The sequence below is a fragment of the Moschus berezovskii genome, chromosome Y (assembly GCF_049115385.1).
Source record: "Moschus berezovskii isolate FMDL1 chromosome Y, NW_MosBer_1.0, whole genome shotgun sequence".
In the NCBI taxonomy this organism is placed as follows: Eukaryota; Metazoa; Chordata; class Mammalia; order Artiodactyla; family Moschidae; genus Moschus; species Moschus berezovskii.
This window is the reverse complement of record NC_142489.1, coordinates 21409177-21985892: the sequence shown is the minus strand read 5'-3', so window position 1 is coordinate 21985892 and position 576716 is coordinate 21409177.

The following is a 576716-nucleotide window of genomic DNA, read 5'->3' as shown; positions in this document are numbered from 1 at the left end:
TCTTCACAGTCCAACACTCACATCCGTATATTACCACGGGAAAAACCATAGCCTTGAATAGACGGACCTTGGTTGGCAAAGTAATGTCTCTGCTTTTTAATATACTATCTATGTTGGTCATAACTTTCCTTCCAAGGAGTAAGCGTCTTTTAATTTCATGGCTGAAGTCAGCATCTGCAGTGATTTTGGAGCCCCAAAAAATAAAGTCTGACACTGTTTCCACTGTTTTTCCATCTATTTCCCATGAAGTGATGGGACCAGATGCCATGATCTTTGTTTTCTAAATGTTGAGCTTCAAGCCAACGTTTTCACTCTCCTTTTTCACTTTCATCAAGAGGCTTTTGAGTTCCTCTTCATTTTCCGTCATAAGGGTGGTGTCATCTGCATATTAGAGGTTATTGATGTTTCTCCCAGCAATCTTGATCCAGCTTGTGCTTCTCCGGGCCAGTGTTCCTCATGATGTACTCTGAATATAAGTTAAATAAGCAAGGTGACAATATACAGCCTTGACATACTCCTTTTCCTATTTGGAAACATTCTGTTGTTCCATGTACAGTTTTGACTGTTGCTTCCTGTCCTACATACAGATTTCTCAAGAGGCAGGTCAAGTGATCTGGTATTCCCTTCTCTTTCGGAATGTTCCACAGTTTATTGTGATCCCCACAGTCAAAGGCTGTGGCATAGTCAATGAAGCATAAATAGATGTTTTTCTGGAACTCTCTTGCTTTCTCCATGATCCAGCGTATGTTGGCAATTTGATCTCTTGTGCCTCTGCCTTTTCTAAAACCTGCTTGAACATTTGGGAGTTCACGGTTCACATATTGCTGAAGCCTGGCTTGGAGAATTTTGAGCATGACTTTACTAGCGTGTGAGATGAGTGCAATTGTGCGGTATTTTGAGCATTCTTTGGTATTCCCTTTCTTTAGGATTGGAATGAAGACTAACCTTTTCCAGCCCCGTGGCCACTGCTGAGTTTTCCAAAATTGCTGGCATATTGAGTGCAGCTCTTTCACAGAATCGTCTTTCAAGTTTTGAAGTAGCTCAAGTGGAATTCCATCACCTCCACAAGCTTTGTTCGTAGTGATGCTTCCTAAGGCCCACTTGACTTCACATTCCAAGATGTCTGGCTCTAGGTCAGTGATCACGTTTTCGTGACTATCTTGGTCATGAAGATCTTTTTTGTACAGTTGTTCTATGTATTCTTGCCACCTCTTCTTAATATCTTCTTCTTCTATTCGGTCCATACCATTTCTGTCCTTTATCGAGCCCATCTTTGCATGAAATATTCCCTTGGAATCTAATTTTCTTGAAGAGTTCTCTTGTTTTTCCTATTTTGTTTTTTTCCTCTATTTCTTTGCATTGATCACTGAGGAAGGCTTTCTTATCTCTCCTTGCTATTCTTTGGACGTCTGCATTCAGATGCTTATATCTTTCCTTTTCTCTTTTGTTTTTCGCTTCTCTTCTTTTCACAGCTTTTGTAAGGCTTCCTCACACAGCCATTTCGCTTTTTTGCATTTCTTTTCCATGAGGATGGTTTTGGTCCCTGTCTCCTGTACAATGTCATGAACCTCCGTCCAGAGTTCATCAGGCACTCTATCTATCAGATCTAGTCCCTTAAATCTATTTCTCATTTCCACTGTATAATCATAAGGGATTTGATTTAGGTTATATCTGAATGGTCTAGTGATTTTCCCTATTTTCTTCATTTTAAGTCTGAATTTGGCAATAAGGCGTTCATGATGTGAGCCACAGTCAGCTCCTGGTGTTGTTTTTGCTAACTGTATAGACCTTCTCCATATTTCACTGCAGAGAATATAATCAATCTGATTTCGGTATTGACCATCTGGTGATCTCCATGTGTAGAGTGTTCTCTTGTGTTGTTGGACGAGGGTGTTTGCTATGACCAGTGCATTCTCTTGACAAAACTCTATTAGCCTTTGCCCTGCTTCATTCCGTGCTCCAAGGCCAAATTTGCCTGTTATTCCAGGTGTTTCTTGACTTCCTCCTTTTACATTCCAGTCCCCTATGATGAAAAGGACATCTTTTTCAGGTGTTAGTTCTAAAAGATCTTGTAGGTCTTCATAGAACTCTTGAACTTCGGCTTCTTCAGCGTTACTGGTTGGGGCATAGGCATGGATTACTGTAATATTGAATGGTTTGCCTCGGAAACGAACAGAAATCATTCTGTCATTTTTAAAATTGCATCCAAGAACTGCATTTCAGACTCTTTTGTTGACTATGATGGCTACTCCATTTCTTCTAAGGGATTCCTGCCCACAGTGGTAAATATAATGGTCATCTGAGTTAAATTCATCCATTCCAGTCCTTTTTAGTTCACTGATTCCTAGATTGTCTATCTTCACTCTTGCCATCTCCTGTTTGACCACTTCCAATTTGCCTTGGTTCATGGGCCTAACATTCCAGGTTCCTATGCAATACTGCTCTTTACAGCACCGGACCTTGCTTCTATAACCAGTCACATTCACAACTGGGTATTGGTTTTGCTTTTGCTCCACCCCTTCTTTCCTTCTAGAGTTATATCTGCACTGATCTCAAGTAACACACTGGACACCTACCTACCAGGGGAATTCCTCATTCAGTATTGTATCATTTTGCCATTTGATACTGTTCATGGGGCCTAATAAGTGTGATTAATCAAGTCAGCCTCAGCGGGCATAGCCAAAGCAAGCAAAGCAAGCGTAGCAACAAAATTATTCTCAGAATGTCAGGGTATTTCCTGTTCAAAAGCTAGATTTTCAGCGTGATTATTAAGAGTTTTTATCTGTCTCCGAGTATGGAGATCATTAGGTCAATGACGTGAAGTGTGGCATTTCTTGGAAATTTTTAAAGCCGCCATGGCTTATACTGGAATGTCCTCCTTCCGGGGATTTCACCTTTTCCTCTCTATCTTAGCTCCTTTGGAGTGGATCTTCCGAAGCGGGAGCCAAATGACTTCGTTGGTCCATCTGGGAAATACAATCATGCCCCTTTCTCGCTATTAATTTTCCACATCCGTTGTTTAGTCATCCATCTTGATACAAAACAGGCAGAGAAAGAAAAGTGTCCTTCAGTTCCTAGAAATGGTTTTCTGCTTTTGTCACAATATCTCCTTGTGGTAAGTTTAAAAAATTTAAAACAAACAGCTGTATTAGTGATAGTTATACGATTAGAGAATACATGGCATTGGATTCTAGATAGCATATTAAAAAGCATAGACATTACTTTGCCAACAAAGGTCCGTTAAATCAAGGCTGTGTTTTTTTCAGTGGTCATGTATGGGTGTGAGAGTTGGACTGTGAAGAAAGCTGATAGCTGAAAAATTGATGCTTTTGAACTGTGATTTTGAAGAAAAGGCTTGAGAGTCTTTTGGATGGCAAGGATATCCAAGCAGTCCATCCTAAAGGAGATCAGTCCTGGGTGTTCATTGGAAGAACTGTTGCTGAAGATGAAACTACAATATTTGGCCACCTCATGCGAAGAGTTGATTCACTGGAAAAGACTCTGGTGCTGGGAGGGATTGTAGGCAGGAGGAGAAGGGGATGACAGAGAATGAGATGGCTGGATGGCATCACCAACTCAATGGACATGGGTTTGAGTGAACCAGTGTACCCCTTTACAACATCGAAGGCAGACACCTGGAGGCTTTTTAGTAGTTGTATTTTTTTCTGTGTGTTTTTTAGGACAATCAGTTTGTTTTTTTTTTTTTCCAATAGCGCTTATCCCCACAAAGAAAACACCCTTCATTCCCCTTTTTAAAGGAAGTAAACATTGCGTCAGCTAAAGTTTGAATTTTCTGAGTTTCTGACCCTAAGTTATAAGAAGATCATTCCTAATCGCACGAGTGAGAGTGATGGTTCTCTGACATTCCTGATTTTCATTCTCCATATACAAAGAGTTTTTCAAATTGCATTTTGGCCTCCTTTTCGACAGTACCACAGGAGAGAACAACTCCCAGTCTATCTAAAGAATAAAATAAAATTTCCAATATAAGATGCCATAATGTTTAGAAGTTCTTTAGCAAACGGAGAAGGAGGGCTGTACATAGTTACAGCCTTTTTCATTTGTTGTATGTGAGAAAAATCAACGCCTTTGTATTGAGGCATTAGTTACCCTTGAGCATTACCGTTTCTTAACACAGAATAGAGAAAAAGATCATCAGCCTCAGAGACTCGAGTTTGCAAATCCAGTAAATCAGAAAGCCTTTGTCGTAAAAAAGAATGAGTGGAGGGTCTGTTTTCATAAATATGAGTGCATTTTAGGAGCTTATCATTGTCATATATCTATCTATATCTATATTTCTATATCTATATATATATTTGGCTTTAGTGTCAAAGAGAGGATCAGAAGTATCAACATCAGATTCATCTTGTCCTTGAATTGGGGGACCTTCGGTTTTGTGTCCATTACAAGAGGAGGAGGAGCGCTTGGGACAGCCAGAACAGGGATGTTGGGAAAGTTTTGAAAGATTGTATGTTGCTCTAATTGGGCTTTATGTAAAGTCTCATCATCTAATTTATATTCGTATAATGAGCACTAGCTTGTTGACGAATATGGAGGTTGCAGTTAGAATTGCCTTGAAATGAAACTGCTTTAATTAGGGTCCAAAAGCGTCAGAAATTTGTTGGACTATTTACTCCCCATCTTGTGGTTCGTTCAACATTTCCTTTAACCCGGTTTCAAATTTCTAAATCCAAACTGCCTTCACCAGGGAAACACGGATTCTATTCAGCCACTGTTTGGAGATGAGCCTTCATCTGCTGATGTGAAACCAAATGTCGTTGAACCTTAAATAAATGATGAAGTAAAGTAGAAATGTGGTGGAGATTTCCAGCCGTTTTTTTCATAATCCCGCACTTACTGACCTTCCCAGGACCTAACAGTCACTCCGTCTGCTTGCCAAGGGTGTTCACCATGTCCCTGTTCGGGCACCAGTTGTCACGGTCAGTGTAGACTGGGATCTGGGGACTGGAGTTGATGAGAAGGAAGCAGGGGACCCAAGTGTTGAGTGAAACAGGGTACTTTATTTGAAGAAACACGTGCATATATATCTTCAGTAAAATGATTACTCAGTCATTACAAACAATGAAATTTCACCAGTTGCAACAAAATGGATAGTCCTTTCCGTACAAAGTCACTGAAGAGAGTCACCGAAGGGAGTCACTGAAGTGAATCCAAGTAGGTGACTTTTCCCATGATCTCAGTCCTGAGAATTGTGTGCAGCTCTGATCGTTCCTGTTTTGCAGGAACTGATTAGGAACAGAGAGTTCTTGAGAAACAGCACACAAAGAAGACAACATATTGGATCCCTTAAAATTGAATGCATCCTCACAGACCCAGATATCCTGGAATGCAAAATCAAGTAGGCCTTAGGAAACATCAGCAAGAAAAGCTGTTGAAAGTAGTGAATATCCAGTTGAGTTATGTGTAATTCTAACAGACGATGCTGTGAAAATGCTTCAATTTGCAGGCAAACTTGGAAAACTCAGCAGTGGCCAAAGAACTGGAAAATATCAGTTCATTCCAATCCCAAAAAAGCTAATGCAAAAGACTGTTTGAACTAATGCACAATAGCACTCAACTCACACAGTCAAAAAATAATGCCTGAATTCTCCAAGGAAGGTTTCAACAAATGAAGAATTTCCAGAGGTTCAAGCTGGATTAGGAAAGGCAGAGCAACCAGAGACTAAATTGCCAACACCCATTGTTTGATTGAAAAAGCAAGACAGTTCCAGAAAAACATCTATTTTTGCTTTAATGACTATGCCATAGTCATTGACTTGTGGAAAATGAAAAACTGGAACATTCTTCAAGAGATGGGAATCCTAGGCCACCTGACCTGCTTCCTGAGAAATCTGTATGCAGGTCAAGGAGCAACAGTACCATGGACTTGGAAAAATAAACTGGTTCCAGAGTTGGGGAAAGTGGTACCTCAAGGCTCTATATTGTCACCAGTTTATTCAAACGCAGACTACATCATGTGAAATGCCAGGCAGGATGAAGCACAAGCTGGAATCAAGTTTGCTGGGAGAATTGTCAATAATCCCATATATGCAGGTGATACCACTCTCATGGCAGAAAGTGAAGAGAAAGTAAAAAGCCTCTTGATGAAAGTGAAAGAGAAGATTTGAATAGGTGGTTTAAAACTGACCATTCAATAAATGAAGATCATGGCATCTGGTCCCACCATTTTATGGCAAATAGATCGGGAAACAGTGGAAACAGTGAGAGGCTTTGTTTCCTTGGGCTCCAAAATCACTGTAGATGATGACTGCAGCGCTGAAATTAAAAGACACTTGCTCCTTGGAAGAAAATCTGTGACAAATATAGACATTATTGAAAATCCACAGAAAATATTTTGCCAACAAATGGCCATCTAGTCAAATCTATGGTGTTTCCAGGAGTCATGTATGGCTGTGAATTTTGGACCATAAAGCTGAGAACTGGAAGAACTGATATTTTTGAACTATAGTATTTAAGAAGACTCATTAGAGTCCAGCACTGCGTGGAGATTAAACCAGTCAATCCTAAAGGAAATTGGTCATGAGTATTCAATGCAAGGACGGATGCTGAAACTGAAAACTCAATATTTTGTACACTTTTGTGAACAACTGACACTGTAAAAGACCCTGATCCTGGACGAGATTGAAGACAGGAGAACTGGATGACAGAGAATAAGATGGTTGGACAGCATCATAATTTTCCAAAGAATAGCAAGAGAGATACTGAATCACCACATGATGGACATGTGTTTGAGCAAGCTCTGGGAGTTTTAGATGACCAGTGAAGACTGGCATGCTGTAGTCCATGGGGTCACAAAGTGTCAGATAAATGAGGGACGGAAATGAAGTGAACTGATTTGTGGTGGGCTGTTTGCATGAAGTGACCCTGGGTCAGCGGGAGTATTGATGCCCATGGCAGCAGTTCAGGCTTAGGGACTAGGGAATAGCCGTCCTGATGAAGACGTCCCATTGCTCATGCCCAAAATCCTGACATGAATTCTTTCCTTTCTTTTTGTATTATCCTTGGTTGTGGATAGCAAAGGAACAATGTGGGTCTGTCTGCACATGAGTGATGGTTCTCACAATCTCCTTGGAGTAGAATATCTGATATTGTCATGGTAATCTTTAAGGAGATATGCACCATGAGACATTCACAGGTACCCTTGATTTGAAGTGGGCAACCATGGATGTTCCCAAATCCAACCTTTAGCCGCATTTCTGGTATGCCAACTTCTCAGGTTAGCAGGGATCTTGAACTATAGGCAGATCTACCACATTCTGATGAGGGAAGCTGAAAGAGAGTGTTGACATTTAACAAGTTAGTGAGTCCTGGCCTGGAATCAAGTCCTCTTGGAGCATTTGGGAGAGGAATGCTGCTTTTTGCACAATGGAGGCATGAGCTGTGGGTCCAGGGAAGGCAGACTCCTCAGGGTGTAATCCGTGTGGGAGCTATGGGCATGAGTGGGCAGAAATAAAGTGTAGTGGTGACAAAAAGGGAGGCCACTGGACCTTTTTGACCTCACATTCAGTGCCTTGTTTCAGCAGAGGTCCTTTGGATCTGCGTGCACCTTCTTCATGATATTGTTTCAGACACAGGCATGTCACATTTTCTTTGCCCTTTTGGAGGTCCAGACATCAGATTGGTCTTTCCCAGCTACACGGAGACAATCTTTAGGGGGGAAATGGAAACAGTTGCAAACAGACTATTACACAGTTGGGAGGAGCAGGATCACCTTGATCAGAAGGTCTTGGGCTTGATTGGGCACTGGGCCTGCCTCAAGAGCCCAGTATCAACTAGGAATGGTTTTGAGAGGTGTAGGCTGAGATTCGTAGTTTCAAGTCAGTGCAGTCCCAATCCACTTGCTATTTCTTGTGTCATTCCTTGAAGGAAAACACGTGAAATGGAATCATGCCAAAATGATTGCCACTGTGAAACAGTCAATGTGATGAGAGAATACATGACATGAGCACCCATCAATCAGCTGTTCACCACGAGCACTTCAAGCCCACTGAACGTCTTTCCAAGTCAGTCCTTCTCACGAGTAAATCCCCAAATTTATAATCTTCCAGAATAAAGTGTGGAGATAGAACAGGACACTAACTTGAATGACAAGTTAGTGAAAGAAAACAACCAGAATATATAGAGGTACTTACCAAAGTCCATTACCCTGGAAAACAAAGCTATGACAATTTGCATATTATCATATGCAAATGTGAAAATTTCCTTTTAGGGTTGTATGTATGTATGTGTGTGTGCCTACCAGCAGAAATGTGCATATGAGCTGTCAGAACTGGCCTGACTGAGAGAAGAAAAATGAATACCGAAAAAATGAACAAACTTATGTAAACTACATTAACTGTGGGAAAGCCAAAGCACTGATGCCAGGGAATCAAGCCCAGGGATGTCATAGAGAAAGGATGACATGCTGCTGGACCCTGGATCACTAAGCAGAAAGGAACGGCAGGAAGAAAATATTCAGGGCCATACAGGGAGATGAAAAGGAGCAAGAAACAGAATGGGCAAGATTACCAAGCTCAGAGATGGGGTATGCACAGCCCCTACAAAGAGTTTTCTGTCCTTCCCCAGTACAGCAGTATTCTTTCTCCCACAGGACCAGGCACATGAGCACATCTTGCCGTTTTCGTAAGGTTTTAGAGACTGACGGCACTATAGCATAAGCAGCTGCTACCTGCAGAGTATGCCGGTTTGAAACATCCTTCTTTAAGGTCTTGGCAGAACGCCTGAGTTATCAGGACTCTGCAAAGCATGGCTTAGGATGATCCTCTAGCTACTCGCAGCCCCACAGCCCTAGGGTGACGGGGTAGGGTGGCATGTCTTCTCACCAGGAAGCAGGATGATAACAGAACCACTTTGAAATGGCCTCTGTACAGGAAATGAACAGACTTCAATTCCTCTGACAATGATGAGTCAGGTCCCTTAGGTGGATGCTGACCATAGCATCTCTTATTTAGAGATGCTTTATCTGTAAATCTCTTTATATCGAGAGAATTTCATCTCTAAAAATGGAGTTCTCTGTATGTCACATCACCTATCCAGTTGCCAAATTGACTACTAGAAATATGGAATTCCTATTTTTCACATAGGCAAATCAGTGTCAATATTCATATCTGAAATATTAATTCTCTACACTTCACGTATGAATATTGCTGAAGATTTTCCCTCATGACATATAGAATTATCTGTATTTCACAGCTGATATGCAGGATGTTTTTTTTCCTACAAGGAATGTGGAGTACTCTCTCTTGAACATGACCATCTGGTTGCGGATTTTCCTACATAAACAATGGCAATCTCTGCGTTTCACTTCTTTACCATGAGGTACCAGGGGACTTGACCAGTTGTAGGAAAATCTTCAGGGATTTCTAGAATTAATAATGAAAAAAACAAAAGATGTCCATTTCATCATACAGTTCTGGAACGTAAAAGCAGGAAGTCAAAGATACATGGAGTAACAGGCATATTTGGCTGTGGTGTTCAAAAAGAGGTGGGGCAAACAACAGCAATGCTTTGGCAAATAGACAGGGTAAAAATGTAAAGAGTGACAGTTTTCTAGGGCTCTAATATGACTGGGAACAGTGATTACAGCCATGAATATAAAAGACACCTTCTCCTGGGAAGAAATGTTCGGAGAAGCCTAGACACAGGTACTGAAATAAGAGACATCTCTTTGCCAACAAAGGTCCACATAGTCAGGACGATGGTTTTACCAGTACACATGTACGGATGTGCTAGTATCACTAGAAAGAAGACTGAGTGCCAAAGAATTGAGGCTTTGCAACTGTGGTGATGAACATGGCTCTTGAGAGAACCTTGGACAGGAAGGAGACCAACCCCCTCAATTCTAAAAGAAACTAACCCTAAATATTCATTGGAAAGGCTGATGCTGATGCTGAAGTTCTAATACTTTGGCTACCTGGTATGAAGAAGTGATTCAGGGGAAAAAAACATGAGGTTCTTCCTTGTCTTTAAAGAAAGAAAAAGAAAATCATTGGCTTGATATGGGTAGATGGAGGGCAGGAGAAGATTGGGGCGACAGAGGGTGAGATGGTTGGACAGCATCACTTGACTCAATGAACATGAGTCTCAGCAAAGTGTTGGAGGCAGTAAAGGATAGGGAGGCCTGGAGTGATACAGTCCACAGTGCTACAAAGAGTTGGACATGACTGAGTGACTGAATGTCAACAACTTTATTTCACATATATCAATCAAGATGATATTTTTGAACCTGGAACTTGGAATTTTCTATATGTCCATAGAAAAATTAGATATTCCTACATGAAATAAGGAATTTTCTCTGTTTCATTAATGAAATCTGCATGCAGAACTTCCCTCTGAAACTATAAGAGTTTCAATATTTCATGCATCAAAATCAGAATAAAAATACACTGACAAGAAATATGGATAGGAAAAATGATGAAATATTTTACATTTCAAATATGAAAATGTGGGGGTACATTTTCTAATACCAGAACACCTGACCTGCCTCTTGAGAAACCTGTATGCAGGTCAGGAAGCAACTGTTAGAACTGGACATGGAACAACAGACTGGTTCTAAATAGGAAAAGGAGTATGTCAAAGTTCTATATTGTCACCCTGCTTATTTAACTTATATGCAGAGTACATCATGAGGAACGCTGGGCTGGAAGAAGCACAAGCTGGAATCAAGATTGCCGGGAGAAATATCAATAACCTCAGATATGCAGATGACACCACCCTTATGGCAGAGAGTGAAGAGGAACTCAAAAGCCTCTTGATGAAAGTGAAAGAGGAGAGTGAAAAGGTTGGCTTGAAGCTCAATATTCAGAAAACAAAGATCATGGCAACTGGTCCCATCACTTCGTGTGAAATAGATGGGAAAACTGTGGAATCAGTGTCAGACTTTATTTTTTGGGGCTCCAAAATTTCTGTAGATGTTGATTGCAGCCATGAAATTAAAAGACACTTACTCCTTGGAAGGAAATTTATGACCAACCTAGATAGCAGAGTAAAAAGCAGAGACATTACTTTGCCAACCAAAGTCTATCTAGTCAAGGCTATGGTTTTTCCAGTGGTCATGTATGGATGTGAGAGTTGGACTACGAAGAAAGCTGATCGCCAAAGAATTGATGCTTTTGAACTGTGGTGTTGGAGAAGATTCTACTGAGTCCCTTGGACTGCAAGGAGATCCAAACAGTCCATTCTAAAGGAGATCAATCCTGAGTGTTCATTGTAGGGACTGATACAAAAGCTGAAATTCCAATACTTTGGCCACCTCATGCGAAGTGTTGACTCACTGGAAAAGACTCTGATGCTGGGAAATATTAGGGGCAGGAGGAGAATGGAACGACAGAGTGTGAGATGGCTGGAAGTTATCATCGACTTGATGGACATGAGTTTGAGTGAACTCTGGGAGTTGGTGATGGACAGGGAGGCCTGGTGTGCTGTGATTCATGAGGTCACAAAGAGTCAGACACGACTGAGCAATCGAACTGAACTGATGGATGCACTATCGATTTTACGTTTCATATATTGAAATCTAGTATTACATGAAAGACGAAATTCTCAGTTTCACATATGAAACTCTACATGCAGATTTTATTCCATGAAATATGAAATTCCATATTTCACATATGAAAATCTGGGGATATCTGTATATCATATGAAAGTATGCACACAGAATATTTGGCATGAAATATGAAAATATTGACATGCAATTATCTTAATGTATTTCAGTTCAGTTAGGTTCAGTTCAGTCTCTCAGTCATGTCCGACTCTTTGCGACACATGAATCACAGCAGGCCAGGCTTCCCTGTCCATCACCACCTCCCAGAGTTCAATCACAAAGTGTAATTATAATGTAATTTTCATATTTCTCATTTGAAAATCAATGTGTGGCTTTCATTCATGAATACAGAATATTGCGGATTTCATATTTGAAAAAAGACATTCATTTTACTATAAGAAATACAGAAACTTCTATCTGATTTGAGAAAATATGATTTTCATGCTGAGCTATAAAATTGTCCATATTCCACAGTAAAGTTCTTCCAACATGAAATATGGAATTCAATATATTTCTCTTTGAAAATATGAGGATAGATTTGCTCATATGAATACATAGCCTCTGTTATTAATATTTGAAAACGTGTGTCAGAATTTTCACACATAAAACTGGAATTGTCTGTGATACAGAAATTAAGATCTGGGACAAGCAATCAAATATAGGATCAACTTATTTGTTGTATCACTGTCTGGTCCCTGATTTCCTTATTGAAATTTACATTTCTCTGGATTGCTCTTATAAAAGTCCTTGTGAAGATTTCACAACATGAAATACGTAATATTTATTTATTTTTTATTTCACTTAATTTAATTAGAGCCTGATTACTTTATATTTAAAAAAAAATACATAAAGCAGTAAAAAAAAGAAATATGTAATCAACTATGTTTCACACCTGAAAATCTGGGTGCCATATTTCTACATGAAAATATGTACATTGCTATAGTGACAATTGGATTTCTAGATTTTGGATTTCCCACATGCACTATGGAAATCTGTATATTTCACATACGAAAAAGTGGATGTATTTTTCCCTGTATGAAATATGGAATCATCCCTATTTCTCATTTGAAAATTTGAGCGAAAGATTTCTCACATGGAATAAGGAATCTCTGTAATTCATTCAGGAAAATATGGGTGCAGATAGTCTCATGTGCATTTTGGAATCCTCTAAATCTCACGTATAAAATCAAGGCACATATTTTACTACATGAAATATAGTATTCTTTATATTTCATATTTCACCATTTAGGTGTAGCTATCTCTAGCTGATATATGGGATTCTCCATATCCCACAATTTAGATCTGCAAGCAGATTTACCTGCGTGCACTATGGAATACTCTATATTTCACATTTGAAATCTGTCCACACATTATCTACATGATATATAACATACACTCTATATCACATAGAAAAATATCTGCTGAAATTTTCCTAGATGAAGACTGAAATTTATGTACATCACATATGAAAAACCATTTCCGCATGAAATGTAGGATTCTGTACATTTCAGACACCAAAATCAGTGCAGGCATAGTCCTACATAAAATATGGAATTCTGTATATTTCACATCTGAAAAAATAATGGTGACAATTTTACTCAATTAAATATCAAACTGTATATGTTACATATGAAAATCTTGATGCTGATTTTAGTATACAATACAGTGAATTTTCTGGCATTTCACAATATAAGCATCCAGATGCGACTTTTCTTACCCGAAACGTGGATTTCTCTATATATCATATATGAAAATCTGGGTGGTAATTTTCTTAGATGAAACATGGCATTAATTATATTTCACATATGAGAAACTTGGCTTTATTTTTCTCTCTTTTTTATACGTTTTATCATATTCTTTATTTTTTATTTTCATTTTTAATTTTAGTTCATTTCAGTCGTTCAGTCATGTCCCACCCTGCGACCCGATGAATCACAGCACACCAGGCCTCCCTGTCCAACACCAATTCCCAGAATTCACACAAACTCACGTCCATCGAGTCGGTGATGCTATCCAGCCATCTCATTCTCTGTCATCCCTGTCTCCTCCTGTCCCCAGTGCCTCCCAACATCAGAGTCTTTTCCAGTGAGTCAACTCATCGCATGAGGTGGCCAAAGTATTGCAGTTTCAGCTTTAGCCTCAGTCCTTCCAATGAACACCCAGGATTGATCTTCTTTAGAATGGACTGGTTGGATCTCCTTGCAGTATAAGAGACTCTCAAAAGTCTTCTCCAGCACCACAGTTCAAAAGCATAAATTCTTCGACAATCAGCTTTCTTCACAGTCCAACTCTCACATCCATACATGACCACTAGTTCCTTTTATATTACTGTATTGATTTTGCCATATAATGACATGAATCTGCCCTGGGTCTACATGTGTTCCCCATTTTGAACCCTGTCATACATGCCTCCCCAAGTCATCCCTCTCGGTCATCCCAGTGCACCACCCCCGAGCATCCTGTATCATGCTATTTTTCTTACCCAAAGTGTAGAGTTCCCTACATATCATATACGAAAATCTGGGTGGTGATTTTCTTAAATGAAATACGGAATTATCTATATTTCACATATGAAAACCTTGGCATTGGTTTTCTTAAGATACAGAGAATCGTTAGGGAATTGAAATCATCTCTATTTTACAGAGAAAATCTGGCCATCACTCTTTCTTCAAGAGATATGGAATTCTTGGTATTTCTCAAAGATATATCAACAGAACCAATTTTCACCCTGAAATACGGAATTCTCTGTATTTCCTGTGTCAAAATCTTGGTTAATCCTCCTTCATGGAAGTAGGGCTTCTCTATATTTCACAGTTGAAGATCAGAAATTAGATTTTCCTGTAAGAAATATGGAAATCTCTATATTTCATAAGAATCGCTGGGTCTTCAGCTACTGAAACACCTGCCTCCCCTATTTGCACTTTGACACTGTTGCTCATGAAAACAGATTCCATGTATTCTATGCTTGTGTTGATCAGAGATGGGCATCTGGCTCACTGTGGCCAGAGTGCTCCTGAGGAAATGCCTTTAGCCTTCATTTGATTGGTTCTTGAAGTGTTTGGAAGGTCAGCGTGTAGAAGCCAGGCCCTTCCCACCAACATACTACACATGGGTGATGACATAAGGATCTGCCTGTGTGCCTCACCTTCCCTTCTGGAAGTGTTGGCAAGTAATCAATTGGTGGGGAGTGACTGAAGCCAGTGGGCCCGCTGTGCCAGTCAGTTGCTTTGATTCCAGGTCCACCTCTTTCACAAACCTGAAACATGGCCAGGGCCACAAGGAGAGGAAGACCAGAAGAAGTCTGGAGTGCCCCTGAGAGCTTTAATCTTCTTACTTGTGAGACTGGTTTTCAGGCCGCATGGGCCATGTGAACTGCTGGCTTGGTGGGGCCATCAGGGACGTTACAGGGAGCGGGGGCAGGGGACACCAGGCAAGGAGGGCACCCTCTTCAGATTGGAGGTGGTGGAGGAAGGCAAAACTTTGCAGGAAGGAGAGATGGCGGGGTTCTGGCAAGACCTCCAACCGCTGGTGGAAGACATGATGGAGGAGGTGAAGCTGCTGTCAGTTGTGGAGGAACAGGAGCTGCTGTCCTTTCAAGAGTGTGAGGAGAACCTAAAGGAGCAGGACCAGGAACACCCAAGACATGAAGCTCCGAGGAATTAGCCCACTCTGCCCCCACTTCGGGTGCTGGAGACATTGGCTTTCCCACCGGTAGAGCTGAGCTGTGGGGGTGAAAATTACCGCAGGGCCTACTTTCCGCTCAGGTCTAAGAACCTTCAGAGGAAAAGGGTCGCTTGTCTGGAAGAAGTGGCATCATCCAGGGCATTCCTGGCTCCTTTGGCAAAGTCATATCCTTACTACCGCTTCTTAGGGTCGGTTGTTCAGGAGGAGAGAAGGAGCAGGAGCAGGAGGAGGAATGTGTGTGAGTGCACAGGGAAACACATGGGGTGGAGGGAAGTGGGGACTGGGAGGAGTGCTGTGCTCCAACGTCAAGTGCCAGCAAAGCCAAGCCAGATCTCCACTGTGTGTGTCTGATCCATGACTCTGGGTGACTCCTTTCGGCCTGCATCTGAATGGAAGTGGTACCCTGGAGCTGGAACTCTGTGTGACTAGAGACAGTGTGCCAGAACATCATTCTCAAAGCCTTATTATTGTAATTGTAGATTATCTGGGAAACCAACAGAGACATTCAGAGTCCAATAACCCATCCTGTTCATTTAGAGCCCCTGTATTTGTCCCAGTTAGTGCAGTGTAAAAGTAGGACATTGTCCACTCACCTAAGGTGGAGCCGAAAGGAGCTACTCTTTTCATCCCTAGTTAGGGCCACACCACTCCAGACATATCCGAATGCCGTATGGTGAAGACAGGGAGAAGGTGAGAGTCCTAGGGATCTCTTGCCAAACACACTAACTCTCTCTCACACACACACGTGTGCACAAACAGAGGATACACAGGCCTGCAGACAAGGCATGCTACAGGGACTACAGACACTGATGTTTTAAGTAGTGACATGCCACTACGCAGCACACACAGACCAGGCAGATCAGAAACCATAAGACACAGAACGTCCCTCAGTGGAAGTAGAGAAGGAACCTGGAGGACCATGGGGAACATAGAACTATGAGCGTATTTGATGGTATGCCAGGGGATGGACATGTCAGTGGCGTGGTCTAGCAAGCAGGAATGCCCACATCCTTTGATGATGCCTGTTTCATCTACTTGCTTTTGTACTTGTACTGGCTCCTTGACCTAAAGCAGTTTATGAAACACCCCCAGATGTATCTCATGATCAGTGACCAAGATAAAGACTTCCTTATGGACATGTTTAATTTGAAGGTGAATGAGGAAGGCTGAAGACAGGTGGAAGAGGGTGCTGGGCAGGGAAGGTGGGAGAAGGGGCGTATCATATTATCTGTGCATGTGCAGCGTGAGTGTTTGGAGAAGAGAAGCAGAACGCTTTGATGCCTTCCTGGCATGCAAGCCGAGGACCCTAGAAGCTTGCACCTTTTCCCTCCTCCTGGTCCTGGCATATGCAGGAACTAGTCCATCCCCAGTCCAACTGCAACCTGATATTTTCCTTTTGTGACAGACCTTACTTCTGGAATGCAGTCATCATGAAGGAGTACTACCATGACATCACTGGTATGATGTGGCTCCCAGTCATTGTGGGTGGGTGGTGGAAAGAGTGGATGCTCCTCCTGTGTGAACCTTCCCTGTCCCACTTGTCCACTCTCAGGGTATAGGGTATATCATTTCACTCCAGTCCACTTTTTCTGGGATTATGGATGGGGAGCTCCTAGCCTCAGTCTGGACACCAGCAGCCTTTACTTCCTCAACTGGTTGTCAAACCACAACTGACCAGGATTGATCAGGATTGCAGAGGTGGTATCCCTCTGGGCCTTCTGCAGAATTGGAGATGGATATTGGAGTTCTTGTCTACACATGAGAGGGTTCGGGGCCTCTTCAGACGTGTTCTGACATTTTTTATGTTGCCAGCAGTAAATCTTCGATGACTGTTGATCGATCCCCTGCAGTACTACCCCTGGGAGGAAAGCCCTACCATAATGGTACCTGAGAGGAAAACAGGTTTTGAGGGAAACAGGAGGTGGTCCCTGAAGTCCCAGACTTGTAGAGTCTGGGACACTCTCCTTTCCCAAATGGGGAAGCTAGGCTCATGCAGGATGGCTGCCGAGCCTGGATTCGGATCATGAAGGTAGATAGTGACAGTCCGAGTTGGGGGTCTTGGGGACTTCCTGTGTCCAAATCTCACTCAAAGTATCTGTAGGTATAACATGTGAATCCTAGGTGATCCTGATGCAGGCAGGGAGAATTAAGCACCTTTGTCAGAATCAGTATTCCCCAGGTCCTGCCAACCTACGGCCTCCTGCCGCTCATTGAGTTTGAGATTACCTTGGCTCTTCTCTGCTGCCCCTCCTCCTGGGAAAGCCTAGCTGTCAGAAGCGGTTCCTCTCTGGTGTACCATTAAATTTTGTTTTGTTCTGTTTTAATTAATTTATTTAAGTGGAGGCTAAATATTTTACAATATTGTAGTGCTTATTTCCATACATTAACGGATATCTGCCACGGGTGCACATGTGTCCCACATCCTGAACCCCCCTCCCACCTTCTTCCCCATTCCACCCACAAGCATTGTCCCAGTGCACCGGTGCAGGGAACCCTGTCTCATGAATCAAACAGAGACTGGAAAGCTGTTTCACATATGGTAATATCCATGTTTCAAAATTATCATCTCCCTCAGAATGCAAAAGTCTGTCCTTTACCTATGAGTCCCTTTTGCTCTCTCACACATAGGGTCATTGTTATCACCTTTCTAAATTCCATTTATAGGCATTACTATACTGTAGTGAAAGGCAGAGACATTACTTTTCCAACCAAGGTCTGTCTAGTCAAGGCTATGGTTTTTCCCATGGTCATGTATGGATGTGAGAGTTGGACTGTGAAGAAAGCTGATCGCCGAAGAACTGATGCTTTTGAACTGTGCTACTGGAGAAGACTCTTGAGACTCCCTTGGACTGCAAGGAAATCCAACCAGTCCATTCTAAAAGAGATCAATCCTGGATATTCATTGGAAGGACTTATGCTAAAGCTGAAACTCCAATACTTTGGCCACCTCATGTGACGAGTTGACGCACTGGAAAAGAGTCTGATGCTGGGAGGGATTGAGGGTAGGAGGAGACGGGGATGACAGAGAATGAGATGGCTGGATGGCATCACCGACTCGATGGACATGGGTTTGAGTGAACGCCGGGAGTTGGTGATGGACAGGGAGGCCGGGCGTGCTGTGGTTCATTGGGTCGCAAATATCTGGACATGACTAAGAGACTGAACTGAACTGAACTAATACTGTAGTGGTGTTTTTCATTCTGACTTACTTCACTGTATAATAGGTTCTGGTTTCATCCACCTCATTAGACCTGATTCAAATGTTTTTAACAGCCAAATAATATTCCATTGTGTATATGTACCAAGTTTCCTTACCCATTCATGTACCGATGGACATCTAGGTTGGTTCCATATCCTAGCTATTGTAAACAGTGCTGCATTGAACATTGGGGTGAACATGTCTCTTTCAATTCTGATTTCCTCGGTGTGTATTATGCCCAGAGGTGGGATTTCTGAGTCATATGGCAGGTTTATTTCCAGGGTTTTAAGGAATCACCACATCATTCTCCATACTGGTTGTACTAGTTTGCATTCCCTCCAACAGTGTAAGAGGGTTCCCCTTTCTCCGTACCCTCTCCAGCATTTATCGTTTGTAGACTTTTTGATAGCAGGCATTGTGACTGGTGTGAGATGGTACCTCATTGTGGTTCAGATTTGCATTTCTCTGGTAATGAGGTATACTCAGTATCTTTTCATGTGTTTTTTAGGTGTCTGTAATGTCTTCTTAGGAGAACAATCTGTTTAGCTCTTTGGCCCACTTTTTGAATGTGTCGTTAATTTTTCTAGAATTGAGCCGAATGTGTTGCATGTATATTTTTAAAGTTAATTCTTTGCCAGTTGTTCAGTTTCCTATATTTTCTCCCATTCAATTTCTTCATTGTGCAAAAGCTTTTAAATTTACTTCATTCCTATTTATTTTTCTTTTATTTGCATTACTTTGGGAGGTTGTTGATAGACTATCCTGCTGTGATTTATATCAGAAAATGTTTGGCCTTCGTGTTCCTCTAGCAGTTTTGGAGTTTCTCGTCTTACATGTAGATCTTTAATACATTCTGTGTTTATTTATTTATTTTTTAATTTATTTTATTGGAGGCAAATTACCTTACAGTAATATATTGGTTGATTTTGCCATACCTTAACACGAATCCGCCTCGGATGTACATGTGTTCCCTTTCTGGAACCCCCCTCCTACCTCCCTCTTCACCATATCCTCCCTCCAGGTCAACCCCGTGCACCAGCCCCAAGCATACTGTATCATGCGTCAAACCTGGACTGGTGATTCATTTCACGTATGATAATATACATGCTACAATGCCGTTCTCCCCAAACATCCCATCTTCACCCTCTCCCACAGAGTCCCAAAGACAGATCTATACATCTGTGTCTCTTTTGCTGTCTCGTATACAGGGTTAAGGTTACCATCTTTCTAAATTCCATATATATGCATTAGTATACTGTATTGATATTTTTCTTTCTGGCTTACTTCACTCTGTATAATAGGCTCCAGTTTCATCCACCTCATTAAAACTGATTCCAATGCATTCTTTTTGATGGCTGAAAAATACTCCATTGTGTATATGTACCAAAGCTTTCTTATCCATTCGTCTGCAGATGGACATCTAGGTTGCTTCCATGTCCTGGCTATTATAAACAGTGCTGCAATGAACATTGGAGTACATGTGTCTCTTTCAATTCTGGTTTCCTCAGTGTGTATGCCCAGGAGTGCGATCGCTATATCATAGGGCAGTTCTACTTCCAGATTTTTAAAGGAATCTCCACACCTTTCTCCATAGTGGCTGTACTAATTTGCATTTCCACCAACAGTGAAAGAGGGTTCCCTTTTCTCCACACCCTCTCCAGCATATATTGCTTGTAGACTTTTGGATAGCAGCCATTCTGACTGGTGTGAAATGGTATCTCATTGTGGTTTTGATGTGCATTTCTCTGATTATAAGGGATGTTGAGCATTTTTTCATATGTTTGTTAGCGATCTTTATGTCTTCTTTGGAGAAAGGATCTGTTTAGTTCTCTGGACCATTTCTTGATTGGGTCATTTATTTTTCTGGAACTGAGCTTCAGGAGCTGCTTGTATATTTTGGAGATTAATCCTTTATCAGTTGCTTCATTTTGATTATTTTCTCCCATTCTGAAGGCTGTCTTTTCACCTTGCTTATAGTTTCCTTTGCTGTGCAGAAGCTTTTGATTTTAATTAGGTCCCATTTGTTTATTTTTACTTTTATTTCCAATATTCTGGGAGGTGGGTCTTGGAGGATCCTGCTGTGATTTATGTCGGAGAGTGTTTTGCCTACGTTCTCCTCTAGGAGTTTTATAGAATCTGGTCTTACATTTAGCTCTCTAAACCATTTTGAGTTTATTTTAGTTTATGGTGTTAGGGAGTGTTCTAGTTTCATTCTTTCACAAGTGGCTGACCACTTTTCCCAGCACCACTTGTTAAAGAGACTGTCTTTTCTCCATTTTATATTCTTGCCTCCTTTGTTGAAGATAAGGTGTCCATAGGTGTGTGGATTTATCTATGGGCTTTCTATTTTGTTCCATTGATCTATATTTCTGTCTTTATGCCAGTACCATACTGTCTTGATGACTGTGGCTTTATAGTAGAGCCTGAAATCCTGCAGGTTAATTCCTCCAGTTCCATTCTTCTTCTTCAAGATTGCTTTGGCTATTCGAGGTTTTTTGTATTTCCATACAAATTGTGAGATTATTTTTTCTAGTTCTGTGAAAAATACCGTTCGTAGCTTGATAAGGATTCCATTGAATGTATAAATTACTTTGGTTAGTGTACTCATTTTCAAAATATTTATTCTTCCAATCCACAAACACGGGTATATTTCTCTATTAGTGTCCTCTTTGATTACTTTCAGTAGTGTTTTATAGTTTTCTATGTACAAGTTTTTTGTTTCCTTAGGTGGATATATTCCTAAGTATTTAATTGTTTTCGTTGCAACAGTGAATGGAATAGTTTTCTTAATTTATCTTTCCATTTTCTCATTATTAGTGTATAGAATTGCAAGGGATTTCAGTGTGTTGATTTTATACCATGCAACTTTACTGTATTCATTGATTAACTCTAGCAGTTTTCTGGTAGAATCTTTAGGGTTTTCTGTGTAGCGGATCATGTCATCAACTAACAGTGAAAGTTTTATTTCTTCTTTTCCAATTTGTATTCTAATTGCCAACATCCGCTGGATCATGGAGAAAGCAAGAGAGTTTCAGAAAAACATCTATTTCTGCTTCATTGACTATGCCAAAGCCTTTGACTGTGTGGATCACAATAAACTGTGGAACATTCTGAAAGAGATGGGAATCCCAGACCACCTGACCTGCCTCTTGAGAAACCTGTATGCAGGTCAGGAAGCAACAGTTAGAACCGGTCATGGAACAACAGACTGGTTCCAAATAGGAAAAGGAGTGCGTCAAGGTTGTATATTGTCACCTTGCTTATTTAACTTATATGCAGAGTACATCATGAGGAACGCTGGGCTGGAAGAAGCACAAGCTGGAATCAAGATTGCTGGGAGAAATATCAATAACCTCAGATATGCAGATGACACCACCCTTATGGCAGAAAGTGAAGAGGAACTCAAAAGCCTCTTGATGAAAGTGAAAGAGGAGAGTGAAAAGGTTGGCTTGAAGCTCAACATTCAGAAAACAAAGATCATGGCATCTGGTCCCATCACTTCATGGGAAATAGATGGAAAAACAGTGGAAACAGTGTCAGACTTTGTTTTTTTGGGCTCCAAAATCACTGCAGATGCTGATTGCAGCCATGAAATTAAAAGACGCTTGCTCCTTGGAAGGAAAGTTATGACCAACCTTGATAGTATATTAAAAAGCAGAGACATTACTTTGCCGACCAAGGTCCGTCTAGTCAAGGCAATGGTTTTTCCCGTGGTCATGTATGGATGTGAGAGTTGGACTGTGAAGAAAGCTGATCGCCGAAGAATCGATGCTTTTGAACTGTGGTGTTGGAGAAGACTCTTGAGAGTCCCTTATACTGCAAGGAGATCCAACCAGTCCATTCTAAAGGAGATCAATCCTGGATGTTCATTGGAGGGACTGATGCTAAAGCTGAAACTTCAATACTTTGGCCACCTCATGAGACGAGTTGACTCACTGGAAAAGACTCTGATGCTGGGAAAGGTTGGGGGCGGGAGGAGAAGGGGACGACGGCGAATGAGATGGCTGGATGGCATCACCGACTCTGTGGACATGAGTTTGAGTGTACTCCGGGAGTTGGTGATGGACAGGGAGGCCTGGCGTGCTGTGATTCATGGGGTCGCGGAGAGTCGGACACGACTGAGCGACTGAACTGAACTGAACTGAACTGATGTCTTTTTCTGCTCTGATTGCTGTAGCCAAAACTTCCAGAACTATGTTGAACAGTAGTGGTGAGAGTGGGCACTCTGTCTTGTTCCTGACTTTCGGGGAAATGCTTTCAGTTTTTCACCATTGAGGATAATGTTTGCTCTGGGTTTGTCATATATAGCTTTTATTATGTTGAGATATGTCCCTTCTATTCCCACAAAAAACAGTTTGTTTTTTGTATTTTCTCAAAGGCTTTCTCTGCATCTATTGAGATAATTATATGTTTTTTATTTTTCAGTTTGTTAATGTGGTGTATTACGTTGATTGATTTTCGGATATTGAAGAATCCTTGCATTCCTGGGATAAAGCCCACTTGGTCATGATGTATGATCTTCTTAATATTTTGTTGTATTCTGATTGCAAGAATTTTGTTAAGGATGTTTGCATCTATGTTCATCAGTGATATTGGCCTGTAGTTTTCTTCTTTGTGGGATCTTTACCAGGTTTTGGAATTAGGGTGATGGTGGCCTCATAGAATGAGTTTGGAAGTTTCCCTTCTTCAGCAATTTTCTGGAAGAGTTTGAGTAGAATATGTGTTAGCTCTTCTCTAATATTTTGGTAGAATTCAGCTGTGAAGCCGTCTGGACCTGGGCTTTTATTTGCTGGAAGTTTTCTGATTACTTCCTCTAGTTCGGTGCTTGTGATGAGTCTCTACAGATTTTCTATTTCTTCCTGGTTCAGTTTTGGCAAGGTGTACATTTCTAGGAATTTGTCCATTTCTTCCAAGTTATTCATTTTATTGCCATATAATTGCTATTAGTATTCTCTAATAATTCTTTGTATTTCTGTGTTGTCGGTTGTGATCTCTCCATTTTCATTTCTAATTTTACTGATTTGGTTCTTCATCCTTTGTTTCTTGATGAGTCTGGCTAGTGGTTTGTCAATTTTATTTACCTTCTCAAAGAACCAGCTTTTGGCTTTGTTGATTTTGGCTATGGTCTCTTTTGTTTCTTTTGCATTTATCTCTGCCCTAAGTTTTACTATTTCTTTCCTTCTATTAACGCTGAGGTTCTTAAATTCTTCCTCTTCTAGTTTCTTTAGATGTAGAGTTAGGTTATTTAGTTGACTTTCTTCTTGTTTCTTGAGGTGTGCCTGTATTTCTATGAACTTCCCCCTGAGCACTGCTTTTAAAGTGTCCCAGAGGTTTTGGGTTGTTTTGTTTTCATTTTCATTCATTTTTATGCATATTTTGATTTCTCTTTTGATTTCTTCTATGATTTGTTCATTATTCAGCAGCGTGTTGTTCAGCATCCATATGTTGGCAATTTTAATAGTTTTTCTCCTGTAATTGAGATCTAATCTTACTGCATTGTGGTCAGAAAAGATGCTTGGAATGATTTCAATTTTTTTTGAATTTACCCAGGCTAGAGTTATGGCCCAGGATGTGATCTATCCTGGAAACGGTTCCATGTGCGCTTGAGAAAAAGGTGAAATTCATTGTTTTGGGGTAAAATGTCCTATAGAGATCTATTAGGACTAACTGGTCTATTGTATCATTTAAAGTTTGTGTTTCCTTGTTAATTTTCTGTTTAGTTGATCTATTCATAGGTGTAAGTGGGGTATTAAAGTGTCCCACTATTATTGTGTTAGTGTTAATTTCCCCTTTCATACTTGTTAGTAAATGTCTTACATATTGCGGTGCTCCTATGTTGGGTGCATAAATATTTTTAATTGTTATAACTTCTTCTTGGATTGATCCTTTGATCCATATGTAGTTTCCTTCTTTGTCTCTTTTCACAGCCTTTGTTTTAAAATCTATTTTATCTGATATGAGTATTGCTACTCCTGCTTTTTTTGGTCTCTATTTGCGTGGAATAGCTTTTCTCAGTCCTTCACTTTCAGTCTGTATGTGTCCCTCGATTTGAGGTGGGTCTCTTGTAGACAAAATATATGGGGATCTTGTCTTTGTATCCATTCAACCAGCCTTTGTCTTTTGGTTGGGGCATTCAACCGATTAAAGTTTAAGGTGATTATTGATAAGTATGATCCCGTTGCCATTTTCTTTATTGTTTTGGGTTCAAGTATATATACCCTTTCTGTGTTTCCTGTCTAGAGAAGATCGTTTAGTATTTGTTGGAGAGCTGGTTTGGTGATGCTGAATTATCTCAGCTTTTGCTTGTCTGTAAAGCTTTTGACCTCTCCTTCATATTTGAATGAGATCCTTCCTGGGTATAGTAATCTGGGCTGTAGGTTACTTTCTTTCATCACCTTAAGTATGTCTTGCCATTCCTTCCTGGCCTGAAGAGTTTCTGCTGAAAGATCAGCTGTTATCCTTATGGGAATTCCCTTGAGTGTTATTTGTTGTTTTTCCCTTGCTGCTTTTAATATTCATTCTTTGCATTGATCTTTGTTAATTAGATTAATATATGCCTTGGCATTTTTCCCATTGGGTTTATCCTCTCTGGGTTTCTTCAACTTGGGTGATTATTTCCTTCCCCATTTTAGGGAAGTTTTCAACTATTATTTCCTCAAGTATCTCCTTATGGTCATTCTTTTTTGTCTTCTTCTTCTGAGAGTCATATGATTCGAATGTTCGGGCGTTTAACATTGTCCCAGAGGTCTCTGAGATTGTCCTCATTTCTTTTAATTTGCTTTTCTTTATTCCTCTGTTTAATTTATTTCTACCACTCTATCTTCTATCTCACTTTTCCTCTCTTCTGCCTTCTTTATTCTATTGTGGTTCCCTCCAGAGTTTTTTTTTTTTTTTTGTCTCATATATCACATTATTCATTGTATATTGACTCTTTTTATTTCTTCTAGATCCTTGTTAAACCTTTCTTCCATCTTCTCGATTCTTGTCTCCAGGTTTTTTACCTGTAACTCCAATTTGTTTTCAAGATTTTGGATCATTTTCATTATCATTATTGGTAATTCTTTATCAGGTAGATTCCCTATCTCTTCCTCTTTTATTTGAGTTGGTGAGCATTTATCCTGATCCTTTACTTGCTGGGCATTTCTCTGCCTCTTCATGGTGCTTATATTGCTGTGTTTGGGGTAGCTTTTCCATCTTCTGGTAGTTTGTGGATTTCTCTTTTTTGTGGAGTTTCCTCGCTGTGGGTGGCATTGGACAGGTGGCTTTTCAAGGTTCCCTGGTTAGCAACGCTTACATTGCTGTTCTGGTGGGTGAAGCTGTATTTCTTCTCTCTGGAGTGCAATGAAGTGTCCAGTAATGATTTATTAGATGTCGATGGGTTTGGAGTCATTTTGAGCAAACTGTATATTGAACTCAGGGCTATTTTCCTGTGTTGCTGGAGATTTTTTTTTTTTTTTTTTGTATCTCTTGCTCTGGAACTTGTTGACACTTGGGTAGTGCTTGGTTTCAGTGTAGGTATGGAGGCGTTCGATGAGCTCCTATGGATTAATATTCCCTGAAGTCAGGAGTTCTCTGCTGTTCTCAGGATTTGGACTTAAGCCTCCTGCCTCTAGTTTTCAGTCTTATTCTTGCAGTAGCCTCAAGACTTCTCCATCTGCCACTTCCAAGGCAGTTCCCTCTGTTTTAGCTTCTTCAGTTTGCTGGTCTCTTCAATGTCTGATTTCCGATATGACACAAGGGGGCGGTGGTGAACACATTTTTGGCTCACTTATTCAGTCATGCTGTGGGGAGGGAGGAACGCTGCAAACAAATATCACTGACGTCTGTGGAGAGTGCTTGCAGTGTCTCAGCCACACTGTGTTTGTCCCCACTCACAGTGTGTGTGCTTTCCCTGTTTATACTGGTTAGGCTCTAGGTTGCTCTGCCAGGAAGAGTCTGAAGACTTCCCTGGGTTGTATGCATTTCCCAGGTCTAAGCCCCTCAGGTTCAGGTACTTGGGCACTCCTCAAAGGCTCAGACTTGGTTGGACCTGCGTTTTGTGCCCTTCTCTGAGCAGCTCAGGTGACCAGATATTTGGCGAGCGTGGTCACTGTGACTTATCTCCTCCCCAGTCCCTGCCCCTGTGTTTTCTGAGTGTAAAACCAGCGTACCTTCTCAGGTGGATGTCGACTGGCCTGAATCCCAGGAAGTCTTGTTTAGCAATGAAGCCTGCCTGCAGTTTGGTATCAGATGCCTCTCTGAGGGGGCGATTGCCCCCTTCTGGCTCTGGCTGCCCTACCCTGCTTGTCTTGGCAGGGATAGACCATCCACACCTGGCTAGCTCTGCTCAGTCCTTTGTTCAGTGAGCATGTCTGCTGCTCCTGCTGCTAAGTCACTTCAGTCGTGTCCGACTCTGTGTGACCCCATAGACAGAAGCCCACCAGGCTCCCCCATCCCTGGGATTCTCCAGGCATGTCTAGCAGTGTCTTAAGTTAGGGCTTTTCGCCTTTTCACAGGGTATGTATCCCACAGTCTGCTTTGGTATTTAAAGTTAGTTCCCTGAGATTGCCTTCGGGGCATTCAGGCCCAATCTTTACCCTAAGCAATGCAACCTGTGCCACCCTGCCCAGCCCCTCTTTTCTAGTGGGGATGCGGGCGTCCGCGCTGCTTCTCCACTGGGAGTTACCATTGGAAATATACTCTGTGGGTTTAAATTATTTACTTATTTTTCCTCCCGGTTATGTTGCCCTCTGAGCTTCCAAGTCTTGCCACAGACTTGCCAGTGAGTGTTTCCTCGTGTATGGAAACTTTTCTCTCTCTCTCTCTCTCTTTTTTTTTTTTTAAGTCTACCTTCCCCGGACAGATCTCCATCCCTACCTCTTCTGTCTCTCTTTTTATATTTTATTTTACTTCCTACCTCCTTTTGAAGACAATGAGCTGCTTTTCTGGGTTCCTGATATCTCTGCCAACATTTAGAAGTTGTCTTGTGGAATTTACTCAGCGTCCAAATGTTCTTTTGATGAATTGCGGGGGGTTGGGGGAGTGGTCTCCCCATCCTATTCCTCTGCCATCTTCCTCCCTCTGCTGTTTTAACACATTTTAAAGGAGTGGTTCCAGAACGTCGATCTCTCATCTGTAAAAGAGAAAAAAGCTCCTTTCACCAGGAGGTGTCCCTCCCTACTCTAGAAGTGGGTGGAGACAGATTTTCCAACAAAGCTTTCCTTCCGTGTTTGAACTTAGTCTGTTCCTTACCAGCAAAGCCGTGTTACTGGTCCCTCCCGGTTATACCACTGAGGCAGGGTGGAGATACACCAGGGGTAGACCTGATGACATCGCAGACTGTTTTCTAGTTACTTATCAACAAGACCTTTGTTTGATTTTCACTTTAGTCAGATACCACCCAGAGTGTAACACAGTAGCTTTCAGAATGTTTCCCAAACTAGGACTACTAGGGGAGGCATCCATCTAATGTGTACCTGTGCACATTCCTGAGTAGTCATGACCACAATAGAAGCAGTGAGTCATAAAGGAATGATCAAGAACCAAGATGTCCCATCTGAGTTTCACCACGCTAGTATGTTTGAAATCAAGAGGTGGTAGAGGGTTGGCCAGCAAGGGAAAAGTGAATTTTCTCTTCCAGTTACTAGGGCCAACACTTCCAGTTCATTTCCACAGATTCTACAAAACAACTATCTATATAATAGAAACTGAAGCCACTGAGGAGCTTTGTCTGGTTTGTTAAGAGCTAGCACTACCAAAGGAAGAAGTCCATTGCTCTTCCAATGCACATATATCTATCAATCAGAGACGCAGCATGACAAAGCTTCATTTCCAGGTCGCTAGCCCCTGAGCCAGGCAGCGAAGTGGGTTGGTGCTGAAGCTAGAGTTCCAAATCATTTCCAAATGTGTTGCTGTAAATTTTGGGCCCTAACAAGGCTAGGTGTTTACATACATGGGGGCTAAGTAAAAGTACACAGCAACAGCATGGCTCTCAAGTCCCTTGAAGGTGGATAATCTGACAGATTAGGTTAGTAGTTATACATCCTGGTGCGATTATGAAATGGTCAAAGAGATCATGAAAAGCTGACCTAGAAAGGAATGTTCAGTCCACACACTTCACCAATTTCTAGCCACTCCCTTCACAGGGATGTTGTGTGCCTCTTGGTATTGGCAGTTCTGTATAAACCCCTGAGAAGGCACCCCTTTTGGGGACTACTTTCAGTCATTATGAGGCACTGAGAAACCACAGAGCAGGGCTCAAGGTTCATTTATGCAAGTTGTCATTCATTTACACATTCACACTGAAGAGTTAGAAAAGTAAAGCAGAAAATATGTATATTGTGAAAGCAGAGAGGCTAGAGCTCTGGAATGTTACTACCTTGTCCTGAAGATCCTGTTTGAGATGATCGATTATGGTGAAAGTTCAGCCACCTAAAAATGACTGGAATTAAGAGTTGAGTTTAAGGAAGTTACTGGATACAAAATTAACCTAAAGAAATCTCTTTCCTTCTTATATACTAACAGCAAAAAGACAAAAATTTAAATTTAAGAAGCAGTCCCACTCACCACAACAACAAGTGGAATGAAATTCCTGGGAATATGTCTACTTCAGTTCAGTTTAGTCGCTCAGTCGTGTCCGACTCTCCGTGACCCCATGAATCACAGCACGCCAGGCCTCACTGTCCATCACCAACTCCCGGGATAATACTGGTGTGCAGCAAAGAATAAGGCAGAAATGAAATGAATCAAAATAACACAAAGAAGTGGAGAGATATACTGTTATCTTGCAGTGGAATAATCAATATTGGGGAATGCCTATACTACAAAAAGGAGTTTACAGGTTCAATGTAATTCCTATGCAATTTCTAATAGCATCTTTCACAAAAGTAGAAAAAAAAAAAAACAGTTTACACTTCTCAGCAGACAAATCCATAAATGAGCTTGATTTCAGCTTTGGTCAAACCTCGTCATTCTTTCTACAGCCATTAGTAATTTTCCTCTGCTCTTCCTTAGTAGCATACTGAACACATTCTGAACTGAAGGACTCAACTTTCAGTGTCATCGGTGTTTTTTTTTTTTTTTTTTTTGCCTTTTTACACATTCATGAGGGAATTAGGGCAAGTGCACTGAAGTGGTTTGCCAGGCCATTCATCAGCGGATAGCTGGAGTCACTCCTTCAGTTCAGTTCAGTTCAGTTCAGTCGCTCAGTCGTGTCTGACTCTCCGCGACCCCATGAATCACAGCATGCCAGGCCACCCTGTCCATCACCAACTCCTAGAGTTCACTCAAACTCATGTCCACAGAGTCGGTGATGCCATCCAGCCATCTCATTCTCCGTCGTCCCCTTCTCCTCCCGCCCCCAACATTTCCCAGCACCAGTCTTTTCCAGTGAGTCAACTCGTCGCATGAGGTGGCCAAAGTATTGCAGTAAAAGATAACCTCAAGATGGATGAAAGACCCAAATATAATCCCAGCGAGTTTAAATCTATAACATTAGAAGAAAGTATAAGTACCCTCTTTGACATAAATTATATCAACATATCTTTGTTTTTTATCTTTGACCTACCTCCTATTTTAATCAAAATGAAGCAAAATCAACCAAATAAATGCAAGCTAATTAAACATAAATGGCTTGCACAGCAAAACGACAAGTAAGACAGAAAATGATTCACACTATGGGAGAAAATATTTTGCAATGAAGGAAATTAAAAGAGGTTAAATTCCAAAATATGAAGCAGCTCATGTTGCCCAATAACAGAAAAACAAACAACGGAATTAAAAAAAAAATGGACAGAAAACGAAATACACATTTCTCTCAAGAAGATATAGAGATGGCCAATATGTATGAGGAGATGCTCAAAATCACTAACTGTTAGAGACAAGAAGATAAAAACTTCAATGAGATATCAACTCTCATTGGCCCTAATGGCAAGTATCTAAAAATCTACCAAAAAAATAAATCCTAGACAAGGTGTGAAGAAAAGAGAATCCTTCTCTCCTCCTGTTTGGTATATATGTTGAAGGAGTCACTATGGAGAACAATATGGAGGTTCCTTTAAAAAATAATAATGAAAACTACCTTATGATCCACAATCCCACTACTGGTCATATACCTGAAGAAAATCTAAACTCCAAAAGATACATATCCCCAAATTGATGACGGCAATAATTAAAATAGCTAGCACCTGGAATAAGCAAGTGTCCACCAACGGAGAAATATATAAAGACAATTTGGCACACGATCACCGAAGAATTGATGCGTTTGAACTGTGGTGCTGGAGAAGACTCTTGAGAGTCCCTGGGACTGCAAGGAGATCCAACCAGTCCATTCTAAAGGAGATCAATCCTGGGTGTTCATTGAAAGAACTGATGCTAAAGCTGAAACTCTGATACTTTGGCCACCTCATGCGACGAGTTGACTCACTGGAAAAGAGTCTGAAGCTAGGAGGGATTGGGGGGGTGGGAGGATATGGGGACAACAGAGAATGAGATGGATGGATGGTATCACCAACTCGATGGACATGAGTTTGAGTGAACTCTGGGAGCTGGTGATGGACAGGGAGGCCTGTCGTTCTGTGATTCATGGGGTCGGAAAGAGTCAGACACGACTGAGCGACTGAACTGAACTAAACTGATATATTAGACTATCACTCAGTCTTTTATTTTTTATTTTATTCAATTATTTATTTTTATTGGAGGCTAATTACTTTACAATATTGGTTTTGCCATACATTGACATAAATCCGTCCCTGGTGTACATGTGTTCCCTTTTTTGAACCCCCGCTCCCTCCTCTCCTTATCCTCCCTCCGGATCATCCCCATGCACCAGTCCCAAGAATCCTGTATCATGTGTCGAACCTGGACTGGTGATTCGTTTCACATATGATAATATACAAGTTTCAATGCTATTCTCCCAAAACATCCCACCCTCACCCTCTACCACAGAGTCCAGTCTTAAAGAGGAAAGAAATCAGGTCAATTGTAGAAATGTGTCTGGATTCAGAAAAGGTTATATCAGTTCAGTTCAGCTCAGTCTCTCAGTCGTGTCTGACTCTTTGCGACCCCAAGAACCACAGCAAACCAGGCCTCCCTCTCCATCATCAACTCCCGGAATTTATGAAAACTCATCTCCATTGAGTCGGTGATGCCACCCAGCCATCTCATCATCTGTCATCTCCTTCTCCTCCTGTCTCCAACCTTCCTAGAATCAGGGTCTTTTCCAGAGATTCAACTCTTCGCATGAGGTAGCCAAAGTATTGGAGTTTCAGCTTCAACATCAGTCCTTCCAATGAATACCCAGACTGATCTCATTTACGATAGACAGGCTGGATCTCCTAGCAGTCCAAGGGACTCTCAAGAGTCTTCTCAAATACCACAGTTCAAAAGTATCACTTCTTCTGTGCTCAGCTTTCTTCACAGTCCAACTCTCACAGGCATACATGACTACTGGAAAAACCACTGTCTTGACTAGATGGACATTTGTTGGCAAAGTAATGTCTTTGTTTTTTTAATGTGTTATCTAGGTTGGTGATGTATTTCCTTCCAAGGAGTAAGTGTCTTTTAATTTCATGGCTACAGTCACCATCTGCAGTGATTTTGGAGCCTCCTCCCAAAATAAAGTCTGACACTGTTTCTACATTTCCCCCATCTATTTGCTATGAAGTGATGGGACCAGGTGTCATGATCTTAGTTTTCTGAATGTTGAGCTTTAAGCCAACATTTTCACTCTCCTCTTTCACTTTCGCCAAGAGGCTTTTGAGTTCCTCTTCAATTTCTGCCATAAGGCTGGTGTCATCTGCATACCTGAGGTTATTGATATTTCTCCCAGCAATTTTGATACCAGGTTGGGCTTCTTCTGCCCAGCGTTTCTCATGATGCACTCTGCATATAAGTTAAATAATCAGGGTGAGAATATACAACCTTGATGTACTCCTTTTCTTATTGGGTACTAGTCTGTTGTTTCATGTCCGGTTCTAACTGTTGCTTCCTGACCTGCATATAGGTTTCTCAAAAGGTAGGTCAGGTGGCCTGGTATTCCCATTTCTTTCAGAATTTTCCACAGTTTATAGTGATCCAAATAGCCAAAGGCTTATGGAGAGTCAATAAAGCAGAAATAGACTTTTTTCTGGAACTCTCTTGCTTTTTCAATGATCCATCAGACGTTGGTAATTTGATCTCTGCTTCCTCTGCCTTTTCTAAAACTAACTTGGACATCTGGATGGTCACGGTTCCCATATGGCTGCAGCCTGGCTTTGAGAATTTCATTACTAGCATGTGAGATGAGTGCAATTGTGTGGTAGTTTGAGCATTCTTTGGCATTGGAATGAAAACTGACTTTTTCCAGTCCTGTATCCATTGCAAAGTTGTCCATATTTTGTGACAGGTTGAGTGCAGCACTTTCACAGCATCATCTTTCAGGATTAGAAATAGCTCAATTGGAATTCCATCACTTCCACTAGCTTTGTTCGTCGTGATGCTTTCTAAGGCCCACTTGACTTCACATTCCAGGATGTCTAACTCCAGGTCAGTGATCACACCATCTTGATTATCTTGGTTGTGAAGATATTTTTTGTGCAGTTTTTCTGTGTATTCTTGCCACCTCTTCTTAGTATCTTCTGCTTCTCTTAGGTCCATACCATTTCTGTCCTTTATTGCTCCCATCTTGCATGAAATGTTCCCTTGGTATCTCTAATTTTCTTGAAGAGATCGCTTATCTTTCCCATTCTGTTGTTTTCCACTATTTTTTTACATTGATGGCTGAGGAAGGCTTTCTCATCTCTCCTTGCTATTCTTTGAACCTCTGCATTCAAATGGGAATATCTTCCCTTTTCTCCTTTGCTTTTCACTTCTCTTCACAGCTATTTGTAAAGCTTCCTCAGACAGCCATTTTGCTTTTTTTCATTTCTTTTACAAGGGGATGGTCTTGATCCATGTCTCCTATACAATGTCACGAACCTCCATCCATATTTCATCCTGCAGTCTATCTATTAGATCTAGTCCCTTAAATCTATTTCTCATTTCTACTGTATAATCACAAAGAACTAAAATGCAAAAAGGAAAACAAATATTACAGATTAACACATATATGGACTCTAAGAAACTGATAGAGATGATCTTATTTGAGAAGCAATGATAGGGACACAGATATAGAGAAGAAATATAAGGATGCACGGAGGAAACGGTTTGTGGTGGAAGCTATTGGGAGATCGTAACTGACACACATGTGCTTATGATGCCTATATGAAACACAGGGAAATCTACCTAATGCACTGTGTTGACCTAAATTGGGAGGAAGTCTAAAATTGAAGGTTTAGATATATGGTTATGGTTCCATCACTAAGGCATTTCTGAGTCTTTTCTACCCCACAGAATGCAATATGCAAGCATTGTGGTTTAGAGTAGAAATTAGCAAAGTATTCTTAATCAGTTATACTCCAATAAAATTAACTGTTCAATGTATATTAATGATTTTACCAAAATAGTATAAGTCTTGGTGGATCTCACGTCAATTTGGAAGTCAAAATAAGAAATCTAAATGTCAGTATCTTACTGAAAATTTCAATTGTCATCCAACTATATAATACACTTATTAAGAAAATAGTAAAATCAAGCTGAATGTTTTGTACATATATTAGTGTATATGTGCATGTATAAAGACTAAAGGTTTTTTTTTCCCCCAAAGAAAATCTACTTTAAAAGTGGTGGCAACAGAACTACTATCAGTAACCTGGATATAATCGATACAGGTTACCTTTGGGTCTATTTGTTATGTTTTAATTTTTTATGTACTTAATTCTATTCAAAATCTTTCATACATGTATTCTATGTCTCACAAAGTATTTTACTGGATACTTTAGAAAATCTGGACAAAAGCTTTTGTGCAATAACATAGTATTCTCTCTAATTTACATTTGAGAACTTGGCACAGATATTCCCAAATGAAATATGGAATGCTCAATATTAGGCATTTGAAACTCTACGCATAGATTTTCCTACGAGAAATAGGGACCTTTGTATATTTCACAAAGAAAAAAGGATTGCATAATTTTCTGTTGAAACCTTTGTTTCTCTATATACTCACATTGAAAATCAGAATGAATACTTTCTGAAATATAATATGAAATTTTATACATTTTACATATGGTAACCTGAAAAAAGAAATTCAAACATGAAATATCAAGTTTCTATATTTCATATATGGATACTAGAATGTTGATTTAAATATATGATATATAGAATTCTCTAATGCCATATATTGAATTCTGGTCCTACCTATTCTGAAATGTGTATTTCATCTTTAATTCCATATATCATGTTGAAAACCTGTGCTCAAAATTTATGCCTGTAATATAGAAAAATAAATATCATATATTCATTTATCAAACGAAAATAATCAAATTTCATGGAGGGAAATCTGTTCCGAGATTTTCATATATGAAATTCAGAGATTTCCCAATTTCATAAAGGAAAATGCAAATCCAGATTTTGATATGTAAAGTAAAGAATTCAGTATTATGAGTAGGAAAATCTTTGACAAACTTACACATGTGAAATCAAGAGAAATTAATATTGTGCGTAAAAATTCTTCACACAGAATTTTACAGGTGAAATACAGATTTCCATATATTATGTTTGTGTATATATTCATTTCCATATATTATGTGTAAAATAATAAGCTCTTGGAGTTTCATATGCTAAATTCATATGCTGAATACAGAGAATGGCATTTTGATTTTAGAAATCTGTGCACATATTTTCCCTATGGAAAATATATTATTTCATCTTTTATTAAAAGTATACACTGTGACATTGCCATTTAAAATATAGAATTCAACATTTCATCTGAGAGAATCTATGCCCAGATGTTCACATGTGAAATATAGGAAAGTCAATATTTCATACTGTGAAATATATAAAATTCCAAGTTTATGTGGGAAAATCTGTACCTACATTCTTATGTGAAATATAGAGATTTCAGACAGAAAATTCTCCTCTGTACAAATTTTCATTGAGATATAGAGAATCCCATATTTCATCCAGGGAAACCAGGATTTATGTTTTCATATGTCATATATAGCGAATTCCATATTTCATTTAGGATCATCTGCACTCTAATCTGCTAATGTTCAACATAGATTGTTCCATATTTTAGACAGAAAAATAGACAGCAATATTTTTCCAATGTGAAATATAGCGGATTCCACATTTCATGTAGAAAATCTGCACTCAAATGTTCAGATATGAAATACAGCAATTTCTACATTTCATTTTGGAACATCCGCATCTATTTCCAAATACAACATACAGAGGCTTTCATGTACTTCACATAGAAACACCATTGTCCAGATTTTCTTATACAATATATAAAGGATTTCATATTTCATGTTTGGAAATTCAAAACATTATCACATATAAAATTCTAGAATTTTCATATTTCACATATGAAAAGCTTTCTGTAGATTTTCTTATACATTTAGGAAAATTATAAATATTTTATAAGTAAATAGCCAGCCAGATTTGAATACACAAAACAGAAATATCCATATTTAGTCTATTAAGAACTGAACACAAATTCTCAATAAGACAAATAGAAATTTTCATAATACATCTCAATAAAGTGCTCGCGGATTTTCACATGTATGATCACTTGAAATGTATTATAAGTAGAAATATTTGCACCCATACATCCCTCTATGAAATATAGAGAAACCCAAGTTTTTCTGAGAAAATCTGCATTCAACTTTTCAAATATGAAATGCAGAGAATTTCGTATTCTCACACTTATACATGTGTAATATTGAGAAATCCATATTTCACATGGAAAATATCACCTGGACGTTCATGTATGAACTATAGATAATTCCACATTTTCTGTTGGAAAATCTGCAGCTAGATATTCATATGTGAAATACAGGGAATTCCATACTTCAGTATGGAAATTCTGGGGCTACATTTTCAATGTTAAATACATTGGAATCCCACTTTCATTTGAGAAAATGTGTGAATAGGTTTTCATATGTGAAATGTACATAAATAGGGACCCATACGATCATATATGCATGTATCATATCATAATTCCACGCCCTATATCAGAAAAATGAGCTCAAAATTTCCTATGTGATGTGAAGGGAATTTTATGTTTCTGAACCAGATTTTTGATAGGTGAAACACAGTAGAGAATTCCATTTTTCATGTAAACACTAGTAGATCTTAATATTCATAAGTACTATCTAGAGAAATACATAAGGGTAATTTCCACTCAGATTACATACATAAATGATATCTAGAGAATTCCATATGGAAAAATTACCACCCACAATTTGATATGCAAACCATAGAGAATTCCATATTTCATGTAGGAAAATCTGTGATAAGATTTTTATATGAGAAATATACCAAATCTATATTGTATGTAGGGATATCTACTCCAAGTGTTGATATGTGAAATAAGGAGTACCATAAGTATCCTATAGAAAAATCACCCCTCTGATGCTCATACGTGAAATAGAAAGAAAGGCGTATTTCACTTCGGAATATCTTCATCCTAAATTGATACATGAAGCCTAGAGAATACTGCATGAAAATAATCTGTGTCAAGAATTTCATATGTGAAAAAATGATTCCATATTGGATATAAGAATATTTTCAAATATGAGTTTGTATTTCAAGTTAATCTTAAAAATCCATGTTTGGATTTTATTTGCATAATATAGAGAAACCCACATTCACTTAAGAAAAAATATCTATCCCAGATTTTCCTATGTGAAATAATGAAATTTCCCAATTTCATGTAGGAGAATCAACATACAGATTTTCACAGGTAAACTAAAGAATTCAGTAAGTCATGGAGGAAAATCTTTGATAAGATTTTCATATGTGAAATATAGAGAATTCAATTTTGAATGTACAAAATTCTGCACAGAGAATTTTAAAGGAGACATACAGATTCCATATGTCATGTTCGATAATAAACTCTTGGATTATCATATGTTAAACACAAATAATTCTGTACTGCATGTGGAAACTCTGCACAAACTTCCCTGTGGAAAATATACAGTATTTTATATTGCAGCGAAATATCCTATTCAACATTTCTTCTGAGAAAATTCTGTCGAGATGCGCACAAGTGAAATGTAGGGAATTAAACATTTCATATATAGGTTAACTGGATCGCATACAATCATCTATGTAATAAGGAAAATTCCAAATTTCATATACGAAAAAAGGTGGGAAAATGTTCAGATGTGAAAGTATAGAGAAATCACTTTTTTATATAGGATCATCTCTACCATTTCATAATTGAAAATAGAAAATTCCATGTTTTATGGGAATCTTATGGACGGAGAATCCTGAAAATCACAATCCAAGGTCACAAAGAGTCTAGCACGAATGCAGCAACTGAGTATGAATAATTCATGTAGGCAAAGAAACTAGATTAGTATAGTAAATTCAGAGAATTCCATATTTAATTAGGAAAATCTGTGTCCAGATATTCATGCATGAAATATATCTAATTCAGTTCATGATATAGGAAAACCTTATAGTTTATAAGTGACCGATAGAGGGTTGCAAGTGTCATGCAGGGAAATTGCACACCTGGATTTAGCCACTTGCACATTTCTTGGAGAATTTACATCCATATTTGCTCATGTGAAATAGAATATGAAATTTTCTCTATATTCCAGAGTCCAGATTTTTGTATGATAGATTGCAGAATTCCATAATTCATGGGAGAGAATTGACATGCAGATTTTCATATGTAAAATGGCGACTTCGGTACTATATTTAGAATCTTTTAGAAGATTCACATATGCAGGCAATACACTCATTCAGCTGAAATTGAACCTGAAGTATGCAGAATTTCACGGGTTATGGAAGAATATCTTGGCCCAGATTTTCCTATGGGCAATACAGAGAATTCTCTATTTCATGTAGGAAAATCAGTGATCATAGCTTACATTTGAAATACAGAATATTCTGTTTATATGTGGGAAAATAGACACCCATATGGGAAAGAAAGAAAATTCCATACTTCATGTGGAGTAATCAGTGCTTCGATTTTTCTATGTAAGAATAGAAAATTCCAAAATTCCTCATGGAAAATCAGTGCCCAATGTTTAATATGTGAAGCATACAAAATTCCATATTTCATGAAGGATATTGATGATGAGATTTTCATGTTTCCTAAAGTTATTTATTGTGATATATTGCATAAAATATATACTGAATAGTGGAAATATGTCCTTAGATGTTTAGATATGAAATATAGACAATCCCATATTTTTTGGATGATTACCTGGGCACAGATTTTCACATGTGGAAGAGAAAATTTCTTTGCAATCATAGAACTTTTGGCTAGAGTTTTGTCTAGATTTTTATACACTAAATACAGGAAATTCCATATTTTATGCATTAAATTCTATCCATACATTCACACATGAAATATTTTAAATTCAGTAATTCATTTAAAAAACCTCCAACACGATTTCATATACAAAATCTGGAAAGTGACATTTTTCATGTAAGAAAATCTCTGGTATTCATACTTATATCATATTGAGAATTCCATATTTCATGTAGAATAGAAAAATCTACCATCTGATAAACCTATGTAAAATAAGGAGGATCACGTAACTCATGGAGAAATTTTGGTGTGTAGAATTGATATATGAAGCAAAGTTAATTGTATAGTAAATTCAAGAGGAAAACCTGGACCCATATTTTCATGCATGAAATATAGATAGGAAATATTTAACATGAAAATAAGTCAAGATTTCATATGTAAAACAGATCATTCCATATGTTATACAGAAAATCTGGGTATGTTTTAAATTTATGAAATATAAAAAATTCCCAATTACATGGGAGAAAGTCTGTACCTGCATTCTTATGTGAATTATAGAGAATTCATATGTAAAATTGTCCTGTGAAAAAGTTTTCATACAAATAATAAAAATACCACATTTCATCTAAGAAAAACAGTGCTTAGGTTTTTCCTATATGAAATATAGAGAATTTCAAATGTCATTTAGGATGATCTGCACCCTAATCTGCTAATAGCAAATAGACAGTGTTCCATATTTTAGATAGACACTGATATTTTCACATGTGAAATTTAAAGGATTCCACATTTCATGTAGAAAACAGCACCCAGATGTTCAGAAATGAAATATACAAATCCCAAATTTCATTTTGGAACATCTGCATGTCAAACTCCAAATGTAACATAAAGAGGCTTTCATGTCTTCACATAAGAAAAACGTTGCCCAGATTTTCATATACAAAATGTACAAACTCCATGGTTCATGTTTGGAAGTCTGAAGCTATTTTAACATATATAATGTTAGAATTTTTATATTTCATATACTAAAAACCGTAAGTAGATTTCATATAAATTCAGTAAAATGACAAATATTTTATATAGAAATGTTTTATATTTTATATAGAATCCCAGTTTGCATATAAAAAACAGGGAAATTTGCATATTTTACTCTATATATCATGCTAAAAAACCTGTGCCCAGGTTTACATATATTGAATGTAGGGAATTTCATGTTTCATAAAGGAGAAGGTGTGTGCAGATTTTCGTAGGCAAAACATAGAGAACCCTACTGTAAGATAATTTGTTTACAGGATTCCTGTGTTAAACACAGAGAATTCCATATTTCTTACAGGGAAATCAGAGTCCAGGCTTTCATATGAAGAGTAGAAAACTTTTCATGTTTCATGTAAGATAAGATAAGCCAAAATTTTTTATGTGAAATACACAGCATCCTATATTTCAGGTAGATGGTTGCCATCTGGATTTTCATAAAAGAAAAGGAGAGAATTCCATTTTTCCTGTAAAAACTGGAGCACATATATTCATATATGATATACAGAAAATCTGAAATTTCATGTAAGAAATTTGTGTCCAGAGGTTCCAATGTGAAATAGAGTTTATTCTGTTTCATATGAGAAAATATGCACTCAGGTTTCCATATTAACAATATAGGAAATTTCATATTTCATGCTTGAAAGACTAAGTGATTTCTTTATGTTTAAAATATCAAATACTCCTATCTTACACATGAAAATTTGGGTTTAGGACTGCATATAAATTTTTTACTTTCCAAATATATTTATGAAAATGTACCCACATTTTCCTATGAATGATAACGCAATCCATATTTCATCTATCAAAAAGTCATGTCAAAAATCTTTATTCAGATGTCCATATATGAAACACAGATAATTCCATATATTAAATTGAAAAATTATACTCATATACTCATATGTAAAATATACACAATTATATACTTTATGTAGCAAATTCTATCTGCAGAATTTCATATATATAATATAGGTTGATCCATATTTCAACACACCTAGGATGAATATATTAATTATATGTAATGTCATTTTTCATGTCAGAAAATCAAGTCAGTTCTCATATGTTAATTACAGAGAATACAAGGTTCCCTGTTGGAACATCTATGTACAAATTTTCATATGTGAAATGTGGAGATTCGTATACTGCTGTAGAATAATCAGTGCAAGTACTAAATATGTGTTCATAGAGAACTCCGTATCTCATAGAAGAGAACAAGCACATTGATTACCATACAAAAATTTGGAGAAATAAATGACTCATGTATAAACATGTACACACAGAATCATACATGAACTAATAGAGAGAGTTCTAATTATCACTTAGGAATAGGTGTGTTCAGCTTTTCATGGGCAAAATAAATGACAAAACCTATTTCATGGGGGAAAATCTAAAGTTTTCATACATGATTTTTCTATCTTCATGTAGGAAAATCAGTGCAGAGTTCATTAAACATTTACAAAATTTCCGATTATCTTGTGAAATATACGCACCCAGATTTTAAAATATAAAATTGCAAAATTCCATGTTTCACTTCAAATTTTAATGTTTCAAATCACCATCAATGTTTTCACACAGGAACTATAAGGAATTCTTTATTTTCATTTAGGAAAACACATGTGCAGGTCTTCATGTCAGCAAGAAAGAGAAATCTATGTTTCGTATAGAAATATCCTGGGGTTGATTTCCATTTTATGTGAAACATAAAAACTTCCAAAATGTATTCACAAAAATCAAGACCAATATAGTTTCATATGGGAAATTCAGAGATTTTATATTTCATGTAGAAAATTCCATATTTTAAGAAAAAATATTAGGACTTGATTTTATATTGGTAACATATAAAATTCTATATCTCATGTGTGAAAAGCTAGAAAAACAGTGGAAACAGTGTCAGACTTTATTTTGTTGGGCTCCAAAATCACTGCAGATGCTGATTGCAGCCATGAAATTAAAAGACGCTTGCTCCTTGGAAGGAAACTTATGACCAACCTTGATAATATATTAAAAAGCGGAGACATTACTTTGCCAACCAAGGTCCGTCTAGTCAAGGCTATGGTTTTTCCCGTGGTCATGTATGGATGTGAGAGTTGGACTGTGAAGAAAGCTGATCGCCGAAGAATCGATGCTTTTGAACTGTGGTGTTGGAGAAGACTCTTGAGAGTCCCTTATACTGCAAGGAGATCCAACCAGTCCATTCTAAAGGAGATCGATCCTGGGTGTTCATTGGAGGGACTAATGCTAAAGCTGAAACTGCAATACTTTGGCCACGTCATGTGACGAGTTGACTCACTGGAAAAGACTCTGATGCTGGGAAAGTTTGGGGTCGGAAGAAGACGGGGACGACAGAGAATGAGATGGCTGGATGGCATCACTGACTCTGTGGACATGAGTTTGAGTGTACTCCGGTAGTTGGTGATGGACAGGGAGGCCTGGCGTGCTGTGATTCATGGGGTCGTGGAGAGTCGGACACGACTGAGCGACTGAACTGACTGACTGACTGAATGACATTTTCACATGTGAAATACAGAGATTTCACGTTAATTGTAAGAATATCTTCCCCCAGTTTTCAAATGTGAAGCATACAAAATTCAATATTTCATGCAAGCAACACCCCCCCCCTTTTTATTTTGTCCCAGTTCTTTTTTATTTCTTTTTTTCACTCCCTCTTCAATCAAGTCAAGCACCTCTTCCACCTCTGCTAATTATCCTGGAAGGTTCCTAACCAGGTGGGCAGGTTTGGAAGTGCTCACTATGGATAGCTGAGAAATGAAGAACAGTGTTCTGTATTCTCACATCACCTTGGACAGAGTCACAGTGTTATTCACGTTGGCATGATTCTATCCTCTGTGCTTTCTTTCCAAAAACCACAGACAAATAGCATAGGGCTTTGTGCTCAGCTGACTTGGAAAAACCCCAACTCTGCCTGCACCTCTCAATATCATTATTTGTCAACACCATGCCCTCATCACATATACGTCATGTGCAGTTGAGATATCACACAAATTTGGGGCCAGGTGGGTGACAATAAAGTCAAACAAATGTAACTGATTCTAAACATGATAACGAGTAAAATTAAGATACCTGAGATATGGAGAGGGTGTGGTGGATAGAAAATGAAGCAGTTGAGAATAAGTAATGGTCTCAATCACAGAGGAGAGAATTTGTTTCTCTTCCAGGAAATCATGTCCAATTTTGTGAGCCCATGGACTAGAGCCTGTCAGGCTTCCTTTCACTATCTCCCATAATTTGTTCAGATTCATGTCTATAGAGTTGGTGAAGTTATCTAACTGTCCCAACATCTGCTGCCCACCTCTCCTTTGACCTTCAATATCTTCCACCATCTGAGCCTTTTCTAATGAGTCAGTTCTTTGCATTAGGTGGGCAAAGGAAGAAAGAACACTAAAAGACAACTAACTTTTAAGAGGAAAGATCTTCAAACAATTTAGGATAGAGATGTAGTAAAAGTTTTTGACAAAATGGAAGACCCATTCATAATAAACCCTGTATATAACTTGTGGGAACAGCCAGAACCATCTGGAAACTAATAAAGTCCACATATGGATAAACTCACTGCAAACTTGATTCTCAATGGTGAAAACCTGCAAATGTGACCCCTAATTCATGACTAAGACAAAAATACCCACTCTCACCATTGGTATTCAGCATAGACTTTGGATTCCTCATTATATCAATCAGAATAGAAGAAATACAATTTCAAACAAACGGGAAAAGGAATAAAACTGCCACTGTTTACACGTACTATGCTACTATGCCTGGAGATCCAAAGATGCCACCAGAAAATTACTAGAGGTAATCAATAAGTTTAGGGGAGTTGCTAGATATAAAATTAATACTCAGAAATCCCTTGTATTCCTACACACTCACAACAAAATATCAAAAATAGAATTGAAGGAAACAATCCCATTCACCATGGAAAAAAGAAGAGTAAAATTCCTGGTAATAAACCTACCGAGGCAGGGGAAAGACTGGTGTGCAGAAAATAATAAAGCATGGAAGAAACAAAGCAAAGCTGACACAAAGAGATGGACAGATATACTATTCACATGCACTGGAAGAAACAATATTGTGAAAATGGCTGCACTATAAACAGCAGCTTAAAGTTTCAATGCAGGTGCTATCAAGATACCAATGGCATTTTTAACAGAACTAGAACAAAATCTTTTTGGAACTAGTATGGAAATGCGAAAGACCTTGAATAGCCATGCAAGCTTGAGAAAGAAAACAGAGCTGAAGGAATCAAGTTTCCTGACATAAGTCAATACTACAAAGCTACAGTAATCAGTACAGCATGGAATGGGCCCAAAGCAGAAATACAAGCCATTGGGATGGATAGAAACCCTGATCATCGCTTGCCCAAGTGGTTATCTAATCTCTGACAAATGAGACAACAATATACAATGGAGACAACATAATCCCTTTTATAAGTGATGTTGGAAAATCTGGACAGCTAAAAGTAAAAGAATGAGATTAGGACACTGGCTTGTTGTGATGCCGTGGAGTGTGGCATTCCAAGCTTCCCTGTCCCACACCATCTCCTGAAGGTTACCCAAGTTCATGTTCATTGCATCACTGATGCAACCCAATCATCTCATCCTTCGTGCCCTCTTCTCCTTTTGCCTTCAATCTTTCCCAGCATCAGGGTCTTTTCCAATGAGTTGTCTCTTCACATAAGGTGGGCAAATTATTAGAGCATAAACTTCAGTAGCAATCCTTCCAATGGGTATTTCAGGGTGATTTTTTAAGATTGACTGATTTCTTCTCTTTGCTGTCCAAGAGACTCTCAAGAGTCTTCTCCAGCACCCTGGTTGAAAAGTATTAGTTCTTCAGTTGTTCTGCCTCCTTTATGGTCCCTCACACAACAGTATATGACTACGGGAAAGACCATAGCTTTGACTGTAATGGACCTTTGCCAGCAAAGTGATTTCTTTCATTGTAACACTTTATCTAATTCTGTCATACATTTTCTGTAAAGAAGCATTTATTTTCTAATTTCATGGCTGCAGACACTCTGCCTTGATGTCAGAGCCCAAGAAGGGGAAACCTGACATTGTTTTTTCCTTTTACCCCTTCTCTTTGCGTTGAAGTGATGGGACCGGAGGTTGTGATCTGAATTTTTATACCATTGAGTTTTATGCCTGCTCTGGCGGGACAAATGGTAAAGCGTCTGCTTGCAAGGCGGGGGAGCAGAGTTAGACCATTGGTTAGGAAAATTCCCTGGAGAAGAAAATGTCAAACCACTCCAATACTCTTGCCTTGTAAATTCCATGGACAGAAGAGCCTGTTAGGCTATAATCCATGGGCCTATTAGGCTATAATCTCAAAGAGTGGGACACGACTAAATTACTTCACTTTCACTTTGCACTCTTCAAAAGCTTTTGCTTACTTCACTCTGTACAATGGGGGTTTTTAAGATGGGGAACACATGTACACCTGGGGCAGATTCATGTCAATTGGCAAACCAAATACAATAATATAAATAATTAGTCTCCAATTAAAATAAATAAATTTTAAAAAAGAAAATAAAGAAATGAGTAATAAAGGAAACCACCCTGTCACCACTGCCCAAAAAAAAAAAAAAAAAGCTTTTTTACTCCTTCACCTTCATTAAGAGGTTCTTTAGTTCATCTTCTTTTTCTATCATTAGGAGAAGGCAATGGCAAGCCACTCCAGTACTCTTGCTTGGAGACTCCCATGGATGGAGGAGCCTGGCGGGCTGCAGTCCATGGGGTTGCTAAGTTTCGGACACAATTGAGTGACCTCACTTTCACTTTTCACTTTCACACATTGGAGAAGGAAATGGCAACCCACTCCAATGTTCTTGCCTGGAGAATCCCAGGGATGGGGGAGCCTGGTGGGCTTCCATCTATGGGGTCACACAAAGTCGGACACGACTGAAGTGACTTAGCAGTAGTAGCAGTAGCAGCAGAGTGATAGTCACACACATATTTGAGGTTGGTGACATTGTCCCCAGTAATCTTGATTCAGCTTGTAAGTTATCCAGCCTGGCATTTCTCATGCTTTGCTATGCATATAAGTTAAATAAATGAGGGGACAACCAACAACATTATCATACTCCTTTCTCAACCCCGAGCTAGTCAGTCATTGCATACTTGACCCTATTGCTTCGGGACCTGCCTACAGGTCAAGTACGAAGGAGACAGGTAAAATGTTCTGCTATTCCCATCTCTTTAAGAGTTTTCCGCAATTTATATGTTGCCCAGACTATGGTTTTACAGTGGTCAATGAAAAACAGGCAGAGATTTTCTGGAATTCATTTGGTATTTCTATGATCCAGTAATCGGTGATCATTTGATCTGTGGTTCCTCTGATGTTTCTAATCCCAGCTCAAACTTCTGGAAGTTCTCAGTTCATGTAATGTTGAAGACTAGCTTGAAGGAATTTGAGCATAACTTTACTAGCATGGGAGATGTGTGAAACTGAGTCGTGGTTTGAACTTTGTTTAGTACTGTCCTTATTGCAAATCTGGATAAGGATTAACCTTTTCCAGTCCCCTGATCATTGCTATGTTTTCCACATATGCACCATTTTGATTGCAGCACATTGAGAGCATTTAAGATTTCAACAGTTCTGCTGGAAATCCATCACCTCCACTAGTTCTGTGGTCAGAAATGCTTTGTAAGACTTGACTTCACATTTCAGAATGAGTGTCTGTGGGTGAATGCTCACACCTTGTGGTTATCTGGGTTATTATGGTCTTTTTTTTTTCCTACAGTTTTTCTTTGTATTCTTTCTATCCTGCCTTGATCTCTTCTGCTTCTTTGTCCTTTATGTTTCTGTCCTTTATTGTGTCCATCTTTGGAGGAAAAGATCTTTTGATCTTTTCAATTGTCTTGAATAGATCACTTGTATTTCCCTATCTGCTTGCTTTCTTCTATTTATCCCCGTTGTTTATTGAAGATACCCTCTTGTCTCTTCAATTTCTCTGGAATTATGCATTTAGTTGGGCTAACTTTATATTTTTCAGTTGTTTTTTGCTTCTCATCTTTCCACAGCTATATATAAACCCTCCTCAGAAAATCAATTTGTCTTTGAGATTTTCCTTTTTTTTAGGATGGTTTTGTTCACTGCTCCCTTTACAACATTTTGAAGCTCCTTCTGTAGTTCTTGGGGAGCTGTTTACTAGATTTAAGCCCTTAAAACTGGTTGTGATTTCCGCTGCATTTTCCAGAGGCAATTTGATTTTTGTTGTACCTGGTTAGCCTAGCGGTTCCAACCCAATCAACTCTTTCTTTATTTTAAACCTGAACTTTGTCATGAGAATCTGACGATCTGAGCCACAATCAACTCCAGGTCTTGTTTTTGCTGACTCTATACAGCTTCTCCATCTTGATTGCTACCGAGAATAATCAAGCTGATAATCCTTACAGACCTTTTGGTGAGATTCATGTGTGAAGTCGGTTCTTGTGACATAGTTAAAGAATGTTTGCTCTGACCAGTGCATTCTCTGGGTGTAATTCTATTTGTCTTTGCCCTACTTCATTTTGTACTCCAAGGTCAAAGTTGCTCCAGTTTGGTCCATGTATTTATTGACTTCATTTGTTTGAATTGTACTCCCCTATGGTGATGGGGACATCTTTCATTTGGTCTTAGTTCTAGGATTTCTTGCAGTCTTCATAGAACTGATCAATTTCAATTTCTTTGGATCAGCTTTTGGGACCTACACTTGGATTACAGTGATGTTGAATGTTTTGCCTTGGAAACGAACTGAGATCATTCTGTCGCTTTTGAGGCTGCTCCCAAATACTGCATTTAAGACTCTTTGGTTGATTATGATTACTACTCCTTTACTCCTATGAGACTCTTGCCCACTGTAATAGAAAAAATAGTCATCTGAATTAAATTCACCCATTCCTCTCCATTTTAGTTCCATGAATCCTAGTTGATGTTTACTCTTTCTTTCTCCCATTTGACCCCATCCAATTTACCTTGATTTATGGGCCTATCTTTCCGTGTTCTTATGCATTATTGTTCTTTGCACATCAGATTTTACTTTCATCATCAGACATATCCATAACTGAGCTTCATTTCCTCTTTCATCTCACCACTTTATGTTTCCTACAGCCATTAGAAATCGCCCTCTGCTCTTCCCCAGTAGCATTTTGGACAGCTTCTGCACCGGGAGAGACACCTTTCAGGGTAATATATTTTTGCCTTTTTATAGAGTTAATTCATGGCTGTATTGGAGTGTTTGACATTCACTTCTTCAGTGGATCACCTTTAGTCACTCCTTAACATCATGCAAGAAGATAAACTCAGGCTGGATAAATACCTAAATATAAGGTCAGTCACTCTAAATCTATATTATTAGAGGAAATCATAGGTAGAACACATTTTGACATAAAATGGAGAATGATATATATATATATATTTCTTTTTAAATCTAGCTCCTAAAGCAATGAAGATAAAGTTAAGAATAACAAGTAGGACTTAATTAAACTTAATAACTTTCACACAGCAACACCATAAGCAAGACAGAAAACAATTTTCATTGTGGGAGAAAATATTTGTAAATGAAGGAAATGGAAACAGATTAAATTCCAAAATAAGCAAATAGCACACGTGGCTGAATAGCAGAGAAACTAACAACCCCATTGGAAAAAAGTGGACCGAGAGGAAATAGACGTTACTCCCAAGAAGACTAACAGTTTTTCAATATCATAAGAGAATATACTCAACATCACTATTAGAAAAAGGGAAACAAAACCTTCAATGAGGTAGCACCTAACACTGGCCTGAGTGACCCTTATCAACAACAACAACAGCAACAAAAATCTACAAATAAATAAATTCTTCAGAGGGTGTGGAGAAAATGTAACCCTCCCAAGTGGCTTGAATGGAAAGAATCCAGCAGTAATGCAGGAGACTTGGATTCAATCCCGTGGTTATGAAAATTCCCCTGGAGAAGGGAATTGCCCTGAATATTTTAATTCAGATTTTGAATTCAGGAACTCAGATTCCTCAGAAAAAGCATTCTGGACTAGAGAATTCCAGTCTGACACAAAGATTTGAACATGGCATCGTGACATTCACTTTCATTTTCTTTCCAGTCCTGCTGGAAGGAATATACATTGATACAGCCACTATGTATGCAGATCAGTATGAAGAGTCTTTAAAAATCTAACAATAAAGAAACTATATGATCTAGCAATTCCACTGCTGGGATTGTTGTGATTTACCTAAAGAACATCATAATAACAAAAGATGCATAACAACAGTATTGATGGCTCCAGGATTTACAACAGCAGAACTCTGAAGCAACAGAAATGTCCATTTACAAAGAAATGAATAAAGATAATTTGGTATATATATAAAATAGAACATTACACAATCAAAAAAGGAATGAAATCGTGTCATTTGTAGAGAGGTGGACGGATTGAAAAAGAGTCCTATATAATGAAATAAAATAGAAAAAGGAAAACAAATATCACTTATTAACATATATATAAACTGTTAATAGATTATATATAACATATTTTATCACATATATTATAAATAACATAACTTTATATAACATAGACTGTTTATCTAACATAAACTTTTAATATATTGTATAATATATATATTTATATTTCATAGCGTATATTTTATATATAACATAACTTTATATAAATATACATATATATGTATATGTATAAACTGTATCAGTTCAGTTCAGGCGCTCAGTCATGTCCGACTCTTTGCGACACCATGAACCACAGCACACCAGGCCTCCTTGTCCATCACCAACTCCCGGAGTTCACCCAAACCCATGTGCATTGAGTTAATGATATCATCCAACCATCTCATACTCTGTCATCCCCTTCTCCTCCTGCCCTCAATCTTTCCCAGGATCAGAGTCTTTTCAAATCAGCTAGCTATTCATATCAAGTGGCCAAAGTATTGAAGTTTCAGCTTCAACATCAATCCTTCCAATGAACACCCAGGACTGATCTCCTTTAGGAAGGACTGGTTGGATCTCATTGCAGTCCAAGGGACTCTCAAGTGTTTTCTCCAACACCACAATTAAAAAGCATCAGTTTTTCTGCACTCAACTTTCTTTATAGTCCAACTCTCACATCCATACATGATCACTGGAAAAACCACAGCCTTGACTAAGGGACTTTTTTAAGCAAAGTAATGTCTCTGCTTTTTAATATGCTGTGTAGTTTAGTCATAACATCCTTCCAAGGAGTAAGTGTCTTTTAATTTCACGGCTGCAATCACCATCCGCAGTAATTTTGGAGCCTAGAAAATTAAAGTCAGCCACAATTTCCACTGTTTTCCCATCTATTTGCCTTGAAGTGACGGAACTGGATTCCGTGATCTTAGTTTTCTGAATGTTGAGCTTTAAACTTTAAGGTGGCTTAAAAAGTTGATGACCATTATATCTACTACTGTGGGCAGGAATCCCTTAGAAGTAATGGAGTAGCCATCATGGTCAACAAAAGAGTCCGAAATGCAGTACTTGGATGCAATCTTAAAAACGACAGAATGATTCCTGTTTGTTTCCAAGGCAAACCATTCAATATTACAGTAATCCAGGCCTATGCCCCAACCAGTAATGCTGAAGAAGACGAAGTTAATCGGTTCTATGAAAACCTACAAGACCTTTTAGAACTAACACCCAAAAAAGATGTCCTTTTCATTATCGGGGACTGGAATGCAAAAGTAGGAAGTCAGGAAACACCTGGAGTAACAGGCAAAGTTGGCCTTGGAGCACGGAATGAAGCAGGGCAAAGGCTAATAGAGTTTTGTCAAGAGAATGCACTGGTCATAGCAAACACCCTCCTCCAACAACACAAGAGAAGACTCTACACATGGACATCACCAGATGGTCAACACCGAAATCAGATTGATTATATTCTTTGCAATCAAAGATGGAGAAGCTGTATACAGTTAGCGAAAACAAGACCAGGAGCTGACTGTGGCTCAGATCATGAACTCCTTATTGCAAAATTCAGATTTAAATTGAAGACAGTAGGGAAAACCACTAGACCATTCAGATATGACCTCAATCAAATCCCTTATGATTATACAGTGGAAGTGAGAAATAGATTTAAGGGACTAGATCTGATTGATAGAGTGCCTGATGAACTCTGGACAGAGGTTCGTGACATTGTACAGGAGACAGGGACCAAGAACATCCCCATGGAATAGAAATGCAAAAGAGCGAATTGGCTGTCTGAGGAGGCCTTACAAATAGCTGTGAAAAGAAGAGAGGTGAAAAGCAAAGGAGAAAAGGAAGGATATAAGCATCTGAATTCAGAGTTCCAAATAATAGCTAGGAGAGATAAGAAAGACTTCCTCAGTGATCAATGAAAAGAAATAGAAAAAAAAAAAATAGGAATAACAAGACACCTCTTCAAGAAAATTAGAGATTTCATGGGAACATTTCATGCAAAGATGGGCTCGATAAAGGACAGAAATGGTATGGACCTAACTGAAGCAGAAGTTATTAAGAAGAGATGACAGGAATACACAGAAGAACTGTACAAAAAAGATCTTCATGACCAAGATAGTCACGATAACGTGATCACTGACCTAGAGCCAGACATCTTGGAATGGGAAGTCAAGTGGGCCTTAGAAAGCATCACTACGAACAAAGCTAGTGAAGGTGATGGAATTCCAGTTGAGCTATTTCAAGTCTTGAAAGATGATGCTGTGAAAGTGCTGCACTCAATATGACAGCAGATACGGAAAACTCAGCAGTGGCCACAGGACTGGAAGAGGTCAGTCTTCATTCCAATCCCCAAGAAAGGGAATGCCAAAGAATGCTCAAACTACCACACAATTGCACTCATCTCACACGCTAGTAAAGACATGCTCAAAATTCTCCAAGCCAGGCTTCAGCAATATGTGAACCGTGAACTCCCAGAGGTTCAAGCAGGTTTTAGAAAAGGCAGAGGCACCAGAGATCAAATTGCCAACATCCGCTGTATCATGGAGAAAGCAAGAGAGTTTCAGAAAAACATCTATTTCTGCTTCATTGACTATGCCAAAGCCTTTGACTATGTCGATCACAATAAACTGTGGAACATTCTGAAAGGGATGGGAATCCCAGACCACCTGAACTGCCTCTTGAGAAATCTGTAAGCAGGTCAGGAAGCAACAGTTAGAACTGGATATCGAACAACAGACTGTCTCCAAATAGGAAAAGGTGTACATCAAGGTTGTATATTGTCACCTTGCTTATTTAACTTATATGCAGAGTACATCATGAGGAATGCTGGGCTGGAAGAATCACAAGCTGGAATCAAGATTGCTGGGAGAAATAACCTCAGATATGCAGATGACACTACCCTTATGGCAGAAAGTGAAGAGGAACTCAAAAGCCTCTTGATGAAAGTGAAAGAGGAGAGTGAAAAGGTTGGCTTGAAACTCAACATTCAGAAAACGAAGATCATGGCATCTGGTCCCATCACTTCATGGGAAATAGACGGGGGAACAGTGGAAACAGTGTCAGACTTTATTTTTGGGGGCTCCAAAATCACTGCAGATGCTGATTGCAGCCATGAAATTAAAAGATGCTTGCTCCTTGGAAGGAAAATTATGACCAACCTTGATAGTATATTAAAAAGCAGAGACATTACTTTGCCAAGCAAGGTCCGTCTAATCAAGGCAATGGTTTTTCCCGTGGTCATGTATGGATGTGAGAGTTAGATTGTGAAGAAAGCTGATGCTTTTGAACTGTGGTGTTGGAGAAGACTCTTGAGAGTCCCTTATACTGCAAGGAGATCCAACCAGTCCATTCTGAAGGAGATCAATCCTGGATGTTCATTGGAGGGACTGATGCTAAAGCTGAAACTGCAATACTTTGGCCACCTCATGCGACGAGTTGACTCACTGGAAAAGACTCTGATGCTGGGCAAGGTTTGGGGCGGTAGGAGAAGGGGACAACGGAGAATGAGATGGCTGGATGGCATCACCGACTCTGTGGACATGAATTTGAGTGACCTCCGGGAGTTGGTGATGGCCAGGGAGGCCTGGCATGCTGTGATTCATGGGGTCGCGGAGAGTCGGACATGACTGAGCGACTGAACTGAACTGAACTGAACTGAACTGAACTGAAAGAGTTATTATGACTCTTTCACTTTCATCAAGAGGCTCTTTACGTCTTCACTTTCTGGCGTCATCTGCATATCTGAGGTTACTGATATTTCTCCTCCAATCATGATTCCAGCTTGTACTTCCTCCAGCCCACGGTTTCTCATGATGTACTCTGCATGTAAAGAAAACAAACTGTATAGATGATCTCATAAGAGAAGCAAAAGTAGGGACACATTTATAGAGAAGAAACTTATGGATATCAAGGATAAACTGAATGCTGGTGAAAGGATTTGGGAGATTGCAACTGACAGTTGTACACTATTGATGCATATATATATATACAGCACAGGGAACATCACTGTGGGGATGTGAATCAGAAAGAAGTCTCAAAATGAGAGGATAGATGTATGATTTTTCAATTACTTAATGGTGTCCGAGTCTTTGGAAACATTGGATTGCAGCATGCTATAATTTTGCTGTAGAGTGGAAACTAAGAAAAGAGTCTTAAGCAATTATGCTCCAATAAAAATTTAAATTTCAAAGTATATTCAACTAAAAAAAGGCATACCTCTTACTGCTTCTCATGTTACTTATGAATTCAAAAAAAGAACTCAAAATATGTATACCTGAGTGACAAATTGACTATAAAGCCCTGAAAACTGAATTTTATTTGATAATGCACTTATCATGAAAATAGTATGAATAAAAATAAATGTGAAGTACAGAAATTAGTGTATATGTATATGTCAAAAGGTTGAAAGATTTTTTGAAAAGAAAAAATACCTTTTAAATAAGTGGCAACAGAACTATTATCAGTCACCTGGATTTAGTTATTCAATTGATTCTTTAAAATGTATGTTTTATTTGTCACACACAGTCTTTTACTAACCTGTTATGGATGAATATTAAACGTCTTTTCCCCATTTATTTAAAATATATGAGTTTTTCATTGACAAGAAAAGTATATTTCCAAAATGTTTAAACAGTTTTATATATATATATATATATAAATACATATATAACGTTATATATATATATAATGTTAAATATATATATAATATATATATGTTATATATATATATAATGATAAATATATATATAATGTTATATATATATATATATATATATAATGTTAAATTATGTTGTCATGATTGTTACAGGTTCTTGAAAATTAGTTTTTTTTAAGTTGGACTGTAAAGAATGCTGAGTGCCAATGAGTCAATGCTTTTGAACTGTTTTTGTTGGAGAAGACTCTTGCGAGTCCCTTGGACTGCAAGAAGATCCAACTAGTCCATCCTAAAGGAGATCAGTCTTGAAGGTTCATTGAAAGGACTGATGTTGAAGCTGAAATTCCAATACTTTGGCACCTGATGTGAAGAACTGACTCATTTGAGAAGACCCTGATGCTGGGAAAGATGGATAGCAGGAGGAGAATGGGATGTCAGAGGATGAGATGATTGTATGACATCACCTACATATGGACATGAGTTAAAGTAAACTCCAGGAGCTGGGGACAGACAGGGAGGCCTGGCGTGCTGCAGTCTATGGGGACACAAATAGTCCGACACGACTGAGCGACTGAACTGAACTGAACACAAGGTAATCTGAGTGCCAGTTTTCCTACATAATGTATGGGATCTTCTGAATTTCATAGAAGAAATTCCAAGTGCAAAATTTTTCTACATAAATTGTAATTCTCTGTAAGTCATAATTAGATATGTGGGTTAAATTTTCCTATATGAAATAATGGGACTGTATACTTCACATATGAAAATATGTATGTAGTTTTCCTGAAGGAATGTGGAATTCTCTGTATTTCACAGATGAAAATTTTGGCACATAGTTTTCAAAACGAAAATTCTGTATATATCACAAGAATATCTGTGTACCTATTTTCCTATATGCAATATGGAATTTTATGTATTTCACATAAAAAATAATGTGGGCTTTTCTACATGAAATTTGTAATTTTGCATATTTGACATATGAACATCTGACCGTAGATGTCATTACACCAAATACTGTATTCTATTTCATGTATGCAAACCAGAGCACTCACATTTCTACACTTATATGGAATTCTCTATATATCACATATGAAAATCCTGGCACTTATCTAACTCAGTGAAATATGTAATTACCTATATTTCGTATAGGTAAACCTGGGTTAGGATTTCCATGCAGATATTGAAATCTCTATTTCACAGTGAAAATCTGTGCAATGATAGTCCTTCATGAAATATGGAATTCTCTATTATTGACATGTGAAAATCTAGGCACTGAGCTTTTTCCCCTGAAATATGATTTTTTAAAATATTTCACATTGAATATCTAGATGTAGAATTAACCCCTTGAAAATTAGATTACCCATATTTTACATATGAAAAATATGATTGATTTTCCCACATGAAATATATATTCTCTAGATTTCATATATGAATATTTTGGTGTAGATTATCCTACATGAAATAAAGAATTCTCCACATTTCACATATGAACATCTAGTTGCCAATTTTATGTGAAAGATGGAATTCTCTGTATTTCACATTTGAAAATCTGAACGGACAGTTTTCCTAGGGGTAATGTGGAAGTCACTATTTTTTACATGTACATCTAAATGTAGATTTTCCTACATGAAAAAAGGAAGTCTCTGTATTTCAATTCTTTACCATCTAAGTGACTAGGAAAATTAACAGTCCTACGAGACCTGCTGGCATTATCACCCAGAAAAGATATCCTTATCATCACAGGGGAGCTGAATGAAAAAGCAAGAAGTCAAGAGACACCTGGAGTAACAGGCAAGTTTGGCACTGGAGTACAAAATGAGGCAGGACAAGGCTAAAAGTTTTGGCAAATAGAAATGGTAAAAGTGGAAACAGTGACAGACAATTTTCTTGGGCTCCAAAATCACTGGGGACAGTGACTACACTTATGAAAATAAAAGACCCTTGATCCTGGGAAGAAAAGCTATGGCAAACCTTGGGGTAATGGATTGAAAAGCAGAGATATCACTAGCTGACCTTTGTCCACATAGTGAAAGCTATGGTGTTACAGGAGTTGCGTGTGGCTGTGACATTTCAGCTATAAAGAAGGATGAATGCCAAAGAAATGAGTCTTTGGAACTGTGGTGCTGAAGATGACTCTTCAGAGTCCACTGGTCAGAATGGAGATCAATCCAAGATGCTAACCTGAATATTCATTCGAATGGATGATGTTGAAACTCCAATATTTTGGGGACTTGATGTGAAGAGCTGACCCATTGGAAAAGCCACTGATGCTTGGAAAGATTGAGTATGGAAGAAGAGGGTGATGGAGGATAAGATGGTTGAATGGCATAACTGACTCAGTGAATGAGTTTGAACACACTGTGGGTCACAGTGAAGGACAGGGAAGCCCGGAGATCTCAATCCATGATGTCACAAACAGTTGTGATTGACATCGAGGAATAGATGGCTCTACCTAATATATGGAATTCCCTATATTTCACATATTTCAATCAGCAGGCAGATTTTCTTCTTCAGCATGCCACATGTGGAGAAAATTAATGCCCTGATATTCAAAAGTGAAAGAGAGGTAACTGCATAACCTAACGCAGGAAAATTTGCACCCAGACATTCAAATGTGGAGTATAAATAATGACATGTTTAAGTCATAAAATATATGCTCAGATTTAGACATCGAAAATGTGGAGAATTTCATCTTTCATGGGGCAAAATCAATGTCCATATTTTCTCGTGTTAATTATAGAGTCTCACATTTTATGTAGGAAAACCTGCACCCAGATATTCATATGGAGAGTTCCATATTACATGTATGAAAACTGGCATCCAGATTCCCATACGTGAAATATAAAGATTTCCATATTTTCTGTGGAAAAATCCAAATCACGAAATTCAATTATTAAGAGAGAATTAAAAATCATATAGAAATATTGACAGTCCGTGTTTCAGATATGAAATATAGATTATTCCATATCTCATATAGAGAAGTCTTCAACCAGATTTTCATTATTGAAACATAGAGAATTCCAAATAATTTTAGAACAATCCGTGACAAAATGTTCATATACAAAAAATAGTAGATTCTATATTTGGCAATTTGGGCCATATTATACGTTCTGAATCATAGAAAATTCATACTTTATGTTTGAAAAATCTGTCCACAAATTTTCATATGTGATATACTGACATTCATATTTCACATAAGAAAATTTGTTCCCAATTGTGAAAGAGACAGATTTTTATATTGCATGTTGGAAAGCATCCATTCAAATTTTCTTCACTAAAATAAAAATTTTATGTTTCAAGCAGGACAGATTTTCATATGTAAAATATAAAATTCCATTATTTCTTAAGGAAAATTAATGCCAATTTGTTCAAATGTTACATGTAGAGAATTCCATACTTCATGAAGAAAAATCAACAGAGATTTTCAAATGAGAAATATGAAAAATTACACATTTCATGCTAGAAAAAGTAGACTGTATTTTGATGTGTGAAATAGAGAAATTTTTCTGTCATGGTAGAAAATTTGCATCCAGAATTTCAAAAGTGAAATATAAAGAATTCCACATTTCATACAGAAAGACCTGTATCCATATTTAATATGTGAAATATAGATTTATATAGAGATGAAATATATAATTTATATTTCTGTATTTTCACTTGGAAAATCTGTCCCCAGATATTCATAAGTGAATTACAGAGAATTTCATATTCCATGTCCTAAAGTCTGCACTTACATTTTCATATGTAAAACTGAGAATCTCATCTCTCAAGTGGGAATATCTGGTGTCATATTTCAATACATGAAATATAGAAATTTCCATATTACACCATAATCATATGTGAGATATAGATAATTGATATCTCCTAGAAGAAAATTTTCTCTCAGACTTTCATGTGTGAAATGTACAATATCTCATATTGCATATCAAATTTTTATAGAGATTACATAATTCTCATAGGAAAATTTAGGCCCAGATATTCATATGTGAAATGTAGAATTCCATATTTCATATCAGAATATGTATGCCTAGAATTCAATATAGGACACATAAAAAATTTAATCCACGTACTCAAATCTTCATTCATATGTTCATATGTAAAATATAGAGATCTCATTTTTCATGTATGACTATCTCACTTCAGAATATCATAAGTAAAATGAACACCGTTCTGTGTTTCATGATTCAAACTACTCATTCAGATTTTCATAGGCAAATAAGGGTAATTAATATTTAAATAGAAAAATATGCACAAGTTTTCACTGTGAAATATAGAGAGATTCATGTTTCCTTTATAAAAATGTATGTCTAGGCTTTCAAATGTTAAGTATTGAGCAGTCTATATTTTTTATGGGAAAATCTGTACTCAGGTTTCCAAATGTAAAATAAAGAGTATGCCATATTTATGTAACAAATTTTTTGTCCAGATTTTCATACACCGAATAATAAAGAGCATTTGCCTCTTGGAGGAAGCTGCCATCTGACCCATCACAGAGCCACCGAGCAGATGACCCACAAACTGCAAAACGATTATACCAAAGAAATTCTCGCACTGTTACTAAAGTTCTAAGACCCACAGAAGATTTACAAAGCTGGGTATCTATAAAAGGGACGGAAAACCTCCAGGGAATTTGACTCTGCAGGCCAGTGGGATTTAATGACAGAACTTCCACAGGACTGGGGATACAGACTCTTGGAGGACACAAACAAAACCTTGTGTGCACCAGGAGCCAGAAGAAAGGAGCAGTGTTCCCACAAATGACTGAGTTGGACTTCCCTGTTAGAGTCCAGGAGTCTCTGGTGGAAGCATATGTCAACACTTTGGCCTCAGACCCAACCACCTGGAGGGAACACAGCCTCCCCCATCAACAGAAAATTGGATTAAATATTACTGAGTGTGGCTCCACCAATCAGAATAAGACGCAGATTCCCCCAGTCACTGTCTCCCATCAGGAAGCTTCCATAACTCTCTTTTCCCTATCCATAAGAGGGCAGACAGAAAGAAAACCACAAACAGAGAAAACTAAACAAACTGATCACATGGACTACAGCCTTGTCTAAATCAATGAAACTACGAGCCATGCTGTGTAGGGTTTCCCAAGATGGACGGGTCACGGTGGAGAGTTCAGACAAAATGTAGTCCACTGAAGAAGGCAATGGCAAACCACTTCAGTATTCTTACCTTCGGAACCCCACGAACAGTATGAAAAGGCAAACAGACATGACACTGAGAGATGAACTCCCCACGTCAGTACGTGCCCAATATGCTCCTGCAGAAGAGTGGAGAAGTAACTCCAGAAAGAATGAAGAGTCAGGGCAAAAGGGAAAACAGTGCCCAGTTGTGGATGTGACTGGTTATGGAAGTAATGTCCGATACCATAAAGAACAGTATTGCATAGGAACTGGAATGTTAGGTCCATGATCACAGTAAACTGGATGTGATCAAATAGGAGATGGCAAGAGTGAACACTGACATTTTAGGAATCAGTGAACTAAAGTGGAATATAATAGGTGAATTTAATTCAGATGATCATTACATCTACTATTGTGGGAAAGAATCCCTTAGAAGAAATGGAGTATCCCTTATAGTCAACTAAAGAGTCCAAAATGCAGTTCTTGGGTTCAGTCTCAAAAACGACAATGATCTCGGTTCATTTCCCTGCAGCCAATATGAAAATCAATGTATAGGGAATGGAATTTTGAGTTCTTTATATTACATAAAGGAATTTCTCTGTGCACATTTTCCTACACGATATATGTAATCCCCTGTTTGTCACCTCTGAAAATATGGACATTCATTCGTCCTCCATTCAATATTAAATTATCTATCAGTTCTGTTCAGTTCAGTCACTCAGTCCTGTCTGACTGTTTGAGAACCCATGGGCTGCGGCAGGCCAGACCTCCATGTCCATCACCAATTTCCACAGTTCATGCCAACTCATGTCCAATGAGTCTGTGACGCTGTGCAACCATCTCATCTTCTGTCATTCCCGTCTCCTCCCGCCTTCAATCGCTCCTAGCCTCAGGGACCTTTCTAGTTAGTCAGTTTTTTGCATCAGATGGCCAAATTATTGGAGTTTCCACTTCAGCCTGAGTCCTTCCAATGTGTATTCAGAACTGATTTCCTTTAGAATGGGCCACTTGGATCTGCTTGCTTTCCCAGGGACTCTCAAGAATCTTCTCCAACAGGACAGTTCAAAAGCATCCAATCTTCCACGCTCAGCTTTCTTTCAAGAACAACATTCACATCCCTACATGACTACCGAGGAAACCATAGTTTTACTAGATGGACATTTGCTGGCAAAGTAATCTTCCTGTTTTTCACACGTGTCTAAGTTGTTCATAACTTTTCCGACAAGAAGCCAGCATCTTTGAACTTTCTGGCTGTAGCCACCATTTGCAGTGATTTTTGTCGTGAATTCCACAAGATCCACACAAGGAATACAATTCTGAGTCAGGATCTTCTTTGTCCCAGTGGAGCTTCCGCTTGTGAAAGACCGTGTGTTTCAGCTCACAGTAGGCCCTTTAGGGGGTCCAAGGATTGTGGCTTAAAAGCCCCACACCAGTGGGTGACTCCTCAAAACCTCAACACCTTCCTCCCAGTACAAACACACACAACAACACAGCAAAAATTCTGAGCATGTTCATGTCTCTTAAGTTCATTCCAGATTTGTGGAACCACTGTCCTCTGTAATCATCAGCCATTCTTTCCAATTTCAAGTCCTGAACAGGGGCACTGTGGAAATATATTAACCAGTCTCCTGCTGTCTGTGGATGCTTTGTGCCTCCTCTTCGGGTTACCCCAAATTTCATCTACTGCTGTCTTCTTGTTGGCATCGTCAGTGGGCTGGATACACACACACACACACACACACACACACACACAGAGGCACAGGTGTTCCAGTAGTGAAAATGTTTCTAGGCCCTGTATCCTGCCCTTTTGGTATCCTTTTCCATTTCTTCCCACAACCCTTCAGTATTGACCTGAACCAGTCTTAAGCCATTACATCCTTTGCCTGTGCAGTGGTGGTGAAAGGCCACATGGTGAGTGGAAATTGAGAGAAGACCCCAACATCAGCCAAGATGTAATGGTGCACCCTAATACCAAAACCAGACAAGGATGCCACAAAGAAAGAAATCTACAGGCCAATATCAGTGATGTACACAGATGCAAAATCTTCAACAAATTTCTAGCAAACAGAATCCAAGAGCATATTAAAAAGATTACACATCATGACCAAGGGGGATTTAAAGCAGTGATGTAAGGATTTTTCAATATTTGCATATCAACCAATGGATTACACCACGTTAACACATTGAGACATAAAAACAAAACAAACAAAAGGCATACGATTTTCTCAATAAATGCAGAGGAAGCCTTTGACCAAATTCAACATCAATTTATGATCAAATCCTCCAGACAGCATGCATAGAATGCACATACCTGGATATAATAAAAGCCATATATGATAAAATCACAGCAAACAGTATCCTCAATGGTGAATAATTGAAAGCATTTCTCAAAGTCAGGAATAAGACGTGTGCCCACTCTCACCACTACTATTCAACATAATTGCTTAAGTTTTAGCCACAGCAATCAGAGAAGAAAAATATATAAAAGAATGATTGAGAAAGAGCAAATAAGCCTCTCCCTGTTTGCAAAGAACATGATCCTCTATATAAAATAAATAAATAAAGACAACAGCAGAAAATTACTAGAGCTAATCAATGAATATTGTATCGTGGCAGGATATAATAATAGCATACAGAAATTCCTTGCATTCCTATACATTAACAATGAGAAAACAGAAAGAAATTAAGGAATCAATTCCATTCACCATTGCAGAGAATAGATTAATATACTCAGGAATATAACTACCTAAAGAAACAAAGATCTCTACATAGAGAACTATAAAACACTGAAAAAAATCAAAGATAACACAAGTATATGGAGAAATATACCATTTTCATGGATTCAAAGCATCAGTATAGTAAAAATGAGTACAATACCCAAAGCAATCTATGGATTCACGCAATCCCTATCAAGTTACCAACGGTATTTTAAAAAAAAATAATTGGAAAAATAACTTCACCATTTGTATGGGGAAACAAACAAACAGTAAACCTTGACTAGCCAAAGCAAGCTTGAGAAAGAAGAATGGACCTGGAGAAATCTACCTGTCTGACTTCAGACTATACCACAAAGCTACAGTCATCATGACAGTATGCTACTGGACAAAGACAAAAATATAGATCAATAGAATAAAGCAGAAAGCCAAGACATAAATTGAGACAACTATGGATTCTTTGACAAAGGTAGCAAGAGTAAACAATCAAGAAACGACAATCTCTTTACCAAATGGTACTGGGAAAACTGGTCAACCACTTTGTAAAAGAGTGAAATTTGAACACTTTCTAACACCACACTAAAAAATAAACTCAGAATGGATTAAGGCTCTAAATATAAGACGAGAAACTCCTAAACTCCTAGAGGAAATCGAAGGCAAAATACTTTCTGACATAAATCACTGCAGGATAGTCTATGAACAACTTATTTTATTCATGTTTGTTAAGAAAACTTTTTTTTGGTTCCTTATCATTCCCTTACATTCATTTCTATATACTGCATTACAAGTTTGAGAATTATTTTGGTTTCTATCATTTTTCCAGTATTTATAGTAGTTTATATAGATACAGACAGCATATTAAAAATCAGAGACATTAATTTGCCAAACAATGTCTGTCTAGTCAAGGCTATGGTTTTTCCAGTGGTCATGTATGGATGTGAGAGTTAGACTGTGATGAAAGCTGATCACCAAATAATTGATGCTTTTGAACTGTGGTACTGGAGAAGACTCTTGAGAGACCTTTGGACTGCAAGGAGATCCAACCAGTCCATTCTAAAGGAGATCAGTCTTGGGTGTTCACTGGAAGGACTGATGCTAAAGCTGAAAGTCCGATACTTTGGCCACCTCATGCGAAGATATGACTCACTGGAAAAGACTCTGATGCTGGGAGGGATTGGGGGCAGGATGAAAAGGGGACAACAGAGAATGAGATGGCTGGATTGCATCACCGACTCGATAGATATGAGTTTGTGTGAACTCCGGGAATTGGTGTTGGACAGGGAGGCCTGGCATGCTGTTATCCATGGGGTCACAGAGAGTCGGATACTACTGAGCGACTGAACTGAACTGACAGTAGTTTGAATTCTATTCTAGGTTTTTAATCTTTGACTTTTGAAACTTTTTATTAATCAATGTTTATACCTTTAGGAATTCTATCTTTAGAATCTACTTTTACTTATGGATTTATTTCCTGAGTTGATTGCATGCTGGCCTTTTTACTCTCCCTTTTCTTCTCCTAGAAACCTCTATCTCCCACCTCAATTTGCTCTGCTCCAAAGAACTCTGTGAATCCTTTTGATTTTTTTGGCTATGGAAAATTGCTTCGCAATAAACCTTGGAATTTATCTTCTGTCTGAGGATGTAGAATTCTTGATGCTTCTGTAACTCAGGGACCAAACCCAGAGGCCACGAGGTGAATTCCCAATGTTTAGGTCATTGTTGAACTCCTGACACCAAGGAACATTAAAAGAGAAGCACATTTAAAAGTTTCCATGCCTGCATGGAAATCAAGCCCCGAGTTGAAGCCAGCAATTTCTGTGCAAGTCAACCCGCACCTATTCTCCAGCAAAGCAGAAACACAAAAATAAATAATATAAAAGTGCTACCTGAAGGCATACCAAAGCCACAGACCCCGCAAATCACCTTGCAGGACAATTCATTGCACTTCATAGAGAAGTGACCCAGCGCTTCCTGATAGACCACAGGCACAAGATCCCCCAAACATTAAACCTTGGAAACTTACTGGTCCAATCCAACGCACAAAATCAGCTCCAACAGTAAATTGGATCCATATCCCTCCAGCCTGCAGAAAGGGGACGCAAACCGCAGCAATCTAAACAAAATGAAAAGGGAGAGAATTATGCAACTGCTGAAGGTACATGATAAAAACACACCAAAACTAACAAAAGAAGAGGGAATAGGAAGTCTTCCTGAAAAATAATTCAGAATAATGAGAGTAAAGATGTATAACATCTGCTAGTAAATACCTGGAGGCCCTACTGAGAAGAAATAAGCACGTTTACCATAGATCTAGAAGAAGTAAAGAAGAATCAATTGATAATAATCAATGCAATTAGTGAGATTAACAACACCTGTTAATCTGGAATGAACCAACAGTAGAAAAACTGAGACTGAGAAACAACTAATTAGAAGGAGGAAGAAAGGAGAAGGCAATCGCACCCCACTCCAGTACTCTTGCTGGGAAAATCCCATGGACAGAGGAGCCTTGTAGGCTTCAGTCCGTGGGGTCGCGAAGAGTCGGAAACAACTGAGCGAATTCACTTTCAATTTTCACTTTCATGCATTGGAGAAGGAAATAACAACCCACTCCATTTTTCTTGCCTGGAGAATCCCAGCTACGGAGGAGCCTGGTAGGCTGCCGTCTATGGGGTCGCACAGAGTTGGAAACGACTCAAGCGACTTAGCAGAAGCAGCAGCAGAAAGGAGGAAATAAACAAAACACATTGGGGTGTGTAAGAGAAAAAAATATATATATGAAAGATCTTAGAATTTTGGGACAATATTAAATGTGTTACCATGAGAATGTCCTAAAGGACAAGACCAAAAAAATAAGAAAAGAAAAAAAAGGGGGGGGGGAAGGGGTGCATGAGAAAATTATTGAAGAGATAAAAGTTGAGAACCTCCCTTAAATGGTGAAGGAAATAGCTCCCTGAGTCCCAACACACCAGACTGTTCCAAACAGGATCAACCCAAAGTAAAACACCCCACAACAAATATTTTAATCAAACACTGCAAATTTAAATACAAAAAACAAATATTAAAAGCAGCAAGAGGAAAGACATAAATATCATACAAGTGGATCCCCATAAAGCTGCTCTTTCAATAGAAACTCTTCAGGCCAGCAGAGGATGGTAGAACATTCTCAAAATGTTGAATGAGCCAAACCTAACACCAACAAGGATCCCATTCAGATATGAAGGAGAAACCAAATGGTTTAAGCAAAACTTTGAGCATTCATTAACATGAAACTGCCAAACTCTTAATGACGCCGTTAAACTGGGACACTGAGTTCATATGTCATCAGATTTGGAAAACTCATCAGTGGCCATGAGGGTGGAAAAGGTCAGTTTTCATTCCAACAACAAAGAATGGTAATGCCAAAAAATGTTCAAACAAGCATGCACTGTTGCTTCTTTCACATGCTAGCTGTGTAAAACTCAAAATTCTTCGAAAGAACATAAACCAAGAACTTCCAGCTGTGAAAGCTAGACTTTGAAACAATGATGAACCAGAGAACAATTAGGAAACATTCATTGGATCCTAGAGGAAACAAGATAATTTCAGAAAATTGTTTACTTCTGTTTCACTGAATTCACTAAAGACATTGGCTGTGTGTATCAAAGCAAACTGTGAACAGTTTGAAAGAGACTGGAGTCACAGATATTCTTACTGTCACCTGAGAAATGTGTATGCAGCACAAGATGCAAGAGTTGGAACAAGGCATGGAACAATTGACCATTTTAAACCTGGGAAGATGAGGAAGAAGACTGAACATTATCACTCTGCTTATGTGAGATATATGCAGACTATACTATTCAAAATGTCAGGATGGATGAATAATAAACTGGAATCACGGTTTCTGGGATAAATTTCAACTCCCTTAGATATGTAGATGGGAACACTGTAAAAAGAGAAAGTGAAAAGGAACTAAAGAGTGTCTTGATGAGTATGAGTGAGGAGAGTAGAAACCTTGCTGAGAACTCAACATTCAAAAGACCAACACAGGGTGCCTGGTTCCATTACTACTTGGCAGAAAGAAGGTGGAACCGTGAAATCAGTGGCAGACTTAATTTTCTTGGGCTCCAAAATCACTGTGAATGGTGACTGCAGGCATGAAATTAACAGACACTTGCTTCTTAAAGGAAAATCTATGACAAACCTAAATCTTGTGTGAAAAAGAATTGACATGAGCTTATTAACAAAAACCTCCTCAGTCACAAACCTCTGCATAGATGTGAGAATTGTAATCTAAAGAAGGCTGAGAGCTGAAGAACTGATGCCTTCAAACTGAGGTGCTGGAGAAAACTCTTAGGAGTCCCTTGGACTGCAAGGAGATCAAATCAATCAATCTTCAAGGAAACCAAACCTGAATATACTTTTGAAGCACTAATGCTGAAGCTGAAACTCGAGGATTTTGCCAATCTGACAATAAGAGCCAACGTTGGAAAATACCATTACACTGGGAAAGATGGAGGACAGGAGGAGAAGGGGGTGACATAGGGTGAGAAAGTTGGACGGCATCACCTGTTCAATGGTCATGTGTTAGAGCAAACTATGGGAAACAGTGAAAGAGAGGGAGGCCTGGTGTGCTGAAGTCCAGGGAGTGACAAAAGAGTTGGACATGACTGAATGACTGAACAACATCAATCAAAATATCTCAAAATACTTCTTAAAATCACTCTAAATGTTATTTAGTAAAATAAATAGCAACAACAACAAAACCCACACTTTAAGGTGGTAAACTAGAAGATGGGAAAATTGATTTTTTTTTCTCTTAATATGACAAAGATAGACTGTCAAAGAGACAAATCTTACAATTGAATACATTCTCAACATTACACTGTAAGGAACATTTTATGCAAACAATAAGTAATAGAGTGTCATAGTTACTGTACTAATAGTAGACAAAACAGACTTTAAATAAAAAATGGTATGAAACAAATGGCATTAAGTATATTGAGCTTCGTCATACAGTCGTATATGATTCTGCCACCCCATGCATTGCAGCATCCTAGGCCTCCCTGTCCAAAACCAACTCCCGGTGTTTTCTCAAACTCCTGTCCATTAAGTTGGTAATGCCATCCAACCATACATCCCCTGTTGCCCACTTCTCCTCTTGCTTTCAAACTTTCCCAGCAACAAGTTCTTCCAAATGAGTCAGTTCTTCACATCAGGTGGCCAAATATTGGAGTCGCAGCTTCAGCATCAGTCATTCCAATGATTATATTAATTATATATTTTCTATTTTTTGGAATATTGCATCTTTTTTTTTTAATCAGAGGCTAATTATTTTACATTAATACATTGGTTGGTTTTGCATACATGAACATGAATCTGCCCTGGGTGTATATGTGTTCCCCTTCTTGAATCACCCTCCCATCTCCCTCCTCCCCATATACTCCCTCCAGGTCATCCCCGTGCACCAGCCCCTAGCACCTTGTATCATGCGTCGAACTTGGACTGGTGATTCGTTTCACATATGACAATATACATGCTTCAATGCCATTCTCCCCATCTTCACCCTCTCCCACAGAGTCCCATAGACTGTTCTATATACCTATGTCTCTCTTGCTATCTCGCATACAGGGTTAAGGTTACCATCTTTCTAAATTCCATATATATTCATTAGTATACTGTATTGATGTTTTTCTTTCTGACTTACTTCACTCTGCATAATAGGCTCCAGTTTCATCCACCTTATTAGAACTGATTCAAATGCATTCTTTTTGATGGCTGAAAAATACTCCATTGTGTACATATACCAAAGCTTTCTTTTCCGTTCATCTGCAGATGGACATCTAGGTTGCTTCCATGTCCTGGCTATTATAAACAGTGTTGCAATGAACATTGGAGTACATGTGTCTCCTTCAATTCTGGTTTCCTTGGTGTGTATGCCCAGGAGTGCAATTGCTGGATCATATGGCAGTTCTATTTCCAGTTTTTAATGGAATCTCCACACTGTTCTCCATAGTGTCTCTACTAGTTTGCATTCCCACCAACAGTGTTAGAGAGTTCCCTTTTCTCCAAACCCTCTCCAGCATTTATTGCATGTAGATTTTTGGATAGCAGCTATTCTGACTCTTGTGAAATGGTATCTCATTGTGGTTTTGATTTGCATTTCTCTGATTACGAGGAATGTTGAGCATTGTTTCATGTGTTTGTTAGCCATCTGTATGTCTTCTTTGGAGAAATGGCTGTTTAGTTTGTTGGCCCATTTTTTGATTGGGTCGTTTATTTTTCTGGAATTGAGCTGCGGGAGCTGCTTTTATATTTTGGAGATTAATTCTTTGTCAGTTGTTTCATTTGCTATTATTTTCTCCCATTCTGAAGGCTGTTTTTTCACCTTGCTTATAGTTTCCTTTGCTCTGCAGAATCTTTTAATTTTAATTAGGTACCATTTGCTTATTTTTGCTTTTATTTCCAATTTTCTGGGAGATGGGTCTTGGAGGATCCTGTTGTGATTTATGTCGGAAAGTGTTTTGCGTATGTTCTGCTCTAGGAGATTTATAGTTTCTGGTCTTACATTTAGATCTCTAATCCATTTTGAGTTTATTTCAGTGTTAGGAATTATTATTTATTTCAGTGTTAGGAATTATTCTAGTTTCATTCTTTTACAAGTGGCTGACCAGTTTTCCCAACACCACTTATTAAAGAGACTATCTTTTCTCCATTTTATATTCTTGCCTCCTTTGTCAAAGATAAGGTATCCATAGGTGCGTGGATTTATCTCTGGGCTTTCTATTTTGTTCCATTGATCTATATTTCTGTCTTTATGCCAGTACCATACTGTCTTGATGACTGTGGATTTGCAGTAGAGCCTGAAGTCCAGCAGGTTAATTCCCGCAGTTCCATTCTTCTTCCTCAAGATGCTTTGGCTATTTTAGGTTTTTTGTATTTCCATACAAATTGTGAGGTTATTTGTTCTAGTTCTGTGAAAAATATCGTTGGTAGCTTGATAGCGATTACATCGAATGTATAAATTACTTTGGGTAGTATATTCATTTTCACAATATTTAATCTTCCAATCCACGAACACTGTATATTCACAGTATCATCTTTGATTAATTTCACAAGTGTTTTACAGTTTTCTACGTACAAGTCTTTTTTTCTTTAGGTAGATATATTCCTACATATTTAATTATTTTCACTGCAACAGTGAATGGAATAGTTTCCTTAATTTCTCTTTCTATTTTCTCATTATCAGTGTATACGAATGCAAGAGATTTCTGTCTGTTGATTTTATATCCTGCAACTTTTCTGTATTCATTGATTATCTCTAGTAGTTTTCTGGTGGAGTCTTTAGGGTATTCTCTGTAGAGGATCATGTCATCAGGGAACAGTGAAAGTTATACTTCTTCTTTTACAATTTGTATTCCTTTGATGTCGTTTTCTGCTGTGATTGCTGTGGCCCAAACTTCCAGAACTAAGTTGAATAGTAGCGGTGAGAGTGGGCACCCTTGTCTTCTTCCTGACTTTAGGAGAAATGCTTTCAGTTTTTCACCATTGAGGATAATGTTTGCTGTGGGTTTGTCATATATAGCTTTTATTATGTTGATGTATGTCCCTTCTATTCCCATTTCCTGGAGGGTTTTTATCATAAATGGATGTTGAATTTTGTCGAAGGCTTTGTCTGCGTCTATTGAGATATTAATATGGTTTTTAATAATTTTTTTATTTTTTATTTATTTATTTATTTTATTTTTTCAAAAACAATTTTAGGAAAATTTACTTAAAAACAACCTTATCGTAAAATGGAGTAACTTTGGTTTTACTAGCAGCAAGCAAAGTACAGAAACAAAAAATGATTTCAGGAGCATTAAGTTCTACATTAGGTCACAGAGTCTAATCTGAAATCACACCCATAACATCATTTTTCAGGATATCTGGGAAATAGTTATTTCCCAGGATGTCTGAACCATAGCTACTCTATTTTGACTTTTAATTGTAAAAAAAAAAAAAAAAAATTAATAGCCAAAGCAGATTTCACCATTAATGACGTGTTTTTGTAGGTATGCAAGAACTGGAACTCATAAAACCTTTTTCTGAAAAGGTCTAACTATCTGAAGGCCTATTCTACCAGTTTTTGTTTTTGTTTTTTCAGAGCACAGAGTGTCTCATTCCTGATTTTCACCCTGAACTTCTTTCAGGGGGTGTTGAAGGTCATAAGCTTGTAATGGTCATGATGTAATCTTTGTAGAGGCAGCTGGCAAGGACCAACTTCCAGTCAGCAGGGTCCCTTCATAGCCACATATCTGACCATGTGACACCATATCATGGCCATTGTGTCCCGCAGTGCTGGGAAGGCTCATTCCCAGGTCTAGGGATGTGATGGGCCACTCAGTGTGCTAAAATTGGATCAGGCCTTGCAAGTAGCAAAAGTCTTTGGACCACTGTCTTACTAGCCACCTGGTCCAGGAAAATATTTCCTCTTGTCGCTTTTTCACGTACCCAGAGTCACATTATTACAATTATTGATCTCATTTGGAACTGTCAGTTCAGCATTATATCACAGGCTCAGTGAAACAAGTGATATAGAAAATAATATAGCCATAGCTAGCAGTTATTAGTAAAATAAGAATTATAAGTCAAGAACTTTCATTAGATAAAGCCTGGTATACCACAAGTCACCTGACTTCATTCGTTAAATGATTATAGTCTGGTGTTAATCTCGTGGTTGTACATTATGGAGCATCCGACCTTTATCTGAAGATTGGTTCAGATAAGCCTTAAAACTAACCTAGAGTGTCCTTTTAATAACTTAATTAAATCTTTTAACAGTATCACATAACAAGGAACTGTCTCAACAGTGAGTCTTAGTAAACACTAGACATTAACAAAACTAGAAACTTAATTTAACAATTTACAAAACTTAATATTCCATGATTTTTCATTATGGAGGCCCTGTAGCCAGGGAGGCTTTAAACCATCAAATAAAAAATGAGGTTTGTCAGGGAGCTGGGAAAAGCCAAGCAGCCATCTTGGTTTTCCCATAGCCCTAACTCTGATTTCCAGCTATTGTTTTTAATTTTCCAATTTAGAAGCAGACTGTTGCAATAGTTTCAGAACATTAGGATGGCATAAGTATAACAGAGTTTTTGTATAAGCAGAATGAGCTTTGACATGTCTACAAACCCGACATTTCATTTAATTTCTAAAACTAACATAGGATCAGGCCTATGGTAGAAAAACATTTGATTTATATGCAGAGGGCTAAGAAGTCAAGAAAATATTATAAATGATCATACGAATCAGATCCAGCATCTTGGGCAAGCTGTCTACCTCTGATGTCGTCGTCTTTGCATCCTGGTGTAATGTAGTTTCTTCTGAAAAAACTCCTTCCCTCCAGGTTAGAGACAGTCCTTTAAATTATGTCCTTTTTTTTTTTTTTTAAGTCATGGTTCCAGGTCACGAGACATCTGATCTTCATCCAAAGATAGATCACTGAGATAAGCTTCAGAAACAAACTTAGGGTGTTCATTAAGAATTCAATTAAATTTTACATTAATATCATATAACAGCAAGGAACTGTCCAAAAAAAGAGTCTTACTACCTCCATTGGTAGACCGCCATTAACAAACTGGGATTTAAGATTTATTGAAACATCCTATTCTCCCTAAAATCACCCTCATTTTACCAACTATAACCAAATTAAGACTTGTTTAAAAAAATAGATCTGTTGTCAATAAACAAGACCTGATTTTTTAATATAACCATAGACCTTTTTTTATTCTTTTTTATGCTGAGACTTTTATGGAGTCTCAAACTTAACTTACTATTATTTTTTTTAATGGGAGGCTTATTATTTTACAATATTATATTGGTTGGTTTTGCCATACGTTGACATGAATCCGACCTGGGTGTACATGAGTTCCCCCTGCTGAACTCCCATCCCACCTCCCTCCACCCTTTATCCTTCCTCTTGGTCATCCCCGCACACCAGCCCTGAGCATCCTGTAACATGCCTTGACCCTGAACTGGTGATTCGTTTCATATATGACAACATACATGTTTCAATGCGATTCTCCCAAATCATCCCTCCCTCACCCTCTCCCACAGAGTCCCAAAGACTCTTCTATACATCTGCGTCTCTATTGCTGTCTCGTATACAGGGTTATCATTTGCATCTTTCTGAACCCCATATATATGCCTTAGTATACTGTATTGGTGTTTTTCTTTCTGGCTTACTTCACTCTGTTAATAGTCTCCAGTTTCATCCACCTCATTAGAACTGATTCAAATGCATTCTTTTTAATGTCTGAGTAATAGTCAATTGTGTATATGTACAGCTTATCCACAGCTTTCTGATCCAGTCGTCTGCAGATGGACATCAATGTTGTTTCCATGTCCTGGCTATTATAAACAGTGCTGCAATGAACATTGGAGTACATGTATCTCTTTTAATTCTGGTTTGCTCACTGTGTATGCCCTGGAGTGTGATTGCTGGATCATATGTCATATTTCCAGTTTTTTGAGGAATCTCCACACTGTTCTCCATAGTGGCTGTACTAGTTTGCATTCCCTCCAACAGTGTAAGAGGGATCCGTTCTCGCCACACACTCTACAGCATTTATTGCATGTAAACTTTTGGATAGCAGCCATTCTGACTGGTGTGAAATGGTATCTCATTGTGGTTTTGATTTGCATTTCTGTGATTATGAGGGAGGTTGAGCATTTTTTCATGTGTTTGTTAGCCATCTGTATGTCTTCTATGATTTGTTAATTATTCAGCAGTGCGTTGTTCAGCCTCCATAAGTTGGAATTTTTAATACTTTTTCTCCTGTAATTGAGATTTAATCTTATTGCATTGTGGTCAGAAAAGATGCTTGGTATGATTTCAATTTTTTTGAATTTACCCAGGCTAGATTTATGGCCCACGATGTGATCTATCCTGGACAAGGTTCCATGTGCGCTTGAGAAAAAGGTGAAATTCATTGTTTTGGGGTGAAATGTCCTATAGAGATCTATTAGGACTAACTGGTCTATTGTATCATTTAAAGTTTGTGTTTCCTTGTTAATTTTCTGTTTAGCTGATCTATCCATAGGTGTGAGTGGGATATTAAAGTCTCCCACTATTATTGCATTGTTGTTTATTTCCCCTTGCATACTTGTTAGTAATTGTCTTACATATTGTGGTGCCCCTAAGTTGGGTGCATAAATTTTTATAATTGTTATATCTTCTTGGATTGATCCTTTGATCACTATGTAGTTTCCTTCTTTGTCTCTTTTCACAGCCTTTGTTTTAGTCTATTTTATCTGATATGAGTATTGCTACTCCTGCTTTCTTTTGGTTTCTATTTGTGTGGAATATCTTTTTCCAGCCCTCACTTTCAGTCTGTATGTGTCCCTCGTTTTGAGGTGGGTCTCTTGCAGACAACATATATGGGGGTCTTGCTTTTGTATCCATTAACCGGCCTTTGTCTTTTGGTTGAGGCACTCAACCCATTTACGTTTAAATAATTATTGATAAGTATGATCCTGTTGCCATTTTCTTTATTGTTATGGGTTCAAGGTTATACACCCTTTCTGTGTTTCCTATCTAGAGAAGATCCTTTAGCATTTGTTGGAGAGCTGTTTTGGTGATGCTGAATTCTCTCATCTTTTGCTTGTCTATAAAGCTTTTGATTTTTCCTTCATATTTGAATGAGATCCTTGCTGGGTGCAGTAATCTGGGCTCACATTAAGAATGTCTTGCCATTCCCTCCTTGCCTGAAGAGATTCTGTTAAAAGATCTGCTGTTATCCTTATGGGAATCCCCTTGTGTGTTATTTGTTGCTTTTCCCTTGCTACTTTTAATATTTGTTCTTTGTGTCTGATCTTTATTAATTTGATTAATATGTGTCTTGGAGTATTTCGCCTTGGGCTTATCCTGTTAGGGACTCTCTGGGTTTCTTGGACTTGGGTGATTCTTTCCTTCCCCATTTAAGGGAAATTTTCAACTATTATCTCCTCAAGTATTCTCTCATGGTCTTTGATTTTGTCTTCTTCTGCTGGGACTCCTATGATTCGAATGATGGGGCGTTTCACATTGTCCCAGGGGTATCTAATATTGTCCTCATTTCTTTTAATTCGTTTTTCATTTTCTGTCAATTCATTTCTACAATTATAACTTCTACTTCGCTTATCCTGTCGTCTGCCTTCTTTATTCTACTGAGTGTTCCCTGGAGAGTGTTTCTGATCTCGTCTATTGCATTATTCATTGTATATTGACTCCTTTTTATTTAAACATTTCCTGCATCTTCTCAATCCTTTTCTCCGGGTTCTTTATCTGTAACTCCATTTTGCTTTCCAGATTTTGAATCATTTTCACCATTAAAATTCGAAAGTCTTTATTAGGTAGGTTCCCTATATCTTCCTCTTTTGTTTGTATTGGTGGACATTTATCCTGTTCCTTTACTTGCTGGGTATTTCTATACCTCTTCATTTGCTTATATTGCTGTGCTTGGGGTGGCCTTTCTGTCCTCTGGCAGCTTGTGGAGTTGTCTTTATTATGTAGTTACCTCATTGTGTGTGGGGTTGGATGGGTGACTTGTCAAGTTTCCCTGGTTTGGGAATCTTGTGTCAGTGTTCTAGTCGGTGGAGCTGGATTTCTCTCTGGAGTGCAATAAAGTGTGCAGTAATGAGTTTGAGCAGAGAAGGCAATGGCAAGCCACTCCAGTACTCTTGCCTAGAAAATCGCATGGACAGAGGAGCCTGGTGGGCTGCAGTCCATGGGGTGGCTACTAGTCGGACACGACAGAGCGACTGCATTTTCACTTTTCACTTTCACACATTGGAGAAGGAAATGCAACCCACTCCAGTGTTCTTGCCTGGAGAATCCCAGGGACGGCGGAGCCTGGTTGGAGGCCATCTATGGGGTCGCACAGAGTCGGACATGACTGAAGTAACTTAGCAGCTGCAGCAGCAATGAGTTTGAGATGTCAGTGTGTTTGGAGTGGCTTTGGGCAGCCTGTATATTGAAGCTCAGGGCTGTTCTCTTGTGTTGTTTGAGAATTTGCGTGGTATGTCTTTCACTGAAACTTGTTGACCCTTGGGTGGTGCCTGGTTTCAGTGTACGTATGGAGGCATTTGATGGGGACCTATCAATTAATGTTCCCTGGAACAGGAGATCTCTGGTGTTTTCAGGATTTGTACTTAAGCCTCTGCCTCTGGTTTTCGGTCTTATTCTTGCAGTAGGCTCAAGACTTCTCTCTCTGTTACTTGCAAGGCAGTTCCTTCTTTTAAAGCTCTTCTGTTTGCTTGACTCTTCAGTGTCTAATTCCCGTCCTGACACCTCGGGACGGTGGTGGACACTTATTTTCCAGCTCACCTGTTCAGTCCTACTGTGGGGAGGGAGGAAAGCTGCTAAAAAATATCACTGGCATCTGTGAGGAGTGCTCTCAGTGTCTCAGGTACACTTGGATTGCTCCCCCTTGTGGCATGTGTGTTTTCCCTGTCTATGATGCTCAGGATCTAGGTTACTCTGCCAGGAGCTGTCCATGGCCGGCGCTGGGTTGCATGCACTTCCCAGGTCTGATTGGCTTAGTTTCAGGTCCTTGGGTACTCCACAAAGGCATAGACTTGGTTGGGCCTGCAGTTTGTACCTTCCCCGGTCCGAGCAGCTCAGGTGACCAGGCGTTTGGCGAGCACTGTCACTGTGATCTATTGCCTCCCCTGTTCCTGCCTCTCGGTTTTCTGGGTGTACAACTGGCACACCTTCTCAGGTGGATATCGACCGACACGAACCCAAGAAGTCTTTGTTAGCAATGAAGCCTGCCTGCAGCTTGATATGGGAAGTCTATCTGGGGCTGCCGCTGACCCTTCCAGTGCTGTCCGCCCTCCCTGCCAGAACCGGCGGGGGATGGGGGATGGTCCGACTGCAGCCTGCTTGCTCTGCTCAGTACTTTGTTCTGTGAGTGGGGCTGTTGGAGTCTTAGGTTGGGGTTTTTTACCTTTTCACAGGCTTTTCACCTTTTAGCTGCACAGTCTGCTTAGCTATATCCTGTTAGCGCCCTCAGATTGCCCTCGGGGCGTTCAGGCCCTGTCCTCTCTCTAAGCATTGCCACCGTGCCTCCCTGCCCAGCCCCTGCCTGCTAGTGGTTGCGGGCGTCTGCACCTCCTCTCCATTGAGAATTTCCTCTGGGAGCTTAGTCTGTGGGTTTTAATTATTTATTTCTTTTTCTCCCGGTTATGTGGCCTCTGAGATTCCAAAGCTCACCACAGACTCGTCCGTGAGTGTTTCCACGTGTTTGGAAAATTCTCTCTCTCTCTTTTTTTTTTTCTTAGGCCTCCCTTCCTAGAACAGAGCTCCTTCCCTCCCTCTTTGTCTCTCTTTTTATCTTTTATACTATTTCCCACCTCCTTTCAAAGACTATGGGCTGTTTTTTCCGGGTGCCTGGTGTTCTCTGCAGGTATTCAGAAGTTGTTTTGTGGGATATACTCAGCATTCAGTTGTTCTTTTGCTGATTTTTTTGGGAGAGAAAGTGGTCACCCCATCCTATTTTTCTGCCCTCTTCTACTCCTTCTAATTTTATATTTTCATATTGTCTTTATATTATTGATATATTGGTATATCACACACACACTCATAATTTCACATCATCAAAGCGTTACAGTTATCTAATATTTGAATCATTTAGGCTAACATGAAGTGTAAAACAAGCAAAACATAAGCAAGGATTATAGTCCAAGAGTAAACATCCAGCAATAAATATCCAAATCATTCAAGAAAAAGATAAGACCCCTAAGGGAAGAGTAAACCTAAATGACAATACAAACCAGTGACTCAACACAGACGTGCAGAGCATTCCAATCCAAAAGAACAGAAAAATACACATCTATCTCAACTGCACATGGAATAATCTCCAGAACATTCCTGATAATTGGGTTTATATTAAGCCATAGAATTTCAATTAATTATGTAAATCATACCAAATATGGTATCTGGCATCCAACCATGTAAATTGAAATCAACAATGGGAGGAAAATTTGAGAAATGTAATGTGTGGAAAATTAAACATCACATTCTCAAGGGCTCAATGAGGCAAAGAATAACTCACAGGGGAAATAAGATCATATTCTGAGGTGCTTCAAAATGAAACACAAGGTAGCAGATCATCAGAATGGAAACCCACATTTATTTAAGCTTACATAAAATGAAAGCTCTGCCATCCTGGGAAGAAGCTAATGCCTTCTTCAGAAGCCGAAAACAAAAATCTTAATTCACAGCAAAGAGAAAGAGGAAATCAGCAAATATTAGTATGGGTATAAGATAATATAGATAGTAAAACAATAGAGAAAATTGAAGAAAAATCAAAATTAGTAAGAAGAATATTAGGTAAACTACACAAACAAAAAGAGAAGATTTAAGTACTGACATGAGTATGAATAAGGTGTCATTTCTATTAAACATACTAAATAAAGAGGAATTTTAGGTATTTAGGACAGGTATTTCTGTCAACAAAAGTCTCAAGATACGTAAAGCAGTCAAATTGCTAGAATAACAAAGAGACTAAAACAATTTTAAAAACTGGAAATAAATGAACAGATTCATTAAAAAAAAGAGGTAGAATTGGTTACCACACTGTTTGTAAATAAGCCCAGAGAACTGGACTTTTTTTATGCTGTACTATACTGATTTTATCCTGTACTATACTGATTTTATCCTGGATGTTCATTGGAGGGACTGATGCTAAAGCTGAAACTGCAATACTTGTGGCCACCTCATGCGACGAGTTGACTCACTGGAAAAGACTCTGATGCTGGGCAAGGTTGGGAGGGGGAGGAGAAGGGAACGACGGAGAATGAGATGGCTGGATGGCATCACCTACTCTGTGGACATGAGTTTGAGTGTACTCCGGGAGTTGGTGATGGACAGGGAGGCCTGGCGTGCTGTGATTCATGGGGTCGCGGAGAGTCGGACACGACAGAGCGACTGAACTGAACTGAACTGATACTGATTTTTTCTGAGCATATCATTCGTTGTAAATGAAAGAAGCACGTGTACAATACATGTACACACACACATATATATTATATTATACTATTATATCATATATAATATATATTAATGATATATAATATATATTATTATACATTATTAGCATAATTGTTTACATATATTATAGTGCATATTGTATTGTAATGTGTGTACATATATATATATATTTAAGCAACCCTTATTTGGTGATATTTCATGTGTTAAGTCACTACACTCCTGTCTGACACTCTGCATCACACAGACTGTCGCCCATCATGTAGTCTCAATCCACTGAATTCTCAAGGTGAGGAAATAGGACTTGGTTTTCACGCTTAGTTCCAGGAGATCTTCCCAACACTTGGATGGAACCTGCATCTCTTATGACTTCTGCGTTAGAAGGCAGGATACTTACTACTAGTGCAACCTAGACAGCCATATATATATATCTAAACATATACATGCATATGTATATGTGGAAAGTTTACATATATTATCTTGCTGTATATAGGTAGCAGTATATATTCTAAAGGAGATCAATCCTGGGTGTTTGTTGGAAGGACTGATGCTAAAACTGAAACTCCAATACTTTGGCCACCTCATGCGATGAGCTGACTCACTGGAAAAGAGTCTAATGCTAGGAGGGATTGGGGGTGGGAGGAGACGGGGACGACAGAGAATGAGATGGCTGGATGGCATCACTGACTCGATGGACATGAGTTTGAGGGAACTCCGGCAGTTGGTGATGGACAAGGAGACCTGGCATGCTGTGATTCATGGGGTCGAAAAGAGTCGGACACAACTGAGCGAATGAGCAGAACTGAACTGATGCATTTTGCAGGAGGTATACAATTTCAGGTATGTCCTCGCAATTAAGGACTTGTATCAAGAGAGTTGGATTGTGAAGAATGCTGATCGCCGAAGAATTGATGCTTTTGAACTGTGGTGTTGGAGAAGACATTTGAGAGTCCCTTGGACTGCTAGGAGATCCAACCAGTCCATTCTAAAGGAGATCAATCCTGGATATTCATAGGAAGGACTGATGCTAAAGCTGAAACTCTAATATTTTGGTCACCTCAAGCAACGAGTTGACTCACTGGAAAAGTCTCTGATGCTGGGAGAGATTGGGGGTGGGAGGAAACGAGGGCGACAGAGAATGAGATGGCTGGATGGCCTCACCAACTCGATGGACAAGAGTTTGAGTGAACTCCGGGAGTTGGTGATGAACACAAAGGCCTGGCATGCTCTGATTCATGTTGTCGCAAAGAGTCAGACACGAGTGAGCGACTGAATTGAACTGAACTGTACTGAACTGATCAAGTCCTTAGTTACTGCAGCTGCCACCAGTGTTGCCTGAAGGACTGATTCCAGACTGAAAGAATAGATACTAGCCCTACTTAAGGTGTTTATCAAAGGAATTATTTCAAGGAGCCCAGATTTTTGCATATTCCCAGAAGTAAAAAGTATCTCAATCCATTCACTTGTGGTGTCCAGTGTTTCTTCATTAACCATAATATTTGGACATTCTCCATACCTGATCATTGTACCAAAACTTTTGTAAAATCTGGCTCCATCTATCCTTGTTCAGAGCAGTCTTTTTGCAGTACTTGAGAAGTTACTCCTCATGATAAAATCCTTCTTAGGTTGAAAGTCCTGCTGAAGAAAACATAATTCTCCACTTTTAGGCTATGCATTTTTCCCAGTCAGTAGCACACATTCTCGGAGCACACACAAGCCACTCCAGCATTCTTGCCTAGAAGATCCCATGGATGGAGAAGCCTGGTAGGCTGCATCCCATGGGGTTGCTAAGGGTCAGATACGACTGAGCGACTTCCCTTTCACTTTTCACTTTTCACTTTCACACATTGGAGAAGGAAATGACAACCCACTCCAGTGTTCTTGCCTGGAGAATCCCAGGGACAGGGGAGCCTGGTGGGCTTCTGTCCTTGGGGTCACACAGAGTCGGACACGACTAAAGTGACTTAGCAGCAGCAGAAGCACACATTCTAGTATTGCGATATAAGGGATTATTGTGCAGTACCTCAGTTTTAACCTATGGCTACTAATTCCTACTTACTATAGTTCTGAAAGTCAAAGGTCTGCTATTACTTATTAAAACTTGAGGGAATTCATAAAATGGTGACATCATTTTATGAAAACATATCACATTTGTTTGCTTTATTTTAGGAACCCCTTCTTTACGTTTATGACAAATTAGTGAAGTGAAGGGACACTTAAGTGTAGAGTCTGAACTTATTTTGGCTAACTTAGTTCTGCATTTTAAGTTTGTTTGTTTGTTTTTGCTAAGTCTATATTTACTAAAGCAGTCTTGGGTACATATTTTACTTGACATGCCCTGGATATTTTATTTGTCACTTTCACAAGTTGGCCAAGGACTGATTTTCTTTCTTCAATTGAAACAAAATGATTAAAATTTGGAGCATAATTAACTTACAATGTTGTGTTAATTTCTGCGGCCCAGGGAAATAAATCAGTTATTAGTAAATATAACTGAGCCTCCCTTTTGAGCGGTCCTCCCATCTCCCTCTTGTACCTCCTCTCCTACCCCACAACCCACTCCACTAGAACTCTCCATAGCACTAGTTATCTACTACGTACTTGGTATTTTACATATCTCTGTGCAATTTGTCAATGCATTCCATTCTCTCCTTCCCACACTGTGTCCACAAGTCTGTTTTCTATGACTGCATCTCTTCCTACCCTTCAAATGGGTTCTTCAGTACCTGTTTTCTAAATTCCACTTATATATATATTAATATGCAATGTTGGTCTTTCTGTGTTTTAATTCCTTCACTGTGTAATAGGCTCTAGATTCATCTGCAACCCTGCAAATAATCCAACTTTCTCCCTTTTTATGGGTGAGTAATTTTTCACCCTATATATGGACTATAGCTTCTTTATCCATTCTTCGTTTGATGAACACTTAGGTTGCTTCCCTTCATTTGCTACTCTAAATGGTTTTACAATGGTTACTGGCATACACATGTATTTTTTGTTTAAGGTTTCCTTTTAGTGTATGGCAAACAGTGTGATTATTGGGTTATAGGCAGGGGGTTTCTCTTTTCTCCATACCTTCTCCTTCATATATTAGTATGCAATCATATAAATATATATATACACGTATATATTTACTTCTTTATTTGGCTGCAACAAACTTCCATCGCTGCATGTGGAATCTAATTCCAGGACCAGGGATCAAACCTGGGACCTCTGCATTGGGATCATGGTGTCTTAGCCCCTGGACCAGCAGGGCTGTTACAGATTTTTTTTTTTTTTTAATGATGGCCATTTGGAATGGTGCAAGGTGATACATCATTGTAGTTTTGATTTGTGTGGTTTTGTTAATTGAGGTAGTTTTTACTATGTTCAATTGTTGGAGAGTTTCTATCACAAATGATTGTTGGAATATATGAAAGATTTTTTAGCATCTATTGAGGTGATCATATGGTTTCAATCCTTCAATAGGGGATTGGAATGCAAAAGCAGGAAGTCAAGATACATTTGGAGTGACAGATACATTTGGCCTTGGAGTACAGAATGAAACAGGGCAGTGGCCAATAGAGTTTGGCCAAGAGAATGCATTGGTCATAGCAAACAGGCAAACAGCTTCTTCCAACATCACAAGAGAAGACTCTACACATGGACATCACCAGACAGTCAGCACTGAAATCAGATTGATTAAATTCTTTGCAGCCAAAGATGGAGAAGGTCTATACAGTCAGCATAAACAAGACCAGGAGCTGACTGTGGCTCAGATCTTGAAATCCTTATTGACAAATTCAGACTTAAATTGAAGAAAGTAGGGAAAACCTCTCGGCCATTCAGGTATGACCTAAATCACCTCCGTTATGTATATACAGTGGAATTGAGAAATAGATTTAAGGGACTAGATCTGATAGAATGTCGGATGAACTATCCCCATGGAAAAGAAATGCAAAGAAAGCAAAATGGTTGTCTGATGAGGCCTTACAAATAGCTGTGAAAAGAAGAGAAGCGAAAAGCAAATGAGAAAATGAAAGGTATAAGCATCTGAATACACAGTTCCAAAGAATAGCAAGGAGAGATAAGAAAGCCTTCCTCAGCGATCAATGCAAAGAAAGAGAGGAAAGCAATAGAATGGGAAAGATTAGAAATCTCTTGAAGCAAATTAGAGAATCCATGGGAAGATTTCATGCAAAGATGGGGTCAATAAAGGACAGAAATGGTATGGTCCTAAAAGAAGCAGAAGATATTATGAAGAGGTGGCAAGAATACACAAAACTGTACGAAAAAAGTCTTTATGACCCAGATAATTACAATGGTGTGATCACTCACCTAGAGCCAGACATCCTGGAATGTGAAGTCAAGTGGGTCTTAGAAAGGATCACTATGAACAAAGCTAGCTGAGGTGATGAATTCCAGTTGAGCTATTGCAAATAATGCAATTTGATGTTTTGAAAGTGCTGCACTCCATATGCCAGGAAACTTGGAAAACTTAGCAGTGGCCACAGGACTGGAAAAAGTCAGTTTTCATCCCAATCCCAAAGAAAAGCAATGCCATAGAATGCTCAAACAACCTCACAATTGCACGAAACTCCCACGCTAGTAAAGTAATCCTCAAAATTCTCCAGACCAGGCTTCAGCAAAATGTGAACTGTGAACTTCCAAATGTGCAAGCTGCTTATAAAAAGGCAGAGGAACCAGAGATCAAATTTCCAACATCCGCTTGATCATCAAAGGAGCAAGGGAGTTCCAGAAAAATATCTGTTTCTGCTTTATTGACTATGCCAAAGCCTTTGACTGTGTGGATCAAAATATACTGTGGAACATTCTGAAAGAGATGGGAATACCAGACCTTGTTATGCCCTGAGTCCGGTCCCCCTTAACTGGTAGAATAAGACACTCGCAGCAATGCAAAAGCAAGAATGGGGTTTATTTCTAGCTTGAGCTAGGGCTCATGCCTCCTCCAGCGCAGTGGAGTGGGACAAGAGCCCTGAGCCCAGGTCACAGCGGTTTTTATAATCTCAGGTTACGTAAGCACCTATTTCATTTCAAAAGATCAAGCTGGCAGAAGCTCATTGGCCAGTTTATACGCACGGGGGGTTTTTCTGTGGGATTTCCCTTTTTACTCTGATTGGCTCTACTTTTGGCGCCGGCGGGACTCTCCTAGGGAGGAGTTTCCTAATTTTGGCGCCGGTGGGATCTTCTTAGGGAGGAGTTTCTGTGGACTTGGCCTCCACCCTCTCTCCAGGAAATCAAAACTTAGGCCTAAGCAAGGTCTCAGGCCTATCCTGGCTACTCAGATGTTAGGACTCCTAACATCTCCCCCCTTTTCTGTTGTTCAAACGGAGGAATCTTCCTCCGTGGGTAGAGTTTGATCCAGGGATCCTTATGCAGCCTTACTCAAAAACAATTTTAGGAATCTTTACTTAAAAACAACCTTATCTAAAATGGAGTAACTTTAGTTCTATGAGCAGCAAGCAAAGTATAGAAGCAAAAATACATTACAGGAACATTAAGTTCTACATTAGGTTACAGCGTCTAATCTGAAATCACACCCATAATATCATTTTTCAGGATATCTGGGAAATAGTTATTTCCCAGGATGTCTGAGGCATAGCTACTCTATTTTGACTTTTAATAGTAAAATTTTTTTAATAGCCAAAGCAGATGTCACCATTAATGACGTCAATGTTTTTCTAGGTATGAGAAGATGCAAGAATTGGAACTCATAAAACCTTTCTCTGAAAAGATCTGACTATCTGAAGGTCTGTTCTTCCAGTTTTTTCAGAGCACAGAGTGCCTCATTCCTGATTTTCACCCTGAATTTCTTTCAGGGGGTGTTGAATGTCAGCAGCTTGCAATGGTCATGACATAATCTTTGTAGAGGCAGCTGGCAATTACCAACTTATAGTCAGCAGGGTCTCTTCATAGCCACATATCCGTCCATGTGACACCATTTCATGGCCATTGAGTCCCGCGTTGCTGGGAAGGCTCATTCCCAGGTCTAGGGAAGCGATGGGCCACTCAGTGTGCTAAAACTGGACCAGGCCTTGCAAGTAGCAAAAGTCTCTTGACCACTGTCTCACTAGCCTCCTGGTCCAGGAAAATATTCCCTCTTGTTGCTTTTTCTCATACCCAGAGTCACACTATTACAATTATTGATCTCATATGGAACTGCATATCAGCATTATATCACAGGCTCAGTGAAAAAAGTGACATAGAAAATAATATAGCCATAACTAGCAGTTAAGAGTAAAATAAGAATTATAAGTCAAGAACTTTTCTTAGATAAAGCCTGGTATACCCCAAGTCACCTGACTTCATTTGTTAAATGACTATAGCCTGGTGTTAATCTCCTGGTTGTACATTATGGAGTATCTGACCTTTATCTGAAGATTGGTTACTGAGATAAGCCTTAGAAACTAACCTAGAGTGTCCTTTTTAATAACTTAATTAAATCTTTTAGCAGTATCACGTAACAAAGAACTGTTTCAGCAGTGAGTCTTAGTAAACACTAGACATTAACAAAACTAGAAACTTAATTTAACAACTTACAAAACTTAATATTCCGTGATTTTTCATTATGGAGGCCCTGTAGCCAGGGAGGCTTTAACCCATCCAATAAAAAAAATGAGGTTTGTCAGGGAGCTGGAAAAAGCCAAGCAGCCCTCTTGGATTTCCCATAGCCCTGACTCTGATTTCCAGCTATTGTTTTTAATTTTCCAATTTAGAAGCAGACTGTTGCCATGGTTTAAGGACATTAGGATGGCACAATTCTAACAGAGTTTTTGTATAAGCAGAATGAGCTTTTACATGTCTACAAACCCGACAATTGGATTAATTTCTAAAACTAGCATAGGATCAGGCCTATGGTAGAAAAGCATTTGATTTATATGCAGAGGGCTAAGAAGTCAAGAAAACATTATAAATAATCATACGAATCAGGTCCAGCATCTTGGGCAAGCTGTCTACCTCTGATGTCGTCGTCTTCTCATCCTGGTGTAGTGTAGTTTCTTCTGAAAAAAGTCCTTCCATCCAGGTTGGAGACAGTCCCTTAAATTATGTCTTTTTCTAGTCCTGGTTGCAGGTCATGACGCATCTGATCTTCATCCAAAGATAGATCACTGAGACAAGCTTCAGAAACAAACCTAGGGTGCTCTTCAAGAACGCAACCAAATCCTATATTAATATCACATAACAGCAAAGATCCACTCAGGAAATGAGTCTTAGTAGATACAGAGTTCCGTTAAGAAACTGGGATTTAACACTCATTGAAACATCATTTTCTCCCTAAAATTACTCTCATTTTTACCAAATATAACCAAATTAAGACTTGTTTACAAAATAAATCTGTTCTCAATAAACTTGACCTGATTATTTATATAACCATAGACTTTTCTTTCTTTTCTTTTTTTTTTTTTTTTTTTTGCTGAAACTTTTCTGGAGTCTCAAACTTAACTTTAAGACCTTTCAGGGTTAGAGAAAGTCATCTCAAAGGCTTATCACAGATTTTGCCTAACAGATGTGAGTGAATTCCTCCCTTTCTTAAGGTCTCCCAAACTGAGATTTCTGTACCTGTTAGTGAGATAACCTTCTTAGTTTATCTGATAAAGTTACTGGAAGCCTAAGAGTTTCCAGTCTCTGAAGGGGTCAGACAGAGAAAAATGTTAAATGCTTCAATTTGTCTATTAAACACCATTTTACCAAATTACTGTTAAGTCATAATTAGTTTGAGGGGAAGGTTTCCTAAAATCTGGAAAACACAGATTCAAACCAGTAATTTTTCAGAAACCATAAAAGTTATAAGCATATTTGCCAGTTCATTCGGTCCTTTTGTTAACCTTTGTACAGTCATCAGGTTTCTCACTAGAATCTTTTAATTTCTTACCCAGTTCAGAAACTTGTATTTATCCAAAAGTCCTTTTTATAAATCTTCTTGAAGAGGAAGCATTTTCACAAGAAACTTGGTTAGTGCTGTGACAACACTTTAAGATAGTAATCAGAATTACGGCACCATTTTACCTGAATATATCAGAATTTATATATAAATTGTTTCTAGGATATCTGTATTAGTAACATTTACCATACAATATACCTGAGACTTATTATTCACTTGACAGTACTTCCCATGTAATTTAACATGGAAGTTGAACACAATTAGTGTAATATCTCCCTTTGGGATGTTTCAGGGGCCCTCTGAAGCATCCCAAAGTCAGCTAGAAGCCAAAAGTGCTTCATCAGATTGATTAAGGAAGTTTTGTCAACAAATATCAGAAAGGTTTAGAACACTCAGTCAGATGGGATTATAGGTCACTAAAGCAATAGCTATTCACTCAGCCATAGTAACAATATAGGATTTCAGAGGCAAATATAGAACAGACCATTTAAGAGGCAAATAATCTTAAATCTATTGTCAAATGCAGTTTAACATCTCAAGAAAACGTTTGTTTATACACAAAACTCTTTCCTTGGGGTCCACTTTCCACAAAACCATTTTATCACTCTCTGTACCCATTTGTTCTCCCATCCTGAAACAGCCAACTGTAAGTCAGACCTATTACCTTTTTCTTTCATAAATGTAACTTCATTATTCATACCTTCTTTACTGAACACACACATCTTACTTCCCTTAAGCAACCAAGAATTGACCTTTATATTAGCATTCTATAGATTGGTGAACATAAACATCAGTGATAACTTAAAAAATTTTAGCAAACATCTCAGGATGTCATCAAACATTATTTGTTAATAGTCTAAAATCTTTAGTTTTTCTGTAAGTTAGTATTCAGTAGTGAATGTTTCAGAATCTTATTTTATTTGGAAATGACCTAGCTATTCAATAAACTTTTGGTACTTAATTTAGCACAACCTTAGAAATTCAGGTTACCAAAATCTAGAGAAACTGTTTTAGACAGACATTTTAATCTTAATAGAGTTTATCTAAAAGCTCTTGTCTCATTTACATTTCTTAGAAGTTTTTTTTTTCACTCAAGGTAATTTCTTTGTCGACAAACTTGTAACAGATATATTTAATTTATGTTGAACCTAGGTGCAATGAAAATATTCTACTTAATGTTAATTACTCTAAGACATGTTTATATTAGATAGATCAACAAACATTAATATCAGGTATTTAATACTGAATATTTTCCACTTTACTTGAACCTGAAATTTATTAATTTAGAATTATCTGATTTGTAAGCGCTTACCCTTTAAGCCAATTAAATAGAGCTCATTTACAAATTAACTTCAAAAATATTACTCAGAGACAAAGACATACCAAGACAGACACAGTGCGAGTCTTTAGTCATGACTTAGACATTACAATATAAAATTTACTAGTTTATAAAACAGTTGGACCAATTTTATAGGGGGTTGGTGGAGGGACCCCATAAACAATAAAAGGGCATAAGGAAGGAGAGTCACCCAGTCCCCGCCAGTCTCTATTGCCAATCTTGCCAATGTTTCTTTTAGGGTCCGATTCATCCTTTTTACTTGACCCAAGCTCTGGGGATTGTATTCGCAGCATAATTATCATTTAATCTCCATACCCAAAACCAATCCCTGAACAACTTTATCTTAGCCAAATTCCTTGGTCTCTGGGCAGCTGCTCGGAGGCCTGCCATAAGAGTCTGGCTGTACACTCGGAGATGCTCCCTACCTTCTGCGCGCTCAAAGTCCCACTGGGGCCGGGTCAATGGAAATTCCTCATCAGTTAGGTTTGGCTGCAGGGTGGGCCTCCTGTCCACACTCCGGACATGTTTCCGAGCTTCCAATAGAATCTGCTCCCGTTCTTCCATGGTGAAGAGCACCTGTAACAGCTACTGACAGCCATTCCAGGTGGGATTATGGGTGAAAAGGATGGAAACAAAAGGCTTTATCCATGCTGGTGGGTTTTCCACCAGATCTTGCCAGACCAGGATATAGGGCATCTGGTCCGGGTGGCTGGCCGGGCCGGGCGGGAGAACCTTCCCCCAACAGCCCGGATGGTGGGCAGGCTGAAGGTTCCCTCTCTCGGCCACCAGACATTAAAAGTGGGCCACTCCAAGGAGCAGAGCGTCACCAGCTTATTCCTCTTCACTAGCAGAGACAAGTCTCGCGCCCTAGATTTAAAGTCAGCGAAATGACCCATCATGAGGGAGAGCAGGGTAGAGCTTCCTTGACCCAGGACCACAAAACAGATTATGGCAGAAAACAGACACAGGAGAGAGACAGAGACAATGTCGGCACACACGATAACACGACAAACAGAGGACAGACAAACGTCCACCGAAAACACACTACTAGGTCTCTGAGACCTCTGAGGCTTCCTGCAGTTTACTGAAGGGCGTCCACTGCCCACCAGATTCCGGATCGGGAGAGACCTCCTCTCTCCCGCAGAGCCAGCTGCCTTCCAGCGCTAATGCTGGGCCTCGGCCTTATGCCGGCTACGGCGATCAATTCGCCCCTGACCTTGCAGATCCAGCTGCCTTCCAATGCGAATGCTGGCCCTCGGCCTTACGCTGGCTACGGCGACCAATTCGCCCCTGAACAGACCTTGCAGATCCAGCTGCCTTCCAGCGCGAATGCTGGTCCTCGGCCTTACGCTGGCTACGGTGATCGCCCCTGAACAGACCTTGCACCGGTGCTATAATCAGCCCTCCTCCAGGTTGATGAACCCCTTCTGCCGGGAGAGCGTTATTCTCCCCAGTCAGAGGGATCCCGGACGAGCCCCCAAATGTTATGCCCTGAGTCCGGTCCCCCTTAACTGGTAGAATAAGACACTCGCAGCAATGCAAAACCAAGAATGGGGTTTATTTCTAGCTCGAGCTAGGGCTCATGCCTCCTCCAGCGCAGTGTAGTGGGATAAGAGCCCTGAGCCCAGGTCACAGCGGTTTTTATAATCTCAGGTTCTGTAAGCACCTATTTCTGTTCAAAAGATCAAGCTGGCAGAAGCTCATTGGCCAGTTTATATGCGCGGGGGATTTTTCTGGGGGATTTCCCTTTTTACTCTGATTGGCTCGACTTTTGGCGCCGGCGGGACTCTTCTAGGGAGGAGTTTCTTAATTTTGGCGCCAGCGGGATCTTCTTAGGGAGGTGTTTCTATGGACTTGGCCTCCACCCCCTCTCCAGGAAATCAAAACTTAGGCCTAAGCAAGGTCTCAGGCCGATCCTGGCTACTCAGATGTTAGGGCTCCTAACAACCTGTCTGTTGAAAAACCTATATGCAAGTCAAGAAAAAACAGTCAGAACTGGACATGGAAGAATAGACTGGTTCCAAATAGGAAAAGTAGTGTGTCAAGGCTGTATATTGTCACCCTGCTTATTTAACTTATATATGAGCACGTATGAGAAATGCAGGGCTGGAAGAAGCACAAGCTGGAATCAAGATTGACAGGAGAAATATCAACAATCTCAGATATGCAGATGACAGCACCCTTATGGCAGAATGTGAAGAAGAACTAAAAAGCCTCTTGATGCAAGTGAAAGAGGACAGTGAAAATGTTGGCTTAAAGCTCAACATTCAGAAAGAAAATATCACAGTATCTGGTCCCATCACTCTGTGGGAAATAGATGGGGAAACAATGGAAACTGTGTCAGGCTTTGTTTTTGGGGGCTCCATAATCACTGAAGGTTGTGATTGCAGTCATGAAATTAAAAGACGCTTACTTCTTGGAAGGAAAATTTTAACCAAAGTAGACATCATATTAAAAAGTAGAGACATTACTTTGCCAACCAAGGTCCGTCTAATCAAGGCTATGCTTTTTCCCGTGGTCATGTATGGATGTGAGAGTTGGACTGTGAAGAAAACTGATCACCGAAGAATTGATGATTTTGAACTGTGGTGTTGGAGACACCTCCTGAGAGTCCCTTGGAGTGCAAGGAGATCCATCCAGTCCATTCTAAAGGAGATCTGTCCTGGGTGTTCATTGGAAGGACTGATGCTGAAGCTGAAACTTCAATACTTTGGCCACCTGCTGGGAAGAGATGACTCTTAGAAAAATACCCTGATACTGTGAGGGATTGGAGTCCAGGGGATAAGGGGAGACAGAGAATGAGATGGCTGGATGGCATTATCAACTCCATGGACTTGAGTTGGGTGAACTCCGAGCAACGTGATGAACAGGGAAGCCTAGCAGGCTCTCATTCATAGCGTCGCAATGAGTCGGATATGACTGAGAGACTGAAGTGAACTGTACTGACCTATTGATATGCAGCTTCTGAAGATGTTTCTGTATCTGTCATATACCCCCACTTAGTAATTCTGTTCAGTCTTTTTAAGGTAGTGGTGGATTTTTTTGCTTGTATTTTGCTAAGGATATTTGCCTCTGTTCATCTATGTGATATAGGTCTAACTTTCCTTTTCTCTGTTATGTTGGTGTTGGCATTGGAGTGATAGTGACCTTGTAGGAGAGTTTGTGGGGTTTTCTTCCACTCTAGAATTTTAGAAGTGTTTCAGAAGTCCATGTGTTAGCAGTTTTCTGACTGGTTTGTAAAATTTCCATGTTAAGCCATCTGCCTTAATTTTATCAATTGGAAAATTTTTATCACAGTTTCAATATTAGTGCTTACCATTATTGGGTTAATATTCTCTGTTTCTTCTTCATTGAATTTCTGAGCATTTATCTATGGATTCAAGACCCTGAATTTTGCTGTAGTCTCTTACGATTCTTTGTTATTTCTGTGGTATCCGTTATAATGTCATCCTTTGTCATGTCAAATTTGATTGATTTAAGTGTTTTTCTCTTTTTTCTTGATAAGTCTGGACAATGATTTATCTATTTTGTCTATCCTCTCCAAGAGACCCCTTTTAAAGATATTGATTTTGGCTTTTTTTTTTTTTTATCATGTATTTTCTTTAATTTCAGCTCTGATTTTTTTTTATCGTTTTTGTCCCTTGTATTCACTTTGGGGAATTTTGTCTGCTTTTTCTTCTTTCTCTAAATGCTTTAGATTTAATATTATGCTAATTACTTGAGATGTGTAGTATTTACCAACTTCACTCTCTTACTGCTTTAGCATGCTCCACAACGTTCAGATAATCATGCTTTTAATATTATTTTCTTCTAAATTTTTTTTAAATTTTCTCTCTGATTTCATCAGTGATCTCTTGGCCATGTAGAGGTGTATTTGTTAGCCTACATGGATTCGTGATTTTTACAGTCTCTGTCCCCATATCTGGTATGTAAAACATAGCATTGTAGGTTTTTAAAAAAGTGATACTATTACCATTACCTTAAAATTACTGAGGCTTGTTTTGAGAGTCAGTTTGTAATATATTCTGGAGATATTTCATTTTCGCTTTAGAAAAATACATATTTTTCTCTGTTTAGTTGAAATGTCCTATACGTACCATTTAATTTTGTCAGGTCTCTTTTGCCATTGAACGGTTGTGTTTCTTTTTAAACTTCATTTTTTTAATTGGAGGATAATTGCTTCCTAAAGTTGTGTTGGCTTCAACAGTACAACAGTGTGTATTAGCCTATAGGAGACCAATGTCCATTTTTATTAATGTCCGTTGTTAATTATTTTTTGTTACTTATTCGTTTTTCTAGGCCCTTCAAAAATGTTTCTCATCTTTTCTCCATTCTATCTCAGGAATACTTTTCTCACCTTTACTATCGTTACTTCCAAGTATTTTGTAGGGAGCCTACCCGTTTTTTCTTTCATTGTGTTTTGAGCTTTTACCACATTCCTTTGCCCACAACATATTTATCTGTCTTCATATTTCCCTACTTTCTGTGTTAATGGTCATTCCTTCTCAGACTGCTGGGTTATAGTTATTGCTCCTCGTCTCCACTCCAAGTCGATAAAGTTGGCTGAGTGACTACTTTGGACTTTGGAGTGGGAGAGACTGGAAACTATGTTCTTGAGTCTGCAGCTGAGATTTCTTTCACTAATGGTGGGACCATGTCTGTTCATGTCATTTGCATGTGTCTATGGGATTAGTGTTCATTGGAAGGACTGATGCTAAAGCTGAAACTCCAATACTTTGGCTACCTCATGCGATGAGTTGACTCACTGGAAAAAACTCTGATGCTGGGAAAGGTTGGGGGCGGGAGGAGAAGGGGACGACCGAGAATGAGATGGCTGGATGGCATCACCGACTCTGTGGACATGAGTTTTTGTGAACTCCGAGAGTTAGTGATGGACAGGGAGGCCTGGCGTGCTGTGATCCATGGGGTCGCGGAGAGTCAGACACGACTGAGCGACTGAACGGAACTGTACTGATGGGATTAGTCTGACATTAGCCAGTGTATCTGCTGATGATTTGGTTTGTATTTCTGTCTTGCTTGTTGTGTGGTGTGAGGCATCAGCCCTGGGTTGCACAGGTCATTGTTTGAAGTGCATCTTAGATCAAGAAGGAGGCCTTCATGGAAACTGTCACCAGTTAATATTCACTATAGACAGGAATTCCCTGGTGTCCCATGATCCTGTTTTCCATGCTGACACCTGAGAAGATCAGGCCCATCTTATGCTCAGAGAAACACGATATCATAGGAAGAGATTGAGGAGATTTTAAAAAGTAACACAGGTAAATGGCAAAAAGAAAAAAAAATAAATAAAAGGAGCACAAGCAATAAACACAACAGAGAAAACAATAGATTCATAAAGGGAACCAATCGAAAAAATCTCAAGCCAAAAAACAACACCAGAGCAGAATGTCAACTGAAGAATAAAGAAAGCAAATCTGACAAGATCAGATACAGCCCCCACAGAATAACAGAAAATCACAATTAATGTAGAAATGCATACCTTTTAAAAAGGAAGTGATGCAACAGCAACTAAAGGCATGGAAAATAGGTAGCCAAAGTAAAAGTTGAAACAGCTATACAAGAAATAAAAAATATGGTTGAAATAACCTTAAAAGGCCAAAGCAATGTGTAATAACAAAGAAGGCTACAACTGGGCAAAATAGTGCACCAACAACACAACAATGCAATGCATCAAAAGAATAATGCATATTTCCTTGTGTCTCATCTGTCAGTGTCCTAGTCCCCAAGATGAGTCAGAGGACAACTATACCTCTTTAGGAAGCTATCCAACGATGGAGGAAACTGGACTCTGGATCTCTCTAAGGACAGCTCATACTTAAAACTGCTATAATTCCTGTGCGTTCTTACAGCTGCCTGAGTCTGGTCATTTTCTTTTGCTTGAGCTCTTATCATCTTTTGATCTATTCTGTAGATACAGGGTCTATGTGATTAATAGTGTGTATTTAATCTGTGGCATGCTCAACCGGTTGGAAGATTTTCAGTCCTGTTCCTTATTGTCTCTGTCCCTGGGTCTAAGATGTAATTTTCATCTTTCCTTCACCTGTGGTCACCAAAGAAGTCTTCCCCGAGACACTTGTGGAGCACTGGGGTCTGCCTTGTTGAGCACAGGAGTGGTACAGCTGCTTGGAATGCTGGAACCCTGGTGGTACCAATTATGAATAGGAGTCAGCAGCCATGGGAATAAGAGATTTGGAATGAGTGGTACTTCTGGCTGGTCTTTCTCTATTGCCTTGCAGTCGGTGTTAACAGGTAGGAAGAGGAGGGTCTACAAAAGTGTCTCTACCTCCTGAGTGTGATCAGCAGTAAGGTCCTGCCTCTTTGGCAGTTTGGGAATACTCAAAATGCATTCCCTGCTACATATCTACTCGTACCTACTCCATTAGGCCATCTCCACATAGTCAAGAGAAGTCCTCTCCCAGGATGGCTCTCTAAATCCAGTGTTCCAGCTGCCAGACCCCATGCACACTGGTTGAGCTGCATTGTAGTTTGGGCCTATAGGGCCACGACACACATTGTCTGTGTGACTCTTGCTCTATACAATTTATATTTCATTAGCTGTTCCTCCTTGCTTCCTTTCAGCCCAAGTAATGTACACTTTAGTGAAACATCTTGCCTCGTTCTGGAAATCTCTTCCCTGCTTCTCCATCTCCCACCCCAAGGTGCAGGTTTTGTCTTGCTTCCTCTTACCTTCCTTCTTCCATCTTATTTCCTTTCCACCCCGGTATGTCTGAAACCCACAAGGGACACTCTGGTGACTCGGGTCTTCTGCTAGTATTTATCGGATGCTCTGGGAGAACTGTTGTCAGTGTAGAAGTAGTATTTGTGATCCATTCGTTGAGAGAGTTGCATTTCACGTCCACCTAAATTTTTGTCTTCTTCGAACTTCTGTTTTTCCTGGCAAGCTCTATTTTTTTTTTTTTTTATCCTTGAAAGCAAAACATGAAACATTAGTTAACATGAATTACTCTGTTTGGTGGGAGTTAGCATACATACACACATAACTGGTACTACTTTGATTTCCAAATGCAATTAAGTGCATTTTATTGTTGTTACTGCTTTTCTTTCCCCCTTAGAAATTTCTCTTAATGAAGAATTTTCATCAGCATGAAGAAATTCAGAACTTTCCACTTAAAATATAATAGCATAATTGAGCTCAAAAAGTCAGCACTTGAATATATCTAGCTTTTTTTTTTTTTTTAACATTCCTGACATTTTCCCACAGCACAGATGTCTAATTTTGGATCTCAAAGCTTAACTCCATTCAGTGGGTGTCAAAGGTCAGAGACTGCCCTGACCATAACTTAAATCTTGTAAAATAAGAAGGCAAACACAAGAAATTACCAGTTCCTACTTGAATACTTGCAAAAGAGAGAAAACCACAATAGCAACAATGACCAAAATATAAAATTAAAATACAAAACAAACAAAACAAAATGTGTAGTTAGTGATTTAATTATAAGAGGTACACATTAATTGATGTTTGGATCATAGAAAAAGAAAGGGGATACCATGCAATCATATATATCTGCTTATTTGTCTCTGTTCATGACTAGGACACTGTGAATCACACACAAACCAAAACAAAGGAAAAATAATTGTGGAAAATTCCTAGCGATAAGAATACCAGTACTTCTTACCTGTCTGCTGGGAAATGTGCGTGCTAGTAAAAGTGCAACAGTTAGAACTGGACAGGGGACAATAAACTGGCTCAAAATCGGGAAAGGACTATGTCAAAGCTATGTATTGTTACCCTACTTATTTAACTTCTGTTTCTGAGAACATCATGAAAAATAAAATCCTAGATGAAGCTCAAGCTGGAAACAAAATTTATGTGGGAGATACGAATAACCTTAGTTATCCCAGTGACAACACACAAATGACAGAAGAACAATAGGAACCAAGGAGCCTCCTGATGAAGGTATTTTCTATTTCAAGCATAGACATCTGAAAAGAGATAGTCCTACATAAAAGATGAAATTCTAAGTTTCACATATGAAAATCTAGATGCAGGTTTCAGTAGGTGAAATACAGAATTCTCTATTATTCACATATACAAATCTGGGGACAGTTTTTCCAATTTGAATCATGGAATTCTCTATACATCACACATGAAAGTATGGACACAGAATTTTCTGCATAAAATCTGGAATTTTTCACGTTAGAGCTAGGAAAATCTGGATGCAGATTCTTTTGAAGGAGATATGAAAATGTCCATTTCACATATCAAAACATGGTCACAGGTTTTCTAACATGAAATATGAGATTATTTTCATATTTCTCATTTGAAAATCTTTGTGTTGTCTTTCCTTCATAAAATACTGAATACTGTCTATTTAATATGTGAAAAACTTGCACTAATTTTCCTACTGACATATAGAATTTGTCTACAGATTTTCATGCTTGAGCTATGAAATTATCTGTATTTCCATCAAGAAATTTTGAATGAAGGTCTTCTGATAGGAGATTTGGAATTCTGTATATTTCATATTTGAAAATTTGGGGAGAAAGCTTCTCATATGAAATCTCAATTATTCACGTATGAAAACATTTCCCAGATTTATAAACTTAAAATAGAGGATTTTCAATGGTTCAGAAATTAAGACCTGTGCTAAAGAGTCAAACATTGAACAGCTATATTTCATGTATTTCCCTAATACCATAAAGAGTTCTCTGTATTTCTTAGATGAAAGCCTGGGTGAATATTTCCCTACATGAAAGAGGGAATTAATATATTTTACACATGTAAAATCAAAGCCCTTATGATTATACAGTGGAAGTTGTAAACAGAATCCGGGGATTATGTCTGATCGAGAGCCTGAAGACTTATGGGTGGAGATTTGTGGCATTGTACAGGAAACAGTGATCAAGACCATCCCCATGAAAAAGAAATGCAAAAAGCAAAGTGACGTGGCCTTACAAAGAGCTGAGAAGAGGAGGCAAGCTAAACGAAAAGGAGAAAAGGAAAACTATATACATTTGAATGCCGAGTCCCAAAGAATAGCAAAGAGAGATAAAACTTTCCTCGGTTATCAATGCCAATAGAGGAAATAAAGAGAATGGGAAAGACTTCAGATCCCTCCTCTAAATCAGAGATACCAAGGGAAAATTGCATTCAAAGAGGAGCACATTAAAGGACAGAAATGGTACAGATGTAACAGAAGCAGAAGCTATTTAGAAGAGGTGGCAAGAATACACAGATGAATGATACACAAAAGTTCTTCATGACCCAGTTAAGCACAATGCTGTGATCACTCACCTAGAGTCAGACATCATGGAATGTGAAGTCAAGTGGGATTTAGGAAGCATAACTACAAGCAAAGCTTGTGGAGGTGATGGAATTCAGTTGAGCTATTTCAAATTCTAAAAGATGATACTAGGAATGTGCTGCCATCCATATGCTAGCAAATTTGGAAGACTCAATTGTGGCCAGAGTACTGGAAAAGGTCAGTTGTCATTCCAACTGCAAAAAAGGCAATCTAAACAATGTTCATGCTACGGCTTAGTTGCACATATTTCACACTCTCGCAAAGTACTGCTCAAAATTCCCCAACCAGGCTTCAACAGAATGTGAACCATGAGCTTCCACATGTTCAAGCTGGATTTAAAAAGGACAGACGAGCCCGAAATCAAACTGCAAACACCTGTTGGGGAATGGAAAAAGCAAGAAAACACCAGGAAAGCATCTACTCCTATTTGACGATGCCAAAGACTTTGATTGGGTAGATCATAGCAAAATGGGAAATTCGACAAAAGATGGCACTACTAGACCATGTTATATACCTCCTGAGTAAACTGTATGGAGGTCTAGAAGCAACAGTTAGAACAGGACATGGAAGAACAGAATGGTTAGGAGTTGGGAAAGGAGCACGTCAAAGCTGTATATTGTCACCCTCTTTATTGAACTTGCATGTAGAGTTAATCATACAAAAGGCCACGCTGGATGCAACAGTGTTTGCAATCAAGGTTTCTGGAGAAATATCAATAACCTCAGATATGCAGAAGACACGATTCGCATGGCAGAACTTCAAAAGAACTAAAGAGTCTCTTGAGGAAAGTGAAAGAGAATGAAAAAGATGACTTAAAACACCACATCCAAAATGAGAATCATGGCATCTGGTCTCATTACTTCATGTCATAAAGATGGGGAAAGAATGGAAACAGTGAGGAACTTAATTGGGGGAGGGGGCTCCAAAATCACTGCAGATGGTGACTCTGGTCATGAAATCAAAATACACATTTTCCTTAGAAGAAAAGTTATGACCAGGCTAGACAGCATATTATAAAGCAGACAAAGTTCGGTCTAGTCAAATCTACGTACAGAGTCAAGTAGAAGTGAGAATTCGACTAGAAAGAAAGTTGACCTCCAAAGAATCAATGTTATTGAAATGTGGTGTTGGAGAAAACTCTTGAGAGTCCCTTTGACTGCAAGGAGATCAAAGCAGTCAATTCTAAGGGAAATCAGTCCTGAATACTGATTGGAATGACTGATTCTGAAACTGGAACTTGAATATATTGGCCACCTGATGTGAAGGACTGACTCACTGGAAAAGATCCTGATGTTGAGAAAGATTGAAAGCTGGAGGAGAGAGCGAAGACAGAAGATGAAATGCTCGGATGGAATCACTGACTCGATGGGCATAGGTTTGAGCAGGCTCTATGAGTTGCTGATGAACGGGGAAGCTTGGCAGGCTACAATCCATGGGGTCAGAAAAAGTTGGACAGGACTGAGTGACTTAACAGAATTTACCGTACTTACTTAGGTTCTCAGGGAAAGGAAAGTGGTAAAGAACACTCTTACCCATCAACTGATAATCCTCAAAGATTCCTAATGCTCCCTAAGTGTTTTCACTGTTTCCTCAGAGATTCAGCTGGGATGAACATTCTATTAAATGGGTAATATCTCCTAGGAAACAATGGAAGGGGCATAATTTAGAGAAAGGGATAGAAGAAAGTAAGCACATCAGGAAGGCAGCATGACCTGGTCAAAAACATACAGAACTCTCCTTTAATCCTTCCCACTGATTTCCTTCTAAATCCCAAGGATAAGACCTGACCAATCCTGAGGACTGGTCGTTGCAAAGGGCAGTGACCAAGGCATTGCTGCCTATTGCTTTAGTGATGACACAAAGCAAGCACATCATGGTAATCACACCTCCGTTAACCACGACAATAGGCGGCAGTAGCCTTTGGGGAGATTAGAGGATCACAAGGTCTCCCACGATGTGTTGGAGCCACCTGGGCCTTTCCCACAGAGAGTTTTCCAGGTGTGTTGAAGTCCCTTTTTAAAAGTTCTCATCTATGGCCCCCAGTCTTACTGCCAGTCCTCTGGACTTGTGAGAACCCCAAAAGACCACGATTCTAGTTTGCAAGGTGCACAACTGATAAAAATAAATAAATAATACCAGTCCAAACTGAAGGGCCTACGGATAATCACATGTTCCTCTGCTCTAAAAAGGGCCATTAGAGCAGCAAAACCACAGCTCCAGGCAAGTACTTTGTTAACACCTGCAGCCTTTAAAGGCACATACCCCAGTTATTGACAAAGAGTGTAGATTGTAAGTCCTCTACCAACTTGAGAAATTGGGCTAACAAGACCTCTGAACCTCCCGTCTTAGCCAAGCCTAAAGGAGAGATTGTGTGCACATCAGGCCAAGGTATGTTCAACTGGGAATATTTGGAGGGAACAGTACCAGGTATAGGAGATTATACAGAAGGCTTGCACCCAAATGAAGTCATATAGAAATACTTTTGTACAGTTTCACAGAGAAAATGTTCATCTCCCAGATGACCCAGCTGATAGGATTCAAGTCACTAATAACATTCAACGTAGCCACATGTCAGTGCAGATTCCCACTATGTAACTTCAGAAGCTTCTGTACTGGCCTGTCTGCAGCCTCTGGTTTCCATTCCTAAATTATGTTCATTCAATCAGCAGAGAGTTTGAAATACAGACAATGGGTAGTCACCCCTGGACGATGAAGAAGACTGTAAGAACAAAGAATCTTTCCTGGGCAAGGGACAAAAGACACTACTGGTTGGTGATAAGATGGGGGAAGTTGGAGAGGAGATTTAAGGGCAGATTTCAGAGTTAGCATCTGGCCTTTTGGGTGGTGGCAGCTGCGCCAGACTTGGCTTCAGGCCTTTGGGAGATATTTCCAACGGTAATAAATTAATGTGGTCTCTGTCCTCAACGAGCTTTTATAATCTTAAAGCCTCAGCCTATGATACTATAGAAAGTACAATGCCATAGCTTAGAAATGCAGGAGATAGTAATTTAGGGGAGGTTCTGGGAGACTTGCAAGGGATGTGGTCTATCAGACATGTTCTAACACTTAGCATAATTAATAAGGCTCGAGCCAGGACTCAATTTTATGCATATAGACTGTTCTCTTAGGCATATTTCAATTTTGAGATCATATACCCTCATATCAGGGATTTCACTTTCTTGGTGAGTACTTCTCGACTCATAAAAATGGAAGATAGCAATAGCTTGGAAGTCACATCTTTGTATTAGGACTTTTCTATCAATTTTCCAACTCTACCAATTGTGCTGGGTAACTTTCTGCCACTTCTAAACATGGCCAACTTTAGAGTACCTCCTCCTCCCGTACCTGAGGCACTGCAATAAGTGTAAAAACAGACAACCTACAAAAGAACGTTTACAGCTCATGAGTATTTGCTAATTTTCTTTTCAGTTGAAGTGTCCATAGGTGTGAGTGGGATATAAAAGCCCCCATTATAATTGTTTTACTGTTAATTTCCCCTTTTCTACTTGATTTCATTTACCTTACATTTTGAGGGTCTGCTAAATAGCACAATGGTCTAGTTACACCTAATTGCTATATATAGGCATTACACTCATTAGTAATGGATACACCTTTCCTCAAGTGCACATGGAACAGCCTCCTGGAAAGATCAAATCCCAGTCCATAAACCAACCATTGCTAAATTCAAAGAAAAAAAAAGAAAGAAAAGAAAAGTGAAAGAATTTTGAGCATCTATTCCAATCACAATGAAGTAACAATAGGTGTCAAACACAGAAGAAAAATTAAATAAATCTCCAAGCATATGGAGGTTAAATAACAGACATCTGAATAAGCAACAGATCACAGAAAAAATCAAAAAGGAAATCAAATTTAAATTCAATCAAAGGAAAATAAAAACATATGTACACCTGGGGGCAGATTCATGTTAAGGTATGGCAAAACCAATACAATAATGTAAACTAATTATCCTCTGTAAAATAAATAAAATTACAAAAAGAAAATTAAAACACGACAACCCAAAACTTTGGGTTTCAGTAACAAGCAATGTTAAGAAGGAGTTTCACAGCATATAAATCTGCCTCAAGGAAGAAGATGAACATAAAAGAAAGAGGCTACCTTTACATCTAAAGCAAACACAAAAAGAAGAAAAGAACCCCCAAGTTAGTAGAATGAATAGAATCATAAAAATCAGAGCAGAAATAAGTGAAAAAGAAACAATAGTGACTATGGCAAAGATCAATAAAATGAAAATCTGGTTCTTTTAGAATATAAATCAAAGACAAAGCATTAGCCAGAGTGATCAAGGAAAAAATTTAAAAAAAAAGAGGGGGTGCTGGGGTGGTGGAGAAAAATCCAAATAATAAAATTACAGATGAAAATAGAGTAATCACAACAGAAAACACAGACATATCAAAGGTCATAAGAGATTATTGTGAGAAATTATAAGTCACATAAATGGACAACGTTAAAGAAATGGAAAAAAAAAATCTTAGAAAAGAATAACTGTCCATAAATGGACGAGCAAGTAGAAAATCTTATAGATGAAACAAAATCACGGAAATAAAACCTGTAATCAAGAATCTTTCAATGATCAAAAGACCAGGACCAGACGGTTTCACAGGTGAATCCTACATTTTTATTTTTTTTTTGGAATTTACCAAAAAATGGTTTATGGAAGAACAAAGCCTTAACCAACTCAAACTCTTCCAGAAAATTGCAGAGGCTGATAAACTCCCCAACTCATTCTCCGAGGCCACCATCACCCTAATACCGAAACCAGACAAAGATGCAAAAAAGAAAGAAAAGTACAGGCTAATGTTACTAAACATATTGGTAAACATAGGTGCAGAAATTTTCCTGCAACTTCTAGCAAACAGAATCCAAAAACATATCAAAAAGGTCATACATCATTACCTTAGAAGCACGTGGACATCATCCCAGGGATGCAAGGATTCCTTAATATTTGCAAATCAATCTGATACACCATATTAAACGGAAAGATTAAAAACAATATGATTATCTCAATAGATGCAGAGAAATTCTTTCACAAAAGTCAACACCTCCTTATGATAACTCTCCAGAAAACAAGTGTTAAGAGGAACATATCTCAACACAATAAAAGCCATATATGAGAAACCCACGACAAACAGTATCTCCAATGGTGAAAAATTGAAAGGATTTCCTATAAAATCAGGAGCAAGCCAAGGTGCTCACTCTCACCACAACAATTCAACATTGATTTGGAAGTCCTAGACACAACAGTCAGAGAAGAAAATGAAATAAAAAGTAATCCAGGTTGGTTAAAAAAAAAAAAAAAAGTAACTCTCACTATTTGCAGACGACATGATCCTCTACATAGAAAGCCCTAAAGACACCACAAGAATATTACTAGAGCTAATTGATGAATATCAAAATGTTGCAGGTTATAAATTATTACCCAGAAGCCCCTTGCACTGCTATACATGAACAATGAGAAAATAGAGAATAAATCCTGTTCAGCGTTGCAATGAAAGAATAGCATGCTGCTGCTGCTGCTGCTGCTGCTAAGTCACGTCAGTCGTGTCCGACTCTGTGTGACCCCATAGACGGAAGCCCACCAGGCTCCCCCGTCCCTGGGATTCTCCAGGCAAGAACACTGGAGTGGGTTGCCATTTCCTTCTCCGAAAGAATAGCATACTTAGCGATAAATTTACATAAAGAAACAAAAAGACTTATATGCATATATAGAAAACTATAAAACAATGATAAAAGAAAGATGAGACAGATAGAAAATTATACCAGGTTGATGGACTTGAAGAAATAATATAGTGAAAATGAGTACACAAACCGAAGCAATCTATAGGTTCAATGCAACTCTTATCAAGTAAGCAATAGTATTCTTCACAAAACTAGAACAAATATTTTCACAGTATTTATACTTTCAAAGTAAATATAGAAACACAGGGAAACCTCTAAAAGCAGAAGCAATCCTGAGAAAGAAGAATGAAATGGAGTAATCAACCTGCCTGACTTCAGACTATACTACAAAATTACAGTTATCAAGACAGTAGCACAAAGACAGAGATCTAGATCAGTGGAACAAAATAGAAAGCCTAGACATAAGTCCACACATCCATGGGCATCTTAATTTTGACAAAGGAGGAAATAATATACAATGGAAAAATGATAATCTCTTTAACAAGTGGTGCTGAGGGAAAAATCATCAGCAAATTCTAAAAGAATGAAACCATAACCCTTCCTAACAACATATGCAAAACTAAACTCAAAATGGATTAAAGATCTAAATATAAGACTAGAAACTATAAAACTCTTAGAGGAAAATGTAGGCAGGACACACTTTGACGTAAATCACAGCAAGATGCTCTCTGACCCACCTCCCAGAGAAACGGAAATAAAACTCAAGCAAACATATGTGACCTAATTGAAGTTAAAATCTTTTGTACAATGAAGGAACCTAAAAGAAATGTGAAAAGGCACCCTTTGAAACGGAGAAAATAACAGTAAATGAAGCCAAGCTCCTGAGAAGTGTTGGAGATAAAGAAAGACCATGGAAAAGTAGACCATTAGACGTCTGATTGACATAATAGTGTGGAAGAAGCTCTGATGAGAAATTGGCAATCCTTGTACATATCTTATTTGTTGTAGATATCAAGAAATCCATTTTTCTCCCACTGAGGTCTCATCAAGTCTCTCCCCTCATCACATACACTGCTTACAGGTGATGAACCAGCTTCCTATGATATTTAAACCACAAATTTCAACTTCTTCCTTATTTGACTGACAGGATTACTTATGATTTCGTTTGATATCCGCTTTTACTATCGTGATCAGTAGGAGACTATAAGCAATGTGAAAAGGCACCCTATAAAACAGAGAAAATAACAGGAAACGAAGTCACTGACAAATAATTAATCCTTACACTACAAAAGCAGCTCGTGAACCTCAATGCCTAAATAACAAATGACTGAAAAAAGAAATGGGTCAATAAAGCAGAAATACATGTTTTTTTGGAACTATCTTGTTTTTTCCATGAAACAGGGGACATTGACAATTTGATCTCTGGTCCCTCTGCCTTTTCTAAAACCAGCTTGAACATCTGGGACTTCACTGTTCACGTATTGCTGAAGAGTGGCTTGGAGTATTTTGAGCATGATTTTACTAGAGTGTGAGATGAGTGCAACTGAGCGGTTGTTTGAGCATTCTTTGCCATTGCCTTTCTTTGGGACTGGAATGAAAACGGACCTTTGCCAGTCCTGTGGCCACTGCTGAGTTTTCCAAATTTGCTGGCATATTGAGGGCAGCACTGTCACAGCATCATTTTTCAGGATTTGCAATAGCTCAACTGGAATTCCATCACCTCCACTAGCTTTGTTCCTAGTGATGATTTCTAAGGCCCATTTGACTTCACAGTCCAAGACGTCTGGCTCTAGATGAGTGATCACACCATAATGATTATCTTGGTTGGGAAGATCTTTTTTTTGGACAGTTCTGTGTTCTTGCCACTTCTCCATTTCTCCTGCTTCTATTAAGCCCATAGCATTTCTGTCCTTTATCGAGTCCATCTTTGCATGAAATGTTCCTTTGGTATCTCTAATTTTCTTGAAGATATCTCTAGTCTTTTCTATTCTGTTGTTTTTCTCTATTTCTTTGCATTGGTCGCTGAGCAAGGTTTTCTTATCTCTCCTTGCTATTCTTTGGAACTCTGCATTCAGATGCTTATATGTTTCCTTTTCTCCTTTGCTCTTCACTTCTCCTCTTTTCACAGCTATTTGTAACGCCTCACCAGACAGTGATTTAGCTTTTCTGCATTTCTTTTCAGTGGGGACGATCTTGATCCCTCTCTCCTGTACAATGTCACGAACTTCCCTCTATAGTTCGTCAGGCTCTCTATCAATCATATCTAGTCCCTAAAATCTATTTCTCACTTCTTCTGTATAATCATAAGGGATTTGACTTAGGTCATATCTGAATGGTCTAGTGGTTTTCCCTATTTTCTTCAATTTAAGTCTGAATTTGGTAATAAGGCATTCATGATGTGAGCCACAGTCAGCTCCTGGTCTTGTTTTTGCTAACTGTATAGAGCTTCTCCATCTTTTGCTGCAAAGAATATAATCAATCTGATTTCAGTGTTCACCATCTGGTGATGTCCACGTGTAGAGTCTTCTCTTATGTTGTTGAAAGAGGGTTTTTGCTATGACCAGTGCGTTCTCTTGGCAAAACTGCACAACAGACCATGCAGAAGTGATGCTGGCTGTGTGATGGACCACGCAGAAGCATGACCAAGGGGAACTACCCCTCTCCCGAGCTCTGGGTTGTGGCTGAGAGGAGCAACCCCATGTCCAAATGGTGGCGACTATGCAGGCGCAGGAGGGCCGAGATGAGCTATTCCATATTCAAGGTCAGGACGTGTGGTAGTTAAGAGATACACCTTGTCCAAGGTAAGGAGCAGTGGCTGTGCTTTGCTGGAGCAACCGTAAAGAGATACCCCATATCCAAGGTAAGAGAAACCCAAGTAAGATGGTAGGTATTGCGAGAGGGCATCAGCAGGCAGACACACTGAAAATATAATCACAGAAAACCTGTCGATATGATCTCACAGATCACAGCCTTGTCTAACTCAGTGTGGTTCACTGCAGAAGGGAATGGCAAACCACTTCAGTATACTTGCCTTGAGAACCCCATGAACAGTATGAAAAGGCACAATGATAGGATACTGAATGAGGAATTCCCCAGGTTGGTAGGTGCCCAGCATGCTACTGGAGATCAGTGGAGAAATAAATCCAGAAAGACTGAAGGGATGAATCCAAAGCAAAAACAAAACCGTCTTGTGGATGTGACTAGTGATAGAAGCAAGATCCAGTGCTGTAAACAGCAATATTGCTTAGATACCTGGAATGTTAGGTCCATGAATCATGACAAATTGGAAGTGGTCAAACAGGAGATAGCAAGTGTGAGCATCGACATTCTGGGAATCAGTGAACTCAAATGGACTGGAATGGTTAAATTTAACTCAAATGACCATTATATCTACTACTGTGGGTTAGGAATCCCTTAAAAGAAATGAAGTAGCTATCATGGTCAACAAAAGAGTCTGAAATGGAATACTTGGATGCAATCTCATAAACGACAGAATGATCTCTGTTTGTTTCCAAGGCAAACCATTCAATATTAAAGTAATCCAAGCCTATGCCCCAACAAGTAACACTGAAGAAGCCAAAGTTGAACGGTTCTATGAAGACCTATAAGACCTTTTAAAACACCCAAAAAAAGATGTCCTTTTCATTAGAGGGGGCTGGAATGCAAAAGTAGGAAGTCAAGAAACACCTGGAGTAACAGACATAGTTAAACACAGACACTTTCTGATGAATAGCCATAGATAGGGCCTTGCCATTGGCTTCTCCACAAGCATGACAGATAACTTTAATATTGCTCATCGTTAAGACACTCATCAAAGAGATTCACAGCTAGATTTTTATATCTCTAGAATAATATATAAAAGAAATTTATCTGTCAAAACTGAACATGATCAGAAACAGTTACACTAGAGCTACTGCTGCTAAGTCACTTTAGTCGTGTCCGACTCTGTGTGACCCCATAGATGGCAAACTACCAGGTAACTCCATCCCAGGGATTTTCCAGGCAAGAACACTGGAGTGGGTTACCATTTCCTTTTCCAATGTATGAAAGTGAAGAGCGAAATGAAACTCGCTCAGTCATGTCGACTCTTCGCGACCGCATGGCTTACAGACTACCAGGCACCTCTGTCGATGGGATTTTCCAGGCAAGAGTACTGCAGTGGGTTGTCATTGCCTTCTCCTACTGCTGATGAGAACAATACAATGGAAATATGGAAAATGATGATACTGATAATAGTGGCTTGCACAGAGTATCAGGTTGCTTGGTGTAGTACCTTGTCCAACCTTAGGGAAATGTAAGAATAAGAGTAGCTTGTGAATGTACTACAATTTCATCAAGTGGAGAGTTCCTGAGGAAACCTCGTACTAATAACTTTCTGGACTTGAACAAACAACTTCCCTTATATGTGTATGTCTTCTAAATACTTAAGATATTTTCAGATTAGCAGCCGCCAAACTCTAAATTGTAACAATTTCTTCCTCAGATTATGTTGCGTAGAGTAGATAAAATGTAAACTGTTTGAGGTGGAACTATGGAATGAACGTGGGCCTGCAAAGCTCTGTCTTCTAATTTTTATTTTTCTCATAATCTTCATAATCAAACCATTTCCTTGGAACTGTTAAGCTCTTTCATATTTAGGTATTTTCAATACCAACCACTTGGTTATTTTGGTTCTTAGCACACTTTCTTCCCATATGTAGTGGTCCAAAGATCAGAGGTAGCCTCTATTTTGGGGGTACGGTAAGTAAAAAGACCAATTTTTAAAGAGAGATGAAGCGTGGCAAGCTGGGGAGACTGTGTCCAGACTATCTGTCTTTTACAGTGCCCCACTCAGGTGTCTTTCATTAGGTACCCTTCAAGTTCTACAAGCCTTGACCGCTAATCTCTTTAAAAAGTTCCCTAGTCTGAAAATAATTTCCTTTGGTCACATGAAAGCCTCCTCGTGTGAGAGGAGAAGATCCCATTTCCATGGGTAAAACTTAAACAGTGAGTGACTTGGGAAAAAATCGCTTAATTCAAAGTGAGAAGAAATTTTGAAAAATTTATATACAAAGTGGTGCAATTTGTTCTACACTTAATATTAGATTCTGTACTCCTTCTGATATATCTTTGTTCCCTCTTTCCATTTCTCCTTGAAATCCTCAGTAATAAGTCACTTGAAGAGCAATTATGGACTCTGATTCAAGGGATACTGATGAAAACATTCCCACTACAGAAGAGCAAATACCATTCACCAAGAAAAGGAAAGTGAAAGATATTTTTACTCTAACCACAATTTCTCTAAAGTAGAAATGCCCCTGTCTGTTGTTATTTAGTACTCCTGATGTAGAATTCTGAATTTCGTTTTGTTTGTTTGCTTTTATATGTTCTAATCCTTTTTTATTTGCAGTTTTCTTTTTCCTTTTTTTTACTTTAAAGTAGTGTATTGGTTTTACCAGGTATTGACATGAGTCTCCCATGTTTGTACATGTGTTCCCCATCCTTAAACTCCCTCCTACCTCCCTTCCCATCCCATCCCTCTGGGTCACCTCAGTGCACCAGCCCTGAGTACCCAGTATCATGCATCGAACATGGACTGGAAATTTCTTTCACATGTGATAATTTACATGTTTCAATGTCATTCTCCCATATCATCTCTCCCTCGTCCTCTCCCACAGTGTCCTAAGACTGTTCTTTACATCTGTGTCTCTTTTGCTGTCTCGCATACAGGGTTACCATTACCATTTTTCTAAAGTCCACAAATATGTATTAGTATATGCTATTGGTGTTTTTCTTTCTGGCTTACTTCACTCTCTAAGTAAGGCTCTGGTTTCACCCACTCTTTAGAACTGATTTTAATGGCTGAGTAATATTCTACTACTGGAACAATAGACTGCTTTCAAATACGATAAAGTACATCAAGGCTATATATTGTCAGCCTGCTTTTTTAAGTTCTTCAGAGTACTTCATGAGAAACACTGGTCTGAAAGCAAAATCTTGGATCACGATTCCCGGTAGAAATATCAATAACCTCAGATATGCAGATGACATCACGCTTATGGCAGAAAGTGAAGAGGAACTAAAAAGCCTCTTGATGCAAGTGAAAGAGGAGAGTAAAAAGCTGGCTTAAAGCTCAACATTCAAATAACTAAGATTATGGCATCTGGTCCCATCACTTCATGGGAAATAGATGGGGAAACAGTGGAAGCACTGTCAGGCTTTATTTTTTTGGTTTCCAAAATCACTGTAGATGGTGATTGTAGCATGAAATTAAGACTTTTACTCCTTTAAAGGAAAGTGATGATCATCCTAGACAACATATAAAAAAACAGAGACATTAATTTGACAAAAAAGGTCCGTCCATTCAAAGCTCTGGTTTTATCAATGGTCAGGTATAGATGTGAGAGTTGAACTTGAAGAAAGCTGAACACCAAAGAATTGATGCTTTTGAACTGTGTTGATGGAGAAGATTTTTGAGAGTCTCTTAGATTGCAAGGAGATGCAACCAGTCCATCCTAAAGGAGATCAGTTCTGGGTGTTTATTGAAAGGACTGATGCTGAATCTGGGTCAATATTTTGGGTACGTCCTGTGAAGAGTTGGCTCATTGCAAAACACGCTGATGCTAGGAGAGATTGGGGGTAGGAGGAGAAGGGGATGACAGAGGATGAGATGGATGGATGGCACCACCGACTCGATGGACATGAGTTTGTGTAAACTCTGGGAGTTGGTGATGGACAGGGATGCCTGACGTGCTGAGACTCATGGGGTGCTAGAGTCGGACTGTACTGAGTGACTGAACTGAACTGAAGTGAATATTCCAGTGTGTATGTTCATCACAGCTTTCTTATCCATTCGTCTTCAACGAATGGACATCTAGGTTGCTTTCATACCCTGTCTATGATAAACAGTGATGCAATGGAGATTGGTGTACAGCTGTCTCTTTCAATTCTGGTTTCCTCCGTGTGTATGTCAGGCAGTGTAATCTGGGTCACATGGCAGTCCAATTGCAGTTTTATTTTTTAAGGAATCTCCACACTGTTTTCCATAGTTGCTGTGCTAGCTTGCATTCCACCAACAGTGTAAGAGGCTTCCCTTTTCTCTGCAACCTCTCCAGAATTTATTGCTTGTAGACTTTTGGATAGAACTCAATTTGACTGGTATGGAATGGTACCTTATTGTGGTTTTGATTTGCATCTCTGATAATGAGCATCATCATATGTTTGTTAGCCATCTGTATGTCTTCTTTGGAGAAAAGTCATCTCAGTTCTTTGGCCCAATTTCTGATTGGGTCATTTATTTTTTTGGAATTGAGCTGCAGGAGTTGCTTGTATATGTTTCAGATTAATTTGTTTTCCATTGTTTCGTCTGCCATTTGCCTTGATCATCATTTAAAAATATGCTTTTCAAAGAAGCTGATGATATTTTTTGGCTGATCTAGGGATGAATAGACAAAGTTGGCAGTTTTAACTTGCAAACAATATACTCCTTTCTTGGAGATAATTTTCTTTTCAAATCTAGAATTTATTAAGATTTATATGTTTAAGTTTTGTTTCTTATTTGTTTCATTATTTAGGCTGTATTTTTGAAACAGAGGCCTCTAATCCTGAACAGCGGTGAGTAAATCATAAACAGAAATAGTCATATGATTTGATTGTTTATTTCAACTGGAGAACATATCATATCAAAGAACATCAAACAGGTCAATATGGAATAGTCATCACATAAGAATGTACAAGACAAAGAAAAAAAATCTTCATTAGTAATTTAAAAGAATGTCTCATATACATTAACAGCAAAGAAAAATCAAGGAAAATAGAAAATTGGCATATGCATAGAGTGTGAGATCGAGATGAACAGAACAGAATGAAACATCAGTGTGTCAGAAAAATATCAGGATGCTGGTGGTTAGGAAACCACTGAAACATGTGGAGTTTAAAATCACACAAATGTTGGGCCATGTGGGTAGCAATAAAAACAGCAAAATGTGGCTGAATCTCAACATGATAAGGAGCCGATGTAACATAAGTAGAATCTAGATAGGGTGAGGTGGGATAGAAAATGAAGTAGTAAAAAAAAAAAAAAAAAGCTACTCCTGTCAAGAACAGAAGGAGAACATTTGTTGTTATTCAGTCATTAAGTCAGCTCTGGCTCTTTGCCAACCCATGGACTTTAGCCTGCCAGGCTTCCCTTCACTATCTACCACAATTTGTTCAGATTTACGTCCATAGAATCAGTGATGCTATCTAACCATCCCATCACTGGCTACCCACTTCTCCTTTACCTTCAATCATTCCCAGCGTCAGGACACTATCTAATGGGTCAGCTCTTTGTATCATGTGGCCAAAGGAAGAAAAACAAAGAAACAAACAAACCGAAAGATACCTAAGTATTCCAAGGAGAGGTGTTGAATCTGTTTAGGATATAGATTCAGAAAAAGCTTTTGACAAAATTTAACACCTAGTTATGATTAAACCTGTAGAGGAGGAGGGAATAAAGGGAATCTTCTTTAACATAATAAAGGCCATTTATGAATAAACACACCACAAACAGTGTTCTCTATAGTAAAATTCTGAAACCATGACCCCTAATTCATGAATAAGAAAAAGATGCTTCCTATTCACCATGGTTACTCAACACAGTCTTGGGACACCTAACTACTGCAATCAGAGAATAGGAAGAAGAATGAAAAAAAGTTTCAAATGAAAAGGAAAATAAGAGGTAAAACTGTCACTGTTTGCAGATGATATGATACTATGCACAGAGAATCCTACCATACAACCAGATAATTACTAGCAGTACTCCATGAATTCAGGGAAGTGTCTGGCTATAAAATTAACACACAGCAATCTCTAGAATTCCTATAAACTGACATCAAAAACAAATTAAGAAAGGAATCCCAGTCACCACTGCAAGAAGAATAAAATTCCCCAAAGTAAACCTGGGAAAAGATTTGTGTGCTGAATTGAATAAGACATGGAGGAAATAAATCAAGGGTGACAAAATAAATGGATAAATATAACATTCTCTTTGACTTGGAGAATCAATACTGTGTAAATGGCTGTGCGACAAAAAGCAGTTTACATATTCAAAGCAATTGCTTTGAAATTGCCAATGACATTTTTCACAGAACTAGATAATTTTTTTACAACTTGTTGGGAAATGTGAAAGACCTTGAATAGCCATGCTATCATGAGAAAAATAAACAGAACTGGAGGAATCAGGTTTCCTGCTTTCAGTCTGTTATTCAAAGTTGTAGTCATCCACACAACATGAAACTTGCAAAAAAAAAAAAAAAAAAAAGGAATACAGCCCAATGGAACAGATAGAAGACCCTGAAATAATCTCTTGTCCAAATGCTTACCTAATCTATGACAAAGCAGGCAACAATATACAATGGAGAGAATATATTATCCTTTATAGGTGCTGCTGGAATATCTTGAGAGATAAAGATGAAAGTGCAATTAGGACGCTCCCTTTTGTTGTTTAGTGGGAAGTCAAATCTAACTCCTTGTGATGTCATGGACTGCATCAAGCAAGCCTCAATATGCACCACAATCTCCCGGAGCTTGCCCAAGTTCATATCTATTGCATTGGCAGTGATGCCATCCAACACACTCATTCTTGTCACACGCTTCTCCTTCTACCTTCAGTACTTCTCATTATCAGGGTCTTTTCCAATGAGTTGGCTCTTTGCATTAGATAGACAAAGTATTAGAGCTTCAGCTTCACTAGCAGTTCATCCAATGGCTATTTTGGGCTGATTTCCTTGACGATTGACTAATTTGATCTCCTTGCTGTCCAAGGAACTCTCAAGAATCTTCTCCAATATCACAATTCAAAGGCATCAATTCTTCAGGATTCTGCCACTTTTGTGGTCCTGCTCAATCAACTCTATGTGAATACCGCAAAGACCATAGACTTGACTATACCAAAGTTTGTGAGCGAACTGGTATCTTTTCTTTTTCACACATGTCTCGATTTCTCACAGCTTTTCTGACAAGAAATATTTGTTTTCTAATTTGATGGCCAAAGTTACCATCTGGAGTGATTTTAGAGCCCAAAAAGATAAAATACGTCAATGACTTCCATTTTTCCCTTTCTATTTGCCATGGAGTGATAGGACCGGGTGCCATGATCTTAGTTTTCAGAATGTTTAGCTTTAAGCCAACTTTTTCACTCTCCTCTTTCACTTTCATCAAGAGGCTCTTTTATTTCTTCTTCATTTTCTGTCAAAAGGGTGGTGTCATGTACATATCTGAGGTTAGTGAAATATGTCCCAGCAATCTTGCTTCCATTTTGTGCTTCCTCTAGCCAAGCATTTCACATGATGTACCCTTCATATAAGTTAAATAAGTACGGTGACAACATACAGCCTTGATGTACCCCGTTTCCTATTTGGAAGCAGACTGTTGTTCATGTCCGTTCTAATATGTTGCTTCCTGACCCTCATACAGATTTCTCAAGGGGCAGATCAGGTGGCCTCGTATTCCCATTCCCTTTGGAATTTTCCATAGTTTATTGTTATCCACGCAGTCAGAAGCTTTGGTATAGTCAATAAAGAAGAAATGGATGTTTCTATGGAAGTCTCTTTCTTTTTGATGAACAAGCAGATATTAGCAATTTGATCTCTGATTCCTCTACCTCTTCTAAAACCAGGTTGAACATCTAGAAGTTCATGGTTTACATATTGCTGAAGCTTGGCTAAGAGAATTTTAAACATTGCTTTACAAGCGTGTGAGATGGGTGCATTTGTGTGGTAGTTTCTGCATTCTTTGGCACTGCCTTTCTTTGGAATTGAAATGAATGTTGACCATTTCCATTCCTGTCGCCACTGCTGAGTTTCCAAATTTGCTAAGAGTGATCAACGAAATTTAGTACTTCTATGACTTCTAAAATCCAACAAATGGTGACCATTTCAACTCTTATTCTTCTGATGTGTCTGCCCCAGCTTGAACATCTGGAGTTCCTCAGTTCATGGAATGATGAAGAGAAGCTTAGTGGATTTTGAGCATAACTTTACCTGCTTGGAAGACAAGTGAAGTTGTGCAGTGTTTTTATTATCATTCGTTAGTACTGTCTTTCTTGCGGACTGGGGTAAGAATTTCCTTTTTCTAGTTCTGTGACCACTACTAAGTTATCCACATTTGCTGACATATTGAATGTCACACTTTCATAGCATCAATATTTGGAATTTTATGCAGAACTGACAGAATTCCATCACCTACATTAGCTTTGTTGACAGCAGTGCTTTGTAAGGCCCACTTGACTTCACATTCAAGAATGGCTGGCTCTGTGGGATTCATCACAGTGTCCTGGTTATCTGGGGCAGTAAGATCTTTTTGTCCTAAAATTCTTTGCATGCTTTCCATCTTGTCTTGATCTCTTTTCCTTCTTTTAGGCCTTTCAACTTTCTGTCCTTTACTGAGCCCACCTGTGGATGAAATGTTGCATTTATATATTCAGATTTTTTAAGAGATTTTTTAGTCTTTCTGCTTCTTTTGATTTCTTATATATCTTTGCATTGTGTACTTCAGGAGTGCTTTACATCTCCTTTCTCTTCTTTGGAAATCTGAACTTTGTTTGGGTACCTTTGCCTTTTCCACTTGCTTTCTGCTGCTCTTCTTTCCTCCGCTATTTGTACATCCTCCTCCTTGCTTTTCTTTTTCTTTGGCATTGTTTTGGCACTGTTTGCTGTACAATATTTTGGACCTCCTTCCCTAGTTTTTGAGGTGCTCTGTTTACTAGATATAAACCCTGGAATCTCTTTGGCACCTGAACATCATTTGATTTTCTAGTCCCTGGCTGGCCTAGTAGTTGTGCACCTGACCTTCTGAATTTGGCAGATTGTTACTGGTGATCTGATCCATAGTGGGCTCCAGATTTTTTTTCCCCTGACCTTATACACTTCTCCCTCTAATTATATAGTCAGGCTGATACCATTAGGAACCATTTGGTGATGTCCATGTGTAAAGCCATCTCTTGTGTGGTTGTCAAAGGATCTTTGCTTTGACCACTACATTCTCTTGACAGAGTTTGATTAGTCTTTGTTCTGCTTCATCTTTTATTCCAAGGCCAAACTTGCCTGCTATTCCAGGTATCTCTTGACTTTGCCCTTTTGCATTCCAATCCCTTATGATGATAAGGACATCTTTCACTTGCTATTAACTCAAGGAGGTGTTCTTGGTCTTCACAGAACTGATGAATCTGAACTTCTTCAGGATCAGTATTCAGGGCAGAGACTATCATTACTGTTATTTTGAATGGTTTGCCTTGGAAATGAACTAAGGTCATTCTGTCATTTTTGAGGTTGCACCCAAGTAGTGCGTAATGAAGTGATTCTAAAATTATAGCAGACTGGGGAAGTAGAATCATAGGACAAATTAGAACATTGTCTTAGAGTATAAAAACTTGATTATTGCTTAAAAAATACCCAACGTGGAATCTGGGGAGAATAGAAGAATTTCTATGTGAGGAAGAAGACTCAGTGTGTGAGAGTTTAGCAAGATGAGGACAAAGAGCTTATTTTTTATCCATTTCTGGAATTACTTTTAGGAGTATCTCTTTAAGAAGCTTGTTATGGCATTCAATAAGCAAAGTCATTTGCATTGAAAATATGAAAGAATTTTTTGTTGAAGCGTCCGCTGTTGAGTTTTCTGAGAGTTGGAGTGGTTTCACTGACCAGAGTCAGTGGTATCTATTGACTCCAAGGAACCAAGAATAAATTACTTAAGGGAAGCAATTATCTGTCTTGAGTAGGAATCTTGTGTGAGTATTAGTGATTGTGGCAGCAGTGTGTGTGAGTCCCCAGGAGAAAGGAGCAGTGAGCAGGTGAAATCAATTTACCGCGGGGGGGGGGGGGGGGGGCAGGGGGCGGGCATTAGCCACAGCATAGGAATCTGTGAATGTGCATATATTTTTGAGAACCCATTTTGTTGTGGCATCCCTGAGGACTAGGTGAACAGATGCAATTTCAGCCAATTGGGTGAGACTGGGGTACTATTCTTAACTGGAGAAGCCTGAGGGCAGGAAGAATGGAGCAAACCTCCAGCGACATTGCATTGTTTATAATGAGGGTGTTGCTACTCATAAATGACACTAATACTTTTCATTCTAAAGTTGTTGGCCACAGATGGCTCCACAAAATGCAAGAAGAGAGGATAGTGTGGATACTGGCATCACTGCCTGAAAGGTCTCATTTAAGGGTCTGTGCATGGATGAAAACACATCCTGTGGAAATTTGGAAAGGCTTTTAAAATGAGATGAGTTTTGTGGTTCAGTCACCAAATAATGTACTTGAGGTGATTCTTTGATACACCCCTCACCATAGATAGCAGCATTATTTGGCATTGACTCTCTTTGGGATTGGAATGAAAACTGAATTTTTACAGTCCTGTGGATATGGCTGGGTTTTCCATATCTGCTGGCATACTGAATGTAGAACTTTCACAGCATCATCTTTCAGGATTTGAAATAGCTCAACTGGAATTCCATCGCATCCACTAGCTTTGTTCATAGTGATGCTTACTGACACCCACTTGACTTCAATTTCCAATATCTTTTTTGTACAGTTCTTCTGTGTATTCTTGCCACCTCTTCTTATTATCTTTTACTTCTGATGGGTCTCTACCATTTCTGTCTTTTATTTAGCCCATCTTTGCATGAAATATTTCCTTGGATTCTCTAATTTGCTTGAAGAGATCTCTAGACTTTCCCTCTAATATTTACCTCTCCTTCTTTGCATTGATCGCTGAGGAAGGCTTTTTTATATCTCCCAGCAATTCTTTGCAACTCTACATTCAAATGGGTATACATTTCCTTTTCACCTTTGCTTTTTACTTCCTGTCTTTTCACAACTATTTGTAAACGCTCCTCACATGCATTTAAATTTTTGAAATTTCTTTATCTTGGGGATGGTGTTGATCTCTGTCCTGTACAATGTCACGAACCTACATTCATAGTTCATCAGGCTCTCTGCCTTCCAGAACTAGTCTGTTAAATCTTGCCTTGGGTATCAGGATTCTACAAAGGATGGTTTTGGTTTATTCTCCCACTGCACCTGGCCCCACATGGTTAGGGTGACAAAATAAACCGGGATGTTTCCTCACCTGGAGGAGGAAATGAAAAATGCCATGGCTAGTAGAAGGAAAGAAATTATGAAAAATAGGAGAGAAGCAAATTCAAAAGAAACAAACGAGAACATAGCAGAAATCAACAAATATAAAAGCTGGTTTAATGAGATGAAAAATAAAATTGAAAAAAAAAAAATTATCCACAGTCATCAAGAAACAAAGGAAGAAAAATCAATCAACAAAATTAGAAATGAAACTGGAGAAACTACAGCAAACAATACAGAAATACAAAGGATCATAAGAGACTACTATCAGTATCTATATGCCAATAAAATGTACAACTGTGAAGAAATGACAAACTCTTAGTGCAGTAAAACTTTCCAAAACTGAAGCAGGGGGAAATAGAAACACTTAACAGACATGTCACAAGCACGGAAATAGAAACTGTAGTCATAATTCTTCCAGCAAACAAAAGCCCAGAACCAGGTGGCTTCACAGCTGAATTCTTAAAAAAAAAAAAAAAATGACAAGAGCTAGCACTTATTTTTCATTGACTATGCCAAAGCCTTTGACTCTGTGGATCACAACAAACTGTGGAAAATTCTGAAAGAGATGGGAATACCAGACCACCTGGCCTGCCTCTTGAGAAATCGGTATGCAGGTCAGGAAGCAACAGTTAGAACTGGACATGGAAAAACAGACTGGTTCCAAATAGGAAAAGGAGTACTTCAAGGCTGTATATTGTCACCTTGCTTATTGACGTTATATGCAGAGTACATTCTGAGGAACGCTAACCTGGAAGAAGCACAAACTGGAATCAAGATTGCCGGGAGAAATATCAACAACCTCAGATATGCAGATGACACCACACTTATGGCAGAAAGTGAAGAGGAACACAAAAGCCTCTTGATGAAAGTGAAAGAGAAGAGTGAAAAAGTTGACTTGAACCTCAACATTCAGAAAACGAAGATCATGGCATCTGGTTCCATCACTTCATGGGAAACAGATGGGGAAACAGTGGAAACAGTGTCGGACTTCATTTTTTGGGCTCCAAAATCACTGCGGATGCTGATTGCGGCCATAAAATTAAAAAATGTTTACTCCTTGGGAGCAAAGTTATGACGTACCTAGATAGCATATTAAAAAGTAGGGAGAGTACTTTGCCATCCAAGGTCTGTCTAGTCAAGGCTATGTTTTTTCCAGTGGTCATGTATGGATGTGAGAATTAGACTGTCAAGAAAGCTGATCGCTGAAGAACTGATGCTTTTGAACTGTGGTGTTGGAGAAGACTCTTGAGAGTCCCTTGGACTGTAAGGAGATCCAACTAGTCCATTCTAAAGGAGATCAGTCCTGGGTGGGCTTTGGAAGGACTGATCCTAAAGCTGAAACTCCAGTACTTTGGCCACCTCATGCGAAGAGTTGACTCACTGGAAAATACTCTGATGCTGGGAGGGATTGGGGGCCAAGGAAACGGGGATGACAAAATATGAGATTGCTGAATGGCATCACCCACTTAATGGAGGTGAGTTTGAGTGAACTCAGAGAGTTGGTGATGGACAGGGAGGCCTGGCGTGCTGTGATTCATTGGGTCACAAAGAGTCGAACACGACTGAGCGAATGAACTGAACTGAACTAAACACTTATTCTACTCAAATTCTTCAGGAAATTTGCAGAGTTAGTGAAATTTCCAAACTCATTCTATGAGGCCACGGTCACCCTGACCCCAAAACCAGACAAATATGCCACAAGAAAAGAAAACTACACTCCAATAACACTGATGGACATAGATGCAAAAATCCTTAACGAAATCCTAACAAACAGAATCCAACAGCATTTTAAAAAGATCATACATCATGACCAAGTGGGCTTTATCTCAGGGATCCAAGGATTCTTTAATATCTGCAAGTCAAACAACGTAATACACCACGTTAACAAATTGAATGATAAAACGCATATGATTATCTCAATAGATATAGAGAAGGTCTTCGGCAAAATTCAACATTCATTTATGACAAAAAAAAAAAAAACTCCAGAAAGAAGGAATAGAAGGAACATACCTCAACATAATAAAAGTTACATATGACAAACAAACAGCAAAGATGATCCTCAATGGTGAAAAATTGAAAGCAGTCCCCCTAAAGTCAGGAAGAAGACAAGAATGTCCACTCTCACCGCTACTATTAAACACAGATTTAGAAGTTTTAACCAGGCAATCAGAGAGGAAAAGGAAATAAATGGAATCTCTATTGGAAAAGAAGAATTAAAACTGTGAGTCTTGGCCGATATCATGATCCTCTACATAAAAAACACTAAAGACTCCACCAGAATATGACTAGCGATGATAGTCCCTTGGACAGCAAGGAGATCCAACTATCCATTCTAAAGGAGATCAATCTTGGGTATTCATTGGAAGGACTGATGCTAAAGCTGAAATTCCAATACTTTGGCCAACGCATGCGACCAGTTGACTCAAGGGAAAAGACTCTGATGCTGGGAAGAATTGGGAGCGGGAGGAGAAGGGAAGGACAGAGAATGAGATGGATGGATGGCATCACCGACTCGATGGACATAAGTGTGAGTGAACTCCGGGAGTTGGTGTTGGACAGGGAGGCCTGGAGTGCTGTGATTCACGGGGACACAAAGAGTCAGACACGAGTGAGCAACTGAACTGAACTGAACTAAACTGAAGCAATAAATATAATAAAGTTGCAGGATGTAAAACTAACACCCAGAAATTCCCTGCATACCTATTTACTAACATTAGAAAACAGAAAGACAAATTTAGGAAACATTCTCATTCACCATTGAAATATAAAGAATAAAATACTTAGAAATAAATCTACCTAAAGAAACAAAAGACATATATATATATATATATATATATATATATATATATATATATATATATATATAAACTAAAACAAAACAAAACAACAACAACAACAAAAAAAAAACACTGATGAAAGAAATCAAAGAGGACATAAATAGATGGAGAAATATACCATGTTTATGGATTGGAAGTATCAAAATAGTGAAAATGAGTATACTACCTAAAGCAATCTATAGTTTCAATGCAATCGCTATCAAGCTACCAAAGGTATTTTTCATAGAACTATAAACAAATAATGTCACAATTTGTATGGAAATACCAAAAACCTCGAATAACCAAGGCAATCTTGAGAAGGAAGAATGGACCTGGAGGAATGAACCTGCTTGACTTCAGGCTATACTACAAAGCTGTAATCATCAAGACATTATGGTACTGGCACAAAGATAAAATATAGATCATTGGAACAAATAGAAAGCCCAGGAATGAAGCCACACACCTATGGACAACTTCTCTTTGAAAAGGGAGGCAAGTGTCTACAAAGGAAGAAAAAAAAAAAAAGTCTCTTAAACAAGTGGCGCTAGGAAATCGGGTCATCCAAGTGTAAAAGAATGACACCAGCAAAGAGGTAACACCTCATGCTGGTCAGAATGGATGCTACCTTAAAGTCTACACAGAAGAAATTCTGTAGTGGTATGGAGAAAGGAGAACCCTCTTACACTGTTGGTGGATCAGCAAACTAGTATAGGCACTGTGGAGAACATTGTGGAGATTAGGTAAAAAATTGGGAACAGTACTGCCATATGACCTAGCGATCCCACTGCCTGACATACACACCAAGGAAACCAGAACTGAAAGAGACACGTGTACCCCAATGGTCATCACAGCACTGTTTATAATTGCCAGGATATGGAAGAAACCTAGATGTCCACTGGCAGAAGAATGGATAAGAAATCTTTGGTACATATAGACAAAAGAATATTATTCAGTCATTAAAAGGATTTAATTTGAATCAGTTCTAATGAGGTAGATGAAACTGAAGCCTATTACAGAAACAGAAGTAAATCAGAACAAAAAACACCACTATGCTACACTAATGCATATAACGAAATTTCAAAATATGATATCAATGACACTATAGATGAGATGGCAATAGAGACACAAATGTATAGAACAGTCTTTAGGACTCTGTGGGAGAAGGTGAGAGTGGGTTTATTTGAGAGAATATCATTGAAACATGTATATGGTCATATGTGAAACAGATCACCAGTCCGGGTTCGATACATGAGACAAGGTGCTCAGGGCTGGTGCACTGGGATGACCTAGAGGTTTGGGATGGGAGTGGGGTGGAAGGAATGTTCACATGAAGAACAACTGTAAACACATGGCTGATTCATGTCAATGTATGGAAAACCCACTCAATATTACAATTAGTCCCCAATTAAATAAATAAGTTTTTTTAAATGTACCAAAAAAAAAAAAAAAAAAGCCTGTTGGTCTTCACCAGTGACCCAGTGGCTTAAGAACTTGCCTGTCAATGCAGGGGACATGGGTTTTATTCTTGGTCTGAGGAGACCACACATACTAGCAAAGTAGATAAACCTGTGTGCCCCCAAGTGCTGAACCTGAGAGCCCTAGAGCTTGTGCGCCAGAAGAGAAGACACTGCCATGAGAAGCAAGCTAATTGCAAAGAAGAGTAGTCCCCAATTGCTGCAAGTAGAGAAACTTTCTGCACAGCAATGAAGACTCAGTGCAGCCTTAAATAAATAAATAAATACTAAAAATTATGAATAAATGAAATCTAGATACAAAAATGTCTTCCATGTAATACGAAATTTTTGTATTTATTGATTGTCCAGGTGTTGATTTACCACTTGAAATATGGAATTCCTGTATTTCAAATATGAAAATCAAGGGAAATATTTTCAAACAAAATATAAATTGTCTATATTTCATATATAGGTATCTTGGTGTAGATTTTCCTATATGATTCTCTAAATTTCACATATGAAAATCTAGGTGTCAGTTCTATTTGAAAGTTGGATTTCTCTATAATTCACATTTGAAATGCAGAATGATTATATTTCCTACTGCTAATGTGGAATTCCCTAATTTTGTATGAAAATCTTGGTGTAGATTTTTGTAAATGAAGAATGCAAGTTTCTTTATTTCAATTCTGTATCATCAAAGCTACCAGGGAACTTTAATAGATTTAGGAAAACCTCCAAGATTTTATAAAATTAACACCAAAAAGGGACGTCCATTTCATCATAGCTAACTGTGACGTAAAAACAGGAAGTCAAGCGATACGTGGAGTAACAGGCAAGTTTGGACTTGGGGTACAAAGTGATGCAGAACAAAGGCTAAAGGCAGAATTTTGCAAATAGAAAGGTTAAAAATGAAAGCAGCGACAGACAGTGAATAGGCTCCAAAATGACTGGGGACAGATTGCAGCCATGAAAATATAAGACTCTTGCTCCCAAGAAGAAAAGCTATGACAAACCTAAACACAATGTACTGAGAAGAAGAGACATCACTTTGTCAACAAAGGTCCATATAGGCAAAGCGAGGTTGTTTCCCAGTGGATATGTATGTTTGCCTTTTATGTGTGGCCCTACACAGCATGTCTTAGTTTCACTGAGTGAGACAAGGTGGTGGTCCATGTGATGGATTTGTCAGCTTCCTATGATGGTGGTTTCAGTCTTTCTGTCCTCAAATGCCCTCTCTCTGCACATACCATCTTACTGGGGTTTCTTTTCCTTTGAACGGGGAGTATCTCTTCCCTGCTCCTACAGCAAAACACAACCTCTGCTCCTTACATTGGGTGTGGGATATCTCCTCTTGACTGCTGGCTGCTCCGGTGCCACACAGCCACAACTCGCTGCTCCAAATTTGGAAAACTCCGCAATGGCCAAGGAATGGAAAAGGTCAGTTTTCATTCCAATCGCAAAGAAAAGCAATGCCAAAGAATACTCAAATTACTAAACAAAGAGCTTCATCTCACGTGCTGATAAAATAATGCTCAAAATTCTCCAAGGCAGTCTTCAACAATATGTGAACCGTGAACTTCCAGATATTCAAGCTGGTTTTGGAAAAGGGCAAAGGAATCAGAGATCAAATTGTAAACATCCGCTGGATCTCTGAAAATACAAGAGAGTTCCAGAAAACATCTATTTCTGCTTTATTGACTATGCCAAAGCCTTTGACTCTCTGTATCACAGTAAATTGTGGAAAATTCTTCAAGAGACGGTAATATCTCGATTCAACAAACATGAGTCTGTGCAAAGTTTTGGAGACACGGAAGGTCAGGGAACCCTGGAGTACTGCTGTCCACGGTGTTGCAGAGTTGGATATGACGGATCAACTGAAAAATAGCAACAACTCGGTTTCACATTTGTCAATAAGGAGGAGATTTTCGAACCTGAAATATGGAATTCTGTATATGCCTTTAGAAAAATTACATGCTTCTTTATGAATGATGGCCGTCTCTCTATTTCTTTTATGAAAGTCTGGTTGGATATTTTACTTCTTAAACTACGAGGGATTCAATTACTCAGGCACCCAAATTTTAATGAAAATATGTTTACATATAATATGGAGTATTTCCATTTCTAATGTGAAAGTCAGAGTATGCTTGTCCTTATGTGATATATTTCACATATGATTATGGGCACACTGTCGAATTCTCTGTTTCTTGTGTTGAAGTTTGACAGCAGACAGTCCTTCAGCAAAGAGGAAATTCTCAGTTTCACATATGAAAATCTAGGTGCAGATTTTAAGACATGAATTATGAAAGTCTCTATAATTCATATTTGAAAATCTGGGGACCAAGTTTCCAACATCAGAATTATTGGTGTATCACATATGAAGATTTTGTTGAATGAAATATCCAATTTTTAATATTACAGTTATGAAATTCTGAATGCAGAGTTCTATTCAGGGAATATGAAAGTCTCTATTTCACGTCTTAAAGTACCGTCACCGATTTTCAACTTGAGTAGTGGAATTTTTTATATTTATCATTTGAAAATCTGTGTGCTAACATTCCTTCAAGAAATAGGGAATAGTGTGTGTTTAACATCAAGCATCTATTTCCCGACAATAAATATGGAATTTTATGTATCATATAGAAAAATCGCTTGAGCTATGAATTTCTTTTTATTTCAGCAAAGAGAATTTGAAGAAAGACCTTCTTCCGTGAAATATGGAATACTGTATATTTTGCATTTGAAAAACTTGGGACAAGAATCAAATATGGAATATGAATTCTCAGTTATTCACATAAGAAAATTTGTGTCAGATTTTCATACATAATTTTTGCAATATTCCATGATTCGTTTAGATCTGTGCCAAACAGGCAATGTACATGCGTCTATGTTTCCTGTAAGAAAATGTGGCCACATAATTCCCTGCTTAAATTTAGTATTCTCTATATTAAATTTTGAAAGACTGGGTGAAGATATCCCTACATGATATATGAAAAAAAATCTATATTTACTTTTGAAAATCTGGGTGCCAATATTTCTACAGGAAACAGGTAAATCACTAGAGTAAAATTTGGATTTCAAGGTTGTGATGTTCCCACATAAAATATAAGATCTGCATAGTTCACATATGGAAATCTGGATGCCATTTTTACCTCCGTGAAACACGGAGTTCACTTATGAATTTCTGAATGCAGATTTTACTACATGATGCTCTGAAATTCTGTAAATATGTCATTAGAAAATTTGTGTGTCCGTTTCCTACATTAAATATGAAATTCTCAGTATTTCCAAGACCTAAACCTGAGCACATTTTTTGTTACATGAAATATGTAATTGTTTTTATTTCCCTTTTAAAAATCTGGTTTTAGACTTTCCAGCATGATAGACAGAATATGTGGAACTCATGCATAAAATGTGGGTACTAGAAAATCTTACATAAATTATGGAATGCACATTATTTCATGTATAAAAATCAAGGCACATATTTTCTTGCATGAAGTACGGTATTCTCAAGTGAAAGTTAAGGTTTAATAGAAAAAAAAATTCTGTAAAACAATTATCCCTAAGTTAAAAATAAATAAACTAAGAAAACTGCCCAAAGCATGGTATTCTGTATTTTATATTTCATCATCTAGATGTAGATGTTTCTAACTGAAGTAGGGAATACTGTATAGCTCACATATTTAAATTTGTAAGCAGAGTCTTTGATATGAGGTAATGAATTCTCTATATTTGACGTATGAAAAACTGCTGAGGAATTTTGGACATGGAAAGGTGGGATTTTTGTTCTTTCACACGTGAAAACCAGGATACATACTGTCTTAGAAGCGATGAACTGTACTTATTTCAGATATGAATATTTAGTGTAGTAATTTTACATGAAATTTGCATCTAGTTAAAGCTGTTGTTTATCCAGAAATTATGTATGGATGTGAGAGTTGGACTATAAAGAAAGCTGAGCAGGAAAATTAATGCTTTTGTACTGTGATGTTGGAGAAGTCTCTTGAGAGTCTCTTGGATGGCTAGGAGAAATCCAACCAGACTATCCTAAAGGATATCAGTCCTGAATATTCCTTGCAAGGACTGGGACTAAAGATAAAACTCCAATACTTTGGCCAGCTGATGTGAAGAACTGACTCATTGGAAAAGGCCCTGATGCTGGGAAAGGTACAATGTGGGAGGAGGAGGGGCAACAGAATATAACTGGAGAGCATACCGAATCATTGGACATGAGTTTGAGTAAACTCAGTAAGTTAGTGAAGGATAAGGAGGACTGACATGCTGTAGTTTATGGGGATGCAAAGATTTGAGCATGACTGAGCCACAAAACTGAACTCAACTGAATATGGACCTGTCCATCTGAATAAGAACCAGTTTTCCCCTCAGTTAGTCTCTCCCATCAGGAAGCTTCCACAAACCTCGTATCTTTATCTGTCAGAGGGAAGACAGAATGAAAATCATAACCACAGAAAACTGACCAAACTGATTACCTGGTCCATAGCCTTGTCTAACTCAATGAAATTATGAGCCAGGCATATATGGCCACCGAAGATGGATGGGTCATAATGAAGGGTTCTGACAAAATATGGTCCTTGGAGAAGGGAATGGAAAACCGCTTCAGTATTTCAGCCTTGAGAAACCTATGAGCAGGATGTAATCCAAAATATAGCATACAGAAAGAGGAACTCCCAAGGTGGGTCTTTTACAAATATGCTATGACAGATCAGTGGAGAGGAAACGAAAGAAAGAATGAAGGCAGGGAGCCAGAGTAAAAACAGAACCCAGTTGCAGATGACTGGTGATGAAATGAATTCTGATGCTGTAAAGAGTAATATTGCATAGGAACCTGGAAGGTTAGGTCCACAGCTTTGTGAAGACCTGCAAGAACTTCTAGAACTGACACCCATAAAAGATATCCTTTACATCATAGGGGAATGGAATGCAAAAGTAGGAAATCTAGAGATACCTGGTGTAACAGGCAAATTTGACTTTGGAGGACAAAATATAGCCAGTTAAAAGAAACAGAGCTTTGCCAGGGGAACACAATGCTCACAGAAAGCACTCATTTCCAGCAACACAAGGCAAGACTCTATACATGGACATAACCGGATGGTCATAACTGAAACCAGATTGATTCTTTTCTTTGCAGTCAGCAAAAATAAGACTGGGATCTATTGTGGCTCAGATCATGAACTCCTTATTGCCAAATTCAGATTTAAATTTAAAATAGTAGGGAAACCACTATACTATTCAGGTAGGACCTAAATCATATCCCTTATGATTAGACAGGAAAATGACAAATAGATCCAAGGGATTAGATCTGATAGAGTTCCTGAATACCTACAGACAGAGGTTTGTGAAATTGTACAAAAGGCAGTGATCAAGACCATCCTCAAGAAAAAGAAATGCAAGAAGGCAAAATGGGTGTCTGGATATACCTTACAAATTGCTGAGAAACGAAGAGAAACTAAAACAAAGGAGAAAAGGACAGATATATTCGTGTGTGCAGAGTTCCAAAGAAGAGGAAGGAGAGATAAGAACGTCTTCCTCAGTGAAAGATGCAAAGAAATAGAGGGGGAAATTGGAATGGAAAAGAGGAGATCTCTTCAAGATAATTAAAGATACAAAAGGAAAATTTCATGCCAAGATGGTCAAAATAAAGAACAGACATGGTATAGACCTAATAGAAGCAGAATATATCAAAGAAGTGTCAAGAATACACAGAAAAACTATACAAACAGGATCTTCAATACCCAGATAACCTCGATGGTGAGATCATTCACCTAGACTCAGACATCTTGGAATATGTAGTCAAGTAAGATTGTAGCCATGAAATTAAAAGACACTTACTCCTTGGAAGGAAAGTTATGACCAACCTTGACAGTATATTAAAAAGCAGAGACATTACTTTGTCAACAAAGGTCTGTCTAGTCAAAGCTATGGTTTTTCCCTTGGTTATGAATGGATGTGGGAGTTGGACTGTGAAGAAAGCTGATCGCCGAAGAATTGATGCTTTTGAACTGTGGTGCTGGAGAAGACTCTTGAGAGTCCCTTGGACTGCAAGGAGATCCAACCAGTCCATTGTAAGGGAGATCAATCCTGGGTGTTCATTGGAAGGACTGATGATACAGCTGAAACTGCAATACTTTGGCCACCTTATGGGACGAGTTGACTCACTCGAAAAGACTCTGATGCTAGGAAAGGTTGGGGGCTGGAGGAGAAGAGGACGATAGAGAATGAGATGGTTGGATGGCATTGCCGACTCTTTGAACATGAGTTTGAGTGAACTCCGGGAGTTGGTGATGGACAGGGGGGCCTGGAGTGCTGTTATTCATGGGGTCGCAGAGAGTCAGACACGACTGAGCGACTGAAGTGAACTGAACTGAACTGAATCCTTATGAAGCATCATATGGAGAAAACTAGTGGAGCTGATGGAATTCCAGTTAAGTTATTTCACAGGCTAAAAGATGATTCTGTGAAAGTGCTACTCTCAATATGCCAGCAAATTTGAAAAACTCAGCAATTGCCCCAAGACTGGAAAAGTTCAGTTTTCAGTCCAATCCCAAAGAATGTTCACATTACCACACATTTGCTCCCATGTCAAATGATAGAAAAGTAATGCTCAAAATTCTCCCTTCCAGATTCAACAGTACATGAACAATGAACTTCCACATGTTCAAGCTGGATTTAGACAAGGGTAGGGAAAGAAATATCAAATTGCCAACATCCATGGGAATCATCAGAAAAGCAAGAGATCTCCAAAAACAAGAAAAACCGAAACCTCTACTTCTGCTTCATTGTTATTGCAAAGCCTGTGACTGTGGGGATCACAACAAATTGTTAACTAATAATGATATTAATAAAATGGTGGGAAAACCAGACCACCTGACCTACCTCTTGAGAAATCTATATCCAGGAAAAGAAGCAACAGGATATGGAACGACAGGTTGCTTCCAAATCAGGAAAAGATTGTTCCAAGGCTGCATATTGCCACCCTGCTTAATTAACCTCTATACAGTGTAAAACATGCAAAATGCCAATCTGGATGATTGACAAGCTTGAATTAATCCTGCTGGAAGAAATACAAATAAGCTCTATGAAGTAGATTCACTTCAGTTCAGTTCAGTCGCTCAGTCGTGTCCGACTCTCCGCGACCCCATGAATCACAGCACGCCAGGCCTCCCTGTCCATCACCAACTCCCGGAGTTCACTCAAACTCATGTACAGAGAGTCGGTGATGCCATCCAACCATCTCATTCTCTGTCGTCCCCTTCTCCTCCATCACCAAACTTTCCCAGCATCAGAGTCTTTTCCAGTGAGTCAACTCTTCTCATGAGGTGGCCAAAGTATTGCAGTTTCAGCTTTAGCATCATTCCTTCCAATGACCACCAAGGATTGATCTCCTATAGAATGGACTTGTTGGATCTCCTTGAAGTAAAAGGGACTCTCAAGAATCTTCTCCAACACCACAGTTCAAAAGCATCAATTCTTCGGCGATCAGCTTTCTTCACAGTCCAACACTCACATCCATACATGACCATGGGAAAAACCATAGCCTTGTCTAGACGGATCTTAGTTGGCAAAGTAATGTCTCTGTTTTTTAATATACTGTCAAGGTTGGTCATAACTTTCCTTCCAAGGAGTAAGAGTCTTTTAATTTCATGGCTGCAATCAGCATCTGCAGTGATTTTGGAGCCCAAAACAATAAAGTCTGACATTGCTTCCACTGTTTTCCCATCTATTTCACATGAAGTGATGGGACCAGATGCCATGATCTTTTCTGAATGTTGAGCTTCAAGCCAACCGTTTCACTCTCCTCTTTCACTTTCATCAAGAGGATTTTGTGTTCCTCTTCACTTTCTGCCATAAGGGTGGTGTCATCTGCATATCTCAGGTTATTGATATTTCTCCCAGCAATCTTGACTCCAGCTTGTGCTTCTTCCAGCCCAGCGTTCCTCATGATGTATTCTGCATATAAGTTAAATAAGCAGGGTGATAATATACAGCCTTGACGTACTCCTTTTCCTATTAGAACCAGTATGTTATTCCATGTACAGGTCTGACTGTTGCTTCCTGACCTGCATACAAGTTTCTCAAGAGACAGGTCAGGTGGTCTGGTATTCCCATCTCTTTCAGAATTTTCCACAGTTTATTGTGATCCACACAGTCAAAGGCTTTGACATAGTCAATGAAGCAGAATTAGATGTTTTTCTGGAACTCTCTTGCTTTCTCCATGATCCAACGGATGTTAGCAATCTGATCTCTGGTGCCTCTGGCTTTTCTAAACCTGCTTGAACATCTGGGAATTCACGGTTCACATATTTCTGAAGCCTGGCTTGGAGAATTTTGAGAATGATTGTACTAGCTTGTGAGATGAGTGCAATTGTGCAGTAGTTTGAGCATTTTTTGGCATTGCTTTTCTTTGGGATTGGAATGAAGAGTGACCTTTTCCAGTCCTGTGGGCACTGCTGAGTTTTCCAAGTTTGTTGGCTTATTGAGTGCAGCACTTTCACAGCATCATCTTTCAAGATTTGAAATAGCTCAACTGGAATTCCATCACCTCCACTAGCTTTGTTCGTAGTGATGCTCTCTAAGGCCCACTTTACTTCACATTCTAAGCTGTCTGGCTCCAGGTGAGTGATCACGCCATCGTATTTATCTTCATTCTGAAGATCTTTTTTGTACAGTTCTTCTGTGTATTCTTGCCACTTCCTCTTAATATCTTCTCCTTCTGTTAGGTCTATACCATTTCTGTCCTTTATCAAGTCCATTTTTGCATGAAACATTCCCTTGATACCTCTAATTTTCTTGAAAATGGCTCTTGCTTTTCCTATTCTGTTGTTTTCCTCTTCCTCTCCTTTGCATTGATCACTGAGGAAGGCTTTCATATCTCTCCTTGCTATTCTTTGGAACTCTGCATTCAGATGCTTATACCTTTCCTTTGCTCCTTTGCTTTTCGCTTCTCTTCCTTTCACAGCTATTTGTGAGGCCTCCTCCGACAGGCATTTTACTTTTTTTACATTTCTTTTCCATGGGGATGGTCCCTGTCTCCTGTACAATGTCACGAACCTCCGTCCATAGTTCCTCAGGCACTCTATCTATCAGATCTAGTCCCTTAAATCTATTTCTCACGTCTACTGTATAATCATAAGGGATTTGATTTTGGTCATATCTGATTGGTCTAGAGCTTTTCCCTACTTTCTTCTATTTCTGTCTGAATTTGGAAATAAGGAGTTCATGATCTGAGCCACAGTCACCTCCTGGTCTTGTTTTTGCTAACTGTATAGAGTTAGCCATCTTTGGCTGCAAAGAATATAATCAATCTGATTTCGGTTTTCACCATCTGGTGATGTCCATGTGTAGAGTCTTCTCTTGTTTTGTTGGAAGAGGGTGTTTGCTAAGACCAGTGTGTTCTCTTGACAAAATCTATTAGCTTTTGCCCTGCTTCATTCTGTGCTCCAAAGCCAAATTTGCCTGTTACTCCAGGTGTTTCTTGACTTCCTACTTTTGCATTCCAATCCCCTATAATGAAAAGCACATCTTTTAAGGTTGTTAGTTCTAAAAGGTCTCGTAGGTCTTCATAGAACCATTCAACTTTGGCTTCTTCAGCGTTACGGGTTGGGGCATAGGCATGGATTACTGTAATATTGAATGGTTTGCCTTGGAAACGAACAGAAATCATTCTGTCATTTTTAATATTGCATTCAAGTACTGTGTTTCGGACTCTTTTGTTGACCATGATGGCTCCTCCATTTCTTCTAAGGGATTCCTGCCCACAGTAGTAGATTTAATGGTCATCTGAGTTAAAGTCACCCATTCCAGTCCATTTTAGTTCACTGATTCCTAGAATGTCTATGTTCACTCTTTCCATCTTCTGTTTGACCACTTCCAATATGCCTTGATTCATGGACCTAACATTCCAGGTTCCGATGCAATATTCCTCTTACAGCATCGGACCTTGCTTCTATCACCGGTCACATCCACATCTGGGTATTTGTTTTGCTTTTGCTCCATCCCTTCATTCCTTCTAGAGTTACTTCTCCACTGATCTCCAGTAGCATACTGGGCACCTACTGACCTGGGGATTTCCTCATTCACTATATCCTATTATTTTGCCTTTTCGTACTGTTCTTGGGATTCTCAAGGCAAGTATACTGAAGTGGTTTGCCATTCCCTTCTCCAGTGGACCACATTCGGCTATGGTCCATGTGATCAGATTGACTAGTTTCTGTGATTATGATTTCAGTGTGTCTGCCCTCTGATGTCCCCTCGCAATACCTACCTGGTGGTGCAGACTCAAAGATGCCGGCCCCGGAGCAACCGACCACGCAAAGAGACACGGCCCTGAGGAGCTACCCCACGCCTGAGGCCAGGGTCGGCGGCTGAGAGGAACTAACCCACGTCCAATAGGTGGTGGCTGGGGGGCGGAGGAGGGCCGAGAGGAGCTACTCCACGTTCAGGGTCAGGAGGAGCGGCCTTGAGGGGATACCCCTTGTCCAAGGTAAGGTGCAGCGGCTGCACTTTCTTGGAGCAGCAGAATGTGGGGAAATGGTAACCAGCTCCCCCGACAAGTCTCTTACACTGAAAACTTCTGGGACGTGCTTTGCCGTTCAATTCCTGTCCCTACCGCCTCCTGCTTGGGCCTCCTCTCCTGGAGGGCGGCCGTGTCCCTGGAAGGCAGAGCCGGGGGAAAAGACAGAAGCAGCTAGAGGCCAGGTCTCCACCTGGCTCCCTTCCTGCTGCATCTTAAACGATGGCCACCAATACGAAGTGGGCTCACCAGGTGGAGAATCAAATGTGGCCAGGGACCAGTTTTGAAGGTGCAGCCGGAATAAGGTCACTAGCCTACTAGGGGCAGGCACGGTGCGGAGGCGGGTTTCGGGGAGCACTCTGTCTTCAGGTCCTGTGGTCGCCGCTACTCGCCGGACCTTAGACGTGGGGCCACTCCTTGAGCATGGCCTTCCCCGGGCCGGGCGGGTGAAGGCGACCAGGATCCCCATGCTCTGGCCTTGGCCCGCCCTGAGCTTGGTGCACGAGGCGCCTCGCCACGGTGGCGACCGTAGCCTACCGGGCCTCGCGCTCACCAACCCCCCGCATGTCGGACCGAGCATGCCCCGCCCCAGGCGCAGCCGGCAACCGAAACCACCACCCCGCCGGGCCTTCTGGGAGCCGGGCCGCGTGCTTACACCACAAATAAGATGCATTTTTATGTGTATAAAATGTAACTTTTAGGTTCACTTAGAATATTTTTTATTTAATAAGTTAAAACTCTGTTGGCACACTGTTAAATGCAGAACCTCCTTTTTAAGAGAACTGCCATATTATATTGACGTTTCATATTGTTGGTCTCAGCTTTCACGTCTCCACAATATACCAAGTAGTGGATGCTGTCCAAAAGTGCCCTGTGTGCCTAGACATCTACATTGCCGCCAGGGGTGGGGACGATTCCAGAAGCCTGTCCCCCCGGCAGGCTTCTGAGCTTGTAATCATATTGAATGTATGGAGTGAAATGAAATCAAAATCGTATTTTTGTACAGTTTTGAATTTTCTACTTCGAACCGACCACCTCCCGGCCTCACAGAGAGCTTGCTGCTGCTGCTGCTGCTAAGTCACTTCAGTCGTGTCCGACTCTGTGTGACCCCATAGACGGCAGCCCACCAGGCTTCCCCGTCCCTGGGATTCTCCAGGCAAGAACACTGGAGTGGGTTGCCATTTCCTTCTCCAATGTGTGAAAGTGAAAAGTGAAAGTGAAGTCCCTCAGTCGTGTCCGACTCTTAGTGACCCCACGAACTGCAGCCTACCAGGCTCCTCCATCCATGGGATTTTCTAGGCAAGAGTTGGAGTGGCTTGCCATTGCCTTCTCCCACAGAGAGCTTACAGAGTGCAAATCTGTCTTTACTTGGCTTGGTCATTGCAGTATTTTTGCACATGTGGGGCCCAGTTTTTTTGTTCTGTAGTTTCAAATATATATGTAAACTGAACAATCTGTAAACTTTTTTTAGAATAAATACTCAGCTGTGAAAACGGGCTAAATGAAACTAAGATTTTTTAACTCTTTCAAAAAAGAATAAGGGTGTGGCCCCATGGGGAGGGGGATATATAGGGTTGCTCAGGGCCTCTTGAGCAGCACCTGGTGTACTGCAAGTATCACATTCATGACCTCAAACAGTGCGACAGCAAGATGCAGAAGTAGGGCAATTTCAGCAGAAGTAACTAGACCTCCCCAAACCATGCCCATAAGCAAATCTCCAGATGCACAAGAGCAGCTTCTCAAGGCCGCCTCCAGAGCACTAGTTGTTGGCAAGGGGCATGAGGCCAAGAGTAGCCTGCTGTTTGCTGCCAGCCTGATGTTCTGAAGATCCCCTCTCAGGGCCTGGACCCCAAAACAACATGGACCCGGCCTGGCAGGCATCAACATGGACTCGGCCCGGCAGTGCCCAAATGCCCCATCAAGAGGAGGAATGGGGTGGACGGCTTCCAGGATTAAAGCCCTGAGAAGCCAGACACTGGAGCAGGGACGGAACTCCCCGGCCCAGGAGGCATCGTTCCAGAATCTGGTCGGGGCCCTCCTGGGTCCAGGGGCTGAGCAGGCGCAAATGAGGCACCAGCCCCTGATACACCAGCTTGTGCCACAGGTGTCCGGCCCTTGAATTCGGGCATGACTATGGGGCTGACGGTGAACAGGAAAGGCAACTCCCTGTTCATGGAAATGCTGATGGCCATCGGGACCACCACCCTGCAGACGTTTGTCAGGGGCGTAACAGCCGGCAAAAGGAAGTTCATCAAGGACAGGCGAGACCAGCCCTTTGACAAGAGACTGTGCTTCAGCGTGAAGCAGACTGAGAGCCCCTACAGGTACCAAGATATCATGGTCTGGAAGCAGGACAGCTTCACCCACATCATGCTGTCCATATTGTCACCGTGCTTATTTAAATTGTATGTAATTATCACTTCAGTGGTTCAGTCATGTCAGACTATTTGTGACCCCATGAACTGCAGAACGCCAGACCTGCTTGTCCATTATCAACCCCTTGAGTATACCCAAACTCATGTCCATTGAATCGGTGATACTCTCCAACCACCTCATTCTGTGTCATCCCTTTCTCTTCCTACTCTCAATCTTTCACAGCGTGAGGATCTTTTCCATTGAGTCAGTTGTTTGCATCGGGTGGCCAAAGTATTGGAGTTTCAACTTCAACATCAGTCATTCCAATGAACATCCAGGACTGATCTCCTTTAGGATTGGCTGGTTGGATATCCTTGCAGTCCAATGGACACTCAAGAGTCTCTCCAACACCACGGTTCAAAAGCATCAATGCTTGGCACTCAGTTTTCTTTATAGTCCGAATAACACATCCATACGTGACTACTGGAAAAACGATAGCTTGACTAAACAGAGTTTATTGGCAAATCAGGTCTCTGCTTTTTATTTATGCTGTCTAGGTTGATCATAGCTTTTCTTCCAAAGAGTAAGCATTTTTATTTCATGGCTACAATCACCATCTGCAGTGATTTTGGAGCCTCCCCCTGGGGAAGGAGCCACTCTTTCCCCACCTATTTGGCAGAAGTGATGGGACTGGAGGCCATAATCTGAGTTGATAAAAATTGAAATTTAAGCCAACGTTTTCATTCTCTTCATTATGTTAATCAAGAAACTCTTTAGTTGTTCTTCACTTTCTGTCATAATTGTGGTGTCACCTGCATATCTGGGTTGTTGATATTTCTCCCAGCAATCTTGATTCCAGTTTGTGCTTCCTTCAGCCTAGCGTTTCTCATGATGTACTCTGCATAAAATTCAATAAGGAGGGTGAAAGTACAGCCTTGACATATTCATTTTCCTATTTGGAACCAAGATGTTGTTCCATGTCCAGTACTCTCTATTGATTCCTGACCTGCAAACAAGTTTCTCAAGGGACAAGTTAGGTGGTCTGGGTATTCTGATCTCTTTCAGAATTTTCCATAATTTATTGAGATCCACATAGTCTAAGGTTTTTGCATAGGAAATAAAGAAGAAAAGAATGTTTTTCTGGAACTCTCTTGCTTTTTCGATGATCCAGCAGATGTTAGCTGTTCGATATCTTGTTCCTCTGCTTTTTCTAAAACCACCTTGAACTTCTGGAAGTACACGGTTCACCCATTTTTGAATCCTGGCTTGGAGAATATTGAACATTATTTTCTAGCGTGTGAGATGAGTGGAATTGGGCGGTAGTTTGGAGCATTTTTGGCATTGACTTTCTTTGGAATTGGAATGAAAGCTGATCATTTCCAATCCTGTGGTCACTGCTGAGTTTTCCTAGTTTGCTGACATGTGGAGTGCAACATTTTCACAGCATCATCTCTTAGGATTTGAAATACCTGAACTGAAATTCTGTCACTTCCACTGGCTTTGTTCATAGTGATATTTCCTAAAGCCCACTTGAATTCCCATTCCAGGATGTCTGGCCATAGGTTAGCGTAAGTGATCACATCATTGTGAGTTTTGAGTGAACTCTGGGAGTTTGTGATGGACAAGGAGGCCTGGCGTGCTGTGATTCACGGGGTCACAGAGAGTCGGACACGACTGAGCGACTGAACTGAACTGAAAGATCTTTTCTGAACAGTTCTGAGTATTTGTTGCAGCTCTTCTTAATAGTTTCTGCTTGATTAGGTCCATACCATTTTGGTTCTTTATTGAGCCCTTCTTTGCATGTAATAGTCCCTTGGTATCTCAAATTTACTTAAAGGGACTCTCATCTTTCTCATTCTATTTTTCCTATCTATTTCTTTACATTGATCACTCAGGAAGGCTTTCTTAACTCTCCTTGCTATTCTTTGCACCTCAGCAATCAAATGGATAAATCTTTCCAATTCTTCTTTGCTTTTGGCTTCTCTTTTTTTTTCACAGAACATTGTAAGGTTTACTCAGACAACTGTTTTGCTTTTTTGCTTTTCATTTTCTTGGCGATGGTCTTGGTTCCTGTCTTCTGTAGAATATCACAAACCTCCATCCATAGTTCATATGTAGTGTACAACATGCTAAATGCCAGACTTTAAGAAGCACAGGCATGAATAAAAACTGCTGCAAGAAATATCAACAGCCTCAAATGAAATCACTCTTATGGCAAAAATTAAGTAGATATAAAGAACCTCTTGATGAAAATTAAAGAGGAGAGTGAAAATTTTGAATTAATATTCAACATTCAGAAAACTAAGATCATGACATATGGTCCCATCCCTGTTTAAAATATGGGTGGAGAAACAATGGAAATACTGATAGACTTTATTTTGGGGGGCTCCAAAGTAATTGAAGATTGTGACTGCAGCCATAAAATTAAAAGCGCTTGGTACTTGGATTAATAGCTATGAACTACCTACACAGCCTACTGAAAAGCAGAGACATTGCTTTGCCAGCGAAGGTCCACCTGGTCAAAGTGATGGTTTCTCCTGCAGTAATGTACGGATGTGAAATTTAGACTGTAAAGACAGCTGAGCATGGAAGAATTGATGCCTTTAAAATGAGGCATTGGTGAAGACCCTTGAGAGTCTCTTGGACTGCAAGGAGGCTAAAGGAAATCAGTCCTGAATATACATTGGAAGCACCGATGCTGAAGCACAAACTCCAATAATCTGGACCCCGATGCAAAGAACTGACACATTGGAAAAGACCCTGATCCTGGGAAACATTGAAGGCAATAAGGGAAGAGAATGACAGATGAGGTGGTTAGATGGCGTCACCGACTCGATGGACATGAGTTTGAGTAATCTCTGGGAGTTGGTGATTGACAGGGAAACAAGACAAGCTGCAGTTCATGGGGTCGCAAAAGTTGAACATGACTAAGAGACTGGACTGAATTGAACTTAAATGGAGAATTACCTACATTTTTATGTGCAAATATGGTGATGCTTGTTTTACTCCATGATATACTGCATTTTTTTTTCTTCATTTTAAGAAAATCTGGAAGATATTTTTTTTCTTTTTGTTTGTTTTGTTTTTAATGTGAAATGTAGACTAGTCTACACCTCATAAATGAATCTGTGTGGTGGTTCTCTACTATTAAGTGTGAAGTTCTGGAAATTTCACACATGAAAATCTTAGCACTGCTTTTTGAAGACATGGAAAACCAGTATGAAATTGGAACTATTTCTACTGCACAAGTGAAAATATGGGCACCACTGTTTCTTCATGAAATAGAGAGTTAGTTGTATTTCTGAAAACATATGCCAAAAGAAAGAATGGATTCCATGAAGTGGGAAATGGCTTATATTTACGGTATCAAAACATGGGGGGGAAGACTCCGTCATGGAATTTGGACTTCTGTACACTTCATATTTGAGTTCAGAATGGATATTTTCCTATAAGAAATAAGGAAATCTCTATATTTCATATGAAGCACTGGTTCTTCAGTTGCAGAAACACCTATGTGCCCTGTTTGCCTATGTTTCAATGTACCTTGTACATTTGTGTGTGTCTAGCCACGTAGGCTTGTTTCCTGTGTTTGTGTGTTTTCCTGTGTGGATGTGCATCCAATCACAGCTGGCACAGAGATGAAAATCACAGACCACGTGATATGGACGAGTGGAAAGAGGCACCAGGTATCCACAGACTGGGAGAGATTGGTCCATGCATCTCTGAGGTGGTCCTTCCTGCTCAAGACAGGACTGAGGAATAGATGACCAGTTACAACTCAGTACTGTGCGTTCACAAATCTGGGTTTACATCAAGAGACATGAAGAATCTCATAGTTTCTCCTGTGGTCATGTGTGTTTGTAGCAGGAAGAGGATGTGGAACACTTGAAGAGTCATCCAGTATAACTCCAGTGGTGTGGGGCTTTGAAAACATAGCCTGTGGACCCTTCAGTCTGGGGGAAGTGGGCTGGCCTGTGGAAATGGTGGACATGGCTATAATTGGAAATAAAAGTATGAAGAGGTGAAGGTCCTTTAGAAAAGAGTAGAAACTGAAAGAAGGAGAAACAGAAAGAAAACCTACTGCACTGCAAAAAATTTCCAAATTAGAGGAAGGCCCTGGGAGAGTGCTGCCTCGGATCAGCCAATCAAGTAGCACACTCTCTCTTTATGAGTGATCAACAATAGCATCATGTGAGACGAATGACATGAAAAGGTAAAATCCTTAATTGTGAAACCACACACATCCAAGAAAACACAGGGTGACTTTGGCCCTGTCCAGGTACTTCCTGCCTGTCTGAAAGCTCAGAAAGGTGAAGAAAGTGCAGATGTGGGATGGAGGCATTTCCCCCTTTGGTAGTGTGTGCCCATGAGGGAGCGAAGATGGGAAAGTAGAACAGTGTGAAACCAAGTTTCCCTGTGAGAAGTCCAAAATTACAGTTTGTTTCTGAAGGACCTTTGACAGGAGAATGTTGGGTCCCACAAAAAACAACAACAACAACAACAGATTTCCAAGGGCAAAGGAAGACTAACAAGAATGTTGGAGCAGTGAATTTGCATTTAGAGTCAATAAATACCAGCGATGCCCCAAGTGCTCAATAAAATATTTTGTGCACCTATACCCAGAGACCACACAGAGACAGAGTCAGAACTGCATTTGAGTGATTGAGTGTCTCCTGAAGAGACATGGGTCAACAATGCCCTGTCCGGGAAGAGAGGCTCTGGCTGCTACAGACCTGGTCATGCAGTTTGTGACATAAACTCTCTCAGAGGAGGTCACCTTAGAAGCTAACATAAAGCCGCCTAACACACAATGCACAAGTTGAAGGATGATTATTCCACAGAAAGTTTTGTACATTTAAGGAAGTCCTAGGACTCCTACAGTTTTCTCAACCTGGGGATCTGTCAAAGGGACTGAGAACCCCAGGGAATTTGACTTCGGAGGCCAGTGGGATTTGAATATAAAACTTCCACAGGAGTGAAACAGACTGTTGGAAGGCGCACACAAAACCTTGCGTGCACGAAGAGTCAAGAATAAGGAGCAGTGTCCCCAAAAGAGACTGAGTGAGACTTGCTTGTGAGTGTCCAGGAGTCTCCAGCAGAGTGTGGGATGCAGAGTAGTCACGGGAACTGAATACAAGAGTGCTTGCTCAAATCCTTTTGAAGGAGGTCCCAAGTACTTTCGTTTCCCATATGATAGTTTGGGCTCAGTTCAAACAATGAGACCTGAACGCAGCCACACCCATCAAGAGAAAATTGTATTAAAGATTCACTGAATATGGCCCCACATATCAGAGCAGGACCGAGGCTCACTCAGTCTGTTTCTCCCATCAGGATGTTTTCATAAGGCTCTTATCTTTATCCATCAGAGGGCAGAGAGAATAAAAAGCACAATCACAGAAAGCTAACCAAACTGTTCAAATGGATCACAGCCTTGTCTACCTCAATGAAACTATGAAATATGCCAGGTAGGGCCACCCAGGGTGGATTGGACCTGTTGGAGAATTCTGGCAAAATGTGGTCAACTGGAGAAGGGAATGGAAAACCACTTAAGTATCCTTGCTTAGAAAACCCAATGAACGATATGAAAAGCCAAAAAGATAGGACACTGAAAGATGAAATCTCCAGGTTGGTAGGTGTCCTATCTACTTTTGTAACTCAGTGAGGAAGTAAATCCAGAGAAAATAAAGAGATGGAGCCATAGGAGAAACAACACCGAGTTTTAGATGTGGGTGGTGATAAAAGCAAAGTTTGATGCTCTACAGAATGTTATTTCGTAGGAAGTTACAAAGTTAGGTCCATGATAATGGTAAAATTTAATTGGTCAAACAGGAGATGACAAGTGTGAAGATCAAAATTTCAGCAATCCATTTGTTCATGAATGGAATGGACAAATTTAATTCAAATGACCATTTTATCTTCTAAAGTGGGCAAGAATCCCTAGAGAAGAAATGGAAGAAGCTACCCTCATCAATAAAAAGAGTGGGAATTGCAGTACATGATTGCAATATAAAAATGAAATATCTCTGCTTATTTTCAAGGCTAACCATTCAGTAGTACTGTAATCCAAGTCTATGTCATGACCAGGAATGCTAAAGTGGAAGTTGAGCTGAAGGTCAGGGTGAAGCTGAGGTTGAGTAGGTCTGTGATTACCAGTAGGACATTCTAGGACTTACACCCACAAAATAAGATGCTATTTTCAACATATAGGACTGGAATGGAAAAGTAGGAAATTAAGAACTACCTAAAGTAAGAGACATGTTTGGCCTTCGGGTACAAAATAAACCAGGGCAAAACCTAACAGTTTTGCCAAGACAAGTTACTGTCATTGGATACACCCTTTTCCAAAAACACGAGACATGACTCCTCATATTTACATCATCAGATGAACAATACCGAAATCAAACTGATAATATACTATGAAGTTGAGGATAGTGAATCTCTTTCAGTTCAGTAGCTGAGTCGTGCCCAACTCTTTGCCACCCCATGAACCGAAGCACAAGAGGCCTCCCTGTCAATCACCAACTCCTAGAGTTACTCAAACTCATATCCATTGCGTGGGTGATGCCATCCAACCATCTCATCCTCTATCATCCCCTTCTCCTCCTACCCTCAATCCCTCCCAGCATCAGGATATTGTCTTTCGAGTCAACTCTTCGCATGAGATGGCCAAAATATTAGAGTTTCAGCTTTAGCATCAATACTTTCAAAGATCACAAAACACTGATCTCCTTTAGAATCATTCCTTTAGGACTGGTTGGATTTCCTCCCAGTCCAAGGGACTTTCCAGAGTCTTCTCCAAAACCACAGTTCAAAAGCATCAATTTTTTGGCACTCAACATTCTTCACCATCTAACTCTCATCCACACATGACCACTGGAAAAACAATAGCCTTGACTAGATGGACCTTTGTTGGCAAAGTGATGTCTTTAATATAATATCTTTAATTAATATAATATCTAGGCTAGTCATCACTTTCCTTCTTAGGAGTAAATGTCTTTTACTTTCATGCCGATAATCACCATCTTCAGTGATTTTGGAGCCCGCCAAAGTAAATCGTGACACTGTTTCCACTGTTTCCCCATCCAGATCCATGAAGTGATGGGTCCAGATGCCATGATCTTAGTTCTCTGAAAGTTGAACTTTAAGCCAACTTTTTCACTCTCCTCTTTCACTTTCACCAAGAGGCTTTTCAGTTCCTCTTCACCCTCTGCCATTTGGGAGTTGTCATCTGTATACCTCAGGTTATTGATATTTATCCCAGCAATCTTGATTCCAGCTTCTTCTTCCAGCCAAGCGTTTCTCATTATGTACTCTGAATATAAGTTAAATAAGCAGGGTGAAAATATACAGCTCTGACACACTCCTTTCCTTATTTGGAACCAGTCTGTTTTTCCATGTCCAGTTCTACCTGTTGATTCCTGACCTGTATATAGGTTTCTCAAGAGGTAGGTCAGGTGGTCTGCAATTCCCATCTCTTTCAGAATTTTCCACAATTTATTGTGATCCACACATTCAAAGGCTTTGGCATAGTCAATAATACAGAAATAGATTTGTTTTCTGGAATGCTCTTGCTTGTTTGATGATTGAGCGGATGTTGGCAATGTGATCTCTGGTTCCTCTGTCTTTTCTAAAAGAAGCTTGAACATATGGAAGTTCACAATTCACGTATTGCTGAAGTCTATACAGTCAGTCAATACAATACTGGGAGTTGACTGTGCCTCAGATCAGCAACACACGTTGGAAAAAATCATTCTTATATTGAAGAAAGTAGGGAAAACCCCTTGATCATTCAAGTATAATCTAAATAATATATCTTTTTATTGTAATTGCAAATGCAAATTGATTCAAGGAATTAGATCTGAGAGAGAAGTTTGTGCAGAAGTTTGTGACATTGTACAAAATGAAGAAATGAAGAATATCCCCAGAAGAAAGAAATGCAAACGGAAAAATGGTTACCTGAAGAAGCCTTAAAAGCAGCTGAGGAAAAGGAAACAAAAAGAGAGAGAGAGAGAGAGAGAAGTGGAAGGAAAACAAAAACAGGAATGTTACACCCACCTAAATGCAGAGTTTTGAAGAATAGTTATGGTTTATAAGAAAATCTTTCTCATTGATCTATGCCAAGAAATAGAGGAAAACAATAGAATAAGAAAGGCTAGAGATCTCCTCAAGAAAATTAAATATAGCAGGGGAACATTTTATGCAATAAAGGGCACAATAAAGGACACACATATTAGGGAAGCAAGAAAAGCAGAAATATAAGAAAAGGTGGCAAAAATACACAGAAGAACTACACAAAGAAAATGTTCAATGCTGAAAAGCACAATGGTATCATCACTCACCTAGACCCAGGTATCCTATAATGCATAGTCAAGAAGGCTTTAGGAAACATTAGTGAGAACAAATATGGTGGAGGTGATGGCTATCCAGTAGAGATATTTCAAATCCTAAAATATGATGCTGTGAAAGTACTGCACTCAATATGAAGGCAAATTTGGAGCACGCAGCAGTGGCCACAGGACTGAAAATGATCACTTTTCATCGCATTCCCAAAGAAAGACAATGTCAGAGTCTTTGAATTAACACACAATTGCACTCGTTTCACATTAAGCAAAAAGAAATGCACGGAATTCTCCAAGGAAGTTTTCAACAGTATGTAAAAGAAGAACCTCTAGAGGTTCAAGCTGCATTTACAAAAGGCAGAAGAACCAGAGATCAAAATTTCCGTACCCACTGTATGCTCAAAAAAGCAAGCAATTTCCAGAAAAACATCCCCTGTTTTATTGACTATGTCAAAACATGGCTTGTTGAAAACAAAAAGTGTGGAAAATTCTTCAAGAGATGGGAATATCATACCACCTGGCCTGCCTCCTGAGAAACTTCTATGAAGATAATGAAACAACAGTTATCATGGAAGGGGAACAATGGACTGGTTCCAAAGCTGGGGAAAGTAGCCACTCATGGCTGTATATTGTCACCCTGTTTAGTTTTGTAGACTGCGTCATGTGAAATGCCAAGCTGCATGAAGAACAAGTTAGGATCCAGTTTGCCAGGGGAAATAGCAACAAACACAGATATATGACGACACCACCATTACGACAGAAAAGAGAAACTAAGCAATCTCTTAATGAAAGTGAAATTGGAGAGTGAAAATTTTGGTTTCACCCTGCACATTCAATGACTGAAGTTCATGGCATCTAGTCCCAATTCTTCACGGCAAAGAGATGGGGAAACAGTGGAAACCATGACAGGCTTTCCTATCTTGGACTTCAAAATCACTGTAGATGGTGACTGCGGCCATAAAAGCTATGACATAAATAGACAGCATATTAAAAAGCAGAGATATTACTTTGCTGAAAAAGGTCCATCTAGTCAAAGCTATGGGTTTCCCAGCAGTCAGGTATAGATGTGAGATTTGTACCTTAAAGCTGACTACCAAAGAACTGATACTTTGATAGATCCTATCGGAAAAGACGATTGAGATTTGCACTGCATGTAGAAGAAACAAGTGAATCCTAAGAGAAATTGGTAATGAGTATTCGGACAGATGCTGAAGCTGAAACTTCAGTATTTTGGCCAGTTGATGTGAAGAACAGACACTGTAAAACACTCTGATACTTGGAAAGACTGATGACAGAATGAGAATTGGACGACAAAAAATGAGAAGGTTGGATGGCATCACCATTTTTCAAAGAATAGCAAGAGAGAAATCGCATCACCACTTGATGGAGATGTATTTGAGCAAGCTCTGGGAGCTATAGATGAACAGGTAAGCCTGGCATGCTTCAGTTGATGGGGTCACAAAGTGTAGGATGAATGAGGGACAGAAATAAGTTGAACTGAATGGTGGTGGGCTGTTTGCATCAAGGGATCCTAGGACAGTGGAAGAATTTGATGACCATGAAAGCAGTTCAGAGCTTTCAGGTTTTCAGGCTTAGGGAGAAGGGAATAGCAGTCGTCACAAAGATGTTCACCTTCTTGGACAAAAAGTCTGACATAAATTCCTTTCTTTCTCTGGGATCTCATCCTTGGCTGTGGGTGGCAGAGAGGGAAAATGTCTCTCTGCACTTGAGGGATGGTTCTGAAAGTCTCACTGGAGGACAATCTCTGATTTTGTTACAGTAATCCTGAGTGAAATGTGCACCATGAGACTCACAAGGAGACTGGAATTTAAGCGGGCATCTGGTTGTCCCCCAGCCAAAACTTTAGCTGAATTCATGGTTCATGAACTCTATAAGCTAAAAGCCTGGCAGGGATCCTGAGCTATAGGAAGATCTACCACAGCCTCATGAGGGCAACAGAAAGAAAGCCTTGGCATTTAGCAAGTTAGGGAGGCCTGGCTTGGAATCATGCCCTCTTGGGAGAGGAATGCCACTTTCTGCACAATGAAGCCATGAGTTGTGGGCCCAGGGCAGGCAGGCTCTCCAGGGTGTGATCTGGGTGGGGATTCTGTGTATGTGTGGGTAGAAGTAAATTATGGTGTTGCCAAAAATGGAAGCCACCTGACCTTTTGGGCTTCACGTTCAGTGACTTGTTTCAGCAGAGGTCCTTTGGATCCATATGCACCTTCTTCATGATATTGCTTCAGACACAGTTCTGTCACATTCTCTTTGGCCTTTTGAAAGATCTGACTTGGCCTTTCCCTTCTACCGGGAGATAACCATAGGGGGAGAGGGAGTGAAAATATCTCCAAACAGGCTCTTTCACAATTAGCAGGCACAGGGGCACCTCTCTCAGAAATCTTGGGCCTGAGTGGGTACTGGGCCTGCCATAAGTGCATGACATTGACAAACAATGATTTTGAGAGACCTTGCTGAGTTGGGGTTCTTAAAGTCAGTGCAGTCCGAAGCCCCATGTTATTCTGGTGTGGTTGCTGGAAGGAAAGTGCATGGAATGGAATCATGCCAGTGTGACTGGCTCTGTGAACCAGTCAATACAATGGAGGAATACAGAATAGCACCACTCATTCATCTGTTCACCACAAGCACTTCCAGCCCACCCAACTCTGAGCAGGTCAATCCTCCTCATGACATGTCCCAACATTTTGTAACCTTCCAGAATAAACAGTATAGGTAGAAGAGGACACTAACTTGATTCACAAGTAAATGGAAGAAAACCACCAGAGAAAATGAGAGGTCCTTACCCAAGTCCATTATCCTGGATGAGTAAAGGTGTAGTTCTGCATCTGTGAAAATTTCCTTTTAGTGTTGGGTGTATCTGTGTCTGTATCTATACTCACTGGCCCAAAACTGCATGCGAACTGCCAGAACTGGCCTGGCTGGCAGTTTGAAGCCAGGGAATCAAGCCCAAGGATGTCAGAGTGGAGACAAGAGAGCACTCAGGGCCATTGAGGGAGATGCAAAGTAGCCAAGAAACAGAATGGCCCAGATTACAAAGCAAATAGATGGGGTATGCAGAGCCCCTACAAAGAGCTTTCTGTCTTTCTCAAATGCAGCAGTACTCTTTCAGCCACAGGACCAGGCACATCTTTCTTTTAAGTAAGGTTTGGGACTCTGATGGCTCTGTAGCATAAGCTGATGCTGCCTGTTGAGTAGAATTGCCCAAGAAAGGCAATGCCAAAGAAGCTCAGACTACCACTCGGTTACACTCAACTGACAAATGAGTAAAGTAATGTTGAAAATTCTCCAACCAGACTTCAGCAATACATGAATCATGGACTTCCAGATGTTCAAGCTGGCTTTAGAAAAGGCAGAGGGACTAGAGATCAGATTACCAACATCCTCTGGCTCATCAAAAAAGCAAGAGAGTTCCAGAAAAATATCTATTTCTGCTTTATTGACTATGCCAAAGCCTTTGAGTGTGTGGATCACAATAAATTGTGGAAAATTCTGAACTAGGTGAGAATACCAGACCACCTGACCTACCTCCTGAATATCTGCCTGCAGATCAGGAAGCATCAGTGAAAACTGGACATGGAAAAACAGACTGGTTCCAAGTAGGAAAAGGCTGTATATTGTCACCCTGTTCATTTAACTTATATGCGGAATAAATCATGAGAAACAGTGGGCTGGATGAAGCACAATCTGGAGACAAGATTACCGAGAGAAATATCAATAGTCTCAGATGTGAAGATCATACCACGCTAATCGCTGAAAGTGAAAAAGAACTAAAGAGCCTCTTGATGAAAATGAAAGAGGAGAGTGAAAATTCTGGCTTAAAGTTTATCATTCAGAAAACGAAGATTATGGCCTCTTCTCCCATCACTTCATGACAAATAAATGGGGAAAGAAGCGAAAAAGCAGCTGCCTTTAATTGTTTGGGCTCGAAAATCACTGTAGATGGTGACTGCAGCCATGAAATTAAAAGACATTTCTTCCTTTGAAGGAAACATGACCAATGTAGACAGCATAGTAAAAAGCAGAGACATTACTTTGTCAACAAAGGTCCATCTAATGAAGGCTGTGGTTTCTCCACTAGTCAGGTATGATTATGAGATTTGTAATATAAAGAAAGCTGAGCACTGAAACATTGATGCTTTCCAACTGTGGTGTTGAAGAAAACCCTTCAGAATCTCTTGGACTTCAAGGAGATCCAACCAGTCCATCCTAAAAGAGAGCAGTCCTAAGTATTCTTTGTAAAGACTGATGTTGAAACTGCAGTAATTTGGCCACCTTATGCAAAGAACTGACTCACTAGAGAAGACACTGATGCTGGGAAAGATTGAAGGCAGGAGGAGAATGGGATGACAGAGGATGAGATGATTTGATGGCATCACAGACTCAATGGAGATCAGTTTGAGCCCACTCCTGTAGTTGATGCTATACAGGGAGGTATGGCACACTGAAAGCCATGGGCTCATGAATAGTAGGACACGACTGAGGGCCTGAACTGAACTGAACCTGCAGAATTTGCCAGTTTCCAACATCACTCAAATCTTCACAAAATTTTTAAACATCAGTGCTTTGCAGTGAATGGCTTAGGATGATCCTTCTGCTGCTCCCATCCCCACAGGGCTGAGGTGATAGGGTTAGCTGGCACTTGTTCTCATGTGGAAGCAGGAAGAAAACAGAACCACTTTGAAAGGGCCTCAGTACAGTAAATGAGCTGACTTCAATGCCCCTGCACTGATGAGTCATGTCCCATAGTGCGATGCTGACCTTGATATCCCTTAATTAGAGATTCTTCATCTGTAATTCTCTTTAGAGAGAATTCCATCTCTAAATATGGAATTCTCTCTAGGTCGCATATTGGCGTAGGGCAAAATGTTTCTAAGTGAAGCACAGAACTCAGTGTTTCAAATACAAATGTATGCATGTTTATTCCCTGTATGAAATATGGAATACTCTATATTGCATACGTGAATTTCTCAACCCTCAACCCTCAATTTCCAGAATGAAAATGGCAATCTCACTTGGTCTTAGCCAAAAAGGTGCACAGTTTCGTTTTCAATTGTTTGTGAATCCATTCGGTGAGGGATAACACATTTGTTTACGAAACCTTGGAAGGAATGGCTGATGCAATATGCAGTGGGAGAGTGCATTTCCATCTCCTTTTATAAGCTGCATATTACAGCTGTGAATCTTCCCCTCTCTGCATTGCCTACAGCTGTGCACTAATTAAGGCACCACACAGAATGGTATATTTCATGCTGTCTCCTGTATAGTGCCTAAAGTCATAGGAATGACATTACCAAGAGTGTTCCCAAAGTTTAGAGCACATTAAACAAGACTAATTAATCTAACGGTAGGAATCACACACACACACACACACACACACACACACACAATGATTTCTTAATTAAGTAACAAATCTTACTGGTTGTAGTTCAGACAAAACCCTCCCAAATCAGGCAGCATATGTTACTGCAAATTAACATCTGGATAACTAATATACTTTTACACCTGTTCATTATGCTAATTACTGAATACTGTGAATGTCACCAGAACATTATGCTTAACAACGTGTGTAGCTAACATTGTATATCTTCAATTGGATCTCAATACCTAGTCATTTAATAGATACTTAAGGAACAACAAATAAAGTTGGCTTGGAAGATTTAGGGAGGGTTTCCCTCATTTGAAATAATCATTTAAATGTCAGAATTGAAGTATAGTTCTTACTTCATCCCTGTACTTGACAAACGTTGTGCTGGGAGCCCTTCTGGCTTAACTTTAACCTCTGTGAATACCTTACTCAGTCTCTAGTTAATCCCTTTACCCGCAAATCAGCTCAGACTTTGTAAGTAGGTACTGATCAAGTACCTACAGGGCATTGCATACACCCGGAGGATCTCCTGTTCTATAAAATTTTCTAGTTCATGTCACAAATCAGTAAGTCCAGCAAGAAACCCCGAGAGCTAAGTGTGTCAAACAGGACCACTGGGAAAACATCACTGTAGGAATTACAAGGCTAAAACCCAGTGCTGCTAGGCGAATAGGGCAATTTTTATTGAGAATAGAGTTTGGACATGCATCATATCCAGTCTTTTCTTTCTTAATGTGGTCCATTTCAGACTGGTACAAGTACTGCATGCAATCCAGTTTAATGCAGAAGGCAATTAGTTATATTGAACAAGTGGGAACACACCAAGAGATGTGGAAACAGGTCCTCAACTTGACAATGTAGGCTTTTTCAGTCTGGGTTTTAAGTATACTGAGCATGTCTAGAAGAAGTTCATCATTCTAGATCCCACCAAGGACTTATTCAAATGACAGAAACTGGAAAACTCTCTTATAATAATTTAAAAGAAACTTTCATAAGATAGTTTTTTCTTCTAAAAAAGAAACTTCTAATCCCCTAGATATTTATACATAATTTACCAATAATTGGCTCCAATTTAGCACATCTCTTGCCTGACTCCAAAACCTGCTTTAGTCTTTTAGTCAAAAAATGGCAACTCAGTTCCAATTGTTAAAAAAAAAAAAAAAAAAAGGCACAGATATCATTGACTTTCTTAATTCACAGGCCACATTTCAGTCTTTGGCAAATCTAGCATTTGAACACTTCTCATCATCTTCACTTATACTGAAGGGTTTCAAGCCTTCATTACTGCTAACTTTTTATTTATTGTTTTCCCGTCATTAAATCATGTCTGACTCATTGTGACCCCATGGACTGCAGTACACCAGGCTTCCCTGTCCATCACCAACTCCCAGAGCTTACTCAAAATCATGTCCATCCAATCGGTGATACCATTCCACCTTCTCACCCTCTGTCATCCCCTTCTCCTCCTGCCTTCCATCTTTCCCAGTATCGGGACCTTTTCCAATGAGTTGGCTCTTTGCTTCAGGTGGTCAAAGTATTGGAGCTTCAGATTCAGCATCAGTCCTTCCAGTGAAATTTCCGGACTGATTTCCTTTAGGATTGGCTGGTTTGATCTCCTTGCAGTCCAAGGAACTCTCAAGCGTCTACTCTACCAGCAGAGTTAGAAAGCTTCAGTTCTGTCACAGTATCCTGTCAATACATTTTATTCCACCATTTAGTACCCCTCAATGATTCTCTGTATCATTTTGAGTAAAAATAAAAGTCTTTGCAGGTAAAAAAAAATAATAAGAAGAAGAAGAAGAAGAAAATAAAAAAAATAATGAAAATCTCTTTTCTTCATGTGAAAATCTGTACGCATATTTTTTACATGAAAATGGGAAATTAATGTATTTCACCCATACATAACTGGATGTTAAATTTCCTACATGACATCTGGAATTTTGTGTATTTCACTTAGTAAATGCTGGCCATCGATTTTAGTACACAAAATAAGGATTTTGATTGTTTCACATATGTAAATCGGGGCACTGATTTTCTTCCTTTGAGTATGGAATTCTCTGTATTTCACACATTAAAACCCTATCGCAGATGGAATCCATGAAAAAATGAATTTCCTATATTTCATTTAGCAAAATATGCGCCAAAATTTTCAATTGTCTGTATTTCACAAATGAAAATCTCGCTCTGATTTTCCTACATGAAATATGGATTTCTGTATTTTCTGTATTTGAAACTCTAGGCATGGTGCTTTTTTCCATGGAGTATGAAATCATTCTGTTTCACATCACCTATACAGGTGCCAAATTTCCTACTAGAAATATGGAATTACTTATTTAAAATGGGCAAATCAATGTCTATATTCCTATTTGAAATATCAATTCTCTACAATTTACATATGAATGTTTGCTGAAGATTTTTTTCCTACATTACATATAGAATTTTCTACCTTTCACAGATGAAAATCAGGATAGTTGTTTTTCCTACAAGGAATGAGGAGTTCCTTTTCTTAAGCAAGAACATATGGGTGCAGATTTTCCTGCATGAAAAATGGAAATCTCTGCCTTTCAATTCTTTACCATCTATGCTAACTGGGAACTTGAATGGTTTTAGGAAGACTTGTAAGCTCTTTCTAAAATTAAAGCTGAGAAAAGATGTCCATTTCATCTTAGGGTTCTGGAATGTAAAAACAGAGAATCAAAGGATACCTGGTGCAATGGGCACGTTTGACCTTTGTGTATGAAATGAGGTGGGACAAAGACTAGCAATGTTTTGGCAAATAGAAAGGGTAAAATTGAAAATAGTGACAGACAGTTTTCTTTAGCTCCAAAATCTCTGGGGACAGTGATCACATCCCTGAGAATAAAAGACCCCTTCTCCTGGGAAGAAAATCTATGATAAGCCTAGACATAGACACAATGTACTGAAAAGCGGAGATATCTCTTTAGCAATAAAGGTCCCTTTAGTCAGGGCTATGGTTTTAGCAGAAGACATGTACGGATGTGCTAGCTTCACTATAAAGAAGGCTGAGTTACAAAGCATTGAGGCTTTGCAGCTGAGTGCTAAAGATGGCTCTTGAGAGACCCTTGTCTAGCAAGGAGTTCAACCCCACCAATCCTAAAGGAAAGTAACCTTAACATCCATTGGAAAGACTGATGTTGAAACTGAAATTCCAATACTTTGGCTATCCTGGTGTGAAGAAACAATACATGGGAAAAGATTGAGGTTCTGCCTTGCCACTGAAAAGAAAAAAATATATTATCAGCTCTGATATGGGTAGATGGTGGACAGGAGGAGATTGGGGCCACAGGGGGTGAAATCGTTGGACAGCATCACTTAAGTCGATGAACATGTCTTTCACCAAAGTGTTGGAGACAGTAAAGTATAGAGATGTCGGGAGTGCTGCCATTCATGGTGTTGCAAAGTGTTGGATGTGACTGAGTGACAGAATATCACCAACAACTGTATTTCACATATATCAATGGGAATGAGATTGTCGAACTTGAAACATGGAGATCCTTTTTTGTCCATAGAAAAAGTAGATATTCCTGCATGAAATATGGAATTTTCTCTACTTCATAAATGGATGTCTTGGTACAGAACTTTCCTTGTAAACTATGACAGTTTCAATATTTCATGCACCAAAATCTGAATTAAAATATCTTTTATTTTTGGTAATTTATTTTTTATTGGAGGCAAATTATTTTACAATATTTTGTTGGTTGGTTTTGCCATACATTGACATGAATTCGCCCAAGGTTTACATAAATTCCCCCTCCTGAACCCCCCTCCCACCTCCCTCCTCCCTTTATCCTCCCTCTGGGTCATCCCCGCATGCCAGCTCCGAGCATCCTATAACATGCATTGACCCTGAACTAGTGATTCGTTTGACATATGACAACATACGGGTTTCAATGCCATTCTCCCAAATCATCCCACCCTCACCGTCTCCCACAGAGTCCCAAAGACTGTTCTATACATCTCTGTCTCTTTTGCTGTCTTGTATATAGGGTTATCATTTGCATCTTTCTAAATTCCATATATATGTGTTAGTATACTGTATTGGTGTTTTTCTTTCCGGCTTACTTCACTCTGTATAATAGGCTCCAGTTTCATCCACCTCATTAGAACTGATTCAGATGTATTCTTTTTAATGGCTGAATAATACTCCATTGTGTATATGTACCAATGCTTTCTTATCCATTCATCTGCAGATGGACATCTAGGTTGCTTCCATGTCCTCGCTATTATAAACAGTGCTGCAATGAACTTTGGAGTACATGTGTCTCCTTCAATTCTGGTTTCCTCGGTGTGTATGCCCAGGAGTGCGATTGCTGGATTATATGGCAGTTCTATTTCCAGGTTTTTAAGGAACCTCCACACTGTTCTCCATAATGGCTGTACTAGTTTGCATTCCCACCAACAGTGTAAGAGGGTTCCTTTCTCTCCACATCCTCTCCAGCTTTTATTGCATGTAGACTTTTGGATAGCAGCCATTCTGACTGGTATGAAATGGTATCTCATTGTGGTTTTGATTTGCATCTCTCTGATTATGAGGGATGTTGAGCATTTTTTCATGTGGTTGTTAGCCATCTTTATGTCTTCTTTGGAGAAATGTCTGTTTAGTTCTTTGGCCCATTTTTTGATTGGGTCATTTATTCTTCTGGGATTGAGCTTCAGAAGCTGCTTGTATATTTTGGAGATTAATCCTTTATCGGTTGCTTCATTTGCAATTATGTTCTCCCATTCTGAAGGCTGTCTTTTCACCTTACTTATAGTTTCCTTTGCTGTGCAGAAGCTTTTGATTTTAATTAGGTCCCATTTGTTTATTTTTGCTTTTATTTCCAATATTCTGGGAGGTGGGTCTTGGAGGATCCTGCTGTGATTTATGTCGGAGAGTGTTTTGCCTACGTTCTCCTCTAGGAGTTTTATAGTTTCTGGTCTTACATTTAGCTCTCTAACATATTTTGAGTTTATTTTTGTGTATGGTGTTAGGAAGTGTTCTAGTTTCATTCTTTTACAAGTGGTTGACCAGTTTTCCTAGCACCACTTTTTAAAGAGACTGTCTTTTCTCCATTTTATATTCTTGCCTCCTTTGTCAAAGATGAGGTGTCCATAGGTGCGTGGATTTATCTCTGGGCTTTCTATTTTGTTCCATTGATCTATATTTCTGTCTTTATGCCAGTATCATACTGTCTTGATGACTGTGGCTTTGTAGTAGAGCCTGAAGTCTGGCAGGTTAATTCTCTCAGTTCCATTTTTCTTCCTCAAGATTGCTTTGGCTATTCGAGGTTTGTTGTATTTCCATACAAATTGTGAGATTATTTTTTCTAGTTCTGTGAAAAATATTGTTGGTAGTTTGATAGGGATTGCATTGAATGTATAAATTACTTTGGGTAGTATACACATTTTTACAATATTTATTCTTCCAATCCATGAACATGGTATATTTCTCCATCTATTAGTGTCCTCTTTGATTGCTTTCAGTAGTGTTTTATAGTTTTCTATGTACAAGTCTTTTGTTTCCTTAGGTAGATATATTCCTAAGTATTTAATTCTTTTCGTTGCAACAGTGAATGGAATAGTTTCCTTAATTTCTTTTTCTATTCTCTCATTATTAGTGTATAGGAATGCAAGGGATTTCTGTGTGTTGATTTTATATCCTGCAACGTTGCTCTAATCATTGATTAGCTCTAGTAGTTTTCTGGTAGAGTCTCTAGGGTTTTCTGTGTAGAGGATCATGTCATCATTGAACAGTGAAAGTTTTACTTCTTCTTTTCCAATTTGTATTCCTTTTATGTCTTTTTCTGCTCTGATTGCTGTGGCCAAAACTTCCAGAACTATGTTTAATAGTAGTGGTGAGACTGGACACCCTTGTCTTGTTCCTGACTTTAGGGGAAATGCTTTCAGGTTTTCACCATTGAGGATAATGTTTGCTGTGGGTTTGTTATATATCGCTTTTATTATGTTCAGGTATGTCCCTTCTATTCCCACTTTCTGGAGGGTTTTTATCATAAATGGATGTTAAATTTTGTTGAAGGCTTTCTATGCATCTATTGAGATAATCATATGATTTTTATTTTTCAGTTTGTTAATGTGGTATATTACGTTGATTGATTTGCGGATATTGAAGAATCCTTGCATTCCTGGGATAAAGCCCACTTGGTCATGATGTATGATCTTCTTAATATGTTGTTGGATTCTGATTCCTAGAATTTTGTTAAGGATTTTTGCATCTATGTTCATCAGTGATATTGGCCTGTAGTTTTCTTTTTTTGTGGGGTCTTTACCAGGTTTTGGGATTAGGGTGATGGTGGCCTCATAGAATGCATTTGCAAGTTTCCCTTCCTCAGCAATTTTCTGGAAGAGTTTGAGTAGAATAAGTGTTAGCTCTTCTCTAAATTTTTGGTAGAATTCAGCTGTGAAGCCGTCTGGACCTGAGCTTTTGTTTGCTGGAAGACTCCTGATTACAGCCTCTAGTTCCATGCTTGTGATGGGTCTGTTCAGATTTTCTATTTCTTCCTGGTTCAGTTTTGGAAAGTTGTACTTTTCTAGGAATTTGTCCATTTCTTCCAGGTTATTCATTTTATTGCCATATAATTGCTGATAGTATTCTCTAATAATCCTTTGTATCTCTGTGTTGTCAGTTGTGATCTCTCCATTTTCATTTCTAATTTTATTGATTTGGTTCTTCTCCCTTTCTTTCTTGATGAGTCTGGCTAGTGGTTTGTCAATTTTATTTATCTTCTCAAAGAACCAGCTTTTGGCTTTGTTGATTTTTGCTATGGTCTCTTTTGTTTCTTTTGAATTTATCTCTGCCCTAATTTTTACAATTTCTTTCCTTCTACTGACTCTGGGGTTCTTCACTTCTTCCTTTTTCTAGTTGCTTTAGATGTAGAGTTAGGTTATTTACTCGACTTTTTTTCTTGTTTCTTGATGTGTGCCTGTATTGCTGTGAACTTCCCCCTTAGCACTGCTTTTACAGTGTCCCAGAGGTTTTGGGTTGTTGTGTTTTCATTTTCATTCATTTCTATGCATATTTTGATTTCTCTTTTGATTTCTTCTATGATTTGTTCAATATTCAGCAGCGTGTTGTTCAGCCTCCATATGTTGGCATTTTTAATAGTTTTTCCCCCGTAATTGAGATCTAATCTTACTGCATTGTGGTCAGAAAAGATGCATGGAATGATTTCAACTTTTTTGAATTTATCAAGGCTAGATTTATGGCCCAGAATGTGATCTATCCTGGAAAAGTTTCCGTGTGCGCTTGAGAAAAAGTTGAAATTCATTGTTTTCGGGTGAAATGTCCTATACATATCTATTAGGTCTAACTGGTCTATTGTATCATTTAAAGTTTGTGTTTCCTTCTTAATTTTCTGTTTAGTTGATCTATCCATAGATGTAAGTGGGGTATTAAAATCTCCCACTATTATTGCATTGTTGTTAATTTCCCCTTTCATACTTGTTAGTAATTAATTGTCTTACATATTGAGGTGCTCCTATGTTTGGTGCATAAATATTTATAATTGTTATATCTTCATCTTGGATTGATCCTTTGATCATTATGTAGTTTCCTTCTTTGTCTCTTTCAACAGCCTTTGTTTTAAAGTCTATTTTACCTGATATGAGTATTGCTACTCCTGCTTTCTTTTGGTCTCTATTTGCATGGAGTATCTTTTTCATGCCCTTCACTTTCAGTCTGTATGTGTCCCTCGTTTTGAGGTGGGTCTCTTGCAGACAACATATATGGGGGTTTTGTTTTTGTATCCATTCAGCCAGCCTTTGTCTTTTGGTTGGGGCATTCAACCCATTTACGTTTAAGGTAATTATTGATAGTACAATCCCGTAGCCATTTTCTTTATTGCTTTGGATTCGAGTTTATACACCCTTTCTGTGTTTCCTGTCTAGAAAAGATCCTTTAGCATTTGTTGGAGAGCTGGTTTGGTGATGCTGAATTCTCTCAGCTTTTGCTTGTCTGTAAAGCTTTTGATTTCTCCTTCATATTTGAATGAGATCCTAGGTGGGTACAGTAGTCTGGGCTGTAGGTTATTTTCTTTCATCACTTTAAGTATGCCTTGCCATTCCCTCCTGGCCTGAAGAGTTTCTGTTGAAAGATCGGCTGTTATCCTTATGGGAATCCCCTTGTGTGTTATTTGCTGTTTTCCCCTTTGCTGCTTTTAATATTTGTTCTTTGTGTTTGATATTTGTTAATTTGATTAATATGTGTCTTGGAGTATTTCGCCTGGGTTTATCCTGTTGGGGACTCTCTGGGTTTCTTGGACTTGGGTGATTATTTCTTTCTCTATTTTAGGGAATTTTTCAACTATTATCTCCTCAAGTATTCTTTCATGGTCTTTCTTTTTGTCTTCTTCTTCTGGGATTCCTAAGATTCGAATGTTGGAGCATTTAACATTTTCCCAGAGGTCTCTAATATGTTCTCATTTCTTTTAATTTGTTTTTCTTTTTTCCTCTCTGTTTCATTTATTTCTACAATTCTATCTTCTAGCTCGCTTATCCTGTCTTCTGCTTCTGTTATTCTACTGTTTGTTCCCTGCAGAGTGTTTCTGATCTCATCTATTGCATTATTCATTGTATATTGACTCTTTTTTATTTCCTCTAAGTCCTTATTAAACCTTTCTTGCATCTTCTCAATCCTTTTCTCCAGGTTATGTATCTGTAACTCCATTTTGCTTTCAAGATTTTGAATCATTTTCACCACCAAAATCAGAAATTCTTTATCAGGTAGATTCCCTATGTGTTCCTCTTTTGTTTGTGTTGGTGGGCATTTATCTTATTCTTTTACTTGCTGGGTATTTCTCTGCCTCTTCATCTTGCTTATAATGCTTTGTGTGGCCTTTCCCTCTTCTGGCCGTTTGTGGAGTTCTCTTTATTATGTAGTTTCCTCGCTGTGTGTGGGGTTGGACAGGTGACTTGTAAAGATTCCCTGGTTATGGAAGCTTGTGTCAGTGTTCTGGTGGGTGGAGCTGGATTTGTTCTCTCTGGAGTGCAGTGAAGTGTCCAGTAATGAGTTATGAGTTGTCAGTGGGTTTGGAGTGACTTTGGGCAGCCTGTATATTGAAGCTCAGGGTTAGTTTTCTGAGTTACTGGAGAATTTGCATGGTATGTCTTGTTCTGGAAGTTGTTGATCTTGGGTGGTGCTTGGTTTTAGTGTAGGTGTGGAGACGTTTGATGAGCTCCTATCGATTGATGTTCCCTGGAGTCAGGAGTTCTCTGGTGTTCTCAGGATTCGGGCTTAAGCCTCTTGCCTCTGGTTTTTGGTCTTATTCTTGGAGTACTCTCTAGACGTCTCTATCTGTCATTTCAAGGTGGTTCCCTCTGTTTTAGTTTCTGTTTGCTGGTCTCTTCAGTGTCTAATTTCCGCCCTGATACTAGGGAGCGGGTGGACACTTTTGAAGGCTCAGTTGTTCAGTCCTCTTCTGGGATGGGAGGATCACTGCAGACGAATATCTCTGGCATCTGTGGGGAGTGCTTGCAGCGTCTTGGCCACACTGGGTTTGCCCCCGCTCACAGCACGTATGCTGTCCCAGTCTACACTGCACAGGCTCTAGGTTGCTCTGGCAGGAACTGTCCGAGGCTGGCGCCGGGTTCTACGCATTTCCCAGGTCTGAGCAGCTCAAGTTCAGGTTCTCAGGTACTCCACAAAGGCGCAGACTTGTTTGGGCCTGCGTTTTGTGCCTTCCCTGGCCCGAGCAGCTCAGGGTCCAGGTGTTTGGCAAGCGCGGTCTCTGCGACTTATCGCCTCCCCTGTCCCCGCCACTCTTTTCTGGGTGTACAACCGGCGCAACTTCTCAGGGGATATCGACCGGCCCGAACCCAAGAAGTCCTGATTAGCAACAAGCCTGTCTGCAGTTTGTATCAGATGCCTTTCTGGGGCCGCGGTTGCCCGCTCCATCTCTGGCTGCGCTCCCTGCCTGTCTCAGCGGGGGATGGGGGATGGGCCAGCCGCAACCGGCTCACTCTGCTCAGTCCTTTATTCTGTGAGCGGGGCTGGCCGAGTCTTAGGTTAGAGCTTTCACCTTTTCATGGGGAAGCTATCCCATAGTCTGCTTTGCTCTCCCCAGTTCTCTCAAATTGTTCTCGCGGCATTCAAGCCCAGTGCTCTCTCTAAGCAGTTCAGCCAGCTCCTCCCTGCCCAGCACCCGCTTGCTAATGGCGTATGCAGGCATCTGTGCTGCTTCTCCGCTGGGGGTTACCGTTTGGCGGGTAATCTGTGGGTTTTAAAAAAATCTTAAAAGAAAAAAGAGGGTTATGTATCCCTCTGAGCTTCTAAGGCTCGCCACAGATTAGCCAGTGAGAGTGTTTCCTGGTGTTTGGAAACTTCTCTCTTTTTAAAGCTTCCCTTCCCGGGATGAAGCTCCATCCTTACTTCTTTTGTCTCGCTTTTTATCTTTTATGTTTTTTTCTACCTCCTTTCGAAGACAATGGGCTGCTTTTCTGGGTGCCTGACGTCCTCTGCCAACATTCAGAAGTTGTTTTGTGGACTTTACTCCGCGTTCAAATGTTCTTTTGATGAATTTGTGGGGGAGAGAGTGGCCTCGCTGTCCTATTCCTATGCCATCTTGTTCCTTCTCTCTGAATTAAAATATCTTGACATGGAATATGGCCTTGAAAAATGACATGATATATTTTACATTTCAAATACGAAAATCTAGGGATACATCTTCTTATGTGAAATAACATGTGATTATGGATGCATTACTGAATTTTCTGTTTCATAAATTGAAATCACACCAGATAGTCCTACATGAAAGATAAAATTCTCAGTTTCACATCAGAACCACTACCTGCAGGTTTTAGGACATGAACTATGCAACTCTCTATAATTCACATATGAAAATCTGGGGACAAATTTTTCAATTAAATGTAGGGAATGTTCTGTATATCATATGAAATTATAGACATAGAGTTTTCTGCATGATATAGGAAAATCTTGCTGTAATTTTCAGATTTCTCATTTGAAAATCTGTGTGCTGCTTTCCTTCATGAAATACAGATTGCTGTGCATTTCATATTTGAAAAATGGCATCGATTTTGCTACAAAAAAATGGAATATTCTATTTCATATGAGACAATGTGATTTTCATGTTTGAGCAATAAAATTCTCTATATTTCACCGAAAGAATCTTCTGACAAGATATATGGAATCTGGTATATTTCACACTTTAAAATCTGAGGACAGATTTGCTCATATGAATTTCAACTGCTACTGCTACTGCTAAGTCACTTCAGTCGTGTCCTACTCTGTGTGACCTCATAGATCGAAGCCCACCAGGCTCCCCTATCCTAGGGATTCTCTAGGAAAGAACACTGGAGTGGGTTGCCATTTCCTTCTCCAATGTGTGAAAGTGAAAATTGAAAGTGAAGTCACTCAGTTGTGTCCGCCCCCTAGCAACCCCATGGACTGCAGCCCACCAGGCTCCTCCATCCATGGGATTTTCGAGGCAAGAGTACTGGAGTGGCTTGCCATTGCTATTATTCACACTGGAAAACTCGTGTCAGATATTTCACACATAAAATATGGAATTGTCCATGATTCAGAAGAGCTGACTCATTTGAAAAGAACCTGATGTTGGGAAAGATTGAAGGCAGGAGAAGGGGATGACAGAGAATGAGATGGTTATATGGCTTCATGGCTTAAATGGATATAAGTTTGTTTAAACTCTGAGAGTTGGTGATGGACAGGGAGGCCTGGCTTACTGTGGTCCTTGGGGTCACTAAAAGTCAGAAACGACTGAGCACCTGAACTGAACTGATGATTCAGAATTTAAGATCTTGGATGAGCAGACAAAGAATCGACTTATTTCTTGTCTGACTGTCTGATACCTGATTTCCCTATTTAAATATATAATTCTATGTATTTCACTGATGAAAGTCCACGTGAAGTTTTCCCAAATTGAAATACGGAATAAACTCTATGTGTCACATGAAAGTCTGGGTGCAAATATTTCAACGGGGAAATGTATACATCTCTATACTAACATGTGAATTTCTAGATTTTGGATTCCCCACATGACCTATGGAAATCTGTACATTTCACGTGTAAAAATTTCATGAATTATGGAACCTCAGCAATTAATTCATGAAAATATGGGTGCAGATAGTCTCATGTGAATTTTGGAATCCTCTAAATTTCACATATAAAACCAAGTAACTTATTTTCTGACATGAAATATGGTAGTCTTTAAATTTTTTATTTCACCATTTACATGTAGCTATTTCTAGCTGATACATGGAATTCTCTGTATATCAATATTTAGATCTGCTAGCAGATATACTTCCATGCAATATGGAATTCTCTATATTTCACATATAAAAATGATGAGGATGTTTTGACATGAAATAAGGATTTTTGTTCATTTCACATGAAAAACCAGGGTGCAGATTTTCTGGCAAGACATATGATCTGTATACAGCTCAGATGTTGGTAATTTTATCCTGGTTCCTCTGCCTTTTCTCAAACCATCTTGAAAAAACAGAGGAACGAGAGATCAAATTGCCAACATCTGCTGGATCATTGGAAGAGCAAGAGCATTCCAGAAAGACATCTATTTCTGCTTTATTGACTATGCCAGAGCCTTTCACTTTGTGGATCACAGTTTATTCTGTGGAAAATTCTGAAAGAAATGTAAATACTAGACCACCTGACCTGTTTTTCAGAAACCTATATGCAGTTCATGAAGTAACAGTTAGAAGTGGACATGGAACAACAGAGTAGTTCCAAATAGAAAATAGAGTATTTCAAGGTTATAAATTGTCACCCTGCTTATAAAACTTACATGCAGAGTACATCATGAGAAACGCTGAGCAGGAAGAAGCAAAAGCTGGATTCAAATTGCCAGAAATATCAATAACCTGAGGTTTGCTGATGACACCACCCTTATGGCAGAGAGTGAAGAGGAACTAAAAAGCCTTTTGATGAAAGTGAAAGAGGAGAGTGAAATAGTTATCTTAAGATTAACATTCAGAGAATTAAGATTATGGCTTCGGGTCCCATCACTTCATGGGAAATAGATGGGGAAACAGGGGAAACAGTGTCAGATTTTTTTGGTGGGGCTCTAAAATCACGACAGATGGTGACTGCAGCCATGAAATTAAAAGAATCTTACTGCTTGGAGGGAGATTTATGACCAACCTAGATAGCATATTAAAAAGCAGAGACATGACATTGCTAACAGAGGTCCGTCTATCCAAGGTTATGATTTTTCCAATGGTCACGAATGGATGAGAGATTTGGACTGTGAAAAAAGCTGAGTGTTGAAGAATTGATGCTTTTGAACTGTGGTTTTAGAGAATATTCTTGAGAGTCCCTTCGACTGCAAGGAGATCCAACCAGTCCATCCTAAAGTAGATCAGTCCTGGGTATTCATTTGAAGGACTAATGTTGAAGCTGAAACTCCAATATGTTGCCACTTCATGGGAAGAGTTGACTCATTGGAAAAGACCCTGCTGCTGGCAGGGATTGAGGCCAGGAGGAGAAGGGGCTGACAGAGGATGAGATGGCTGGACAGCATAACTGACTCAATCAACAAGAGTTTGTGTAAACTCCGGGAGCTGGTGATTCACAGGAAGGCCTGGCATGTTTCACGGGGTCACAAAGAGTTGTACATGACTGAGTGACTGATCTGAACTGAACCAATAGTTGATTTGCAAAGGAGACCTTTGAACTGGATGCCTTAGTAAAATTCAGATTTTCTTTTGCCTACAGCCATCATGGGAATGTATTTCAACATATCAATATGACCAGTTAAATATTTCGTAAAGCTGAAATTCCTGTGAATGAAGAACTATTGCTCTTAAAAGTAAATCATAAAGGAGATTTAAAAGAGCACACAGATTGCCATTCATCCATAACCGATAGGTAAAAGACATTGTGTGATAAATACAATGGACATCTCAAAGAAGCAATGCAATAGAATTAAATAAAACAAATTAAAAACAATAGAATATATAAAATGCATAAATACATAGCATGGGTCAACCAGACAGAGTTGATTGTTGATGGTTCTGTCCCACCTCTTTTATGGTAACTTTTCTTTTGGGGAAATTTTTTCTATCTTTAGACGTGCACATATATAGCAAAATATAACATACACTCACTTTAATTTTTATTGATGTTTTCTTAATAAATGTGTTATGAATTTAAATATAGCTTTCTGAGGTTTGCATTGCATTTGACATTAAGGTGTAAACATTTTTAGTTCTACCTTTGACTTCCAAGATAATGTGAGATTCATTAAAAAATATTGATGTTTAAGAAAGGTTCAGTTCAGTTCAGTCGCTCAGTCGTGTCCGACTCTCCGCGACCCCATGAGTTACAGCACGCCAGGCCTCCCTGTCTATCACCAACTTCCGGAGTACAGTCAAACTCATGCCCGCAGAGTCGGTGATGCCATCCAGCCATCTCATTCTCCGTCGTCCCCTTCTCCTCCCGCCTCCAACCTTTCCCAGCATCAGAGTCTTTTCCAGTGAGTCAACTCGTCGCATGAGGTGGCCAAAGTATTGCAGTTTCAGCTTCAGCATCAGTCCTTCCAATGAACACCCAGGACTGATCTCCTTTAGAATGGACTGGTTGGATCTCCTTGCAGTATAAGGGACTCTCAAGAGTCTTCTCCAACACCACAGTTCAAAAGCATCGATTCTTCGGCGATCAGCTTTCTTCACAGACCAACTCTCAATATTGAATTTTTTTTTTGGAATATACTTGCTTTACATTATTTTGTTAGTTTCTCCCCTAAAGCAAAATTAGGGAATGCTGCAGTCCTTCAAGTCGTAAACAACTAAACAAGATAGTGATTAAACAGCAACCACATATCCATCTCCATGTTTTTGACTTCTTTCTAAATCTGGTCACCCCAGTGCATTAAATAGACTTCCCTGTGCTGTACATATAGATCAAAAGTATATATGTTTCTGTTGTTATCTCCCAGTTGCTAACACCACCAGGTATTTCATCCTTGGTAAGTGTATATTTCTTCTCCATTGCTGTGTCCCTATCTATGCTTCTCATAGAGAATCATCTATTCCAGTTTTACTTAAAGCCCAATTGTTTGTGTTAATATATGATATTTCGTTTCCTCTTTTGACTTAGCTTCACTGTATCTGAAACTGTTCCTGTCCTTCTACATGTATGCAACTTACCTGATTTCATTCCATCTTAAGACTCTGGTATGTATGTACCAACTCATTTTATCCATTCCTCTTTAGATGGATATTTCTGTTGCTGCCATGGCCTGCTATTGCAAATATTGTTGCCATCAATATTGAAGTTGTGCATCTTTTGGAATTATGATTTTCCTCATGAAAATTATTGACAATTATTGGAATTTCTTGATCACATTGTAGCTTTATTCTTATTTCTAAAGGAACCCCGTTCTATTCTCCATTTTAATCGATCAATGTGCATTTCTAGCTACAGAACAGGATTGTTCTGTTTACTCCACACCATCTCCACAAATGTCTACACATTTGTTTTGTTCGGAATTTTATATATATATATAAGTATTCAGAAAAATGTGAGTTGATACCCCAATTGAAGATTGTATTTCCATTTCTCTCACAGTTAGTAATGCTGAGCATATTTTCCAATATTATTGGACATCTGTATGTCTTCTTAGGAGAAATGTATATTTTATCATCTATTCATTTGTTCCAATTGGGTTGTTTGTTTTGCTATTATTGAGAACATTAGATGCTTCCATATTTTGGAGATTCTTCTGTTGTCATTATCTTCAGTTGCAAATGTTTTTCCCATAATGAGACTTCATTTTTGTCTTGCTTATTGGTTGGTTGTCCGAAATATTTAAGTTTAATTAGATCTCTTTATTTAATTTTGGTGTTTTTTTTTGTTTTAATTTCCCAAGGAGGTAGGTGAAAAAGAAAAGTTGTTGCTGCATTTCATGTCACAATGTATTCTACCTATTCTTTCCTCAAATATTATTGATTTACAGTTTCTGGCCTTATATGTAGGTTTTTAATCCATCTTGAATTTGTATTTTCTATACTGCTAAGGAGTGACTGAACTGAACTGAACTGAAAGCAGTGACTAAATGTGATCCACTGGAGGAGTGAATGGCTAACCACCGCATTATACTTGCTATGGGACTTCCATGAACTATATAAAAAGGCAGCAAGGTATGACTCCAAAAGATGAGTCTCCCAGGATGGTAGGTGCCAAATATACTGCTTGGGAGGAGCAGAGGGTAATAACTAATATTTCCAGAAATCAATAAGTGGTTTCCCCAAAGTGGAAATAAGCCTCATTGTTTATGTGTCTGGAGATGAAAGTAAATGAAATGCTCAAAAGAAAAGTACTGCAGGGCAACCTGGAATGTTAGATCCATGAACAATTTAAATTGAATGGGGTATAATAAGAGATGGCAACAGCCAACACATTGGAAAAGACCCTGATTCTGGGAAAGATTGAAGGCAACAGGAGAAGGGAAAAACAAGGATGAGATGATTGGATGGCATCATCTATACAATGGATATGAACTCGGACAAACTCCAAGAGGTGGTGAAGGACAGGAAGGACTGGCATGCTGCAATTCATGGCATCCCGAAAGTCAGACACAACTCGGCCACAGAATAACCAGGTGCTGTTCTAATTGTATTCTTTTACTTTTAGCTGTCAAGATTTTCCAGCTTAACTTGTCAAATAGAGTTTCTTCTTTCCACTGCATATTGTTGTCTCCTTTGTCATAGATCAGGTGATCATTTGGGCAAGAGTTTATCTTAGGGTTTACTATCTGTTCCACAGCTTTAATACAAATATTGTGCCAATTGCATGCCATGTTTAAAACTATAGATTTTTATAGACTGAAGTGAGGAAACCTGAGTCCTGCAGCTCAGTTTTTCTATCTTCAGTTTGACTCGTTAATCAGTCTTTGTGTTTCCATCAAGTTGTAAAGTTTTTCTTGTTGTTGTTGTTCTATTTCTGTGGAAAATGTCATTGGTAATTTAATCGTGAAGACATTGCATCTGTAAACTCTTCTTTATAGTGTAGCCATTTTCACATATTGATTTTTATAGTCCAAAGAATAGTATATCTCTCATTCCATTTGTGTCATCTCTGATTTGTCTCATCCATACCTTATTCTTTTCGGGCTACGAGTCTTTTCTCTGGTTAGGTCGGCTGATTCCCAAGGATTTTATTTTTCTTGTTACAATGGTGAATCAGATTGTTTCCTTAATTTTTGGTTTTGGTTTTCTCTGGTCATTTATAGTCATGCAGGAGATTTCTTCCTGTATATTTCTTTTCCCGACAACTTCCGTAAAGTCATTGTCTATTAATTTTCTGGTGCAATCTTAGGAGTCTCTGAAACAGTAACTTCTGTCAGCAAACAGTGCCGGTTTTACCTCTTGATTTTCAGTTTGCTGGTAATTTTTTTTCCTTCACTGATTGCTGTAGCTAGGAGTCCCAAGATTAGTTGAAAAACAGTGATGAGAGTGGCAAATTTTGTCTTTTTCACAATCTTAGGCAACATGCTTTCAGGTTCCACCTCTGAGAAACATCGTAGTGCTGGGTTTATTCATACATAGTCTTTATTAAGTTGAAAATGATCCTTTCTGTTCCCACTTCCTGTACAGCTTTTATCATAAATGAGTCCTTAGTTTTGTCAAAAGTGTTTTCTGTATCTGTATTTTAGATGTGTTCAAGAGCTCTCCTTGGAAACGTTTATTATCTTTCATTGGTTTTTTCTCCTCTGGCCACCTGATGCAAAGTGTTGTCTCATTAGAGAATGCTCTGATACCGGGAAAATTTGAAGGTAAAAAGAGAAGTGGGTAGCAGATGATGAGAGGGTTAGATAGCATCATAAACCCTATGACATGACTCTGAACAAATTCTGGGAGATAGGGAATGTAAGACTGATGGGACACAGTCCATGGGGTGACAAAGGGATGGGCATGAATAACTGACTGAACAACAATACCAAAACATTCTTTCCTGTTATTGACAGTAGTAGTTATTAGTGACTACTTCATTTTCTATCCCACCATACCCTATCTATATCTCAGTTGCACTAATTTCACCACATACCATGCAAAGATTCAGCCATATTTGCTGTCATTATTGTCCCCCAAATGGTCCAAAATTTATGTGATTTCTCAACTACACATGATCCAGTGGTCTCCTAGCCATTCTCCAGCATCTATTTATGTTCCTCAGAAACTCTCTACCTTGCTATAGCAGATAAAATTGTCACTCACTAGCTAAGTCATGCGCTAGAAAGCAAGTTCTTGAAAATAAATACCCTTTCAGGATTCTGTATTCTAACTTTGTCTCAGTCTTCACATTGTTCGTTTGTCCCATTTCTTCAATAACACTGAAGTTTCAGGCTGTGTTCTGTTCTTCTCAGTCTGTCTGTGCAGAGACGGTTCTTCTGTCTTATCTGATTTTCCTTTTATGATTAATGTCTGTGAGATCTTATTTTAAATTCCTCTGAAACTTTTTTTCACTTTACAGTTCATTTTGAGATTTTAAATTTAGATTAACCTGATTGACGAGCTTTGATAGACTGTCCTCTCCATAGGAATAAATTATGACAACCCACATCTATTTTAGCTTGTGATTTACTCGCCTGTATTCAGGCATAAAGGATTGTATATGAATAATCCAATCTGAATGGGTGTGCAAATTGGTCACTGAGTCATGCCCAACTCTGCAACCTCATGGACTGCAGCCCATCAGGCTCATCTACCATGCACTTTTCCAGGCAAAGATACTGGAGTGGGTTGCATTTCCTTCTCCTGGAAAACATGAAGAGTGGAACTAATAAGAAATCAAAATTTTAACTGATAAAATTTAATAAATTCTGAACTTGAAGAGTTAATTCCCTCCAAAGAAAAAAAAGCATATTGATTGCAAGCTAAAATCACCAACTTTTGTTGTCTGTCCCAAAATCAGGTAAAGAAAACATCATCAGCTTCTCTGAAAAGCACATTTTACAATTATTAATATGACTAAGGAATATATATATAAAAGAAATCTCAGAGATCTATATCATAGATAGTAAATAGAGGCAAATAATGGCATTTCTCTTCAAGACAAATTGAGGCTAGAATATGAATCTTTCTCACTTTCTTTTTCTTGGTGAATGTTATTTGGCATTCCTAGTGGTAAATTTTCTTCAAGATCTCTTAAATCCAGGTCCATAGTTGTTTTTCCAGTGAATTATTGATGAGGATTTTCAGGAGAACGGAATGAGGGAAGCAAGATACAGCAGAGTGAAACTAAATCCAATCTCAGTTGGAGGCAAAATGGCACTGGGTGTAGAATTTCTACATCAAATGTGTCAGTACAGTTCAGGTCAGTTCAGTCGCTCAGTCACGTCTGACTCTTTGCGACAGCATGAATCACAGCACGCCAGGCCTCCCGGTCCATCACCAAATCATGTGTAAATATGTATATTTTACAAATGAGCATACAAGTGCACGTTTTCATCTTCATATTTGGAATTCTCGATTTATCAAATATGAAAAACCTGAATGAATGTTTTCTGACAACACATGAAACTTTGCATATTTGGACAAAGAAAGGCTGGTGATTTTTTATCTGAAATACGAACTGTGAATTTCACATGTAGCATTATAGGTTCAGTGTTGAGACCTGAAATAGAGTTTTGTGTGTGTGTGTTTTTCTTAAGTAGGAGAACATGTGGATACATTCTCAAACATGTAATTAGAAAATCTAAATGTTTATAAAGAGGACTGCACAAAGATATTCATACATATTTTATGGAGCTTTGATATTTTGTGTATGAAAATATAACTTCATATTTTCAAGCATGAAGTGTGACATTCCTATATTTTTAATTTGGTAATCTGAGTGCAGAGAGCATATTATTCTAACAAATTATGGAATAAACACTATTTCACATTTGAAAAGTTCAACACAACATTTAATTATATAAGTTTGGAATTTTCTCTGCATGATATATGAACAACGGAGCTGCAATTTTAACATAGAATATTGATTTCTCTACATTTCAAATATGAATAACTGGGTATCAGATTTTCTCCCTGAAATATGGAATACTGTATCTTTCAAATATGAAATTGTGAAGATATCTTATCTTACATGAAATATGCAGACTTTTCAACGTGACACATGAAAAGCTGCACTCTGATTTTCCTACATGAAATATGGAAATCTCTGTATTTAGCGTAAGAAAACCTGGACACAAATACCTTTCATTTCAGTTAGGTTCAGTCACTCAGCTGTGTCCGACTCTTTGCAACCCCATGAACCACAGCACGCCAGGCCTCCCTGTCCATCACCAACTCCCGGAGTTTACTCTAACTCATGTCCATCGAGTCGGTAACGCCATCCAGCCATCTTATTCTCTGTCGCCCCCGTCTACTCCTACCCCCAATCCCTCCTAGCATCAGACTCTTTTCCAGTGAATCAACGCGTTGCATGAGGTGGCCAAAGTAAAAAATAGATAGACTTCTCTATGCTTTGCATGAGAAAATCTGGGGACACATTCTCTACTGAAACATGACATTTTATACATTCAAAATATAAAATTCTGGGCATAGTGTTTTTGTTGAACAAGAAATATAACATCCTTGTTTATAACTAACATGTGAGAATCTGGGCACACCTTATCCTACATGAAAAATGGAATACTCTTTCACATTTAAAACATGGGTGGGATTTTCTTTTCCTCCGTGACCTATAACATTCTCTGTATTTCACATATGAAAATCTAGGCCAAAAAAAAAAAAATTGGTGAAATTTGGAAATGTTTATATTTCCCAGGCAAAACTCTAAAATCAGTCATCCTAAATGCAACTCTGTGTATAGCTTGACATTTTTCTGTATTTTTACATACAAAATTTTATGTTGATATTCACATAAGAAAAGCAAATATATGGTTCTCGTGTATGATGAACATTGTGTAAAAATGTTCCGTCATGAAATGTAGCATTTTTTATATTCCACATAAAAAAAAAAAAATCTTGGTGATGATTTGGAATTTCTACCGTGAAAGGTAGAATCCTTATATTTCACACTTGGAAACCTGGGAGTGACTAGCGGTCTCTGGATAATGGAATTTTCTATGTTCATGTGTGTTAATCTAAGTTCAATAATTCCTATATGAAATATGATATTCTCTCTGTACACATATGAAAATCCTAGTGCAGAATATCATGAAATATGGTTTTCTCTGCATATGACAAATGGCAATGTAATCACAGATTTTCTTAGGTGAAATTGGGAATCATCTGCATTTCATATTGAAAATGGAGTCTCATAATTTCCATAATGAAGTATGGAATACTCTGTATTTCACATGTGAACATCCGCTCGAGGATATTCCGACATGTGATGTGTATTTTTCTATATTTCATATATCAAATCTGGGCAATAATTTTCTAACGAGAAATATGGATTTTTCATTATTACACATGTGAAAATATAACTATCTGGAATACACTACATTTCTTTTTTATTTATTTACTTTTTTTACGTTATATTATTGTATTTGTTTTGCCATACTTTGACTTGAATCTGCCCCTGGTATGCATGTGTTCCCCATCTTGAACTCTCCTCCCACATCCCTCCCCATCTCATTTCTCTGGTTCATCTCAGTGCACCAGCCCCGAGCATCCTGTTTCATGCATCGAACCTGGACTGGCGATTCGTTTCACATATGAAAATATACATGTTTCAATGTCATTCTCCCAAATCATCCCACCCTCGCCCTCTCCCACAGAGTCCAAAAGACTGTTCTATACATCTGTGTCTCTTTTGCTGTCTCCTATACAGGGTTACCACTATAATCTTTCTGAATGCCATATATATGTATTAGTATACTGTAATGATGTTTTTCATTCTGGCTTACTTCACTCTTTATAATAGGATCCAGTTTCATCCACCTCATTAGAACTCATTCAAATGCATTCTTTTTAATGTCTGAGTAATACTTCATAGTGCATATGTACCACAGCTTTCTTATCCATTTATCTGCAGATGGACATCCAGGTTGCCTCCATGTCCTGACTTTTATACACATTGTTGCCATCAACATTGGAGTTCAGTTCAGTTCAGTTCAATTCAGTTCAGTTCAGTGGCTCAGTCATGTCCGACTCTCCGCGACCCCATGAATCACAGCACGCCAGGCCTCCCTGTCCATCACCAACTCCCGGAGTACACTCAAACTCATGTCCACAGAGTCGGTGATGCCATCCAGCCATCTCATTCTCGGTCGTTCCCTTCTCCTCCCGCCCCCAACCTTTCCGAGCATCAGAGTCTTTTCCAGTGAGTCAACTCATCGCATGAGGTGGCCAAAGTATTGCAGTTTCAGCTTCAGCATCAGTCCCTCCAATGAACATCCAGGATTGATCTCCTCTAGAATGGACTGGTTGGATCTCCTTGCAGTATAAGGGACTCTCAAGAGTCTTCTCCAACACCACAGCTCAAAAGCATCGATTCTTCGGCGATCAGCTTTCTTCACAGTCCAACTCTCACATCCATACATGACAACGGGAAAAACCATTGCCTTGACTAGACGGACCTTGGTTGGCAAAGTAATGTCTCTGCTTTTTAAAATACTATCAAGGATGGTCAAAACTTTCCTTCCAAGGAGCAAGCGTCTTTTAATTTCATGGCTGCAATCAGCATCTGCAGTGATTTTGGAGCCCAAAAACAATAAAGTCTGACACTATTTCCACTGTTTTTCCATCTATTTCCCATGAAGTGATGGGACCAGATGCCATGATCTTTGTTTTCTGAATGTTGAGCTTCAAGCCAACCTTTTCACTCTCCTCTTTCACTTTCATCAAGAGGCTTTTGAGTTCCTCTTCACTTTCTGCCATAAGGGTAGTGTCTTCTGCATATCTGAGGTTATTGATATTTCTCCCAGCAATCTTGATTCCAGCTTGTGCTTCTTCCAGCCCAGCGTTCCTCATGATGTACTCTGCATATAAGTTAAATAAACAAGGTGACAATATACAATCTTGACGTACACCTTTTCCTATTTGGAACCAGTCTGGAAAACTCAGCAGTGGCCACAGGACAGGAAGAGGTCAGTCTTTATTTCAATCCCAACGAAAGGCAATGCCAAAGAATGCTCAAACTACCGCATAATTGCACTCATCTCACACGCTAGTAAAGTCATGCTCAAAATTCTCCAAGCCAGGCTTCAGCAGTATGTAAACCGTGAGCTCCCAGATGTTGAAGCAGGTTTTAGAAAAGGCAGAGGCACCAAAGATCAAATTGCCAACATCCGCTGGATCATGAAGAAAGCAAGAGAGTTCCAGAAAAACATCTATTTCTGCTTCATTGACTATGCCAAAGCCTTTGACTGTGTGGATCACAATAAATTTTGGAACATTCTGAAGGAGATGGGAATCCCAGCCCACCTGACCTGCCTCTTGAGAAACCTGTATGCAGGTCAGGAAGCAACAGTTAGAACTGGACATGGAACAACATTGGAGTACATGTGTATATTTCAATTCTGGTTTCCTCGGTGTGAATGCCCAGGAGTGCAATTGTTGGGTCGTATGGAAGTTCTATTTCCAGTTTTTTAAGGAATCTCCACACTGTTCTCCATAGTGGTTGCACTAGTTTGCATTCCCACCAACAGTGTAAGAGGGTTGCCTTTTCTCCACACCCTCTGCAGCATTTTTTGCTTGTAGACCCTTGGATAGCAGCCATTCTGACTGGAGTGAAATGGTACCTCACTGTGGTTTTGATTTGCATTTCTCTGATTATGAGTGATGTTCAGCATTTTTTCATATGTTTGTTATCCATCTGTATGTCTTATTTGGAGAATTGTCTCTTTAGTTCTTTGGCTCATGTTTTGATTAGGCCATTTATTTTTCTGGAATTGAGCTCAGGAGTTGTTTGCATATGTTTCAGATTAATTGTCATTTGCTTCATTTGCTATTATTTTCTCCCATTCTGAAGGTGTCTTTTCACCTTGCTTATAGTTTCCTTTGCTGTGCAGAAGCTACTAATTTTCATTAGGTCCTATTTGTTTATTTTTGCTTTTATTTCCAATATTCTGGGAGGTGGGTCATGGAGGATCCTGATGTGATTTATGTCGTAGTGTGTTTTGCCTATATTCTCCTCTAGGAGTTTTGTAGTTTCTGGTCTTACATTTAGATATTTAATCCATTTTGAGTTTATTTTTGTGTATGGTGTTAGGGAGTGGTCTAGTTTCATTCTTTTACAAGTGATTGACCAGTTTTCCCAGTACCACTTGTTAAGTAGATTATCTTTTCTCCATTAAATATTCTTGCCTCCTTTGTCAAAGATAAGGTGATCCTAGGTGCATAGATTTATCTTTGGGCTTTCTATTTTGTTCCATTGATCTATATTTCTGTCTTTATGCCAGTACCATACTGTCTTGATGACTGTGGCTTTGTAGGAGAGCCTGAAGTCCGGCAGGTTGATTACCCGAGTTCCATTCTTCTTTCTCAAGATTGCTTTGGCTATTCAATGTTTTTTGTATTTCCATACAAACAGTGAAATTATTTGTTCTAGCTCTGTGAAAAATACTGTTGGTAGCTTGATAGGGATTACATTGAACCTATAAATTACTTTGGGTAATATATTCATTTTCACAATATTTATTCTTCCAATCCATGAACAGGGTATATTTCTCCATCTATTAGTGTCCTCTCTGATTTCTATCACCAGGGTTTTTTAGTTTTCTATATATAGGGTTTTTTTGTTTCTTTCCGTTCCGTTCCGTTCAGTCGCTCAGTCGTGTCCGACTCTTTGCGACCCTGTGGACTGTAGCCTACCAGGCTTCTCTGTCCATGGGATTCTCCAGGCAAGAATACTGGAGTGGGTTACCATTTCCTTTAGGTAGATATATTCCTAAGTATTTTATTTTTTCTGTTCCAGTGGTGAATGGAATTATTTCCTTATTTTCTCTATTTTCTCATTATTAGTGTATAGAAATGCAAGAGATTTCTGTGTGTTGATTTTATATCCTGCAACTTTACTGTATTCTTTGATTAGCTGTAGTAATTTTCTGGTAGATTCTTAAGGGTTTTCTGTGTAGAGGATCAGGTCATCTTCAAACAGTGAGTTTTACGTCTTGGGGATTTGATCATAAATGGATGCTGAATTTTGTCAAAGGCTTTCTCTGCATCTATTGAGATAATTATATGGTTTTTATTTTTCATTTTGTTAATGTGGTGTATTACATTGTTTGACTTGCGGATATTGAAGAATCTTTGTGTTTCAAATATGCAAAGTTTCATGTGTTGTCAGGAAACATTCATTCAGATTTTCATACATGATGTATCAAGAATTCTGTATATGAAGATGAAAATCTGCACTAGGAATTTCATATGTAAAATATACACAATTACATATTTGATGTAGAAAATTCTGCACCCAGTGCAATTTTGCCTCCATTTGAGATTAGATTTAGTTTCACTCTGCTGTATCTTGCTTAGCTCATTTCGTTTCTCCTGAAAATCCTCACCAAGAATTCACTTGAAAAACAAGTATGGACCATGATTTAAGGGACCTTGATGAAAAGTTACCACTGGGAATGCCAAATAACATTCACCAAGGAAAAGAAAGTGAGAAAGATTCATATTCGATCCTCATTTTCTCTTGAAGAGAAATGCCATTATTTGCTTTCTTTTTACTTTTCTTTATATATTCTTAGCCATATTAAAAATGGAAAAATATGCTTTTCAGATAAGCTAATGATTTTTATTTAACCTGATTGTGGGATAGACAACAAAAGTTGGTGACTTTAACTTGCAATCAAGATACTCTTTTCTGTTCGGGTGAATTCTTTCTGCAAATTCAGAATTTATAAGCTGAAAAATTATATTGAATAGTTCCAGTATTCTTGCTGCCCTGGAGAAGGAAATGGCAATCAACTCCAATATCTTTGCCTGGAAATGTCCATGGGCAGACGAGTTTGTTGGGCTGCAGTCCATGAGTTTGCAGAGTTGGGCATGATTCAGTGACTAAGATGCACATCAATTCAAGTTGTATTATTAAAATACAATCCTTTACACCTGAATAGAGGTGAGTAGAATCACAGCAAAAATAGAGGCGGGTTGTCATAATTTATTCCTTTTGGAGAGGACAGTCTATTAAAGCTCATCGAAAAGGTCAATCAAAAGTTAAAATCACAAAATGCTTTGTAAAGTGAAAAAGAACTTCCTGAGGAATTTAAAATAAGATCTCACAGATATTAATTAAAAAGAAAAATCAAGGAAAAGAGAAGAACAGTGTTTGCACAGACACTGAAACTGAGAAAAACAGAACACAGACTGAAACTTCAGTGTGACTGAAGAAATGGGACAAAGGAACAATGTGAAGACTGTGACAAAGTTAGAATACAGAATCCGGAAAGGGTATTTATTCTCAAGAACTTGCTTTCTAGCGCATGACTTAGTTAGTGAGTGACAATTTTCTCTGGCTATAGCAAGATAGAGAGTTTCTGAGGAACATAAATGGATGCTGGAGAATGGTTAGGAGACCACTGGATCATGTGTAGTTGAGAAATCACATAAATTTTGGACCATTTTGGGGACAATAATGACAGCAAATATGGCTGAATCTTTGCATGGTATGTGGTGAAATTAGTGCAACTGAGATATAGATAGGGTACGGTGGGAGAGAAAATGAAGTAGTCATGAATAACTACTACTGTCAATAACAGGGAAGAATGTTTTGATATTGTTGTCCAGTCAGTTATTCATGCCCATCCCTTTGTCACCCCATGGACTGTGTCCCATCAGTCTTACATTCCCTATATCCCAGAATTTGTTCAGATTCATGTCCATAGAGTTGGTGATGCTATCTAACCCTCTCATCTTCTGCTACCCACTTCTCTTTTTACTTCAAATTTTCCCAGTTTCAGAGCATTCTCTAATGAGACAACTCTTTGCATCAGGTGGCCAGAAGAGAAAAGAACACTGAAAGATAACAAAACTTTCCAAAGAGAACTCTTGAACACATCTAAAATATAGATGCAGAAAGCACCTTTGACACAATTAAACACTTATTTATGTAAAAGGCTGAACAGGAAGTGGGAACAGAGATGATCATCTTCAAATTAATAAAGGCCATGTATGGATAAACCCAACATTAAAATGCTTCTCCTAGGTGAAAACTGAAAGCATGTTGCCTAAGGTCATGAAAAAGACAAAGTTTTCCACTCTCACCACTGTTATTCAGCATAATCTTGGGACTCCTAGTTAAAGCAATCAGTGAAGGAGAAGAAGAAAAAAAAATTACCAGCAAACTGAAAAAGAAGAGGTAAAGCAGTCACTTTTTTTTTTGACATTAGTTATTGTGTCAGAGAATCCTAAGATGGCAACAGAAAATTAATAACAATGATTTTAGGGAAGTTGTTGGATAAAAAATAAACAGGAAGAAATCTCCTTCATTCCTATAAATAACAAAAGAAAACCAAAAACAAAAAATTAAGGAAATAATCTGATTCACCATTGTAACAGAAAAAATAAAATACTTGGGAATAACCCTGCCTAAACAGAAAAAGGAGTATTGTGCCGGAAAGAATAAGGTATGGATGAGCCAAATAAAAGATGTCACATCCTTTGGAGAGGGTGCAGAGAAAAGGGAGCCCTCTTACACTGTTGCTGGAAATGCAAACTAGTACAGTCACTATGGAGAACAGGCTGGAGAATCCATTAAAAAACTGGAAAAATAGTGCTGCTGTACGACAGAGCAATCCCATTGCTGGGGATACACCGAGGAAACCAGAATTGAGAAAGAGATGTCTACTCCAATGTTCATTGCAGCACTACTTACAACCGCCAGGACTTGGAAGCAACCGAGATAGCCATTGGTAGATGAATGGATAAGAAAGCTTTGGTACATATACACAATGGAATATTACTCAGCTATTAAAAAGAATGCATTTGAACCAGTTCTAATGAGGTGGATGAAACTGGAGCCTATTATGCAGAGTAAACTAAGTCAGAGAGAAAAACACCAATACAGAATATTAACTCATATAGAATTTAGAAAATTGGTAACAATGGCCCTGTATTTGAGACTGCACAAGATTCAGTTCAGTTCCATTCAGTTCAGTTGCTCAGGCGTGTCCGACTCTCCGCCACCCCATGAATCACAGCACCCCAGGCCTCCCTATCCATCACCAACTCCCGGAGTTCACTCAAACTCATGTCCACAGAGTCGGTGATGCCATCCAGCCATCTCTTTCTCTGTCGTCCCCTTCTCCTCCCGCCCCCAACCTTTCCTAGCATCAGAGTCTTTTCCAGTGAGTCAACTCGTCGCATGAGGTGGCCAAAGTATTGCAGTTTCAGCTTTAGCATCACACAGATGTAAAAAACAGGCTTTTTGGCTCGGTGGGAGCAGGCGAGGGTGGGATGATTTGAGAGAATAGCATTGAAATGTGTATGTACCATACATGAAATAGATCACCAGTCCAGGTTTGATGCATGAGACAGGGTGCTCAGGTCTGGTGTACTGAAATGACCCTGAGGGATGGGATGGAGAGGGAAGTTGGAGGGGGTTCAGAATGGGAAACACATGTACACCCATGGTTGATTCATGTCAATGTATGGCTAAAACACTACAATATTTTAAGGTAATCAGCCTCCAAATAAAATAGGTAAATTAATATTTTTAAAAAGGGGACAGAAATGGAATGAGAGCTATACTGTACTTTGGATTGTAAAAATCAATATGTGAAAATGAGCACAATACAAAAGGAGTTTAAAAATTCATTGTCATCCCTAATAAATTACCAATGACATTTTTCACAGAATAGAACCAAAAAAAAAATCTTTACAACTTGATGGAAACACAAATATTTTGAATAACCATGCAAACTTGAGAAAGAAAAACTGAGTTTCAGGCTCCTCACTTCAGTCTATACAAAAATACATATAGTTTTGAACATAGCGTGCAATTAGCACAATATTGGGATAGAAGCCAATGGAAAATATAGAAAACCCTAAACTAATCTCTTGCCCAAATGATCACCTAATCTTTGACAAAGAAGGCAACAATATGCAATGGAAAGAAGATAATATATTTGACAAGGTAAGCTGGAAAATCTGGACAGCTTAAAGTATTAGAATACAGTTAGAAAACGACCTGGTTATTATTCTGTGGCTGAGTCGTGTCTGACTTTTTGGGATGCCATGAACTGCAGCATGACAGTCCTTCCTGTCCCTCACCACCTCTTGGAGTTTTCCCGAGTTCATACCCATTGCATAGGTGATGCCATCCAATCATCTCATCCCTGTTTTCCCCTTCTCCTGCTGCTTTCAATCTTTTCCAGAATCAGGATATATTCCAATGAGTTAGCTGTTGCCATCTCCTGTTATTCGTCATTCAATTTAAATTGTTCATGCATCTAACATTCTAGGTTACCTTGCAATACTGTTCTTTACAGCCTTCTGTTTTAATTTCATTGTTAGACATATAAAATGAGGTTTATTTCCACTTTATGGCAACCACTTACTGCTTTCTGTAAAAGTTAGTTATTAACCTCCGCTCCTCCCAAATAGCATATTAGGCACATAACCCAAAAAAGATGTCCTTTTCATAATAGGGGACTGGAATGCAAAAGTAGGAAGTCAAGTAACACCTAGAGTAACAGCAAATTTGGCCTTGGAGCACGAAATGAAGCAGGGCAAAGTTTAATACAGTATTGCCAAGAGAATGCACTGGTCATTTCAAACACCCTCTTCCAACAACTCAAGAGAAGACTATACACATGGACATCACCAGATGTTCAACACCGAAATCAGATTGATTATATTCTTTGCAGCGAAAGATGGAGAAGCTCTATAAAGTTAGCAAAAACAAGACCAGGAGCTGACTGTGACTCAGATTATGAACTCCTTTAAGTCTGAACTGACAAATTCAGACTTAAATTGAAGAAAGTAGGGCACACCACTAGACTATTCAGATAGGACCTAAATCAAGTCCCTTATAATTATACAGACAAAGTGAGAAATAGATTTAAGGGACTAGATCTGATTGATGGAGAGCATGAGGAACTATGGACGGAGGTTTGTGACACTGTACAGGAGACGAATCAAGATCATCCCCATGAATAAGAAATGTAAAATAGCAAAATGGCTGTCGGAGGAGGGCTTACAAATAGCTGTGAAAAGAAAAGAAGCGAAAAGCAAAGGAGAAAAGGAAAGATATAAGCATCTGAATGCAGACTTCCAAAGAATAGCAAGGAAAGATATGAAAGCCTTCCTCAGTGATCAATGCAAAGAAGAGGAAGAGGAAAACAACAGAATAGGAAAAGCAAGAGACCTTTTCAAGAAAATTAGAGATATCAAGGGAAAGTTTCATGCAAAAATGGGCTTGATAAAGGACAGAAATGGTATGGACCTAAGAGAAGCAGAAGATATTAAGAGGAGGTGGCAAGAATACACAGAAGAACTGTACAAAAAAGATCTTCACAATGAAAATAAACACGATGGCGTGATCACTCATCTGGAGCCAGACATCTTACAATGTGAAGTCAAGCGGGCCTTAGAGAGCATCACTACCAACAAAGCTAGTGGAGGTGATGGAATTCCAATTGAATTATTTCAAATCCTGAAAGATGATGCTGTGAAAGTGCTGCACTCAATATGCCAGCAAATTTAGAAAATTCAGCTGTGGACACAGGACTGGAAAAGGTCAGTTTTCATTCCAATCTCAAAGAAAGAGAATGCCAAAGAATGCTCAAACCACTGCACAATTGCACTCATCTCACACGTTAGTAAAGTCATTCTCAAGATTCTCCAAGTCAGTCTTCAGTAATATGTGAACTGTGAACTTCCAGATGTTCAAGCAGGTTTTAGAAAAGGCAGAGAAACCAGAGATCAAATTGCCAACTTCCGCTGGATCATGGAGAACGAAAGAGAGTTCCAGAAAAAAATCTATTTCTGCTTCATTGATTATGCCAAAGCCTTTGACTGTGGGAATCACAATAAACTGTGTAACATTCTGAAAGAGATTGTTATATGAGACCACCTGATCTGCCTCTTGAGAAACCTGTATGCAGGTCAGGAAGCAACAGTTAGAACTGGACATGGAAAAACAGACTGGTTCCAAATAGGAAAAAGGAGTACATCAATGTTGTATATTGTCACCCTGCTTATTTAACTTATATGCAGAGTACATCATGAGGAACGCTGTGCTGGAATCAAGATTGCTAGGCAAAATATCAATAACCTCAGATATGCAGATACCACCCTTATGCCAGAAAGTGAAGAGGAAATCAAAAGCCTCTTGATGAAAGTGAAATGAGAGTGAAACATTTGGCTTGAAGCTCAACATTCAGAAAACGAAAATCATGGCATCTGGTCCCATCACTTCAAGGGAAGCAGATGGGGAAACAGTGCAAACGATGTCAGACTTTATTTTTTGTTTTCCAAAATCACTGCAGATGCTGATTGCAGCCAGGAAATTAAAAGACGCTTACTCTTTGGAAGGACAGTTATGACCAACCTCGATAGCATATTAAAAAGCAGAGTCATTAGTTTGCTAACAAAGGTCCGTCTAGTCAAGGCTATGGTTTATCCCGTGGTCATGTATGGATGTGAGAGTTGGACTCTGAAGAAAGCTGATCACGGAAGAATTGATGCTTTTGAACAGTGGTGCTGGAGAAGACTCTTGAGAGTCACTTGGACTGCAAGGAGATCCAACCAGTCCATTCTAAAGGAGATCAATCCTGGGTGTTCATTGGAAGGACTGATGCTAAAGCTGAAACTCCAATATTTTGGCCACCTCATGTGAAGAGTTGACTCACTGGAAAAGACTCTGATGCTGGGAGGGACTGGGGGTGGGAGGAGAAGTGGACGACAAAGAATGAGATGGCTGGATGGCATCACCGACTCAATGGACATGAGCTTGAGTGAAGTTTGGAGTTGGTGATGGACAGGGAGGTCTGACGTCCTGTGATTCATGGGGTGGCAAAGAGTCGGAGACAACTGGGTAAATCAACTGAACTGAACCATCCTGATAGACTAATTTTTTGGTGTCACACATTGTTGTTTGTATGCAGTTCATAGAGGTCCCGTAGCAAGTATAATGGGGTGATTTGCATTCCCTCCTCCAGTGGATCACATTTAGTCTCTCCTTAGCAACATAAGATAGGACAAATTCCAGATAGTTTAAAGATCTACATATAAGACCAGAAACTGTAAATCAATAATATTTGAGGAAAGCATAGGTAAGATACATTGTGACATGAAATGCAGCAACATTTTTTTTTTGACCTACCTCATTGGGTAATGAAAATAAAACCAAAAATATATAAAGAGATACAACTAAAATTAGACATTTTGCACAGGAAACAAATAAGCAAGACAGAAATGAAGTCTTATTATGGGAAAAACATTTTCAACTGAAGATAATGACAACAGAAGAGTCTCCAACATATGGGAGCAGCTTATGTGGCTTAATAACAGCAAAATGAACAACCCAATTGGAACAAATGAACAGATGATGAAATAGACATTTCTCCTAAAAGACATACAGATGTCCAATAACATTTGTAAAGATCAGCATCACTAACTGTGAGAGAAAGGGAAATAAAGTCTTCGATGGTTGTATCAACACAAATTTGTCTGAATAACCATTATCAAAGAAAAAAATCCACACAAAAAATGCTGGAGAGGGTGCTGAGTAAGCAGAACAATCCTGTACTGTTGTTAGGAAAGCACATTGATAGATTAAAATGGAGAAGAATATAGGGGATCTTTTAAAAACAAGAATGAAGCTATCATATGATCAAGAAATTCCAATAATTGTCATTAATTTTCATGAGGAAAATCATAATTCCAAATGATGCACAACTTCAATATTGGTAGCAGCAATATTTGCAGTATCAGGACATGGAAGCAACAGAAATATCCATTCATCTAGAGAGGAATGGATAAAATGGGTTGGTACATACATCCCCGAGTCTAAAGATGGAATGAAATCAGGTAAATTGTATAGATATAGAAGGGCAGAGACAGTGTCAGATACAATGAAGCTAAGTCAAAAGAGGAAAATAAATATCACATATTAACACAAATATGTGGGATCTAGGTAAAGCCGTAATAGATGATTCTTTATGAGAAGCATATAGGGACACGGTAATGGAGAAGAAATATACGGTTATCAAGGATGAAATGCCTGGTGGTGGTAGGAATTAGGAGATTACAACAGACACAGATATACTTCTGATCTATACGTGGAGCACAGTTTAGTAGTGTTCAGTCGCTCAGTCATGTCTGACTCCTTGCGACCCCATGAATCACAACACGCCAGGTCTCCCTGTCCATCATCAACACCCGGAGTTCACTCAAACTCATGTCCATCGAGTCGGTGATGCCATCCAGCCATCTCATTCTCTATCTTTCCCGTCTCCTCCCACCCTCAATTCCTCCCAGCATCAGAATATTTTCCAGTGAGTCAACTCGTCGCATGAGGTGGCCAAAGTATTGCAGTTTCAGGTTTAGCATCAGTCCTTCCAATGACCACCAAGGATTGATCTCCTTTAGAATGGACTGGTTGGATCTCCTTGCAATACCAGGGACTCTCAAGAGTCTTCCCCAGCACCACGGTCTTTTCAAATGAGTCAGCATTTCACATCTGATGGCCAAAGTACTAAAGTTTCAGTCCTTAAAATGCACAACCAGGACAGATCTCCTTTAGAATGAACTGGTTGAATTTCCTGGAAGTCCAAGGGACTCTCAATAATCTCCAACACCACAATTCAAAAGCATCAATTTTTCTGCACTCAGGTTTCTTTATTGTCCAACTGTCAGATCCATGCATGACTACTGGAAAAAACATAGCCTTGACTAGGCATACCATGGTTGGCAAAGTAATTCTCTGCTTTTTAAAATTCTGTCTAGATTGGTTATAACTTTCCTTCGAAGAAGTAAGCGTCTTTTAATTTCATGGATGCAGTCACCTTCTTCAGTGATTTTGGAACCTAGAAAACTAAAGTCAGCTTCTGTTTCCACTGTTTCCCCATCTATTTGCCATGAAGTGATGGTACCAGTTTCTGAATGTTGTGCTTTAAGCCAACTCTCCTCTTTCACGTTCATTAAGAGGTTATTAATTCTTCTTCACTTTCTGCCATAAGGGTGGTATCATCTGCATATATGAGGTTATTGATATTTCTCCCTGCAATCTTGATTCCATCTTGTGTTTCCTACAGCCCAGTGTTTCTTATGATGTAGTTTACATATAAGTTAAATAGGCAGGGTGACAATATACAGCTTTGATTTACTTCTTTTCCTATTTGCAACCAATCTGTTGTTCCATGTCCAGTTCTATACATTGCTTCCTGACCTTCAGACAAGTTTCTCCATATGCAGGTCAGGTGGTCTGGTATTCCCATATTTTAAAGAATTTTCCACGTTTCATTGTGATCCACAATTCAAAGGCTTTGGCATAGTCAATAAAGCAGAAAAAGATGATTTCCTGGAATTCTCTTGCTCTTCCAAAAACCGAGTGGATGTTGGCCATTTGATCTCTAGTTCCTCTGCCTTTTCTAATTCCACCTTGAACATCTGGAAGTTCACAGTTCCCATGTTTCTGATGCCTGGCTGTAGTGTGTTAGATGAGTGCAATTTTGTTGTAGTTCAGCATTTTTTTGCAATTGCCTTTCTTTGAGATTGGAGTGAAATCTGACCTTTTCCAGCCCTGTGTCCACTGCTGAGTTTTGAAAGTTTACCGGCATATTGCGTGCATCAATTTCACAGCATCATTTTTCAGGATTTGAAATAGTTCAAATTTAATTCCATCATCTCCAGTATCTTTGTTTTAATGATGCTTCGTAAGGCCCACTTGACTTCACTTTCCAGGATATCTGGCTTTAGGTGAGTAATAGCACCATCGTGATTATCTGGGTCATGAAGTGTTTATTTATTTATTTATTTATTTTACAGTCTTTCTGTGTATTCTTGCCACCTCTTCTTAATATCTTCTGCTTCTGTTAGGGCCCTACCATTTCTGTCTTTTCTTGATACCGTCTTTGCATAAAATATTCCCTAGTTATCTCTAGTTTCTTGAAGGGATCTCTAGTCTTTCCTATTCTATTGTTTTCTACTATTTCTTTTCACTGATCACTGTGGAAGTATTTTCTCTCCTTGTTTTTATTTGGAAGTCTGCATTCAAAAGGGTCTATCTTTCCTTTTTCCATTTGCTTTTTGCTTCCTGTCTTTTCACAGCCAGTTGTAAGGCCTACATATAGAGCCATTTTGCTTTTTTTTTTTTTATTATTTCCTTTTCTTGTAAATGGTCTTGAATTCTGTCTCAAATACACTGTCATAAAACTCTGTCCATAGATCATCGGACAATATTTGTGTCAGATCTAGTCCCTTAAACCTGTTTCTCACTGCCACTGTATAGTCATAAGGGATTTGATTTAAGTCATACCAGAATGTTCTTGTGGTTTTCTCCACTTTCTTCTATTTCAGACTGAAATTGGCAATAAGGAGTTCATGATATGAGCAAAGTCAGCTCCCAGTCTTGTTTCTCTGACTGTATAGTACTTCTGCATCTTTGGCTGCAAGTAATACAAAAGCTTCTTGATGAAAGTGAAAGAGGAGAGTGAAAAGGTTGTCTTGAAGCTCAACATTCAGAAAACAAAGATCATGGCATCTGGTCCCATCACTTCATGGGAAATAGGAAAACAGTGGAAACAGTGTCAGAATTTATTTTTTTTTATGCTCCAAAATCACTGAGGATGCTGATTGCAGTAAGGAAACTAAAAGACACTTAATCCTTGGAAGGAAAGTTAGATATCAAACAAGATAGCACTTTAAAAAGCTGAGACATTACTTTGCCAACCAAAGTCTGTCTAGTCAACGCTATGGTTTTTCCAGTGGTCATGTATGGATGTGGGAGTTGGACTGTGAAGAAAGCTGATCGCCGAAAAATTGATGTTTTTGAAATGTGGTGCTGGAGAAGACTCTTGAGAGTCCCTTGTATTGCAAGGAGATCCAACCAGTCCATTCTAAAGGAGATCAATCCTGGGTGCTCATTGGAAGGACTGATGCTAAAGCTGAAACTGCAATACTTTGGCCACCTCATGCGACCCATTGACTCACTGGAAAAGACTCTGACGCTGGGAAGGATTGGGGGCGGGAGGAGACAGGGACGACAGAGAATGAGATGGCTGGATGGCATCACCGACACGGTGGACATGAGTTTGTTGAACTTCGGGAGTTGGTGATGGACAGTGAGGCTTGGCATGCTGTGGTTCATGTGGTCGCAAAGAGTCAGACACGACTGTGAGACTGAACTGAACTCAACTGAATACAAGCAATCTGATTTCGGCGTCAACCAACTGGTGATGTCAAGTATACAACTATACAAAACAATTCTACAACTTGATAAAACCGCCATATCACCTCACCCATCAAGTACCCAGTTTAGAAAGTCCTGGCTGACCTAGATAAGGAATATTTTGAAGGACCATACTCCTTTCTCCCCTCACTTTAATTCTTGTTATTATGTTAATTTTCCTTTTTATTCTTTGAATTCAGTGACAGAATGGAAAACATCATAACCTGTGGTACTCCACATCAGGACAAAGAAAATGCAGAACTCCAGGGCCATGTTATTTCTTTTCTGTCAAGATTGCTTATGCTTATAGATGTGTTGTGATATTCTCTAGGATCTGAGAGTAAGAGTTTGGTTTTGAAGTGTTTGTTACTGTTTGATAATAAGGTATGTCTCAAAATTATAATAAAAATGACAAGGAATGCCCCACTGTCTCTGTTGCGGAAATGTTGTGAAAACTTAAAGCAAGAAGTAGAGGAAAAGATAAAGCCTCAGGATTGAAGCCAATAGTACCTCAGTAAATGGGCTAGGAATGATTCAAAACAATGGATAATCAAGAAGACTGCATGGTTGTCCTTGAAATAAGCCCAGGAGGATATCCTTTACATGAAATTGGCCAAGTACTTAGTTTTCTCAGGTGATAATAATGACAAAGAAGCGAGCATGCTGCTGGAAGACTATTGTCACTACTATGTGTGACACTAGGGCAATAACAAGTCAATGTGTTCCACGGAGTAGCAATCTGAGAGCCTTATCGTTAATGAGTTGGATAGTTATAATGATCTAAAAAAAAAAAAAATTGGGGGTGGGAGAAGACGGGGACAATAGAGAATGAGATGGCTGGATGTCATCACCGAATCGATGGACATGAGTTTGAGTGAACTCCAGGAGTTGGTGATGGACAGGGAGTCCTGGCATGCTGTGATTCATGGGGTCTCAAAGAGTCGGACATGACTGAGTGACTGAACTGAACTGAACTGAAATGGCCTATTAGTGTGTGTGTGTATGTGTATGTGTGAGTGTGTGTGTGTGATGTCTCTCCACACTTCAAGGCAAAGGATTTTTAAGGAGGGTGGATTGGGTCCCAAGGCTAACATTACTGCCTAAGGAAAGACTGTCAGTTCTGTTTAGTTCAGTTCAGTTTGTCAGTGGTCTGACTTTTTGTGACACCATGAACTGCAGCACACCAGGCCTCTGTGTCCATCAGGTTACTCAAACTCATGTCCATTGAGTCGGTGAAGCCATCCAACAACTTCATCCTGTGTACCCTTATCTCCTGCCTTAAGTCATTCTCAGTATCAAAGTCTTTTCAAATGAGTTAGCTCTTCACATCAGATGGTCAAAGTATTTGACTTTAGCTTCAGTATTCGTCCTTCAATGCACACTCAGGACTGATGTCCGTTAGGATGGACAGGTTGGATCTCCTTGAATCCAAGGGACTCCCAAGCATCCTCACCAACACCACAGTTCAAAAGCATCAATTCTTCTGCACTCAGCTTTCTTTATAGTCCAACTCTCACATCCATACATGACTACCAAAATAACCATAGCTTTGACTAGATGGACCTTTGTTGGCAAAGTATTATCTCTGCTTTTAAAGATGCTGTCTAGGTTAGTCATAACTTTCCTCCCAAGGAGTGTTTTTATTTCTTGGCTGTACATGTCTATAATACCCAGGACATGGATGCAACCTAGATGCCCATCAGCAGATGAATGGATAAGAGACCTGTAGTACATATATACAATGGAGTATCACTCAGCCATTAAAAAGAATACATTTGAACAAATTCTAATGAGGTGGATGAAACTGGAGCCTATTATAGTAAGTCAGAATGAAAACCACTAATACAGTATAATGATGCATATTACAGAATTTAGAAAGATGGTACCAATGACCCTATATGCAAGACAGCAAAAGAGACACGGATGTATAGAACAGTCTTTTGGACTCTGGGAGAAGGTGAGGGTGGGCTGATTTGAGAGAATAACATTGAAACGTGTATATTTTCATATTTGGAAGAGATCAACAGTCCAGGTGTGATGCATGAGACAGGGTGCTTAGGGTTCCTGTACTGGGATGAACTTGAGGGGTCAATGGGAAAGGAGGTGAAGGGGTTTCAGCATTAGGAACACATGTACACCCATGGTTGATTCGTGAAAATAGAGGGCAAAAACCATATACATAATTAGCCTCCAGATAAAATTAAAAAAATTAAATAAATATATTGATAGATTCATGGCTGCAGTCACCATCTGTAGTGAATTTAGAGCCCCCCAAAATAAAGTCATCTACTTTCTCCACTGTTTCCACATCTATTTGCATGAAGATATAGAATCGTATGCCATGATCTTAGTTTTCTGAATGTTTAGCTTTAAGCCAGCGTTTTCACTCTTCTTTATCATTTTCATCAAGAGAATTTTAGATCTTATTCACTTTCTGCCATAAAGGTGCTGTCATCTGCATCTCTGAGGTTATCAATATTTCTCTCAGCAATCTTGATTCCAGCTAGTTCTTCATCCAGTCCAGCATATCTCTTCATGTACTCTGTATATAAGTTAAATAATCACGGTGACAATACAGCGTTGACACGCTCCTTTTCCTACTTTGAACCAGTCTGTTGTTCCATGTCCAGTTCTAACAATTGGTTCCTGAACAGCATACAGATTTCTCAAAAGGCAAGTAGGGGGCCTGGTATTTCCATCTCTTTAACAGTTGACCACAGTTTATTGTGATATACACAAAGGCTGTGGCAGAGTTAATAAAGCTGAAATATGATTATGTTTGTTTATCTTTCTGAAATCACTTTCTGTTTCAATGATCCAGAAGATGTTGACAATTTCATCTCTGGTTCCTCTGCCTTTAATAAAACCAGCTTGAGCATCTGGAAGTTCACAGTTCATGTATTGTTGAAGTCTGGCTTGGAGATTTTTGAGCATTATTTTATTCGCTGGTAAGATGAATGCCATTGTGTGGTAATTTGAACATTCTTTGGCATTGCTTTTCTTTGGAATTGGAATTAAAACTGACATTTTCCAGTCCTATGGCCACTGCTGAATTTTCCAAATTTGCTTTTACGTTGAGTGCAACACTTTCACAGCATCATCTTTTAAGATTTGGAACAGCTCACGTGAAATTCCATCATACCCATTAGCTTGGTACCTAATGAGACTTCCTAAGGGACACTTGAATTCACATTCTAGGATATCAGTGTCTAGGTGAGTGATCACACCATCGTGATTATCTGAATCGTGAAGATCCCTTTGGTACAGATTTTCCTCAGTGTTCTTGCCACCTCTTCTTAATATCGCTGTCATGGTATAAGCTGTAAATATGAGGAAATATATATTCTCATGTAAGGAAAATAGAGATTTCTACTGGTAAAAACAAAGTCCATGAGTAGTGCCAAGACTTAAACAGGACAAGTGAAATACCATTGTGTTAGGAATACAATGTCTCCATGCAAAGAAAAAGGCAATAGAGGCATTCTGTGTGTTTCTCCTTTTTATCCAGAATTCAAGGCCCTAACCAGCCCACACCAGGTACGATTTCTCTGTACACCCCTCCTACAAAGTCAAGTGGTAGAGATGCCCAGGCAGACTAGAATTCTTTGTTGATAAAATTGAAATAGTACATTTAGGAGAAGCCTAAACTCATATTTTGGACAAACTGCAGGAGATAGTATGGGAAAGGGAAATGTAGCATGCTGTAGTACCTAGGGTGGCAAACGGTTATGACAAGGACATTACTTGGATGCTGAGACACAACAAATACCTGATAGTAAAAGCCTTTGAAAAATTCAGTAAAAGCCTTTGAAAAATGACGTGTTTTCCCCCATGCTTAGACCCTGGAGAGCCTTTAGGTTCCCATACCTAGGAAGAAAGGATAACTTACTTCAACCTTTTCTTGGGCTTCATGGAGTCATTTGGGGCCAATGAATTCAGAATGACATGTACCAGTGTCATTTGAAAGTAGCAGCACCATCATGATAAACAATACAATCTTCCTGGAGGTTTGTTGTATTCTACCTGGACACTGGCATCTCTCTAGTAAAAGGCAGTAAGACCCAATTGGCTAAGCGTGTTCATGGTAAGAAGCTCTTACTCCTTAAGAAGGTGACAAAAAGGAGTCTTGCAAATGTATGCTCATTGACAGATTCCGAGGTTGTTTCTGATGATCACCCTTTTAGGATCACTTCATCTGCCCACTGCTCCCTTCTGTTGAGCCTTCCAACTCTAACACCATAATCATTGACCTTTACACGATTCCTCTTCAAGAAACATAAACACATTCCTTACAAATTTATCCTCGTTTTCCTTCAATTAATAGATTTTAATGATTCTGATCAGTGAAAGCTCTTTACTTCTCAGAATACTCAACAGTGGTCTCTTTAACAAATATTCTTTGGCGATTTCAACCCAACGCAGCTAGATTACATGAGTATTATAAAAGCCTTCTCATAGAGACACTATTTAAAGTGCTACAAGCCAAGGAGTCTACAAAATGGGGAAAAAAGCTCCATGCCCTCCCCTGGCTGAAATCTTACACACTGAGACTTCATCCTCATATGCAAATTATTATCCTAGCCTCAAAATTCATGTTGGTTCTCTTTGGCAGTTCTCAATTTTACACTCTAAGATAGTGTTCTTTCTATTTTCTCCTACGAATCATTTCACTATCTGCATCCACCTGCTCACCAAATCATGGAATGACAGTCCAATATAATTGCTTCATGATTCCATTTGATAAGGGAAATGCATAGAACTGGCCAAAAGCTTACCATTTTAGTGCAAGATCATTCTTTCGAAACCCTGAAAAACAATGAGGCATTATAATGGAACAACTTCTACAATTGTGCTCTCCCTTAATATAATACTTAGAAATGCTGGATAGAACAGCCAAATTATTGGGAAAATAGAAACTGATGGACTAGGATAAGGCCCAATCAGCACCATTAAAACTGCCTCTACATTTAGAGCCACTGATTGAAAAATAAGAAGACACGGCTAATTTTATAGCCGAAAGACACTATACAACCAATGCTGTATAAACATGTGCATAGAGTCAGGAAACAAGGGACGATAAGCAGTCAGGTTGGTACTTGAACCCCAAGAAAAGACACATATAAGGAGATGGATATGATGGGCTTGGAGAATCATCACAGCATGACACATTCAGAGTGTATAATGGGTCCCAATGCCTGGGATCTGACATCAGGAAGATGAGTCCACTCAGCTGGTGAAAGCTTGGAATGAAGCTGGTTTGTAATGAACAGTAAGGCTCAAAGAAACTTGAATTCCACTAGTGAAGAACATGTACACATCTATTTGTTTCTGAAACAAGGCAGAAGAATTGGAGTCAATCTGCTCAGAATGATGGCCAGTTCCCAGGACCATCACTATGTGTATCTCATACCCCAAACAACACTCAACACATACTCTAGTTCTTCTTGCTCTATAGGTGCTCCCATCTGGCGTTAATTTTCCATTCCTGGAGAAGGAAACATTAACCCACCAGTATTCTTGCCTGGAGAATCCCATGGACGGAGAAGCCTGGTAGGCTACAGTCCACGGGGTCGCAGAGAGTCAGACACGACTGAGTGACGGAACGGAACGGAACGGAGACAGGGAAGAGAATGAACTCAGGACAAAGAGAATCAGTTCAGACTCAGCCCTCAAGAGTTCTGCTCCCGAAACCTGGGAGAAAAATCCCAACTTCAAGTCGTATTATTGGACACTGAGAAGAATAGCCCCATAATACCTGTCAGTGGAACTACGCCCACTATCTCCAACCCCGTGTCCTACCTATGTGAACACTGCCAGAACACACTGGGGTGTCACAGGACGCGCACTCTTGTCATGTCCAGCCCTCAAACCAAAGTCACAGGGCAAATGTATATTACACAGACTGGCCATATGTAAAGCCACCAGGCTTTACCATAAGAGTCATTGTTTCAATTCACCTTTTTCACAAGGAGAAAGGTAAATTGAGAAGTCTTGCTGTTTGATTCCAATGGAAAAAAAAGAGGAAGAAAAACAAAAAAAGGAATACATCACACATGAAATAGAGAAATCATTTAACAGATACAGTTTGAAGCCTGAGTAACAAGAATGCAAAATCAGATAGAGAAAAATGCAGATGGACAAAGTAAACATTTTAACAAGAAATGAGAAATAATACGGAAAAAAAGCGCTCATGAAGAATAAAATAATGAAATAGAAAACACATTAGATGGAAATAATCGAGAAAAAGTGACACAGAAGAATGCGTTTGTGCCCTGGAAGATTCTATAGTGAAAAACACCGAAGCAGAATTGCAAATAGATGAGCAAATTTACAAATAAAGACCAGTTTAAATAATCTCTTTGACAATATAAAAATAGCAGCATTGCGATATTTGGGGTCTCAGAAAAGAAGAAATAGAAAGCAGTTGATATGATATAGATAAAATTATGGCTGATCAGTTCCAAAACCTGAAGAAAGAAAGAAACTTAGTAATCTAGGGAGATAAAGAACAGAGAGTTTCAGAAAGTTGCATGGAGACTGAAATGAAGACATATCAAAGTTAAATGGAAAGTTGAAAAGAAAGTGAAATGGAAAAAGGGAAAAGAAAGTACACAAGAGAAATCCACAAGCTTATCCGCTGACTCACGATTTCTGAAGTGGGGTTGCAGTGGGCCTTCTTAGGATTGGCAATTGATGGTGGATTTGTTGGCTACTCATGGAAGACGTTGGGGCCTGACAAGGCCCATGCTGACCATGCTCGTATTGCCAGAAGTCCATTGGTGAAGATCTGTGGTTTGATCCTTTGCAATACTACCTCAAGGTAACTGAGAGAATCACGGGTTGTGAGGGGGTCAGGAGGTGAGACCTGAAGTATGGAGGCCAGGACACTCTCCTTTCCCAAATGGAAAAACTCAGGCTCGCGCAGGCCGACTGCAGAGCCTGGATTCAGGTCATGCAGGTAGCAGCTGGCAGGCTGAGACTTGAGACTTGGAGACTTAATGTGTACAAGCCTCGCTCAAAGGAGCTGTGGTTACACCTTGAGAGTCCTTGGTGACTGTGATGGAGGCAAGGCATCTTTGTTGGAATCATCCTCCCCTGAGTCCTGCCACCACCAGACATCCTGCTGCTCAGTCAGTTTGAAATCACCTGAGCTCTTCACTCCCAACCCTCATTCTAGGAAGCCCTGTCAGTTGGTAGGGATTTCTCTCTGGTGTCCCACTGCATTTTTGTGTTGACTTTGGCATATTCTGTAAATTTGCATATTCACTGCTTAACCTTCCTCCACCGCCACACAGGCAATGCTGGAAGTGGCTTCAGGCTAGTTGGAGATACTACTGAGCAGATGTTGGAGGAAATGGACAGGTATCTCAAAAGGCAAGCCATTGTGCCTGCTGATGTTATCTCCCACATTGCAGGACACAGCATCTTCAGCTCCTGAAACGTGAGTGTTCCCTGTTTACTTTTGTGTCCCTGTGTTTTGCTTATGTGTGTAGATGTATTACATGTGTTTGTGTCAACTGTATTTGTGCCTGCTTATCTGTGTGAGTATGTCCAGCCCACTAAAGACACATAGATGAAGACCAAGGATGTGAGATGTGAAGCAACAATAAAAGGAGATGTCCACAGACTTGCGGAGAATGGTCAATGTATCTCTGTGGTACCAAAGTCCCAGAGAGGAATGAGGAAATAATGGTCATTGATAACTGGAAGATGGCTCCTCAAATCTGGAATTACCTAAGAGACATAAACAAGCTCAACATCTCTGCACTGTCGTGGGGTGTGTTTCTACTTGGAAATGGGATTGGAGAGTTTGAAGAGTCACCCAGAGTAAACCAAGTATGGTGGGGCTTTGAATCCATTGCTTGTGGACCCATCAGTCTTTGAGACATGTACTGGCCTGTGGAAATGGAGGTCATGGTAGTAGGACCTACGATTTAGAAGAGGCCAAGTTTCTTTGAAAATGTGTAGAGTCTGGGAGAAGGAAGCCCAGATGGTGAACCAGCTGAAATGGAGAAACTTTCCACAAATGTAAGAAACATACAGGGGAACATCCTGGCTGGTGTGTTGCCTAGCATCAGCCAGGACACTCCCTCCTATAGTGTGGTACACACTGGGACTTTGTGAGAGAAATGATCTCCTAAAATATTTGCGTAGTTAACATCGGAAGCTTGATTATGCCCCAATGGACTGATTTTTCTTTCCTCTTGATGAACGAACGTGCCAGAAATCAGTTTTACACTGTCTACATTACTTACCTACAGTTCATGTATAAAATATGAAATATATATTATTTTTTTGATTTAATTAATTTGTTTTAATCTTTAATTTAATGATTTAATTAATCTGTTTTAATCTTTACAATTTTGTAGGGTTTTTCTGCCTTACATTGATATGAATCAGCCTGCGGTGTATATATCCCACAACACATGAATCCATTTCCACCTCAATCCTCACCCATTGTTCTGCACAATTTAAGAAAAGCAGTGTTGAATGTCCTGCTTAATGTATTGAGTTTGCACTGATCATCTATTCGACATATGGTAATAAACATATTTCAATGTGGTTCCCTCATATTGTCCCACCCTCGCCTACTCCCTCATAGTCTAAAAACTGTTTTACCTCTGTGTCTCTTTTTGCGAAAGACTCGAAGTTTCTGCATTCCAAATTCCACTAGTTCAGTTGCTAAGTCATGTTGGACTCTTTGCAACCCCATGAACCGCAGCACACCAGGCCTCCCTGTCCATCACCAACTCCCGGAGTTTACCCAAACTCATGTCCATTGAGTCGGTGATGCCAACCAGCCATCTCACCCTCTGTCGTCCCCTTCTCCTCCTGTCCTCCATCTACTCATATCAGAATCAATAATTATTATTATTTCTTTAGCGACAAGGCATAAACTCAATCTTTTCCCATGTATTATTTCTTCATACCAGGGTAGCCAAAGTATTGGAATTTCAGTTTCAACATCCGTCTTTACAATGTATATTTAGGGTTAGTTTCCTTTAAGATTGATGGGGTTGATCTCTTTGCTGGACAAGGGTCTCTCAAGACCCATCTTTCGCACCCAGTTGCAAAGCCTCAATTCTTTGGCACTCAGCTTTCTTTATAGTGAATCTAGCACATACGTACATGTCTACGGGTAAAACCATAGCTCTGACTATAAGGACCTTTGTTGCCAAGGAGATGTCTCTGCTTTTCAGTACATTATGTCTAGGCTTATCATAGCTTTTCTTTCCAGGAGCAGGGATTTTTCTTTTCATGGATGTGATCATTGTCCCCAGAGATTTTGGAGCCGAAGAAAACTGTCTGTATCTATTTTCATTTTTACCCTATTTGCCAAAACATTGCTATTCTTTGTCCTGCCTCATTTCATACACCAACGCCAACCATCCCCATTGCACCAGGTATCTCTTTACTCTGTTTTTATGTTCCAGAACCCTATAATTAAATGGACATCTTTTATCGGTGTTATTTCTAGAACGACTGCAGGTCTTCCTAAAACCATTAAAGTTCCCTGGTAACATAGAAGGTGAAGAATTGAAAAGCAGAGACTTCCATTTTTCATGTAGGAAATTCTGCACCCAGGGGTTCATGTTCAGGAAAGAGAACTCCTTATTCCTTGTAGGAAAAATAACTTTCCTGATTTTCAACTGTGAAGTGTAGAAAATTCTAATTGTAATGTAGGAAAAAAATCTTCATCAAATATTCATATGTAAATTGTAGAGAATTGATATTTCAAATAGGAATATAGGCATTGATTTCCCTATGTGAAATAAGAAACTCCATATTTCAAGTAGTAAAGGTGGCAAATGTACAGGTGATGTGAAACAAAAAGACATTTTTTCACTCTCTTCTTTTACTTTCCTTAAGAGGCTTTCAGATTTTCCTCATTTTCTGTCATAAGTGTGGTTTCATCTGCATCTTTGCAGTTATTGATATTTTCCATGCAGTCTTGATTCCAGCTTCTAGTTCAAACAACACATATTTCTCATGATGTGTTCTGCATGTAGTTAAATAAGTAGGGTGACAACATAGCCTTGATCTGCTTCCATGCCTTGTTCTAACTGTTGTTTTCTGACATGCATACAGGTTTCTCAAGAGACAAGTCAGGTGGTCTGATATTCCCATCTCTTGAAGAATTTTCCACAGTTTATTGTGATCCAGAGAGTCAAAGGCTTTGGCATAGTCAATAAAGCAGAAATAGATGATTTCTGGAACTCTCTTGTTTTTTCAGAGATCCAGCAGATGTCTGCAATTTGATCTCTGATTCCTCTGCCTTTCCCAAAACCAGCTTGAACATCTGGAAGTTGATGGTTCACATATTATTAAACCCTGCCGTGGAGAATTTTGAGCATTAGTTTATTAGCACATGAGTTGAAGGCAATTGTATAATAGTTTGGGTATTCTTTGGCATTGCGTATTGGGTATTCTTTGGGATTGGAATGAAAACTGACCTTTTCCAATCCTTGGCCATTGCTGAATTTTTCAAAATGGCTGTAGCAGTGAGCTGTGGCTGTGTGGCATTTAAGCAGCCAGCTCTCAGGAGGAGATATCCCACATCCAACAAAAGGAGCAGAGGCTGTTCTTTGCTGTAGGAGCAGTGAAGAGCTACTCCACAACCAAAGTAAGAGAAACCCCAGTAGATGGTAGATGCTGAGAGAGGGCATTCGAGGGCAGAAAGATAGAAACCACCATCACAGAAACCTGATCAATCCATCACATGGACCACTGCCTTGTGTAACTCAGTTAAACAAAGACATGCTGTGTAGGGCTACACATGAGAGGCATCCATACATATCCACTGGGAAAAAACCTGCTTTGCCTATATGAACCTTTGTCGACAAAGTGATATCTCTGCTTCTAAGAATATTGTGTCTAGGTTTGTCATAGCTTTTCCTCCTGGGAGTAAGAGTCTTTTATGTTCATGGTTGTAATCACGGTCCCCAGTGATTTTGTAGCCCATGAACACTGTCGCTGTTTCCATTTTTAACCTTTCTCTGCAAAACTCTACCTTTACCCTTTGTTCTGCATCACTTTGTACCCCAAATCTAAACTTCTCTGTTACTCCACATATAGCTTGACTTCCTGTTTTTACATCACAGTCAGCCGTGGTAAAAGGACATCTATTTTTGGTGTTTATTTTATAAATTCTTGGAGGTTTTCCTAAATCTATTAAAGTTCCCTGTTGACTTTGATGGTAAAGAATTGAAATACAGAAACTTGCATTCTTCATCTACAAAATCTACACACAGTTATTCATACAAAATTAGGGAATTCCACGTTCACAGTAGCAAACATAACCATCCTGAATTTCAATTGTGAATCATAGAGAATTCCAACTTTCAAACAGAATTGACACCTAGATTTTCATATGTGAAATTTAGAGAATCATATAGGAAAATCTACACTAAGATAATTATATATGAAATATAGACAATTTATATTTTGTTTAGAAATATTTCCCTTGGTTTCCATATTTGAAATACAGGAATTCCATATTTCAAGTAGTAAATCAACATCTGGATATTCAGCGAAATAAAAATAAATTTCATATTACATGGAAGAAGTTTGTGTATCTACAGGTCATTTATTCATAATTTTTAGTAATTATTTATTTATTTACGGCTGCACTGAGTTTTCATTGCTGTGCACAAAGTTTCTCTAGTTGCAGTAATTTGGGTTAATCTTCATTGCAAAGAGCTAGCTTCTCATGGCAATGCCTTCTCTTTCGGAGCACGAGCTCTAGGGCTCTCAGGTTCAGTAGTTGGGGGCACACAGGTTTATCTACTTTGGTAGTATGTGAGATCTCCCCAGACAAAGATTCAAACCCATGTCCCCTGCATTGACAGACAAATTCTTAAGCCACTGGATCCCTGAAGAAGTCCAACAGGCTTTTTTTTTTAGTACATTAAAAAATATTTATTTAATTGGGGGCTAATTATAATATTAAAGTGAGTTTTCCATACATTGACATGAATCAGCCATTTGTTTACATTTGTTCTTCATGTGAACATACCTTTCACCTCACTCCCATCCCAAACCACCAGGTCATCCCAGTGCACCAGCCCTGAACACCTTGTCTCATGTATCGAACACGAACTGGTGATCATTTTCACATATGATCATATACATGTTTCAATGCTGTCCTTTCAAATCAACCCACTCTCGCCTTCTCCCACAGAATCCTAAAGACTGTTCTATACATTTGTGTCTCTATTGCCATCTCGCCTATAGTGTCATTGATACCATATTTTGAAATTCCATTATATGCATTAGTGTACTGTAGTGGTGTTTTTTGTTCTGACTTACTTCTGTCTGTGTAATAGACTTCAGTTTCATCCACCTCATTAGAACTGATTCAAATTAAATCTTTTTAATGACTTAGTAATATTCCTTTGTGTATATTTACCAAAGATTTCTTATCCATTCTTCTGCCAGTGGACATCTATGTTGCTTCCATGCCCTGGCTATTATAAACAGTACTGTGATGACCACTGGGGTCACGTGTCTCTTTCAATTCTGTTTTCATTGGTGTGTATGTCAGGTAGTGATACCGCCAGACCATATGGCAGTACTGCTTCCAATTTTTTAACTTATCTCTCCAATGTTCTCCATAGTGTCTGTACTAGTTTGCAGTCCCACCAACAGTGTAAGAGTGTCCTCCTTTCTCCACTCCAGTACAGAATTTATTTGTGTATATTTTTTGATAGTATACATTCTGACCGTCCTGAGATGGTTCCTCATTGCTGGTGTCATTCTTTTATACGTGGATGACCAGTTTTCCTAGCGTCACTTGTTTCAGAGACTTTTCTCCAGTGTATATACTTGCCTCCCTTGTCAAAGAGAATTTGTCCTTTCAATCATCTATACTTTATCTTTGTGCCAGTACCATACAGTCATGATGATTACAGCTTTGTTGTATAGCCTGAAGTCAAGCAGGTTCATTCTTCCAGGTCCATTCGTCCTTCTCAAGATTGCTTTGGTTATTATAGGTTTTTGGTATTTCCATACAAATTGTGACATTATTTGTTAATAGTTCTGTGAAAAATACCGTCGGTAGATTGGTAGGGATTGCATTCAACCTGTAGATTACTTTAGGTGGTATAATCATTTTCATTATTTTGACACTTCTAAACCATAAACATGGTATATTCCTAACATCTATTTATTTCCTCATTGATTTCTTTCAGCAGTGTTTTTTTTAGTTTTCTATATATAGGACTTTGGTTTCTTTAGAAACCAAAAGGTTTATTCCTAATAATTTTATTATTTTCATTTCAATGGTGAATGGGAATGTTTCCTTTATTTATCTTTCTGTTTTCTAATTGTTAGTGTATAGGTATGCAGGGAATTTCTGGGTGTTACTGTCCTGAAACTTTACTATGTTTATTACTTAGCTCTAGCCATTTTCTGGTGGTGTCTTTAGGGTTTTCTAAGTAGAAGATCAATATATCATCAAAGAGTGAGATTTTTCATTCTTCTTTTCCAATAGGGATTCTTTGATTTCTTTTTCCTCTCTGACGGCTGTTGCTAAAATTTCCAATTCTGTGTTTAATAGTAGTGATGAGAGAGGGCATTCTTGTCTTGCTCCTGACTTTAGGGGGAATGCTTTCAGTTTTTCACCATTGAGGATCATCTTTACTGTGGGTTTGTCCTACGTAACTTTTATTAAGTTGAGGTATATTCCTTATATTCCTTCTTTCTGGAGGGTTGTTTTTTTTCCTTTTTTTTTGGGGGGGGGTCATAAATGAATGGTGAATTTTGTCAAAGACCTCACTGCCTCTTTAGATAATCATATGGTTTTTATCATTTAATTTGTTAACATGGTGTATTAAATTGACTTGCAGATATTAAAGAATCCTTGGATCCCTGAGATAAAGCCCACTTGGTAATGAAGTATGATCCTTTTAAAATGGTTTTGGATTCTGTTTGTCAGGATTTTTTTAAGGACTTCTGCATCTATGTCTATCAGTGTTAGTGGCCTGTAGTTTTCTTTTCCTAAGGCATCTTTGGTTTCGGTGTTAGGTGGCCTCATAGAATGAGTTTGGAAATCTCCCTTACTCTGCAAATTTCTGGAAGAATTTGAGTAGAATAAGTGTCCAGTTCAGTTCAGTCGCTCAGCCATGTCTGACTCTGTGCCCCCATGAAACACAGCACGCCAGGCCTCCCTGTTCATCACTAACACCCGGAGTTCACTGAAACTCATTTCCATTGAGTTGGTGATGCCATCCAGCCATCTCATTCTCTGTCATCCCCTTCTTCTACTGCCCACAATCCCTCCCAGCATCAGAGTCTTTTCCAGGGAGTGAACTGTTCGTATGAGGTGGCCAAAGTATTGGAGTTTAAGCTTTATCATCAGTCCTTCCAATGAACACCCAGAACTGATCTCCTTTAGAATAGACTGGTTGACTCTCCTTGAAGTCCAAGGGACAGTCAAGAGTCTTCTCGAACACCACAGATCAAGAGCATCAATTCTTCGGCGATCAGCTTTCTTCACAGTCCTACTCTCACATCCGTATATGCCCACTGGAAAAACCATAGCCTTGACTAGACGGACCTTGGTTGGCAAAGTAATGTCTCTGCTTTTTAACATGCTATCTATGTGCTGCTGCTGCTGCTGCTGCAAAGTCACTTCAGTCGTGTCCGACTCTGTGTGATCCCATAGACGGAAGCCCACCAGGCTCCCCCGTCCCTGGGATTCTCCAGGCAAGAACACTGAAGTGGGTTGCCATTTCCTAACTTCAAAAATGATAGAAGCCAAAATAATTCTCAAACTTGTAGTATATAGAAATGAATGTAAGGGAATAATAAGGAATAGATAAAAAGTTTCATTAATAAAAACATGAATAAAATTTAAAAAAATCTAACAATTTCTCTAGAGTTACTGTGAGCTTAGTGGTGTCAGATCAGTGTCAGGTGGTCTCTTTTTCCAACCCTTGGACTGCAAGGAGGTCCAACCAGTCCATCTTAAAGGAGATCAATCCTGGGTGTTCATTGGAAAAACTGATGCTAAAGCTGAAATTCCAATAGTTTGGCCACATCATGCTAAGAGTTGACTCAATGGAAAAGGATCTGATGCTTAGAGAGATTGGGGGCAGGAGGAGGAGGGAATGACAGAGGAAGAGATACCTGGATGGAATCACTGACTCAGTGGACATGAGTGTGAGTAAATCCCGGTAGTTGGTGATGGACAGGGAGGCTTGGCATGCTGTGATTCATTGGGTCACATAGAGTCGGATACTACTAACCAACTGGACTGAAGGAAAAACTAAGTGACTTGTTATCAAAAGCTATTGTTGTCCTGAATTGCACATTTTCTGCATTAACTTCAGATTTTCAATTTATTGCACCTGTCAATTCTGGGCTAGTTCACCCTTCTTGCTAATTTTTTGCTTCCTCATATGCAATTTTCTTCCCTGACAAGTTTACACGTGACTAGTTTGCACCATAACACTAGAGGTCAGCAGGTCCTTATATGACCTCACTTGCTCAGTGGTGCAGTGGTGAGGGTAGGACATTGAAAATAAATACTGATGCGATATATGGGTCGGGGTGCTTAAGGTAGACGGACCACAGTGGGCCTGCCACTGCAGTAGGTGACATGGACTTTCTCGGTTCACACTGCTCAGGGTCCTGAGTGATCCGTGAGGGCACTGCCCAAAATGGGCTTTGTGTTTCATGCCCTTCCCATGTCTACGCCACTCAGGCTCTCAGGTGCTCTGCAAGGGAACTGAACATGATCGGTTATATGCTTTGTTTCCTTCCCAGATCCAAATTGCTCAGGCAACTCTGTGGCAGGCAAGGTAATGTCTAAGTTAGGCCATCCATCTTATGTACCTATCAGGTCCCAGCCACTTGGTTTGTTGTAGGGTAAGGGAGTAAGAGAAGTCAAGGTTCAGGAAAAGAATGAGACTGGCACTTTTCAGGAACAGATCACCTTTAATTTGGCAAGAAAGAGCAGCAGTCATATTAATGAGCTGCTGCACAAACCTAATAAAGTAGTATGCATATATATATAGGCAAATATGTGGAAAGTCACTGTCTTAAGGAAATCTGTTCTTCTCCAAGGTTGTTTGGAGTAGTTATCACTTAAATGTCTGGGTCAAGGAATTTTGGAGATCAGGCATAGGCTGGACCTGCTGGAAGCTGGGTGTAATCTGCCTTAATGTCCATTTTTTTTTCTTCAGGTGAGGGAGTTCTTTGCTTTTCATAGAATGGTGGGGATGACCTGGAGGGGAGTTTTAACTCCAGGCTGTTTTCAGCCATGTAAATTTCCTTCATTGTTGGCTTTTCCAGAAGGACAAGGACAGGAGTATCTGAGATGTTTCTCCACTGGTAATTACCGTTAGGTACATTTGCTTTTGTTTTTATTTCCCTTGATTATGTTGCTCTAAGCGATCCCAGAGTTCTCCACTGTCACTGTCCTGAGAGGGTTTACAATTGCCTGCAAGCTCTCCTCATTTAAAACTTCCTCTCCAAGACCAACCTCAGCCCCTATTTACTTTGTCTGTCTTTGTGTCTCTTTTATTTTTCCCTACCTCCTTTGGAAAGAAACATTTTGACTTCTGAGTAATAGACCAGGCAACAGTGTTCCCAGTTTGTTTTCTGGAAGTTCTTCCATGTGCAGTCGATGCTTAGATGATTTGCTGGGGAGAGAGTGGTCTTGTTCTCCTATTGTTCTGATATTTTGGAACCAACTGTCATACTGCAAGACCCATTTTTTTAACTGAAATGCTCTTGTTCTTCAGCGACTAAGCCATATTTGACTCTTCGTATCTCCTTGGACTCTAGTACATCAGTCCTCTCTGCCCCTCACTGTGTCCCATAGTTTCCTTGAGATAATGTCCTATGAATCACTGATGAAATCCAAAGGTCTCATCCTCTCTCACCCACTGATCCTCCTGCTTTCAACATTTTCTAAAGATCAAGGTCTTTCCTAATGAGTCAACTCTTTGCCTCAGGTGGACGAAGCTTTGGGGCTTTATTTTCAGCATCAGCCCTTAAAATGAGTCTTCAAAGTTGATTTTATCTACAATTCATTTGTTTGGTATTCCTGCAGTTCAAAAGAATCTCACAAGTCTTCCCCAGCAGAGCAGTTCACAATCAGTAATCCCTTGGTGTTCTCACATCTGTACATACTTTTGGAAAGAACAGAGATATGACTCTTTGGGCCTCTGTGGGCCAAGTCATGTTCTAGTTTTTAGAGACACTTTCTAGCATCGCTTGATTAGCATGTGAGATGAGAGCAATTATGGTGTAGTTTGAGCAATCTTTGACATTACGTTTTTAGGGATTGGAATGAAAACTGAACTTTTCCAGTCCTGTGGCCACCACTGAGTTTTTCAGATTTGCTGACATATCGAGTGTAGCACTTTCACTGCATCATCTTCCAGGATTTGAAATAGCTCACCTGGAATTCCATCACCTACACTAAGTTTGTTCGTAGTGATGCTTAATAAGGCCCACTTGTTTTCACATTTCAGGATGTCTGGCTCTAGGTGAGTGATCACACCTTCGTGATTTTCTGGGTCCTGAAGATCTTTTATGTACAGTCTTTCCCATTCTATTGCTTTCCTCTGTTTCTTTGCATTTATCACTGAGGAAGTCTTTCTTATTTCTCCTTGCTACTCTTTGGAACTCTACATTCAAATGGGTATCAATTTTCTTTTCTCCTTTGCTTTTCACTTCCCTTCTTTCCGCAGCTATTTGTAAGGCCTTCTCAGACAGCCAATTTGCTTTTTTGATTTCGTTTTCTGGGGGATGATCTTGATTCCTGTCCCCTGTACAATGTCATGAACCTCCATCCATAGTTTATCAGGCACACTCTCTCTCAGATCTAGTCCCTTAAAACTATTTCTCACTTCCACTGTATAGACATAAGGGATTTGACTTATGTTATACATGAATGGTATAGTGGTTTTCTCCACTTGCTTCAATTTCAGTCTGAATTTTGCGAAAAGGAGTTCATGATCTGTTCCACAGTCAGCTCCTGGTCTTGTTTTTGTTGGCTGTATAGAGATTCTCCATCTTTGACTGAAAGAATAAAATCAATCTGTTTTCAGTGTTGAGCATTTGGTGATGTCTTCTCTCTGTCATTTTTTGGCCAGATTAATAAAAATGGCTTAAATTTCTTTTGTCCCCCCCAAAAAAAATTGGAAAAATTTCAAATACTAATGGTATTTAAATGACATTTACCATAGACTTATAGCATATTTTACTTGAGGATCATAATTTCTACGACTATGTAAGTTTTTAAAACTACTAATGGAAGGGGATTATTTGATACTATTTACATTTTATGAATAAAGGAATCCATTTTTCTTCATTTTTCTGATCTTCTTGGTTGAAAGAGTTACGAAATATTTTTTCCCACTTTGGTTTTAGTTTCAGTTCTTTTTTTTTTTTTTTTTTGATATATATATATAGTTCTATTTTTATTTTATTTATTGTTTTTTTCATTTTATTTATTTATTTTTCTTGGAGGCAAATTACTTTACATTAATATATTGGTTGGTTTTGCCATACATTGACACAAATCTGCCCTTGGTGTACATGTGTTCCCCCTCTTGAACCCCCAGCCCAACTTCCTCTTCCCCATGTCCTCCCTCCAGGTCATCCATGTGCACCAGCAATTCATATCTCTGTTCTTTCCAAAAGTATGTGTCATTCATCGAACCTGGACAGGTGATTTATTTCACATATGATAATGTACATGCTACAATGCCATTCTCTCAAATCATCCCACCTTCACCCTCTCCCACAGAGTCCCAAAGACTGTTCTACACACTTATGTCTCTTTTGATGTCTCGTGGGAAATAGATGGAAAAACAGTGGAAACAGTGTCAGACTTTATTTTTGGGGGCTTCAAAATCACTGCAGATCCTGATTGAAGCCATGAAATTTAAAGACGCTTACTCCTTGGAAGGAAAGTTATGACCAACCTCGATAGTATATTAAAAAGCAGAGACATTACTTTGCCAACAAGGTCCGTCTAGTCAAGGCTATGGTTTTTCCCGTGGTCATGTATGGATGTGAGAGCTGGACTGTGAAGAAAGCTGATCACGGAAGAATTGATGCTTTTGAACTGTGGTGTTGGAGACGACTCATGAGAGTCCCTTGTACTGCAAGGAGATCCCACCAGTTCATTCTAAAGGAGATCAATCCTGGGTGTTCATTGGAATGACTGATGCTAAATCTGAAACTGCAATACTTTGGACACCTCATGCGATGAGTTGACTCACTGGAAAAGACTCTGATGCTGGGAAAGTTTGGGGGCGGGAGGAGAAGGGAACGACAGAGAATGAGATGGCTGGATGGCATCAAAGACTCTGTGGACATGAGTTTCAGTGAACTCCGGGAGTTGGTGATAGATAGGAAGGCCTGGTGTGCTGTGATTCACGCGGTCGCAGAGAGTCGGACACGACTGAGCAACTGAATTGAACTGAACTGATACAGGATTAAGGCTACCATTATTCTAAATTCCATATATATGCATTAGTATGCTGTATTGATATTTTTCTTTCAGGCTGACTTCACTATGTATAATAGGCTCCAGTTTCATCCACCTAATTGAAGCTGACTCAAATGCATTTTTTTGATGGCTGAAAAATACTCCATTTTGTATATATACCAGAGCTTTCTTATCCATCCATCTGCAGATGGACATCTAGGTTGCTTCCATGTCCTCGCTATTATAAACAGTGCTGCAATGAATATTGGAGTACATGTCTTTCTTTCAATTCTGGTTTCCTCAGTATGTATGCTCAAGAGTGCGATTGCTGGATCATTTTTTGAGGTGTCACCACACTGTTCTCCATAGTGACTGTACTAGTTTGCATTCCCACCAACAGTGTAAGAGGGTTCCATTTTCTTCACACCCTCTCCAGCATTTATTGCATGTAGACTTTTGGATAGCAGCCATTCTGCCTGGTGTGAAATGGTATCTCATTTTGGCTTTGATTTGCATTTCTCTGATTATGAGGGATGTTGAGCATTTTTTCATGTGTTTGTTAGCCATCTTTATGTCTTCTTTGGAGAAATGTCTGTTTAGTTCTTTGACCCGTTTTTTGATTGGGTCATTTTTTTTTTCTGGAATTGAGCTGCAGGAGCTGCTTGTATATTTTGGAGATTAATTCTTTGTCAGTTGTTTCATTTGCTATTAATTTCTCCTATTCTGAAGACTATCTTTTCACCTTGCTTATAGTTTCCTTTGTGGTGCAGAAAGTTTTTATTTAAATTAGGTCCCTTTTATTTTTTTATTTTTTCTTTTATTTCCAGTATTCTGGGAGGTGGGTCATGGAGGATCCTGATGTGATTTATGTCGGAGAGTGTTTTGCCTATGTTCTCCTCTAGGAGATTTACAGTTTCTGGTCTTACATTTAGATCTCTAATTCAATTTGAGTTTATTTTTGTGTGTGGTGTTAGGAAGTGATCTAGTTTCATTTTTTACAAGTGGCTGACTAATTATCAGAGCACCACTTGTTGAAGAGACTGTCTTTTCTCCATTTTATATTCTTGCCTCCTTTGTCAAAGATAAGGTGTCCATAGGTGAGTGAATTTATTTCTGTGCTTTCTATTTTGTTCCATTGATCTATATTTCTGTCTTTATGACAGTACCATACTGTCTTGATGACTGTGGCTTTTTAGTAGAGCCTGAAGTCTGGCAGGTTAATTCCCCCAGTTCCATTCTTCTTCCTCAAGATTGCTTTGGCTATTCAAGGTTTTCTGTATTTCCAAAAAATTATGAGATAATTTTTCTAGATTTGGGAAAAATATCGTTGGTAGCTTGAAAGGTATTGCATTGAATGTATAAATTACTTTGGGTAGTATACTCATTTTTACTATATTTATTCTTCCAATCCACAAAAAGGATATATTTCTCCATTTATTAGTGTCCTCTTTGATTACTTTCACTATTATTTTATAGTTTTTTATGTACAAGTCTTTTGTTCCTTAGGTAGACATATTGCTGAGTATTTAATTCTTTTCATTGCAACAGTGAATGGAATAGTTTCCTTAATTTCTCTTTCTATTTTCTCATTATTAGTGTATAGGAATGCAAAGGATTTTTGTCTTGATTTTATATCCTGCAACTTTACTGTATTCATTGCTTAGCTCTAGTAGTTTTCTGGTAGAGTCTTTAGGGTTTTATGTGTAGAGAATCATGTCATCAGAGAATACTGAAAGTTTTACTTCTTCTTTTCCAAGTTGTATTCATTTTATGTCTTTTTCTGCTCTGATTGCTGTAACCAAAACTTCCAGAACTATGTTGAATAGTAGTGATGACAGTGGATACCCTTGTCTTGTCCCTGATTTTAGGGGAAATGCTTTCAGTTTCTCACCATGGAGGATCATGTTTGCTGTGTATTTGTCATATATAGCTTTTATTATGTTGAGATATGTCCCTTCCATTCCCACTTTCTGGAGGGTTTTTATCATATGGATGTTGAATTTTGTCTAAGGCTTTCTCTGCATCTATTGAGATAATCATATGATTTTTATTTTTCAGTTTGTTAACATGGTGTATTACATTGATTGATTTGTGGATATTGAAGAATCCTTGCATTCCTGGGATAAAGCTCACTTTGTCATAATGTATGATCTACTTAATTTGTTGTTGGATTCTGATTGCGAGAATTCTGTTAAGGATTTTTGCATCCATGTTCATCAGTGATATTGGCCTGTAGTTTTCTTTTTTTGTGGCATCTTTACCAGGTTTTGGGATTAGGGTGATGGTGGCCTCATAGAATGCATTTGGAAGTTTCCCTTCCTCAGAAATTTTCTGAAAGAGTTTCAGTAGAATAGGCGTTAGCTCTTCAATAAATTTTTGGTAGGATTTAGCTGTGAAGCCCTCTGAACCTGGGCTTTTGTCTGCTGGAATATTCTAATCGCAGCCTCTAATTCCGTGCTTGTGATGGGTCTGTTAAGATTTTCTATTTCTTCCTGGTTCAGTTTTGGAAGGTTTTACTATTCTAAGAATTTGTCCATTTATTCCAAGTTATTCATTTCATTGCCATAGAATTGCTGATAGTATTCTCTAATATTCCTTTGTATTTCTGTGTTGTCGGTTGTGATCTCTCCATTGTCATTTCTAATTTTATTGATTGGGTCATTCTCCCTTTGTTTCTTGAAGAGTCTGGCTAGTGTTTTGTCAATTTATTTACCTTCTCGAAGAACCAGCTTTTGGCTTTGTTGATTTTTGCTATGGTCCCTTTTGTTTCTTTTGCATTTATATCTGCCCTAATTGTTACGATTTCTTTCTTTCTACTAACCCTGGGGTTCCTCATTTCTTCCTTTTCTAGTTTCTTTAGATGTAGAGTTAGGTTATTTAGTTGACTTTTTTCTTGTTTCTTGACGTGTGCCTGTATTGCTATGAACTTTCCCCTTAACACTGCTTTTACAGTGTCCCAGAGGTTTAGGGTTGCGGTGTTTACATTTTCATTCATTTCTATGCATATTTTGATTTCTCTTTTGATTTCGTCTATGATTTGTTCATTATTCAGCAGCGTGTTGTTCAGCCTCCATATGTTGGCATTTTTAACAGTTTTTCTCCCGTAATTGAGATCTAATCTTACTGCATTGTGGTCAAAAAAGATACTTGGAATGATTTCAATTTTCTTGAATGTACCAAGGCTATATTTATGGCCCAGGATGTGATCTATCCTGGAAAAGGTTCTGTGTGCCCTTGAGAAAAAGTTGAAATTCATTGTTTTGGGGTGAAATGTCCTACAGAGATCTATTAGGACTAACTTGTCTATTGTATCATTTAAAGTTTGTGTTTCCTTGTTAATTTTCTGTTTAGTTGAGTCATCCATAGGTGTGAGTGGGCTATTAAAGTCTCCCACTATTACTGTGCTATTGTTAATTTCCCCTTTCATACTTGTTAGTAATTTTCTTACATATTGTGCTGCTCCTATGTTGGGTGCATAAATATTTATAATTGTTATATCTTCATCTTGGATTGATCCTTTGATCATTATGTACTTTCCTTCTTTGTCTCTTTTCATAGTCTTTGTTTTAAAGTCTATTTTATCTGATATGAGTACTGCTACTCCTGCTTTCTTTTGGTCTCTATTTGCGTCGAATGTCTTTTTCCAGCCCTTCACTTTCAGTCTGTATGTGTCCCTAGTTTGAAGTGGGTCTCTTGTAGAGAACATATACGGGGGTCTTGTTTTTGTGTCCATTCAGCCAGCCTTTGTCTTTTGGTTGGGACATTCAACCCATTTACGTTTGAGGTGATTATTGATAAGTATGATCCCATTGTCTTTTTCTTTATTGTTTTCGGTATTAGTTTATATACCCTTTCTGTGTTTCCTGTCTAGAGAAGATCGTTTAATATTTGTTGGAGAGCTGGTTTGGTGATGCTGAAATCTCTCAGCTTTTGCTTGTCTGTAAAGTTTTTGATTTCTCCTTCATAATTGAATGAGATCCTTGCTGGGTATAGTCATCTGGGCTGTAGGTTACTTTCTTTCATCACTTTAATATGTCTTGCCATTAGCTCCTGGCCTGAAGAGTTTCCATTGAATGATCAGCTGTTATCCCTGTGGGGATCCCTTTGTGTGTTATTTGTTGTTTTTCCCTTGCGGCTTTTAATATTTTTTCTTTGTGTTTGATCTTTGTTAATTTGATTAATATGTGACTTGGGTTATTTCGCCTTGGGTTTATCCTGTTAGGAACTCTCTGTGTTTCTTGGAATTGGGTGATTATTTCCTTCTCCATTTTAATGAAATTTTCAACTATTATTTCCTCAAGTATTCTCTCATGGTCTTTCATTTTGTCTTCTTCTTCAGGGACTCGTATGATTCCAATGTTGGGGCGTTTAACATTGTCCCAGAAGTCTCTAATATTGTCCTCATTTCTTTTAATTTGTTTTTCTTTTTCCATCTCTGTTTCATTTATTTGTACAATTCTGTCTTCTAGCTCACTTATCCTGTCTTCTATCTCCGTTATTCTACTGCTTGTTCCCTCGAAAGTGTTTCTGATCTCATCTATTGCATTGTCATTGTATATTGACTCTATTTTCCCCTCTAATTCCTTATTAAACATTTCTTGCATCTTCTCAATCCTTTTCTCCACTTTATTTATCTGTAACTCCTTTTTGCTTTCCACATTTTGAATCATTTCACAATTAAATTTTGAAATTCTTTATCAGGTAGGTTCCCTATGTCTTCCCCTTTTGTTTGTGTTGGTGGGCATTTATCCTGTTCCTTTACTTGCTGGGTGTTTCTCTGCCTCTTCATCTTGCTTATATTACTGTGCTTGGTGTGGCCTTTCCATCCTCTGGCAGTTTGTGGAGTTCTCTTAATTATGTAGTTACCTCGTTCTGTGTGGGGTTGCATGGGTGACTTATCAAGGTTCCCTGGTTTGGGAATCTTGTGTCAGTGTTCTAGTGGGCGGAGCTGGATTTCTCTCTGGATTACAATGGAGAGTCCAGTAATGAGTTTGTGATGTCAGTGGTTTGGGGTGGCTTTAGGCAGCCTGTTTGTTGAAACTCAGGGCTATTTTCCTGTGTTGCTGGAGAATTTGGGTGGTATTTATTTCACTGAACCTTGTTGACCCTTCGGATGTGCCTGGTTTCAGTTTATGTATGGAGGCATTTTATGGGCACCTATCAATTAATGTTCCCTGGAACAGGAGGTCTCTGGTGTTCTCAGGATTTGGCCTTAAGCCTCTGCCTCTGGTTTTCAGTCTTATTCTTGCAGTAGGCTCAAGACTTCTCCCTCTGTTACCTCCAAGGCAGTTCCTTCTATTGTAAAATCTCTTGTGTTTGCTGGTCACTTCAGTGTCTAATTCCCATCCTGACACCAGGGGGTGGTGTTGGACACCGGCTCACCTGTTCGGTCCTGCCATGGGGAGGGAGGAACGCTGCTAAGAAATATCACTGGCATCTGTGGGGAGTGCTCACAGTGTCTCGACTACTGTGGGAATGCGCCTGCTCGCAGCGTGTGTGTTTTTCCTGTTTATGCTGCTCAGGCTCTAGGTTGTCTGCCAGGTGCTCTCCCTGGCTGGCGCTGGGTTGCATGCACTTCCCAGGTCTGAGCGACTCAGGTTCAGGTCTGCGAGTACTCCACAAAAGCGCAGACTTGGCTGGGCCTGTGTTTTGTGCCTTCCCCGGTCTGAGCAGCTCAGGTGACCAGGCGTTTGGCGAGCGTGGTCGCTGTGGCTTATCGCCTCCCCCATCCCTGCTGCTTGGTTTTCTGTGTGTACCAACAGGGCACTTTCTCAGGCAAATATAGACTGGCCCAAATCCAAGAAGTCTTGGTTAGCAAGGAAGCCTGACTGAAGCTTGGTATGGGAAGCCACTCTGGGGCCGCAGCTTCCCCTTCTAGCGCTGGTTGCCCTCCATGCCTGTCCCCGTGGGAGCTTGGGGATGGGCCTCCCACAGTCGGATTACTTTGCTCAGTCCTTTGTTCTGTGAGCAGGACTGTAAGAGTCTTAGGATGGGGCTCTTCGCTGCACAGTCTGCTTTGGTCCTGTTAGAGCGGTCAGCTTGCCCTCGGGGTGTTCAGCCCCTGTCGTCTCTCTAAGCATTGCCATCACGCCTCCCTGCCCAGCCCCCACCTGCTAGTGGTGGGTGCGCGCATCTGCACCACTTCTCCACTGAGAGTTTCCTCTGGGCACTTAGTCTGTGGGATTTAATTATTTATGTCTCTTTTCTCCCAGTTATGTGGCCCTCTGAGGTTCCAAGCCTATCCACAGAGTCGCCTGTTTTTCCAGGTGTTTGGAAACTTCTCTCGTTTTTTTTTTTTTTTTTAAGCCTCCCTTCCCGGGATGGAGCTCCCTTCCTCCCTCTTTTGTATCTCTTTATCTTTTATGCTGTTTCCTACCTCTTTTCGAAGTCTATGGGCCGCTTTTCTGGGTGCCTGATGTCCTCTCCCGGTATTCAGAAGTTGTTTCAAGGGATTTACTCAGTGTTCAAATGTTCTTTTGCTGATTTTGTGGGGGAGAAAGTGGTCACCCTGTCCTATTCCTCCACCATTTTCTCATGCTTCCCTTAGTTTCAGTTCGATCATAATCATATTTTGAACGAGGTTATCCTCACATTTAGTAACAATCAAAAGAAGAGTTGATCATAAAAAATGTCTCTACAGTATCTTTATTATTACGAGATAAGAAGAAGAAGCATATTAAAGCAATGGGTAATATTGGTGATCATAACTCTGACTTCAGTTCTGAAATTAGAGGAGCAAATGTATTTTCAGACTGCAGGAGTTTAACTGTGCCATTCATACTAAAGTGTTCTACCATTCAGATAGTTGCTGATACAAGTGCCCTAACTTGATATTATTTCTCTTCTCCATCATCAATATCAGTTAGACCACAAGAAAATATTGTGATACATCAACCTGCTATTTCTCTTATTGATTTTTTAATGGAAGGGTAATTGTTTTAAAGCCTTTGACTGTGTGGATCACAATAAACTGTGGAAAATTCTGAAAGAGATGGGAATACCAGACCCCTGCGCTGCCTCTTGAGAAACTTCTATGCAGGTCAGGAAGCAACAATCAGAACTGTACATGGAACAAGAGACTGGTTCCAAATAGGAAAAGGAGTACGTCAAGGCTGTATATTGTCAACTTGTTTATTTAACTTATATGCAGAGTACATAATGAGGAATGCTGCGCTAGAGGAAGCAAAAGTTGGAATCAAGATTTCTGGGAGAAAATCAATAACCTCAGATATGCAGATGCCACCACCCTTACAGCAGAAAGAGAAGAAGAATTCAAACGACTCTTGGTGAAAGTGAAAGAGGAGAGAGAAAAGGTTGGCTTGAAGCTGAACCTTCAGAAAACAAAGATTAAGGCCTCTGATCCCATCATTTCCTGAGAAACAGATGGGAAAATAGTGGAAACTGTGTCAGACTTTATTTTTTGGGCTCCAAAATCACTGCGGATGCTGATTGCAGCCATGAAATTAAAAGACGCTTACTCCATGGAAGGAAAGTTATGACCAACCTTGATAGTATATTAAAAAGCAGAGACATTACTTTGTCAACCAATGTCCGTCAAGTAAAGTCTACGGTTTTTCCCGTGGTCATGTATGGATGTGAGATTTGGACTGTGAAGAAAGCTGATCGCCAAAGAATTGATGTTTTTGAACTGTGGTGCTGGAGAAGATTCTTGAGAGTCCCTTGGACTGCAAGGAGATCCATCCAGTCCATTCTAAAGGAGATCAATTCTGGGTGTTCATTGGAAGGACTGATGCTGAAGCTGAAACTCCAATATTTTCGCCAACTCATGCGACGAGTTGACTCACTGGAAAAGACTCTGATGCTGGGAACGTTTGAGGGCAGAGGAGAAGGGGACAACAGAGAATGAGATAGCTGGATGGCATCACCGACTCTCTGGACATGAGTTTGAGTGAACCCTGGAGTTGGTGATGGACAGGGAGGCCTGGCGTGCTGTGATTCATGGGGGCGCGGAGAGTCGGACACGACTGAGCAACCGAACTTAACGGAACTGAATTGAATCATTTTACCGAATTTTGCTGTATTCAGTCAGAATTCAAAATAAATCAGGCATAGATATACCTATATCCCCTCCCTTTCGGAACACCCTCATATCTCCCTCTCCATCTCACAATCTAAGTTGAGCATTTTCACTGGGTGTCACTTAGCAGCTGCTCTAAATCAAATGGCTGCAATGTCTACTTGACATACTTTGGCAGCTATGTCTGCTTCTATTTTGTAGTACCACATCGAAACTCCATTATGCAAAGGTGATTTTGGACTAAGGGTGCAAACTTCTACCTTTCCAGGTGTGTAGGGTAATGTGCCAGCCCATGATAAATCGTTTCCTAAACTACAACAGGCAGGCCATTCATATTTCCCTGAATTTTGCAAGAATTCCGTGTGACTCTAGAGGGGTGCTGAACTCATATTTTGATCCTCCTGAACTATGTGAATTTTGCAAGAATTCCATGTGTCTCGAGAGGGGTGCTAAACTCATATTTTGACCCTCCTGACCTATGTGAACTGAGCATGAACCCAGGAAGATATGGTTCTCAACTGGCAGCCTGCTCAGAGCTTGGTGGCAGATGTGGTCTCTGGGGCTGATATAACAGCAGCCTTGTGCCCTCTGCCTTGGTCTGATGCAAACATTCCTCTCTGCCTCCGTGGAGGACAGGGCCATAAATGGAAGCCTGTTTTCACATCTTTGATATTTTGTAAAAGACTCTTGAGAGTCAATTGAACTGCAAGGAGATCCAACCAGTTCATTCTAAAGGAGATTAGTCCTCGGTGTTCATTGGAAGGACTGATGCTAAAGCTGAAACTTCAATACTTTGGCCACCTCATGCGAAGTGTTGACTTACTGGAAGACTCTGATGCTGGAAGGGACTGGGGGCAGAAGGAGAAGGGGATGACAAAGAATTAAATGGCTGGATTGCATCACCGACTCGATGGACATGAGTTTGAGTGAAGTCCTAGAGTTGGCGATGGACAGGGAGGTCTGGTGTGCTGTGATTCATGGGGTCTCAAAAAGTCAGACACGACTGAGCCAGTGAACTGAAATGAACTGAACTGAACTGATTGTGCAACCTTTGGTTCTGTGAGTGTCTGTATTCCCTATATGGTCATAGAGAATTATCTCAAGAAAGGACTATTTATCATTTTTGTCTCTGGTGTTCCCATGGATTAGGTTGCTTCGTCACCTTAGACCTGTCAGATCATCCTCAGACCATTAAAGCTGGGGCCTTATCATAAGGCAAGTGATACAGTCCGGGCATCCCTCCTAGGTCCACCTCAATGATGGTTGACAGGTGTATCTGATTTTTTTCTCTGCTGGGAATTACAGTTAGGCACATTTGCTTTTGTTTCTCTTTCCCGTGGTTATGTTGCTCTAAGCGATCCCAGAGTTCTCCACTGTCACTGTCCTGAGAGGGTTCACAATTGTCTGCAAGCTTCTCCTCATTTACAACTTCCTCTCCAAAACCAGCCTCAGCCTCTAAATACTTTGTCTCTCTTTGTGTCTCCTTTATTTTTTCCTACCTCCATTTCAAAGGAAAACATGTTTGACTTCTGGGTATCTTGGGCCATTCAACAGTCTTCACAATTTTTTTGTCTGGAAGTTCTTCCATGTGCAGTCGATGCTTAGAAGATTTTGTTTGGGAGGGAGTGGTCTTCTCCTCCCATTCCTCTGATATTTTGGGACCAACTGCCATCCGGCAAGACCCAACTTATTAACTGAAATGCTATTGTTCTTCAGCCACTAAGACATGTTTGACCCTTTGTATCCCTTTGGACTCTAGCACAAGAGGTCTCTCTGTCCCTCACTCTCTCCCATAGTTTCCTCGAGATCATGTCCTTTGAATCGCTGATGCTCTCCAGATGTCTCATCCTCTCTCACCTACTAATCCCCTTGCTTTCAACACTTTCTATAGATCACGGTCTTTTCTAATGAGTCAACTCTTTGCCTCAATTGGACAAAGCTTTGGGGCTTTATTTTCAGCATCAGTCCTTCCAATGAGTCTTCAAAGTTGATTTTTTTACAATTCATTTGTTTGGTATTCCTGCAGTTCAAAAGAATCTCACAAGTCTTCCCCTTCAGAGCAGTTCACAGTCAGTAATCCCTTGGTGTTCTCATATCTGTACATACCTTTGGAAAGACCAGAGATATGACTCTACGGGCCTCTATAGGTCACTCACGATTTAGTTTTTAAAGACAGTTTCTAGCAACGCATGATTAGCTTGTGAGATGAGAGCAATTATGCTGTACTTTGAGCATTCTTTGGTATTACCTTTCTTTGGGATTGGAATGAAGACTGACTTTTCCACTCCAGTGGCCACTGATGAGTTTTCCAAATTTGCTGGCATATTGAGTGCAGCACTTTCACAGCATCATCTTCCAGGATTTGAAATAGCTCAACTGGAATTCCATCACCTACTCTAGTTTTGTTCAAAGTGATGCTTCCTAAGGCCCACTTGTCTTCACATTCCAGGATGTCTGGCTCTACGTGAATGATCACACCATCTTGATTTTCTGGGTCCTGAAAATCTTCTATCTACAGTTTTTCTGTGTATTCTTGCCACCTCTTCTTAATATCTTCTGCTTCTCTTTGGTTCCTAAAATTTGTGTCCTTTATTGAGCTCACCTTTGCATGAAATGCTGCCTCAGTATTTCTAATTATCCTGCAGATATGTCTAGTCTTTCCCATTCTATTGCTTTCCTCCATTTGTTTGCATTGATCACTGAGGAAGTCTTTCTTATTTCTCCTTGCTATTCATTGGAACTCCACATTCAAATGGGTATAAATTTCCTTTTCTCCTGTTCTTTACACTTCCCTTCTTTCACAGCCATTTGTAAGGCCTCCTCAGACAGCCATTTTGCTTTTTTGCATTTCTTTTTCTTGGGGATGATCTTGATTCCTGTCTCCTGTACAATGTCATGAACATCCACCCACAATTTATCAGGCACCCTCTCTGTCAGATCTAGTCCCTTAAAACTATTTCTCACTTCCACTGTATAGTCATAAGTGAATTGACCTATGTCATACATGAATGGTATAGGGGTTCTCTCCAATTCCTTCTATTTCAGTCTGCATTTGCAACAAGGAGTTCATGATCTGTGTCAGAGTCAGCTCCTGGTCTTGTTTTTGCTGCCTGTATAGAGATTCTCCATCTTTGACTGAAAGAATAAAATCAATCTGATTTCAGTGTTGAGCATTTGGTGATGTCTTCTCTCTGGCATTTGTTTGTCCAGATTAATAAAAATGGCTTAAATTATATTTTGACCAAAAAATAATTGGGAAAATTTCAAATCCTAAAGGTATTTAAATGATATTTACCTTAGACTTATAATATGTTTTACTTGAGGATCATTATTTCTACGACTATGTAAGTTTTAAAAACTACTAACGGAAGGGGATTATTTGATACTGTTTATGTTTTATGATTAAGGGAATCCATTTTTCTTTGTTTTTCTGATCTATCTTGGTTGAAAGAGTTATGAAATGTTTTTCCCCCTTTGGTTTTAGTTTCAGTTCTATCATAACCATATTTTGAACAAGGTTATCCTGACATTAAGTAAGAATCAAAAGAAGAGTTGATCAGAAAAATGTCTCTATAGTATCTTTATTAATCCGAGATAAGAAGAAGAAGCATGTTAAAGCAACGGGTAATATGGATGGTCATAACTCTGACTTCAATCCTGGAACTAGAGAAGTGAATGTATTTTCAGCCTGCAGAAGTTTAAGTGTGCCATTCATACTATAGTGTTCTGCCATCCAGATAGTTGCTGATACAAGTGCCCTAACTTGAATTTATTTCTCTTCTCCATCATCAATATCAGTTAGACCCCAGGAGCATATTGTGAAACATCACCCTGCTGTTTCTCTTATTTTGTTTTTTTTTTTTTAATGGAAGGGTAATTGTTTTACCGAATTTTTCTGTATTCTGTCAGAATTCAAAATAAATCAGGAACAGATATACATATATCCCCTCCCTTTCGGAACACCCTCCCATCTCCCTCTCCATCCCACAATCTAGGTGGAGCACTGTTTACAGGGTTTCACCTAGCAGCTCTTCTAAACCAATGGCTGCAGTGTCTATTTGACATACTGTGGCAGCTATGTCTACTTCTATTTTGCAGTACCACATTTTATCTCCATTATGCAACTGTGATTTTGGACTGAGGGTGGAATCTTCTACCTTTCCAGCTGTGTATGGTCATGTGGCAGCCCATGACAAATGCCAGGAGCCAGCGAGGGAAATCCTACCCGTGGCAAAGGTCAATTGTGGAAGAGGCCTGATGGGCAAAAGCTAATCAGGACTCGAGGAACCCCCTGGACTTACCCGAGCATCTACCCCAAAGAAAACTGGAGTCTGACTGCCTTACTATCTTACACCTCTTACCAAGTCCTCTAATAGTGACGGAGGCTTCCCCCCAACCACCTTTCTCTGAAAACATTAATTCAGAGCCATAGTTTAAAAGTTCTCCTCTGCCTAATAGGAGTGTTCCAATCCAAGCCCCTCTGAAAGCTTTCTAACTTGCATGACAATTTTGTCCGGGCTCTTACAACTATGAATGCGACTGTTTACAGCCTCCCAGCCACGCAAGGACAAAAAGCCTAATATTCTAAAATACAGGAATTTGTTGAAGAAGTTAAATCATTAGAATAGTACTAAAAAAGATTTCATTGTTGAATCAATGCTTGCTGCAAACTTTCCATATTTTCTCTCTATTGTATCCTTGGAAATATATTAATCACATATAGAGAAAATAAGTAGTAGCCTTTGATTTAACCACATCAGATCTTAAGATAATAAATTCCTTTCTTGTAGCTCACTATACCCTTGCCTTATAGGAATGTAACTTTGTCATACGTCTTTGGTGAATAGCACCTGACTTTAGGAAAATCACCTTAAAAGAATATAAGACTTTTTCTAGCTAACTAACCTTTGTTAGGAGAGAGGACATAAACTGTTAGCAGGCCTTCTGGCCAGAAAATGATGTAAACCACATAAAACTTTTGTATATCACGAGACATACGAAAATAAGCCCTGATCCTGGTAAAGGTCAAGACTGCTGACCCCGCGTGATTTTGGCGTGACTCTAAACCTCCCGTTCTCTATTTTTCATGTGCACAACTTAGGGTATAAAAGCAGCAGTGGAAAATAAAGTTTTGGGCCTTGCTCACTGAAGCTTGGTCTCCCCATGTCGTTCTTTTTCCATCCTTTTCTCTATTCTCCTTTTTCTGGTTGAGATCCTTGGAGCGCTGGGCCCTCTACGTTTACTTATCTGCCTGGGCTTCTAATACCCACTTGAGAGGCTGCCCTGGTGGGGTGTGTCCAGTGATTCCAGAGGGCGCCTGCAGCCTACGTAAACAGAGCAAACCCCTTGCTGGGGTTTTGTTGGTTTCCTGCGTAAACCAAGTAATCATCAGCCTCTCTCTCTCTCTCTCTCTCTCTCTCTCTCTCACTCACTCTGATGCCGACGCCATTCATCCTGAGGATACCCTGGTCCATATCGAGGCTGGTCCCTGATAGATAAACCTTTTCCTAAACTACAACAGGCAGGTCATTCATGTTTCCCAGTAATGGAGATCTCTGATACATTGTTGCCTCTCTTTCTAGGTCAAAACATCAACCATATTCATTATTTAAAAATCATTCTAATACAACTGGTGTACCAAATAGGTGTCAGATTATGCATGACACTGAAGACTAAAATTAACGTTGGGATATGTCAACAAATTCCTACAATTCTCTTATTTGAATAATAAAGTTGTATGCTCATTTTCATAGTGTCAATTTCACTTTGAAATAATTAAGAGTAAATGAGCATTTCAGTTCCTGGATATTTTGCTCTGCTTAATATAAAATTTTCTGTTCAACGAAACATTCAGTATGCATCATAGGTACATTACACCTAATGAATTGTTTGAAAAAATAGAAAATGTAAACAATGTAAAAGGCAAAATATAAATAAATTGACGTGAAATCATCCAGGCAGAAATGACTGGGTGTCTAATTTAGGATGGTATGGGGGAAGGATCAGAAACAAATCAAATTTAGAAACAACAAATGAGCATATATATATGAATGCTTTCTCAGTTTTATTATATTATACCAGTCATTGCAAGAAAGCTAAGAGGTTAGGCAGAAGGTTTTCTTCATTAAAAAAAAATATGTTTCACTTAAAAATGTAGATTTAGACTACTCGATAATCATGATCACTATCATACCATGATGGGATGCCAATGATAACATGACATAGTCAAATTGCACCACAGTCAGCAAAAGATAGGCATTTTACAAGTTGTATTAAAAAGGGTCATTCTCGCTCTGCTCTCCTTATGTCATGCCTTTATTTCCTCCCACCAACACACCACCCTATATTTCCTTATGTATATTTTGACGTTGCTTTGCTGTTCCTACAAAGATAGACTTAAATCCTTGTGGTGATGCAGCATCTCAGCAAGGTAATCAGTTTTTGGAAGACAAGGCATTTCTTTCCCTTACTAGCTTCATTATCTATCTGTTTCACAGAATTTCTAGAGCTACAATCAGGCAACATATATTCAGTCATAATAAGCCACATTTCACAACTTTTCCTAAACACTTACTTGGGAATGGAAAGACCTTCTCTTCCTTCCTACCAAGTTAACAACAGATGTCCAATTCTTCTATGTGTTGTATCTGTACCCAAGTTGCCTTATGTATCTTTCACATCAGCTAAGACATAGTGCTTGCCAAATGAAGTATTTTAAGTATTTCCTGAACTAGCAATAAAAGGTGCTAAATAAATTAGCAGTCAAAAGCTATATACATTACTCAACAACATCCCATAGCCTCCAACATTACCATTATTCAGTTCAGTTAAGGTTGAATTCAGTCTCTCAGTCATGTCAAACTCTTTGAAACCCCCTGAATCACAGCATGCCAGGCTTCCGTGTCCTTCACCAACTCCCGGAGTTCAAACAAACCCACCTCCATCGAGTCGGTGATGACATCCAGGCCTCTCATTCTCTGCCGTCCCCTTCTCCTCCTGCCCCCAATCCCTCCCAGCATCAGAGTCTTTTCCAGTGAGTCAGCTCTTCCAATGAGGTGGTCAAAGTATTGGAGCTTCAGCATCAGTCTTTCTTATGAACATCCAGGACTGATCTCCTTTAGCATGGACTGGTTGTGTCTCCTTGTAGTCCAAGGGACTCTCAAGATTTTCTCCAACACCACAGTTCAAAAGCATCAATTCTTCGGCTATCAGCTTTCTTCACAATCGAAGTCTCATATCCATACATGATCCCGTGAAAAAGTATAGCCCTGGCTAGACGGACCTTTTTTGGCAAAGTAATGTCTCTGCTCTTTTATATGCTATCTAGGTTGGTCAGAAATGTCCTTCCAAGGAGTGATCTTCTTTTAATTTCATGGCGGCAATCAGCATCCGCAGTGATTTTGGGGCCCAGAAAACAAAGTCTGACACTGTTTCCACTGTTTCCCCATCTATTTCCCATGCCGTGATGGGACCAGATGCCATGATTTTAGTTTTGTGAATGTGGAGTTTCAAACCAACTTTTTCACTCTCCGCTTTCACTATCATCAAGAGGCTTTTGAGTTTCTCTTCACTTTCTGCCATAAGGTGATGTCATCTTCATATCTGAGGGTATTGATATTTCTCCCAGCAATCTTGATTCCAGCCAGTGCTTCTCCCAGCCCAGTGTTCCTCATGATGTACTCTGCATAGAAGTTAAATAGGCAGGGTGAAAATATACAACTTTGACACACTCCTTTTCCTATTTGGAACCAGTCCGTTGTACCATGTTCAGTTCTAACAGTTGCCTCCTGACCTGCATACAGGTTTCTCAAGAGGTTTCTCAAGAGGTCTGGTATTCCCATCTGTTTCAGAATTTTCCACAGTTTGTTGTGATCCCCACAGTAAAAGGATTTGGCATAGTCAATGAAGCAGAAATAGATGTTTTTTTTTTTTTTTTCTGGAACTCTCTTAGTTTTCCCATGATCCAGAGGATGTTGGCAATTTGATCTCTGGTTTCTCTGCCTTTTCTGAAGCCAGCTTGAACATCTCGAAGTTCATGGTTCACGTATTGCTGAGGCCTGGCTGGGAGAATTTTGAGCGTGAATTTACTAGTGTGTGAGATGAATGCAATTGTGAGGTCGTTTGAATATTCTTTGGCATTGCCTTTCTTTGGGAATGGAATGAAGACTGACCTTTTCCAGTCCTGTGGCCACTGCTGAGTTTTCCAAATTTGCTGGCATATTGAGTGCAGCATTTTCACAGTATCATCTTTCAGGATTTGAAGTAGCTCAACTGGAATTCCATCACCTCCACTAACTTTGTTCGTAGTGATGCTTTCTAAGGCCCACTTTACTTCACATTCCAAGATGTCTGGCTCTTGGTCAGTGATTACACCATCCTGACTACCTTGGTTGTGAAGATCTTTTTTGCATAGTTCTTCTGTGTATTCTTGCCACCTGTTCTTAATATCTTCTGCTTTTCTTAGGTCCATAATATATCTGTCCTTTATCGAGCCCATCTTTACATTAAACATTCCTTTGGTATCTCCAATTTTCTTGAGGAGATCTCTTGTCTTTCTTATTCTGTTGTTTTCCTCTATTTCTTTGCATTGATCACTGAAGAAAGCTTTCTTATTTCTCCTTACTCTTCTTTGGATCTCTGTATTCAGATGCTTATATCTTTCCCTTTCTCCTTTGCTTTTTACTTTTCTTCTTTTCACAGCTATTTGTAAGGGCTCTTCAGACAGCCATTTTGCTTTTTTGCATTTCTTTTCCATGGGCATGGTCTTGGTCCCTGTCTCCTATACAATGTTAAAAACCTCCGTTCAGAGTTCATCAGGCACTCTATCTACCATATCTAGTCCCTTAAATCTATTTCTCACTTCCATTGTATAATCATAAGGGATTTGATTTAGGTCACATGTGAATGGTGTAGTGGTTTTCCCTACTTTCTTCATTTTAAGTCTGAATTTGGTTACAAGGATTTCATGATCTGAGCCACAGGCAGTTCCTGGTCTTATTTTTACTAACGGTATAGAATTTCTCCATCTTTGTCTGAAAAGAATATTATCAATCCGATTTCCTTGTTAACCATCTGATGATGTCCATGTGTAGAGTCTTCTCTTGTGTTGTTGAAAAAGGGTGTTTGCTATGACCAGTGCATTCTCTTGGCAAACCTCTATTAGCCTTTGCCCTGCTTCATTCACTGCTTCAAGGCCAAGTTTGCCTGTTACTCCATGTATTTCTTGACTTCCTACATTTTACATTCCAGTCTTCTATAATGAAAATGGCATCTTTTTTTTAGTATTATTTCTAAAAGTCCTGTAGGTTTTCATAGAACCGTTCAACTTCAGCTGCTTCAGCGTTACTGGTTGGTGCATAGCTTTGGATTACTATAATATTGAATGGTTTTTCTTGGAAATGAACAAATTTCATTCTGTCGTTTTGGGGACTGCATCCATATACAGCATTTCGGACTCTTTTGTTGACCATGATGGCTCCTCCCTTTCTTCTAAGGTATTCCTGCCCACAGTAGCAGATATAATCATCTGAGTCATCTGACTTAAATTCACCCATTTAGTCCATTTTAGTTCACTGATGCCTAGAATATCTACATTCACTCTTGCCATCTCATATGACCACTTCCAGTTTGCCTTGATTCACGGACATTACATTCCAGGTTTATGCATTATTGCTCTTTGCAGCATCGGACCTTGCTTCTATCACCAGTAACATCCACAACTGGATACTGTTTTTGCTTTGTCTCCATCCCTTCCCTCTTTCTGCAGTTTTTTATCCACTGATCAACAGGAGCATACTGGGAACCTACCACCCTGGGGAATTCCTCATTCAGTATCCTATTACTTTGCCTTTTCATACTGTTCTTGGGGTTCTCAAGGCAGGTATACTCAAGTGGTTTGCCATTCCCTTCTCCAGTGGACCACATTCTGTCATACCTTTCCACCATGTCCTGCCTGTCTTGGGTGGCCCCACATGGCATGGCTTACTTTCTTTGAGTTAGACAAGGGTAACCATCTTTGACATTTATATTTAACTGAGAATTAATAAGATGGTGTGTCTTCATTTTAATGCAATGTCTAGGTTTGTCAGAGCTTTTACATCCAAAAGCAAGTGACAGTTAATTTGATGACTGCAATCACTATTCTTAGTAATTTTCGAGCCAAAGAAAATGAAGCCTGTCACTGTTTCCACATATTTCAGTTTAGTTCAGAACAGTCTCAGTCGTGCCCTACTGTTTGCTACCCCATGAATTACAGCATGTCAGGCCTCCCTATCCATCACCAACTCCTGGGGTTCACTCAACCTCATGTCGGTCGAATCGGTGATGCCATCCAGCCATCTCATCCTCGGTCATCCCTTCTCCTCCTGCCCCCAATACTCCTAGCATCAGAGATTTTTCCAATGAATCAACTCTTCGCATCACGTGGCCAAAGTATTGGAGTTGGAGCCTCAGCTTCAGTCCTTCCAATGAACACCCAGGACTGATCTCCTGTAGAACGGATAGGTTGGATCTCCTTGCAGTGAGTCTCAATAATTTCCTCCAACACCACCGTTCAAAAGCATCAATTCTGCACTCAACCTTCTTCACAGTTCAACTCTCACATCCATATTGACCACTGGAAAATACACAGCCTTAACTAGATCGACCTTGGTTGGCAAAGTTATGTCTCTGGTTTTTAATATGCTATCTAAGTTGGTCTTAACTTTTCTTCCAAGGAGTAATCATCTTTTAATTTCATGGCTTCAATCAGCATCTGCAGTGATTTTGGACCTTAAAAAGAAAGTCTTGCATGGTTTCCGCTGTTTCTCCATCTATTTCTCATGAAGTGATGGGACCAGATGCCATGATCTTAGCTTTCTGAATGTTGAGCTTTAGTCCAAGTTTTTCACTCTCCTCTTCCACCTTCATCAAGAAGATTTTCAATTCCTCTTCACTTTCTGCCCTAAAGGGCAGATATGCTGTCATCTGCATATCTGAGGTTATTGATATTTCTCCCAGCAACCTTGATTCCTGCTTGTGCTTCTTCCAGCCCAGTGTTTCTCATCATGTACTCTGCATATAAGTTAAATAAGCAGCATGAGAATATACAGCCTTGACATACTCCTTTTCCTATTTGGAACCAGTCTGTTGTTCCATGTCCAGCACTAACTGCTGCTTCCTGACCTGCATACAGTTTTCTCAAGAGACAGGTCAGGCAGTCTGGTATTCTCCTCTCTTCCAAAATTTTCCACCATTTATTGTGATCCACACAGTCAAAGGCTTTGCATAGTCAATAGAGCAGAAAGAGATGTTTTCCTGGATCTCTCTTGCTTTTTCCATGATCCATCGGATGTTGGCAATTTCAGCTCTCTTTCCTCTGACTTTTCTAAAACCAACTGGAACATCTGGAAGTTCACATGTTTACCCCTTCTATTTACCAAGTAGTGATGGGACCAGATGCCTTTTTCTTTGTTTTCCTGAATGTTGAGTTATCAGCATGGTTTTGCACTCTTCTCATTCACCCTCATCAAAAGACTCTTTATTTTTTCTTCACTTTCTATTTGTTTCAGTGTTGTCATCTATATAATCTGAGGCTGTTTATGTTTCTCCCAATCCTTGATGCAAGCTTGTGATTTATTCATCTGGTATTTTAATAGTATACTCTAATGTAGACCCACATAAGCTGAGTGACAATACAGAGATTTGTCACTTTCTTTTCCCTGTTTTGAACATTCATTTGTTTCATGTCTGGTCCCAATTCTTTCGTCTTGACTCATTTAAGGGTGCTTTCAACGTTTACTTCCTCAAGAATCTTCCAAGTACCCCATCCCTTTTTGTTTTGGTGTTCTCCTTCTCGACACCTAAGTTTCCCATTGTGGGACATTCATCACTGCTGAGCTTTACCTGTTTAACTTGTTGTTTTCGTTGCACACCTCACTGTGCTTCATTTATTTCCTCCTTTCGGCCTCCACCTAATTAGTTCTTTCTCTGTCTCAATTATTCTACTATTGGTTCCTTCCAGGGTGTTGTTAATCTCAGATATTGTATTGATTTTTACTACTTGATTCTTTAGTTCTTCTAGATCCATGTTAAACATGTTTATTTCTAATCATTCCGGTCCCCCAGTGTTTTTACTGGTAATTCTACATCTCTTTCAAGATTTTTATCTTTACTCTCATTATTCTGAATTCTTTTCCAGGAAAACTTCCTAACTCCTCTACTTTTCTTTGTTTTTGTGTTTTTTTTTATAATTTACCTTCAGCAGCTGCATATTTCTCTCCCTTTTCATTCTGTTTCGATTACTGTGATTTGGGTCCCCTTTCTGCAGGCTGGAGAATTATAGCTCCACTATGTTGTGGAACCTGTCTTTTGTGGGTGGGATAAGACCAGTGACTTCTCAAGGTTTAATGTTTCGGATCATTTGTGTGTGTTCCCTGGCAGGCAGATCTGTATCACTTCTCTCTGAAGTGCAATGAATTGTTCATGGACTGTGCTTTGGGGTGTTTGTGAGCCTGGCATGGCTTTTATCCTATTCATTGTTGTGTTTCTGTTTTACTGGAGAATAGCTGTGGGTTCTCTTGTACTGAACTTACTGACTCAAGTGTGGAGATTGCTTTCCATGTAGACACGGAAACTCTGGGGTGTGTGCTTGTCCTTTAATATTCCTTGAGGTAAGGAGTTCAATGTTGATCTAAAGTTCTGGAATCGACGCCCTGGCCTCTGGGTTTCTGTTCCCAGGTTGCAGTAACATCAAAAATCCATGCAATACAGAAGATAAAACCCGAGGTTAATGGTGGCACAATTCTCCTCATCCAGAACGAATCAAAGGGATTCACAGAATTTCAGACAGCAGAGAAAAGGAAAGAGGGAGAAAGAGGTGCCTAGGGGGAGATATGGGAGGGTTGAAAGAGGAGAGAGCAATCAATTCGGGAAAACGAATCCATAAGTGAAATCAGATCATAAAAATTTTGTTACTAAAGTCACAACATTGATATCAATTTTTGGAAAGTGAAAGTTAAGAACCAAAAATAAAATATAGACTTGTTTAAATAGTGTAAAAAAAGAAAACGGAGTCCAAATTCATTCTCTCATATATAAAACGTGTTTAAAAAATAGATTTACATGTGTTTTGCTTGAAAGCTAATAATAGTTAATAGAAATAAAGGTTTAGGTTACAATAAAGGACTAAAATAATTTAAAGTTAAAGAAATCATATAGAAACTGGAGCCTATTATACAGAGTGAAGTAAGCCAGAAAGAAAAACACCAATACAGTACACTAAGATGTATATATGGAATTTAGAGAGGTGATAAGGATAACCCTATATACGAGACAGCAAAAGAGACACAGATGTATAGAATAGTCTCTTGGACTCTGTGGGGGAGGGCGAGGGTGGGATGATGGGATAATGGCATTGAAACATGTATATTATCATATTTGAAACGAATCGCCAGTCCAGGTTTGATGCATGATACAGGATGTTCGGGGCTGGTGTACGGGGATGAACTAGATGGATGGGATGGGGAGGGAGGTGGGAGGCTGGTTCAAGATGGAAAACATATGAACACCTGGGGCAGATTCATGCCAATGTACGGCAAAACCAATAAAATAATATAAAGTAATTAGCCTTCTAATAGAATAAATAAATTTTTTAAAAAAATAGAGGGAATAGATCTCAGAATTTTAAAGTAGTTGTGTGATTTTTGGTGTCAATTCAGTGTCAGACAGTCTCTTGTTGAAGCTTGTACTTGTCAAAGGAGACTGTTGTTCCTCACTTGAACAGTCTGGCCATATATTGCAGACTTATTACGTTTAACCTGTCACTTCTGGGTTGGTTTATGCTTCTTTGTTTATATTTCCTTCTTTTATTTGAAAACCTCTCCATATCTGGTTTTCACCATGAAACGAGGGTGGAGTAGCCTCTTATTCGACCTCACCTGTTCAGTGTTTGGGGGTGAGAGGTGGGATACAGAAAACAAAGGCCATTGGGATGGGGACGGGGGGGTGCTTGAGGTCTATTGATCACATGGGGCTTGTCAATGACAAATGTGGCATGTACTTTCTGGGTCCACCCTGCTCAGACTCCTGGTTGATACATGAGGGCACAGTCCCAAGTGTGCCCTGGTTTTCATGCACTTCTCAGCCAATCAGGCAGTTAGGTGCTTGGCAAGGGACATGACCACTATTGGCTATGTGATTTGTGCTCTTCCCAAGTCCAAAACCTCGGGTGAGTGGTTGGAAGCAAGGCACAGTCCCAGGTGGTCCATGCATTTTATGCAAGTTTCTGGTCTCAGCCACTCCGTTTGCTGCCTGTGTCTGCAGAGGGCACAGTCTCAAGTGTGCCATTCGTCTCCTTAGGCTAACTGACCCCAGGCTGTCATGTTTCTGGGCTATGTGAACTGTCCATGAAGTGAGGAATTCATCACTAGCAACTGTCAGCTAGCTTAGAGATTGGCAGGGCATGTGTCTGGGGCCAAGATTCTATGAGCCTATTTCCTTCTTCCTCTGACAGTCGTACACGTTCCTCTCTCCCTCAGTGGAGAAATGGGTCTTAAATGGACACTGGCTTGGTTTCCTTTGGTATTTTCTAGTGCACAATCTTCTGTTCTGTGAGTATGCCATTGTTCAAGATGTGGCCTTAGAGCCTTCTCACAGGAAAGGTCCTTTCTAAAATTTCTGTCTCTAGCGTCCCAATAGTTTAGGTTTGCATGTTACCTTAGCTTCGTCACATTGTCCTTAGGGCACTAATGCCTGATTCTAACCATAGTGTGTTTGATACATCCCAGACATCCCTTCGATGACCCATTTATGACAGTGGACGGGAGCATCTGAGTCATTTCTTGGCTAGTGATTGCATTTATTGGCATAATCTGTGTTTTTATTCTTCCTCTCTTCCGTTCTATTTCTTCCCCGACTGACACCTATGAGAGAGCGTTTCTTATTTTGTGCAAATTTCTCCTCCTTTAAGACTCCTTCTCCAAGGCGGGTCTCAATCCCTAAAAACATTTCCTCCTTTTCATTACTTATTTTTTCTTACCTACATTTTAAGAGACTGGTTTTCCTTTATCGGTTTCTAGGGCCCATCAGCAGGTTTTAGAAAAGGCAGAGGCACCAGAGATCAAATTGCCAACATCCGCTGGATCATGGAGAAAGCAAGAGAGTTTCAGAAAAACATCTATTTCTGCTTCATTGACTATGTCAAAGCCTTTGACTGTGTGGATCACAAGAAACTGTGGAACATTCTGAAAGAGATGGGCATACCAGACCACCTGACCTGCCTCTTGAGAAACCTGTATGCAGGTCAGGAAGCAACAGTTAGAACTGGCCATGGAACAACAGACTGGTTCCAAATAGGAAAAGGTGTACGTCAAGGTTGTATATTGTCACCTTGCTTATTTAACTTATATGCAGAGTACATCATGAGGAACGCTGGGCTGGAAGAAGCACAAGCTGGAGTCAAGATTGCTGGGAGAAATATCAATAACCTCAGATATGCAGATGACACTACCCTTATGGCAGAAAGTGAAGAGGAACTCAAAAGCCTCTTGATGAAAGTGAAAGAGGAGAGTGAAAAGGTTGGTTTGAAGCTCAACATTCAGAAAACAAAGATCATGGCATCTGGTCCCATCACTTCATGGGAAATAGATGGAAAAACAGTGGAAACAGTGTCAGACTTTGTTTTTTTGGGCTCCAAAATCACTGCAGATGCTGATTGCAGCCATGAAATTAAAAGACGCTTGCTCCTTGGAAGGAAAGTTATGACCAACCTTGATAGTATATTAAAAAGCAGAGACATTACTTTGCCAACCAAGGTCCGTCTAGTCAAGGCAATGGTTTTTCCCGTGGTCATGTATGGTTGTGAGAGTTGGACTGTGAAGAAGGCTGATCGCCGAAGAATCGATGCTTTTGAACTGTGGTGTTGGAGAAGACTCTTGAGAGTCCCTTATACTGCAAGGAGATCCAACCAGTCCATTCTGAAGGAGATCAATCCTGGATGTTCATTGGAGGGACTGATGCTAAAGCTGAAACTGCAATACTTTGGCCACCTCATGCGACGAGTTGACTCACTGGAAAAGACTCTGATGCTGGGAAAGGTTGGGGGCGGGAGGAGAAGGGGACGACGGAGAATGAGATGGCTGGATGGCATCACCGACTCTGTGGACATGAGTTTGGGTGTACTCCGGGGGTTGGTGATGGACAGGGAGGCCTGGCGTGCTGTGATTCATGGGGTCGCGGAGAGTCGGACACGACTGAGCGACTGAACTGAACTGAAATGAGGGCCCATCAACATTGGTCACAAATTTGTTTCTCGAAGGTGTTCCATGTGCAATCTATCCTTTGATGGATTTGTGTGGGAGAAAGTGGACTCAGGCTCCTATTCCTCTAATATGATGAGACCCCACCAAGACCCTGGAAGATCCATTTTATTAACTGATATCTTGTTGTTCAGTCACAAAGTCTTGTCAGACTCTTTGTGTCTCCTTGGACTGCAGCACGCAAGGCCTCTCTGCCCCTCACCATCTCCAAGAGTCTACTTGAGATCATGTCCATTGAATGAGTGAAGCTATACACTCTTCTCTTCCTCTCTCATCCAAATCATGAAACAAGATTTAATTGGCTCCTAAGAATCAGGGTCTTTTCTCATGAGTCAGTTCTTTGCTCAGGTGGTCAAAGCTTTGGAGACATAGCTTCAGCATCAGTGATTCTAATGAATCTTCAGAGTTGATTTCCTTTAAGTTTGAATGGCTTGATCTCCTTGCAATCTAATGGACGCTCACAAGTCATCCCCAGCAGAGCAGTTTGGTGTTCTCACATCTGCACATGTCTACTGGAAAGACCATTAGTGTAGTCAAGTCAACTATTCACTTTTTAACACGCTTACTAAATGTGTGAGTGCCATTTTTCCAGGAAGCACCTGTATTCTAATTTTATAACTGCCATCACATTCATAGTGAATATAGAGCCACAAAAGAGGAAATCTGTCATTGCTTCTGCCTTTTCCACCTTTATTTCCCATGAAGCAGTGGGACCAGATGCTATGATCTTACTTTGTGTAACACTGAGAATTCAAGTGTACTGTTTTTCCTATGCTTACCTATCAACATTGAGAATTATTTTATTCTTGTACCATTTTTTCCCCTCAGTGTTTTGGATGAGAAATTGTTTTCTAAGAGTATTCTAAGATGATCGTTACTCATCATATATAATACTGCTGGTTTTAAGTTTCCTGTTGGAGCATTTGTGCCATGCTTCTGTGACAACTCTATAAAATGTTGACAATATACACAGCCTATAATACATTTCTCTATTAACATAATATATTGAGACTTTTCATGTTATCTCTAATGTGGCACCTACAAAAATACAAAGGAGGACAAGAAATAATGATATGATGTGGAGGGGGACAGGAAGCCGAACCGCTGTGTCATGAAGGGAGAGAAGTTTTGATCATCAATGATTTCTACTCAAATATTTGGTACCAGAAGTTTAAAGTGATGAAATAAAAATGTACACACTGAATTATGGAAGAGTTATTTTAATGTACACATCATATAATTTCAGTGTTCAGCTAGCCAGAGAGCCTGATTATGATCTATGCACAGTGCCTGGTGCATCTTTTTAAATCATTAATTTGAATGTTTAAAATTATATCCAACGTGAGGAGAGGAACAGCAGTCTTAGAACAATATCTCTAAGTAAATGAGAGTTGCAGTTTTATGGGCTCAAGGTGTCCTCATATGTATGAACCCCATCACTATTACAGAAAGCATACTGGGTGATCAGCTCCATTAAGTGACAGCCTTTCAGAATAGGATCTATGTTATACAGCCAGAAATTTATTAAGTAACTTTGGGCTCCCCAAACAGTTCATTTAACATCTTGGGAACAAGCAAAGACTTTGACCACCTAAATAAAGTTGTCTAAAATTATATTTTGACATATACACATATATACACATATGTGCATGTGTGTATGTGTATTAAAAAATGTACAATGGCTTTTAATTCCTGTTAGGCAAAGCAGCAATGGAAAAAAATTAAAACCCAAAAATAGAATTATTCAAAAGTCTCAGTTAAGTTCAGTTCAGTTCAGTCACTCAGTCGTGTCTGACTCTCCGCGACCCCATGAATCACAGCACGCCAGGCTTCCCTGTCCATCACCAACTGTCTACTCGGTTACTGAATATACGTAAGTGGAAAAAATATGAGAACTCCTTTATATCACTCCCCTCTTTTTTAGTAAAAAGCTACCAATTTTCAAATGTTTGTCCAGGTTTAATGACAAAAATAAAGTTATAGAAAAAATATATATATACATAAATCTATATAAAATAGACGGATATGTTTGCATAACAAAAAATACTGATGTCAGATTTATTTCCAGTTCCATGCTCAATCTCATCATGAAATAGCCAAAGTTGTAGTTAACTCAAACACTCCAAGAGCTGGGACAGAAATCGAACCTGCAACTGAGATTTTCAGTCACAGTTATGATCACGCTATAAATCCAACACTTTATTTCATTTCTTGTTCTAAGCAGTCCCGTCTTAAGATTGAAAACTATGAAAACCGAGAGAGAGGAGTAGGAGATTCTAGACTTCCTCGTGTTCCCAGAGTAATTTTAATCAGAGAAACTAGAAAAGCCAGAAACAAAGGAAAATGATCAAGCAATATAGAATAATAATGCTTAAACATTAAGCAAAGTCAAGGATCTTTAGTTCCTCCTCAAGGGCCATAGATAACATTCTGAGCAATATCCTGTGAACAGTTTTAGAGATATTAAAGCCCCAACGAGGCTGAAATGTAACTTCATAGACCACAGAGTAGTTGGAACCAGATGGTCAATGATGTCGACTCCCAATATCCTCAGGAACAGGCCACTAGGAGAATGTTCCCAAACTAATCACACACCCAATGCCTAACCTCACTGTCAAAAAGAAAGTTCCCCTGAAAGTATTTGGGGAGTGTGGGTCTTTGAAACACCAGCTGCTAGGACACCTTGCTTGGTTCCACATTAAACTATTACACAGAAGTGAGTAACCCAAGTTTGGTTGGGTAAGAGTTCAATTCAGTTCAGTTCAGTTCAGTCAGTCGGTCGAATCCAACTCTTTGTGACCCCATGAATCACAGCATGCCAGGCCTCCCTGTCCATCACCAACTCCCGGAGTTCACTCAAACCCTGCTCCATCGAGTCAGTGATGGCATCCAGCGATCTCACTCTCTGTCGTCCACTTCTCCTCTTGCCCTCAATCCGTCCAAGCATCAGAATCATTACCAGTGAGTCAACCCTTCGCATGAGGTGTCCAAAGTTTTGGAGCTTCATATTTAGCATCAGTCCTTCCAACGAACATCCAGGACTGATATCCTTTAGAATGGACTGGTTGGATCTCCTTGAAGTCCAAGACTCTCAAGAGTCTTCTCCAACACCACAGTTCAAAAGCATCAATTCTTTGGCGATCAGCTTTCTTCACAGTCCAACCCTCAAATCCATTATGATCACTGGAAAAGCCATACCCTTGACTAGACGGACCTTTGTTGGCAAAGTAATGTCGCTGCTCTTTAATATGCTATCTGGGTTGGTCATAACTTTCCTCCCAAGGAGTAAGCGTCTTTTAATTTCATGGCTGCAATCAACATCCGCAGTGGTTTTGGAGCCCAAAAATATAGTCTGACACTGTTTCCCCGTCTATTCCCCATGAAGTGATGGGACCAGGTGCCATGATCTTAGTTTTGTGAATGTGGAGCTTCAAGCCAAATTTTTCACTAACCCCTTTCACTTTCATTAAGAGGCTTTTCAGTTCCTCTTCACTTTCTGCCGTAAGGGTGATGCCATCTTCATATCTGAGGGTATTGATATTTCTCCCAGCAATCTTGATTCCAGCCTGTACTTCTTCCAGCCCATCGTTCCTCATGATGTACTCTGCATAAAAGTTAAATAATTAGGGTGACAATATACAGCCTTGACGTACTCCTTTTCCTTTTTGGAACTTGTCTGTTGTTCCATGTCCAGTTCTAACTGTTTCTTTCTGCCCTGCATACAGGTTTCTAAGGAAGCAGGTCAGGTGTTCTGGTGTTCCCATCTCTTTCAGAATTTTCCACAGTTTGTTGTTATTCCCAAAGTCAAAGGCTTTGGCATAGTCAATGAAGCAGAAATACATGTTTCTCCGGAACTCTCTTGCTTTTTCCATGATCCAGAGGATGTTGGCAATTTGATCTCTGGTTCTTCTGCCTTTTCTAAAAACAGCTTGAAAATCTGGAGGTTCACATATTGCTGAAGCCTGGCTTGGAGAATTTTGAGCGTGACTTTACTAGCGTGTGAGATGAGTGCAATTGTGTGGTAGTTTGATCATTCTTTGGCATTGCCCTTCTTTGAGAATGGGATGAACACTGACATTTTCCAATCCTGTGGTCATTGCTGAGTTTCCCAAATTTGCTCCAAATTGAGTACAGCAATTTCACAGCATCATCGTTCAGGATTTGAAAAGCTTAACTGGAATTCCATCACCTCCACTACCTTTGTTCTTAGTGATACTTTCTAAGGTTCACTAGACTTCACATTCCAAGATGTCTGGCTCTAGGTCAGTGATCACATCATCGTGATTATCTTGGTTATGAAAATCTTTTTTGTACACTTCTTCTGTGTATTCTTGTCACCTATTCTTAATATCTTCTGCTTCTCTTAGGTCCATACAATTTCTGACCATTAACGAGCCCATCTTTGCATGAAATGTTCCCTTGGTATCTCTAATTTTCTTCAAGAGATCTCTTGTCATTCCCATTCTGTTGTTTTCCTCTATGTCGTTGTATTGATCACAGAGGAAGGCTTTCTTATCTCTCCTTGCTATTCTGTGGAACTCTGCATTCAGGTGATTATATATATTTTTCTCCTCAGCCTTTCGCTTCTCTTCTTTTCACAGGTATTCGTAAGGCCTCCTCAGACAACTATTTTGCTTTTTTGCATTGCTTTTCAATGGGCATGGTCTTGGTCCCTGTGTTCTTTACAATGTCATGAACCTCCATCCATAGTTCATCAGACACTCTATCAGATCTAGTCCCTTAAACCTATTTCTCATTTCCACTGTATAATCATAAGGGGTTTGATTTAAGTCATATTTGAATGGTTTAGTGATTTTCCCTACTTTCTTCAATTTACGTCTGAATTTGGCAATAAGGAGTTTATGATCTTAGCCACAGTGAGCTCTGGTCTTGTGTTTTCAAACTGTATAGAATTTCTCCACTTTGGCTGCAAAGAATATAATCAATCTGTTTTTTTCTGTTGACCATCTGGTGATGTTCATGTATAGAGTCTTTTCTTCTGTTGCTGAAAGAGGTTGTTTGCTATGACCAGTGTGTTCTTTTGGCAAAACTCTCTTAGTCTTTGCCCTTCTTCATTCCGTGCTCCAAGGCCAAAGTTGGCTGTTACTCCAGGTGTTTCTTGACTTCCTACATTTACATTCCAGTCCCCTCTAATGAAAAGGACATCTTTTTAAAGTGTTAGTTCTAAAGATCTTGTAGGTCTTCATAGAACCATTAAATGTCGGCTTTTTATGCATTACTGGTTGGGGAATAGGCTTGGATTACTGTAATAGTGAATGGTCTGCCTTGGAAATGAACAGAGGTCATTCTGTTCATTTGGAGATTGTATCCAAGTACAGCATTTTGCACTCTTTTGTTGACCATGATGACTACTCCATTTCTTCTAAGGGTGATTATATAATGGTATAATCACCATTATACCCTCAGATATAATGGTCATCTGAGTTGAATTCACCCATTCCAGTCCATTTTAGTTCACTGATTCCTAGAATGTCTATGTTCACTCTTGCCATCTCCTGTTTGACCACTTCCAATTTGCCTTGATTCATGGACCTAACATTCCAGGTTCCTATGCAATATTGCTCTTTGCAGAATCGGACCTTGCTTCTATAACCAGGCACATCCACAACTGGGTACTGTTTCTGCTTTGACTCCATCCCTTCACCTTTTCTGAAGTTATTTCTCCACTGATCTCCAGTAACATATTGAGCACCTACCGACGTGGGGATTTCCTCATTCACTATCCTATTATTTTGCCTTTTCATACTGTTCTTGGGATTCTCAAGGCAAGTATACTGAAGTGGTTTGCCATTCCCTTCTCCAGTGGACCACATTCTGTCAGACCTCTACACCATAACCCACCCATCTTGGGTAACCCCACACGGTATGTCTTAGTTTCATTGAGTTAGACAAGTCTGTGGTCCGTGTGATCAGATCGACTGGTTTACTGTGATCACGATTTCAGTGTGTCTGCCCTCTGACGCCCTCTCCCAATACCTACCATCAAATTTGGGTTTCTCTTACCTTGGTTGTGAGGTATCTCTTCACGGCTACTCCAGCAAAGCACAGCCATTGCACCTTACCTTGGACGAGGGGTATCTCCTCACGGCCACCCCCTCCTGATTTTGAACGTGGAGTAGCTCCTCTCGGTCACCACTCCTGGCCGCCACTGAGAAATACTTTTATTTCAGAAACCAAATAGATTTACTGATGTGATTTATCCACATAAAAATTCTTTAGGAATGAGATTTTGCAGGCTCATGGTTTTGGTTGCGATTTGTGTAAGGAGCCTGTATTTTAAGTTTATGCTGAAGTAAACACTGTTTGAACATTACGCTTTAATTGCTAGGAGACTAGTGACTTTGTGATGTCACAGTGACCGGTCCATTGTAGGAGATCAGTGACTTTTTGAAACACTGTGATGGTCTGGGAGTTTCCCTCTGTAGGCCAGCCAAGCAGCATTTGAATTTTCAGTGTGTAAAATCAGACAAATGAGAAAAGTGTTTGAAGAAAGTTTTTTTTGAGATGGCACATATTTCTTCAGAAATTCAAGATGTGCCTCTTAACGGTGAATCCACTGGTTCAGAAACCTCCATCAGACCTTTGCATGATTATACACTTGCTCGAGACTCGGTTTTTTGATCTATAATTGAAAAATATGCTTTTCAGGCTTTGTCTGAGGCAGTTCTGATGAAAAGACCACATTACACATTTTCTGTCTCTGAAACAGGTGAACTGAATGATTTTCTTTGACTCACTTTTCCACAAAAATTGTGCAATAGAGTGGAAAGTGATCAATTTGAAACTATTTGGTGGGATGAGAGTGACACTTGTATAGTGATCAATGAAGAACTCTTCAAGGAAGAAGTCTTGGAAAGAAAGGTACCTTTCAGGATATTTGAAACCAATAATATGAAATGTTTAGTTTGACAGCTGAACGTTTATGGGTTTAGCAAAAAGCAACAACCTCTTCAAAGATCTGCTTCACTATCTGACTTTCTGGAAGAAGAAAACAACATCTCTCTTTTGAGCAAGGTATTCCAAAATTTTCACTTATTGGCAATATGTAAGACACTGGAAAAGACTCTGATGCTAGGAAAGGTTGGGGGCGGGAGGAGAAGGGGACGACAGAGAATGAGATGGATGGATGGCATCACCGACTCTGTGGACATGAGTTTGAGTGAACTCCGGGAGTTGGTGAGGGACAGGGAGGCCTGGCATGCTGTGATTCATGGGGTCGCAGAGAGTCGGACACGACTGAGCGACTGAACTGAACTGAACTGAACTGAAGATTAAATCATGTGACCTAGAAAGCATGTTACCATATGTAGCTAAAACAGAATTTAAAATTGAGATATCAAATTGTTGAAGAAGCTTTATTTTTTGAAGTTGCAAACAGCTGGAGGATATAGTATTTGACGTTTAAAAAACTTTCCAATCAACTTGAAACAAGATATGAGTCTTGAAGCTACTTAAAGTGGTATTTACTGTATATATAAAACGTATTTTTAGTTGAGAAGCATAATTGTTTCTACCATGTTAGCTGTTAAGATTAATCTGGAGGCGTTTTAGTTGAGGCAATTTAATTTGTATCATTAAAGGAATATTTTTTTTTAATTTATTTAATTAGAGGCTAATCAGTTCATGGGAAATAGATGGAAAAACAGTGGAAACAGTGTCAGACTTTATTTTTTGGGCTCCAAAATCACTGCAGATGCTGATTGCAGCCATGAAATTAAAAGACGCTTACTCTTTGGAAGGAAAGTTATGACCAACCTTGATAATATATTAAAAAGCAGAGACATTACTTTGCCAACCAAGGTCCGTCTAGTCAAGGATATGGTTTTTCCCGTGGTCATGTATGGATTTGAGAATAGGACTGTGAAGAAAGCTGATCGCCGTAGAATTTATGCTTTTGAACTGTGGTGTTGGAGAAGACTCTTGTGAGTCCCTTGTACTGCAAGGAGTTCCAACCAGTCCATTCTAAGGGAGATAGATTCCGGGTGTTCATTGGAAGGACTGATGTTAAAGCTGAAACTGCAATACTTTGGCCACCTCATGCGACGAGTTGACTCACTGGAAAAGACTCTGATGCTGGGAAAGGATGGGGGCGGGAGGAGAAGGAGACGGCCGAGAATGAGATGGCTGGATGGCATCACCGACTCTGTGGACATGAGCTTGAGTGAACTCCGGGAGTTGGTGATGGACAGGGAGGCCTGGCGTGCTGTGATTCATGGAGTGGCGGAGGATCGGACACGACTGAGCGACTGAACTGAACTGAACTTTACATTATTGTATTTGTTTTGCCATATATTGACATGAATCTGCCCCAGGTGTACATGTGTTCCCCATCGTGACCCCCCTCCCACTTCCCTCCCCATCCCATCCCTCTGGTTCATCCCAGTACAACAGCCTGAGCATTGTATCATGCATCGAACCTGGACTGTCGATTCGTTGCACATATGATATGATTCATGTTTCAATGTCATTCTCCCAAATCATCCCACCCTCGCCCTCTCCCACAGAGACCAAAAGACTGTTCTATACATCTGTGTCTCTTTTGCTGTCTCGTATACAGGGTTATCATCATCACCATTCTAAAGTCCATATATATGCCTTAGTATAATGTATTGTTGTTTTTCTTTCTGACTTACTTAATTCTGTATAATAGTCTCCAGTTTCATCCACCTCATCAGAACTGATTCAAAGGTATTTTTTTGATGCCTGAGTAATACCCCATTGTGTATATGTACCAAAGCTTTTTTATCCATTCGTCTGCAGATGCACATCTAGGTTGCTTCCATGTCCTCGCTCTTATAAACAGTGCTGCAATGAATATTGTGGTATGTGTGTCTCTTTCGATTCTGGTTTCCTCGGTGTTTATGCCCAGGAGTGCGATTCCTGGATCATACAGCTGTTCTATTTCCAATTCTTTAAGGAATCTCCACACTGTCCTCCATAGTGGCTGTACTACTTTGCGTTCCCACCAACAGTGTAAGAGGGTTCCCTTTTCGCCACACCCTCTCCAGCATTTATCGCATGTCGACTTTTGAATAGTATCCATTCTGACTGATGTGAAATGGTATCTCATTTTGCTTTTGATTTGCATTTCTCTGATTATAAGGGATATTGAGCAGTTTTTCATGTGCTTTGTTAGCCACCTGTATGTCGTCTTTGGAGAAATATCTGTTTAGTTCTTTGGCCCATTTTTTGGTTGGGTCATTTATTTTTCTGAAATTGAGCTGCAGGAGCTGCTTGTATATTTTGGAGATTAATTCCTTGTCAGTTTTTTCTTTTGCTATTATTTTCTCCCATTCTGAAAGCTGTCTTTTCACCTTGCTTATAGTTTCCTTTGCTGTTCAGAATTACATTTGAATTAGGTCTCATTTGTTTATATTGCTTTTAGTTCCAATATTCTGAGTGGTGGGTCATGGAGGATCCTGCTGTGATTTATGTCAGAGAGTGTTTTGCCTAAGTTCTCCTCCAGGTGTTTTATAGTTTCTGGACTTACATTTTGATCTTTAATCCATTTTGAGTTTATATTTGTGTATGGTGTTACAGCTGAAACTGCAATACTTTGGCCACCTCATGCGGCGAGTTGACTCACTGGAAAAGACTCTGATGCTGGGAAAGGTTGGGGGCGGGAGGAGAAGGGGACGACAGAGAATGAGATGGCTGGATGGCATCACCGACTCTGTGGACATGAGTTTGAGTGTACTCCTGGAGTTGGTGATGGACAGGGAGGCCTGGCGTGTTGTGATTCATGGGGTCGCGGAGAGTCAGACACGACTGAGCCACTGAACTGAACTGAACTGAATGGTGTTACGGAGTGTTCTAATTTCACTCTTTTACCAGTTTTTCCAACAGCACTTGTTAAAGAGACTGTCTTTTTTCCATTTTATATTCTTGCCTCCTTTGTAAAAGTTAAGGTGTCCATAGGTGCATAGATTTATCTCTGGGCTTCATACTTTGTTCCATTGATCTATATTTCTGAGTTAATGCCAGTACCATGCTGTCTTGATGATTGTGGCTTTGTAGTAGAGCCTGAAGTCTGGCAGGTTGAGTCTTTCAGTTCCATTCTTCTCCAAGATCACTTTGGCTATTCGAGGTTTTTTGAATTTCCATACAAATTGTGAGATTATTTGTTCTAACACTGTGAAAAATACCTTTGGTAGCTTGGTAGGGATTGCATGTAATTTATGGATTGCTTTAGGTATTATACATATTTTCACAATATTTTTTCTTCTAATCCACGAACATGGTATATATCTCCATCTATTGGCGTCCTATTTGATTTCTTTCACCAGTGTCTTATAGTTTTCTATATAGAAGTCTTTTGTTTCTTGAGGTAGATATAGCCCTATGTATTTTATTATTTTTGTTGCAACAGTGAATGGAATAGTTTCCTTATTTTTCTATTTTTTCATTATTAGTGTATAGGAATGCAAGGGATTACTCTGTGTTGATTTTAGATCCTACTACTTTACTGCATTCATTGATTAGTTTTCTGGTAGAGTCTGTAGAGTTTTCTGTGTAGAGGATCATGTCATTGGCGAACACTGAGAGTTTTATTTCTTTTTCTCCCGTTTGAATTCCTTTAATGTCTTTTTCTGCTCTGATTGCTGTGGCCAAAACTTCCAGAACTATGTTGAACAGTAGTGGTGAGAGTGGGAACACTTGTGTGTGCTTTAGAAAAAGGAGAAATTCATTGTTTTGGGGTGAAATATCCGATAGATATCTATTAGGTCTAACTGTTCTATTGTATCTTAAAGTTTGTGTTTCCTTGATAATTTTCTGTTTAGATGATCTATTCATAGGTGTGAATGGGGTATTAAAGTCTTCCACTATTATTGTGTTGTTGTTAATTTCCCCTTTTATACTTGTTAGTAACTGTCTTACATATTGCGGTGCTCCTATGTTGTGTGCATATATTTATAATTGTATCTTCTTCTTGGATTGATACTTTGATCATTATGTAGTGTCCTTCTTTGTCTCTTTTCACAGCCTTTATTTTAAAGTCTATTTTATCTGATATGAATGTTGCTACTCCTGCTTTCTTTTGGTCTCTGTTTGCGTGGAATAACTTTTTCCAGCACTTCAATTTCAGTCTGTATGTGTCCCTTATATTGAGGTGTGTCTCTTGCAGACAACATATATAGTGGTCTTGCCTTTGTATCCATTCAGCCGGTATTTGTTTTTTGGTTGGGTCATTTAACCCAATTGCATTTAAGGTAATTATTGGTAAGTATGATACCATTGCCATTTTCTTTATTGTTTTGGGTTCAAGTTTATACACCATTTCTATGCTTCCTATCCATAGAAGATCCTTCAGCATTTGTTGGAGAGCTGGTTTGGTGATGCTGAATTCTCTCAGCCTTTGATTGTCTGTAAAGCTTTCGGTTTCTCCTTCATATTTGAATGAGATATAGGTATAGTAATCTTGGCTGTAGAGTTTTTTTTTTTTTTCCATCCCTTTCAGTATGTGAGAGTTGGACTGTGAAGACGACTGATCGCTGAAGAAGCGATGCTTTTGAACTGTGGTGTTGGAGAAGACTCTTGAGAGTCCCTTATACTGCAAGGAGATCCAACCAGCCCATTCTAAAGGAGATCAATCTTGGGTGTTCATTGGAAGGACTGATGCTAAAGCTGAAAGTGCAATACTTTGGCCACCTCATGCGACGAGTTGACTCACTGGAAAAGACTCTGATGCTCGGAAAGGTTGGGGGCGGGAGGAGAAGGGGACGACAGAGAATGAGATGGCTGGATGGCATCACCGACTCTGTGGACATGAGTTTGAGTGATCTCCGGGAGTTGGTGATGGACAGGGAGGCCTGGCGTGCTGTGATTCATGGGGTCGTGGAGACTTGGACACGACTGAGTGACTGAACTGAACTGAACTGATGGAGGCATTTGATGAGCACCTATCAATTAATGTTCCCTGGAACAAGAGTTCTCTGGTGTTCTCAGGATTTAGACTTAAGCCTCTGGCTCTGGTATTCTTGCAGTAGGCTCAAGAATTCTCCGTCTGTCTCTTCCAACTCAGTTCCTTCTGTTTAAGATTCTTCTGTTTGCCGGTCTCTTCAGTGTCTTATTCCCATCCTGACACAAGTGGGTGGTGGTAGACACTTTTTAGGCTCATCCATTCTTTTGTGTTGTGGGGTGGGAGGTAAGCTGCAGACAAATATCAACGGCATCTGTGGGGAGTGCTTGCAGTGTCTCAGCCACACTGGGCTTACCCCCACTCATGGCATGTGTGCTGTCCCAGTCTACACTGTACAGGCTCTAGGTTGCTCTGCTGCAAACCGTCCACGGCCGGCGATGGGTTGGATGTACATCTCTGGTATAAACCGCTCAGGTTCTGGTACTCAGGTACTACACGAAGGCACAGACTTGGTTGGGCCTGCATTTTGTGCCCTTCCCCAGTGTGAGCAGCTCAGGTGAGCAGGTGTTTGGCCAGCGGGGTCACTGTGACTTATTGCCTTCCCAGTCCCTGCTGTTCGGTTTTCTGGGTGTACAGCCAGCGCACCTTCTCAACGAATATCAACCGGCCAGAACCCAAGAAGTCTTGGTTAGCAACGAAGCCTGCATGCAGCTTGGTTTTGGATGCCTCACTGGGACCGCGATTGTCCGCTTCTGTCTCTGGCTGTACTTCCCTGCCTGTCTCAGCGGGGGATGGTGGATGGGCTGACCGCAGCTATCTAGCCCTGTTTAGTCCTTTGTTCTGTGAGTGGGTCTGGTGGTGTCTTATCTTGGGGCTTTTTGCCTTTTAGTGGGCTATCTACCCCACAGTCTGCTTAGCTATCTTAAGTTAGCACCCTCAGATTGCACTAGGGGCATTCAGGCCCTGTCCTTACTCTAAGGGATACAGCCCGCCCCTCCCTGCCCAGTCCCTGCTTGCGAGTGGGGTGTGCGGGCGGCTGCACTTCTCTGCTGGGAGTTACCACTGGACACGTAGTCTGTAGGTTTTAATTATTTATTTATTGTTCCTCCCAGTTATGTTGCCTTCTGAGGTTCCAAGAGTTGTCACAGATTCGCCAGTGAGTGTTTCCAAGTGCTTGGAAATTTCTAGCCTCCCTTCCCGGGATAGACCTCCATCCCAACCTGTTTTACCTCTCTTTTTATCTTTTATATTATTTCCTACCTCTTTTCGAAGACAATGGCCTGCTTTTCTGGTTGCCTGATGTCCTCTGCCAGCATTCAGAAGTTGTTTTGTTGGATTTACTCAGCGTTCAATTTTTCTTTTGATGAATTTCTGAGGGAGACAGTTGTCACCCCGTCCTATTCCTCCTCCATCTTCCCATCTTCCTATCTCCTCCCTCACAGTAATATTTAAAATTCATTCAATCCTAAGATTTATTTCTTTCAGACCCTACAGTTCCCATATTTGTTTACAAAATATGCATTGCATCATCTGCTATTATACCACCTTAGTTGTTATTTGTTTCTACTTTCATTAAGTATTTAATCATAGAGTGATTTGAAGAAGTAACGCTAGAGACATTGAGTGTCATTTTTCAGTCAACAAGTTGTCTTTAACTCTTTTGTGACGCCATGGACTGCTGCACAACAGGCCTCTCTATTTTTCAGCATCTCCCAGAATTTGTGCAAATGCATGTCCATTGTTTTTCTGATACCATCTAACCATCTTATCCTCCATTACTCCCTTCCTCTCCTATCATCAAACTTTAAAAGCATCATGAATTTTCCAGTGAATTGACACTTTGCGTCAGCTGGCCAAAACTGAACTTTCAACTTCATCAATAGTCCTTCGAATGAATACTTATGTTTGATTTCATTTAGGATGAATTGGCTAAGTCTCCTTGCAGTCCAAAGGCCCCCTAAGAGTCTTTAACTTTTCGGGATTCAAAATCACTGCAGATAGTGATGGCAGCTATGAAATTAAAAGACACTTTCTTTTTGGAAGGAAAGTTATGACAAACCTAGGTAGCGTATTAAAAAGCAGGGACATTCCTTTGCCATCAAAGGTCCATCTAGTCAAGGCTATGGTTTATTCAGTGGTCATATATGAATGTGAGAGCTGGACTGTAAGGAAAGCTTAGTGCTGAAAAATTGATGCTTTTGAACTGTGGTGATGGAAAAGACTCTTGAGAGACCGCTGGACTGCAAGGAGATCCAACCAGTCCATCCTAAAGGACATGAGCCCTGGGTATTCATTGGAATATGTCATGGTGAAGTTGAAACTCCAATAGTTTGACACCTGATGTGAAGAGAAGACTCATTGGAAAATACCCTAATGTTGGGTAAGATTGAGGGAAGGAGGAGAAGGGGATGACAGAGGATGACATGTTTGGATGGCATTGCCGATCAGTGGACATGAGTTCGGGTGGTCTCTGGGAGTTGGCATAGTCAATGAAGCAGAAATAGATGTTTTCCTGGAACTCTCTTGCTTTCTCCATGATCCAGCGGATGTTGGCAATTTGACCTCTGGTGCCTCTGGCTTTTCTAAAACCTTCTTGAACATCTGGGAGTTCACGGTTCATATAATGCTGAAGCCTGGCTTGGAGAATTCTGAATATGACATTACTCGCGTGTGAGATGAGTGCATTGCGTGGTAGTTTGAGCATTCTTTGGCATTGTTTTTTTTTGGGATTGGAATGAAGACTGAACTTTTCCAGTCCTGTGGCCACTGCTGAGTTTTGCAAATTTGCTGGAATACGGAGTGCACCACTTTCACAGCATCATCTTTCAAGATTTGAAAGAGCTCAACTGGAATTCCATCACCTCCACTAGCTTTGTTCGTAGTGATTCTTTCTAAGGCCCACTTGACTTCACATTCCAAGATGTCTGGCTCTAGGTCAGTGATCACGTTATCGTGATTATCTTGGTCGTGAAGATCCTTTTTATACAGTTCTTCTGTGTACTCTTGCCATCTCTTCTTAATATCTTCTGCTTCTGTTAGGTCCATACCATTTCTGTCCTTTATCGAGCCCATCTTTGCATGAAATACTCCCTTGGAATCTCTAATTTTCTTGAAGAGATCTCTTGTTTTTCGTATTCTGCTGTTTTCCTCTATTTCTTTGCATTGATCACAGAGGAAGGATTTCTTATCTCTCCATGCAATTCTTTGGAATTCTGCATTCAAATGCTTATATCTTTCCTTTTCTCCTTTTCTTTTCACTTCTCTTCTTTTCACACCCATTTGTAATGCCTCCTCAGATAGCCATTTTCCTCTATTGCATTTTTTTTCTTGGGGATGGTCTTGGTCCCTGTCTCCTGTACAATGCCACGAACTTCTGTCCAGAGTTCGTCAGGCACTCGATCTATCAGATCGAGTCCCTTAAATCTATTTCTCACTGACACTGTAAAATCATAAGGGATTTGATTTAGGTCATATGTGAATGGTCTAGTGGTTTTCCCTACTTTCTTCAATTTCAGTCTGAATTTGGCAATAAGGAGTTTAGGATCTGAGACACAGTCAGATCCAGGTCTTGTTTTTGCTAACTGTATAGAGCTTCTCCATCTTTGGCTGCAAACAATATAATCAATCTGATCTCGGTGTTGACCATCTGGTGATGTTCATGTGTAGCGTCTTCTCTTGTGTTGTCGGAAGAGGGTGTTTGCTATGACCAGTGCGTTCTCTTGACAAAACGCTATTAGACTTTGCCCTGCTTCATTCCGTGCTCCAAGGCCAAATTTGCCTGTTACTCCAGGTGTTTATTGACTTCCTCCTTTTGCATTCCAGTCCCCTGTAATGGAAAGGACATCTTTTTTGGATGTTAGTTCTACAAGGTCTTGTAGGTCTTCATAGAACCGAGTAACTTTGGCTTCTTCAGCGTTACTGGTTGGGGCAAAGGCCTGGATTACTGTAATATTGAATGGTTTGCCTTGGAAACGAACAGAAATCATTCTGTCATTTTTAAGATTGCATCCAAGTACTGCGTTTCGGACTCTTTTGTTGACCATGATGGCTACTCCATTTCTTCTAAAGGATTCCTGACCTCTGAAGTAGATGTGATGGTCATCTGAGTTAAATTCACCCATTCCAGTCCATTTTAGTTCACTGATTCCTAGAAACTCTATGTTCACTATTTCCATCTCCTGTTTGACCACTTCCAATTTGCCTTGATTCATGGTCCTAACATTCCAAGTTCCTATGCGATATTGCTCTTTACAGCACCGGACCTTGTTTCTTTCACCGGTCACATCCGCAAATGTGTATTGCTTTTGCTTTTTATCCATCCCTTTATTCCTTCTAGAGTTATTTCTCCACTGATATCCAGTAGCATACTGGGCACCTACCGACCTGGGGAATTCCTCATTCAGTATCCTATCATTTTGCCCTTTGATACTGTTCATTGGGCTCTCAAAGCAAGCATACTGAAGTGATTTGCCATTCCCTTTTCCACTGGATGACATTCGGCTGTGTGGATTACAATAAACTGTGGAAAGTTCTAAGAGACGGGAATACCAGACCACCTTACCTGCCTCTTGAGAAACCTGTATGCAGGTCAAGAAGCAACAGTCAGAATTGTACATGGAACAACAGACTGGTTCCAAATAGGAAAAGGAGTACGTCATGGCTGTATATTGTCACCTTGCTCATTTAACTTATATGCCGAGTACATCATGAGGAACACTGGGATGGAAGTAGGACAAGCTGGAATAAAAATTTCTGGGAGAAATATCAATAACCCCAGATATGCAGATGACACTACCCTTATGGTAGAAAGTGAAGAGGAACTCAAAAGCCTCTTGATGAAAATGAAGGAGGAGAGTGAAAAGGTTGGCTTGACTCGAGGTTAAGAAAACAAATATCATGGCATCTGGTCCCATCACTTCATGGGAAATAGATGGAAAAACAGTGGAAACAGTGTCAGACTTTATTTTTTGGGCTCCAAAATCACTGCAGATGCTGACTACAGCCATGAAATTTAAAGACGCTTACCCCTTGGAAGGAAAGTTATGACCAACATTGATGGTATATTAAAAAGCAGAGGCATTACTTTGCCAACCAAGGTCCATCTAGTCAAGGCAATGGTTTTTCCCGTGGTCATGTATGGATGTGAGAGTTGGACTGTGAAGAAAGCTGATGACGAAAGAATTGATGCTTTTGAACTGTGGTGTTGAAGAAGAGTCTTGCGAGTCCCTTGGACTGCAAGGAGATCCAACCAGTCCATTGTAAAGGAGATCAATTCTGGGTGTTCATTGGAAGGACTGATGCTAAAGCTGAAAGTGCAATACTTTGGCCACCTCACGCGACGAGTTGACTCACTGGAAAAGACTCTGATGCTGGGCAAGGTTGGGGGCGGGAGGAAAAGGGGACGACAGAGAATGAGATGGTTGGATGGCATCACCGACTCTGTGGACATGAGTTTGAGTGAACTCCGGGATTTGTTGATGAACAGGGAGGCCTGGTGTGCTGTGATTCATGGGGTCACAAGGAGTCAGAACCGACTAAGTGACTAAACTGAACTGAAAAGTCTTCGGCAGCGGCACAGTTGAAAGCCATCATTTCTCCTTTTCTCAGTTTTCTTTATAGTCCAGCTCTCACATCTGCACATGACTACTGGATATAAAACAGGGGCGTGTGAAGTGGAGGCCTTTGCTACCAAGGTGAATGTCTCTGCTAAATACAATGCCTAGATTTGCAATAGAGTTTCACCCAAGAAGAAATTTTCTTTTACCTGATGACAACTCTTCACCTGATTGGAAGAATATGGTCCACTGTAATAGGCAATGGCAAAGCACTTCAATATTTTGCCTTGATTACCCCATGATATCCATGAAAACAGAAAGATAGGACACTGAAAGATTTCGGTAGGTGCCCAATATGCTTTTAGAGATCAGTGGAGAAATAACTCCAGAAATAATGAAGCAATTGACCCAAAGCAAAATCAGTAACCAGTTCTGAATGTGACTGGTGATGGAAGCAGTGTTTGATGTTATTAAGAACAATACTGCATAGAAACTTGGAATTTTACGTCCATGAATCAAGGCAAATTGGAAGTGTCAAACAGGAGATGACAAGAGTGAACATTGACATTCTAGGAATCAGTGAACTAAGATGGAATGAGAGAATCTGTTACTGTGGGCAGGAATCCCTTTGAAGAAATGGAGTAGCCATCATAGTCAACAAAAGAGTCCAAAATACAGTACTTGGGTGCAATCTCAAAAATGACAGAATGATCTCTGTTCTTTTCCAAGGCAAAGGATTTACTATCATAATAATCCAAATCTCTGCTCTGATCAGTAACACTGAAGACGCTGAAGTTGAAAATTCTATGAAGACCTACAAGACCTTCTAAAACTAACACCAAAAACGATATCCTCTTCATTATAGGGGACTGGAAAGCAGAAGTAGGAATTCAAGAAACACATGGAGTACCAGGCAAATTGGCCTTGGAATACAGAATGAAGCAGGGCAACGGATAATTGAGTTCTGTCAAGAGAACGCACGGGTCAAGCAAACACCCTCTTCCAACAACACAAGAGAAGACTCTACACATGGACATCACCAGATGGTCGACACTGAAATCAGATTGATTATGTTCTTGGCAGCCAAAATAGAGAAGCTCTATACATTTAGCAAAAAGAAGACAGGAAAATGACTGTGGTTCAGATCCTGAACTCCATATTGCCAAATTCAGACAGAAGTTGAAGAAAATGGAGAATACCACTATATCATTCAGGTATGACCTAAATCTAATCCCTTATGACTATACACTGGAAGTGCAAAATACATTTAAGGGACTAGATTTGATTGACAGAGTGCCTGATGAGCTATGGATGGAGGTACCTGACATTGTACAGGAGACAGGGATCATGACCATCCCCAGATAAAGAAAGGCAAAAAATGAATGGCTATCTGAGGAGGCCTTACAAATAGCTTTGAAAACAAGGGAGACAAAAAGCAAAAGAGAAAAGGAAAGATATATCCATTTGAATGCAGATTTCTAAAGAAAAGCAAGGAGAGAAAAAAAAAAAAAAAGCCTTCCTCAGGGATCAGTGCAAATAAAGAAGGGAAACAACAGAATGCGAAAGACGAGAGATTTCTTCAAGAACATTGGAGATCCCACGAGGATATTTCACGCAAAGATGGACTTGAAAAAGCACAGAAACGGTAGGGATCTAATCGAAACAGAAAATATAAAGAAGAGGTGGTAAGAATACAAAGAAGAACTGTAGAAAACAGATCTTCACGACCCAGATAATCACGATGGTGTGATCACTCACCTAGAGCCAGACATCTTGGAATGTGAAGTCAAGTGGGCCTTAGGAAGCATCACTACGAACGAAGCTAGTGTAGGTGTTTGGGTGTCAGTTGAGCTTTTTCAAATCCTGAAAGATGATGCTTTAAAAGTGCTGCATTCAATAGGCCAGCTAATTTGGAAAATTCAGCAGTGGCCACAGGAGTGGAAAAGAGTAATATTCATTTCAATCCCAGAGAAAGGCAATGCCATAGAATGTGCAAACTATCGCACAATTGCACTCATCTCAAATGTTAGTAAAATAATGCTCTATATTCTTCAAGCTAAGCTTCAGGAATACGTGAACTGTGAACTTCCAGATGTTCAAGCTGGTTTTATAAACGGCAGAGGAACCGGAGATCAAATTGCCAACATCCAGAAGAGACCTCCAGAAAAGCATCTCTGTCTTCTTTACTGACTATGCCAAAGCCTTTGACTGGGTGGATCAGTATAAATCGCGGAAAATTTGAAAGAGATGGGAATAACGGACCACCTGACCTGCCTCTTGAGAAACCTATATGCACGTCATGAAACAACAGTTAGAACTGGTCATGGAACAACAGACTAGTTCAAAATAGGAAAAGGAGTAAGTCAAGGCTGTATATTATCACCTTGCTTATTTAACTTATATGCAGAGTACATCATGAGAAGTGCTGTGCTGGAGGAAGCACAAGCTGGAATCAAGGTTTCTGGGAGAAATATCAATAACGTCAGATATGCCAACGACACCTCCCTTTCGGCAAAAAGTGAAAAATAGCAAAAGAACCTCTTGATGACAGTGAAAGAGGATAGTGAAAAAGTTCACTTAAAGCTCAACATTCAGAAAGCTAAGATCATGGTATCTGGTCCCTTCGCTCTATGGCAAATAGGTGGGGAAACAGTGAAAACTGTCGCCGACTATTTCTTAGGCTCCAAGATTGCTGCAGATGGTGATTGCAGCCATAAACTTAAAAGACACTTACTACTTCAAAGGAAAGTTATGACCAGCCTAGTCAGCATATTAAAAAGCAGAGGCATTACTTTGCCAACAAAAGTCCGTCTAGTAAAGACTATGGTTTCTCCAGTGGGCATGTATGGATGTGAGAGTTGGACTTTAAAGAAATCTCAGCGCTGAAGATTTGATACTTTTGAACTGTAGGGGAGGCGAAGACTCCTGAGAGTCCCTTGGACTGCAGGGAGCTCCAACCAGTCCATCCTAATGGAGATCAGTCCTGGGTGTTCATTAGAGTGATTGATGTTGAAGATGAAATTGCAATATTTTGGCCACCTGATGTGATTAAGTGACTCTGGGGAATTTCCTGTTGCTACGAAATATTGAGGGCAGGAAGAGAAAGGGGTGACAGAGGATGAGATGATTGGATAGCATCACCAACTCAGTGAACATGAGTTTGTGTAAACCCAAGGAGTTGGTAATGGAGAAGGAGGCCTGGCATGCTGCGGTTAATGGGTAGCAAAGAGTCGGATATGACTGAGCGACTGAAGTGAACAATACATAGAATTTAAATAAGATACCTTGTCATAATCCTTTCTCTAATTGGAAGCAGTCTGTTGTTTCCCATCCAGTCCTAAGTGGTGCTTCTTGGTCTGCATACAGATATTTTAGGAGGTAGGTCAGGTGATCATGTGTTCCTATCACTTTAAGAATTTTCCAGCATTTGTTTCTGATCCACACGGTCAAAACATTTGTTATAAACAACGAAGTAGAAGAATATGTTTATTTGTTTGTTTGTTCCTGGAGCTCTCTTGTTATTTTCATGATCCCACCGATTTCGGATATTTGATTTGTGGCTTCTCTTACGGAAAACTTAAGCACTGGACATACTGATTTATACCTGGAGCCCTGAGGGAAAACCAGTGTCACTTGCTCGTGGTCATGGTTCCCGCCAACACCAAGGTGACACAAGATCTTCAGTTTCTATGAAGTTCTGGGAAATGAGTTCTTTAAAATCAAACAAGCAAACAGGCAAGCAAACAAATGTGAAACCCTTGAAAACAGTCTGGGTCATATACAGAGATTTCTGTCCCACTTCTCTGAGCTCCACTCCATCTATCTACCTATTTCTCCATCTTTAGCTGTTAAAAGGACTTAAAGAAGGGAACTTTGGTTGGTACATGTTTAACAAAAATTGAGCTTCACTACATTCTAAGGTAGGTCAGGTTTCGAGGTTTACCTTTTCCTTTAATTTGTATCAGCCTTGCTGTGGTCATGAGCGTCCACAATATTTTAACCATTTCTCATTCCCAATTGCATCTTTGGAATTTCAGAAAGATTCACTCGAGCAAAGAGCCTGTATAATTTATTTTGTCTTGAAAGAGATGCAAGAAAATTCATGGGTAATATTTTTATTCATTCCATACATCTAACAGTGGAGTAGGAAATGGCCACAGGAAGCAACTATCTTGCCTGGCAAATCCCATGAGCAGAGGAGCCTGGTGTTCTACATTTCATTTGGTTGCAAAGAGTTGGACAAGACTGAACATATAAAGAAACACGTATCTTAGTGTGAGATGCAATTGTGTTTATTTTTATCTCATAGGACTTTGTGTCGCTCACACTGAAGGGCTTAACATTTTTCTAAATTATCTCTGTGACTGTATTAAAGTTCACTGGCTGTCTTTTACCTTCAAAGAAAGAAGAAAGAAGACCAAGAAGGAAACAAAAGCATATCCTATGAGGAGAGTCTTATGCTTCTTCTTTACCATGCAAGATTTGAAACTTCTTTCCTAGTATACGAAATAAAGACACTGTTTTGACTTTAGAGAATCTGGTCCACTGGGATGTTTCATTTCCTATTTTGGAATGATAAACTCTAATTTAAGTTTTACTTGTCTGGACTAGTAATGATCACAATGAAAAGATATGGAACTGAGAGGAAATGATAATCTTGATACCAACATATACCTCTTCCTTTCTAGGAGCAGTCTGCTTTATGCATTTAAAAGGTCTGTCATAGAGCAAAAAAACCCAAGAACTTTCACCCCACATATATGTGGCTTTGTGTCTGTCTTTCCCATGCTGTCTCATCATTTTTTATGTCACATGTGAAAGGACTTATTAATTCCATCATATTACCCACTTCTTTCCATAGCAAGAGTGACCATATTCTTTATATTCTTTCCCACAAGTTACATGACCTTTACCAAGAATTTATCAGGAAGACTGGGACTCCGTTTTCTGAAGGCGTTCTCAGTATTAGGGAAGTTTTCCAGGCCTTTTTAGCATATTTGTCTATTTCACACTTTAATGAGATTGAAAAGAGGTCATGAGGGTTGTTCAATTGCCTTCACGAGCAACAGCTGAGAAGTACTTATGGAGGTACCTGATGCTCAGGGGAACATGGAGATGATGTTAGGAAGAAGAAAGGATGGGCTCCACAGTGACATACTTGAAGGCCTCAGTCACAGTGGGTTAGACTATTCATTGCTACAGTAAAAGAAAAGTGGATGACTATGAAGTCATAAGCATTCATGTCATGAACCTAAGGTAGAAGTTGGAATGTCCGGTTTAGATTTGACATCAAACTGGTTCATCCCCGCTAGGCTGGGTATTGACGAGTGGATAGAGTTAATGAGAGCTAACAGGGAGAAAAAGAGACTTTTTCTTTTCCTGTAAGACAAGTGAACTTCTTTCTTGGTTACTGAATTCTCATCAGAGCTTCCTCCACACTATTATATCAGTCACCTATCTCATGGACTCATCCTTCTCGGTTGTCCCGCAGCACCAGTTTTGCATGCCTTGCTTCATTCAACGACCTTCAACTGGTTGTCTGTTCTCCCTATGATAATATACATGTTTCAATGTTTCATGTTTCAATGCTATTCTTTCCTAGCATCCCACCCTCGCCTTCTGCCACAGAGTCCCAAATTCTTTTCTTTAAATATGTATCACTTGCATTGTCTCGCTTATAGCATCATTGTTACCTCTTTCTAAATTTCATATATAAGGTTTCATGTACTGCGTTGGTGTTTCTCATTCTGGCTTGCTTCCTTCTGTATAGTAGGTTCCAGTTTCATCCACCTCTTAGCACTGACTCAAACGTGTCCCTTTTTTAATAGCTGAATATTCCATTGTGTATATAGACAGCATCATCCTTAACCATTCATCTTTGAACCGGACATCGAGGTTGTTTCAAAAGTCCAAGCTATTGTCAATAGTGCTCCAATGAACATTGGAGTACATATGTCTCATTGAATTCTAGTTTTCTTGGTGTGTATGCCCAGAAGTGGGATCACTGGGTCTCATGGTAATTCTATTTCCTTTTTTTTTTTTTTTGTAAGAAACCTCCACACTGTCCTCCAGAGTGCCTTCCCACCAACAATGTAAGAAGGTTCCCTTTCTCTGCTCCCTCTCCAGCATTGCTGGCTTGTAGAGTTTTTTGATGGTAGTTTTTGATGGTAGCTTTAGACCCGTGTGAAACGGTACCTCACTGTAGTATTGATTTGCGTTTCTGTCTCCTTTGGAGAAGCCTCTTTAGTTCTTTGTGCCACTTTTTGATGGATTGCTTATTTTTCTGGTATTGAACTGCATGAGCTGCTTGTATATTTTGGAGATTACTTTGTTTTCAGTTACTTTCTTTACTCTTATTTTCTCCCATTGGTAAGGCTGCCTTTTCACCTTGCGTATTGTTTCCTTCATTGTGTAAAACTTTCAAGCTTAATGAGGTCCCATGTTTGTTTTAGTTTCTATTTCCATCACTCAGGTGGGCCACAGAGAATCATGCTGTGATTTGTGTTACAGTCTGTTCTACCTACGTTTTCCTCTGAGAGTTATATAGTTTCTAGACTTATGTTTATATCTTTAATTCGTTTTAAGTGTATTGTTGTATAGTGTGGTAGAATGTGTTTTAGCACATTCTTTTACAGTTGTTGACCATTTTCTCCAGCACTGCTTTTTAAAGTGGTTTCTCTCCTCCATTATATATTTCTGCCTCCTTTGTCAAAGATAAAGTGTCCATATGTGTGTGGATATATTTCTGAGCTTTCTATATTGTTCCATTAATCTATATTTTTGTCTTGTGCCAGTACCTTACTTTCTTGATAACTATAGCTTTGTAGTATGACCTGAGGTCAGGCAGGTTGATCCCACTATTTCCATTCTTCTTTTTCAAGATTGCTTTGGCTATTAGAGGTTGAAATTGTTTGTTCTTGTTCTGTGGAAACAACAACATTCATTTTCACATATTGATTCTTCTGATCTAAGAAGCTGACATATTTCTCGGTCTGTTTCTATTATGTTTATTTCTGCAGTGTTTTAGTTTTCTATATATAAATACAGGTCATTTGTTTCTTTAGGTAAATTTATTCCTAAGTTTTTTGCACTTCTCTTTGCAATGGAGAATGGGATTTTTCCCATTAAAATTCTGAAAACATTATCAGGTTATGGGTCAGAGAGTTCTTTAACAGTTTCCTTTCCATGAGAACCTGGGTATGAACTGTAGGCTTCTTTTGAACTTTAAAGCTTATTTTCAAGAGGTAGTGGTGTATGTCTTTTCCAGGTTTGCTGTAACAGCATGCCATATAGCAGGTAGCTTCAATAAAGATTTTCTCATACTTCCAGGGATCTAGCCAGTAATCAAAGGGTTACAAGATTTTCTTTCTTCTGAGGCCTCTTTTGGATGGTAAACCATCTTCACATGGCTTTTTCTCCACATATTAATGTCTCTGTGTTTTCTGTGTCTGCTCTCCTTTCCTTGTAAAAACCCAGTCCTGTATATCAAAAGATCTACCTAAAAACCCTATTGGCAAAAATGTTCAGAAAGTAATTATACATTGCTCACAATTTTGACTCTGTACAAAGTACAGTGAGTTCAGTTCAGTCATTCAGTGATGTCCGACTATCTGTGACCCCATGAATCACAGCACGCCAGGCCTCCCTGTCCATCACCAACTCCAAGAGTTCACTCAAACTCATGTCCATCGAGTCGGTGATGCCATCGTCCTCAAAGTACACATTTTGAGAGGACAAAATTATTCTACAATATTGATTTTCTTCTTTTCACTTGTTACTTTTGTATACTAATCTGTCTCTGAGTGTTCACCCCACTAATCAGATCTACCCAATTCAGAAAGCAGATTGTCAAGAAAAATGGGTTTTGGGGGACTAATTCAACTGTGAACAAGATTAAGAGTTTCTTGCCAACCTCCATATCCTCAACATAAAGATATTAGGGAAAGAAAAATATTTATTTTGTATAAGTATCAAACCAAACTGTGATGCACATATACAAACTACAAAATTGTTGTAAAGTCAAAATATATATATATTATATATGTCTACTTGGAAATCAGTTCATTACAATATTTTCAAAGTTATAAGTATTCTTCAAATAGACCTGATGACATCTGTCACAGCAATCTGGTCCTTAATTAACTTGATCATTGGGGTAGCCATCAGTGTTTGCTAATTTGTTTTTATTACTATTATTATTTCAAATGTATTTATTTTAATTGGAGGCTGATTACTTTCCAATGTATTGGTTTTGCCATACATTGACATGAATCCACCCCGGGTGTACATAGGTTCCCCATCTAGACCCCCTCCAACTCCCTCCGCATCCCATACCTCTAGTTCATCCCAGTGCACCAATTAATTTGTTTTATACTGGAAAAGGATAAACTTCTCATGTACACATGATAGAATGTGGTTTTGAAATGAGGCACTCTCTCATCCACAGAAGTGAGACATGGATGTTACTGCTAAAAATACCCAATATTATTAGGCTAAGATATTTTCAAAGATTGACGTTTACATACTAGAGGTTTTCATTGCACAATAATGCAAGATATGTGGCTTATTCCTTTAATTACACCAAACTCCTCAAACCCAGCTCACTTAGAGGAAAGGTAAGTGAGGGTTGTGATAAGGTGTTGCAAATATCTTGCTGTCAGGTTCTCTTACTTCTGTTATTGAGGTAAGGTCACAGTCAAGTAATACTGTCTCTGTAAACCTGTACTGAAGAAAATATCAATCCGTATTCTGAAAGGTAATATCCTAAAACAACTTTCATCATCCAACATCCTGGTTAGAAGGAGGGTTTCCCTCTGAAGGGTGGTTATCCTGTCTGGGCGTAGGCTAGATCTGAACGTCTGGTCTTGGTTCTCCCATCAGTGCCCAGTCCCAGCTGAAGGGGAAGCTGTCTGTTCTCTGTGTCCTTCTATTTCCAAGGTTCTCATACTTTGTCCAGTCATTTTAATGAGGGAGTCAGGTGCCCGAAACACAGTTGGTCCTCGGTCTCCTCATACTATCCAAAAGGGGGCTGGGTGTCATAGACTGTTACCCCTACAGTTTGCCACAGCCATTCGGTCATGGAGGTGAGCATCGGACGTGTGGCTACTTCTTTGAACCCTGGTGGAGGCCAGTGAATGGCTCCATCAAGGGAACTGTGCCTCTGCAATGCATAGTCTTTTGCCTGTCCCGAAACTCTGCCTTTCACTACCCAGCCCTAGGGTAGAAGGCCTAGAGGGCCCTGAGAATGGGAGCAATGTATATTCTACTGCACTCCATTGAACGTGTGACTGTGGTTGCAGTTGTACTTCCAACTTCACTAATAATCTTGAGCTAAGATCTGCAGATTTATGTCCATCCTGTCTCTATTAGACACCTTTCTTGGAGAAATATTTGACCTATGATACAAGTTGGTAACTTGAACAATCATGGTCCATTTTGAGTAGGCTCTGATAACCACTTTTAACTCACTTTTTAAAAATTAACATATTTTTACAAACACCATCACGTGATTAAATTTCTGTCACAGTGTAACTGAAATATTTTATTTACCGTCATGTTCTCAAGGACCAAAATACTGCAAATGGTGGAACCATTTATTTCTTCACTGCTTGAGGTACAGTTGACTTGTAATATTGCATTAAGCAATCTTGTTTTATAAAAATTATACAATCTTATCTTAGTTTTTTTCTACTATGTCAAAATGAAGGACACTTATGTGTACATAAATCCCTGAATTCTTAGACTTCCTTCACATTTAGGTCATCAGAGAACACCAAGCAGAATTCTTTTTTCCGCTTTACTCCTTTTTCATAATTTAGTTTAAAAAATAAGTGGACAATAAACATAATCGAATATTGTTTTTTTTTTTTTTTTGTAATTTACACATATTAATGACCCATAATTATACAAGGAGGTCAGTTTTCATTTCAATCTTAAAGAAAGCCAGTGCCAAAGAATTTTCACACTACCACACAAATGCAATCATCTTACACACGAGCACAATAATGATTGAAATTCTCCAAACCAGGCTTCAACAGTACGTAAACCATGAACTTCCAGGTGTTCAAGCTTGATTTTTAAAAGGCAGAGGATCCAGATATCAAATTGTCAATAGCCTTTGGATCAGCAACACAGGAAGAGAGTTCCAGAAGAAAAAAGTCTACTTCTGCATAGTTGACTACACCAAAGCCTTTGACTATGGGTCACAACAAACTGGAAAATTTATCGAGAGATGATAATACCAGACAACCTGCCCTGCCTCCTGAAAAATTTGTATGCAGGTCAAGTCACAACAGTTAGAACTGGAAATGGAACAGCAATCTGAATCCAATGGGAAAGGAGTATGTCAAGGCTGTATGCTGACATGCTGCTTATGTAAATTATGTGCAGATTACATCATGTGAAAGGACTGGTTGCATAAGCACACGCCGGAATCAAGATAGACAGGTGAAATATCAATAATCTCTTATCTGGTGATGGCACCATATTTATGGCAGAAAGGAAAGATGAACAAAAGAGCCCTTGATGAAAGTGAAAGTGGAGATTTAAATAGATGACATTAAAAATCAAAATTCAGAAAACAATGATGATGTCAACCGGTCCCATCACTTCATGGCAAATAGAAGGGGAAACAATGGAAAGAATGAGAGACTTTTTTTTTTTTTTTTTTTTTTTTTGCCAGGGGTGCGGTTTGGGGAATGGAACTGTAATCAAAATCACAGCAGATTGGGAATGCCGCCATAAAAATAAAAGATGCTTTCTCTTTGTAAGAAAAATATGACCAAACTAGACAGCATATCAAACATCAGAGAGATTACTTTCCAAAATATTTCTGTCTAATCAAAGTTATGGTTTTTCCAGTAGTCATGTATGGATGGGAGATTTGGACTATAAAGAAAGCTGAGCACCACAGAATTGATACTCTTGAACTATGATGTTGGAGAAGAGGCTTGAGAGTCTTTTGGAGGGCAAGGAGATCAAAGCAGTACATCCTAAAGAAAATCAGTCCTGAATATTCATTGTAAGGACTGCTGCTCAAGCTGAAACTCCAACACTTTGGCCACGGGGTGTAAAGAACTGACTCATTGGAAAAGACCCTGATGCTCGGAAAAATTCAAGGTGGGAGGATAAGAGTAGACAGAAGCTGGGATGATTGGAGAGCATCACTGACTTAATGAATATAAGTTTGTCTAAACTCGATGAGTTAGTGATGGACAGGGCGGATTGGCATGCTGCAGTGCACAGGGCCACAAAGATTTGTCAATGACTGAGCCACTGAACTGGCATGGCCCTACCCATCAGAACAAGAACCAGTTTCCCTTAGTCAGTCTTCCCGATCAGGAAGCTTCCACAACCTCTTGACCTTCTCCGTCAGAAGGCAGAACGAATGAAAACCATAATCTCAGAAAGCTAACCAAACTGATCACATGGGACACAGCCTTGTCTAACTCACTCAGTGAAACCATGTGTCATGCTTGTAGGGCCACCCATGATGGACGGGTGATGGTAATGGGCTCTGACGAATAGTGGTCCTTGGAGAAGGGAATGGAAAACCTCGTCAGTATTCCTGCCTGAAGAACTCCATGAGCAGCATGTAAAGGCAAAATATAGCATACTGAAAGACAAATTCCAAGGTTGATAGCTGCCCAATATGATATAGGAGATCAGTGCAGAAGAAACTCCAAAAAGAATGAAGCGATGGAGCCAAAGCAAAAACAAATTCCCACTTGCAGATGTGACTAGTGATGGAAGAACACCCCGATGCTGTAAAGAGCAAGACTGCATAGGAACTTTAAAGGTTAGGTCCATGAATCAAGGTAAATAGGAAGGGGTCAAAATGGCAATGTCAAGAGTGAATGAACATTGACATTTTAGGAATCAGTGAACTAAAATGGACGGGAACGGATGAATTTAACTCAGATGACCATTATGTCTACTACAGTGGGAAAGAATCCCTCAGAAGAAATGGAGTAGCCATCATAGTCAAAAAAAAGAGTCTGGAAGATAGTATTTGGTGACAATCTGAAAAATGACAGAATGATCTTTGTTTCTTTCCAAGGGAACCCATTCAATAGCACAGTAATCCAAGTCTGTGCCCTGACCAGTAATGCTAAAGTAGCTATAATGGAACAATTCTATGAAGGCCTACAAGAATTTGTAGAACTAGCAGACAAGAAAGATAACCTTTCCATCACAGGGGAATGGAATGCAAAAGTAGGAAGTCAAGAGATATCTGGGGGTAAAAGGAAAATTTGGCCTTGGAGTACAAAATGAAGTCTTCCAAAGGCTAACAGAGATTTGCCAAGAGAACACACTGCGCATAGCAACATCCTTTTCTGGGAACACGAGAGGATACTACAAATGTTCGTCAGCATATGGTTAAAACTGAAATCAGATTGATTTTTTCTTCACAGCCAAAGATGCAGGAGATCTGTAGAGTCAGCAAAGTAAGACTGAGAGTGGACAGTGCCTCAGATCTTGAACTCCTTATTGCCAAAGCAAGAGTTAATTTGAAGAACGTAGGGAAAACCACTAGAACATTCAGGTATGTCTTACATCAAATCCCTTATGATGACACGGTGAAAGTGACAAATAGACTCAAGGGATTAGATCTGATACAAAGAATGCCTGATGAACTACTGACAGAGGATTGTGACATTGTACAATAGGCAGTGATCAAAACCCTCCTCAAAAAAAAAAAAAATACAAAAAGGCAAAATGGTTTGCTGTAGATGCCTTACAAATAGATGAGAAAAGAAAAGAAGCTAAAACAAAGGAGAAAATTAGAGATAACAATCTGAATGCAAAGGTTCAAGGAATAAGAAGGAGTGATAAGAAAGCCTTCTTCAGTGATCAGTGGAAAGAAATAGAGGGAAATAATGGAATGGGAAAGACTAGAGACCTCGTCAAGAAAATTAGAGATACCAAGGAATCATTTCATGAAGAGATGTTCAAAATAAAGGACAGAAATTGCATGGACCTCAATGAAGCAGAAGATATTAAGAAGATGTGGCAAGGTTACACAGAAGAACTATTTTAACAGGATCTTCATGTGTCAGATAACCTGGATGATGTGATCACTCACCTAGAGCCAGTCCTCTTGTAATGTGAAGTCAAGCCATCCTTATGAAACTTCACTATGAACAAAACTAGTAGAACTGACGGAATTCCAGTTCAGCTATGTCGTAGCCTGAAAAATGATTGTCTCAAAGTGCTGCACTCAGTATGCAAGGAATTTGGAAAACGAAGCAGTGGCCACAGGACTGGAAACTTTCAGTTATTATTCCATTCCAAAGCAAGGCAATGCCATAAACTGTTCACACTAACACGCAATGGCCTTAACTCAAATAGTAGCAAAGTAATAGTAAAAGTTCCCCAGGCAAGGCTTGAACAGTACGTGAGCCATGAACTTCAAAGAGGATTTAGAACAGGCAAAGGAAACAGAGATCAGATTGCCAAAATCCGAGGTCCCATCAAAAGATCAAGAGGTCTCCAGGGAAAAAAAAAAAAGCATGTGTATGTCTGCTTCATTGTTTATACCAAAGCCTTTGGTATAAAGGTTTTGACAGTTCAGTTCAGTTCAGTTCAGTTCAGTCACTCAGTCGTGTCCGACTCTCCGCGACCCCATGAATCACAGCACGCCAGGCCTCCCTGTCCATCATCAACACCCGGAGTTCACTCAAACTCATGCCCACAGAATATGCCATCCAGCCATCTCATTCTCTGTCGTCCCCTTTTCCTCCCGCCCCCAACCGTTCCCAGCATCAGAGTCTTTTCCAGTGAGTCAACTCATCACATGTGGTGGCCAAAGTATTGTAGTTTCAGCTTTAGCATCATTCCTTCCAATGAACACCCAGGATTGATCTCCTTTAGAATGCACTGGTTTGATCTCCTTGCAGTCCAAGGGACTCTCAAGAGTCTTCTCCAACACCACAGTTCAAAAGCATCAATTCTTCGGCTATCAGCTTTCTTCACAGTCCAACTCTCATATCTATACATGACCATGCGAAAAACCATTGCCTTGACTAGACGGACCTTTGTTGGCAAAGTAATGTCTCTTTTTAATGTACTATCAAGTTTGGTCCTAACTTTCCTTCCAAGGAGTAAGCGTCTTTTAATTTCCTGGCTGTAATCAACATCTGCAGTGATTTTGGAGCCCCCAAAAATAAAGTCTGACACTGTTTCCACTGTTTTTCCATCTGTTTCCCATGAAGTGATGGGACCCGATGCCATGATCTTTGCTTTCTGAATATTCAGCTTCAAGCCAACCTTTTCACTCTCTTCTCTCACTTTCATCAAGAGGCTTTTGAATTCCTCTTCTCTTTCTGCCATAAGTGGATCACAGTAAATTGTGGAAAATTCTTAAAGGTATGGGAGTACCAGACTACTTGACCTGCCTCCTGAGAAATCTGTATCCAGGTCAAGAAGCAACAGGTAGAACTGGACATGGACAACAGGGTGCTTTCAATTCAGGAAAGAATTATGCCAAGGCTGCATATTGTCACCCTGCCTAGTTACCTTCTAGGTGGTGTGCAAGATGTTAAATTCCAGGCTGCATGAGGCAAAGTTTGAATCAAGGTTTCTGGGAGAAATATCAATAACCTCAGAAAGGTAGATGACACCACATTTGAGGCAAAAGTGAAGAACAACTAAAGAGCCTTTTGGTGAAAGAGAAAGGGGAGTTCAGTGTTCACTTAAAACTCAACATTCAGAAAATGAAGATAACTACAACTGGTTCCATCTCTGCTTGGGAAACTGATGGAGCAACAATGGAAACAGAGAGAGACTTTATTTTGTTGTGGGGCTCCAAAATGACTGCAGATGGTGACTGCAGCCATGAAATTAAAAGATTCTTGCTCTTTGGAAGGAATGGTATGACCTGCCAAGTCAACATATTGAAAAGCAGAGACATTGCTCTGTGAGCAAATATACTCTTAATCAAAGCTATTAATTAATTTATTTTTTTTTTGGTAGTCATGTACGGATGTGAGATTTGGACTCTAAAGACAACTGAGTGCAGTAGAATTGTTGCTCTAAAACTGGGCTGTTGGTGAAGACTCTTTAGTGTCTCTTGGACAGCAAGGAGGTTAAAGGAAATCAGTACGGAATATTCAGTGGAAGGACTTATTCTGAGGCATAAATTCCAATTTTGTCCACCTAATGCAAATAATTGTCTCATCGGAAAGACCCTGGGAAACACTGAATCCAGGAGGAGAAGAGTATGATAGAGGATAAGATGGTTGAATGACATCACCGACTCGATGGACATGAGTTTGAGAATGCTCCAGGAATTGCTGTTGGACAGTGAAGTGTCGTAATTTGCAGTCCATGGGATCACAAAGAGTTGGATATGACCGAGAGACTGAACTTAAATTAACTCAAGTATAGGATTACCTATACTTTTATATGTAAATATAGTGATTATAGTATTACTCCATGATAATTGTATTTTTTATTTCACTCTATGAAAATCTGGATTCTATCTTTCTTACGTGAAATGTGGAATTCTCTATTACTCAGGTATGAAAATCTACATGTGGTTTCCTGGCATTTAATTTGGAATTCTGTATATTTCTCATATGAAAATCTTGGCACTGGGTTCTGAAGATATCGAGATCCAGTATGGATTTGGAATGATATCTCTTGCACAAATGAAAATCAGGGCCCACTCTTTCTTCATCAAGTTTAGAGTTTGTCATATTTCTCAAATTTTATCAAAACAGAATTTCTTCCATGAAATGTTAAATGCTCTGTATTGACAGCATTCAATCATAGGTGTTAATTCTCCACTTTGGAAGTTGGACTCCTCTGTATTTCATAATGGAGATCAGAATGGAAACTTCCCTTGGAGAAATATGGAGTTCTCTAAATTTGATATGAAGCACTGGATCTTCAGCTACAGAAACACCTATGGTCCCTGTTTGTTATGTTCCCCTGTGCCTTTGAACATTTGTGTGTACATACGTGGGTAGACATGGCGGTGTTTATGTGTGTTTCTGTATGTGGATGTGTGTCCAACCACATACGATGTAGAGATGAAGGTGAGATATCACGAGGCATGCAGCAAGAAGAAGGAGGCACGAGGTGTCCACAGACTGGGGAAGACTGGCGCATGCATCTCTGAGGTGCTCCTGTTCAGCACAGGGATGAGGAAAGGATGGCCAGTGACAATTCAGGAAAGTGGATCAATAAATCTGGGTTTACCTCAAGAGACATAAAGAAGCTCACAGTTTGTGCCACGTTGATGTGTGTATTTCTACCAGGAAGCAGATGGGGAAGTTTTGAGAACTCACCCAGTGTAAATTCAGTGTAAATACACTGAATACAACCAGTGTAAATTCAATGGTGTGGGTATTTTAAAGCATAGCCTTTGAACCCTTTAGTCTATGGGAAGTGGGGTATCCTTTGGAAATGGTGGGCATGGCTATAACAGGATCCATGACAGTGAAGAGGTCAAGGTCCTTCCGAAAAGAACAGAGACTGGGAGGAGGAGGAACAGAAAGATAGCCTATTGCACTGGAGAATTTTTACACGTTGAAGGAAGGCCCTGGCCTACTGCTGCCTCAGACCAGTCCAGCAGGTAGCAAACTCCCTCGCTGATGCGGCCAATAATAGCATGGTGTGAGACAAATGACATGATCAGGTAGGCTCCTTCATTGTGAAACCACAGGCATCCTAGCATACCGTGTGCGAGCATGCAATCCATCCAGGTGCTCATGCATAACTGGCGGTGTAGAAAGGTGAAGAAAGTGCAGCCGTGGGGTATATGAATTTTCCCCTTTGCCAGTGTGTGCCTGTGAGGGAGCAAAGATATCCAAGTAGAAGGGTGTTCACTTATCTTTTCCTGAGAGAGCTCCAAAATTGCAGCTTGCTACTGAATGATGAAGGACAAGAGAAGGTCAGGCCCCACCAAAAAGATGTACACCATGTCCGGTGGGGAAGGAGACATCCCAAGAAGACTGTAGGAGGGGTGACTTTGTGTTTATCATCAAAACCTTCCAGCCACACTCAGAGGGCTCATAGAAAACATTTTGTGCACCAATACGAAGAGACTTCCAGACACAGAGTGAGACTTGTCTTTCAGTGACTGAGTGTCTCCTGCAGAGGCATGGGTCAGCAGTAGCCTGACAGGGGAGAGGGTCTCTGGCTGCTACAGACCTGGGTCATGCAGTTTATGGCATATGCCCTCTTGGAGGAGTTTTCCATTCAATCCACAATAAAGCCAGGTAGCAGACATCCACAAATTGAAAAATAAATATGCCGAAGAAATTCTCGTACTGTTAAGGAAGTTCTAGGAGCACTGCACAATTCCTCACCTGGGGGTCTGGCAAAGGGATTGAGTACCCCACAGGAAATTTGACTTTGGAGGACTTGATTACAGAACTTCCACAGAACTGAAGCAGTTGCAGGGCACAAACAAAATCTTGTGTGCACCAGGAACCAAGCATAAGGAGCAGTGTCCCCACAAAATCCTGAGCCAGATTTGCCTGTAAGTGTGGGCCGAGAGTGGGCTACAGGAAGATGAGGGGCACTGAATACAACAGTGCTTGCACAAGCCCTTTTGAAGAAGATCACAAGTACATTTCTCATACCAAAGTTTGTCCTCAGTTCAAACAACAGGGCTGGAACACAGCCCTCCCCACCCATCCCCGCAACAGAAAATCGGATTAAAGCTTTACTGAACATGGCCCCACCTATCTAAACAAGACTCAGGTTCACTCACAGTCTGTCCCTCCCATCAGAAAACTTCTATAAGCCTTTTATGCTTATCCGTTAGAGGGCAGACGTAATGGAAACCACAACCACAGAAAACTAATCAAACTGATGCAGTGGACCACAGTCTTGTCTAATGCAATGAAACTATGAGTCGGACTCTGTAGGGCCATCCGGGATGGATGGATCATGATGGAGGGTTCTGAGAAAACGTGGGCCAATGGAGAAGTGAATGGCACAGCTTCAGTATTTTGCCTTGAAACCCCATGAATAGTATGAAAAGGAAAACAGAATGGACACTGAAAGATGAACTCCCCGTGTTGGTAGGTGTCCTAATATGCTTCTGGAAATCAGTGGAGAAGTAACTCCAAAAGTAATGAAGAGATGAATCCAGAGCAAAAAACAAAAAACAAACAAAAAAACACCCAGCTGTGGTAGTGACTGATGATGGAAGTAAAGTCTCATTCTGTAAAGAACAATAGTGCATAGGAACTTAGAAAGTTAGGCCCACGATACAAGTTAACTTGGAATTCGTCAAACAGGAGATGTCAACGGTGAACATCAACTTTTCATGGAACCAGTGAATTAAAATTGACTGGAATGGGCAAATTTAATTGAGATTACCATTTTATCTACCACAGTGAGCAAGAATCCCTAGAGAAGAAACGGTGTATCACTCACAGTCAACAAAAGTGTGTGAAATGCAGTTCTTGGGTGCATTCTCAAGAATGGCAGAAAGATCTCTGCTGATTCTCAAGACAAACTATGCAATAGCACAATAATCCAAATCTATGTCCTGACCAGTAATGTTGAAGTAGAAATTGAGCTGAAGGTCGGTGAGAAGCTGAAGTTGAGTGGTTCTATGTTTACCAATAGGATCTTCTAGAACTAACACACACACACACACACGCACACATAAAGATATTATTTGCATCATTGGGGACTGGAATGCAAAAGTAGGACATCAACAGATAGCTAGAGTCATAGACAAGTTTGGCCTTTGGGTACAAAATGAACCAGGGCAATGTCTAACACTGTTCTGCCAAGACAAGGGACCGTCATAGGAAACTTTTTCCAACAACACATGAGACGACTTTACACATGCACACAAGAAGACGGTTAATACCAAAATCAAACCGATTATATGCTTTACAGCTGAAGATGGAGAAGCTTAATGTAGCCATCCAAAACAAACCGGGAGCTGACTGTGGCTCAGATCATCAGCTCATACTGAAACATTCAGACTGATTTCAACAAAAGTAGGGAAAATCCCTAGATCATTCTGGTGTGATCTAAATAAAAGCCCTTTTGATTATAATTGGAAATCTAATAGAGTTCTTGTAGAACTAAGGGCAGTGGTTCGTGACATTGTACAGGAGCAGCAATGAAGACTATCCCCAAGACAAAGAAATGCACAAGGGCAAAACGGTTTTCGAAGACACCTTACACTAGCTGAGAATAAGAAAAAAAGAAAAAGGAGAGAGAGAAGTGGAAGTGAAATGAGAATGGGAAAGATATACCTATTTGAATGTAGAATATTGAAGAATAAGTAGGGCAGATAAGAAAACGTTCCTCATTGATCAATGCCAAGAAAGAGAGGTTAACAATAGAATCAGATAGACTAGAGATCACTTCAAGAAAATTAAAGATACCATGGGAAGATTTCATATAAAGAAGTGCACCACAAAGGTCAGAAATATTGGGGACCTAACAGAAACAGCAACAATTAAAAGGTGTCAAGAATACACAGAAGAACTCACCAAAGATACTCTTCATGACCAGACAATCATGATGGTGTCATCACTGAACTAGACCCATGTCACGGTCTTTGTAAACCAGGATCTGGTGACTGGGGTTGACAAGAAGAAGGATGCATGGGACAGAAGACTCGAGTGAAACAAGCGTGCTTTTTTTTTTTTTTTTTTTTTGCAGAAACGCATGCTTATATATCTATAATAAAATTATCATTCTGCCATGAAAAATAATGAAATTCCACCAGTTGCAACAAAATGGATAATCCTTTACGTTCAAGGTCACTGAAGGGAGACACTGAAGGGAATCCAGGCAGGTGTCCTCTCCCATGATCCCAGTACTGAGGACTGCGTGCAGCTCTGCTCGTCCCTGTTTCACAGGAACTGAGAATGAACAGAGTCCTTGAGAAATGTTACACAAAGGAAGAAAACCTATTGGATCCCTTAAAGTTGAACGTCCCCTGGCTATTCTCCCTGTTTTATTTTTTTCATAATTGGGGGTGACTGCATATGCTTCTGTGAAAAAGGCACTGACCAATTGAGTCTGTTTAGTATGAACATTTTTGTTGAAAGGCATCAGTATACTACAGATACTAATCGCCATAATAATTATCAGCTTTATAGCACCAGATCCAATACGAAGTGTAATGCTTTGAAATCATCCTCAAGTGACTAACCCAGATAATTGATCAGCTAGCTGATCAGCTAAGGTTTCCAAATTTTTGGAAGAGGATAGACTCTTAGAGAAGAGTTCAAAGATTTTCTCTTGCAACAATTGTATATTTAAGGAGCATTATTATGTGTACCTTGTAAATGAAACTTGATTTGTTCCCAGTTGTAAGCACTATTGTTGAACCAAACAGGAGTAATGTAAAACTGTCCAATCACATTTTACTAATACTTGCTTTTTAAAATGTATTAATTGTTCTCTGACCCACTGGATGCCTGTTTTTAATTCTTGTATTTTATCCTGAACGTCCTCATCCATCTGAGTCTGGGTGGCCCACATAGTATCAGCATCTTTAGTCCAAATTTGAATAAAGTTTTGGGTTTGAATTGAGGTTTGTAAAGCAATGCCTGCAACTGCAGCAGTGATGCAAATGGCTATAAATCCCAAAATGCCAAGAATTAGCCATCCAATGAATCGCTTAGATCATTGGAGTAATTTAGAGAGTAACCGGGAGGCAAGTCCTACCATGGGACCTTCTTCCCAGGGTATTTGCAGATCTACTTGGTAACCACAGACTACACCGAGATCGAAGAATCAAAAGGGATTCATTTTTTTAAAGGAATTTAGACAAGTATACAATTTGCAATCTATACAAGTGACAGAACAAAAAGTCTTATTAAATTGTGAGTTCCCTATGGCTATAACAAAAGGAAGGGGGATGGAAGCTTGTATAAAATATGAATGATTATAACGGAAGAAAGAGTTACTATGACAACGACTGGTCCCTGTGGCATATCCAGTCCAAGTTCCAAGTTTTTAAGTACATGCATCATGTTTCCAAATGTCCTGTTGTTCAGGTCCAATTCTTATATTGAGGATGATTCGAGGGCGAGGAGTTGCCCTTTCACTGTCAATCCAGCCAAAGAGTCCTTTGTCATGGAAGTTTTCCATTGAACTATTGGTAATCTTCCATTCTTCTTGAGTAGCATATCACACATTATATTATTAAGATAATCTGAGCAGTTAGATGATTGGGTTCCCCAATCAACAATGGTGTAATTGGCCAAAAACATTAATTTCCCTGATTTAGCTTGACATCTATCCCAGTAAACAGAAATACAGGTAAAGTCCTTATACGTAAACCCCTTACATTTCAACTTTTGCCCTTGTCCGAAAGATTTGGTAGTATTGACATGGTTTTCATAAAGGGACAGGGTAGTAAACAGTCCAAGCAATGTACTGAAATTCTTTGTTGGAGGCAGGATGAAAGTCCACTTTTGTTGACTAACATTAATACATAATTCTGCTGGGCCCATGCACAAAGGAAGGATTTCATAGCCTAGAGAAATGTTTATTAGTCTTCCATCTTCCTCAGGAAGAGAGGAGACGACCCCTCAAATCTCCAAGGTGGAGGCGTATGTACTGTGTCATTAGTGGATATGACAGGTCCTATATCTGTCCATTCTACAACTTGCAATAACTGGGGCTTAGGTATATAAGCCCTATAAGTGTGATTATTCAAGCCAGCCTGAGCGGGGAAAGCAAAAGCAAGGAAAGCAAGTGTAGCCACAAAAATATTCTCAGAATCCCAGGTCATTTCCTGTTGAGAACCCAGATTTTCAGGTTGATTAATAAGAGTTTATATCTGTCTCCAAGTAGGGAGATCATGAGGTCGATGACGTTGAGTGTGACATTTCTTAAAAAGTTTAAAACCCGCCATGGCTTGTACTGAAATCTCCTCCTCCCGGGGATTTCACCTTTTTCTCTCTATATTAGCTTCCTTGGGTGAATCTTCTGAAGAGGGAACCAAATGACTTCGTTGGATCCACCTGGAGAAATACAAGCGTGTCCCTATCCTGGTAATATTAATTTTCCACATCCGTTGTTTAGTCACCCCGTCTTGATACAAAATAGGTAGAGGAAGAGAAGTGTCCTTCAGTTCCAGGAAACGGTTTTCTGCTTTTGTCAAAATATCTCCTTGCGATAAGTTTAAAAAATTTAAAACAAGCAAAGCTGCATTAATGATAATTTTAAGATTAGAGAATATATTGGATTCGAATCTAGATAGCGTATTAAAAAGCATGGACATTACTTTGCCAACCAAGGTCCCTCAAATCAAGGCTATGGTTTTTCCAGTGGTCTTGTATGGATGTGAGAGTTGGACTGTGAAGAAAGCTTGTAGCCGTGGAATTTATGCTTTTGAACTGTGGTGGTGAAGACTCTTGAGAATCCCTTGAATGCAAGGAGATCCAACCAGTCCATTCTAAAGGAGATCAGTCCTGGGTGTTCATTGGAAGGACTGATGCTGAAGTAGAAACTCCAATACTTTGGCCACCTCATGTGAAGAGTTGACTCACCTGAAAAGACATTGATGATGGGAGGGATTGTGGGCGGGAGGAGAAGGAGACAGCAGAGAATGAGATTTCTTGATGGTATCACCGACTTGATGGACATGGGTTGGAGTGAACTCAGGGAGTTGGAGATAGACAGGGAGGCCTGACGCACTGGGATTCATGGGGTCACAAAGAATCGGAAACAACTGAGCCAGCGACTGAAATGAACTGAACTGAACTGAACTGAACGTCTGCTCTGGATAAGGAACACAAAAATGATCCTGTGTGTTCCCCCTCTATATTTACTTTTTTAATTTGTGTTTGTGGAGAGTTTAGGGAGCACAGGAAGATGGCAGAGGAATAGGAAAGGGTGACAATTTTCTCCCCCACAAAATAAGCAAAAGAACATTTGAACGCTGAGTAAATCCCATAAAACAACTTCTGAATACCGGCAGAGGACATCAGGCACCCAGAAAAGCAGCCCATAATCTTCGAAAGGAGGTAGGAAATAGTATAAAAGATAAAAAGAGAGTCAAAAGAGGGAGAGACAGAACTCCGTCCTAGGAAGGGAGGCTTAAAGAAAGAAAAGAAAAAAAAAAAAAAAAAAAAGAAGGTAACTAACACCTGGAAACACTGGTGTGTCTGTGGCGAGCCTTGGAACTTCAGAGGGCCACATAACTGGGAGAAAAACGTATACATACATAAATATTTAATTAAAAATTAAATAAATAATTAAAACCCACAGACTAAGTGCCCAAAGGAAACTCTCAGCAGAGAGGCGGCACAGATGCCCGCACCACCCTCTAGCAGGCGGGGTATGGGTAGGGAGGCAGGGAGGCCTGCCTACCCATCACAAACAAGGAATTAGAGGCTGTAATCAGAAATCTTCCAGCAATCAAAAGCCCAGGGCCAGACGGCTTCACAGCTGAATTCTACCAAAAATTTAGAGAAGAGCTAACAGTTATTCTACTCAAACTCTTCCAGAAAATTGCTGAGGAAGGGAAACTTCCAAACTCATCCTATGAGGCCACCATCACCCTAATCCCAAACCTGGTAAAGATCCCACAAAAAAGAAAACTACAGGCCAATAACACTGATGAACATAGATGCAAAAATTCTTAACAAAATTCTAGCAATCAGAATCCAACAGCACATTAAGAAGATCATACATTATGATCAAGTGGCTTTACCCCAGGCATGCAAGCATTCTTCAATATCCGCAAATCAATCAACGTATTACACCACATTAACAAACTGAAAAATAAAAATCATATGATTATCTCAGTAGATGCAGAGAAAGCTTTCGACAAAATTCAACATCCATTTATGATAAAAACCTTCCAGAAAGTGGGAATAGAAGGGACATACCTCAACATAATAAAAGCTATATATAACAAACCCACAGAAAACATTATCCTCAATGGTGAAAAACTGAAAGCATTTCCCCGAAAGTCAGGAACAAGACAAGGGTGCCCACTATCACCACTACCGTTCAACATAGTTCTGGAAGTTTTGGCTACAGCAATCAGAGCAGAAAAAGACATAAAAGGAATACAAATTGGAAAAGAAGAAGTAAAATTTCACTGTTCACTGATGACATGATCCTCTACACAGAAAACCCTAAAGACTCTACCAGAAAACTACCAGAGCTAATCAGTGAATACAGTAAAGTTGCAGGATATAAAATCAACAGACAGAAATCCCTTGCATTCCTATATACTTAATGAGAAAATAGAAAGAGAAATTATGGAAACCATTCCATTCTTTGTTGCAACGAAAAGAATTAAATACTTAAGAATATATCTACCTAAGGAAACAAAAGACTTGTACATAGAAAATTATAAAACACTTGTGAAAGTAAACAAAGAGGACATTAATAGATTGAGAAATATGCCGTGTTCGTGGATTGGAAGAATAAATATAGTAAAAATGAGTATACTACCCAAAGTAATGTATAAATTCAATGCAATCGCTATCAAGCTTCCAACGATATTTTTCACAGAACTAGCACAAATAATCTCACAATTTGTATACAAATACAAAAACCTCAAAGAGCTAAAGTAATCTTGAGGAAGAAGAATGGAACTGGGGGAATTAACCTGCCGGACTTCAGGCTCTACTACAAAGCCACATTCATCAAGATAATATGGTACTCTCATAAAGACAGAAATATAAATCAATGGAACAAAATAGAAGGCCCAGAGATAAATCCACACACCTTTAGACACCTTATCTTTGACAAAGGAGGCAAAAAAATAAAAAGGAGTAAAGACAGTCTATTTAACAAGTGGTGCTTGTAAAACTGGTCAGCTGCTTGTAAAAGAATGAAACTAGAACACTTCCTAACACCATACACCAAAATGAACTCAAAATGGATTAGATAACTAAATGTAAGACCAGAAACTCTAAAACTCCTAGAGGAGAACGTAGGCAAAACCCTCTCTGACATAAATCACAGCAGGATCCTCCAAGACCCACCTCCCAGAATATTGGAAATAAAAGCAAAAATAAACAAATGGGACCTAATTAAAATGAAAAGATTCTGCACAGCAAAGGAAACTATAAGCAAGGTATAAACACAGACTTCAGATTTGGAGAAATTAATAGCTACTGAATCAACTGACAAAGAATTAATCTCCAAAATATACAAGCAGCTCCTACAGCTCAATTCCAGAAAAATAAACGACCCAATTAAAAAATGGGCCAAAGAATTAAACAGACATTTCTCCAAAGAAGACAAACAGATGGCTAACAAACACATGAAAAAATCTCAATATCCCTCATAATCAGAGAAATGCAAATCAAAACCACAATGAGATACCATTTCACACCAGTCAGAATGGCTGCTATCCAAAAGTCTACATGCAAATAAATGCTGGAGGGGGTATGGAGAAAAGGGAACTCTCTTACACTGTTGGAGGGAATGCAAACTAGTACAGCCACTATGGCGAACAGTGTGGAGATTCCTCAAAAAACTGGAAATAGAAATGATATATGATCCAGCAAATCCACTCCTGGTCTTACACATTGAGGAAACCAGAAATGAAAGAAACACATGTACTCCAATATTCATTGCAGCACTGCTTATAAAAGGGAGAACATGGAAGCAACCGAGATGTCCATCTGCAGATGCATGTGTCAGAAAGCTCTGGTACATCTGCACAATGGAGTATTTTTCAGCCATCAAAAAAATGCATTTTTGTCAGTTCCAATGAGGTGGATGAAATTGGAGCCTATTTTACACAGTGAAGTAAGCCAGAAAGAAAAACATCAATACAGTATACCAATGCATATATAGGGAATTTAGAAAGATGGTAGCCTAAACCCTGTATACGAGACAGCAAAAGAGACATAAGTGTATAGAACAGTCTTTGGGACCCTGTGGGAGAGGGTGATGGTGGGATGATTTGGGAAAATGGCATTGTAACATGTATATTATTTGAACTGAATCACCAGTCCAGGTTCGAGGCATGATACAGGATGCTTGGGGCTGGTGCACGGGGATGACCTGGAGGGAGGATATAGGGAAGAGGGAGGTGGGCTGGGGGTTCAAGAAAGGGAACACTTGCACAACCGTGGCAGATTCGTGTCAACGTATGGCAACACCAACCAATATATTAATGTAAAGTAATTCGCCTCCAATAAAAAAAATAAAATAAAGTGTTACAGTTTCCAGTTAAAAAAAATTGTTTGTGGATTATAAGGGATGCTTGTAATATATTTAATAGAAAATGATTGTAGGAATTGTTTGAATTGCCTAGAAATATAGGCAGGGCTTTTTTTCTGTTTTTATAGAACTAGGTGTTCCCATTATAGGAAAACAAGTTAACAGGTGGGTTACAACATGTTGTGTAGCCTCATCTTGAAGAGGTGTGACCATATTAAAAAGGAATTTGTGTCGATTGAGACATATAAGAAGGAAGAGCGAGAAATTTCAGGACAATGCATTACACCCATTGGCCATAGTTCGTTAGGTTGTAATCTTTGAGCATTAATGCCTTGTGCAATAGATCGAAGATGTAAGGGCCTTCAAGTAGGGCAACTAATGATAATTTCTTTAGCATGGCAGTATGGAATTTTCCAAATTTGGTGGAATGAACCAGCATTATTGCAAAATAGATCATGTGGCTCTTCAGGAGTAGCAAAACGACAAGCTTATCAGCTTGTTCGTTGCCATGAGCCACAGGGCCAGAAAACAAGAATGTGCTCAGATATGGGTAATATGAGTAGAGGAAGTGCAGTTCTTAATAAGAGATTGTAGTTCGATAAAATGTTGAATAATAGACTGATTAGAATTTATGATTGAAGTTTCGATAGATTGTAATACAAATATTGAATATAAAAAATTATAAACTATATTAATATGGTAAGGATGTAGGTGAATAACCTGAATGAGAGTATATAATTCATTTTGTTGAGAAGAGTGGGATTTAGTATAAAGAACGTTATACTCTTCGAGAGACCAGAATGAGACTTTAACATTTTTAGTCCCGTCTATATAAAAATCTGTACAATCACAAGGGATTTGGTTTAGGTCATATGTGAATGGTCTAGAGGTTTTCCGTACTTTCTTCAATTTAAGTCTGAATTTGGCAATAAGGAGTTCATAATCTGAGCCACAGGCAGCTCCTAGTCTTGTTTTCTCTGACTCTATACAGCTACTCCATCTTTGGCTGCAAAGAATATAATCAATCTGATTTCGGTGTTGACCATCTGGTGTTGTCCATGTGTAGAGTCTTCCCTTGTGTTGGAATTGGAAGAGGGTGTTTGCTATGACCAGTGCATTCTCTTGACAAAACTCTATTAGCCTTTGCCCTGCTTCATTCCGTGTTCCAAGGCCAAATTTGCCTGTTACTCCAGGTGTAAAGGTCTTGTAGGTCTTCATAGAACCGTTCAATTTCGGCTTCTTCAGCGTTACTGGTTGGGACATAGGCCTGGATTACTGTAATATTGAATGGTTTGCCTTGGAAACGAACAGAAATCATTCTGTCGTTTTTAAGATTGCATTTAAGTACTGTGTTTCGGACTCTTTTTTTGACCATGAAGGCTCCTCCATTTCTTCTAAGGGATTCCTGCCCACAGTAGTACAGTAGTAGATATGATGGTCATCTGAGTTAAGTTCACCCATTCCAGTCCATTTTAATTCAATTATTCCTAGAATGTCTATGTTCACTCTTGCCATCTCTTGTTGACCACTTCCAATTTGCCTTGATTTATGGACCTAACATTCCAGGTTCCTATGCAATATTGCTCTTTACAGCACCGGACCTTGTTTCTATCACCGGTCACATCCACAAATTGGTATTGGTTTTGCTTCTGCTCCATCCCTTCATTTTTCTAGAGTTATTTCTCCACTGATATCCAGTAGCATACTGGGCACCTACCGACCTGGGGAATTCCTCATTCAGTATCCTATCAATTTGCCCTTTGATATCATTCATGGGGTTCTCAAGGCAAGTATACTGAAGTGGTTTGCCATTCCCTTCTCCAGTGGACCACATTCAGCTGTGGTTCATGTGATCAGATCGACTAGTTTCCCATGATTATGATTTCAGTGTTTCTGCCCTCTGATGCCCCCTCGCAATACCTACAGTCTTATTTGGATTTCTCTTACCTTGGGCATGGGATATCTCTTCACAGCTGCTCCAAGAAAGTGCAGCCGCTGCAGCTTAACTTGGACGAGAGGTATTTCCTCAAGGACGCCCCTCCTGACCTTGAAGGTGGAGTAGATCCTCTCGGCCCTCCTGCGCCCACGCAGCCACGTCCTATTGGTGGTGGGGTAGCTCCTCTCGGCCATTGGCCCTGGCCTCAGTCTTGGGGTACCTCCTCACGGCCGCGCCTCTTTCGTGGTCGGTTGCGCCGGGGATGGGGTCTCTCGTGTCTGCGTTGCTGGAGACCCCAATTCTACAGTGGAAGTGAGAAATCGATTTAAGGGACTAGATCTGATAGAGAGAGTGCCTGATGAACTCTGGACGGAGGTTGGTGACACTGTATGGGAGACAGGGACCAAGACCATCCCCATGGGAAAGAAATGCAAAAAAGCAAAGTGACTGTCTGAGGAGGCATTACAAATAGCCGTGAAAAGAAGAGAAGTGAAAAGCAAAGGAGTAAAGGAAAGATATAAACATCTGAATGCAGAGTTCCAAAGAATAGGAAGGAGAGATAAGAAAGACTTCCTCAGTGATCAATGCAAAGAAATAGAGGAAAATAACAGAATGTGAAAGACAAGAGATCTCTTCAAGAAAATAAGAGATATCAAGGGAACATTTCATTCAAAGATGGGCTCGATAAAGGACAGAAATGGTATGGACATAACAGAAGCAGACAATATTAAGAAGAGGTGGCAAAAATACAAAGAAGAAATGTACAAAAAAGATCTTCACGACCAAGGTAGTCGCGATAACGTGATCATTGACCTAAAGCCAGACATCTTGGAATGTGAAGTCAAGTGGGCCTTAGAAAGCCTCACTACGAACAAAGCTAGTGGAGGTGATGGAATTCCAGTTGAGCTATTTCAAATCTTGAAAGATGATGCTGAGAAAGTACTGCACTCAATATGCCAGCAGATTTGGAAAATTCAGCAGTGGCCACAGGAGTGGAAAAGGTCAGTCTTCATTCCAGTCTCAAAGAAAGGCAATGCCAAAGAGTACTCAAAAGACCGCACCAATTGCATTCATCTCACACGCTAGTAAAGTCATGCTCAATATTCTCCAAGCCAGGCTTCAGCATTGTATGAACCGTGAACTCCCAGATGTTCAAGCAGGTTTTAGAAAACGTAGAAGCAACAGAGAACAAATTGTCAACATCCCTGGATCATGGAGAAAGCAAGAGAGTTCCAGAAGAGCATCTATTTCTGCTTCATTGACTATGCCAAAGCCTTTGACTCTGTGGATCACAATAAACTGTGGAACATTCTGAAAGAGATGGGAATATCAAACCACCTGACCTGCCTCTTGAGAAACCTGTATGCAGGTCAGGAAGCAACAGTCAGAACTGTACATGGAACAACAGACTGGTTGCAAGTAGGAAAAGGACTACGTCAAGGCTGTATATTGTCAGCTTGCTTATTTAACTTCTATGCAGTGTACATCATGAGGAACGCTGGGCTGGAAGAACCACAAGATGGAATCAAGGTTGCTAGAAGAAATATCAATAACCACAGATATGCAGATGACACTACCCTTATGGCAGAAAGTGAAGAGAAGCTAAAAACCCTCTTGATGAAAGTGAAAGAGGAGAGTGAAAAGGTTGGCTTGAAGCTCAACATTCAGAAAACTAAGATCATGGCATCTGGTCCCATCACTTCATAGGAAATAAATGGAAAAACAGTGGAAACAGTGTGGAAATTTATTTGGGGGGGGGGGCTCCAAAATCACCGCAGATACTGACTGCAGCCATGAAAATAAAAGACACTTACTCCTCGGAAGGAAAGTTATGACCAACCTTGATAGCATATTAAAATGCAGAGACATTACTCTGCCAACCAAGGTCCGTCTAGTCAAGACTATGGTTTTTCCTGTGGTCATGTTTGGATGGAGGGTTGGACTGTGAGGAAGCCGGATCGCCAAAGAATTGATGCTTTTGAACAGTGGTGCTAGAGAAGTCTCTTGAGAGGCCCCTGGACTGCAAGGAGACCCAACCAGTCCATTCTGAAGGAGATCAATCCTGGGTGTTCATTGGAAGGACTGATGCTAAAGTTGAAACTCCAATACTTTGGCCACCTCATGCGATGAGTTGACTCACTGGAAAAGACTCTGATGCTAGGAAATCTTGGCGGCGGGAGGAGAAAGGGACGACCGAGAATGAGATGGTTGGATGGCATCACCGACTCTGTGAACATGAGTTAGAGGGAACTCCTGGAGTTGGTGATGGACAGGGAGGCCAGATGTTCTGTGATGCATGGGGTGGCGGAGAGTCCGACACAACTGAGCCACTGAACTGAACTGATATAATAAAAACATCAGCTTGAGGTATAGGTTGTGATGTGACAATGCGACAGATAATATATTCAATACTTTTGAAGAAATTGCAAAGTGTGTTAAAGGATAATGAAATGAACATTTCCAGAATATTTTCAAAAGGCTATTTGGAAGATAGTAGAAGTTTGCAAACCACTCTCAAATTGAGATTTACTAATAAGTACTACCTTGATAGTATTTTAAAAAGCAGAGACATTACTTTGCCAACCAAGGTCCGTCTAGTCAAGGCAATGGTTTTTCCCGTGGTCATGTATGAATGTGAGAGTTGGACTGTGAAGAAAGCTGATTGCCGAAGAATCGATGCTTTTGAACTGTGGTGTTGGCCAAGACTCTTGAGAGTCCCTTATACTGCAAGGAGATCCAACCAGTCCATTCTAGAGGAAATCAATCCTGGATGTTCATTGGAGGGATTGATGCTAAAGCTGAAGCTGCAATACTTTGGTCACCTCATGCGACGAGTTGACTCACTGGAAAAGACTCTGATGCTGGGAAAGTTTGGGGGCTGGAGGAGAAGGGGAAAACAGAGCATGAGATATCTGAATGGCATCGCCGACTCTGTGGACATGACTTTGAGTGATCTCCGGGATTTGGTGATGGACAGGGAGGCCTGGCGTGCTGTGACTCATGGGGTGGCGGAGAGTCGGACACGACTGAGCGACTGAACTGAACTACATTGGAAGCACTGATGCTAAAGCTGAAACTGCAACACTTTTGCCACCTCAAGCGACGAGTTAACTCACTGGAAAAGACTCTGATGCTGGGAAAGGTTGGGGGCGGGAGGAGAAGAGGAAAACAGAGCATGAGATACCTGAATGGCATCGCCAACTCTGTGGACATGAGTTTGAGTGAACTCCGGGAGTTGGTGATGGACAGGGAGGCCTGGCGTGCTGTGATTCATGGGGTCACGGAGAGTCGGACACGACTGAGTGACTGAACTGAACTGAACTGAATTACAATTTTATAAGAATCAGAGCCAATTAGAGATCCAGTTCTATTTTTCCCACTGATAATTATTTTAGCAATCAAATCAAGAGAGAGTGTAAGTGATCTTGTCCCTGTAAAAAAGGATATATATCCATTCTATCAGGCGTTCTTGCTGGGCAAGAAGTCCTGTAGGGGACTGGAGAGAGGGAAGAGTAAATAACTCTAAAGGTATCTCAAGTCTGATAGGAGAAAGAATTTGCTTTTGCAATTTATTTTGCATTATGCAGAATTCTTCTCGTGCCTCTTGGGAGAGTGAACGAGGGCTATTTTGATCAGAAACTCCTTTTAAAGTGTTAAATAAGTCAGTTGATATTCTGCAATTCCCAAAGTATGTCTACGCCAGGTTGTATGCCTAAAATTTTTGAAAATCAGTCAAGGTTGATAATTTATCAACACGAATCTGTGCAAGATAAGGAGTGATACGTTGTCTAATAGCATTAAATCCCAAGTAATTGTAAGGTGCAGAGGATTGAATCTATTCAGGGGCAATGATTAATCGAGACTCTTTTAAGTGTTTTTGAGCTACATCAAATATCTGCTGAGTTTCTAAAGTAGAAGGAGCTGAAAACAATATATCATCCGTATAGTGAACAATAGCATAGTTATGAAATTGCTTTCGCACAGGTTCAAGAGCTTTGGCTACACAACGTTGAAACATGGTGCAAGAATTTATCATTCCTTAAGGCAATGCAGTCCATTGATACTGTTTGTGAGGCCTGATATGATTAGGATAAGGGAGAAAGTAAATATTTCTCGGTCTAGCGGGTGTAAAGGTATAGTAAAAAATCAATCCTGCAAGCCTATGATAATAATATGCCAGTTTTGAAGAACAGTGGCAGATGATGGAATTCATGGTTGCACTGCACAGATAGGTTTCATGGATGCATTAATCTTTCAAAAGTCAGTTAAAAGACGCCATTTGTTAGATTTCTTCTTTATCACAAAAATGGGAGTATTCCAAGGAGAACATGATTCCTCAATATGTTTTAATTTCAATTGTGTATCCTCCATTGTAGTTCCTTCAGTTCAGTTCAGTTAAGTTGCTCAGTCATGTCTGACTATTTGCCACCCTATGAATCACAGCGTGCCAGGCATCCCTGTCCAACACCAACTCCCGGCGTTCACTCAAACTCATGTCCACAGAGTCGGTGATGCCATCCAGCCACCTCATTCTCTGTAGTCCCCTTTTCCTCCCGCCCCCAATCCCTCCCAACATTAGAGTCTTTTCCAGTGAGTCAATTCTTCTCATGAGGTGTCCAAAGTATTGGAGTTTCAGCTTTAACATCAGTCCTTCTAATGAACACTCAGCACTGATCTCCTTCAGAGTGGACTGTTTGGATCTCTCTGCAGGCCAAGGGACTCTCAAGAGTCTTTTCCAACACCAGAGTTCAAAAACATAAATTCTTTGGCGCTCAGCTTTCTTCACAGTCCAACTTTTGTAAGGGACCACTGCTCTGTCCAAATAGGCTCGTCATATTTCAAAGTTATTTTAATAATTATATTGTTTATTAAATGAGCAGTGGCCCATAGGAAAAATATGGAATATGTATTTGATTTTGTCATTGCATAAATAAATCTCTTCTTATTAAATTAAGGGGATCATCGATCATATAAAGTTTTAAAGTTGCAGGTTGGATTTCTGGTCACTCACGTGGATATATTTGGACATTTTAGTAAGCCTCCTGAACTTTAGTTTGAGATACTCCCGCAATTTAACAAGAATTTATTTGTAAATGCCCAGATTTGGGCAATAAATGTTTTGTAATAATAGTAATATCGGATTCAGTATCAAGAACATCAGAAAATCTTTTGCAATTAATTTTAATACTTATATTTGGTCGTTCCTGTTCAGATACTATTGATGTTCATAAGAATTGCTTTTAATCTGATTTACCTAATTCACCTGTCTGTATATCATTCAGTTCAGTTCAATTCAGTCGCTCAGTCATGTCCAACTCTTTGCGACCCCACGAACTGCAGCACGCCAGGCCTCCCTGTCCATCACCAACTCCCGTAGTCCACCCACCATGTCCATCGAGTGATGTCATCCAACTGTCTCATCCTCTGTCGTCCCCGTCTCCTCCTGCCCTCAATCTTTCTCATCATCAGGATCTTTTCAAATGAGTCAGCCCTTCGCATCAGGTAGCTGAAATACTTGAGTTTCAGCTTAAATATCATTCCTTCCAATCAATAACCAGGACTGATCTCCTTTAGGATTGACTGGTTGGATCTCCTCGCAGTCCAAGGGACGCTCAAGTCTTCACCAACACCACAGTTCAAAAGCATAAATTTTTCGACGCTCAGCTTTGTTTATAGTCCAACTCATCATCCATCCATGGCCAGTGGGAAAACCATAGCCTTGACTAGACGGACTTTGTTGGCAAAGTAATGTCTCTGCTTTTTACTATGCATTCTAACTTGGTCATGATTTCCTTCCAAGGAGGAAGTGTCGTTTAATTTTATGGCTTCAGTCACCATCTTCATTGATTATGGAGCCCAGAAAAATAAAGTCAGCCACTGTTTCCACTGGTTCCCTATCTATTTGCCATTCAGTTCCGTTCAGTTGATGCATTAAAGGAGTTAATAGAAATGTAAGGTGAAAGAAGTAATTGGGCAATTTGTCCCCCTTTTTGAATTATGATAGTTTCTGAGATGATATCATAATTTTATTTCTCCCTTATAATCTGAATCAATGATTCCAGAATGAATAGAAATTGCCTTAGAATTCAGACTATATCTGCCAAATATAAGGTCAAAGTTTTGTGGGAATTAAGTGTCCATAAAGTCCGGTAGGTATTCTAGAAGGGACTGTTTGAGGAAAAACAGAAAATCTTTCAGGGCTTGTATGTTGACAGCAGCCCTGCCAAATGTTGAAGGTTTGAGAGACAAGATGGAGTTTGCCCCTGATTTTTCATGATGGGGACCTCGGGAGTCCCCGTGTTTGAGTTTCCCAAAATAGGGTTCCCTTCAAATGATATTTAGATCAAGGTTGTACCCATTTACAACATCGAGGGCAGATTCCTGGAGGCTTTTTAGTAGTTTTACTTTATTCTGTGTTTTTTTTAGGGCAATCAGTATTTTTTTATTTAATGGTTCTTATCCCCACAAACAAAACACCCTCCATTCCCCCTTTTAAAGGAAGTAGTCATTGCTTCAGCTAACATTTGCATTTTCTGAGTTTCTAACCCTAAGTTGCAACAAGCCTTCAAATAATCAAGAACATTCCTGGTCTCACAAATCAGAGTGATGGCTCTCTGACAATCCTGATTTTCATTCTCCATACACAAGCAGTTTTTCAAATAACATTTTGGCCTCCTTTCTGACAACAATAAAGGAGATAGCAACTCCCAGTGTAGCTAAAGAATAAAATAAAATTCAAATAGAAGAAGCCATAGTGTTTATAAGTTACAGCCTTTTCCATTTGTTGTATGTGAGAAAAGTCAACGCCTTTGTATTGAGGCATTAGTTACCCTTGAGAATTATCATTTCTTAACAAAGGAGAGAGAAAAAGATCATCGGCCTCAGAGAATCGAGATTGCAAATCCAGTAAATCAGAAAGCCTTCGTCGTGAAGGAAAATGAGTGCATCATCTGTTTTCACAAATTTGACTGCGTGTTAGGGGCTTTATATCATTGTGAAAGTAAAGTCGCTCAGTGGTGTCCGACCCTTAGAGACCCCATAGATGGCAGCCAACCAGAATACTGGACTGAGGTGCCATCACCTTCTCCCCATATGTCATATATATATAGTTCAGTTCCGTTCAGTCGCTCAATCGTGACCGACTCTTTGAGACCCCATGAATCACAGCATGCCAGGCCATCCACCATCTCATTCTCTGTCGTTCCCACCCTCAATCCTTCCCAGCATCAGAGTCTTTTCCAGTGAGTCAACTCTTCGCATGAAGTGGCCATAGTATTGGAGTTTCAGCTTTAGCATCAGTCCTTCCAATGAACACCCAGGATTGATCTCCTTCAGAATGGAATGGTTGGCTCTCCTTGCAGTCCAAAGGACTCTCAAGATTCTTCTCCAGCACCAGTGTTCAAAATCATAAATTCTTCGGCGATCAGCTTTCTTCACATTCCAACTCTCATATCCATACATGACCACGGGAAAAACCATAGCCTTGACTAGATGGACCTTTGTTGGCAATGTAATGTCTCTGCTTTTTAATATACTATCCAGGTTGGTCCTAACTTTCCTTCCAAGAAGTAAGCGTCTTTAAATTTCATGGCTGCAATCAGCATCCGCAGTGGTTTTTGTTGATACTTCTGATGCTCTCTTTGACTATATTGTTGGCTATAGTGTCAAAGAGAGCATCAGAAGTGTCAACATCAGATTCATCTTGTCCTCAAATCGGGGGATCTTTGGCTTCACTTCCATTAGAAGAGGAGGGCGAGCGCTAGGGACAACCGGAACAGGGACGGTGGGAAAGTTTTGAAACATTGTATGTTGCTCTAATTGGGCTTTTTGTAAAGTCTCATCATCTAATTTATATTCGTATAACATGAGCATTCGCTTGATGAGGAATATGGGGGTTGCAGATAGGATTGCCTTGAAATGAAAAGATCAAGGCTTTAACGAGGGCACACAAGGGTCAGAAATTTGTTGCAATATTTACTCCTCATCCTGTGGCTCGTTCAACATATTCTTTAAACTGCTTTCAAATTTCTAAATCCAAACATCAGGGAACCGGGGATTCTATTCAGCCACTGTTTGGAGATGAGCCTCTATCTGCTGATGCGAAACCAAAAGTCGTTGAACCTTACATAAATGATGAAGTAAAGTAGAAAGGAGGTGGGACTTTCCAGCCATTTCTCTCATAACCCTGCATTTACCGACCTCCATAGGTCCTAACAGCCATTCAGTCTGCCTGCCATGGGTGCTCACCAGGTCCCTGTTGGGGCGCCAGCAGTCACAGTTGGCGTAGACTGGGACCTAGAGACTGGGGTTGATGAGAAGAATGCCGAGGACCCAAGTGTTGAGTGAAACAAGGGTACTTTATTTGAAGAAACACATGCTTATATATCTTCAGTAAAATGATTACTCAGTCATGAAAAAGAATGAAATTCCACCAATTGCAACATAATGGATAGTCTTTTCAGTCCAAAGTCACTGAAGAGAGTCACTGAAGGGAGTCAATGAAGGGAATCCAAGCAGGTGTCTTTTCTCATGATCTCAGACCTGAGAACTGCATGCAGCTATGATCGTTCCTCTTTTGTAGGAACTGATAATGAACAGAGAGTCCTTGAGATACAGTACACAAAGAAGACAACATATTGGATCCCTTAAAGTCGAATGCATCCTGACAGACCCAGACATTCTGGAATGCAAAATCACGTAGGCATTAGGAAACATCAGTAAGAACAAAGTTGTTCGAAGAGATGAATACCCAGTTGAGTTATGTATAATTCTAACCGATGACGCTGTGAAAATGCTGCACTCAATATGCAGGCAAATTTGGAAAACTCAGCAGTGGCCATAGAACCGGAAAAGATCAGTTCACTCCAATCTCATTAAAAGGCAATGCGAAAGACTGTTTGAACTACCGCACAATTGCACTCATCTCACACAGAGCAAAAAGTAATGCCTGAGATTCTCCAAGGAAAGTGTCAACAAATGAAGAATTTCCAGAGGTTCAAACTGGATTAGAAAAGGCAGAGCAACCAAAGACTAAACTGCCAACACCCATTGTGTGATTGAAAAAGCAAGACAGTTCCAAAAAACATCTATTTTTGCTTTAATGACTATGCCAAGGAAAAGACTCTGATGCTGGGAGGGATTTGGGGCAGGAGGAGGCAGGGAAGACAGAAAATGAGATGGCTGGATGGCATCACCGATTTGATGGTCATGAGTTTGAGTGAACTCCGGGAGTTGGTGATGGACAGGGAGGAATAGCGTGCTGTGATTCATGGGGTTGCAAAGAGTCGGACACTTCTGAGTGACTGAACTGAACTGAATCGAACTGAACTGAAAGTCTGACTTGTAGAACATGAAAAACTGGAACATTCCTCAAGAGATGGGAATCCCAGGCCACCTGACCTGCTTCCACAGAAATCTGTATGCAGGTCAAGGTGCAACAGTACCGTGAACTTGGAAAAATGGACTGGTTCCAGAATGGGAAAGTGGTACCTCAAGGCTCTATATTGTCACCAATTTATTCAAACGCAGACTACATCATGTGAAATGCCGGGCTGGATGAAGCACAAGCTGGAATCAAGTTTGCTGGGAGAAATGTCAATACTCACAGATATGCAGATGATACTCTTCTCATGGCAGAAAGTGAAGAGAAAGTACAAAGCCTCTTGATGAAAGTGAAAGAGAGGAGATGAAAACGTGGTTTAAAACTGAACGTTCAAAAAATGAAGATCATGGCCTCTGGTCCCACCACTGTATGGAAAATAGATGGGGAAACACTGGAAACTGTGACAGGCTTTGCTTTTTGGCCTCCAAAATCACTGTAGATGCTGACCGCAGCGATGAAATTAAAAGACGCTTGCTCCTTGGAAGAAAGTCTGTGACAAATATAGACATTATTGAAAAACCACAGAAAATATTTTACTGAAAAATATCCATCTAGTCAAATTTATGGTGTTTGCAGGAGTCATGTATGGCTGTGAATTTTGGACCATAAAGCTGAGCACTGGAAGAACTGACATTTTTGAACTATGGTATTGAGAAGACTCGCGAGTCCTTCATTGCATGGAGATTAAACCAGTCAATCCTAAAGGAAATTGATCATGAGTATTCATTGCAAGGGCGGATGCTGAAGCTGAAAATTCAATATTTTGGACACTTGATGTGAACAACTGACACTGTAAAAGACCCTGATCCTGGGAAAGATTAAAGACAGGAGAAGTGGATGAGAGAGAATCAGATGCTTGGACGGCATCATAATTTTCCAAAGAATAGAACGAGAGATATTGAATCACCACTTGATGGGCATGTGTTTGAGCAAATTCTGGGAGTTTTAGATGAGCAGTGAAGACTGGCTTCCTGTAGTCCATGGGGTCACAAAGAGTCAGATAAATGAGGGATGGAAGTGAAGTGACTGATGTGTGGTGGGCTGTTTGCATGAAGTGACCCTGGGACAGTGGGAGACATTGATGCCCATGGTAACAGTTCAGAGCCTTCTGCTTTTCAGGCTTAGCGGCTAGGAAATAGCCGTCCTGATGAAGACGTGCCATTGCTGATGCCCAAAATCCTGACATGAATTCTTTCCTTTCTTTTTTTATCATTCTTAGTTGTGGAGAGCAAAAGGACAATGTGGGTCTGTCTGCAGGTGACGGATGGTTCTCACAATCTCCCTGGAGTAGAATATCTGATTTGTCATGGTAATCTTTAAGGAGATATGCACCATGGGACTATCGCATGTACACTTGGTTTGAGGTGGGCATCTTGGATGTCCACCAGCCCAACTTTTAGCTGCATTAGTGGCACACCAACTTCATAGGCTAGCAGGGGTCCTGAGCTACAGGTAGATCTGCCACAGTCTGATCAGGCAAGCAGAAAGAGAACTTTGCCATTTAGCAAGTTATTGAGTCCTTGCCTAGAATCAAGCCCTGTTGGTACATTTGAGAGAGGAATGCTGCTTTCTGCACAATGGAGGCATGAGTTATGGGCCCAGTGCTGGCAGGTTTCTCAGGGTGTAATCCGTGTGGGGGCTATGTGTATGAGTGAGCAGAAATAAAGTGTAGTGCTGACAAAAAGAAGGCCACTGGACCTTTTTGACCTCACGTTCAGTGCCTTGTTTCAGCAGAGGCCCTTTGGATCTGCATGCACCTTCTTCATGATATTGTTTCAGACACAGTCCTGTCACATATTCTTTGCCCTTTAGGAGGTCCAGACATCAGTTTGGCCTTTTCCTGCTACAGGGAGACAACTTTTGGGAGGAAAATGGAAACTGTTGCAAACAGCCTATTACACAGTTGGGAGGAGCAGGATCAACTTGATCAGGTCTTGAGCCTGACTGGGCACTGGGGCTGCCACAAGATTCCAGCATTGAAAAGGAATGGTTTTGAGAGGTGTAGGCTGAGATAGGTACCTCCAAGTCAGTGCACTCCAAATCCATTTTCTATTTCTGGTTTAATTCCTGGAAGGAAAGCACGTGGAATGGAATCATGCCAAAGTGATTGGCACTGTGAAACAGTCAATGCGATGAGAGAATACAGGACATGAGCACCCACCAATCAGCTGTTCACCACAAGCACTTCCAGCCCACCGAATGTCTTTTCGAGTCAGGCCTTCTCATGAGTAAATCCCAAAATTTGTAATCTTCCAGAATAAAGGGCAGAGGTAGAAGAGGATACTAACTTGAATAGTGAAAGAAAACCAGAGAAAATGAGAGGTACTTACCAAAATCCATTATCCTGGAAAACAAAGCTATGACAATATGTGAAAACTTCCCTTTAGAGTTGTGTGTAAGTATGTGTGTGTGCCCACAAACATAAATGTGCATATGAGCTGTCAGAACTGGCCTGGCTGCTAGAAGGAAAATGAATACCGAAAAAATGAACAAATTTGTGTAAACTACACAAACTATGGGGCAGCTAAAGCACTGTCGCCAGGAAATCAAGCCCAGGGATGTCACCGAGAAAGGATGCTGTAAGTGGAGATATGCTGCTGCGCCCTGGATCCCTAGGCAGAAAGGAGCGGCAGGACGAAAACATTCAGGGGCATACTGGGAGATGAAAAAAAGCAAGAAACAGAATGGGCCAGATTACCAGGCTCAGAGATGGGTTATGCACAGCCCCTACAAAGAGTTTTCTGTCCTTCTCAAGTGCAGCAGTATTCTTTCCCCCACAGGATCAGACACATGTGCACATCTTGCCGTCTTTGTAAGGTTTGTGAGACTGCCGGCACTATAGCATAAGCAGCTGCTACCTGCAGAGTATGCCAGTTTGAAACATCCTTCTTTAAAGTCTTTGCAGAATGCCTATGCCTGAGTTATCAGGACTCTGCAAAGCATGGCTTAGGATGATCCTCTAGCTACTCACAGCCCCAAAGCCCTGGGGTGATGGGGTAGGCTGGCATGTGTTCTCACCAGGAGGCAGGATGAGAACAGAACCACTTTGAAATGGCCTCTTTCAGGAAATCAGCGGACTTCAATTTCTCTGGCACTAATGAGTCAGGTCACTTAGGGGGATACTTAACATAGCATCTTTTATTTCGAGATGCTTTATCTGTAAAACTCTTTATATAGAGAGAATTTCATCTCTAAATATGGAATTCTCTATATGTCAGATCACCTATCTAGATGCCAAATTGACTACTAAAAACATGGAATTCCTATATTTTACATAGGCAAATCAATGTCAATATTCATATCTGAAATATTAATTTTCTACAATTCATGTATGAATATTTGCTGAAGATTTTACGTCATGACATATAGAATTATCTGTATTTCACAGCTGATGTTCAGGATGGTTATTTTTCCTACAAGGAATGTGGAGTTCTCTTTGTTGAACATGACCGTCTGGTTGTGGATTTTCCTTCATGAACAATGGCAGTCTCTGTATTTCACTTGTTTACCATCTAAGCTACCAGGGAACTTGAGCAGTTGTAGGAAGAACTTCAGGGATTTCTAGAATTAATGCAGAAAAAAAGATGTCCATTTCATCATAGGGTTCTGGAATGTAAAAGCATGAAGTTAAGATATACATGGAGTGACAGCCATGTTTGGCCGTGTTGTTCAAAATGGTGTTCATAGCTTCATTGACTTAGACAAGACTCTGTCCAAGTGATCACTTTGGTAAGTTTTCTGCAATTGTGGCTTCTATTTGGTCTGTCCCCTGATGGATAAGGATGAGAGGCTTTTCGGAGTTTCCTCATAATATTTCAGTTAAGAAAACATACAACAACATACCTGGGATTTGCATTTTTGCTCTCTCTTTGAATACTTCTCTACTGATACAAAATGAAGAGAGAACACAATTGGAAGTCCCATATTTGTATTAGATTTTTTCTAATTTTTTAAACTGTACCAATGTTGCTGAAAGACTTCCTGCCGCTAAATGTAGCCTATTTTTTAGTAACTCCTCCTGCCGTACAAGACACCCTCAAATAAATGGAAAGGAAGATAAAATGCAAAAGAACAGAGAGGCCAACTTCTGAAGAGTGTTGCAAATAAAGAAAAGCCATGGGAAAATGAGTCATAAATTATTTGACCGACATAGGAGTGTGGGGGAAACTCTGGAGAGAAATCAGCAAAACTTGTAAACAAATCATTTGTCATCATCTAGTTCAGTCTCTCAGTCGTGTTTGACTCTTTGTGACCCCATGGATTGCAATGTGCCAGGCTTCTCTGCCCATCAGCAACTCCCAGAGATTTCTGAAACTCATGTCCATTGAGTCCATGATGCCATCCAACCATCTCAGCCTGTGTTCTCCTCTTCACCTTCTGCCTTCAATCTTTCCCAGTATCAGGGTCTTCTCCAATGACTCATGTCTTCACAACAGGTGGACAAAGGATTGGAATTTCAGCTTCAGCTTCAGTCCTTCCAGTGAATATTCAGGACTGATTTCATTTAGGATGCACAGTTTGGATATCGTTGATATCCAAGAGACTCTCAAGAGTATTCTGCAACCCCACAATTCAAAAGCATCAATTCTTCAGCGTTCAGCTTTTCTTGTAGTCCAGCACTCACACCTATACATGTCTACTGTCACTTGTCATAGATATCAGTAAGTTCCTATTTATAACATCTGATTCTCATTATCCCTCCGTTCCTAATATATATTGCCTGGTCAACACCAAAATCAGATTGATTATATTCTTTGCAACCAAAGATGGAGAAGCTGTATACAGTTAGCAAAAACAAGACCAGGAGCTGACTGTGGCTCAGATCATGAACTCCTTATTGCCAAATTCAGACTTAAACTGAAGAAAGTAGGGAAAACCACTAGACCATTCAGATATGACCGAAATCAAATCCTTTATGATTATACAGTGGAAGTGAAAAATAGATTTAAGGAACTAGATCTGATAGATAGAGTGCATGATGAACTCTGGACGGAGGTTCGTGACATTGTATAGGAGACAGGGACCAAGACCATTCCCATGGAAAAGAAATGCAGAAAAAGCGAAATGGCTCTCTGAGGAGACCTTACAAATAGCTGTGAAAAGAACAGAAGCAAAAAGCAAAGGATTAAATGAAAGATATAAGCATCTGAATGCGGAGTTCCAAAGAAACGCAAGGAGAGATAAAAAGCTTTCCTCAGTGATCAGTGCAAAGAAATAGAGGAAAACAACAGAATAGGAAAAACAATAGATCTCTTCAAGAAAATTAGAGATTTCAAGGGAATATTTCATGCAAAGATGGGCTCGATAAAGGACAGAAATGGTATTGACCTAACAGAAGCAGAAGATATTAAGAAGAGGTGGCAAGAATACACAGAAGAACTGTACAAAAAAGATCTTCACGACCAAGAGAGTCACGATAACGTGATCACTGACCTAGAGCCATACATCTTGGAATGTGAAGTTAAGTGGGCCTTAGAAAACATCACTACGAACAAAGCTAGTGGAGGTGATGGAACACCAGTTGAGCTATTTCAAATCTTGAAAGATGATGCTGTGAAAGTGCTGTAATTAGTATGCCAGCATATTTGGAAAACTCAGCAGTACCCACTGGACTGGAGAAAGTCAGGCTTCATTCCAATGCCAAAGAAAGGCAATGCCAAAGAATGCTCAAAATACCACACAATCCCACTCATCTCACACGCTAGTAAAGTCATGCTCAAAATTCTCGAAGCCAGGCTTCAGCAATATGTGAACCGTGAACTCCCAGATGTTCAAACAGGTTTTAGAAAAGGCAGCAGCAACAGAGATCAAATTGCCAACATCCGCTGGATCATGGAGAAAGCGAGAGAGTCCCAGAAAAGCATTTATTTCTGCTTCATTGACTATGCCAACGCCTTTGACTCTGTGGATCACAATAAACTGTGGAACATTCTGAAAATGATGGGAATACCAGACCACCTGATCTTCTTCTTTAGAAACCTGTATGCAGGTCTAGAAGCAACAGTGAGAACTGTACATGGAATAAGAGACTGGTTCCAAATAGGAAAAGGAGTGCGTCAAGGCTGTATATTGTCACCTCGCTTATTTAACTTATATGCAGAGTACATCATGATGAAGCCTGGGCTGGAAGAAGCACAAGCTGAAATCAAGATTGCCAGGAGAAATATCAATAACCTAGATATGCAGATGACACCACCCTTATGGCAGAAAGTGAAGAGGAACTCAATAGCCTCTTGATGAAAGTGAAAGAGGAAAGTGAAACCATTGGCTAGAAACTCAACATTCAGACAACAAAGATTTTGACACCTGGTCCCATCACTTCATGGGAAATAAAGGAAAAACAGTGGAAGCAGTGTCAGACTTAATTTTTTTGGGCTCCGAAATCACTGCAGATGCTGATTGCAGCCATGAAATTAAAACACACTTACTGCTTGGAAGGAAAGTTATGACCAACCTTGATAGTATATTTAAAAGTAGAGACATTACTTTGTCAACAAAGGTCTGTCTAGTCAAGGCTATGGTTTTTCCTGTGGTCATGTATGGATGTGAGAGTTGGACTGTGAAGAAAGCTGATCGTCGAAGAATTGATGATTTTGAACTGTGGTGTTGGGGATGACTCTTGAGAGTCTGCTGGAATGCAAGGAGATCCAACCCGTCCATTCTAAAGGAGATCAATCCTGGGTATTCACTGGAAGGACTGATACTAAAGCTGAAACTGCAATACTTTGGCCATCTCATGCGACGCATTGACTCCCTGGAAAAGACTCTGATGCTAGGAAAGGTTGGGGGTGGGAGGAGAAGGGGACGACAGAGAATGAGATGGCTGGATGGCATCACCGACTCTGTGGACATGAGTTTGAGTGAACTCCGGGAGTTGGTGATGGACAGGGAGGCCAGATGTGCTGTGATTCATGGGGTCGCGGAGAGTCGGACACGACTGAGCGACTGAACTCAACTGAACCGATTAAGATCCTGCTTGATTTCAAATTTAAATGACACATTTCAACATCTTCCTTATTCGCATGACAGGATTACTTATGACCTTGTTATCCATGTCCATTTGTTTTAGTCTCGCAGTCAGTCTGTCCCATTGCCTCTGACACCAGGAAATATAGGAATATGAGGGCCATCCTTTCATCTTCTTCATGTCATATCCATCTTCTCCTCAGCCTCCAGATACCTTCATCATTGATTCTTATATGTTACTCATTGAGGCAATTGTGACCACATTTAATGTGTACACCCGGGGTGGATTCACGTCAATGCATGGCAAAACCAAACAATATAATATTGTAAAATAATTAGCCTCCAATAAAAAGGAAAAGTTAAAAAAAACAAAATATATTAATGTATGAAAAAAGAAAATATGTTAAAATATTAGTTCTCATTAATATATTGAAAGTATTATTTCTCACTAATGCTTGAGAAAACCGGACTCTAAGCCTTCCTGATACATTCTCTGGCAAGGTCTAGAGGCTCAGAGGAATAGAATATTATAGAGATTCACCTTCTTATATGGAATGCATTGTGGAATCCAATTGAATCTAAAACCTCTTTAAGTTTTGACATAAAAGTTGGCATGACAGCATGCCAAAGACAAAGATCAGAATCACATACACTTGGGAAAATAGTTCTAGTTGTTCTCTAGTGATATGACAGACCTGTTCATGCCTGTTGTTAAGGAGCTTGGTCCTAGACAAGGAAGAGATATATGAGGGATTCAATGTTTACATTTCCTCTCAGTTACAGAGATCCATTGCTCTAGAAAAGGGAAAATTTGTTAGAAGTTATTACTCCCAAATCAACGAAGCGATATCCCAGTTTACCATATAGCCAAGGCAAGATAGAAATCCGTATTTCTGCTAATAGGAAAGAAATTCCACATCATCAGTGGAGAAAAGGAAGCAAACCCCTTCCCACATGGGAGGAAGTTTTTCTTTGCTTTGTTTTTAAAAAGCAGTTAAGTTTTCAAGAAACTTGTATAAGTCTATACAACTTTCACAGAGATAATTTAGAGGAAAATGCTTGGTCCTCCAGTGTGAAACACATGAAGACCTGTAAAAAAGAAAGAAAATTTGTATCTGAACATAAATTAGATGTGTAAGTGTGTGTCTCTCTCCAGTCCAACCTTGCAATCCAATGAGTGTAGCCCACCTGGGCTACAATTCTGTCAATGGGATTTTCCAAGCACGAAACCTGGAGTGGGTTGTCATTCTCTACTCCATTAAGTTAGATGTATAAAGCTGAAGAAAAATATTACCTAAGTATTTTATTGCATCTTTTTCAAGATAAAGCAAGCTGCATAAGCTCTCTGCTCCAGAGAGTCTCTCTGAAATTCCAAAGTTGCACTTGTGAAAGGGGCAGATTTACAAACTTATGGACTGGGATGAGTAAAGGCATAGAAAAGTCAAATTAAACAAAAAAGGGAAATGTTTAACAATCTGGATTATTTCACAATTCCTTGAGTCCTTTATTTTTTCCCTAAGCTGCAAAACAGAAAAAATTCCATCCTTACTGCTTCACCACGTCATGCAGGAGAAAAAGGTAAAAAAGAAGGAGTAGAGTGTCGAGAAGTGGGTCATAAATCTGTGCCTCTGAATCAGTAACTTTATTACATTTTCATTTTTTTCTAGAAATCATCTCCAAGAACTTCCTTCTAACTCTAATAATGCTGCAGATCATGTGTTGCCTTGGTGATGGCAGTAAAGGGGCGAATGAGATAGTGTCCCTGATTATCCCTCAGGGCTCCGAAGAATCGATGCTTTTGAACTGTGGTGTTGGAGAAGACTCTTGAGAGTCCCTTATACTGCAAGGAGATCCAACCAGTCCATTCTAAAGGAGATCAATCCTGGGTGTTCATTGGAGGGACTGATGCTAAAGCTGAAACTGTATACTTTGGCCACCTCATGCGACGAGTTGACTCACTGGAAAAGACTCTGATGCTGGGAAAGGTTGGGGGCGGGAGGAGAAGGGGACGACGGAGAATGAGATGGCTGGATGGCATCGCCGACTCTGTGGACATGAGTTTGAGTGTACTCCGGGAGCTGGTGATGGAGATGGGGGCCTGGCGTGCTGTGATTCATGGGGTCGCGGAGAGTCGGACACGACTGAGCAACTGAACTGAACTGAACTGAACTGAATCCAGTGTTAATCTTTGTTGTAGGAGATTCTAGATATCAGGTATTGGCATGTTCCAAATGGGCACAGAAACCATACGCATGCAGAACCAGTTGCAGATTAAGAACTTTAATCACTTATTCCTCCTGGACATGGTGTTCAAGATCAATACGTACTAGACACAGTATTAGTCTTTGTATCTATCACTAAAGTATGAAGTACAGGTTTGTGCTGGTTTAAAGAGGGAATGTGTGTACGTAGGAGCATAAGTGACCATGAGGTAGTCATGCAGGGGCTGGTTGGTGACATTCAATGAACGTAAAGATGAAGACAATGAATCCATATTGTAACATGCTGCTAGAGCTATGCAGAACTGGTGCTGGATTTCAAAGATGCCTTCAACATGTTCCCCACTAGGTCCTTTTACCTATTCCACATTTTATGCTATCCCTCTAAGAAATGTTCAGGGAGGAGAAAATACCACTAGATTACTGCCATGAAGCTAGAGCTAATGTATGTGCTGGAGTATGGACTTGGCCAAGCAGCAGTCTCCTCCATTCGTACTACTAATTCCAGGCAAACTGAAAATACAACGTTACAAGACTAAAGCAGATAGGGCCCTGGAAATTGTGCTTATTAACATTTTAACTGCACAGAAGAAACATCAGAACATAATCCTCCTCCACTTAAGCATTTCTGATGAGTTTCACACCTAAACGATAAGATGTTTCTAATCATGTCTGACATCGCTGCTCACTGCACATTTCCACACATGACCAGTCATTCAGGCTCCCTTAAGCTCCATGTTTTATTCTTCCCCTGTTCTGTGCCTTATCAGCGTCCTTCATTTTGCCTGAATTGCCCTTCACTTCTTTCACAATTTCTCCTACCAAATGCTGATTTTTTTAATGCCTTATTCAGGTGTAATTTCATCTTCAGAAGCTTTCTGAAACATTTATAAACTTCCCCAAATATATCAGCATCTATAGTGTGACTACTCTCTCTCTCTCTCTCTCTCTCTATAAATATATATATATATATATATTACACATATTCATTACAATCATTATTCACTATCTCTTCTATTAAGACAAAGGCTTAAAAAATGTGAATAGTACTTTATTTCACTTATTCATAGCACTTATACATTCCTGACATAGGCATATATAGATTGTTTTTTTTCTGATGAATAGCCGCAGGTAGGGTGAGAAGCCTGAAAAATACATTGTATACTGCTCATCTATGACATATTCATCAAAGAAATCTACACTAGACATTTAGAGCCTTAACATAATGTAAAAGTCCAGATGTTCAATCTGAATTTAGAAAAGGCAGAGGAACCAGGGATAAATTGCCAGCATCTTCTAGGTCATAGCAAAAGCAAGAGAATTCCAGAAAAAAAAAAAAATCTACTTTTGGTTGACTGTGTAGATGAAAAAATCTGTGGAAAATTATTCAAGAAATGGTAATGCCAGATCCCCTTCCTTGCTTCCTGAGAAGTCTGTATGTGGGTCAAGAAGTAAAACAGAACCAGAGGTGGAACAACAGACGGATCAAAACCTGCAAAAGGGATATGTCAAGAAATATTGTCACTTTGCTTATTTAACATATATGCACAGTACATCATGCAAAGTGCGAGGCTAAATAAAGCACAAGCTGGAATAAAGATTACCTGAAGAATTATCAATAACCTCAGACACTCAGATGAAACCTCCGTTATGGCAGAAACTGAAGAGGAACTATAGAGCCTCCTGATGAAAGTAAAAGAGTAAAGTGAAAAAGCCAGTTTATAATTCCACTTGCAAGAAATGAAGATCATAGCATCCAGTACCATCACTTCATGGCAAATAGATGGGAAAAAATGGAAACAGTGACAGACTTTATTTCCTTGGGCTACAAAATCACGACAGACACTTACTGTAGCCCTGAAATTAAGTCACTTCCTCCTTGAGAGAAAAGTTATAACCAACCTAAATATCATATTAGAAAGCCGAGACAATTTTTGCTGATAAAAATCCATCGGCTTAAAGCTATGATTTTCCCAGTAGTCAGGTATGGATGTAAGAGTTCGATTATAATAAAAACTGAGCACAAAACAATTAATATTTTTGAACTGTTCTGTTAGAAAATACTCTTGTGAGTCCCTTGAACAAAAGGAGATCCTACTAGTCAATCATTAAAAAAAAAAAAAAAAAAATCAGTCCTGAATATTCTTTGCAAGGACTGATGCTGAAGTTGAAACTTCATTATTTGGACACCTGATGTGAAGAAATGACTCTTTACAAAATACCATGATGCTGAAAATAAAACGAAGGCAGGAGAATATGACAAAAGATGAGATGGTGGGACGACATCATTGACTCTGTGGCTCTCAGTATAAGCAGGATCTGACCATTGTTGGTGTGGTAGGGAAGTTTGGCATGCTGCAGTCCATTGGGTCACAAAGAGTCAGACACGGTTCAGTGACTGAACTGAATGAAAAAATAAAAAACAAAAACGGTGCCTAATCTGAATGTGATTAGTGACAGTTATACTACAGCTACTGATACTGATGCTGAGGAGAATACAGAAGAATTAAGGATAATGATGTCAATGATAACAGCTGCTTATACACAATGTTAGTTTGCTTCGTGTACTTCGTTATCCATTCTTATGGAAATGTAATCCTAACAATAGCTTCAGAATTTGCTGCAATTTCTTCAGGTCAACATTGTCGGAGGAAGCCTCATACTAAAAGCTTGCTGGACTTTAACAAGCAACTTCATTTATATGGCAGTTTCTTCACCTATATACATAAGGTATTGGATTAGTTTAGCAGTTGTTCACCTCTAAGCTTTAACCTTTTCTTCCTCAGATGACATTGTATACAACAGACAAAATTTAAACTATTCAATTTGATTTATGGAATGAATGTGGACCTGCAAAACTCTGATTTCTAATTTTTCTTTTTCCTGCAATCTTTATAATCAAGACATCTTCCTATAACTTCTAAATTATTTTATGTTTGGCTATTTTCAATAGCAAACATTTGACTATTTTGCTCCTTAGAAGCCTTCCAGCTCAAAAATATTTAGCTTTGTGCAGCTCCCATTGTAACAGGGTATGCAGTTTAGAGAAGGTTGATCTTACAGCCTGGATTAGTAGAAGCCGTCATCAAAGAACCATTCAATAGAATTGCGCCAAGGATCTTGAACTTTGAGTATGGTGGTTAGTCAGTGGAGTCCTCATTGTCATTGACCTGTACAGTTCAGACACAAAAAATATCTGCTTGCAATGTTGGAGACCCTGGTTCAATCCCTGGTCAGGAAGATCTCCTGAAGAAGGAAATTGCTACCCACACCAGTGTTCTTGCTTGGGAAATTCCAGGGACAGAGGAATCTGGGGTTGGGGGGGATGAGGGGCAGTACAGTCCTTGGAGTCACAAAAATCAGACACGTCTAAGCCACTAACACTTTCCCACTCTGTTAGTACTTTGGTATGGGTGGCTTACTGGAAAAGTATAGTGGTCCAGAGATCAGAGGTAGACTCTGACTCATGCAATAAACAGGAAGACCAATGGCGAAAAAGAAAAAGAAAGAAAAAGAGAACTCACCCAATGTGGCTTGCTGGGAAAACTGTACCAGACTATTCCTCTTTAATATTATAGCAAAAACGTTCCTTTAAAAATTAGGCAACATTCAACTTTACAAATCCTGGCCACTAATACATGTAAAAGACTTCTTATTCTGGAAAACTGCCTTTGGTTACATGAAAGTCGCCTCATCTGAGAGGAGAAAATCCCATTTCCATTGGTAAAATTTTGACAGGGATAACATGGAAGGAAATGACTGAATAAAAAGTGAGATAAAGTGTAATATAATTTGGTTTCCAGTTGAGATTTTACTTGCTTTTCCACTGCTTTATCTTGCTTCTCTCATTACATGTCTCCTGAAAATCTTCACCATTAAGTCCCATCAACAGCAATCATGGATGCTGATTTAAGGGATTCTTATGGAAAATGTTCCCACCACAGAATAGAAAATGCATACCATTCCCCAAAATAGGAAAGGGAAAAACATTCATACTCTAGCATCGATTTCTCTTAATGAGACACGTTGCTCTTTCTGCCATTTACTATCCCTGATGGAGACCTCTGAAATCTCTCTGTTTTCCTTTTTTAGGTTCCTTGTCCACAAAAGTCATTGAAAAATATGTTTTCCTTAGAAGATGATGACATTTATTTTTAGCTGATCTTGGGAAGGACACCCATTGTTGGTGATTTTAATTTGTAAATTATGTCTACTTTTTCAGAGAGTTAGGATCTTAACAATCTTGCTTCCATACAGAATTTCTTAAGATGAATATGTTTAATAAACGTGTTTTTTATTGATCCCATAAGTCCTTATTCAGACTTTTTTTTTTTTCTAAATACAGACCTCTACTCCCGAAGCAAGGCGAGTAAAATCAAAATGAAAAATAGACATGGGCTCTGAGTGATTATTCCAATTGGAGTCCACAGTCTATCAAACAAATTGAACAGCTCAACTAAAATAGTAATGTTATAACAATCTGTAAAGTGAGAAGAAAATTTCATGAGTAATTTAAAATCATATCTCAAAGGCCATTAACAAAAAAAAAATCACGGGGAGCACAAGAATGGCAGATTCACAGGCAGTGAGACCAAGAAGAACAGAACAAAGACTGAAAGTTCAGTGTGACTGAATAAAAGGAACAGTGGGAAGATTGATAATTACTAGCTTATTGTGAACAATGTCAGATTCCTGATCTCTGAAGAAACAGGTTTTGTTTCGGGTACACGGATCACACTTGATTATCCATGAGCTTGTGTGTAGCAGAATTTTATCCAAGAATGAAACGAGACAGAGAATTCTGACATAGACATCAGAAGGGGGACAGAGAGTGCCCACTGACTAGTCTAAGAGAGCTATATACTATTTCATTTCGTCATTAAAATAAATCCACAGAATTACTCAAGGTTGTAAAAAAGTTAACCAGGCCATCCATAATTTACATTTTAAGGTAATAGGATTAGAATCTACCAGACCCATTATCATAGTATACATTTTAATATCGTTTAGTCAGAATGCTTTCTGTTCTCAAGCAGGATACAGTGTTGTTTAAGGAATAATAATAATAAAAATAAAGAGATTGTCCTTTCCTACTCCGTGAGAATGCCAGGCGTCTATTTCCTCTTCAAGAACCTCAAACTCTTTCCCCTCCTCAGGGCCTCTGGACTTATTATACTCCTAGTTGATCTGATCACATGGACCATGGCCGAATTTGGTCCACTGGAGAAGGGAATGGCAAACAACTTCAGTTCCTGCCTTGAGAACCCCATGAAGAGTTTGAAAAGCAAAATGATAGGATACTGGATGAGGAATTCCCCAGGTCGGTAGGTGTCGAGTAAGCTACTGGAGATCAGTGGAGAAATAACTCCAAAAGAAATGAAGGGATGGAGCCAAAGCAAAACCAATACCCAAATGTGGATGTGACTAGAGATAAAAGCAAGGTCTCATGCTGTAAAGAGCAATATTGCATAGGAACCTGGAATGTTAGGTCCATGAAACAAGGCAAACTGAAAGTGGTCAAACAGGAGATGGCAAGAGTGAACGTAGACATTCTAGGAATCAGTGAACAAAAATAGACAGTAATGGGTGAATTTAATTCAGCTGACCATTATATCTACTACTGTGGGCAGGAATCCCTTAGAAGAAATGGAGGAGTCATCATGGTCAACAAGACAGTCCGAAATGCAGGACTTGGATAAAATCTTAAAAATGACAGAATGATTTCTGTTCATTTCCAAGTCAAACCAATGAATATTACAGTAATCCAGACCTATGCCCCAACCAGTAACACTGAAGAAGCTGAAGTTGAACAATTCTATGAAGACATACAAGATTTTTTGGAACTAACACGCAAAAAAAGATGTCCTTTTCATTATAGGGGACTGGAATGCAAAATTAGGAAGTCAAGCAACACCTGGAGTAACAGGCAAATTTGGCCTTGGAGCACGGAATGAAGCAGGGCAAAGGCTAATAGAATTTTGCCAAGAGAGGGCACTGGTCATAACAAACACCCTCTTCCAACAACACAAGAGAAGACTCTACACATGGACATCACCAGATGGTCAACACTGAAATCAGATTGATTATATTCTTTGCAGCCAAAGATGGAGAAGCTGTATACAGTTAGAAAAACAAGAGCAGGAGATGCCTGTGGCTCAGATTATGAACTCCTTATTGCCAAATTCAGACGGAAATTGGATAAAGTAGGGAAAACCACTAGATCATTCAGATATGACCAAAATCAAATTCCTTATGATTATACAGTGGAAGTGAGAAATAGATTTAAGAGACTAGAACTTTTAGATAGATTGCCTCATGAATTATGGATGAAAATTCATGACACTGTACAGGAGACAGGGACCAAGACCACCCCCATGGAAGAGAAATGCAAAAGGCAAAATGGCTGTCTGAGGAGGCCTTACGTATAGCTGTGAAAACAAGAGAAGTGAAAACAAAGGAGAAAAGGAAAGATATCAGCATTTGAATGCAGAGTTCCAAAGAATAGCAAGGAGAGATATGAAAACATTTCTCAGTAATCAATGCAAAGAAATAGAGGTAAACAACAGACTAGGAAAAACAGGAGATCTCTTCAAGAAAATTAGAGTTTCCAAGGGAATATTTCATGCAAAGATGGGCTCGATAAAGGACAGAAATTGTATGGGCATAACAGAAACAGAAGATATTAAGAAGAGGTGGCAAGAATACACGGAAGAACTCTACAAAAAAGATCTTCACGACCAAGATAATCACGATGGCGTGATCACTCACCTAGAGCCAGACACCTTCGAATGTGAAGTCAATTCGGTCTTAGAAAGTATCACTACGAACAAAGCTAGTGAAGGTGATGGAATTCCAGTTGAGCTATTTCAAATTCTGGAAGATGATGCTGAGAAAGTGCTGCACTCAGTATGCCAGCAAATTTGGAAAACTAAGCACTGGCCACCAGATGGAAAAGGTCAGTTTTCATTCCAGTCACAAAGAATGGGAATGCCAAAGAATGCTCAAACGACCGCACAAGTGCACTCATCTCACACCCTAGTAAAGCCATGCTCAAAATTCTTCAAGCCAGGCTTCAGCAATATGTGAACCGTGAACTCACAGATGTTCAAGCAGATTTTAGAAAAGGCAGAGGCACCAGAGTTCAAATTGCCACATGAGCTGGATCATGGAGAAAGCAAGAGAGCTCCAGAAAAGCATCTATTTCTGCTTCATTGACTATGCCATAACTTTTTACCGTGTGTATCACAATAAACTGTGGAAAATTCTGAAAAAGATGGGAATACCAGACCACCTGACCTGCCTCTTCAGAAACCTATATGCAGGTCAGGAAGAAACAGAACTGTACATGACACAACAGACTGGTTCAAAATTGGAAAAGGAGTATGTCAAGGTTCTGTAGTCACGCTGCTTATTTAACGTATATGCAGATTACATCATGAGGAACGCTGGGCTGGAAGAAGCACAAGCTGGAATCAAGATTTCCGGGAGAAATATCAATAACCTCAGATTTGCAGATGGCACCACCCTTATGGCAGAAAGTGAAGAGGAACTCAAAAGCCTCTTGAAGAAAGTGAAAGAAGACAGTTAAAAGGTTGGCTTGAAGCTCAACATTCAGAAAACAAAGATCATGGCATCTGGTCCCATCACTTCATGGGAAATAGATGGGGAAACAGTGGAAAGAGTGTTAGACTTTAGTTTTGGGGGCTCAAAAATCACTGAGGATGCTGATTGCAGCCATGAAATTAAAAAACGCCTACTCCTTGGAAGGAAAGTTATGACCAACCTAGATAGTACATTAAAAAGCAGAGACATTGCTTTGCCTACAAAGGTCCGTCTAGTCAAGGCTAAGGTTTTTCCGGTGGTCACGTATGCATGTTAAAGTTGGACTGTGAAGATGGCTGATCACTGAGAAATTAATGCTTTTGAATTGTGGTGCTGGAGAAGACTCTTGAGAGTCCCTTGGACTGCAAGGAGAACCAACCAGTCCATTTTAAAGGAGGTCAATCCTGGCTTTCATTGTTAGGACTGATGCTGAAGCTGAAACTCCAATACTTTGGCCACCTCATGTGACGAGTTGACTCACTGGAAAAGACTCTGATGCTGGGAAGGATTGGGGGTGGGAGGAGAAGGGGACGACAAAGAATGAGATGGCTGGATGGCATCACCAACTGGATGGACTTGAATTTGAATGAATTCCGGAAGTTGGTGATGGACAGGCAGGCCTGGCCTGCTGTGATTCATGGGGTCGCAAAGAATCGGACACTACTGAGCGACTGAACTGAAACAAAATGAATTGATGAATTGATTCTCTTTTTTTCCTCTTTTCTTTTTTAGGAGAATTACTTTGCCAAGGAAAATTGATGTCATTTTCATTCCATAAGTACTTCCTGAAGTGATGGGGCTTCATCCCTAAATTTATCAGCATTTCTTCTAACCCTCATATTGAGTCTGTGGTCCAGAGGCACCAAGTAATATTTGGGAAAGGCTGCGGTAATTGTAGCAGACTGTACATTTGTGACTTAAAAACTTTCACACAGTTAGAAACAAACCCTGTTATAAAGTTAGAGATGAAATATAAAATAGTCATTAAACCAAATTAAAACCCAATCAAAATCAAGAGTTACATTATGTCCATAGTTACATGAGTCCATTTTAGGATTTATAGGTATCTTCAGATCAAGAATTGTCACATAGGATTTTTGTGTTGAAGTCATTCACAGAGTTGAAAAAAGGCCTTTCCTTGAATTGGAGAATCCCAACATGGGAGGCCGCCTTCAACTGATGAGGAGGTTGAAAAGCTGAAAACCTGAGTCACATAGTTAATTCTATAGCTTGAGGATCTATGCTAATATCTGTGCATAAAATTGGTGTGTCATTGAGAAAATCCATTTTTTTTTTTTTTTTTGCAGGGGAGTGGGGAGTCTGAGCCTTCTTTAAAGGTACGGGTAAATTTTCAAATAATGGTTCTCTGTTTCCTGAGTTAGATTATGTAGATGCCTCTTAATGATATCGTTACACTTTTTCTACCTTTCCTGAAGATGGGAGTTGGTTTAGTGATATTCTATTCAAATAACTTTTGACACTCCTTCAATTACAAAAGTTTTGAAAATGGAGCCACTGTTGCTCTGAATTGTAGAGTTTAAGATCCCTCTTACATCATGAGAAGTTAGTACAGTAAGATTTTGTCCATTCCTTAAACTCAGGCTGTAATGGATACTGCTTTTGACATGAAAAGAGGTCTTTGAGCATGGTATACACAGGGTCTTTGAGGTTGGTAACAACAGGAACAGCTGTTGCGCTGGACCCATACTTTTCCCATCAGCCCACACCCTAACATTTACATTATTGTCCATATTAAAAAAAGGGTTCCATATTATGAAAACAGAGGCCTGGACCTTGATCAGCATATTCCTCCCCAAAGGGATAAGAGAGGCTCTGGCATTATTAGGAACCCATGAGGAAATAACAAAGAATCCGAGTTGCAGCTTAATGGATGAATGAAATAACAGCGTTTGGCTCATCCTGACAGCTCCATTATAACAGTGGATGGGAGGAAATTGGACCAGAGGCTTCAGTGAGTACAGAGAAACTTGCCGTGGTTTCCAAAAGGAATCAACAGATTAGCCCCCGCACCGTGCTTAATACATGGTGTTCTTAAGATATTATTAAGATGAGGGCTTTTGTGTGCTCCCAATCCTCTTGAGAGTTTTATGACTGGGGCCTATATCTCAGAGGTCAGTCTCTTTCTAGTGTGGTCTTTTGCAGACAAGACAGGGAGCCAGAGGGGTCTTGGATGCCTGAACGGAATCCCTCTGGAGATGCCCATCCTTTCCACAGTAATAGCAAGCCCATCCCTTTTCACCTGAATCCCTCTGATTATTTTTCTCAGGCTGTTTCAGACAGTTCTAACAGACATTGTTGGGGCTTCAGTTTTTTGCTGAATTTTTTTATCTCTGTTTTCCTCCCTATATTCTTTACAATGATATAGCATCTGAAATGTTTGCAACAGTTGTTCAAGGTTTCAGTTCAGTTCAGTAGCTCCGTTGTAACTCTTTGCGACCCCTCCCTGTCCATCACCAACTCCTGGAGTTCACTCAAACTCATGCCCATCGAGTCGGTGATCACATCCAGCCATCTCATCCTCTGTGGCCCCTTCTCCTCCTGTCCCCAACCCCTCCCAGAACCAGTCTTTTACAGTGAGTCAACTCTTCACATGACGTGGGCAAAGTATTGGAGTTTCAGCTTTAGCATCAGTCCTTGCAATGATCACCCAGGACTGATCTCCTTTAGAATGCAATGGTTTGATCACCTTGTAGTCCAAGGGACTCTCAAGAGTCTTTTCCAACCGCACAGTTCAAAAGCATCAATTCTTTGGCTATCAGCTTTCTTCACAGTCCAACTCTCACATCCATACCTGACCACTGGAAACACCATAGCATTGACTAGACGGACCTTGTTTGGCATAATAATGTCTCCGCTTTTTAATATGCCTTCTAGGTTGGTCATAACTTTCTAAGGATTAATTTTGTACAATTATTTGTTTTCATAAATTATGGAAGACATCTGGAGCCAAATGAGAGAGAAATCTATTTTTAGATTAATTTATCCTTCTGTATTATTAAGGTGAATGTCAGTAAAATTATAGAGAGATTCCCATAGTCTATATAGGAATGTACTAGAATTTCCTTGTCTCCCTATTCAATGTCAGCCAACTTATCATAGTTTAAAATCAGTGGGGGGTAAGGGGTGCAATCCTAAGATGGCAGAGGAATAGGACGGGGAAACAACCTTCTCTCCCACAAATACATTCAAAGAACATTTGAACACTGAGCAAATTGCACAAAACAATTTCTTTACACTGGCAGAGGACAAAAGACACCCAGAAATGGGGTCAATTTTCTTCAAAGGAGGTAGAACAGAATATAAAAGATAAAAGGAGAGAAAAAAGAGTTAGTGATGGACATCCATCCCAGAAAGGGAGTCTTAAAGTGGAGCAGTATCCAAATACCAGAAACCCTCTCTCTGGCAGATCTGTGTGGAGATTTGGAATCTCAGAGGGCAACGAACCTCGGAGGAAATACACATATATACATATATACATACAAAAACCCCACAGATTATGTGGCTAACAACAACACCCAGCAGAGAAGTACCCCCAGACACTCGCATCTACCACCAGGGAAAAGGAGGCTGAACAGTGAAGAATGGGCTACATTGCTTAGTGTAAGGACCAGGCCTGAATGCCCTGAGGGCAATCTGATGGAGCTATCATGAGAAAACAACTTTAACTGTGTGATAGCTAGGTAAGGGGATGAGGGGTGGAAAGAGAGGGAGATCTATCCCGCAAAAAGACCTAACATACTACAATGGACTGGAATGGGTGAATTTAACTCAGATGACCATTATATCTACTACTGTGGGCAGGAATCCCTTAGAAGAAATGGAGGAGCCATGATGGTCAACAAGAAAGTCCGATATTCATGACTTGGATGCAATCGTAAAAAACGACAGAATGATTTCTGTTCATTTCCAAGTCAAAACATTCAATATTACAGTAATCCAAGCTTATGCCTCAACCAGTAACGCTGAAGAGGCCGAAGTTGAATGATTCTATGAAGACCTACGAGACCTTTTAGAACTAACACCCCAAAAAGATGTCCTTTTCATTATAGGGGACTAGAATGCAAAAGTAGGAAATCAAGAAACACCTGGCAAATTTGGCCTTGGAGCACGGAATGAAGCAGGGCAAACAAAGACTAATAGAGTTTTGCCAAGAGGAGACACTGGACATAACAAAAACCCTCTTCCAACTACACAAGAGAAGAAGACTCTACACATGGACATCACCAGATGGTCAGAACCGAAATCTGATTGATTATATTCTTTGCAGCCAAAGATGGAGAAGCTCTATACAGTTAGTATAAAGGCCAGGAGCTGCCTGTGGCTCCGATCATGAACTCCCTATTGCCAAATTCAGACGGAAATTGAAGAAAGTAGGGAAAACCACTAGACCATTCAGATATGACCGAAATCAAATCACTTATGATTATAAAGAAGAAATGAGAAATATACGGTACTAGATCTGATAGATAGATTGCCTGATGAACTATGGATGAAGGTTTGTGACATTGTACAGGAGAAAGGGACCAAGACCATCCCCAAGGAAAAAAAATGCAAAGAGCAACATGACTGTTTGAGGAGGCCTTACATATAGCTGTGAGAAGAAGAGAAGCAAAAAGCAAAAGAGAGAAAAAAAGATATAAGCATCTGAATGCAGAATTCCAAAGAATAGCAAGGAAAGATAAGAAAGATTTCATCAGTGGGCAATGCAAAGAAATAGAGGAAAACAACAGATTAGGAAAAACAAGAGATCTCTTACAGAAAATTAGAGATATCAAGAGAATATTTCATGCTAAGATGGGCTCGATAAAGGACAGAAATGGTGTGGATATAAGAAAAGCAGAAGATATTAAGAAGAGGTGGCAAGGATACACAGAAGAACTGTACAAAAAAGATCTTTAAGACCAAGATAATCAAAATGGCGTAATCACTCACCTGGAGCCAGACATTATGGAAAGTGAAGTCAAGTGGGCCTTAGAGAGCATCACTACAAACAAAGCTAGTGTAGGTGATGGAATTCCAGTTGAGCTATTTCAAATCCTGGAGACGATGCTGTGAAAGCGCTGCACTCAATATTCAAGGAAATTTGGAATACTCAGCAGTGGCCACTGGACTGGAAAAGGTCAGTCTTCATTTCAGTCCCAAAGAAAGGCAATGCCAAAGAGTGATCAAACGACCACACCAATTGCACTCATCTCACACACTAATAAATTCATGCTCAAAATTCTCCAAGCCAGGCTTTAGCAATATGTGTACCGTGAACTTCCAGATGTTCAAGCAGGTTTTCGAAAGGGCTTAGGCACCAAAGTTCACATTGCCACTTCCACTGGATCATGGAGAAAGCAAGAGAATTCCAGAAAAACATTTATTTCTGCTTCATTGACTATGCCAGAGCCTTTGACTGTGTGCATCACAATAAACTGTGGAACATTCTGAAAGAGATGGGAATACCAGACCACCTGACCTGCTTCTTGAGAAACCTGTATGCAAGTCAGGAAGAAACAGAACTCTACACGAAAAAACAGACTGGTTCAAAACAGGAAAGGGAGTACGTCAAGGTTGTAAATTGTCACTATGCTAGTTAACTTATATGCAGTGTACATCACGAGGAACGCAGCACTAGAAGAAGCTCAAGCTGGAATCAAGATTGCCAAGAGAAATATAAATAATCTAATTGTCACCATGCTAATTTAAATTATATGCAGAGTACATCATGAGGAACACAGCGCTGGAAGAAGCACAAGCTGGAATCAAGATTGCTGGGATAAGTATCAATAACCTCAGATATGCAGATGACACCACCCTAATGGTAGAAAGTGAAGAGGAACTAAAATGCCTCTTGACGAAAGTAAAAGAGGAGAGTGAAAAGGTTGGCTTGAAGCTCAACATTCAGAAAACAAAGATCGTGGCATCTTGTCCCATCACTTCATGAGTAATAGATGGGGAAACAGTGGAAACAGTGTCAGACTTTAGTTTCTTGGGCTGCAAAATCACTGCGGACGCTGATTGCATCCATGAAATTAAAAGACGCTTACTCCTTGGAAAGAAAGTTATGACCAACCTAGATAATATATTAAAAAGCAGAGACATCACATTGCCAACCAAGGCCCAGGTTTGTAGTCATAGTCAAGGCTATGGTTTTTCCAGTGGTCATGTATGGATGTGAGAGTTGGACTGTGAAGAAAGCTGATCGCTGAAGAATTGATGCTTTTGAACTGTCGTGTTGGAGAAGACTATTGAGAGTCCCTTGAACTCAAAGGAGATCTATCCAGTTCATTCTAAAGAAGATCAATCTTCGGTGTTCATTGGAAGGACTGATGCCTAAGCTGAAATTCCAATATTTTGGCCTCCACATGCAATGAGTTGACTCACTGGAAAAGACTCTGATGCTGGGATGGATAGGGGGCATAAGGAGACTGGGAGGACAGAGAATGAGATGTCTGGATTGCATCACCAACTCGATGGGCATAAGTTTGAATGAAGTCCGGGAGTTGATGATGGACAGGGAGGCCTCGGGTGCTGTGATTCATGGGGTTGCAAAGAGTCGGACTCAACTGAGCGACTGAACTGAACTGACCTGAAGGTACTGCCGGGCAAGCTCAGAGAACAAAGGACTGAGCGAATACCAGTGGAAAGTTAGCAGGATGTGGACAGTCCATCAACTGCAAGAAGAAGGCGGGTGGAAGCCAGAGCAAGAAAGGGGCAAACTCGGTCCCAGAGAAAGCATTCCCTGTCAAACGGCAAACAGGCTTTCAGTTGCTAACCAAGGCTTCCTGGGATTCTGGACAGTTGACATCTATTGGGAGGGTGCCAGCTAGAGATCATCTCCCCAGCGAAGACACATGCCACACGAGAAATGGTTCAGTCTATCACCCAGTAAACCAAGCATTTGGGACACAGGAAGTGATAAGACGCACTCACCTCCCAGGGAGTGCACACTCGCCAAGCACCTGGTTGCCTGACCTATTCAGAAATGGGAAGGGTACAAAGAAAAACCCAACTGAGTCTGCGTCTTTGGGGAGTAACAGAGAACCTGAACATGAGTGACCTAGTTCAGGAAAATGCACACAATTCGGGGCCTGCTCCCTGCAGGGTTATCTGGAGACTGAGCAGTGTAGACTGGGAAATCTCACACACCAAAAGCAAGGGCAAATACAGGGTGTCCAAGACACTGCGAGAACTCCCCACACACGCTAGTGATATTTGTTTGCAGTGTTCCTCCCTCCACAAAGCATGATTAAAAAAGTGAGACTAAATAAGAGCCCACATCTCGCCCTTATGTTAAGGTGGAAATTAGACACTGAAGAGACCAGCGAACAGAAGAAACCAACCTAACAGAAGGAACCACGTTTGAAGTGACAGGTGAAACAGAATAAACGCTGTAGATAACAGCAACTACACTGGAGGGGCCTTATATCGTCTAAGCTGGAAAAATGAACTATCTGAAACTGAACTGAGCCCACACTCTCTGCAACAGCGCCAGAGGAATTCCTAGATGTATTTTTACTACAATCATTTTATTTTTATTTTTAAAGATCTCTTTTCTGCCTATAATTTTCATTTTTATAACATACTATTACATTACCCAAACCAAAAAGTAGAGGTTAGACCATCAAAACTACAACATTAAAGAAAAACAAAAGCAAAATCCCCCAAAGTATGTTTTTTTGTTTTGTTTGGCTTTAATATTGTATTTTTGAGAGTCCAACTTCTAATTTAGAATTTTAATCTTTGCTTTTTGGTAGTTGTTATCAATTTTTTACCTTTATGAATCTAATCTTAAGTACCCATTTTTATCTAATAGTGTGATTACTGACTTGATTATTCTCTCCCCTTTGGACTCTCCTTTTTCTACACCAGGTCGCCTCTATTTCTTCCTTCCACCTTCTCTCCTCTACCCAACTCTGTGAAATTCTCTGTGTGTTCTAGGCTCTGGAGAAGATAGTACTACCTTGATCTATCTCTCTCCTTTTGATTCCCCCTTTTCTCCTCCATTTCACCTCTATCTCTTTCCTCCATCTTCTCTTCTCCATATAACTCTGTGAGCCTCTCTGAGGGTTCCACACTGTGGAGAGCACATAGGGAATCGTTTACTGGCTCGATTGCTCTTTCCCCTTGTGATTCCCCCTCCCAACCTTTTGGTCACCTCGATCTCCCTCCTCCTTCTTCTCTTCTCCATGTAATTCTTCAAACTTCTTTGGGTGTGCCTCACTGTAGAGAGTCTTTTCATCGTTAACCTAGAAGTTTTATCATTGATGCTGTTTGGAGGTAGAAGTCTTGATGCTACTGTGAGAATAAGACTGTAAACCAGAAGCAGGAGGCTTAAGCCCAAAACCTGAGAACACCAGAGAACTCCTGACTTCAGGGAACATTAACTGATAAAGAGATCATCCGAAGCCTCCATACCTACACTAAGAGCAAGGATCACCCACGATCCAACAAGTTCCAGAGAAAGACATACCACACAAATTATACAGCAACACAGGAACATAGTGCTGAGCTTAAATATACAGGCTTCCCAAAGTCACACCAATCCCATAGACATCTCAAAACTCACTACTGGACACTTCATTGCAATCCAGAGAGAAGAAACCCAGTTCCACCCATAAGAACACCGACACAAGCTCCACGAATGAGTAAATTAAAAACGATCAATCACAAAGAACAGCTATTAAAAGCTCCAAGGGTAAAACAATGAATAACACACAAGGGGATTCCCATAAGAACCACTGGTATTTCAATAGAAACTCTTCAGGTCCGAAGGGAATGGCAGGGCATATTTAAAGAGATGAAAGAGAAAACCTACAACCCAGATTACTGTACCCGGGAAGGATCATATTGAAATATGAAGGAGAAATCAAAAGCTTTACAGACAAGTAAAAGCTGAGAAAATTCAGCACCTCCAAACAAGCTCTTCAACAAATGCTAAAGAATCTTCCCTAGATAGGAAACACAGAAAGGGTATATAAATTCAAACCCTAAAGAACAAAGTAATTGGCAATGGGATACTACTTATCAATAATTGCCTTAAATGTAAATGGGTTGAATATCCCAAGCAAAAGACAATGACTGGATGAATGGATGCAAAAGCAATACCACAATATATGCTGTCTGGAAGAGACCCACCTCAAAACAAGGGACACATAAAAATGACCGAAAGTGAAGATCTGGAAAAACATTTTAAGCAAATGTGGACGAAAAAAAAACAAAAAACACTAGTAGCAATACTCATGAAATAGATTTCAAATAAAGGCTGTGAACAGAGACAAAGAAGGATACTACATAATGATCTAAGGATCACTCCAAGAAGAAGATATAACAATTATAAATATATACGCACCCAACATAGGACACTGCAATATGTAAGGCAAATGCTAACAAGTATCAAAAGGGAAATTAACAATAACACAATAATAGTGGGAGACATTAATAACCCACTCAATCCTATGGATATATCAAATAAACAGAAAATTATCAAGGAAACACAAACTTTAAATGACACATTGGACCAGTAGACAGAGTTGATATCCATAGGACAATTCACTCTAAAACAATTAATTTCACCTTTTTATCAACTGCACATTGATACTTCTCCAGGATAGATCATATCCTGGGCCATAAATCTAGCCTTGGTAAATTAAAAAATAATTGAAATCATTCCAATCATCAATTTTTACCACAGTGCAGTAAGATTAGATCTCAATTATAGGAAAAAAATCAATTAAAAATGCCAACATATGGAGGCTAAACAACAGGCTTCTGAGTAACCAAGAGTCACAGAGGAAATTAAAAGGGAAAAATATACATAGAAACGAGTGAAAAATGAAAACACAACAACCCCAAACCTATAGGACACTGTAAAAACAGTGTTAAGGGAAGGTTCATAACACTACAGGCTTACCTCAAGAAACAAGAGAAAAGTCAACTGAATAACCTAACTCCACACCTAAAACAACTAGAAAAGGAAGAAGTGAAGAAACCCACGGTTAGTAGAAGGAAAGAAACCTTAAAATTTCGGGCAGAAATAAATACAAAAGAAAGAAAAGAGACCATGGGAAACAATATATAGTAAAAGTTGGTCCTTTGAGAAGATAAATAAAACTGACAAACCATTAGCCAAGCTCATCAAGAAACAAAGGGACAAGAATCAAATCAACAAAATTAGAAACAAAAATAGAGAAATCATAAAAGACAACACAGAAATAAGATGGATCATAAGACTATCAGCAACCATATACCAATAAAATGACAACTTGGAAGAAATGGATAAACTCTTAGAAAAGTCTAACTTCACAAACATGATCCAGGAATAAATAGAAAATTTTAACATATCCACCACAAGCAAGGAAATTGAAACTGTAATAAGAAATCTTCCTGCAAACAAAAGCCAAGGACCAGACGGATTCACAGGAAATCTCCCAAAAATGTAGATAACAACTAGCACCTATCTTACTCAAATTTTTCCAGAAAATTGAAGAGGAAGGTAAATATCCAAACTCATTCTTTAAGGCCACAATCATCCTAATGCCAAAACCAGACAAAATGAAGATTGAAGTCGTTTAGTCGTGTCGGACTCTACAACCCCATTGACTGTAGACTACCAGACTCCTCATCCAAGGGATTGTTTAAGCAAAAGTACTGGATTGGGTTGCTATTTCCTTCTCCAAAATCAGACAAAGATGCCACACACACACTCACAAACATACAAACTGCAGGCCAATAACACTGATGAATATTGATACATCTACCCTTAACAAAATTCTAGCCAACAGAATCCAACAACATGTTAAAAAGTTCATACATCATGACCAAGTGGGATTTATTACAGGAATGCAAGAATTCCTTAATATCTGCAAATCAATCAGCATAACACACCACATTAGCAAACTGAAAGATAAAAAGCATATGATTATCTCCATAGACTGAGAAAAAGCCTTTGGCAAAATTCAACTTCCATTTATGATAAAAACCCTCCAGAAAGCAGGGATAGAAGGAACATACCTCAACATAATAAAAGCTATATTTGACAAACCCGCAGTAAACATTATCCTCAATGGTGAAAAATTGAAAGCATTTTCCTGAAGTCAGGAACAAGGCAAGGGTGTCTCACCACTACTATTCACCATAGTTTTGAAATTTTGGGAACAGCAATCAGAGCTGAAAATGAAATACTAGGAATGCAGACTGGGAAACAAGAAGTAAAACTATCACTGTTTGCAGATGACATGCTCCTTTTTATAGAAAACCCTAAAGACTCTACCAGAAAATTACTACTGATAATCAATGAATATAGTAAAGTTGTAGGATATAAAATTAGCATACAAAAATCCCTTTCATTCCTATACATTAATAGTGAGAAAAAAGAAAGAAAAATTAAGGAAACATTCAATTCACCATTGCAACAAAAAAGAAAAAAAAAAAAAAAACCAAACAGCTGAGTAATATACCTACCTAAAGAAACAATACAATATATATAGAAAATTATAAAACACTGATGAAAGTGCTTTTCGGTTCTCCGTCTTCCAAACAATACCTTGTCAATACAGTTTCACTAAAGAAGATCAGTAATGGGGTACAAACCTGCCACAGACGTTTTCTTAAAAAACATATTTTATTTATGTATGTGTTTATTTATTTTAATTGGAGGCTGATTACAGTATTGCATTGGTTTTGCCATACATTGACATGAATCTGCCAGAGGTGTACATGTGTTCCCCATCTTGAACCCTCCTCCCACCTCCCTCCCCTATATCATCCCTCTGGGTCATTCCAGGGCACCATGTCCAAGCAGTCTGTATCATGCATCAAACCTGGACTGGTGATTCGTTTCACATGTGATAATATACATGTTTCAATGCCATTCTCCCAAATCATTCCAACCTTGCCCTCTCCCACAGAGTCCAAAAGACTGTTATATAAATCTGTGTCTCTTTTGCTGTCTTGCATACAGGGTTATCATTACTATCTTTCTAAATCTCATATGTATTCGTTAGTATACTGCATTGGTGTTTTTCTTTCTGGCTTACTTTACTCTGTATAATAGGCTCCAGTTTCATCCACCTCATTACAACTGATTCACATATATTCTTTTTAACGCCTGAATAATACTCCATTGTATATATGGACCACCGCTTCCTTATCCATCCATCTGCTGATAGACATCTAGGTTTCTTCCATGTCCTGGCTATTATAAACAGTTCTGTGATGAATGTTGTGATACACGTGTCCCTTTCAATTCTGGTTTCCTTGGTCTGTATGCAAAGCAGTGGGATTCCTGGGTTGCATGGAAGTTATTTTTCTAGTTTTTTAAGGAATACCTACACTCTTCTCATAAGTGCCTGTAGAGTTCGCATTTCCACCAACAACATAAGAGAGTTCCCTTTTCTCTAAACCGTCTCCAGCGTTTATTGCTTCTAGACTTTTGGATAGCAGCCATTCTGACTGGCTTGAAATGCTACCTCATTGTGGTTTTGAGTTGCAGTTCTCTGCTTATGAATGATGCTGAACATTTTTCATGTATTTGTTAGCCATCTGTATGACTTTTTTGGAGAAATGTCTGCTAAGTTCTTTGGCCCATTGTTTGGTTGAGTTATTTTTCTAGAACTGAGCTGTAGGTGTTGCTTGTATATTTTTGAGATTAATTGTCAGTTGTTTCATTTGCTATAATTTTCTCCCATTCTGAAGTCTTTCTTTTCACCTTGCTTATAGTTTCCTCTGCTGTACAGAAGCTTTTATTTTTAATTAGGTCCCATTTTTTTATTTTTGCTTTAATTTCCATTATTCTGGGAGGTGGGTAATGGAGGATCCTGCTGTGATTTATGTCAGAGAATGTCTTGCCTATGTTCTCCTCTAGGTGTTTTATATTTTTTGGTCTTACATTTAGACCTTTAATCCATTTTGAGTTTATCTTTGTGTGTGGTATTAGCAAGCATTATAGTTTTGTTCTTTTACAAGGGGTTGACCTGTTTTCCCAGCACCACTTGTTAAGGATATTGTCTTCTCCATTGACAATTATGCTTCCTTTGTCAAGAATAAGGTGTCCATTGGTGCGTGGCATTATATCTGGCCTTTCTATTTTGTTCCATTCATCTATATTTATGTCTCTGTGCCAGTACCATACATTCATGATGAGGGTGGCTTTGTAGTAGACCCTGAAGTCCGGCAGGTTGATTTCCCCAATTCCATTCTTCTTTCTCAAGATTGTTTTGCCTATTTGAGTTCTTTTTTTTTTTTTTCTACACAAATTGTGAAACTATTTGAATTAGCCCTGTGAAAATACTGTTGGTAGCTTGATAGGGATTGCATTGAATGCATACATTACTTTGAGTAGTATACCCATTTTCACAATATTTATTCTTCTAATCCACAAACACAGTATATGTCTCCATCTATTAGTGTTTTCTTTGATTTCTTTCACCAGTGTTTTATAGTTTTCTATATATAGGTCTTTTGTTTCTTTAGGTTGATATGTCCCTAAGCATTTTATTTTTCTTCGTTGCAACAGTGAATGGAATAGTTTCCTTAATTTCTCTTTCTATCTTCTCTTTATTAGTGTACAGGAATGCAAGGGATTTCTCTGTGTTGATTTTAAATTCTGCAACTTTACTGTATTCATTGATTAGCTCTAGTAGTTTTCTGGAACAATCTTTAGCGTTTTCTGTGTAGAGGATCATGTCATCGGCGAGCACTGAGAGTTTTACTGCTTCTTTTCTAATTTGGATTCCTTTTATGTCTTTTTATGCTCTGATTGCTGTGGCCAAAATTTCCAGAACTATATTGAATAGTAGTGGTGAGACTGGGTACCCTTGTCTTTTCCTTGACATTAAGGGAAATGCTTTCAATTTTTAAAAATTGATAGTATTTGCTATGTGTTTGTCATATATAGCTTTTATTATGTTGAAGTACGTTCCTTCTATTCCCGCCTTCAACTGGGGTTTTATCATAAATGGATGTTGAATTTTACCAAAGGCTTTCTCTGCATCTACTGAAATAATCATATGCATTTTTTTTTCAGTTTGTTAATGTTGTGTATTACATTGATTGATTTGCGGATATTGAAGACTCCTTGCATTCCTGGGATAAAAACCACTTGGTCATGCTGTATGATCTTTTTAATGTGTTGTTGGATTCTGATTGTTAGAAATTTGTTTATGATTTTTGCATCTATGTTCATCAGTGATATTGGCCTGTAGTTTTCTTTTTTTGTGGCATTTTTTTCAGGTTTTGGTGTTAGGGTGATATTGACCTCACATAATTAGTTTGGAAGTTTACCTTCTGCAGTTGTCTGGAAGAGTTTGAGTGGGATAATTATTAGCTCTTCTCTAAATTTTTGGTAGAATTCAGCTGTGAAAGCATCTGGACCTGGTTATGGTTTGCTGAAAGATTTCTGATTACAGTTTCAATTCCCGTGCTTGTGAAGGGTCTGTTGAAATTTTCTATTTCTTCCTGGTTCAGTTTTGGAAAGTTGTACTTTTCTAAGAATTTGTCCACTTCTTCCAAGTTGGCCATATTATTGGCATATAATTGCTAATAGTAGTCTCTTGTGATCTTTTGCATTTCTGTGTTGTCTGTTGTGATATCTACATTTACATTTCTATTTTTATTGATTTGAAATCTCTCCTTTTACTTCGTGATGAGTCTGGCTAGTGGTTTGTCAATTTTATGTACCCTCTCAAAGAACCAGCTTTTGGCTTTGTTGATTTTTGCTGTGGTCTCTTTTGTTTCTTTTGCATTTACTTCTCTAATTTTTAAGATTTCTTTCCTTTTACTAGCCCTGGGGTTTTTCATTTCTTCTTTTAATACTTACTTTAGGTGTTGAATTAGGTTATTTGGTTGATTTTGTTCTTGTTTCTTGAGGTATGCATATTTTGCTAATAACCTTCCTCTTAGCACTGCTTTTACAGTGTCCCACAGGTTTGTAGTTTTGTGTTTTCATTTTTATTCCTTTCTATGCGTATCAATAATCTCAGATATGCAGATGACACTACCCTTATAGCAGAAAGTGAAGAGGAACTCAAAAGCCTCTTGTTGAAAATGAAAGAGGAGAGTGAAAAGATTGGCTAGAAGCTCAACATTAAGAAAACAAAGATCATGGCATCTGGTCCCATCACGCCATGGGAAATGGAAAAACAGTGGAAACAGTGTCGGACTTTATTTTTTTGGGCTCCAAAATCACTGCAGATGCTGATTGCAGCCATGAAATTAAAAGACGCTTACTCCTTGGAAAGAAAGTTATGGCCAACCTTGATAATATATTAAAAAGCAGAGACATTACTTTGCCAACAATGGCCTGTCTAGTCAAGGCTATTGTTTTTCCCGTGGTGATGTATGGATGTGAGAGTTGGACTGTGAAGAAAGCTGATAGCCGAAGAATTGATGCTTTTGAACTGTGGTGTTGGAGAAGACTCTTGAGAGTCCCTTGTACCCCAAGGAGATCCAACCAGTCCATTCTAAGGGAGATCGATCCTGGGTGTTCATTGGAAGGACTGATGTTAAAGCTGAAGCTGCAATACTTTGGCCACCTCATGCGAAGAATTGACTGACTGGAAAATACTCTGATGCTGGGAAAGGTTGGGGGCGGGAGGAGAAGGGGACGACCGAGAATGAGATGGCTGGATGGCATCACTGATTCTGTGGACGTGAGTTTGAGTGATTTCCAGGATTTGGTGATGGACAGGGAGGCCTGGCGTGCTGTGATTCTTGGGGTCGTGGAGAGTTGGACACGACTGAGCGACTGAAGTGAACTGATGCGTATTTTCATTTCTTTTTTGATTTCTTCTGTGATTTGTTGCATACTCAGCAGTATGTTGTTCAGTGTCCATATGTTGGCATTTTTAATAGTTTTTCTCCTGTTATTGATATCTAAGCTTTCTACATTGTGGTCAGAAAAGATGCTGGGGATGATTTCATTTTATTTTTTAATTTACTAAGGCTAGATCTATGGACCGAGACATGATCTACCCTGGAGAAATTCCATGTGCTCTCGAGAAAAATGTGAAATTCATTGTTTCGGGGTGAAATGTCTTATAGATATCAATTAGGTCTAACTGGTCTATTGTATCATTTTTTAAAAATTCATTGTTTTGTTTATTTATTTTATTTATTTTATTTTATTGGAAGCAAAATACCTTACATTAACATATTGGTTGGTTTTGCCATACATTGACACAAATCCTCCCTGGGTGTACATGTGTTCCCTTTCTTGAACCCCCCTCCCACCTCCATCTTCCCCATATCCTCCCTCCAAGTCATATACAGGGTTGAGGTTACTATCTTTCTAAATTCTATATATATGGGTTAGTACAGTGTATTGATGTTTTTCTTTCTGGCTTACTTCATTCTGTATAATAGGCTCCAATTTCATCCACCTCATTAGAACTAATTCAAATGCATTCTTTTTGACCGTTAAAAAGTACTCCATTGTGGATATGTACCAAAGCTTTCTTATCCATTCATCTGCAGATGGACATTTAGGTTGCTTCCATGTCCCAGCTATTATAAACAGTGCTGCAATGAACATTGGAGTACATGTGTCTCTTTCAATTCTGGGTTCCTCAGTGTGTATGCCCAGAAGTGAGATTGCTGGATCACATGGCAGTTCTATTATCAGTTTTTCGAGGAATCTCCACACTGTTCTCCATAGTGGCTGTACTACTTTGCATTCCCATCAAAAGTGTAAGAGCGTTCCCTTTTCTCCACACCCTCTCCAGAATTCATTGCATGTAGACTTTTTGATAACATCCATTGTGACTGATGTGAATTGGTATCTCATTATTGTTTTGATTGGCATTTCTCAGATGAGGGATGTTGAGCATTTTTTCATGTGTTTATTAGTCATCTTTAAGTCTTCTTGGAGAAATGTCTGTTTGCTTCTTGGGCCCATTTTTTGATTTGGTCATTTATTTTTCTAGAATTGAGCTGCAGGAGCTGCTTGTATATTTTGGAGACTTCATTTGCTTTTATTTTCTCCCATTCTGAAGCCTGTCTTTTCACCTTGCTTATAGTTTCCTTTGGTGTGCACAAGCTATTGATTTTAATTAGGTCCCATTTGTTTATTTTTCCTTTTATTTCCAATATTCTGGGAGGTGGGTCATGGAGGATCCTGCTGTGATTTATGTCGGAGAGTGTTTTGCCTACGTTCTCCTCTAGGAGTTTTATAGAGTCTGGTCTTACATTTAGCTCTCTAATACATTTTGAGTTTATTTTGGTGTATGTTGTTAGGAAGTGTTCTAGTTTCATTATTTTACAAGTGGCTGACCAGTTTTCCCAGAACCACTAGTTAAAGAGACTGTCTTTTCTCCATTTTATATTCTTGCCTCCTTGTCAAAGGTAAGGTGTCCATAGGTGTGTGGATTTATGTCTGAGCTTTCGATTTTGTTCCATTGATCTATATTTCTGTCTTTATGAAATACCATACTGTATTGATGACTGTGACTTTGTAGTAGAGCCCGAAGTCCGGCAGGTTAATTCCCCCAGTTCCATTCTTCTTCTTCAAGATTGCTTTTGCTATTCGAGGTTTTTTGTGTTTGTATACAAACTGTGAGATTATTTGTTCTAGTTCTGTGAAAAATATCGTTGGTAGCTGGATAGGGATTGCGTTGAATGTATAAATTACTTTGGGTAGTATACTCATTTTTACAATATTTATTCTTCCAATCCACGAACACGGTATATTTCTCCATCTATTAGTGTCCTCTTTGATTAATTTCACTAATATTTTATAGTTTTCTATGTACAAGTCTTTTGTTTCCTTAGGTAGCTATATTGCTAAGTATTTAATTCTTTTCATTGCAACAGTGAATGGAATAGTTTCTTTAAGTTCTCTTTCTATTTTCTCATTATTAGTGTATAGGAATGCAAGGGATTTCTGTGTGTTGATTTTATATCCTGCAATTTTACTGTACTCATTGATTAGCTCTAGTAGTTTTCTGGTAGAGTCTTTAGGGTTTTCTGTTTAGAGGATCATGTCGTCAGCGAATAGTTAAATTTGACTTCTTCTTTGCCAATTTGTATTTCTTTCATGTTTTTCTGCTCTGATTGCTGTAACCAAAACTTCCATAACTATGTTGAGTAGTAATGGTAAGAGTGGGCACCCTTGTCTTGTTCCTGACCTTAGTGAAATGCTTTCAGTTTTTAACGATTGAGGATAATGTTTGCTGTGGGTTTGTCATATATAGCTTTTATTATGTCGAGTTATTCCCCTTCTATTCCCACTTTCTTGAGGGTTTTTATCATAAATGGATGTTGTATTATGTTTAATGCTTTCTCTGCATCTATTGAGATAATCATATGATTTTTATTTTTCAGTTTGTTATGTGATATATTATGTTGATTGTTTTGCGGTTATTGAAGAATCCTTTCATTCCTGGGATAAAGCCCACTTCGTCATGATGTATGATCTTCCTAATGTGTTGTTGGATTCTGATTTCTAGAATTTTGTTAAGGATTTTTGCATCTATGTTCATCAGTGATATTGGCCTGTAGTTTTCTTTTATTTTGTGGGATCTTTACCAGATTTTGGGATTAGTGTGATGGTGGCCTCATAGAATGAGTTTGGAAGTTTCCCTTCCTCAGCAATTTTCTGGAAGATTTTGAGTAGAATAGGTGTTAGCTCTTCTCTAAATTTTTGGTAGAATTCAGCTGTGAAGCCCTCTGGCCCTGGGCTTTTGTTTGCTGGAAAACTTCTGATTACAACTTCTAGTTCCGTGTTTGTTATGGGTCTGTTCAGATTTTCTATTTCTTTCTGGTTCAGTTTTGACAAGGTGTACATTTCTAGGAATTTGTCCATTTCTTCCACGTTATTCATTTTCTTACCATATAATTGCTGATAGTATTCTCTAATAATCCTTTGCATTTCTGTGTTTTCAGTTGAGATCTTTCCATTTTCATTTTAAATTTTATTGATTTTTTTCTTCTCCCTTTGTTTTTTGATGAGTCTGGCTAGTAGTTTGTCAGTTTGGCTTTGTTGATTTTTGCTATGGTCTCTTTTATTTCTTTTGCATTTATCTCTGTCTTAATTTTTACGATTTCTTTCCTTCTACTAACCCTGGGGTTCTTCATTTCTTCCTTTTCTAGTTTCTTTAGATGTAGAGTTAGTTTATTTAGTTGACGTTTTCTTGTTTCTTGAGGTGTGCCTCTATTGCTATGAACTTCCCCCTTAACACTGTTTTTACAGTGTCCCAGAGGTTTTGGGTTGTTTTTGTTTTCATTTTCATTCATTTCTATGAATATTTTGATTTCTCTTTTGATTTCTTCTATGATTTGTTCATTATTCAACAGCGTGTTATTCAGCATCCATATGTTTGTATTGTTAATAATTTTTCTCCTGTAATTGAGATCTAATGTTACTGCATTGTGGTCAGAAAATATGCTTGGAATGATTTCAATTTTTTTGGATTTACCTAGGCTAGATTTATTGCTAAGGATGTGATCTCTCCTGGAAAAGGTTCCGTGTGCACTTGAGAAAAACGTGAAATTCATTGTTTTAGGGTGAAATGTCCTAATGAGAACTATTAGGTAACTGGTCTCTTGTATTATTTAAAGTTTGTGTTTCCTTGTTAATTTTCTGTTTAGTTGATCTATCCATAGGTGTGAGTGGGGTATTAAAGTGTTTCCCACTATTATTATGTTATTGTTAATTTCCCCTTTCATACTTGTTAGTAATTGTCTTACATATTGCGTTGCTCCTATGTTGGGTGCAGAAACACTTTTAATTGGTATATCTTTTCTTGGATTAATCCTTTGAACATTATGCAGTTTCCTTCTTTGTCTCTTTTCACAGCTTTTGTTTTAAAGTATACTTTATCTGATATGAGTATTGCTACTCCTGCTTTCTTTTGGTCTCTATTTGCATGGGATATCTTCTTCCAGCCCTTCACTTTCAGTCTGTATGTGTCCCTCTTTTTGAGGTGGGTCTCTTGTAGACAACATATATGGGAGTCTTGTTTTTTTATCCATTCAGCCAGCCTTTGTCTTTTGGTTGGGGCATTCAACCCATTTATGTTTAAGGTGATTATTGATAAGTACGATCCCATTGCCATTTTCTTTATTGTTTTGGGTTCAAGATTATATACCCTTTCTGTGTTTCCTGGCTAGCGGAGATCCTATAGTATTTGTTGTAGAGCTGGTTTTGTAATGCTGAATTCTTTCAGCTTTTGTTTGTCCGTAAAGCTTTTGATTTCTCATTCATATTTGAATGAGATCCTTGCTGGGTATAAGAATCTGGGCTGTAGGTTACTTTCTATCATCACTTTAAGTATGTCTTGGCATTCCCTCCTGGCCTGAAGAGTTTCTGCTGAAAGGCCAGCTGTTATCCTTACAGGGATCCCCTTGTGAGTTATTTGTTGGTTTTCCCTTACTGTTTTTAATATTTGTTCTTTGTGTGTGATCTTTGTACATTTGATTAATATGTGCCTTATAGTATTTCGCCTTGGGTTTATCCTTTTGGGGACTCTCTGGGTTTCTTGGACTTTGGTGATTATTTCCTTCGGCATATTATGGAAATTTTCAGCTATTATCTCCTCATGTATTCTCTCATGGTCTTTTTTTTCTCTTCTTTTCTGGGACTCCTATGATTCGAATGTTGGGGCGTTTACTATTGTCCCATATATCTCTATTATTGTCTTCGTTTATTTTAATTCTTTTTTCTTTTTCCGTCTCTGTTTCATTGATCTCTACAATTCTATCTTCTAGCTCGTTTATCCTGTTTTCTGCCTCCGTTATTCTACTGTTTGTTCCCTCCAGAGTGTTTCTGATCTCATGTACTGCATTATTCGTTATATATTGACAATTTTATATTTCCTATAATTTTTTATTAAACATTTCTTGCATCTTCTCAATCCTTTTCTCCACTTTATTTATCTGTACCTCCATTTCGCTTTCCAGATTTTGAATCATTTTCACAGTTAAAATTTGAAATTCTTTATTGGGTAGGTTCCTTATATCTTCCTTTTTTGTTTGTGTTGGTGGGCATTTATCCTGTTCCTTCACTTGCTGGGTATTTCTCTGCCTCTTCATCTTGCTTATATTGCTGTGTTCAGGATGGCTTTTCCGTCTTCTGGCCATTTGTGGAGTTCTCTTTATTATGTAGTTACCTCTTTGTGTGTGGGTTTGGATGGGTGACTTGCCAAAGTTCCCTGGTTAAGGAGGCTTGTGTCTATGTTCTGGTGGGTGAAGCTGGATTTCTTCTCTCTGGAGTGCAATATAGTGTCCAGTAATGAATCTGAGGTGTCAATGGGTTTGGAGTGGCTTTGGGCAGCCTGTATATTCAAGCTCAGGGCTATTCTTCTGTGTTGCTGAAGAATTTGTGTGGTATGTCTTTCACTGAAACTTGTTGACCCTTGGGTGGTTCCTGGTTTCAGTGTATGTATGGAGGCATTTGATGAGTACCTATCAATTAATGTTCTCTAAAACAGGAGATCTCTGGTGTTCTCAGAATTTGGACTTAAGCCACCGCCTCTGGTTTGCAGTCTTATTCTTGTAGTAGGCTCAAGGCTTCTCCCTCTGTTACTTCCTAGGTAGTTCCTTCTGTTGAAAAAGCTCTTTTGTTTTCTGGTCTCCTCAGTGTCTAATTCCCGTCCTGACACCAGGATGCAGTGATGCAGTGGTGGACACTTTTTCTTTTTCCCTGCTCATCTGTTCAGTCGTGCTGTGGGGATGAAGGAACGCTGCTAACAAATATCCCTGGCATCTGTGGGGAGTGCAGGCCGTGTCTTGGCTACACTGGGAATGCTCCCGCTTGAGGCGTGTGTGTTTTCCCTGTTTATGCTGCTTATGCTCTAGGTTGCTCTGCTGGGAGCCCTCAGCAGCCGGTGCTGGGTTATATGCACTTGCCAGGTCTGAGCGGCTCAGGTTCAGGTCCTCGGATGCCCCACAAAGTCGCAGACTTGGCTGGGCCTGCGTTTTGTGCCTTCCCTGGTCCGAGCAGCTTAGGTGACCAGTCTTTTGGTGAGCGCAGTTGCAGTGATTTATCACCTTCCTGGTCCCTGCCGCTCGGTTTTCTGGGTTTTCAACTTGTGCACTTTCTCAGGCATGTATCGACAGGCCCGAACCTAAGAAGTCTTGGTTAGCAAGGAAGCCTGCCTGTAGCTTGTTTTGGGAAGCTCCTCTTGGGTCGAGGCTGCCCCTTCCAGCACTGGCTGTCCTCACTGCCTGTGTTGGTGGGGGCTGGGGGCTGGGCCGCCCACTGCCGGCTCGTTCTGCTCAGTGCTTTGTTCTGTGAGCAGGGCTGGAATATTCCTAGGTTGGGGCTTTTAGCAGAGTTTTTGCCTTTTAGCTGCAGCGTCTGCTTCGCTATTTTAAGTTCGCACCCTCTGCGCTGGGGCGTTCAAACCTGGTTCTCCCTCTAAGCGCCACCGCCCTGGCCTCCCTGCCTAGCCCCTGACTGCTAGTGGGGGATGCGGGTGTCTGTGCCGCTTCTCCCCGGAGAGTTTTCTCTGGGCACTTAGTCTGTGAGTTTTAATTATTTATGTCTTTTGTCTCCCAGTTATATGGCCCTCTGAGTTTCCACTTGCCAGTGTTTCCTGGTGTTTGGAAACTTCTCTCTCTTTCTTTTTTTTTAAGCCTCCCTTCCAAAGACAGAGCTCTGTCCCTCCCTCCTTTGTCTCTCTTTTTATCTTTTATACTATTTTCTACCTTCTTTCGAAGACTATGGGCTGCTTTTCTGAGTGCCTGATGACCTCTGCCGGTATTCAGAAGTTTTTTTTTGTGGGATTTAATCAGCATTCAAATGTTCTTTTGCTGATTTTGTTGGGGAGAAAGTGGTCGCCCCTTCCTATTCTTCTGCTATCTTCCCGTGCCTCTCTATTGTATCATTTAACTTTTGGGTTTCCATGTTAATTTTCTGTTTAGTTGATCTATCCATAGGTGTGAGTCGGGTATTAAAGTCTCCCGCTATCATTGTGTTATTGTTAACTTCCTGTTTCATACTTGTTATCATTTGTCTTACATATTGTGGTGCTTCTATGTTGGGTGCATATATATTGATAATTGTTATATCTTCTTGGATTGATCATTTGATCATTAAGTAGTGTACTTCTTTGTCTCTTTTCACAGCCTTTGTTTTAAAGTCTATTTTATCTGATATGAATATTGCTTCTCCTGCTTTCTTTTGATCTCTACTTGCATGAAATATCTTTTTCCAGCCCTTCACTTTTGGTCTGTAAGTGTCCCTCATTTCGAGGTGTGTTTTCTGTAGACAACATATATAAAGGTCTTGTTTTGTTTCTATTCAGTCACTATTTGTCTTTTGGTTGATGTATTCAACCCATTTATATTTAAGGTAATTATTGATAAGTATGATCCCATTGCCATTTACTTTATTGTTTTGGGTTCGATTTTATACACCCTTTCTGTGTTTTGTGTCTAGAGAAGGTCCTTTAGCATTAGGGGTGATGTGGTGATGCTGAATTCTCTCAACTTTTGCTTGTCTGAAAAGATTTTGATTTCTCCTTCATATTTGAATGATAGCCTTGATGGGTACAGTCTTCTGGGCTGTTACTGCAGCTAACTCACTTCAGTCGTGTCCAATTCTGTGTGACCCCATAGATGGCAGCCCACCAGGCTCTGCCGTCCCTGGGATTCTCCAGACACGAACACTGGAGTGCTTTGCCATTTCCTTCTCCAATCTGGACTGTAGCTTATTTTATCTCAACACTTTAAGTATGTCTTGCCATTCCTCCTGGCCTGAAGAATTTCTGTTGAAAGATCAGCTGTTATCCATACGGGAATCCCCTTGAATGTTACTTTATTTTTTTTCCCCTTGCTGCTTTTAATATTTGTTATTTGTGTTTGATCTTTGTTAATTTGATTATTATATGTCTTGGGATATTTTGCCTTGGTTTTATCTTGTTTGGTACTCTTTGGGTTTCTTGGATTTGGGTGATTATTTCCTTACCCATTTAAGGACGTTTTCAACTATTATCTCCTCAAGTATTTCCTTATGGTCTTTCTTTTCGTCTTCTTCTTCTGGGACTCGTATGATTCGAATGTTGAGGATTTTAACATTGTCCTAGAGGTCACTGAGATTGTCCTCATTTCTTTTAATTGGCTTTTCATTTTTCCCCTCTGTTTCATTTATTTCTAGCATTCTATTTTCTATCTCACTTATCCTATCTTCTGCCTCCGTTATACTATTGTTCGTTCCCTCCAGAGTGTTTTTGATCTCATCTACTGTATTATTCATTGTATATTGACACTTTTTATTTCTTCTTGTTAAACCTTTTTTGCATCTTCTCAATTCTTGTCTCCAGGTAAGAAAGCCTTCCTCAGTGATCAATGCAAAGACATAGAGGAAAACAACAGAATACGAAAAACAAGAGATCTCTTCAAGAAAATTAGAGATTCCAAGGGAACATTTCATGCAAAGATGGGCTTGATAAAGGACAGAAATGGTATGGACCTAACAGAAGCAGAAGATATTAAGAAGAGGTGGCAAGAATACACAGAATAATTGTGCAAAAAAAGATCTTCAGGACCAAGATAGTCAGATTAACGTGATCACTGACCTAGAACCAGACATCTTGGAATGTGAAGTCAAGTAGGCCTTAGAAAGCATCACTACGAATATAGCTAGTGGAGGTGATGTAATTCCAGTTGAGCTATTTCAAGTCCTGAAAAATGATGCTGTGAAAGTGCTGCACTCAATATGCCAGCAAATTTGGAAAATTCAACAGTGTTCACAGGACTTGAAGAGGTTAGTCTTCATTCCAATCACATAGAAAGGGAATGCCAAAGAATGCTCAAACTACCGCACAATTGCACTCATCCCACACGCTAGTAAAGTCATGCCCAGAATTCTGCAAGCCAGGCTTCAGCAATATGTGAACCGTGAAATCCCAGATGTTCAAGCAGGTTTTAGAAAAGGTAGAGGAAACAGAGATCAAATAGCCAACATGCGCTGCATCATGGAGAAAGCAAGAGAGTTCCAGAAAAACATCAATTTCTGCTTCATTGACTACGCCAAAGCCTTTGACTGTGTGGATCACAATAAACTGTGGAACATTCTGGAAGAGATGGGAATAACAGACCACATGACCTGCCTCTTGAGCAACCTGTATGCAGGTCAGGAAGCAACAGTCAGAACTGTACGTGGAACAACAGACTGTTTCCAAGTAGGAAAAGGACTAGGTCAAGGCTGTATATTGTCACCTTGCTTATTTAACTTATATGCAAAGTACATCATGAGGAACGCTGGGTTGGAAGAAACACAAGCTGGAATCAACATTGCTGGGAGAAATATCAATAACCTCAAATATGCAGATGACACTACACTTTTGGCAGAAAGTGAAGAGGAATCCAAAAACCTCTTGATGAAAGTGAAAGAGGATAGTGAAAAGGTTGGCTTGAAGCTCAACATTCAGAAAACAAATATCATGGCACCTGGTCCCATCACTTCATGGGAAGTAAAGGAAAAAGAGTGGAAACAATGTCAGATTTTATTTTTTTGTGCTCCCAAATCACTGCAGATGCTGATTGCAGCCATGAAATTAAAAGATGCTTACTGCTTGGAAGGAAAGTTATGACCAAACTTGATAGTATATTAAAAAGCAGAGATATTACTTTGCCAACAAAGATCTGTCTAGTCAAGGCTATGGTTTTCCCATGATCATGTATGGATGTGAGATTTGGACTGTGAAGATAGCTGATCACCGAAGAATTGATGCTTTTGATGTGTGGTGTTGGAGAAGACTCTTGAAAGTCCCTTGTACTTCAAGAAGATTCAACCTGTCCATTCTAAAGGAAATCAGTCCTGGTTGTTCATTGGAAGGACTGATGCTAAAGCTGAAACTCCAATCCTTTGGCCACCTCATGTGAAGAGTTGACTCACTGGAAAAGACTCTGATGCTGGGAAAGTTTGGGGGTGGGAGGAGAAGGGGATGACAGAGAATGAGATGGCTGGATGGCATCACCAACTCTGTGGACATGAGTTTGAGTGAACTCTGGGAGTTGGTGATGGACAGGGAGGCCTGGAGTTCTGTGATTCATGAGGTTGCGGAGAGTCGGACACGACTGAGCGACTAAAGTGAACTAAACTGAACTGAAGCTCCATTTGTTTTCAAGATTTTGGATCATTTTCAGTATCATTTTTTTGGAATTCTTTATCATGTAGTTTCCCTATCTCTTCCTCTTTTATTTGGGTTGGTGGGCATTTATCCTGTTCCCTTACTTGTTGAGGAGGAGGAGTCTGGTGGTCTACAGTCAATGGGATTGTAAAGAGTCGGACACAACTAGGCGACTTCACTATTCATTTTGCCTTGTTTTATTATTAGGATGATTGTGGCCTTATAGAATGAGTTTGGAAATTTATCTTTCTCTTCAATTTTCTGCAAGAATTTGAGTAAGATAGGTGTTAGCTGTTATCTACATTTTGGGGAGAATTCATCTGTGAATTTGACTGATCCTTGGTTTTTGTTTGCTGGAAGATTTCTGATTACAGTTTCAATTTCCTTGCTTGTGGTGGATCTATTAAGATTTTCTATTCATTCACGGTTCATGTTTGGAAAATTAGACTTTTCTACAAATTTTTTATTTCTTCCAAGTTGTCCATTTTATTGGTATATAGTTGCTGATATTCTCTTATGATCCTTTGTATTTCAGTGTTGTCATTTGTGATTTCTCCATTTTTGTTTCTAATTTTGTTGATTTCATTTTTCCCTTTTGTTTCTTGATGAGCTTGGCTAATGGTTTGTCACTTTAATCTTCTCAAGAACCATCTTTTCCTTCTTTCTTTTTTTCTATGTTCTCTTTTCTTTCTTTTTTAATTTCTGCCCCAATTTTTAAGGTATCTTTCCTTCTATTAATCCTGGGGTTGTTAATTTATTCCTTTTCTAGTTGTTTTAGAGGTGAAGTTTATTCAAATCCCTTATGAGTATACAGTGGAGGTAAGAAATGGATTTAAGGGACTAGATCTGATAGATAGAGTGCCTGATGAACTCTGGACGGAGGTTCGTGACATTGTACAGTAGACAGGGAAAAGATCATCCCCATGGAAAAAAAAATTGCAAAGAAGCAAATTGGCTGTCTGAGGAGGCATTACAAATAGCTGTGAAAAGAAGAGAAGCGAAAAGAAAAAAAGAAAAGGAAAGATGTAAGCATCTAAATGCAGAGTTCCAAAGAATAGCTAGTAAGAAAGCCTTGCTCAGCAATCAATGCAAAGAAACAGAGGAGAACAACAGAATAGGAAAAACAGGAGATCTTTACAAGAAATTAGAGATATCAAGGGAACATTTTATGCAAAGATGGGCTTGATAAAGGACAGAAATTGTTTGGACCTAAAAGTAGAAGATATTAAGAAGAGGTGGCATGAATACACAGAAGAACTGTACAAAAAAGATCTTCACGACCAAGATAATCATGATGGTATGATCACTCACGTGGAACCAGGCATCATGGAATGTGAAGCGAAGCGGGCCTTAGAGAGCATCACTGCGAACAAAGCTAGTGGAGGTGATGGAATTCCAATGGAGTTAATTCAAATCCTGAAAGATGATGCTGTGAAAGTGCTGCACTCAATATGCCAGCAAATTTGAGAAAACTTGAGTTCCAGTGAAAACTCAGCAGTGTTCACAGGACTGGAAAATGTCAGTCTTCATTCCAATCCCAAAGAAAAGGAATGCCAAAGAATGCTCAGACTACCGGACAATTGTACTCATCTCACACACTAGTAAAGTCATTCTCCAAATTCTCCCAGCCAGGTTTCAGCAATATGTGAACCGTGAACTCCCAGATGTTCAAGCAGGTTTTAAAAAAGGCAGAGGAACCAGAGATCAAATTGCCAACATCCGCTCGATCATGGAGAAAGCAAGAGAGTTCCAGGAAATTATCTAGTTCTGCTTCATTGACTATGCCAAAGCCTTTAACTGTGTCGATCACAATAAACTCTGGAACATTCTGAAAGTGATGGGAATACCAGACCACCTGACCTGCTTCTTGAGAAACCTGTATGCAGGTCTGGAAGCAACAGTGAGAACTGTACACGGAACAAGAGACTGGTTCCAAATAGGAAAAGGAATATGTCAAGACTGTATATTGTCACCTTGCTTATTTAATTTATATGCAGAGTACATCATGAGGAACGCTGGGCTGGAAGAAGCACAAGCTGGAATCAAGATTGCTGGGAGAAATATCAATAACCTCAGATATGCAGATGACAACACCCTTATGGCAGAAAGTGAAGAGGAACTCAAAAGCCTCTTGATGAAAGTGAAAGAGGAGAGTGAAAAGGTTGGCTTGAAGCTCAACATTCAGAAAGCAAATATCATGGCATCTGGTCCCATCACTTTATGGGAAATAGATGGGGAAACAGTGGAAACAGTGTCTGATTTTATTTTTTGGAGCTCCAAAATCACTGCAGATGCTGATTGCAGCCATGAAATTAAAAGACGCTTACTCCTTGGAAGGAAAGTTATGACCAACGTAGATAGCATATTAAAAAGCAGAGACATTAGTTAGCCAATCAATGTCCATCTAGTCAAGGCTATGATATTTTCCTGTGGTCATGTATGGATGTGAGCGTTGGACTGTGAAGAAAGCTGATCGCTGAAGAATTGATGCTTTTGAACTGCGTTGCTGGAGAAGACTCTTGAGAGTCCCTTGGACTGAAAAGAGATTCAACCAGTCCATTGTAAAGGAGATCAATCCTGGGTGTTCATTGGAAGGACTGATGCTAAAGCTGAAATTCCAATACTTTGGCCACCTCATGCGAAGAGTTGACTCACTGGAAGTGTCTGATGCTGGGAGGGATTGAGGGTGGGAGGAGACGGGGACGACAGAGAATAATATGCCTGGGTGGCATCACCGACTTGATGGACATGAGTTTGAGAGAAGTCCTGGAGTTGGTCATGGACAGGGAGGCCTGGCGTGCTGTGATTCATGGGGTCGCAAAGAGTCGGACATGACTGAGCGACTGAACTCTACTAAACTGAACTAAGTGTGAAGTGCGGTTATTCAGTTGAGTTTTCTCCTGTTTCTTGAGGTAAGTCTGTGGTGTTATGAACCTTCCCTTAGCACAGCTTTTACAGTGTCTTATAGGTTTTGGGTTGTTGGGTTTTCATTTCTCACTCCTTTCTATGCATATTTTTCTTTTCTTTTTTTTTTTCTCTGTGATTTTTTAGTTATTCAAAAGCCTCCATATGTTGGCATTTTTTTTTTTTTCCTGTAATCGAGATCTAATATTACTGCATTGTGGTCAGAAAGGATGATTGGAATGGTTTTAATTGTTTTTGAATTTACCAAGGCTAGATTTATGGATCAAGATATGATCTATCCTGGAGAAGATTCCATGTGCTCTTGAGAGAAAGGTGAAATTGATTGTTTTTGAGTGAAATATCCTACAGGTATTAACTAGGTCTACTGGTCAATGGTGGCATTTAAAGTTTGTGTTTCCTTGTTAATTTCTGTTTAGTTGATCTTTCCATAGGTTTGAGTGGGATATTAAAGTCTCCCACTATTATTGTGTTATTGCTAATTTCCCCTTTCATACTTGTTAGCATTTGCCTTACATAGTCCAGTGCCCTATGTTGGGTCCGTATATGATTGTCATTGTTAGATCTTCTTCTTGGGGTGATCCTTTGATCATGATAGAGTGTTCTTCTTAGTCTCTGTTCATAATCTTTATTTTAAAGTCTATTTCATCTAATATGAGTATTCCTACTCCAGCTTTTTTATATTTTTGGTCTCCATTTGCATGTAATATGTTTTCCAGCCCTTCATTTTCGATCACTATTTTATGTCCCGTATTTTGAAGTGGGTCTCTTGTAGAGAGGATATATCGTGGTATTGCTTTTGTATCCATTCTTCCAGTGATTGTCTTTTGTTTGGGATATTCAACCTATTTACATTTAAGGTAATTATTGATATTAGTATCCTATTGCCAATTACTTTGTTGTTTGTGGTTCGAGTGTATATACCGTTTCTTTTTCCTGTCTAAGGAAGATCCTTTAGCATTTGTTGAAGAGCTTGTTTGGAGGTGCTGAATTCTCTCAGCTTTTACTTGTCTGTAAAGGTTTTGATTTCTCCTTCATATTTGAATGTGATCCTACCTGGGTACAGTAATTTTGGTTGTAGGTTTTCTCTTTCATCACTTTAAATATGTCCTGTCATTCCTCCTGACCTGAAGAGTTTCTATTGAAAGATCAGTTGATATTCTTATGGGAATCCCCTTGTGTGTTATTTGTTGTTTTTCCCATGGAGATTTTAATATCTGTTCTTTGTGTTTGATTGCTGCTAATTTACTGATTCGTGGAGCTTGTGTCGGTGTTCTTATGGGTGGAACTGGGTTTCTTCTCTCTGGATTGCAATGAAGTATCCAGTAGTGAGATGTGAGATGTCTATGCGATTGGAGTGACTTTGGGAAGCCTGTATATTGAAGCTCAGCACTATTTTCCTGTGTTGCTGGATAATTTGTGTGGTATGTCTTTCTCTGGAACTTGGTGACTCTTGGGTCATCTTTGCTTTCAGTGTAGGAATGGAGGTTTTCGGATCATCTCTTATCATTTAATATTCCCTGAAGTCAAGAGTTCTTTGCTGTTCTCAAGTTTTGGGCTTAAGCCTCCTGCTTCTGGTTTAGAGTCTTATACTTACAGTAGCCTCAAGACTTCTACATCCATACAGCACCAATGATAAAACTTCTAGGTTATTGATGAAAAGACTCTCCACAGTGAGGGACATCCAGAGAGGTTTGCAGAATTACATGGAGAAGAGAAGAGGGTGGAGGGAGATAGAAGTGACCAGAAGGCGGAGAGGGGGGATCACAAGGGGAGAAAGCAATCGAATCAGTAACCTATTTTCTATGTGCTCTCCACAGTCTGGAACTCTCAGAGAGGCTCACAGAGTTATATGGAGAAGAGAAGAAGGAGGAAGGAGATAGAGGTGAAATGGCTGAGAAAAAGGGAAATAAAAAAGACCGGGATAGATCAAGGTATTATTATCTTCTCCACAGCCCAGAACACACAGCGAAATTCTCAGAGTTAGGTAGAGAAGAGAAGGTGGAGGGAGGAAATAGAGGCTACCTGGTGGAGAAAAAGGTGAATCAAAAGGAGGAGAGAGTAATCAAGCCAGTAATCACACTCCTAGATAAAAATGCGTACTTAAGATTAGTTTCGTAAAGGTAAAATATTGATAACTACCAAAAAGCAAAGATCAAAAATCTAAAGTAGAAGTTGGATTCACAAAAATTCAGTATTAAAAAACAAAAGAAAAAAAAGTATATTTTGGGGTTTTTGTTTTTGTTTAATATTGTAGTTTTGACGGTCTAACCTCTACTTTTTTGGCATGGATAAGGTAATAATATGTTATAAAAATGAAAATTAAAGGCAGTACAGAGGACTTAAAAAATAATAAAAAAATGAAAGTAGTAAAAATACATCTCTCTGGAGCTGTTTCAGACAGTGTGGGCTCAGTTCAGTTTCAGATAGCTCCTTGTTCCAGCTTAGATCTTGTTCTCAAGATCTAAAGTACACCTCCAGTGTAGTTGTTGTTATCTACAGGGGGTATTCTGTTTCATCTGTCCCTTCCAACGTGGTTCCTTCTGTTTGTTTGGTTTCTTCTGTTCGCTGCTCTCTTCAGTGTCTAATTTCCACCCTAACATAAGAGCGAGAAGTGTTCTCTTATTCAAGTTCACTTTTTCAATCATGCTCTGAGGAGGGAGGAACACTGCAAACAAATATCATTGGCGTGTGTAGGGAGTGCTTGCAGTGCCTTGGACACCCTGGGTTTGCCCCTGCTCTTCGTTGTTTGCTTTCCTAGTCTACACTACTCAGGCTCCAGATTACTCTTCAGGGAGCGGGCCCCGAGTTGCCTGCACTTTCCTGGTCTAGGCCACTCAGGTCCAGGTTCTCTGCTACTCCCCAAAGTTGCAGATTGAGTTGGGCTTTTTTTTGTTTTTGTTGTTACACTTCCCAGTCCTGAACAGCTCAGACAACCAGGTGTTTGGCTAGTGTCCTCTCCCTGGCAGTGAGATCGCCTATCTCTTCCCCGGTCCCAGCCTCTTGGTTTACTGGGTAACAGTGTGCACCATCTCTGCTGTGTCTTTACTAGGGTACTGATCTCTCGCTCTGGCACTCCTGGTGGATGTCAACTGTCTAGAATTCCAGGAAGTCTTGGTTAGCAACTGGAAGACTGTCCACAGTTTGATAGGGAATGCTGTCTCTGGGACTGAGTTTGCCCCTTTCTTGCTCTGGCTACCACCCTCCTGCCCCATCCTCCTGCGGTGGATGGGCTGGTCCACATCCGGCACATTCTCCTCTGGTATTTGCTCAGTCCTTTGTTCTATGAGTGGGCCAGGCAGTATCTCAGGTAAGCGCTTTACTGGGATAGTTCTCTCTCCCTTTCTCTTCGCACCCCCTCAGATTGCCCTCAGGACATTTGAGACTGGTCCTTATCCTAAGCAATGCAGCCCACTCCTCCCTATTCAGCCTCCTCTTCCTGGTGATGGATGCAAGTGTCTGGCGTAGGCACATAACCTGTGGGTTTTATGTATGTATATATGTCTGTATGTATTTTTTTCCTAGGTGCATTGCCCTCTGAGCTTCCAAAACTCCCGACAGACACGCTGGAGAGAGGGTTTCCTGGTGTTTGTAAACTTTTTCCTCTTTAAGATTCCCTTGCCAGAACGGCTCTCCATCGCTAACACTCCTTTTATTTTATATTCTGCCCTACCTCATTTTGAAGAAAATTGGCAGCATTTCTGGGTGCCTGATGTCTTCAAGTCAGTGTTCAGAAACTATTTTGTGGACTTTGTTCAGCGTTCAAATGTTCTTTTGCTGGATTTTTGGGGGAGAAATTGGTCTCCCAGTCCTATTCCTCTGCCATCTTAGGATGACACCCCAGCCCCACCCACTGACTTTAAATTATGCCAAATTGGTTGACATAGAATAGGGAGAGAAGGAAATTCTGGTACATTCCTAAATAGACTACGGGAAGCTCCCCATAATTTTACTGACATTCACCTTAATATTACAGAGGGAGAAATAATTTTAAACATAGATTTCTCACTCATTTTACATCAGATGTCTGCCATTAGTTATGCAAACAGGTATTTGGGCCAAATTAAACCTTAGGAAAACTGTTACAGATATTTCAGATGGTATATTATAGTAGAGAATATGAGGAGGAAAATAGAGGTGGGGGGGAATCCAGCAAAAGCCTGAAGCCCCAACAATGTCTATTAGAACGGCTCTGAAACAACCTGAGAAAAATAACCAGAGGGACACAGGTGAAAAGGGTTGGGCTTGCTATTCCTGAGGAAAGGAGGGATATTTCAAGAAGTTTTCCCCTCAGGCATCCAAGGCACCTCTGGCTCCCTGTATCATCTGCAAAGAACCACACAAGAGAAGAGACTTACCTCTGAGGTATAGGCCCCAGTCATCAGACTCTCAAGAGAATTGGGACCACACACATGCCCCCATCTTAATAACATCTGAGGAACACCAGGTATTAAGCACTCTGTGGGGGCTAATCAGTTGATACCTTTTGGAAAACAGGGCAAGTTTCTCTGTGCTCACTGAAGCCCCATGGTCCACTTTCCTCCTATCCACTATTATACTAAAGCTATCAGGATGAGCCAAAAGCTATTATGTTCTGTTCAGTTCAGTACAGTAGCTCAGTCATGTCCGAATATTTGTGACCCCATGAATCACAGCATGCCAGGCCTCCCTGTCCATCACCAGAACCTGGAGTTCACACAAACTGATGTCCATCAAGTCAGTGATACCATCCAGCCATCTCATTATCTGTCGTTCCCTTCTCCTCCTGCCTCCAATCCCTCCCAGCATCATCAGAGTCTTTTCCAGTGAGCCACCTCTTCACATCAGGTGGTCAAAGGACTGGAGATTCAACTTTAGCACCAGTCCTTCCAATGAACACCCAGGACTGATCTCCTTTAGAATGCACTGGTTGGATCACCTTGCAGTCCAAGGGACTCTCAAGAGTCTTCTTCAACACCACAGTCCAAAAGCATCAATTTTTGGCAATCAGCTTTCTTCACAGTCCAACTCTCACATTCATAATGACCACTGGAAAAGCCATAGCTTTGACTAGATGGAACTTGTTTGGCAAAGGAATGTCTGCTTTTTTATTATGCTATCTAGGTTGGTCATAACTTTCATCCCAAGGAGTAAGTGTGTTTTAATTTCATGGCTGCAATCAGCATCCACAGTGATTTTGGAATCCCCCAAAATTAAGTCTGACACTGTTTCCCCATCTATTTCCCATGAAGTGATGGGACCAGATGTTATGATCTTAGTTTTCTGAATGTTGAGCTTCAATCCAACCTTTTCACTTTCCTCTTTTACTTTCATCAAGAAGCTTTTTTGTTCCTCTTCACTTTCTGCCATAAGGGTAGTGTCATCTGCCTATCTGAGGTTATTGATATTTCTCCTGGTAATCTTGATTCCAGCTGTGCTTCTTCCAGCCCTGCGTTCCTCATGATGTATTCTGCATAGAATTTAAATAAGCAGGGTGCTAATATACAACCTTGATGTATTCCTTTTCCTATTTGGAACCAGTCTGTTGTTCCATGTCCAGTTCTAACTGTTGCTTCCTGACATTAAGATGAAACTAGAACTCTGTGTTATTTCATGGGTTCCTAATGATGCCAGAGTCTCCTTTATCCCTTTGGTGGGTAAATATGCTGCGCAAGTTCCAGGCCACTGTTTTCATGAATATGGAACCTTTTCTTTTAAAATGAACAATAATGTGAATATTAGGGAGTGGGTTGATGGGAAATGTATGGGTCGAGCACAAATGCTGTTCCTGTTATTACCAACCTCATAGACCACACTCAAAGACCTATTCTCACGTCAAACGTTGTATCCATTACAGCCTGAGTTTAAGGAATGAACAAAATCTTAGTGTACTGACTTCTCATGATGTGAGTGGGATCTTGAACTCTACAATTCAGAGCAACCCTATTTTTAAAGCTGTTGTAACTCAAGGAGTGTCAAAAGTTTTAGGAATACAATATCACTTACCCAACTCCAATCTTCAGGAAAGGTAGATAAAGGGTAATGGCATCATTAAGAGGAATCTACATAAATTAACTCAGGAAACACAAAACTGTTGGTTTAAATGTACCCACACCTTTAGGGAAGGCTCATTCTGTCCCCGCCCAAAAAAGGGGATTATCTCAATGACAGACATTATTATGCACAGCTATTGACATAGATCCTAAAGCTTTAGAATTAACTCTGTGATTCAGCTTTCAGCTTTTCAAACTCCTCATCAAGTGAAGGGGGTTCCCCATGGTGGGATTCATCACTTCAAAGAAAGGACTTCAACTCTGTGAATACCTTCAACAACAACAATAATATATGTCAATTTTTCTTGACCTGAGGACATCTAAAAATCCTAAAATGGAGTCATGTAACTATGGACATAATGTAACTCTTAATTTTGATTGTGTTTTAATTTGGTTTAACGACTATTTTGTCTTTCATCTCTAACTTTAAAGCTGATTTGTTTCTAACTGTGTGAAAGTTTTTAAGTTACAAGTGAACAGGCTCCTACAATTGCCACAGCCTCTCCAAACTATTATTTGGGGCCTCTGGTCTAGAGACTCTCAATATGACGGTTAGAAGAGATGCTGATAAATTTAGGGGTGAAGCCCCATCACATCAGGAAGTAGCTATGGAATGAAAATGACACCCTTTTCCCTTGGCAACATAATTCTTAAAAGAAAAGGGGATAATGAGAGAGTTAATTCCTAGGTGGAATGATAAGTTCAGAGACCCTAAGGAGTAGAAAGAATTTGAGGTTCTCGAAGAGGAGATAGATGCTTGGAATTCTCAAGGAGTAGGAAAGGACAAGCTTTATATTTTAATTTTTCTCCTATATTTCTTAGTAAGTATTATGTAACAATATTGTATCCTGCTTGGGAACAGTTTCTCCTTCTTGAAAACATTCTGACTAAACTTGATATTAGGATGTATATTACAGGAGTGGGTCTGGTAAGTTCTAATCCTGTTACTTTAAAATGTAAATTGTAGAAGTGGTCTGGTAAACTTTTTTACAACCTTGAGACATTCTTTGGATTTATTGTTATAACAAAATTAAATAGTATATAGCTCTCTTGCTTAGACTAGTCAGGGGCACTCTATGTCCCGATTCTGATGTCTATGTCAGAAGCTTTCTCTGTCCTGTTTCATTCTTGGATAAAATTCTGCTACGCAAAAGCTCATGAGTGGTCAAGTGTGGTACCTGTTACTGAGGCAAAATCCTGTTTCTTCAGAGATCAGGACTCTGACACTGTTCTGTTCACATTAAGCTAGTAATTCTCAGTCTTCCCATTGTTCAATTAACTCTGTTTTATTCAGTCACATTGAACTTCCATTCTGTGTTCTGTTCTTCTTGGTCTCACTGCCTGTGCATCTGCCATTCTTCTGCTTCCCTTGATTTTTATCTTTTTGTTAATGGTCTTAGAGATATGATTTTAAATTACTCATGAAGTTTTCTTCTGACTTTACAGATTGTTATAAGATTACTATTTTAGTTAAGCTGTTCAATTTTCTTTGATAGATTGTGTTCTCCGATTGGAATTAACTATCATATCCCATATCTATTTTTCCTTCTGACTTTACTCTCCTTGCTTCAGGAGTTGAGGTCTCTATTTAGGGAGTAAAAAAATGTCTGAATAAGGACTTATGGAATCAACAAGAAACACGTATAATAAACAAGTTCATCTTAAGAAAATCTGTATGGAAACAAGATTCTTAAGATCCTAACCCTCTGAAAAAGTAGTATATAGTTTACAAATTAAAATCACCAACATTGGGTTTCCTTCCCAAGAAGAGCTAAAAAAATTGTCATGATTTTGTAAGGAAAGCATTTTTTACAATGACTTATGTATTTCATAGGTGTGTATCAGGGATAGTAAATGTCACAAAGAACATTTTTCGTTAACAGAAATTAATGCTTGTGTATGAAAGTTTTTTGCTTTCCTATTTTGATAAATGATATGTATTTTCTATTCTGTGGTGGGAACGTTTTCCATCAGTTCAGTTCAGTTCAGTTCAGTCGCTTGGTCGTGTCCTACTCTCTGCGACGTTTTCCATAACAATCCCTTAAATCAGTGTCCATGATTGCTGTTCATGGGACTTAATGATGAGGATTTTCAGGAGACATGGAATGACAGAAGCAAGATAACGCAGTGATAAAGCAGGTATAATCTCAACTGGAAACCAAATTGTACTACACTTTATCTCACTTTTTATTCAGTCATTTGCTTCCATGTTATTCCTGTCAAAATTTTACCAATAAAAATGCATTCTTACCTCTCAGATGAGTAGGCTTTCATGTGACCAAAGCAGTTTTCCAGAATAGGAAGTCTTTTACAGGTATTAGTGGCCAGGATTTGTAAAGTTGAAGGATACCTAATTTTTAAAGGAACCTTCGTGGTACAATATTAAAGAGAAATAATCTTGTAGTTTTGCCAGAAAGCCATACTGGGTGAGTTCTCTTTTTCTTTCTTTCTTTTTTTTTTTCTCATTGGTTTTCCTGTTTATTGCATGCCTGAGTCAGAATCTACCTTTGACCTCTGGACCATAGCATTTTACAGGAAGCCACCAATACTAAACTATTACCAGAAAGGGAAAGTGTTAGTGCCTTAAAATGTCCTATTTTTTTGTGACCCCATGAATCACATCACGCCAGGCCTCGTTATCTATCACCTACTCCCAGAGTTCACTCAAAATCATGCCCATCACGTCTGTAATGCCATCCAGGCATCTCATTCTCTGTCATCCTATTCTCTTCCTGCCCCCAATCCCTCCCAGCATCAGCGTCTTTTACACTGAGTTAGCTCTTCGCATGTGGTGGCCAGAGTATTGGAGTTTCACCTTTAGCATCAGTCCTTCCAGTGAACACACAGAACTTATCTCCTTTAGAATGGACTGGTTGGATCTTCTTGCAGTCCAAGGGACTCTCAAGAGTCTTCTCCAACAGGACAGTTTGAAAGCATCAGTTCTTCTGTGCTCAGCTTTTATTATAGTCAATCCTCACATTCATACATGACTACTGGGAAAAGCATAGTTCTAACCAGATGGACTTTTGTCGGGAATTAATCTCTCTGCTTTTTAATATGCTATTTAGGATGGTCATAGCTTTTCTTCCAATGGGGCAAGTGTTTTAATTTCACTGATGCAGTCAACATCTGCAGCGATTTGGAGACTAAGGATATAAAGTCTGCCATTGTATCCATTGAATCCCATGTATATGCCATGAAGTGATGGCACGAGATAATATATGTTCATTTCTTGAAAGATGAATTTTAAGATAGCCTTTTCACGTTCCTCTTCATCTTTATATCCTCTTTATCTCTTTTGAAATCTCCACTTTAAAAAAATCAAGATTTGGTAGGAAAAATATTAAAAGAAAGGAAGGACAATTCAGGCAAAATGAAGGACATTGACAAGGCACAGAATATGAGAAGAACAAAACATGGAGCTTAAAGGTATCTGAATGACTGGTCATGTGTGGACATGAGCAGTGAGCAGGAATGACAGAAATGATTAGAAATGTCTTATCATATAGGTAGTGAAATTCATGAGAAATGCTTAAGTGGAGTCGTGTTAGGTTCTGATGCCTCTTCTGTGCAGTTAAGATGTTAATAAACATCTTAATAAACACAGATTTGATGACTCTATCTGCTTTAGTCTTGGAACGCTCTATTTTCAGCTTACCTGGAATTTGTAGTACCAATGGAAAAGGTGTTTCTTGGTGAGTCCGTACTCCAGCACATACATTAGCTCTAACTTCATGGCAGCACACTAGTTGTATTTTCTTCTCCCTGAACATTTCTTGTAGGGATAGTATAAAATATGGAATAGGTGGTAGGACCTAGTGGGGGATATGTTGAAGCCATCCTTGAAGTATAGCACCAGCAGTCATAGTTCTGCATAGTTCTAGCAGCATGCTACAATATGGATTTATTTTCCTCAGCTATACATTAATTGAATTTGACACCAACAGGCCCCTGCATCACTACCTCATGGTCACTGATGCTTCTGTGTACACCCAGACCCTCTCTAAACCAGCACCAACCTGTACTTCATACTTTAGTGAAAGATACGAAGACTAATAACATGTCTAATACTTATTGATCTTGTTGTAAACCATGTCCAGGAGGAATAAGTGATTAAACTTCTTAATCTGCAACTGGTTCTGCATTCCTATGGTTTCTGTGCCCATTTGGGACTTGCCAATGCCTGATCTCTAGCATCTCCTACAACAAAGATCAACACTGGATATATTGTCCTATTCCTGGAGCCCTGAGGGATAATCAGTGTCACTATCTCATTGGCCCCTTTACTGCAATCACCAGGGCTACACAAGGTCTGCAGCATTATTTGAGTTAGAAGGAAGTTCTTGGAGGTGAATTCTAGAAATATAAATGAAAATGCAGTAAAGTTACTGAGTCAGATACACAGATTTATGACCCACTTCTTGGCACTCTACTCCATCATTTTACCTTTGTCTCCTGCTTGAAATGTTGAAACAGTAAAGGATGGAATGTATTCTGTTTGGGGGCTTAGAGCTAAAATATGGGACTCAAAACATTGTGAAGTAATCCAGATTGTTAAACATTTACCTGTTATGCTTTGGTCTCTTCTATATTTTGACTCATCCCAGTCCACAAGCGTGTAAACTTGCCTCTTTCACAAGTGCAACTTTGGAAATGCAGACACTGTCTGGAGCCAAGAGCTTATACAGTTTGCTTTATCTTGAAAAAGATGCAATAAAATGCTTGGGTAATGTTTTTCTTCAGCTTTACATGCCTAACTTAATGGAGTAGAGAATGGCAACCCACTCCAGGTTTCGTGCCTGGAAAATCCCATTGACAGAAGGGGCAGGTGGGTTGCACTCATTGCTTTGCAGAGTCACACAGGACAGAACACACACACTTACACATTTACTTATGTTCAGATACAAATTGTCTTTCTTTTTAATAGGTCTCCATGTGGTGCACCCTGAAGTTAGTAAGCATTTTTCTCTAAATTATCTTTGTGAATTTTTATACACTACTGTTTCTTTTAGAGATGCCGGCCCTGGCGATGCAGATGCGAGAGATGCCGGCCCATGGCTGAATGGCATCACCGACTCTGTGGACATGAGTCTGAGTGAACACTGGGAGTTGGTGTTGGACAGGGAGGCCTGGCGTGCTGTGATTCATGGGGTCGCAAAGAGTCGGACACGACTAAGTGACTGAACTGAACTGAACTGTTCCTTTTTCTAAAACAAAACAAACAAATTACCTCCCTTTTGGCAATAGGTTTGTTTCCTTTTCTCCACTGATGTTTTGGAATTTCTTTCCTATTAGCAGAAATATGGATTTCTATATTGCTTTGGCTATATGGGATCTGGTAAATTGGGATATTGCTTCGTTGATTTGGGATTAATAACCTCGAACAAATTTTCCCTTTTCTAGAGCAATGGAAATCTCTGGAATTGAGAAGAAATGACAACACTGAGACCCATATATATCCCTTCCTTATCTAGGACCAGGCTCCTTAATGACAGACATGATCGGGTCTGTCATATCACTAGAGAGCCACTAGAAATATTCTCTAAGTGTGTGTGGCTCTGTTTTTTGTCTTTGTCATGCTGTCATGCCTACTTTTATGTCACAAGTTAAAGAGGTTTTAGATTCAACTCTATTCCACAATTCATCCATACAAGAAGGTGAATCTCTATAATATTCTTTCACTCAGCCTCTAGACCTTGCCAGAGAATGTATGAGGAAGCCTGAGAGTCCCGTTTCTGAGGGAGTTCTCAAGCATTAGTGAAGTTTCCCCAGGATTTTAGTATATTTCCCATTTTCATACTATAATAAGTTTTATAAGATACATCAAGTGTGGTCACAATTGTCTCAATGAGTAACATATAAGAAGTACTGATGGAGGTATCTGGAAGCTCAGAAGAAGATGAATATGACATGAAGAAGATGAAAGGATGCCCCTCACATTCATATATTTCCTAGTGTCAGAAGTAATGGGATTAACTGATTGGTAGACTAAAACAAATGGAGATGACCAATAAGGCCATAAGTAATCCTGTCATGAGACTAAGGAAGAAGTTGAAATGTGTCATTTAGATTTGGAATCCAGCAGGATCTTAATATGTAGGCCGGATAATTATGAAGGAAGAGACTTAATGAGAATTAGATGGGAGAAATAGGAAGTTACTGATACTTATGACAAGTGACAGTAGTCTTGTATGGGTGTGAGAGTTGGACTATAAGAAAAGCTGAGCGCTGAAGAATTGAATTGTGGGGTTGCCGAAGACTCTAACTGTGCTTCCTAAAAGAAATCAGTCCTGAATATTCTTTGGAAGGACTGAAGCTGAAGCCGAAATTCCAATCCTTTGGCCACCTAATGTGAAGAACTGACTCACTGGAGAAGACCCTGATATTGGGAAAGATTGAAGGCAGAAGGGGAAGAGGACAACACAGTATGAGATGGTTGGATGGAATCATGGACTCAATGGACATGAGTTTCTGAAATCTCTGGGAGTTGCTGAAAGGCAGGGAAGCCGAGAATGTTGCAATCTTTGGCGTCACAAAAAGTCACACATGACTGAGAGCCAGACTGATGACAAATGATCTGTTTACAAGTTTTGCTGATTTCTCTCCAGAGTTTTCCCCACACTACTGTGTCAGTCTGCCAACTTATGGCTCACTTTCCCATGACTTTTCTTTATTTGCAACACTCTTCAGAAGTTGGCTTGTCTGTTCTTTAGCATTTCATCTTCGTTTCATTTATTTGAGTGTGTCTGGAATGGCAGGGGGAGTTACTATAAAATAGGCTATATTAAGTATCAGGAAGTCATTCAGCAACACTGGTACAGTTGGGAATATTAGAAAAAATATCTAATACAAAAATGGGACTTACAAGTGTGTACTTTCTTCGTTTTGTATCAGTATAGAAGTATTCAAAGAAAAAAAAATTCCAGGACTGTTGTTTATGATTTTGTAATTGAAATATTATGAGGAAACTCCCATAAGCCTCTCATCCTTACCAATCAGGGGACAGAAAAAATGGTAGCCACAAATGTAGAAAACTTACCAAAGTGATCACTTGGACAGAGTTTTGTCTAACTCAATGAAGCTCTGAATCATCCTATGTAGGGCCAACCAAGATGGTCAGGTCATGGTGGGATTTCTCAAGAAACATTGTCTACTGGATACATTAACGTCAAACCTCTTCGGTGAGGTTTGAACAGAATGAAAAGGTAAAAAGAAAGGTCACTGAACGGTGAATTCCCAAGGCTGCTAGGTGCCCAATATGAACGATTGATGGATGGAGGTTCATAACACGGTACAGGATGTGGTGATCAAAATCATCCCCAAGAAGAAGATATGCAAAAAGGCAAAATGGTTGTCTGAGGAGGACTTTCAAATTTCTTTCTTTCTACCAAAGAAGAGAGGGAAAGACGATAGGCAAAATGAAAAGATATGTCCATCTGAATGCAGAGTTACAAAGAATAATAAGGAGAGCTAAGAAAGCCTTCCTAAGTGATAAATATAAAGAGACACATGAAAACAATAGACTGAGAAGAGCTACAGATCTCTTCCAATAAAGTAGACATAACAAGGGAATATCCCATGTAAAGATGGGCAGGACAAGACAAAAGGGTATGGACCTAAAGGAAGCAGAAGGTGTTAAGAATAGGTGGCAAGGATTCACAGAAGAACTTTAGAAAAAAGATCTTATGCTAACCACAGTGGTGTGATCACTCACCTTGAGCTAGCTATCATGGAATATGAAGTCAAGAAGGCCTTACAAAGCATCACTACAAACAAAGCTATTGGAGATGATGGAATTCCAGCTAAACTATTTCAAATCCCAAATAATGAGCTATACATAATATGCTAGCCAGTTAGGAAAAATTAGCAGTGGCCACAGGACAAGCAAACATCAGTTTCATTCCTATTTCAAAGAAATGTCACAGAAAACATTTTGAAATTTTCACACAGTTACACTCACCTCACACGCTATCAAAGTAATGCTCAAATTCTCCAATCTAGTCTACAAGAGAAAGTACACTGATGATTTTCAGATGTTCAAGCTGAATTTAGAATAGGCAGAAGAATAAGAAAACAAATTGGCAATAGTTACTGGACCATAGAAAATACAAGAGAATTCCAGAGAACACAAATTTACTTCTACTTCATTTTTCATGCCAGGGACTTTGATAGTGTACATCAGAACAAACTGGAAAATTCTTAAGGAGACAGAAATACCAGACTACTTTATCTGCCTTGTGAGAAATCTGTATATAGGTCAAGAGGCAACAGTTAGAAAGAGACAAGGAGCAATACACCGGTTCCAACTTGCAAGAAAGCAGTTAACGAGGCTGTATATTTTCACCCTGGATATTTAAATTATATGCAGAGTACATCATGCGTAATGCTGAACTGGATGAAGCACAATATGGTATCAGGACTGCTGGTAGAAACAGCAATAACCTCAAATATACAGATAACACCACCCTTCATGCAGAAAATGAAATTTAGCTAAAGAACTTCTTGGCGAGATTGAAAAATCTGTCTTAAAATCCAACGTTCAATAAATGAAGATTGTGGCACGCAGTCCCATTACTTCATTACAAATAGATGTGGAAACAATGAAAACAATGAGAGACTTAATTTCCTTGGGCTCCAAAATTACTGCAGTTGGTGACTGTAGTCATGATTTCAAAGAGCCTGTTCCTTTGAAGGAAAACTGTGATAAGGTTAGAAAGTGCATTAGAAAACAGACACAGTACTTTACCAACAAATGTCTATGGAGTCTAAGCTATGTTTGTTCCTGTAGTCATGTATGAATGTATGTGAGTGTTGGACCACAAAAAAAAACTGAGTGCAGAACTGATGCTTTTGAACAGTGGTGTTGGAGAAGTCTCTTGAGAGTCACTTTGATTGAAAGAATATCAAGCCAGTCAATCCTAACGGAGATCAGCCATGAATATTCATTTGATGGACTGATACTGAAGCTGACGCAAAGTTCAAATTCAATGGAAGAGACATTGATACCCGGAATATATTGCAGGCTAGAGGAGATGGTTGGATGGCATCACCGACTCAATAAACATGAGTTTGAGAAACTGCAGGAGTTGGTAATGAAAAGGGAAACCTGTCATGTTGCAGTCCATGGGAGTCACAAAGATATGAATCATCCACTGAAGATAACTCAATTAAAATATTTCTGAGAGACGTGTCATCTATGGGTGAATCATGGCTCCAGCTCTATTAAGTATGCTGTGTGTTGGAACAAATCTGATAGAGAAGTCTCCTACAAGTCCCCCACCCAAAATATACTATCCCCTGAATTTCTAAGTGGTGGCACTGAACTTGGTCTACTATAGTATTCTGAGGTCTGAAGATTGTTAAACTTGGCTGAGGCCAAAGATCACATTAGTTTGTTACCTATTTGAAAAGCATCTCTAGGTCTGCAGGCAGGTTTGGCATTGTTCCCACCAAATCAAACAGTCAGATCTAAGCTCTGAAATCTCTGTTTGATTCTGCTGTCCATCTTCTTCCATCTAATCAACGACTTGTAGCACTCTCTGTCGCTTGCCCCTGAAATGTTCTGTGTTCTTGCAGTCTTAATCATCTTCCAAGAGTGCATGTATATTGTCCACATTTTGAGCTGTCAGAAGATTGAATGGAAACATTTGAGAAATGGAAATTTGAACCTGCAAACAGGCCTGTACTGAAACTTCTTGATTAAGTTCCATAGAGGGAACCTGCACTGCCTTTTTAGTGATTTGAATCCTATGGTCATCTGGGAGATGACCATTTTCTCTCTGAAACTGGCACTAAATTCTTCTATATTACTTCACTTTGGTTGTACGACAGATCCAAGGTGTCCTCTACCTGGTACAGTTACCTACAAATATTATCAATTATGTATGTCTTGGGCATGATGTGCTGGGGCGCAGACTCTGTCTTTTAAATTTGACTAAGATAGAAGGTCATGAGGTTTTGTGTTTTTTTTTCCCCTCTAGTTGGTGAAAATGAAGTTGCTCAATCGTGTATGACTCTTTGGGACCCCACGTACTGTAGCCTACCAGGCTTCTCCATCATTGGGATTTGCCAGGGAAGAGTACTGGAGTGGGTGCCATTTACTTCTCCAGGAGATCTTCCCTACCCAGGGATTGAACCCAGATCTCCCGCATTATAGGCAGACGTTTTACCATCTGAACTACCAGGGATGTGGCCTCTAGTTGATAGTGGACTTCAAATCTATTCTCTCCATCGATACTGGGGATATGTGTCTGGCATGGGCTGCAGGTGTTAATGGTGAACTTGCTTGGAGCTGTGGTATTGCTGCTCATAACAGCCCTTTGTGTGGCTGAGGACCATCTATGCATCTCCTTTGGTTGGAGCCCTTCAGTTTGGACTGAATTTTATTCCTGTTTATTTAAGATATCTAGTCTAAAACCTAGAACGGTGGTCTCTTGGGCTTCTCAGGCATCTAGAGGGCTGGTGATAAGAGTGGCAGTCATAAACCACAAATCCTGCCATAGAGATGCTGATGCCAATATCCCTGGCCAATTGTCTGGTGTAAATGGCAAGGTGGCTCCAACGGTTTGGGAGGATTTGTTATCCTCTAGGCTGCCCCATGGCTACTGCAGCCTAGTGTCTTGGTTTGGGAATGTTTAGGTTGGCATGGTTACCACAACTTCACAACTTTGTGATTTCCCCAAAGCAATAGGAAACAAAACCTAGGCCACTACCACTTTTATCCTGGGGAATTAAACATGATGTATGGAAAAGATAAGTGGAGAGGGTTGTGTATTTTCAATGTCAGCCTGTTTTCCCTTGTGTTTATTTTCTTCTAGCAGTTCCTGTAAACTATGATCTTTCTAATATTTCCTATGTCATTTTTAACCATGAAGTAGGAATAAATTTTAACACAGCTGAATCTCTAAAGAAAGAATGAAAACTCTTAGGGAGCACTAGGACTTTGTGGGGGTAATCAATGGATGGATAAGTGAGTTCTTTGCCAGTTTCCATTCCCTGAAAACTTATGTAAGAAAAGGAGAATGCTTTTGGTATTGACAGATGTTTTTCAAGAGAAGTGCATATATTGGTTTGCTAAAGTTGCCATAACAAAGTGTCCTATACCAGGGAGCTTCAATAAATGTGCTCCAAACTTCTAAGGTTCAAGGCAGTAATCAAATTCAGCAGATTTGTTTTCATCTGAGGCCTCTTTTGGATTTTTCCTGGCCATTTTCTGGCTTTGTCTTCACATAGTAATGTTTCTGTTTTTCTCTCTGACTGATCTGCTTTTCTTATAAAGTGCCAAACATATTAACTCAACTACCAATCTAGAGGTCCTATTTCCAAATAGGTAACTGTAATATCCTCACAGTTTCACTAAATATAAAGTACAGAGAGTTAGAGCTTCAACATACTAATTTCGAGAGAAAACAACTCATTGTATAATATTGAGTCTCTTCTTTCCATTTGGTACTGCTGTATATGCATCTGTTTACCATGTTCACACCAGTAGACAGGACTCCTGAACCCAGAAAGCAACTGGTTAAGAAAAATGTGTTGTGCAGGTATAATATAGATGAAACCAGATTTCAGTTTTTGTTTGCTTGTTTGTTGTTAACTCGTCTAGATATCCTCACCACAAAGACATAAGGAAAGGAAAAAAAATATGTTTGTAAATGAATACTAAGACATAAGATGATGCTTATGATAAGGAAACTTCTAAAGAATTGTAAAGACAAAGAGATATACTCTATATGTTTATGCTAGCAAATCAGTTCATTACAGAATTTTCAAACTAACAGACTTTCAGTTCAGTTCAGTTCAGTACAATTCAGTCGCTCAGTCGTGTCCGACTCTCCGCGATAAGATTTAATGACAACATTTTTTCAGTTTGTCTAGATTCACCTGGTAATTAGGGTAACCATCAGCCTTTCCTAGTATATTGAAGCTCAGCACTATGTTCCGGTGTTGCTGGAGAATTTGTGTGGTATGTCTTTCTCTGGAACTTGTTGGCTCATGGGTGACCCTTGCTCTTAGTGTAGGTATGGAGGATTCGGATGATCTCTTATTGGTTAATGTTCCCTGATGTCAGGAGTTCTCTGGTGTTATCAGGTTTTGGGCTTAAGCCTCCTGCTTCTTGTTTAGAGTCTTATTCTCATAGTAGCCTCAAGACTTCTACCTCGATACGGCATTAATGATAAAACTTCTAGGTTAACAATGAAAAGACTCTCTAAGGTGAGGGACACCCAGAGAAGTTTGCAGAATTACAAGGAGAAGAGAAGAGGGAGGAGCGAGATCGAGATGACAAAAGGCGGGGAGGGGGAATCACAGAGGGAGAGAGCAATAGAGCCAGTAAACGATTCCCTATGTGCTCTCCACAGCCTGGAACCCTCAGAGAGGATCACAGAGTTATATGGAGAAGAGAAGAAGGAGGAAAGACATAGAGGTGAAATGGAGGAGAAGAAGGGGAATCAAAAGGAGAGAGATAGATCAAGGTAGTACTGTCTTCTCCAGAGCCCAGAATACACAGAGAATTTCACAGAGTTGGGTAGAGAAGAGAAGATGGAGGGAAGAAATAGAGGCGACCTGGTGTAGAAAAAGGAGAGTCCAAAGGGGAGAGAATAATCAAGTGAGTAATCACACTCCTAAATAAAAATGGATACTTAAGGTTAGATTCATAAAGGTAAAAAATTGATAATAGCTACCAAAAAGCAAAGATTAAAAATCTAAATTAGAAGTTGGACTCTCAAAAATACAATATTAAAGCAAAAGAAAACAAAAAAATATACTTTTGGGGATTTTGCTTTTGTTTTTGTTTAATGTTGTAGTTTTGATGGTCTAACCTCTACTTTTTGGTTTGGGTAATGTAATAGTATGTTTTAAAAATGAAAATTATAGACAGAATAGAGATCTTTAAAAATAAAAATATAAAAAAAAAATGATTGTAGTAAAAATACATCTAGGAATTCCTCTGGCGCTGTTGCAGAGAGTGTGGGCTCAGTTCAGTTTCAGATAGTTCATTATTCCAGCTTAGACGATATAAGGCCCCTCCAGTGTAGTTGCTGTTATCTACAGCGTTTATTCTGTTTCACCTGTCACTTCAAACGTGGTTCCTTCTGTTAGGTTGGTTTCTTCTGTTCGCTGGTCTCTTCAGTGTCTAATTTCCACCTTAACATAAGGGCGAGATGTGGGCTCTTATTTAGTCTCACTTTTTCAATCATGCTGTGTGGAGGGAGGAACACTGCAAACAAATATCACTAGCGTGTGGGGGGAGTTCTCGCAGTGTCTTGGACACCCTGTATTTGCCCCTGCTTTTGGTGTGTGAGATTTCCCAGTCTACACTGCTCAGGCTCCAGATAACCCTGCAGGGAGCAGGCCTCGAGTTGTGTGCACTTTCCTGAACTAGGTCACTCATGTTCAGGTTCTCTGTTACTCCCCAAAGACGCAGACTCAGTTGGGTTTTTCTTTGTACCCTTCCCATTTCTGAACAGGTCAGGCAACCAGGTGCTTGGAGAGTGTGCACTCCCTGGGCGGTGAGTGCGTCTTATCACTTCCTGTGTCCCAAATGCTTGGTTTACTGGGTGATAGACTGAACCATTTCTCGTGTGGCATGTGTCTCCACTGGGGAGATGATCTCTAGCTGGCACCCTCCCAATAGATGTCAACTGTCTAGAATCCCAGGAAGCCTTGGTTAGCAACTGAAAGCCTGTTTGCCGTTTGACAGGGAATGCTTTCTCTGGGACCGAGTTTGCCCCTTTCTTGCTCTGGCTTCCACCCGCCTTCCTCTTGCAGTTGATGGACTGTCCACATCCTGCTAACTTTCCACTGGTATTCGCTCAGTCCTTTGTTCTCTGAGCTTGCCCGGCAGTACCTTCAGGTCAGTTCAGTTCAGTCGCTCAGTTGAGTCCGACTCTTTGCAACCCCATGAATCACAGCACCCGAGGCCTCCCTGTCCATCATCAACTCCCGGACTTCATTCAAACTTATGCCCATCGAGTTGGTGATGCAATCCAGACATCTCATTCTCTGTCCTCCCAGTCTCCTTATGCCCTCAATCCCTCCCAGCATCAGAGTCTTTTCCAGTGAGTCAACTCATCTCATATGGAGGTCAAAGTATTGGAGTTTCAGCTTAGGCATCAGTCCTTCCAATGAACACCAAGGATTGTTCTTCTTTAGAATGGACTGGTTAGATCTCCTTTCAGTCCAAGGGACTCTCAATTGTCTTCTCCAGCACCACAGTTCAAAAGCATCAATTCTTCTGCGATCAGCTTTCTTCACAATCCAACTCTCACATCCATACATGACCATGGGAAAAACCATAGACTTAATTATGACTACAAATCTGGACCTTGGTTGGCAAAGTAATGTCTCTGCTTTTTAATATATTATCTAGGTTGGTCATAACTTTCTTTCCAAGGAGTAAGCGTCTTTTAATTTCATGGCTGCAATCCGCATCCGCAGTGATTTTGCAGCCCACAAAACTAAAGTCTGCCCTGTTTCCACTCTTTCCCCATTTATTTCCCATGAAGTGATGGGACTAGATGCCATGATTTTTGTTTTCTGAATATTGAGCTTCAAGCCAATCTTTTCACTCTCCGCTTTCACTTTCATCAAGAGGCATTTTATTTCCTCTTCACTTTCTGCCATAAGGGTGGTGTCATCTGCATATCTGAGGTTATTGATATTTTTCCCGGCAATCTTGACTCCAGCTTGTGCTTCTTCCAGTGCTGCGTTCCTCATGATGTACTCTCCATATAAGTTATATTAGCATGGTGACAATTAGGTTATTGATATTTCTCCTGGCAATCTTGATTCCAGCTTGAGCTTCTTTCAGCGCCGCGTTCCTCATGATATACTCTGCAAATAAGTTAAATTAGCATGGTGACAATATACAACATTGACGTACTCCTTTTCCTATTTTGAACCAGTCTGTTGTTTCATGTACAGTTCTGTTTCTTCCTGACCTGAATACAGGTTTCTCAAGAAGCAGGTCAGGTGGTCTGGTATTCCCATTTCTTTCAGAATGTTCCACAGTTTATTGTGATCCACACAGTCAAAGGCTTTGGCATAGTCAATGAAGCAGAAATAGATGCTTTTCTGGAACTATCTTGCTTTCTCCATGATCCAGCGGATGTGGCAATTTGTGTGCTTCAGCCTTTTCTAAAACCTGCTTGAACATCTGGGAGTTCACGCTTCACATATTGCTGAAGCCTGGCTTAGAGAATTTTGAGCATGACTTTAATAGCGTGTGAGATTAGTGCAATTGTGCGGTCGTTTGAGTATTCTTTGGCATTGCCTTTCTTTGGGATTGGAATGAAGACTGACCTTTTCCAGTCCTGTGGCCACTGCTTAATTTTCCAAATTTGCTTGCATATTGAGTGCAGCACTTTCACAGCGTCATCTTCCAGGATTTGAAATAGCTCAACTGGAATTCCATCACCTCCACTAGCTTTGTTTGTCGTGATGCTCTCTAACGCCCACTTGACTTCACATTCCATGATGTCTGGCTTGGTCTTGAAGATCTTTTTTGTACAGTACTTCTGTGTATCCTTGCCACCTCTTCTTAATATCTTCTGCTTTTCTTAGATACATACCATTTATGTCCTTTATCAAGCCCATCTTTGCATGAAATAGTCTCTTGTTATCTCTAATTTTTTTGAAGAGATCTATTGTTTTTCCTATTCTGTTGTTTTCCTCTATTTCTTTTCATTGACCACTGATGAAATCTTTTTTATCTCTCCTTGCTATTCTTTGGAACTCTGCATTCAGCTGCTTATATCTTTTTTTTTCTCCTTTGCTTTTTGCTTCTCTTCTTCTCACAGCTATATGTAAGGCCTCCTCAGACAGCCATTTTGCTTTTTGCATTTCTTTCCCTTGGCGATGGTCTTGGTCCCTGTCTCCTGTAAAATGTCACGAACCTTCATCCATAGTTCATCAGGCAATCTATCTATCAGATCTAGTCCGTTAAATATATTTCTCACTTCCACTGTATAATCATAGGGATTTGATTTCGGTTATATCTGAATGGTCTAGTGGTTTTCCCTACTTTCTTCAATTTCCGTCTGAATTTGGCAATAAGGAGTTCATAATCTGAGCCACAGGCAGCTCCTGGTCTTCTTTATACTAACTGTATAGAGCTTCTCCATCTTTGGCTGCAAAGAATATAATCAATCAGATTTTGGTGTTGACCATCTGGTGATGTCCATGTGTAGAGTCTTCTCTTGTGTAGTTGGAAGCGGGTGTTTGCTATGACCAGTGCCTCCTCTTGAAAAAACTCTATTAGCCTTTTCCCTGCTTCATTCCGTGCTCCAAGGCCAAATTTGCCTGTTACTCCAGGTGTTTCTTGACTTCCTACTTTTGCATTCCAGTCCCCTATAATGAAAAGGACATCTTTTTTGGATGTTAGTTCTAAAAGGTCTCATAGGTCTTCATAGAATCATTCAACTTCGGCCTCTTCAGCGTTACTGGTTGAGGCATAAGCTTGGATTACTGTAATATTGAATGGTTTGACTTGGAAATGAACAGAAATCATTCTCTCATTGTTAAGATTGCATCCAAGTCATGAATTTCGGACTGTCTTGTTGACCATGATGGCTCTTCCATTTCTACTAAGGGATTCCTGCCCACAGTAGTAGATATGATGGTCATCTGAGTTAAATTCACCCATTCCAGTCCATTGAAATATGTTCGGTCTTTTTGCGGGATAGGTCTCCCTCTCTTCCCACCTCTCACCCCCTTCCCTGGCTATCAGAAGGTTAAAGTTGTTTTCTCATGATAGCTCCATAAGATTGCCCTCAGGGCATTCAGGCCTGGTCCTTAACCTAAGCAGTGTAGCCCGCTCTTCGTTGTTCAGCCTCCTTTTCCCTGGTGGTATATGCGATTTTCTGGGGGTACTTCTCTGCTGGGAGGTGTCGTTACGCACATAATCTGTGGGGTTTGTTCATGTATATATGTATGTATGTGTTTTTCCTCCCAGGTTCGTTGCTTTCTGAGATTCCAAAACTCCACACACATCTGCCGGAGAGAGGGTTTCTGGTATTTGGATACTGTTCCACTTTAAGACTTCCTTTCTGGGATGGATCTCCATCACTATCTCCTTTTTCTCTGCTTTTATCTTTTATATTCTGTTCTACCTCCTTTGAAGAATATTGGCCCCATGGGGGTTTTTTGTCCTCTGCCAGTGTAAAGAAATTGTTTTGTGCAATTTGCTCAGTGTTCAAATGTTCTTTGAATGGATTCTTGAGAGAGAAGGTGGTCTCCCCGTCCTATTCCTCTGCCATCTTAGGATCGCACCCCTCACCCCCCCCTGATTATAGACTATGGGAATCTCTCCATAATTTTACTGACATTCACCTTAATACTACAGAAGGAGAAATTATTCGAAAAATAGATTTCTCACTCATTTGGCTCCTGATATCTGCCATAATTTACGAAAACAGGTAATTGGACAAAATTAAACCTTAGAAAATTATGACAAACCTAGAAGGCATATTAAAAAGCAGAGACATTACTATGCCAAACAAGGTCCGTCTAGTCAATGCTATGGTGTTTCCAGTGGTCAGGTATGGATGTGAGAGCTGGACTGTGAAGAAAGCTGATAGCCAAAGAATTGATGCTTTTGAACTGTGCGGTTGGAAAAGACTCTTGAGAGTCCCTTGGAATGCAAGGTGATCCAACCAGTGCATTCTAAAGGAGGTCAGTCCTGGGTGTTCATTGCAAGGACTGATGCTAAAGCTGAAACTCCAATACTTTGGCCACCTCATATGAAGAGTTGACTCACTGTAAAAGACTGGTTCTGGGAGGGGTTGGGGACAGGAGGAGAAGGGGCCACAGAGAATGAGATGGCTGGATGTGATCACCGACTCGATGGGCATGAGTTTGAGTGAACTCCAGGAGTTGGTGATGGACAGGGAGGCCTGGTGTGCTGTGATACATTGGGTTGCAAAGAGTTACGATGGAGCTACTGAACTGAACTGAAACCTTGAACAACTGTTGCAAACATTTCAGATGCTATATTATTGTAAAGAATATGAGGAGGAAAATAGGGGTAAAAAATTGAGCAAAAGACTGAAACCCCAACAATGTCTGTTAGAACTGCTCTGAAACAGCCTGAGAAAAATAATCAGAGGGACACAGGTGAAAAGGGGTAGGCTTGCTATTACTGTGGAAAGGAGGGGCATCTCCAGAGGGGTTCCCTTCAGGCATCTAAGACACCTCTGGCTCCCTGTCTTGTCTGCAAAAGACCACACCATAGAGAGACTGACCTCAGAGGTATAGGCCCCAGTCATCAGACTCTCAAGAGGATTGGGAGTACACAAAAGTTCTCATCTTAATGATATTTTAAGAACACCATGTATTAAGCACGGTGCGGGGGCTAATCTGTTGATTCCTTTTGGAAACCACAGCAAGCTTCTCTGTGCTCACTGAAGCCTCTGGTCCAATTTCCTCCCATCCACTGTTATAATGGAGCTGTCAGGATGAGCCAAATGCTGCTATTTCATTCACCATTAAGCTGCAACTCGGATTCTCTTTTATTTCCTCATGGGTTTCTAATGATGCCAGAGCCTCTCTTATCCCTTTGGGGGAAGAATATGCTGAACAAGGTCCAGGCCTCTGTTTTCATAATACGGAACCCTTTCTTTTAATATGAACAATAATGTAAATGTTAGGGTGTGGGCTGATGGGAAAAAGTATGGGTCGAGCGCAAATGCTGTTAATGTTGTTACCAGCCTCAAAGACCCTGTGTATACCATGCTCAAAGACCTCTTTTCATGTCAAAAGCAGTATCCATTACAGCCTGAGTTTAAGGAATGGACAAAATCTTACTGTACTGACTTCTCATGATGTAAGAGGGATCTTAAACTCTACAATTCAGAGCAACAGTGACTCCATTTTCAAAAGTTTTGTAACTGAAGGAGTGTCAAAAGTTATATGAATAGAATATTACTAACCCAACTCCCATCTTCAGGAAAGGTAGAAAAAGTGTAACGATATCATTAAGAGGCATCTACATAAGCTAACTCAGGAAACAGAGAACCATTATTTGAAAATTTACCCATACCTTTAACGAAGGCTCAGACTCCCCACCCCCCTGCAAAAAAAAAAAAAAAAAAAAAGGATTTTCTCAATGACACACCAATTTTATGCACAGATATTAGCATAGATCCTCAAGCTATAGAATTAACTATGTTTCTTAGGTTTCAGCTTTTCAACCTCCTAATCATACATATATGACATATTGGGAGAAGACGATGGCACCTCAGTCCAGTAATCTGATTGGCTGCCATCTATGGGGTCGCTAAGGATCGGACACAACTGAGTGACTTTACTTTCACAATGATATAAGGATATATATATATATATATAACAATGAAAAGCCCCTAACAAGCACTCAAATTTGTAAAAACAGACGATGCACTCATTCTCCTTCACGACGAAGGCTTTCTGATTTACTGGATTTGCAATCTCGAGTCTCTGAGGCCGATGATCTTTTTCTCTCTCCTTAGTTAAGAAATGATAATTCTCAAGGGTAACTAATGCCTCAATACAAAGGCATTGATTTTTCTCACATACAACAAATGGAAAAGGCTGTAACTTCTAAACACTATGGCTTCTTCTATTTGAATTTTATTTTATTCTTTAGCTACACTGGGAGTTGCTATTTCCTTTATTGTTGTCAGAAAGGAGGCCAACATGCTATTTGAAAAACTGCTTGTGTATGGAGAATGAAAATCAGGATTGTCAGAGAGCCATCACTCTGATTTGTGAGACCAGGAATGTTCTTGATTATTTGAAGGCTTGTTGCACCTTAGGGTTAGAAACTCAGAAAATGCAAATGTTAGCTGAAGCAATGACTACTTCCTTTAAAAGGGGGAATGGAGGGCGTTTTGTTTGTGGGGATAAGAAGCATTAAAAAAAAAAAAAAAAAAAACTGATTGCCCTAAAAGATAGACAGAATAAAGTAAAACTACTAAAAAGCCTCCAGGAATCTTCCATCGATGTTTTAAATGGGTACAACCGTGATCTAAATATCATTTGAAGGGAACCCTATTTTGGGAAACTCAAAGATGGGGATTCCCCGGGTCCCCATCAACAAAAATCAGGGGCAAACTCCACCTTGTCTCTCAAACCGTCAACATTTGGCAGGGCTGCTGTCAACATACAAGCCCTGAAAGATTTTCTGTTTTTCCTCAAACAGTCCCTTCTAGAATACCTACCGGACTTTATGGACACTTAACTCCCACAAACCTTTGCCCTTATATTTGGCCGATATAGTCTGAATTCTAAGGCAATTTCTATTCATTCTGGAATCATTGATTCAGATTATAAGGGAGAAAGTAAAATTATGATATCATCTCAGAAACTATCATAATTCAAAAAGGGCGACAAATTGCCCAATTACTTCTTTTACTTACATTTCTATTAACTCCTTTAATGCATCAACTGCACGGAACTGAATGGCAAATAGATAGGGAACCAGTGGAAACAGTGGCTGACTGTATTTTTCTGGACTCCATAATCAATGAAGATGGTGATTGAAGCCATAAAATTAAACGACGCTTCCTCCTTGGAAGGAAATCATGACCAAGCTAGAAGGCATACTAAAAAGCAGAGACATTACTTTGCCAACAAAGTCCGTCTAGTCAAGGCTATGGTTTTCCCACTGGCCATGGATGGATGATGAGTTGGGCTATAAACAAAGCTGAGCGTCGAAGAATTTATGCTTTTGGACTGTGGTGTTTGTGAAGACTTGAGCGTCCCTTGGACTACAAGGAGATCCAACCAGTCAATCCTAAAGGAGATCAGTCCTGGTTATTGATTGGAAGGAATGATGTTTAAGCTGAAACTCAAGTATTTCAGCTACCTGATGCGAAGGGCTGACTCATTTGAAAAGATCCTGATGATGGGAAAGATTGAGGGCAGGAGGAGATGGGGACGACAGAGGATGAGACAGTTGGATGACATCACTGACTCGATGGACATGGTGGGTGGACTACGGGAGTTGGTGATGGACAGGGAGGCCTGGCGTGCTGCAGTTCATGGGGTCGCAAAGAGTTGGACATGACTGAGCGACTGAATTGAACTGAACTGAATGATATACAGACAGGTGAATTAGGTAAATCAGATTAAAAACAATTCTTATGAACATCAATAGTATCTGAACAGGCACTACGAAATATAAGTATTAAAATTAATTGCAAAAGATTTTCAGGTGTTCTTGTTACTGAATCCGATATTACTATTATTACAAAACATTTATTGCCCAAACCTGGGCATTTACAAATAAATTTTTGTTAAATTGCGGGAGTATCTCAAACTAAAGTACAGGAGGCTTACTAAAATGTCCAAGTATATCCACGTGAGTGACCAGAAAGCCAACCTACAACTTTAAAACCTTATATGATCGATGATCCCCTTAATTTAATAAGAAGAGATTTACTTATGCAATGACAAAATCAAATACATATTCCATATTTTTCCTACGGGCCACTGCTCATTTAATAAACAATATATTAATTAAAATAACTGAAATATGACGAGCCTATTTGGACAGAGCAGTGGCCCCTTACAAAAGTTGGACTGTGAAGAAAGCTTAGCGCCAAAGAATATATGTTTTTGAACTGTGGTGTTGGAAAAGACTCTTGAGAGTCCCTTGGCCTGCAGAGAGATCCAAACAGTCCACTCTGAAGGAGATCAGTGCTGAGTGTGTCCACTCTGAAGGAGATCAGTGCTGAGTGTTCATTGGAAGGACTGATGCTAATGCTGAAACTCCAATACTTTGGACACCTCATGGGAAGAATTGACTCACTGGAAAAGACTCTAATGTTGGGAGGGATTGGGGGCAGGAGGAGAAGGGGACGACAGAGAATGAGGTGGCTGGATGGCATCACCGACTCTGTGGACATGAGTTTGAGTTAAGGCCGGGAGTTGGTGTTGGACAGGGATGCCTAGCACGCTGTGATTCATAGGGTGGCAAATAGTCAGACACGACTGAGCAACTTAACCGAACTGAACTGAAGGAACGACAATGGACGATACACAATTGAAATTAAAACATATTGAGGAATCATGTTCCCCTTGGAATACTCCCATTTTTGTGATAAAGAAGAAATTTAACAAATGGCGTCTTTTAACTGACTTTTGAAAGATTAATGCATCCATGAAACCTATCTGTGCAGTGCAACCATGAATTCCATCACCTGCCACTATTCCTCAAAACTGGCATATTATTATCATAGGCTTGCAGGATTGATTTTTTACTATACCTTTACACCCGCTAGACCGAGAAATATTTACTTTCTCCCTTATCCTAATCATATCAGGCCTCACAAACAGTATCAATGGACTGCATTGCCTCAAGGAATGATAAATTCTTGCACCATGTTTCAACGTTGTGTAGCCAAAGCTCTTGAACCTGTGTGAAAGCAATTTCATAACTATGCGATTGTTCACTATACGGATGATATATTGTTTTCAGCTCCTTCTACTTTAGAAACTCAGCAGATATTTGATGTAGCTCAACAACACTTAAAAGAGTCTCGATTAATCATTGCCCCTGAATAGATTCAATCCTCTGCACCTTACAATTACTTGGGATTTAATGCTATTAGACAACGTATCACTCCTCATCTTGCACAGATTCGTGTTGATAAATTATCAACCTTGACTTTTTGATTTTAAAAATTTTAGGCATATAACCTGGAGTAGACCTACTTTGGGTATTACAGAGTATCAACTGACTTATTTAACACTTTAAAAGGAGTTTCTGATCAAAATAGCCCTCGTTCACTCTCCCAAGAGGCACGAGAAGAATTCTGCATAATGCAAAATAAATTGCAAAAGCAAATTCTTTCTCCTATCAGACTTGAGATACCTTTAGAGTTATTTACCCTTCCCTCTCTCCAGTCCCCTACAGGACTTCTTGCCCAGCAAGAACGCCTGATAGAATGGATATATACCCTTTTTCACAGGGACAAGATCACTTACACTCTCTCTTGATTTGATTGCTAAAGTAATTATCAGTGGGAAAAATAGAACTGGATCTCTAACTGGCTCTGATTCTTATAAAATTGTAATTGAGTTCAGTTCAGTTCAGTCACTCAGTCGTGTCCGACTCTTTGCGACCCCATGAATCACAGCACGCCAGGCCTCCCTGTCCATCACCAACTCCCAGAGTTCGTTCAAACTCATGTCCACAGAGTCGGCGACGCCATCCAGGTATCTCATTCTCTGTCGTCCCTTTCTCCTCCCGCCCCCAATTTTTCCCAGCATCAGAGGTTTTTCCAGTGAGTCAACTCGTCGCTTGAGGTGGCCAAAGTGTTGCAGTTTCAGCTTTAGCATCAGTGCTTCCAATGTAGTACCTATTAGTAAATCTCAATTTGAGAGTGGTTTGCAAACTTCTACTATCTTCCAAATAGCCTTTTGAAAATATTCTGGAAATTTTCATCTCATTATCCTTTAACACACTTTGCAATTTCTTCAAAAGTACTGAATATATTATCTGTCGCATTGTCACATCACAACCTATACCGCAAGCTGATGTTTTTTTTTTTATCAGTTCAGTTCATTCGCTCAGTCGTGTCCGACTCTCCGCGACCCCATGGATCACAGAACATCTGGCCTCCCTGTCCATCACCAACTCCACGAGTTCCCTCAAACTCATATCCACAGAGTGGGTGATGCCATCCAACCGTCTCATTCTCGGTCGTCCCTTTCTCCTCCCGCCGCCAACATTTCCCAGCATCAGAGTCTTTTCCAGTGAGTCAACTCGTCGCATGAGGTGGCCAAAGTATTGGAGTTTCAACTTTAGCATCAGTCCTTCCAATGAACACCCAGGATTGATCTCCTTCAGAATGGACTGGTTGGGTCTCCTTGCAGTCCAGGGGACTCTCAAGAGACTTGTCTATCACCACTGTTCAAAAGCATCAATTCTTCGGCGATCCGCTTTCTTCACAGTCCAAATCTCCATCCAAACATGACCACGGGAAAAACCATAGCCTTGACTAGAAGGACCTTGGTTGGCAAAGTAATGTCTCTGCATTTTAATAGGCTATCAAGGTTGGTCATAACTTTCGTTCCAAGGAGTAAGCGTCTTTTATTTTCATGGCTGCAGTTAGCATCTGCAGTGATTTTGGAGCCCCCCCAAAAATAAAGTCTGACACTGTTTCCACTGTTTTTCCATTTATTTCCCATGAAATGATGGGACCAGGTGCCATGATATTTGTTTTCTGAATGTTGAGCTTCAAGCCAACCTTTTTACTCTCCTCTTTCACTTTCATCAAGAAGCTTTTTAGCTCCTCTTCACTTTCTGCCATAAGGGTAGTGTCATCTCTGTGGTTATTGATATTTCTCCCAGCAATCTTGATTCCAGCTTGTGGTTCTTCCAGCCCAGCGTTCCTCATGATGTACACTGCATATAAGTTAAATAAGCAAGGTGACAATATACAGCCTTGAGGTAGTCCTTTTCCTACTTGCAACCAGTCTTTTATTCCATGTACAGTTCTGACTGTTGCTTCCTGACCTGTATATAGGTTTCTCAAGAGGCAGGTCAGGTGGTTTGGTATTCCCGTCTCTTTCCGAATGTTCCACAGTTTATTGTGATGTACAGAGTCAAAGGCTTTGGCATAGTCAATGAAGCAGAAATAGATGCTCTTCTGGAACTCTCTTGCTTTCTCCATGATCCAGGGATGTTGACAATTTGTTCTCTGGTGCTTCTATGTTTTCTAAAACCTGCTTGAACATCTGGGAGTTCACGGTTCACACAATGCTGAAGCCTGGCTTGGAGAATATTGAGCGTGACTTTACTAGCGTGTGAGATGAGTGCAGTTGGTGCGGTCGTATGAGCAGTCTTTGGCATTGCCTTTCTTTGGGACTGGATTAAAGACTAACCTTTTCCAGTCCTGTGGCCACTGCTGAGTTTTGCAAATATGCTGGCATATTGAGTGCAGCACTTTCTCAGCATCATCTTTCAAGATTTGAAATAGCTCAACTGGAATTCCATCACCTCCACTAGCTTTGTTCGTAGTGAGGCTTTCTAAGGCCCACTTGACTTCACATTCCAAGATGTCTGGTTTTAGGTCAATGATCACGTTATCGCGACTATCTTGGTCGTGAAGATCTTTTTTGTACATTTCTTCTTTGTATTTTTGCCACCTCTTCTTAATATCGTCTGCTTCGCTTATGTCCATACCATTTCTGTCCTTTATCGAGCCCATCTTTGCATGAAATGTTCCCTTGGTATCTCTAATTTTCTTGAAGAGATCTCTTGTCTTTCGCATTCTGTTGTTTTCCTCTATTTCTTTGCATTGATCACTGAGGAAGGCTTTCTTATCTCTCCTTCCTATTCTTTGGAACTCTGCATTCAGATGTTTATATCTTTCCTTTTCTCCTTTGCTTTTCACTTGTCTTCTTTTCACAGCTATTTGTAATGCCTCCTCAGACAGTCATTTTGCTTTTTTGCATTTCTTTCCCATGGGGATGGTCTTGGTCCTTGTATTCTGTACAGTGTCACGAACCTCCGTCCAGAGTACATCAGGCACTCTCTCTATCAGATCTAGTCCCTTAAATCTATTTCTCACTTCCACTGTATAATCGGCGCCTCTAGCAAATCAGACACCAGAGACGCCATCCCCGGCGCGACCGACCACACAAAGAGGCGCGGCCGTGAGGAGGTACCCCAAGACTGAGGCCAGGGCCAGTGGCCGAGAGGAGCTACCCCACCTCCAATAGGCCGTGGCTGCGCGGGCGCAGGAGGGCCGAGAGGAGCTACTCCACCTTCAAGGTCAGGAGGGGCGTCCTTGAGGAAATACCTCTCATCCAAGTTAAGCTGCAGCGGCTGCACTTTCTTGGAGCATCTGTGAAGAGATATCCCACCCCCAAGGTAAGAGAAATCCAAATAAGACAGTAGGTATTGCGAGGGGGCATCAGAGGGCAGAAACAATGAAATCATAATCACGGGAAACTAGTCCATCTGATCACATGGACCACAGCTGAATGTGGTCCACTGGAGAAGGGAATGGCAAACCACTTCAGTATACTTGCCTTGAGAACCCCATGAATGATATCAAAGGGCAAATTGATAGGATACTGAATGAGGAATTCCCCAGGTCGGTAGTTGCCAAGAATGCTACTGGATATCAGTAGAGAAATAACTCTAGAATAATGAAGGGATGGAGCAGAAGCAAAACCAATACCAATTTGTGGATGTGACCGGTGATAGAAGCAAGGTCCGGTGCTGTAAAGAGCAATATTGCATAGGAACCTGGAATGTTAGGTCCATAAATCAAGGCAAATTGGAAGTGGTCAACAAGAGATGGCAAGAGTGAACATAGACATTCTAGGAATCATTGAATTAAAATGGACTGGAATGGGTGAACTTAACTCAGATGACCATCATATCTACTACTGTGGGCAGGAATCCCTTAGGAGAAATGGAGGAGCCATCATGGTCAACAAAAGAGTCCGAAACACAGTACTTGAATGCAATCTTAAAAACGACAGAATGATTTCTGTTCGTTTCCAAGGCATACCATTCATTATTACAGTAATCCAGACCTATACCCCAACCAGTAACGCTGAAGAAGCTGAAGTTGAACGGTTCTATGAAGAGCTACAAGACCTTTTAGAACTAACATCCAAAAAAGATGTACTTTTCATTATAGGGGACTGGAATGCAAAAGGAGGAAGTCAAGAAACACCTGGAGTAACAGGCAAATTTGGCCTTGGAACACGGAATGAAGCAGGGCAAAGGCTAATAGAGTTTTGTCAAGAGAACCCACTGGTCATAGCAAACAACTTCCAATTCCAAAACAAGGGAAGACTCTACAAATGGACAACACCAGATGGTCAACACCGAAATTAGATTGATTATATTCTTTGCAGTCAAAGATGGAGAAGCTGTATAGAGTTAGAAAAACAAGACCAGGAGCTGCCTGTGGCTCAGATTATGGACTCCTTATTGCCAAATTCAGACTTAAATTGAAGAAAGTACGGAAAACCTCTAGACCATTCACATATGACCTAAATCAAATCCCTTATGATTGTACAGATTTTTATATAGACGGGACTAAAAATGCTAAAGCCTCATTCTGGTCTCTCGAAGAGTATAACGTTCTTTATACTAAATCCCACTCTTCTCAACAAAATGAATTATATGCTCTTATTCAGGTTATTCACCTACATCCTTACCATATTAATATAGTTTATGATATTTTATATTCAATATTTATATTACAATCTATCGATACTTCAATCATAAATTCTAATCAGTCTATTATTCAACATTTTATCGAACTACAATCTCTTATTAAGAACTGCACTTCCTCTACTCATGTTACCCATATCCGAGCACATTCTTGTTTTCTGGCCATGTGGCTCATGGCAACGAACAAGCTGATAAGCTTGTCGTTTTGCTGCTCCTGAAGAGCCACATGATCTATTTTGCAATAATGCTGGTTCATTCCACCAAACTTGGAAAATTCCATACTGCCATGCTAAAGAAATTATTATTAGTTGCCCTACTTGAAGGCCCTTACATCTTCGATCTATTGCACAAGGCATTAATGCTCAAAGATTACATCCTAACAAACTATGGCCAATGGGTGCAATGCATTGTCCTGAAATTTCTCGCTCTTCCTTCTTATATGTTTCAATCGACACAAATTCCTTTTTAATATGGGTCACACCTCTTCAAGATGAGACTACACTACATGTTGTAACCCACCTGTTAACTTGTTTTCCTATAATGGTAAAACCTAGTTCTATAAAAACAGAAAAAAAAGCCCTGCCTATATTTCTAGGCAATTCAAACAATTCCTACAATCATTTTCTATTAAATATATTACAAGCATCCCTTATAATCCACAAACAATTTTTTTTAAAAACTGGAAACTGTAACATTTTATTTTATTTTTTTTTATTGGAGGCGAATTACTTTACATTAATATATTGGTTGGGGTTGCCATACATTGACACGAATCTGCCCTGGGTGTACATGTGTTCCCTTTCTTGAACCCCCAGCCCACCTCCCTCTTCCCCATATCCTCCCTCCAGGTCATCCCCGTGCACCAGCCCCAAGCATCCTGTATCATGCCTCGAACCTGGACTGGTGATTCAGTTCAAATAATATACATGTTACAATGCCATTTTCCCAAATCATCCCACCATCACCCTCTCCCACAGAGTCCCAAAGACTGTTCTATACACTTATGTCCCTTTTGCTGTCTCTTATGCAGGGTTTAGGCTACCATCTTTCTAAATTCCCTATATATGCATTGGTATACTGTATTGATGTTTTTCTTTCTGGCTTACTTCACTCTATAAAATAGGCTCCAATTTCATCCACCTCATTGGAACTGACAAAAATGCATTTTTTTGATGGCTGAAAAATACTCCATTGTGTAGATGTACCAGAGCTTTCTGATCCATGCATCCGCAGATGGACATCTCGGTTGCTTCCATGTTCTCCCTATTATAAGCAGTGTTGCAATGAACATTGGAGTACATGTGTTTCTTTCATTTCTGGTTTCCTCAGTGTGTAAGACCAGGAGTGGATTTGCTGGATCATATATTAGTTCTATTTCCAGGTTTTCGAGGAATCTCCACACTGTTCTCCATAGTGGCTGTACTAGTTTGCATTCCCTCCAACAGTGTAAAAGGGTTCCCTTTCCTCCACACCCCCTCCAGCATTTATTTGCTGTAGACATTTGGATAGCAGCCATTCTGACTGGTGTGAAATGGTATCTCATTGTGGTTTTGATTTGCATTTCTCTGATTATGAGGGATATTGAGCATTTTTTCATGTGTTTGTTAGCCATCTGTTTGTCTTCTTTGGAGAAATGTCTGTTTAATTCTTTGGCCCATTTTTTAATTGGGTCGTTTATTTTTCCGGAATTGAGCTGCAGGAGCTGCTTGTATATTTTGGATATTAATTTTTTGTCAGTTGATTCAGTGGCTATTAATTTCTCCCAATCTGAAGTCTGTGTTTATACCTTGCTTATAGTTTCCTTTGCTGTGCAGAATCTTTTCATTTTAATTAGGTCCCATTTGTTTATTTTTGCTTTTATTTCCAGTATTCTGGGAGGTGGGTCTTGGAGGATCCTGCTGTGATTTATGTCAGAGAGGGTTTTGCCTACGTTCTCCTCTAGGAGTTTTAGAGTTTCTGGTCTTACATTTAGTTCTCTAATCCATTTTCAGTTTATTTTGGTGTATGGTGTTAGGAAGTGCCTCCTTTGTCAAAGATAAGGTGTCCAAAGGTGTGTGGATTTATCTCTGGGGCTTCTATTTTGTTCCATTGATCTATATTTCTGTCTTTATGAGAGTACCATATTATCTTGATGAATGTGCCTGAAGTCCTGAGGTTAATTCCCCCAGTTCCATTCTTCTTCCTCAAGATTGCTTTGGCTCTTCGAGGTTTTTTGTATTTCTATACAAATTGTGAGATTATTTGTGCTAGTTCTGTGAAAAATATCGTTGGAAGCTTGATAGGGATTGCATTAAATGTATAAATTACTATGGGTAGTATACTCATTTTTACTATATTTATTCTTCCAATCCATGAACACGGCATATTTCTCCATCTATTAATGTCCTCTTTGATTACTTTCACTAGTGTTTTATAGTTTTCTATGTACAAGTCTTTTGTTTCCTTAGGTAGATATATTCCTAAGTATTTAATTCTTTTCGTTGCAACAAAGAATGGAATAGTTTCCATAATTTCTCTTTCTATTTTCTCATTAAGTGTATAGGAGTGCAAGGGATTTCTGTCTGTTGATTTTATATCCTGCAACTTTACTGTATTCACTGATTAGCTCTGGTAGTTTTCTGGTAGAGTCTTTAGGGTTTTCTGTGTAGAGGACCATGTCATCAGTGAACAGTGAAATTTTACTTCTTCTTTTCCAATTTGTATTCCTTTTATGTCTTTTTCTGCTCTGATTGCTGTAGCCAAAACTTCCAGAACTATGTTGAACGGTAGTGGTGATAGTGGGCACACTTGTCTTTTTCCTGACTTTAGGGGAAATGCTTTCAGTTTTTCACCATTGAGGATAATGTTTTCTGTGGGTTTGTTATATATAGCTTTTATTATGTTGGGCTATGTCCCTTCTATTCCCTCTTTCTGGAGGGTTTTTATCATAAATGGATGTTGAATTTTGTCCAAGGTTTTCTCTGCATCTACTGAGATAATCATATGATTTTTATTTTTCAGTTTGTTAATGTGGTGTATTACGTTGATTGATTTGCGGATATTGAAGAATGCTTGCATGCCTGGGGTAAAGCCACTTGATCATAATGTATGATCTTCTTAATGTGCTGTTGGATTCTGATTGCTAAAATTTTGTTAAGGATTTTTGCATCTATGTTCATCAGTGATATTGGCCTGTAGTTTTCTTTTTTGTGGGATCTTTACCAGGTTTTGGGATTAGGTTGATGGTGGCCTCATAGAATGAGTTTGGATGTTTCCCTTCCTCAGCAATTTTCAGGAAGAGTTTGAGTAGAATAACTGTTAGCTCTTCTCTAAATTTTTGGTAGAATTCAGCTGTGTAGCCATCTGGCCCTGGGCTTTTGTTTGCTGGAATATTTCTGATTATAGCCACTAATTCCATGTTTGTGATGAGTAGGCAGGCCGCCCTGCCTCCCTACCCATACCCCGCCTGCTAGAGTGTGGTGCGGGCATCTGTGCCGCTTCTCTGCTGAGAGTTTCATTTGGGCACTTAGTCTGTGGGTTTTAATTATTTATTTAATTATTAATTAAATATTTATGTATGTATGCGTTTTTCTCCCAGTTATGTGGCCCTCTGAAGTTCCAAGGCTCGCCACAGACCCACCAGTGTTTCCAGGTGTTAGGAACCTTCTTCTTTTTTTTTTTTTTTCCTTTCTTTCTTTAAGCCTCCCTTCCTAGGACGGAGCTCCGTCCCTCCCTCTTTTGACTCTCTTTTTATCTTTTATATTATTTCCTACCTCCTTTCGAAGATTATGGGCTCCTTTTCTGGGTGTCTGATGTCCTCTACCAGTATTCAGAAGTTGTTTTATGGGATTTACTCAGCGTTCAAATGTTCTTTTGCTGATTTTGTGTGGGAGAAAGTTGTCGCCCTGTCCTATTCCTCTGCCATCTTCCTGTGCTCCCTAAACTCTCCACAAACACAAATTAAAAAAGTAAATATAGAGGGGGAATACACAGGATCATTTTTGTGTTCCTTATCCAGAGCAGACTTTCAGTTCAGTTCAGTTCAGTTCAGTTCAGTTCAGTTCAGTTCATTTCAGTCGCTGGCTCAGTTGTTTCAGATTCTTTGTGACCCCATGAATCACAGCGTGTCACGCCTCCCTGTCTATCTCCAACTCCCTGAGTTCACTCCAGCCCATGTCCATCAAGTCGGTGATGCCATCCAGCCATCTCATTCTCTGCTGTCCTCTTCTCCTCCTGCCCACAATACCTCCCAGCATCAGGGTCTTTTCGAGTGAGTCAACTCTTCACATGAGGTGGCCAAAGTATTGGAGTTTCTGCTTCAGCATCAGTCCTTCCAATGAACACCCAGGACTGATCTCCATTAGAATGGACTGGTTGGATCTCCTTGCATTCAAGGGACTCTCAAGAGTCTTCACCACCACAGTTCAAAAGCATAAATTCCATGGCTACAAGCTTTCTTCACAGTCCAACTCTCACATCCATACATGACCACTGGAAAAAACATAGCCTTGATTTGAGGGACCTTGGTTGGCAAAGTAATGTCCATGCTTTTTAATACGCTGTCTAGATTCCAATGCAATATATTCTCTAATCTTAAAATTATCGTTAATGCAGCTTTGTTTGTTTTAAATTTTTTAAACTTATCGCAAGGAGATATTTTGACAAAAGCAGAAAACCGTTTCCTGGAACTGAAGGACACTTCTCTTCCTCTACCTATTTTGTATCAAGACGGGGTGACTAAACAATGGATGTGGAAAATTAATATTACCAGGAAAGGGACACGCTTGTATTTCTCCAGATGGATCCAACGAATTCATTTGGTTCCCTCTTCAGAAGATTCATCCAAGGTAGCTAAGATAGAGAGAAAAAGATGAAATCCCCGGGAGGAGGAGATTTCAGTACAAGCCATGCCGGCTTTTAAACTTTCTAAGAAATGCCACACTCGACGTCATCGACCTCATGATCTCCCTACTTGGAGACAGATAAAAACTCTTATTAATCAACCTGAAAATCTGGGTTCTCAACAGGAAATGACCTGGGATTCTGAGAATATTTTTGTGGCTACACTTGCTTTCCTTGCTTTTGCTTTCCCCGCTCAGGCTGGCTTGAATAATCACACTTATAGGGCTTATATACCTAAGCCCTAGTTATTGCAAGTTGTAGAATGGACAGATATAGGACCTGTCATATCCACTAATGACACAGTACATACGCCTCCTCCTTGGAGATTTGAGGGGTCGTCTCCTCTCTTCCTGAGGAAGATGGAAGACTAATAAACATTTCTCTAGGCTATGAAATCCTTCCTTTGTGCATGGGCCCAGCAGAATTATGTATTAATGTTAGTCAACAAAAGTGGACTTTCATCCTGCCTCCAACAAAGAATTTCAGTACATTGCTTGGACTGTTTACTACCCTGTCCCTTTATGAAAACCATGTCAATACTACCAAATCTTTCGGACAAGGACAAAAGTTGAAATGTAAGGGGTTTACGTATAAGGACTTTACATATATTCCTGTTTACTGGGATAGATGTCAAGCTAAATCAGGGAAATTAATGTTTTTGGCCAATTACACCATTGTTGATTGGGGAACCCAATCATCTAACTGCTCAGATGATCTTAATAATATAATGTGTGATATGCTACTCAAGAAGAATGGAAGATTACCAATAGTTCAATGGAAAACTTCCATGACAAAGGACTCTTTGGCTGGATTGACAGTGAAAGGGCAACTCCTCGCCCTCGAATCATCCTCAATATATGAATTGGACCTGAACAACAGGACATTTGGAAACATGATGCATGTACTTAAAACTTGGAACTTGGACTGGATATGCCACAGGGACCAGTCGTTGTCATAGTAACTCTTCCTTCCGTTATAATCATTCATATTTTATACAAGCTTCCATCCCCCTTCCTTTTGTTATAGCCATAGGGAACTCACAGTTTAATAAGACTTTATGTTCTGTCACTTGTATAGATTGCAGATTATATACTTGTCTAAATTCCTTTAAAAAAATGAATCCCTTTTGATTCTTCGATCTCGGTGTAGTCTGTGGTTACCTAGTAGGTCTCCAAATACCCTGGGAAGAAGGTCCCATGGTAGGACTTGCCTCCCGGTTACTCTCTAAATTACTCCAATGATCTAAGCGATTCATTGGATGGCTAATTCTTGGCATTTTGGGATTTATAGCCATTTGCATCACCGCTGCAGTTGCAGGCATTGCTTTACAAACCTCAATTCAAACCCAAAACTTTATTCAAATTTGGACTAAAGATGCTGATACTATGTGGGCCACCCAGGCTCAGATGGATGAGGACGTTCAGGATAAAATACAAGAATTAAAAACAGGCATCCAGTGGGTCAGAGAACAATTAATACATTTTAAAAAGCAAGTATTAGTAAAATGTGATTGGACAGTTTTGCATTACTCCTGTTTGGTTCAACAATAGTGCTTACAACTGGGAACAAATCAAGTTTCATTTACAAGGTACACATAATAATGCTCCTTAAATATACAATTGTTGCAAGAGAAAATCTTTGAAATCTTCTCTAAGAGTCTATCCTCTTCCAAAAATTTGGAAACCTTAGCTGATCAGCTAGCTGATCAATTATCTGGGTTAGTCACTTGAGGATGATTTCAAAGCATTACACTTCGTATTGGATCTGGAGCTATAAAGCTGAAAATTATCATGGTCATTAGTATCTGTAGTATACTGATGCCTTTCAACTAAAATATTCAAACTAAAGAGACTCAATTGGTCAGTGCCTTTTTCACAGAAGTATATGCAGTCACCCCCAATTATGAAAAAATAAAACAGGGAGAATAGCCAGGGGACGTTCAACTTTAAGGGATCCAATAGGTTTTCTTCCTTTGTGTAACATTTCTCAAGGACTCTGTTCATTCTCAGTTCCTGTGAAACAGGGACGAGCAGAGCTGCACGCAGTCCTCAGTACTGGGATCATGGGAGAGGACACCTGCCTGGATTACTTTCAATGTCTCCCTTCAGTGACCTTGAACGTAAAGGATTATCCATTTTGTTGCAACTGGTGGAATTTCATTATTTTTCATGGCAGAATGATAATTTTATTATAGATATATAAGCATGCGTTTCTGCAAAAAAAAAAAAAAAAAATAGCACGCTTGTTTCACTCGAGTCTTCTGTCCCATGCATCCTTCTTCTTGTCAACTCCAGTCACCAGATCCTGGTTTACGAAGACCGTGACATGGGTCTAGTTCAGTGATGACACCATCATGATTATCTGGTCATGAAGGGTATCTTTGTTGAGTTCTTCTGTGCATTCTTGACACCTTTTAATTGTTGCTGTTTCTGTTAGGTCCCCAATATTTCTGACCTTTGTGGTGCACTTCTTTATATGAAATCTTCCCATGGTATCTTTAATTTTCTTGAAGTGATCTCTAGTCTATCTGATTCTATTGTTAACCTCTCTTTCTTGGCATTGATCAATGAGGAACGTTTTCTTATCTGCCCTACTTATTCTTCAATATTCTACATTCAAATAGGTATATCTTTCCCATTCTCATTTCACTTCCACTTCTCTCTCTCCTTTTTTTTTTTTTTTTTCTTATTCTCAGCTAGTGTAAGGTGTCTTCGATAACCGTTTTGCCCTTGTGCATTTCTTTGTCTTGGGGATAGTCTTCATTGCTGCTCCTGTACAATGTCACGAACCACTGCCCTTAGTTCTACAAGAACTCTATTAGATTTCCAATTATAATCAAAAGGGCTTTTATTTAGATCACACCAGAATGATCTAGGGATTTTCCCTACTTTTGTTGAAATCAGTCTGAATGTTTCAGTATGAGCTGATGATCTGAGCCACAGTCAGCTCCCGGTTTGTTTTGGATGGCTACATTAAGCTTCTCCATCTTCAGCTGTAAAGCATATAATCGGTTTGATTTTGGTATTAACCGTCTTCTTGCGTGCATGTGTAGAGTCGTCTCATGTGTTGTTGGAAAACGTTTCCTATGACGGTCCCTTGTCTTGGCAGAACAGTGTTAGACATTGCCCTGGTTCATTTTGTAGCCAAAGGCCAAACTTGTCTATGACTCTAGCTATCTCTTGATGTCCTACTTTTGCATTCCAGTCCCCAATGATGCAAATGATATCTTTATGTGTGCGTGTGTGTGTGTGTGTTAGTTCTAGAAGATCTTATTGGTAAACATAGAACCACTCAACTTCAGCTTCTCACCGACCTTCACCTCAATTTCTACTTCAACATTGCTGGTCAGGACATAGATTTGGATTATTGTGCTATTGCATAGTTTGTCTTGAGAATCAGCAGAGATCTTTCTGCATTCTTGAGAATGCACCCAAGAACTGCATTTCACACACTTTTGTTGACTGTGAGTGATACACCGTTTCTTCTCTAGGGATTCTTGCCCACCGTGGTAGATAAAATGGTCATCTCAATTAAATTTGCCCATTCCAGTCAATTTTAATTCACTGATTCCTGAAAGGTTGCTGTTCACCATTGACATCCCCTGTTTGACGAATTCCAAGTTAACCTGAATCATGGGCCTAACTTTCTAAGTTCCTATGCACTATTGTTCTTTACAGAATGAGACTTTACTTCCATCACCAGTCACTACCACAGCTGGGTTTTTTTTTTTTTTTCTTTGTTTTTTGTTTTTTGCTCTGGTTTCATCTCTTCATTACTTTTGGAGTTACTTCTCCACTGATTTCCAGAAGCATATTAGGACACCTACCAACATGGGGAGTTCACCTTTCAGTGTCCATTCTGTTTGCCTTTTCATAGTATTCATGGGGTTTCAAGGCAAAATACTGAAGCTGTGCCATTCACTTCTCCATTGGCCCACGTTTTCTCAGAACCCTCCATCATAACCCATCCATCCCGGATGGCCCTACAGAGTCCGACTCATAGTTTCATTGCATTAGACAAGACTGTGGTCCACTGCATCAGTTTGTTTAGTTTTCTGTGGTTGTGGTTTCCATTACGTCTGCCCTCTAACGGATAAGCATAAAAGGCTTATAGAAGCTTTCTGATGGGAGGGACAGACTGTGAGTGAACCTGAGTCTTGTTTAGATAGGTGGGGCCATGTTCAGTAAAGCTTTAATCCGATTTTCTGCTGCGGGGAGGGGTGGGGAGGGCTGTGTTCCAGCCCTGTTGTTTGAACTGAGGACAAACTTTGGTATGAGAAATGTACTTGTGATCTTCTTCAAAAGGGCTTGTGCAAGCACTGTTGTATTCAGTGCCCCTCATCCTCCTGCAGCCCACTCTGGGCCCACACTTACAGGCAAATCTGGCTCAGGATTTTGTGGGGACACTGCTCCTTATGCTTGGTTCCTGGTGCACACAAGATTTTGTTTGTGCCCTGCAACTGCTTCAGTTCTGTGGAAGTTCTGTAATCAAGTCCTCCAAAGTCAAATTTCCTGTGGGGTTCTCAATCCCTTTGCCAGACCCCCAGGTGAGGAATTGTGCAGTGCTCCTAGAACTTCCTTAACAGTACGAGAATTTCTTCGGCATATTTATTTTTCAATTTGTGGATGTCTGCTACCTGGCTTTATTGTGGATTGAATGGAAAACTCCTCCAGGAGGGCATATGCCATAAACTGCATGACCCAGGTCTGTAGCAGCCAGAGACCCTCTCCCCTGTCAGGCTACTGCTGACCCATGCCTCTGCCAGGAGACACTCAATCACTGAAAGACAGGTCTGACTCTGTGTCTGGAAGTCTCTGCGTATTGGTGCACAAAATGTTTTCTATGAGCCCTCTGAGTGTGGCTGGAAGGTATTGATGATAAACACAAAGTCACCCCTCCTACAGTCTTCTTGGGATGTCTCCTTCCCCACTGGACATGGTGTACATCTTTTTGGTGGGGCCTGACCTTCTCTTGTCCTTCATCATTCAGTAGCAAGCTGCAATTTTGGAGCTCTCTCAGGAAAAGATAAGTGAACACCCTTCTACTTGGCTATCTTTGCTCCCTCACAGGCACACACTGGCAAAGGGGAAAATTCATATACTCCACGGCTGCACTTTCTTCACCTTTCTACACCGCCAGTTATGCATCAGCACCTGGATGGATTGCATGCTCGCACACGGTATGCTAGGATGCCTGTGGTTTCACAATGAAGGAGCCTACCTGATCATGTCATTTGTCTCACACCATGCTATTATTGGCCGCATCAGCGAGGGAGTTTGCTGCCTGGTGGACTGGTCTGAGGCAGCAGTAGGCCAGGGCCTTCCTCTAACGTGTAAAAATTCTCCAGTGCAGTAGGCTATCTTTCTGTTCCTCCTCCTTCCAGTCTCTGTTCTTTTCGGAAGGACATTGACCTCTTCACTGTCATGGATCCTGTTATAGCCATGCCCACCATTTCCACAGGATACCCCACTTCCCATAGACTAAAGGGTTCAAAGGCTATGCTTTAAAATACCCACACCATAGAATTTACACTGGGTGAGTTCTCAAAACTTCCCCATCTTCTTCCTGGTAGAAATACACACATCAACGTGGCACAAACTGTGAGCTTCTTTATGTCTCTTGAGGTAAACCCAGATTTATTGACCCACTTCCTGAATTGTCACTGGCCATCCTTTCCTCATTCCTGTGCTTAACAGGAGCACCTCAGAGATGCATGGGCCAGTCTTCCCCAGTCTGTGGACGCCTCGTTCCTCCTTCTGCTTGCTGCATGCCTCGTGATTTCTCACCTTCATCTCTACGTCGGATGTGGTTGGACACACATCCACATACAGAAACACACACAAACACTGCCATGTCTACCCACGCATGTACACACAAATGTTCAAAGGCACAGGGAAACATAACAAACAGGGTCCATAAGTGTTTCTGTAGCTGAAAAACCAGTGCTTCATATCAAATTTAGAGAACTCCATATTTCTCCAAGGGAAGTTTCCATTCTGATCTCCAATATGAAATACAGAGGAGTCCAACTTCCAAAGTGGAGAATTAACACCTATGATTGAATGCAGTCAATACAGAGTATTTAACATTTCATGGAAGAAATTCTGTTTCGATATAATTTGAGAAATATGACAAACTCTAAACTTGATGAAGAAACAGTGGGCCCTGATTTTCATTTGTGCAAGAGAGATCATTCCAAATCCATACTGGATCTCGATATCTTCAGAAACCAGTGCCAAGATTTTCATATGAGAAATATACAGAATTCCAAATTAAATGCCAGGAAACCACATGTAGATTTTCATACCTGAGTAATAGAGAATTCCACATTTCACCTAAGAAAGATAGAATCCAGATTTTCATAGAGTGTAATAAAAAATACAATTATCATGGAGTAATACTATTATCACTATATTTGCATGTAAAAGTATAGGTAATGCTATACTTGAGTTAATTTAAGTTCAGTCTCTCGGTCATATCCAACTCTTTGTGATCCAATGGACTGCAAATTACGACACTTCACTGTCCAACAGCAATTCCTGGAGCATTCTCAAACTCATGTCCATCGAGTCGGTGATGTCATTCAACCATCTTATCCTCTGTCATCCTCTTCTCCTGGATTCAGTGTTTCCCAGGGTCTTTCCGATGAGACAATTATTTGCATTAGGTGGACAAAATTGGAGTTTAAGCTTCAGAATAATTCCTTCCAATGAATATTCAGTACTGATTTCCTTTAACCTCCTTGCTGTCCAAGAGACACTAAAGAGTCTTCACCAACAACACAGTTTTAAAGCAACATTTCTACTGCACTCAGTTGTCTTTAGAGTCCAAATCTAACATCCGTACATGACCACCAAAAAAAAAAAAAAAAAACAAATTAATAGCTTTGATTAAGAGTATATTTGCTCACAGAGCAATGTCTCTGCTTTTCAATATGTTGACTTGGCAGGTCATACCGTTCCTTCCAAAGAGCAAGAATCTTTTAATTTCATGGCTGCAGTCACCATCTGCAGTCATTTTGGAGCCCCACAACAAAATAAAGTCTCTCTCTGTTTCCATTGTTGCTCCATCAGTTTCCCAAGCAGAGATGCAACCAGTTGTAGTTATCTTCATTTTCTGAATGTTGAGTTTTAAGTGAACACTGAACTCCCCTTTCTCTTTCACCAAAAGGCTCTTTAGTTGTTCTTCACCTTTGCCGCAAATGTGGTGTCATCTACATTTCTGAGGTTATTGATATTTCTCCCAGAAACCTTGATTCAAACTTTGCCTCATGCAGCCTGGAATTTAACATCTTGCACACCACCTAGAAGGTAATAGGCAGGGTGACAATATGCAACCTTGGCATAATTCTTTCCTGATTTGAAAGCAACCTGTTGTCCATGTCCAGTTCTAACTGTTGCTTCTTGACCTGGATACAGATTTCTCAGGAGGCAGGTCAAGTAGTCTGGTACTCCCATCCCTTTAAGTATTTTCCACAATTTACTGTGATCCACTTATGGCAGAAAGAGAAGAGGAATTCAAAAGCCTCTTGATGAAAGTGAGAGAAGAGAGTGAAAAGGTTGGCTTGAAGCTGAATATTCAGAAAGCAAAGATCATGGCATCTGGTCCCATCACTTCATGGGAAACAGATGGAAAAACAGTGGAAACAGTGTCAGACTTTATTTTTGGGGGCTCCAAAATCACTGCAGATGTTGATTACAGCCAGGAAATTAAAAGACGCTTACTCCTTGGAAGGAAAGTTAGGACCAAACTTGATAGTACATTAAAAAGAGACATTACTTTTCCAACAAAGGTCCGTCTAGTCAAGGCTATGGTTTTTCCCATGGTCATGTATGGATATGAGAGTTGGACTGTGAAGAAAGCTGATAGCCGAAGAATTGATGCTTTTGAACTGTGGTGTTGGAGAAGACTCTTGAGAGTCCCTTGGACTGCAAGGAGATCAAACCAGTGCATTCTAAAGGAGATCAATCCTGTGTGTTCATTGGAAGGAATGATGCTAAAGCTGAAACTGTAATACTTTGGCCACCACATGTGATGAGTTGACTCACTGGAAAAGACTCTGATGCTGGGAACGGTTGGGGGCGGGAGGAAAAGGGGACGACAGAGAATGAGATGGCTGGATGGCATATTCTGTGGGCATGAGTTTGAGTGAACTCCGGGTGTTGATGATGGACAGGGAGGCCTGGCGTGCTGTGATTCATGGGGTCGCGGAGAGTCGGACACGACTGAGCGACTGAACTGAACTGAACTGACAAAGCCTTTATACCAAAGGCTTTTGGTATAAACAATGAAGCAGACATACACATGCTCTTTTTTTTTTTTTTTTCCTGGAGACCTCTTGATCTTTTGATGGGACCTCGGATTTTGGCAATCTGATCTCTGTTTCCTTTGCCTGTTCTAAATCCTCTTTGAAGTTCATGGCTCACGTACTGTTCAAGCCTTGCCTGGGGAATTTTTACTATTACTTTGCTACTATTTGAGTTAAGGCCATTGCGTGTTAGTGTGAACAGTTTATGGCATTGCCTTGCTTTGGAATGGAATAATAACTGAAAGTTTCCAGTCCTGTGGCCACTGCTTCGTTTTCCAAATTCCTTGCATACTGAGTGCAGCACTTTGAGACAATCATTTTTCAGGCTACGACATAGCTGAACTGGAATTCCGTCAGTTCTACTAGTTTTGTTCATAGTGAAGTTTCATAAGGATGGCTTGACTTCACATTACAAGAGGACTGGCTCTAGGTGAGTGATCACATCATCCAGGTTATCTGACACATGAAGATCCTGTTAAAATAGTTCTTCTGTGTAACCTTGCCACATCTTCTTAATATCTTCTGCTTCATTGAGGTCCATGCAATTTCTGTCCTTTATTTTGAACATCTCTTCATGAAATGATTCCTTGGTATCTCTAATTTTCTTGACGAGGTCTCTAGTCTTTCCCATTCCATTATTTCCCTCTATTTCTTTCCACTGATCACTGAAGAAGGCTTTCTTATCACTCCTTCTTATTCCTTGAACCTTTGCATTCAGATTGTTATCTCTAATTTTCTCCTTTGTTTTAGCTTCTTTTCTTTTCTCATCTATTTGTAAGGCATCTACAGCAAACCATTTTGCCTTTTTGTATTTTTTTTTTTTTTGAGGAGGGTTTTGATCACTGCCTATTGTACAATGTCACAATCCTCTGTCAGTAGTTCATCAGGCATTCTTTGTATCAGATCTAATCCCTTGAGTCTATTTGTCACTTTCACCGTGTCATCATAAGGGATTTGATGTAAGACATACCTGAATGTTCTAGTGGTTTTCCCTACGTTCTTCAAATTAACTCTTGCTTTGGCAATAAGGAGTTCAAGATCTGAGGCACTGTCCACTCTCAGTCTTACTTTGCTGACTCTACAGATCTCCTGCATCTTTGGCTGTGAAGAAAAAATCAATCTGATTTCAGTTTTAACCATATGCTGACGAACATTTGTAGTATCCTCTCGTGTTCCCAGAAAAGGATGTTGCTATGCGCAGTGTGTTCTCTTGGCAAATCTCTGTTAGCCTTTGGAAGACTTCATTTTGTACTCCAAGGCCAAATTTTCCTTTTACCCCCAGATATCTCTTGACTTCCTACTTTTGCATTCCATTCCCCTGTGATGGAAAGGTTATCTTTCTTGTCTGCTAGTTCTACAAATTCTTGTAGGCCTTCATAGAATTGTTCCATTATAGCTACTTTAGCATTACTGGTCAGGGCACAGACTTGGATTACTGTGCTATTGAATGGGTTCCCTTGGAAAGAAACAAAGATCATTCTGTCATTTTTCAGATTGTCACCAAATACTATCTTCCAGACTCTTTTTTTTGACTATGATGGCTACTCCATTTCTTCTGAGGGATTCTTTCCCACTGTAGTAGACATAATGGTCATCTGAGTTAAATTCATCCGTTCCCGTCCATTTTAGTTCACTGATTCCTAAAATGTCAATGTTCATTCACTCTTGACATTGCCATTTTGACCCCTTCCTATTTACCTTGATTCATGGACCTAACCTTTAAAGTTCCTATGCAGTCTTGCTCTTTACAGCATCGGGGTGTTCTTCCATCACTAGTCACATCTGCAAGTGGGAATTTGTTTTTGCTTTGGCTCCATCGCTTCATTCTTTTTGGAGTTTCTTCTGCACTGATCTCCTATATCATATTGGGCAGCTATCAACCTTGGAATTTGTCTTTCAGTATGCTATATTTTGCCTTTACATGCTGCTCATGGAGTTCTTCAGGCAGGAATACTGACGAGGTTTTCCATTCCCTTCTCCAAGGACCACTATTCGTCAGAGCCCATTACCATCACCCGTCCATCATGGGTGGCCCTACAAGCATGACACATGGTTTCACTGAGTGAGTTAGACAAGGCTGTGTCCCATGTGATCAGTTTGGTTAGCTTTCTGAGATTATGGTTTTCATTCGTTCTGCCTTCTGACGGAGAAGGTCAAGAGGTTGTGGAAGCTTCCTGATCGGGAAGACTGACTAAGGGAAACTGGTTCTTGTTCTGATGGGTAGGGCCATGCCAGTTCAGTGGCTCAGTCATTGACAAATCTTTGTGGCCCTGTGCACTGCAGCATGCCAATCCGCCCTGTCCATCACTAACTCATCGAGTTTAGACAAACTTATATTCATTAAGTCAGTGATGCTCTCCAATCATCCCAGCTTCTGTCTACTCTTATCCTCCCACCTTGAATTTTTCCGAGCATCAGGGTCTTTTCCAATGAGTCAGTTCTTTACACCCCGTGGCCAAAGTGTTGGAGTTTCAGCTTGAGCAGCAGTCCTTACAATGAATATTCAGGACTGATTTCCTTTAGGATGTACTGCTTTGATCTCCTTGCCCTCCAAGAGACTCTCAAGCCTCTTCTCCAACATCATAGTTCAAGAGTATCAATTCTTTGGGGCTCAGCTTTCTTTATAGTCCAAATCTCCCATCCATACATGACTACTGGAAAAACCATAACTTTGATTAGACAGAAATATTTTGGAAAGTAATCTCTCTGATGTTTGATATGCTGTCTAGTTTGGTCATATTTTTCTTACAAAGAGAAAGCATCTTTTATTTTTAGGCGGCATTCCCAATCTGCTGTGATTTTGATTACAGTTCCATTCCCCAAACCACACCCCTGGCAAAAAAAAAAAAAAGTCTCTCATTCTTTCCATTGTTTCCCCTTCTATTTGCCGTGAAGTGATGGGAACGGTTGACATCATCATTGTTTTCTGAATTTTGATTTTTAATGTCATCTATCTCAATCGCTACTTTCACTTTCATCAAGGGCTCTTTTGTTCATTTTTCCTTTCTGCCATAAATATGGTGCCATCACCAGATAAGAGATTATTGATATTTCACCTGTCTATCTTGATTCCAGCGTGTGCTTATGCAACCAGTCCTTTCACATGATGTAATCTGCACATAATTTACATAAGCAGCATGTCAGCATACAGCCTTGACATACTCCTTTCCCATTGGATTCAGATTGCTGTTCCATTTCCATTTCTAACTGTTGCGACTTGACCTGCATACAGATTTTTCAGGAGGCAGGGCAGGTTGTCTGGTATTATCATCTCTTGATAAATTTTCCAGTTTGTTGTGACCCATAATCAAAGGCTTTGGTGTAGTCAACGATGCAGAAGTAGACTTTTTTCTTCTGGAACTCTCTTCCTGTGTTGCTGATCCAAAGGCTATTGACAATTTGATATCTGGATCCTCTGCCTTTTAAAAATCAAGCTTGAACACCTGGAAGTTCATTGTTTACGTACTGTTGAAGCCTGGTTTGGAGAATTTCAATCATTATTGTGCTCGTGTGTAAGACGATTGCATTTGTGTGGTAGTGTAAAAATTCTTTGGCACTGGCTTTCTTTAAGATTGAAATGAAAACTGACCTCCTTGTATAATTATGGGTCATTAATATGTGTATATTACAAAAAAAAAAAAAAAAACCAATATTCGATTATGTTTATTGTCCACTTATTTTTTAAACTAAATTATGAAAAAGGAGTAAAGAAGAAAAAAGAATTCTGCTTGGTGTTTTCTGATGACCTAAATGTGAAGGAAGTCTAAGAATTCAGGGATTTATGTACACGTAAGTGTCCTTCATTTTGACATAGTAGAAAAAAACTAAGATAAGATTGTATAATTTTTATAAAACAAGATTGCTTAATGCAATATTACAAGTCAACTGTACCTCAAGCAGTGAAGAAATAAATGGTTCCACCATTTGCAGTATTTTGGTCCTTGAGAACATGACGGTAAATAAAATATTTCAGTTACACTGTGACAGAAATTTAATCACGTGATGGTGTTTGTAAAAATATGTTAATTTTTAAAAAGTGAGTTAAAAGTGGTTATCAGAGCCTACTCAAAATGGACCATGATTGTTCAAGTTACCAACTTGTATCATAGGTCAAATATTTCTCCAAGAAAGGTGTCTAATAGAGACAGGATGGACATAAATCTGCAGATCTTAGCTCAAGATTATTAGTGAAGTTGGAAGTACAACTGCAACCACAGTCACACGTTCAATGGAGTGCAGTAGAATATACATTGCTCCCATTCTCAGGGCCCTCTAGGCCTTCTACCCTAGGGCTGGGTAGTGAAAGGCAGAGTTTCGGGACAGGCAAAAGACTATGCATTGCAGAGGCACAGTTCCCTTGATGGAGCCATTCACTGGCCTCCACCAGGGTTCAAAGAAGTAGCCACACGTCCGATGCTCACCTCCATGACCGAATGGCTGTGGCAAACTGTAGGGGTAACAGTCTATGACACCCAGCCCCCTTTTGGATAGTATGAGGAGACCGAGGACCAACTGTGTTTCGGGCACCTGACTCCCTCATTAAAATGACTGGACAAAGTATGAGAACCTTGGAAATAGAAGGACACAGAGAACAGACAGCTTCCCCTTCAGCTGGGACTGGGCACTGATGGGAGAACCAAGACCAGACGTTCAGATCTAGCCTACGCCCAGACAGGATAACCACCCTTCAGAGGGAAACCCTCCTTCTAACCAGGATGTTGGATGATGAAAGTTGTTTTAGGATATTACCTTTCAGAATACGGATTGATATTTTCTTCAGTACAGGTTTACAGAGACAGTATTACTTGACTGTGACCTTACCTCAATAACAGAAGTAAGAGAACCTGACAGCAAGATATTTGCAACACCTTATCACAACCCTCACTTACCTTTCCTCTAAGTGAGCTGGGTTTGAGGAGTTTGGTGTAATTAAAGGAATAAGCCACATATCTTGCATTATTGTGCAATGAAAACCTCTAGTATGTAAACGTCAATCTTTGAAAATATCTTAGCCTAATAATATTGGGTATTTTTAGCAGTAACATCCATGTCTCACTTCTGTGGATGAGAGAGTGCCTCATTTCAAAACCACATTCTATCATGTGTACATGAGAAGTTTATCCTTTTCCAGTATAAAACAAATTAACTGGTGCACTGGGATGAACTAGAGGTATGGGATGCGGAGGGAGTTGGAGGGGAGTCTAGATGGGGAACCTATGTACACCCGGGGTGGATTCATGTCAATGTATGGCAAAACCAATACATTGGAAAGTAATCAGCCTCCAATTAAAATAAATACATTTGAAATAATAATAGTAATAAAAACAAATTAGCAAACACTGATGGCTACCCCAATGATCAAGTTAATTAAGGACCAGATTGCTGTGACAGATGTCATCAGGTCTATTTGAAGAATACTTATAACTTTGAAAATATTGTAATGAACTGATTTCCAAGTAGATGTATATAATATATATGTATTTTGACTTTACAACAATTCTGTAGTTCGTATATGTGCATCACGGTTTGGTTTGATACTTATACAAAATAAATATTTTTCTTTCCCTAATGTCTTTATGTTGAGGATATGGAGGTTGGTAAGAAACTCTGAATCTTGTTCACAGTTGAATTAGTCCCCCAAAACCCATTTTCTTGACAATCTGCTTTCTGAATTGGGTAGATCTGATTAGTGGGGTGAATGAACACTCAGAGACAGATTAGTATACAACAGTAACAAGTGAAAAGAAGAAAATCAATATTGTAGAATAATTTTGTCCTCTCAAAATGTGTACTTTGAAGACGATGGCATCACCGACTCGATGGACATGAGTTTGAGTGAACTCTTGGAGTTGGTGATGGACAGGGAGGCCTGGCGTGCTGTGATTCATGGGGTCACAGATAGTCAGACATGACTGAACGACTGAACTGAACTCACTGAACCTTGTACAGAGTCAAAATTGTGAGCAATGTATAATTGCTTTCTGAACATTTTTGCCAATAGGGTTTTTAGGTAGATATTTTGATAATCAGGACTGGGTTTTTACAAGGAAAGGAGAGCAGACACAGAAAACACAGAGACATTAACATGTGGAGACAAAGCCATGTGAAGATGGTTTACCATCCAAAAGAGGCCTCAGAAGAAAGAAAATCTTGTAACCCTTTGATTACTGGCTAGATCCCTGGAAGTATGAGAAAATCTTTATTGAAGCTACCTGCTATATGGCATGCTGTTACAGCAAACCTTGAAAAGACATACACCACTACCTCTTGAAAATAAGCTTTAAAGTTCAAAAGAAGCCTACAGTTCATACCCAGATTCTCACGGAAAGGAAACTGTTAAAGAACTCTCTGACCAATAAACTGATAATGTTTTCAGAGTTTTAATGGGAAAAACCCCATTCTCCATTGCAAAGAGAAGTACAAAGTACTTAGGAATAAATTTACCTAAAGAAGCAAAAGACCTGTATTTATATATAGAAAACTAAAACACTGCAGAAATAAAGATAATAGAAACAGACCGAGAAATATGTCAGCTTCTTAGATCAGAAGAATCAATATGTGAAAATGAATGTTGTTGTTTCCACAGAACAAGAACAAACAATTTCAACCTCTAATAGCCAAAGCAATCTTGAAAAAGAAGAATGGAAATAGTGGGATCAACCTGCCTGACTTCAGGTCATACCATAAAGTTACAGTCATCAAGAAAGTAAGGTACTGGCAGAAGACAAAAATATAGATTAATGGAACAATATAGAAAGCTCAGAGATATATCCACACACATATGGACACTTTATCTTTGACAAAGGAGGCAGAAATATATAATGGAGGAGAGAAACCACTTTAAAAAGCAGTGCTGGAGAAAATGGTCAACAACTGTAAAAGAATGTGCTAAAACACATTCTACCACCCTATACAACAATACACTTAAAACGGATTAAAGATATAAACGTAAGCCTAGAAACTATATAACTCTCAGAGGAAAACGTAGTTAGAACAGACTGTAACACAAATCACAGCATGATTTTCTGTGGCCCACCTGAGTGATGGAAATAGAAACTAAAACAAACATGTGACCTCATTAAGCTTGAAAGTTTTACACAATGAAGGAAGCAATACGCAGGGTGAAAAGGCAGCCTTACCAATGGGAGAAAATAAGAGTAAAGAAAGTAACTGAAAACAAAGTAATCTCCAAAATATACAAGCAGCTCATGCAGTTCAATACCAGAAAAATAAGCAATCCATCAAAAAGTGGCACAAAGAGCTAAAGAGACTTCTCCAAAGGAGACAGAAACGCAAATCAATACTACAGTGAGGTACCGTTTCACACGGGTCTAAAGCTACCATCAAAAACTACCATCAAAAAACTCTACAAGCCAGCAATGCTGGAGAGGGAGCAGAGAAAGGGAACCTTCTTACATAGCTGGTGGGAAGGCACTCTGGAGGACAGTGTAGAGGTCTCTTACAAAAAAAAAAAAGGATATAGAATTACCATGAGACCCAGTGATCCCACTTCTGGGCATACACACCAAGAAAACTAGAATTCAATGAGACATATGTACTCCAATGTTCATTGGAGCACTATTGACAATAGCTTGGACTTTTGAAACAACCTCGATGTCCGGTTCAAAGATGAATGGTTAAGGATGATGCTGTCTATATACACAATGGAATATTCAGCTATTAAAAAAGGGACACGTTTGAGTCAGTGCTAAGAGGCGGATGAAACTGGAACCTACTATACAGAGGGAAGCAAGCCAGAATGAGAAACACCAACGCAGTACATGAAACCTTATATATGAAATTTAGAAAGAGGTAACAACGATGCTATAAGTGAGACAATGAAAGTGATACATATATAAAGAAAAGAAATTGGGACTCTGTGGGAGAAGGCGAGGGTGGGATGCTAGGAAAGAATAACATTGAAACATGAAACATTGAAACATGTATATTATCATACGGAGAACAGACAACCAGTTGAAGGTCGTTGAATGAAGCAAGGCATGCAAAACTGGTGCTGCGGGACAACCGAGAAGGATGAGTCCATGAGATAGGTGACTGACATAATAGTGTGGAGGAAGCTCTGATGAGAATTCAGTAACCAAGAAAGAAGTTCACTTGTATTACAGGAAAAGAAAAAGTCTCTTTTTCTCCCTGTTAGCTCTCATTAACTCTATCCACTCGTCAATACCCAGCCTAGCGGGGATGAACCAGTTTGATCTCGAATCTAAACCGGACATTTCAGCAATGAATAGTCTAACCCACTGTGACTGAGGCCTTCAAGTATGTCACTGTGGAGCCCATCCTTTCTTCTTCCTAACATCATCTCCATGTTCCCCTGAGCATCAGGTACCTCCATAAGTACTTCTTAGCTGTTGCTCATGAAGGCAACTGAACAACCCTCATGACCTCTTTTCAAACTCATTAAAGTGTGAAATAGACAAATATGCTAAAAAGGCCTGGAAAACTTCCCTAATACTGAGAATGCCTTCAGAAAAGGGAGTCCCAGTCTTCCTGATAAATTCTTGGTAAAGGTCAGGTAACTTGTGGGAAAGAATATAAAGAATATGCTCACTCTTGCAATGGAAAGAAGTGGGTAATACGATGGAATTAATAAGTCCTTTCACATGTGACATAAAAAATGATGAGACAGCATGGGAAAGACAGACACAAAGCCACATATATGTGGGGTGAAGTTCTTGGGTTTTTTTGCTCTACGACAGACCTGTTAAATGCATAAAACAGCCTGCTCCTAGAAAGGAAGAGGTATATGTTGGTATCAAGATTATCATTTCCTCTCAGTTCCATATCTTTCCATTGTGATCCTTTCTAGTCCAGACAAGTAAAATTTAAATTAGAGTTTATCATTCCAAAATAGGAAATGAAACATCCCAGTGGACCAGATTCTCTAAAGTCAAAACAGTGTCTTTATTTCGTATACTAGGAAAGAAGTTTCCAATCTTGGATGGTAAAGAAGAAGCATAAGACTCTCCTCATAGGATATGCTTTTGTTTCCTTCTTGGTCTTCTTTCTTCTTTCTTTGAAGGTAAAAGACAGCCAGTGAACTTTAATACAGTCACAGAGATAATTTAGAAAAATATTAAGCCCTTCAGTGTGAGCGACACAAAGTCCTATGAGATAATAAATAAACACAATTGCATCTCACACTAAGATACGTGTTTCTTTATATGTTCAGTCTTGTCCAACTCTTTGCAACCAAATGAAATGGAGAACACCAGGCTCCTCTGCTCATGGGATTTACCAGGCAAGATAGTTGCTTCCTGTGGCCAATTCTTACTCCACTGTTAGATGTATGGAATGAATGAAAATATTACCCATGAATTTTCTTGCATCTCTTTCGAGACAAAATAAATTATACAGGCTCTTTGCTCAAGTGAATCTTTCCGAAATTCCAAAGATGCAATTGGGAATGAGAAATGGTTAAAATATTTGGACGCTCATGATCACAGCAAGGCTGATACCAATTAAAGGAAAAGGTAAACCTCGAAACCTGACCTACCTTAGAATGTAGTGAAGCTCAAATTTATTAAACATATACCAACAAAAGTTCCCTTCTTTATGTCCTTTTAACAGCTAAAGATGGAGAAATAGGTAGATAGGTGGAGTAGAGCTCAGAGAAGTGGGACAGAAATCTCTGTATATGACCCAGACCGTTTTCAAGGGTTTCACCTTTGTTTGCTTGCCTGTTTGCTTGTTTGATTTTAAAGAACTCATTTCCCAGAACTTCATAGAAACTGAAGATCTTGTGTCACCTTGGTGTTGGCGCGAACCATGACCATGAGCAAGTGGCACTGGTTTTCCCTCAGGGCTCCAGGTATAAATCAGTATGTCCAGTGCTTAAGTTCTCCGTAAGAGAAGCCACAAATCAAATATCCGAAATCGGTGGGATCATGAAAATAACAAGAGAGCTCCAGGAACAAACAAACAAATAAACGTATTCTTCTACTTCATTGTTTATAGCAAAGGTTTTGACTGTGTGGATCACAACAAATGCTGGAAAATTCTTAAAGGAGCACCAGATCACCTGACCTGCCTCCTAAAATATCTGTATGCAGACCAAGAAGCACCATATAGGACTGGATGGAAAACAACAGACTGCTTCCAATTAGAGAAAGGATTATGACAAGGCTGCTTATTTAAATTTTATGTATTGTTCACTTCAGTCACTCAGTCATATCCGACTCTTTGCGACCCATTAACCGCAGCACGCCATGCCTCCTTGTCCATTACCAACTCCTTGGGTTTACAAAAACTCATGTCCATTGAGTTGTTAATGCTATCCAATCATCTCATCCTCTGTCATCCCTTTCTTTTCCTGCCCTCAATATTTCGTAGCAACAGGAAATTCCCCAGAGAGTCACTTAATCACGTCAAGTGGCCAAAGTATTGCAATTTCATCTTCAACATCAATCACTCCAATGAACACCCAGGACTGATCCCCATTAGGATGGACTGTTTGGAGCTCCCTGCAGTCCAAGGGACTCTCAAGAGTCTTCGCCTCCCCTACAGTTCAAAAGCATCAATTCTTCAGCACTCAGATTTCTTTAAAATCCAACTCTCACATCCATACATGCCCACTGGAGAAACCATAGTCTTTACTAGACGGACTTTTGTTGGCAAAGTAATGCCTCTGCTTTTTAATATGCTGACTATGCTGGTCATAACTTTCCATTGAAGTAGTAAGTGTCTTTTAAGTTTATGGCTGCAATCACCATTGGAGCCTAAGAAATAGTCAGAGACAGTTTTCACTGTTTCCCCACATATTTGCCATAGAGCGATGGGACCAGATACCATGATCTTAGTTTTCTGAATGTTGATCTTTAAGCGAAATTTTTCACTATCCTCTTTCACTGTCATCAAGAGGTTCTTTTGCTATTTTTCACTTTTTGCCAAAAGGGAGGTGTCGTTGGCATATCTGACGTTGTTGATATTTCTCCCAGAAACCTTGATTCCAGCTTGTGCTTCCTCCAGCACAGCACTTCTCATGATGTACTCTGCATATAAGTTAAATAAGCAAGGTGATAATATACAGCCTTGACTTACTCCTTTTCCTATTTTGAACCAGTCGTTGTTCCATGACCAGTTCTAACTGTTGTTTCATGATCTGCCTGTAGGTTTCTCAAGAGGCAGGTCAGGTGGTCCGGTATTCCCATCTCTTTCAATCTTTCCGCAATTTATACTGATCCACCCAGTCAAAGGCTTTGGCATAGTCAGTAAAGAAGACAGAGATGCTTTTCTGGAGGTCTCTTCTGGATGTTGGCAATTTGATCTCCGGTTCCTCTGCCGTTTTTAAAACCAGCTTGAACATCTGGAAGTTCACAGTTCACGTATTGCTGAAGTTTAGCTTGGAGAATATAGAGCATTATTTTACTAGCATTTGAGATGAGTGCAATTGTGCTGTAGTTTGCACATTCTATGGCATTGCCTTTCTTTGGGATTGAAATGAATATTGCTCTTTTCCACTTCTGTGGCCACTGCTGAATTTTCCAAATTAGCTGGCCTATTGAGTGCATCACTTTTAAAGCATCATCTTTCAGGATTCGAAAAAAGCTCAACTGACATCCAAACACCTACACTAGCTTCGTTCTTAGTGATGCTTCCTAAGGCCCCCTTGACTTCACATTCCAAGATGTCTGGCTGTAGATGAGTGATCACACCATCGTGATTATCTGGGTCGTGAAGATCTGTTTTCTACAGTTCTTCTTTGTATTCTTACCACCTCTTCTTTATATTTTCTGTTTCGGTTAGATCCCTACCGTTTCTGTGCTTTTTAAATCCATCTTTGCATGAAATGTTCTGGTGGGATCTCCAATGTTCTTGAAGAGATCTCTCGTCTTTTGCATTCTATTGTTTCCCTTCTTTTTTTGCACTGATCCTTGAGGAAGGATTTTTTTTTTTCTCTCCTTGCTTTTCTTTAGAAATCTGCATTCAAATGGATATGTCTTTCCTTTTCTCTTTTGCTTTTTATTTCCCTTGTTTTCAAAGCTATTTGTAAGGCCTCCTCAGATAGCCATTCATTTTTTTGCATTTCTTTACCTGGGGATGGTCATGATCCCTGTCTCCTGTACAATGTCAGGTACCTTCATGCATAGCTCATCAGGCACTCTGTCAATCAAATCTAGTCCCTTAAATGCATTTTGCACTTCCAGTGTATAGTCAAAAGGGATTAGATTTAGGTCATACCTGAATGATATAGTGGTTTTCTCCATTTTCTTCAACTTCTGTCTGAATTTGGCAATATGGTGTTCAGGATCTGAACCACAGTCATCTTCCTGTCTTCTTTTTGCTAAATGTATAGAGCTTCTCTATTTTGGCTGCCAAGAACATAATCAATCTGATTTCAGTGTCAACCATCTGGAGATGTACATGTGTAGAGTCTTCTCTTGTGTTGTTGGAAGAGGGTGTTTGCTTGACCAGTGCGTTCTCTTGGCAGAACTCAATTAACCATTGCCCTGCTTCATTCTGTATTCCAAGGCCAATTTGCCTGGTACTCCATGTGTTTCTTGAATTCCTACTTCTGCTTTCCAGTCCCCTATAATGAAGAGGATATCATTTTTGGTGTTAGTTTTAGAAGGTCTTGTAGGTCTTCATAGAATTTTCAACTTCAGCGTCTTCAGTTTTACTGATAAGAGCAGAGATTTGGATTATTATGATAGTAAATCCTTTGCCTTGGAAAAGAACAGAGATCATTCTGTCATTTTTGAGATTACACCCAAGTACTGCATTTTGGACACTTTTGTTGACTATGATGGCTACTCCATTTCTTCAAAGAGATTCCTGCCCACAGTAACAGATATAATGGTCATGTGAGTTAAATTCTCCCATTGCATCTTAGTTCACTGATTCCTAGAATGTCACTGTTCATTCTTGTCATCTCCTGTTTCCACTGTTTTTCCATCTATTTCCCATGAAGTAATGGGACCAAATGCCATGATCTTTGTTTTCTGAATGTCGAGATTCAAGCCAACCTTTTCACTCTCCTCCTTCATTTTCATCAAGAGGCTTTTTAGTTCCTCTTCACTTTCTGCCATAAGGGTAGTGTCATCTCCATATATGAGGTTATTGATATTTCTCCCAGCAATTTTGATTCCAGCTTGTCCTTCTTCTAGCCCAGTGTTCCTCATGATGTACTCTGCATATAAGTTAAATCAGCAAGGTGACAATATACAGCCTTGACGTACTCCTTTTACTATTTGGAATCAGTCTGTTGTTCCATGTACAATGCTGACTGTTGCTTCTTGACCTGCATACAGGTTTCTCAAGAGGCAGGTAAGGTGGTCTGGTATTCCCGTCTCCTAGAACTTTACACAGTTTATTGTAATCCACACAGCCGAACGTCGTCCACTGGTAAAGGGAATAACAAATCACTTCAGTGTGCTTTCCTTGAGAGCCCAATGAACAGTATCAAAGAGCAAATTGATAGGATACTGAATGAGGAATTCCCCAGGTCGGTAGGTGCCCAGTATGCTACTGGATATCAGTGGAGAAATAACTCTAGAAGGAATAAAGGGATGGAGAAAAAGCAAAAGCAATACCCATTTGTGGATGTGAACGGTGATAGAAGTAAGGTCCGGTGCTGTAAAGAGCAATATTACATAGGAACCTGGAATGTTAGGACCATGAATCAAGGCAAATTGGAAGTGGTCAAACAGGAGATGGCAAGAGTGAACATAGACATTCTAGGAATCAGTGAACTAAAATGGACTGGAATGGGTGAATTAAACTCAGATGACCATCATATCTACTACTGTGGGCAGGAATCCCTTAGAAGAAATGGAGTAGCCATCATCGTCAACAAAAGAATCTGAAATGCAGTACTTGGACGCAATCTTAAAAACGACAAAAAATTTCCGTTCGTTTCCAAGGCAAACCATTTAATATTAGAGTAATCCAGGCCTATGCCCCAACCAGTAACGCTGAAGAAGCCTAAGTTGAACGGTTCTATGAAGACCTATAAGACCTTGTAGAACTAACATCCAAAAAAGATGCCCTTTCCATTACAGGGGACTGGAATGCGAAAGGAGGAAGTCAATAAACACCTGGAGTAACAGGCAAATTTGGCCTTGGAGCAGGGAATGAAGCAGGACAAAGGCTAATAGAGTTTTGTCAGGAGAACGCACTGGTCATAGCAAACACCCTCTTCCAATTCCAACACAAGGGAAGACTCTACACATGGACAACACCAGATGGTCAACACCAAAATCAGATTGATTATATTCTTTGCAGCCAAAGATGGAGAAGCTCTATACAGTTAGCAAAAACAAGACCAGGATCTGACTGTGTCTCAGATCCTAAGCTCCTTATTGCCAAATTCAGGCTGAAATTGAAGAAAGTAGGGAAAAGCACTAGACCATTCACATATGACCTAAATCAAATCCCTTATGATTTTACAGTGTCAGTGAGAAATAGATTTAAGGGACTCGATCTGATAGATCGAGTGCCTGATGAACTCTGGACGGAGGTTCGTGACATTGTACAGGAGACAGGGACCAAGACCATCCCCAAGAAAAGAAATGCAATAAAGCAAAATGGCTGTCTGAGGAGGCATTACAAATAGATGTGAAAAGAAGAGAAGTGAAAAGCAAAGGAGAAAAGGAAAGATATAAGCATTTGAATGCAGAATTCCAAAGAATTGCAAGGAGACATAAGAAATCCTTCGTCTGTGATCAATGCAAAGAAATAGAGGAAAGCAATACGAAAGAATACGAAAAACAAGAGATCTCTTCAAGAAAATTAGAGATTCCAAGGGAACATTTCATGCAAACATGGGCTCGGTAAACGACAGAAATGGTATGGACCTAACAGAAGCAGAAGATATTAAGAAGAGATGGCAAGAGTACACAGAAGAACTGTATAAAAAAGATCTTCACGACCAAGATAATCACGATAACGTGATCACTGACCTAGAGCCAGACATCTTGGAATGTGAAGTCAAGTGGGCCGTAGAAAGCATCACTACGAACAAAGCTAGTGGAGGTGATGGAATTCCAGTTGAGCTATTTCAAATATTGAAAGATGATGCTGTGAACGTGCTGCACTCCGTATTCCAGCAAATTTGGAAAACTCAGCAGTGGCCACAGGACTGGAAAAGTTCAGTCTTCATTCCAATCCCAAAGAAAAGCAATGCCAAAGAATGCTCAAACTACCGCACAATGCACTCATCTCACACGCGAGTAATGTCATCTTCAGAGTTCACCAAGCCAGGCTTCAGCATTATGTGAACCGTGAACTCCCAGATGTTCAAGTAGGTTTTAGAAAAGGCAGAGGCACCAGAGATCAAATTGCCATGATCCACTGGATCATGGAGAAAGCAAGAGAGTTCCAGAAAAACATCTATTTTTGCTTCACTGACTATGCCAACTCCCAGAGACCACCCGAACTCATGTCCACTGATCGGCAATGCCATCCAAACATGCCATCCTCTGTCATCCCCTTCTCCTCCTGCCCTCAATCTTACCCAACATTAGGGTAATTTCCAATGAGTCATCTCTTCACATCAGGTGTCAAACTATTAGAGTTTCAACTTCACCATGACATATTCCAATGAATACCCAGGGTTCATCTCCTTTAGGATGGACTGGTTGGATCTCCTTGCAGTCCAGCGGTCTCTCAAGAGTCTTTTCCATCACCACATTTCAAAAGCATCAATTTTTCACCACTAAGCTTTCCTTACAGTCCAACTTTCACATTCATATATGACCACTGAATAAATCATAGCCTTGACTAAATGGACCTTTGATGGCAAAGGAATGCCCCTGCTTTTTAATATGCTATCTAGATTTGTCATAACTTTCCTTCCAAAGAGAAAGCGTCTTTTAATTTCATCGCTGCCATCACCATCTGCAGTGATTTTGAATCCCGAAAAGTTAAAGACACTTAGGGGGCCCTTGGACTGCAAGGAGATTAAGACAATTCATCCTAAATGAAATCCACCATAAGTATTCATTCGAAGGACTAATGATGAAGTTGAAAGTTCAGTTTTGGCCAGCTGACGTAAAGTGTCAATTCACTGGAAAATTCATGATGCTTTTAAAGTTTGATGACAGGAGAAGAAGAGAGTAATGGAGAATAAGATAGTTGGACAGTATCAGAAAAACAATGGACATGCATTTGCACAAACTCTGGGAGACACTGAAAGATAGAGAGGCCTGTTGTGCAGCAGTCCATGGCGTCACAAAAAAGTTGAAGACAACTTGTTGACTGAAAAATGACACTCAATGTCTCCAGCGTTACTTCTTCAAATCACTCTATGGTTAAATATTTAATGAAAGTAGTAATAAATAACAACTAAGGTGGTATAATAGTAGATGGTGCAATGCATATTTTGTTAACAAATATGGGAACTGTAGGGTCTGAAAGAAACAAATCTTAGGATTGAATGAATTTTAAATATTACTGTGAGGGAAGAGATAGAAAGGTTGGAAGATGGAGGAGGAATAGGACGGGGTGACAACTGTCTCCCTCAGAAATTCATCAAAAGAAAAATTGAACGCTGAGTAAATCCAACAAAACAACTTCTGAATGCTGGCAGAGGACATCAGGCAACCAGAAAAGCAGGCCATTGTCTTCGAAAAGAGGTAGGAAATAATATAAAAGATAAAAAGAGAGGCAAAACAGGGCGGGATGGAGGTCTATCCTGGGAAGGGAGGCTAGAAGTTTCCAAGCACTTGGAAACACTCACTGGCGAATCTGTGACAACTCTTGGAACCTCAGAGGGCAACATAACTGGGAGGAACAATAAATACATAATTAAAACCTACAGACTACGTGCCCTGTTGTAACTCCCAGCAGAGAAGAAGTGCAGCTGCCCGCACCCCCCACTCGCAAGCAGGGACTGGGCAGGGAGGGGCGGGCTGCATCCCTTAGAGTAAGGACAGGGCCTGAATGCTCCGAGTGCAATCTGAGGGTGCTAACTTAGATTTCTAAGCAGACTGTGGGGTAGCTACCCCACAAAAAGGTGAAAATCCCCAAGATAAAGACACCACCAGACCCACTCACAGAACAAAGGACTAAACAGAGCTAGATAGCTGCGGTCAGTCCATACACCATCCCCCACTGAGACAGGCAGGGAAGTACAGCCAGAGATAGAAGCGGACAATCGCGGTCTCAGTGAGGCATCCAATACCAAGCTGCATGCAGGCTTCGTTGCTAACCAAGACTTCTTGGGTTCTGGCCGGTTGATATCCGTTGAGAAGGTGCGCTGGTTGTACACCCAGAAAACTGAACAGCAGGGACTGGGGAGGCAATATGTCGCAGTGACCCCGCTGGCCAAATACCCGCTCACCTGAGCTGCTCAGACTGGGGAAGGGCACAAAACGCAGGCCCAACAAAGTCTGTGCTTTTGTGTAGTACCCGAGTACCAGAACCTGAGCAGTTTAGACCAGAGATGTACATCCAACACAGCACCGGCCTTGGACGGTTTGCAGCAGGGCAACATAGAACCTGTGCAGTGTAGACTGGGACAGCACACATGCCATGAGTGGGGGCAAACCCAGTGTGGCTGAGACACTGCAAGCACTCCCCACAGATGCCATTGATATTTGTCTGCAGCTTACCTCCCACCCGACAGCACGACTGAATGGGTGAGCCTAAAAAAGTGTCTACCACAGCCCCATTTTGTCAGCAAGGGAATTAGACACTGAAGACACCGGCAAACAGAAGACGCTTAAACAGAAGGAACTGAGTTGGAAGAGACAGACGGAGAAGTCTTGAGCCTACTGCAAGAATACCAGAGCCAGAGGCTTAAGTCCAAATCCTGAGAACACCGGAGAACTCTTGTTCCAGAGAACATTAATTGATAGGTGCTCATCAAATGCCTCCATCAGTTCAGTTCAGTTCAGTCGCTCAGTCGTGTTCAACTCTCCTCGACCCCATGAATCACAGCACGCCAGGCCTCCCTGTCCATCATCAACTTCCCGAGTTCACTCAAACTCATGTCCACAGAGTCGGTGATGCCATCCAGCCATCTCATTCTCTGTCGTCCCCTTCTCCTCCCACCCCCAACCTTTCCCAGCATCAGAGTCTTTTCCAGTGAGTCAACTCGTCGCATGAGGTGGCCAAAGTATTGCAGTTTCAGCTTTAGCATCAGTCCTTCCAATGAACACCCAAGATTGATCTCCTTTAGAATGGGCTGGTTGGATCTCCTTGCAGTATAAGGGACTCTCAAGAGTCTTCTCCAGCACCACAGTTCAAAAGCATCTATTCTTCGGTGATCAGCTTTCTTCACAGTCCAACTCTCACATCCATACATGACCATGGGAAAAACCATTGCCTTGACTCGACGGACCTTGTTTGGCAAAGTAATGCCTCCATACCTACACTGAAACAAGGCAACACCCAAGGGCCAACAAGTTCCAGAGAAAGACATACAATGCAAATTATCCAGCAACGCAGGAGAATAGACCTGAGCTTCAATATTCAGGCTGCCCAAAGCCACTCCAAATCCACTGACATCTCATAACTCATTACTGGACCCTTCATTCCACTCCAGAAAGAAGAAATCAGCTCCATCCACCAGAACACCGGCACAAGCTTCCCTAACTAGGAAACCTTGACAACCACCCATCCTAAGCCACACACAGCAATTAAACTACACAATAAGGAAAACTCCACAGACTGCCAGAAGATGGAAAGGCCACCCCAAACACAGCAATATAGGCAAGGTGAAGAGGCAAGGAAATACACAGCAAGTAAAGGAACAGGATAAATGCCCACCAAAAAAAAAAGAAAAAGATATAGGGAATCTATCTGACATAGAATTTCGAATACTGATAGTGAAAATGATTCAACATCTTGAAAACAAACTGCAGTTACAGATAAACAACCTGGAGACAAGGATCGATAAGATGCAAGAAAGGTTTAATAAGGATCTAGAGGAAAGGAAAAAGAGTCAATATACAATGAATAATGCAATAGATGAGATCAGAAACACTCTGGAGGGAACCAAAAGTTGAATAACGGAGGCAGAAGACAGTTGTTAAGAGAGCTAGAAGATAGAATTGTAAAAATAAAGCAAAGAGAGCGGAAAAAAGAAAAACAAATTAAAACAATTGAGGACAATCTCAGAGACCTCTGGGACAATGTCAAATGCCCCAACATACGAATCATAGAAGTCCCAGAACAAGAAGACACAAACAAAGACCATGAGCGAATACTTGAGGAGATAATAATTGAAAACGTCCTTAAAATGGGGAAGGAATTAATCACCCAAGTCCAAGAAACACAGAGAGTCCCTAACAGGATAAATCCAAGGGGAAATACTCCAATACAAACATTAATCAAATTATCAAAGATCAAACACAAGAACAAATATTAAAAGGAGTAAGGGAACATCAACAAAAAACACACAAGGCGATTCCCATAAGGATAACAGCTGATCTTTCAGCAGAAACTCTTAAGGCCAGGAAGCCATGGCAAGACATACTGAAAGGGATGAAAAAAAAAAAAAATCTACAGCCAAGATTACTATACCCATATCTCATTCAAATATGAAGGAGAAACCAAAATCTTTACAGACAATCAAAGGCTGAGAGAATTCAGCATCACCAAACCAGCTCTCCAACAAATGCTGAAGGATCTTCTCTAGATAGGAAGCATAGAAAGGGTGTATAAACTTGAACCCAAAACAATAAAGAAAATGACAACGGTTTCATACTTACCAATAATTACCTTAAATGTAATTGGGTTATATGCCCCAACCAAAAGACAAATACTGGCTGAATGGATACAAAAGCAAGAGCCCTATATATGCTGTCTGCAAGAGACACACCTCAGAATAAGGGACACATACAGACTGAAATTGAAGTGCTGGAAAAAGTTATTCCATGCAAATAGAGACCAAAAGAAAGCAGGAGTAGCAATATTCATATCAGATAAAATAGACTTTAAAATAAAGGCTGTGAAAAGAGACAAAGAAGGACACTACATAATGATCAAAGTATCAATCCAAGAAGAAGATACAATTATAAATATATGCACCCAACATAGGTACACCACAATATGTAAAACAGTTACTAACATGTATAAAAGGGTAAATTAACAACAACACAATAATAGTGGAAGACTTTAATACCCCACTCACACCTATGAATAGATCATCTAAACAGAAAATTATCAAGAAAACACAAACTTTAAGATACGATAGAACAGTTAGACCTAATAGATATCTACACACAAGTGTTCCCACTCTCACCACTACTGTTCAACATAGTTCTGGAAGTTTTGGCCACAGCAATCAGAGCAGAAAAAGACATTAAATGAATTCAAACTGGAGAAAAAGAAGTAAAACTCTCAGTGTTCGCCAATGACATGATCCTCTACACAGAAAACTCTAAAGACTCTACCAGAAAACTAATCAATGAATGCAGTAAAGTTGTAGGATCTAAAATCAACACAGAATAATCCCTTGCATTCCTATACACTAATAATGAAAAAATAGAAAAATAAATTAAAGAAAGTATTCCATTCACTGTTGCAACAAAAATAATAAAATACATAGAGATATATCTACCTAAAGAAACAAAAGACTTCTATATAGAAAACTATAAGACACTTGTGAAAGAAATCAAATGGGACACTAACAGATGGAGATATATACCGTGTTCGTGGATTAGAAGAAAAAATATTGTGAAAATGTGTATAATACCTAAAGTAATCCATACATTACATGCAATCCCTACCAAGCTACCAAGGGTATTTTTCACAGTGTTAGAACAAATAATCTCACAATTTGCATGGTAATTCAAAAAACCTCGAATAGCCAAATTGATCTTGGAGAAGAATGGAACTGAAAGACTCAACCTGCCAGACTTCAGGCTCTACTACAAAGCCACAATCATCAAGAGAGTATGGTACTGGCATTAACTCAGAAATATAGATCAATGGAACAAAGTAGAAAGCCCAGAGATAAATCCATGCACCTATGGACACCTTATCTTTTACAAAGGAGGCAAGAATATAAAATGGAAAAAAGACAGTCTCTTTAAGTGGTGTTGGAAAAACTGGTAAAAGAATGAAATTAGAACACTCCGTAACACCATACACAAATATAAACTCAAAATGGATTAAAGATCTAAATGTAAGTCCAGAAACTATAAAACACCTAGAGGAGAACATAGGCAAAACACTCTCTGACATAAATCACAGCAGGATCCTCCATGACCCACCACCCAGAATATTGGAACTAAAAGCAAAATAAACAAATGCGACCTAATTCAAATGAAATTCTGCACAGCAAAGGAAACTATAAGCAAGGTGAAAAGACAGCCTTCAGAATGGGAGAAAATAATAGCAAATGAAAAAACTGACAAAGAATTAATCTCCAAAATATACAAGCAGCTCCTGCAGCTCAATTCCAGAAAAATAAATGACCCAATGAAAAAATGGGCCAAAGAACTAAACAGATATTTCTCCAAAGACGACATACGGATGGCTAACAAAGCACATGAAAAACTGCTCAATATCCATTATAATCAGAGAAATGCAAATCAAAAGCAAAATGAGATACCATTTCACACCAGTCAGAATGGATGCTATTCAAAAGTCGACATGCGATAAATGCTGGAGAGGGTGTGGCGAAAAGGGAACCCTCTTACACTGTTGGTGGGAATGCAAAGTAGTACAGCCACTATGGAGGACAGTGTGGAGATTCCTTAAAAAACTGGAAATAGAACAGCTGTATGATCCAGGAATCGCACTCCTGGGCATACACACCGAGGAAACCAGAATCGAAAGAGACACATGTACCACAACATTCATTGCAGCACTGTTTATAAGAGCGAGGACATGGAAGCAACCTAGATGTGCATCTGCAGATGAAAGGATAAAAAAGCTTTGGTTCATATACACAATGGAGTATTACTCAGGCATCAAAAAGAATACCTTTGAATCAGTTCTAATGAGGTGGATGAAACTGGAGACTATTATACAGAATTAAGTAACTCAGAAAGGAAAACACCAATACATTATACTAAGGCAAATATATGGACTTTAGAATGGTGATAATGATAACCCTGTATAGAAGACAGCAAAAGAGACACAGATGTATAGAACAGTCTTTTGGTCTCTGTGGGAGAGGGCGAGGGTGGGATGATTTGGGAGAATGGCATTGAAGCATGAATCATATCATATGTGCAACGAATCGACAGTCCAGGTTCGATGCATGATACAATGCTCAGGCTGTTGTACTGGGATGAACCAGAGGGATGGGATGGGGAGGGAAGTGGGCGGGGGGTCACGATGGGGAACACATGTACACCTGGGGCAGATTCACATCAATATATGGCAAAACAAATACAATAATGCAAAGTTCAGTTCAGTTCAGTTCAGTTGCTCAGTCGTGTCCGACACTCCGCGATCCCATGAATCTCAGCACGTCAGGCCTCCCTGTCCATCACCAACTCCTGGAGTTCACTCAAACTCGTGTCCACAGAATCGGTGATGCCATCCAGCCATCTCATTCTCGGTCGTCCCCTTCTCCTCCCGCCCCCAACCTTTCCCAGCAGCAGAGTCTTTTCCAGTGAGTCAACTCGTCGCATGAGGTGGCCAAAGTATTGAAGCTTCAGCTTTAGCATCAGTCCTTCCAATGAACACCCAGGATCGATCTCCCTTAGAATGGACTGGTTGGACCTCCTTGCAGTCCAAGGGACTCTCAAGAGTCTTCTCCAACGCCACAGTTCAAAAGCATCGATTCTTCGGCGATCAGCTTTCTTCACAGTCCTACTTTCATACCCATACATGACCACGGGAAAAACCATAACCTTGACTAGACGGACCTTGGTTGGCAAAGTAATGTCTCTGCTTTTTAATATATTATCAAGTTTGGTCATAACTTTCCTTCCAAAGAGTAAGCGTCTTTTAATTTCATGCCTGCAATCAGCATCTGCAGTGATTTTGGAGCCCCAAAAATAGTCTGATACTGTTTCCACTGTTTTTCCGTCTATTTCCCATGAAGTGATTAGCCTCTGATTAAATAAATTTTAAAAAGAAAAAAAATATTCCTTTAATGATACTAATTAAATTGTCTCAACTAAAACGCCTCCAGATTAGTTTTAACAGCTAACATGGTAGAAACAATTATGCTTCTCAACTAAATATATGCTGTATATATACAGTAAATACCACTTTAAGTAGCTTCAAGACTCGTATCTTGTTTCAAGTTGATTGGAAAGTTTGTTAAACGTCAAATACTGTATCCTCCAGCTGTTTTCAACTTCAAAAAATAAAGCTTCTTCAGCAATTTGCTATCTCAATCTTAAATTCTGTTTTAGCTACTAATGGTAACATGCTTTCTAGGTGACATGATTTAATCTTACATATTGCCAATAAGTGAAAATTTTGGAATACATTGCTCAAAAGAGAGATGTTGTTTTCTTCTTCCAGAAAGTCAGATAGTGAAGCAGATCTTTGAAAAGGTTCTTGCTTTTTACTAAACCCATAAAAGTTCAGCTGTCAAACTAAACATTTCATATTATTTTTTCTAATATCCTGAAAGGTGCCTTTCTTTCCAAGATTTCTTCCTTGAAGAGTTCATTGATCACTATACAAGTGCCACTCTCATCCCACCAAATAGATTCAAATTGATCACTTTCCACTCTATTCCACAATTTTTGTGGAAAAGTGAGTCAAAGAAAATCATTCAGTTCACCTGTTTCAGAGACAGAAAATGTGTAATGTGGTCTTTTCATCAGAACTGCCTCAGACAAAGCCTGAAAAGCATATATTTAAATAATAGATCACAAAACCGAGTCTCCAACAAGTGTATAATCATGCAAAGGTCTGATGGAGGTTTCTGAACCAGTGGATTCATCATTAGGAGGTACATCTTGATTTTCTGAAGAAATATGTGCCATCTCAGAAAAAACTTTCTTCAAACACTTTTCTCATTTGTCTGATTTTACACACTGAAAATTCAAATGCTGCTTCGCTGGCCTACAGAGGGAAACTCCCAGACCATCACAGTGTTTCAAAAAGTCACTGATCTCCTAGCAATGGACCGGTCGCTGTGACATCACAAAGTCACTAGTCTCCTAGCAATTGAAGCGTAATGTTCAACCAGTGTTTACTTCATCATAAACTTAAAATACAGGCTCCTTACTCAAATCCATGAGCCTGCAAAATCTCATTGCTAAAGAATTTTTATATGGATAAATCACATCGGTAAATCTATTTGGTTTCTGAAATAAAAGTGTTTCTCGGTGGTGGCCGAGAGGAGCTACCCACTCCTGAGGCCAGGAGTGGCGGCCGAGAGGAGCTGCTCCACGTTCAAAATCAGGAGGGGGTAGCCATGAGGAGATACCCCTCGTCCAAGGTAAGGAGCAATGGCTGTGGTTTGCTGGAGCAGCCGTGAAGAGATACCTCACAACCAAGGTAAGAGAAACCCAAATATGATGGTAGGTATTGCGAGAGGGCGTCAGAGGGCAGACCCACTGAAATCGTGATCACAGTAAACCAGTTGATCTGATCACACGGACCACAGCCTTGTCTAACTCAATGAAACTAATCCATATTGTGTGGGGCCACCCAAGTTGGGCGGGTCATGGTGTAGAGGTCTGACAGAATGTGGTCCACTGGAGAAGGGAATGGTAAACCACTTCAGTATACTTGCCTTGAGAATCCCAAGAACAGTATGAAAAGGCAAAATAATAGGATAGTGAATGAGAAAATCCCCACGTCGGTAGGTGCTCAATATACTACTGCAGATCAGTGGAGAAATAACTTCAGAAAAGGCGAAGGGATGGAGTCAAAGCAGAAACAGTACCCAGTTGTGGATGTGCCTGGTGATAGAAGCAAGGTCCAATGCTGCAAAGAGCAATAATGCATAGGAACCTGTAATGTTAGGTCCATGAATCAAGGCAAATTGGAAGTGGTCAAACAAGAGATGGCAAGAGTGAACATAGACATTCTAGGAATCAGTGAACTAAAATGGACTGGAATGGGTGAATTTAACTCAGATGACTATTATACCTACTACTGTGGGCAGGAATCCCTTAGAAGAAATGGAGTGGTCATCATGGTCAACAAAAGAGTCCGAAATGCTGTACTTGGATACAATCTCCAAATGAACAGAATGACCTCTGTTCATTTCCAAGGCAGACCATTCAATATCACAGTAATCCAAGCCTATGCCCCATCCAGTAACACGTAAAAAGCCGAAGTTTAATGGTTCTATGAAGACCTACAAGATCTTTTAGAACTAACACTTTAAAAAGATGTCCTTTTCATTATAGGGGATTGGAATGAAATTTGTAGGAAGTCAAGAAACACCTGGAGTCACAGCCAAATTTGGCCTTGGAGCACGGAATGAAGAAGGGCAAAGACTAATAGAGTTTTGCCAAGAGAACACACTGGTCATAGCAAACAACCTCTTCCAGCAACAGAAGAGAAGACTCTTTACATGAACATCACCAAACGGTCAACAGAAAAAACAGATTGATTATATTCTTTGCAGCAAAAGTGGAGAAATTCTATGCAGTTAGAAAAAACAAGACCAGAGCTCACTGTGGCTCACATCATAAACTCCTTATTGCCAAATTCAGACGTAAATTGAAGAAAGTAGGGAAAATCACTAAACCATACAAATATGACTTAAATCAAACCCCTTATGATTATACAGTGGAAATGAGAAATAGGCTTAAGGGACTAGATCTGATAGAGTGTCTGATGAACTATGGATGGAGGTTCATGACATTGTAAAGAAGACAGTGACCAAGACCATTCCCATGGAAAAGCAATGCAAAAAAGCAAAATAGTTGTCTGAGGAGGCCTTACAAATACCTGTGAAAAGAAGAGAAGCGAAAGGCTGAGGAGAAAAAAAATATATAATCACCTGAATGCAGAGTTCCACAGAATAGCAAGGAGAGATAAGAAAGCCTTCCTCTGTGATCACTGCAACGACATAGAGGAAAACAACAGAATGGGAATGACAAGAGATCTCTTGAAGAAAATTAGAGATACCAAGGGAACATTTCATGCAAAGATGGCCTCAATAAAGGTCAGAAATTGTATGGACCTAAGAGAATCAGAAGATATTAAGAATAGGTGACAAGAATACACAGAAGAAGTGTACAAAAAAGGTCTTCACAACCAAGATAATCACGATGGTGTGATCACTGACCTAGAGCCAGACATCTTGGAATGTGAAGTCAAGTGGGCCTTAGAAAGCATCACAAAGAACAAAGGTAGTGGAGGTGATGGAATTCCAGTTAAGCTTTTTCAAATCCTGAAAGATGATGCTGTGAAAGTGCTGCACTCAATTTGGAGCAAATTTGGGAAACTCAGCAATGACCACAGGATTGGAAAATGTCAGTGTTCATCCCATTCTCAAAGAAGGGCAATGCCAAAGAATGATCAAACTACCACACAATTGCACTCAACTCACACGCTAGTAAAGTCACGCTCAAAATTCTCCAAGCCAGGCTTCAGTAATATGTGAACCTCCAGATTTTCAAGCTGGTTTTAGAAAAGGCAGAAGAACCAGGGATCAAATTGCCAACATCCTCTGGATCATGGAAAAAGCAAGAGAGTTCTGGAGAAACATATATTTCTGCTTCATGGACTATGCCAAAGCCTTTGACTGTGAGAATAACAAAAAACTGTGGAAAATTCTGAAAGAGATGGGAACACCAGAACACCTGACCTGCCTCCTTAGAAACGTGTATGCAGGGCAGAAAGAAACAGTTAGAACTGGACATGGAAAAACAGACACGTTCCAAATAGGAAAAGGTGTACGTCAAGGCTGTATATTGTCACCCTGATTATTTAACTTCTATGCAGAGTACATCATGATGAACGATGGGCTGGAAGAAGTACAGGCTGGAATTAAGATTGCTGGGAGAAATATCAATACCCTCAGATATGAAGATGGCATCACCCTTATGGCAGAAAGTGAAGAGGAACTGAAAAGCCTCTTGATGAACGTGAAAGGGGTTAGTGAAAAATTTGGCTTGAAGCTCCACATTCACAAAACTAAGATCATGGCACCTGGTCCCATCACTTCATGGGGAATAGATGGGGAAACAATGTCAGACTATATTTTTAGGCTCCAAAACCACTGCGGATGTTGATTGCAGCCATGAAATTAAAAGACGCTTACTCCTTGGGAGGAAAGTTATGACCAACCCAGATAGTATATTAAAGAGCAGAGACATTACTTTGCCAACAAAGGTCCATCTAGTCAAGGGTATGGCTTTTCCAGTGATCATAATGGATTTGAGGGTTGGACTGTGAAGAAAGCTGATCGCCAAAGAATTGATGCTTTTGAACTGTGGTGTTGGAGAAGACTCTTGAGAGTCTTGGACTTCAAGGAGATCCAACCAGTCCATTCTAAAGGATATCAGTCCTGGATGTTCATTGGAAGGACTGATGCTAAATATGAAGCTCCAATACTTTGGCCACCTCATGCGAAGGGTTGACTCACTGGTAATGATTCTGATGCTTGGACGGATTGAGAGCAAGAGGAGAAGTGGACGACAGAGAATGAGATCGATGGATGCCATCACTGACTCGATGGAGGAGGGTTTGAGTGAACTCCAGGAGTTGGTGATGGACAGGGAGGCCTGGCATGCTGTGATTCATGGGGTCACAAAGAGTTGGATTCGACCGACTTACTGAACTGAACTGAATTGAACTCTTACCCAACCAAATTTGGGTTACTCACTTCTGTGCAATAGTTTATTGTGGAACCAGGCAAGGTGTCCTAGCAGCTGGTGTTTCAAAGACTCACACTCCCCAAATACTTTCAGGGGAACTATCTTTTTGACAGAGTGAGGTTAGGCATGGGGTGTGTGAATAGTTTGGGAACATTCTCCTAGTGGCCTGTTCCTGAGGATATTGGGAGTCAACATCATTGTCCATCAGGTTCCGACTACTCTGTGGTCTAGGTACTTACATTTCAGCCTGGTTGGGGCTTTAGTATCTCTAAAACTGTTCACAGGATATTGCTCAGAATGTTATCTATGGCCCTTGAGGAGGAACTAAAGATCCTTGACTTTGCTTAATGTTCAAACTTTATTATTCTATATTGCTTGATCATTTTCCTTTGTTTCTGGCTTTTCTAGTTTCTCTGATTAAAATTACTCTGGGAACACGAGGAAGTCTAGAACCTCCTACCCCTCTCTTTCGGTTTTCGTAGTTTTCAATCTTAAGACGGGACTGCTTAGAACAAGAAATGAAATAAAGTGTTGGATTTAGAGCGTGATTATAACTGTGACTGAAAATCTCAGTTGCAGGTTCGATTTCTATCCCAGTTCTTGGAGTGTTTGAGTTAACTACAACTTTGGCTATTTCATGATGAGATTGAGCATGGAACTGGAAATAAATCTGACATCTAAGCTTGATATCAATATTTTTTGTTATGCAAACATATCTGTCTACTTTATATAGATATATGTATATCTATTATGTATATATATATATATAATTCTATAACTTTATTTTTGTCATTAAGCCTGGAAAAACATTTGAAAATTGGTAGCTATTTACTAAAAGAAAAGAGGGGAGTGATATAAAGGAGTTCTCGTATTTCTTCCACTTACGTATATTCAATAACCGAGTAGACAGTTGGTGATGTACAGGGAAGCCTGGCGTGCTGTGATTCATGGGGTCATGGAGAGTCAGACACGACGGAGTGACTGAACTGAACTGAGACTTTTGAATAATTCTACTTTTGGGTTTTAATTTTTTTTCCATTGCTGCTTTGCCTAACAGGAATTAAAAGCCATTGTACATTTTTTAATACACACACACACATGCACATATGTGTATATATGTGTATATGTCAAAATATAATTTTAGACAACTTTATTTAGGTGGTCAAGGTCTTTGCTTGTTCCCAAGATCTTAAATGAACTGTTTGGGAAGCCCAACGTTACTTAATAACTTTCTGGCTGAATAATATAAATCCTATTCTGAAAGGCTGTCCCTTAATGGAGCTGATCACCCAGTATGCTTTCTGCAATAGTGATGGGGTTCATACATATGAGGACACCTTGAGCCCATAAAACCGCAACTCTCATTTACTTAGAGATACTGTTCTAAGACTGCTGTTACTCTCCTCACGTTGGATATAATTTTAAACATTCAAATTAATGGGTTAAACAGATGTACCATGCACTGTGCATAGATCATAATCAGGCTATCTGGCTAGCTGAACACTGAAATTATATGATGTGTACATTAAAATAACTCTTCCATAATTCAGTGTGTACATTTTTATTTCATCACTTTAAACTTCTGGTACCAAATATTTGAGTAGAAATCATTGATGATCAAAACTTCTCTCCCTTCATGACACAGTGGTTCGGCTTCCTGTCCCCCTCTACATCATATCATTATTTCTTGTCCTCCTTTGTATTTTTGTAGGTGCCACATTAGAGATAACATGAAGAGGCTCAATATATTATGTTAATAGAGAAATGCATTATAGACTGTGTATATTGTCAACATTTTACAGAGTTGTCACAGAAGCATGGCACAAATGCTCCAACAGGAAACTTAAAAAGAGCAGTATTATATATGATGAGTAACGATCATCTTAGAATGCTCTTAGAAAATAATTTCTTATCCAAAACATTGAGGGGAAAAAATGGTACAAGAATAAAATAATTCTCAATGTTGATAGGAAAACATAGGATAAAGAGTACACTTGAATTCTCAGTATTACACAAAGTAAGATCATAGCATCTGGTCCCACTGCTTCATGGGAAATAAAGGTGGAAAAGGCAGAAGCAATGACAGATTTCCTCTTTTGTGGCTCTATATTCACTATGAATGTGATGGCAGTTATAAAATTAGAATACAGGTGCTTCCTGGAAAAATGGCACTCACATATTTAGTAAGCGTGTTAAAAAGTGAATAGTTGAGTTGACCAAAGGAGGTACATTGAGTACACTAATGGTCTTTCCAGTAGACATGTACAGATGTGAGAACACCAAACTGCTCTGCTGGGGATGACTTGTGAGCGTCGATTAGATTGCAAGGAGATCAAGCCATTCAAACTTAAAGGAAATAAACTCTGAAGATTCATTAGAATCACTGATGTTGAAGCTATGTCTCCAAAGCTTTGACCACCTGAGCAAAGAACTGACTCATGAGAAAAGACCCTGATTCTTAGGAGCCAATTAAATCTTGTTTCATGATTTGCATGAGAGAGGAGGAGAAGAGTGTATAGCTTCACTCATTCAATGGACATGATCTCAAGCAGACTCTGGGAGATGGTGAGGGGCAGAGAGGCCTTGTGTGCTGCAGTCCAAGGGGACAGAAAGAGTCTGGCAAGACTTTGTGACTGAACAACAAGAAGATTTCAGTTAATAAAATGGATCTTCCAGGGTTTCGGTGGGGTCTCATCATGTTAGAGGAATAGGAGCCTGAGTCCACTTTCTCCCACACAAATCCATCAAAGGATAGATTGCACATGGAACACCTTCCAGAAATAAATTTGTGACCAATGTTGATGGGCCCTAGAAACCGATAAAGGAAAACCAGTCTCTTAAAAAGTAGGTAAGAAAAAATAAGTAATGAAAGGGAGGAAATGTTTTTAGGGATCGAGACTCACCTTGGAGAAGGAGTCTTAAAGGAGGAGAAATTTGCACAAAATTGGAAGCCCTCTCTCATAGGTGTCAGTCGGGGAAGAAATAGAACGGAAGAGAGGAAGAATAAAAACACAGATTATGCCAATAAATGCAATCACTAGCCAAGAAATGACTCAGATACTCCCTTCCACTGTCATACATGGGTCATCGAAGGGATGTCTGGGATGTATCAAACACACTATGGTTAGAATCAGGCATTAGTGCCCTGAGAACAATCTGACGAAGCTAAGGTAACACGCAAACCTAACTATGGGGACACTAGAGACAGAAATTTTAGAAAGGACCTTTCCTGTGAGAAGGCTCTAAGGCCACATCTTGAACCATGGCATACTCACAGAACAGAAGATTGTGCACTAGAAAATACCAAAGGAGACCAAGCCAGTGTCCTTTTAAGACCCATTCCTCCACGGAGGGAGAGAGGAACGTGTACGAGTGCCAGAGGAAGAAGGAAATAGGCTAATAGAATCTTGGCCCCAGACACATCCCCTGCCAAGCTCTAAGCTGGCTGACAGTTGCTCGTGATGAATTCCTCACTTCATGAACAGTTGACATAGCCCAGAAACATGACAGCTTGGGGTCAGTTAGCATGAGGAGATGCCTGGCACACTTGAGACTGTGCCCTCTGCAGACACAGGCAGCAAAAGGAGTGCATGAAACACAGGCCCCACTTGGGACTGTGCCCTCATGTATCAACCAGGAGTCTGAACAGGGTGGACCCAGAAAGTACATGCCACATTTGTCATTGGCAAGCCCGATGTGATCAATAGACCTCAAGCACCCCCACTATCCCAATGGCATTTGTTTTCTGTGTCCCACCTCTCACCCCCAATCACTGAACAGGTGAGGTCGAATAAGAGGCTACTGCACCCTCGTTTCAAGGTGAAAACCAGACATGGAGAGGCTTTCAAATAAAAGAAGGAAATATAAACAAAGAAGCATAAACCAACCCAGAAGTGACAGGTTAAACGTAGAAAGTCTGCAATATATGGCCAGACTGATTCAAGTGAGGAACAACAGTCACCTTTGACAAGTACAAGCTTCAACAAGAGACTGTCTAACACTGTATTGACACCAAAAAGCACACAACTACTTTAAAATTATGAGATCTATTTCCTCTCTTTTTTAAAAATATATTTATTTTATTGGAAGGCTAATTACTTTATATCATTGTATTGGTTTTGCTGTACATTGCATGAATCTGCCCCAGGTGTTCATATGTTCCCCATCTTGAACCCGCCTCCCACCTCCCTCCCCATCCCATCCATCTAGTTCATCCCCGTACACCAGCCCCGAACATCCTGTATCATGCATCGAACCTGGACTGGCGATTCGTTTCACATATGATAATATACATGTTTCAATGCCATTATCCCATCATCCCACCCTCGCCCTCCCCCACAGAGTCCAAAAGCCTGTTCTATACATCTGTGTCTCTTTTGCTGTCTCGTATACAGGGTTATCCTTATCACCTTTCTAAATTCCATACATATGCCTTAGTGTACTCTATTGGTATTTTTCTTTCTGGCTTACTTCACTCTGTATAATAGGCTCCAGTTTCTATATGATTTCTTTAACTTTGAACTATTTTAGTCCTTTATGATAACCTAAACGTTTATTCTATTAACTATTATTAGCTTTCAAGCAAAACACACGTAAATCTATTTTTTAAACACGTTTTATATATGAGAGAATGAATTTGGACTCCGTTTTCTTTTTTTACACTATTTAAACAAGTCTATATTTTATTTTTGGTTCTTAACTTTTACTTTCCAAAAATTGATATCAATGTTGTGACTTTAGTAACAAAATCTTTACGATCTGATTTCACTTACGGATTCGTTTTACCGAATTGATTGCTCTCTCCCCTTTCAACTCTCCCATATCTCCCCCTAGGCACCTCTTTCTCCCTCTTTCCTTTTCTCTGCTGTCTGAAATTCTGTGAATCCCTTTGATTCTTTCCGGATGAGGAGAATTGTGCCACCATTAACCTCGGGTTTTATCTTCTGTATTGCATGGATTTTTGATGTTACTGCAACCTGGGAACAGAAACCCAGAGGCCACGGCGTCAATTCCAGAACTTTAGATCAACATTGAACTCCTTACCTCAAGGAATATTAAAGGACAAGCACACACCCCAGAGTTTCCGTGTCTACATGGAAAGCAATCTCCACACTTGAGTCAGTAAGTTCAGTACAAGAGAACCCACAGCTATTCTCCAGTAAAACAGAAACACAACAATGAATATTATAAAAGCCATACCAGACCCACGAACACCCCAAAGCACAGTCCATGGACAATTCATTGCACTTCATAGAGAAGAGATACAGATCTGCCTGCCAGTGAACACACACAAATGATCCAAAACATTAAACCTTGAGAAGTCACTGGTCCAATCCCACCCACAAAAGACAGGTTCCACAACACAGTGGAGCTATAATTCTCCGGCCTGCAGAAAGGGGACCCAAATCACAGTAATCAAAACAGAATGAAAAGGGAGAGAAATATGCAGCTGCTGAAGGTAAATGATAAAAAACCGAAAAAACAAAGAAAAGGAGAGTGGTTAGGAAGTTTTCCTGAAAAAGAATTCAGAATGAGAGTAAAGATAAAAATCTTGAAAGAGATGTAGAATTGCCAGTAAATACACTGGGGCACCGGAATGAGTACAAATAAACATGTTTAACATGGATCTAGAAGAAATAAAGAGAAGTTAAGCAGTAAAAATCAATACAATATCTGAGATTAACAACACCCTGGAAGGAACCAACAGTAGAATAATTGAGACAGAGAAAGAACTAATTCGGTGGAGGCAGAAAGGAGGAAATAAATGAAGCACAGTGAGGTGTGCAACGAAAACAACAAGTTAAACAGGTAAAGCTCAGAAGTGATAAATGTCCCACAATGAGAAACTTAGGTGTCTAGAAGGAGAACACCAAAATAATAAGGGGTGGGGTACTTGGAAGATTCTGGAGGAAGTAAACATTGAAAGCACCCTTAAATGAGTCAAGCCGAAAGAATTGGGACCAGATATGAAACAACTGAATGTTCAAAACCGGGAAAAGAAAGTGACAAATCTCTGTATTGTCACTCAGCTTATGTGAATCTATATTAGAGTATACTATTAAAATACCAGATGAGTAAATCACAACCTTGCATCAAGGATTGGGAGAAACATAAACAGCCTCAGATTATACAGATGGCAACACTGAAACAAATAGAAAGTGAAGAAAAAATAAAGAGTCTTTTGATGAGGGTGAATGAGAAGAGTGCAAAACCATGCTGATAACTCAACATTCAGGAAAACAAAGAAAAAGGCATCTGGTCCCATCACTACTTGGCAAATAGAAGGGGTAAACATGTGAACTTCCAGATGTTCCAGTTGGTTTTAGAAAAGGCAGAGGAAAGAGAGCTGAAATTGCCAACATCCGATGGATCATGGAAAAAGCAAGAGAGTTCCAGGAAAATATCTCTTTCTGCTCTATTGACTATGCAAAGCCTTTGACTGTGTGGATCACAATAAATGGTGGGAAATTTTGGAAGAGATGGGAATACAAGACTGCCTGACTTGTCTCTTGAGAAAACTGTATGCAGGTCAGGAAGCAGCAGTTAGTGCTGGGCATGGAACAACAGACTGGTTCCAAATAGGAAAAGGAGTATGTCAAGGCTGTATATTGTCATCCTGCTTATTTAACTTATATGCAGAGTACATCATGAAAAACACTGGGATGGAATAAGCACAAGCGGGAATCAAGATTGCCGGGAGAAATATCAATAACCTCAAATATGCAGATGACAGCACCTTTATGCCAGAGAGTGAAGAGGAATTAAAAAACTTCTTGATGAAAGTGGAAGAGGAGAGTGAAAAAGTTGGACTAAAGCTCAACATTCAGAAAGTTAAGATCATGGCATCTGGTCCCATCACTTCATGAGAAATAGATGGAGAAACAGCGGAAACCGTGCCAGACTTTATTTTTTAGGTTCCAAAATCACTGCAGATGCTGATTGCAGCCATGAAATTAAAAGACGCTTACTCCTTGGAAGAAAAGTTAAAACCAACTTAGATAGCATATTAAAAACCAGAGACATAACTTTGCCAACCAAGATCGGTCCAGTTAAGGCTGTGTATTTTCCAGTGGTCAATATGGATGTGAGAGTTGAACTGTGAAGAAAGTTGAGTGCAGAATTGATGCTTTTCAACTGTGGTGTTGGAGGAAATTTTTGAGGGTCCCTGCAAGGAGATCCAACCAATCCGTTCTATAGGAGATCATTCCTGGGTGTTCATTGGAAGGGCTGAAGCTGAGGCTCAAATTCCAATACTTTGGCCACGTGATGCGAAGAGTTGATTCATTGGAAAAATCTCTGATGCTAGGAGTATTGGGGACAGGAGGAGAAGGAGATGGCCGAGGATGAGATGGCTGGATGGCATCACCGATTCGACCGACATGAGGTTGAGTGAACCCCAGGAGTTGGTGATGGACAGGGAGGCCTGACATGCTGTAATTCATGGGGTAGCAAACAGAAGGACACGACTGAGACTGTTCTGAACTAAACTGAAATATGTGGAAACAGTGACAGGCTTCAATTTCTTTGGCTCGAAAATTACTAAGAATAGTGATTGCAGTCATCAAATTAACTGTCACTTGCTTTTGGATGTAAAAGCTCTGACAAACCTAGACATTGCATTAAAATGAAGACACACCACCTTATTAATTCTCAGTTAAATATAAATGTCAAAGATGGTTCAGTTCAGTTCAGTTCAGTTCAGTCGCTCAGTCGTGTCCGACTCTCCGCGACCCCATGAATCACAGCACGCCAGGCCTCCCTGTCCATCACCAACTCCCGGAGTACACTCAAACTCATGTACACAGAGTTGGTGATGCCATCCAGCCATCTCATTCTCCGTCGTCCCCTTCTCCTCCCGCCCCCAACCTTTCCCAGCATCAGAGTCTTTTCCAGTGAGTCAACTCGTCTCATGAGGTGGCCAAAGTATTGGAGTTTCAGCTTTAGCATCAGTCCCTCCAATGAACATCCAGGATTGATCTCCTTTAGAATGGACTGGTTGGATCTCCTTGCAGTATAAGGGACTCTCAAGAGTCTTCTCCAACACCACAGTTCAAAAGCATCGATTCTTCGGCGATCAGCTTTCTTCACAGTCCAACTCTCACATCCATACATGACCACGGGAAAAACCATTGCCTTGACTAGACGGACCTTGGTCGGCAAAGTAATGTCTCTGCTTTTTAATATACTATCAAGGTTGGTCATAACTTTCCTTCCAAGGAGCAAGCGTCTTTTAATTTCATGGCTGCAATCAGCATCTGCAGTGATTTTGGAGCCCAAAAAAACAAAGTCTGACACTGTTTCCACTGTTTTTCCATCTATTTCCCATGAAGTGATGGGACCAGATGCCATGATCTTTCTAACTCAAAGAAACTAAGCCATGCCATGTGGGGCCACCCAAGACAGGCAGGACATGGTGGAGAGGTATGACAGAATGCGGTCCAATGGAGAAGGGAATGGCAAACCACTTGAGTATACCTGCCTTGAGAACCCCAAGAACAGTATGAAAAGGCAAAGTAATAGGATACTGAATGAGGAATTCCCCAGGGTGGTAGGTGCCCAGTATGCTCCTATTGATCAGTGGATAAAAAACTGCAGAAAGAGGGAAGGGATGGAGCCAAAGCAAAAACAGTATCCAGTTGTGGATGTTACTGGTGATAGAAGCAAGGTCCGATGCTGCAAAGAGCAATATTTCATTAACCTGGAATGTAATGTCCGTGAATCAAGGCAAACTGGAAGTGGTCAAATGAGATGGCAAGAGTGAATGTAGACATTCTAGGAATCAGTGAACTAAAATGGACTAAATGGGTGAATTTAACTCAGATGACTGAGATGATTATATCTGCTACTGTGGGCAGGAATACCTTAGAACAAAGGGAGGAGCCAGCATGATCAACAAAGGAGTCCGAAATACTGTATATTGTTGCAGTCTCCAAAACGACAGAATGAAACGTGTTCATTTCCAAGGCTATGCACCAACCAGTAATGCTGAAGAAGCTGAAGTTGAATGGTTCTATGAAGATATACAGGACTTTTGGAACTAATACTGAAAAAAAGATATCCTTTTCATTATAGAAGACTGGAATGTTAAAAGTAGGAAGTCAAGAAACACCTGGAGTAACAGGCAAACTTGGCCTTGGTTCAGGGAATGAAGCAGGGCAAAGGCTAATAGTGTTTTGCCAAGAGAACGCACTGGTCATAGCAAACACCATTTTTCAACAACACAAGAGAAGACTGTACACATGGACATCACCAGCTGTCCATGGTCAACACCGAAATCGGATTGATAATATTCTTTTCAGACAAAGATGGAGAAATTCTGTACCATAAGCAAAAATAAGACCAGGAACTGACTGTGGCTCAGATCATGAACTCCTTGTTACCAAATTCAGACTTAAAATTAAGAAAGTAGGGAAAACCACTACACCATTCACATGTGACCCAAATCAAATCCCTTATGATTATACAGTGGAAGTGAGAAATAGATTTAAGGGACTAGATATGGTAGATAGAGTGCCTGATGAACTCTGGACAGAGGTTCTTGACATTGTATAGGAGACAGGGACCAAGACCATGCCCATGGAAACGAAATGCACAAAAGCAAAATGGCTGTCTGAAGAGGCCTTACAAATAGCTGTGAAAAGAAGAAAAGTAAAAAACAAAGGAGAAAGGGAAGGATATAAGCATCTGAATACAGAGTTCCAAAGAATAGCTAGGAGAAATAAGAAAGCCTTCCTCAGTGATCAGTGCAAAGAAATAGAGGAAAAGAACAGAAGAGGAAACACAAGAGATAGCTTCAAGAAAATTAGAGATACCAAGGGAACGTTTAATGCAAAGATGGCCTCGATAAAGGACAGATATATTATGTACCTAACAGAAGCAGAAGATATTAAGAACAGGTGGCAAGAATACACAGAAGAACTATACAAAAAAGATCTTCACAAGCAAGATAGCCACGATGGTGTAATCACTGAATGAGAATGGAATGTGAAGTCAAGTGGGCCTGAGAAAGCATCACTACGAACAAAGCTAGTGGAGGTGATGGAATTCCAGGTGAGCTCCTTCAAATCCTGAAAGATGATACTGTGAAAGTGCTGCACTCAATATGCCAGCAAACTTGGAAAACTCAGCAGTGGCCACAGGACTGGAAAATGTCAGTCTTCATTCCATTCCCAAAGAAAGGCAATGCCAAAGAATGTTCAAATGACCTCACAGTTGCACTCATCTTACACACTAGTAAATTCATGCTCAAATTTCTCCAAGACAGGCTTCAGCAACATGTGAACTTCGAGATATTCAAGCTCGTTTTAGAAAAGGCAGAGAAACCAGAGATCAAATTGCCAACATCATCTGGATCATGGGAAAACTAAGAGAGTTACAAAAAAACATCTATTTCTGCTTCATTGACTATGCCAAATCCTTTTACTGTGGGTATCACAACAAACTGGAAAATTCTGAAAGAGATGGAAATACCAGACCACCTGATCTGCCTCTTGAGAACCTGTATGCAGGTCAGGAGGCAACTGTTAGAACTGGACATGGTACAACGGACTGGTTCCAAATAGGAAAAGGAGTGTGTCAAAGTTGTATATTGTCACCCTGCCTATTTAACTTCTATGCAGAGTACATCATGAAGGAACACTGGGCTGGGAGAAGCACTGGCTGGAATCAAGATTGCTGGGAGAAATATCAATACCCTCAGATATGAAGATGACATCACCCTTATGGCACAAAGTGAAGAGGAACTCAAAAGCCTCTTGATGATAGTGAAAGAGGAGAGTGAAAATGTTGGTTTGAAGCTCCACATTCAGAAAACTAAGATGATGGCATCTGGTCCTATCACGGCATGGAAAAAAGATGGGGAAACGGTGGAAAAAGTGTCACACTTTATTTTTTGGGCTCCAAAATCCCTGCGGATGCTGATTGCGGCCATGAAATTAAAAGAAGATCACTGCTTGGAAGGACATTTCTGACCAACCTAGATAGCATATAAAAGAGCAGAGATGTTACTTTTCCAACAAAGATCCGTCTAGCTAGGGCTCTATGTTTTCACGGAATCATGTATGGATATGAGCCTTGGATTGTGAAGAAAGCTGATAGCCGAAGAATTGATGCTTTTGAACTGTGGTGTTGGAGAAGATCTTGAGAGTCCCTTGGACTGCAAGGAGATCCAACCAGTCCATTCTAAAGGAGATCAGTCCTGGATGTTCATAAGAAAGACTGATGCTGAAGCTGAAGCTCCAATATTTTGGCCACCTCATGCGAAGAGCTGACTCACTGGAAAAGACTCTGATGCTGGGAGGGATTGGGGGCAGGAAGAGAAGGGGACAGCAGAAAATGAGAGGGCTGGATGTCATCACCGACTCGATGGAGGTGGTATTGATTGAACTCCGGGAGTTGGTAAAGGACACGGAAGCCTCGCATGATGTGATTCAGGGGTTTCAAAGAGTTTGACACGACTGAGGGACTGAACTCAACCTGAACTGAACTGAATGATGGTAATGTTGGAGACTATGGGATGTTGTCGAGTAATGTATATAGATTTTGACTGCCAATTTATTTAGCACCTTTTATTGCTAATTCAGGAAATACTTAAAATACTTCATTTGGCAAGCACCATGTCATCACTTCATGGGAAATAGATGGAAAAACAGTGGAAAAAGTGTCAGACTTTATTTTGGGGGGCTCCAAAGCCACTGCAGATGCTAATTGCAGCCGTGAAATTAAAAGACGCTTACTCCTTGGAAGGAAAGTTATGACCAACCTTGATAATATATTGAAAAGCAGAGACATTACTTTGCCAAACAAGGTCCGTCTAGTCAAGGTTATGGTTTTTCCCGTGGTCATGTATGGATGTTAGAGTTGGACTGTGAAGAAAGCTGATCGCCGAAGAATTGATGCTTTTGAACTGTGGTGTTGGAGAAGACTCTTGAGTGTCCCCTGTACCGCCAGGAGATCCAACCAGTCCATTCTAAAGGAGATCAATCCTGGGTGTTCATTGGAAGGACTGATGCTAAAGCTGAAGCTGCAATACTTTGGCCACCTCATGCGACGAGTTGACTCACTGGAAAAGACGCTGCTGCTGGGAAAGTTTGGGGGTGGGAGGAGAAGGGGACGACCGAGAGTGAGATGGCTTGATGCATCACCGACACTGTGGACATGAGTTTGAGTGAACTCTGGGAGTTGGTGATGGACAGGGAGGCCTGGCGTGCTGTGATTCATGGGGTCGCAGAGAGTCGGACACGACTGAGCGACTGAACTGAACCGAAATGAACTGATGTCTTAGCTGATGTGAAAGATACATAAGGCAACTTGTGTACAGATACAACATATAGAAGAATTGGACATCTGTGGTTAACTTGGTAGGAAGAAGACAAGTTCTTTCCATTCCCAAGTAAGTGTTTAGGAAAAGTTGTGGAATGTGGCTTATTATGACTGAAAATATGTTGCCTGATTGTAGCTCTAGAAATTCTGTGAAACAGATAGATAATGAAGCTTGTAAGGGAAAGAAATGTCATATCTTCCAAGAACTGATTACCTTGCTGAGATGCTGCATTCACCACAAGGATTTAAGTCTATCTTTGTAGGAATAGCAAAGCAACATCAAAATATACATGAGGAAATATAGGGTGGTGTGTTGGTGGGAGGAAATAAAGGCATGACATAAGGAGAGCAGAGCAAGAATGACCCTTTTGAATACAACTTGTAAAATGCCTATCTTTTGCTGACTGCAATGCAATCTTTGACTATGTCATGTTATCATTGTTATCCCATCATGGTAAGTTAGTGATCATGATTATCGAGTAGGCTACAACTATATTTTCAAGTGAAACCCTTTTTTATTTTTTTAATGCAGAGAACCTTCTGTCTAACCTCTTAGCTTTCTTTGCAATGACTGGTATAATATAATAAAACTGAGAAAGCATTAAAATATATATGCACATTTGTTGTTTCTAAATTTGATTTGTATCTGATCCTTCCCCCATACCATCCTATCTTAGACACCCAGTCAGTTCTGCCTGGATGATTTCACAAGTCAATTTATTTACATTTTGCCTTCTCACATTGTTTACATTTTCTATTTCTTCAAACAATTCATTAGGTGTAATGTACCTATGATGCATACTGAATGTTTCCTTGAACAGAAAATTTTATATTAAAGCAGAACAAAATATCCAGGAACTGAAATGCTCAGTTACTCTTAATTATTTCAAAGTGAAATTGACACTATGAAAATGAACATATAACTTTATTCTTCAAATAAGAGAATTGTAGGAAATTGTTGACATCTCCCAACATTAATTTAATCTTCAGTGTCGTGCATAATCTGACACCTATTTGGTACACCAGTTGTATTAGAATGATTTTTAAATAATGAAGACGATTGATGTATTGACCTAGATAGAGAGGCAACAATGTATCAGAGATCTCCGGTACTGCGAAACATGAATGGGCTGCGTGTTTTATTTTAGGGAAAGGTTTGTCATGGACTGCCACATGACCGTACACACCTGGAAAGGTTGACGTTTCCACCCTCAGTCCAAAATCACTGTTGCATAATGGAGATACAATATGGTACTGCAAAATAGAAGTAGACATAGCTGCCACAGTATGTCAAATAGACACTGCAGCCATTTGGCATATAGCAGCTGCTAGGTGAAACACCGTGAACAGTGCTCCACCTAGATTGCGGGATGGAGAGGGAGATGGGAGAGTGTTCCGGAAGGGATGGGGATATATATATATATATATATATATATATATATATATATATATATATATATATATATATATATTTCTATGCCTGATTTATTTTGAATTCTGATAGAATACAGAAAAATTCGGTAAAACAATTACCCTTCCATTGAAAAAAAAAAAAAATAAGAGAAACAGCAGGGTGATGTATCACAGTATGCTCCTGTGGTCTAACTGATATTGATGATGGACAAAAGAAATAATTTCAAGTTAGGGCACTTGTATCAGCAACTATCTGGATGGCAGAACGCTATAGTATGAATGGCACACTTAAACTTCTGCAGGCTGAAAATACATTCACTTCTCTAGTTCCAGGATTGAAGTCAGAATTATGACCATCCACATTACCCGTTGCTTTAACATGCTTCTTCTTCTTATCTCGGATTAATGAAGATACTGTAGAGACATTTTTCTGATCAACTCTTCTTTTGATTCTTACTGAATGTGAGAATAACCTCGTTCAAAATATGGTTATGATAGAACTGAAACTAAAACCAAAGGGGGAAATATATTTCATAACTCTTTCAATCAAGATAGATCAGAAAAACAAAGAAAATGGATTCCTTTAATCATAAAATATAAATAGTATCAAATAATCCCCTTCCGTTAGTAGTTTTAAAAACTTACATAGTCGTAGAAATTAAGATCCTCAAGTGAAATATGTTATAAGTCTATGGTAAATATCATTTAAATACCATTAGTATTTGAAATTTTCCCAATTATTTTTTGGTCAAAATATAATTTTACCCATTTTTATTAATCTGGACAAACAAATGACAGAGAGAAGATATCACCAAATGTTCAAAATTGAAATCAGATTGATTTTATTCTTTCAGTCAAAGATGGAGAATCTCTATACAGCCAGCAAAAACAAGACCAGGAGCTGACTCTGGCACAGATCATGAACTCCTTGTTGCAAATGCAGACTGAAATAGAAGGAACTGGAGAGAACCCCTATACCATTCATGTATGACATAAGTCAATTCACTTATGACTATACAGTGGAAGTGAGAAATAGTTTTAAGGGACTAGATCTGACAGAGAGGGTGCCTGATAAATTATGGGTGGAGGTTCATGACATTGTCCAGGAGACAGGAATCAAGATCATCCCCAAGAAAAAGAAATGCAAAAAAGCAAAATGGCTGTCTGAGGAGGCCTTACAAATGGTTGTGAAAGAAGGGAAGTGTAAAGAACAGGAGAAAAGGAAATTTATACCCATTTGAATGTAGAGATCCAATGAATAGCAAGGAGAAATAAGAAAGACTTCCTCAGTGATCAATGCAAAGAAATGGAGGAAAGCAACAGAATGGGAAAGACTAGAGATGTCTGCAGGATAATTAGAGATAATGAGGGAACAATTCATGCAAAGGTGGGTTCAATAAACGACACAAATGTTAGGAACCAAAGAGAAGCAGACCATATTAAGAAGAGGTGGCAAGAATACACAGAAGAATTGTACATAGAAGATCTTCAGGACCCAGAAAATCACGATGGTGTGATCACTCACGTAGAGCCAGACATCCTGGAATGTGAAGACAAGTGGGCCTTAGGAAGCATCTCTATGAACAAAGCTAGAGTAGGTGATGGAATACCAGTTGAGCTATTTCAAATCCTGGAAGATGATGCTGTGAAAGTGCTGCACTCAATATTCCAGCAAATTTGGAAAACTCAGCAGTGGCCACCGGACTGGAAAAGTCAGTCTTCATTCCAATCCCAAAGAAAGGCAATACAAAAGAATGCTCAAACTACAGCATAGTTGCTCTCATCTCACAAGCTAATCATGCGTTGCTAGAAACTGTCTTTAAAAACTAAATCGTGAGTGACCTACAGAGGCCCGTAGAGTCAGATCTCTGTTCTTTCCAAAAGTATGTACAGATGTGAGAACACCAAGGGATTACTGACTGTGAACTGCTCTGCTGGGGAAGACTTGTGAGATTCGTTTGAACTGCAGGAATACCAAACAAATGAATTGTAAAAAAATCAACTTTGAAGACTCATTGGAAGGACTGATGCTGAAAATAAAGCCCCAAAGCTTTGTCCAATTGAGGCAAAGAGCTGACTCATTAGAAAAGACCGTGAGCTATAGAAAGTGTTGAAAGCAGGGGGATCAGTAGGTGAGAGAGGATGAGACATCTGGAGAGCATCAGCGATTCGAAGGACATGATCTCGGAGAAACTATGGGAGACAGTGAGGGACAGAGAGGCCTCTTGTGCTAGAGTCCAAAGGGATACAAAGAGTCAAACATGGCTTAGTGGCTGAAGAACAATAGCATTTCAGTTAATAAGATGGGTCTTGACGGATGGAAGTTGGTCGCAAAATATCAGAGGAATAGGAGGACAAGGCCACTCCCTCCCCAACAGATTCATCTAAGCATCGACTGCACATGGAAGAACTTCCAGACAACAAATTGTGAACACTGTTGAATGGCCCAAGATACCCAGAAGTCAAACATGTTTTCCTTTGAAAAGGAAGTAGGAAAAAATAAAAGAGACACAAAGAGAGACAAAGTATTTAGGGGCTGAGGCTGTTTTTGGAGAGGAAGTTGTAAATGAGGAGAAGCTTGCAGACAATTGTGAACCCTCTCAGAACAGTGACAGTGGAGAACTCTGGGATTGCTTAAAGCAACATAACCAAGGGAAAGAAAAACAAAAGCAAATGTGCCTAACTGTAATTTCTAGCAGAGAAAAAAATCAGATACACCTGTCCACCATCATTGAGGTGGACCTAGGAGGGATGCCCGGACTGTATCACCTGCCCTATGATAAAGACCCAGTTTTAATGGTCTGGGGATGATCTGACAGGTCTAAGGTGACGTAGCAACCTAATCCATGGGAACACCAGAGACAAAATTGCAAACAGTCCTTTCTTGAGATAATTCTCTATGACCATATAGGGAAAACAGACACTCACAGAACCAAAGATTGCACATTCAGTTCAGTTCATTTCATTTCAGTGGTTCAGTCGTGTCCGACTTTTTGAGACCCCATGAATCACAGCACGCCAGGCCTCCCTGTCCATTGCCAACTCCCGGACTTCAATCAAACTGATGTCCATCGAGTCGGTGATGCCATCCAACCTTTTAATTCTTTGTCATCCCCTTCTCCTTCTACTCCAGTCCCTCCCAGCATCAGAGTCTTCCAGTGAGTCAACACTTCGCATGAGGTGGCCAAAGTATTGAAGTTTCAGCTTTAGCATCAGTCCTTCCAATGAACACCGAGGATTGATCTCCTTTAGAATGAACTGGTTGGATCTCCTTGCAGTCCAAGTGACTCTCAAGAGTCTTTTAAAAAATATCAAAGATGTGCAAACAGACTTCCATTTATGGCCCTGTCCTCCACGGAGGCAGAGAGGAATGTTTGCATCAGACCAAGGCAGAAGGCACGAGGCTGCAGTTATATCAGCCCCAGAGATCACATCTGCCACCAAGCTCTGAGCAGGCTGCCGTTTGCTAATCATGATTTCCTGGGTTCATGCTCAGTTCACATAGGTCAGGAGTGTCAAAATATGACTTCAGCATCCCTCTGGAGACACATGGAATTCTTGCAAAGTTCACATAGGCCAGGAGGGTCAAAATATGAGTTCAGCACCCCTCTGGAGACACACGGAATTCTTGCAAAATTCAGGGAAATATGAATGGCCTGCCTATTGTAGTTTAGGAAAAGGTTTGTCATGGGCTGGCACATTACCCTATACACCTGGAAAGGTAGAAGTTTCCACCCTCAGTCCAAAATCACTGTTGCATAATGAAGTTACGATGTGGTACTGCAAAATAGAAGCAGACATAGCTGCCAAAATATGTCAAGTAGACATTGCAGCCATTTGATATAGAGCAGCTGCTAAGTGACACCCAGTGAAAATGCTCAACTTAGATTGTGAGATGGAGAGGGAGATATGAGGGTGTTCCGAAAGGGAGGGGATATAGGTATATCTATGCCTGATTTATTTTGAGTTCTGACTGAATACAGCAAAATTCGGTAAAATGATTCAGTTCAGTTCCGTTAAGTTCGGTTGCTCAGTCGTGTCCGACTCTCCGTGCCCCCATGAATCACAGCACGCCAGGCCTCCCTGTCCATCACCAACTCCAGGGTTCACTCAAATTCATGTCCAGAGAGTCGGTGATGCCATCCAGCCATCTCATTCTCTGTTGTCCCCTTCTCCTCCCGCCCTCAAACTTTCCCAGCATCAGAGTTTTATCCAGTGAGTCAACACGTTGCATGAGGTGGCCAAAATATTGGAGTTTCAGCTTCAGCATCAGTCCTTCCAATGAACACCCAGGATTGATATCCTTTAGAATGGACTGGTTGGATCTCCTTGCAGTTCAAGGGACTCTCAAGAATCTTCTCCAGCACCACAGTTCAAAAACATCAATTCTTCGGCGATCAGCTTTCTTCACAGTCCAAATCTCACATCCATACATGACCACGGGAAAAACCATAGCCTTGACTTGACGGACATTGGTTGGCAAAGTAATGTCTCTGCTTTTTAATATACTATCGAGGTTGGTCATAACTTTCCTTCCAAGGAGTACCATCTTTTAATTTCATGGCTGCAATCAGCATCTGCAATGATTTTGGAGCCCCCAAAATTAAGTCTGACACTGTTTCCACTGTTTTTCCATCTATTTCCCTTGAAATGATGAGACCAGAAACCTTGATCTTTGTTTTATGAAGATTCAGCTTCAAGCCAACCTTTTTACTCTCCTCTTTCACTTTCACCAAGAGGCGTTTGAGTTCCTCTTCTCTTTCTGCTGTAAGGGTGGTGGCATCTGCATATCTGAGCTTATTGATATTTCTCCCAGCATTCTTGATTCCAGCTTGTCCTTCTTCCAGCCCAGCATTCCTCATGATGTACTCTGCATATAAGTTAAATAAGCAAGTTGACAATATACAGCCTTGACGTACTCCTTTTCCTATTTGGAACCAGTCTCTTGTTCCATGTGCAGTTCTTACTGTTGCTTCCTGACCTGCATACACGTTTTTCAAGCGGCAGCTCAGGGGTCTGGTATTCCCTTCTCTTTCAGAATTTTCCACAGTTTATTGTGATCCATACAGTCAAAGACTTTAAAACAATTACCCTTCCATTAAAAAATCAATAAGAGAAATAGCAGGTTGATGTATCACAATATTTTCTTGTGGTCTAACTGATATTGATGATGGAGAAGAGAAATAATATCAAGTTAGGGCACGTGCATGAGCAACTATCTGAACGGTAGAACGCTTTAGTATGAATGGTACAGTTAAACTTCTGAAGTCTGAAAATACATTTGCTCCACTAATTTCAGAACTGAAGTCAGAGTTATGATCACCAATATTACCCCATTGCTTTAATATGCTTCTTCTTCTTATCTCGGAATAATAAAGATACTGTAGAGACATTTTTATGATCAACTCTTCTTTTGATTGTTACTAAATGTGAGGATAACCTCGTTCAAAATATGGTTATGATCGAACTGAACCTAAGGGGAGCATGAGAAGATGGCGGAGGAATAGGACAGGGTGACCATTTTCTCCCCCACAAAATCAGCAAAAGAACATTTGAACACTGAGTAAATCCCATAAAACAACTTCTGAATACTGGCAGAGGACATCAGGCACCCAGAAAAGCGGCCCATAGACTTCGAAACAAGGTAGGAAACAGCATAAAAGATAAAGAGGTACAAAAGAAGGAGGAAGGGAGCTCCGTCTTGGGAAGGGAGGCTTAAAAAAAAAAAGAGAGAGAGAAGTTTTCAAACACCTGGAAACACAGGCGACTCTGTGGATAGGCTTGGAAACTCAGAGGGCCACATAACTAGGAGAAAAGAGACATAAATAATTAAATCCCACAGACTAAGTGCCCAGAGGAATCTTTCAGTGGAGAAGTGGTGTAGACGCCCACCCCCACCACTAGCAGGTGGGGGCCGGGCAGGGAGGCGAGATGTCAGCGCTTAGAGAGAGAACAGGGCCTGAACGCCCCGAGGGCAATCTGAGCGCTCTAACGGGAGCAAAGCAGACTGTGCAGCGAAAAGCCCCATCCTAAGGGTCTTCCAGTCCCGCTCACATAACAAAGGACTGAGCAAAGCAAGCCGGCTGTGGGCGGCCCATCCCCCAGGCATGGAGGGCAACCAGCTCCGGAAGGGGCAGCTGCGGCCCCAGACAGGCTTCCCATACCAAGCTGCAGTCAGGCTTCCTTGCTAACCAAGACTTCTTGGATTTGGGCCAGTCAATATTTGCCCGAGAAAGTGTTCTGGTTGTACACACAGAAAACCAAGCAGCAGGGACCGGGGAGGCGATAAGCCACAGCGACCACGCTAGCCAAACCCCTGGTCACCTGAGCTGCTCAGACCGGGGAAGGCACAAAACACAGGTCCAGCCAAGTCTGCGCTTTTGTGGAGTACTCGCGGACCTGAACCTGAGTCGCTCAGACCTGGGAAGTGCATGCAACCCAGCAGCGGCCAGAGACAGCACCTGGCAGACAACCGAGAGCCTGAGCAGCATAAACAGGGAAAACACACACGCTGCAAGCGGGCGCATTCCCACAGTAGTCGAGACACTGTGAGCACTCCCCACAGATGCCAGTGATATTTGTTAGCAGCATTCCTCCCTCCCCACGGCAGGACCGAGCAGGTGAGCCGGTGTCCACCACCACCCCCTGGTGTCAGGATGGGAATTAGACACTGAAGAGACTAGCAAACAGAAGAGATTTTACAATAGAAGGAACTGCCTTGGAGGTAACAGAAGGAGAAGTCTTGATCCTACTGCAAGAATAAGACTGAAAACCAGAGGCAGAGGCTTAAGGTCAAATCCTGAGAACACCAGAGATCTCCTGTTCCAGGGAACATTAATTGATAGGTGCCCATCAAATGCCTCCATACATAAACTGAAACCAGGCACAACCGAAGGGTCAACAAGTTTAAGTGAAATAAATACCACACAAATTCTCCAGCAACACAGGAAAATAGCCCTGAGCTTCAACATACAGGCTGCCCAAAGCCACCCCAAACCACTGACATCTCAAACTCATTACTGGACTCTCCATTGCAATCCAGAGAGAAATCTAGCTCCACCCACCAGAACACTGAAACAAGCAAACCAAATTTGGGAACCTTGACAAGTCACCCATCCAACCCCACACAACGAGGTAACTACAAAATAAAGAGAACTCCACGAACTGCCAGAAGACGGAAAGGCCAGCCCAGGCACAGTAATATAAGCAAGATGAAGAGGCAGAGAAACACCCAGCAAGTAAAGGAACAGGATAAATGCCCACCAACACAAACAAAAGAGGAAGACATAGGGAACCTACCTGATAAAAAATTTCGAATTTTAATGGTGAAAATGATTCAAAATGTGGAAAGCAAAAAGGAGTTACAGATAAATAAAGTGGAGAAAAGGATTGAGAAGATGCAAGAAATGTTTAATAAGGAATTAGAGGGGAAAAAAGAGTCAATATACAATGAATAATGCAATAGATGAGATCAGAAACACTTTCAAGGAAACAAACAGTAGAATAACGGAGATAGAAGACAGTATAAGTGAACGAGAAGATAGAATTGTACAAATAAATGAAACAGAGATGGAAAAAGAAAAACAACTTAAAAGAAATGAGGACAATATTAGAGACTTCTGGGACAATGTTAAACGCCCCAACATTCGAATCATACGAGACCCAGAAGAAGAAGACAAAATGAAAGACCATGAGAGAATACTTGAGGAAATAATAGTTGAAAATTTCACTAAAATGGAGAAGGAAATAATCACCCAATTCCAAGAAACACAGAGAGTTCCTAACAGGATAAACCCAAGGCGAAATAACCCAATTCACATATTAATCAAATTAGCAAAGATCAAACACAAAGAAAAAATATTAAAAGCCGCAAGGGAAAAACAACAAATAACACACAAGGGGATCCCCATAGGGATAACAGCTGATCATTCAATGGAAACTCTTCAGGCCAGGAGGGAATGGCTAAATATATTCAAGTGATGAAAGAAAGTAACCTACAGCCCAGATGACTATACCCAGCAAGGATCTCATTCAAATATGAAGGAGAAATCAAAAACTTTACAGACAAGCAAAAGCTGAGAGATTTCAGCATCACCAAACCAGCTCTCCAACAAATATTAAGCGATCTTCTCTAGACAGGAAACAGAAAGGGTATATAAACTATAACCGAAAACAATAAAGAAAAAGGCAATGGGATCATACTTATCAATAATCACCTTAAACGTAAATAGGTTGAATGTCCCAACCAAAAGACAAAGGCTGGCTGAATGGACCCAAAAACAAGACCCCCGTATATGTTCTCTACAAGAGACCCACTTCAAACTAGGGACACATACAGACTGAAAGTGAAGGGCTGGAAAAAGACATTCAACGCAAATAGAGACCAAAAGAAAGCAAGAATAGCAGTACTTATATCAGATAAAATAGACTTTAAAACAAAGACTATGAAAAGAGACAAAGAAGGAAAGTACATAATGATCAAAGGATCAATCCAAGATGAAGATATAACAATTATAAATGTTTATGCACCCAACGTAAGAACACCACCATATGTAAGAAAATTACTAACAAGTATGAAAGGGGAAATTAATATTAGCACAGTAATAGTTGGAGACTTTAAAAGCCCACTCACACCTATGGATAGGTCAACTAAACAGAAAATTAACAAGGAAACACAAACTTTAAATGATACAATAGACAAATTAGTCCTAATAGATCTCTATAGGACATTTCACCCCAAAACAATGAATTTCAACTTTTTCTCAAGGGCACACAGAACCTTTTCCAGGATAGATCACATCCTGGGCCATAAATATAGCCTTGGTACATTCAAAAAAATTGAAATTATTCCAAGTATCTTTTTTTGACCACAATGCAGTAAGATTAGATCTCAATTACGGGAGAAAAACTATTAAAAATGCCAACATATGGAGGCTGAACAACACACTGCTGAATAATGAACAAATAATAGAAGAAATCAAAAGAGAAATCAAAATATGCATAGAAATGAATGAAAATGAAAACAGAACAATCCTAAACCTCTGGGACACTGTAAAAGCAGTGTTAAGAGGAAAGTTCATAGCAATACAGGCACACGTCAAGAAACAAGAAAAAAGTCAACTAAATAACCTAACTCTACATCTAAAAAAACTAGAAAAGGAAGAAATGAGGTAACCCAGGGTTAGTAGAAGGAAAGAAATCGTAACAATTAGCGCAGATATAAATGCAAAAGAAACAAAACAGACCATAGCAAAAATAAACCAAGCCAAAAGCTGGTTCTTCGAGAAGGCAAATAAAATTGACAAACCACTAGCCAGACTCATCAAGAAACAAAGGGAGAAGTACCCAATCAATAAAATTAGAAATGAAAATGGAGAGATCACAACCGACAACACAGAAATACAAAGGAATATTAGAGAATACTATCAGCAATTATATGGCAATGAAATGAATAACTTGGAAGAAATGGACAAATTCTTAGAATAGTAAAACCCTCCAAAACTGAACCAGGAAGAAATAGAAAATCTTAACAGACCCATCACAAGCACGGAATTAGAGGCTGCGATTATAAATATTCCAGCAGACAAAAGCCCAGGTTCAGAGGGCTTCACAGCTAAATCCTACCAAAAATTTAGTGAAGAGCTAACGCCAATTCTGGTGAAACACTTTCAGAAAATTGCTGAGGAAGGGAAACTTCCAAACACATTCTATGAGGCCACAATCACCCTAATTCCAAAACCTGGTAAAGATCCCACAAAAAAAGAAAACTACAGGCCAATATCACTGATGAACATGGATGCAAAAATCCTTAACAAAATTCTCGCAATCAGAATCCAACAACACATTAAGAAGATCATACATCATGACAAAGTGGGCTTTATCCCAGGAATGCAAGGATTCTTCAATATCCACAAATCAATCAATGTAATACACCATGTTAACAAACTGAAAAATAAAAATTATATGATTATCTCAATAGATGCAGAGAAAGCGTTGGACAAAATTCAACATCCATATGATAAAACCCCTCCAGAAAGTGGGAATAGAAGGGACATATCTCAACATAATAAAAGCTATATATGACAAACCCACCTCAAACATTATCCTCAATGGTGAGAAACTGAAAGCATTTCCCCTAAAATCAGGGACAAGACAAGGGTACGCACTGTCACCACTACTATTCAACATAGTTCTGGAAGTTTTGGCTACAGCAGTCAGAGCAGAAAAAGACATAAAAGGAATATAACTTGGAAAAGAAGAAGTAAAACTTTCAGTATTCGCTGATGACATGATTCTCTACACAGAAAACCCTAAAGACTCTACTAGAAAACTACTAGAGCTAAGCAATGAATACAGTAAAGTTGCAGGATATAAAATCAAGACAAAAATCCCTTGCATTCCTATACACTAATAATAAGAAAATAGAAAGAGAAATTAAGGAAACTATTCCATTCACTGTTGCAATGAAAAGAATTAAATACTCAGCAATATATCTACCTAAGGAAATAAATGCCTTGTACATAAAAAACTATAAAATACTAGTGAAAGTAATCAAAGAGGACACTAATAGATGGAGAAATATATCGTTTCCATGGATTGGAAGAATAAATAGAGTAAAAATGAGTATACTACCCAAAGTAATTTATACAATCAATGCAATACCTTTCACGCTACCAACGATATTTTCCCCAAATCTAGAACAAATAATCACACAAATTTTTTGAAATACAGAAAACCTTGAATAGCCAAAGCAATCTTGAGGAAGACGAATGGAACTGGGGGAATTAACCTGCCAGACTTCAGGCTCTACTAAAAAGCCACAGTCATCAAGACAGTATGGTACTGTCATAAAGTCAGAAATATAGATCAATGGAACAAAATAGAAAGCACAGAAATAAATTCACGCACCTATGGACACCTTATCTTTGACAAAGGAGGCAAGAATATAAAATGGAGAAAAGACAGTCTCTTCAACAAGTGGTGCTCGGAAAATTAGTCAGCCATTTGTAAAAAATGAAACTAGATCACTTCCTAACACCACACACAAAAATAAACTCAAATTGGATTAGAGATCTAAATGTAAGACAAGAAACTGTAAAACTCCTAGAGGAGAACATAGGCAAAACACTCTCTGACATAAATCACATCAGGATCCTCCATGACCCACCTCCCAGAATTCTGGAAATAAAAGAAAAAATTTTAAAAAATGGGACCTAATTTAAATAAAAAGCTTCTGCACCGCAAAGGAAACTATAGGCAAGGTGAAAAGACAGTCTTCAGAATAGGAGAAATTAATAGCAAATGAAACAACTGACAAAGAATTAATCTCCAAAATATACAAGCAGCACCTGCAGCTCAATTCCAGAGGAAAAAAAAAATGACCCAATCAAAAAATTGGTCAAAGAAGTAAACAGACATTTCTCCAAAGAAGACATAAAGATGGCTAACAAAAACATGAAAAAATGCTCAACATCCCTCATAATCAGAGAAATGCAAATCAAAGCCAAAATGAGATACTATTTCACACCAGTCAAAATGGCTGCTATCCAAAAGTCTACATGCAATAAATGCTGGAGAGGGTGTGGAGAAAATGGAACCCTCTTACACTGATGGTGGGAATGCAAACTAGTAGAGTCACTATGGAGAACAGTGTGGTGATTCCTCAAAAAATGATCCAGCAATCTCACCCTGGGCGTACACACTGAGGAAACCAGAATTGAAAGAAAGACATGTACTCCAATATTCATTGCAACACTGTTTATAATAGCGAGGACATGGAAGCAACCTAGATGTCCATCTGCAGATGGATGGATAAGAAAGCTCTGGTACATATACACAATGGAGTATTTTTCAGCCATCAAAAAAATGCATTTGAGTCAGCTCTCATGAGGTGGATGAAACTGGAGCCTATTATACAGCGTGAAGTCAGCCTGAAAGAAGAACATCAATACAGCATACTAATGCATATATATGGAATTTAGAATAATGTTAGCCTTAATCCTGTATCAGTTCAGTTCAGTTGCTCAGTCGTGTCCGACTCTCTGCGACGCCATGAATCACAGCATGCCAGGCCTCCCTGTCTATCACCAACTCCCGGAGTTCACTCAAACTCATGTCCACAGAGTCGGTGATGCTATCCAGCCATCTCATTCTCTGTCGTCCCCTTCTCCTCCTGCCCCCAACCTTTCCCAGCATCAGAGTCTTTTCCAGTGAGTCAACTCATCGCATGATGTGGCCAAAATATTGCAGTTTCAGCTTTAGCATCAGTCCTTCCAATGAACAGAGTTTTCTCCAACACCACAGTTCAAAAGTATCAATTCTTCCGTGATCAGGTTTCTTCACAGTCCAACTCTCACATCCATACATGACCACGGGAAAAACCATAGCCTTGACTAAATGGGCCTTTGTTGGCAAAGTAATGTCTCTGCTTTTTAATATACTATCTAGGGTGGTCATAACTTTCCTTCCAAGGAGTAAGCGTCTTTAAATTTCATGGCTGCAATCAGCATCTGCAGTGATTCTGAAGACCCCAAAAATAAAGTCTGACACTGTTTCCACTGTTTTGCCATCTATTTCCCACGAGACATCAAAAGAGACATAAGTGTGTAGAACAGCCTTTGGGACTCTGTGGGAGAGGGTGAAGGTGGGATGATTTGAGAGAATGGCATTGTAGCATGTACATTATCATATGTGAAATGAATCACCAGTCCAGGTTCGACGAATGATACAGGATGCTTGGTGCTGGTGCACATGGATGACCTGGAGGGAGGATATGGGGAAGAGGAAGTTGGGCTGGGGGTTCAAGACGGGGAACACATGTACACCCAGGGCAGATTTGTGTCAATGTATGGCAAAACCAACCAATATATTAATGTAAAGTAATTTGCCTCTAATAAAAAATAAATAAATAAAATGAAAAAAACAATAAATAAAATAAAAATAGAACTATATATATATAAAAAGAACTGAAACTAAAACCAAAGTGGAAAAAAATATTTCATAACTCTTTCAACCAAGAAGATCAGAAAAATGAAGAAAAATAGATTATTTTATTCATAAAATGTAAATTTTATCAAATAATCCCCTTCCATTAGGAGTTTTAAAAACTTACATAGTCGTAGAAATTATTATCCTCAAGTAAAATATGCTGTAAATCTATGGTAAATGTCATTTAAATACCATTAGTATTTGAAATTTTTCCAATTTTTTTTTGGGGGGGACAAAAGAAATTTAAGCCATTTTTATTAATCTGGCCAAAAAATGACAGACAGAAGACATCACCAAATGCTCAACACTGAAAACAGATTGATTTTATTCTTTCAGTCAAAGATGGAGAATCTCTATACAGCCAGCAAAAACAAGACCAGGAGCTGACTGTGGCACAGATTATGAACTCCTTGTTGCAAAATTCAGACTGAAATTGAAGCAAGTGGAAAAAACCACTATACCATTCATGTATAACATAAGTCAAATCCCTTATGACTGTACAGTGGAAGTGAGAAATAGTTTTAAGGGACTAGATCTGACAGAGAGGGTGCCTGATAAATTATGGGTGGAGGTTCATGACATTGTCCAGGAGACAGGAATCAAGATCATCCCCCAGAAAACGAAATGCAGAAAAGCAAATTGGTTGTCTGAGGAGGCCTTACAAATAGCTGCGTAAAGAAGGGAAGTGAAAAGCAAAGGAGAAAAGAAAATTGATACCCATTTGAATGTAGAGTTCCAAAGAGTAGCAAGGAGAAATAAGAAAGACTTCCTCAGTGATCAATGCAAAGAAACAGAGGAAAGCAATAGAATGGGAAAGACTGTACATAAAAGATCTTCAGGACCCAGAAAATCACGAAGGTGTGATCACTCACCTAGAGCCAGACATCCTGAAATGTGAAAACAAGTGGGCCTTATTAAGCATCACTACGAACAAACTTAGTGTAGGTGATGGAATTCCAGGTGAGCTATTTCAAATCCTGGAAGATGATGCAGTGAAAGTGCTACACTCGATATGTCAGCAAATCTGAAAAACTCAGTGGTGGCCACAGGACTGGAAAAGTTCAGTTTTCATTCCAACCCCTAAGAAAGGTAATGCCAAAGAATGCTCAAACTACACCATAATTGCTCTCATTTCACATGCTAATCAAGCGATGCTAGAAAGTGTCTTTAAAAACTAGAACATGACTTGGCCCATAGAGGCCCGTAGAGTCAGATCTCTGTTCTTTCCAAAAGTATGTACAGATGTGAGAACACCAAGGGATTACTGACTGTGAACTGCTCTGCTGGGGAAGACTTGTGAGATTCTTTTAAACTGCAGGAATACCAAACAAATGAATTGTATATAAAATCAACTTTGAAGACCGTTTGGAAGGGCTGATGCTGAAAATAAAGCCCCGAAGCTTCGTCCACCTGAGGCAAAGAGTTGACTCATTAGAAAAGACCGTGATCTTTAGAAAATGTGGAAAGCAGGAGGATCAGTGGGTGAGAGAGGATGAGACTTTTGGATTACATCAGCGATTCATAGGACATGATCCCAGGGAAACTATGGGAGACAGTGAGGGGCAGAGAGGACTGATGTACTAGAGTCCAAGGGGATACAAAGAGTCAAATATGGCTTAGTCGCTGAAGAACAACAGCATTTCAGTTAATAAAATGTGTCTTGCAGGATGGCAGTTGGTTCCAAAATATCAGAACAATAGGAGGACAAGACCACTCTCTCCCCAGCAAATCATCTAAGCATCGACTGCACATGGAAGAGCTTCCAGAAAACAAACTGGGAACACTGTTGACTGGTCCAAGTTACCCAGAAGTCAAAATGTTTTTGCCAAAGGAGGTAGGGAAAAATAAAAGAGACACGAAGAAAGACAAAATATTTAGGGGCTGAGGTTGGTCTCGGAGAGGAAGTTTTAAATGAGGAGAGCTTGCAGATAATTGTAAACCCTCTCAGGACAGTGACAGTGGAGAACTCTGGGATCGCTTAGAGCAACATAACCAAGGGAAATAAAAACAAAAGCAAATGTACCTAACGGTAATTACCAGTGGAGAAACATCTCAGATACTCCTCCACCATCATTGAGGTGGACCTGAGAGGGATGCCTGGCCTCTATAATCTGCCCTATGTTAAGGACCCAGCTTTAATGCTCTGAGGATGATCTGACAGAGCTAAGGTGATGTAGCAACCTAAACTATGGGAACACCAGAGACAAAAATTTTAAAAAAGGACCTTTCGTGAGAGAAGTCTCTATGGCCACATAGTGAAAACAGACACTCACAGAACAAGAGATTGCACATTACAAAATATCAAAGGTGTGCAAACAGGTTGTCATTTATGGCCCTTTCCTCCAAGGAGGCAGAGAGGAATGTTTGTATCAGACAGAGGCAGAAGGCACGAGGCTGCTGTTATATCAGCCCCAGAGACCCAATCTCCCACCAAGTTCTGAGCAGGCTTCCAGTTGGTAACCATGTCTTCCTGGGTTCATGCTCAGTTCCCATAGGCAAAGAGGGTCAAAATATGAGTTCATCACCCCTCTGGAGACACACGGAATTCTTTCAAATTGTCCTTCTGGAAAAGCCAACAATGAAGGAAATTTACATGGCTGAAAACAGCCTGGAGTTAAAACTCCCCTCCAGGTCATCCCCACCGTTCTATGAAAAGCAAAGAACTCTCTCACCTGAAGAAAATAAATGGACATTAAGGATGATTACACCCAGCTTCCAGCAGGTCCAGCTTATGCCTGATCTCCAAAATTCCTTGACCCAGCCATTTAAGTGATAACTACTCCAAACAACCTTGGAGAAGAACAGATTGCCTTAAGACAGTGACTTTCCACGTATTTGCCTATATATGTGCATACAATTTTATTGGGTTTGTGCAGCAGCTCATTAATATGACTGGTGCTCTTTCTTGCCTAATTAAAGGTGATCTGTTCCTGAAAAGTGCCAGTCTCATTCTTTTTCTGAACCTTGACTTCACTTACTCCCTTACCCTACAACAAACCAAGTGGCTGGGACCTGATAGGTACATAAGATGCATGGCTTACCTTAGACAGTACCTTGCCTGCCACACAGTTGCCTGAGCAATTTGGATCTGGGAAGGAAACAAAGCATATAACCGATCATGTTCAGTTCCCTTGCAGAGGACCTGAGAGCCTGAGCGGCATAGACATGGGAAGGGCATGAAACACAAGGCCCACTTTGGGCAGTGCCCTCACGGATCACTCAGGACCCTGAGCAGTGTGAACCGAGAAAGTCCATGTCACCTACTGCAGTGGCAGGCCCACTGTGGTCCATCTACCTTAAGCACCCCGACCCATATATCCCATCAATATTTATTTTCAATGTCCTACCCTCACCACTGCACCACTGAGCAAGTGAAGTCATATAAGGGCCTGCTGACCTCTAGTGTTATGGTGCAAACTAACCATGTGTAAACTTGTCAGGGAAGAAAATTGCATATGAGGAAGCAAAAAATTAGCAAGAAGGGTGAACTAGCCCAGAATTGACAGGTGCAATAAATTGAAAATCTGAAGTTAATGCAGAAAATGTGCAATTCAGGACAACAATAGCTTTTGATAACAAGTCAGTTAGTTTGTCCTTCAGTCCAGTTGGTTAGTAGTATCCGACTGTATGTGACCCAATGAATCACAGCATGCCAAGCCTCCCTGTCCATCACCAACTACGGGGATTTACTCACACTCATGTCCATTGAGTCAGTGATTCCATCCAGGTATCTCATCCTCTGTCATTCCCTCCTCCTTCTGCCCCCAATCTCTTTAAGCATCAGATCTTTTTCCATTGAGTCAACTCTTAGCATGATGTGGCCAAAGTATTGGAATTTCACCTTTAGCATCAGATTTTCCAGTTAACACCCAGGATTGATCTCCTTTAAGATGGACTGGTTGGACCTCCTTGCAGTCCAAGGGTTGGAAAAAGAGACCATCTGACACTGATCTGACACCACTAAGCTCACAGTAACTCTAGAGAAATTGTTAGATTATTTTTTATTTTATTCATGTTTTTATTAATGAAATTTTTATCTATTCTTTATCATTCCCTTACATTCATTTCTATATACTACATTACAAGTTTGAGAATTATTTTGGCTTCTATCATTTTTCAAGTATTTATAGTACTTTATATAGATAGCATGTTAAAAAGCAGAGACATTACTTTGCCAACCAAGGTCCGTCTAGTCAAGGCTATGGTTTTTCCAGTGGTCATATATGGATTTGAGAGTAGGACTGTGAAGAAAGCTGATCGCCGAAGAATTGATTCTCTTGATCTGTGGTGTTGGAGAAGACTCTCGAGTGTCCCTTGGACTGGAAGGAGAGTCAACCAGTCCACTCTAAAGGAGCTCAGTCCTGGGTGTTCATTGGAAGGACTGATGATAAAGCTTAAACTCCAATACTTTGGCCACCTCATACGAACTGTTCACTCCCTGGAAAAGACTCTGATGCTGGGAGGGATTGTGGGAAGGAGAAGAAGGGGACGACAGAGAATGAGATGGCTGGATGGCATCACCAACTCGATGGACATGAGTTTCAGTGAACTCCGGGTGTTAGTGATGAACAGGGAGGCTTGGCGTGCTGTGCTTCATGGCGGCACAGAGTCAGACATGGCTGAGCGACTGAACTGAATTTAACTGGACACTTATTCTACTCAAATTTTTCCAGAAATTTGCAGAGTAAGGGAAATTTCCAAACTCATTCTATGATGCCACCAACACCCTAACACCAAAACCAAAGATGCCTTAGGAAAAGAAAACTACAGTCCACTAACACTGATAGACATAGATGCAAATATCCTTAAAAAAAATCCTAACAAATAGAATCCAAAACCATTTTAAAAAGATCATACTTCATTACCAAGTGAGCTTTATCTCAGGGATCCAAGGATTCTTTAATAACTGCAAGTCAATGTAATACACCATGTTAACAAATTAAATGATAAAAACCATATGATTATCTAAAGAGGCAGTGAGGTCTTAGACAAAATTCACCATTCATTTATGACCAAAAAAAAAAAAAAAAACACCAACCCTCCAGAAAGAAGGAATATAAGGAATATACCTCAACTTAATAAAAGTTACGTTTGACAAACCCACAGTAAAGATGAACCTCAATGGTGAAAAATTGAAAGCATTCCCCCTAAGGTCAGGAACAAGACAAGAATGCCCTCTCTCATCACTACTATTAAACACAGATTTGAAAATTTTAGCAACAGCAGTCAGAGAGGAAAAAGAAATCAAAGGAATTCCTACTGGAAAAGAAGAATGGAAAATCTCACTCTTTGACGGTATCTTGATCTTCTACTTAGAAAACCCTAAAGACTTCACCAGAAAATGGCTAGAGCTAAGCAATAAACATGGTAAAGTTGCAGGATGTAAAAGTAACACCCAGAAATTCCCTGCATACCTATACACTAACAATTAGAAAACAGAAAGATAAATAAAGGAAACATTCCCATTCACCATTGAAATGTAAAGAATAAAATTCTTAGGAATAAATCTACCTAAAGAAACCAAAGTCCGATATACAGAAAGCTAAAAAACACTGATGAAAGAAATCAAAGAGGACATAAATAGATGGAGAAATATACCATGTTTATGGATTAGAAGTGTCAAAATAGTGAAAATGATTATACCACTTAAAGCAATCTATAGGTTCAATGCAATCCCTATCAAGCTACTGATGGTATTTTTCACAGAACTATTAACAAATAATGTCACAATTTGTATGGAAATACCAAAAACCAAAGCAATCTTGAGAAGGACAAATGGACCTGGAGGAATGAACATACTTGACTTCAGGCTATTCAACAAAGCTGTAATCATCATGACTCTAAAGTACTGGCACAAAGACAAAGTATAGATGATTGAAAGGACAACTTCTCTTTGACAAGGGAGGCAAGTATATACACTGGAGAAAAGTCTCTGAAATAAGTGGCGCTAGGAAAACTTGTCATCCACGTGTAAAAGAATGACACCAGCAATGAGGAACCATCTCAGGACGGTCAGAATGGATACTACCCAAAAATATACACAAAATAAATTCTGTACTGGAGTGGAGAAAGGAAGACCCTCTTACACTGTTGGTGGGACTGCAAACTAGTACAGACACTATGGAGAACATTGGGGAGATTAGCTAAAAATTTGGAAACAGTACTGCCATATGGTCTAGCGGTATCACTACCTGACATACACACCTATGAAACCCGAATTGAAAGAGACACGTGGACCCCAATGTTCATCACAGCACTGTTTATAATAGCCAGGGCATGGAAGCAACATAAATGTCCACTGGCAGAAGAATGGAAAAGAAATCTTTGGTACGTATACACAAAGGAATATTACTAAGTCATTAAAAAGATTTAATTTGAATAAATTCTAATGAGGTGGATGAAACTGAAGTCTACTACACAGACAGAAGTAAGTCAGAACAAAAAACACCACTACGGTACACTAATGCATATAATGGAATTTCGAAATATGATATCAATGACACTATATGCAAGACGGCAATAGAGACACAAATGTGTAGAACAGTCTTTAGGATTCTGTGGGAGAAGGCGAGAGTGGGTTGATTTGAGAGGACAGCATTGAAACATGTATATGATCATATGTGAAAATGATCACCAGTTCGTGTTCGATACATGAGACAAGGTGCTCAGGGCTGGTGCACTGGGATGACCTGGTGGTTTGGGATGGGAGTGAGGTGAAAGGTATGTTCACATGAAGAAAAAATGTAAACACATGGGTGATTCATGTCAATGTATGGAAAACTCACTTTAATATTATAATTAGCCCCCAATTAAATAAATATTTTTAATGTACTAAAAAATGCCTGTTGGACTTCTTCAGGGATCCAGTGGCTTAAGAATTTATCTGTCAATGCAGGGGACAATGGGTATGAATCTTGGTCTGAGGAGACCTCACATACTACCAAAGTAAATAAGACTGTGTACCCCCAACTAATGAACCTGAGAGCCCTAGAGCTCGTGCTCCGAAAGAGAAGGCATTGCCATGAGAAGCTAGCTCTTTGCAATGAAGATTAACCCAAATTACTGCAACTAGAGAAACTTTGTGGACAGCAATGAAGACTCAGTGCAGCCATAAATAAATAAATAATTACTAAAAATTATGAATAAATGAACTGTAAATACACAAACTTCTTCCATGTAGTATGAAATTTTTTAAATTTCACTGAATATGCAGATGTTGATTTACTGCTTGAAATATGGAATTCCTGTATTTCAAATATGTAAACCAAGGGACGTATTTCTAAACAAAATATAAATTGTCTATATTTCATATATAAGTATCTTGGTGTAGATTTTCCTATATGATTCTCTAAATTTCACATATGAGAATCTAGGTGTCAATTCTATTTGAAAGTTGGAATTCTCTATGATTCACATTTGAAATTCAGGATGGTTATGTTTGCTACTGTGAATGTGGAATTCCATAATTTTGTATGAATATCTGGGTGTAGATTTTGTAGATGAGGAATGCAAGTTTCTGTATTTCAATTCTTTACCATCAAAGTCACCAGGGAACTTTAGTAGATTTAGGAAAACCTCCAAGAATTTATAAAATTAACACCAAAAATAGATGTCCTTTCACCATAGCTGACTGTGAGGTAAAAACAGGAAGTCAAGCTATAAGTGGAGTAACAGAGAAGTTTGCATTTGGGGTACAAAATGATGCAGAACAAAGGGTAAAGGTAGAGTTTTGCAGAGAAAGGTTAAAAATGGAAAAAGCGACAGTATTCTTGGGCTCCAAAATCACTGGGTACCGTGATTATAGCCATGAAAATAAAAGACTCTCACTCCCACGAAGAAAAGCTATGACAAACCTAGACACAATATTCTTAGAAGCAGAGATATCACTTTGTCGACAAAGGTTCATATAGGCAAAGCAGGTTTTTTTCCCAGTCGATATGTATGGATGCCTCTCATTTGTAGCCCTACACAGCATGTCTTTGTTTAACTGAGTTACACAAGGCAGTGGTCCATGTGATGGATTGATTAGGTTTCTGTGATGGTGGATTCCATCTTTCTGCCCTCGAATGCCCTCTCTCATCACCTACCATCTACTGGGGGTTCTCTTACTTTAGTTGTGTAGTAACTCTTCACTGCTCCTACAGCAAAGAACAGTCTCTGATCCTTATGTTGGATGTGGGATATCTCCTCTTGACAGCTGGCTGCTTAAATGCCACACAGCCACAGCTCGCTACTACAGCCATTTTGGAAAACTCAGCAATGACCAAGGATTGGAAAAGGTCAGTGTTCATTCCAATCCCAAAGAGACACAATGCCAAAGAATACCCAAGCTATTATACAACTGCCTTCAACTCATGTGCTAATAAAGTAATGCTCAAAATTCTCCACGGCAGGGTTCAACAATATGTGAACCATCAACTTCCAGATGTTCAAGCTGTAGGCAGAGGAATCAGAGATCAAATTGCAGACATCTGCTGGATCTCTGAAAAAACAAGAGAGTTCCAGAAATCATCTATTTCTGCTTTATTGACTATGCCAAAGCCTTTGACTCTCTGGATCACAATAAACTGTGGAAAATTCTTCAAGAGATGGGAATATCAGACCACCTGACTTGTCTCTTGAGAAACCTGTATGCATGTCAGAAAACAACAGTTAGAACAAGGCATGGAAGTAGGTCAAGGCTATGTTGTCACCCTACTTATTTAACTACATGCAGAACACATCATGAGAAATATGTGTTGTATGAAGCAGAAGCTGGAATCAAGACTACATGGAAAATATCAATAACTGTAAAGATGCAGATGAAACCACACTTATGACAGAAATTGAGGAAAATCTGAAAGCCTCTTAAGGAAAGTAAAAGAAGAGAGTGAAAAAATGTCTTTTTGTTTCACATCACCTGTACGTTTGCCATCTTTACTACTTGAAATATGGAATTTCTTATTTCACATAGGGAAGTCAATGCCTATATTCCTATTTGAAATATAAATTCTCTACAATTTACATATGAATACTTGATGAAGATTTTTTTCCTACATTACATATAGAATTTTCTACACTTCACAGTTGAAAATCAGGAGAGTTATTTTTCCTACAAGGAATAAGGAGTTCTCTTTCTTGAACATGGGTGCAGAATTTCCTACATGAAAAATGGAAGTCTCCGCTTTTCAATTCTTCACCTTCTATGTTACCAGGGAACTTTAATGGTTTTAGGAAGATCTGCAAGTCGTTCTAGAAATAACACCGATAAAAGATGTCCATTTAATTATAGGGTTCTGGAACATAAAAACAGAGTAAAGAGATACCTGGTGCAATGGGGATGGTTGGGGTTGGTGTATGAAATGAGGCAGGACAAAGAATAGTAATGTTTTGGCAAATAGAAAGGGTAAAAATGAAAATAGATACAGACAGTTTTCTTCAGCTCCAAAATTTCTGGAGACAGTGATCACATCCATGAAAAGAAAAACCCCTGCTCCTGGAAAGAAAAGCTATGATAAGCCTAGACATAATGTACTGAAAAGCAGAGACATCTCCTTGGCAACAAAGGTCTTTATAGTCAGAGCTATGGTTTTACCCGTAGACATGTACGGATGTGCTAGATTCACTATAAAGAAGGCTGAGTGCCAAAGAATTGAGGCTTTGCAAATGGGTGCGAAAGATGGGTCTTCAGAGACACTTGTCCAGCAAGGAGATCAACCCCATCAATCTTAAAGGAAACTAACCCTAAATATACATTGTAAAGACGGATGTTGAAACTGAAATTCCAATATTTTGGCTACCCTGGTGTGAAGAAATAATACATGGGAAAAGATTGAGTTTATGCCTTGTCGCTAAAGAAATAATAAGAATTATTGACTCTGATATGAGTAGATGGAGGACAGGAGGAGAAAGGGACGACAGAGGATGAGATGGCTGGTTGGCATCACCGACTCAATGGACATGAGTTTGGGTAAACTCCGGGAGTTGGTGATGGACAGGGAGGCCTGGTGTGCTGCGGTTCATGGGGTTGCAAAGAGTCCAACATGACTTAGCAACTGAACTAGTGGAATTTGGAATGCAGAAACTAGGAGTCTTTCGCAAAAAGAGACACAGTGGTAAAACAGTTTATAGACTATGAGGGAGTAGGCGAGGGTGGGACAATATGAGGGAACCACATTGAAATATGTTTATTACCATACGTCGAATAGATGATCAGTGCACACTCAATACATTAAGCAGGACATTCAACACTGCTTTTCTTAAATTGTGCAGAACAATGGGTGAGGATTGAGGTGGAAATGGATTCATGTGTTGTGGGATATATACACCGCAGGCTGATTCATATCAATGTAAGTCAGAAAAACCCTACAAAATTGTAAAGATTAAAACAAATTAATTAAATCATTAAATTAAAGATTAAATCAAGTTAACTAAATCAAAGAAAATAATATATATTTCATATTTTATACATGAATGGTAGGGAAGTAATGTAGACTGTGTAAAACTGATTTCTGGCACCTTCGTTCATCAAGAGGAAAGAAAAATCAGTCCATTTGGGCATAATCAAGCTTCCAATGTAACTACGCAAATATTTTAGGAGATCATTTCTCTTACAAAGTCCCAGTGTCTACCACACTATGTGAGGGAGTGTCCTGTCTGATGCTAGGCAACACACTAGCAAGGATGTTCCCCTGTATGTTTCTCACATGTGTGGAACGTTTCTAAAGTGCAGCTGGCTCACCATCTGGGCTTCCTTCTCCCAGACTCTACACATTTTCAAAGAACCTTGGCCTCTTCTAAATCGTAGGTCCTACTACCATGACCTCCATTTCCACAGGCCAGTACATGTCTCAAAGACCGATGGGTCCACAAGCAATGGATTCAAAGCCCCACCGTACTTGATTTACTCTGGGTGACTCTTCAAACTCTCCAATCCCATTTCCAAGTACAAACTCACCCCACGACAGAGAAGAGATGTTGAGCATGTTTATGTCTCTTAGGTAATTCCAGATTTGAGGAGCCATCTTCCAGTTATCAATGACCATCATTTCCTCATTCCTCTCCGGGACTGTGGTACCACAGAAATTCATTGACCATTCTCCCCAAGTCTGTGGATATCTCCTTTTCTAGTTGTTTCATATCTCACATCTTTGGTCTTCACCTATGTGTCTTTAGTGGGCTGGACATACTCACACAGATAAGCGGGCACAAATACAGTTTACACAAACACATGTAATACATCTACACACATTTGCAAAACACAGGGACACAAAAGTAAACAGGGAACACTCACGTTTCAGGAGCTGAAGATGCTGTGTCCTGCAATATGGGAGATAACATCAGCAGGCACAATGGCTTGCCTTTTGAGATACCTGTCCATTTCCTCCAACATCTGCTCAGTAGTATCTCCAACTAGCCTGAAGCCACTTCCAGCATTGCCTGTGTGGCAGTGGAGAAAGGCTAAACAGTGAATATGTAAATTCACAGAATATGCCAAAGTCAACACAAAAAATGCAGTGGGACACCAAAGAGAAACCCCTACCAACTGACAGGGCTTCCTAGGATGAGGGTTGGGAGTGAAGAGCTCAGGTGATTTCAAACTGATTGAGCAGCAGGATGTCTGGTGGCGGCAGGTCTCAGGGGAGGATGATTCCAACAAAGGTGCCTTGCCTCCATCAGAGTCACCCAGGACTCTCAGGGTGTAACCACAGATCCTTTGAGTGTGGCTTGTACACATTAAGTCCCCAAGTCTCAAGTCTCAGCCTGCCAGCTGCTACCTGCATGACCTGAATCCAGGCTCTGCAGTCGGCCTGCGTGAGCCTGAGTTTTCCCATTTGGGAAAGGAGAGTGTCTTGGCCTCCATACTTCAGCTCTCACCTCCTGACCCCCTTACAACCCGTGATTCTCTCAGTTACCTTGAGGTATTATTGCAAAGGATCAAACCACAGATCTTCACCAATGGACTTCTGGCAATACGAGCATGGTCAGCATGGGCCTTGTCAGGCCCCAAAGTCTTCCATGAGTAGCCAACAAATCCAACATCAATTGCCAATCCGAAGAAGGCCCACTGCAACCCCACTTCAGAAATCATGAGTCAGCTGATAACCTTGTGGATTTCTTTTGTGTACTTTCTTTTCCCTTATTCCATTTCACTTTCTTTTCGACTTTCCATTTAATTTTGATATGTCTTCATTTCAGTCTCCATGCAACTTTCTGGAACTCTCTGTTCTTTATCTCCCTAGATTTCTAAGTTTCTTTCTTTCTTCAGGTTTTGGAACTGATCAGCCATAATTTTATCTATATCATATCAACTGCTTTTTATTTCTTCCTTTCTGAGACCCCAAATATCGCAATGCTGCTATTTTTATATTGTCAAATAGATTATTTAAGCTGGTCTTTATTTGTAAATTTGCTCATCTATTTGCAATTCTGCTTCGGTGTTTTTCTCTATAGAATCTTCCAGGGCACAAACGCATTCTTCTGTGTCACTTTTTCTCTATTATTTCCTTCTAATGTGCTTTCTATTTCATTATTTTATTCTTCATGAGCGCTTTTTTTTCCATATTATTTCTCATTTCTTGTTAAAATGTTTTCTTTGTCCATCTGCATTTTTCTCTATCTGATTTTGCATTCTTGTTACTCAGGCTTCAAACTGTATCTGTTAAATGATTTCTCTATTTCATGTGTGATGTATTCCTTTTTTTGTTTTTCTTTCTCTTTTTTTTTCCATTGGAATCAAACAGGCAAGACTTCTCAATTTATCTTTCTCCTTGTGAAAAAGGTGAATTGAAACAATGACTCTTATTGTAAAGGTGGTGGCTTTATATATGGCCAGTCTGTGTAATATAAATTTTCCCTGTGACTTTGGTTTGAGAGCTGGACATGACAAGAGTGGGCGTCCTGTGACACCCCACTGTTTTCAGGCAGTGTTCACATAGGAAGGACACGGGGTTGGAGATAGTGGGCGTAGTTCCACTGACAGGTATTATGGGGCTTTTCTTCTCAGTATCCAATAATTCGACTTGAAGTTGGGAATTTTCTCCCAGGTTTTGGGAGCGGAACTCTTGAGGGCTGAGTCTGAACTGATTCTGTTTGTCCTGAGTTCATTCTCTTCCCTGTCTCCGTTCCGTTCCGTTCCGTCACTCAGTCGTGTCTGACTCTTTGCGACCCCGTGGACTGTAGCCTTCCAGGCTTCTCCGCCCATGGGATTCTCCAGGCAAGAATACTGGTGGGTTACTGTTTCCTTCTCCAGGAATGGAAAATTCACCCCCAGATGGGAACACCTACAGAGCAAGAAGAACTAGAGTATGTGTTGAGTGTTGTTTGGGGCATGAGATACACATAGTGATGGTCCTGCGAACTGGCCATCATTCTGAGCAGATTCACTCCGATTCTTCTGCCTTGTTCCAGAAACAAATAGATGTGTACATGTTCTTCACTAGCGGACTTCAAGTTTCTTAGAGCCTTGCTGTTCATTACAAACCAGCTTCATTCCAAGTTTTCACCAGCAGAGTGGACTCAACTTCCTGATGTCAGATCCCAGGCATTGGGACCCATTATACACTCTGAATGTGTCACGCTGTGATGATTCCCCAAGCCCATAATATCCATCTCCTTATATGTGTCCTTTCTTGGGGCTTAAGTACCAACCTGACTGCTTATCCTCCCTTGTTTCCTGACTCTATGCACATGTTTATACAGCATTGGTTGTATAGTGTCTTTCGGCTATAAAGTTAGCTGTGTCTTCTTATTTTTCAGTCAGTGGTTCTAAATGTAGAGGCAGTTTTAATGGTGCTGATCGGGCCTTCACCTATTCCACCAGCTTCTAGTTTCCCAATAATTTGGCTCTTCTATCCAGCTCTTCTAAGTATTATATTAAGGGAGAGCAGAATTGTAGAGGTTGTTCCATTATAATGCCTCATTGTTTTTCAGGGTTTTATAAAGAATGATCTTGCACTAAAATGTTACCTTTTGGCCAGTTGTTCTATGCATTTCCCTTGCCAAATGGAATCATGAAGAAATCATATTGGATGTCATTCTATGATTTGGTGAGCAGGTGGAAGTAGATAGTGAAATGATTCGTAGGGGAAAATAGAAAGAACACTGTCTTAGAGTGTAAAAGCTTGAGAACTGCCAAAGAGAACCAACATGAATTTGGAGGCTAGGATAATAATTTGCATATGAGGATGAAGACTCAGTGTGTAAGAGTTCAGCCAGGGGAGGGCATGGAGCCTTTTTCCCTATTTTGCAGACTCCTTGGCTGGTAGCACTTTAAACAGTGTCTCTATGAGAAGGCTGTTATAATACTCATGTAATCTAGCTGCGTTGGGTTGAATTCGCCAAATAATATTTGTTAAAGAGACCACTGTTGAGTATTCTTCGAAGTAAAGAGCTTTCAGTGATCAGAATCATTGAAATCTACTAATTGCAGGAAAACGAGGATAAATTTGTAAGGAATGTGTTTATGTTTCTTGAAGAGGAATCGTGTAAAGGTCAATGATTATGGCGTTAGAGTTAAAAGGCCCAACAGAAAGGAGCAGTGGGTAGATTAAGTCATTCTAAAAGGGTGATCATGAGAAACAACCTAGGAATCTGTCAATGAGCATATATTTGCAAGACTCCTTTTTGTCACCTTCTTAAGGAGTAAGAGCTTCTTACCGTGAACACGCTTAGCCAATTGGGTCATACTGTCTTTTACTAGAGAGATGCCAGAGTCCAGGTAGAATACAACAAACCTCCAGGAAGATTGCATTGTTTATCATGATGGTGCTGCTACTTTCAAATGACACTGGTACGTGTCATTCTGAATCCATTGGCCCCAAATGACTCCACGAAGCCCAAGAAAAGGTTGAAGTAAGTTATCCTTTCTTCCTAAGTATGGGAACCTAAAGGCCCTCCAGGGTCTAAGCCTGGGGGAAAACACGTCAGGCTGAATTTTTCAAAGGGTTTTACTGTCAGGTATTTGTTGTGTCTCAGCTGCCAAGTCGTGTCCTTGTCATCACCGTTTGCCACCCTAGGTACTGCAGCATGCTACATTTCCCTTTCCCATACTATCTCCTGTATCTTGTCCAAAATATGAGTTTAGGCTTCTCGTAAAGCTATCATTTCAATTACATCAGCAAATAATTCTAGTCGGCCTGGGCATCTATACCACTTGACCTTGTAGGAGTGGTGTACAGAGAAACCGTACCTGGTGTGGGCTGGTTAGGGCCTTGAAGTCTGGATAAAAAGGAGAAACACACAGAATGCCTCTATTGTCTTTTTCTTTGCATGGAGACATTGTATTCCTAACACAATGGTATGTCACTTGTCCTGTTTAAGTCTTGGTACTACACATTGACTTTATTTTTACCAGTAGAAATCTCTATTTTCCTTACATGAGAATATATATTTCCTCATATTTACAGCTTATACCATGACAGCAATATTAAGAAGAGGTGGCAAGAACACCGAGAAGAACTGTACCAAAGAGATCTTCCTGATTCAGATATTCCACGATGGTGTGATCACTCACCTAGACACTGATATCCTAGAATGTGAATTCAAGTGTGCCTTAGGAAGTCTCATTAGGTACCAAGCTAATGGGTATAATGGAATTTCAATTGAGCTGTTCCAAATCTTAAAAGATGATGCTGTGAAAGTGCTGCACTCAATGTAAAAGCAAAGTTTTGAAATTCAGCAGTGGCCATAGGCCTGGAAAATATCAGTTTTAATTCCAATTCCAAAGAAAAGCAATGCCAAAGAATGTTCAAATTACCACACAATTGCATTCATCTCACAAGCTAATAAAATAATGCTCAAAAATCTCCAAGCCAGACTTCAACAACACATGAACTGTGAACTTCCATATGTTCAAGCTGATTTTATTAAAAGGCAGAGGAACCAGAGATGAAATTGTCAACATCTTCTGGATCATTGAAACAGAAAGTTATTTCAGAAAGATAAACAAACATAAACATATTTCAGCTTTATTAACTCTGCCACAGCCTTTGTGTATATCACAATAAACTGTGGTCAACTGTTCAAGAGATGGAAATACCAGGCCCCCTACCTGCCTTTTGAGAAATCTGTATGCTGTTCAAGAAGCAATTGTTAGAACTGGACATGGAACAACAGACTGGTTCAAAGTAGGAAAAGGAGCGTGTCAACGCTGTATTGTCACCGTGATTAATTAACATATGCAGAGTACATCAAGAGAAATGTTGGACTGGATGAAGAACTAGCTGGAATCAAGATTGCTGAGAGAAATATTGATAACCTCAAAGATGCAGATGACAGCACCTTTACGGCAGAAAGTGAATAAGATCTAAAATTCTCTTGATGAAAATGATAAAGAAGAGTGAAAACGCTGGCTTAAAGCTAAACATTCAGAAAACTAAGATCATGGCATACGATTCTATATCTTCATGCAAATAGATGTGGAAACAGTGGAGAAAGTAGATGACTTTATTTTGGGGGGCTCTAAATTAAACTACAGATGGTGACTGCAGCCCTGAATCTATCTATATATTTATTTAATTTTTTTTAAATTTTATCTGGAGGCTAATTATGTATATGGTTTTTGCCCTATATTTTCATGAATCAGCCATGGGTGTACATGTGTTCCTAATGCTGAAACCCCTTCACCTCCTTTCTCATTGACCCCTCAAGTTCATCCCAGTACAGGAGCCCTAAGCACCCTGTCTCATGCATCACACCTGGACTGTTGATCTCTTCCAAACATGATAATATACATGTTTCAATGTTATTCTCTCAAATCAGCCCACCCTCACCTTCTCCCACAGAGTCCAAAAGACTGTTCTATATATCCGTGTCTCTTTTGCTGTCTTGCATATAGGGTCATTGGTACCATCCTTCTAAATTCCATAATATGCATCATTATACTGTATTGATGGTTTTCGTTCTGACTTACTATAATAGGCTCCAGTTTCATCCACCTCATTAGAATTGGCTCAAATGTATTCTTTTTAATGGCTGAGTGATACTCCATTGTATATATGTACTACAGGTCTCTTATCCATTCATCTGCTGATGGGCATCTAGGTTGCTTCCATGTCCTGCGTATTATAGACATGTACAGCCAAGAAATAAAAGACACTCCTTGGGAGGAAAGTTATGACTAACCTAGACAGCATCTTTAAAAGCAGAGATAATACTTTGCCAACAAAGGTCCATCTAGTCAAAGCTATGGTTATTTTGGTAGTCATGTATGGATGTGAGAGTTGGACTATAAAGAAAGCTGAGTGTAGAAGAATTGATGCTTTTGAACTGTGGTGTTGGTGAGGACGCTTGGGAGTACCTTGGATGCAAGGAGATCCAACCTGTGCATCCTAACGGACATCAGTCCTGACTGTGCATTGAAGGACTAATACTGAAGCTAAAGTCAAATACTTTGACCATCTGATGTGAAGAGCTAACACATTTGAAAAGACTTTGATACTGAGAATGACTTAAGGCAGGAGATAAGGGTACACAGGATGAAGTTGTTGGATGTCTTCACCGACTCAATGGACATGAGTTTGAGTAACCTCCAGGAGTTGGTGATGGACACGGAAGCCTGGTGTGCTGCAGTTCATGGTGTCATAAAAAGTCAGACACCACTGACAAACTGAACTGAACTAAACAGAACTTACAGCCTTTCCTTAGGCAGTAATGTTAGCCTTGGGACCCAATCCACCCTCCTTAAAAATCCTTTGCCTTGAAGTGTGGAGAGACATCACACACACACACACCCACACATACCCACACACACTAATAGGCCATTTCAGTTCCGTTCAGTTCAGTCGCTCAGTCATGTCCGACTCTTTGAGACCCCATGAATCACAGCATGCCAGTACTCCCTGTCCATCACCACCTCCTGGAGTTCACTCAAACTCAGGTCCATAGATTCGGTGATGCCATCCAGCCGTCTCATTCTCTGTCGTCCCCGTCTTCCCCCACCCCCCCCTTTTTTTTTTTTTTTAGACCATTATAACTATCTGTCCAACCAACTCATTAAACGATATGGCTCTCAGATTGCTACTCTGTGGAACACATTGACTTGTTATTGCCCTAGTGTCACCCATAGTAGTGACAATAGTCCTCCAGCAGCATGCTCGCTTCCTTGTCATTATTACCACCTGAGAAAACTAAGTACTTGGCCAATTTCATGTAAAGGATATTCTCCTGGGCTTATTTCAGGGACAACCACGCAGTATTCTTGATTATCCATTGTTTTGGATCATTCCTAGCCCATTTACTGAGGCACTATTGGCTTGAATCCTGAGGCTTTATCGTTTCCTCTACTCCTTGCTTTAAGTTTTCACAACATTGCCCCAACAGAGACAGTGGGGCATTCCTTGTCATTTTTATTATAATTTTGAGACATACCTTATTATCAAACGGTAACAAACACTTCAAAACCAAACTTTCTTTCTCTCAGATCCTAGAGAATATCACAACACATCTATGAGCATAAGCAAACTTGACAGAAAAGAAATAACATGGCCCTGGAGTTCTGCATTTTCTTTGTCCTGATGTGGAGTACCACAGATTATGATGCTTTCCATTCTGTCACTGAATTCAAAGAATAAAAAGGAAAATTAACATAATAACAAGAATTAAAGTGAGGGGAGAAAGGAGTATGGTCCTTCAAAATGTTCCTTATCTAGGTCAGCCAGGACTTTCTAAACTGGTTACTTGATGGGTGAGGTGATATGGCGGTTTTATCAAGTTGTCAAGTTGTTTTGTATAGTTGTATGCTTGACATCACCAGTTGGTTGACGCCGAAATCAGATTGTTTGTATTCAGTTGAGTTCAGTTCAGTCTCACAGTCGTGTCTGACTCTTTGCGACCCCATGAATCACAGCATGCCAAGCCTCACTGTCCATCACCAACTCCCGAAGTTCACACAAACTCATGTCCACTGTGTCGGTGATGCCATCCAGCCGTCTCATTCTCTGTCATCCCCGTCTCCTCCCGCCCCCAATCCTTCCCAGCTTCAGAGTCTTTTCCAGTAAGTCAATGAGGTGGCCAAAGTATTGCAGTTTCAGCTTTAGCATCAGTCCTTCCAATGAACACCCAAGATTGATCCCCTTTAGAATGGAATGGTTGGATCTCCTTGCAATATAAAGGACTCTCAAGAGTCTTCTCCAGCACCACATTTCAAAAGCATAAATTCTTTGGCGATCAGCTTTCTTCACGGTCCAACTCTCACATCCATACATGACCACTGGAAAAACCATAGCCTTGACTAGACAGACCTTGGTTGGCAAAGTAATGTCTCAGCTTTTTAAAGTGCTATCTAGTTTGGTATCCAACTTTCCTTCCAAGGAGGAAGCGTCTTTTAGTTTCCTGGCTCCAATCAGCATCCTCAGTGATTTTGGAGCACAAAAAAATAAATTCTGACACTGTTTCCACTGTTTTTCTATTTCCCATGATGTGATGGGACCAGATGCCATGATCTTTGTTTTCTGAATGTTGAGCTTCAAGACAACCTTTTCACTCTCCTCTTTTACTTTCATCAAGAAGCTTTTGAATTACTTGCTGCCAAAGATGCAGAAGTACTATACAGTCAGAAAAACAAGACTGGGAGCTGACTTTGCTCATATCATGAACTCCTTATTGCCAAATTCAGTCTGAAATAGAAGAAACTGGAGAAAACCACAAGAACATTCTGGTGTGACCTAAATCAAATCCCTTATGACTATACGGTGGAAGTGAGAAATAGGCTTAAGGGACTAGATCTGACACAAATATTGTCCGATGATCTATGGACAGAGTTTTATGACAGTGTATTCGAGACAGAATTCAAGACCATCTGCAAGAAAAGGAAATAAAAAAAAAAAAAAAGCAAAATGGCTCTATACGGAGGCCTTACAACTGGCTGTGAAAAAACAGGAAGCAAAAAGCAAATGGAAAAAGGAAAGATAGACCCTTTTGAATGCAGAGTTCCAAATAAAAGCAAGGAGAGATAAGAAATACTTCCACAGTGATCAGTGAAAAGAAATAGAAGAAAACAATAGAATAGGAAAGACTAGAGATCCCTTCAAGAAACTAGAGATAACTAGGGAATATTTTATGCAAAGATGGTATCAAGAAAGGACAGAAATGGTAGGGCCCTAACAGAAGGAGATGATATTAAGAAGAGGTGGCAAGAATACACAGAAAGACTGTACAAAAAAAAAAAAAAAAAAAACCACTTCATGACACAGATAATCACGATGGTGCTATTACTCACTTAGAGCCAGATATCCTGGAAAGTGAAGTCAAGTGGGCCTTATGAAGCATAATTAAAACAAAGATACTGGAGATGATGGAATTCCATTTGAACTATTTCAAATCCTGAAAAATGATGCTGTGAAATTGATGCACGCAATATTCCGGCAAACTTTCAAAACTCAGCAGTGGACACAGGGCTGGAAAAGGTCAGATTTCACTCCAATCTCAAAGAAAGGCAATCGCAAAAAATGCTGAACTACAACAAAATTGCACTCATCTAACACACTACAGCCAGGCATCAGAAACATGGGAACTGTGAACTTCCAGATGTTCAAGGTGGAATTAGAAAAGGCAGAGGAACTAGAGATCAAATGGCCAACATCCACTCGAGAGCAAGAGAATTCCAGAAAATCACTATTTCTGCTTTATTGACTATGCCAAAGCCTTTGAATTGTGGATCACAATGAAACGTGGAAAATTCTTTAAAATATGGGAATACCAGGCAACCTCACCTGCATATGGAGAAACTTGTCTGAAGGTCAGGAAGCAATATATAGGACTGGACATGGAACAACAGATTGGTTCCAAATAGGAAAAGTAGTAAATCAAAGCTGTATATTGTCACCCTGCTTATTTAACTTATATGTAAATTACATCATAAGAAACACTGGGCTGTAGGAAACACATGCTGGAATCAAGATTGCAGGGAGAAATATCAATAACCTCCGATATGCAGATGACACCACCCTTATGGCAGAAAGTGAAGAAGAATTAATAACCTCTTAATGAACGTGAAAGAGGAGAATAAAAAGTTAGCTTAAAGCACAACATTCAGAAACTGGTCCCATCACTTCACGGCAAATAGATGGGAAACAGTGGAAACAGAGGCTGACTTTAGTTTTCTAGGTTCCAAAATCACTGCAGAAGGTGATTGCAGCCATGAAATTAAAAGAAGCTTACTTCTTCGAAGGAAAGTTATGACCAATCTAGACAGGATATTAAAAAGCAGAGAATTACTTTGCCAACCATAGTATGCCTTGTCAAGGCTATGTTATTTCCAGTAGTCATGCATGGATCTGAGAGTTGGGCTATAAAGAAACCTGAGTGCAGAAAAATTGATGCTTTTGAACTGTTGTGTTGGAGATTATTGAGAGTCCCTTGGACTTCCAGGAAATTCAACCAGTTTATCCTAAAGGAGATCTGTCTTGGTTTTGCATTTTAAGGACTGATGCTAAAGCTGAAACTGTAGTACTTTGGCCATCAGATGTGAAAAGCTGACTCATTTGAAAAGACCGTGATGCTTGGGAAGATTGAGAGTAAGAGGAGAAGGGGATGACAGAGGATTAGACGGTTAGAGGGTATCATCGACTCAGTGGACATGGGTTTGGGTGGACTGAAGTTATTGGTGATAGGGAGGCCAGGCGTGCTGCCATTCATGGGGGTCGAAAAGAGTCAGACACGACTAAGCGACTGAACTGAACTGAGCTGATAGTTGATTTGAGAAAAATACCTTTAAACTGGATGCCTTATTAAAATTCAGATTTTCTTGTACCTACAGCCATCATGGGAATGTAATTCAACATATCAGTATAAACGGTTAAAGATTTTGTAAAGCTTGAATTCCTGTGAATGAAGAGCTAATTGCTTTTTTAAATAAGTAAAGGAGATTTAAAAGAGCACAGAGACTGCCATTCATCCATAATATATGGCAATAGGTAAAAGACGTTGTGTGACAAATATAATGAATATTTTTAAAAAAACACAATGCAATAGAATTAAATACAAAAAAAAAAAACAACAACAACACTGTAATATATAAAATGCACAAGTACATAGCATGGGTCAACTAGACAGAGTTGATTGAGGATGATTCTGCCCCACCTCTTTTCAGGTAATTTTTTTTTGGGGGAAATTATTCAACCATTAGACATGCACATATGCAGCAAAATATAATGTACACTCAGTTATATTTTTATTGCTGTTTTCTTCATAAGTGTGTTATGAATTTGAATGTAATATTCTGAGATTTGCACTGCATTTGTCATTAAAGTCTACACATTTACAGTTCTACTTTTGACTTCCAAGGTAATGTAAGATTCATTAGGAATAATGATGTTTATAAAAAAGTTAATATACTTTTAAAGCTTAATTTTTTTAGAGCATACTTGCTTTCCATTATTTTGTTAATTTTTCCCCTAAAGAAAAACTAGGGAATACTGCAGTTCTTCACGTCATAACGACTAGTAAACGAGATAGTGACTAAAGAGCAACCATATATCTATCTCCATGTTTTTGACTTCTATCTAAATCTGGTCACCACAGTGCATTAAGACTTCCCTGTCCAGTGGTCATGTATGGATGTGAGAGTAGGACTATGAAGAAAGCTGATCGCCGAAGAATTGATGCTTTTGAACGGTGGTGTTGGAGAAGACTTTTGAGAGTCCCTTGACTGCAAGGAGATCCAACAAGTCCATTCTAAAGGAGATCAATCCTGGGTGTTCATTGGAAGGACTGATGCTAAAGCTGAAACTCCCATACTTTGGCCACCTCATGGGATGAGCTGACTCACTGGAAAAGAGTCTGATGCTGGGAGGAATTGGGGATGGGAGGAGACGGGAAAGATAGAGAATGAGATGGCTGGATGGCATCACCGACTCGATGGACATGAGTTTGAGTGAACTCCGGGTGTTGATGATGGACAGGGAGACCTGGCGTGTTGTGATTCATGGGGTCGCAAGGAGTCAGACACGACTGAGTGACTGAATAGTACTAAACTGTGCTCCACGTATAGATCAGAAGTATATCTGTGTCTGTTGTAATCCCCTAATTCCTACCACCACCAGGCATTTCATCCTTGATAACCGTATATTTCTTCTCCATTACCGTGTCCCTATATGCTTCTCATAAAGAATCATCTATTACGGTTTTACCTAGATCCCTATATATTTGTGTTTATATGCGATATTTATTTTCCTTTTTTTGACTTAGCTTCATTGTATCTGACACTGTCTCTGCCCTTCTATATCAATACAATTTACCTGATTTCATTCCATCTTAAGACTCGGGGATGTATGTACCAACTCATTTTATCCATTCCTCTCTAGATGAATGGATATTTCTGTTGCTTCCATTTCCTGATACTGCAAATATTGCTGCCATCAATATTGAGGTTGTGCATCATTTGGAATTATGATTTTCCTCATGAAAATCAATGATAATTATTGGAATTTCTTGATCATTTGGTAGCTTCATTCTTATTTTTAAAAGATCCCCTATATTCTTTCCTAACAACAATACAGGATTGTTCTGCTTACTCAGCACCCTTTCCAGCATTTTTTGTGTGGATGTTTTTCTTTGATAATGGTTATTTAGACAAATTTGAGTTGATACAACCATTGAAGACTTTATTTCCCTTTCTCTCACAGTTAGTGATGCTGATCTTTACAAATTTATTGGACATCTGTATGTCTTTTAGGAGAAATGTCTATTTCATCATCTGTTCATTTGTTCCATTTGGGTTGTTCATTTTGCTGTTATTAAGCCACATGAGCTGCTTCCATATGTTGGAGACTCTTCTGTTGTCATTATTGTCAGTTGCAAATGTTTTTCCCATAATGAGACTTCATTTCTGTCTTGCTTATTGGTTTCCTGTGAAAAATATCTAATTTTAATTATATCTTTTTATATATTTTTGGTTTTATTTTCATTACCCAAGGAGGTAGGTCAAAAAATAAAAATGCTGCTGCACTTCATATCACAATGTATTTTAACGATGCTTTCCTCAAATATTATTGATTAACATTTTCTGGCCTTATATGTAGATCTTTAAACTATCTGGAATTTGTCCTATCCTATGGTGCTAAGGAGAGACTAAATATGATCCACTGGAGGAGGAAATGCAAATCACCCCATTATACTTGCTACGGGACCTCTATGAACTGTACAAAAAAGACAACCAGGTGTGACACCAAAAAATTAGTCTATCAGGATGGTTCACTTCAGTTCAGTTCAGTTGATTCACCCAGTCGTGTCCGACTCTTTGCGACCCCATGAATCACAGGACGCCAGACCTCCCTGTCCATCACCAACTCCAAGAGTTCACACAAACTCATGTCCATCGAGTCGGTGATGCAATTCAGCCATCTCATTCTCTGTCATCCCCTTCTCCTCCCACCCCCAAACCCTCCTAACATTAGACTCTTTTCCAGTGAGTCAGCTCATCGCATGAGGTGGCCAAAGTATGGGAGTTTCAGCATTAGCATCAGTCCTTCCAATGAACACCCAGGATTGATCTCCTTTAGAAAGGACTGGTTGGATCTTCTGGCGGTACAGGGGACTCTCAAGAGTCTTCTCCAGCACCACCGTTCAAAAACATAAATTCTTCGGTGATCAGCTTTCTTCACAGTCCAACTCTCTCATCCCTACATGACCACGGGATAAACCATAGCCTTCACTAGATGGACCTTGGTTAGCAAACTAATGTCTCTGCTTTTTAAAATGCTATCGAGGTTGGTCATAACTTTCCTTCCAAAGAGTAAGAGTCTTTTAATTTCCTGGCTGCAATCAGCATCTGCAGTGATATTGGAGCCCAAAAAAATAAAGTCTGACACTGTTTCCACTGTTTCCCCATCTATTTCCCATGAACCAGATGCCATGATCTTTGCTTTCTTAATGTTGAACTTCAAGCCAAATATTTCACTCTCCTTTCACTTTCATCAAGAGGCTTTTGATTTCCTCTTCACTTTCTGGCATAAGGGTGGTGTCATCTGCATATCTGAGGTTATTGATATTTTGCCTGGAAACCTTGATTCCAGCACAGCGTGCCTCATGATGTAGTATGCATATAAGTTAAATAAGCAGGGTGACAATATACAACCTTGATGTACTCCTTTTTCCTATTTGGAACCAGTCTGTTTTTCCATGTCCATTTCTAACTGTTGCTTCCTGACCTGCAGAAAGTTTTCTCAAGAGGCAGATCAGGTGGTCTCGTATAACCATCTCTTTCAGAATGTTACACAGTTTACTGTGATCCACACAGTCAAAGGCTTTGGCATAGTCAATGAAACAGAAATAGATGTTTTTCTGAAACTCTCTTGCGTTCTCCATGATCCAGCGGATGTTGGCAATTTGATCTCTGGTTTCTCTGCCTTTTCTAAAACCTGCTTGAACATCTGGAAGTTCACGGTTCATATATTGCTGAAGCCTGACTTGGAGAATTTTGAGAATGACTTTACTAGTGTGTGAGATGAGTGAAATTGTGCAGTGGTTTGAGCATTCTTTGGCATTCCCTTTCTTTGAGATTGGAATGACCACTGACCTTTTCCAGTCCTGTGGCCACAGCTGAATTTTCTAAATTTGCTGGCATATTGCGTGCAGCACTTTTACAGCATCATCTTTCAGGATTTGAAATAACTCAATTGGAATTCCATCACCTCCACTAGCTTTGTTGGTAGTGATGCGCTCTAAGGCCTGCTTGACTTCACATTCTAAGATGTCTGGCTCCAGGTGAGTGATCACGCCATCGTGTTTATCTTCATTGTGAAGATCTTTTTTGTACAGTTCTTCTGTGTATTCTTGCCACCTCCTCTTAATATCTTCTGCTTCTGTTAGGTCCATACCATTTCTGTCCTTTATCAAGCCCATTTTTGCATGAAACGTGCCCTTGATATCTCTAATTTTCTTGAAAAGGTCTCTTGCTTTTCCTGTTCTGTTGTTTTCCTCTTCCTCTATTTCTTTGCATTGATCACTGAGGAAGGCTTTCATATCTCTCCTTGCTATTCTTTGGAACTCTGCATTCAGATGCTTATATCTTTCCTTTTCTCCTTTGCTTTTCGCTTCTCTTCTTTTCACAGTTATTTGTAAGCCCTCCTCCGACAGCCATTTTGTTATTTTACATTTCTTTCACATGGGGAGGTCTTGGTCCCTGTGTCCTGTACAATGTCACGAACCTCCATCCATAGTTCCTCAGGCTCTCTATCTATCAGATCTAGTCCCTTAAATCTATTTCTCACTTTGCCTGTATAATTATAAGGGATTTGCTTTAGGTCATATCTGAATAGTCTAGTGGTGTGCCCTACTTTCTTCAATTTAAGTCTGAATTTGTCAGTTCAGACTTAAAGGAGTTCATAATCTGAGTCACATTCAGCTCCTGGTCTTGTTTTTGCTAACTGTATAGAGCTTCTCCATCTTTGGCTGCAAAGAATATAATCAATCTGATTTCGGTGTTGAACATCTGGTGATGCCCATGTGTATAGTCTTCTCTTGTGTTGTTGGAAGAGGGTGTTTGCGATGACCAGTGCATTCTCTTAGCAATACTCTATTAGACTTTGCCTGCTTCATTTCGTGCTCCAAGGCCAAATTTGCTGTTACTCTAGGTGTTGCTTGACTTCCTACTTTTGCATTCCATTCCCCTATAATGAAAAGGACATCTGTTTTTTGGGTACGTGCCTAATATGCTAGTTGGAGGAGCGGAGGTTAATAACTAACTTTTACAGAAAGCAGTAAGTGGTTGCCATAAAGTGGAAATAAACCTCATTTTATATGTCTAGCGATGAAATTAAAACAGAAGGCTGTAAAGAACAGTATTGCAAGGTAACCTAGAATTTTAGATCCATGAACAATTTAAATTGAATGACGTATAAAAAGAGATGGCAACAGCTAACTCATTGGAAAATATCCTGATTCTGGAAAAGATTGAAAGCAGCAGGAGAAGGGGGAAACAGGGATGAAATGATTGGATGGCATCACCTATGCAATGGGTATGAACTCGGGAAAATTTCAAGAGGTGGTGAGGGACAGGAAGGACTGTCATGCTGCAGTTCATGGCATCCCAAAAAGTCAGACACGACTCGGCCACAGAAGAATAACCAGGTCGTTTTCTAACTGTATTCTAATACTTTTACCTGTCCTGATTTTCCAGCTTACCTTGTAAAATATATTATCTTCTTTCCATTGCATATTGTTGCCTTCTTTGTCAAAGATTAAGTGATCATTTGGGCAAGAGATTAGTTTAGGGTTTTCTATATGTTCCATTGGCTTTAATCCCAATATTGTGCTAATTGCATGCCATGTTCAAAACTATATGTTTTTTGTATAGACTGAAGTGAGGAGTCCTGAAACTCAGTTTTTCTTTCTCAAGTTTGCATGGTTATTCAAAATCTTTGTGTTTCCATCAAGTCATAAAGATTTTTTTTTTTTTGGTTCTATTCTGTGAAAAATGTCATTGGTATTTTATTAGGGATGACACTAATTTTTTAAACTCCTTTTGTAGTGTAGTCATTTTCACATATTGATTTTTACAATCCAAAGAATAGTATAGCTCTCATTCCATTTCTGTCACCTTTTAAAAAAAATTAACTTATCTATTTCATTTGGAGGCTGATTACCTTAAAATATTGTAGTGTTTTAGCCATACATTGACATGAATCAACCATGGGTGTACATGTGTTCTCCATCCTGAACCCCCTCCAACTTCCCTCTCCATCCCATCCGTCAGGGTCATTCCAGTACACCAGACCTGCGCACCCTGTCTCATGCATCAAACCTGGACTGGTGATCTATTTCATATATGGTACATACACATTTCAATGTATTCTCTCAAATCATCCCACCGAGCCCAAAAGCCTGTTTTTTACATCTGTGTGATGCTAAAGCTGAAACTGAAATACTTTGGCCACCTCATGCGACGAGTTGACTCACTGGAAAAGACTCTGATGCTAGGAAAGGTTGGGGGCGGGAGGAGACGGGGACGACAGAGAATGAGATGCCCGGATGGCATCACCGACTCTGTGACCATGAGTTTAAGTGAATTCCGGGAGTTGGTGATGGATAGGGAGGCCTGGCATGCTGTGATTCATGGGGTCGCGAAGAGTCGGACACGACTGAGCGACTGAACTGAACGGAACTGAACTGAATCTTGTGCAGTCTCAAATACAGGGCCATTGTTACCATTTTTCTAAATTCTTTATGTGTTATTATTCTGTATTGGTGTTTTTCTCTCTGACTTAGTTTACTCTATATAATAGGCTCCAGTTTCATCCACCTCATTAGAACTGATTCAAATGCATTCTTTTTAATAGCTGAGTAATATTCCATTGTGTATATGTACCAAAGCTTTCTTATCCATTCATCTACCAATGGCTATCTCGGTTGCTTCCAAGTCCTGGCGGTTGTAAGCAGTGCTGCAATGAACATTGGGGTACACACCTCTTTCTCAATTCTGGTTTCCTCAGTGTATCCCCAGAAATGGGATTGCTCTGTCATATGGCAGCACTATTTTTCCAGTTTTTTAAGGATTCTCCACCCTGTTCTCCATAGTGACTGTACTAGTTTGCATTCCCACCAACAGTGTAAGAGGGTTCCCTTTTCTCTGCACCCTCTCCAAAGGATGTGACATCTTTTATTTGGATCATCCATACCTTATTCTTTCGGCACAATACTCCTTTTTCTGTTTCGGCAGGGTTATTCCCAAGTATTTTATTTTTCCTGTTACAATGATGAATCAGATTATTTCCTTAATTTTTTGTTTTTGGTTTTCTTTTGTAATTTATAGGAATGAAGGAGATTTCTTCCTGTTTATTTTTTATCCAACAACTTCCCTAAAATCATTGTTATTAATTTTCTGTTGCCATCTTAGGATTCTCTGACACAATAACTAATGTCAAAAAAAAGTTACAGTTTTACCTCTTCTTTTTCAGTTTGCTGGTAATTTTCTTCTTCTTCTTCTTCACTGATTGCTGTAGCTAGGAGTCCCAAGATTATGTTGAATAGCAGTCGTGAGGGTGGCAAACTTTGTCTTTTTCATGACCTTAGGCAACATGCTTTCAGTTTTCACCTAGGAGAAGTATTTTAGTGTTGGGTTTATACATACATGGCCTTTATTAATTTGAAGATGATCATGTCTGTTCCCACGTCCTGTTCTGCCTTTTACATAAATAAGTGTTTAATTGTGTCAAAGTTGCTTTCTGCATCTATATTTTAGATGTCTTCAAGAGTTCTCTTTGGAAAGTTTTGTTATCTTTCAGTGTTCTTTTCTCCTCTGGCCACCTGATGCAAAGTGTTGTCTCATTAGAGAATGCTCTGATACTGGGAAAATTTGAAGTAAAAAGAGACGTGGGTAGCAGATGATGAGAGGGTTAGATAGCATTACCAACTCTGTGGACATGAGTCTGAACAAATTCTGGGAGAAGGGAATGTAAGACTGATGGGACACAGTCCATGGGGTGACAAAGGGATGGGCATGAATAACTGACTGAACAACAATAGCAAAACATTCTTTCCTGTTACTGACAGTAGTAGTTATTAGTGACTACTTCATTTTCTCTCCCACAATACCCTATCTATATATCAATTGCACTAATTTCACCACGTACCGTGCAAAGATTCAGCCACATTTGCTGTCATTATTGTACCACAAATGGTCTGAAATTTATGTGATTTCTCAACTACACATGATCCAGTGGTCTCCGAGCCATTCTCCAGCATCCATTTATGTTCCTTCCTATCTTGCTATAGCCAGAGAAAATTGTCACTCACTAGTGAAGCCATGCGCTAAATAACAAGTTCTTGAGAATAAATGCCCTTTCAGGATTCTGTATTCTAACTTTGTCACAGTCTTCACATTGTTGGTTTGTCCCATTTCTTCAGTCAGACTGAAGTTTCAGTCTGTGTTCTGTTTTTCTCAGTCTCAGTGTCTGTGCTAACACTGTTTTCTCTTTTCCTTGATTTTTCTTTTTAATTAATGTCTGTGAGATCTTATTTTAAATTCCTCAGGAAGTTCTTTTTCACTTTACAAATCATTTTGTGATTTTAACTTTAGATTGACCTTTTCGATGAGCTTTAATAGACTGTCCTCTCCAAAAGGAATAAATTATGACAACCCGCATCTATTTTTGCTGTGATTCTACTCGCCTCTATTCAGGCGTAAAGGATTGTATTTTAATAATACTACTTGAATTGATGTGCATCTTAGTCACTGAATCATGCCCAGCTCTGCAAACTCATGGACTGCAGCCCAACAAACTCGTCTGCCCATGGACGTTTCCAGGCAAAGATATTGGAGTGGATTGCCATTTCCTTCTCCAGGGCAGCAAGAATACTGGAACTACAAAATTTTCAGCTAATAAATTCTGAATTTGCAGAAAGAATTCACCTGAAAGGAAAAGAGTATCTTGATTGCAAGTTACAATTACCAACTTTTGTTGTCTATCCCACAATCAGGTTAAATAAAAATCATTAGCTTATCTGAAGAGCATATTTTTTTTTCCATTTTTAATATGGCTAAGAATATATAAAGGAAAGTAAAAAGAAATAGCAAATAATGGCATTTCTCTTCAAGAGAAATTGAGGCTAGAATATGAATCTTTCTCACTTTCTTTTTCTTGGTGAATGTTGTTTGGCATTCCCAGTGGTAATTTTTCATCAAGGTCCCTTAAATCACGGTCCTGTTTTTCAAGTGAATTATTGGTGAGGATTTTCAGGAGAAACGAAATGAGCTAAGCAAGATACAGCAGAGTGAAACTAAATCTAATCTCAAGTGGAGGCGAAATTGCACTGGGTACAGAATTTTCTACATCAAATGTATAATTGTGTATATTTTACATATGAAATTCCTAGTGCAGATTTTTATCTTCATGTATAGAATTCTTGATACATCATATATGAAAATCTGAATGAATGTTTCATTAAAACACATGAAACTTTGCATATTTGAAATGCAAGGATTCTTCAATATCCGCAAGTCAAACAATGTAATACACCACATTAACAAAATGAAAAATAAAAACCATATAATTATCTCAATAGATGCAGAGAAAGCCTTTGACAAAATTCAGCATCCATTTATGATCAAATCCCTCCAGAAGACAGGAATAGAAGGAACATTCCTCAACATAATAAAAGCTATAAATGACAAATCCTCAGCAAACATTATTCACAATGGTAAAAAATTGAAAGCGTTTCCCTGAAGTCAGGAAAAAGGCAAGGGTGCCCACTCTCACTACTACTATTCAAGATAGCTCTGGAAGTTTTGGTCACAGCAACCAGGGCAGAAAAACACATAAAACGAATCCAAATTTGAATAAACATAAAACTCTTGGTGTTTGAAGATGACCTCATCCTCTACACAGAAAACCCTTAAGAATCTACCAGAAAACTACTAGAGCTAATCAAAGGATACAGTAAAGTTGCAGGATATAAAATCAACACACAGAAATCTCTTGCATTCCTATTCACTAATAATGAGAAAATAGAGAAAATAAGGAAATAATTCCATTCACCACTGCAACAGAAAAAATAAAATACTTAGGGATATATCTACTTAAAGAAACAAAAAACCCTATATATAGAAAACTAAAAAACACTGGTGATAGAAATCAGAGAAGACACTAATAGATGGAGACATATACCCTGTTCATGGATTGGAAGAATACATTTTGCGACAATGAACATATTACCCAAAGTAATTTATAGGTTCAATGTAATTCCTATAAAGCTACCAACAGTATTTTTCACAGAGCTAGAACAAATAATATCACTATTTGTATGGAAATACAAAAAACGTCGCATAGCCAAAGCAATCTTGAGAAAGAAGAATGGAACTGGGGTAATCAACCTGCCGGACTTTAGGCTCTACTACAAAGCCACAGTCATCAATACAGTATGGTACTGGCATAAAGACAGAAATATAGATCAATGGAAGAAAATAGAAAGCCCAGATATAAATCTATGCACCTAGGGACACCTTATCTTTGACAAAGTTGGCAAGAATATTCAATGGAGAAAAGACAATCTACTTAAAAAGTGGTACTGGGAAAACTGGTCAGTCACTTGTAAAAGAATGAAACTAGACCACTCCCTAACACCATACACAAAAATAAACTAAAAATGGATTAAAGATCTAAATGTAAGACCAGAAACTATAAAACTCCTAGAGGAGAACATAGGCAAAACACCCTACGACATAAATCACATCAGGATCCTCCATGACCCACCTCCCAGAATATTGGAAATAAAACCAAAAATAAACAAATAGGACCTAATGAAAATTAATGGCTTCTGCACAGCAAAGGAAACTATAAGCAAGGTGAAAAGACAGCCTTCAGAATGGGAGAAAATAATAGCAAATGAAGCAACTGACAATTAATCTGAAACATATGCAAGCAACTCCTGAGCTCAACTCCAGAAAAATAAATGGCCTAATCAAAACATGAGCCAAAGAACTAAAGAGACATTTCTCCAAAGAAGACATACAGATGGCTAGCAAACATATGAAAAGATGCTGAACATCACTCATAATCAGAGAAATGCAATTCAAAACCACAATGAAGTACCATTTCACGCCAGTCAGAATGGCTGCTATCCAAGGGTCTACAAGCAAAAAATGCTGCAGAGGGTGTGGAGAAAAGGCAACCCTCTTACACTGTTGGTGAGAATGCAAACTAGTGCAACCACTATGGAGAACAGTCTGGAGATTCCTTAAAAAACTGGAAATAGAACTTCCATACGACCCAGCAATTGCACTCCTGGGCATTCACACTGAGAAAACTAGAATTGAAAGATACACATGTACTCCAATGTTGATCGCAGCACTGTGTATAAAAGTCAGGACATGGAGGCAACCTGGATGTCCATCTGCAGATAAATGGATAAGAAAGCTGTGGTACATATGCACTATGAAGTATTACTCAGACATCAAAAGGAATGCATTTGGATGAGTTCTAATGAGGTGGAAGAAACTGGAGCCTATTATAAAGAGTGAAGTAAGCCAGAATGAAAAACATCATTACAGTATACTAATGCATATATATGGCATTCATAAAGATTATAATGATAACCCTGTATAGGAGACAGCAAAAGAGACACAGATGTATAAAATAGTCTTTTGGGCTCTCTGGGAGAGGGCGAGGGTGGGATGATTTGGGAGAATGGCATTGAAACATGTATATTATCATATGTGAAATGAATCGCCAGTCCAGGTTCGATGCATGAAACAGGATGCTCGGGGCTGGTGCACTGAGATGAACCAGAGAAATGAGATGGGGAGGGATGTTGGAGGAGGGTTCAAGATGGGGAACACATGCATACCAGGGGCAGATTCAAGTCAAAGTATGGCAAAACCAAAACAATAATATAAGGTAAAATAAAATAAAATAAAAATAAAAAAGAAATGTAGTGTATTCCAGATAGTCAGATTTTCACACGTGTAATAATGAAAAATCGTTAGAAAATTATTGCCCAGATTTGGAATATGAAATATAGAAAAGTACACATCACATGTCGAAATATCCTCGAGCGGATGTTCATATGTGAAATACAGAGTATTCCATACTTCATTATGGAAATTATGAGACTCCATTTTCAATATGAAATGTAGATGATTCCCAATTTCACTTAAGAAAAGCTGTGATTACATTGCCATATGTCATATGCAGAGAAAACCATATTTCATAACATTCTGCACTAGGATTTTCATCTGTGTACAGAGAGAATATCATATTTCATATAGGAATTATTGAACTTAGATTAACACACATGAACATAGAAAACTCCATTATCCAGAGACCGCTAGTCACTCCCAGGTTTCCAAGTGTGAAATATAAGGATTCTACCTTTCACGTTGGAAAATCAGCACCAAGATTTTTTTATGTGGAATGTAAAAAATTCTACATTTCATGACGGAACATTTTTACACAATGTTCATCATACAGGAGAACCATATAGTTGCTTTTCTTATGTGAATATCAACATAAAATTTTGTATGTAAAAACAGAGAAAAAATGTCATGCTATCTGTAAAATACACAGAGTTGCATTTGGGATGACTGATTTTAGAATTTTGCCTGGGAAATATAAACATTTCCAAATTTCACCTATTTTTTTTTTTTTTTTGCCTAAATTTTCATATGTGAAATACAGAGAATGTTATTGGTCACAGAGGAAAAGAAAATCCCACCCACGTTTTAAATGTGAAAGAGTATTCCGTTTTTCATGTAGGATAAGTTGTGTCTAGATTCTCACATGTTAGTTATAAACAAGGATGTTATATTTCTTGTTCAACAAAAACACTATGCCCAAAATTTTATATTTTGAATGTAGAAAAAGTCATGTTTCAGTAGAGAATGTGTCCCCAGATTTTCTCATGCAAACCATAGAGAAGTCTATCTATGTTACACTTTGGCCACCTCATGTGACGCGTTGACTCACTGGAAAAGAGTCTGATGCTAGGAGGGATTGGGGGTAGGAGGAGACGGGGACGACAGAGAATGAGATGGCTGGATGGCATCACCGACTCGATGGACATGAGTTTGAGTAAACTCCGGGAGTTGGTGATGGACAGGGAGGCCTGGTGTGCTGTGGTTCATGGGGTCACAAAGAGTTGGACACGGCTGAGCGACTGAACCAAACTGAACCGAAAGTTAATTTGTGTCCAGGTTTTCTTACGCTAAACATAGAGATTTCCATATTTCATGTAGGAAAATCAGAGTGCAGCTTTTCATGTGTCACGTTGAAAAGTCTTCATATTACATGTAAGATAAGATATGTTCACAATTTCATATGTGAAATATACAGTATTCCATATTTCAGGGGGAATATCTGATACCCAGTTATTCATATTTGAAATGTAGAGACTTCAAAATTCCGTGTTAAAATTGCAGCTCCGTTGTTTATTTATCATGCATAGAAAATTCCAAACTTATATAATTAAATGTTGTGTTCAACTTTTCAAATGTGAAATAGTGTTCATTCCACAGTTCATTAGAATAATATGCCCTCTGCACTCAGATTACCAAATTAAAAATATAGGAATGTCACGCTTCATGCTTGAAAATATGAAGTTATATTTTCATATGCAAAATATCAAAGGTCCATTACATATTTATGAATATCTTTGTGCAGTCTTGTTTATAAGCATTCAGATTTTCTAATTACATGTTTGAGAATGTATCCACATGTTCTCCTATTTAAGAAAAACACACACACACACACACAACTCTATTTCAGGTCTCAACACTGAACCTATAATGCTATATGTGAAATTCACAGTTCGTATTTCAGATAAAATTTCACCAGCCTTTTTTGTCCAAATATGCAAAGTTTCACATGTTGTCAGAAAACATTGATTCAGGTTTTTCATATTTGATAAATCTAGAATTCCAAATATGAAGATGAAAACTTGCACTAGTATGTTCGTTTGTAAAATGTACATATTTACACATGAGTTGGTGATGGACCGGGAGGCCTGGCGTGCTGTGATTCATGGGGTCGCAAAGAGCCAGACACGACTGAGCAACTGAACTGACCTAAACTGAACTGATACATTTGATGTAGAAATTCTACACCCAGTGCAATTTTGCCTCCACCTGAGATTGGATGTAGTTTCACTCTGCTGTATCTTACTTCCCTCATTCCTTTCTCCTGAAAATCCTCACCAATAATTCACTTGAAAAACAACTATGGACCTGGATTTAAGGGCTCTTGAAGAAAATTTACCACTAGGAATGCCAAATAACATTCACCAAGAAAAAGAAAGTGAGAAAGATTCATATTCTAGCCTCAATTTGTCTTGAAGAGAAATGCCATTATTTGCCTCTATTTACTATCTATGATATAGGTCTCTGAGGTTTCTTTTTGCTTTTTTAAAATATTCCTTAGTCATATTAATAATTGAAAAATATGCTTTTCAGAAAAGCTGATGATTTTTTCTTACCTGATTTTGGGACAGACAACAAAAGTTGGTGATTTTAGCTTGCAATCAAGATACTTTTTTTCTTTTGAGGGAATTAACTCTTCAAGTTCAGAATTTATTAAATTTTATCAGTTAAAATTTTGATTTCTTATTAGTTCCACTGTTCATGTTTTCCAGGAGAAGGAAATGCTAACCACTCCAGTATCTTTGCCTGGAAAAGTGCATGGATAGATGAGCCTGATGGACTGACTGCAGTCCATGAGGTTGCAGAGTTGGGCATGACTCAGTAAGTGACTAATTTGCACACCCATTCAGATTGTATTATTCAAATACAATCCTTTATGCCTGAAAACAGGCGAGTAAATCACAAGCTAAAATAGATGTGGGTTATCATAATGTATTCCTTTTGGAGAGGACAGTCTATCAAAGCTCGTCAATCAGGTTAATCTAAATTTAAAATCTCAAAATGATCTGTAAAGTGAAAAAAAGTTTCAGTGGAATTTAAAATAAGATCTCACAGACATGAATCATAAAAGGAAAATCAAATAAGACAGAAGAACCGTCTCTGCACAGACAGTGAGACTGAGAAGAACAGAACACAGCCTGAAATTTCTGTGTGATTGAAGAAATGGGACAAACGAACAATGTGAAGACTGAGACAAAGTTAGAATACAGAATCCTGAAAGGGTATTTATTCTCAAGAACTTGCTTTCTAGCGCATGACTTAGCTAGTGAGTGACAATTTTCTCTGGCTATAGCAAGATAGGAAGGAACATAAATGGATACTGGAGAATGGCTAGGAGACCACTGGATCATGTGTAGTTGAGAAATCACATAAATTTTGGACCATTTGTGGGACAATAATGACAGCAAATGTGGCTGAATCTTTGCATGGTATGTGGTGAAATTAGTGCAACTGAGATATAGATAGGGTATGGTGGGATAGAAAATGAAGTAGTCACGGATATCTACTACTGTAAATAACAGGAAAGAATGTTTTGCTATTGTTGTTCAGTCAGTAATTCATGCCCATCCCTTTGTCACCCCATGGACTGTGTCCCATCAGTCTTACATTCCCTATCTCCCAGAATTTGTTCAGAGTCATGTCCATAGGGTTTGTGATGCTATCTAACCCTCTCATCATCTGCTACCCACTTCTGTTTTTACCTTCAATTTTTCCCAGTATCAGAGCATTCTTTAATGAGACAACACTTTGCATCAGGTGGCCAGAGGAGAAAAGACCAATGAAAGATAATAAAAGTTTCCAAGGAGAGGTCTTGAACACATCTAAAATACAGATACAGAAAACACTTTTGACAAAATTAAGGACTCATTTATGATAAAAGCTGTATAGGAAGTGGGAACAGAAAGGATCATCTTCAACTTAATAAAGGCCATGTATGAATAAACCCAGCACTACGATGTTTCTCAGAGGTGGAACCTGAAAGCATGTTGCCTAAGGTTGTGAAAAAGACAAAATTTGCCACTCTCATCACTGTTATTCAACTAATCTTGGGACTCCTAGATACAGCAATCAGTGAATGAAAAAAAAAAAATTACCAGCAAACTGAAAAACAAGAGGTAAAACCGGCACTGTTTGCTGACAGAAGTTTCTGTTTCAGAGACTCCTAAAATTTCACCAGAAAATTAATAGACAATGACTTTATGAAAGTTGTTGGGAAAAGAAATAAACAGGAAGAAATCTCCTGCATGACTATAAATGACCAGAGAAAACCAAAACCAAAAATTAAGGAAACAATCTGATTCACCATTGTAACAAGAAAAATAAAATCCTTGGGAATCAGCTCACCTAACCAGAGAAAAGACTCGTAACCCGAAAAGAATAAGGTATGGATTAGACAAATCAGAGATGACACAAATGAAATGAGAGATATATATTCTTTGGACTATAAAAATCAATATGTGAAAATGGCTACACTATAAAGAAGAGTTTACAGATACAATGTCATCACGATTAAATTACTAATGACATTTTGCACAGAAATAGAACAACAACAACAAGAAAAACTTTACAACTTGATGGAAACACAAAGACTGATTAACCAGTCAAACTGAAGAGAGAAAAACTGAGCTGCAGGACTCAGGTTTCCTCACTTCAGTCTATAAAAATCTATAGTTTTAATCATGGCATGCAATTGGCACAATATTTAGATTAAATCCAATGGAACAGATAGTAAACCCTAAGATAATCTCTTGCCCAAATGATCACCTAATCTATGACAAAGGAGGCAACAATATGCAGTGGAAAGAAGAAACTATATTTGACAAGTTAAGCTGGAAAATCTGGACAGCTAAAAGTAAAAGAATACAGTTAGAACAGCACCTGGTTATTCTGTGGCCGAGTGGTGTCTGACTTTCGGGATGCCATGAACTGCAGCATGCCAGTCCTTCCTGTCCTTCACCACCACTTGGAGTTTGCCTGAGTTCATATCCATTGTATAGATGATGCCATCCAATCATCTCATCCTTGTTTTCCCCTTCTCCTGTTGCCTTCGATCTTTCCCAGAATCAGGGTCTTTCCAATGTGCTGGCTGTTGCCATCTCTTATTATACCCCATTCAATTTAAATTGTTCATGGATCTAACATTCCAGGTTGCCCTGCAGTACTTTTCTTTTCAGCATTTCATTTACTTTCATCTCCAGACACATAAACAATGAGGCTTATTTCCACTTTGGGGCAACCACTTATTGCTTTCTGGAAACATTAGTTATTACCCTTTGCTCCTCCCAAGCAGTATATTTAGCACCTACCATCCTGGGAGACTCATCTTTTGGAGTCATACCTTACTGCTTTTTTATATAGTTCATGGAAGCCCCATAGCAAGTATAATGGGGTGGTTAGCCATTCACTCCTCCAGTGGATCACATTTAGTCACTCCTTTCAGTTCAGTTCAGTTCAGTCACTCCTTAGCAGCATAGAAAATACAAATTCAAGACGGATTAAAGACCTACGTATAAGGCCAGAAACTGTAAATCAATAATATTTGAGGAAAGAATAGGTAGAATACATTGTGACATGAAATGCAGCAACAACTTTTCTTTTTGACCTACCTCCTTGGGAAATTTAAAAACAAATTAAATAAAGAGACCTAATTAAACTTAAATATTTGGCACAACCAACCAATAAGCAAGACAAAAATGAAGTCTCATTATGGAAAAAACATTTGCAGCTGAAGATAATGACAACAGAAGAATCTCCAAAATATGGAAGCATCTAATGTGCTCAATAATAACAAAACAAACAAACCAACTGGAAAAAATGAATAGATGATAAAAGAGACATTTCTCCTAAGAAGACATACAGATGTCCAATAATATTGGAAAATATGCTCAGCATTACTAACTGTGAGAGAAATGGAAATAAAATCTTCAATGGGGGTATCAACTCACATTTTTCTGAATACTCATATACATATGAATATATATATATATATATATAATTCCTCACAAAACAAATGCTGTAGACATTTGTGGAGATGGTGTGGAGTATACAGAACAATCCTGTTCTGTTGCTAGGAATGCACATTGATCGATTAAAATGGAGAATAGAACAGGGTTCCCGTAGAAATAAGAATAAAGCTACCATGTGATCAAGAAATTCCAATAATTGCCAATAATTTTCATGAGGAAAATCATAATTCCAAAAGATGCACAACTTCAATATTGATGGCAACAATATTTGCAATAGCAGGCCATGGCAGCAACAAAAATATCCATCTAAAGAGGAATGGATAAAATGAGTTGGTACATACATACCAGAGTCTTAAGATGGAATGAAATCAGGTAAGTTGCATACATGTAGAAGGACAGGGACAGTTTTAGATACAATGGAGCTAAGTCAAAAGAGGAAACGAAATATCATATATTAACACAAACATGTGGGATCTAAGTAAAACTGGAATAGATGATTCTCTATGAGAAGCATAGATAGGGACACAGCAATGGAGAAGAAATATATACTTCTCAAGGATGAGATACCTGGTGGTGGTAGCAAATGGGAGATTACAACAGAAACATATATATTTTGATCTATATGTACAGCACAGGGAAGTCTATTTAATGCGCTGGGGTGAACAGATTTAGAAATAAGTCAAAAACATGGAGATAGATATGTGGTTGCTGTTTAATCACTATCTTGTTTTGTTGCTTATGACTTGAAGGACTGCAGCATTCCCTAATTTTGCTTTAGGGGAGAAATTAAAATAATGTAAAGCAAGTATATTCCAAAAAAATTTCAGTATTAAGGTATAATAACCTTTCTTAAACATCAATATTTTTAATGAATCTCACATTATCTTGGAAGTCAAAGGTAGAACTGAAAATGTGTACACCTTAATGACAAAAGCAATGCAAACCTCAGAAAGCTATATCTAAATTCATAACACATTTATTGAGAAAACACCAATAAAAATTAAAGTGAGTGTACATTATATTTTGCTACATATGTGTACGTCTAATGATAGAAAAAATTTCCCCAAAAGAAAAGTTACCATAAAAGAGGTGGAACAGAACCACCAACAATCAACTCTGTCTGGTTGACCCATGCTATGTTTTTGTACATTTTATATATTCTATTGTTTTTCAGTTCAGTTCAGTTCAGTCGCTCAGTCGTGTCCAACTCTCCGCGACCCCATGAATCACAGCACGCCAGGCCTCCCTGTCCATCACCAACTCCCGGAGTACACCCAAACTCATGTCCACAGACTCGGTGATGACATCCAGCCATCTCATTCTCTGTCGTCCCCTTCTCCTCCCGCCCCCAACTTTTCCCAGCATCAGAGTCTTTTCCAGTGAGTCAACTCGTCGCATGAGGTGGCCAAAGTATTGCAGTTTCAGCTTTAGCATCAGTCCCTCCAATGAACACCCAGGATTGATCTCCTTTAGAATGGACTGGCTGGATCTCCTTGCAGTATAAGGGACTCTCAAGAGTCTTCTCCAACACCACATTTCAAAAGCATCGATTCTTCGGCGATCAGCATTCTTCACAGTCCAACTCTCACATCCATACGTGACCACGGGAAAAACCATTTATTTTGTTGTATTTAATTCTATTGCATTGCTTCTTTGAGATGTCCATTGTATTTATCACACAATGTCTTTTACCAATCTGTTATGGATGAATGGCAATCTGTGTGTTCTTTTAAATCTCCTTTATGATTTACTTTTAAAAATAATAGTTCTTCATTCATAAGAATTTCAGCTTTACAAAATATTTAACTCCTCATATTGATATGTTGAAATACATTTCCATGATGGCTGTAGGTAAAAGAAAATCTGAATTTTACTAAGGCATCCAGTTCAAAGGTATCCTTTGCAAATCAACTCTCAGTTCAGTTCAGATCAGTCGCTCAGTCATGTACAACTCTTTGTGACCCCGTGAAACATTTCAGGCCTTCCTGTGAATCACCAGCTCCCGGAGTTTACACAAACTCATGTCGATTGAGTCAGTGATGCTGTCCAGCCATCTCATCCTCTGTCATCCCCTTCTCCTCCTGGCCTCAATGCCTGCCAGCATCAAGGTCTTTTCCAGTGAGTCAACTCTTCACATGAAGTGGCAACATATTGGAGTTTCAGCTTCAACATTAGTCCTTCAAATGAATACCCAGGACTGATCTACTTTAGGATGGGCTGGTTGGATCTCCTTGCAGTCGAAGGGACTCTCAAGAGTCTTCTCTAAAACCACAGTTCAAAAGCATCAATTCTTCAGCACTCAGCTTTTTTCACAGTCCAAATCTCTCATCCATTCGTGACCACTGTAAAAACCATAGCCTTGACTAGACAGACCTCTGTTGGCAATGTCATGTCTCTGCTTTTTAATATGCTATCTAGGTTGGTCATAACTCTCCCTCCAAGCAGCAAGCATCTTTTAATTTCATGGCTGCAGTCATCATCTGTCGTGATTTTAGAGTCCCACCAAAATAAATCTGACACTATTTCCCCTGTTTCCCCATCTATTTCCCATAAAGTGATGGGACCAGAAGCCATAATCTTAATTCTCTGAATGTTGATCTTAAGACAACAGTTTCACTCTTTTCTGAAAAACAGGTCAGGTGGTCTAGTATTTCCATTTCTTTCAGAATTTTCCACAGAATAAACTGTGATCCACACAGTGAAAGGCTTTGGCATAGTCAATAAAGCAGAAATAGATGTCTTTCTGGAACGCTTTTGCTCTTCCAATGATCCAGCAGATGTTGGCAATTTGATCTCTCGTTCCTCTGTCTTTTAAAGCTGGTTTGAGAAAAGGCAGAGGAACCAAGATCAAATTACCAACATCTGAACTATATACAGATCAGATGTCTTGCCAGAAAATCTGCACCCTGGTTTTTCATGTGAAATGAACAAAAATCCTTATTTCATGTAAAAACGTCCTCATCATTTTTATATGTGAAATATACAGAATTCCATATTACATGGAGGTATATCTGCTGCTGCTGCTGCTGCTGCTGCTGAGTCACTTCAGTCGTGTCCGACTCTGTGTGACCCCATAGACGGAAGCCCACCAGGCTCCTCCGTTCTGGGATTCTCCAGGCAAGAACACTGAAGTGGGTTGCCATTCCCTTCTCCAATGTGTGAAAGTGAAAAGTGAAAGTGAAGTCGCTCAGTTGTGTCCGACCCTTAGCGACCCCACGGACTGCAGCCTACCAGGCTCCTCCATCCATGGGATTTTCTAGGCAAGAGTACTGGAGTGGCTTGCCATTGCTAGCAGATATAAATATTGATATACAGTGAATTTCATGTATCAGCTAGAAATAGCTACACCTAAATGGTGAAATAAAAAAAATTAAAGACTACCATATTTCATGTCAGAAAGTAAGTTACTTGGTTTTATATGTGAAATTTAGAGGATTCCAAAAATCACATGAGACTATCTGCACTCATATTTTCATGAATTAATTGCTGAGGTTCCATATTTCATGAAATTTTTACACGTGAAATATACAGATTTCCATAGGTCATGTGGGGAAGTCAAAATCTAGAAATTCACATGTTACTATAGAGATGTACACATTTCCCCGTAGAAATATTTGCACCCAGACTTTCATGTGATACATAGAGTTTATTTCGTCTTTCAATTTGGGAAAACTTCACGTGGACTTTCATCAATGAAATACACAGAATTATATATTTAAATAGGGAAATCAGGTATCAGACAGTCAGACAAGAAATAAGTCGATTCTTTATTTGTCTGCTCATCCAAGATCTTAAATTCTGAATCATCAGTTCAGTTCAGGTGCTCAATCGTTTCTGACTTTTAGCGACCCCAAGGACCACAGTACGCCAGGCCTCCCTGTCCATTACCAACTCTCAGAGTTTAAGCAAACTTATATCCATTTAAGCCATGATGCCATATAACCATCTCATTCTCTGTCATCCCCTTCTCCTGCTTTCAATCTTTCCCAATATCAGGTTCTTTTCAAATGAGTCAGCTCTTCTGAATCATGGACAATTCCATATTTTATCTGTGAAATATCTGAAACAGGTTTTCCAATGTGAATAATAGCAATAGCAAGCCACTCCAGTACTCTTACCTCGAAAATCCCATGGATGGAGGAGCCTGGTGGGCTGCAGTCCATGGGGTTGCTAGGGGTCGGACACAACTGAGCGACTTCACTTTCACTTTTCACTTTCACACATTAGAGAAGGAAACGGCAACCCACTTCAGTGTTCTTGCCTGGAGAATCCCAGGGACGGGGGAGCCTGGTGGGCTTCCATCTATGAGGTCACACAGAGTCAGACATGACTGAATTGACTTAGCAGTAGCAGTAGCAGTTGTAATTCATATGAGCAAATCTGTCCTCAGATTTTAAAGTGTGAAGTATACCAGATTCCATATATCTTGTCGGAAGATTCTTTCGGTGAAATATAGAGAATTTTATTGCTCAAATATGAAAATCACATTGTCTCATATGAAATAGAAGATTCCATTTTTTCTGTAGCAAAATCGATGCCATTTTTCAAATATGAAATGCACAGCAATCTGTATTGCATGAAAGAAAGCAGCACACAGATTTTCAAATGAGAAATCTGAAAATTACGTCAAGATTTTCCTATATCATGCAGAAAACTCTATGTCTATACTTCCATTTGATATACAGAAAATTCCCTACATTTAATTGAAAAATCTGTCCCCAGATTTTCATATGTGAATTATAGAGAGTTGCATAGTTCATGTCCTAAAACCTGCAGGTAGTGGTTCTGATGTGAAACTGAGAATTTTATCTTTCATATAGGACTATCTGGTGTGATTTCAATTTATGAAACAGAAAATTCAGTAATGCATCCATAATCACATGTTATTTCACATAAGAAATGTATCCCTAGATTTTCGTATTTGAAATGTAAAATATTTCATGTCATTTTTCAAGGCCATATTCCATGTCAAGGTATTTTAATTCAGAGAGAAGGAACAAGATGGCGGAGGAATAGGACGGCGAGACCACTCTCTCCCCCACAAATTCATCAAAAGAACATTTGAACGCAAAGTAAAGTCCACAAAACAACTTCTGAATGCTGGCAGAGGACGTTAGGCACCCAGAAAAGCAGCCCATTGTCTTCGAAAGGAGGTAGGAAGAAACATAAAAGATAAAAAGCGAAACAAAAGAAGTAAAGACGGAGCTTCGTCCTGGGAAGGGAGGCTTTAAAAAGAGAGAAGTTTCCAAACACCAGGAAACACTCTCACTGGCGAATCTGTGGCGAGACTTGGAAGCTCAGAGGTCCACATAACCCTCTTTTTTCTTTTAAGATTTTTTTTAAAACCCACAGATTACCCACTAAACGGTAACTTCCAGCGGAGAAGCAGCGCAGACGCCTGCATACGCCATTAGCAAGCGGGGGCTGGGCAGGGAGGAGCCGGCTGAACTGCTTAGAGAGAGGACTGGGCTTGAATGGCGCAAGAACAATTTGAGAGAACTGGGGAGAACAAAGCAGACTGTGGGACAGCTTCCCCATGAAAAGGTGGAAAGCTCTAATCTAAGACTCGGCCAGCCCCGCTCACAGAATAAAGGACTGAGCACAGTGAGCCAGCTGCGGCTGGCCCATACCCCATCCCCCGCCGAGACAGGCCAGGAGTGCAGTCAGAGCCGGAGCGGGCAACCGCAGCCCCAGAAAGGCATCTGATACAAACTGCAGACAGGCTTGTTGCTAATCAGGACTTCTTGGGCTCGGGCCGGTCGATATTCCCCTAAGAAGGTGCGCCAGTTGTACACCGAGAAAACTGAGTGCCGGGGACTGGAGAGGCGATAAGTCGCAGAGACAGTGCTCGCCAAACACCTGGTTCCCTGAGCTTCTCGGACCAGGGAAGGCACAAAACGCAGGCCCAACCAAGTCTGTGCCTTTGTGGAGTTCCTGAGAACCTGAACTTGAGCTGCTCAGACCTGGGAAGTGCATACAACCCGTCGCCGGCCTCGAACAGTTCCCGGAAGAGCAACCTAGAGTCTGTGCAGTGTAGACTGGGACAGCATACGTGCTGTGAGTGGGGGCAAACCCAGTGTGACCGAGACGCTGCAAGCACTCCCCACAGACACCAGAGATATTCGTCTGCAGCGTTCCTCCCTTCCCAGAACAGGACTGAACAACTGAGCCTTCAAAAGTGTCCACCCACCCCCTAGTATCAGGGAGGAAATTAGACACTGAAGAGACCAGCAAACAGAAGCTAAAACAGAGGGAACCACCTTGGAAATGACAGATAGAGATGTCTAGACGCTACTCTAAGAATAAGACCAAAAACCAGAGGCAAGAGGCTTAAGCCCGAATCCTGAGAACACCAGAGAACTCCTAACTCCAGGGAACATCAATCGATAGGAGCTCATCAAACATCTCCATACCTACACTAAAACCAAGCACCACCCAAGATCAACAACTTCCAGAGCAAGACATACCATGCAAATTCTCCAGTAACACAGGAAACTAGCCCTGAGCTTCAATATACAGGCTGCCCAAAGTCACTCCAAACCCACTGACATCTCATAACTCATGACTGGACACTTCATTGCACTCTAGAGAGAACAAATCCAGCTCCACCCACCAGAACACTGACACAAACTTCCATAACCAGGGAAACTTTACATGTCACCTGTCCAACCCCACACACAGCGAGGAAACTACATAATAAAGAGAACTCCACAAACGGCCAGAAGAGGGAAAGGCCACCCCAAGCAAAGCATTATAAGCAAGATGAAGAAGCAGAGAAATACCCAGCAAGTAAAGGAACAAGATAAATGCCCACCAACACAAACAAAAGAGGAACACATAGGGAATCTACCTGATAAAGAATTTCAAATTTTGGTGGTGAAAATGATTCAAAATCTTTAAAGCAAAATGGAGTTACAGATAAATAACCTGGAGAAAATGATTGAGAAGATGCAAGAAAGGTTTAATAAGGACTTAGAGGTAATAAAAAAGAGTCAATATGCAATGAATAATGCAATAGATGAGATTAGAAACACTCTGGAGGGAACAAACAGTAGAATAACAGAGGCAGAAGACAGGATAAGCGAGCTAGAAGAAAGAATTGTAGAAATAAATGAAACAGAGAGGAAAAAAGAAAAACAAATTAAAAGAAATGAGAACAATATTAGAGACTTCTGGGACAATGTTAAACGCTCCAACATTCGAATCATAGGAATCCCACAAAAAGAAGACAAAAAGACCATGAAAGAATACTTGAGGAGATAATAGTTGAAAACTTCCTTAAAATAGGGAAAGAAATAATCACTCAAGTCCAAGAAACCCAGAGATTCCCCAACAGGATAAACCCAAGGCGAAATACTCCAAGACACATATTAATCAAATTAACAAATATCAAACACAAAGAACAAATATTAAAAGCAGCAAGGGAAAAACAGCAAATAACACACAAGGGGATTCCCATAAGGATAACAGCCGATCTTTCAACAGAAACTCTTCAGGCCAGGAGGGAATGGCAAGACATACTTAAAGTGATGAAAGAAAATAACCTACATCCCAGACTACTGTACCCAGCAAGGATCTCATTCAAATATGAAGGAGAAATCAAAAGCTTTACAGACAAGCAAAAGCTGAGAGAATTCAGCATTACCAAACCAGCTCTCCAACAAATGCTAAAGGATCTTTTCTAGACAGGAAACACAGAAAGGGTGTATAAACTCGAACCCAAAGCAATAAAGAAAATGGCTACGGGATCGTACTTATCAATAATTATCTTAAACGTAAATGGGTTGAATGCCCCAACCAAAAGACAAAGGCTGGCTAAATGGATACAAAAACAAGACCCCCATATATGTTGTCTGCAAGAGACCCACCTCAAAACGAGGGACACATACAGGCTGAAACTGAAGGGCTGGAAAAAGATATTCCATGCAAATAGAGACCAAAAGAAAGCAGGAGTAGCAATACTCATATCAGGTAAAATAAACTTTAAAACGAAGGCTGTGAAAAACGACAAAGAAGGAAACTACATAATGATCAAAGGATCAATCCAAGATGAATATATAACAATTATAAATATTTATGCACCCAACATAGGAGCACCGCAGTATGTAAGACAATTACTAACAAGTATGAAAGGGGAAATTAACAACAATGCAATAACAGTGGGAGATTTTAATACCCCACTTACATCTATGGATAGATCAACTAAACAGAAAATTAACAAGGAAACACAAACTTTAAATGATACAATAGACCAGTTAGACCTAATAGATATCTATAGGACATTTCACCACAAAACAATGAATTTCACCTTTTTTTCAAGCGCACACGGAACCTTTTCCAGGATAGATCACATCCTGGGCCATTAATCTAGCCTTGGTAAATTCAAAAAAAGTTGAAATCATTCCATGCATCTTTTCTGACCACAATGCAGTAAGATTAGATCTCAATTACGGGAGAAAAACTATTACAAATGCCAACATATGGAGGCTGAAAAACACCCTGCTGAATATTGAACAAATCATAGAAGAAATCAAAAGAGAAATCAAAATGTGCATAGAAATGAATGAAAATGAAAACCTCTGGGACACTGTAAAAGCAGTGCTAAGGGGGAAGTTCATAGCAATACAGGCACACATGAAGTAACAAGAAAAAAGTCAAGTAAAATACCTAACTCTACCTCTAAAGCAACTAGAAAAGGAAGAAATGAAGAACCCCAGGGTCAGTAGAAGGAAAGAAATCGTAAAAAGTAGGGCAGAGATAAATGCAAAAGAAACAAAAGAGACCATAGCAAAAATCAACAAAGCCAAAAGCTGGTTATTTGAGAAGGTAAATAAAATTGACAAACCCCTAGCCAGACTCATCAAGAAACAAAGGGAGAAGAACCAAATCAATAAAATTAGAAATGAAAATGAAGAGATCACAACTGACAACACAGAAATACAAAGGATTATTGGAGAATACTATCAGCAATTATATGGCAATAAAATGAATAACCTGTAAGAAATGGACAAATTCCTAGAAAAGTACAACTTTCCAAAACTGAACCAGGAAGAAATATAAAATCTGAACAGACCCATCACCAGCACGATACTAGAGGCTGTAATCAGGAATTTCCAGCAAACAAAAGCCCAGGTCCAGACGGCTTCACAGCCGAATTCTACCAAAAATTGAGAGAAGATCTAACACCTATTCTGCTCAAACTCTTCCAGAAAATTGCTGAGGAAGGGAAACTAAAAACTCATTCTATGAGGCCACGATCACCCTAATCCCAAAACCTGGTAAAGACCCCACACAAAAAAGAAAACTACAGGCCAATATCACTGATGAACATAGATGCAAAAATCCTTAACAAAATTCTAGCAATCAGAATCCAACAACATATTAAGAAGATCATACATCATGACCAAGTGGGCTTTATCCCATGAATGCAAGGATTCTTCAATATCCGAAAATCAAACAACGTAATACACCACATTAACAAACTGAAAAATAAAAATCATATGATTATCTCAATAGATGCAGAGAAAGCCTTCGAAAAAATTCAACATCCATTTATGATAAAAACCCTCCAGAAAGTGGGAATAGAAGGGACATAGCCCAACATAATAAAAGCTATATGTAACAAACCCACAGAAAACATTATCCTCAATGGTGAAAAACTGAAAGCATTTCCCCTAAAATCAGGACCAAGACAAGAGTGCCCACTCTCCCCACTACTATTCAACATAGTTCTGGAAGTTTTGGCCACAGCAATCAGAGCAGAAAAAGACATAAAAGGAATACAAATTGGAAAAGAAGTAAAACTGTCACTGTTCGCTGATGACATGATCCTCTACACAGAAAACACTAGACACTCTACCAGAAAGCTACTAGAGTTAATCAATGATTACAGTAACGTTGCAGGATATAAAATCAACACACAGAAATCCCTTGCATTCCTATACACTAATAATGAGAAAATAGAAAGAGAAATTAAGGAAACTATTCCATTCACTGTTGTAACGAAAAGAATTAAATACTTAGGAATATATCTACCTAAGGAAACAAAAGAATTGTACATAGAAAACTATAAAACACTACTGAAAGCAATCAAAGAGGACACTAATAGATGGAGAAATATACCATGTTCATGGATTGGAAGAATAAATATTGTAAAAATGTGTATACTACCCAAAGTAATTTATACATTCAATGCAATCCCTATCAAGCTGTAAACGATATATTTCACAGAACTAGAACAAATAATCTCACAATTTGTATGGAAATACAAAAAACCTCGAATAGCCAAAGCAATCTTGAGGAAGAAGAATGGAACTGGGGGAATTAACCTGCCGGACTTCAGGCTCTACTACAAAGTCACAGTCATCAAGACAGTATGGTACTGGCATAAAGACAGAAATATAGATCAATGGAACAAAATAGAAAGCCTAGATATAAATCCATGCACCTATGGACACCTCATCTTTGACAAAGGATTCAAGAATATAAAATGGAGAAAAGACAGTCTCTTTAACAAGTGGTGCTGGGAAAACTGGTCAGCCACTTGTAAAAGAATGAAACTAGAACACTTCCTAACATCGTACACCAAAATAAACTCAAAATGGATTCGAGATCTAAATGTAAGACCAGAAACTATAAAACTTCTAGAGGAGAACGTAGGCAAAACACTCTCCGACATAAATCACAGCAGGATCTTCCAAGACTCACCTCCCAGAATATTGGCAATAAAAGCAAAAATAAACAAATGGGACCTAATTAAAATCAAAAGCTTCTGCACAGCAGAGGAAACTATAAGTAAGGTGAAAAGACAGCCTTCAGAATGGGAGAAAATAATAGCAAAATAAGCAACTGATAAGAGATTAATCTCCAATATATACAAGCAGCTCCTGCAGCTCAATTCCAGAAAAATAAATGACTCAATCAAAAAATGGGCCAAAGAACTAAATAGACATTTCTCCAAAGAAGACATACAGATGGCTAACAAACACATGAAAAAAATGCTCAACATCCCTCATAATCAGAGAGATGCAAATCAAAACCACAATGAGATACCATTTCACACCAGTCAGAATGGCTGCTATCCAAAAGTCTACAGGCAATAAATGCTGGAGAGGATGTGGAGAGAAAGGAGCCCTCTTACACTGTTGGCGGGAATGCAAACTAGTACAACCACTATGGAGAACAATGTGGATGTTCCTCAAAAAACTGGAAATAGAACTGCCATATGATCCAGCAATCGCACTCCTGGGCATACACACCGAGGAAACCAGAATTGAAAGAGACACATGTACTCCAATGTTCATTGCAGCACTGTTTATAATAGCCAGGACATGGAAGCAACCTAGATGTCCATCTGCAGACGAATGGATAAGAAAGCTTTGGTACATGTACACAATGGAGTATTATTCAGCCATTAAAAAGAATACATTTGAATCAGTTCTAATGAGGTGGATGAAACTGGACCCTATTATACAGAGTGAAGTAAGCCAGAAAGAAAAACACCAATACAGTATACTAACACATATATATGGAATTTAGAAAGCTGCAAATGATAACCCTGTATACGAGACAGCAAAAGAGACACAGATGTATAGAACAGTCTTTGGGACTCTGTGGGAGAGGTTGAGTGTGGAATGATTTGGGAGAATGGCATTGAAACACGTATGTTGTCATATGTGAAACGAATCACTAGTTCAGGGTCAATGCATGTTATAGGATGCTCGGGGCTGGCATACGGGGATGACCCAGAGGGAGGATAAAGGGAGGAGGGAGGTGGGAGGGGGGTTCAGGAGGGGGAACTTATGTAAACCCGGGGCGAATTCATGTCAATGTATGGCAAAACCAACCAATATAATATTGTAAAATAATTTGACTCCAATTAAAAATAAATTAATTACAAAAAAAAAATATATTTTAATTCAGATTTTGGTACATGAAATATTGAAACTCATAGTTTACAAGGAAAGTTCTGTACCAAGACATCCATTTATGAAGTAGAGAAAATTCCATATTTCATGCAGGAATATCTAATTTTTCTATGGACAAAAAAGGATCTCCATGTTTCAAGTTCGACAATCTCATCCCGATTGATATATGTGAAATACAGTTGTTGGTGATATTCTGTCACTCAGTCACGTTCAACACTTTCCAACACCGTGGATGGCAGCACTCCCGACCTCCCTATCCTTTACTGTCTCCAACACTTTGGTGAGACACATGTTCATCGACTTAAGTGATGCTGTCCAACGATCTCACCCCCTGTCGCCCCATTCTCCTCCTGTCCACCATCTACCCATATCAGAGCCGATAATATTTTTGTTTGTTTGTTTTCAGTGGCAAGGCAGAACCTCAATCTTTTCCCATGTATTATTTCTTCACACCAGGGTAGCCAAAGTATTGGAATTTCAGTTTCAACATCAGTCTTTCCAATGGATGTTTAGGGTTAGTTTCCTTTAGGATTGGTGGGGTTGAACTCCTTGCTAGGCAAGGGTCTGTCAAGAGCCATCTTTAGCACTCAGCTGCAAAGCCTCAATGCTTTGTAACTCAGCCTTCTTTATAGTGAAGCTAGCACATCCGTACATGTCTTCTGCTAAAACTGTAGCCCTGACTAAAGGGACATTTATTGCCAAAGAGATATCTCCGCTTTTCAGTACATTGTGTCTATGTCTAGATTTATCATAGATTTTCTTCCCAGGAGAAGGGGTCTTTTATTCTCAGGGATGTGATCACTGTCCCCAGAGATTTTGGAGCTAAAGAAACTTGTCTGTCACTATTTTCATTTTCGTCCTTTCTATTTGCCAAAACATTGCTAGTCTTTGTCCCACCTCATTTCATACACCAAGGTCAAACATGCCCATTGCACCAGGTATCCTTTGATTCTCTGTTTTTACATTCCAGAACCCTATGATGAAATAGACATCTTTTCTCAGCTTTAATTTTAGAAAGAGCTTACAAGTCTTCCTAAAACCATTCAAGTTCCCAGTTAGCATAGATGGTAAAGAATTGAAAAGCAGAGATTTCCATTTTTCATGTAGGAAAATCTGCACCCGTATGTTCTTGTTTAAGAAAAGGAACACCTCATTCCTTGTAGGAAAAACAACTATCCTGATTTTCATCTGTGAAAGGTAGAAAATTCTATATGTAATGTAGGAAAAAATCTTCACCAAATATTCATATGTAAATTGTAGAGAATTGATATTTCAAATAGGAATATAGACATTGATTTGCCCATGTTAAATAAGTAATTCCATATTTCTAGTAGGAAATTTGGCACCTGTATAGGTGATGTGAAACAGAATGATTTCATACTCCATGGAAAAAAGCACCATGCCTAGAGTTTCAAATACAGAAAATACAGAAATCCATATTTCATGTAGGAAAATCAGAGCGAGATTTTCATTTGTGAAATACAGACAATTGAAAATTTGGGCCCATATTTTGCTAAATAGAATATAGGAAATTCATTTTTTCATGGATTCCATCTGCGATAGAGTTTTAATGTGTGAAATACAGAGAATTCCATACTCAAAGGAAGAAAATCAGTGCCCAGATTTACATATGTGAAACAATCAAAATCCTTATTTTGTGTACTAAAATCTACGGCTAGCATTTAATAAGTGAAATACACAAAATTCCAGATGTCATGTAGGAAATTTAGCATCCAGGTATGTATAGGTGAAATACATTAATTTCCCATTTTCATGTAAAAAATATGCATACAGATTTTCACATGAAGTAAAGAGATTTTCAATATTTTTTTTCTTTTCTTCTTCTTCTTCTTCTTTTTTTTTACTGCAAAGACTTATTTTTACTCAAAATGATACAGAGAATCATTGAGGGGTACTGAATGGTGGAATAAAATGAATTGACAGGATACAGTGACAGAACTGAAGCTTTCTAACTCTGCTGGTAGAGTAGACGCTTGAGAGTTCCTTGGACTGCAAGGAGATCAAACCAGCCAATCCTAAAGGAAATCAGTCCGGAAATTTCATTGGAAGGACTGATGCTGAATCTGAAGCTCCAATACTTTGACCACCTGAAGCAAAGAGCCAACTCATTGGAAAAGGTCCCGATGCTGGGAAAGATGGAAGGCAGGAGGAGAAGGGGATGACAGAGGGTGAGAAGGTGGGATGGTATCACCGATTGGATGAACATGATTTTGAGCAAGCTCTGGGAGTTGGTGATGGACAGGGAAGCCTGTTGTACTGCAGTCCATCGGGTCACAAAGAGTCAGACATGACTTAATGATGGAAAAACAATAAATAAAGAAGGTTAGCAGTAATGAAGTCTTGAAAGCCTCCAGTATAAGTGAAGAAGATGAGAAGTGTTCAAATGCTAGATTTGCCAAAAACTGAAATGTGGCCTGTGAAAGAAGAAAGTCAATGATGACTGTGCCTTTTTTTTTTTTTTTTTAAACAATTGGAACTGAGTTGACATTTTTTTACTAAAAGACTAAAGCAGGTTTTGGAGTCAGGCAAGAGACGTGCTAAATTGGAGACAATTATTAGTCAATTATGTAGAAATATCTAGGGGATTAGAAGTTTCTTTTTTAGAAGAAAGAACTATCTTATGAAAGTTTCTTTTAAATTATTATAAGAGAGTTTCCCAGCTTCTGTCATTTGAATAAGTCCTTGGTGGGATCTAGAATGCTGACCTTCTTCTAGACATGGTCAGTATACTTAAAACCCAGACTGAAAAAGCCTACATTGTACAGTTGAGGACCTGTTTCCACATCTCTTGGGGTGTTATTTTGTTCCCTCTTGTTCAAAATAGATAATTGTCTTCTGCATTAAACTGAATTGTATGCAGTACTTGTACCAGTCTGAAATGGACCACATTAAGAAAGAAAAGACTGGATATGATAAATGTCCAAACTCTATTCTCAATTAAAAAAAATGCCCTATTCGCCTAGCAGCACTGGGTTTTAGCCTTGTAATTCCTACAGTGATGTTTTCGCAGTGGTCCTGTTTGACATACTTAGCTCTAGGGGTTTCTTGCTGGACTTACTGATTTGTGACATGAATTAGAAAATTTGATAGAACAGGAGACCCTCTGGGTGTATGCAATGGCCTGTAGTTACTTGACCAGTCCCTACTTACAAAGTCTGAGCTGATTTGTGGGTAAAGGGGTTAACTAGAGATTGAGTAAGGTATTCACAGAGGTTAAAGTTTAGCCAGAAGGGCTCCCAGCACAACGTTTGTCAAGTTCAGGGATGAAGTAAGAACTATACTTCAATTCTGACATTTAAATGATTATTTAAAGTGAGGGAAACCCTCCCTAATTCTTCCAAGCCAACTTTATTTGTTCTTCCTAAAGTATCTATTAAATGACTAGGTATTGAGATCCAACTGAAGATATACAATATTAGCTACACACGTTGTTAAGCATAGTGTTCTGGTGACATTCAGCAGCGTTCAGTAATTAGTTTAATGAACAGGTGTAAAAGTATACTAGTTACCCAGATGTTAATTTGCAGTAACATATGCTGCCTGATTTTGGAGGGTTCTTGAATGAACTACAACCAGTAAGATTTTTTACTTAATTAGGAAATGATTGTGTGTGTGTGTGTATGTGTGTGTGTATGTGTGTGTGTGTGTGTGTGATTCCCACCATTAGAACCATTAGTCTTGTTTAATGTGCTCTAAACTTTGGGAACACTCTTGGTAACGTCATTCCTATGACTTTAGGCACTATACAGGAGACAGGATGAAATCTACCTTTCTGTGGGATGCCTTAATTCATGCATAGCTGTAGGCAATGCAGAGAGGGGAAGATTCACGCTGTAATATGCAGCTAAAAAAGAGATGGAAATGCACTCTCCCCCTGCATATTGCATCAGCCATTCCTTCCAAGGTTTGGTAAACAAATGTGTTATCCCTCACCAAATGGATTCACAAACAATTGAAAACGAAACTGTGCACGCTTTTGGCTAAAGACCAAGTGAGATTTCCATTTTCATTCTGGAAATTGAGGGTTGAGAAATTCACGTATGCAATATAGAGAATTCCATATTTCGTAGAGGGAATTTACATGCATACATTTGTATTTGAAACACTGAGTTCTGTGCTTCACGTAGAAACATTTTGCCCGTATGCCAATATGCGACCTACAGAGAATTCCCTATTTAGAGATGGAATTCTCTCTAAAGAGAATTACAGGTGAAGAATCTCTAATTAAGGGATATCAAGGTCAGCATCCCGCTATGGGACATGACTCATCAGTGCAGGGGCATTGAAGTCAGCTCATTTACTGTACAGAGGCCCTTTTAAAGTGGTTCTGCTTTCTTCCTGCTTCCACATGAGAACACGTGCCAGCTAACCCTATCACCTCAGCCCTGTGGGGATGGGAGCAGCAGAAGGATCATCCCAAGCCATTCACTGCAAAGCACTGATGTTTAAAAATTTTGTGAAGATTTGAGAGATGTTGGAAACTGGCAAATTCTGAAGGTTCAGTTCAGTTCAGGCCCTCAGTCGTGTCCTACTATTCATGAGCCCATGGCCTTCAGTGTGCCATACCTCCCTGTATAGCATCAACTACAGGAGTGGGCTCAAACTGATCTCCATTAAGTCTGTGATGCCATTAAACCATCTCATCCTCTGTCATCCCATTCTCCTCCTGCCTTCAGTCTTTCCCAGCATCAGTGTCTTCTCCAGTGAGTCAGTTCTTTGCATAAGGTGGCCAAATTACTGGAGTTTCAGCTTCAACATCAGTCTTTACAAAGAATATTTAGGACTGCTCTCTTTTAGGATGGACTGGTTGGATCTTCTTGAAGTCCAAGAGATTCTCAAGGGTTTTCTTCAACACCACAGTTGGAAAGCATCAGTGTTTCAGTGCTCAGTTTTCTTTATATTACAAATCTCACAATCATACCTGACTAGTGGAGAAACCATAGCCTTCATTAGATGGACCTTTGTTGACAAAGTAATGTCTCTGCTTTTTACTATGCTGTCTACATTGGTCATGTTTCCTTCAAAGGAAGAAATGTCTTTTAATTTCATGGCTACAGTCACCATCCGAAGTGATTTTGGAGCCCAAACAGTTAAAGACAGCTGCTTTTTCGCTTCTTTACCCATTTATTTGTCATGAAGTGATGGGACAAGAGGCCATGATCTTCGTTTTCTGAATGATGAACTTTAAGCCAGAATTTTCACTCTCCTCTTTCACTTTCATCAAGAGGCTCTTTAGTTCTTTTTCATTTTCAGCGATAAGCGTGGTATGATATACATATCTGAGGTTATTGATATTTCTCTTAGCAATCTTGTCTCCAGCTTGTGCTTCATCCAGCCCAGTGTTTCTCATGATGTATTCCGCATATAAGTTAAATGAACAGGGTGACAATATACAACATTTTCCTATTTGGAACCAGTCTGTTGTTCCATGTCCAGTTTTCACTGATGCTTCCTGATCTGCCGGCAGATATTCAGGAGGTAGGTCAGGTAGTCTGGTATTCCCATCTCGTTCAGAATTTTCCACAATTTATTGTGATCCACACACTCAAAGGCTTTGGCATAGTCAATAAAGCAGAAATAGATGTTTTTCTGGAACTCTCTTGCTTTTTTGATGAGTCATAGGATGTTCATAATCTGATCTCTAGTCCCTCTGCCTTTTCTAAAGCCAGCTTGAACATCTGGAAGTCCATGATTCATTTATTGCTGAAGCATGGTTGGAGAATTTTCAACATTACTTTACTCATGTGTCACTTGAGTGTAACCGAGTGGTAGTCTAAGCTTCTTTGGCATTGCCTTTCTTAGGCAATTCTACTCAACAGGCAGCATCAGCTTATGCTACAGAGCCATCAGGGTCCCAAACCTTACGTAAAAGAAAGATGTACCTGGTCCTGTGGCTGAAAGAGTACTGCTGCATTTGAGAAAGACAGAAAGCTCTTTGTAGGGGCTCTGCATACCCCATCTCTTTGCTTTGTAATCTGGGCCATTCCGTTTCTTGGCTGCTTTGCATTTCCCTCAATGGCCCTGAGTGCTCTCTTGCCTCCACTCTGACACCCTTGGGCTTGATTCCCTGGCTTCAAACTGCCGGCCAGGCCAGTTCTGGCAGTTCGCATGCAGTTTTGGGCCAGTGAGTGTAGATACAGACACAGATACATCCAACACAAAAAGGAAATTTTCACAGATGCAGAACTACACGTTTACTTTCCAGGATAATGGACTTGGGTAAGGACCTCTCATTTTCTCTGGTGGTTTTCTTCCATTTACTTGTGAATCAAGTTAGTGTCCTCTTCTACCTATACTGTTTATTCTGGAAGGTTACAGAATGTTGGGACATGTCATGAGGAGGACTGACCTGCACAGAGTTGGGTGGGCTGGAAGTGCTCATGGTGAACAGCTGAATGAGTGGTGCTATTCTGTATTCCTCCATCGTATTGACTGGTTCACAGTGCCAGTCACACTGGCATGATTCCATTCCATGCACTTTTCTTCCAGCAACCACGCCAGAATAACATGGGGCTTAGGACTGCACTGACTTTAAGCACCCCATCTCAGCAAGTTCTCTCAAAATCATTGTTTGTCAATGTCATGCACTTATGGCAGGCCCAGTACCCACTCAGGCCCAAGACTTCTGAGAGAGGTGCCCCTGTGCCTGCTAATTGTGTAAGAGCCTGTTTGGAGATATTTTCACTCCCCCTCCCCCTATGGTTATCTCCTGGTAGCAGGGAAAGTTCAAATCGGGGCCTTCAAAAGGCCAAAGAGAATGTGACAGGACTGTGTCTGAAGTACTATCATGAAGAAGGTACATATGGATCCAAAGGACCTCTGCTGAAACAAGTCACTGAAAGTGAAGCCCAAAAGGTCAGGTGGCTTCCATTTTTGGCAACACCATAGTTTACTTCTACCCACACATACACAGAATCCCCACACAGATCACACCCTGGGGAGCCTGCCTGCCCTGGGCCCACAACTCATGGCTTCATTGTGCAGAAAGTGGCATTCCTCTCCCAAAAGGGCATGATTCCAGGCCAGGCCTCCCTAACTTGCTAAATGCCAAGGCTCTCTTTCTGTTGCCATCATGAGGCTGTGGTAGATCTTCCTATAGCTCAGGATCCCTGCCAGGCTTTTAGCTTATGGAGTTCATGAACCATGAATTCAGCTAAAGTTTTGGCTGGGGGACAACCAGATGCCCGCTTATATTCCAGTCTACTTGTGAGTCTCATGGTGCACATTCCACTCAGGATTACCATAACAAAATCAGAGATTGTCCTCCAGTGAGACTTTCAGAACCATCCCTCAAGTGCAGAGAGACATTTTCCCTCTCTGCCATCCACAGCCAAGGATGAGATCCCAGAGAAAGAAAGGAATTTATGTCAGGATTTTTGGCCAAGAAGTGGAACATCTCTGTGAAAACTGCTATTCCCTTCTCCCTAAGCCTGAAAACCTGAAGGCTCTGAACTGCTTTCATGGGCATCAAAGTCTTCCACTGTCCTAGGATCCCTTGATGCAAACAGCCCACCATCATTCAGTTCAACTTATTTCTGTCCCTCATTCATCCTACACTTTGTGACCCCATCAACTGAAGCATGCCAGGCTTACCTGTTCATCTATAGCTCCCAGAGCTTGCTCAAATACATCTCCATCAAGTGGTGATGCAATATCTCTCTTGCTATTCTTTGAAAAACGGTGATGTCATCCAACCTTCTCATTTTTTGTCGTCCAAATCTCATTCTGTCATCAGTCTTTCCAAGTATCAGAGTGTTTTACAGTGTCTGTTCTTCACATCAAGTGGCCAAAATATTGAAGTTTCAGCTTCAGCATCTGTCTGAATACTCATTACCAATTTCTCTTAGGATTCACTTGTTTCTTCTACATGCAGTGCAAATCTCAATCATCTTTTACAGGAGGATCGATCAAAATATCAGTTCTTTGGTAGTCAGCTTTAAGGTCCAAATCTCACATCCATACCTGACTGCTGGGAAATCCATAGCTTTGACTAGATGGACCTTTTTCAGTAAAGTAATATCTCTGCTTTTTAATATGCTGTCTATTTACGTCATAGCTTTTATGGCCGCAGTCACCATCTACAGTGATTTTGAAGTCCAAGATAGGAAAGCCTGTCATGGTTTCCACTGTTTCCTCATCTCTTTGCCGTGAAGAATTGGGACCAGATGCCATGAACTTCAGTCATTGAATGTGCAGGTTGAAACCAAAATTTTCACTCTCCAATTTTATTTTCATTAAGAGATTTCTTAGTTTCTCTTCACTTTCTGTCGTAATGGTGGTGTCGTCATATATCTGCGTTTGTTGCTATTTCTCTTGGCAAACTGGATCCTAACTTGTTCTTCATGCAGCTTGGCATTCCACATGACGCAGTCTACAAAACTAAACAGGGTGACAATATACAGCGTTGAGTGTCTACTTTCCCCAAATTTGGAACCAGTCCAATGTTCTCCGTCCATGATAACTGTTGTTTCATTATCTTCATAGAAGTTTCTCAGGAGGCAGGTCAGGTGGTATGATATTCCCATCTCTTGAAGAATTTTCCACACATTTTGTGTTCCACAAGCCATGTTTTGACATAGTCAATAAAGCAGGGGATGTTTTTCTGGAAATTGCTTGCTTTTTTGAGCATACAGTGGGTATGGAAAATTTGATCTCTGGTTCCTCTGCCTTTTGTAAATGCAGCTTGAACCTCTAGAAATTCTTCTTTTACATACTGTTGAAAACTTCCTTGGAGAATTCCGTGCATTACTTTTTTGCTTTATGTGAAACGAGTGCAATTGTGTGTTAGTTCAAAGACTCTGACATTGTCTTTCTTTGGGAATGCGATGAAAAGTGATCATTTTCAGTCCTGTGGCCACTGCTGAGTTCTCCAAATTTGCCTTCATATTTAGTGCAGCACTTTCACAGCATCATATTTTAGGATTTGAAATATCTCAACTGGATAGCCATTACCTCCACCAGATTTGTTCTCACTAATGTTTCCTAAAGCCTTCTTGACTATGCATTCTAGGATGCCTGGGTCTAGGTGAGTGATGATACCATCGTGCTTTTCAGCATTGGACGTTTTCTTTGTGTAGTTCTTCTGTGTATTTTTGCCACCTTTTCTTATATTTCTGCTTGTCTTTCTTCCCTAAATGTGTGTCCTTTATTCTGCCCTTTATTGCATAAAATGTTCCCCTGCTATATTTAATTTTCTTGAGGAGATCTCTAGCCTTTCTTAATCTATTGTTTTCCTCTATTTCTTGGCATAGATCAATAAGAAAGATTTTCTTATAAACCATAACTATTCTTCAAAACTCTGTATTTAGGTGGGTGTAACTTTCCTGTTCTTGTTTTCCTTCCACTTCTCTCTCTTTCTCTCTCTTTTTCTTTCCTTTTCCTCCGCTGCTTTTAAGGCTTCTTCAGGTAACCATTTTTCCTTTTGCATTTCTTTCTTCTGGGGATAGTCTTCATTGCTTCATTTTGTACAATGTCACAAACTTCTGCATAATCTTCTCTCTCAGATATAATTCCTTGAATCAATTTGCATTTGCAATTACAATCAAAAGATATTTTATTTAGATTATACTTGAATGATCAAGGGGTTTTCCCTACTTTCTTCAATATAAGAATGATTTTTTGAACGTGTGTTGCTGATGTAAGCCACAGTCAACTCCCAGTATTGTATTGACTGACTTTATAGACTTCGGCAATACGTGAATTGTGAACTTCTATATGTTCAAGCTTCTTTTAGAAAAGACAGAGGAACCAGAAATCACATTGCCAACATCCGCTCAATCATCAAAAAAGCAAGAGCATTCCAGAAAACAAATCTATTTCTGCATTATTGACTATGCAAAGCCTTTGACTGTGTGGATCACAATAAATTGTGGGAAATTCTGAAAGAGATGGGAATTGCAGACTACCTGACCTACCTCTTGAGAAACCTACATACAGGTCAGGAATCAACAGTTACAACTGGCCATGGAAAAACAGACTGGTTCCAAATAAGGAAAGGAGTGTGTCAGAGCTGTATATTTTCACCCTGCTTATTTAACTTATATTCAGAGTACATAATGAGAAACGCTGGGCTGGAAGAAGAAGCTGGAATCAAGATTGCTGGGAGAAATATCAATAACCTGAGGTATGCAGAAGACACCACCCAAATGGCAGAAGGTGAAGAGGAACTGAAAAGCCTCTTGATGAAAGTGAAAGAGGAGAGTGAAAAAATTGGCTTAAAGTTCAACTTTCGAGAACTAAGATCATGGCATCTGGACCCATCACTTCATGGATCTGGATGGGGAAACAGTGGAAACAGTGTCAGGATTTACGTTGGCGGGCTCCAAAATCACTAAAGATGGTGATTATGGGCATGAAAGTAAAAGACATTTACTCCTCATAAGGAAAGTGATAACTAACCTAGATATTATATTAAAAAACAACGACATCACTTTGCCAACAAAGGTCCATCTAGTCAAGGCTATTGTTTTTCCAGTGGTCATGTATGGATGTGAGAGTTAGATGGTGAAGAATGATGAGTGCCAAAAAATTGATGCTTTGAACTGTGGATTTGGAGAAGACTCTGGAGAGTCCCTTGGACTGTGAGGAAATCCAACCAGTCCTAAAGGAATGATTTTAAAGGAGATCAGTGTTTTGTGATCTTTGAAAGGGCTGATGCTAAAGCTGAAACTCTAATACTTTGGCCATCTCATGCGAAGAGTTGACTCGATAGACAATACCCTGATGCTGGGAGGGATTGGTGGTAGGAGGAGAAGGGGATGATAGAGGATGAGATGGTTGGATGGCATCACCCACGCAATGGATATGAGCTTGAGTAACTCTAGGAGTTCGTGATTGACAGGGAGGCCGCTTGTGCTTCGGTTCAGGGGGTGGCAAAGAGTTGGGCACGACTCAGGTACTGAACTGAACTGAACTGAACTGAACTGAACTGAAAGAGATTCACTATCCTCTTCTTTAGAGTATATTATCAGTTTGATTTCGGTATTGATCATCTGATGATGTGCATATGTGGAGTCATGTCTAGTGTTGTTGGAAGAGGGTGTATCCAATGACAGTAACTTGTCTTGGCAAAACTGTCAGGTTTTGCCCTGGTTTATTTTGTACCCGAAGACCAAACATGTCTGTTACTTTAGGTAGTTCTTAATTTCCTAATTTTCCATTCCAGTCCTGTATGTTGAAAATAGCATCTTATTTTGTGGGTGTAAGTCCTAGAATGTCCTACTGGTAATCACAGACCTACTCAACCTCAGCTTCACCCTGACCTTCATCTCAACTTCCACTTTAGCATTCCTGGTCATGACATAGACTTGGATTACAGTACTATTGAATGGTTAGCCTTGAAAATAAGCAGAGATATTTCATTTTTATATTGCAATCAAGTACTGCAATTCACACTCTTTTTATTGATGAAGGTAGCTTCTTCCATTTCTTCTCTAGGGATTCTTGCCCACTTTAGAAGATAAAATGGTCATTTGAATTAAATTTGTCCATTCCATTCATGAACAAATGGATTGCTGAAACTTTGATCTTCACACTTGTCATCTCCTGTTTGACCACTTAAAATTTACCTTCATCATGGACCTAACTTTGTAGCTTCCTATGAAATATCATTCTTTAGAGCATCAAACTTTACTTTTATCACCACTCACATCCACAATTCGGTGTTGTTTCTCCTTTGGCTCCATCTCTATTTTCTCTGGAGTTACTTCCTCACTGAATTCCAGAAGTAGATAGGACACCGACCAACCTGGAGAGTTCATCTTTCACTGTCCTATCTTTTTGGCTTTTCATATCGTTCATTGGGTTTTCTAAGCAAGGATACTAAAGTGGTTTTCCATTCCCTTCTCCAGTTGACCACATTTTGCTAGAGTTCTCCACCATGTCCAATCCATCCTGGGTGGCCCTACCTGGCATATTTCATAATTTCATTGAGGTAGACAAGGCTGTGATCCATTTGGACAGTTTGGTTAGCTTTCTGTGATTGTGCTTTTCATTCTCTCTGCCCTTTGATGGATAAAGATAAGAGGCTTATGAAAACATCCTGATGGGAGAAACAGACTGAGTGAGCCTCGGTCCTGCTCTGATATGTGGGGCCATATTCAGTGAATCTTTAATCCGATTTTCTCTTGATGGTTGTGGCTGTGTTCAGGTCTCGTTGTTTGAACTGAGCCAAAACTATCATATGGGAAACGAAAGTACTTGGGACCTCCTTCAAAAGGATTTGAGCAAGCACTCTTGTATTCAGTTCCCGTGACTACTCTGCATCCCACACTTTGCTGGAGACTCCTGGACACTCACAAGCAAGTCTGGCTCAATCTCTTTTGGGGACACTGCTCCTTATTCTTGACTCCTCATGCACGCAAGGTTTTGTGTGCGCCCTCCAACAGTCTGTTTCACTCCTGTGGAAGTTGTATATTCAAATCCCACTGGCCTCCGAAGTCAAATTCCCTGGGGTTCTCAGTCCCTTTGACAGATCGCCAGGTTGAGAAAACTGTAGGAGTCCTAGAATTTCCTTAAATGTACAAAACTTTCTTTGGAATAATCATCCTTCAACTTGTGCATTGTGTGTTAGGCGGCTTTTGTTAGCTTGTAAGGTGACCTCCTCTAAGAGAGTTTATGTCACAGACTGCATGACCAGGTCTGTAGCAGGCAGAGCCTCTCTTCCCTGTCAGGGAATTGCTGACCCATGCCTTTTCAGGAGACATTCAATCACTCAAATGCAGTTCTGACTCTGTCTCTGTGTGGTCTCTGGGTATAGGTGCACAAAATGTTTTATTGAGCACTTGAGGCATCGCTGGTATTTATTGATTCTAAATGCAAATTCACTGCTCCTACATTCTTGTTAGTTTTCCTTTGCCCTTGGACATCTGTTGTTGTTGTTTTCTGTGGGACCCAACATTCTCCTGTCAAAGGTCCTTCAGAAACAAACTGTGATTTTGGACTTCTCACAGGGAAACTTTGTTTCACACTGTTCTACTTTCCCATCTTCGCTCCCTCACGGGCACACACTACCAAAGGGGGAAATGTCTCCATCCCACATCTGCACTTTCTTCACCTTTCTGAGCTTTCAGATAGGCAGGAAGTACCTGGACAGGGCCAAGGTCACCCTGTGTTTTCTTGGATGTGTGTGGTTTCACAATTAAGGATTTTACCTTTTCATGTCATTCGTCTCACATGATGCTATTGATCACTCATAAAGAGAGAGTGTGCTACGTGATTGGCTGATCCGAGGCTGCACTCTCCCAGGGCCTTCCTCTAATTTGGAAATCTTTTTGCAGTGCAGTAGGTTTTCTCTCTGTTTCTCCTCCTTTCAGTTTCTACTCTTTTCTGAAGGACCTTCACCATTTCATACTCTTATTTCCAGTTATAGCCGTGTCCACCATTTCCACAGGCTAGCCCACTTCCCCCACACTGAAGGGTCCACAGGCTATGTTTTCAAAGCCCCACACCACTGGAGTTATACTGGATGACTCTTCAAGTGTTCCACATCCTCTTCCTGCTACAAACACGCATGACCACAGCAGAAACTATGAAATTCTGCATGTCTCTTGATGTAACCCCAGATTTGTGAACGCACAGTACTGAGTTGTAACTGGTCATCCTTTCCTCAGTCCTGTCTTGAGCTGGCAGGACCACCTCAGAGATGCATGGACCAGTCTGTGAATGCCTGGTGCCTCTTTCTGTTTGCTCCATATCTCGTGGTCTGTGATTTTCATCTCTGTGTCATCTGTGATTGGATGCACATCCACACGGGAAAACACACAAACACAGGAAACAAGCCTACGTGGCTAGACACACACAAATGTGCAAGGTACATTGAAACATAGGCAAACAGGGCACATAGGTGTTTCTGCAACTGAAGAACCAGTGCTTCATATGAAATATAGAGATTTCCTTATTTCTTATAGGAAAATATCCATTCTGAACTCAAATATGAAGTGTACAAAATTCCAAATTCCATTACGGAGTCTTCCCCCCATGTTTTGATACAATAAATACAAGCCATTTCCCACTTCATGGAATCCATTCTTTGTTTTGGGATATGTTTTCAGAAATACATCTCTCTACTTATGAAGAAACAGTGGTGTCTATATTTTCACTTGTGCAGTAGAGATAGTTCCAATTTCATACTGGTTTTCCATGTCTTCAAAAAGCAGTGCTAAGATTTTCATGTGTGAAATTTCCAGAACTTCACACTTAATAGTAGAGAACCACCACACAGATTCATCTATGAGGTGTAGACTAGTCTACATTTCACACTAAAAACAATACAAACAAAAAGAAAAAAAACAGCTTCCAGATTTTCTTAAAATGAAGAAAAAAAATGCAGTATATCATGGAGTAAAACAAGCATCACCATATTTGCACGTAAAAATGTAGGTAATTCTCCATTTAAGTTCAATTCAGTCCAGTCTCTTAGTCGTGTTCAACTTTTGCGACCCCATGAACTGCAGCTTGTCTTGTTTCCCTGTCAATCACCAACTCCCAGAGATTACTCAAACTCATGTCCATCGAGTCGGTGACGCCATCTAACCACCTCATCTTCCGTCATTCTCTTCTCTTATTGCCTTCAATGTTTCCCAGGATCAGGGTCTTATCCAACAAGTCAGTTCTTTGCATCAGGGGTCCGGATTATTGGAGTTTGTGCTTCAGCATCGGTGCTTCCAATGTGTATTCAGGACTGATATCCTTTAGCCTTCTTGCAGTCCAAGAGACTCTCAAGGGTCTTCACCAATGCCACATTTTAAAGGCATCAATTCTTCCATGCTCAGCTGTCTTTACAGTCTAAATTTCACATTCGTGCATTACTGCAGGAGAAACCATCGCTTTGACCAGGTGAAACTTCGCTGGAAAAGCAATGTCTCTGCTTTTCAATAGGCCGTGTAGGTAGTTCATAGCTATTAATCCAAGTACCAAGTGCTTTTAATTTTATGGCTGCAGTCACAATCTTCAATCATTTTGGAGCCCCCCAAAATAAAGTCTATCAGTATTTCCATTGTTTCTCCACCCATATTTTAAGCAGGGATGGGACCATATGACATGATCTTAGTTTTCTGAATGTTGAATATTAATTCAAAATTTTCAGTCTCCTCTTTAATTTTCATCAAGAGGTTCTTTATATCTACTTAATTTTTGTCATAAGAGTGATTTCATTTGAGGCTGTTGATATTTCTTGCAGCAATCTTTATTCATGCCTGTGCTTCTTAAAGTCTGGCATTTAGCATGTTGTACACTACATATGAACTATGGATGAAGGTTTGTGATATTCTACAGGAGACAGGAACCAAGACCATCCCCAAGAAAATGAAAAGCAAAAAAGCAAAACAGCTGTCTGAGAAAACCTTACAATGTTCTATGAAAAAAAAGAGAAGCCAAAAGCAGAGGAGAAATGGAAAGATTTATCCATTTGATAGCTGAGGTGCAAAGAATAGCAAGGAGAGTTGAGAAAGCCTTCCTGAGTGATCAATGTAAAGAAATAGATAGGAAAAATAGAATGAGAAAGACGAGAGCCCCTTTAAGTAAATTTGAGATACCAAGGGACTATTACATGCAAAGAAGGGCTCGATAAAGAAACAAAATGGTGTGGACCTAATGAAGCAGAAACTATTTAGAAGAGCTTCAACAAATACTCAGAATTGTTCAGAAAAGATCTTTCAGTTCAGTTCAGTTCAGTCGCTCAGTCGTGTCCGACTCTCCGCGACCCCATGAATCACAGCACGCCAGGCCTCCCTGTCCATCACCAACTCCCAGAGTTCACTCAAAATTCACAATGATGTGATCACTTACGCTCACCTATGGCCAGATATCCTGGAATGGGAATTCAAGTGGGCTTTAGGAAATATCACTATGAACAAAGCCAGTGGAATTGACAGAATTTCAGTTCAGGTATTTCAAATCCTAAGAGACGATGCTGTGAAAACGTTGCACTCCACATGTCAGCAAACTGGGAAAACTCAGCAGTGACCACAGGACTGGAAATGATCAGCTTTCATTCCAATCCCAAAGAAATGCCAAAGAATGCTCCAAACTACCGCGCAATTCCACTCATCTTACACGCTAGAAAATAATGTTCAATATTCTCCAAGCCAGGATTCAAAAATGGGTGAACCGTGTACTTCCAGAAGTTCAAGGTGGTTTTAGAAAAGGCAGAGAAACCAGAGATCGAACAGCTAATATCTGCTGGATCATCAAAAAAGCAAGAGAGTTCCAGAAAAACATCTCTTTCTTCTTTATTTCCTATGCAAAAGCCTTTGACTGTGTGGATCTCAATAAATTATGGAAAATTCTGAAAGAGATCAGAATACCAGACCACCTGACTTGTCCCTTGAGAAACTTGTTTGCAGGTCAGGAATCAATAGATAGTACTGGACATGGAACAACATCTTGGTTCCAAATAGGAAAATGAGTATGTCAAGGCTGTACCTTCACCCTCCTTATTGAACTTTTATGCAGAGTATATCATGAGAAACGCTGGTCTGGGAAACACAAACTGGAATCAAGATTGCTGGGAGAAATATCAACAACCCAGATATGCAGGTGACACCACAATTATGACAGAAAGTGAAGAAAAACTAAAGAGTTTCTTGATTAACATAATGAGGAGAATGAAAACGTTGGCTTAAATTTCAACTTTTATCAACTCATGTTATGGCCTCCAGTCCCATCACTTCTGGCAAATAGGTGGGGAAAGAGTGGCTGCCAATATTTTTTTTTTCCCCAGGGGGAAGCTCCAAAATCACTGCAGATCGTGATTGTAGCCATGAAATGAAAAATGCTTACTCTTTGGAAGGAAAGCTATGATCAACCTAGACAGCACAAATAAAAAGCAGAGACCTGAATTGCCAATAAACTCTGTTTAGTCTAGCTATCGTTTTTCCAGTAGTCACATATGGATGTGTTATTCGGACTATAAAGAAAACTGAGTGCCAAGAATTGATGCTTTTGAACCGTGGTGTTGGAGAAGACTCTTGAGTGTCCATTGGACTGCAAGGATATCCAACCAGCCAATCCTAAAGGAGATCAGTCCTGGATGTTCATTGGAATGACTGATGTTGAAGTTGAAACTCCAATACTTTGGCCACCCGATGCAAACAACTGACTAAATGGAAAAGATCCTCACGCTGTGAAAGTTTGAGGGTAGGAAGAGAAAGGGATGACAGAGAATGAGATGGTTGGAAAGTATCACCGATTCAATGGATATGACTTTGGGTATACTCAAGAGGTTGATAACGGACAAGCAGGTCTGGCGTTCTGCAGTTCATGGGGTCACAAATAGTAGGACACGACTGAACGACTGCAGTGATTATTACATACAATTTAAATAAGCATGGTGACAATATGGACAGCACGATGTGGGTGAAGCTGTCCTGCTTCCAGACCACAATATCTTGGTACCTGTAGGGGCTTTCAGTCTGCTTCACGCTGAAGCACATCCTCTTGTCAAAGGGCTGGTCTCGCCTGTCCTTGATGAACTTCCTTTTGCCGGCTGTGACGCCCCTAACAAATGTCTGCAGGGTGGTGGTCCCGATGGCCGTCAGCGTGTCCATGAACAGGGAGTTGCCTTTCCTGTTCACCGTCAGCCCCATAGTCATGCCCGATTCAAGGGCCAGACACCTGTGGCACAAGCCGGTGTATCAGGGGCTGGTGCCCCATCTGAGCCTGCTCAGGCCCTGGACCCAGGAGGTCCCCGACCAGATTCTGGAACGATGCCTCCAGGGCTGGGGAGTTCTCCCGTCCCTGCTCCACAGTGTCTGGCTTCTCGAGGCTTTCATTCTGAAAGCCGTCCACCCCACTCCTGCTCTTGATGGGGCACTTGGACACGAGCATCTTGATGCCTGCTGGCCGGGTCCATGTTGTTTTGGGGTCTAGGCCCAGAGAGGGGATCTTCGGAACATCAGACTGGCAGCAAACAGCGGGCTACCCTTGGCCTCATGCCCCTTGCCAACAACTAGTGCTCTGGAGCCGGCCTTGAGAAGCTGCTCTTGCTGCTTCTGGAGATCTGCTTCTGGGCATGGTTTGGGGAGGTCTGGTTGCTTATGCTGAAATTGCCCTACTTCTGCATCTTGCTCTGGCACCGTTTGAGGTCATGAATGTGATATTTACAGTACACCAGGTGCTGCTCAAGAGGCCCTGAGCAACCGTACATATCCCACTCCCCATGGGGCCACACCCTTATTCTTTTTTCGTTTTTGAAAGAGTTAAAAAATCTTAGTTTCATTCAGCCCGTTTTCACAGCTGAGTATTTGTTCTATAAAAAGTTTACAGATTGTTCAGTTTACATATATATTTGAAACTACAGAATGAAAAAAGTGGGCCCCACACGTGCAAAAATACTGCAATGACCAAGCCAAGTAAAGACAGATTTGCACTCTGTAAGCTCCCTGTGAGGCCAGGAGGTAGTCGGTTCGAAGTAGAAACTTCAAAACTGTACAAAAATACGGTTTTGATTTCATTTCCCTCTGTACATTCAATATGATTACAAGCTCAGAAGCCTGCCGGGGGGCACAGGCTTCTGGAATCGTCCCCACCCCTGGCAGCAATGCAGATGTCTAGGTACACAGGGCACTCTTGGACAGCATCCACTACTTGGTATACTGTGGAGACGTGAAAGCTGAGCCCAAGAATATGAAACGTCGATATAATATGGCAGTTCTCTTAAAAAGGTGGTTCTGCATTTAACAGTGTGCCAACAGAGTTTTAACTTATTAAATAAAATATATTCTAAGTGAACCTAAAAATTACATTTTATACACATAAAAATGCATCTTATTTGTGGTGTAAGCGCAAGGCCCGGCTCCCAGAGGGCCTGGCAGTGTGGTGGTTTCGGCTGCCGGCTGCGCGCAGGGCTAGGCACGCTGGATCAAGACATGCGAGGGGTTGGTGAGCGTGAGGCCCTGCAGGATAGGGTCGCTGCCGCGGCAAGGCGCCCCACCGCACCAAGCCCAGGGCGGGCAGAGGCCGGATCATGGGGACCCCAGTCGCCTTCACCCGCCCGGCCCGGGGAAGGCCACGCTCAAGGAGTGGCCACACGTCTAAGGGACGGCGAAGAGCGGCGACCACAGGGCCTGAGGACAGAGTGCTCCCCGAAACCCGCCTCCGCACCGTGCCTGCCCCTAGTAGGCTAGTGACCTTATTCTGGCTGCACTTTCAAAACTGGTTCCTGGCCGCATTTGATTCTCCACCTGGTGAGCCCGCTTCGTATTTGTGGCCATCGTTTAAGATGCGGCAGGAAGGAGCCAGGTTGATACCTGGCCTCTAGCTTCTTCTGTCTCTTCCCCAGCTCTGCCTTCCAGGGACACGGCCGCCCTCCGGGAGAGGAGGCCCAAGCACGAGGCAGTCGGGACAGGAATTGAATGGCAATCCACGTCCCAGAAGTTTTCAGTGTAAGAGACCTGCTGGGGGAGCTGGTTCCCATGTCCCCATATTCTGCTGCTCCAAGAAAGTGCAGCCGCTGCACCTTACCTTGGACAAGGGGTATCCCCTCAAGGCCGCCCCTCCTGACCCTGAAAGTGGAGTAGCTCTTCTCCGCCCTCCTGTGCCCACGCAACCACCACCTATTGGACGTGGGTTAGCTCCACTCGGCCACCGGTCCTGGCCTCAGGCGTGGGGTAGCTCCTCAGGGTCATGTCTCTTTGCATGGTTGGTTGCATCAGGGCCGGCGTCTCTCAAGTCTGCGCCGCCAGGTAGGTATTGCGAGGAGGCATTAGAGGGCAGACACACTGAAATCATAATCACAGAAACTAGTCAATCTGATCACATGGACCATAGCCAAATGTGGCCCACTGGAGAAGGGAATGGCAAACCACTTCAGTATACTTTCCTTGAGAACCCCATGAACAGTATCAAAGGGCAAAATGATAGGATATACTGAATGAGGAAATCCCCAGGTCGGTAGGTGCACAGTATGCTACTGGAGATCAGTGGAGAAGTAACTCTAGAAGGAATGACGGGATGGAGCAAAAGCAAAACCAACACCCAGTTGTGGATGTGAGCGGTGATAGAAGCAAGGTCCGATGCTGTAAGAGCAATATTGCATAGGAACCTGGAATGTTAGGTACGTGAATCAAGACAAATTGGAAGTGGTCAAACAGGAGATGGAAAGAGTGAACATAGACATTCTAGGAATCAGTGAATTAAAATGGACTGGAATGGGTGAATTTAATTAGATGACCATTAAATCTACTACTGTGAGCAGGAATCCCTTAGAAGAAATGAAGTAGCCATCATGGTCAACAAAAGAGTCCGAAATGCAGTACTTGGATACAATCTTAAAAATGACAGAATGATTTCTGTTCGTTTCCAAGGCAAACCATTCAATATTACAGTAATCCAGGCCTATGCCCCACCAGTAATGCTGAAGAAGTGGAAGTTGAACAGTTCTATGAAGACCTACAAGACCTTTTAGAACTAACACCCAAAAAAGATGTGCTTTTCATTATACGGGATTGGAATGCAAAATAGGAAATCAAGAAACACCTGGAGTAACAGGCAAATTTGGCCTTGGAGCACGGAATGAAGCAGGGCAAAGGCTAATAGATTTTGTCAAGAGAACGCACTGGTCTTAGCAAACACCCTCTTCCAACAAAACAAGAGAAGACTCTACAAATGGACATCACCAGATGGTCAACACCTAAATCAGATTGATTATAATCTTTGCAACCAAAGATGGCTAACTCTATACATTTAGCAAAAACAAGACCAGGAGCTGACTGTGGCTCCGATCATGAACTCCTTATTGCCAAATTCAGACAGAAATTGAAGAAAGTAGGGAAAGGCTCTAGACCATTCAGATATGACCAAAATCAAATCCCTTATGATTATATAGAAGAAGTGAGAAATAGATTTAAGGGACTAGATCTGATAGATAGAGTGCCTGATGAACTCTGGACGGAGGATCGTGACACTGTACAGGAGACAAGGACCAAGACCATCCCCATGGAAAAGAAATGTAAAAAAGCAAAATTCCTGTCGGAGGAGGCCTCACAAATAGCTGTGAAAGGAAGAGTATCGAAAAGCAAAGGAGCAAAGGAAAGATATAAGCATCTGAATGCAGAGTTCCAAAGAATAGCAAGGAGAGATAAGAAAGGCTTCCTCAGTGATCAAATCAAAGAAATAGAGGAAAACAACAGAATAGGAAAAACAAGGGATCTCTTCAAGAAAATTAGAGATTCCAAGGAAACATTTCATGCAAAGATGGGCTCAATCAAGGACAGAAATGGTATGAACCTAACAGAAGCAGAAGATATTAAGAAGAGGTGGCAAGAATACACAGAAGAACTGAACAAAAAAGATCTTCACGACCAAGATAGTCATGATAATTTGATCACTGACCTAGAGCCATACATCTTGGAATGTGAAGTCAAATGGGCCTTAGAAAGCATCGCTACGAACAAAGCTAGTGGAGGTGATGGAATTCCAGTTGAACTATTTCAAATCTTGAAAGATGATGCTGTGAAAGTGCTGCACTCAATAAGCCAACACATTTGAAAATCTCAGGAGTGCCCACAGGACTGGAAAATGTCAGTCTTCATTCCAATCCCAAAGAAAGGCAATGCCAAAGAATGTTCAAACGACTGCACAATTGCAGTCATCTCACACGCTAGTACAATCATGCTCAAAATTCTCCAAGCCAGGCTTCATCAATATGTGAACCGTGAACTCCCAGATGTTCAAGCAGGTTTTAGAAAAGGCAGAGGCACCAGAGATCAGATTGTCAACATCCGTTGGATCATGGAGGAAGCAAGAGAGTTCCAGAAAAACATCTATTTCTGCTTCATTGACTATACCAAAGCCTTTGACTGTGTGGATCACAATAAACTGTGGAAAATTCTGAAAGAGATGGGAACACCAGACCACATGAACTGCCTCTTGAGAATACTGTAAGCAGGTCAGGAAGCAACAGTCAGAAATGTACATGGAACAACAGACTGGTTCCAATAGGAAAAGGAGTACATCAAGGCTGTATATTATCACCCTGCTTATTTAACTTATATACAGAGTAAATCATGAGTAACGCTGGGCTGGAAGAAGCACAAGCTGGAATCAAGATTGCTGAGAGAAATATCAATAACCTCAGATATGCAGATGACACCACCCTTATGGCAGAAAGTAAAGAGGAACAAAAAAGCCTCTTGATGAAAGTGAAAAGGAGAGTGAAAAGGTTGGCTTGAAGCTCAACATTCAGAAAACAAAGATCATGGCATGTGGTTCCATCACTTCATGTGAAATAGATGGTAAAACAGTGGAAGCAGTGTCAGACTTTATTTTTGGGGGGCTCCAAAATCACTGCAGATGCTGACTGCAGCCATGAAATTAAAAGACGCTTACTCCTTGGAAGGAAAGTTATGACCAACCTTGATAGTATATTAAAAAGCAGAGACCTTACTTTGCCAACTAAGATCCATCTAGTCAAGGCTATGGTGTTTCCCGTGGTCATGTATGGATATGAGAGTTGGACTGTGAAGAAAGCTGATCACCGAAGAATTGATGCTTTTGAACTGTGGTGTTGGAGAAGACTCTCGAGAGTCCCTTGTACCACAAGGAGATCCAACCAGTTCATTATAAAGGAGATCAATCCTTGGTGTTCATTGGAAGGACTGATGCTAAAGCTGAAACTGCAATACTTTGGCCACCTCATGCGACGAGTTGACTCATTGGAAAAGACTCTGAATCTGGAAAAGGTTGGGGGATGGAGGAGAAGGGGACGACAGAGAATGAGATGGCTGGATGACATCACCGACTCTCTGTACATAAGTTTGAGTGAACTCCAGGAGTTGGTGATGGACAGGGAGGCCTGGCGTTCTGTGATTCATGGGGTGGCGGAGAGTCGGACATGACTGAGCGAATGAACTGAACTGAAGTGAATCTACTTCATAGAGCTTATTTGTATTTCTTCCAGCAATATTAATTCAAGCTTGTGAATCATCCAAATTGGCATTTCGCAAGTTTTACACTGTATAGAGGTTAATTAAGCAGGGTGGCAATATGCAGCCTTGGAACAATCTTTTCCTGATATGGAAATAACCTGTCGTCCCATATCCTGTTGCTTCTTTTCCTGGATATAGATTTCTCGAGAGGTAGGTCAGGTGGTCTGGTTTTCCCACCATTTTATTATTATCATTATTAGTTAACAACTTGTTGTGATCCCCACAGTCACAGGCTTTGGCATAACAATGAAGCAGAAATAGAGGTTTTGGTTTTTCTTATTTTTGGAGATCTCTTGCTTTTCTGATGATTCCCATGGATATTGGCAATTTAGTCTTTTTTTCCCTACCCTTGTCTAAATCCAGCTTGAACATGTGGAAGTTCATTGTTCATGTACTGTTGAATCTGGAAGGGAGAATTTTGAGCATTACTTTTCTACCATTTGTCATGAGGGCAAATCTGTGGTAATGTGAACATTCTTTGGCATTGGACTGAAAACTGAAGTTTTCCAGTCTTGGGACAATTGCTGAGTGTTTCAAATTTGCTGGCATATTGAGAGTAGCACTTTCACAGAATCATCTTTTACCCTGTGAAATAACTTAACTGGAATTCCATCAGCTCCAATAGTTTTCTCCATATGATGCTTCATAAGGATTCAGTTCAGTTCAGTTCACTTCAGTCGCTCAGTCGTGTCTGATTCTCTGCAACCCCATGAATCACAGCACTCCAGGCCTCCCTGTCCATTACCAACTTCCGGAGTTCACACAAACTCATGTCCAAAGAGTCGGCAATGTCATCCAACCATCTCATTCTCTGTCGTCCCAATCTCCTCCTGCCCACAACCTTTCCCAGCATCAGAGTCTCTTCGAGTGAGTCAACTCATCCCATGTAATGGCCAAAGTATTGCAGTTTCAGCTTTATCATCAGTCCTTCCAATGAACACCCAGGATTGATGTCCCTTAGAATGGACTGGTTGGATCTCCTTGCAGTACAGGGGACTCTCAAGAGTCTTTTCCAGCAGCACAATTCAAAAGCATCAATTCTTCAGCGATTAGCTTTCTTCACAGTCCAACTCCCACATCCATTCATAACCACGGGAAAAACCATAGCTTTGACTAGGCAGACCTTTGTTGGCAAAGTAATGTCTCTGCTTTTTAATATACTATCAAGGTTGGTCATAACTTTCCTTCCAAGGAGTAAGTGTCTTTTAATTTCATGGCTGCAATCTTACTTGGCTACATATTCCAAGATGTCTGAGTCTAGGTGAATGATCCCACCATCGAGGTTATCTGGGTATTGAAGATCCTGTTTGTATAGTTTTTCTGTGTATTCTTGACACCTCTTTTTGATATATTCTGCTTCTATTAGGTCCATACCATATCTGTTCTTTATTTTGACCATCTTAGCATGAAATGTTCCTTTGTTATCTTTAATTATCTTGAAGAGATCTCATCTTTTCCATTCCAATTTCCCCCTCTATTTCTTTGCATCTTTCAGTGAGGTAGACTTTCTTATCTCTCCTTCCTCTTCTTTGGAACTCTGCACACACGAATATATCTGTCCTTTTCTCCTTTGTTTCAGCTTCTGTTCGTTTCTTAGCAACTTGTAAGGTATATCCAGACACCCATTTTGCCTTCTTGCATTTCTTTTTCTTGAGGATGGTCTTGATCACTGCCTTTTGTACAATTTCACAAACCTCTGTCTGTATGTATTCAGGAACTCTATCAGATCTAATCCCTTGGATCTATTTGTCACTTTCCCTGTTTAATCATAAGGGATATGATTTAGGTCCTACCTGAATAGTCTAGTGGTTTCCCTACTATTTTAAATTTAAATCTGAATTTGGCAATAAGGAGTTCATGATCTGAGCCACAATAGATCCCAGTCTTATTTTTGCTGACTGTATATAGTTTCTCTATCTTTGGCTGCAAAGAAAAGAATCAGTCTGGTTTCAGTTATGACCATCCGGTTATGTCCATGTATAGGGTCTTGACTTGTGTTGCTGGAAATGAGTGCTTTCTGTGAGCCGTGTGTTCCCTTGGCAAAGCTCTGTTTCTTTTGACTGGATTCATTTTGTCCTCCAAAGTCAAATTTGTCTGTTACACCAGGTATCTCTGGATTTCCTAATTTTGCATTCCATTCCCCTATAATGAAAAGGATATCTTTTATGGGTGTCACTTCTAGAAGTTCTTGTAGGTCTTCACAAAGCTGTGGACCTAACATTCCAGGTTCCTATGCAATATTAATCTTATAGCATCAGAATTCATTTCATCACCAGTCACATCTGCAACTGGGTTCTGTTTTCACTCTGGCTCCATGCCTTCATTCTTTCTGTCGTTTCCTCTCCACTGATCTGTCATAGCATATTTGTCAAAGACCAACCTTGGGAATTCCTCTTTCTGTATGCTATATTTTGGATTACATGCTGCTCATGGGCTTCTCAAGGCCGAAATACTGAAGCGGTTTTCCATTCCCTTCTCCAAGGGCCATATTTTGTCAGAACCCTCCATTATGACCCATCCATCTTGGGTGGCCCTACACGCCTGGCTCATAATTTCATTGAGTTAGACAAGGCTATGGACCAAGTGATCAGTTTGATCAGTTTTCTGTGGTTATGATTTTCATTCTGTCTTCCTTCTGATAGATAAAGATAAGAGGCTTGGGGAAGCTTCCTGATGGGAGAGACTAACTGAGGGGAAAACTGGTTCTTATTCAGATGGACAGGTCCATGTTCAGTTGAGTTCAGTTTTGTGGCTCAGTCATGTTCAAATCTTTGCATCCCCATAAACTACAGCATGTCAGTCCTCCTTATTCTTCACTAACTCAATGAGTTTACTCAAACTCATGTCCATTGATTCGATATGCTCTCCAGTTATATTCTGTTGCCCCTCCGCCTCCCACATTGTACCTTTCCCAGTATCAGGGTCTTTTCCAATGAGTCAGTTCTTCACATCAGCTGGCCAAAGTATTGGAGTTTCACCTTTAGCCCCAGTCCTTGCAAGGAATATTCAGGACTGATATCCTTTAGGATAGTCTGGTTGGATTTCTCCTAGCCATCCAAGAGACTCTCAAGAGACTTCTCCAACACCACATTTCAAAAGCATTAATTTTCCTGCTCAGCTTTCTTTATAGTCCAACGCTCACAGCCATACATAATTTCTGGATAAACAACAGCTTTAACTAGATGCAAATTCCATGTAAAATTACTACACTAAATTTTCATATCTGAAATAAGTACAGTTCATCGCTCCTAAGACAATATGTATCCTGGTTTTCACGTGTGAAAGAACAAAAAATCCCACCTTTCCATGTCCAAAATTCCTCAGCAGTTTTCCATACATCAAATATAGAGAATTCTTTACTGCATATCGGAGACTCTGCTTACAAATTTAAATATGTGAGCTATACAGTATTCCTTACTTCAGTTAGAAACATCTACATCTAGATGATGAAATATAAAATATACAGAATAGCTTGCTTTGGGCAGTTTTCTTAGTTTATTTATTTTTAACTTAGGGATTATTATTTTACATAATTTTATTTTCTATTAAACCTTAGCTTTCACTTGAGAATACTGTACTTCATGCAAGAAAATATGTGCCTTGATTTTTACACATGAAATAACGTACATTCCATAATTTATGTAAGATTTTCTAGTACCCACCTTATATGCATGAGTTCCACATATTCTATCATGCTGGAAAGTCTAAAACCAGATTTTTAAAAGGGAAATAAAAACAATTACATATTTCATGTAACACAAACTGTGCTCAGGTTTAGGTCTTGGAAATACTGAGAATTTCATATTTAATGTGGGAAACGGACACACAGATTTTCTAATGACATGTTTACAGAATTTCAGAGCATCACGTAGTAAAATCTGCATTCAGAAATTCATAAGTGAACACCATGTTTCACGGAGGTAAAAATGACATCCAGATTTTCATATGTGAAATATGCAGATCTTATATTTCATATGGGAACATCACAACCTAGAAATCCAAATTTTACTCTAGTGATTTACCCGTTTCATGTAGAAATATTGGCACCCAGATTTTCAAAAGTAAATATAGATTTTTTTCATATATCATGTAGGGATATCTTCACACAGCCTTTCAAAATTTAATATAGAGAATACTAAATTTAAGTAGGGAATTATGTGGCCACATTTTCTTACAGGAAACATAGATTCATGTACATTTCCTGTTTGGCACAGATCTAAACGAATCATGGAATATTGCAAAAATTATGTATGAAAATCTGACAAAAATTTTCTTATGTGAATAACTGAGTATTCATATTCCATATTTGATTCCTGTCCCAAGTTTTTCAAATGCAAAATATACAGTATTCTATATTTCACGGAAGAAATTCCATATTTCTCTTTGGTGAAATAAAAAGAAATTCATAGCTCAAGCGATTTTTCTATATGATACATAAAATTCCATATTTACTGTAGGGAAATATATGCCTGATGTTAAACACACAGTATTGCCTATTTCTTGAAGGAATGTTAGCACACAGATTTTCAAATGAGAAATATAAAAAATTCCACTACTCAAGTTGAAAATCGGTGACGGTACTTTAAGACGTGAAATGGAGACTTTCATATTCCCTGAATAGAACTCTGCATTCAGAGTTTCATAACTGTAATATTAAAAATTGGATATTTCATTCAACAAAATCTTCATATGTGATACACCAATAATTCTGATGTTGGAAACTTGGTCCCCAGATTTTCAAATATGAATTATAGAGACTTTCATAATTCATGTCTTAAAATCTGCCCCTAGATTTTCATATGTGAAACTGAGAATTTCCTCTTTCCTGAAGGACTGTCTGCTGTCAAACTTTGACACAAGAAACAGAAAATTCGACAGTGTGCCCATAATCATATGTGAAATATATCACATAAGGACATGCATACTCCGATTTTCACATTTGAAATGGAAATACTCCATATTATATGTAAACATATTTTCATTAAAATTTGGGTGCCTGAGTAATTGAATCCCTCATAGTTTAAGAAGTAAAATATCCAACCAGACTTTCATAAATGAAAAAGAGAGACGTCCATCATTCATAAAGAAGCATGTAATTTTTCTAAAGGCATATACAGAATTCCATATTTCAGGTTCCAAAATCTCCTCCTTATTGACAAATGTGAAACCGAGTTGTTGCTATTTTTCAGTTGATCTGTCATATCCAACTCTGCAACACCGTGGACAGCAGTACTCCAGGGTTCCCTGACCTTCCGTGTCTCCAAAATTTTGCACAGACTTATGTTTGTTGAATCGAGATATTACCGTCTCTTGAAGAATTTTCCACAGTTTACTGTGATCCAGAGAGTCAAAGGCTTTGGCATAGTCATTAAAGCAGAAATAGATGTTTTTTGGAACTCTCTTGTATTTTCAGAGATCCAGCGGATGTTTACAATTTGATCTCTGATTCCTTTGCCCTTTTCCAAAACCAGCTTGAATATCTGGAAGTTCACGGTTCACATATTGTTGAAGCCTGCCTTGGAGAATTTTGAGCATTATTTTACCAGCACGTGAGACGAAGATCTTTGTTTAGTAGTTTGAGTATTCTTTGGCATTGCCTTTCGTTGCGATTGGAATGAAAATTGACCTTTTCCATTCCTTGGCCATTGCGGAGTTTTCCAAATTAGTTGGAGCAGCGAGTTGTGGCTGTGTGGACCCGGAGCAGCCAGCAGTCAAGAGGAGATATCCCACACCCAATGTAAGGAGCAGAGGTTGTGTTTTGCTGTAGGAGCAGTGAAGAGATACTCCCCGTCCAAAGGAAAAGAAACCCCAGTAAGATGGTAGGTGCTGACAGAGGGCATTTGAGGGCAGAAAGACTGAAACCACCATCACAGGAACCTAACAAATCCATCACATGGACCACCACCTTGTCTAACTCAGTGAAACTAAGGCATGCTGTGTAGGGCCACACATGAGAGGCAAGCATACATGTCCACTGGGAAAGAACCTAGCTTTGCCTATATGCACCTTTGTTGACAAAGTGATGTCTCTGCTTCTCAGTACTTTGTGTTTAGGTTTGTCATAGCTTTTCTTCCTGGGAGCAAGAGTCTTATATTTACATGGCTGTAATCTGTCCCCAGTGATTTTGAAGCCTATTCACTGTCTGTCGCTGTTTTCATTTTAAACCTTTCTATTTGGAAAATTCTGCCTTTAGCCTTTGTTCTGCATCACTTTGTCCCCCAAGTCCAAACTTGCCTGTTACTCCACGTATCACTTGACTTCCTGTTTTTATGTCACAGTTAGCTAGGATGAAATGGAAATCCCTTTTCGGTGTTAATTTTATAAAATCTTGGAGGTTTTCCTAAATCTATTAAAGTTTCCTGGTAGCTTTGATGATAAAGAATTGAAAGAAAGAAACTTGCATTCTTCATTTACAAAAATCTACACCCAGATTTTCATACAAAATTAGGGAATTCCACATTCACAGTAGGAAATATAACCATCCTGCATTTCAAATTTGAATTATAGAGAATTCCAACTTTCAAATAGAACTGACAACTAGATTTTCATATGTGAAATTTAGAGAATCATATAGGAAAATATACACCAAGATACTTATATATGAAATATAGACAGTTTATATTTTGTTTGAAAATATTGCCCTTGATTTTCATATTTGAAATACAGGAATTCCATATTTCAAGTGGTAAATCAACACCTGGACAATGAATAAATACAAAAAATTCATATTACATGGAAGAAATTTATGTATCTAGATTTCATTTATTCATAATTTTTAGTATTTATTTATTTATTTACGGCTGCACCGAGTCTTCACTGCGGTGCAGAAAGTTTCTCTAGTTGCAGCAATTGGGGACTACTCTTCATTGCAATGAGCTATCTTCTCATGGCAGTGTCTTCTCTTCCCGCGCACAAGCTCTAGGGCTCTCAGGTTCAGCACTTGGGGGCACACAGGTTTATCTACTTTGGTAGTATGTGTGGTCTCCTCAGACCAAGGATAAAACCCATGTCCCCTGCATTGACAGGCAAATTCTTAAGCCACTGGATCACTGGAGAAGACCAACAGGCTTTTTTTTTTTTTTGGTACATTTAAAAAAAAACTTATTTATTTAATTGGGGGTTAATTGTAATATTGAGTGGGTTTTCCATACATTGACATGAATCAGCCATGTGTTTACAGTTGTTCATAATGTGAACATTCCTTCCACCCCACTCCCATCCCAAACCTCCAGGTCATCCCAGTGCACCAGCCCTGAGCACCTTGTCTTATGTATCGAACCCGGACTGGTGATGTGTTTCACATATGATCATATACATGTTTCAATGCTATCCTCTCAAATAAACCCACTCTCACATTCTCCCACAGAGTCCTAAAGACTGTTCTATACATTTGTGTCTCTATTGCCGTCTCACCTATAGTGTCATTGATATCATATTTTGAAATTTCGTTATATGCATTAGTGTACCATAGTGGTGTTTTTTGTTCTGATTTACTTCTGTTTCTGTAATAGGCTTCAGTTTCATCTACCTCAATAGAACTGATTCAAATTAAATCTTTTTAATGACTGAATAATATTCCTTTGTGTATATGTATCAAAGATTTCTTATCCATTCTTCTGCCAGTGGACATCTAGGTTGTTTCCATGTCCTGGCAATTATAAACAGTGCTGTGATGACCATTGGGGTACACGTGTCTCTTTCAGTTATGGTTTCCTTGGTGTGTATGTCAGGCAGTGGGATTGCTAGATCATATGGCAGTACTGTTCCCAATTTTTTACCTAATCTCCACAATATTCTCCATAGTGCCTCTACTAGTTTGCTGTTCCATCAACAGTGTAAGAGAGTTCTCCTTTCTCCACACCACTCCAGAATTTCTTTTGTGTAGACTTTTAGGTAGTATCCATTCTGACCAGCATGAGGTGTTACCTCTTTGCTGGTGTCATTCTTTTACACTTGGATGATCAGATTTCCTAATGCCACTTGATTAAGAGACTTTTTTTATTTTTTTCCCGTTGTAGATACTTGCCTCCCTTTTCAAAGAGAAGTTGTCCATAGGTGTGTGGCTTCATTCCTGGGCTTTCTATTTGTTCCAATGATCTATATTTTATCTTTGTTGCAGTACCATAATGTCTTGATGATTACAGCTTTGTTGTATAGCCTGAAGTCAAGCAGGTTCATTCCTCCAGGTCCATTCTTCCTTCTCAAGATTGCCTTGGTTATTCGAGGTTTTTGGTATTTCCATACAAATTGTGACATTATTTGTTTATAGTTCTATGAAAAATACCTTTGGTAGCTTGATAGGGATTGCATTGAATCTATAGATTGCTTTAGGTAGTATACTCATTTTCACTATTTTGATACTTCCAATCCATAAAAATGGTATATTTCTCCATCTATTTATGTCCTCTTTGATTTCTTTCATCAGTGTATTTTTTTTTAGTTATATATATATATGTCTTTTGTTTCTTTAGGTGGATATTCTTTTTATTTCAATGGTGAATGAGAATGTTTCCTAAATTTGTCTTCCTGTTTTCTAATTGTTAGTAAATAGGTATGCAGGGAATTTCTGGGTGTTAATTTTACATCCTGCAACTTTACTATATTTATTGCTTCAGTTTAGTTCAGTTCAGTTCAGTCGCTCACTCGTGTCTGACTCCTTGGGTCCCCATGAATCACAGCACTCCAGGACTCCCTGTCCAACACCAACTCCCGGAGTTCACTCAAACTCATGTCCATCGAGTCGGTGATGCCGTCCATCCATCTCATTCTCTGTTCTTCCCTTCTCCTCCCGCTCCCAATTCTTCCCAGCATCAGAGACTTTTCCCTTGAGTCAACTGGTCGCATGCGTTGGCCAAAGTATTGGAATTTCAGCTTTAGCATCAGTCCTTCCAATGAACACCCAGGATTGATCTCCTTTAGAATGGATGGTTAGATCTCCTTGCTGCCCAAGGGACTAACAGAGCTAGTCATTTTCTGGTGGAGTTTTTAGTGTTTTCTATGTAGAGGATCATGATATCGGCCAAGACTCACAGTTTTAATTATTATTTTCCAAAAGAGATTCCATTTATTTCCTTTTCCTCTCTGATTGCCTGGTAAAAACTTCTAAATCTGTGTTTAATAGTAGCGGTGAGAGTGGGCATTCTTGTCTTCTTCCTGACTTTAGGGGGACTGCTTTCAATTTTTCACCACTGAGGATCATCTTTGCTGTTTGTTTGTCATATATAGCTTTTATTATTTTGAGGTATGTTCCTTCTAGTCCTTCTCTTTTTTTTTTTTTTATCATAAATGAATGTTGAATTTTGTCAAAGAGTTTATTGAGATAATCATATGTGTTTTATCATTCAATTTGTTAACGTGGTGTATTACGTTAATTGACTTGAAGATATTAAAGAATCCTTGGATCCCTAAGATAAAGCTCACTTGGTCATGATGTATGATCTTTTTAAAATGCTGTTGGATTCTCTTTGTTAGGATTTTGTTAAGGATTTTTGCATCTACGTCCATCAGTGTTATTGGAGTGTAATTTTCTTTTCTTGTGGCATATTTGTCTGGTTTTGGGGTCAGGGTGACAGTGGCCTCATAGAATGAGTTTGGAAATTTCACTAACTGTGCAAATTTGCTAAAGAATTTGAGTAGAATAAGTGTTCAGTTCAGTTCACTTCATTCGCTCAATTGTGTTCGACTCTTTGTGACCCAATGAATCACAACACGCCAGGCCTCCGTGTCCATCACCAACTCTCGGAGATCACTCAAACTCACCTCCATTAAGTGGGTGATGCCATTCAGCAATCTCATTATTTGTCATCCCCTTTTCCTTGGCCCCCAATCCCTCCCCGCATCAGAGTCTTTTCCAGTGAGTCAACTCTTTGCATGAGGTGACCAAAGTACTGGAGTTTCAGCTTTAGGATCAGTCCTTCCAAAGCACACCCAGGACTGATCTCCTTTAGAATAGACTAGTTGGATCTCCTTACAGTCCAAGGGACTCTCAAGAGTCTTCTCCAACCCCACAGTTCAAAAGCATCAATTCTTCAGCAATCAGCTTTCTTTACAGTCTAATTCTCACATCCATACGTGACCACTGGAAAAAACATAGCCTTGACTAGACAGACCTTGGATAGCAAAGTACTCTCCCTGCTTTTTAATATGCTATCTAGGTACGTTATAACTTTGCTCCCAAGGAGTGAACATCTTTTAATTTTATGGCCGCAATCAGCATCCGCAGTGATTTTGGAGCCCAAAAAATGAAGTCCGACACTATTTCCACAGTTTCCCGAACTGTTTCCCATGAAGTGATGGAACCAGATGCCATGATCTTCGTTTTTTGAATGTTGAGGTTCAAGTCAACTTTTTCACTCTCCTCTTTCACTTTCATCAAGAGGCTTTTGAGTTCCTCTTCACCTTCTGCCATAAGTGTGGTGTCATCTGCATATCTGAGGTTGTTGATATTTCTCCCGGCAATCTTGATTCCAGATTGTGCTTCTTCCAGATTAGGGTTCCTCAGGATGTTCTCTGCATCTAAGTTAAATAAGAAAGGTGACAATATACAACCTTGACATACTCCTTTTCCTATTTGTAACCAGTCTGTTTTTCCATGTCCACTTCTAACTTTTGCTTCCTGACCTGCATACCGATTTCTCAAGAGGCAGGTCAGGTGGTCTGGTATTCCCATTTCTTTCAGAATTTTCCTCAGTTTGTTGTGATCCATAGAGTTAAAGGCTTTGGCATAGTCAATGAGAAATAAGTGTTAGCTCTTGTCAATTTTTTTTTTTTTTAAGGGTTCAACTGTGAAGCCACCTGGTTCTGGGCTTTTGTTTGTTGGAAGAATTATGACTACAGTTTCTATTTCCGTGCTTGTGACATGTCTGTTAAGTGTTTCTATTTCCTCCTGCTTCAGTTTTGGAAAGTTATACTGCACTAAGAGTTTGTTCATTTCTTCACAGTTGTACATTTTATTGGCATATAGTTACTGATAGTAGTCTCTTATGATCCTTTGTATTTCTGTATTGTTTGCTGTAGTTTCTCCAGTTTCATTTCTAATATTGTTGACTGATTTTTCTTCCTTTGTTTCTTGATGACTATGGATAATGTTTTTTTTTTTCAATTTTATTTTTCATCTCATTGAACCAGCTTTTATATTTGTTGATTTCTGCTATGTTCTCGTTTGTTTCTTTTGAATTTGTTTCTCTCCTATTTTTTATAATTTCTTTCCTTCTACTAGCCATGGCATTTTTCATTTCCTCCTCAGAGGAAACATCCCTGTTTATTTTGTCACCCTAACCTTGTGGGGCCAGGTGCAGCGGGAGAATAAATCAAAACTATCCTTTGTAGAATCCTGATACCCAAGCCAAGATTTAATAGACTAGTTCTGGAAGGCAGAGAACCTGATGAACTATGAATGTAGGTTTGTGACATTGTACAGGACAGAGATCAAGACCATCCCCAAGATACAGAAATTCAAAACAGTTAAATGCATATGGGGAGCCTTTACAAATAATTGTGAAAAGACGGGAAGTAAAAAGCAAAGGTGAAAAGGAAATGTATACCCATTTGAATGCAGAGTTGCAAAGAATTGCTGGGAGAGATAAGAAAGCCTTCCTCAGCGATCAATGCAAAGAAAAAGAGGTAAATAATAGAATAGGAAAGACTAGAGATCTCTTCAAGCAAATTAGAGAATCCAAGGAAAAATTTCATGCAAAGATGGGCTAAAAAAAAGACAGAAATGGTAGAGACCCATCAGAAGCAGAAGATAATAAGAAGAGGTGGCAAGAATGCACAGAACTGTACAAAAAGATCTTGGAAATTGAAGTCAGATGGGTCTCTGTAAGCATCACTATGATCAAAGCTAGTGGATGCGATGGAATTCCAGTTGAACTATTTCAAATCCTGAAAGATGATGCTGTGAAAGTTCTACATTCAGTATGCCAGCAGATATGGAAAACCCAGCCATGGCCACAGGACTGTAAAAAGTCAGTTTTCATTCCAATCCCAAAGAGAGTCAATGCCAAATAATGCTGCTATCTATGGGGGGCGTATCAAAGAATCACCCCAAGGACATTATTTGGTCACTGAACCACAAAACTCATCTGATTTTAAAAGCCTTTCCAAATTTCCACAGGACGTGTTTTCATCCATGCACAGACCCTTAAATGAGACCTTTCAGGCAGTGATGCCATTATCCACACTATCCACTCTTCTTGCATTTTCTGGAGCCATCTGTGGCGAGCAACTTTAGAATGAAAAGTATTAGTGTCATTTATAAGTAGCAACACCCTCATTATAAACAATGCAATGTCGCTGGAGGTTTGCTCCATTCTTCCTGGCCTCAGGCTTCTCTCGTTAAGAATAGTACTCCATTCTCACCCAATTGGCTGAAATTACATCTGTTCACCTAGTCCTTAGGGATGACACAACAAAATGGGTTCTCAAAAATATATGCACATTCACAGATCCCTATACTGTGGCTAATGCCCACACCCTGCCCTCCCCACCCCCCATAAATTGATTTCACCTGCTCACTGCTCCTTTCTCCTGGGGACTCACACACACTGCTGCCACAATCACTAATACTCACACTAGATTCCTACTCAAGACAGGTAATTGCTTCCCTTAAGTAATTTATTCTTGTTTCCTTGGAATCAATAGATATCACTGACTCTGGTCAGTGAAACCACTCCAACTCTCAGAAAACTCAACAGCGGACACTTCAACAAAAAATTCTTTCATATTTTCAATGCAAAGGAATTTGCTTATTGAATGCCATAGCAAGCTTCTTAAAGAGATACTCCTAAAAGTGATTCCATAAATGGATAAAAAAGAAGCCCTTTGTCCTCATTTTGCTAAACTCTCACACCCTGAGTCTTCTTCCTCACATAGAAATTCTTCTATTCTCCCCAGATTCCACGTTGGGTATTTTTTAGGCAATAATCAAGTTTTGATACTCTAAGACAATGTTCTAATTTGTCCTATGATTCTACTTCCCCAGTCTGATATAATTTTAGAATCACTTCACTACGCACTACATGGGTGCAACCTCAAAAATGACAGAATGATCTTAGTTCATTTCCAAGGCAAACCATTCAAAATCACAGTAATGCTAGTCTCTGCCCTGAATTCTGATCCTGAAGAAGTTCAGATTCATCAGTTCTGTGAAGACCAAGAACACCTCCTTGTGTTAATAGGAAGTGAAAAATGTCCTTATCATCATAAGGGATTGGAATGCAAAAGGACAAAGTCAAGAGATACCTGGAATAGCAGGCAAGTTTGGCCTTGGAATACAAGATGAAGCAGAACAAAGACTAATCAAACTTTGTCAAGAGAATGTACTGGTCAAAACAAAGATCCTTTGACAACCACACAAGAGATGGCTTTACACATGGACATCACCAAATGGCTCCTAATAGTGTCAACCTGACTATATAATCACAGGGAGAAGTGTATAAGGTCAGGGGAAAAAGAAAATCTGGACCCCACTATGGATCAGATCATCAGTAACAATCTGCCAAATTCAGAAGGTCAGGTGCACAACTACTAGGCCAGCCAGGGACTAGAAAATCAAATCCTCTATGAATATGCAGTGCAGGTGGCAAAGAGATTCCAGGGTTTATATCTAGTAAACAGAGCACCTCAAAAACTAGGGAAGGAGGTCCAAAATATTGTACAGCAAACAGTGAGTGAAACAATGCCAAAGAAAAAGAAAAGCATGGAGGAGGATGTACAAATAGCTGAGGAAAGAAGAGCAGCAGAAAGCAAGTGGAAAAGGCAAAGGTACCCAAACAAAGTTCAGATTTCCAAAGAAGAGAAAGGAGATGTAAAGCACTCCTGAAGTACACAATGCAAAGATATAGAAGAAATCAAAAGAAGGGGAAAGACTAAAAAATATCTCTTAAAAAATCTGAATATATAAATGCAACATTTCATCCACAGGTGGGCTCAGTAAAGGACAGAAAGTTGAAAGGCCTAAAAGAAGGAAAAGAGATCAAGACAAGATGGAAAGCATGCAAAGAACTTTAGGACAAAAAGATCTTACTGCCCCAGATAACCAGGACACTGTGATGAATCCCACAGAGCCAGCCATTCTGGAGTGTGAAGTCAAGTGGGCCTTACAAAGCACTGCTGTCAACAAAACTAATGTAGGTGATGGAATTCTGTCAGTGCTGCATAAAATTCCAAATATTGATGCTATGAAAGTGTGACATTCAATATGTCAGCAAATGTGGAAAACTTAGCAGTGGTCACAGGACTAGAAAAAGGAAATTCTTACCCCAGTCCGCAGGAAAGACAGTACTAAAGAATGATAAAAACCACTGCACAACTTCACTTGTCTTTCAAGCAGGTAAAGTTATGCTCAAAATGCACTAAGCTTCTCTTCATCATTCCATGAACTGAGGAACTCCAGATGTTCAAGCTGCGTCAGACACATCAGAGGAATAAGAGTTGAAATGGTCACCATTTGTTGGATTTTAGAAGTCATAGAAGTACTAAATTTCGTTGATCACTCTCAGCAAATTTGGAAACTCAGCAGTGACGACAGGAATGGAAATTGTCAACATTCATTTCAATTCCAAAGAAAGGCAGTGCCAAAGAATGCGGAAACTACCACACAAATGCACTCATCTCACATGCTAGTAAAGCGATGTTTAAAATTCTCTTAGCCAAGCTTAAGCAATATGTAAGCCATGAATTTCTAGATGTTCAAGCTGGTTTTAGAAGAGGTAGAGGAACCAGAGATCAAATTGATAATATCTGCTAGTTCATCAAAAAAGAAAGAGACTTCCATAGAAACATCTATTTCCTCTCTATTGGCTATACCAAAGCTTCTGACTGTGTGGATCACAATAAACTATGGAAAATTCCAAATGGAATGGGAATACGAGGCCACCTGATCTGCCGCTTGAGAAATCTGTGTGAGGGTCAGGAAGCAACATGTTAGAATGGACATGAACAACTGTCTGCTTCCAAATAGGAAACGGGGTACATCAAGGCTGTATGTTATCACCCTACTTATTTAAATTATAGGCAGAGTACATCATGTGAAATGCTGGGCTAGAGGAAGCACAAGATGGAAGCAAGATTGCTGAGATATATTTCACTAACCTCAGATATGTACATGACACCACCCTTTTGACAGAAAGTGAAGAAGAAGTAAAAGAGCCTGTTGATGAAAGTGAAAGAGGAGAGTGAAAAAGTTGGCTTAAAGCTAAACATTCTGAAAACTAAGATCATGGCACCCGGTCCTATAACTCCATGGCAAATAGAAGGGGAAAAATGGAAGTCAGTGACGTATTTTATCTTTTTGGGCTCTAAAATCACTCCAGATGGTGACTTTGGCCATCAAATTAGAAAACAAATATTTCTTGTCAGAAAAGCTGTGAGAAATCGAGACATGTGTGAAAAAGAAAAGATACCAGTTCGCTCACAAACTTTGGTATAGTCAAGTCTATGGTCTTTGCGGTATTCACATAGAGTTGATTGAGCAGGACCACAAAAGTGGCAGAATCCTGAAGAATTGATGCTTTTGAATTGTGGTAATTGAGAAGATTCTTGAGAGTTCCTTGGACAACAAGGAGATCAAATTAGTCAATCGTCAAGGAAATCAGCACAAAATACCCATTGGATGAACTGCTAGTGAAGCTGAAGGTCTAATACCTTGTCCATCTAATGCAAAGAGCCAACTCATTGGAAAAGACCCTGATAATAAGAAGTACTGAAGGTAGAAGGAGAAGGGTGTGACAAGAATGAGTGTGTTGGATGGCATCACTGCCAATGCAATAGATATGAACTTGGGCAAGCTCCGGGAGATGGTGGTGCCTATTGAGGCTTGCCTGATGCAGTCCATGACATCACAAGGAGTCAGATATGACTTTGCCACCAAACAACAAAAGGGAGCGTCCTAATTGCACTTTCATCTTTATCTCTCAAGATTTTCCAGCAGCACCTATAAAGGATAATATATCCTCTCCATTGTATATTGTTGCCTCCTTTGTCATAGATTAGGTAAGCATTTGGACAAGAGATTATTTCAGGGTCTTCTATCTGTTCCATTGGGCTGTATTCCTTTTTTTTTTTTTTTTTGCAAGTTTCATGCTGTGTGGATGACTACAACTTTGTATTACAGACTGAAAGCAGGAAACCTGTTTCCTCCAGGTCTGTTTATTTTTCTCATGATAGCATGGCTATTCAAGGTCTTTTACATTTCCCAACAAGTTGTAAAAAAAAAAATTATCTAGTTCTGTGAAAAATGTCATTGGTAATTTCAAAGCAATTGCTTTGAATATGTAAACTGCTTTTTGTCGCACAGCCATTTTCACAGTATTAATTCTCTAAGTCAAAGAGAATGTTATATTTATCCATTTATTTTGTCACCCTTGATTTATTTCCTCCGTGTCTTATTCAATTCAGGACACAAATCTTTTCCCAGGTTTACTTTCGGGAATTTTATTCTTCTTGCAGTGGTGACTGGGATTCCTTTCTTAATTTGTTTTTGATGTTAGTTTATAGGAATGCCAGAGATTGCTGTGTGTTAATTTTATAGACAGACACTTCCCTGAATTCATGGAGTACTGCTAGTAATTATCTGGTTGTATGGTAGGATTCTCTGTGCATAGTATCATATCATCTCCAAACAGTGACAGTTTTACCTCTTATTTTCCTTTTCATTTGAAACTTTTTTCCTTCTTCTTCCTATTCTCTGATTGCAGTAGCTAGGTGTCCCAAGACTGTGTTGAGTAACCATGGTGAATAGGAAGCATCTTTCTCTTATTCATGAATTACGGGTCATGGTTTCAGAATTTTACTATAGAGAACACTGTTTGTGGTGAGTTTATCCATAAATGGCCTTTATTAGGTTAAAGAAGATTCCCTCTATTCCCTCTTCCTCTACAGGTTTTATCATAACTAGGTGTTAAATTTTGTCAAAAGCTTTTTCTTAATCTATATCCTAAACAGATTCAACACCTCCCCTTGGAATACTTAGGTATCTTTCGGTTGGTTTGTTTGTTTTTCCTCCTTTGGCCACATGATACAAAGAGCTGACCCATTAGATAGTGTCCTAATGCTGGGAATGATTGAAGGTAAAGGAGAAGTGGGTAGCCAATGATGGGATGGTTAGATAGCATCACTGATTCTATGGACAGAAATCTGAAAAAATTGTGGTAGATAGTGAAGGGAAGCCTGACAGGCTAAAGTCCATGGGGTGGCAAAGAGCCAGAGCTGACTTAATAACAACAAATATTCTCCTTCTGTTCATGACAGGAGTAGCTTTTTTTTTTTTTTTTTTTTTACTGCTTCATTTTCTATCCCACCTCACCCTGTCTAGATTCTGCTTATGTTATATTGGCTCCTTATCATGTTGAGATTCAGCCACATTTTGCTATTTTTATTGCCACCCACATGGCCCAACATTTGTGTGATTTTAAACTCCACATGTTTCAGTGGTTTCCTAACCACCAGCATCCTGATATTTTCCTGACACACTGATGTTTCATTCTGTTCTGTTCATCTCGGTCTCACACTGTGTGCATATGCCAATTATCTATTTCCCTTGAATTTTCTTTGCCGTTAGTGTATATGAGACATTCTTTTAAATTACTAATGAAGATATTTTTTTTCTTTGTTTTGTACATTCTTATGTGATGACTATTCCATATTGACCTGTTTGATGTTCTTTGATATGATATGTTCTCCAGTTGAAATAGACAATCAAATCATATGATTATTTCTGTTTATGATTTACTCACAGCTGTTCAGGATTAGAGGCCTCTGTTTCAAAAATACAGCCTAAATAATGAAACCAATAAGAAACAAAACTTAAGCATATAAATCTTAATAAATTCTAGATTTGAAAAGAAAATTATCTCCAAGAAAGGAGTATATTGTTTGCAAGTTAAAGCTGCCAACTTTGTCTATTCATCCCTAGATCAGCCAAAAAATATCATCAGCTGCTTTGAAAAGCATATTTTTGAATGATGATTAAGGCAAATGTCAGACGAAACAATGGACAAAGAATTAATCTGAAAACTATACAAGCAACACCTGCAGTTCAATTACAGAAAAATAAACGACCCAATCAGAAATTAGGCCAACGAACTGAGCTGACTTTTCTCCAACGAAGACATACAGATGGCTAACAAAGCAAATCAAAACCACAATAAGGTACCATTCCATACCAGTCAAATTGACTTCTATCCAAAAGTCTACAAGGAATAAATTCTGGAGAGGTTGCAGAGAAAAGGGAAGCCTCTTACACTGTTGGTGGAATGCAAGCTAGCACAGCAACTATGGAGAACAGTGTGGAGATTTCTTAAAAGATAAAACGGCAATAGGACTGCCATATGACCCAGATTACACTGCCTGGCATACACACTGAGGAAACCAGAATTGAAAGAGACAGGTGTACGCCAATCTCCATTGCATCACTGTTTATCATAGACAGGGTATGCAAGCAACCTAGATGTCCATTCGTTGAAGACGAATGGATAAGAAAGCTGTGATGAATATACACACTGGAATATTCACTTCAGTTCAGTACAGTCGCTCAGTAGTGTCCGACTCTTGCACCCCATGAGTCTCAGCACGCTAGGCATCCCTGTCCATCACCAATTCCCAGAGTTTACACAAACTCATGTCCATCGAGTTGGTGATACCATCCATCCATCTCATTCTCTGTCATCCCCTTCTCCTCCTTCCCACAATCTCTCCTAGCATCAGGGTGTTCTGCAATGAGCCAACACTTCATAGAAAGTACCCAAAATATTGACCCAGATTCAGCATCAGTCCTTTTAATGAACACCCAGAACTGATCTCCTTTAGGATGGACTGGTTGGATCTACTTGCAGTCCAACGGACTCTCAAGAATCTTCTCCAACAACACAGTTCAAAAGCATCAATTCCTTGGTGTTCAGCTTTCTTCAAGTTCAACTCTCACATCCATACCTGACCACTGATAAAACGAGAGCTTTGACTGGATAGACCTTTGTTGGCAAATTAATGTCTCCCTTTTTTATATGCTGTCTAGGATGATCATCACTTTCCATTCAAGGAGGAAGTGTCTTAATTTCATGCTGCATTCGCCATCTACAGTGATTTTTGGAAACCAAAAAAATAAAGTCTGACACTGTTTCCACTGTTTCCCCATCTCTTTCTCATGAAGTGATGGGACCAGATGCCATGATCTTAGTTATTTGAATGTTGAGCTTTAAGCCAACTTTTTCACTCTCCTCTTCCACTTGCATCAAGAGGCTTTTTAGTTCCTCTTCACTTTCTGCCATAAGCGTGATGTCATCTGCATATCTGAGGTTATTGATATTTCTATCGAGAATCGTGATCCCAGACTGTGCTTTCCGACCAGCGTTTCTCATGATGTACTCTGAATAACTAAAATAAGCATTCTGACAATATATAGCCTTGATGTACTCTTTTTCGTATTTGGAACCAGTCTGTTGTTCCAGTAGTAGAATATTACTCAGCCGTTAAAATCAGTTCTAAAGAGTGGGTGAAACCAGAGCCTTACTTAGAGAGTGAAGTAAGCCATAAAGAAAAACACCAATAGCGTATACTAATGCATATTTGTGGACTTTAGAAAAATGGTAATGGTAACCCTATATGCGAGACAGCAAAAGAGACACAGCTGTAAAGAACAATCTTAGGACACTGTGGGAGAGGATGAGGGAGAGATGATATGGGAGAATGACATTGAAACATGTAAATTATCACATGTGAAAGAAATTTCCAGTCCATGTTCGATGCATGATACTGGATGCTCAGGGCTGGTGCACTGGGATAACCCAGAGGGATGGGATGGGAAGGGAGGTAGGAGGGAGTTTAAGGATGGGGAACACATGTACACCCATAGGTGATTCATGTCAATACCTGGCAAAACCAATACACTACTTTAAAGTAAAAAAAAGAAAAAAGAAAACTGCAAATAAAAAAAGATTAGAACATATAAAAGCAAACAAACAAAACGAAATTCAGAATTCTACATCAGGAATGCTAAATAACAACAGACAGGGGCATTTCTACTTTAGAGAAATTGTGGATAGAGTAAAAATATTATTCATTTTCCTTTTCCTGGTGAATGATATTTGCTCTTCAGTAGTGGGAATGTTTTCATCAGTATCCCTTAAATCAGGGTCCATAATTACTCTTCAAGTGACTTATTGCTGAGGATTTCAAGGAGAAATGGAAAGAGGGAACAAAGATATATCAGAAGGAGTACAGAATCTAATATTAAGTGTAGAACAATTTGCACCACTTTGTATATAAATTTTCAAAAGTTTTTCTCACTTTGAATTAAGCCATTTGTTTCCAAGTCACTCACTGTTTAAGTTTTACCCATGGAAATGAGATCTTCTCCTCTCACACGAGGAGGCTTTAATGTGACCAAAGGAAATTATTTTCAGACTAGGGAGCTTTTTAAAGAGATTAGCGGCCAGGGCTTGTAGAGCTTGAAGGGTGCCTAATTAAAGAGACCTGGGTGGGACACTGTAAACGACAGATAGTCTGGACACAGTCTCCCCAGCTTGCCACGCTTCATCTATCTTTAAAAATTTGTTTTTTTTACTTATCATACTCCTGAAATAGAGGCTACCTCTGATCTTTGGACCACTAAATATGGGAAGAAAGCCTACTAAGGAGCAAAATAACCAAGTGATTGGTATTGAAAATACCTAAATATGAAAGAGCTTAACAGTTCCAAGAAAATGGTTTGATTATGAAGATTATGAGAAAAATAAAAATTAGAAGACAAAGCTTTGCAGGCCCACATTAGTAGATATAATGGTCATCTGAGTTAAATTCACCCATTCCAGTCCATTTGAGTACAATGATTCCCAGAATGTCGATGTTCACACTTGCCATCTCCTGTTTGAACACTTCCAATTTGTCATGATTTATGGACCTAACATTCCAGGTACCTAAGCAACATTGCTCTTTACAGCACTGGATCTTGCTTCTATCACTAGTCACATCCACAAGATGGCTTTGTTTTTGCTTTGGCTGCATCCCTTCAGCCTTTCTGGATTTATTTCTCCACTGATCTCCAGTAGCATATTGGGCACCTACCAACCTGGGGAATTCCTCATTCAGTATCCTATCATTGTGCCTTTTCATACTGTTCATGGGGTTCTCAAGGCAAGTATACTGAAGAGGTTTGCCATTCCATTCTGCAGTGAACCACACTGAGTTAGACAAGGCTGTAGTCTGTGTGATCGTATCGACAGGTTTTCTGTGATTATATTTTCAGTGTGTCTGCCAGCTGATGCCCTCTCAAGTTACCTACCATCTTACTTGGGTTTCTCTTACCTTGGATGTGGGATATCTCTTTACAGTTGCTCCAGCAAAGCACAGCCACTGCTCCTTACCTTGGACAAGAGGTATCTCTTAACTACCGCATCTCCTGACCTTGAGCATGGAATAGCTCGTCTCGCCCCTCCTGCGCCTGTGCAGTCGCCACCACTTGGACATGGAGTTGCTCCCCTCAGCCACAACCCAGAGCTCGGGCAAGGGGTAGTTCCTCTTGGTCATGCCTCTGCGTGGTCCATTGCACAGCCGGCATCACTTCTGCATGGTCTGTCATGCAGTTTTGCCAAGAGAACGCACTGGTCATAGCAAAAACCCTCTTTCAACAACATAAGAGAAGACTCTACACGTGGAAATCACCAGATGGTGGACACTGAAATCAGATTGATTATATTCTTTGCAGCCAAAGATGGAGAAGCTCTATACAGTTAGCAAAAACAAGACCAAGAGCTGACTGTGGCTCAGATTATGAATGCCTTATTGCCAAATTCAGACTTAAATTGAAGAAAATAGGGAAAACCACTAGACCATTCAGATATGACCTAAGTCAAATCCCTTATGATTATACAGACGAAGTGAGAAATAGATTTAAGGGACTAGATCTGATTGATAGAGAGCCTGACGAACTATAGACGGAAGTTCGTGACATTGTACAGGAGAGAGGGATCAAGATCATCCCCACTGAAAAGAAATGCAGAAAAGCTAAATCACTGTCTGGTGAGGCCTTACAAATAGCTGTGAAAAGAGGAGAAGTGAAGAGCAAAGGAGAAAAGGAAACATATAAGCATCTAAATGCAGAGTTCCAAAGAATAGCAAGGAGAGATAAGAAAGCCTTGCTCAGCGACCAATGCAAAGAAATAGAGAAAAACAACAGAATAGGAAAGACTAGAGACATCTTCAAGAAAATTAGAGATACCAAGGGAACATTTCATGAAAAGATGGACTCGATAAAGAACAGAAATTGTATGGTATGGGTTCTTAATAGAAGCAGGAGAAATGGAGAAGTGGCAAGAACACAGAACTGTCCAAAAAAAAAGATCTTCCATACCAAGATAATCATGATGGTGTGATCAATCATCTAGAGCCAGACATCTTGGACTGTGAAGTCAAGTGGGCCTTAGAAAGCATCACTAGGAACAAAGCTAGTGGAGGTGATGGAATTCCAATTGAGCTGTTTCAAATCCTGAAAAATGATGCTGTGACAGTGCGGCCCTCAATATGCCAGCAAATGTGGAAAACTCAGCAGTGGCCGCAGGACTGGCAAAGGTCCGTTTTCATTCCAGTCCCAAAGAAAGGCAATGGCAAAGAATGCTCAAACAACCGTGCAATTGCACTCATCTCACATGCTAGTAAAATCATGCTCAAAATATTCCAAGCCACTCTTCAGCAATACGTGAAGCATGAAGTCCCAGATGTTCAAGCTGGTTTTAGAAAAGGCAGAGGAACCAGAGATCAAATTGCCAATGTCCCCTGTTTCATGGAAAAAACAAGATAGTTCCATAGAAACATGTATTTATGCTTTATTGACCCATTTCTTTTTTCAGTCATTTGTTATTTAGGCATTGAGCTTCATGAGCTGCTTTTGTAGTATAAGGATTAACTATTTGTCAGTGACTTCGTTTCCTGTTATTTTCTCTGTTTCATAGGGTGCCTTTTCACATTGCTTATAGTCTCCTACTGATCGCTATAGTAAAAGAGCGGATATCAAACGAAGTCATAAGTAATCCTGTCAGTCAAGTAAGGAAGAAGTTGAAATTTGCAATTTAAATATCAGAGGAAGCTGGTTAATCACCTGTTAGCAGGGTATGTTTTGAGGGGAGAGACTTGATGAGACCTCAGTGGGAGAAAAATGGATTTCTTGATATCTACAACAAATAAGATATGTACAAGGATTGCCAATTTCTCATCAGAGCTTCTTCCACACTATTATGTCAATCAGTCATCTAATGGTCTACTTTGCCAATTTCTCATCAGAGCTTCTTCCACACTATTATGTCAATCAGTCATCTAATGGTCTACTTTTCCATGGTCTTTCTTGATCTCCAACACTTCTCAGGAACTTGGCTTAATTTACTGTTATTTTCTCCGTTTCAAAGGGTGCCTTTTCACATTTCTTTTAGGTTTCTTCATTGTACAAAAGCTTTTAACTTCAATTAGGTCACATACGTTTGTTTGAGTTTTATTTCTGTTTCTCTGGGAAGTGGGTCAGAGAACATCTTTCTGTGATTTACATCAAAGTGTGTCCTGCCTACATTTTCCTCTAAGAGTTTTATAGTTTCTAGTCTTATATTTAGATCTTTAATCCATTTTGAGTTTAGTTTTGCATATGTTGTTAGAAAGGGTTATGGTTTCATTCTTTTACAACTGGTTGATGCTTTTTCCCTCAGCACCACTTGTTAAAGAGATTATCATTTCTCCATTGTATATTATTACCTCTTTTGTCAAAATTAAGATGCCCATGTATGTGTGGATTTATGTCTAGGCCTTCTATTTTGTTCCACTCATCTAGATCTCTGTCTTTGTGCTACTGTCTTGATAACTGTAATTTTGTAGTATAGTCTGAAATCAGGCATGTCGATTACTCCATTTCATTCTTCTTTCTCAGGGTTGCTTCTGCTTTTAGAGGTTTCCCTGTGTTTGTATATTTACTGTGAAAGTATAAATACTGTGAAAATATTTGTTCTAGTTTTGTGAAGAATACTATTGCTTACTTGGTAAGAGTTGCATTGAACCTATAGATTGCTTCGGTTTGTGCACTCATTTTCACTATATTATTTCTTCAAGTACATCAACCTGGTATAATTCTCTGTCTCATCTTTCTTTCATCATTGTTTTATAGTTTTCTATATATGCATATAAGTCTTTTTGTTTCTTTATGTAAATTTACCGCTAAGTATGCTATTCTTTTCACTGCAACGCTGAACAGGATTTATTCTCTTTCTATTTTCTCATGGTTCATGTATAGCAATGCAAGCGGCTTCTGGGTAATAATTTATAACCTGAAGCATTTTGATATTCGTCAGTTAGCTCTAGTAATGTTCTTGTGGTGTCTTTAGGGCTTTCTATGTAGAGGATCATGTAGTCTGCAAATAGTGAGAGTTACTTTTTATTTTTTTAACCAACCTGGATTCCTTTTTATTTCATTTTCTTCTCTGACTGTTGTGTCTAGGACTTCCAAATCAATGTTGAATAGTTGTGGTGAGAGTGAGCACCCTTGGCTTGCTCCTGATTTTATAGGAAATTCTTTCAATTTTTCACCATTGAAGATACTGTTTGGTGTGGGTTTCTCATATATGGCTTTTATTGTGTTGATATATTTTCCTCTTACACTTGCTTTCTGGAGAGTTATCATAAGGAGGTGTTGACTTTTGTGGAAGACTTTCTCTGCATCTATTGACATAATCATATTGTTTTTAATCTTTCTGTTTAATATGGTGTATCAGATTGATTTGCAAATATTAAGGAATCCTTGCATCCCTGGGGTGATGCCCACGTGCTTTTAAGGTAATAATGTATGACCTTTTTGATATGTTTTTGGATTCTGTTTGCTAGAAATTGCAGGAAAATTTCTGCACCTATGTTTACCAAAATGTTTAGTGACATTAGCCTGCAGTTTTCTTTCTTTGTTGCATCTTTGTCTGGTTTTGGTATTAGGGTGATAGTGGCCTCGGAGAATGAGTTGGAAAGCTTAGCCTCTGCAATTTTCTGGAAGAGTTTGAGTTGGTTAAGGCTTTGTTCTTCCATAAACCATTAGTTGGTAAATTCAAAAAAAAAAAAAAAAAAAGTAGGATTCACCTGTGAAGCCATCTGGTCCTGGTCTTTTGATCGTTGAAAGATTCTTGATTACAGGTTTTATTTCCGTGATTCTGATTCATCTATAAGATTTTCTACTTGTTCGTCCATTTATGGACAGTTATTCTTTTCTAAGATTCATACCTTTGGTATGCCTGTGTTTTCTGTTGTGATTACTATATTTTCATCTGTAATTTTATTATTTGGATTCTTCTCCACCACACCAGCACCCCCCCCCTTTTTTTTTTCTTTTTTCCTTGGTCACTCTGCCTAATGCTTTGTCTTTGATTTATATTCTCAAAGAACCAGATTTTCATTTTATTGAGTTTTGCCATAGTCACTATTGTTTCTTTTTCACTTATTTCTGTTCTGATTTTTATGATTCTATTCATTCTACTAACTTGGGGGTTCTTTTCTTCTTTTTGTGTTTGCTTTAGATGTAAAGGTAGCCTCTTTCTTTGATGTTCATCTTCTTCCTTGAGGCAGATTTATATGCTGTGAAACTCCTTCTTAACACTGCTTGTTACTGAAACCCAAAGTTTTGGGTTGTCGTGTTTTAATTTTCTTTTTTTAATTTTATTTATTTTATGGAGGTTAATTAGTTTACATTATTGTATTGGTTTTGCCATACCTTAACATGAATCTGCCCCAGGTGTACATGTGTTTTAATTTTCCTTTGATTGAATTTAAATTTGATTTCCTTTTTGACTTTTTCTGTGATCTGTTGCTTATTCAGATGTCTGTTATTTAGCCTCCATATGTTTGGAGATTTATTTAATTTTTCTTCTGTGTTTGACACCTATTCTTACTTCATTGTGATTGGAATAGATGTTTGAAATTCTTTCACTTTTCTTTCTTTCTTTCTTTTTCTCTTTTTTTTTGTTTGAATTTAGCAACGGTAGTTTTATGGACTGGGATTTGATCTTTCCAGGAGGCTCTTCCATGTGCACTTGAGGAAAGGTGTGTCCATTACTAATGAGTGTAATGCCTATATATAGCAATTAGGTGTAACTAGACAATTGTGCTATTTAGGAGACCCTCAATATGTAAGGTAAATGCAAGCAAGTAGAAAAGAGGAACTTAACAGTAACACAATTATAATGGGGGCTTTTATATCCCACTCACACCTATGGACACTTCAACTGAAAAGAAAATTAGCAAATAATCATGAGCTGTAAATGTTCTTTTGTAGGTTGTCTGTTTTTACACTTATTGCAGTGCCTCGGGTACGGGAGGAGGAGGTACTCTAAAGTTGGCCATGTTTAGAAGTGGCAGGAATTTACCCAGCATAATTGGTAGAGTTGGAAAATTGATAGAAAAGTCCTAATACAAAGATGTGACTTCCAAGCTATTGCTATCTTCCATTTCTATGAGTCGAGAAGTACTCACCAAGAAAGTGAAATCCCTGATATGAGGGTATATGATCTCAAAATTGAAATATGCCTAAGAGAACAGTCTATATGCATAAAAATGAGTCCTGGTTCGAGCCCTATTAATTATGCTAAGTGTTAGAACATGTCTGATAGACCACATTCCCCGCAAGTCTCCCAGAACCTCCCCTAAATTACTATCTCCTGCATTTCTAAGCTATGGCACTGTACTTGGTATAGTATCATAGGCTGAGGCTTTAAGATTGTAAAAGTTCGTTGAGGACAGAGATCACATTAATTTATTACCTTTGGAAATATCTCCCCAAGACCTGAAGCCAAGTCTGGCACAGCTGCCACCACCTAAAAGGTCAGATTCTAACTCTGAAATCTGCCCTTAATTCTCCTCTCCAACTTCCCCCATCTTATCACCAACCAGTAGTGTCTTTTGTCCCTTGCCCTGGAAAGATTCTTTGTTCTTACAGTCTTCTTCATCGTTCAGGGGTGACTACCCATTGTCTGTATTTCAAACTCTCTGCTGATTGAATGAACATAATTTAGGAATGGCAATCAGAGGCTGCAGACAGGCCTGTACAGAAGCTTCTGAAGTTACATAGTGGGAATCTGCACTGACATATGGCTACGTTGAATGTTATTAGTGACTTGAATCCTATCAACTGAGTCATCTGGGAGATGAACATTTTCTCTGTGAAACTGTACAAAGGATTTCTGTATGACTTCTCAATAGTCTCCTATACCTGGTACTGTTCCCTCCAAATATTCCCAGTTGAACATACCTTGGCCTGATGGGCACACATTCTGTCCTTTAGGCTTGGCTAAGACGGGAGGTTCATAGATCTTGTTAGCCCAATTTCTCAAGTTGGGAGAGGACTCTGTATCAATACTGGGGCATGTCCCTTGAAGGGCTGCAGGTGTTAACAATGAACTTGCCTGGAGCTGTGGTTTTGCTGCTCTAATGGCCCTTCTTAGAGCTGAGGAGCATGTGATTATCCATAGGCCCTTCAGTTTGGACTGGTATTTATTTGTTTATTTTTATCAGTTGTGCACTTTGCAAACTAGAATTGTGGTCTTTTGGGGTTCTCACAAATCCAGAGGACTGGCAGTAAGACTGGGGGCCATAGATGAAAACTTTTAAAAAGGGACTTCATCTCACCTGGAAAACTCTGTGGGAAAGGCCCAGGTGGCTCCAACACATCGTGGGAGACCTTGTGATCCTCTAATCTCCCTAAAGGCTACTGCAGCCTATTGTCTTGGTTAGGGGAGGTTAACGGAGCTGCGATTGCCATGATGTGTTTGCTTTGTGTCATCACTAAATCAATAGGCAGCAATGCCTTGGTCACTGCCCTTTGCAACGACCAGTCCTCAGGACTGGTCAGGTCTTATCCTCGGGATTTAGAAGGAAATCAGTGGGAAGGATTAAAGGAGAGTTCTGTATGTTGTTGACCAGGTCATTCTGCCTTCCTGATGTGCTTCCTTTCTTCTATCCTTTTCTCTAAATTATGCCCCTTCCATAGTTTCCTAGGAGATCTTACCCATTTAATAGAATGTTCATCCCAGCTGAATCTCTGAGGAAACAGTGAAAACACTTAGGGAGCATGAGGAATCTTTGAGGATTTTCAGTTGATGGGTAAGAGTGTTCTTTACCACTTTCCTTTCCCTGAGAACCTAAGTAAGTACGGTGAATTCTGTTAAGTCACTCAGTCCTGTCCAACTTTTTCTGACCCCATGGATTGTAGCCTGCCAAGCTTCCCCGTTCATCAGTAACTCATAGAGCCTGCTCAAACCCATGCCCATCGAGTCACTGATTCCATCCGAGCATTTCATCTTCTGTCTTCGCTCTCTCCTCCAGCTTTCAATTTTTCTCAACATCAGGATCTTTTCCAGTGAGTCAGTCCTTCACATCAGGTGGCCAATATATTCAAGTTCCAGTTTCAGCATCAGGCCTTCCAATCAGTATTCAGGACTGATTTCCCTTAGAATTGACTGCTTTGAACTCCTTGCAGTCAAAGGGACTCTCAAGAGTTTTCTCCAACACCACATTTCAATAGCATTGATTCTTTGGAGGTCAACTTTCTTTCTAGTCCAATTCTCACTTCTATTTGACTCTGTACGTAGCTTTGACTAGACCGAACTTTGTCTGTTTTATAATATGCTGTCTAGCCTGGTCATAACTTTTCTTCTAAGGAGAAAGTGTATTTTGATTTCATGACCAGAGTCACCATCTGCAGTGATTTTGGAGTGCCCTCCCCCAATAAAGTTTCTCACTGTTTCCAATGTTTCCCCATCTTTATGACATGAAGTAATGAGACCAGATGCCATGATTCTCATTTTGGATGTGGTGTTTTAAGTCATCTTTTTCATTCTCGTTCACTTTCCTCAAGAGACTCTTTAGTTCTTTTGAAGTTCTGCCATGTGAATCGTGTCATCTGCATATCTGAGGTTATTGATATTTCTCCAGAAACCTTGACTGCAAACACTGTTGCATCCAGCGTGGCCTTTTGTATCGATTAACTCTACATGTAAGTTCAATAAAGAGGGTGACAATATACAGCTTTGACGTGCTCCTTCCCCAAATCCTAACCAGTCTGTTCTTCCATGTCCTGTTCTAACTGTTGCTTCTCGACCTCCATACAGTTTACTCAGGAGGCATATAACATGGTCTAGTAGTCCCATCTTTTGTCGAATTTCTCATTTTGCTATGATCTACCCAATCAACGGAGAAGGCAATGGCAAGCCACTCCAGTACTCTTGCCTAGAAAATCCCATGGATGGAGGAGCCTGGAAGACTGCAGTCCGTGAGGTCGCTAGGGGTCGGACACAACTGAGCGACTTTACTTTCACTTTTCCCTTTCACACATTGGAGGAGGAAATGGCAACCCACTCCAGTGTTCTTGCCTGGAGAATCCCAGGGACGGGGGAGCCTGGTGGGCTTCTGTCTATGGGGTCACACAGAGTCGGACACGACTGAAGTGACTCAGCAACAGCAGCAGCAGCACCCAATCAAAGTCTTTGGCATCGTTAAATAGGAGTAGATGCTTTCCTGGTGTTTTCTTGCTTTTTTCATTCCCCAACAGGTGTTGGCAGTTGATCTCGGGCTCGTCTGTCCTTTTTAAATCCAGCTTGAACATGTGGAAGCTCATAGTTCACATTCTGTTGAAGCCTGGTTGGGGAATTTTGAGCAGTACTTTGCGAGCGTGTGAAATGTGTGCAACTAAGCCGTAGCATGAATATTCTCTGGATTACCTTTTTTGCAGTTGGAATGACAACTGACCTTTTCCAGTACTCTGGCCACAGTTGAGTCTTCCAAATTTGCTAGCATATAGATGGCAGCACATTCCTAGTATCAACTTTTAGAATTTGAAATAGCTCAACTGAATTCCATCACCAACACGAGCTTTGCTTGTAGTTCAGTTCAGTTCAGTTCAGTCGCTCAGTGGTGTCCGACCCTCCACGACCCCATGAATCACAGCACGCCAGGCCTCCCTGTCCATCACCAACTCCCGGAGTACACTCAAACTCATGTCCACAGAGTCGGTGATGCCATCCAGCCATCTCATTCTCTGTCGTCCTCTTCTCCTCCCGCCCCCAACCTTTCCCAGCATCAGAGTCTTTTCCAGTGAGTCAACTCGTCGCATGAGGTGGCCAAAGTATTGCAGTTTCAGCTTTAGCATCAGTCCCTCCAATGAACATCCAGGATTGATCTCCTTCAGAATGGACTGGTTGGATCTCCTTGCAGTATAAGGGACTCTCAAGAGTCTTCTCCAACACCACAGTTCTAAAGCATCGATTCTTCGGCGATCAGCCTTCTTCACAGTCCAACTCTCACATCCATACATGACCACGGGAAAAACCATTGCCTTGACTAGACGGACCTTGGTTGGCAAAGTAATGTCTCTACTTTTTAATATACTATCAAGGTTGGTCATAACTTTCCTTCCAAGGAGCAAGCGTCTTTTAATTTCATGGCTGCAATCAGCATCTGCAGTGATTTTGGAGCCCAAAAAAACAAAGTCTGACATTGTTTCCACTGTTTTTCCATCTATTTCCCATGAAGTGATGGGACCAGATGCCATGATCTTTGTTTTTGCTTGTAGTTATGCATCCTAAATCCCACTTGACTTCACATTCCATGATGTCTGACTCTAGGTGAGTGATCACAGCATTGTGCTTAACTGGGTCATGAAGAACTTTTGTGTATCATTCATCTGTGTATTCTTGCCACCTCTTCTAAATAGCTTCTGCTTCTGTTACATCTGTACCATTTCTGTCCTTTAATGTGCTCCTCTTTGAATGCAATTTTCCCTTGTTATCTCTGATTTTATAGGAGGGATCTGAAGTCTTTCCCATTCTCTTTATTTCCTCTATTTATTGGCATTGATAACCGAGGAAAGTTTTATCTCTCTTTGCTATTCTTTGGGACTCTGCATTCAAATGTGTATAGTTTCCTTTTCTCCTTTTCTTTTAGCTTGCCTCCTCTTCTCAGCTCTTTGTAAGGCCACGTCACTTTGCTTTTTGCATTTCTTTTTCATGGGGATGGTCTTGATCACTGGTCTTGATAATTTGTACAATGTCACAAATCTCCAGCCATAGGTCTTCAGGCACTCGATCAGTTATAATCCCCTGATTCTGTTTACCACTTCCACTGTATAATCATAAGGGCTTTGATTTACATGTGTAAAATATATAAATTCCCTGTTTCATGTAGGGAAATATTCACCCAGGCTTTCATCTAAGAAATACAGAGAACTCTATATGGTATTAGGGAAATACATGAAATATAGCTGTTCAATGTTTGACAGTTTAGCACAGGTCTTAATTTCTGAATCATCGAAAATTCTCTATTTTACGTTTACAAATCTGGGAAAATTTTTCATGCGTGAATGATTGAGATTTCATATGAGAAATTTTCTCCCCAGATTTTCAAATATGAAATACACAGATTTCCAAATCTCCTATCAGAAGACCTTCATTCAAATTTTCTTGATGGAAATACAGATAATTTCATAGCTCAAGCATGAAAATCTGTGGGCAAATTCTATATGTCTAGTAGGAAAATTAGTGCAAGTTTTTCACATATTAAATAGACAGTATTCAGTATTTCATGAAGGAAAGACAACACAAAGATTTTCAAATGAGAAATATGAAAATAATCTCATATTTCATGTTAGAAAACCTGTGACCATGTTTTGATATGTGAAATGGACATTTTCATATCTCCTTTAAAAGAATCTGCATCCAGATTTTCATGGCTCTAACGTGAAAAATTCCAGATTTTATGCAGAAAATTCTGTGTCCATACTTTCATGTGTGATGTATAGAGAATTCCATGATTCAAATTGGAAAAACTGTCCCCAGATTTGTATATGTGAATAATAGAGAATTCTGTATTTCACCCACTGAAACCTGCATCTAGATTTTCATATGTGAAACTTAGAATTTCACCTTTTATGTAGGACTATCTCGTTTCAGATGTCTATGCTTGAAACAGAAAATACCTTCATCAAGAGACTCCTTGGTTCCTATTGTTCTTCTGTCATTTGGGTGTTGTCATTGGGATAACTAAGGTTATTCGTATCTCCAACATAAATTTTGTTTCTAGCTTGAGCTTCATCTCAGATTTTATTTTTCATGATGTTCTCAGAAACAGAAGTTAAATAAGTAGGGTAACAATACATAGCTTTGACATAGTCCTTTCCCGATTTTGAACCAGTTTATTGTCCCATGTCCAGTTCTAACTGTTACACCTTTACTAGCACGCACATTTCCCAGGAGACAGGTAAGCAGTTCTGGTATTCTTATAACTAGGAATTTTCCACAATTATTTTCCCTTTGTTTTGGTTTGTGTGTGATTCACAGTGTCCTAGTCATGCACAGAGACAATTAAGCAGATACAGATGATTGTATGATATCCCCTTTCTTTTTCTATGATCCAAATATCAATTAATGTGTACCTCTTATGATTAAATCACTAACTACCCATTTTGTTTTGTTTGTTTTTTATTTTAATTTTGTATTTTGGTCATTGTTGCTATTGTGGTTTTCTCTCTTTTGCAAGTATTCAAGTAGGAACTGGTAATTTCCTGTGTTTGCCTTCTTATTCTACAAGATTTAAGTTATGGTCACGGCAGTCTCTGACCTTTGACACCCAATGAATGGAGTTAAGCTTTGAGATCCAAAATTAGACATCTGTGCTGTGGGAAAATTTCAGGAATGTTAAAAAAAATAAAAAAGCTAGATATATTCAAGTGCTGACTTTTTGAGCTCCATTATGCTATTATATTTTACGTGGAAAGTTCTGAATGTCTTCATGCTGATGAAAATTCTTCATTAAGAGAAATTTCCAAGGGCGAAAGAAAAGCAGTAACAACAACAAAATGCACTTGATTGCATTTGGAAGTCAAAGTAGTACCACTTATGTGTGTATGTATGCAACCTCCCACAAACAGAGTAATTCATGTTAATTAATGTTTCATGTTTTGCTTTCAAGGATAAAAGAATAATAGAGCTTGCCAGGAAAAACAGAAGTTCCAAGAAGGCAAAAATTTAGGTGGACGTGAAATGCAACTCTCTCAAAGAATGGATCACAAATACTACTTCTACACTGACAACAGTTCTCCCAGAGCATCCTATAAATACTAGCAGAAGACCCGGGTCACCAGAATGTCCCTTGAGGGTTTCAGATATACTGGAGTGGAAAGGAAATAAGATGGAAGAAGGAAGGTAAGAGGAAGCAAGACAAAACCTGCACCTTGGGGTGGGAAATGGAAAAGCAGGGAAGAGATTTCCAGAACGAGGCAAGACGCTTCACTAAAGTGTACATTACTTGGGCTGAAAGGAAGCAAGGAGGAACAGCTAATGAAATATAAATTGTATAGAACAAGAGTCACACAGACAATGTGTGTCATGGCCCTATACGGCCCAGACTACAATGCAGCTCAACTAGTGTGCATGGGGTCTGGCAGCTGGAACACTGGATTTAGAGAGCCATCCTGGGAGAGGACTGCTCTTGACTATGTGGAGATGGCCTAATGGAGCAGGTACGAGTAGATATGTAGCAGGGAATGCATTTTGAGTATTCCCAAACTGCCAAGGAGGCAGGGCTTTACTGCTGATCACACTCAGGAGGTAGAGACACTTTTTTTGCCCCTCCTCTTCCCACCTGTTAACACCGACTGCAAGGCAATAGAGAAAGACCAGCCAGAAGTATCACTCATTCCAAATCTCTTATGCCCATGGCTGCTGGCTCCTATTCAAAATTGGCACCACAAGGGTTCCAGCATTCCAAGCAGCTATACCGCTCCTGTGCTCACCAAGGCAGATCCCAGTGCTCCACAAGTGTCTCGGGGAAGACTTCTTTGGTGACCACAGGTGAAGGAAAGATGAAAATTACATCTTAGACCCAGGGACAGAGACATTAGGGAAGAGGATTGGATATCTTCCAACCGGTTGAGCATGCCACAGATTAAATACACACTATTAATCACATAGACCCTGTATCTACAGAATAGATCAAAAGATGATAAGAGCTCAAGCAAAAGAAAATGACCAGGCTCAGGCAGCTGTAAGAACGCACAGGAATTATAGCAGTTTTAAGTATGAGCTGTCCTTGGAGAGATCCAGAGTCCAGTTTCCTCCATCGTTGGACAGCTTCCTAAAGAGGTATAGTTGTCCTCTGACTCATCTTGGGGACTAGGACACTGACAGATGAGACACGAGGAAATATGCATTATTCATTTGATGCATTGCATTGTTGTGTTGTTGGTGCACTATTTTGCCCAGTTGTCAGCTTCTTTGTTATTACACATTGCTTTGGCCTTTTAAGATTATTTCAACCATATTTTTTATTTCTTGTATAGCTATTTCAACTTTTACTTTGGCTACCTATTTTCCATGCCTTTAGTTGCTGTTGAATCTCTTCCTTTTTAAAAGGTATTCATTTCTACATTAATTGTGATTTTCTGTTATTCTGTGGGGGCTGTATCTGATCTTGTCAGATTTGCTTCCTTTATTCTTCAGTTGACACTCTGCTCTGGTGTTGTATTTTTGGCTTGAGATTTATTCGATTGGTTCCCTTTATGAATCTGTTGTCTTCTCTGTTGTGTTTATTGCTTGTGCTCCTTTTATTTATTTTTTTCTTTTTACCATTTACCTGTGCTACTTTTTAAAATCTCCTCAATCTCTTCCTATGGTATCGTGGTCCTCTGAGCATAAGTTGGGCCTGATCTTCTCAGGTGTCAGCACGGAAAACAGGATCATGGGACACCAGGGAATTCCTGTCTACAGTGAATATTAACTGGTGACGGTCTCCATGAAGGCCTCCTTCTTGATCTAAGATGTACTCCAACCAACGACCTGTGCAACCCAGGGCTGATGCTTCATACCACACAACAAGTAAGACAGAAACACAAACCAAATCATCAGCAGAAAGACTGGCTAATGTCAGACTAATCCCATAAACACCTGCAAATGACATGAACATACATGGTCCCACCATTAATGAGAGAAGTCTCAGGTGCAGACTCAAGAACATAGTTTCCAGTCTCTCCCACTCCAAAGCCCATACTAGTCACTCAACCAACTTTATCGACTTGGAGTGGAGACGAGGAGCAATAACTATAACCCAGCAGTCTGAGAAGAAATGACCATTAACACAGAAAGTAGGGAAATATGAAGACAGACAAATATGTTGTGGGCAAAGGACTGTGGTAAAAATTCAAAACACAATGAAAGAAAAAACGGGCAGCCTCCCTACAAAATACTTGGAAGTAACGATAGTAAAGGTGAGAAAAGCATTCCTGAGATAGAATGGAGAAAAGACGAGAAACATTTTTGAAGGGCCTAGAAAAACGAATAAGTAACAAAAAATAATTAACAATGGACATTAATAAAAATGGACATTGGTCTCCAATAGGCTAATACACACTGTTGTACTGCTGAAGCCAACAAAACTTTAGGAAGCAATTATCCTCCAATTAAAAACATGAAGTTTAAAAAGAAACACAACCGTTCAATGGCAAAAGAGACCTGACAAAGTTAAATGATACGTATAGAACATTTCAACCAAACAGAGAAAAATATGCATTTTTCTAAAGCGAAAATGAAATATCTCCAGGATATATCACAAACTGACTCTCAAATCAAGCCTCAGTAATTTTAAGGTAATGGTAATTGTATTTTTTTTTTTTTTAACCCACAATGCTATGTTTTACATACCAGATATGGGGGCAGAGACTGTAAAAATCACGAATCCATGTAGGCTAACAAATACACCTCTACATGGCCAAAAGATCCCTGATTAAAACAGAGAGGAAATTTAAAAAAAATATTTAGAAGAAAATAATATTAAAAGCATGATTATCTGAACGTTGTGGAACATGCTAAAGCAGTAACAGAGTGAAGTTGATAAATACTACACATCTCAAGTAATTAACATAATATTAAATCTAAAGCATTTAGAGAAAGAAGAAAAAGCAGACAAAAATCCCCAAAGTGAATACAAGGGACAAAAATGATTTAAAAAAAATCAGCAGAAATTAAAGAAAATACATGATGAAAGAAAATAGCCAAAATCAATATCTTTAAAAGGGGTCTCTTGGAGAGGATAGACAAAATAGGTAAATCATGGTCCAGACTTATCAAGAAAAAAGGGACAAACACTTAAATCAATCAAATTTGACATGACAAAGGATGACATTATAACGGATACCACAGAAATAACAAAGAATCGTAAGAGACTACAGCAAACAACTGTAAGTCAATAAAATCCAGGGTCTTGGATCCACGGATAAATCCTCAGAAATTCAACGATGAAGAAACAGAGAATATTAACCCAACAATGGTAAGCACTAATATTGAAACTGTGATAAAAGTTTTCCAATTGATAAAATTAAGGCAGATGGCTTCACATGGAAATTTTACAAACCAGTTAGAAAACTGCTAACACATGGACTTCTGAAACACTTCTAAAATTCTAGAGTGGAAGAAAACCCCACAAACTCTCCTACAAGGTAACTATCACTCCAATGCCAACACCAACATAACAGAGAAAAGGGAAGTTAGACCTATATCACATAGATGAACAGAGGCAAATATCCTTAGCAAAATACAAGCAAAAAAATCCACCAATACCTTAAAAAGACTGAACACCATTACTAAGTGGGGGGTATATGACAGATACAGAAACATTTTCAGAAGCTGCATATCAATGGGTCAGTTCAGTTCACTTCAGTCTCTCAGTCATATCCGACTCTTTGCGACACTATGAATGAGAGCCCGCTAGGCTTCCCTGTTCATCACAATGCTCGGAGTTCACCCAACTCATGTCCATGGAGTTGATGATGCCATCCAGCCATCTCATTCTCTGTCTCCCTTTATCCCCTGGACCCCAACCCCTCACAGTATCAGGATCTTTTTCTAAGAGTCAGCTCTTCCCAGCAGGTGGACAAAGTATTGGAGTTTCAGCTTCAGCATCAGTCCTTCCAATGAACACCCAGAACTGATCTCCTTTAGAATGGACTGGATGGATCTCCTTGCACTCCAAGGAACTCTCTAGAGGTGTCTCCAACACCACAGTTCAAAAGCGTCAATTCTTCGGCGATCAGTTTTCTTCACAGTCCAACTCTCACATCCATACATGACCACGGAAATAATCATAGCCTTGACTAGACAGACCTTGGTTGGCAAAGTAATGTCTCTGCTTTTTAATATGATATCTACGTTGGTCAAAATTTTCCTTCCAAGAACTAAGCGTCTTTTAATTTCATGGCTGCAATCACAATCTTCAGTGATTATGGAGCCCCAAAAAATAAAGCCTGACACAGTTTCCACTGTTTCCCCATCTATTTCCCATGGAGTGATGGGACCAGATACCGTGATATTATCTTTCTGAATGTTGAGCTTTAAGCCAACATTTTCACTCTCCTCTTTCACTTGCATCAAGAGGCTTTTTAGTTCTTCTTCACATTCTGCCATAAGGGTGCTGTCATCTGCATATCTGCGATTATTGATATTTCTCCTGTCAATCTTGATTCCAGCTTGTGCTTCTTCCAGCCCTGCATTTCTCATACGTGCTCATCATATAAGTTAAATAAGCAGGGTGACAATATACAGCCTTGACATACTCCTTTTCCTATTTGGAACCAGTCTATTCTTCCATGTCCAGTTGTGACTGTTTCTTCTTGACTTGCATATAGGTTTTTTAAGAGACAGGTCTGGTATTCCCATCTCTTTCAGAATGTTCCACAGTATATTTTGATCCACACAGTCAAAGGCTTTGGCATAGTCAATAAAGCAGAAACAGATATTTTTCTGGAACTCCCTTGCTCCTTTGATGATCCAGTGGATGTTGGAAATTTGATCTCTGGTTCCTCTGCCTTTTTGTAACCAGCTTGCGCATCTGGAAGTTCACAGTTGACATTTTGCTGAAGCCTGGCTTGGAGAATTTGGAGGATTACTTTACTAGCGTGGGAGTTTCGTGTAATTGTGAGGTTGTTTGAGCATTCTTTGGCATTGCCTTTCTTTGGGATTGGAATGAAAACTGACATTTTCCAGTCCTGTGGCCAGTGCTGAGTTTTCCAAGTTTCCTGGCATATGGAGTACAGCACTTTTAAAACATCAAATTTCATTATTTGCAAGAGCTCAACTGGAATTCATCACCTCAGCTAGCTTTGTTCATAGTGATCCTTTCTAAGACCCACTTGACTTCACATTCCAGGATGTCTGGCTCTAGGTGAGTGATCACACCATCATAATTATCTGGGTCATAAAGACTTTTTCGTACAGTTTTGTGTATTCTTGCCACCTCTTCATAATATCTTCTGCTTCTGTTAGGACCATACCATTTCTCTCCTTTATTGACCCCATCTTTGCATGAAATCTTCCCATGGGTTCTCTAATTTGCTTGAAGAGATCTCTAGTCTTTCCCATTCTATTGCTTTCCTCTCTTTCTTTGCATTGGTCGATGAGGAAGGCTTTCTTATCTCTCCTTGCTATTCTTTGGAACTGTGTATTCAGATGCTTATATCTTTCATTTTCTCTTTTGCTTTTCGCTTCTCTTCTTTTCACAGCTATTTGTAAGGCCTCATCAGACAACCATTTTGCTTTCTTTGCATTTCTTTTCCATGGGGATGGTTCATCCGACATTCTATCAGATCTAGTCCCTTAAATCTATTTCTCAATTCCACTGTATAAACATAACGGATGTGATTTAGGTCATACCTGAATGACCGAGAGGTTTTCCCTACTTTCTTCAATTTAAGTCTGAATTTGTCAATAAGGATTTCAAGATCTGAGCCACAGTCAGCTCCTGGTCTTGTTTATGCTGACTGTATAGAACTTCTCCATCTTTGGCTGCAAAGAATATAATCAGTCTGATTTCAGTGCTGACTGTCGATGTCCATGTGTAGAGTCTTCTCTTGTGATGTTGGAAGAAGCTGTTTGCCTGTTTGCTATGACCAATGCATTCTCTTGGCCAAACTCTATTGGCCATTGCCCTGTTTCATTCTGTACTCCAAGGTCAAATGTATCTGTTACTCCAAATGTATCTTGACTTCCTACTTTTGCATTCCAATCCCCTACTGAAGGATTGAAACCATATGATCACCTCAATAGATGCTGAAAAATCTTTCATATATTCCAACAATCATTTGTGATAGAAACTCTCCAACAACTGAACATAGTAAAAACTACTGCAATTAATAAAACCACACAAATCAAAACTATGAAGTATCACCTTGACCATTCCAAATAGGCATCATTAAAAAAAAAAAAAATCTATAACAGCCCTGCTGGTCCAGGGGCTAAGACACCATGATCCCAATGCAGAGGGCCCAGGTTTGATCCCTGGTCCTGGAATTAGATTCCACATGTAGCGATTGAAGTTTGTTGCAGCCAAATAAAGAAGTAAATATATACGTGTATATATATATTTATATGATTGCATACTAATATATGAAGGAGAAGGTATGGAGAAAAGAGAAACCCCCTGCCTATAACCCAATAATCCCACTGTTTGCCATACACTAAAAGGAAACCGTAAACAAAAAATACATGTGTATGCCAGTAACCATTGTAAAACCATTTAGAGTAGCCAATAAAGGGAAGCAACCTCAGTGTCCATCAAACGAAGAATGGATAAAGAAGCTATAGTCCATATATAGGATGGAAAATTACTCACCCATAAAAAGGGAGAAAGTTGGATTTTTTGCAGGGTTGAAGATGAATCTAGAGCCTATTACACAGTGAAGGAATTAAAAAACAGAAAGACCAATATTGCATATTAATATATATAAGTGGAATTTAGAAAACAGGTACTGAAGAACCCATTTGAAGGGTAGGAAGAGATGCAGTCATAGAAAACAGACTTGTGGACACAGTGTGGGAAGGAGAGAATGGAATGCATTGACAAATTGTACAGACATGTAAAATACCAAGTACGTAGTAGATAACTAGTGCTATGGAGAGTTCTAGTGGAGTGGGTTGTGGGGTAGGAGAGGAGGTACAAGAGGGAAATGGGAGGACCGCTCAAAAGGGAGGCTCATCTATATTTACTAATAACTGATTTATTTCGCTGGGCCACAGAAATTAACACAATATTGTAAGTTAATTATGTTCCAAGTTTTAATCATTTTGTTTCAATTGAAGAAAGGAAATCAGTCCTTGGCCAACTTGTGAAATTGACAAATAAAGTATCCAGGGCATGTCAAGTAAAATATGTAGACTGCTTTAGTATGTATAGACTTAGCAAAAATAAACAAACAAACTTAAAATGCAGAACTAAGTTAGCCAGAATAAGTTCAGACTCTACACTTAAGTGTCCCTTCACTTCACTAATTTGTCATAAACATAAAGAATGGGTTCCTAAAATAAAGCAAACAAACGTGATATGTTTTCATAAAATGATGTCACCATTTTATGAATCCATGAATCCCCTCAAGTTTTAATAAGTAATAGCAGACCTTTGACTTTCACAACTATGGTAAGTAGGAATTAGTAAGCATAGGTTAAAACTGAGGTGCTGAACAAGAATCCCTTATATCGCAATACTAGAATGTGTGCTTCTGCTGCTGCTATGTCACTTCAGTCGTGTCTGACTCTGTTTGACCCCATAGATAGAACCCCACCAGGCTCCCCTGTCCCTGGGATTCCCCAGGCAAGAACACTGGAGAGGGTTGTTATTTCCTTCTCCAATGTGTGAAAGTGAAAAGTGAAAGGGAAGTCGCTCAGTCGTATCTGAGCCTTAGCGACCCCACGGGCTGCAGCCTACCAGGCTTCTCCATCCATGGGATCTTCCAGGCAAGAATACTGGAGTGGCTTGTGTGTGCTCCGAGAATGCATGCTACTGACTGGGAAAAATGCATAGCCTAAAAGTGGAGAATTATATTTTCTTCAGCAGGACTTACATCCTAAGAAGGATTTTATCATGAGGAGTAACTTCTCAAGTAGTGCAAAAAGACTGCTCTGAACAAGGATAGATGGAGCCAGGTTTTACAAAAGTTTTGGTACAATGATCAGGTATGGAGAATGTCCAAATATTATGGTTAATGAAGAAACACTGGACACCACAAGTGAATGAATTGAGATATTTTTTACTTCTGGGAATATGCAAAAATCTGGGCTCCTTGAAATAATTCCTTTGATAAACACCTTAACTAGGGCTAGTATCTATTCTTTCTGTCTGGAATCAGTCCTTCAGGCAACACTGGTGGCAGCTGCAGTAACTAAGGACTTGATCAGTTCAGTACAGTTCAGTGCACTTCAGTCGCTCACTAGTGTCCGACTCTTTGCCACCCCATGAATCACAGCATGCCAGGCCTCCGTGTCGATCACCAACTCCCAGAGTTCACTCAAACTCATGTCCATCGAGTTGGTAAGGCGATTCAGCCATCTCATTCTCTGTCGCCCCCGTTTCCTCCCACCCCCAATCTCTCCCAGCCTCAGAGTCTTTTCCAGTGAGTCAACTCATAGCATGAGGTGACCAAAATATTAGAGTTTCAGCTTTAGCATCAGTCCTTCCAATGAACACCCAGGATTGATCTCCTTTAGAATGGACTGGTTGGATCTCCTAGCAGTCCAAGGGACTTTCAAGTGTCTTCTCCAACACCACAGTTCAAAAGCATAAATTCTTCAGTGATCAGCTTTCTTCACAATCCAACTCTTTTGATACAAGTCCTTAATTGCAAGGACATATCTGAAATTGTATACCTCCTGTGAAGAAGGCTGACACCAGTCAGAATAGCTGCTATCCAGAAGTCTTACACTGTTGGTGGGAATGCAAACTAGTACAGACACTATGGAGAACAGTGTGGAGATTCCATTAAAACCTGGAAATAGAACTGCCATATGATCCAGCAATAGCACTCCTGGGTGTACACACTGAGGAGACCAGTATTGAAAAATACACATGTACTCCAATGTTCATTGCAGCACTGTTTATAATAGCGAGGACATGGAATCCACCTAGATATCCATCTGCAGATGAACGGATAAGAAAGCTTTGGTATATGTACACAATGGAGTATTTTTCAGCCATCAAAAAGAATGCATTTGAATCAGTTATAATAAGGTGGATGAAACTGGAGCCTATTATGCAGAGTGAAGTAAGCCAGAAAGAAAAACATCAATACAGTGTACTAACTCATATATATGGAATTTAGAAAGATGGTAACCTTAACCATGTATACAAGATAGCAACAGAGACATAGGTATATAGAACAGTCTATGGGACTCTGTGGGAGAGGGTGAAGGTGGGATGATTTGGGAAAATGGCATTGAAGCACGGATATTGTCATATGTGAAATGAATCACCAGTCCAGGTTCGACGCATGATACAGGATGCTTGGGGCTGGTGCACGGGGTTGATCGGGAGGGAGGATATGGGGAGGAGGGAGATGGGAGGGTGATTCAAGAAGGGGAACACATGTACACCCAGGGCGGATTCATGTTAATGTATGGCAAAACCAACCAATGTATTAATGTAAAATAATTAGCCACTGATAAAAAAAAATAAAAAAAGTTGCAATATCCCCCAAAATAGATAGAAAATATATAATTAATATAATCATTGGAATGACTGATGCTGAAGCTGTGACTCCAATACTTGGCAACCTGATGTGAAGAACTGACTCATTTGGAAAAACTTGTTGCTGGGAAAGTTTGAAAGCAAGACGAGAAGTGGGCAACGGAGGATGTATGGTTGGATGGCATTATCAACTTAATGGACAGGAGTTTGAGAAAACACCGGGAGTTGGTTTTGGACAGGGAGGCCTCAGATCAGATCAGATCAGATAAGTCGCTCAGTCGTGTCCGACTCTCCGCGACCCCATGAATCACAGCACGCCAGGCCTCCCTGTCCATCACCAACTCCCGGAGTACACTGAAACTCATGTCCACAGAGTCGGTGTTGCTATCCAGCAACCTCATTCTCCTTTGTCCTCTTCTCCTCCCGCCCCCAACCTTTCCCAGCATCAGAGTCTTTTCCAGTGAGTCAACTCGTCGCATGAGGTGGCCAAAGTATTGCAGTTTCAGCTTTAGCATCAGTCCCTCCAATGAACACCCAGGATTGATCTCCTCTAGAATGGACTGGTTGGATCTTCTTGCAGTCCAAGGGACTCTCAAGAGTCTTCTCCAACACCACAGTTCAAAAGCATCGATTCTTCAGCGATCAGCCTTCTTCACAGTCCAACTCTCACATCCATACATGACCACGGGAAAAACCATTGCCTTGACTAGACGGACCTTGGTTGGCAAAGTAATGTCTCTGCTTTTTAATATACTATCAAGGTTGGTCATAACTTTCCTTCCAAGGAGCAAGCGTCTTTTAAATTCATGGCTGCAATCAATATCTGCAGTGATTTTGGAGCCCAAAAAAATAAATTCTGACACTGTTTCCACTGTTTTTCCATCTATTTCCCATGAAGTGATGGGACCAGATGCCATGATCTTTGTTTTCTGAATGTTGAGCTTCAAGCCAATCTTTTCACTCTCCTCTTTCACTTTCATCAAGAGGCTTTTGAGTTCCTCTTCACTTTCTGCCATAAGGGTAGTGTCATCTGCATATCTGAGGTTATTGATATTTCTCCCAGCAATCTTGACTCCAGCTTGTGCTTCTTCCATCCCAGCGTTCCTCATGATGTACTCTGCATATAAGTTAAATATGCAAGGTGACAATATACAACCTTGACATACACCTTTACCTATTTGGAACCAGTCTGTTCCACAAATTGCCAACATCCGCTGGATCATGGAGAAAGCAAGAGAGTTTCAGAAAAACATCTATTTCTGCTTCATGGACTATGCCAAAGCCTTTGACTGTGTCGATCACAATAAACTGTGGAACATTCTGAAAGAGATGGGAATCCCAGACCACCTGACCTGCCTCTTGAGAAACCTGTAGGCAGGTCAGGAAGCAACAGTTAGAACAGGGAGTCCTAGGATGCTGCAATCCATGGAGTGGCAGAATCAGATACGACTGTATGACTAAGCTGAATATACTTAATGCCTTTTGTTTAATACCATTTTTTTATTTAAAGTCTGTTTTGTCTACTATTAGTACAGTAACTATGACACTCTATTACTTATTGTTTGCATAAAATGTTCCTTACAATATATTGTTGAGAATCTCTTGAATTGTAAGATTTGTCTCTTTGATAGTCTATCTTTGCCATATAAAAAAAAAATCCATTTTCCCATCTTCTAGTTTACCATCTTAAAGTGTGTGTTTTGTTGTTGTTGTTATTTATTTTACTAAATAACATTTAGAGTGACTTTAAGAAGTATTTTGAGATATTTTCATTGATGTTGTTCAGTCATTCAGTCATGTCCAACTCTTTTGTCACTCCCTGGACTTCAGCACACCAGGCCTCCCTCTCTTTCACTGTTTCCCATAGTTTGCTCTAACACATGTCCATTGAACTGGTGATGCCATCCAAGATTCTCACCCTATGTCACCCTCTTCTCCTCCTGTCCTCAATCTTTTCCAGTATCATGGTATTTTCTAAAGTGGGCTCTTATCAACAGATTGGCAAAATCCTCGAGTTTCAGCTTCAGCATCAGTGCTTCAAAAGTATATTCAGGTTTGGTTTCCTTGAGGATTGATTGATTTGATCTCCTTGCAGTCCAAGGGACCCCTAAGAGTTTTCTCCAGCACCTCAGTTTGAAGGCATCAGTTCTTCAGCTCTCAGCCTTCTTTAGATTACAATTCTCACATCTGTGCAGAGGTTTGTGACTGAGGAGGTTTTTGTTAATAAGCTCATGTCAATTCTTTTTAACACAAGATCTAGGTTTGTCATAGCTTTTCCTCCAGGAAGCAAATGTCTGTTAATTTCATGCCTGCAGTCACCATTCACCGTGATTTTGGAGCCCAAGAAAATTAAGTCTGCCACTGATTCCATGGTTCCACCTCCTTTCTTCCAAGTAGTGACGGAACCAGGCACCCTGTGTTGGTCTTTTGAATGCTGAGCTCTCAGCAAGGTTTCTACTCTCCTCACTCATCCTCATCAAGACACTCTTTAGTTCCTTTTCACTTTCTCTTTTTACAGTGTTCCCATCTGCATATCTAAGAGAGTTGAAGTTTATCCCAGAAACCTTGATTCCAGTTTATTATTCATCCATCCTGACATTTTGAATAGTATAGTCTGCATATATCTCACATAAGCAGAGTGATTATGTGCAGTCTTCTTCCTCACCTTTCCCAGGTTTAAAATGGTCAATTGTTCCATGCCTTGTTCCAACTCTTGCATCTTGTGCTGCATACACATTTCTCAGATGATAGTAAGAAGGTTTGTGACTCCAGTCTCTTTCAAACTGTTCACAGTTTACTTTTATACATACAGCCAATGTCTTTAGTGGAGTCAGTGAAACAGAAGTAAACAATTTTCTGAAATTATCTTGTTTCCTCTAGGATCCAGTGAATGTTTCCTAATTGTTCTCTGGTTCATCGATTGTTTCCAAGTCTAGCTTTCACATCTGGAAGTTCTTTGTTTATGTTCTTTTGAAGAATTTTGAGTTTTACACAGCTAGTATGTGAAAGAAGCAACAGTGCATGCTGGTTTGAACATTCTTTGGCATTACCATACTTTGTTGTTGGAATGAAAACTGACCTTTTCCACCCTCATGGCCACTGATGAGTTTTCCAAATCTGATGACATATGAACTCAGTGTCACAGTTTAACTGCATCATTAAGAGTTTGGCAGTTTCATGTTAATGAATACTCAAAGTTTTGCTTAAACCATTTGGTTTCTCCTTCATATCTGAATGAGATCCTTGTTGGTGTTAGGTTTGGCTCATTCATCATTTTGAGAATGTTCTACCATCCTCTACTGGCCTGAAGAGTTTCTATTGAAAGAGCTGCTGCTGCTGCTGCTGCTGCTAAGTCACTTCAGTCGTGTCCGACTATGTGTGACCCCATAGACAGAAGTCCACCAGGCTCCCCGTCCCTGGGATTCTCCAGGCAAGAACACTGGAGTGGGTTGCCATTTCCTTCTCCAATGCATGAAAGTGAAAAGTGAAAGTGAATTCGTTCAGTCGTGTCCGACTCTTCGCGACCCCATGGACTGTAGCCTACCAGGCTCCTCTGTCCATGGGATTTTCCTGGCAAGAGTACTGGTGTGGGGTGCGATTGCCTTCTCCTTTCTTCCTCCACCTAATTAGTTGTTTCTCTGTCTCAGTTATTCCACTGTTGGTTCATTCCAGATTAACAGATGTTGTTAATCTCAGTAATTGCATTGATTATTATCAATTGATTCTTCTTTACTTCTTCTAGATCCATGGTAAACATGCTTATTTCTTCTCAGTAGGGCCTCCAGGTATTTACTAGCAACTCTATTTAGCTTTCAAGATGTTAGACATCTTTACTCTCATCATTCTGAATTATTTTTCAGGATGACTTCCTATTCCCTCTTCTTTTGTTTGTTTTGGTGTATTTTTATCATGTACCTTTAGCAGTTGCATAATTCTCTCCCTTTTCATTTTGTTTAGATTACTGCGGTTTGGGGCCCTTTCTGCAGGCTGGAGGGTTATGGATCCAATTTACTGTGGAAGCTGATTTTGTGTGTTGGATTGGACCAGTAAGTTTCCAAGGTTTAATGTTTGGTGGATCTTGTGCCTGTGGTCTGTCAGGAAGCGCTAGGTCACTTCTCTATGAAGTGCAATGAATTTTCCTGCAAGGTGCTTTGCAGAGTCTGTGGCTTTGGTATGCCTTCAGGTAGCACTTTTATATTGTTTATTTTTGTGTTTCTGCTTTGCTGAAGAATAGGTGCGGGTTGACTTGCACTGAAATTGCTGGCTTCAACTAGGGGCTTGATTTCCATGTAGGCATGGAAACTTTTAAATGTGCTTCTCTTTTAGTGTTCCTTGGTGTCAGGAGTTCAACAATGATCTAAAGATTGGGAATTGACCTCGTGGCTTCTGGGGTTTGGTCCCTGAGTTACAGAAGCATCAAGAATTCTGCATCCTCAGACAGAAGATAAATTCCAAGGTTTATGGTGAAGCAATATTCCATAGCCAAAAACAATCAAAAGGATTCATAGAGTTCTTTGGAGCAGAGCAAAGTGAGGTGGGAGATAGAGGTTTCTAGGAGAAGAAAAGGGAGAGTAAAAAGGCCAGCATGCAATCAACTCAGGAAATAAATCCATAAGTAAAAGTAGATTCTAAAGATAGAATTCCTAAAGGTATAAACATTGATTAATAAAAAGTTTCAAAAGTCAAAGATTAAAAACCTAGAATAGAATTCAAACTACTGTCAGTTCAGTTCAGTCGCTCAGTAGTATCCGACTCTCTGTGACCCCATGGATAACAGCATGCCAGGTCTCCCTGTCCAACACCAATTCCCGGAGTTCACACAAACTCATATCTATCGAGTCGGTGATGCAATCCAGCCATCTCATTCTCTGTTGTCCCCTTTTCATCCTGCCCCCAATCCCTCCCAGCATCAGAGTCTTTTCCAGTGAGTCATATCTTCGCATGAGGTGGCCAAAGTATCGGACTTTCAGCTTTAGCATCAGTCCTTCCAGTGAACACCCAAGACTGATCTCCTTTAGAATGGACTGGTTGGATCTCCTTGTAGTCCAAAGGACTCTCAAGAGTCTTCTCCAGTACCACAGTTCAAAAGCATCAATTATTTGGTGATCAGCTTTCATCACAGTCTAACTCTCACATCCATACATGACCACTGGAAAAACCATAGCCTTGACTAGACAGATATTGTTTGGCAAATTAATGTCTCTGATTTTTAATATGCTGTCTGTATCTATATAAACTACTATAAATACTGGAAAAATGATAGAAACCAAAATAATTCTCAAACTTGTAATGCAGTATATAGAAATGAATGTAAGGGAATGATAAGGAACCAAAAAAAAGTTTTCTTAACAAACATGAATAAAATAAGTTGTTCATAGACTATCCTGCAGTGATTTATGTCAGAAAGTATTTTGCCTTCGATTTCCTCTAGGAGTTTAGGAGTTTCTCGTCTTATATTTAGAGTCTTAATCCATTCTGAGTTTATTTTTTAGTGTGGTGTTAGAAAGTGTTCAAATTTCACTCTTTTACAAAGTGGTTGACCAGTTTTCCCAGTACCATTTGGTAAAGAGATTGTCGTTTCTTGATTGTTTACTCTTGCTACCTTTGTCAAAGAATCCATAGTTGTCTCAATTTATGTCTTGGCTTTCTGCTTTATTCTATTGATCTATATTTTTGTCTTTGTCCAGTAGCATACTGTCATGATGACTGTAGCTTTGTGGTATAGTCTGAAGTCAGACAGGTAGATTTCTCCAGGTCCATTCTTCTTTCTCAAGCTTGCTTTGGCTAGTCAAGGTTTACTGTTTGTTTGTTTCCCCATACAAATGGTGAAGTTATTTTTCCAATTATTTTTTTTAAAAATACCGTTGGTAACTTGATAGGGATTGCGTGAATCCATAGATTGCTTTGGGTATTGTACTCATTTTTACTATACTGATGCTTTGAATCCATGAAAATGGTATATTTCTCCATATACTTGTGTTATCTTTGATTTTTTTCAGTGTTTTATAGTTCTCTATGTAGAGATCTTTGTTTCTTTAGGTAGTTATATTCCTGAGTATATTAATCTATTCTCTGCAATGGTGAATGGAATTGATTCCTTAATTTCTTTCTGTTTTCTCATTGTTAATGTATAGGAATGCAAGGGATTTCTGTATGCTATTATTATATCCTGCCACTATACAATATTCATTGATTAGCTCTAGTAATTTTCTGCTGGTGTCTTTATTTATTTTGTATAAAGGATCATGTTCTTTATAAACAGGGAGAGGCTTATTTGCTCTTTCTCAATCATTCTTTTCATATATTTTTCTTCTCTGATTGCTCTGGCTAAAACTTAAACAATTATGTTGAATAGTAGTGGTGAGAGTGGCCACACGTCTTATTCCTGACTTTGAGAAATGCTTTCAATTATTCATCATTGAGGATACTGTTTGCTGTGATTTTATCATATATGGCTTTTATTATATTCAGGTATGTGCGTTCTATGCATGCTTTCTGGAGGATTTCATCATAAATTGATGTCGAATTTGGTCAAAGGCTTTCTCTGGATTTATTGAGAAAATCGTATGCCTTTTTTTGTTTTGTTTTGTTTTTATGTCTCAATGTATTAACCTGGTGTAATCCATTGGTTGATATGCAAATACTGAAAAATCCTTGCATCACTGCTTTAAAGCTCCCTTGGTCATGATGTGTAATCTTTTAATATGCAGTTGAATTCTGTTTGCTAGAAATTTGTTGAAGATTTTTGCATCTGTGTTCATCACTGATATTGGCCTGTAGATTTCTTTTTTTGTGGCATCCTTGTCTGGTTTTGGTATTAGGGTGTACCATTACATCTTGGCTGATGTTGGGGTCTTCTCTCAATTTCCACTCACCATGTGGCCTTTCACCACCACTGCACAGGCAAAGGTTGTAATGGCTTAAGGCTGGTTCAGGTCAATACTGAAGGGTTGTGGGAAGAAATGGTAAAGGATACCAAAAGGGCAGGATACAGTGCCTAGAGACATTTTCACTACTGGAACACCTGTGCCTCTGTGTGTGTGTGTGTATGTGCGTATCCAGCCCACTGAAGATGCCGACAAGAAGACAGCAGCAGATGAATTTTGGGGCAACCCGAAGAGGAGGCACAAGGCATCCACAGACAGCAGGAGACTGGTTAATATATTTCCACAGTGCCCCTGTTCAGGACTTGAAATTGAAAAGAATGGCTGATGATAACTCAGGACAGTGGTTCCACAAATCTGGAATGACCTTAAGAGACATAAACACACTCAGAATGTTTGCTGTGTTGTTGTGTGTTTGTACTGGGAGGAAGGTGTTGAGGTTTTGAGGAGTCACCCACTGGTATGGGGCTTTTAAACCACAATCCTTGGACCCCCTAAAGGGCCTACTGTGAGCTGAAACACACGGCCTTTCACAAGCGGAAGCTCCACTGGGGCAAAAAAGATTCTGGCTTAGAATTGTATTCCTTATGTGGAGCTTGTGGAATTCACGACAAAAATCACTGCAAATGGTGGCTACAGCCAGGAAGTTCAAAGATGCTGGCTTCTTGTCGGAAAAGTTATGAACATCTTAGACACGTGTTAAAAACAGGGACATTACTTTGCAGCAAGTGTCCCTGGGAAAGCAAGCAGATCCAAGTGGCCCATTCTAAAGGAAATCAGTTCTGAATATACATTGGAAGGACTCAGGCTGAAGCGGAAACTAAATAATTTGGCCATCTGATGCAAAAAACTGACTAACTAGAAAGGTCCCTGAGGCTAGGAATGATTGAATGCGGGAGGAGAAGGGAATGACAGAAGAGGATATGAGTTTGCATGAACTATGGAAATTGGTGATGGACATGAAGGTCTGGCCTGCTGCAGCCCATGGGTTCTCAAACAGTCAGACAGGACTCAGTGACTGAACTGAAAAGAACTGATAGATAATTTAATATTGAATGGAGGACGAATGAATGTCCATATTTTCAGAGGTGACAAACAGGGGATTACATATATCGTGTAGGAAAATGTGCACAGAGAAATTCCTTTATGTAATATAAAGAACTCAAAATTCCATTCCCTGTACACTGATTTCCATATTGGCTGCAGGGAAATCTGTGCCAAGCTTTTCAAATGACACATATAGGGTACTCCATCTCATGACATATAAAATGTAGAAATTACAGCACTCATATTTTCAAATTAGAATATAAAGCATTCCCTATGTCAGAAATTAAACCTGGGCTCATATTTTAATAAGGAAAATAGAGAGAATTCCACAGAGCACTCAAGAGAAGAAAGTCTACACCTAGCTATGCATATCTTACACATCGCATCTGTCCTGTCATAGGGAGAAAAATCAGTATTCAGATTTCTTATATGGGATGTAAGGATTCTGCATTTCCTACAAGAATATCTGAGGTAAGATTTCCATATTAGAAATATGGGAAATTCACATATCACGGTGAATATATGTAACCAAATTTTTATATCCGAAATATGTACACTTCATATGTACTCTTACATAATCTATAGTCTTGTTTCCATATGAGAAATGAAGAAAGCCTCAATTTTCCATATCACAAATTCCTCATCAGGTGAATTAAAAAGAATACATATGCAATAGAGAGAATTCCGTATTGCATGTAGAAAACTCTTCTTGCAGATTTAAGTATGTGAGATACGCAACCTTCCATATTTCCTTTAGAAACTTCGACACCTAGATGGAGAAATATGGCCCATAAAACACAGGATTTCATGCAAGAAAACAAATGCCTTGAATTTTTATGTGAAATTTAGATAATGCAAAATTCAGGGGAGATGATCTGCACTTAGCTTCATGAATGAATTACGGAGGTTTCACATTTCATGATGAGAAAATCTGCACACAGGTTTTCATCAGCGAAATAAAGATAATGACATTATGTGTGATAAAATCTGGGCTCAGCATTAGAGCTTGGAAGAACTGAGAGTTTCATATTTAATGTAGGAAAATGGGTTACCTGATTTTCAACAGAATTTCAAAACTTCATGCAGTAAAATCTGCACACAGAGGCAGATGAATTGGTAAATAATTTATCGTGCCTATAAGAGAGTCTGATGTTAAGAAGGATTGGAGATGGGAGGAGAAGGGGATGACAGAGAAAGAAATGGCTGGGTGGCATCACCGATTCGATGGACATGATTTTGAGTGAACTCCCGAGTTGGTGATGGACAGGGAGGCCTGGTGTGCTGTGATTCATGGGGTCGTAAAGAGTCGGATACGACTGAGTGCCTGAACTGAACTGAATTGATGCACAACAAAGCAGTATTACTCAGCTGTATAAGGGAATGCATTTTACTCCTTTGAACGAGGTTTATGGACATGGAAACTCTTATATAAATTCAGAAAGAGAAAAATCAATACTGAATATCAATCCATGTATTTGAAATTTATTTTTCTTCAAGGTTTTCCATCTATTTTTTTTTTTCAAAAACAATTTTAGGAAAATTTACTTAAAAACAACCTTATCTTAAAATGGAGTAACTTTGGTTTTACAAGCAGCAAGTAAAGTACAGAACCAAAAATTCATTACAGGAGCATTAAGTTCTACATTAGGTCACAGAGTCTAATCTGAAATCATACCCATAATATCATTTTTCAGGATATCTTTGAATTAGTTACTTCCCAAGATGTCTGAACCATAGCTACTCTATTTTGATTTTTAATTGTAAAAAAAAAAAAATTAATTGCCAAAGCAGATTTCACCATTAATGACGTCAGTGTTTTTCTAGGTATGAGAAGATGCAAGAATTGGAACTCATAAAACCTTTTTCTGAAAAGATCTAACTATCTGAAGGCCTGTTCTGCCAGTTTTTTTTTTTTTTTTTTCAGAGCACAGAGTGCCTCATTCCTGATTTTCAGACTGAACTTCTTTCAGGGGGTGTTGAAGGTCAGCAGCTTGCAATGGTCATGATGTAATCTTTATAGAAGCAGCTGGCAAGGACCAACTTCCAGTCAGCAGAGTCACTTCATAGCCACATATCTGACCATGTGACACCATTTCATGGCCATTGTGTCCCGCAGTGCTGGGAAGGCTCATTTCCAGGTCTAGGGAAGTGACGGGCCACTGAGTGTGCAAAAATTGGATCAGGTCTTGCAAGTAGCAAAAGTCTCTGGACCACTGTTTCACTAGCCTCCTTGTCCAGGAAAATATTTCCCCTTGATGCTTTTTCCCATACTCAGAGTCACATTATTACAATTATTGATTTCATATGGAACATTCAGTTCAGAATTATGATCCAGCAATCACACTCCTGGGCATACACACCGAGGAAACAAGAATTGAAAGAGACACATGTACTCCAATGTTCATTGCAGCACTGTTTATAACAGCCAGGACATGGAAACAACATAGATGTCCATCTGCAGAAGAATGGATAAGAAAGCTGTGGTACATATACACAATGGAATATTACTCAGCCATTAAAAAGAATGCATTTGAGTCAGTTGTAATAAGGTGGATGAAACTGGAGACTACTATACAGAGTGAAGTAAGCCAGAAAGAAAACACCAATACAGTATACTAACGCATATATATGGGATTCAGAAAGATGCAAATGATAACCCTGTATAAGAGATAGAAATAGAGACACAAATGTATAGTACAGTCTTTGGGACTCTGTGGCAGAGGGTGAGGGTGGGATGATTTGGGAGAATGGCATTAAAACATGTTTGTTGCCATATGTGAAACGAATCACCAGTTCATGGTCGATGCGTGTATTTGAAATTTTATGGGAACTGACAATCCTACATAGTGAACATCAAATAAGACACGGACATAAAAAACAGACTTGTGGCCTGAGTGGGATAAGGTGAGGGTAGGATGATTTGAGAGAATAGCACTGAAACTTAAATATTGCCATGTATATGTAAAATAAATGATCAGTGGGAAATTGGTAAAAAAAAGCAGGACACACAAATTCGTGCTCTGGGACAACCAAGAGGGAGTGAATGGGGAGGAAGGTGGGAGGGGATTAAGGAAGGGGTGTGTGTGAGGAACACATGTATAGCTTGGGCTGATTCATCTTATTAATGCAAAAACCCTCACAACATTGTAACGTAGCTACCATTTATTACAATGAATAAATGAATGAAAAGATTATTCACCATACTATTGAACAATGGCCAGGAACCTCGAAACGACTGTGGGAGGAGAGAGAGATGCCAAAGCACATCCAAAGTAAGTGCGATGATGAAAAGAGAAACGAATGATGGATAGTGAGGCACAGCTCTGTACAAAGGAGACTCACTGATTTCTTCAAAAGAGTGATAGTATTTGAGCCCAAAATGAGGAAACACCTGTAGTTGGGGTCTTGGTTGTGGAATGAGAGTTCAGAGGCACAGTGCAGCTGAGTCATCTGTAAATCTGAGAAGTGACTTTTGTAGGTCAGGCTGCTTCATCTACCCCAAGATTCCCTAGTAGAAACCTGTTATTCAGTAGGTGTATGCACATGCTGTCTCAACCAGCTGCCCTCATGCACTGGTGTCACGCTGTGTTACACAGATGCTCAGTTTCTCCACAAGGGAAATAAATGACCCAGATTCCTGGAAACATGCCTGTGAGTGCCCGTCCCACAGTCTCCTCACCTGGCCTCCTCTCAGTTATCTTTCATGGTGTTGCCTTCTCCCTAGTATTAGTCCTAGTAGTCAGAACTAGTACTGAGAGTTTTGGGCTCGAGAACCTCAATGATGATATGCCTGGGAAACCAGCAAAGTCAGCAGAAGGTTGGTCAGACCCTGAGCTCACCCAGCACTCCTAAGTGAACTGCCAATTCTGTGCAGGCACAGAGAGAGCCCACGTCTACAATCCTGCTAGATCCTGCTAAATTTTGGTCACAGAACAACCTGAAAAATTTTATGCTGTTGCTATAATTGTGGTGCCTGTAGGACTGTGTTTTATGTTCAAGTCCCTCGTGCCACTGAATTGGAGGGGAATGACTTGCTGATTCAGGATGCTCCAGGACAGAAAGGGTATGGGGGAAGGACCTAAATAACCTACCAAGGTTAACCTTTCCCTTTCTGTCCCCACTCTCCATATCCAGCGTGCTGCCTCATACCAGTGATGCTGACTACTTCTTAACAATCAGTTCACTGCCATGGCTTCTTGCGAAAGAACAGTGTGCTGTTACATCAATCCGTGGGTTGCCTGAGTTCCTCCACTTGCCACGACAAACTCAAGGTAGGCGAGGTGTGAAACCTCATTACATGAAAGCTGTCCTTTCCTCTTTTCAGGGGCAAAATGTGTACCCACCCCTTCACACTCACCATCCTTTCACATGACATTGTCTCAAGTCTGATATTCAAGTTCATCATGTAGCAGTAAAGCATGTCTTCTTCACGGTATCTAATCAAGGCTGTCATCTGGAAATGGTTTACAAACTGCTTTGGGTCAAGGAGTCTCTAGATGATAGAGGTGACAGGGCTGGAAGACAAAATCCAGTCTAGCATCATCCGACATCATCTGAATTTAATTTGCGACTTGTAACGAGTCACCTTCTGCTCACCCAGAATGTATGAAGGCCAAAACCCCTAGTCTGTGCATATCAAACTCTTCCCCAAAAGAGGTGCTGTTCTATCTGAAGGCCCTGAGATCCATCTTCAGGTCAGTTCAGTCACTCAGTCATGTCCGACTCTTTGCGACCCCATGTATCACAGAACTCCAGGCCTCCCTGTCCGTCACCAACTCGGGAGTTCACTCAAACTCATGTTTATCGAGTCGGTGATGCCATCCAGCCATCTTATTCTCTGTCGTCCCCTTCTCTTCCTGCCGCCAATCCCTCCAGCATTAGAGTCTTTTCCGTTGAGTCAACACTTCACATGAGGTGGCCGACATTTTGGAGTTTCAGCTTCAGTATCAGTCCTTCCAATGAACACCCCGGACTGATCTCTTTTAGAATGGACATTCACCTTGGACTCCTGAAAATTAGCTTATTCCTGGAAAACACAGCCTGCTCACTAGGACTAACATGAGCACTTAGACATCCCAAAAACCTCACCCCCAAATTCACTCAGTGTTTTGGATGGGAAGTGTGTAGCACACAACCCATTTTTCTGAAGAGTCTGTCCCTGGTGCTAATAACAATTCTGATTAAGACAGCTGCAAGGACAGGCCAAGCATCAGTTTGTGCTCATCAGAACAGGGCCATCACCCGTAAATCAGGAACCGATTTGTAGGACTGCAGCCAACACTCATTATCCAGTAAGTATATTTTGTACCCATGCCTCCAGATCTGCAACTCTTTTTCTCATAGCCCAGATTAAATGGATGCGACAGCACCCAATGGGCCCACAGATTTGAACCAGAAGTGGCAGATTCCCCGTGCATGGAATTTTTCTGTTCTAGGCAGGTCTTCCGCTTCTGACCAATCCTGGGTTTCATCAGAGATTAGGTCCCTTGACATCCACAGGGAGGACTTCGAGAGCCTCATATCACTTGATTAACTGTTAGTGACTCCTCAAACCCTCCACATGTGCTTCCCAGTATAAACATACAAAACAACACAGCAGAAATTGTGAACTTCTTTATTTTTCTTGATGTAACTCCCGATTTGTGGACCCACTGTCCTGAGTTTACACTGGCCATCTGGGAAAGAGTGCACAAAGAAATTCATAAATGCAATATAAAAAATTTAGTATTTCCTTCCACTGTATTGAATTCCATATTTCATGCAGGAAAATCCATGCCTAAAATTTCAACTGTTATATATATTCTTTTACATTACATATTTATGAATAACAGCACACATATTTGCAAATGTAGACTATGAACCATTCCCAATTCAGAAATTACACCTGGGCTCATATTTTAATAAGGGAAGTACAGATAATTCCACATTTCAGGAAGGAATATCAACACCCAGCTATTTATATGGGAAATAGAGCATCTGGCATGGCAAGAGGTGAAAAGTTGGTGTCCAGATTTCTTTTCTCAAATACAAGGTTTCTCTACTTCATATAAGTATATCTGATGTAAGATTTCCATATTGAAACATAGAATGTTCCATATTTCATGGACAAATCTGCACTCAAAGTGTATGTCTTATTGCACACTCTGTAGTTTGGTTTTCATATGGGAAAGGAACAAAATTCCAAAATTTCCACGTCAAAAATCTCCTTGTCAGGTTAATTAAAGTGAATATATGAAATATAGAGAATTTCATATTGCATGTAGGAAACTCTGCTTTCAGAATAAAGAATATGAGATACAGAGAACCCCATATTTCAGTTAAATACATCAACATCCAGATGGAAATATATGACATATAAAGCATAACTTATTTCATGAAGGAGGTGGATGAAACTGGAGCCTATTATACAGAGTGAAATAAGCCAGAAAGGAAATAACCAATACAGTAGACCGACACATATATATGGAATTTACAAAGGTGATAACGATAACCCTGTATACAAGACAGCAAAAATTACACAGATGTATAGAAGTCTTTGGACTCTGTGGGAGGGGGCGAGGGTGGGATGATTTGGGAGAATGGCATTAAAACATGTATATTATCATTTGGAAGTGAATTGCCAGTCCAGGATCGATGCATGATACAGGATGCTCGGGGCTGGTGTACTGGGATGAACCGGAGGGATAGGATGGGGAGGCAGTTGGGAGGGAGGTTCAAATGGGGAACACAGGTACACCCAGGGCAGATTCATGCAAAGTATGGCAAAACCAGTGCAATAATATAAAGAAATTAGCCTCCAATTAAAATAAATAAATTTAGAAAAACAAATAAAATAAAATATCTTATTAAAAAAAAAGAAAAGGTGTGCCTTAAATTTATATGTGAAATTTAGATGATTCCAAAATTCTGGTAAGATTATCTGCACCCATTTTCACGAATGAACCTCAGAGGTTCCATATTTCATGTGGGAAAAACTGCACCCAGTTTCTCAGTGGTGACTTAGAAATGATTTTATATTATATATGAGTATGTGATAAAGTCTGTACTCAGAGTTAGATCTTGGAAATACTGAGTATATCATATTTAATATAGGAGAAAGGACACACTGATTTTCTACAGAATTTCAAATCTTGTAGCAAAATGTAGAGATAATAGTAGATAAATGGATAAGGAAGATGTGGTCTAATACTCAGCTCATCTATTGCACTCAGCTATAATAGTGAATGCATTTGACTCACTTCTAACGAGGTGGATGAACATGGAGCCTCATTTACAGAGTAAAGTCAGAAAGAGAAAGAAGAATACTGAATATCAATGTATGTATTTGGAATTTAAACAGATGTTACTGACAATCCTATATACAAGGCATCCTATAAGAGTCAGACCTAAAGGATAGACTTCTGAACTGAGAAGGATAAAGCGAAAGTGGGATAAGATTTGCGACACTAGCGCAGAAATACAGACATTACCATATAAATGTGAAATAAATGACCAGTGTGAGTTTGACACAGGAAGCTGGAGACACAACATCGTGCTCTGGGATAACCCAGAGAGAGGGAGTGGGCAAGAAGTTGGGAGGGTATTCGGGAATTGTGTGTGTGTGCGGAACACCAGTATGCCTAGGGCTGATAAATCTTGATACATGGCAATAAACCATTACAATATTGTAAAGTAATTACCCTCCAATTGCACGAAATAAATTAATAAAAAGTTTATTCACCATAGTATTGCACAAAGGCCAGTAATCTCAGAAGGACTGGGGATGTCAGAGAGATGCAAAGGAAATTACAGGTTAAATGCGATCAAAAAAGAGAAACCAACTGTGGAATGTGGCTCATGTGTTTGTACCAATTGACACACTAACTTTTGTGAAAAGGGACTTTTAAGAGGAATAGTAGCTGAACCCAAATTTAAGTCGAGACTCTGGGCGGGGTTGTTGGCCATTGAATGACAACAGAGAGGCTCAGTGAAACCGAGTCGTTTTGCAATCTGAGTAGTGAGTTTGGTCGGTTAAGGTGCTTCGTCTATCTCAGTCTTCCCTAGTGCATAGTTCTTCACACTTCTGACTAATCCTGATTTCCTTTTGTCCTGTGTCACTCTGTGGTCCATGGAAGATCAGTTTCTCCATAAGGTTAATAAATGACCCACATTCTTGTAAACAAAAAAGTCATTCCCAAGCCTCCAGTCTCCTCACTTGGCCTTCTCACAGCCTTCTCCCTCAATTAGTACTGAAATGGTTTTGGACATAGATTCTTAATGATGATCTTCCAGGAAACAAACTAAGTCCGCACAGGGCTCGTGAGATGCTGAGCCGCCCTGTTCGCTGGCAATTTCTCCACATCAATTGCCAATTTTTAGAGGCTCAGTTTGATCCCACAACTGCACTCCTGATAGATCCTTCAATTTTTGCCTGAGAACCATTCTAAAAGATTTCAGGTGCTCTAGCAATGACAGTGGCTGTTTGCATTATCATCAATCCTTAGAAGGTAACAGGCAAGAAGACCAGTGGTATTCAAATGGGAGAAATAGGCCACAAGTATCAGACATTTTTTATCTCTCTTAAGTGGCAGGAGGAAGCAAACTATAAATTTTAGATTGTTTCCCCTTCTGTATACAGATTTAAAAGGAGGTTTCTTTTAAAATTCTGTGCTGCCTTGAGGACACCTGATTAGAACTGAACTTAAATTTCTCAGGTCTTAATCCAACCAATGCCTTTTTTATAAGGAAATGATTTCCTTAAGCTATGTTAATGAACTATACAATTTCCCTTTGCTATGTCTTTTTCAATACCGTTCTGCCTAAGATTCATAACCTACTTGACAAAGCAGAATGTTTGTCTAACATAAATTTTCGCTACAGTTCAGTTCAGTTCAGTCGCTCAGTCGTGTCCGACTCTCCGCGACCCCATGATTCACAGCACGCCAGGCCTCCCTGTCCATCACCAACTCCCGGAGTTCACTGAAACTCATGTCCACAGAGTCGGTGATGATATCCAGCCATCTCATTCTAGGTCGTCCCCTTCTCCTCCCGCCCGCAACCCTTCCCAAGTTATGGTAATTAGATGATGTGTTTGCTGGGAAAGCTAAGCCATTTTATGGCACAGAACAAAACAGATTGCGTCAGTGTTATCTCAAAATGTATGTTATGGGTGAGGATCTCTGATTTTTGAGACATTTTCTTTCTCTAATTAGCGTCCTGCTAGTACCTGTGTAAACTTTGACTAAAGAGAGGCAAAGGGTCACTCTTTCTGCCCCCTTCTAATGTCTATGTCTAACTCTTTTTCACTCTTATTACACAAAATAAAACCTTATTACACAAATGATCTGCATGATGAAGAATCCTAAGTGGCCACAGATTGAATTCCTGTCTTCCCCAGGCCACAAATCCAAGTACCTTTCAATGTAGCTCATAAGCAACTTTTCAAATCCTGGGTACCGCTGAGTTGTAATGGAATGAATTCCTCAGTATCCTGCAGGAAAAGGAATATGAAAGATGGACCAAAATCACTTGCCAAATTAAACCCACGCCTCTCTGCTCCTACCCTTGACATCCAGGGAGCTGTCTCTTACAACTGATGCTAATGAGATGCTCCTTAACAGTCATCTCATTCTGGAATTGCCAGGTGTTTTAACAGAACAAACTGACCTTGCAACACCTTGCAAAATTAACTCTCTGGAACTCTCTGGAAAGACTACTCTGGTACACAGTCTCTGGTCACTGATGACATACATTTCCTGCCAAACTGTACGGCTTCTATTCAAATGTGAGTCAAAAGCAGTCTTCTATAGTTATTCGCTCAGACATATAGGTATAGTGATTTCCAGGCTGTTCTGGCACTGTGCCTTTGGTGATCGTAATTCCTGGAGCCCCCAATTCACTTGGCCCCTGTCTCCTGGCCGGTGCCATCACCCCTGGCCCTCTCCCACTCCTGTTCTTTCTGCTCCTCCTGAGCAACTCACCCCCAAGAAGTGGCAGGAAATATACGACTTTGGCCCAGAAGCCAGCAATGCCCTGGATGATGGCACTTCTCTGATTAAATGGATGTCTTCTCTTATCACCCTTCCTCTGGAGCCATAGATAGGCTTTGGGGTCTTTCTCATTCTTGGAGCTCAGCTCCACCTGAAGGGACACCAACACCTTCTGTAAATTCCAGTGAGGGCTGGTCACTCTGGACACCTCTCCTTGGATGTTCCTGGCGCTACTCCTCCAGGTCCTGCTCATACTCCTGGAAGGACTCCTGCTCCTGCTCCTCCTCTGCCATCACTCGAACTTCCTCAAAGCAAGGTCTTCAACCAGCAGCTGGAACTCTTACCCAATTTCTGACACCAATTTCTGACACCTCTCCCTCTTTCAGGACCATGCTTTCCTCCACCGACTCGCCACTGATAAGAGTGGCCTCCTCACCTGGTGTGCCACCTTGTCCGTGAAACATTCCCAGATGGATCCACCATACCAGTGGGTCCAGAGTCCCATGTACCTTGCAGACCCACACTCACAACTAAGCAGATTCAGGTTGGTCCAGGGGTGCTCCCCCCTTCCTCTGGTCTCACTCTCTATGTGGCACTGGTATTGGCCCAGAACTGCAAAGGAACTGGACACCAAAGCACAGCAGGTTCCCATAAGCTCAGCCACTCCCCACTAATTGGTTTCTTACCTACAACCTATGAGCAGGGAATGTGAAACATGCTTGTCCCAGGGTCTTGTGACATCACACATTCATAATGTGTTGGTGAGAGGGGACTCACTTCTACACCCTGACCTCTACACCCTATCATGAACCAATCAAACGGAATCGACAGGCCTTTTCTCACAGGAACAATGCCCTTGTAATAATAGGCAATCTGGCAGCAGTGACCCCGTTGCTAAAATTGGCTCAAGACAAAGTTGTGGTGAGTCCTCAGAAACTGTTTCAGTGGGCAACAATGGAGAAGAGCCTGAGCAGTGAGTGGGAAAACAGGGTCAGTAACAATCAAATCAAGGATTAGGACCCTGATGCTGTAACCCTCCTCAAGCCTGAAATTGCTTCTGGGGCAATGTGTGACTGCCTGTACCGATGGGTCCACTCTGGTGAGAGAAGGTAGCCCTGAGGGTCAGGGGTCCTCACCTTGGATTCAAACTGCAAGTCCTGGGCAGAGAGTGGGGTTGGGTGGCGCACACAATGACCTCGCCTTCTGTCAGCTGTTGCAGAGTCCATCCAAAAACTTGTGTCTTGGGTTACAATAGTGTCAGGAATGCAGTCAATCTCTGCGGAAGGAGTATAGCACTTCCCTTGGCTCTCTGTCTGGTCCCCACACGTACCCCCTAACCAAACCATCCTGGAAAACCTGGCCCAAAATCTGTCAGCTCCAGGCATAGGGACACTGATGTAAAGAGGGAACACAGGTGTTTCACTAGTTGAAATACCAGTGGGTCATATAAATTGAGAGATTTCCTTATTTTCTTGGAAAGTCTTCTCCATTCTGATCTTCAGATGTAAATGTAGAGAATTCCAACTTCCATGAAGAAGGATTAGTTCCTAGATTTTTATATGGGACGTATAGAGAATTTGATAGGGGGAAATTGTCCAGACATCTATGAGAAATACAAATATGTTTCGTATTTCATGGGGAAAAAATTGTTGTTTTGATATAAATGAACAATACGAAGAAGAATTTCATATTTCATGATGAAACAGTGGTGGCCAGAATTTCATTTTTGAAATAGAGCTAATTCCAAACACATTTGGCCTTCCCATATCTTTATTACACATTTTTGTCAGTAAAATTGATTGCCATGTTTATATAGGATGTATACAATTTCACAATTCAACCAGTAAAATGTAGGCACCATTTTCACATATGAAATATCTAGAATTCCATATTGAGGAAGAAAAAATTTGTGTGTACTTATCAACATGTGAAACATACAAGATTCAATATATGATTAAAGACACATGTAAGTAGATTTTCAAACATGAAACAGATTTCTTATTTCACATAGAAAAAGCTACACCCATATTTTCTTATGTGAAACATAGAATATTACATAAATAATGCAGGAAAATCATCATTTAGGTTTTCCGATGCTTGAAGTAGATCATCCAAAGTTAGTGCTCTGGAACAACCCAGAAGAATAAAGTAGAGAAGGATGTGGGATTGGCTTGATGATGGAAAGGACACATTGATACCTGTGACACATTAATGTTGATAAATGACAGAAATCATCACAATATTATATAGCATTTATACTACTGATATAATTTAAAAATATAGTTTAAAAAATGCAAAAGAAGAAAGGACTGTATTCATTAATTTATCATGACCTAAATGGAAAATCGGAGAAGGCAATGGCATCCCACTCCAGTTGTCTTGCTTGGAAAATCCCATGGATGGAGGAGCCTGGTATGCTGCAGTCCATAGGGTGGCTAAGAGTCGGACACCACTGAGGGACTTAACTTTCACTTTTCACTTTTATGCACTAGAGATGGAAATGACACTTCACTCCAGTGTTCTTGCCTGGAGAAACCCAGGGATGGGGAAGCCTGTTGGGCTGCCATCTATGGGGTCGCACAGAGTCGCACACGACTGAAGTGACTTAGCAGCAGCAGCAGCAAATGGAAAAATATTAAAAAGTAAATATGTACAGATGAAATTGATTCACTTTCACTTACAGCCAACAAAATTTTAGTGTGACTATAGTTCAGTAAAAACTGGTGAAAAATACTGCATCAACTATACCTCCAACAAAGAGTAAATAAATGGTTGCCTTTCTGCACTATATATGTCATTGAGGACATTATGCTAGGTAAAGTACTTAAGTTAGCAGAAGCAAAATTTTGATAATCTCACAACGTTGTTAAAATACCTGAGTTATAGAAACAGAGAGTGGAATGTGGTTTCTGAGCTAGTGGAAATGAACCATGATGATCCAGGTTACCAACTTTTAGTCACAGGTTGAATAATCTCAACACAGAAGACTGTAATAGAGGCAGGATGGACATGGAATGGCAGCCCTTAGGACAGGAACATAAGCGAAGTTTGAAGTCCAACTCCACCGACAGAAAACCTCTCAACAGAGTGTAGTGAAAGATGTATTGCAACCCTCCATGTTCTCTGGCCTTAGGCTGAGTAGTGAGCAGCAGAGTTTCAAAACAGACTGTGTCTTGCAGAGGCTCAGAGCACTTTCTAGAGCCACTCATGGTTGTGGCCTGGGTTTCAAAGTACTAGCCAATGTGTCCTATCCCCACATTCATGACCTATGGTCGTGGCAATTTGCGTGGGTCACTATCTGTGGGATCCGGTGTCCCATTTGGATAAACTGAGAAGACTGAAGGCCAACTGCATACTGGGCACATGTTTTCCTAATTGAAGGTGTGTGGGTATAGTATGAGGATCTTGGTAAGAGGAAGGCAGAGAGAATTGAGAGATATCTCCTCAGCTGGGAGTGGGCACTTGTGGCAGGACCAAGAATGGGTGCTGGATGCATTTTTCCCAGACAGGAGAGCCAGCATGCAGAGGGACACCCTCCTCCTTTCCAGGACCTTGGAAGGTGAAAGTCAAACGTGGGCCCCTTTCCTTTCAGGGTAGGAAATTTTATTTATTTCTGTGGAAGTTTACAGGAACACTGTTACCTGACACAGAACTTACCTCAAGAACAGAGGGTCTACAGGAAGATGGTTACAACAGCTAATCACACCCTTCCCTCAACTTCCCTATAAGTGGGCTTTGCTGAAAGCTGTGGGGACAGGTTCAGTTTAGTTCAGTTCAGTTCAGTCGCTCAGTCGTGTCCGACTCTTTGCGACCCCATGAATCACGGGGGGCCTGTGATTCACGCCAAGCCTGTTAGCGTTTTTCAAAGGTATAACCCACCCAATTTCTCAAAACAAAAAAAGCCCTGCAATAAAAACACCTTGGTTTTAAACACCTATGTTCTGATATTGCTTAGCCTAACTATGTTGGGCGCATGGCTATTTGCACCTAATCTCTCAAGTCTTTAGAAGGTTGCTGACTATCTGAAACCCCATCCAAAACCACATTCTCTCATGAAAGTATGAGAATGTGTATTCTTCTATACAAAACGAGCTTGGAAAGGCTGATGGTAACCCCAATTACCAGGTGAATTTAAACAAACTGAAAAAATGTTGTCATTAAATCTTACTTCAGTTCAGTTCAGTTCAGTCACTCAGTCGTGTCCGACTCTTTGCGACCCCATGAATCACAGCATGCCAGGCCTTCCTGTCCATCACCAACTCCTGGAGATCACTCAAACTCATGTCCATTGAGTCGGTGATGCCATCCAGCCATCTCATTCTCTGTCGTCCCCTTCTCTTACCACCCCCAATCCCTTCTAGCATCAGAGACTTTTCAACTAAGTCAACTCATCGCATGAGTTGGCCAAAGTATTGGAGTTTCAGCTTTAACATCAGTCCTTCCAAAGAATACCCAGGGTTGATCTCCTTTAGAATGGACTGGTTGGATCTCCTTGCAGTCCAAGGGACTCTCACGAGTCTACTCCAGCACCACAGTTCAAACGCATCAATTCTTCGGTGATCAACTTTCTTCACAGTCAAACTCTCACATCCATACATGACCACGGGATAAACCATAGCCTTGACTAGACGGACCTTGGTTGGCAAAGTAATGTCTCTGCTTTTTAATATGCTATCTAGGTTGGTCATCACTTTCCTTCCTAGGAGTAACAGTCTTTTAATTTTCTGGCTGCAATCTATTAATTTTTAAAATTCTGTAATGAACTGATTTGCTAGCATAAACATATAGAGTATATCTTTTCGTCTTTACAATTTTTTAGTAGTTTACTTATCATGAGCATCATCTTATGGCTTAGTATTCATTCACAAACAGAAAAGTTTTCCTTCCCATATGTCTTTGTGGTGAGGATTTCTAGATTGGTTAACAACAGACAAGCAAACAAACAAAAACTGAAATTTGGTTTCATCTGTATAACCCATGCACAACCCATTTCTCTTAACCAGTTGCTCTTGGGTTCAGGAGTCTTGTCTACTGGTGTGAACATGGTAAACAGATGCATATACAGCAGTACAAAATGGAAAGAAGAAACTCAATATTATACAATACGTTGCTTTCTCTCGAAATTTGTATGCTGAAGCTCTAACTCTCTGTACTTTATACTTAGTGAAACTGTGAGGAAATTATAATTCTTTCTGACCCTATTTGGAAATAGGACCTCTAGATTGGTAATTGAGTTTATACAATTGGCACTGTATAAGAAAAGCAGATCAGTCAGAGACAAAACAGAAACATTACTATGTGAAGACAAAGCCAGAAAATGGCCGGTAAAAATCCAAAAGAGGTCTCAGACGAAAACAAATCAGCTGACTTTAATTACTGCCTTGAACCTCAGAAGTTTGGAATACATTTCTTGACTCTCCCTGGTATAGGAAAATTTGTTATGGCAGCTTTAGCAAACTAATATATGTGCTTCTCTTGAAAAGCATCTGTCAATTCCCAAAGAATCCTCCATTTCTTACACTAGTTTTCAGGGAATGGAAACTGGCAAAGAACTCACTTATCCATCAATTGATTACCCTCACAACGTCCTAGTGCTCCCTAAGAGTTATCATTCTTTCTTTAGAGATTCAGCTGGGTTAGAACTTATTCCTACTTCATGGTTAAAGATGACCTAGCACATATTAGCATGATCATAATTTACAGGAAGTGGTAGAAAATAAGCACAAGGGAAAGCAGGCTGACATTGAAAATATACAACCCTCTCCACTTATCTTTCCCATACATCATGTTTAATTCCCTAGGAGAAAAGTGGTAGTGACCAAGGCATTGCTTCCTAATGCCTTGGGAAAATCACAAAGATGTGATGTTATGGTAATCATACCGACCTAAACATTCCCAAACCAAGACACTAAGCTGCAGTATCCATGGGGCAGCCTAGAGGACAACAAATCTTCCCATACTGTTGGAGTCACCTGGGCCTTTTCAACCGGACAGTTGGCCAGGAATGTTTGTGTCAGCATCTCTATGGCAGAATTTGTGGTTTATGGCTGCCACTTTTATCACCAACCCTCTCGATTCCTGAGAAACCCAAGAGACTATCATTCTAGCCTGTAGACTACTTATCTTAAAAATACAGGAATACAACCCAATCCAAAGTGAAGGGTTCCAACCCATGGAGATGTTAAATGGTCCTCAGACACACGAAGGGCTCTTATGAGCAGCAATACCACAGCTACAGGCAAGCTCGCCATTAACACTTGCAGCCAATGCCATACACATATCCTCAGTATCAATAGAGAGGGTAGATTTGAAGTCCACTATCAACTAGAGGCCACATCCCTAGTGTCTCAGATGGTTAAGCATCTGTCTACAATGCGGGAGACCCGGGTTCAGTCCCTGGGTATGGAAGATCTCTTGGAGAAGTAAATGGCAACCCACTCCAGTATTCTTGCCTGACAAATCATATGGATGGAGGAGCCTGGTAGGCTACAGTCCATGGGGTGGCAAAGAGTCATACACAACTGAGTGACTTCACTTTCACTTTCACCAACTAGAGGGAAAAAAGTTTTATATATATACCTTCTGTCTTAGTCAAGTCTAAAAGACAGAGTCTGTACGCCAGCACATCATGCCCAATGCATACATAAGTAATAATTTTTGCAGGTAACAGTACCAGGTACAGGACACCTTTTAGCTGATGTGCAACCAAAGTGTAGTAATATAGAAACCTTTAATGCTAGTTTCAGAGAGAAAATGGTCATCTCCCAGTTGATACAGTCAATAGGACTCAAATTACTAATAACATTCAATTTGGCCATAAGGTATTGCAGCTTCCCTCTATGGAACCTAGTCAAGAAGTTTCAGTTCAGGCCTGTCTGCAGGCTCAAATTTCCATTTCTCAAATGTTTTCATTCAATCCTCAGACAGTTAATATATAGACAATCTACATGCCCTCTGAGAAAATGATTAAGACTGTAAGAACAAAGAACATTTCCAGGGCAAGCGACAGATGGTGCTACAGGTTGGTGATTAGATGGAGGAAGATGGAGAGGAGAATGAAACGGAGATTTCAGAGCTTGGATCTGACTGTTTGAGTTGGTGGGAGCAACACCAAACCTGCCTGCAGACCTCAGAATGCTATACTAGACCAAGTGCAGCGTTACCACTTAGAAATTCAGGAGATAGTATTTGGGCAGGGGGGTGGTGGTCTTGTGGGAGAATTCTCTATTAGAGTTCTTCCAACATATAGCATAGTTAATAGATCTGGAGCCATGGTTCACGTTTCGATAGCATGCTCTTTCACAAATATTTCAATTGAGTTATCTTCAGTGGATCTATCATATCAAATCTTTGTGAACCCCATGGACTGCAACAGGCCAGGCTTCCCTGGTTGTCACCAAGCCCTGGAGTTCTTCAAACTCGTTTATTGAGTTGGTGCCACCATCCAACCTTCTCCTAATCTGCCATCCCCTTCTCCTCTGGTCTTCAATACATTCCAGGCATCAAGGTCTTTTTCAATGAATTCGAACTTTGAGTCAGCTGGAGCTTCACTATCAGCCCAGCCAATGAATATTCATAGTTGGTCTCCATTCGGATTGACTGGCTTGATCTTCTTGCACTGCAAGGGACTCTCAAGAAACTTCTCCAACACTGAAGTTCAAAAGCATCAGTTCAGCACTCAGCTTTCTTTATGGTCCAACACTCACATACATTCATACATGACTACAGGAAAAACTATAGCTTAGACTAGATAGACATTTGTTGGTAAAGTACTGTATCTGTTTTCTAGCCTTATCAATACTTTTATTCAGGAACAAGGATATTTTAAATCATGACTACAGTCCCCATCTGCAGTGGTTTTGGAGCCCAAGAAAACTAAATCTCTCACTGTTTCCATTGTTCCCCCATCTATTTGCAATGATGGACAGGGAGGCCTGATGTGCTGTGATTCATGGGGTTGCGGAGATTCGGACACGACTGAGCGACTGAACTGAACTGAACTGAATGGGAGTGCATGCCATGATCTTCATTTATTGAATGTTGGATTTTAAGACAGGTTTTTTAGCTCCAAAATAGGTTCTTTTGTTACTTTTCATTTTCTGCCTGAAGTGTAGTGCTATCTGAGTATTTGAGATTATTGTTATTTCTCCTAGCACTCTTGATTCCATATTGTGCTTCATCCAGTTCAGCATTCCGTATGATGTACTCTGCATATAATTTAAATAATTTGGGTGACTACATATAGCCTCGGTCATCTGTTTTCTTGCAATTTGGAAACAATGTAATGCACCTTGTCTAGTTCTAACTGTTGCTGTTTGACCTGTATACAGATTTCTCACAAGGCAGATAAAGTAGTCTGGTATTTCTGTTTCCTTAAGAGTTTTCCAGTTAGTTGTAATGTGCATTATCAAAGGTCCTAGCATAGTCAGTGAAGTAGAAGTAGATTTGTTTTTTTGGGAATTCTCTTTTCTATGATCCAGTGGGGGTTGCCAATTTGTTTTCTGGTTCTTCGGCTTTTCCTAAATTTAGCTTGAACATCTGGAATTTATCAATGCACTTACTCTTGAAGACTAGCTGGAGAATTTGATCATTACTTTGATAGAGTGTGAGATGAGTGCAACTGTGTGACAATTTCAACATTTTTTGCTATGACCTTTCTTTGAAACAGGAATGAAACTGAAGTTTTCTTGTCCTGTGGCCATTGCTATTTTTTTTTTTTCCTAATTTGCTAGCATATCATGTACAGCACTTTCACATTCTCATTATTTGAGATTTGAAACAGTTTAGCTGGAATTTCATCATCTCCAATAACTTTGTTTGCAGTGATGCTTCGTAAGGCCTTCTTGACTTCGCATTCCAGGATAGCTAGTTCTAGGTGAGTGATCACACCACTGTCGTTACTGTAAGATCTTGTTTCTGAAGTTCTTCTGTGAATCCTTGTCACCTCTTCTTAATATCTTCTGCTTCCTTTAGCTCCATACACTTTTGTCTTATTCTGCCTATCTTTACATGGGATATTTCCTTGGTATGTCTAATTTTGAGGGAGAAATCTATAGCCCTTCTCGGCATTGTTTTCGTATGCCTTTTTACATTTATCACTTAGGAAGGTTTTCTCAGCTCTCCTTGCTATTCTTTGTAACTCTGCATTCAGACGGACATATCTTTTCATTTTGCCTATCACCTTTCCCTTCTCTTCTTCTGTAGAAAGTAAGCAAATTGAAAGTCCTCCTCAGACAACCATCTTGCCTTTTTGCGTATCTTCTCCTGGGGGTGATTTTGATCACCACTTCCTGTGCAGTGTTATGAACCTCCATCCATCAGTCCATCATATTGGGCACCTGGCAGTCTTGGGTGTCTTTCTTTTCACCTTTTCATTCTGTTCATGGGATTCTTCTCAAGACAAGAATACTGAAGTGGTTTGACATTCTTTTCTGCAGTAGACTATGTTTCATGAGAATTCCCACCATGACCTGAATATCTTGGGTGGTTATACACAGTATGATTCATAGCTTCATTGAGTTAGATAGGACTCTGTCCAAGTGATCACTTTGGTAAGTTTTCTGCAATTGTGGCTTCTATTTTGTCTGTCCCCTGATGGATAAGGATGAGAGGCTTATTGGGGTTTCCTCATAATATTTCAGTTATGAAATCATATAACAACATACCTTGGATTTGCTTTTTTTTTTCTCTTTGAATACTTCTCTACTGATACAAAATGAAGAGAGTACACACTTGGAAGTCGCATATTTTTATTAGATTTTTTACTAATTTTTTAAACTGTACCAATGTTGCTGAATGACTTCCTGCCTCTAAATATAACCTATTTTTTAGTAACTCCTTCTGCCGTACGAGACATACACAAATAAATGGAAAGGAAGATAAAATGCAAAAGAACAGACAAACCAACTTCTGAAGAGTGTTGCAAATAAAGAAAAGCCATGGGAAAATCAGCCATAAGTTGGTTGACTGACATAGTAGTGTAAGGGAAACTCTGGAGAGAAATCAGCAAAACTTGTAAAGAAATCATTTGTCATCAATCTAGTACAGTTCAGTCTCCAAGTCGTGTGTGACTCTTTGTAACCCCATGGATTACAATATGCCAGGCTTTGCTGCCTGCCCACCAGCAACTCCCAGAGATTTCTAAAACTAATGTCCATTGAGTCCATGATGCCATCTAACCTTATCTCATCCTGTGTTGTCCTTATCCCCTCTGCCTTCCATCTTTCCCAGTAGCAGGGTCTTCTCCGGTGAGTCATTTCTTCACATTACATGGCCAAAGGATTGGAATTTCAGTGTCAACATCAGTCCTTCCAATGAATATTCGGAATGATTTCCTTTGGGATGCACAATTTGGATATCCTTGATGTCCAAGTGACTCTCAAGTCTTCTGTAACCCCACAATTCAAAAGCATCAATTCTTCAGTGATTAGGTTTTCTTGTAGTCCAGCTCTCACACCCATACAAGACCACTGTCACTTGTCATAGATATCAGTAAGTTCCTATTGATAACATCTGATTCTCATTATCCCTCCCTTCCTAATATATCTTGCCTACATATTAAGAACCTGCTGGATTTCAAATCTAAATGACACATTTCAACTTCTTCCTTATTCTCATGACAGGATTCCTTATGACCTTGTTAGCCACCTCCATTTGTTTTAGTCTAGTAATCAGTCTATCCCAATGCTTCTGACACCAGGAAATATAGGAACGGAAGGGCCATCCTTTCATTTTTTCATGTCATATCCATCTTCTCCTGAGCCTCCAGATACCTCCATCAGTACTACTTATATGCTACTGATTAAGACAATTGTGACCACGCTTAATGTATCTTATAAAACTTATTAATGAATGAAACAGGGAATTATGCTAAAACTAATGCTAAAAGCCTTAGTTCTCACTAATACTTGAGAACTCCTTCAGAAACGGGACTCTCAGCCTTCCTGATACATTCTCTGTCAAGGTCTAGAGGCTCAGAGGAAAAGAATATTATAGAGATTCACCTTTTTGAATGGAATGTATTGTGGAATATAGTTGAATCTAAAACCTCTTTAAATTGTGACATAAAAGTAAGCATGACAGCATGCTAAAGACAAAAAACAGAGCCACATACACTTGGGAAAATAGTTCTAGTGGCTCTCTAGTGATATGACAGACCTATTCATGTCTGCCGCTAAGAAGCCTGGTTTTAGATAAGGAAGATTTATGTGGATTTCAATGTTGACATTTCCTCTCAGTTCCAGAGATTTCCATTGCTCTAGAAAAGGGAAAATTTGTTAGAGGTTATTATTCCGAAATCAACAAAGCCATATCCCAGTTTACCAGATCCCATATAGCCAAAGAAAGATAGAAATCCATATTTCTGGTAATAGGAAAGAAATTCCAAAACATCAGTGGAGAAAAGGAAGCAAACTTCTTGCCACATGGGAGGAAGTTTTTCTTTGTTTTGTTTTTAAGAAGCAGTCAATAGTCTATAGAACATTCACAGTGATAATTTAGAGAAAAATGCTTGGTCTTTCAGTGTGAAACATATGAAGACCTGTGAAAAAGAAAGAAAATTTGAACTTCAGTTAGGTGTGTAAGTGTGTGTCTCTCTCCTATCCAACTCCTTGAAAACCAATGAGTGTAACCCACCTGGGCTACAATTTTGTCAATGGGATCTTACAAGAATGAAACCTGGAGTGGGTTGTCATTCTCTACTACATTAAGTTAGATGTATAAAGCTGAAGAAAAACATTACCCAAGTATTTTACAGCATCTTTTTCAAGGTAAAGCAAGCTGTATAAGCTCTCTTCTCCAGAGAGTCTCTCTGTAATTCCAAAGTTGCATTTGTGAAAAGGGCAGGTTTACAAATTTGTGGACTGGGATAAATCAAGGCATAGAAGAGACAAATTAAGCAAAATAGGGAAATGTTTAACAATCTGGATTACTTCAAAATTCCTTAAGTCCTTTATTTTTTCTCTAAATCCCAAAACAGTATAAATTCCATCCTTTACTGCTTCTACACGTCAAGCAGGAGAAAAAGGTAAAAAGAAGGAGTAGAGTGCTGAGAAGTGGGTCATAAATCTGTGCATCTGAATCAGTAACTTTACTACATTTTCATTTTTTTTTTTTCTAGAACTCATCTCCAAGAACTTCCTTCTAACTCTAATAATGCTGCAGATATTGTGTTGCCTTGGTGATGGCAGTAGAGGGCCAATGAGATAGTGTCCCTGACTATCCCTTAGGGCTCCAGGTATAAGGCAATGTATCCAGTGTTAATCTGTGTTGTAGGAGAGTCTAGAGATCAGGTAATGACATGTTCCAAATGGGCACAGAAACCATAGGCATGCAGAACCAGTTGCAGATTAAGAACTTTAATCACTTATTCCTCCTGTACATGGTGTTCAAGAAGATAATAAGATCTAGGCACAGTTTTAGTCTCTGTTTCTATCACTCAAATATGAAGTACAAGTTTGTGCTGGTTTAAAGAGGGGATGGGTGTACATAGAAGCATAAGTGATCATGAGGTAATCATGAAGGGGCTTTTTGGTGTCACATTCAATGAATGTAAAGCTGAGGACAATAAATCCATATTGTAGCATGCTGTTAGAACTATGCAGAACTATGGCTGCTTGTGCTGGATTTCAAAGATGTCTTCAACATGTCCCCCACTAGGTCCTATCACCTATTCCATGTTTTATGCTATCCCTCCAACAAATGTTCAGGGAGGAGAAAATACCACTAGTTTGGTGCCATGAAGCTAGAGCTAATGTATGTGCTGGAATATGGACTTGGCCAAGCAGCAGTCTCCTCCATTCGTATTACTAATTCCAGGCAAGCTGAAAATACAACGTTCCAAGACTAAAGCAGATAGGGTCCTGGAAAATGCGCTTATTAACATCTTAACTGCATAGAAGAGACATCAGAACATAATCCTCCTCCACTTAAGCATTTCTGATGAGTTTCACACCTAAATGATAAGATGTTTCTAATCATGTCTGACAACGCTGCTCACTGCACATGTCCACACATGACCAGTCATTCAGGTTCCCTTAAGCTCCATGTTTTATTCTTCCCCTCTTCTGTGCCTTATCAGGTCCTTCATTTTGCCTGAATTGCCCTTCACTTCTTTCACAATTTCTCCTACTAAATGCTGATGTTTTTAATGCCTTCTTCAGGTGTAATTTCATCTTCAAATGCTTCCTGAAACATTTATAAGCTTCCCCAAATATATCACCACCTATAGTATGTCTACACTCCACGTATTTATATATATTACACGTATTCATTACAATCATTTTTCACTATCTCTTCTATTAAGACAAGGAGTTAAAATAATGTGAATAACACTTTTTATCACTCATTCATAGCACTTATATATTCCTGACATATATAGATTTTTTCTTTCTGATGAATAGCCACAGGTAGGGTGAGAAGCCTGAAAAATATATTCGATACTGTTCATCTATGACATATTCATCAAAGAAATCTACACTAGACATTTAGAGCCTTAAAATAATGTAAACTTTCAGATGTTTAATCTGAATTTAGAAAAGGCAGAGGAACCAGGGATAAATTGCCAGCATCTTCTGGGTCATAGCAAAAGCAAGATAATTTCTGAAAAAAAAAAAAATCTACTTCTGCTTTCCTGATGACATCAAAGCCATTGACTGTGTAGATGGAAAAAAAAAATGTGGAAAATTCTTCAAGAAATGGTAATGCCAGATCCCCTTCCTTGCCTCCTGAGAAGTCTGTATGTAGGTCAAGAATACTTAGAACCAGACGTGGAACAACAGACTGA